Below are 487,587 nucleotides of genomic sequence, written 5' to 3' on the forward strand. Positions count from 1 at the left end.
CAGCCTGCATGGAAGATGAGTAAGAGAGCTGCTGGAGGGGGTAAGTAAAGATGGCTTTTTAAGTTTATTTTTCTTGATTGACTGCCATTTTAATTATTTAATATTATGTGATGTGTCTGCTTTTTTTGTTTGAGCAACAAGTATAGCTTTGGTTTATGTTTATTTTATTTATTTTAATTTATTTATTTATAAAAGAGTTTCTATACCGTCGATAAGACAAATCATCTCAATGGTTTACATGGCATAAAAATGTCAAATAAGTGTTCTGTTATAAATACAGACTTCGTTATTTTCATTAATGCACAATGTAAGTTAATTGTGTGTGGAGGGGGGGGGGGGCGGCATAGCTGACGTTTCGCCTAGGGCGCCTAATACCCTTGCACCGGCCCTGGGTAGGAAGGAAGGAAAAGAGGTTCCAGGATCTGGGAGAAGGGAGAGGTAGGAAGGAAGGAAAAGAGGTTCCAGGATCTGGGGAGAAGGGAGAGGTAGGAAGGAAGGAAAAGAGGTTCCAGGATCTGAGAGAAGGGAGAGGTAGGAAGGAAGGAAAAGAGGTTCCAGGATCTGGGAGAAGGGAGAGGTAGGAAGGAAGGAAAAGAGGTTCCAGGATCTGGGGAGAAGGGAGAGGTAGGAAGGAAGGAAAAGAGGTTCCAGGATCTGGGAGAAGGGAGAGGTAGGAAAGAAGGAAAAGAGGTTCCAGGATCTGGGGAGAGGGGAGAAGGGAGAAGGGAGAAGTAGGAAGGAAGGAAAAGAGGTTCCAGGATCTGGGGAGAAGGGAGAGGTAGGAAAGAAGGAAAAGAGGTTCCAGGATCTGGGGAGAAGGGAGAGGTAGGAAGGAAGGAAAAGAGGTTCCAGGATCTGGGAGAAGGGAGAGGTAGGAACAGGGCCAGCGGAAGCACTAGGCGAACTAGGCGGTCGCCTAGGGCGCCAGCTTCCCGGGGGCGGCACTGCCCCGGTAAAATTAAGAGAGCCGCGCTCAGCCGCTGCCCCGGTAAAATTAAAAAAAGCTGCATTAAGCCGCCGCCCCCCCCCCCCCCCCCGATAAAAATAAAAGAGCCGCTGCCGGCAGCCCGCCCCAAAAGACCCATCTGACCTCCCCCAGCGGTTCGCATGCTCCCGGTCTCTCCCGCTGCTCTTCCTTCCCTGCTGCAGTTGCCGCCGGGCTATCAGCACGTTCAAGCCCAGCGGGAACGGCAGCGGTGCAAAAAAAAAAAAAAAGCTGTGGTAAACGCGGCTGCCCTTTTCTTCTTCCCGCCCCCCCCCCCCCCCCCCTGACCCGGAACAGGAAGTGGTGCGCGGGAAGGAGAAAGAGCGGTGCCGCATGAAAAAAATAGCGGCGACAGCAGATTCGGCCCCCGAGCAATTGAAGTAGCCGGTAATCGGGAAAGGAGTCAGCAGCATGAGCCTCCCGCGGCCGATGGGATTCTTCCTTCTTGGCCTGCGGGGGCTGGAGGAGGAGGCTGTTGCAGCTACCATTTGTGCTGGGGGGGGAGAGGAAGTGAGAGAGAGAAGCAGCCAGCCTGCCTGTGTGTGATTGAGAGCCTGTGTGTAAGTGAGAGAATGTATTTGATCGAGAGCATGTGTGTGTGTGATTGAGAGAAACTGGTCAGAGAGCTGATGTATGTGTATATGTGAGAGACAATGAAAGTGACTGCTCAAGGAGATGACTGATGTGTGAGAGTGTGAGACAGTCAGGGATGTGACTGATGTGTGTGTGTGTGTGTGTGTGTGTGTGTGTGTGTGTGTGTGTGTGAAAGAGAGAAAAAGCATGGAAGTGAGAACTCTGGGTATGTGAGAAAGCATGGGAGTAAGAAGCCTGGTGTTGTGGGGGTGTATGTGAAAGAAAGCATGGGAGTGAGAAGCCTGATTATGTGAGAGAGAGCATGGGAGTGGGAAGCCTGTGTGTGTGTATGCATGAGAGAGATCAGGTGACTGGTGTGTGTGTTTGTGTATGTGTGTGAGAGAAAGAAAGTGATTATGGGAATGAGAAGCCTGTGCATGTGGAGAGAACAAGCATGAGAGTGAGAGACTGGTGAGTGTGTGTGAGAAAGAGAAAGTGATTATGAGAGTGAGAAGCCCATATATGTAAGTGGAACACGGGAGTGGGAAGCCTGTGTGTGTGTATGGCATGAGAGAAACTGTTCAGGAAGGTGACTGGTGTGTGTGTCAAAGACTGTTTGGGAGATGATTGGTGTGTGAGAGACAGAAACTGGTCATGGGGGCATGACTGATATGGTGTGTGTGTGAGAGACATGGGCACTAAGGAAGAGGACCATGAGTATAGAGCTTAAATAGCCACTACTGCTGCTTCTGGTGTGTACTACAGCCTGCATGGAAGATGAGTAAGAGAGCTGCTGGAGGGGGTAAGTAAAGATGGCTTTTTAAGTTTATTTTTCTTGATTGACTGCCATTTTAATTATTTAATATTATGTGATGTGTCTGCTTTTTTTGTTTGAGCAACAAGTATAGCTTTGGTTTATGTTTATTTTATTTATTTTAATTTATTTATTTATAAAAGAGTTTCTATACCGTCGATAAGACAAATCATCTCAATGGTTTACATGGCATAAAAATGTCAAATAAGTGTTCTGTTATAAATACAGACTTCGTTATTTTCATTAATGCACAATGTAAGTTAATTGTGTGTGGAGGGGGGGGGGGGCGGCATAGCTGACGTTTCGCCTAGGGCGCCTAATACCCTTGCACCGGCCCTGGGTAGGAAGGAAGGAAAAGAGGTTCCAGGATCTGGGAGAAGGGAGAGGTAGGAAGGAAGGAAAAGAGGTTCCAGGATCTGGGGAGAAGGGAGAGGTAGGAAGGAAGGAAAAGAGGTTCCAGGATCTGAGAGAAGGGAGAGGTAGGAAGGAAGGAAAAGAGGTTCCAGGATCTGGGAGAAGGGAGAGGTAGGAAGGAAGGAAAAGAGGTTCCAGGATCTGGGAGAAGGGAGAGGTAGGAAGGAAGGAAAAGAGGTTCCAGGATCTGGGGAGAGAATCCAAGATCAAGGGAGGGAGGGACTTGAATTGCATTGGGGATGGGGAGAGGAGGGAGGTATCCCTAACATGCTTTCTCCTTCTCCTCCTTGATCCCCTCTCTAACATCACACTCAATATCACACACACACTCACTCACACATCCAGTCTCACACTCACACATCCATTCTCGCAGACTCACACACACACACATCCATTCTCGCAGACTCACACACACATCCAGTCTCACACTCACACACCCATTCTCGCAGACTCACACACACACATCCAGTCTCACACACACTCACTCACACATCCAGTCTCACTCACACATCCATTCTCGCAGACTCACACACGCACACACATCCAGTCTCACACTCACACACCCATTCTCGCAGACTCACACACACACATCCAGTCTCACACTCACACACCCATTCTCGCAGACTCACACACACACACAACCAGTCTCACACTGACACATCCATTCTCGCAGACTCACACACACACACACATCCAGTCTCACGCTCACACACACTTGGCACCAATCCATTCTGTCTCACACACGAGCACTGCCCCCTACCCTGTTCCCCTCTCTCTCACATACACACGTATGCCCCCCAGCTGATCCTCCTCTCATCCTCCAGCCTGGAGGTGAGGGGCTGGATCAGGAAACAGAGGGCTGTTCTCTGCTGAGTGAGATTCGGCACAGCTGAAAGGCAGCAAATCTTCAGCCAGCCTGCTGCCTCCAGATTTCTGCTGCCCTAGGCCCAGGCCAAGTGTGCCTATTGATATATCCAGGCCTGCCCAGCAGCGGGAGTGCCCCTCTCCTTTTGCCCAGCAGCCGTCCCTTCCTTGGCTCCCCTCTGTGCCCCTGCCCCTCACCCTCTTTCTGTCTCTCATGCCTCCTGTGCTCCTCGGGCTGCAATGCTGAAGATCTCACCGCGGAGGCAGCAGCAAGAGCTGAAGAAACTTCAAACCAACCCAGGGCCTGTGAGCCCACCAGGCAGCCCCCACCGTTCTCCTACACAAGCTTATTCACTGCAGGACCCTGAAAACAGGAGTGGCTGGAGGTCCCACAGAACAGATTTGGGAACCTCTTTCCCAGGTCCTTCAGCCTTGCGCACCCTCCTCAATCAATGTTCAGGCTCATAGGCTCCCCCAAGCGTTTACAATTAAAAAATATTATGATGTCCCCACCTCAGAGCAATCCTGAAAATCACATAACTGGACATCATACTTTTAAATAGTAAACTTTGTTTTACAAAATTTGTTTCAGAAATGCTATAGGGTCAGTTTGGGCTATGTTATATTCATTGGGATTGTTGCTGTTTTCAAAACTTGGAAAAAATTGTCAATAAAGATTAAATATATAAAAATATATATAAAAAAGAAATCATGTTAACATTATCTGATGAATATGTGTTCTGTGATTTTTGGAAATAGACTGGAAAACAAAAAAATGATCCCAAGGAATATCTAAAGTTTTCAATTAAGAGGTCCATGTTCAGCCTCTGTGTGGCTCTGCTAATTAGCCGGATAAACACGTCCTCCTAGCTAGTTCTGCATGTTCAGTGGCACAGCCGCCCGCTGAATATCCCTGGCTATCTTAAAGTCAGCCAGATAAGTTTATCCAGCTAACGTTAGGACAGCTGTACAGGACGACCAGAGTTAGCCAGATAAAGTATCTGAAATTTGGAGTTAGCTGGATAACTTGTCCAGGAAACTCAGCTCCTCGCGTAACACCTCTGGACCATCCCTGGAACCCTCCTCAGTTACCCAGCCAAACTCTTGCAGGACAAATAGTTATCCAGCTGGAATTTATCTAGATAAGTGGCCACAATTTCATTTAGCCGGATAATGTCAAATGCGTGGGAATATGGACCTCTAAAACATATTCATACTTCTTTGCTTGGAGGTAATTTCTGAAGTGCCTGGCTGGGCTCAACTGGAATTTTTTTTCCTTTACTACTCACCATAGGAAAAACTTTCAAATTATGTTGTCCCATCAGTTACAGTGACACAAAGTCCCTCAATTACCAGGCAGTTTGTGAAGTAACGCACAAACCCTGCCAAAAGTCCTCCTGTACATAGCAAGCCTGCCCATACCAACACAGCATTAACTCCCAGAACTGAAACAGCAACAACCCTACATGAAAAGGCAACGCTGCAAATATTCCATCTGGGCCTAAAACACCGATACTCCTTCTAGTGGGAAAACAGATCAGCTGGACTGCTATAGATCCCTCCCAGAGCCTCCATGCCAGCAGAATCCTTCACCTCTGTCACACGTAGAGAAGCCTCACCAGATACTGAATAAGGGATCACAAATTAGAAACTGAAATATTCAGATAACAACTGAATTTGTCTTTGCTCTGCTGTCCTCTCCAGTTCACCCCCACCTTTCTGTTCCCTACAGATATGATGAGAGGAGAGGAGAATGGGCTGGATTAGGGAGGGGTCTTCTTGCTTTGCACTGTGCTCTGTCTACACCAGGCTCACCCCCACCCCCATCCAGTTCCTTGCATGCTGCCTGGGAGGGGAGGGGAGGGGCTGGAGTAGGAAGCAGAGTGCTGATCTCTGCTGCCTGAGATTTTGGGCACTGGCCAAAAGAGACATCGGGGTACAGCCTTGTGTGCTTATGACCATAGGTAAAAGCAGCCTTGCTGATGACGTCCCCTGGGCTTGACCCTCGGGGCATCCGCCCCCTTCGCCTCCCCTAGTCCCACCTCTGCACTAGGTCTGCTCTGAGACCTTCCTAAAACGGGACCATGTAGTAAAGTACCCTCTCATTATTATGTCTTCCCTGCGACAAAGATCAAGGTGGACCCAGTTGCCTACAGAGGAAGATCCTTTCTGCCCCCCCCCCGAGGAAGCTTTTGCTGCTGCTTCCAACGTGCTGAAAAACCAAGCAAACGTAAAGCTTGGACTCAACCTTACGGCCTTCCATCTGTGCTGCTGGCAAGGCCCGTGTCGGCAGTTATGTCGTAGGCTGATGCAGCTCGGCACATTTTGCAGAAACGTATTCTTGGGAGCAATCTTCGCATTCAGCAGCAGGGATAGCCATGTGTTTTTGGTTCTCTGCTGGTCACGAAGAAAAGCATAAGAGCAATAACGCCCCCCCCCCCCCCCCATACCTTCCATGGGGGTAAAACCAGGACTCAAATACCCAGACCACTTGGCAGCCTTTGATGTTGGAAATGATTAAACTGGTAAACAATGAGTCTACAGAATAATATTCGATGCACAAATGCGTCTTGTTGGCTTGAAGGATTTTAATTGCTTGCACTGGTTCCTACATCCAGTCCACATAATGAGAACTCCCCAACAGATCTGCTGTTCAGATAGGTACCAGAAATATCTGCATCATTCCCAGTTTTACCACTTCATCCCCAGTTCGCCCAGTTAAGAGACAGATCCTCCGACACCCCCCCCCCCCACCCCAGTTTGATAGCCTTCACTCCACCCAATTAGCCAAACCCTTAAAACCCTGCAGATCTACCTATTTTTATTTTTTAACTTACCCTTCATCCGTAGCAGAAGTAAAATTATGTGGAAGGGGGCCTCGGCGCAAGCCGGATAGCATACGTATTTACGCACACATCTCAGGTTCACACCCCAAAATGCCCATGTCCCTCCCCGCTTTGAAAACTTCCGAGATGTGTGCGCTCTATGAGATACAAACTTATCTCAGCTTTTAAAATCTGCTCGGCGCGCACAAGCCCAACATATTCATGCATCCCTTAATTAATGCATGCGTTGGGCTTTTAAAATTCACCTTTACTACTTTGTTAATAGTTTATGGACTTCTCCTCGAGGAACTTGCCCAAACATTTTTTTAAACCCAGCTACGCTAACTGCCTTAACAACAGCTTCTGACAATGAATTACAGAACCTAATTGTGCCTTGAATAATAAAAAAAAAAATCTCTAATTTGTTTTGAATGTGCTATTTGCTAACTTCATGGCAGGTTCCCTTGTCAAACTTTTTTTTAAACCCAGCTATTGTCTTTACCATATCCTCTGGAAATCATCTTAATTATGTGTTGAATTGAAAAATATTTTCTCTGATTTGTTTTAAATGTGCTACTTAGTAATTCATGGACTGTCCCCAAGTCTTTTTCATTTTTGAAAGCATGAAAGAACCAATTTGCATTTGCCTATTCCACTCCACTCATAGATAGAGGTCTATCATATCTCCCCCTCAGCTGTTCTTCTTCAAGCTGAAGAGCCCTAATCTCTTTATTTATTTGGTATTTATATGCTGCTGATACCAAGGTCCGCAGCGGCTCACAAAGTAAACACACATAATATAGTACATCAATGATGATAAGACTAAACAATAAATCTACTTAATAAAAACATGATTTAAAAAATTTAAATAAATAAATAAATAAACAATATATAAAAGCATCATCAGAGTGTAGCACAAACTTGAAAATTTCAAGTCTTTCCTCATAGAGAAGCCGTGCCATCCCCTTTATTATTTTGGTTGCCCTTCTCTGCACGGTCTCCAGTGCAGCTATATCCTTTTTGAGAGGCGGTGACAAGAATTGCACACAGTATTCTAGGTGCAGTTGCACCATGGAGCGATACAGAGGTATTATGATATTTTACATTTTATTCTTCATTCCTTTCCTAATAATTCCTAACATTTTGTTTGCTTTTTTGACCACCACCGCACACAGCTGAAGATTTCAATGTATTGTCCATGATGCTGCCCTGATCTTTTTCCTGGGTGGTAGCTCCTAATATGGAACCTAACATCGTGTAACTACAGCATGGATTATTTTTCCCTATATGCAACACCTTGCACTTGTCCACATTAAATTTCATCTGCCATTTGGATGCCCAATCTTCCAGCCTTGCAAGGTCCTCCAGCAATTTCTCACAATCCGCTTGTGATTTAATGACTTGGAATAGTTTTTCTTCAAATGTGATCATTTCTCTTGTTCCCTTTTCCAGATCATTTATAAATATATTAAAAAGCACCGGTTCAAGTACAGATCCCTGAGGCACTCCACAGTTTACCTTTTTCCACTGTGAAAACCGACCATTTAATCCTACTCTTTGTTTCCTATCCACTTCACAATCCACAGTGGGACATCGCTTCCTATTCTATGACTTTTTAAATTTTGTCAGCAATGACATGAGGGACTTTGTCAAACGCCGTCAGAAAATCTGTACACTCTATCCCCGGGCTCACCTGTGTCCACTTGTTTATTAACCCCTTCAAAAAATGTAGCAGACTGGCGAGGCAAGACTTCCCTTGGGTAAATCCACCTTGGCTGTTTCCAATTAAACCGAGTCTATCTATTAGTTCAATCATTTCTTTAGAATAGTTTCTCTGATTTTGCCCGGCACTGATGTCAGGCTCAGAATATAATTCAGAACTAAATCTAGGAAAGTACTTATTTTGGTACTGATTTCATAGCTGGTAGCCTTAGACAGCAGCATGGAGTTCACAGAGGTTACCATAGATATAAAACGGACAGAAATGCCAGTGAACCTCAGCGGCAGCACATGCTTCACACATTCGCATGCCCTCCCCCGCCCCCCCCCCCCCCCCCCCCCCCCCCAGGCACAGTGTCCGGCCTGGAGGTCATCGCTCTTTAGCTAGGACTCCGGGCCTTAGGACAGATGAAGTTTCTCCTCTCTCAGTTCTCCCAAACCCACAGCTAATTTTGTACCTGTGCACCTTGTAGCCAGTTTTCAAAGAGAAACTACCCAGAGACAAGAAGAAAATCTTTTTGTTTTACAGAACGGCCAGCATTGAGGTCAGGTCACTCCTGAAAAAATGCACCTGGGCCACATTCCCTCAGTTCTTACCGCTGGTGTTGAAACAGACAGGTTGATATATCAGAGCCCGAATGTTATTTATTTTCAGTTACCTAATATTCTTTTACCTTCCAGTGGCTATGTTTTCAGGTGCAAGTCAGGAATGAGGAGCAGCCTCTGGCTGATTCAGAGTGCGGGCTCAGTTCCTGGACAGCCTTGGCAGCCCAGCTATTTGCTCTTGGTGTCGTTCTATGAATCCCTGGCTCTGGGCCACGGAAGGCTTTTTCGGATCCCGCTGGCTGCTGTGGCAGCAGTGTCCTGTTTCAGACTCCAAGCAGTCTGCTCTCTTGCAGTCTAAATAGAGACCGGCTCCTGCCACATGCTCTCACTCCCCAAAATTATTCTGCTGATCCTCAGTCGGGATTTCAGGATCTCCGCAATGAATATGCATGAGATCAGAGCGGGCCTCCAGTGTATGCAAATTGATGCATGCATATTCATGGTGGATAGGCGGAACAGCTGACTAGCTGTGGCGTCACCAAGACTCCAAGTGGAGTCACCAAGGTTGGGGGAGCCTTGTCTTGTGGGAAAATGCTTTGACTCCATCTGGGAGGTTATCTACCCTCTTCGTCTACATACAGGGCCGGTGCAAGGGGATTAGGCACCCTAGGCGAACCTTCTCCCTTGTGCCTCCACACCCCCCTCCCGGTCACGCCACCACCCCACCGTCTCGGCCCCGACTCCTACCTCATTCTCGATTGTGCCCACCGAGTGTGTGGTTTTCTGGGCCGCGAGCAGGTTGGGTGCTGCGCATAGCCCGCCAAATTGTCACTCCTCTTTGCCGCCGCTTGTGGCTCCATATGGCTCGCGCCCAATGGCGTACCAAGGGTCTCTGGTGCCCAGGGGCCAATGCATTTGTGAGCCTCTCCAGCACCAATCCTTCTTGTACTATTGCTTAAGGCCACAGAAAATCAGTGGCGTCTCTAGACAGAAGAATTGGGGGGAGCCAAAATGACATTTCCTCATCACACCCACCTCCATAGCATGGATCCTGCTTTAAAATTCGCTATAAAAAAATGTCTTAATAAGAAAGACCAAAGGGTCTTCTGCGTAATTTTAAAAAGCTGGCAGGTTTCACACCTCTAGTAAAACTACTATTAAAATTATTTGATAGCTTTATTCAACTAATTCTATATGGCTATGAGAGTGAAGTCTGGAAAGTATACAGGAAGGGGCAGAATGTCAATATAAATCCTGCACCTCCAGTTCTGTAACTCTGTGCATCCACTGAAATTCCCCCAAACAATGGAGCTTGGATGTTTCCCTTACAACTCATCAAACAAGATGGGCTCGGCAATGGCCCTGATCTTCTCTGGCCGCCCGCAACGTGGGATCCGCAGAGGCCCTGCTACCAGACCTCCTCTTCTCGAGCCGCTGCGACATGGGATGTGCAGCGGCCCATTAACGCTGCTCTTCTGTACGCGGCCGATGCTCATCCTCCTTCCTGCCCGTGCGGTTCCGGCAACGTTTTTCTTCAGGGGCCACGCAGGCAGGAAGGAGGAGGAGCACCTGCTGGTTTGAATGTGACCTTTTTCTTCGGGCCATGGTGAGATAAGCTCCAGCACAGCCCCGCCGATCTTCCTGCTGTGTGCGTCCGGCACACAGCACAGCAGTAGTTCCCTGCTTACCCGTCGGTGAGATGAGGTCCACCGGCAGCGGCATGGGCCTCCATGTCGGCCATCAGCACCCCCCCTATGGCCCTGCACCTGGGGGCATTGGCTCCCTGTGACTTCCCCTCGGTATACCACTGCTCGCGGCCCCCTAATGCTCAGCACCCTAGGCCCAGGCCTAGCTTGCCTAGTGCTTCCACCAGCCCTATCTACATACATACATGTATAGATATATTTTAGGGATGGCTAAGTACAGTTCTCCAGGGCTGCAGAGGTCGGGTTTCAGGATACCTGCAATGAATAGTCAGCAGATATAGTTACTTGCATGCACTGTACGGGATGACAGTCACAGTAACACCTCTCCAGACGTCTTCTGCACCATCAGCCCATTCCCCCCTCCCAGTGACCCCCACACTAGCGTTCTCTAACACTGCTCCCCCTTCAGATGCTTCCTCCATCCCTCCCCCCATAAGCACAGTTCCTAAGCCAGTTCCCCTTCCAGTCCTTCTGCTCCCCCCCCCCCCCCAGTCAGACATACCCAGCCAGAGGTCCCCCTTTCTCACCTCTCCATCTCTCACTGTCCATCCCAGAGCACTCCATCTCCCTCCCAATCTTAATCCTTTGTCTCCCCTGTCATTCATCCTTTCTCCCAGTTTTACCCTCTCTATCTGTCCTCCCGCTTCCCCTTCCTTCTGTCTCTCTCTTCCTGCAGTTCTCACTTCCTGCTCCTATCACCTTCCCTGTATCTTCCCTCACCTATACCCTGGCCTCATCCACATTCTTCCTTCCCCTCCACCACACATCATCGCTTTCTCTTCCCTCCCTCATCGCCCTGATATCACACCATCCTTGCCAGCTTCCCTTCCCTCCCCTACCCTGGTATCATACCTTTCCCTCTCCCCCCCACCCCCAAATAAAATCATTACCCCTTTGGGATCGCCTCTGGCTGGCAGGAGAAACTGGGTAAGCAGTATCTTTCTCTGCCAGCCCAGTGCGGTTCCAGTTTCAGGGGGAAGCAGGCAGAGAAGGAGGCGGCAGCAGGTAAAAAGCGCTGCTCACCAGCTCCTCGCCAGTGGCTGGGAGGGGATCCTGCAAAGGGGTGGAGTGAAGGGAAGAGAGGAAGTCCGTGCGGTGACAGCTTTGGCCTGCCCCTTCTTCTCTCTGCCAGGGGTTGCACGTTTCCTAGCACTGCTGCTGGACCCCTGAGTCAGAGGTGCCAGCTCTGCAGGCGCTTGAGCACCCCCAGTACTGAGCAGCTCCTTCACCGTGTACCAGATTCAGTTCTGCATCTCAAAAAGGAAAATCCTGGAGGGAAGCGGCCCAGAGAAGGGCTGCATCAGAAGACTTATGAGAGGAGACTGGAGGACCTCAATATGTACACACCCTGGAGGAGAGGAGATTGTATATACCTCAAAAGTATAAACGATACACAAGAATCAAACCTTTTCTGATCTGAAAGGAAGCTGAAGAACCAGGGGAAATGATCTGAAAAGTCAAGGGGGTAGATTCTGGAACAATGTCAGGAAATATTTCTTCATGGAAAGGGTGGTGGATACATGGAATGCCCTTCTGGAAGAGGGGGTGAAAACAGAAATAGTAAAGGAATTCAAAAGGGTGCGCAATAAACACAGAGGATGGAAAAGAAGACATGAGAGAACCCATATTAACTTAGGAAAACATTTCTGCATGGAGTAACCTGTACGGAGCAACAGAAACTACGCTCCACAACTTGCTGGCAGAGCGATTGGACCATCAACTCCTTATCTGCTGACATATTCTACGTTAGTATATGAGTTTAGCACTCAAGCATGGATTGGCCTATCGGGGGATCAGGCTTCCCCTGGTGGGCCGGTCTAGCTGATCACGTGGTCTTCTCTGCTCCTGCTCACACTGAGGGTGCGGCGTATTTGTGTCACAGTGGCGAGCAGGATAGCTGCACAGCTGCAACGACCCCCCCCCCCCCCGCCCCCAAAGTACCCCTGCAGAAAGTGAGGCATGATTCATGGGCATGCTGCTGGGTCAGAAAGAGTGCATCCCATATCAGAGGTGTCAGGGTGCTCCAAAGAAGATTCACTAAAGGGGAGGCCAGGCCCTGCCAGCGAAAGAAAAGTGTTAGGCCCAGTCCGGAGAACAGCCACTGGCGGGAAGGCCAGGCTCACCCCAATGGCCCCGCCAGCGAAAAAATACTCAAAGGAGGGGACCACGACTAGATGAGAGAGAAAGTAAGGAAGCTTGTTGGGGAGATACCAGTTCCGGAGATGGTTTTCAAGGATGATGATTCAGACGCACTGAACCAAATCACTGTGAACTTGGAAGATGTAGTAAGCCAGATTGACAAATTAAAGAGTAGCAAATCACCTGGACTGGATGGTATGCATCCTAGGGAATTAAAAAATGAAATTTCTGATCTATTAGTTAAAATTTGTAACCTATCATTAAAATCATCCATTGTACCTGAAGACTGGAGAGTGGCCAATGTAACCCCAATATTTAAAAAGGGCTCCAGGGGCGATCCAGGAAACTATAGACCAATGAGCCTGACTTCAGTGCTGGGAAAAATAGTGGAAACTATTCTAAAGATCAAAATCGTAGAGCATATAGAAAGACATGGTTTAACGGACTCCCAAGATAGCAGCACACTGAGTGACGGGGGAAGTAGGGACTCTTGAAGCTCTGTCAATTTACATTTTCCTTTGAAAATATGCCAGCTAAAAGAAAGGGGAAAATATGGGTTTTCCCTTCAGTTTCCATACCTTCTTCGACGGCTCAACAAAAGATTACCAACTTCCTAAGCCTGACAACAAAAGACCCGAGGAATGAGGATCCCGATGTGCTAACCGGAGAGAGAGCTTCGATTGAGCCAACGGAGGAGTTATCCTTGAGCCCCAACCTGAGGCAAGCGCCGACACAGAGGGAGGAGGAGGTGTTGCAGCCCGGACCATCTTTCAGGGAACCCCTTTCCGGATTGAATGCAGAGGGGACAGCGGTAATCGTGGCTTCGGTAGAAGCGAGACTAACCGTCGCGAACAAATTGAGGACCTCGAACAGCGGTGAAACACCAGGTACTGAGCTGGGACCAGGAATAGCAGGGACCGAATCCACAGGAAGAACTCTGCCAATTCCTGTTGGAGGAATACCCGAATTTGTCCCGTTGGTAGTCCCCGAACGCCCTCAAGTCATCACACTTGTCGCATTGTGGGATATGATGGCTGGAATTGTGAATACCTTTAATGGTTTCAATACGAGATTGGAGCATTCAATATTACAAAATACAACTATTTCCTCACAGATGCAAAATCAATCTGTTAAAGTTACTGTTTTAGAAGAGAAGGGCTCTGGAAATATAGACTTCAAAACGACTACGGGTAGAGACAGAGAAACTCTGGCAAAAAGGATTGAAACATTGGAAAATAAATCTAGGCAATTAAATTTGCGTATACTAAATTTCCCCGGAATTATTGGAGAAACTCCATACACCACCCTGAAAAAGTTTATGGGGGAAATACTGGGGTTTACCCAGGAAGAACTTCCATCAATAAACAAATGTTATTTCCTCCCAAAGTCTTCAGTAACATTTATTGCACAGAATTGGCAGGGAAATCTCACCAAAATAATAGAAAACTCAGCCATTGAAGTATTGGAAAGAGCTACGCTTCTGGTGTCCTTCATTTCCTTAACTGATTTACAATTAGTAATGAGAAAATATTTAGAAGTTTTCCTGTTTCATATATGAATGCTAGTGTTAAAACCTACCCCGACCTGGCCGCAGTTACACAAACAAGTCGAAGGGGCTTTTTAGCCTACGTCAAGAGGTGATTGGTTTAGGTTTTTCCTTTACACTTAAATTTCCATGTAAATGCGTCCTAAAGAGAGGGGGAGACATTTTCATATTTTTTGCCCCAGAGCAATTGAGGATGTTTATAGATTTGAGAAAACCAGCCACATCAACCCCCACAAATATATGAAAAGTTTTGTTGTTAGTGTGTAAATGCTATTTTCCTTTTGAATTTATGTTACTCCTGTAATTCTCTCTATAAGTTCCAAGGAGTCCTGAGATTATTGATTTATGGTTAAATGGAAAATTATTTGTTTAAAATAGATAATGCTACGATGCAGTTTCTTTGTAGAATTCTATAAATTGTTAATCCATATTCTCTATTTGCAAAAATGAAAGATTTTTTGTAATTGAAAAATTGATAAAGAAAGAATTAAAAAAAAAAGAAAAAAAAAAGAAAGACATGGTTTAATGGAACACAGTCAACATGGATTTACCCAAGGGAAGTCTTGCCTAACAAATCTGCTTCATTTTTTTTGAAGGGGTTAATAAACATGTGGATAAAGGTAAACCAGTAGATGTAGTGTATTTGGATTTTCAGAAGGCGTTTGACAAAGTCCCTCATAAGAGGCTTCTATGGTCAATTTTCTCAGTGGAAAAGGGTAAACAGTGGAGTGCCTCAGGAATCTGAACTTGGACTGGTGCTTTTCAATATATTTATAAATGATCTGGAAAGGAATACGAAGAGTGAGGTTATCAAATTTGTGGACGATACAAAATTATTCAGAATAGTTAAATCACAAGTGGATTGTGATACATTACAGAAGGACCTTGCAAGACTGGAATATTGGGCATCCAAATGGCAGATGAAATTTAATATGGACAAGTGCAAGGTGTACTTGTCCACATTACACGATGTAGTTACACGATGTTAGGTTCCATATTAGGAGCCACCACCCAGGAAAAAGATCTAGGCATCATAGTGGATAATACCTTGAAATTGTTGGCTCAGTGTGCTGCAGCAGTCAAAAAAGCAAACAGAATGTTAGGAATTATTAGAAGGGAAATAGTTAATAAAACGGAAAATGTCATAATGCCTCTATATCGCTCCATGGTGAGACCGCACCTTGAATACTGTATACAATTCTGGTTGTCGCATCTCAAAAAAAGATATAGTTGCGATGGAGAAGGTACAGAGAAGGGCAACCAAAATGATAAAGGGGATGGAACAGCTCCCCTACGAGGAAAGACTGAAGAGGTTAGGGCTGTTCAGCTTGTAGAAGAGACGGCTGAGGGGGGATATGTTAGAGATCTTTAAGATCATGAGAGATCTTGAACGAGTAGATGTGAATCATTTATTTACACTTTCGGATAATAGAAGGACTAGGGGGCATTCCGTGAAGTTAGCAAGTAGCACATTTAAGACTAATCAAAGAAAATTCTTTTTCACTCAACACGCAATTAAGCTCTGGATTTTGTTGTCAGAGGATGTGGTTAGTGCAGTTAGTATAGAAGGGTACAAAAAAAGTTTGGATAACTTCTTGGAGGAGAAGTCCATTAACTGCTATTAATCAAGTTGACTTAGGGAATGGTCACTGCTATTAATTGCATCAGTAGCATGGGATCTTCTTGGTGTTTGGGTAATTGCCAGGTTCTTGTGGCCTGGTTTGGCTTCTGTTGGAAACAGGATGCTGGGCTTGATGGACCCTTGGTCTGACTCAGCATGGTAATTTCTTATGTTCAAGGTGAAGGGAGTGAATGAGAGTGTTGGGAGAATGTTGATGAGTGGTGTGAATGAGGAAGGGAAAAGAAGGCAGAAGGTATGGAATATGAGGCCTATATGAAGGGAGGGGAGAGAATGAGAGGGAAGGTGCGAAGGGAAGGAATATGAGGGGGTGAGTGGAGGGAAAGAGCATAAAGAAGATCTGTGCAGCAGCAGGGCTCTCTCCCCCCCCCCCCCCCAGCAGAAAGACAATATAGGAAGAGGAAGAACATTGGATGAGTGGTAGGTGGGGCAGGAAAGGGAAAGCGGGTATAGGTGAGTAGGGAAGACAGAATTAGACCTGGCATTACTGTGGGCACACAGCAACAGTAATAGAAGAGAGGAAGAGGCATGGTGAGGCCAAAGTAAGGAAGGAGGGAGAGAAAGAGAGGGCTGGTAGCCAAAGAAATAAAGCCCATCCAGCTGGTAGCGGAAGGAAGGTGAGAGAGAGCTCCTGGTATGAGTGTGTTTATGAGTGAGGTAGCATGAGTGTGTGTGTGTAAGAAAGAAGGGAGTGCAAGAGAGAGTGTCATATTTGTGTGTAGGAGAGAGAGGGTGATAGTGCTTGAGGGAGAGTATGTATGAGAGTAGGAGGGAGTGCATAAGAGAGAGGGCATGTGTGTGAGTAGGAGATAGAGGGAGTGCATAAGAGAGAGCATGCATGTGAGTAGGAAAGGGAGAACATGTTTGAGAGTAGGAGGGGAGGGAGTGCATAAGAGAGAGCATGCAGTGAGTAGGAGAAGGAGGGAGTGCTTGGGAAAGAGCATGCATGTAAGTAGGAGAGAGAGGGAGAGAATGCAAGAGAGCATGCATGTAAGAGTGAGAGGGAAGGAGTGTATGTGAGAGAGAACATGTGTGAGAGAGAGTACATCCATGTTAGATTGTGTGTATGAGAGAGAGGAGATAGTTTGTGGGTTCCCCCCACACCCCCCCCCCCCGCCAAGTCCATTACAATCTCAGGGTGACTGGAAACCAAACGTTCCCAGGTATGGAGAGAGGAATATTTTTAATCTTTATTAGTTTTAATTATTGGGTGTTATTTGATGGGTCTGCAGTTTTGAAATATTTTATTGGTGTTTGGGAAATTTTTAAAAATTTTTAATTATTAGAAGTTCTGTTTGTTACCTGTTTTAAAAATATGTATTCTTTTTATTAGTATAGTGTTACTGTTATGATTATTTTATATTTCTTGATTTTATTGTTTAATGTTTTGTGAAGAATGGTAATGTTTTAGTTTTTCCATTGTTGCACTTCATACAGTGTCTGTCTTGTTGCAGTTTCCTGTTCAGTTTTTGGCTGCAGGTTTCTATTTATGCTTCATGGTCTCTTTTTTTTATTCTGTATTCTGTATTTGGTTAAGATCTGTGACTGAGGTGAAGTATTCAGCTTGGCTTGTTCTGTTTCCTGGTGTAATATTTGCAGTGTTGCCTTTTTTATAGGAAGGCAATACTGGTATGGTTTGAAGGCTGACAATTAGCACTGTTTTGGTATAGGAGGTTTACTACATTGCAATTCAATTTACTTATGGCTGTCTAAGGGTCATGCCCACACACAACATGTTACAATACGCCTAATATCATATGAATTGCAAGTGTCTTTTTTGAAGCGTTTTCTGGCTGGTATTTCAGCAGTGCATATATATATATATACTTTTTGTAAGTGATTTTATTTTCCTCAGAAGACTGCACTTTGATGTCCTTTTTCATGTAATCTCTGTTGTTAATGCATAATTTTTAATTGTGTGTGGGAAGATCGGGGGTGGGGGGGGGATCACCTAGGGAACTATACACATACCATTCACCCATCTCCCACTTCCCCAGTGCACAGATGCTGGGGAAACATGGGAGACGGGTGGTAGAGTTCCTGAGAGTGAGGCTGGGTTGCCAGACTCTAGAAATATTATCACTGACACTATTGGGAACGTGGATGTTTGAGGGCTGAGGGAGCTGGCCAGACGGGGACACTTTTTGCTGGTGCTGCCTTACAATTTTGTTCCATGCCTGGCCTCAGGCCCTGCCTAATTGTAGAACTGTGCAGTTCGCAGGTGTGGACCGTGGGCCAGTATGGAGAAAAATCCCCTATATTCCCACAATCTGCCCCTGTTAGCACCCCAGATCATTTTGAAAAGTTGCCTCCTCTGCCTGAGTTTCCAGGAACCTCTGCCTTAGGGGCTCACCCTCTCGGGGATTCACTGAGTCTTTGGAAGGTCCTGACCTCTCGCCACTATCTGCAAGTGGTAAGAGATGCAAACTGAATCCTGGGTTTCTAATATTTGCTTCAAAACTTTGGGGCAGTTCCATCCACCATGTGGAAAACTCTGAGCCTATTTACACAAAACAGGAAAAGGCTGTTTATTTATTTTATTTGGATTTGTTACTCACTTTTTTTGAATACACGATTCACCCAAAGTGGTTTACAATGTGTTAGAATAACAGCTTATGACAAAGGATTAGTAACAATTTACATAACCACAGTTCTTCTGAAATACTTAAAAAGACTGCAACATCATATTTGATGATTATCAGTTAACATGCTCAATTTAATCCCACCTATAACCACCTACTTTAAGTCTTCTCAGTCATGGCCTAGCTGACTTAACTCAAAACCTCTTCTTTATTTTTCGTGGGATGTCCTTTCTTGCCCATCTTGATTAAATTATAAGCTCCAAGGAGTAGGAACTGCCCATAATGTGTCAGTGCAGGGCTTCATACATCTGGTATGTGCTATTCAAATCATAATAAAAACATGGAGCTGAAAAAAGCAAACGTGGCTGGGCTGTTCCTCCTAACCTGGACCCAAGCTGTCATCCTGCTGCTCTCTCTGCATTCAAACTCATAATTTTTTTTTGTTTTAATCTTACCTTTGATTCTTCTCCACTAACCCCAATCAAAATCTTTGTTAGCTGGTACCAAGCAAACTGTGAAATAACACAAAACCCTGCAAAAAAAACCATACTTGGGACATTTGTAGCAAACCTGCTGTATTAAACCAGAACTAACAACCAGAACTTAATCAGCTGCAACCCTGCCTCCAAAATTGCAGTGCACCCTAGAACACCAGTGTACCTCCTCTTGGAATGTGCACATTGGACAACAGAATAAATGACTGCTACAGATACCTACACAGAAACTACACATTAGCCAAATCCCTCACCTCCGTCACACATACAGAACACAGACCCTCTCTCACCAAATACAGAATAAATGACGGTAAACAAGAAATCAAAATATGCAAACAAAATAAAAATGTAAATGTTGACTTGCTGAAACATGCTTTGAGTACTCTAGCTGGAAAAATGTGCAATAACTGAGGATGATGATGAAAAGCTGAACTGGAAACCTCAAGAAGTCAGACTCTGCATGCAAGACAACACTGGAAAAGAGAAACAGCAAAGCATTTCCTCCCTGTAGAAATCCCTTGTGTATTGGGGAAGAGTATAGGGACAGGAGTGTACTATTATCTAATTGGCCAAAATTATAAGACAGACCATGAAATGCTAAGAGAAATCAGGGAAGCTAATCAATTTAGCAGCGTAGTAATAATGGGAGATTTCAATTACCCCAATATTGACTGGGTAAATGTAACATCAGGACTTGCTAGAGACATAAGGTTCCTGGATGTAATAAATGACTGCTTTATGGAGCCATTGGTTCAGGAACTGACGAGAGAGGGAGCTATTTTAGATGTAATTCTTAGTGGAACGCAAGATTTGGTGAGAGAGGTAACAGTGGTGGGGCCACTTGGCAATAGTGATCATAACATGATCAAATTTGAATTAATGACTGGAGGGCGGACAATATGTAAATCTACAGCTCTTACACTAAATTTTCAAAAGGGAAACTTTGATAAAATGAGGAAAATAGAAAAAACTGAAAGGTGCAGCTACAAAGGTAAAATTGTTCAACAGGAATGGACATTGTTTAAAAATATCATTGTAGAAGCACAGTCCAGATGAATTCCACACATTAAGAAAGATAGAAGGAAGGCCAAACAATTACTAGCAAGGTTAAAAGGTGAGGTGAAAGAGGCTGTTTTAGCCAAAAACACTTCCTTCAAAAATTGGAAAAGGATCCATCTGAAGAAAATAAGAAAAAGCATAAACATTGGCAAGTTAAATGTAAAACACTGATAAAGATAGACTAAGAAAGAATTTGAAAAGAAGTTGGCTGTAGAGACAAAAACACAGAATAAAAACTTTAAAAAATAGATCTGAAGCAGGAAGCCTGCAAGGGAGTCAGTTGGGGCTGTAAGAAGCAAAGAATTAATTTAGTCTTTCTAGAATGGCCTTATCTTCCCTAAGAGCCCCTTTAACCCCTCGATCATCTGGGTTTACTAATAAAGATGTTAGGGAGATACCTGTTCCACGGGTGATGATTCAAATAAACTGAAACAAATCACTGTGATGTTGGAAGATGTAGTAGGTCAGACTGACAAACTGAAGAGTAGCAAATCACCCAGACCAAATGTTATATACCCCAGGGTTCTGAAAAAAAACTAAAAAATATGAAATTTCAGACCTATTATTAGTAATTTATAACCTATAATTAAAATCACCCATTGTACCTGAAGACTGGAGGGTGGCCAATGTAATCCTGATATTTAAAAAAGGCTCCAGTGGTGATCCGGGAAACTATAGACCAGTGAGAGCCCGACTTCAGTGCCGGGAAAAATTGTGGAAACTGTTATAAAGAATAAAATCACAAAACATTTAGATAGACAGGGTTTAATGGGACACAGCCAGTATGGATTTACCCAGGGTAAGTCTTGCTCACAAATCTGCTTCACTTTTTTGAAGGAGTTAATAAACATGTGGATAAAGGTGAACCGGTAGATGTAGTGCATTTGGATTTTCAGAAGGCGTTTGACAAAGTTCCTCATGAGAGGCTTCTAGGAAAAGTAAAAAGTCATTCAGGTCATATCCCCCTCCCCTCCCCCTGACCTTTATTCTGCAGGGTTATTGCTTTCTCACAGCAAGGAGAAAATGTTTCAGGATACCTTCGCATGAAAAGCACTGCATAAGAATCTATTTCATTGCCTTTCTTATGTGTTTTGAAAGGCCCCCATGGTTCCCAAAACTGAATTACGTTCATCATTTGAATGGCTTAGGTTTGCTATCCCAGGCCCCCACCAGCTAAAGAACCTTCTCATTCAATTTCAGGAAATCACGTGCAAGAGTGAGCGACCCTCCTATTTTTAGGATCAGAGAAGCGGGATTCCCTCTGCTCACAAACAAGCCAAGAGAAACCGCGCTCACCACAGGGACAAAATCTCTGAATCAGCTCCTGCTGCGAACTGGAAAAAGAAAGGGGCTCCAGAGAGCTGAGATCTGCTGACCTTCTCCTGAACGAATGTCCATCTACTTGCTCCACACTTTCCTCTCTGATTTTGAAGAATGGCGCCCTATGTTGGGTTTTTTTGGGTGCCGGGGGAGGTGTTTGGTAAAACTGGTAGGACTCTGCTCTGATTTCCTCACCGGGGTGCCAGGAGCGGACGCCCCAGGAACACCCAGCAGGCTAAGGGTTGGCACTGGCAGGGTTTGAGATGACCTCCTCATAAGAAAAAGGCAGGTCCCCATCAGCTGTTCTTAATCTTCCTCCTCAGTCATTTCCTGCCACAGCTGGAGCTACACAGACTTCACAAGCAGCAGCCTGACCTTTTCAAAGGACTCTCTGGTAAAAATAAAAAGCTAAAAACACAGAAAAGGGATGGGAGAAGAGCTAGACAAGCGGGTCTCGGTTTCTCATATGCTTTGGGTTTTTCCCATTTCCTGCCTTCAGCATTTACTCCTGCTCTGCCTTTCCACTCAAGAGGAAGATTTGTTTTTAATACACTGGCTCCCTTCTCGGTAGAGCTGCCAACAAACCTCCATTGCGGCATTGTTAAGGCTCAATGCTTTGAATTTGGGACTTCTAGGTCATATCTGTTCAGCTTACTATTAAAATCTCTTTTTTTTACACACTTAGTTACTGCACAGAGAAAGCGGAACACATAGTTCAGAATGTTTTCTGCCCTTCCTCCCACCCTCAGAGCCGATAAGGAAGGAACCAGTCCTAAGGCTGCAGAGGTAGTGCTCACAGCCCCAGATGTGTCTGTGTGTTTGTTTCAGGAGGGGAAGTGGGGGTTTCTGCCCATCAGCTTTGATAACTCCCCCTCCATCTCCTTCATAAATGGCAGCGAGTGAGTGTTACAGCAGTTTTTGACTGAGATGGAAGGTGACGTGGATGATGGCAAAACAGGCCTCACCCTGCACAAAATAAAATAAAAAAACCTCACCCATGAGTATCCTATTGACTGACATCAAAACATCCTGACCTCTTATTCTTGGTCTACTTTGCAACAACTGAGCAAAAATCATCTGAAAAAGGAGTTCTTCATTTCAACCAAGCAGTGGCATTGTACCCTTGAATGTCCCAGTTATTCACGTAGTGGAAAGCCTATTGCCCAAAGTGACTTTCCATGCTGCACATCTGGCCTGCATTTATTGGAATGATTTGTAGTGCAGCGTCACTTTAAGGAAAAGCACTTCAGTGAGCAGCAGGAAATGTATTAAGTCCACATGGAAGATGGGTTTTTATTGGGTTTAATTAACAAATTTTGCCTTTTGCTGATGAGCAAAAAGCTTTTTAATGCATTTCAGGTACTGGAAAAAGCTTACTGTGCCCAAGCTCCTATAGAGTTATACAAATCAGTGATGGGAAAAGAAAGAAACCCCCAGAGAGGGCAAGACTGGAGTCTGCTTGGTGACCTCAGTGGCAAGTACTGTAAACCGATATGATGTCGCTACTAATATCGGTATAGAAAAGTCTTAAATAAATAAATAAATACAGCAGGACCTGGGTTCCATTCTCAGGCCAGGTCTCCATTCCCTGGGCTGGCCGGGACTGGGGATACTACAGAGCAGTGCTCACGGACACGGACACATTGGCTGGGAGCCCCAGCCAATGCTCAATGGCGCCACCTAGTAGTTGACCTTAGGAACCACAGTTTCAAGGGGGCCTTGGCTCGTGACTCTGGGCTGAGGATTGTCTTTGTAACGCCTGCACTAGGTAAGTGTTACACCGGAGGTGGACCCTTGGCCTGAGGTGGGGTTGACGCTACCCGCAGGGCAAGCCCTACAGGTGCCCACCGTCGGTAGGCAGAGCCGGGTGAGTGACGGAGACCGGCGGGAGCTTCGCCAATACCAGCCCTCGTTCCCCGCAGGTTGAGCCTTTGGGTGCTGGGGCCAGCTTGTCTTAGCTAGGCCTCCGTCCGAGGACTCCCAGGGTACGATGGGAATCAGCCAGGGAGCAGCAGTGATAGCAGGAAGATGAAGGTGAGTCCAGACGAGGCAGAGATCCAGAGACCCGCCCGCCAAAGGAGTACGGGAGGCAAGACAGGTGGTGCCCAAGTAGTAGAAGGCTGAAGCCTGAAGGCCAAGTCCAAGGTAGTAGGTGACATGTGGATGTCCAATGAGCAGGCTGTGGTCGTGACAGGCAGCAGACAAGGACAAGCGGTCAAACGAGCAAGGGTCAAAACCAGAAGTCAGTCCGAGGATGGTCAGGCAAAGCAGGGGTCAAGCCAGAAGTCAATCTGCACGTGGTCAGGCATAGCAGGGGTCAAAACCAGAAGTCAATCCGAACGTGGTCAGGCAATGCAGGGGTCAAGCCAAAAGTCAATCCTCACGTGTCAGGCAAAGCAGGGGTCAAGCCAGAAGTCAATCCAAACGTGGTCAGGCAAAGCAGAGGTCAAGCCAGGAGTCAATTCAAACGGAGAAGACAAGGACCGAGTACAGGAGCAGGAACCAGGAACGTAGACAGGATGAGCAGAAACCAGGAATGTAGACAGGATCAGGAACAGGAACTTAGACAGGATCAGGTACAAGCAACGAGCACACGACAAGTGTGCAGCAGACCTGTTGCCAAAGCAAGGAACCACTGGCTGGGCCCAGCCTTATATACCGGGACCCAGTGATGTCATCATCCGGAGCAGTGGGGTGGATTCCCGCCGTGGCCCCTTTAAAAACAGGAGAAGCACACGCGTGCCTTGTGGGCAGCATGGTCCTGGATGGCGACGTCTCCCCGCGGACAGGCCCGCCAAGGAACCGAGGAGTCTGTGGAAGTGCTGAGGATGGCAGAGGAAGCTCGGGTGCGCAGGCGGCTGCCTACTGCCACGAGGGAGGTAGAATCAGGAGCAGGAGCTGGAAGCCGGGGGTAAGTGGGCCTGGACGCTGGCCTGCCATGGGCGGCACACGCAACAGTAAGTGGGAAGGGAGGCTATAAGACAGAGGGGAAAATAATAGCCCTGGTGGCTGGGAATGAAGATTCCCTGTGCCAGGGGCCAATGAAGGCCAGTTCTGAATTAGCTGGAAGTCTAAAGGAGCAGGAGAAATATGATAACAAGAATGATCATCAGGGCCAGTGCTTCCATTAGGCAAATTAGGCTGAGGCCTAGAGCTCCAAAATTTTGGGGGCAGCAAAATCTTGTCAGGGCTGTGCCAGAGCCAATACTGCCAAAGAAGGAAGCGCTGTGCTGGAGCCACTGCTGCCGGTAGTGAGCTCTCTGGGTATAAGGAAATAGTGACAGTACCTGAATGTAATCTGGTTTTGAAGTGTCACAAATGTCAGAATATAAATACAAAATTAGGACGAAGCATTGTGCTGGAGCTGCCACCAGTAGTGGATAGGGGCGCAAGACCAAAAATTTGCCTAAGGTGTCAAATACTGGTCCTGATGATCATAATATATTAAACAGTATTATGAAGTGCTGACATTGCCAACTCCTTTGTACCACTCAGAAAGACCAAATAAGCAATTTGGCCTCCCGATTCCAACTTTTGATGGAAGTGTTTGCCCTGTACCATCACTTGGAGGGAGGAAATGCTACCAGAACTGTGTTAAATTAATATCTGCGGTTCATCTACAGGGTGAATAAAGCTGATGAATAAGTGCCGTATCCTTGCCTTTAAACTATACTGAACCTGCTGAGGAAACCTGCAGCCAATCTGAAGACAGGGATTAGCATGATGGAATTGAGGGAGGGACTATGCTCCCTACACTCGGAGCTGAGTCTACATTCTCAAGCTGATGCAGGAAAATGCGCATAAAAAATGCGCGTCCAGACTGGGTGCATGCTTTTCCAACCCGCGCACATCCACCTCTCCTGGGTCCCCGATGCAACAGTCAAATGAGCTGCCCCGCTATAAAGGACCTGCTAGGGATAAATTGTGCACCCCTAGCGCGTCCTTGACATCGGACGCCCAGGAGACGGCTATGTGTGGGTTAGGAAAACGGACGCTCAATATACGAGCGTCCATTTTATCCCGTGGCAGTTAATTGAGCGGCACAATGCACACACAGAATATGCAGGGCTTGGTGCGTGTATATTGTGCATGGGTACTGGTGCGCCCAGAACTTGGTTTTCTTCAGGCAAGCCTTTTGAATTTTGCATGGTTCTGCTTTATGCGGTTCCTCCTACTTAGTATCGCAACAATACTAAATAGGAGGAACCATAGAAAAGCAGTATTTTTTGTTTTTAAGTTGAGCCCTTGATGCGCAACAAGGCTTTTCGCCTGCTCCAGGGCTGGGATAAAATTTTCCATGTTAAAAAGTGAGCGTCAAGTGCACGGCAATTTTTTTAATTGAGCGTAATAGCTATCGTCCATATGGCATTTACATGTAGAGGAGCGCTATTAGCTATGTGCTTGTTTGGATGTGTGTTTTGGATGTGCTAATCCCATTGCTGCATGGACAGTTATTCTAGCACATCGAGCTGTGCGCTAGGCTGAGCGCACTATATTGCATTAGCCTCTGAGTTTGCTAATCCCCATGTTCTGAATGGTCAGGGTTTTCTGCCTGTGACTTACCTGCATGAAATACCCCGAGGAACAACTGATACTCCTGGGGGAATTCTGCACAAAAAAATTTAAAATTCTGCGCACAAAAACTTAAAATTCAGCACATGTTATATTGGTCAAAATAACACAATACATGACAGTCTTTAAGTAATTAATTTAAACCATAATATAGAAAAAAAATTAATACTTCAAGATGAGGAGTTTTAAATATTTTGAGCAGAATTTCCCTAGAAGTTCACTGTAAATAAATGTCTCTTCCACCCTCTCTCCCTATTCCCCTGACCAGTGTCCTTTCACTTTGCCCTGTCAGGCCCCAACTCCTCCACCTGCCAGTATCTCTCCCCTTCCCCTCTAGGCTCAATCCCTTCCACTCTTTCTCCACTCTCAGAGTTTGACCCCTCTCTCAATAATTGCCCCTCACCCAGGCTCCCTCTATCCCTCCCTCTCTCACACACATGCTCCCTCTCTCTAGTACACATGCACACACCCTCATTCAGGCTCCCTCACTCTCTCGCACACACACATCCCCTCATACAGGCTCTCTACACTCTCTCTCTCACGCATACGCCCTCACACAGGCTACCTATGTTTCTCTCTCACACATCCTTTCACACAGGCTCCTTCTCCCATAAACAATCAAGCACCCTCACACAGGCTCCTCTCTCACAAACAAGCATCCTCACATACACATAATCCCTTTTCACACACACCAGCTCGCGGCATGCTGGGGCCTGCCAAATTCTGCGCAGCTGCGCAGGAGGAGAATTCTGCAGGAATTGAGCTAATGGTCAAGCAGATCCTGTTGGGGGAGTACGTCTGTAACAGCATGCATAAGTTACACCAACTTTCAAAGCAAGCTTGCTTTGAAAATTATCCCATCAAATTTATTTGCTCAAATAATGAAGAACTTCAGCAGTGCTGCACTAAGCTCCTCCATACTTGGGACAAGATAGAAAAAGTACAGATGAAAATGGAAATATTATCATTAACACTTAAGGAAATCTGTGGTGTTGGAACCTATCACCATGGAGATGTTCATAAAACATCTCTCTTTCATACATGGACAGTTACATATTTTTGATTTATTAAGGGTTCCTTCAGGTCAAAATTATCGCTTCCAGAGGACTAGAACAAAAGCGTTCTCTCCATTGCTGCACCAGTAATTGGAATGAACTCCCATTGCGGATACAGAAAGAATGGGACTACCTTAAATTTAGAAAATTAGTCATAGCTGAACTATTCAATCAGGGATTTGGGGAGGGGAGGAAGAGGCAGAATAGCAGGTTTTAGATTGGATGTGGTAAGGTGAATTTTTATGGTTTTTAAAATGCTTTGAAACTGATGTTTTATGTAATGTTTTAAATTATGATTTTACTAGTGTAATCCGCACTAAACAAGAAGAATTGCATAATGAAAGATGTCAAATAAATAAATAAATGATAGATGTCCCCGCACCTCATTACACCTGCTATTGTGTGTGTGTGTGGAAAATCCAAATGTATGCATGTTATGTTGTGCGCCCCATCAACACTCGGCCCGCGCACGGGCCTGCTCACCTTTCCGACTCCATTGCAGGTCCCGGGTCGGCCTCCCCGGCAGCAGCTGCAAGCTCCTCCAGGCCTCGGCGTCCTGCGGTGGCGGTTGCCGGGCCTTCCTCAGCGCACCAGGTCTCACGGTGGGGCTTGGCGTCCTCTGTGGTGTCAGCCCCGCCCATAGGCGTGCGCACGCGCGGACTGCCCGGTCCCTTATAGGGCCAGGGGTGGGTCCAAGCTCTGTGGTGCGCCCTGATTGAATGTACTACTAAAGGAAGTGCCTGCCTGCACTTCCTTGCCTTGGCATGCGGGTCGACACCATGTGTGTACTAGTTTGCCTCTGTGTCTCATCGCTTGTTCCAGCGTCCTCGAGTTCCAGCGTCTGTCTGTTCATGCGTTCCCTCGGGTAGTACCTCTTGGATTGACTCTCTGGTACTGACCTTTGCCTGCCTCCTTGACCACGCTGATCGCTGCCCCGATTATGACCTTGCCTGCCTCCTTGACCACGTCTGACCTCTGAAACCTGACCCCTGCTTTGGCTGACTACTCTCGGACTGATCCTTGGAACTTGACCTCTGCTTTGGCTGACCACTCACAGACTGATCCTTGGAACTTGACCTCTGGTATCGCTGACCACGCCTCCTTGATTCTGGCCCTGCTCCTAGCCTCGTCATCACAGACACTGTACTGGCCTTGCTTGATCCCTCAGGCCTCTAGTCAAGACATCGGCCACGCACCCTTGATCCTGGTGGGCACACCTCTATACTTCCTATCTGGGAGACCCTGCGAGGCCCACCTAAGTCCAAGCGGCCCCAGTCCCCAAGGGTTCCACCCGGGCTTCCAGTGGTGAAGCTCCATCTAGCCTCTGTCTCCTCCTGTGCTCTGCCACCTGGTGGCAGGTGCTTCCTGGGCCTGACCAGAGAGCTGTCCTACACTGCTCCAGGACAAGGGTCCACCTCCAAGCGCAACATCTTTATATTTTTATTATTTTTTGTTATTCTACTCATAATTAAATATTAATTTAAATACAGTATGCACATATACGATTAGCACGGCAATCGTAAATAGCATCTCCAACCCACTTTTCAATTAGAGTATATTATTGAACAATGTAACCGTAAAATATTGGCACCGCTTGGATAACTGAGAAAACTATCAAACCTATTTCGTGCCTAAATGTAAACCGTTGTGATGGTGCACTACTAAACGACGGTATAGAAAAGTGTTTAAATAAATAAATAAATAAACATTTTAGGCCAAATTCTACCCCTGGGAATGCTTCGGCCTAGTCTGGGAGGTCACATGCACGTGTTTACCCACATATCGGGTAGGCAGTTACCTCTTAATTGTCAAAATCTAAACTTCATTTCCCTAGGTGAGGGTTCGAGGGAAAAATTATTTACTTGGTATTGTACAAACTGCTACATCTGCTCTTTAAAGAGTTCTCCACTTGTGATTCCACTGTTCACAGGGTCCAGGTGTAAGACCCCTGCTGCTTCCTGATCACACATGTAATAAACAGGATGCTGCTTATGCCTGGGCACCCTGTCTTAGTCTCCTGGAAAGAGATTAACCAAGCCACTAAGGCCACCAGCTGCCAAGTGCCTCCCCAGGTAGAAAATAGCTCAAATGACAAACTTATCAAAAGTTCATTTTTCAGCAACTGCACATAATTATTTATAAGTAATACGATCTCCTCTTCATATATACACAAGACAAAAACATGAATGTACCACAAACATTGGAAGGCCCATAGACAGGACCAACCTTGTGGCTCAGTGGCAAGTGCTGTGCATGTGCATGCAGAGAATCTGGGTTGGATTCCTGAGCCAGGCATTCCCTGGAGATAGGGATGCCTTGGAGGCAGGGCTCACAGCCCTGGGAGGGTGAAGGACTCATAGTCATTTTGCAACAGCTACAACCTGTGGCTGGATTTAGGGCCCGGTGTACCAGAAGGAGCCATGGTTGTGGTCAAAGGCCAAAGAAACTTGCTGGGATGACTGTGCACATAGGTGCCAGCTCTGTGGGTGCTTGAGCATCCCCAATATTGTGTCGTGTATTCCTGTAGATTGAGAGCTGAGAGCTCCATGCTGCAGAGCTGTCTAGCAGGGCAGTGTGGAAATGCTTCTTTTTCCTTGCTCCTGCAGCCCATTGGCTGGCTGTGAAATGTCTGTCCAATGGGCTGCAGGGGAGGGCAGGAAAGAAGTACCTGTCCTATTTTTAAAGTGGACACCACACAGAAAATAATCTTGTCCGTCTATAAAACCAATTGCCTTTGTTAGAATCAGGCAGGGCCCTCATTTTAGGAACTATAAGACTATTCTTCTTACCTCTCAATCCTTGCCCTGGGGAAGAAGAAAGGAGCAGTAAAGTATTCATACTAAACACTGCCTGAAGGCAGAAAGGAATCACCCATTAAGTAATGGGCAACCTTTAGCTAATTATTAGACTCCACTATTCTTAATACAGGGATTACTGTAATCTGTTTGGTTCATTATCTTGCTTTGGTCTCCAACATCTGAGGGAGAATCATCTGTGCACAAAGTTAGAAAAATGTTTATTTGAGTGGAACCGCTTACCCTTCCTGGGTTACATCATTTCTGAACGGCGATTTGCGATGGACCCAGAGAAGCTTCAGGGAATCCGCGACTGACCTCAGCCAATTATTAATTAATAATTAATAATTCACTAATTATTACTGGAGCTTCATTGTGAACTACTCTTCGTTAGTTGCCCCACTCACTGCTATGAATAGGAAGGGGGCCAACACTCGAGTTTGGACGCCGAAAGCTATCACTGCCTTCCAGAGAATTAAAGACGCCTTCAGCTCTGGCCCCTGTCTCTATCATCCCGATCCTAGACGTCCATTCATTGTGGAAGTTGACGCTTCTGTGGTCGGCGCCGGAGCTGTCCTGAGTCAACATTCTCCCACAGGCAAGCTAGTACCCTGCTCGTTTTACTCTCATAAGTTTACCCCCACAGAGCAACGTTACACTGTGGGTGACTGCGAACTCCTCACGGTCAAATTGGCGCTTCAGGAGTGGCGCCCCTGGTTGGAAGGGGCACAACATAAGTTTACTATCTACATGGATCACAAGAACCTCGAAGATCTCAAGGAAGCTCAACTTCTGAACCCCCGTCAGGCCCGGTGGGCTTTGTTCTTTGAGAGGTTTAACTTCAACCTTTGTTTCCGTCCAGGTCCAAAAAACCTGCGTGCTGATGCGCTATCCAGATCCTTTGAGCCAGAAGACATTCCAGAGGCTCCCAGTTTCATTATTGACCCTGCTTGTATAACCCTGGCGGCTACTACCACAGTTCCTGTTGGGAAGACCATCGTTCCCCGCTGGCCTCATGAGCGTGTGTTAAAGTGGGTTCACGATTCCAAAATGGCAGGCCACCCCAGTCGTGCCCGGTCTTTGGAGATGCTGAGAAGGCATTATTGGTGGCCTACTTTGATACAAGACTCCCAAAACTACGTGGACTCATGTCCTACTGTTATACGGTAACCGATGTGATATCTTTGATGAATGTCAGTATATAAAAACCAATAAATAAATAAATAAAAAATAAATACTTGTGCTCAGCAAAAACCACCTACAGGGAAGCCTTGGGGCTTGCTTCAGCCTCTCCCAGCACCTACTGAACCGTGGGCCAGCATTTCTACAGATTTTATTACAGATCTGCCTGTTTCCCAGAACAATACAGTGATATGGGTCGTGATCGACCGCTTCTCGAAAATGGGACACTATCCCTCTACCGGGTCTTCCTTCTGCCCCAGAACTTGCTAGAATATCTTCCATCTTCACGGACTTCCCAAGAAGAATGTGTCCGACCGGGGACCACAATTTGCCGCCAAGTATTGGCGTTCCTTGTGCCGAAAGTTCAATATTACTTAAAACTATATGTCGGTCTACCATCCTCAGGCGAATGGGCAGGCCAAGAAGACCAATCGGACTTTGAAGACAGTTTTACGTTCCTACGTTAATGATCTGCAAGACAATTGGTCGGAGCTCCTCTCCTGGGCCGAGCTGTCACACAACACTCATGTCGCAGCAGCCACATCTCCGTTTGCAGTAGTCTGTGGATGGCAGGTTCTGTCTCCAGCGGCTCAATCCATGGCTCAAACCATTCGCCACATGTGGACCCGAGTAAAAGAGCGACTGGCGCAAGCTGCAAAATGTGCCAAGCGCGCCTCTAATCTTCATAGACGACCTGTTCCACTCTTTCATCCAGGCCAGAAAGTATGGTTGAGTGCTCGACACATCCACCTAAGGCTACCCTCTACCGTCTGGCTCCCAAATACATCGGACCGTTTCCGATAATCTGAAGAGTAGGAGCCATTTCCTATCAACTCCAGCTACCTCGTTCCTTGGGTATCCACAACAAGTTCCACGTGTCCCTGTTGAAGCCATTGGTTCTCTCCTGGCCCTCTCGTAAAGACCCTCCTGCTCCGCGAGTCTCTGCAGAACCAGACACGTCTCTCCAGGTAAGAGAGGTCCTTGACGTCCAGCGACGCCGAGGCAAGTGGGAATTTCTCTTAGCCTGGGAGGGCTATGGGGCCGAGGAGAATTCATGGGAACCATCTTAGAATATTCTCGATAAGAACCTTCTGAAGACCTTCCATAGAATGCACCTGAGAAACCACAGCCACAAAGAAGGAGGCCTAGGAGGGGGGGGGGGGGTACTGTTACGCGCCCCGCCCACGGCCGTCCCGCCCACGGGACCGCTCACCTGCATAGCTCCTCGGTGAGTCCCGGGATGATCTCCCATGCGGTAGTTGCTAATCTAGCCAGGCCCTGGTGTCTTGTGGCGGTGGTCGCCGGGCCTTCCACTGCGCGCCAGGCCTCACGCCGAGGTTCGGCGTCTCCCTCCATGTTAGCCACACCCATACACGCGCGTGACCTGCCCCAACACTTGTAGGGCCAAGGGCAGGCCTGGAGTCTGCGGCATGCCCTGATTGATCTACAATATAAGGAAGTTCCTGACTTCACTTCCTCGCCTTGGCATGTGACGCAGTGCCTAAGGTGAAGAGACCTTGATCCGAATGTCGTGGGTTCAAGTCCCACTCTCAGTGTTTCTAAAAATTGATTCCAAGTTTGTGGGTCCCAGCCCACACATTCCTAAATCCAAGAACACTTGTTTCCAAGCTCGTGGGTTCAAGCTCCCACTTCAAGAATTCCAAGAACATCTACGTTGAATGGCACCGGAACATATCTGCCTTGATCAGCTGCTTGCCCTGGACTTTGCTCCTGTCAATCTGTTCCATCCAGTCTTCTGTGTTCCCGCTGATGGCTGGAGACATGGCCCAGTAGGATGAAGATCGAGCACTGCTTCGGGTTGGCTTGTATGCTAGATTGTCTCTGTGTCTGTTTCAGGATCCTTCTGTTCCTGTGTTCGTCTATCTGCCTTCCCAGGTAATACCCTCAGACTGTCACACTGACTCTGTCTGCCACCTACCTCAAAGACCTCAGCCTTTTCACCCACCTGCCTCAAAGACCTCAGCCTGCTCACCTGTCTTCCACCTGCCTCTAGACCTCTGCTTACCCCTGAATACATTTGACCCTTGCTTTGGTGACCTCTCCTCAGATTGACCTTTTGCCTGCCTGACCTCTCCTCCAGATTCTGGCTCTGTTCCTTGCCTTGTCATCACCAACTCTATTCTGGTTCTCCCTGCTCCAGCTCAAACCTAACCACGCTCCTTTTGTGTCTGTGGGCATGCCAGACTTCCATTCTCCCAGGAAACCCTGCGAGGCCCACCTAAGTTCAAGCGGCCCAGGTTCCTACGGGCTCCTCCCGGGGGAACCTCGGGCTTCCAGTGGTGAAGCTCTACCTAGCCTCTGTCTCCTTCAGTGTTCCGCCCCCTGGGGCCAGTTACCTCCTGTTCCCTTTCAGGGGGAGCCATTCCATCCTTGCCCCAGGACAAGGGTCCACCCCGAGCGCAACAACAACCATATTGCCAGCCAGTGTTAAATACACTCACGCATGCTCTCTCAGACATCCATTTTCTGTCTGAAAGTGTGTGTGTGTGTGTGTGTGTGTGTGTGTGTGGGTAGCTTTTTCTCTGACAGAAAGACACCTACGCATGCACAAACATTCTCTCTGTGCAAAACAGGAAAGACACATCTACACACTGAGAGTGAGTGTGTGGGTGTCTTTGTGTCGGAAAGACACCCACCCACACATTCTCTCAGACACACACGTTCCGTCATTGTGCTGCTGTTCATGCTCACACAATGAGTGCCCCCACTCTGGTACTGCCTGCCACGTCATTATGTAGTTTTTTTGCTTGTCGCCAGCTCTTTCCCAGCCTGTAGCAGCCCCTCCCTTTCCAATTCCCATCCCTTCTTGGCAAACCCACTCTCACTGGTTCCACAGCCAGCTGCCAGAAGCCTCCCCAAAACTGCAAAGGCATTTCCTCTTGGCTCACCCCATCCCTTTTTGTGACTGTTGCTTGCCTCCACTTCATCGTATTCCCATTGACTGCTGCTGCTGCTTTGCAGTTCCATAGGCTCTGCACTGCCCACCTACTCTTGGGGAGGGGGAACCAGAAGTGATTCATGCTGTTCCTCCAGGGCTTAAAAAAAAAAGAGAAAAAATGAATATTTAAACAGTACTGGGCCAACACTGGGAATAGCCACAGAGCCCAAAGCAGCAGAGCTCCAGAACCCTGCTTTACCAGTGCACGGGTATCAGGTGAACCTTACAGCCTTATACTTCCTAGCCCCTCCCTCCCCACCCACAGTTTTAATATTATGCATTTATGACAATGGATTTTATATCATAAAGGACATTCAGGGGGGCGCTGTTGGCGGCTGATGCGTGCGGGCGTGTAGAAGCTCAGCTCCGATTCCCTCATAGCCCTAAGACCCCTGCTTCTTTCTGAAATCACTTTACCTTTGGTGAAAAGTCCTAGCCATAGTGAGTGCAACGCCAAATTTCGCTTTCAGGATGACGACGAAGCGAAAAATGACGGATTTGAGGCATTTCTCATATGAAAAGCTTACGCCCGAAACTGAACAAATGTCGCCGGGACAGCGGGAATTGAGATGAGAGAGGCCGGAGTAATGACGGAAAGCGGGAGCCTTGCCAATGCTTTGTCTGAAGCGGAAAAATCGTCCCTGCTTACCAAAGAGGAAGCCCGGCAGTGGTTTGTTGAGCTGCGGGCCGACCTGAAGCAACACAGGGAGGAGATAATGGCGTCGGTGGCCGACTTAAAAGAGGACCTAGCAGCATTGGGTAACCGGGTTGACGACACAGAGAACCGTATGGATGCACATGGGGATTCCATTAACTCCTTACTTGTACAACAGGACGCTGCTACCATACATATTCAAGAAATTCAAAGTAAGATAGAGGACTTGGAAAACCGCAGTAGACGCAACAATTTGCGCATCCGGGGTGTTCCAGAACTTCTGGAATACGCCGATGCACACTCCACGGCAGCACAGATTTGCCAATTTATCCTTTCTCAAGGCACTGAGGGCACCCTTGAGTTCTGCTACACTCCAGTCCAAGATTAAGTTTGAGCGCGTACACCGTGCTTTGGGATCACGGCAAGATCAACAGCCCAGAGACATAGTGCTCTGCTTCACCAGTTTTCCTCTCAAAGACCGTGTGTATATGCCATCTCTAGACAGCTAAAGGAGATAAAATGGAACAATCACAGACTTAATATCTATCAAGATCTCTCAGCTGTTACCTTGAAGAAGCGGTACGAACTAAGAGAGGCCACAGCACAGTTACGGGCAAAAGATATAAAGTACCGATGGACCTTTCCCTTTTGGACTCACATTTCAATATCAGGGAATTGGGTATAAGGTCACTTCTCTGACTGAAGCGATCGAGGCCTTCAATAAGGCTCAAATTCCAGTAACTTTTCAGTCCACCAGCGCCACAGCACCTACGCAACAGAAGGATCAAGCACCTCATTGGCAGCGAGCTGAAAAGGGTGGAAAAAGGCTGAGACGTCAACCTGATCAACGCAGAAAGGAGGCTACAGACCAAGGCTGAGGAGCTGTAACAGTGGGGATCACTATATCATTGCTATGGGCTATTTTGCCCCAAGTTGGCCTGGTTATGGCACTTCCAGCTTCTTCAGAGAGGGACTTACTCTAACTCAGTTGACTCTTAAGCAGTATCAATCTCATGGCCAATGTGGACAACACCGAGGTTATTTCATAAGTTGGGTAATTGTTGTATGTTTTGGGAATATATGATAAGTAGGGCAGGGGGAAATTACAATGCTGGGGTATTTATGCTTCGCACGGGTCGCTACAGACCCCCAGAGGAGGTGGTGTATCCCATAAGGAGCAGTAGGGATACTTTCAGGTTTCACTGGGGGCACACCAGATATTCTGGTATATTATTTTACTTAAGGGTGACATGGCAACTACGCATGGCAAAGCTGGAAGGGGAGAGGGGTATAGTATTTCTGAAGGCACTAATAGGCATCTTTGTTCAGAGGGGTCATTTCGAGGGTGGGGGGGATGTTGTAGCAGCCCATCTCAAGGGGGATGATGGCAACTAAGCTACTTTCTCTAAACGTTAAGGGGCTTAATACACCCTGAAAACGTTTATTGTTCTCGAAGGAGATAGAGCGACAGAAGGCGGGAATCATCTTTGTCCAGGAGCCACACGTGCGGAAGCACCACATGCGGCTTCTAAAGTTTTCACAGTTTCCTATCATTCACTGGGCTGCCAGCACAAAGGACTCCAGGTACACTGGGGTGGGTATCTTGTTCTCAGCAACCTTTGTCCATGAGGAAATATCCCACGTATATGATCCCCTAGGCAGATATGTGCTTGTTAAGATTAGAGTGGGTAAACATATATTCACACTGCTTAATGTCTACTTCCCCAATGCCCGTAGGACTTCCTTTCTAAACCTCCTTCATGAGCTCTTGCAGACTCACATGGAGGGCGACTTGATAATGGGGGGAGACTTTAATTTTGTTCAAGACCCGGTATTGGATTCAAGTTCAGGTAAAATATCAGATCCCCAAACTCGTAAACTGTGGCAAGCTTTTATGACTGATTGGAGTATTGTGGACATCTGGCAGGTCCAATATCCAACTTCACGCTCTTACACTTATTTTTCTAGCCCACATCACGCTTACACAAGAATTGATCATTTTTTTGTATCGGTAGCGCTGCAACATTTAATTCAGAACACAGATATTGAGGGCATTACGTGGTCCGACCACGCCCCGATATGGGTCTCCTGCTGCTTTCAAGACACTGACAGGGGGTTCTGCCCGTGGTGTCTAAATGATTCTCTACTTAAAGATGACGGTTTTTTACACCAGATGGAGACCCTTCTCCGGAATTATTTTCAGGATAATCAAACAGATGGTATGACCCCCCTCGTGATCTGGGAGTGCTCTAAAGCAGTAGCACGGGGTGTCTACATCGCCCGAGCTGCGCATTGCAATAAGGAATGAGAGGCCCAGCGTACAAACTGGTTATCCGAGTTGCAAGCGCTAACACAGACTCATAGCCGAGCCCACTCATACGCGCTGTATCGGATAATATTGAAGATTAAGGATCAGATGCGGTCGCTAGATGATGCCGCTATAAGTCACCAACTCATGTTGCTAAAGCAACGATTTTTTGAAGGGGGAAATAAGGCAGGTATTTAGCTAGACAGCTTAGATCTGCCCAAGCTCAAACAGTGGTGCTGAAACTACAAAATAGTCAGGGTCAACTAATAACTTCATCCCAGGGAATTCGAAATTCCTTTACAGAATTCTATTCCAAAATATAATCGCTAGATGCTTCTATTATAGAACAGGATATAGATAGTTACTTACATTTGGTATATTTACCAAAGCTCTCTGCGGTACAGCAGGATCTGCTAGATACCCCTATACAACCGTCTGAAGTCTCTGCAGCTATCAAAAAATTAAAGCCAGGGAAGGCTCCGGGATTGGACGGGTATACTGGTACTTTCTATCGTAAATTTGCCCATATATTGGAGGTGCCGTTGGCGGCAGCCTTTAATGCTTTATTGGCAAGGGCTTCCTTCACTCAAGTTTCCAATACTGCCGGTATTACGGTTTTGGTTAAGCCAGGCCAAGATCCCATTTTGTGTAGTTCATACCGCCCAATCTCACTGATAAACATTGATTTGAAGATCTTAGCCAGGATTCTGGCGACCCGGCTTAATGGGATACTTCCTGGACTGCTCCATGGTGACCAGGTAGGCTTTGTGCCTGGTCGTTTAACAGCGGACAATGTCCGGAGAATTGTGGATATTATAGACTTAGTGCACCGGGATCGTATTCCGGCAGTATTACTCGCGCTGGACGCTGAAAAGGCGTTTGACCTGGTCCATTGGGGGTTCCTTTTTAAAGCTTTACGGACTATGGGTTTTGGGGAGCCTATCTTGGCATGGATGCAGAAATTGTATGAACATCCCTTAGCCAGGGTAAAGGCTAATGGTAGCTATGGGTCACCTTTTGAAATACAAAGAGGGACGCAACAGGGCTGTCCATTGTCTCCACTATTATTTGCCCTATTTCTAGAACCTTTCGCCACTAAAATCCGGGGGGCTGAGAACATTAGGGGTATACACGGAAGATTGACTCAATCCAAGATCTCCCTCTTTGCAGACGACGTTATGCTTACTCTAACTGAGCCCGAACGGTCTCTGCGGGGGGTGATGGAGGCGTTGAGACTTTTTTCTGCTGTTTCTGGAATGCGGGTTAATTTTGATAAATCAGAATTACTCATTCTGATGCTCACACCTGTTGAAGTTCAAGGACTGCAACAGGCTTTTCCTTTCAAATGGGCTTCATCTTCCCTTAAATATTTGGGGGTTCGCTGGGAGCCCATAATAATCAGCTGTTTGATCTCAATTATAAACCTCTTATTGCGGCTATTCAGGACAATTTGAATAATTGGGTGAGGCACACTTACTCATGGCTGGGGCGCTTGGCGATTGTTAAGATGAATGTTCTTCCCAGATTTTTGTACTTTTTCACTACTATACCCATTACTATACCTACATCTATCCTTCAACAATGGCAGCAACTCCTTTGTGCCTTTATTTGGCGTAAGAGACCTCCTAGGGTTGCTAGGACCCACTTATACCTCCCTAATTCCAGAGGGGGTTTGCATCTACCTAACCTTTTGTGGTATTACAGTGCTGCTCAGCTTCGGGCTCTGGTGGCTCTGCATAGTATTCATGACATTCCACATTGGGTAAATTTAGAACAGGACATGCTGGGTTCCATACCCATATCGGCGATCCCATGACAACCCCGCTCTACCTGGGGGGCTACTCCTCGGATACCATACGCACTATGTACTACTCTTCAGGTATGGCGTAAATGGAAATCTCTTTTAGTGGGGCCCGGGGACTATTCCCTAATGACTCATATCTTTACCAACGCTATCGTACCTCTCTCTGAGTCATCCACTGCCATCAATTCCTGGAGGGCAGCTGGAATTCGGAGCGTGGGGCAAGTCATGCAGCAGAGAACCATTTTCTCGAGGGAGCAACTTCAGGATTTATATAAGGATACTGATATGGAATTTTTACTTTACGCCAGGATTTATCACTTCATTCACAGGGGGTTAAGGACGTGATCCCTGAGAAGTACTAATACCCTGTTTGAAACCCTTTGTCAATGTGCCCCTCCATTAAAGGTATAATCTCAAAGTATATGCTCTCTTAAATGGGAAAAAGGAGGTTACGAAGAAATATAGATCTTTATGGGAATCGGACTTCCAGGCGAGTCTGGAAGATGAAGAATGGGATGTCATTTATACATGGACCACAAATGTTCCTTTTCTGCTGGGTTACAAGAAAACTATTATAAATTACTATTTGGTGGCATTATACACCTGTTGTGCTACATAAGTTTTACCCAACTCTTTCCAATCTCTGCTGGAGGGGATGTGGCGATTTGGGCACATACTACCATATTTGGTGGGTTTGCCCACATATTCAGAAAGTGTGGCAACAAGTATTTCAGTGGCTGGAACACATACTCCATATGAAGGTTAGTGTCCAACCATGGCATGTGCGCCTGGGTCTTCCCTTAAACAGAATATAATACTCAAAACACAACGGTTTGTTTGCAGGTTTTTATTGCTACACAGTGGAAATAGCTTCACATTGGAAACAAGAGGGACTACCCACTTTGGCGAATGTTCATAATCTTATTTTCTTATTACCAATTGGGTAGACTCACTGCCGTACATCAGAACCGTTTGAAAACATTTCAGAGTACATGGGGGCTTTACAAATTGTGGTTGGATGCTCAGCTCTCGCTGGATGCAACATAATTTAAGGGACTGGTCTAGAGTACTCCACCGCTACATCCTCAAGATCCCCTGGTTATATTTGAATTAATGTCGCTCTATACTTATTTTTTGGTGCCATTCTGTATTAATAACATGCTTCTCTTTGTTAGCCTTTGCCATTACAATCATCATTGCCTTTATCAATCTTCAGGTGCACACCATGCCAGTTTCGGTTTCTCCAGTAGGGGGGTGGGGGGAGGGAGATGGGTGGGAAGGGATGCGGCATTGTACAGTTTTACTGCTACTGTTATCCTGTTTTGTTACTATACTGTTTTTGCCTGTTCTTAGTTAAAACTATGTCAACCATGTTGATATTGTCTTGGCACGTATTATGTAGGTACGGGCCAGTCTGTATACTGTTGGTTTTATATTGATGTTGGTTTGACAATAAAAATAATTTACACACAAAAAAAAGGACATTCAAAGTACAGTCTTATGAGGTAAAAATATCATTTATAACATATGCATTATATTTACATGCACTGCTGCAGTGCCAACCAGAAAACCCTGCAAAACAAAAATAAATAAAACTTGCATTAGGCCTATTGTAACATGTTGGGTGTGAGCTTGGCTCTCACATACTCTTAAGTAAACTGAATTACAATTACAATATAACAAACCTCCAATACAAAAAAGGCACTAAATGCCAGAATTCAAACAGTGATAACCCTACCTAAGTAAAGGCAACACTTCAAATATTATACCAGGCCCTAAAACACTAATATACTTCCTATTTGGAAACGAGAACATGTCAGGCTATTATAAATCCCTATATTGAAACGCTATGCTAAGCAGAATACCTCACTTTGGTCACCCATGCAAAACACAGATAGACCCTCACTAAATACAGAATAAAGAGACCAGAAAATATAAACAGAAAGGTGCAGACAAAAACTGAACTGGAAACCTCAACAAGTCAGACCCTATATGCAGTGCAACAATGGAAAAACAAAAACATCACCATTCCTTACAAAACATCAAACAATAAAATTATGAAATATAAATTATAAGTAATAGTGAAACCAAAATAATAAAAAGAATAAATATTTCAAAACAGCTGACTAATACAACATCCAATAATAAAAACAAATATTATTTTTTTTATTTCACCAAACACCAACAAAACAAAATATTTTAAAACAGCAGACACATGAAGAAAACTCCCAATAATTAAAACCAATAGCAAGTCAAACTCCCTTACTTTATAAACTTGGGAACTTTTCATTTCCAGTCATTATGAGGTTGCTGTGGAGGTAAGCGGGGTGCACAAACTTTCTTCTCCAACACATACAGTCTCTGGCATTCACATGCTCCCTCAGGGTCTCTGACTCACGTGCTCCTTTGTGTATGCTAACACACGTACCCAGCTGAAACACACACGCGCTCCCTCACACATGCTTAAACATGCAAGCTTCCATCGCACATACTGAAAGCTGAAACACAACAAACACACTCTCCCATCGCACATACTGGTGCACACACACATGCTCCCTCATACACACTGATGCTAACACACATGCTCCTTCTCACACACACATTCTCCCACGCACACATGACACTCACACATGCACATGCACACACACACACTCACTGACATACTCTCACTCAATATATAACAAAACATTGTTACTTACATTGGTGCCTAGGGGGAATCTAGGCAGGGACATCTGATGATGGTCCTGGTATTGGAAGAGGCGGACATGCAGGGAGGGACCTGGGGAAAAGTGTTTTCCCATGGCCCCAATGAAAGGGTGGCCGGCCCGGTCAGCGGCAGAGATTAAGGAGAGGCTTCCTGCAGCTGAGATGTGAAGAGACGGTGGGAGCCACCGTGGTGATGAAGGGAGGAGGGGATCAGTTGCATGGTCAGCAATGCCACAGGATTAAAAAAACAAGGCAGGCTCTTGTAGCTGCAGCTACAGAGCTGCAGACCCATGGAGACGGGGCTCCAGCCACACAAATACCAAAAGTAAAGAACTGAGCGGAAAGCCGCAGGAGAGGCTCCCATTGTACCAAAAGAACTGCTGCAGGGCCTGATACTGATCGCAGCGGCTCTGCAGGCAAGGGGCTGCTGCAATCTACACCAGTCATGTGATTGACCTGACTGGCCCACCGGGGCATGCCTGAAGCCCTGATAGGACAATCCGCCCCTGGGCGGAAGAACTCTACCGTCAGGCCATCGATGCCCGGCATTTTGTGGCAGGGCATCTGGCTCAGAGCCTCAGAGAGGTCAGCCAGAGGCAAGGGTCACTCTAGCCTGTTTCTGCTGTTCTGACTGATGGTGGGAAGCTCCTCCCACATGACCGTGCAGGAGTCCGGGTTGACAGGCTCCGGAGAGAATAGGATCAGGTGAAAGTCCGAAGCCGCTGCCCAAATTCTCTCCGGGTCCATGAAGAGAGCCCCGTCGGCAGACAACAGGGAAGTTATCTGCTTCTGAGCACCCCTCCTCTTCTCCAACCTGTAGAAGCGCGAGCCACAGTCCATTTCCCAGAGGAACTGGATCTGCGATCTCACAATGACCCCTGGCCTCTCTGCTCCTCAAGGTGACGGAGGATGCGCTTCTTCTCCATGTACTCGTGTCACTGAGCCTGGTTCATAACATCAGAGAGCTGGGCTTCAAGATGCAGCACCCTCCCCCTGTAGGCGCTCCATCTTTTGGTTTTGCTCCCTGTTGATGCCTCTGGCGTAATCCCGACAGAGCCATTTCAGACAGACTTTCCCCATGTCCAGGGCCAGTGCTAGCTTTTTGCTGCCCCATGCGAACAAGAAGCACAGTGCCACCCTCCCCTCCCCGTGGATTTACTCATCTCCCTCCAGCAATCCAACCCTACAATCTGACATTCCTCCCCACCCGGGTCCATCTCCTCTCCACCGGAACCCATGGCCAATGCAAGAGCACTAGATGCCCTAACACCCCCTCCCCCATTCTGGCCCTCTACAAACACACAAATAATAGCAGATTTTGTATTTAAATAATATTCAGAGTACAGTCTTTTGAGGTGAAAATATCCCCAAAACAATCTGTACACTACATCCACATGCACTTCTGTGGTGCCAACCAGAAAACCCTGCAAGAACACCCACATGCTACCAGACCCACTTCAAATTATGTTGAATGTGGGCCCGACCCCCAGAAAACCATGAGCAAACAACTACAACACAGCAAACCTCCTCCAATGCCAAAACAGCACCAACTGCCAGTGCTCAAACAACAACAATCTCGCCCATGAAAATGTAACACTGCAAATACAACACCATCTCCCAAAATACCAATATACCTCCCACCAGGAAAACGGAACAAGCCAGGCTGTCATAGAACCCCACACAGAAGCCACACACTAGCAGAACACTTCACCTCTGCCACACTGACAGACCCCCACCAAATACAGAACAAAGAGACCACAAAGTAGAAATAGAAATGTGCAGACAAAAACTGAACTGGACATCGCAACAAGCCAGACCCTGTCCACAGCGCAACAATGCAAAAACAGAAACATCACCATTCCCCACAAAACATCAAACAACAAAATCAAGAAATATAAAACATCAATCATAATAGTAAAACCATATCAATAACGAAAAGAAATATTTCAAGACAGTTGAAAAATAAACACCCAATATTTAAAATCTCATTCAAGTTGTCTTTTTTAATATCCCAAACACTAGCAAAATACCTCAAAACAGCAGACAGCAGACATCAAACACCTAACAACCCAAACAAAAAAGAATAAAAAAAAAAATCCCACTCTTCATACCTGGGGATTAGTGGTGGACGGAGGGCACACAACCCTCTCCCTTCTCTCTCTCACATGTGCACACACACTCTCCCTCTCCCACACATTCACATGCTTCCTCTTTCAGACGCACACACTCCCTCTCTTCCACACATGAGTGCACACACACAGTCTCACACACACGGGCTTCACCTTTTCTTTTCTTCCAATTGCTCCCCTGGGAGCCCTGGGCCCGTCTCTTCACTTTGGCCTCTATCGGGTCGGGATCACAAGGTGGCTTCCACGCCACTTGAGCTGCTGGTGAGATGCGGTCTGCCGGCAGCCCAAAGCCTCTTCTCCACTTAGGACATAGTCGTATGGGCGGAGTCCACCAGGCAGACCACGGCCTCACTACAACTCCTTCCCCCACCTCTCATCCCCCTACCCCCCTACCCCAGCTCCTCCTCCCCTCACGCTCATCACCCCTCCTCCTTCTCCAACCTCCCTCTCTCCCTCCAGAGGCTCCCCCTCCTCTTCTTCTCACACCACCTCAGCTCCTCCCCCACCCCCATCCCTTCAGAGACTCCCCTCCCTCTCACCCCCTATTATCTGACGATTCCTCTTTCTCACCTTATTTCCTCATTACCTCAGCTTCCTCCCCCCTTTCCCCCCTCTCCCTCCTTCCTTTCTCTTTCCTATGCTTTCATCACTTCCTCCTCCCTCCTTCCCACGTTCCTCTCCCACCCAGTCACTTCCAGGCTCTTCCTCCTCCCACTCCAAGTGCAGGGTCTCCCCAACACAGTCTACTAGTGTCAGGCTTCTTCCTCATTCTGCACGAGCCAGCAGCAGGAGTAGGGGCAGCACCCAATTCATACCACCCCTGCCCCCACCGCTGTAGAGCTAGTTTCTTGGTAGGAGCTGCGAAATCTCGGTGCTCCTGAGACTGACCCTGCAGCAGCTGGAGACGTCGACACCCAAATGCTGTGACTGCTACCACTGCCAGCTCGTGCAGAAGATGTGCTTTTTTTCCCTTTAATCAGATCAGGCACGAGTTTGGAAAGCTGGCTTTTTTTCACTTCGGCTGGCCATGGGGTGGAGTGCTCCAGGAGCCCCATCTCGGCCACCAGTGCTCCACCTAGGAAGCCTTCTCAGAGCTGCTGCCTCAGTGGAGCAGCCTTCTTGGAGCTGCTTCTCGGAGCTGCCGCCTCAGTGGAACTGCCGCCCTGTGTAAGGGCACGGCTTACACAGTGCATTGCGCCAGCCCTGCCCATGTCCCACTACAGGCTCCATGAGGTGAAATCTGCCTCAAAGCTACGCCATTCCACCCTGAACCCTCAGATTGCTGCCACGAAGCCCTCTCCTCCAGTAAGAAGTTATTGAAATACCAGTGGGTAGCTCGAGGTTCAGCTGAGTCGAGCCTCACCTTCACGGCCACTAGATGGTGATCCAAGAAAGCTGCCACCTCAATGGCACTCGAGAGGGCTCGGTACTTTAAGAAGCTGCTGACATACAGCCGGTCGATCTGGGAGCGGCTGATTTGTTCCTTCTCCACCCAGACACAAGTGAAGGAGATGAAATCAACCGGGTGATGTAACCGCCAGATATCAGCCAGGGAGATGTGGGTGATTGTCTCCCCCAGGCATGCAGCCGAGGAGGAGTGGTGTTCTCGCCCCTGATGGTCGCAGGCCTCGAGGGTGCAGTTAAAGTCACCCCTGAGCACCACCTGTTTGGCAACATCCAAAGTATGCATTAGGGCTGACAACCAGCGAAACAATGCCATTCTGGTGGCTCCTTCGACCAGGGCGTACACATTGATTAAATTGATCAAGTAGTCCCGGGACAAGGAGCCGCAAGTGTAGCAAATGGCCTTGCACAACAGGTTGTACATCCAGCACGTCGGCCTGCAGGGATTCCGTGAGCAGGATGGCCACTCCTCCGGCACATCCGGAGTGGCTAAAAAACACCCTGCCAGGCCACTCCAGTAGCCAGCTGACCACTCTCTGGAGCAATGTGAGTCTCCTGCAGCAGACTTACGGAGTACCCTCCTCTCCGGAGAAAGGAAAGTACCCAGCTCCTGCGGAGACTCTCCCTGCAGCTATTTCATTAAAAATGCTGATCGTCAATGTCATCCTCTGTCACAATTAAACTGCCAAATGCCTAGGCCCCTCATGGGAGGGACTCTAGTTGCAAGCAGAACCAGCAAGCTTGTTTTTTGTCCATCGAGCTCATGGTCTTGCTCTTCAAGAGGTGGTCCAGGATGTCCTCGGCAGAGACACAGAGAAGTTCCTTGCCTGGCCACCTCCTGAGAGCTCTGTCCACCCTACTTATCTTTCCTCTCAGCTGTCAAAGGAAAGCGTCCAGGTCAGGGAGGGAGGGTAGGGGAATCTGGACCTAATTGACCTGCAGAAAAGACAAAGGGGGCTCAGGATCTTCCTTGAGAAAGGAGACCCTCGGGGGTGCTGTTAGGTAGCTCCTCCTGCCCGTCCCTCCGGGTCTGGCTGGGTCGATATTTCTGTCGGCAGTTCCTGCAGGCAAGAGGTCGCTGGCTGTTCTTGAGAGAGAGTCAGGGGCACTGATTCTGGACTGCGGGATGTGTCCTCAGCCCTAACTTACCCAATGCTCTACCCATAGTTGGGCCGGACCCACCTCCCCTCTTCCCTTCCCTCCCCCCTACCCCCACCCCCCTATCCTGCTCTGGAGCTAGTCCCCAGGGCTTCACCCAGCTCCCTGATTTTGTCGGTCATACCTCCTGAGGGTTCCCCTCCCCCTCCCCGACCGCTGCAATAACGGCTTGTGCTGCAGCCGATGGTGAAGGGAGAGGGAGGGCAGCACTGAGAGGAGAGGATCACCTTGCTAATGGCTGAAAGGAATCAGTAAGTTTTTGCTAGGGAAATTTTCTTTTTTAAAAGTATTGGGGGCAAAATTAACTATTGGGGAATATTATTTAGTGTGTTTGTGCTTTTAATAGTCAGTAAGGCAGCTAATACACAGTAGTTAGTGTGTTTATTTGTAATAGTCTGTAAGGCAGCTAATAAGGAGACATTAGAGTGTTTGTATATTAAAAAAAAAAAAAAAGGTAGCCAGAAGCTAGAAAGAAGCTAGGAGCAGTGTATACCTAAGTAAAAAGGTTGAAAAGTTCAGTTCAGTTACTCACCTTGGAAAGGTGTTGAGGTAGTGTGATTTGGTTTGATTAGGTACCAACATTTGTTAATCAAGAGAGCAGTGAGTCACTCTGGCTGACTATTTGAAGTGTTAAGGTTGTGTGATTGATTTGATTAGGTACCATCATTTGTTAATCAGAACAGCAATGAGTCACTCAGGACAACTAACTGTAGTGTAGATCTCCAAAGGTATTGTTTTGCATAATTTACCCTAGAAGCACATTATATATTGCAAGGGAAGAGCTCAGTAACCCACAATCCAGTGGGAGCACTGAGAGGAGAGGATCACTTTGCTGGTGGCTGAAAGGAATCAGTAAATTTTGCTTGGCAATTTCTTTTTTAAAAGTATTGGGGCAAAGTTAACTATTGGGGAATATTATTTAGTGTGTTTGTGTGTTTGTGCTTTTAATAGTCAATAGAATTAGGGCATCCTGACAGTGAGGTTCCAATAATAAGAAAGGTTGTACAAATGCCTGTAACTAAATGTTACTGTTAAAATGTAAACTGTCAATGTAAAATGTTAAAATGTCAATGTTACTGTTAAAATGTAAACCGAATTGATCAGTAATTCTGTTATTGGAAAGTCGGTATATAAAAATGCTAAATAAATAAATAAATAAATAAAAACTCACCTGAGCTAAAAAATACTAACTTATCTCTATCAATTAAAAAGCAGAATGAAAATACAAACAAAAAACAAACTTTGAAATGTTTGTATGCTAATGCCAGAAGTCTAAGAAGTAAGATGGGAGAATTAGAATGTATAGAGTGAATGATGACATAGACTTAATTGGCATCTCAGAGACATGGTGGAAGGAGGATAACCAATGGGACAATGCTATACCGGGGTACAAATTATATCGCAATGACAGAGAGGAGCACCTGGGAGGCGGTGTGATGCTTTATGTCCAGGGTGGCATAGAATCCAACAAGATAAACATCCTGCACAAGACTAAATGCACAATCGAATCTTTATGGGTAGAAATTCCTTGTGTGTTGGGGAAGACTATAGTGATAGAAGTGTACTACCGTCCACCTGGCCAAGATGGTGAGACGGAGAGTGAAATGCTAAGAGAAATTAGGGAAGCTAACCAAATTGGTAGTGTGGTAATAATGGGAGATTTCAATTACCCCAATATTGACTGGGTAAATGTATCATCGGGACATGCTACAGAGAAAAAGTTCCTGGATGGAATAAATGCCAGTTTTATGGAGCAATTGGTTCAGGAACCAATGAGAGAGAGGTAACGGTGGTAGGGCTGCTTGGCAATAGTGATCATAATATGATCAAATTTGAATTAATCACTGGAAGTTAAGCAAATCCATGGCTTTCATAATATGATCAAATTTGAATTAATCACTGGAAGTTAAGCAAATCCATGGCTTTCGTGCTAAACTTTCAAAAGGAAAGCTTTGATAAAATGAGAAAAATAGAAAAAACTGAAAGGAGCAGCTACAAAGGTAAAAAGTGTGCAAGAGGCGTGGTCATTGTTAAAAAATACCATCCTAGAAGCACAGACAGATGTATTCCACACATTAAGAAATGTGGAAGGAAGGCAAAACGGTTACCGGCATGGTTAAAAGGTGAGGTGAAAGAAGCTATTTTAGCCAAAAGATCTTCATTGAAAAATTGGAAGAAGGATCCAACAGAAGAAAATAGGATAATGCATAAGCGTTGGCAAGTTAAATCTAAGACATTGATAAGACAGGCTAAGAGAGAATTTGAAAAGAAGTTGGCCATAGAGGCAAAAACTCACAGTAAAAATTTTTTAAAGTATATCCGAAGCAGAAAGCCCGTGAGGGAGTCAGTTGGACCGTTAAATGATCAAGGGGTTAAAGGGGCACTTAAAGAAGATAAGGCCATTGCGGAGAGATTAAACGATTTCTTTGCTTCAGTGTTTACTGAAGAGAATGTTGGGGAGATACCTACAGTACCTGAATGTAAACCAATGTGATATCTCAGATCGAATGTCGGTATATAAAACAAATAAAAATAAATAAAATAAATACAGGAGAAGGTTTTCATGGGTAAGGATTCAGATGGATTGAACCAAATCACAGTGAACCTAGAAGATGTGGTAGGCCTGATTGACAAACTGAAGAGTAGTAAGTCACCCGGACCAGATGGTATACACCCCAGGGTTCTGAAAGAACTAAAAAATGAAATTTCAGACCTATTAGTAAAAATGTGTAACCTATCATTAAAATCATCCATTGTACCTGAAGACTGGAGGGTGGCTAATGTAAAAAGGGCTCCAGGGGCAATCCAGGAAATTCAATGCCAGGAAAAATAGTGGAAAGTGTTCTAAATATCAAAATCACAGAACATATAGAAAGACATGGTTTAATGGAACAAAGTCAGCAAGGCTTTACCCAAGGCAAGTCTTGCCTCACAAATCTGCTTCACTTTTTTGAAAGAGTTAATAAACATGTAGATAAAGCTGAACGGGTAGATATAGTGTATTTGTATTTTCAGAAGGCGTTTGACAAAGTTCCTCATGAGAGATTTCTAGGAAAAGTAAAAAGTCATGGGATAGGTGGCAATGTCCTTTCATGGATTACTCCCCACATACCCTCCCCCACCAACCCCAAAACCCCACACACCAACCCAGAAAAAAACTGTAATCATCCTGAATCATGTAACACCAACCAAACTTAGAAATCCAACCAGTAGTTAGAATCAGGTAATAAGGGCCACTATTAAGACATACCCCCATATGTAGGTACAATTTGTTTACATCCAAATAGCAAAGTGTCTGCGTTCAGCCACAGCAATAACCTTGATAGAAACAACATCCAAGTGTTACAGAGAGATTTCCTGACTCTGGGGAAACAGATTAGTCACATGGCAAAGACTATTACCTTTTCAAAAGTGTTACCTGTTCATGGAAAGGGGAAAGAGAGGCTTGTTCTTTATAGTTAAAAGAGTTATATTAGGCACTCCGGAGTTCCGTTATCATGTTAAGCCTGTTGCTGTCATCTGTTTTCTTCCTGTAAAGTCTGTTGTATGTAAAGCCTGTTGCTAATTTATTGTTTACTGTAAACCGAGGTGATGTATATTTTTACGTGCCGTGGTATATAAAAATCACTAAATAAATAAATAAAATAAATAAGAACATAAGAACATAAGAAATTGCCATGCTGGGACAGACCAAGGGTCCATCAAGCCCAGCATCCTGTTTCCAACAGAGGCCAAAAACCAGGCCACAAGAACCTGGCAATTACCCAAACACTAAGAAGAACCCATGCTACTGATGCAATTAATAGCAGTGGCTATTCCCTAAGTATAATTGATTAATAGCCATTAATGGACTTCTCCTCCAAGAACTTATCCAAACCTTTTTTGAACCCAGCTACACTAACTGCACTAACTACCTTCTCTGGCAACAAATTCCAGAGCTTTATTGTGCGTTGAGTGAAAAAGAATTTTCTCCGATTAGTCTTAAATGTGTTACTTGCTAACTTCATGGAATGCCCCCTAGTCCTTCTATTATTCGAAAGTGTAAATAACCGAGTCACATCTACTCGTTCAAGACCTCTCATGATCTTAAAGACCTCTATCATATCCCCTCTCAGCCGTCTCTTCTCCAAGCTAAACAGCCCTAACCTCTTCAGCCTTTCCTCATAGGGGAGCTGTTCCATCCCCTTTATCATTTTGGTTGCCCTTTTCTGTACCTTCTCCATCGCAACTATATCTTTTTTGAGATGCGGCGACCAGAATTGTACACAGTATTCAAGGTGCGGTCTCACCATGGAGCGATACAGAGGCATTATGACATTTTCCGTTCTATTAACCATTCCCTTCCTAATAATTCCTAACATTCTATTTGCTTTTTTGACTGCTGCAGCACACTGAGCCGATGATTTTAAAGTATTATCCACTATGATGCCTAGATCTTTTTCCTGAGTGGTAGCTCCTAATATGGAACCTAACATCGTGTAACTACAGCAAGGGTTATTCTTCCCTATGTGCAACACCTTGCACTTGTCCACATTAAATTTAATCTGCCATTTGGATGCCCAATCTTCCAGTCTTGCAAGGTCCTCCTGTAATGTATCACAGTCTGCCTGTGATTTAACTACTCTGAATAATTTTGTATCATCCGCAAATTTGATAACCTCACTCGTCGTATTCCTTTCCAGATCATTTATATATATATTGAAAAGCACCGGTCCCAATACAGATCCCTGAGGTACTCACTGTTTACCCTTTTCCACTGAGAATATTGACCATTTAATCCTACTCTCTGTTTCCTGTCTTTTAACCAGTTTGTAATCCACGAATGGACATCGCCTCCTATCCCATGACTTTTTAATTTTCGTAGAAGCCTCTCATGAGGGACTTTGTCAAACACCTTCTGAAAATCCAAATACACTACATCTACCGGTTCAGCTTTATCCACATGTTTATTAACCCCTTCAAAAAAATGAAGCAGATTTGTTAGGCAAGACTTCCCTTGGGTAAATCCATGTTGACTGTGTCCCATTAAATCATGTCTTTCTATATGCTCTACAATTTTGATCTTGAGAATAGTTTCCACTATTTTTCCCGGCACTGAAGTCAGGCTCACTGGTCTATAATTACCCGGATTGCCCCTGGAGCCTTTTTTAAATATTGGGGTTACATTGGCCACCCTCCAGTCTTCAGGTACAATGGATGATTTTAATGATAGGTTACAAATTTTAACTAACAGATCAGAAATTTCATTTTTTAGTTCCTTCAGAACCCTAGGATGCATACCATCCGGTCCAGGTGATTTGCTACTCTTTAGTTTGTCAATCTGGCCTACTACATATTCCAGGTTCACAGTGATTTCGTTCAGTTCGTCTGAGTCATCACCCCTGAAAACCATCTCCGGAACTGGTATCTCCCCAACATCCTCATTAGTAAACACGGAGGCAAAGAATTCATTTAGTCTTTCTGCAATGGCCTTATCTTCCCTAAGAGCCCCTTTAACCCCTCTGTCGTCTAATGGTCCAACCGACTCCCTCACAGGTTTCTTGCTTTGGATATATTTTAAAAAGTTTTTATTATGAGTTTTTGCCTCTATGGCCAACTTCATTTCAAATTCTCTCTTCGCCTGTCTTATCAATGTTTTACACTTACCTTGACAATGCTTATGTTTTATCCTATTTTCTTCAATGCATGGCTCAAAACTTGGTATAAGGAACAAAGTTTTGGATATATTGAGGGCTGAGGCCATTTATGGAACAGTAAAAGGCTCTATATCAAAGATGGCTTACATCTGTCTGTGGCAGGAAAAAGGATTCCAAGAGATAAATTCAAATCCTATGCCATAAGACATTTAAACTAGACAACGGGGGCGGCAGAAGGAAATTGGAATTTCACCCTCCAAATACAAATACAAAGGAAATGGGTGCAGGGGATAACAAAAGTCAGATGAATAAGGCACAAAAGAAGTCCATGAAGGAGCTCCAAGATGGCCTCCAGATGAAAGGCATGGGACGGAGGAGCTCCTCATTTCTTTTAAAAACATTTTTCCACTATGTTGCACACTAAGAGGACGGCAAAGATCAGGGAAACGGGGGCAACTACCCCTATCCCAGATCCATTGCAACCGACTATAGAGGGGTTTCTCTACCCGGCTGCTAGCATGACTACTCTGGAGGTGTCCTTGGCGGCGGCCCATTAGGAGCGGATGGACCAGTCGCCGGACATTCAGACCACGCTAAGCCCCGGAACACCATTGATCCCTCCTTTACCTACAATACCACATAATTTGGATTTCTCCTCACCACCATGTGGACTGTTAGGTCCTAGATTGGTGGTTTTGGATGAAAATTCTAACACTGGGAGAGTGACTATGTTAATGCCAGCCCCTCCTTCTGGCTATGAGGCCTCGGTGATTTTGAAGAGCTCTACGCCAGGGACCGATGTGCCAGTCCCTCCATCGGCGAAAATTTCAACTTCAAAAGGTAAAAGTAGAGATTCTGGGGAGTCAAAGTTTGGACAAGAAGATCGAGGTATGGAATTTAATTTAATATGCCCAGCCTTACCAAAGCCATCGGTTATTACTATGGACTCTTTGTGGTCTGTCTTAATGGTATTAGAAAGGTCTATTTCTTCTTTAGTAGAGGTAACTTCTGCTTTTACTGGAAGATTTCAAGTTTTGGAACTGGAAACCGATTCTCAAAAAAAGAAGATTTCTGCTTTGGAACTTAAAGTTTTCTCTTTACAGCAAACTCAAGATCAAGTCTGATTTTTTACATCTGCGAAAATTGGAAAATATTGAAAACTTTATTTGTTATCTAAATCTACATGTTTTGAATTTCCCTCAGTCTAATCTAATGTCTCCCACGAACTTGATTAAGAAATATCTTACTGAGATATTAGAAATTCCTCAAGAAATTATGCCTACATTTGCTAAAGTCTACATGACAAAATCCATAAGATCAGATATGTCGGAACATGTTTTGGATGCAGAATCTGATTTAACACAGCTTTTGGAAACTTCAACTGACATTTCGATAACTAGATGAGGGATTCTTTTTCTTTCATGTGTTTTCTCTCAGGATAGAGATTTGATACTGAGATCTTTCTTCTGCCATAGTCAATCTTTATTTCTTGGGTATCCTGTCTGGATTTTTCCAGATATTACCTGTTCCACCCAGGAACATAGGAAAACGTTTCTTCAAATGCATGCAGAGGTTTTGGAGTTGGGTGCTAAATTTAATTTTAGATTCCCTTGCCAATGTATTATAATTCATCAAAATGTTAAATGAGCATATTTTGATCTGAAACATCTACGTATATATTTAGATTCTTGTACTTCGATTGGCACTGTCTAAAATGTATAAGCTCAATTGCAATAATTATAGGTAAATGGCATAGTGGCAGCCTTTCTGTTTCATTATACTGCTGTATAATTCTGCTCCTGTTATTCTACATTTTGGAACTCCCTCCTTTTTTCTTTAATATTACAAGAAAGATATATTATGTTACTGAAACAAGATAATTACCAAGTGTACGTTTTTCTTGTAAATTCTTTCGTGTATTTTTCTGTAAGTTGTAATGCTTGTTAATTTGTGAAAATGCAATAAATAAATTAAAAAAAAAAAAAGAAGTCCAAGAAGAGTAGTAACCTGAAGGAGAGAAGCTGGAAAGTTATGAGCACAAATGCTCGTAGTCTGGGCAATAAAATCCCAGATCTGCAGGCTGTAATGGTGGAAGTGGATCTGGATATCTTTGCTGTTACAGAAACATGGTTTACATGACTCACGTGACTGGTTAAAACTTATTAAGGAAGGATAGAAAAGACAGGAAAGGAGGAGGAGTAGCCTTTTATGCAGAAGCAATATCCATGCAATTGAAATGCCAGGGACGTGGGGTAGGGAAAAAGCATTATGGGCAAGCCTAAAAAAAAAGATGATGATGCTTCCATTTACATTGGTGTGGTCTATAGGCCTTCAATTCAGACAGAAGAGCTGGGCAGAGATCTAATCAAAGACATCGAAAAGATGGGAAAAAAGGGAGAAGTGTTGTTCGTTAGAGATTTTAATCTGCTGGATGTAGATTGGAGTATCCCTTCTGTGGAATCTACGAGAAGTAGAGAGATAGCGGATGCCCTCCAAGGGGCTATGCTCAAACAAATAGTAATAAATCCCACAAGGGACGGTGTAATCCTGGACCTAGTGTTCACAAATGGGGATAATGTCTAGACTGGTGCCCACCTGAGTACAAGTGATCATCAGATGGTATGGTTTGATATTGCGAATAAGATACAAAGAAATCACACGAAGACCCGAGTTTTGAATTTCAAATATACAGACTTTGACAAATAAGGATGTACCTGGAGGAAGAACTAGAAGACTGGGAGAAAATGGGTGAGGTGGAACAACAGTGGGCAAAATTAAAAGGAGCTATTACAAAAGCAACAAATCTATATGTTTGAAAAGAAAACAAAGGTTCAAGGAAAAAGAAAACAATTTGGTTTTCAAAGGAGGTGGCTGCAAAAATAAAGGCAAAAAGATCAGCATTCAGGAAGTATAAAGGATCCCAAAAAGAGGAACACAGGGAAGAATACCTGGTGAAACTGAGGGAGATGAAGAAAGAAATCAGAAAAAGCAAAAGGTCAAGAGGAAGAAAGGATTGCCCAAGAGATAAAGAGAAGTAACAAAACATTTTTCAGATATATAAGAGAAAGAAGGAAAGCCTGAAGTGGCAAAGTGAAATTGAAAGGTGATAAGGAGCAATGTGTCAAGACAGACAAGGAAATGGCAGAAATATTAAACAAGTGCTTCAGTTCAGTGTTCACTAAAGAAGACCCAGGAGAAGGACCGTTGCTGGTTGACAAGACTGTAGAAGGGAATGGGGTAGACACAACTCATTTTACAGAAGAGAATGTATGGGAAGTGCTAGGGACAAGTCCATGGGGCCAGATGAGGTACATCCCAGGATACTACAAGAACTCAGAGATGTGCTGGAGGGTCCGCTAAATGACATGTTCAATAGATCCCTGGAGATGGGAGTGGTGCGCAAGATTGGAGAAGAGCGGTTCTGGTCCCGCTTCATAAGAGAGGTAGCAGAGAGGAGGCTGGAAACTACAGGTGAGTTAGCCTCACTTAGGTGGTAGGAAAATGAATGGAGGCGCTGCTGAAACAAAGGATATTGAACTATCTACAATCCAGTAAGTTTCTGGACCCAAGGCAGCATGAATTCACCAGAGGAAGGTCCTGTCAGACAAATGTGATTGAATATTTTGATTGAGTGACTAGAGAATTGGATCGAGGAAGCGCACTCGATGTCATCTATTTGGATTTCAGCAAAGCTTTAGATACCATTCCACACAGGAGGCTTGTGAACAAAATGAGAAGCTTCAGCGTGAGCGCCAAGGTGGTGGAGTGGATTACAAACTGGTTGACTGATAGGAGACAGCATGTAATGGTAAATGGAATCTTCTCTGAAGAGAGAGCCATGTTAAGTGGAGTGCCACAGGAATTGGTATTGGGACCGGTTCTGTTCAATATCTTTGTGAGCGACATTGCAGAAGGGATAGAAGGTAAAGTTTGTCTATTTACAGATGATCCCCGTGAACACCCCCCCCCCACCCTCCCAAGGGAAAGAGGGTAAAGAGCATGCTATCACTTACGTGAACTACAGAAGAGAAAATAAGAGGACAATGCAGCTATCTAACATGAGCCCAGAAAACCCAGAATGAGATTGAAAAGGTTGCCAGACCCCTTATTGTGAAGGTGCTTAAATGAACATTGACTAGATGAGTCAGAGACTCTGGTAGGGGATTTGCATGTCACAGCCCCCTGGACTACTGTTGGTAACTTGCAGTGAAATATCACTTTAAATTAAAAGATAGCAAAATCCTAAATTACAGAACTATAACTGGAAAAGTCCTACATTGGAGAATTCTGAATGAGAGAGGGATTTGTGAGAAAAATGTACTGAAAAACAGTCCTAGGTGTTGTGTTCCGCGCTCATGGAAGGCCACGATATGGACCCCTACCTCACCCGCGATGGCGACCCGCCACGGGAACTCCGGGGGAAACCCCTGACCCGATGCCTGCCGCTTCGGCGCGGGCTTCCGCCCTGGCCGCCGGGTGGGGAGCCGTCCCTGCTCCTCCCTCGCGGCGTCCGGCTGCATTTCCTCCGCGGAGGAAATCCAAGATGGCCACCGCCATCTTTAGGCGCGAGGCCGCTGTTATATACACACTCCTGTGCCTCCCGTATGGCACTATGAGATTATGAGCTGAATGAACAGCAAAAGAAAGAGATAAGCATTTTAACGTGTCTAAGATTTAAAATGATCAAAAATCTGAGAATTTGAAAGATATGTTTTGAGGACTTGTGTGGAGCACTTAGGTGTGGGTAAAGTTTAAATAGTGAGTGAGAAACAGGTCTTTTAGAAAGTAGTGTGTCACGTGATGGGGTTTTAAAATATAAAAAAAGCGAATTGGGAAAGAGTAAATGAGGTGACTGTGTGTGCTATATACACGATACTGGTTGTAGCCCTGTAAGGGCAAGAGCCAGGCGACTGTGAAGGCACATTTATTCTGATACAATTTCCCAAAAAATTTCTGTGTGGTAGTAAGGGTAAAGTATATTTCCTCCTTTTTTTGGAGAGTTGTTTTGATTGATAGATTTAAACAAGGAGGATTTTGAAGCCTTTTTATCATTGGTTTTTTGTGGTTCATTGTGAAAATTACTTAAAGACTGTCATGTAAATTGTGTTATTTTGACCAATATAAAGTCTGCAGAATTTTGCAGAATTTTAAGTTTTTGTGCGCAGAATTCCCCCCCAGGAGCAAATAGTATAAAATTCTCTCAGGCCAATCCAATACCGTGCAGTAGCCACTGTGCGTGGCTTAGCACACGATTGGCCGCGCATAATGGATATGGAAATTCATGTAGATGAGGCTATTAGCTAATCCCCATGGTCCAATAAATTTTCCCTGTGGCCAATGCACCTTGCAACGCAGCAAATTTTACGCTAGCCCAGGGCTGGCACAAAGGTATGCCACGCTCAAGAGCGCATTGAAAAAAAGAAAAATCCTGCATTCTGTGATTCGTTCTAATAGTATCGTAGCGATATTAAGTAGGAGAAACCAAATAAAGCAGTGATTTATTTGAAAAAAAAAAGTCTTTGAAAAAAAAATTTTGGACATCTAATACACACACAACATTCACGGTCCAGGCTATTTATCTTGTACATATCTATGCAGGTAGTGGGAAAAAAGGGACGCTGGTAGATTGAGTGTCTGTTTTCCCGACCTGCTTGACAGCCACTTCTCCTGGGCACCCAATGCCGAGGAGGCACTAGAGATGCACATTTGTCCCTAGCGCCTCCTTTTTAGCACAACCCCTCATTTAAATATTCGATCGTGCGCCCAGGAGAGATGGCTGGATGCGCGTTAGGAAAGCGGGCGCTCAACACTGAATGCCCGTTTCTGCACACATTTATTGGAATGGCCTGTCTATGTTACTGGGTGCTTTAAAAGAAAAGTCTTAAAACAAGAGGACTTTTTTTCCCCTCATAAAGCAAACCTCGTTTCCGGTAGGCCTGAAACAGCACCACTTTATAAGCATAGTTGAGCAAATAGGCTATGACAACTCGAGGCCTACCCCCTATAGGAGCTTTAGCACGAAGTCTATGCGTCCTTTCAAATAACAGCTTGCCCTGTAGATTCGGTAAATCCAGTTGAGTGGGCAACCAGGATTCAAAATATGCTGAAGCTCAGCTTCAGGGATGGACTCAGGCATACCCACCAGGCGAATATTGTTACGCCTAGATCTGTTCTCTTAAGTCATCAAGTTTAACCTCCATTCTTTCGCCTGCTTTTTCTAGGACTTGTACCCGCTGTTTCAGAGACTGCATAATCATCTTCTGCAGACGAAACACGTAGCTCAACCGCCTTGTCTCGGTTCCCAACCTCTGACATCGCTGCATTTGAAGACTAGATTTTTCCTGAGAGATCGGCAAAATCAACTTTTAGTGCTTCCACATTCAAGGCAGTAGCTCTTTGAAGCAAAGTGTCGGCATCGTCTCCTTCCAGTTCACAGTCGTGGCAGCCATTTTGTGGTCCTCTAAGCGAGGGTTCTGTTTCTCCTTTCGAGTCGATCTTGTGAACATCGCACCTCATTGCACTATGGGGATAGATTCCTTGCTCTCCGAAGCAAGAAATAACTCATTCAGTCAAAAAATAAGCCAGGTCTGGTAGTTTGAAAAAGGTTACAGGGGGGTGGCACCCGGATCCAAGGTGGAAACACTTCCGATTCAGCACCTTGCCCATAAGACCCCTCCAGAATTGCCTTTCCAATAACACAAAACACTTCCCATGACCAAGAGTTCATGTACATCTGAAATACTGTGGTTCGTTACAGCAGCAAAGAATAATGCCTGCTCCATAATCTGTTTAACAAATTAATATCTTGAAAGGCTGCAGCAGGGTGGCTCAGAGATAAAAGCTGTCACCAGTTTGCAGATTATGAGTTCTTGTCCGTCATGGCCGATGGGCCTCTACATTTGCTGGGATCCTTCACCTATTTCTTTCTTTGCATCTAGGGCTGTCATAACTCTCTTCTCAAATCAGGCTGGGATTTGTCATTAGGGCTGACTGAATGCAGGCCGGCCGGAGAGCTTAGCATTGCTAGACCAAGGCTGTAACTAGGAGTGTGTGAGAGGAGCAGCTGCCCAGGGCATAAAACCTTTTGGGGGGATGGGTAGGGTAGAAAAAAAAAAAGACTAAAATACAAGTGTGGGCTGGCAACAGAAAAATAAGTCTGGAAGATAATAGCTCTCCCCCTACCATTCAGGTTGGTGGGGAGGACAGAGCATGAAAAAGGGGATCAGGATGGAGGGAGAGGGAGCAGAGGATGTTATAAATACATTTGCCTGCCTGAAATGTTAAAGTGCCTCACTACAACTCTGTGGTGGGTACTGCCCTGTCAGGAGGCTTAGGTTGGATTCCTGGACACCTTGGGCAGGAGAAAGGCTCCGGGTGCCTTTGCTGAAGAACATCACCTATTGGCTGGCTGTGGAGTGAACTTGGGTCAGCTTCCAGAAAAAAAAAAAACGTGATCTTTGCTCATCTGTGCTAAGATGGCCGAAGCAGGTCCACTCCTCTTGCGAACTGGGGGCAGTGGTATGGTGGTGATATCACTACTCACAGTTCTCAGAATAAGTTGTGTAGATGCACAGGTACTAACAATACCAATGAGGACAGGAAGGATTGAATGGCAGACACAATGAGTATCTAGAAACCGGGTGGCCCTCGAGACCATGAATTTGCTGTCCTTGCTGCTAGCCAGCCCCGAAGGCCCATCTGGCTTGGATCTTGCCACAGCTTTGTAATTATTCCCCAGCTCACGGCTGCCAGACTACGGCTTTGTAACCATCTGCCTTGCCCAGGCTTGGGGAAAGGAACGTGTTCTGGATTATTAGGCACAGTCATTCTCCAGGCAATGATTAACTGCATCACTAATCGAAAGCCGCAGAGCAGTGGTTAAAAATTAATTTCTCTTAACTGGAATTTGTTGCCAGAGGATGTGGTTAGTGCAGTTAGTGTAGCTGGGATCAAAAAAGGTTTGGATAAGTTCTTGGAGGAGAAGTCCATTAATGGCTATTAATCAAGCTGACTTAGGGAATAGCCACTGCTATTAATTGCATCAGTGGCATGGGTTCTTCTTAGTGTTTGGGTAATTGCCAGGTTCTTGTGGCCTGGTTTGGCCTCTGTTGGAAACAGGATGCTGGGCTTGATGGACCCTTGGTCTGTCCCAGCATGGCAATTTCTTATGTTCTTATGTTCTAACTGTATCTTTAAGGCTAGGCAAAGAAAAAAAGACCACATGCTACACCCAGGACAGAATTAGCTTTAGCTCTATTCTCTACACTGTTTAATTGTGGGAAAAATATACATTTGTGCAGCAAGGACCAAGAAAAAGGAATGTTTTGGGGGGGGGGGGGGGGAAACCAAACCAACTTGGTCTGTAGAAGGAATCTGTCAATCTCTGGCTTATTCTTACATTGGTCCCGTAACAGGTGCCACAGCCTACACAGAGCCGAGTCCAAGAATGAAGCAGCTCCTAGAGAGCTGCCTTGAGATCTTGGCCCCAGTGGGCTAGAATGGAACTTATTGATTATTACTAAAAAAAACTAAATTGAGCAGACTGGATGGGTCATTTTGGTCTTTATTGCTTTCACTTACTATGTTACATCCTTTTGAGCATTCAGTACAGGTTGGCAGTGGCTGATTAAGCAGCCAGATGTTCAGGTTGCAGCCTCGCTAGATTTGATGGCTGTTTAGATTATTACTGAGTTTTCTGGTAAGATGTGGCAGGGTTAGGAGTGCATGGGTGTTGGACTAAGTATGAGAACTTGTCTGCTCATGTGCCCAGCATAGGAAGATGACAAAAATGAACCTGGATGAGGAGCGATACTCTACAAGCAGTAGAACGTCTATGGCTGGCAGCTAGGATTTATTCTTGGCAGATCAGACCAGATAAAACAAAATGGACAGGTCATATGGTTTCTATCTACTGTCACATCTACCTATGTTACTAAAAAGTACAGAAACTGCTGAATTTCACAGTGTTGAATGCTGTTTATATGAAGTATCTCCTTGTATCTTGATGAGCCGTGCTATCTGACTGACAAATGCTTCTCCCTCCTCTTCCCTGCCCCAGATAAAACACTTTTGAAACAAAAAAAAGCTTGCTCCTAATTAATATGAGCAAACAAAAAAATGCTTCTCATGATACCACATCATCTATTTATTTACGTTAAGCTTTATTATCCAGTCATGTGACATCTCCTTCCAGGATGGACCATATTTACAGAAAATTTTGTTGTCTTGCTTAGAAAAATAACTGGTACCGGGCATGTCCAGGTCAGCACTGCAGCAGCAAAGGGGTCCATGGCTGGAGCAAACACCTGAAAAGCAAAGCAAAGAAAACACAAGCTTGTCATGAGTTCCACCACAAAACACAGAAGGGCAAGCTTGGTCCACCACGCTGCCCTGCTCTACAGCTCACTGGGAACACTGTAGATAAGCCTTGTTTTGTATAACTGGGCATTACTTCTGGCAGGTGATGCCGACATCACGATTGGCGTGGCAGACTGGCACTGTTCCCCGGAATTCTTTGAGATCCGTGACTTGTTGATCCCCATCCTGCTTGTGGAGCAGACACTGAGACAAAAGAGGTGAATGAATGAATGAGCCTCCCATTATCTTGGACGGTCAGGAGGACTTGAAGGCTTGCTGTTAGTCCATGGCACTGTACAGGGAGCCTGTCAGTGTGGCAAGTTTGCAAAGAAGCATAAACCCAACACACAGCAGTCCATAGGATGAGCCACCAGTTTGGGGGTCCCTAGTGGATGTGGTTAAATAGGGAGGGAGAGGTTCTCCTTAACATTGACCTCTTTGAAACAAGCCTCTCTTACAGAGGTCTTGTCCCTCCCTGTGCAGAATTTCTTATAGCAATTATATATTCTGTGAGCACCTTGGTTGCCTCCCAGTCCTATCCTTTCTGAGCTCAGAAGACAGAACACCAAGACCCAGGATGACTTGGATGGGCAATCTAAGCCTGATTTCCTTGTCCTGTCTTCTTCCCCTGAGTCCTCCGTTTGGTCTGGTTTACCATTCCTCCTTCTCTTCCTCCCCCCTCTCCTCCTGCCCCACTTTAATTGTTTACATACATGGATTAAGAATTGGAGTTATGAGAAATGTAAGGAAAATAAGGCCAGTTGATGTATGGGACTAGCCCCTCATGCATGCATGCATTGCAAGTACTGGATTCAGGCAACCACACTCAAAAATATGCACTAGCCTTGTAACTATCTGCTCCTCTTGTGTTCAGAATCAGAAATGAGCAAACATGAAGAGGAAATATAACAGGATCCTACTTCCTGTATAAGTTGTTCTCGTGGTTTTTTTTTATTGCTGAGGGATATATCCTGCTGTTATCAGATTCATTCATACTCATACATTGCCACAGTTTGCATCACGAGTTCTGTAAGAACGCCATATTAACAGTTTAGACTGCAAGGTTTTCTTGGAAATCCTGTTCTATGCCAGCCTGTTTACCCTTCAAAGTTAAAACCAGATTGAGCTGAGGAAGATGTAAATGTGTTCAATGTGTCACATTCTATGTCTCTGTGTTCAGGTTTTACTCAATCCAAACAGCCTGAAGCATCACAGCGAGCAAAAAAAGAAAACAAAAAGCAAACCCATTGTTTGGCCTACAGAAATCAGTGGATTCAGGATCTTGACTTTGGCAATGAATCACAGAAAGCTACTCTCACTCGGAGTTTGGAAGAAGATGATTTCTCTTTGGGGCCCAAACAAATGTCACCATTTTTTCCCAGCCTCCCTCCTTCAATTTTCCTGTCTTCAGTGCACGTTATTGCAAAATTAGGATCGCTCTTTCATGAAAATACCTTCAGCTGGTAGTGCGGCATCTGCTCCACACCTAACCCAGTGTGTCTGACGCAGCAGAATACGGGCTTATTACTGAGGTAGGCCAAGGGGCCCACCTTAGACCCACAGTCAATTCACTTGAAGGGGGTTGAAGCAGCATGTGAGAGGATCAAGGGCTGAGCATTCTGGAGTGCGTAATGGGTGAAAGATCTCTATCTCTCTAAGGGCTTTAAAGCACTGCTGAAGATTTGTCATGAACTTGGCCAGAGATCTGATGATTTTTCTGATGCCTCAGAAACAGTGTGTTGATGCTCAGTTAATGGAAATACTGAGGATTCCAGCAAAATACAGTCCACATGGACAGAGCACTGTTTCTCAAATCTGATCTTCAATGGCCCCATATACAGGTCGATCCAGTAAAGTGTGCTCCGTCGGAGCGCACTGTCACCCTGCTCTGGACGCGTGTTTTCCCTTACCCCTTATTCAGTAAGGGGAGGAAAACACGCGGCCCACCCGCGGCACCTAATAGCGCCCTCAACATGCAAATGCATGTTGATGGCCCTATTAGGTATTCCTGAGCGATCCAGTAAGTAAAATGTGCAGCCAAGCCGCACATTTTACTCTAAGAAATTAGCGCCGCCCAAAGGTCGGCGCTAATTTCTTCCGGCGCCAGGGAAGTGCACAGAAAAGCAGTAAAAACTGCTTTTCTGTGCACCCTCCGACTTAATATCATAGCGATATTAAGTTGGAGGTCCCCAAAAGTAAAAAAAAAGTAAAAAAAAAATAAAAAAATTTTGAATTCGGCCCGCGGCTGTCGGGCCGAAAACCGGACGCTCAATTTTGCCGGCGTCCGGTTTCCGAGCCCGTGGCTGTCAGCGGGCTCGAGAAACGACGCCGGCAAAATTGAGCGTCGGCTGTCAAAACCCGCTGACAGCTGCCGCTCCAGGCCAAAAGGAGGCGCTAGGGACGCGCTAGTGTCCCTAGCGCCTCTTTTTCCTCGTTTGCACCGCGTCGCCTAATTTAAATACTGGATCGCGCGCACCGGCGAGGGGCCGGTGCGCGCGCCGGGAGAGCGGGCTTAGTCCGCTCTCCCACGGACTTTACTGGATCGAGCTGATAGATTTTCAGGGCAAACAATGATATGCAAATTAAGCTGATTATTTACATTAAATATATTTACCTGGGGACCTTTGTGTTCCGTGAACAAGTGGAACAAAAGTCACACAAGTGGGTTACGTCGACCGATGGTGTCAAGTTGGGCCTGATCTCTCAAGCTGAATCTTCCAGAAGTTTTACTGAGCATGCACAGTGTATTCATGCCAACAGCCATTGCATGAGGGTTACCCCTTTCAGTAGGTGTCTTTCTGCTGCTGCTTTTTTGGCCATGTCAGAAGAGACCTGCTTTCATAAGGATATCTGCCCATTCAAACTTTGTTCTCGATGCTACAAGAAGATGTACAGCAGAGAGTAGGATTAAATGGTCAATTTTCTCAGTGAAAAAGGGTAAACAGTGGAGTGCCTCAGGGATCTATACTTGGACCGGTGCTTTTCAATATATATATAAATGATTTGGAAAGGAATACGACCGAGTGAGGTTATTAAATTTGAGGATGATACAAAATTATTCAGAGTAGTTAAATCACAAGCGAACTGTGATACATACAGGAGGACCTTGCAAGACTGGAAGATTGGGCATCCAAATGGCAGATGAAATTTAATGTGGACAAGTGCAAGGTGTTGCATATAGGGAAAAATAACCCTTGCTGTAGTTACACTCCTCATAGGCCTTGATAAAAGTCACAGCTACATCCTCGCCCTCCTCGATATCTCCGCAGCATTTGACACAATAAGCCACAACCTCCTTCTATCTCAACTCACCGACATTTGCATTTCTGGCACAGCCCTCCTTTGGTTTACATCATACCTTGCCAACAGAAAATTCTCCGTCAAAATAGGCAACTCAGAATCCACGCGCTACTCACTCACCCAAGGAGTTACGCAAGGCTCATCCCTCTCCTCCACCCTATTCAATATATACCTCCTGCCACTCTGCCACCTCCTAACCAACCTGGGCCTCATATTTTACATCTACGCTTAATGATGTCCAAATCATCATACCGATACAAGATTCTATTTCAGAATCACTAAAGTTCTGGGAGAAATGTCTCACCTCCATAAACTCCTTACTCGCAAATCTCCAACTTGCCCTTAACTCATCCAAGACTGAGCTGCTTCTCATAGCCAACCATCAAAGTCCTAAGCCCTCCCTCTCAAGTGACCCAGACTTCAATTCTATTGCCTTTCAGCCCTGCGTACGAGACCTTGGTGTTCTGATTGTCCAGTCACTGAACATGAAAAAACACATCAACAAAGTCCTAAAGGAAGGCTTCTATAAGCTCAACATTATGAAAAAACTCAAACCGCTCCTCCACACCCACGACCTTCGCACAGTCATTCAGGCAACCCTCTCATCCAAATTGGACTACTTCAACTCTCTTTTTCTTAGCCTCCCCTATTCCACTATAAAACCGCTCCAAATGCTGCAGAATGCTGTAGCTAGAACCATCACATATGCCCGCAAATCCGACCATATCACCCCCATCCTCAAAGACCTTCATTGGCTCCCCCATCCCCTCACGTATCCTCTTCAAATCCCTTACCATTATTCATAAATCCATTTACATACACAATTCTAATTGGCTTGACGAGCCATTCCACTTCATACAATCCAGCTGTCCCACTCGAACTAGCCGCAATGGCATGCTCCATATCCCATCCCTCAAAAAGGCAAACCTCTCCTCCACAAGAGGTCGAGCCCTGTCCATTGCAGGCTCCGCCCACTGGAACACACTACCTGCAAACCTCCGCCTTGAGCCCTGTGCCATCAAATTCAAGAAAAAAATTAAAGACCTGGCTCTTCAAACAGGCATACCCAGATTAGGACCCTCTGCCACAAACTCTTCCCCTCATTTGTTACCTCTAAACTACTAATAATCATGTTATGATGTTACCATGTTATGATGTTATCATGTTATGATGTTATCATGTTATTTCTCTGCAGTTTCTTTCTTCCTTCGCCATCCTTTAGTTATTTCTCTAGTTTTTAGTCACTATTATCCCATCCCCCTTCCCTGTTTTATGTAATTTTCTATCTGCAGTTTGGATGTAAACCGATATGATGTACCCACTAACATTGGTATAGAAAAGCCTCTAAATAAATAAATAATGTTAGGTTCCATATTAGGAGCTACCACCCAGGAAAAAGATCTAGGCATCATAGTGGATAACACATTGAAATTGTCGGCTCAGTGTGCTGCAGCAGTCAAAAAAGCAAACAGAATGTTAGGAATTATTAGGAAGGGAATGGTTAATAAAACGGAAAACGTAATAATGCCTCTATATCGCTCCATGGTAAGACCGCACCTTGAATACTGTGTACAATTCTGGTCGCCGCATCTCAAAAAAGATATAGTTGCGATGGAGAAGGTACAGAGAAGGGCAACTAAAATGATAAAGGGGATGGAACAGCTCCCCTATGAGGAAAGGCTGAAGAGGTTAGGGCTGTTCAGCTTGGAGAAGAGACGGCTGAGGGGGGATTTGTGTTAGCGCTCTCCTCCTCCAGAGGGGAGGAGTCAGCAATCTGCTGTCACTCACCCCGCCAGGAGGGCAGAGTTAGCAAACTGTTCTGCTTTTCTCTTGAAAGGAGGAGGAGTAGTAATCTGTCATGATCTGCTCCTCCAGAAGGGAGGAGTTAGCTATCTGGAGTGCTGGCCCTGCCAGGAGGGCAGAGTTAGTAATCTGTAGCGAACTGCTGTTAGATACTCCTGTAAGGAAAGGAGGTAGCAAGCTGTTATGGACCAACGCCCCAGGGAAGAGGGGTTGGCAATCTGTTCTATGATACTCTTCTGAGGAGAGGATCTAACAATAGGATATTGTACTTTGCTACTGAGATAGCAATCTATCATGCCTCGCTACGGAGATATATATATATATATATAATACTTCCGTGAGCGGTGTTAGTGGTCTGTAGTGGTTGGCTCCCACAGTGACCACTAGGAGGAAATGGTTAATCCCTGGGCCGATGGCAGATGACAGTGCCCCCAGGAGGAGATCCTGAGAGGAACCACCAGCTAGGCTAGAATATGAAGTAAACACAAATAGTTCTTTATTAAACTGGAAGCTGGACCACCAGAGGTGGCAGTAGAGAGTCGAGGTGTCCGGTAGGGCTGAAGTCCTTCTGATACTGGAATGTAATCTCTGGGTCGTTGAGCTGTAGAGAGAGACTAGAAGGAGTGAGTAGACAGGGTATACTGGATACAAGATGGTACACTCACAGTAGTAGATGTCTGCAATGGTCTCTATGCCACAGAGAGTCTTCAGTATATTCAGGAACAGGAGCCGTAGGTGAGCACTGGTTCCTCTAACAGTCTGTAATAAGAACTCACAATAGCTGTATATGGAATGGTTTCTAGAGTAGAAGAGAGTCGGTAAAAGATTCTAAGACCATGGGCCCTCGTGGAGCGAGTACCGGTTCCTATCTGTAATCTTGCCAATGTAAGTCTCAATCTCTGTACCTGCGATAGCGTCTTGGAGGAAGGGAGTCTTCAGAGCTTAAGGAATGTAGGCCCTCGTGGAGCAAGTACCGATTCCTATATACAATAGAACTCACTGTGTTCACGTCCGTGATTGCCTCCAGGCAATGAGGAGTCTTCTGAGTATTCCGGCAATCTGAAATCAAGAATAGAGAACGGAGCCCCCGTGGAGCTGGTACTCCTGGTAAGTTTGAAAAGGCCGAGCAGTGGAGACGGATTCCCCTGGCTGACTTGGATCGTTGTAGCAAGTATTGTGGACTGCCGAAGCAAGTCCCATTGGAGTTCCTTGCTAACTCGTTAGAGGTTAGCAAACAAAGACCTTTTAAAGTGCAAATGGATGACGTCACTACGGGGGGACGCCCCCGAGGTTCACGCCCTTGCTGGTACAGGTTCTTGCACTACCCTCAAGGACCTGACTCTTAAGACAGTTTCCTTGGTTGCCATCTGTTCTGCTCGCAGAATCTCGGAGCTGCAGGCCTTGTCATGTAGAGATCCTTTTCTACACTCTACGAATCCCGGAATATCCTCTGGTATCGTACCATCTTTCCTTCCAAAGGTGGTCTCGTCTTTTCATCTGAATCAGTTGGTGGAACTGCCATCATTCCAGGCTGAGGATTCCAAGGAGCTCTGGCGCCTAGATGTCAAGCGAGTCCTCCTTCTATATCTGGAGGTTACTAATGACTTCCGCTTATCAGATCATCTTTTTGTCTTCTGGAGTGGTCCCAAGAAGGGGCACTAGGCTTCAAAGGCCACCATTGCCCGATGGATGAAGGAAGCAATCTCTACCGCGTTCATTGGTGCGGGGCGTTAACCCCCAGACAGTATTAAAGCTCATTCTCTCTGAGCTCAAGCAGCTTCCTGGGAAGAAAGCTGAGTGGTCTCTCCGCAGGAATTTTGCCGAGCGGCCACTTGAAAGTCTTTGCACACTTTTGCGCATCACTATCGCTTGAATTTGCAATCAACGACCTTGGGTTCTTTTGGGGCTCGGGTCATTTGAGCTGGGATATCAGTGGCCCACCCTATTTAAGGGAAGCTTTGGTATATCCCACGGTCTGGACTGATCTGGTACGTACAGGGAAAAGAAAATTATTTTCTTACCTGCTAATTTTCGTTCCTGTAGTACCATGGATCAGTCCAGACCCCCACCCTAAGGATTTTGGGTTTTTTTCTTTGGGAAAGGCGAAGATGGATGCCTGCACGAGCGAAAGCGGCCCCTGTGCGTGCAATTGGGCCGCTCAAGGCGTGACGTCACAACATTTGGCGTCACGACATGTGACATCACGTCTTGAGCGGCCCAATTGCACGCACAGGGGCCGCTTTCGCCCGTGCAGGCATCCATCTTCGCCGGGAGGCAGGGGAGCCATGATCCGTCTCTGCCGATGTCCGTCTCCGGAGGAGGGCTGCAAAAAAAGTAAGTCGTTGCTTTACACTGCCAGTCCTCTCTCCCCTCCTCCTGCTTTATGCGCCTTGCTTCGGGAGGAGGGGAGAGAGGACTGGCAATCCCGAGCGTAGGAGAACCGTCCACTTCATTGCTACTTTTTTTTTTTTTGGCTTTTTCGATTTACACTGCCAGCCTTGCTTCGGGAGGAGGGGAGAGAGGACTGGCAATCTCAAGCGAGGAGAACCGTCCACTTCCTGGTACCTGTCATTTCAAATGTCATTTGAAATGACATTTGAAATGACAGATACCAGTGTGTCCGTGAAGCATTAGGCCAGCGCACCCAGGATACTGTATAGTGCTCTATACAGTAAAATGGGTTGCGCGGGCCTAACGCTTCACGGACGCTTCTTGGACGCGGCTTGCATTTGCAAGCAATTTAAATACAGTATCGAGCAGTAGGTGAGCCGGACTGTGCGTGCGGCAATCGCAGGTGCGCCCGGCACTAACGCAGCTCTTCCTACCGCTCCTTACTGTATCGGCATATGTGGAAGGGAAACCTGTCTCACAACTTACCATCATTTCTCAGTTCATGAAGGGCCCCTACAACATCAAACCTCTGATTGCAGTTGCCCCTGCACAATGGACTGTTACAATCCTGTCCGCGAACCCCATCCTGCGGACAGGCTCTCACCTCCTTCCTTCTCCGGCCGACGCTGCCGCCTTTCATCATGGCCTGGACCATCGTTGAGCCACACCTCCCTCTGTCTTCGTGGCCTTGCTGCTGCTGCTCCCCTCCTGTGCAGCTGGAGCCGCGCCACCGACTCCGCCTCCTAGGGAAGTCCCTGCCGGGATTCCCTCCTGTGGCGCGAGCCGCTACCATTGGGCCTTCATCACTGCGGTGGATGCCGCTTTCTGCCTAGCTCCTCTTCGCAGCAGGAGCCACCTCCGGTCTACCTCTCCTCCATGCGGCAGGATGCTGCCACAGGCCTTGGCTCCGCCCTCCAATCTCCGGGGTCTCTCTAGGTGCGTGTGCACACCTCTCCACATCATTTAAAGGGCTAGAAGCAGGAAGCACCCTTCGGCCCCACCAGATGACATCTGCAGGGCTCTTCCTGGTCCTGCCCTATATAAAGGCCGTGCTTCAGTTCCTCAGGGCCTTCAAATGGAGTTACATCTGCTCCATGGACTTCTCCAGCTCCATGGAGTTCCATCATGGTTCATCTTGCTGCTCCTGGCCAGATGATTTCTTGTTCCATGTTCTTCATGTTCCTGATGTCTCAGTCTGATGTCCCGGGGCTCATCCTTCGTCGGATCTCCTTTGTGGTATGTTCCAGTCCTCGGCTTCCCTTCCTGAAGCCCTGGAGTTCCTTGTCTGTGGCTAGATGTTCAGATGCCCACTTGTCCGGATGTCCAGATGTTCTCTCGTCCAATTATCCAGATGTCCTCTCATCCGATGTCCACTTGTCCGCCTGTCCAGAGGTCCAGATGCCCACTCATCCTGATGTCCTCCTGACCTCTCGTCCAGATGTCCAGATGCTCAGATGTCCAGATGCTCAGATGTCCAGATGTCCAGGTGTTCAGGTGTCCAGATGCCCTTGCGTTTGGAGGTACCATTCTCTGGTGTACCTTATCTCGATCCTAAAGAATCCGCAAGCAGCCTTGCTGTCCACCAGACTTAGTCTCCAGCCGTCCTTTGTGGGGAGTAAATCTGTTTCTTCCAGTGTCCGTCTTTGGGTGACTGGAGTCTCCTTCCAGCTGGACTTCTTCCAAGTGCTATCTGGATCTTCCATCCTGGCATGTTCCACTCTCCGCTTGGTCTGTGACCAGCCTTCCAGGTTGTGTAGGGCACGCAGTGGGACAGGGTGGTCCGTGACCAATCCATGTCGGGCTGAGTAGGGCATCCTGAGGATCAGTGCTCGCCCAAGTCTCCAAGAGTCCTCGTCTTTTCTATTACTCTGACTCTTCTCTTGTTTCTAGGATCCAGAGTCTCCTGTTTCCAGTTCCTGGTTTCTTCTTCTTCGTTCACAGCCCTCTGCCTCCGTCTGACTTCACTGGTGCGTGTAGCTCAGCGGGGAGCTGACCCTGTTCATCCCAGCTTCAGTGTACTTGCTCCGCCCGTGCCTGCACTCACTCACCTCCCTTGCGGCGTGTCTTGGGGGCTCCTCCCTGAGTCACCTCATGGGCCAAGGGCTCACTCTCTCCCAGGAGCAGACGATCACGCCTCCACGTCTCTCCTCAGGGCCCGTTCATAACAGGGACCTCAGCTTTGTCTTGGACTATCTCACTATATCACCTTTTGAGCCACTGGAGTTTGTCCTGGCTAATCTTCTTTCTTGGAAGGTGGCATTCCTTGTTGCTATCACCACTCTATATAGGATCAGTAAGCTCCAAGCCTTGGTGACATATCCTTTTTATACCCAATTTTTTTTAGATAAAGTTGTATTTCGCACACATCCCAAATTCCTTCCTAAGGTTGTTTCTAACTTTCAGATGAACCAGTCTGTGGTCCTTCCATCCTTTTTTCCTCCTCCTCATGCAGATTCGAAGGTTGCTCACCACCATACTTTGGATTGCACCCATGCTTTATGACTTTGCCTTCAGCAGACTCAGTCCACTCGTTCCTTGTCTCAGCTGTTTGTAGGTTATGATCCCAATCACCCTGGTGCTCCAGTTCTCAAGCAAACCATTTCCCGATGGACCACCAGTTGCATTTGTTTTTGCAGTGGTCGGTTACCCCTGGTCATGATACTGCTCACCAAGTCCGGTCCTGGCCACCACCGCTGCTTTCAACAATGCGGCGCCTCTCCTTGATATCTGTAAAACTGCTATGTAGTCACCTGTCCACGCCTTTGCTTGCCACTATTTTTTGGACAGAGAATCTTCAGCTGATTTCCTGTTTGGTATTGCTGTTCTCAGGACTGTGTCCTGATTGTGAATTTATTTGCATTTTTTCTCTCTCTTCTAAACCTTCTCCTTCTCTTAGTGTCTATCCTTTTCGATGCTCGGCTTGGAGTCACTCTTGGAGTTCCGCTTGGTTCTGTTCAGGTGCGGTGTTCTTATTATTTTTATTGTTCTTCCTGCACCCTCAGTTGAGGACTTCCAATTTTGTGACTGTTTTCCCTCTTGTCAATGGAAAAAGTGAAGTTTGCTCACCAGAAACAGGTGTTTTTCCGTGAACAAGTGGGATAATCAGTCACACGAGCTTTCCCTCCTCCCCGAAATGTGCATTTTGGTTATTGTTGCCTTTTTTGTCTCTGTCTCTCTCCATGTTCTTAGCTATCCAAGTGACTGACTGGAAAGAGCGATGCTCGTGCAGTGGCTATTGGCATGAATACTCCACTCCTGCTCAGTAAAACTTCTGGAAGATTCAGCTTGAGAGATCTGGCTCAACTTGACACTGTCGGACGATGTAACCCAACAGTGTGACTGATTGTCCTGCTGTCCACGGAAAACACCTGTTACAAGTGAGCAATTTCGCTATTTCCAGTCACTCTATTGCCACAGACTAGCAGAGGAGGGGGAAAAAAGGGGAACGGGGTTGAACGAGCAGCAGCATACGCACTAACTCTCTCACATACACACACTAACTCACTCACATGTTCATTCTCATACTCCTTCACACACATATATACACACCAACTCTCATTCCTTTCATTCTCTGACACACGCTCTCACACATGTGCTCACTCACTCTGTCATTTACACACATGCTCACTCATTCTCTCTCCTCACCCCAAACCCATTAATGACAATGGCCTCCTCTTCCAGGCACACAGATCTCCATCAACCTCTGGGTGGTTCGCCTCTACCCTCCTCCAGGCCGGGGGGCCCGATGGATCTTCTCCCAGCCATACGCCCAACATAAGAACATAAGAACATCAGAAATTGCCATGCTGGGTCAGACCAAGGGTCCATCAAGCCCAGCATCCTGTTTCCAACAGAGGCCAAACCAGGCCACAAGAACCTGGCAATTACCCAAACACCAAGAAGATCCCATGCTACTGATGCAATTAATAGCAGTGGCTATTCCCTAAGTCAACTTGATTTATAGCAGGTAATGGACTTCTCCTCCAAGAACTTATCCAAACCTTTTTTGAACCCAGCTACACTAACTGCACTAACCACATCCTCTGACAACAAATTCCAGAGCTTTATTGTACGTTGAGTGAAAAAGAATTTTCTCCGATTAGTCTTAAATATGCTACTTGCTAACTTCATGGAGTGCCCCCTAGTCCTTCTATTATTCGAAAGTGTAAATAACCGATTCACATCTACTCGTTCAAGATTTCTCATGATTTTAAAGGCCTCTATCATATCCCCCCTCAGCCGTCTCTTCTCCAAGCTGAAAAGTCCTAACCTCTTTAGTCTTTCCTCATAGGGGAGCTGTTCCATCCCCTTTATCATTTTGGTTGCTCTTCTCTGTACCTTCTCCATCACAATTATATCTTTTTGAGATGCGGCGACCAGAATTGTACACAGTTTTCAAGGTGCGGTCTCACCATGGAGCGATACAGAGGCATTATAATATTTTCCGTTTTATTAACCATTCCCTTCCTAATAATTCCAGGTGACTTTTTTTCTGGCGCTAGTTTCCAGGTATGTGAATATATATTTATTATGAACATCCTGAAAACAGGTCTGTTAAGGGGCCACAAGGACTAGAGTTGAGAACTACTGAGTCAGAGATTGCGGAAGAAAGGGCAGGCTGCTGGAAGAGCTTGCCTATTGGTCAGAGGACTTGGGCAGGAGCGCAGGCAGTCGAGAGAAGCTCTTCTAGTGATTACAAATATTATTGGTTTCCACAGCAGAAAGATGAGAAACTTGAACACTAAAACATTTGTTTGATTTGCCAAGCTTCAAATCCATAAAGTTCTGAACAACACAATTGTTCCACCTTTATCAAGGACACCTCTTTCTAAGGCCTATTCTTACAGGATTAACTAGGCTCAGCCAATCTCTTGTGCATGCCTGGCTGCGTCCCAATTAAAGAGAGTTTTATGCTGAGGACCTGTTTATGATTCTCCTCCCTGCCTCCAATGCACAGCTGAACTGTGTTAGTTCAATGGCAAAACTACCCGTAGAGCCCCTAACCAGACGTAAAAGCGGACAGCCTCAAAGGCAGTTTTCCGAGGGTGGAAGATTTGATTTAGCTTCTAAACATGTCCTTGCTTAAGGCATTATGGAATCATGTCAGATTTCTTCCCCCAGCTGCCATCCCTAACCCATTAAAACATAAGAGACAATTAGCTGCTGTCAGCCAACCATTGCCAAAAATGCTAACGAGCTTACCCGGGAGCCACAGATTGGGGTTGGGGCTGGAATCAAAGTGAGTGGTGTGCCTCGAGCTGGCAGCTGAAAGCAGTGAAGCAAGGGGCATGGGGAATGAGGGGGCTGTTGAGCTGCCAAGCTGGTCACCAGCTCCAGGCACATGGCAGCCAGCCAAGCTTCGTTGACCTTTCCCAAGGCTGTGCTGGAGCGCTGCAAATCAAGGAAGCCACAAGAAAGCAGCACCTCGAGGCCCCATCATTAATGCGCCAGGCTGCCTCTTATGGGACTCAAGAAACGGAATGGCTGGGCTTTTTCTGAAAATGTCCTTCAATTTTTTTCCCCATCTAAGAATTTAATCAGAAAAGTTGTAATTACGTTTATTAAGCTTTAGCTGGGTGGGAGTGGAGAAGGGATGGTCCTGGAACCTCCTTTAGAGTACAACTTACTTATTATTGAACTGCTGGACCAGTGCACATGCAGGAAACGCTAAAGACTGTTTATAAAAGGCAGAAAATCACACGGGGTTGGTAGCGTGGCACAGGGGGGCGAAGACAAAGAGCTGTGGATCCTCATGGCTTAGGTTCCAATCCCAGCTCCCTCCCAGGGTTGCCAATCAGTTCCAGATCATCAGGAACAGACTGAGACAGACCTGGTTTTACCCTCCTCCGCATTGCCTGCCTGTCTTAGAGAAATTGTAAATACAAGTCCTCAGTGGTAGAGGGGTAAAACCAGGAGCGGCTCAGCCAGCCCCCTTCCCCGATGATATGGGATTGCTGGCAGCCCTGCCGCCACGGTAGATGACCTCGAGCAAGTCACTTAACTGCCTTTTGCTCAAAAGCAGGACACTGCTTTAAATAATAAATATTACTTTGACCCACACAAAAGTAGGTGCAGGAAAAAATAGTGGCCGATGCCTGGCTTCCAGCTCAGGCTCTCCACCCATGGAATTGTTTATTCACATTCATTTACAGAGGTTAATAAGGGGCTGAATGCTGGTGGATGAGAGTTGCAATTTGATTGGCCGATGGGTCCTGTTATGTAATGTAAGAGCACTGATGTAACATCACAGACTCAGAAGTCAGTGAACCTGGCCCTATCCTGAAGCATTAACACACTTATTGTTGAACATGGTATTATGCTTGCCACCAAGCCATGATGGTTGGCTCACTGTTGTTGCGCTTCCCGGCTGCGTCCGCTTCGCATCCGGGCCTGCACACATTTCTCTCCCGTCCACAAGCTCCGGGCTCTCCTACCGCAGTCGCTTCGCGGCATCCCTGGCTTCCCCGCGCTCAGTCTCCTGTCCAGGCCTCACAGAGGGGCTCTGCGTCCTCCGTGGCGTCGGCCCTGCCCTTAGGCGTGCACATGTGTGGACCGCCCGGCCTCTTAAAGGGCCAGGGGAAGATCCCACCTCCGCAGCGCGCCCTGATTGATAGCTGCATTAAAGGAAGTGGTCAGACACCACTTCCTCGCCTTGGCCATCGGGTCGTACACTCTGGTGTCTCTAGTTTGCCTTCCCGTGTCTCTTGTTCCAGGGTCTCCTGTTCCAGCGTCTCCTGTTCCTTCGTCTCTCCAACCCTGGTAGTACCCTTCGGACTGATCTCACGGTACTGACCTTCCGGATTGACTACTGGTACTGACCCCTGCTTTGGCTGACCATTCTGGACTGATACTCTGGCCTTGATCCTCGCTATCCACTCAGACACTCTCTTCTGGCCTCCTGCGACCTCTGGACATTCCTGCTGTGACATTGACCGCGCACCCTTATTCGTGGTGGGCACTCCCCTGCGCTTCCTCTCTGAGACCCTGCGAGGCCCACCTAAGACCAGGCGGCCCGGGTACCCAAGAGCTCAACCTGAGGGAACTCCGGGTTGCTATTGGTGAAGCTCCAGCTAGCCTCTGTCTCCTCCTGTGCTCCGCCTCCTGGTGGCAGGCGCTCTCTGGGTTCAACCGGAGGGCCATACCAATCCTGCATCAGGCCAAGGGTCCACCTCCAGTGCAACAACTGTAGCTTCTGGGATCTGAAATGGGCAAGGACTTACTGTTTGTTCTGAACACCAAGATCTGCTAGGGTTATCTTCAGTAATTCCAAATATGGCCATGTAACTCTCCCCTTTCAGTTGAGCTTCACTGTCTCTCAGTGTTCCTACATATTCAGTTCAAAATAGGATGCCTTTTCAAGCTCTGCACTGGGGCACTCTTTCTTATCTTTCTTCTATAATCTCCCCCTATTTACCTTCTGGTCCTCTGCAGACTTCATGGCAAGGACTTTCAGTGTTACCCTCTATTAGAAGCATTCGTCTTGAGAGTTGTAGAGAAATTTGTTTTTCTTATTTATCTCCATGTCTTTGGAACTCTTTGCCACTTAGTATTCATCTTGAGAAAGAGTACTTTAAATTCAAGAAGGCACTTAAGTCTCACCTGCTCTTTCAAGTCTTCTCTCATTTGAATTCTACTTCATTTTAGTTTTTGCTTTTTTTATGAGATTTTGCTCTATTTTATTATGCTACGATGTTTTAACCATTTTTTATTTCATTCAAATTTGTCTTGATGCTCTGTTATTTTATTAATTTAAACTGTTTGTTGTATTATGGTTTTGTTACATTTTGTTAGTTTTATTTTATATGTTTTATGCTATATTTTTTGTTAGTTTTTTACCTTATAGGCATGTTCGAATTCTATTTGCTTGGTTTTACCAATCGCTTTGTTTTACCAATGTAATTAATAGCGATTAATCAAGGAGTAATAAACAAACATCTCACATGCTCACTCAAGAGTGAATGCAGACGGCCCCTCCATCAGCACCCAGACTTTTGCCACACCAAAGGATAGTCCCCTACAATAATGCTTATCATTTTACAGCACTTCTAGATGTATGTAGCTTATCACAGCCCTTGGCCCAAAGCACTTATAATCTAAGACAAACAGGAGATAAAGTGACTTGGCCAAGGATACAAGGAGAAATGGGATTTGAACCTTGGTTTTCCTACTCTAACCTCTATAGGCCGATCCTTGTTGGGACACTAACCTTGAGAAAGGGGAAAGATGTGATCTCACAAAGAGGGAGATAGATGGTGTCGAGGAAGTCCCTTGTCCCACCTATTGTGAAGAAGAGCTGTAACTCTTTACTAAGAGGGGAAGTAGGGGGTTGAGTCCTCCTGCAAAAAGTATCAACCCTCTTTTTTCTTGTAGTGTTTTTAAGTGATCCCTACAACTCTGTTGAGAAACAGCCAGTGTCATTACATCTGCAACTCTAAGACTAGTTATAAAATAAAGCAGAGATGTAAGGGTTGCCTCCATTTATTCATGACAGATTGATCCTGTCCTCATTTTATCCTGCTGCATGGATCTGTAATTCTGATTTTCTTAGGGATGTATTTCAGTGTTTGGTGAATGTGGCAGGGGGTACTTGCTTTGAGGTCTGTTACAAATAATAACTTGCGGTGGTTCCCTGTAATCAGCCTAAAAAAGCTGGGTGGTTTCCAGCAAGCTCAAGGAACAAAAAGGAACTACATCAAATGACCCCGATGGCCTGTCAAGGGTAAAATGTTACAACGTCCAGCATCGTTACCCTACTACTACTCCTTCTAGGAAATATTAGTGACAACTAATACTGATAGAACCCCCTTCACAGCAAGAGAAGGAGAAGAAATTACCCCCTGACCTACTACTGTAAGTGATAAAGAATAAGGCACACCACTTCTCTCCTATAAGCACTGGCCGGGGAGACAGACACTACAATCCAAACTAACATACAACAGGTATATTCCTATGCTAACACGTGACTTACACAGACATGCAGAGGGCATCGCACTCACTTCTCTGCCCGTTCTACAACTAAGCTGAGCTGTTGACCAGGCTAGTGCTTTCTCCTCGTCGAGGGGCAGCGGGTCTGCTGGCTCCATTGAGCATACAATGGGGAAGCCTCTCATGACTCCTAGGGGTAGTCCGGCATCCAGGTCTACCCCACCACAAAACCCATCCTCCTGCCAACAGGCAAGGCAGTCTATCTCCTGACTCAGGGTGCTCTCTATCGTCTCTCCCATTAACTCAGGAGTCGGAGGGGGAGAGTCTGCTGTGGAATGGTGACCTCATGCACCATGTCCGTGGCAGCACAACCTACCACCTTTTAAACCTGTTCTCCCTCTTCACCCTAAACCCACTCCAGCAGAGGAAAATGGAAGCTGGAACAAATGGGAGAAGGAGGTTCACCCACTCCTGAAGCCTGAGCGGATGGCAGTGGTGGCACCCGCAGAGTCTTATAACATTCTCCTACCTGACCTTCACTCTCTTGGGCCTTCCAAAAGCTTAGGGCAGGGAATCAGCCGGGGGAGAGCTGCCTCAGCCCTTGCTGTTTTTACTCCTTCAGGGGCTGCAGGGCACTCCTGGGGCAAGGGATTGCCTTATGATGCTTTCCTCCCTCTGCTTACCCTCACCTCCTTGGCAGTCACCCTCCTATTTCCCTTTTTGCCCTAGTATCTGGGACATTGACCTTAGAGGGGGGGAGAACCGATGACAAAGCACAGGGGTATCTCACTGCTGACTTTAAAAGGCAGCAGGACAGGGGAGCCAGGGTGTTCCGGAACCCTCCTTGGACTCAGGTGACCTGGCAGCCATAATGCCAGATCTACCAGGACCTGAGGCTTTCGCACCTTTCCGAAGCTTAGAAGCTCAATGAGGGGAGGGTGAGGGTGAGGTAGGGTGAATCAGCTACAGGGCATCACCTTCTGGTGTGCCCTAGCATGTGACAATGGTAGCACCTCTCCTCGCCAGCAGTATAGTAGACCAGGTGAGAAACCCTTAACCACCCCTTTATCCTCTGCTGTCCTTCAGGCAACTGGATATTGAGCTGACACCTGAAGGACTTTAGGTGCCGCAGCTCCACATCCCTGTGCCCCGGGGAATCACGGAAAATCTCCGATATGACCTTCCCTAGGGCAATTAGGTATGACCACAAAACATAGGAAGTAAGGTGGCACATTAGACCCTTGTCCCAGGCTCCTCCAGAAGCTTCAGCCCTTGGATTGTGCCCCCAATCTTAATTTCTCCTTCCAGGGCTTGTGTCACTGCGTCCAAGGAGTGAGGAGCACTACAGCATCCCATTTTCTTTAGTGACTGCCAACCAGGCCCTTGGCCCTACCAGCTTGGTCACAGCAGAGGATTATGAAGGACGTTTAGGCCCGGCAGCATATGGCATGATACCATATGCTGTCAGTCTACACCCATGCTGTCTGGAGGGTTCAGGGCCTGCTAGGTGAGGGGAACTGACCCAGCGTTGTCCATTGCTTGGCTTCTATCAGTCAGGAGTTTCACATTTTTAGTTTCTTCCTGTCTGCCTGCCTTCCCTGCCCTCCTTCTTGGGTGGGGTCCCGTTTCCACCTGATGGTGTACCACCCAACCCTGTCGTGGAGCTGCCAGGATAGATCGCTGCAGTCTGATGGGTCCCCCTTCTCCCCAGGCCTGTCCCAAAGAAGAAAACTTCATCAGAGGCCAGGAGCACGCTGGCGTGTTGGACAGGGAAAGATGTTCTGGGCAGGGGCTTTAAATCTCCCAGGGTGGTTCCCTTTGTAGCCAGCTCATTAGGCGTTTTGTCTTATCTGGGAGGCAGGCGGGGGCCAACGTGTCCATCCTCTCCCACTTGCATGCCATCAGGCACCAGTGTTAATGTGGCCAGGGGAGGGGGGGAGGGCAGAAGCTCCTGGGCCATCAGATGGAACCTGGCTCCTGTATATAAATATAAATAAATAACATATATGCTCCATAGGGAGCTCTGTCTCCCCTACCCCCCTTCAGCTGCCCCCTTTGTCTGGAGATCAGGGTCTGGTGTTTCTTCTTCCACCTGCCTATTCTCAGCCGTACGTCTGCATCCTTCACATTATCAGAGGGATCCCTCCCAACAAGGGGCATGGCCATCCGCTCCCAGGCAGCAGCAGCCGTTTCCGAGATCCCCCTCATTCCCTGTCTCATCTCGGGGGAGCTCTCCAGCAGCAAGGAGGGTCGCAGGTGGTCAGGGGTGCCCTTCCTGAGGGCTGTGATCTCACCCCTGGGGGGGATCAGGGATAATAGAAATAGCCCCTCCTAGGGGGGTCGGGGCAGTTGGGCTATTTCCTCTGAAAGGGCCAGGGGTGGTTGGGTTTTCCCTCTCCTGAGGATTTGGGGTAACGGAAGCGTCTTCTCCGGGAGGTGGGGGGGGGGGGGGGGGGAGGGAGAATCCACCTCCTCAACTTCTCTTCCTGTTAAGTGTCTGAAAGGCAAAATATAAATCAAGAACAAATATTACTTGGGTGGGAGGCCTAGGACCACTGAACAAGATATTTGGAGCCTTTCCAGGGCCAGAAGCAGATTTGTGTCCCAGATCCTTCTTACACCCTCAGTTTATCTCCCTAGGGCCCCTCTGTAGGCCTAACGGGAAAAGAATGATTGGGGGGGGGAGTTTCTAAACTTCAACTTCAACCAACTACCTAGAAACTGAAAGGAAAACAATCCCTCCTCTTTAAAAAGGAGAAGGGAGGAAGAGGAGCAAACTGTGACTCAAAGCAATTGTCCAGGGAAAGGGGAGAAATAAACGAAATCCACCAGGGAAAGAGAAGGAAAAAGGTTCTTAGCGCCAACGCTTCCTCTCCCTCTCCCTCTCCCTGGAACCAGGACTCACCAGCGGAAACGAAGGGGAGGAAAAAACCTCAAAACGAATCCCCCAGAGAACCTCCCCCGTAACACGCCAGCAACCCAGGGCCAGCTGCGCCCGAGGGAAGGCCAAGGAGCAGCCGGCGGGGACTCTCGGGGACAGGACGATCCAGTCCTGGTTTGGCCTGCATGGCCTGCAGGAGTCTAGGGACACCAGAACCCCACATTTTCTTTTTCTGTAAGTTACTTAGCTTTCTCATTGGATTGTGATCTCGTTCTTCCTCACGTTATAGACTTTTCTTTTATTGCCTGTATTTCTTTATTTTTATCTTGTACCAGCTTGTGCTTTTGTTTTTCAAGTTTATCTTGATGCATGTAATTTGAAATTGTGTAACTAAAAAAGTATTTAAAAACAAAAGAGAGAAAAAAAAAAAAAGAACTGAAAATTCCTGCATGCACTAAGAGAAAAACCGGGACTCGGATCAGCTTGTTCATTTGCCCTGGAGTGAAATGGCAATCCTAGGCGGAAAGCAGGCATCACATTCTCTGTGCTTGCTGTAGGAGTAAAACCAGGCCTGGATCCGTCTCTTCAATTGCCCTGGCAGTCAGGTGGCAACCCTACTTTTGCAAAAAAAAAAAAAAAAGTCAGCGCTCCATCTCCAGGCAAGCCCTGGGGGTACCACCTGGACTGGATTGGCCTGTTCTGAGAATTCATTTTTCTTATATTTCAAATGACAGTAGTCGGATGAACCTGGGGCAGTCTATGCTCCCCTCCCCCAACCACCATTTCTTTCCTCATCAGACAACCAAAAGGAAGAAAAAAAAAAAAAAACCCTGAGCTTTTTCAAATAGATTTCATCATGTGCGGAGACATCTGTGTAAACAGATCCCAGGAAGGAAGTCCACCCTGGCGCTGGAGCATTTGATTTTAATACTTAATCCATGTCATTTGTTTCCTGCCAGACAAAACCCGATTAAACCTGCCATATGGCTAGAGAACATTCTTCACATGATTTAGGAAAAAATTATAATTAGGTTCATGTTTGCTGGACAAAAGAAATAATTTTAGAGCAAGTTATTTTCTTGACCTCCTACATCATAACTTCTTATTCCCCCAACCGCCCTCCCCCCAGCTACGGCTAGATTACTGCTCAAAGTAATACTAAGATACCGTTCATTTGATTTTACAGAAACAAAAATAAAGTGAGTTTGGAGGGAGTGAGGCTCAGAGAAAATACTTTGTTACCAAGAAGGGGTAAGCAAATTCCAGTCCTGGTGGATAACCAATCTGGGTAGGTTCTCAGGATTTCCCTAATGAATATGCATGAGAGAGATTTGCACATAACCAAAGCAATGTGCATGCAAATCTCTCATGTGCATGTTCATTAAGGATATCCTTATCTTTATTTGAATTAATAAATAGCCTAAAACAGTACTCTAGACGACGTACAAATGAAACAAACATAAATATAAATAACAAACAGTCACAAAAACAAATAAATACAATATCAAGAGGTCAGGAGCGACAGTGGAGATAAAGCTTAAATAACCAGATTTTTGGCAAAGTTTTAAACGTTTTGACTCTAACAGCCAAGCACAAAGCCTCTGGAAAGGAGTTCCAGAAAATGGGAGGCGCAACAGAGAAGGCACAGTCTCTAGTACTGTTCGATCTGGCGTGGTGCAAAGAAGATACATCCAAGAGTCCCCCTTTGTGGTGAACGCAAATGGCGTGTCAGACAGTACATATGCGGCAGTGCACTGCACCACTGTGTAACAGGAAGAAATCAATTTAAATACGACTGCCATTTTGGGAGCCAATGGAGATCTACTAGCCTGGGTGTAATATGGTCACTTCTTTTACAACCTGAAATCAGATGGGCAGCCACATTTAACAAAAGTTGGAGAGGTTTTAAAGTCACAGCAGGTAAGCCAATGAAGATGGAACTGCAGTAATCAACTAATGGCAGGATTGAGGCCTGTACAACAGTCTGAAAATCTGGCGTGTCTAGAAGATGTTTAAGACCACACAAAGCGCGTTGCTTGTAGAAGCCGGACTTTAATACACCTCTTATGTGAGGACGAAAAGAGAGCAAAGGGTCGATTAGAACACCAGGGTTCCATATACATGAGTTAAGCAGGAAAATGGAATTCTCAATTACAATTGTTGTATGTTGAATCTTGGGAAGGGGGTCGCTGGATCAAAACACATTGTGTTTTGGTAAGATTCAAAGACAATTTATTAAGAATAACCATTTCTTAATGGTAGAGAGCATAAACTCTGTATCTGTCCAAGATGGTCGAACACGTATGAAAAATTGAATGTCATCAGTATAAAGTTTGTGCCCATTACATAGGCCAGCCAAGATCTTGCACAAGGGGCTTAACAGAGGTTGAAAAGCATGGCAGAGGGGCTGAGCCTTGTGGCACACCCGTCTCAGTCTCTGACCATTGCAAGTGATTATTATCATACTCCACACATTGGTGCCCTTGTGAGAGAAATGACCTGAACCATTGCAAGACAGATCCAGAGATAACTGCATTCCCCGAAATCGGTATAGAAGGATGGAGTGATCTACCATATCGAAAGAGGCTGAAATGTCTAAGGAGTCTAGGATATAGCTGTTGCTGCTGTCCATAGCCTCGCCTCAAAGTGTCCAAAAAATGATGGTATTAATAATTCAGTGTTGAGTGTTTTCATGAATCCATACTAATGTGGGTCAAGGACCTGCTTCTTCTCAATGTAATTGTCAGTCAGCTTAAGACAATACTTTCTATCAATTTGCCAAGAATGGGAAGGGAGGAAATAAGTCTGTAGTTGTTAAGAATAAGAAGGATAAAACCGGATTTCTTCAGAAGAGGTCTTACAGATTTTTTTTCCAGAAACTTGGGGAGCACACCTTGAGTTAGAGATAAATTGACAAGTATGTTTAGAAAAGGTGCTACTGCATCCTTGATTCCCTTCAAAATAAATATATTACAGGGATTTATTGCACAGTCAGGCCGATACAGTACAGTGCGCTCCGACAAGAGCGCACTGTTAGCCGGCATTTGGATGCACATTTGGACGCGCTTTTGACGCACTAGCTTTACCCCTTATTCAGTAAGGGGTAATAGCGCATCCAACCCCCCGAACCTAATAGCGCCCACAACATGCAAATGCATGTTGATGGCCCTATTAGGTATTCCTGCGTGATTCAGTAAGTAAAATGTGCAGCCAAGCCGCACATTTTACTTTCAGAAATTAGCACCTACCCAAAGGTAGGTGCTAATTTCTCTGGGCACCGGGAAAGTGCACAGAAAAGCAGTAAAATCTGCTTTTCTGTGCACCCTCCGACTTAATGTCATGGCGATATTAAGTCGGACGTCCCGAAAATTTAAAAAAGTAAAAAAAAAAAAAAAAAATTGAAATAAGCCCGCGGCTCGCGGGTTGAAAACCGGACGCTCAATTTTGCCGGCGTCCGGTTTCTGAACCCGTGGCTGTCAGCGGGCTCGAGAACAGATGCCGGCAAAATTGAGCATCGGCTGTCAAACCCGCTGACAGCTGCCGCTCCTGTCCGAAAAGAGGCGCTAGGGACGCACTAGTGTCCCTAGTGCCTCTTTTTACCGCCGGGCCTAATTTAAAATAAATTATTTACTGTATTGCGTGCACAGGAGAGTGTCCTGTGCGTGTGCTGGGAGAGCAGGCGCTCGCCCGCTCTCCCGTGATTTTTACTGTATCGGCCCGAGTATGAAGGATTCAACTTAGAAATTACCTGTTTAATTTCCACCACTGAGGTAGCTTCAACATACCCTAGGGGGAATTCACTTCTTCCTTTCAGAGGAGAAAGCCAGTTTGGGTATAGCAAAAAACTGTCAAAGTTTAGCAACTTTACTCTTAAAATGATGCAAGAAGTCATTACAATGAAAACTACTGGAAGAGTTGGTGGATGTACCAGAAGGGTTTGAAGAAATGCTGGTAATATTCTTGGCTATTTTAAAGAGTTATTTTTGGGTTATGGCCAATTTCATGAATGAGCTTTTAGAAATAGGAGCATTTCGCCTCATGGGTCAGGAAATGATATGAGCTTAGCAGTGAACAATAGAGAGATAAGAAATCACTAGTGCGGAGTTTCCACCACTTGCACTCACTATGGCATAATTATTGTTTATGAGATCTTATAGCGGGAGTCAGCCAAGTCACATGTTTCGCGGGGACCTTCGCTTAGGCAAGAGTAAAGCAATACTGTCAATAGCATTTAGTACTATAGAATTCCAATCAGCGACCCCATCCTCAATATCATTAGGAAGAAACGAGCTGAAATTAGCACTAATCAAGTCTGAAAGTTTCCGATTATCAATGTACCCTCTGTGTAAGATAATTTCACAGTGTTTACCCTCAGAAATTGTTGAGGCAGATACTTTGAGGTTAATTGAAAGGGATCGGACCATGGAAGAGTGGTAATTGCTCAAGAGTGAAGGCATCTGTCTTTCACAGATTTGTTAACAAACCAAGGTCTAGTGTATTACTGTGTTTATGAGTAGCAGATGTAATCAACTGTTCCCACCCAAGTGAAGAAAGTATCTCAAGAAATATGGAGCATTGTGAAGGAATGGGATTACAATTAACTTGAGGATTAAAATCTCCCTAAATAATCAGGTTGTTCAAATTGGCTTTGGAGGAGACCAAATGTTCAAAAAACGGCAAATGGTTATGTTGTAACACGGCAGGCGGACAGTACACTAAACATATACTGAAAGCATTAGGGTATAAAACTAGTGATTCATAAGAGAAGTCACCACCTAGGTGCTTGGAGGCCATCCTATATTTTTCCTTATATATAATCAAAAGACCTCCTCCATGCCCTTTTTTCTTGGTTGGGAGTTTACCACATACCCAGGAGATCCTGAAACCCAGTCTAGCCTGGTGTCCATGGGGACCGGAGGTTGCCTACCACTGTTTACTAAGAGGGTGTAGGTGCTCAGAATCACCAACCAGCACAGGTGATGAGAACCAAGACCATTTCAGAGTCCAAGCATTGTTGGGACAGACAGAGAGGGTAGTGGTAAGGGCAGAGGAGGGGGAGGACAGGTGGGCCTGGATCTTGCTCCTCTGTTTGGAATGCTAGAAGAATAAAGAGGGCGACAAAGTCAGCAAGCATGGGACAACGGTACAGCTTCATCTAGCTCCCCAGGTGAGGTGGTACATTATAACCAGTAAAGAGCAGCAATAAACCTTTGCCACACTTGCAGGGCTAACTGAGAAGTGGCAGATTTGACTAGAATGGGCAGAAGCATGGTTTTGCTCCACTCTCTTGTCTCATTCCCAGAAAGTAATGGAATGATCCCCTCCCTGCAGGTTGGTCAAACTTGTTCAGCCAACCACTGGCAGTTGTTCGTTAGGGCAGGGCATGGCGATAAAAGAATGGAAGTATGACGAGCAGAATTAGAATGGGGTAGGCATGGACAACTCGGTGGGCCAAATGGACCTAATCTAACCCAGGTCTATTATGAGTCTTCTGTTTGTCCACAGAAGAAGACCAGTGGCAGTGCAAGCTTTATCACACTGTTCTGTAAAGGTACCTCATCTTTGTTCCAAGCACGAGTCAGTCATTTCTTCCCTGCACTAGGTTCTATTTCCAAACGGTGCCGACACTGCACTAGGTAAAGATATGTGAATATGTAGCATCCCCAGCCCCAGTTCACCTTCTGAAAGGCGCAGCACAGCACTTGCTACTGAACCACCAAGCCATATTTTAAGGAGATAGATTCCTAAATGTACGTCCTCCTGGCCAAGCACATTGATGAAAAATGTCAGAAACCAGGGGTTCATGGATGAGCTCTTTACCTGGTCCTGGAGATACACAGATAAAACCAAAGATGAGCAAAGTTTAGAGACCCCCAACGCACAGTACCGTCCCACTTCCCTCTGATGTTTATCGCCAGGTTATAGCTTTATCTTAAAGAAAAATGCCTGAGGAGCGATTCTCACACTGCCTGCATTGGTGCAAGGTATACACATAATTTTCACACGAGGAGTTTTACTTTGAAAAGTGCCACGGGTACAAGATGTGCCCTGGTCACTTATGCCTGCTTTATCTGCAGGCGGAATTCTGCTTGGAAACTCCACACATGATCTAGTGTGGGGGGAGAGGGGGGATAAAGCCTGGACTGGAACAGCTTGTCCTCAAAGAAATGGAACTGGTTAGTAAAACCACTATAACAGTGGTTCCCAAATTTTGGAACCGCGGTTAATATGCATGAGATAAATTTCCATGCATTGCAGGCAATATATGCAAATTTATCTCATGCATATTCATTGCGGATATCCTGAAATCCTGACTGGCTGGGTGTCCCCCAGGACACGTTTGGGAACCACATAAGTTCTGTATATTTTATCAATTTCCTTAATAAATTAAGTCCCCAAAGTCTCTTACTCAGTTTGTCTTGATTAGCTTGTAAGCTCTACTGAGAAAGGACCATCTTTTATGTGTATTTGTACAGTGCTGTGTACCTTAAGTAGAACTATAGAAGTGATAAGTCAGGGGTGGCCAACTCTGGTCCCTGAGAGCCACAAACGGGCCAGGTTGTTTAGGATATCCACAATGAATATGCATGCAGATCTATCTCATGCATATTCATCGTGGATATCCTGAACAGCCTGGCCCTTTTGTGGCTGTTGATGACTGGAGTTGGCCACATGTGTGATAAGCAGTAGCAGCAGCAATGGTACATAAAGCCCTTGGACCAGTTCTATTTTCTTGTTTTCATACAGAGAATCTTCCAGATTGCATGGAAATAGAGGGGCAGAGGACAAGGGAGTCCCTGTAGAAGTGATATCTGCTGCCAGTTACACAATCCAGTTTGTTCCCTTTCTCCTAAATAAGTAACAGGAAATGTGGTGTTTGCAGCTCTCTCTGAAGTTTATTAAGTTGGGTTGTTTTGGAGTTGCTGCAATAAAATCTGTATTTCATTCTTGCCTGGCACACCACCAGGGCATAATGGTCCTGCACTATTTATTTAAAAAAATGTTTCTTAAATAAAATAAAGTGCAAATATTAAAAACCGGATGTTTTTCACAAGTGTCTGTGGCCCTCAGGGTAAGCGAAGTGGTTGGTTGGGCACTTGGGAACCAATGCAAAGAATTTAAAATGCTTTTGCTTTATTATTCTCCTGTAGAAGAGATCCAAACCTCAGCGTTGTTTTTTTTTGTTTGTTTTTGTAGACTCTGTTCTTCTGGATCTGGCCTAAGATGGGGATTGGGACTTACATTTCCTTCTGCTCCATCTCATGATGCAGCTCGGAACCTTCCAGAGCCCACCATGGTGGTGGTGGTGGTGGGGGAGGTCTGGAGCCACCACTCCCAGGCGAGGGACAGGAGTCCCAATCTGGGTACCTGCACCTTTCACGGAGACCAAACTCGTTCATGAGACGGCTGATTGATGAATGAAATCTCGGAGTCCCGGATCAAAGGTCCAGGATGTTTTGCAAAGTTGACAGGCGAACACTCGCTGGAAGACGTTGGGCAGGAGAGGAAGGACGTACACTCTCTCCCCATGGCAATTATCAGGGCTCCAACAGGTCAACCAAGAGCGTGGTCTGCAAACATCCTGCAGCCGGGACTTCAAAAGGCGAGCGCAGAGATAAGCGCCGCAAGGTGGAGGGAGGCCCCTGCGTGCCGTGCAGCGCCCTTTTAAGAGCAGCCGGCCAGGCAGATCGTTTCCTGGAACTGAAACGCTCCGCTGGGCTCGGTAAATACACGTTTTGTTGGATCTGAGGCGGCAGGGCCGGCTGCCAAGTTTCTGTCAAGAAACCATGAGTGGGAACCCTTGTTGGGCCCTGATCTCAAGCCCTTTCCAGGGAACGCGGGCTCTCGCCCTTCCCTTTGCGAAGCGGGGCAGGAGTGACACCGTTTCCACAATGACAGCTTTCAAAAAGAGAAAAAGGGGAGAATAACAACAGAGACGCGCCGGCCCCGGCCTGGGCCTGCCAGCAGCCAGGCTGCTCTGGCTCTTTTCCCACGCTCAGGCGGCTCAGACTTGCACACGGCGCTGGCACGATCGCGCCCCTTTCCCCTCGGGGTGTTATTCCGCCTTGCATGTAAATGTTAAGCTGCAGCTGGCGAGCCTGCTAGGAGGGTTCCGAGAGCACCGCAGGCTGCTGCAGCTTTCTGCCTGTGTCGGGGTGAAACTGCAAAGAAGCAGCTCCTGAAGCAGCAGGGGTTTTGGGGGTGGTTTGTTTTTAAACAGCAGGTGTGGCTTCATAAAAGATGCACGTCTTTTATTCCCAAATAGGTGCAAAAATCTAAGATCTAAATCTATTAGGAATGCCAAAAGCTAGGGTGGAGAACATGCAATAAGACCACAAGTGGAAACAAAAGCAGAGATAAGGGCCGATGCAATACAGGGCACTCAGCCGAGCGCACTGTTTAACCCGTGGTTGGAAGCAGGTTTTGGATGCAGGTCCACAATCCCTTATTCTATAAGGGGACTAGCGAGTCTAACCTCCCCCCGAAACTAATAGCTCTATCACAAGCAAATGCATGTTGATGAAGCTATTAGCTATTCTTCCAAGATCCAAAAAACAAACAAACCTGTGCGCCCGACCCCTACATTTTTACACTCAGAAATTAAAGTTTGCCCAGAGCAGATGTTAATTTCTGAGCAGCCCAAAAAAGTGTACAGAAAAGCAGAAAATGCCACTTTTCTGTACTTCCTCTGACTTAATATTGTGGTGATATTAAGTCGGAGGTACCAAAAGGTTTAAAAAAAAAAAGTGTACTGGCGGACAGGTTAGGAAAAGGGACATTCAGTTAACGAGCATCCATTTCTCTAACTCGCTGACAGCCACCTCTCCTGGGCGCCCACTGCCAAGGAAGCGCTAGGGGTGCACATTTGTCCCTAGCGCCTCCTTGGTAGCATGACCCCCAGGGCCGGTGCAAGGGGATTAGGTGCCCTAGGCGAGCCTTCACCCTTGCGCCTCCACCCCCGGTCTCGGCCCCGACTCCTACCTCGTTCTCGATCACGCCCGCCCACTGTGTGGTTTTCTGAGTCACGAGCAGGTTGGACACTGCTTGCGGCCCGCCAAATCTCCTCTCCTCTTTGCCGCCGCTTGCGGCCCCATATGGTTTGCACCCAGTGGCATGCCAAAGGTCTCTGGCGCCCGGGGCTAATGCATTTGTGAGCCTCTCCAGCATCCCCCCCTCCCCCCCCCATAATCCTTCTTGTACTAATGCTTAAGGTCACAGAAAATCAGTGGCATCTCTAGACAGAAGATTTTTTTGGGGGGGGGGGGGGGAGAGCCAAAATGACATTTCTTCATCACACCCACCTCCATAGCATGGATCCTGCTTTAAAATCAGTTATAAAAAAAAGTGTTAATAAAAAAGTCCAAAGGGTCTTCTGCATAATTTTAAAAAGCTGGAAGGTTTCACACCTCTAGTAAAACTACTATAAAATTATTTCATAGCCTCATTCAACTAATTCTATTTGGCTATGAGAGTGAAGACTGGAATATATAGGAAGGGACAGAATGTCAATATAAATCCTGCACCTCCAGTTCTGTAACTCTGCATCCACTGAAATTCCCCCAAACAATGGAGCTTGGATGTTTCCTTTACAGCTCATCATAGTAAAAGATATTTTCAAATTCTGGTGTCACTTCAGAGTAATAGAAGCACAAACAGCTTCCACTGCCAGGCACATTGTGAACTAACACAGAACCCCGCAAAAAAGACAACTCAAAATCTATACTGCAATCCCATTGTAACATAACAGTAATAACACCAAGGACTCAAACAACAATAACCCTACCTGTGAAAAAGCAATGGTAAATATTACACTGGGTCATAGAATACTAATACACCACCTACTAAGGAAACAAAACAAACCCGATTGCTGTAAATCCCTATACAGACACTACATGCTAGCAGAATCTCTCATCATGGTCACACACACAGAGCAGAGACAGACCCTCACCAAATACAGAATACAAAATAAAGGAGCATCACACCCTCTGAGCAAGTATGGGATCTACCGTAGGAATACAGATCAATGATAACAATATAATGAAAAAGCACATAAACAAACTAATTAAAACAGAATATTCCAAGCTGCAAATTTTACATCGGTTAAAGCTTCTACTAACATTCCAGGACTTCTGAATTGTTTTACAAACTCTGATTTTCTCAAACTTAGATTACTGCAATTCACTAGGCCTCCCCTCAGGACAATTAAAATCATTACAGCTACTGCAAGGCTACTGTTAGGGAAAGGGAAATTTGACCACATCACCCCTTCGTTGAGGGGTGATGTGATAGAGGTCTTTAAGATCATGAGAGGTCTTGAACAAGTAGATGTGAATCAGTTATTTACACTTTCGAATAATAGAAGGACTAGGGGGCATTCCATGAAGTTAGCAAGTAGCACATTTAAGACTAATCAGAGAAAATTCTTTTTCACTCAACGCACAATAAAGCTCTGGAATTTGTTGTCAGAGGATGGGGTTAGTGCAGTTCGTGTAACTGGGTTCAAAACGGTTTGGATAAGTTCTTGGAGGAGAAGTCCATTAACTTCTATTAATCAACTTTACTTAGGGAATAGCCACTGCTATTAATTGCATCAGTAGCATGGGATCTTCTTAATGTTTGGGTAATTGCCAGGTTCTTGTGGCCTGGTTTGGCCTCTGTTGGAAACAGGATGCTGGGCTTGATGGACATTTGGTCTGACCCAGCATGGCAATTTCTTAGGTTCTAAAAACTGAAATGGAAACTCCAAGAAGCCAGACTCTGTGTATTAACAATGGAAAAACAGAACCACCATTCCTCCTATAGCAAACAAAATCAAGAAATATAAAGCATCAGTTATAATAATAAAATCATACTAATAAAAAAATTTTAAACTACTGATAAATAGAATTTCTATTAATTAAAATCATATACATTTTTTACAATTTCCCAAACACCAATAAAACATTTCAAAACAGTACATATATCAAATAACACCCAATAATTAAATCTAATAAGGATTTTTAAAAAGCCCCTGCTGTCCATACATGGGAACTCTTGATTTCCAGGCACCCTGATATTGTTGAGGAATAGGAGGTTATCCTCTCTCTCTCTCACACATACTCACATGTCCATTCTCTCTCACACATACACTGTCACATACATACACATTCATGCTCTTATATCCACCATAACCTCTCGCTCTCACAGACACTGACACACTCTCAGGCTGTAAGACACTCTCCCCCCCTCCACACCCCCCCCCCCACACACAAACAAACTCTTACTCCCCTGGATTTTCTCATACACACTCATGCTCTCACTCTCATTGGCTCCCTCACATACAAACACACACACCCAGGCAAGCTCCCAATCATTCACACACACACACACACACACACCCGGCACCAATTTATTCTCTCACACACATACACCACACACACAGGCAGGCACCTATTCTCACACATACAAACCCCAGGAAGACACCCATTCATTCTCATACACAGACACACCCTCAGGCAGGCACCCATGCATTCACGCACATACACCCCCAGGCAGACTCCCATTCATACACATGCACACACTGAAGGCAGACCTCCCTCTCTTTCTTTTGCCAGCAACCTCGGAGCCTCTCTCATTCCTCTGCTACAGCTGTCACTGCTGCCACATGGCTATTGGGGAGGCGCTGATTGCTGCTACTGGCACTGAAGCCCATTCTGCTGCCTCCTCGGTGCAGACCCCGTGGGCTTCCAGCTCCTCCATGCTGATATCTTACATTGTGAGATTCACATAGAGAAAGTGCTACTCTTGCACATTCCCAAAGATGTAAACCAGCAAGATATGTTTTCATGATTGCCGGTATATAAAAACTCTAAATAAATAAATAAATAAATAAAATAAATTACATGTGCCAATCACTAAAAAGTTATTTTTTTTTTTTTACGTTTGCTGTCTGATCTTAGTTTTCTAATTGGTTGGTCAGAGGCTTTTTTTTCCCACCTTCCCTTTCTTGTTTTTTTGCCAATTCCTTTTATATTGTCTTTTCTCTCCATCTGTCTTCTTCCCTCAAACACACAGTCAGGTTCTCATTCACACATGTTTTCTCTCTCACACACACACAGGCTCTCACTCTCACATGCTCTCTCTCAAACAATCATTCATGCACACAGTCTCTCATTGGCACATGCTGTCTATCTGACTCACACACAGGCTCTCTCTCACTCCCACATGCTGTCTTGCTCAAGCACAGGCTCTCACTATCACATGCTGTCTCTCACACACACAGAGGCTCTCACATGCTGTCTTTGCAAACATTCAGGTCCTCACTCCCACACACAGTCTCTCAACTCACTCTCACACACACACACACACACACACTCTACAGGCCCTCAGCCTCTCTCTCGCCTCTGGGCCTCCTCTTCACGGGTCGCCAAATGATGGGCTCTGCAGTGGCCCTGATCTTCTTGGGCTGCCCACAATGTGGGATCCACGGCGGCCCTGCTACCGGGCCCCCTCCTCTTCTCAGCCCTTTGCGACTTGGGATTCGCGGATGACCATAAACGCTGCTCTTCTTCTGCACGCGGCTGATGCTCCTCCTCCTTCCTGCCCGTGTGGCTCCGGCAACATTTTTCTTCCAGGGCCGCACAGGCAGAAAGGAGGTGGAGCATCTGCAGGTTTGGACGCGACCTTTTTCTTCGGGCCGTGTGACGTGAGCTCCACCACGGCCCCGCCAGTCTTCCTGCTGTGTGTGCCCGGCACACAGCACAGCAGTAGTTCCCTGCACAGCCGCCAGTGGGATGAGGTCCACCGGCGGCAGCATGAGCCTCCATGTCAGCCATCAGCACCCCCCTATGGCCCTGCGCACAGGGGCATTGCCCCCCCTTGAATACGCCACTGCTCATGCCCCCTAATGGTCAGCGCCCTAGGCCCAGGCTGTCTAGTGCTTCCACTGGCCCTGATGACCCCTCATTTAAATATTTTATCCTGCACCCAGGAGCGGTGGCTGGGCGGCATTAGGAAAGCGGGCGCTCAACACTGAGCGCCCATTTTCTGCACAGATTTATTGCATCGACCCTCAGTGGTCGTTGGAGCCATTAAGTACTGCTGCTTGCATAAGTGCTAACTCACCCTCCTCCGGTGAAAAAATATCTTTCTATGTTACCTCTGCTGCCTTTCAGCCTCACATCATGTTGCACTCGGGGGTGGACCCTTGGTCCTGGAACAATGTGGGGACTGCCCCAGGGAGCGGAGCATGGAAGGAGACAGAGGCAGTGTAGAGCTTCACCACTGGAAGCCCGAGGTCCCCCTGGAAGGAGCCCGTAGGGACCCAGGCCGCTTGGACCTAGGTGGACCTCGCAGGGTCTCCTGGGAGAGTGGAAGTCTGGTGTGCCCACTGAGACTAGGGAAGCGCTATCGGGGTCAAGCCTGAAGACAGGTTGAAGCAGAGAAAACCAGTATAGTGATGGTGATGTCAAGGCTAGGGACAGAGCCAGAATCAATGGACAAGGTCAGGCAGGCAAAGGTCAGAATCCAGAGGTCAGTCTGAGGAATGGTCAATGAAGCAAGGGTCAGGAGCTGGAGGTCAGATGAGGTCAAGGAACAAGCTGAGGTCTTTGGCAGGCAGGTCAGGAACAAGCTGAAGTCTTCGGCAGGCAGGCAGGTCAGGAACAAGCTGAGGTCTTTACCAGTAAGTCAGTCCGGGGTAAGACCAGGGAGATGAATGTTGGCACAAGCAAGACTAGGAAGCAGGAACAAGCAGGAAAGGAACTGGAACAGAAGGATCCCGGAACAAGACTCGGGACAAGCAAGCAAGATACACGAACAAGGGCAATCTCAGGAACAAACCGACCCGATTGCCAAGGCAAGGAAGTGAGGCCAGGAACTTCCTTTTAACAGGAACTAAATCAGGGTGTGCCGTGGAACTAGGCCCTGCACTGGAGCCTACATCAGAGTGGCTAGCGCGCGCGCCTAGGGGCATGGCCCATGTTGCTGAGGACGCAGAGGCTTGGCGTGAGGCCTGGCACACAGCCACAGGCCCGGCGACTGCCGCTGCGGGATGCCAGGGCCTAGCTGGACTAGCGAGGGCCACGAGGGAGACTGAACTGGGACTCGCTGTGGAACCCCGAAGGTCAGCGGTCCTGTGCGCGAGACGGCTGCGGGCGGGGCGCGTAACAGTACCCCCCTTTCTAGGCCTCCTCCTACGCAGCTGGGGTTTCTCAGGATTCTGTCTATGGAAGGTCTTCAAGAAATCCTTGACAAGGATATTCTGAGAGGGTTCCCATGAATTCTCCTCGGCCCCATAGCCCTCCCAAGCTAGGAGATACTCCCATTTGCCACGGCATCGCTGGACGTCAAGTACTTCTCTTACCTGCAGAGAGGTATCAGATTCTGCCAAGATGCGTGGAGCAGGAGGGTCTTTACGAGAAGGCCAAGACAGAACCAGAGGCTTTAGCAAAGACAGGTGGAACGTATTGTGGATCCCCATGGACCAGGGTAGCTGGAGCTGATAAACGGCTCCCACTCTTCGGAGTATTGGGAAAGGACCAATATACTTCGGGGCCAGCCCGTGAGAAGGAAGTCGGAGACGGATGTGCAGGGCACTCAACCAGACTTTCTGGCCAGGTTGAAAGAGTGGAGCAGATCATCAATGATGATCCGAGGTGTGTTTAGCGCTCTTTGCAGCCTGCGAGAGTTGCTCTCGTACCCGAGTCCACACTTGGCGGATGGTTTGTGCTGCAGGGGATGGAACCATCACAGGAACAGGTAGAGGCAGACGGGGCTGCCTACCGAAGACAACTGCAAATGGAGACACGTTGGTGGCTGCTGTGACATGAGTGTTATGTGACAGCTCGGCCCAAGGGAGGAGGTCTGACCAATCATTCTGCGGGTCGTTTACGTATGAACGTAAAAACATTTTCAAAGTCTGATTAGTTCTCTCGGCCTGCCCATTGGCCTGAGGATGGTAGGCCGAGGTATAACTCAAAGAAATATCAAATTTCCGGCATAAGGAGCGCCAATACTTGGCGGCAAACTGTGGTCCCCGATCAGAGACAATTTCCTTGGGGAGGCCGTGGAGTCGAAAGATATTTTTCAGGAAGAGTCTTGCTAATTCCAGGGCTGATGGGAGACCCAGCAAAGGGATAAAGTGACCCATTTTCGAGAAGCGGTCAATCACAACCCAAATTACTGTGTTGTTTTGTGACAGAGGAAGGTCTGTGATGAAGTCTGTCGAAATACTGGACCAAGGTTCAGTAAGCACTGGGAGTGGCTGTAACAAGCCCCAAATAATTCAGTGAATCTTGCACTATGGTGGGCCACCAATAGTGTCGGCGTAGCATATCCAACGTTCTGGCACGGCCGGGATGACCTGCCAGTTTCGAATCATGGGCCCACTTTAAGACACCCTCACATAGTTGGTGAGGGAAGACAGTCTTCCTGACTAGAACAGTAGTGGTTGCTGCTAGCGAGATACAAGCAGGGTTGATTATATAACTAGGAACTTCCGGAAGATCCTCGGGCTCAAAGGACTGAGACAGTGTGTCAGCTCGCTGATTCTTGGAACCAGGATGGAAACAGAGATTGAAGTCAAATCTCTCAAAGAACAAGGCCCACCGGGCCTGGCGAGGATTCTGAAGCTGAGCCTCCTTGAGGTGTTCTAGAGTTTTGTGATCCGTGAATATGGTGAATTTGTACTGTGCCCCTTCCAACCAGGGGTGCCATTCCTGGAGGGCTAGCTTCACTGCTAGCAGTTCACAGTCACCAACCATATAGCGTTGTTCTGTGGGGGAGAACTTAGGGAATTATCTTGCCCGTAGGTGAGTGTTGACTCAGAACAACCCCAGCACCAATTGCTGAGGCATCCACTTCCACCACAAACAGCCGTTTTGGATCCGGGTGATGGAGACACGGACCGGAGCTGAAGGCTTCTTTGAGCCTCTGGAAGGCCGCAATGGCTCGAGGTCTCCAAACTCGGGTGTTGGTCCCTTTCCTAGTCATAGCTGTGAGTGGGGCAACCATGGAGGAGTAGTTGGCAATGAAACTTCAATAATAGTTAAGGAAGCCCAGGAACCATTGCAAGGCTCGAAGGCCGACTGGCTGGAGCCAGTCGCAGATCCCTTGGACTTTCTCCGGGTCCATTGAAAACCCACGGTCAGATATTATATATCCTAGGAAGTGCGTTCAAACATTTCTCCAGTTTAGTGGACAGGTGATTCCCTCTAAATCGCTGGAGGACAATGCGAACATGTTCGCGGTGGCTCTCGATGTCCTTAGAGAATATCAAAATTCATCAAGATAAACAACAACAAAGTTGTACAGGAGATCCCTAAAGATCTCATTCATGAGGCGCTGAAAGACTGCTGGAGCATTACATAGCCCAAAGGGCATGACTACGTATTCGTAGTGGCCATCTCTAGTATTGAATGCTGTCTTCCAAATGTCATCAGGTTGGATACGTATTAAATTGTATGCACCTCTCAATCCAACTTGGAGAATACTCGGGCGCCTTCAAGGCGGTCGAATAATTCACTGATAAGGGGTAGTGGGTAATGGTCCTTGCACGTTATAGGGTTGAGACCCCAGTAATCGATGCAGGGACGTAGACCACCATCTTTTTTCTTTACGAAGAACCACCCTGCTCCTGCGGGAGAGTCAGAGGGTCAGATAAACCCCTTCTCCAAATTTTCTTTTATATAGTCCGACATGGCCTGAGTCTCAGGCTGTGACAAGGGATAAGTTCTGCCTTTGGGAGGTGTCGTGCCCAGCAGAAGTTCAATAGGATGGTTGAACTTACGTAATGGAGGCAGAGCGTCTGCTTTCTGTTTCAAGAATACATCACTGAACTCGGCATACTGCGGAGGCAGACCAGAAAGAGTCGTGGATTTCAAAACCGGTATCACAGACGACACCTGGCGGAGACAAGTAGTTTGGTATTTAGAACCCCACTGTACCAACTGCAGGGATTGCCAATCAAACTGGGGATCGTGGGCCTGGAGCAAGGGCAGCCCCAGAATTACCGGATGCGTTGAGCGTTTCAACATGTGGTCTGACCCAGTATGGCATGTTCTTAGAAGGATGTCTCTTCTTCATGGAGAGTACCCACTGTAAGGTGAATGGCCACGGTCTGATGAGTAATTAGACCGGGCAGATGTTCTCCTTGGATAGAGGCAATACGAAGACTCACCTCTAACGGTTGAAGGGGTATTTCCAGAAGTTTTACGATATCGTCCATAATGAAGCTGCCACTCGCTCCAGTTTTGATGAGAGCAGTGGTGGCGAATGTGTGGGCCTTGATGCCCAGGGAGCAAAGGTTGCAGGCCAGAAACAGTTGCGCCCAAGCTCGGGACCCCCGCCATGCTCAGGCGTTGCAGTTTCCCGGATGATCCAGGCAGAACTGCAGGCTATGTCCAGAAGTGCCACAGTAAAGGCAAAGCCCTTCTTTTCTACGGAGGAGATGTTCCATTGGAGACAACCGTCCCTGGTTCACTTCCATTGGTTCTACCGTGGAGGAAGGTGGTGGTGCCGCGTTCTTCACTGGAGTGCAGGATGCACTTGCAGGGCGTACTGGAGAAGTGCATGGAGCCTTTACTTCTAGGCGTCTTTGCCGGAGGCGATGATCGATCCTTCCGGCAAGGGATATCAAGTCCTCTAGAGACGTGGGAGTCTCATGGACGGAGAGCTCATTCTTTAGAGCAGACGAGAGTCCATCTAGGAAGATGGCTTGCAGGCAATGTTCTTGCCACCCAAGTTCTGTGGCTAATGTTCGGAACTCCACTGTATATTCAGAGAGGGTTCTTGACCCTTGGCAAAGGTGGAGTAAATTATGACTGGCGATAGCCATCCGACCAGGGTCTCCAAAAGTCTGTTTGAAGAGAGCAATGAAGTCAGACAATTTGGAGAGAATGGGATCAGAACGTTCCCATAAGGGAGAGGGCCCATGCCAGGGCCTTCCCTTCCAACCGGGACAAGATGAAGGTGACTTTGGTGATCTCCTTCAAAAACAAGGAAGGTTGGAGTGCAAATTGCATAAAGCACTGATAAGGAAGCCACAACAGGAGCGTGGGTCCCCTTTGTATCTAGGAGGTGCAGGTAGTGCCAGAATTGCTTTAGGAAGCAGTGTGGCCAAGAGGCCCTAAGGATTGGCCATAGCAGTCTCTTGTAGCTGGGAGCGTAGTTCTTCTCCCGAAGAAGCCAGCATCTCCAAGGCTTGGGGATGTTGTTTTACTGTAGCGGCCTGTCCTGGTAGGGCCCTGGAGGCGGAAGACTCCGCCGAGTCCATGGCCTTGGCAACCTGTTGCGCTCGGGGGTGGACCCTTGGTCCTGGAACAGTGCGGGGACTGCCCCAGGGGGCAGAGCACGGAAGGAGACAGAGGCGATGTAGAGCTTCACCACTGGAAGCCCGAGGTCCCCCAGGGAGGAACCCATAGGGACCTGGGCCGCTTGGACTTAGGTGGGCCTCACAGGGTCTCCTGAGAGAGTGGAAGTCTGGTGTGCCCACTGAGACTAGGGGAGCGCTATCGGGTTCGAGGCTGAAGACAGGTTGAAGCAGAGAAAACCAGTATAGTGATGGTGATGACAAGGCTAGGGACAGAGCCAGAATCAATGGACAAGGTCAGGCAGGCAAAGGTCAGAATCCAGAGGTCAGTCCGAGGAATGGTCAATGAAGCAAGGGTCAGGAGCCGGAGGTCAGACGAGGTCAAGGAACAAGCCGAGGTCTTTGGCAGGCAGGCAGATCAGGAAAAAGCCGAGGTCTTTGGCTGACGGCAGGCAGGTCAGGAACAAGCCAAGGTCTTTGGCTGGCGGCAGGCAGGTCAGGAACAAGCCAAGGTCTTTGGCTGGCGGCAGGCAGGTCAGGAACAAGCCGAGGTCTTTACCAGTAAGTCAGACCGGGGTAAGTCCAGGGAGACGAACAGACAAACTTGGCACAAGCAGGACTAGGAAGCAGGAACAAGCAGGAACAGAACTGGAACAGAAGGATCCTGGAACAAGACTAGGGACAAGTAAGCAAGATACACAAACAAGGGCAATCTCAGGAACAAACCGACCCGATTGCCAAGGCAAGGAAGTGAGGCCAGGAACTTCCTTTTAACAGGAACTACATCAGGGCGCGCCGCAGAACTAGGCCTCGCCCTGGAGCCTACATCAGAGCGGCTAGTCTGCGCGTGCCTAGGGGTGTGGCCTATGTTGCTGAGGACGCCGAGGCTCGGAGTGAGGCCTGGCGCACAACCGCAGGCCCAGCGACCACCGCCGCAGAACGCTGGGGCCTAGCTGACTAGCGAGGGCCGCAAGGAGACTGAACTGGGACCTGCTGTGGAACCCCAAAGGCGAGCGGTCCCGTGCGCGGGATGGCCGCGGGCGGGGCGTGTAACATCATAACTCATTGATCTAGAACAGTGGTGGCCAACTCTAGTCATCAAGAGCCAAAACAAGCCTGGTTTTCAGGAGATCCACAATGAATATGTATAATATAGATTTGCATCTAATGGAGGCAGTGCATGCAAATTATCTCATGCATATTCATTATGGTTATCTTGGCACATTTGTAGCTCTCCAGGACCATCTTTTCCTTAGGGGAAAAATAAAAAGCTAGCTATCTTTGTGCACAAAATTGTATACCTGTGAAGTATTTAAATGTCTTTCATATGCCCCAAGGAGCTATGAATGATGCCATTTTGTTGTAGACCAATGACAGGGCTACTAAGCAATGCACAGAGGAGCTCAGCAGATACTATGACCAAGCCTACATCACCAGGAGAACTAGAAATTTCAGTTAATATAGTTTGGTACATGCTTTTTTGTTGTAAAATATGTTATCTTGATTTTCTACCCCTGGCAATAAGATCAAAATATAGTAGGTACATTCTGGGGAAAATAAAATAACTCTAGGTAGCAGGTCCCACAGAAACTCTACAGATGGCACAAAGATTTGCTAAGCTTATGGGGAAAATTTGATCCCGTTAGATAGAGGAGTGGCTCTCATGCCAGTCTTTGAGGGCCAGCTGGCCAGTCTAGTTTCCAGAATATCCACAATTAATATGCATGAAATAGTTACATACAATACAATTGATATTCATTATGGAGGTTCTGAAAACACAGGGACTGGGGATGGGCCTCGAGAATGGAGTTGAGAACCATTGAAATAGAGCCCCAGCTGCTGAAAATTGCCAGCAAATACAGGCACCAGGGGACAAAAAGCTGGCATTTCCAGAAAAATGGCTATTTGGAGGCATATCATTGCCATTTATTGGCTCTGGTTGACTTCAGTGACTCCAAGCTCCAAGAAAGTATTCTACAGTAATCTTCACACCAAGATCAGTGGATGCAATGGTTTTGACTCAACCCCAGCTTCCACTCTGACAGGCATGAGCTCACTCTGTTGACCTCCAACCATAAGGAGCTAAGCTGCCTCTGCCCCCATGGCATTGCCCAACCTCCGCAAACATTCCTGCTCCATGTGAACTTTATCAGTCAGTCTGTATCCTCACAAAAGCACAAGGCTAAGTAGCTTCCATTCAGGATCCTACGATGGCTGTTAATACTGATCAGCTATAAAGAATGCACTATTATTATTCAATTGTCTGACAAACATATGTCTGTCCATCTTCTTTCTTTCTCTCTCTCTCTCTATATTTACAGATGATATAATAATATAGCAAGATGAAAACTGAATACATTAACAGACTACAGGTACTGCTGCTTAGGATTACAACCAGTAAACTTTATGAATGCAATAAAATGTGGGTTGGGGAACCTGCATGGAGCTTTTAAAACATGAACAAAATCTCTGAATCAGCTTTGCTTATCTCTTCAGTTCATTGTATCGTAAAGTCTAAATGAAACTGCTGCCGAAGTTGTTTCCTTTGGTGCTTATCATCTTGTCATTTTAATAGTTCTTCCTGAAGGACGCTGAAAAATAATGTGATTTGTGGTGTTTACTTCACCCTAGCAACAATCTCTGGTTTATTAGCCTATGAGACTGTGCCTGGCCCTGGTTCACAACCATGGTGTGGAAGAGATGTGGCCCCACCTTAACAACTTCAATGAGATAATGAAGGACTCCCAACTTTTGTTAGTAGGATTAACGGCAGTTAAGAACATAAGAACATAAGAAATTGCCATGCTGGGTCAGACCAAGGGTCCATCAATCCCAGCATCCTGTTTCCAACAGAAGCCAAACCAGGCCACAAGAACCTGGAAGTACCCAAACACTAAGAAGATCCCATGCTACTGATGCAATTACCGTATTTTCCGGCGTATAAGACGACTGGGCGTATAAGACGACCCCCCCCCCTTTTTTATACATATTTTTAAGAAAAAAAATAATTTTACACTCAAACAGGAGCAACCCTATCTATGAAAAGGCAACACTACAAATACCGTATATCAGGCCCTAAAAACCAATATACCTCTTATTAGGAAAACAGAACTAGCAAGCAGCTATAGATCCCCACACATAAATAATTGTAAAACTATACTAATAAGCAGAATAAATGTTTCAAAACAGCTATGAACAGAATAACATCCAACAATTAAAAACTCATAAAAACTATTAAACATTCTCCAAACACCAATAAAATATTTCAAAAAAGCAGACACATCACATAATATTAAATAATTAAAATGGCAGTCAATCAAGAAAAATAAACTTAAAAAGCCACCTTTCCTTACCCCCTCCAGCAGCTCTCCTATTCCTCTTCCTCTTCCTTAGGGCCCATGTCTCTCACACACACACACCATACCAGTCATGCCCCCATGACCAGTTTCTGTCTCTCACACACCAATCATTTCCCAAACAGTCTTTGACACACACACCAGACACCTTCCTGAACAGTTTCTCTCATGCCATACACACACACAGGCTTCCCACTCCCGTGTTCTGCTTACCGTACATATACGGGCTTCTCACTCTCATAATCACTTTCTCTGTCTCACACACACACACACCAGTCTCTCTCTCATTTCCATGCTCACTCTCCACGTGCACAGGCTTCTCATTCCCTGAATCACATTCTTTCTCTCACATTCACACACACCAGTCTCTTTCTCTCACACACACCGTCACCTTATCAACCAGTCTCTCTCTCATGCACGCGCAAACACACACACACAGCCAGCCCTCCCGCTCCCATGCTCTCTCTCACATAATCAGGCTTCTTACTCCCATGCTTTCTCACATACCCAGATTTCTCACTTCCATGCTTTTTCTCTCTCTCACACTCACATACACATCAGTCATCTCTCTGAGCAGTCACTTTCATTGTCTCTCACACACATGAGCTCGCTGACCAGTTTCTCTCAATCACACACATGCTCTCAATCAAATGCATTCTCTCACTTACACACAGGCAGGCTGGCTGATTCTCTCTCTCTCTCTCACTCACTTCCACTCCCCCCCCCCCCCCGCACAAATAGTAGCTGCAGCAGCAGCTTCCTCCTCCAGCCCCCGCAGGCCAAGAAAGAAGAAACCCATCGGCCGCGGGAGGCTCATGCTGCTGTCTCCTTTCCCGATTACCAGCTCCTTCGACTGCTCGGGGCCGTTCCTGCTGTCGCCGCTGCAATTTTTTCACGCGGCACTGCTTTCTTCCCGCGCATCACTTCCTGTTCCGGTTCAAAGGGGGGGGGGGGGGGCGGGAGGAAGAAAAGGCCAGCCGCGGATGCCACAGCTTTTTTTTTTTTTTTTTGCACCGCTGCCGTTCCCGCTGGGCTTGAACGTGCTGATAGCCCAGCGGCAACGGCAGTGCGGTGCGCGGGAAGGAGAAAGCCGTGCTGAATGAAAAAATTGCAGCGGCGACAGCAGGAACGCCCCGAGCAGTCGAAGGAGCTGGTAATCGGGAAAGGAGACAGCAGCATGAGCCTCCCGCGGCCGATGGGTTTCTTCTTTCTTGGCCTGCGGGGGCTGGAGGAGGAAGCTGCTGCTGCAGCTACTATTTGTGCGGGGGGGGGGGGGGGAGGGAGTGGAAGTGAGTGAGTGAGAGAGAGAGAGAGAATCAGCCAGCCTGTGTGTAAGTGAGAGAATGCATTTGATTGAGAGCATGTGTGTGATTGAGAGAAACTGGTAAGAGAGCAGGTGTGCCCAATATGACGATACCCGGCGTATAAGACGACCCCCGACTTTTGAAAAGATTTTCTTGGGTTAAAAAGTCGTCTTATACGCCGGAAAATACGGTAATAGCAGTGGCTATTCCCTAAGTATAATTGATTAATAGCCATTAATGGACTTCTCCTCCAAGAACTTATCCAGACCTTTTTTTAACCCAGCTACACTAACTGCACTAACCACATCTTCTGGCAACAAATTCCAGAGCTTTATTGTGCGTTGAGTGAAAAAGAATTTTCTCCGATTAGTCTTAAATGTGCTACTTGCTAACTTCATGGAATGCCCCCTAGTCCTTCTATTATTCGAAAGTGAAAATAACCGAGTCACATCTACTCGTTCAAGACCTCTCATGATCTTAAAGAAGAAAATAAACTAAGCTGAACTGTCACCCGTTTGGAGCTCGCTCTATGGTACCTGAACTGGCGGAATCAATCCTGGTTTTTCTCTGGGAACCTGTAGTTTCCTTCTGTAATCTTTTTTTATTTCATTGCAGAAATTGGAACATTATTCCATAGATACTGTGGGGGTAAAGCCAGGACTGGCACGGCTTGTCGAGGTGACACTGAGCTGGCTGGAGCCCTCCTCCCATTGGAGAGTTCTCCGTTCCCCTTTGGGTAGACCTGGATGAACTGGTGACGCTCCATGCAGAACTGGTTCCCAAATGGAAAAGTTTGAGAAGCACCCTGTGTTGCACGAGTAACAATAGCCAACAAGGAAAGGCATTTTCTTGTCCCTTACAGTATAATGCTCCAAAGGGGTAGAATTCACAAGTGACGGCGAGAAATATTTTTTTAGCAAAAGGGCGGTGGATGCATGGAACAGCCTCCCAGGGAAAGTGGAAGGGACAAAAACAATAATGGACTTCAATAAATCACCGGATAAGCATAGAGGATCCCTAGTTGCGAAGAGATAAGGCAAAATTAAGAGATCAACTGGGGTCGATGGCACTGCACCAGGAATGACACTGAGAAGACTAGATGGACCTCACAGTCAGACAATGCCAGGAATGTAAATTGTTACTTTCATAAAATCAACGCCCTGTACAAAAGCAGCTGAAAACACAGCAATCTTGGGTTGCCAAGACAATTAGCATTTCCTGGCAATTAATACCACGAGTCAGAAGTCGGGATTCCTATCCCAGTGTTCTAGCCATGCCCCGCTTACCAACTCTATTGCACCTCCATGTATATTTACAAAAGGGGCAGTGCTCGGAGTATACGAATACATATTGACATCCTTTGGATCTCACCGTGAATTGTCACCTACCCTTGATAAACACAACTAAGGGAAAGCAAGGAGGGGAGCCAGAATTTGTTTGGAGAGAGGCCTGTTTAATTGGTGCTATTTTGTTTGTTACTTAGAATTGTTTCAAAATTATCCTACAAACTAAAATAACATTTGGATATTTGTGCTATGACAGGATGCAAGACATTTCAGACATACCTATATGCAAAGTGATGCATATAGGGAAAAATAACCATGCTGTAATTACACAATGTCAGGTTCTATCTTAGGAGTTACCACCCAGGAAAGAGATCTAGGCGTCATAGTGGATAATAGATTGAAATCGTCGGCTCAGTGTTCTGTGGCGATCAAAAAAGCAAACAATGTTAGGAATTATTAGGAAGGGAATGGTAAATAAAATGTTGGATGTCATAATGTCTCTGTATTGCTCCATGGTGAGACCGCACCTTGAATACTGTGTGCAGTTCTGATCACCGCATCTCAAAAAGGATATAGCTGCACTGGAGAAAGTGCAGAGAAGGGCAATCAAAATAATAAGTAGCATGGAACGTCTGTCCTTTGAGGTAAGGGTAAGGAAGTTAGGACTGTTCAGTTGGAGAAGAGACAACTGAGGGGGGATATGATAGAGATCTACAAAATGGCAGCCTAACCGCGGACCTCCTGCTTCATCACCAATCCGCCTGAGGCATTAGGACCCTTAAATTTGCTAGATTTCTCAAACCAGATGTGCCTGACTTACAACTATCACCCCCGAAGTCATCCAAGATGAAAAATATGGATTTAAGCCGCTTTTCATATGCTGCAGCGGCACCGGAGGACAGCAGCGGAGATATGGGCAAAATGGCCGCCTGACCCACAGTGGAACAGAAAACTGCTGCGTGCAAAAAGTAGGGATGTGAATCGTTTTAGGACGATTAAAATTATCGTCCGATAATTTTAATATCGTCTTAAACCGTTATGGAACACAATACAATAGAGATTCTAACGATTTATCGTTATAAATCGTTAGAATCGTGAGCCGGCACACTAAAACCCCCTAAAACCCACCCCCGACCCTTTAAATTAAATCCCCCACCCTCCCGAACCCCCCCCCCCCCAATGACTTGCGGGTCCAGCGGCGGTCCGGAACGGCAGCGGTCCGGAACGGGCTCCTGCTACTGAATCTTGTTGTCTTCAGCCGGCGCCATTTTCCAAAATGGCGCCGAAAAATGGCGGCGGCCATAGACGAACACGATTGGACGGCAGGAGGTCCTTCCGGACCCCCGCTGGACTTTTGGCAAGTCTTGTGGGGGTCAGGAGGCCCCCCCCAAGCTGGCCAAAAGTTCCTGGAGGTCCAGCGGGGGTCAGGGAGCGATTTCCCGCCGCGAATCGTTTTCGTACGGAAAATGGCGCCGGCAGGAGATCGACTGCAGGAGGTCGTTCAGCGAGGGTTCCGGCGCCTCGCTGAACGACCTCCTGCAGTCGATCTCCTGCCGGCGCCATTTTCCGTACGAAAACGATTCGCGGCGGGAAATCGCTCCCTGACCCCCGCTGGACCTCCAGGAACTTTTGGCCAGCTTGGGGGGGGGCCTCCTGACCCCCACAAGACTTGCCAAAAGTCCAGCGGGGGTCCGGAAGGACCTCCTGCCGTCCAATCGTGTTCGTCTATGGCCGCCGCCATTTTTCGGCGCCATTTTGGAAAATGGCGCCGGCTGAAGACAACAAGATTCAGTAGCAGGAGCCCGTTCCGGACCGCTGCCGTTCCGGACCGCCGCTGGACCCGCAGGTTATTTAAGTCATTTGGGGGGGGGTTCGGGAGGGTGGGGGATTTAATTTAAAGGGTCGGGGGTGGGTTTTAGGGGGTTTTAATGTGCCGGTTTTGCGATTTTACGTTTTTTTGATTTTTCACGATTTTTCACGATATTTTACCCCCCCAAACGGCAACAATACGATTCCCTCCCCCTCCCAGCCGAAATCGATCGTTAAGACGATCGAGGACACGATTCACATCCCTAGCAAAAAGCAGACTGAAGATCTGGCTTCAAATACCTACGACTCGATCACAAAAGCAGACTTCATCAAATGGTTTGAGGACTTAAACACCAACATTGGTGGAATTATGGCTCAATTATCTCAAATTGTGGCTGAATTGAGACGGGAAGTTGGAGAAATAGGCCACCGAGTAGATGAGCTGGAAAACCAGCTCCAGGAACAGCTTGTCTCTAGTGATAAATTCACAAAAAAAACTCTCAGATATAGAGCTAGAGCAGATGGCTCTTCAGGACAAAGTAGAAGATTTGGAGAACAGATCACGGAGGTGCAATTTGCATTTTCAGGGGATCACCGAACAAGAAGAATACCGTGATGCAGTAAAAGTGATCTAGCAGTTTAGTAAATTTTTATTACTGAAAAACAATGAAAACATCAATCTGGAGGACAGATTCAATCACTTTCAATGTATATACAGCGTTGCTCTCTGCTTCAACGGCAGGGGGGAAATGTGGAAAAGAGGATTTGCATTTAGACAACAACCAACAAGGACTGAACTTCACAATCTGCGTAAACAAATAAGCGTGGGAGTAGCTTGCTTATCACGGCGGTTACTACCCTAAACCAATTAAGCCTGATGCATCACTTTGAATGCATATACAGCGTTGCTCTCTGCTTAAACAGCAGGGAAAAATGTGGAAAAGAGGATTTACATTAAGATGACATCCAACAAGGCAGTGATCTGTGCAGTCTGGCTAAACAAGCATCGGGGTAACTTGCTTGATGTGGCGGTTACTACCCTTAACCATTAAGCCTTATGCTCACCTTTGATGAAACTTCAACATTACCATCTGCATCAATGGCAGGGGATGGCAGGAAATTTGAATCAAACAGTTACCAACAAGGGCCCTGAACTTGGTGGTTGGTGAAACAGATAAGTATGGGAAAATAAATGTGGGAGCTTGCTGGACAGATTGGATGGGCTGATTGGCCTTTTGCTGCCGTCATTTCTATGTTTCTATGACATACAAATAGAAAGAGCCCATAGAATTCTGGGCCCGAAACACAACAACCTATCAAGAGACATTGTTGCCTGCTATCGAAGTTTCCCAATGAAAGAACAAATTTATCAGGTAGCAAGAAAAGAAAACCTGATACAGTAGCAAAATAATAAAATTGCAGTGTTTGCGGACCTTTCCCAAGTGATGCTACAAAAAAAGAAGTCATCTCTGTGGCGGGAAAACATAAAATACAAGTGGCTTTTTCCATTTGTCCTGGTTTTCACAGTCAATGGAAACACTTCAAAGGTCAAGACTTATTCCGAAGCTGCACAGATTCTCAAGGCTGCCAAGATAATATCTGTGCCATCAGGCTCCCAAATTGTAACGCAGGATCTACCTAAAGATACACCATGACGTTTTCTGACTGGTAACTGTAGGGAATGAACACACACTAAGTCAAATAGTAATAACCCACTTTAATTAAAAGTGGGAAACTCCAACTCTGAACTTAACGAACTGGTTGAGCTTTGGGCTACAGTTCTCTAATTTTGGTCTTGATTTTCAAGCAGGTTTAAAATTGGTTAAATATGGTTCATATTTTGCAACTATGATAATCCAATAGATGATGTTGATTGTTAACTTGTTCATGGGTCCTAAAATTTATCACATTTAAATACTATATATAAATTAATAGGTAGTAGTGGTGTGGCGGGAACTTGCGAGTGGCGTCATTTCTACCATTCACTTTAAACCGGCAAGGCCAATGCCGGACATGGGTGAAGGGAAGGGGGGGGGGGGGAGATTCAAATTGTGAGGGGGTATTTGATCATCCAAATCATCAGTCTTAGTAATTTTACTTTTCTAGGAAGCAGAGAAGAGACTATTATTGGAGGGTGGGACAATATGTTACATGGACGCTTGAGGCTCGACAGAAGGGGGATTTGGGTTTTCATGTCTCTGCCATCAAGTTAATGGCTATTCAACATTACATATGGCCATCCTTATAGCTTCCATCAAAGTCAAGGGGCTGAATTTCCCCTATAAGATAAGGCTACTCTTTAAAGAAGCAGGACACCTCTGAGCTGATATATTATTTGTACAAGAGACGCACTTGAGGAGCCGGGATGGGAGACTATTACAGGGTAATCATCACTATCCACAGGTTTTTCTTGCCCCTCTCTCACTAATAAATATGGGAGGGGGGGGAGGGTAGGAATTCTGATTTCCCACAAAATATGCGCTGATTTCAAAATACTCCATCATTAAGAGGGAGGATGATATTTTATGGTACAAATGAGCACACTTCAGGGAAAATATACATTAGTGAATATATATGGCCCCAACACTAACCAAACAGCTTTTTACCAGGGCCTTAGTGCTAAATTAGATACAATAAGTGGGGATTATCTCATAATAGGTGGGGATTTTAATTTAGCTCTGAATCCCCTTGTGGACTCTTCCTTGGGGAGGAGTTCAGTTACCCAAGCTCAGTGTAAGGGGTTTGAAAGAATTAACATATCATGCAGGAGTAGTAGATATCTGGAGATTTCTTAATACTAATAAACTAACTAATAATAAGTTTTATTCTCCTTCTCATAATTTATACTCCAGAACTGATATGTTCCTCATGGACAAACCTTTGGTCTCCAGGATATCAAATGTATCTATAAAACTCGCATCATGTTCTCTTCATGCACCCATAACGTGTGACATTAATTTACCATCAGATGACACAGGCAAACGCTTCTGCCGCTGCAATGACCCTATTCCAAGACAAAACATTTAAAAATAAGCTACTATTGGTAATCAAAGAATATATACAGTTGAATGACAATGGCGAGTTTCAGCTGTGTCACTCTGGAAAGGCCTCAAAGCAGTAGTATGAGGTCATTGATTGTGCACACTTCCTATAAGAAAAAAATTAATAGTCAATGACGGTGTGAACTCGAAGCATGAGCTAGTAAGCTGGAAATTAAACAAACATTCCAAACAATTAGCAGATTTGCAAAACTTATATGCTGCTCATCAAGAACTGCAGAGCTTAAATGCGTCAGAAATTTTCTATCAATTAGATTTAGTAAAGCAGCGCCATTTTGAGGGCGGGAATAAAGCCGGAAAACTGTTAGCACAATCCTTAAAAAAAAACAAAACAGAGGGTAGCAGCCCAAATCCTTAAAGTTAAGGATGCCACAAGAGACTTTTTATATAAATCCAACCAGATCAGGGAGTGATTTGTACAATTTTACACTGATTTGTATGACAGATACATTAATCCCTTTAGTAGAGATTGACAATTATTTATCCGCCATGACTTTACCCCTCCTGGATGAAAAACAAAAGCAATTTTTAAACAAGCAGTAATGACTTCTGAAGTGCAGCAAGCTATTAAAGAGTTAAAGATAGGTAAGGCCCCGGGCCTCAATGGCTTTATGGGCAAATTTTAAAAGCTTTTTTACCATCGAGGCAGCACCCTTGCTGGAAGAAACCTCCTTAGCCCCACACACGAATCTCACAGGCATTTCTGTTTTACGGAAACCAGGGAAGCATGCCACTCAGTGTGGCTCATATCATCCCATCTCCCTCCTTAATATAGACCTTAAATTGCTAGCCAAGATTTTAGCTAATCGTCTGGGAGTTTTGCTGCCAAAATTGGTTCATGCAGTCCAATCTGGCTTCATACCAGGTCGCATGTCATCAGACAACGCGCGAAGGGTGCTTAATCTAATCTGGGTTGCGAGGACCTCGCAAATACCCTCCATTCTCGTGTCAATTGATGCTGAAAAGACATTCGACCTTGTTCACTGGGCCTTTCTGTTTCGAGTATTAGAAAAATATCAATTGGACTCTAACTTTATTCGATGGATACAACAACTTTATACTAACCCAGAAGCAACAATAAAAGTTAACGGTGGCTATTCATCAAAATTTAAGGTGGGGAAAGGTACTAGGCAGGGGTGCCCTCTTTCCCTCTTACTATTCGTACTAGCTCTGGAGCTGTTCACTACCAAAATCCGAGATTCCCAACCCATTAAGGGAATACAAGTGGGAAAGACTTCCTACAAAATATCTATGTTTGCGGATGACATTTTGTTCACCAGTAGTGAGCCAGAGCATTCTCTTCCCTTACTCTCTGAGGCATTAAACTTATATGGCAAAGTCTCTGGCTTTAAAATCAGTAGTGACAAAACAGAAATATTGTAGATCTGGCTCTCGGAGGCAACTCAAAAACACTTATGGGAACAATTCTCCTTTAAATGGACTAATACAGCGATTCGCTATTTAGGGGTCAATTTAAGTGGCACAGGAGAGAATCTATTCTCGTTAAATTATAAACCACTAGCAAATAAAATATTCCTAGATTTAGATATATGGCATAAATATAAATTATCATGGATGGGAAGGCTAGCAACCATAAAAATGAACAGCCTTCCCAGGTTGCTGTACTTGTTCCAAACATTGCCCATTGAGTTATCTGAATCATTTTTGAAGCTTCCTCAAAAGCAATTTTTTTATTTTATTTGGAAAGAGCGGCCACCTCGGATTTCTCGGAGATTCAGGGAGGCTTAGGGGTCCCGGACATTAAAAAATACTATCTAGCGGCACAACTAAAGGCGATAGTAGAATGGCACGTGGTAACAGAGATAAAACAATGGGTAGATATAGAATAGAACCTAGCAAATAATATACCATTAGCAGGTAAAATTTGGCTACCCCGGCACCATAGAGTCCTCGGGTGGCATATCTCTCCATATTCCTTGCATACCATTAAGCTGTGAGATAGATGGAAATTGGCATTAAAAGGCACATGAACTTTCTTTATGGGAATTCGAATTTGTCACAATAAAAGTTTTTCACATGGGCTCTCCTCAGGAAGCGACCTCAAATGGCACAGAATGGGAATACAAATTTTAGGACAATTGTGGGAGCAGGACCACATGGTGAGCTTCTGTCAACTTCATGAACTCCAAAACGCAGCAGCCAGATCCCTCATGAACAGCAAATGCTCCACACGCATCACCCCCATACTAAAAGAACTCCATTGACTCCCCATCACACACAGAATTCAATACAAAGCCCTTACCCTAATACACCAATCCCTTAACAATTAAAAAACAGACTGTTCATCCATACACCTCCCAAAGAAACCTACGCTCCAGTAACACTAGATTACTCTCCATCCCCTCCAACAAAAAGGCCCACCTCGTCTCAACCCGAGAACGAGCAATCTCAATAGCTGGCCCCATTTTATGGAACAAACTACCAGAAAATCTCAGAACAGAACCTTCATCACAGAACTTTAAAAAAATCACTAAAAAAATGGCTATTCCAAAAAGCCTACCCAGCTGACACCATCAACAACCTCCACAAAACTGAACCTCAGCCCGCACTCTTTAATCTTTTAAAATTTAGTTGATTTAGTCGACATTTTCAATAACATGCACTAATCTATTTTCATTATTACAATCTTTATAAACACTAGAATCTTTTTAAACCTATTGATGTAATAGTTAAGATAACCAATAGCTTACTTTTTATCCTCCGTTGTTATCTCTCTCTCTATATATATAACATTAAGAACATAAGAAATTGCCATGCTGGGTCAGACCAAGGGTCCATCAAGCCCAGCATCCTGTTTCCAACAGAGGCCAAACCAGGCCACAAGAACCTGGCAATTACCCAAACACTAAGAAGATCCCATGCTACTGATGCAATTAATAGCAGTGGCTATTCCCTAAGTAAACTTGATTAATAGCAGTTAATGGACTTCTCTCCTCCGAGAACTTATCCAAACTTTTTTTGAACCCAGCTACACTAACTGCACTAACCACATCCTCTGGCAACAAATTCCAGAACTTTATTGTGCGTTGAGTGCAAAAAGACATTTCACTCCTTCAAAGATGATACATCAAACTCAAGGCCTAGCTCATCAAGCTGCTCTACCAACCCAATTATATGCAGCCTATCCTAGATCTGCAGAAGAAGGAATCGAGTTACATCTGCCCCCTCCAATAACAGCTTTCACTTCAGGTTACTTGAAGGTCTGTATTTTGGAAACCCTGGACCCAGTGTATTCCATAATTCCACTTCCCTCCAACAAAAACCACCTGTTTCAATGCAGGAAACCAGTCCTAGGCTGAGTATATTTCACTGCCCATTTCAGGTCAATAGATACATCGGTTACTTAACCAGTTTGCAGGTTTGATGTGTAGTTTTTTTTTTACCATTGGTCAAGGAGAAGGAAGGAACTTTCCAGTCTCATCTTTCCACCATTATGGTGGCAATTCCTCAGATTGGAATCCTAATGTCTATCGGCATGAACACAACAGAACCTGCAATTCTGGGTTCTTCATCCCTTTCTCTAGCAACTGAGTCCAGTTGGTCAGGCTGCATCCCCTCAGGGATGTAATCACTCACTATGTCTTAATATAAGAGAGTGTGACCTATAACCACACTATATGTATGTATATGTATCCATAGGTAAAATAACCCTACCTCGATGCAATTACTCTATGTTTTCTATACCAAATGGTGTGTTCTATAATCACACTCTCTCACCATACATGATGTAAACCGATGTGATACCCTGGCTGAATGTCGGTATATAAAAAACAAATATGCATATTTACAACTAGCTCACTATGTAACCTCTGCCCATGTTAAAACACAATTACAATTAGAAAAATCTCGAGGGCTTATGCTTTTCAATACGCAAGCATCAAATATTTATATCCAAAATATATCTATACCTTATTGGGGTCTGGAAGACACCACCTTTACATATCCAAGCCTGGGAGATGGATGTTGGGGGGACTTTTGAGGATTGGAATGTCTGTTATAATATTATAAAACTCTGCTCCATATCCTCTGCCCTTATGGAGAATAGCTATAAGATGCTGTGCCATTGGTACTATTCACCTTATATTTTACTCAGAATCTATCCTGCTGTTTCTAGCCAATGTTGGAGAAAGTATGGCTATGAAGGTACAGTGTATCATGTATGGTGGACTTGTGCTAGTACATCAAATTTATGGGATTTGGTATTCCAGTCACTCTCTGAGATTATAGGGAAACAAGTTATTAAGAACTCAATGCTGTTTAACATTTCCTAAAACGGATTTAAATAAATATCAGCAGATCTTAGTAAGACAGATAATAATTGCTACCCACATGGTTTATTGCAGCAGCCTGGAAACAAGAGGCTTGTCCATCTATCACCGAGGTCTTGTGGAAACTAGCTAATGTTTACTATTTAAATAAGCTGACAATGATTCGCTTCAACACCATGGCCAAATTTGCTAAAGTCTGGCAACCTTATGAGAAGTAGCTGGAGAAATCAGCTGCAAAATAAAGTCACTGCTCGTGGTCTAATATAGGAAATGCGCTCTGGTACTTCGTATCTCTTCTCTTATTATCTTATGTATACCATTTTGTACAGTACTTAAAAATATTTTATGTATAGCAATAGATGACCAAATGGGTGGGGGGAAAGAAAAATGTTAAAATGTAAGGTCTAGATATTTGTTATGGCACTCCGAAGTTGGAAGGTTGTGTTGTCTAAGTTTTGCTGTTTATTTTGACCTGAATACATTTTTAAATGGAAAAAAAAATAGGACCAGGGGGAACTCCATGAAGTTAGCAAGTAGCACATTTAAAACAAATCAAAGAAAATTCTTTTTCCCTCAGCACATTGTTATACTCTGGAATTCATTGCCAGAGGATGTGGTTACAGCAGTTAGTGTAACTGGGTTTAAAAAAGGTTTGGATAAGTTCCTAGAGGAAAAATCCATAAACTGCTATTATGGTAATTAATAAGCAATAGTAGCTTGTGATCTATCTAATGTTTGGGTACTTGCCAGGTACTTGTGACTTGGATTGGCCACTGTTGGAAACAAGATGCTGGGCTTGATGGACCCTTGGTCTGACCCATTATGGCATAGCTTATGTTCTTATGAATGATTGGGAAGAAGGGGCTAAAAGGAGTTATGGACAGAAGATATTGTTAAACAACTAGATTAACTGTGTTGCATTCTTTTCATTGTTTTTAACCTGGGCCGACGTGCTTCACATCTTTTGCTTTGAACTTATAGTGGTCCTGTAAGAAATATTCCATTATACAACAGAAAACAAACTATGAATTAGAAAGAAGAAATTGAAAACACCAAATGTATCCCAGCGAAAGCAGATATGTCACCCCATCAGAGCCCTGCAGCATCTCCTTCTCAAAATATCAGAGTTTGCCCTCATAGTGTAATTTTGGACTCCTGAGTGGCCTTGAAGTTCAGACCTAGCCTGGCAACCTCATGTTTCAATTCCTAACATGATAGTCGGCTCCTACCCTGACCTAGAAAGTTACAGGCCTGAGCCAGCGTACCCTGCAGCCTACACTGCTGATCCATGCAGTGGAAAGGCCTCGTGCCTCCAGAAAGAGTCGAGTGAGAGAGAAATACAAACAGTAAGCATTTTTAAAATTCCTTCTCATAAAATTCCTGCTCCTCCTCGCCTTTGTTTTCTTTTCTTTTTATTGTGATCCTTTGGGTGTAGCTCATTCTGCACATGCCAAAAACCTACTCTTATTTCTTCACCCACCATGGGAGAAAAATATATAGGAAGGAAGCCAGGCCTACTTTCCCTGTCTTCCTTCCCTCTGTTCAAGCTCTCTAATTAAGCACCCGTCACTGTAATAGCACTTGGATAGTGATGTTCCTCAAGTACCATTGTTGGCTAGAAGCTAGCCTATCACTAAAAGTTTAGACATGAAAGTTTTGCACCTCCCACCACAAAAGTTTCATGTTCAACAATTTCCCCTAGGGGTTGTGGTAGAGGAAGGGGATGCCTTAGGCAATCGGGCTTCATATTTTCCTACACCTGAAAGTTTCTATCTCAGTCCTATAGATCACAGCTATTTCAAGCAGAGTTGCTTACCTGTAACAGGTGTTCTTCCAGGGCAAGAGGATGTTAGTCCTTACATATGGGTGACACCCAGCATGCCACTAACCCTGCAGCCACCAGGGCTACCCCTTCGGTTTCGTTTTTAGCAAAAGTATGAGCGAAAAATAAAATAATAAAACGTAAGCGAACCCAACTCCGCGGGGTGGTGGGCGGGTTTTGTGAGGTCTAATGTCCTGCTGTCCTGGGAGAACACTTGTTACAGGTAAGCAACTCTGCTTTCTCCCAGAACAAGCAGGATGGTAGACCTCACATATGGGTGAATAGCAAGCTACAGGCTGGCTCATAACGAAGCAGGCCAAGCAGCACTGAACATGTGCAACAGGCACAACAACTGGGGTGCTGTTGGCAAGGATGAGGCAGCCTGAAATTCACAGCAGGTCGAGGTAGGACGAGTTGGGTTCCTACACTGGAAACAAATTTCTTAGGACAGACTGGCCAAAGACTGAATCCTGTTGTCCAGCCTTGTCCAGACAGTAGTGAGCTGTGAAAGTGTGCAGAGAGCTCCATGTCGCAGCCCTGCAGATGTCAGCAATCGGTACTGACATTGCCATTGCTCTGACTGAGTGTGCCTTCACTCGTCCCTGCAGTGGAAGGCCTGCTTGCTAGTAACAGAATGCGATGCAGTCTGCTAACCAGTTTTTTACAGTTTGCTTGCCCACCGCATTCCCAAAAGTTTGTTCTTATCAAAAGAGACAAAGAATTGGGTGGACTTCCTGTGGGCTGTAGTGCGGTCTAAGTAAAACGCAAGAGCGCGCTTACAGTCCAAGATGTGGAGAGCTCGCTCACCTGGGTGAGCGTGAGGTCTTGGAAAGAAAGTGGGCAAGACTATGGACTGATTTAAATGGAAATCAGTTACCACCTTAGGAAGGAATTTAGGGTGAGTACGGAGAACCACCCAGTCATGGAGGAACCTTGTGTAGGGTGAGTAGGTCACAAGGGTCTGTAACTCACTTAACCCTGCAAGCAGACATAGAAACGACGGCAGAAGACGACCAAACGGCCCATCCAGTCTGCCCAGCAAACTACGCAGTTTATCCATTTTTGTTTTTATCTTCCCCCCCCCCCCCCCCCCTTTTTCTCCCTCCCACCCGTCACTATTGGCTTCCAGCACCCTCCGGCCCCAATTCCCTTCCACCCCTCCACCAATGCAGAGAGCAGTGCCGTATCCGCATCCCAGTGAACATCCAGCTCAATCAGGGGTAGCAACCGCTGCAACAAGCGGCCACACCCCTGCCCCATACTCTTACCCACCTCTGTTTTGTTTGTTTGTTTTTTGGGGTTTTTTTGTTGTTTTTGTTTTTTTGGAGATGGCAGCCCTCCATCCTTCTGCTCCGTGAAGGTGGAACACAAACCACTGGCATCCCGCTCCGTGAATGCCTCTGTGGCTACTGCCGCTCCGTGCAGTGTTTTGCTGCCTGAAGGTGGAACACCAACAACTGGCCACTGGCATCCCGCTCCGTGAATGCCTCTGTGGCTACTGCTGCTCCGTGCAGTGTTTTGCTGCCTGAAGGTGGAACACCAACCAGTGGCCACTGGCATTCCGCTCCGTGAATGCCTCTGTGGCTACTGCCGCTCCGTGCAGTGTTTTACCGCCTCCTCTATATTTACGCCCACTAGACTTGATGGATCCACAGTGTTTATCCCACGCCCCTTTGAAGTCTTTCACAGTTTTAGACTTCACCACTTCCTCCGGAAGGGCATTCCAGGCATCCACCACCCTTTCCGTGAAGAAATACTTCCTGACATTGGTTCTTAGTCTTCCTCCCTGGAGCCTCAGCTCGTGACCTCTGGTTCTGCTGATTTTTTTCCGACGGAAAAGGTTTGTCGTTGTCTTTGGATCATTAAAGTTTTTCAAGTATCTGAAAGTCTGAATCATATCACCCCTGCTCCTCCTTTCCTCCAGGGTGTACATATTTAGATTCTTCAATCTCTCCTCGTATGTCATCCGATGAAGATCCTCCACCTTCCTGGTCGCCCTTCTCTGTACCGCTTCCATCTTGTCTTTGTCTCTTTGTAGATACGGTCTCCAGAACTGAACACAGTACTCCAGGTGAGGCCTCACCAAGGACCTGTACAAGGGAATAATCACTTCCCTTTTCTTACTCGATATTCCTCTCTCTATGCAGCCCAGCATTCTTCTGGCTTTTGCTATCACCTTGTCGCATTGTTTCGCAGACTTCATATCATTAGACACTATCACCCCAAGGTCCCTCTCCTGCTCCGTGCACATCAGCCTTTCCCCCCCCCCATTGAATACAGTTCATTTGGATTTCCACTCCCCATATGCATGACTTTGCACTTCTTGGCATTGAATCTCAGCTGCCATATCTTCGACCACTCTTCCAGTTTCCTTAAATCCCGTCTCATTCTCTCCACTCCTTCCGGCGTGTCCACTCTGTTGCAGATCTCAGTGTCATCTGCAAAAAGACAAACCTTACCTTCTATCCCGTCCGCAATGTCGCTCACAAAGATATTGAACAGGACCGGTCCCAAAACCGATCCTTGCGGTACACCACTTAAAACCGCTTTCTCTTCAGAGAAAGTTCCGTTTACCATCACACATTGTCTTCTGTCCATCAACCAATTTGCAATCCAGGTCACCACCTCGGCACTCACTCCTAAGCTTCTCGTTTTATTCACCAGTCTCCTGTGCGGAACCGTATCAAAAGCTTTGCTGAAATCCAAGTAGATGACATCGAGCGCTCTTCCTTGATCCAATTCCTTGGTTACCCAGTCAAAAAAGTCAATCAGATTTGTCTGACAGGATCTTCCCCTGGTGAATCCATGTTGCCTCTGGTCCATCAGTTCTCCTGACTGTAGATAGTTCACTATTCTCTCTTTCAGCAGTGACTCCATTACTTTTCCCACCACCGAAGTGAGGCTAACTGGTCTGTAGTTGCCAGCCTCCTCCCTGTTCCCACTCTTGTGAAGCGGGACCACCACCGCTCTTCTCCAGTCTCTTGGTACCACTCCTGTTTCTAGTGATCTATTGAACAGGTCACACAGCGGACCCGCCAGAACTTCTCTGAGCTCCCTCAGTATCCTTGGATGAATCCCATCAGGCCCCATGGCTTTGTCCACTTTCAGATAGCAACTAGGAAAAGTACTTCCCATATAAGGTATCTGAGTTCACAGGAGTGCATGGGCTCAAAAGGAGTGTGCATGAGCCGTGCAAGGACAACATTGAGGTCCCATGCCACGACTGGTGGCCGTAGCGGAGGCTTAAGCTGTACTAAGCCTCTCATGAAGCGATGCACCAGGGGTTGAGCCGTTATCGGGGTATCTCCTATTCCTTGATGATAAACAGAGATGGCACTAAGGTGCACTCAGATATATGATGTCTGGAGACCAGATTCCGAGAGGTGCCAGAGATAATCTAACAGACTCGATGTGGGGCAAGAAAAGGGGTCCAAGCCCTTTTGTGTGCACCACAAAGTAAATCTCTTCCATTTAGAGCGGTAGGATTTCCATGTGGAAACTTTCCATGAAGCTACAAGGAGTTGAGATACTACAACCATTCAATCTTTCAAGTGATGTATCAGCTTTTCAACATCCAGGCCGTCAGAGAGAGGGCCTAGAGGTTCGGGTGGCATAACTTGCCATGATTCTGTGTTATGAAGTTGGGCAACGTGCCCAGGCGAATGGAGTCCTGGACAGAAAGGTTGGGAAGAATGGGAAATCAAATTTGGCGCAGCCAGTACGGTTCTGTGAGAATCATTAAGCCCCGGTCCTGTTTAGCTTCATGAGAGTCTTGCTTATTAATGGAATCAGAGGATACACATAAAGCAGGCCTTTGTGCCAGGGATGGGCGAAGGCATCCCTGGCTGGTGCATGCCAGTCCCTGTGCAGGGAGCAGAAGTTTTCCACTTTGTGGTTCTGACTGGACGCAAAGAGGTCGATGGTCGGATGACCCCACCGGTGGAAGATTCTGCTTGCAACCGCGGGATCCAGAGACCATTCATGGGGCTGGAAACATTGGCTGAGGCGGTCCGCCAGTGCATTTTGTGTGCCCGCTAGATAAGTGGCTCACAGAAGAATGGAATGAGACAAGGCCCAGGCCCAAATCTGCGCCGCCTCCTGGCAAAGCAGATAAGAGTCCGAGCCCCCGTTTGTTCAGGTACCACATTGCAACTTGGTTGTCTGTTTGAATCAGGACAACTTTGTCGGAGAGGTAATCCTGAAATGCATAAAGGGCGTACCAAATCGCTCGAAGCTCCAGAAAATTGATTTGATGGTTCGCTTCGGCTTTTGTCCAAGTCCCTTGAGTTTGGATGCCTTGGACATGGGCTCCCCAACCTAGGTTGGAGGCATCCATAGTTAAGGTCACCTGAGGAGCCGGTTGCTGGAAAGGAAGACTCACTTGTAAGTTGGCTTCTGCTCCCTGCACAGGGACCGGCGTGCACCATCCCTGGCTGGTGCATGCCGGTCCCTGTGCAGGGAGCAGAAGTTTTCCAGTTTGTGGTTCTGACTGGACGCAAAGAGGTCGATGGTCGGATGACCCCACCCATGGAAAGGAAGACTCACTGAGGCTCTTTTTCGACGGCGGATAAAGCTGGCAAGGTTGGACAGTGTAGTTGCACGGTCGTTGGTTAAGAATGCTCTGGACAGACGAAGCTGGCTGGTTATGTGTACCATGGACGACAGCAGCTGAGTAGCTTGTCGCCTCTGGGATTTCAGAATCCATTGTTTATTTATTTATTTTTCTGTACCTATATTGGTGTATACCATTGGGTCACTCTCATGGCAAGACATGCCATAGGGGTGACATGGACTGTTGATGCCATGTGGCCGAGCAACCTTAGTAGCTGGCCAGCTGAGGCTCTTTTTCGACGGCGGATAAAGCTGGCAAGGTTGGAAAGTGTAGTTGCACGGTCGTTGGGTAAGAATGCTCTGGACAGTGTCGAATCTAGGTCTGCTCCTATAAAGGAGAGAAGATGAGACTGTGTCATTTGGGATTTGGGGTAATTTATTAGAAATCCCAACTAGTTTAGAAGCCTTATGGTGAGACAGAGAGAGTCGAGGGCTCCTTGTTTTGACTGGCTTTTTATGAGCCAATATTCTAGGTATGGAAAAATGTATACGCCTCTGCTGTGTAACTGCGCAGCCACGACTGCCAGACACTTCGTAAAGACTCGGGGTGCAGAGGCTAGGCCGAAGGGTAGTACCTTGTATTGATAGTGACTGTGGCCCACCACAAATCGCAGATATTTACGATGAGGAGGGAAGATCGCAATATGGGAGTATGCGTCTTGAAGGTCCAGAGAGCAGAGCCAATCCCCTTATTGAAGTAGAGGAAGCATGGTGCCCAGGGATACCATCCTGAACTGTTCCTTGCGAGGAAATGTAGTCAAGGCACGGAGGCCACCAGTCTTTTTTGGGATTAGGAAATATCTGGAGTAGAACCCTTGTCCCTGCTAATTTGGTGGAAACGGTTCCTCGGCTCTGACTGATAGAAGGGTTGAGAGCAGTGACGAGTTTTCCTGTGTGGTCGTCCCAGCTGCAGGATGGATTGGGTGGGAAGTCCAGGGATATTTTTTTAAAATTTAGACAGTAACCGTGGGTTATGATGGACAGTACCCACTGGTCCGTGATGATTGGATGCCAATTTGTTGCAAAGTGGCACAGGCAGCCTCCCACTGGAATATGGCTGCTGCTCTCTGGAAAAGAGTCAAAATGCAGACGCTTGTGGAGCTGGCTGTGGTCTAGATGTTCTAGTTTGGTGCGCATGTCCCCTCTGAGGTGCCTGAGCCGGTCGTGCACTGGACACAGGCGGGTAATATCCGCGTGGCCTGTACAATTGTTTCTTGGGTTCTCTACACGTGACCTTGCAGGGTTGTGGAGGGAACATCTGGGGATACAGTTGACAACTGGCGCAGGGTCTCATGATGGTCCTTTAACTGGGCCACTGCATGCTGGATCTTATCCCCAAACAGGTTGTCTCCGGTATAGGAGACAGTGCAGGCCAGTTTGTCCTGCACTTCCGGGCATAGGTCTGAGGCCTTAAGCCAGGCCCAGCATCTAGCACTGATGCCCGCTGCCGAGACTTTGGCTGCTGTTTCAAAAGAATTGTAGGCAGCTCTGACTTCATGTTTGCCTGCTTCCAATCCTTTTTGTAGGATGGAGGATAAGGCTTCTTGTTGCTGTGGTAATGTCTCCGCAATATCCTGGACTTGTTTCCAGAGATTTCTATTATATTGGGTCATGTATAGTTGATATGCTGCAATTCATGATATCAACATGGACCCTTGGAAAATTCTTCGTCCCAATGCATCCAATGCTTTCTATTCCTTACCAGGAGGAGCAGAGGAATGTGGATGTGATTGTTTAGCCTTTTTCTAAGCTGATTCCACAACTACAGAGTGGTGGGGCAGCTGACTTTTTTGAAAACCTGGGGCTTGTTGAACCAGGTAGGTAGCATCTGTCTTTTTATTGACATACCTGGATGTTCCCACAGGCGGTGCATGAGGTCCAAAAGAACTTCATGTACTGGTATTGCCATTAATTCTTTTGGAACATCTACAAATTGTAAGACCTCCAACATTTTATGGCGAGCATCTTCCTCCGTGACTAGTGTAAAAAGTATAGTCTCAGACATCTCTTTGACAAAACTGGCAAAGGAGAAGTCTTCTGGAGATCTTCGCCTTTCCTCCGGCGGTGAAGGCTCTGAGAGCAAATCCTCAGATGTCCATGATGAATCATCTGAGGATGCATCGTCCCATGGATTATAGGAACTTATTCCTTCTCCCAGTGGAGCTCCGATGGAGGAAGCATGCCAAAGCCAAGAGGGCGGGAAGGCATCGATGGAATCGGTGCCGGCATCAAGGCAGATAAGGTGCGCTTGGGTACTGGTAGCCCTGGCTGGGCTCCAGCTTCGACTGTTCCCGTGGAGGGACGTGGCCGTGGCCAGGAATCGATCCTTCCTCCTCTGAGGAACCCGGTACTGGAATTGGGACCTGCGGAGGCCTTTATGGATGACTCGATGTTAGCGTGTCCGGTGGCAGAGGAGTCGATAAGGCACAGATAAGTGTATCAATGCGCTCAATTCCTCCCAGGAAGCCGGCATGGGTGGCACGGCGATCAGGGTAGGATGCAGGGTAGGCATCATGGGAGCCTCCACCGGGACCCGTAGAGGCTCTGTGCCCGGCCCCAGTATCGGTGGGGAACGCTTAGGGGGTCCCGGGTCCAGAGGAGTATCAGGGCTCCTCTCCCCGGGCTCTCTTCGCAGGCGGCTCGATGGAAGTCGATGCCACTGAGGTATTTGTGCTGGCACTGGTCAGAGATGCCCGTCGGTGCCAGTGTCTATGTTTCCTTCGGTGCTCAGTCCGGTCTTTCCCCAGCACAGAGGACGATGATGCCGTTGTCCTCGATGGAGTCTGTGACAGACGGTCACCCTGTCCACTGTGCTCCTGGCGAATCGTCTCCGAGGTCGATGGACCCTCCATGGTGGCGCTTGAACTGGCATCGATGGAGCAGTATGTTTTGAAGCAAACAACTGCTCCATTTTGTCCAGGTGAGCATGACAGCCTTTGGGGGTCATTTGTGCACAACTGGGGCATCGACGGACGTCGTGCAAGGGGCCTAAGTACAAAACGCAAACATTATGCGGGTCCGTTATGGACATAGTCCTCGGACACTCGGGGCATTTCCTAAACCCGGTCGCCATGTTAAAATTTGGCAGGTGCGCGGTTGGTGACCGTTGGGCACCGAAGCAGTAAGCTGCCGGGAACCGACCTCAAGTACCAGAAAAAACAAACACTTACCGAGCGTCAGAGGAAATGGAGTGCAATGGGGGACTCTGGTGAGGGATTTTTTGAGAAGATAAACTTCAAATTGTTCCGTAAGGAAAGTTGTGAGAAATTTCACACGGAGCTCCTATACCGCGAGGCAACTGCTGCACGGAAAAAAAACAGAGACTGAAGGGGGACCCCTGGTGGCTCCAGGGTTAGTGGCATGCTGGGCACGCTCAGTGTGCCAGTCAAAGTTCTAGAAACTTTGACAAAAGTGTTCCGTGACAGGGCTCCATTTGATGATGTCACCCATATGCGAGGACTACCATCCTGCTTGTCCTGGGAGAACTGCTATGACAAGACAGGCTGGGGTGGGATGTTAGGGTAAGGTAAGATTGTAGGCCCTAAAGGGCTCATACACTTGCAAAGCAGCTGGAGTTGTCTCTGTGCCTGAAGTTTTTTTTTTCTTGACATTACCACTACTATTTGGATTTATTACCCACATTTTTTAATAAGATCATAGGTGCTCAAGAGCAATGGCTTAAGATATTTGGTTTATTTAATAAAACTGAGCAAAAACAATACATTTTACTACAGACTAATGTCAAGAACATGGCATCCGAGATTATTCCTAGGTGCTAGCTGGTTGTCCATCCACCACCTCTCACCACATAATGGGGCCCAAGCGGTTTCAGTAGTAAGCACTCAAGTTTCATTCACGTGCCAGTTCTGCCATATTGGTCTTGATAACGATTATAAAACAAAATTTTATTATATTCCTTGAAAACTTTGAAGAAATATTAAAAAACACTTATCTTTAATCAATCAAAATACTATCCCAGGGTCTCCTCATCAAAATCTCCAAAGATTTCTCTCTCTTACTGTTCATTTGCTAAGTCAACCACCAGAAGCTCATGGGTGGGTGGGCTCTAGCGCCTTCATCAGGGATTACCCTCTCTAATTATGCTATACTGAGGGTACAAACAGGGATCAGACTAGCCTTACCTGAACCCACACTGGCCTCCAGGGAAATACCATTTACAGCCAAATGCATGCATTTTTAGTGCTTTAGTATTTCAGGGCACATTTCTGGGAAGCATTGTACATCTGTGCTGGCTGCTCGCGTGGCCCTTCCTCCTTGTCCATAGAGATGCGATCATGGTGCCATGCAAACACGTGAGAGCCAGAGAAGGCTTTGGAGATCAGGTCTTATCTTCCTTCTTTATGGCAATACACAGGGAAAACACATGGGCCCAGCCACACACATGGAGATGGGAGCCTGCAGCTGGCTGGGTTTTTATTTATTCATTTAGTTTTCATGTTCACTTGTCTTCTGGGCATACAGATAGCTCTGGGGAAAGGCTGAAGAGGTTAGGGCTGTTCAGCTTGGAGAAGAGACGGCTGAGGGGGGATATGATAGAGGTCTTTAAGATCATGAGAGGTCTTGCACGAGTAGATGTGAATCGGTTATTTACACTTTCTAATAATAGAAGGACTAGGGGGCACTCCATGAAGTTAGCAAGTAGCACATTTAAGACTAATCAGAGAAAATTCTTTTTCACTCAACGCACAATAAAGCTCTGGAATTTGTTGCCAGAGGATGTGGTTGGTGCAGTTAGTGTAGCTGGGTTCAAAAAAGGTTTGCATAAGTTCTTGGAGGAGAAGTCTATTAACGGCTATTAATCAAGTTTACTTGGGGAATAGCCACTGCTATTAATTGCATCAGTAGCATGGGATCTTCTTAGTGTTTGGGTAATTGCCAGGTTCTTGTGGCCTGGTTTGGCCTCTGTTAGAAACAGGATGCTGGTCTTGATGGACCCTTGGTCTGACCCAGCATAGCAATTTCTTATGCTCTTATTCTGAATCCATATGCCTCAGACTATTTTAGTAAACAGCAAAAGCAACCCAATCTCCTTTAATTACCCAGAAAAAAATCCCTAATTTATTACTGTTGCTATTACAGAACCATGGCATGTAAACTGATCAGATACACAACAGCATCATCTAGTGGTGGTTGTAATTCTGGGCTAATATACTTGTGTTACTTAAAATAAAGTACATAGGATTAGCCCCCAGTACAAATGTCCTTTTCATAGACTAGAAGGATTGCTAATAGTCAAGCCCAGATTTAGGATTAGGCAATTACCTAGAGTGCCAAACACCCCGGCCGAAGAGGAGTGCAACTGTGCTGAGGGGCCTGCTCCCACCATCCACTTCAAAGGGCCACTGTTACGGCACGCTGGAGAGAGGGGAGGGGAGGGGGTGGAGGAACGCTCCCCACTTTCTGATCCCCAACTCTCCAAGCCTGCCTAGGGATACCAAAATCTTAAAGCTGGCAAGATGCATTGGACTGGAAATCCTTCAGGGAAGGCCACCTCCTCTCAGCTCTTATTTTAGATAGCCCACACCTTTTCCTCAGTAGCTCAAGATGAGTTACAGTTAGGTACTGGTAGGACACGTGCTGATTTTTGTATTGTCACTCTCAAACAGAGATATGACAATAATTTACTAGCCCAAGATTTCATTATATTCTTGAAAGTTTTCTGCAACCATAGGAAGGTGCCACTAGTTCTGTCCCATGTCATACAATTGCTGCTTCTTAGTATGGGACTGCAAGATGGAGTGGCAGTGGCCTTTTCAACGTCACACACAGCTTTTCCGGGAGAAATGCCCATACTCTGCTCTTGCATGGTTGCTGGGTTTGTTCCCTTCTTAATTGATAGTGTCTTGCAATTTCAAGATCCATTACAGTTGCTGCTGGTTTTAGATGTGTGCTCAGACTGAGGCCCCACTGAATGTTTACCCCTTTTGAAAAAAAATATAGAGGTCAATGCTGAATAGCCCACACCATTTATGACCTATATAAGCACTTTTAGCCTGGATCCACGGCTTCCTGCTTCTCAAAGGGAAACCAAGCACGCTGTTCCCCTCTGAAAAGCAGCAGCCGCAAAGGCTGTGTGCTGACAGCGGCTATGACCTTTGCGTCTATTTGTAAGGGAGGCCAAGAAGGGAGCAAACACATGCAGATTTGAAAATTGAATATACACATGCTGTTTTACTTGCCCCTGACCTAAACACTCCCAAAAAATGACTCTTTTTCACCTGGCTAAATACATGCACATTATGGAAACAGGCAACAAAGAGGAGTTTGCTTCTGGGCGACGTACCAGCACAACTTCCAAGAGTCATTGCCGTGACACTCTGCCTATTGATGCCAAAATCTTAACTCCGGCCCCGGATAGAAACCACTGTATACTTTCAGCTGGGCAATTTCAGAGAGGTCAATGAACCTGTCTAAACGGCTTTGAAAATGGGTCCTCAACACTGCTGCTCCATTCATTTCCACAAATGACTTGACCCATGTTGGGGGTGGTGAACGCAAGCACAAGAGAGAGGATGCAATAACCATGATGGCCAATCGTTTGGTTTATCGTCTTAGAGGATGCCAAATTCTAGGGCTCAAAGCGATGGATTTATTGAGTTGACTGGGTTTCCACTAAGCCAGTTCTACAACTGTGACCCGGATCATCCCAACGTTGCAATCATATACGGAAGAGAGACAATGTATGCCACACCTATAGCCTCACTAACAATGGCAACAAAACCAAGCTCCTCCATGATAGCAGGTTTGTACCTTAAAATGTTAAAATTATTTTCAAAATCTGGATGTAATTCAAAACAAAGGATAGAATTGCTAATAAGTCCACCACACACCTGCCTCGCTAGATAGAAAGCTTACTGAAATGAGAAGGGGGAGAAATATAAGTCAAATGAGCCCCAAAGAGGAGCAGAGAGTCAAAAGCATTGAGGGCATGTGTTGGAGCCAGCAAGTGAAGTAGCTCCTGACTTCTCATGTAAATCGAGCTGCAGACGTCCCCTAGGGAACAAACACACCTTTGGTGAGCAGTGGGCTGTGACGGATGTTACAGGCAGCTGATTGTGCAGCCGTTAGTGATGTTATAAAGGCACTCGGGCACAGTCAAACGAAAACAGCTTTAAGTAATTACACTAAGAGCATTTACCGTCACTTTAGGTAATTATTCATATATGCATAATCGGTTTCTGTTAAGGTAGGGTTCCTTTTCACTGGCCCCTGGGGGAGGAAGCGAAGTTCTTTCCATAACTAATACTTACCCTCTGTCATCAGAAGTGGGAATAAAACCTTTTATCCAAAGATCCATGAAAAGCAGGTTAAAAATAACTATGGCCTTAGTCAATCACGGCCATAACCCATCACACCCTTTTGATATATTCATACAGCTTTCAGGCCTCTAAAGACCCAAGAGGAAACTGCACTTTTATCTGGAGCTGGGCAGAAATTTCCCTGTACATTATATATATCTATGCAGGTGTATGTGCATCTTATATAATAAGAATGACTGCTGTTACATATGCTCTTCCTGCTCAGATATTTTCTCATGGACGTGCGAAACACATGCTCGGGACTTGATGATGGTCGATCTGTTGCTTAATGGTGAAAAACGAGGAGGGCCTGAGCTTCAGCAGGCTCTGCTCCTCTCCCTGCCCCCATTAACTCTAGGCACGCTCTGGTGGGCACCGAGGAGTCCTCATCTGCCTCAGAGCTGGAGAGGACACCTCTCAGCATTACTCTTTGGCAAGCAGGGCCCACCACAGCAGCTGTCTCCCTTTCTCCCCAGCCCCAATGGATGGTGGAGAGCGCCAAATTTCAGGCCCCCTGATTTTCAGCACCATGCCCCTAAGCCATGGAGACAGCCCCCGTCTTCCCCAAGTTTCAGTGCATAACCAATCTCACAGTAAACACTACTGATCCTGGAAACCTTACGGGGGCTGGCAGGCTTCCACCCCTGGCATGGAGCACTTTCACATTAGTAGAGACACATTAGTGAGTACAAAAATACAAGACCATATTTTTCAATTATTTTTTACTGCTAGAGTCAGGATTTGATCTACAGCGGTTCCAATAGTCCTGCAGTGAATAAAATATAAAAATCACTGTAAAAAAATAATTGGCTTGTGTGCTTGGATCTCATTTACAATTCACAACACAGAAGTGCACAGTTCAACAGTATATTAACATTGATTTACTCAAATTTTACAAATAAAATTAAAAGCTACGCAAAAAAAACAAACCACATTGAATGCACCCTTCTTGGATAGCAGTACAGGAATATTTCTGTACTGTATTTACACTGTACACAGTCACTGTACTAGCAAGCAACTCCTCTCTTTTAAAAAGAAAAACCTCCCTCTAGGCATCTTGAGAACCTCACTGGCAAGGAAGGAATTGCCCCCCAGTGTGGAGACCCTGGGGTGACAGACGTATCACAGCTGATGGCAGACAGTAGGGATATAGTGCGAGTGAATGGCAGAGTTGTCACTTGTCACATTATACTTCAACAAGAACAATGGTGCTTTTTATCCAAGTACACTTCTGACCCCACAGAGTTGTAAAATGTTTTCAAGCAGAGGTGCCGACCTCTAACCCTCAAGGGCTGCAACTTGGTCAGGTTTTCAGGCTCTCCCTACTGAGTATGCTTGAGATAGATTTGCATGCACACTGCTTTAACTGTACGCAAACCTATCACAGGCAGAGTCGTTAGGGAGAGCCTGAAAATCCAATGACCATCAAGGATCGCAGGTGGATGCCTGTTTTCAATATTGAAAGTGTTGGGGTGGCCCCTGGGGCACTGCTATGCACCGGAATGCAGAGGGCCTCCTGGTTTGATTCCCGGTTCAGCTGGGGATGAGAATGCTACAGAGCTGGCACTCATAGACCTGAGGGGGACAGGTCCTCACTGGGTCAAACATGGCAGTCAGAAGTACCGTCCAATGTACTGGGTCCTGGAAGGAGCCCTGGTGCCCGACTCTCAGCCTCAGGACCGTGGCTGCAATGACCAGACTAAGACCGGTGGGAGGAAGAGTTTAGAAAAGTAGGAGAAAAATCCCCAGGTTCATGGCACCAGGATCCCAGCACTGGTTCCAACTGAACTGGAAGAAAAAAAAAAGGAGGAACTAGTGGGCCCAAACTTATAAATGGTGAAAGCTTAATAAAAGGGTTCTCAAAGGCCCATTACCGAACTGGTGCAGATGAACAAGCTGCATAGTAATGGTGGCTGAGTGATATTTTGATATTGGACAGGCTGTACAGCACCCCCACTACAGGATCAATAACTCCAGCCAGGTTATATCGCGTGGTCTCGCACAACCCGATCACTAAATATCCCCATAAATATGAAATTCACTTCCAAAGCTACGGGACAAAGTCATTAGCTATGCAAGTTCGGTTCATTAGTCACCTTTTGACAAACCCAAACCTTTCCCCCCTTACTTCATGGCAAGTTGTCTTCTATCCATTCCGCCCCATTCATACCATTCTGATATGAACAGTCAGCTGGGGCATTATACTTCATTAAATGACTGTGAATTGCCCATTGTATATCTAAACCTGTCCAGACCACTAACACAGACAATGTAAGCCAATGGGAAGGAAACTTTAGCAGAAGAGGATGCCTTGATGCAGCTTTGGACACGGTACAGCGCGGTTTTAAACAAGTGGCAGCCCACGGGTCTTTCACAAGAATGGTAACGCATACATCATAGGCAACCTTCAGAATTAACCAGGCCATGCATCGCTACCGATATAACTGCACTAGAAACCTACTACAACCTCCTTGGTTTAAGACATCATCATGAGTATACACAGTTACGCCTTTTAACGATTTGCAATTACTAACGGAAACCCATGTAAAACAGCAGCAGCTCTGGTTATAGCTACTTTCTAATCACACATGGATGCAAAATGTCTAATTTGGAATTTCAGGACGTAGTGTTGGGTTCATGTAATGGTGACGGTGGGGAGGGAGAGGGGCTGAGGAACAGGGCTTGCATCCCTTAAAGCCAATACATGCTCAATATCGAAGTGAACTGCAGTGAGGTTATTATACTAAAAGATAAAATGAAAGCTACACAAATCTTGCAATAAAGATTCGAAGAGCCAGGAAAATTCCTTGCAAGAAAAGGCTGCACGGTTATTAGTCACTTTTCTTGTAATTCATCGGTAACTTCGTTCTAAGTTTTCAATGCAGTAAAAACTAAACCAATTCGTTCACATTACTGATCTGAACGCACTGGAGCTTTCCCGATTGGATTCTTGGCAGTGTGCAACACTTGTTTTCCCAGACCCGGGTAAGAAGTGTGCAAAGATAAAGACTGCAAGCTTTCAGGATCACACAAGCTCCTTCTTCAGAGGTTGACATCAAGGCCTAACGGAAGGAAGTGTATTTTACATAAAACCAGTGTCGTACTGCTACCAAGTGAACCTGCAAGGAATTCATAAATTGTCTGCTGCCCCACCACACTTTAAATTAAATCTAATTATAATTAGCTGTGATTGGTTTTCACCATGAACAGGTCATGCCTAAATTTAGCCAAAATGCTTTTATGGCAACGAGTAAACTGATCTACAAGGATTTCTCTGCAGTAGGCACAACTGACCTATGATCTTTGCGGAAGATGCTTCCACCTAACGAATGGAATGTCAGCATTTATAGCTTTCATGTCCGCCTTTCATTAGAAGTCAACTTTCTGAAAGTGCTCCAATGCTTTTCAGTAAAAATCAAAAACAAACAAACCGTGTGTTTATAGATCAAGCACCGATTACCAACATGGCACAACTGAAATTCCTGTATACTGTTGCAGGTGCTAAGTAGAAAAGGGGGTTATTGTGCAAACCTGGAGATCATATTCCTCCCTCCCAGGCTCATCTGTGAGGCAGGGATTCAGCTTTTGGTCCTGGATTCCTTCCAGAGGAAGCAGGAACAAGGAACGAGTGTTTGTGCAGTGAGTGTACCAGGGCACGGTCCCACACCAAGACACGGGGCAGAGTTCCGATTCTATGTGGCAAAGCCTCTACCCCCCAACAAAGTTAACCAGCAAAATGTGCATTTTACTAGCCCATGAGGCTTCTGGTCACTTTTACCTGCACCTGCTCATTAACTCAGCTAGTTCTGCCTTCTCCTAAGGAGCAATTCTTTCATTCTCACAAAATAACAAACCCTACAAAGCTCTTAAGAAAGAGAAACTCTCTGCTGTTCTTTCTCCAGACTACGTTTCAGTAGGCAGCCGTGGATGAACACAGATCAGAACTGACCCCCAGAACCATCGCTTTGATGCCAACAGGCTTCACTGCTTTATGAGAGATTGAAAACTACAAAGGCTCGCTACGGTATCTCCTGCCTGAGGAGAATCTTTTCAGTCATTCCGGAAATCAACCCTGCCATAAAACTGTTTCTCCATGTTCCATACCTGCCGATAATGTCCTTCCATATGACTTACACTTTCCTTTTATGTTGGAGGTGTCTTCTTAGTCACAGGCTCTTCGCTTACTCAGCAGTTCCCTCATCTCAGCAGTTACTTTCATTAGGGAGCAGGCCCTGCGCTCGACTCTCATCCAGCTCATTAACGTGCTGTTTTCTGACTTCTGACCCTTATCAGGGCTCGTGCTTTTGAACTATGAGTGACTACCAAATCATCAAAAAACATAATAGCCTCTCCTACCTTTGAGGTACTGGCCAGAAAGTAAATAAGATTCGTTCAGCCCTTAAATAAAACCAATGTGGAATATACTCGCGACAAGCTGCATTAAACAGAAGGGGGGACTATAGATGGTCAAGAAAGACAATGGTAATTTGTAAGCATATATGACTGACGTTTCAATACTTCTAACATACAAATGACATGGATGCATCTCTCTCTATACATATACATTTATAAATATATTCATATAAATATATAATATTGCATATAATCAATGCAAATTAAATTCTTTACATGAAAACAAGTCAAGGTGAATTTTAATTCCTCTCTATGTTAATTTTTAACATCTTGTTAAATGATTAGCTGAAATTTTATTTTTTTTAATTTTAATATACACTGAAACAAGGTTTCAAACTAGCGCTATAAGAAACAGCCTTCCCTCTCCACCCTGACTAAAATAAAGGCTGAGCTGCAATCCTAAATGCATCAGTAGCCATAATGTGTTTTTTTGCACCTGGGTGGAGTGTGTTGGCATGATCAGTGGATTTGGCATTTATTTACAGCTTTCTGGCTCTTATTCCAGTAACCCCTCACCCCCCAGGCAAACTCCTGATTTACAGGTTAGGGGGAGCTAGCAAATGTTAATCATGATTATTCAACCCTTTGCAAGCATTTGAGGAGGGGTCAGCCGTCTGAACAAGCCAGTCTCTTGGTCTTGTTCTCGTTTGGGATAGCGGGATAACAATGGGTTCCATCTTTGGCCCTTGCCAAGTCCATGGATCAGTGTTGGGGGGCACCAGATAACCTCAGGTCATCAGGGACAGGCTGTGCCATATTCAATCCAATAAGGAAAGCAGGTCTGTAATATAATGGGGGAAAATTCAGGACCAGCACCGTTGTTCTGGATAATCTGAAACCATCTGGTAAGCCCCTGCTTCCTGCCAGCATCACTCGATTGCCAATCCTCTTCCACCAAATCCATAATCTAACATACCACCACCCAAGTTTTAAGGACCACTTTTGCATGAATAGGTGATAATACTTTAGAAGCTTGTACCAGGACAACATGGACTCTAAAACAGAGGCCCTCAAACAAACGCAAATCTGTAAACTCAACGGCAGCCAAATCGACCGCTGTCACTCATCTGCTGCACTAGCAAGATGTGTATTGGGAGTCAAATCCCTGCATTTGTGTTTCCATCAACCTTCGAAACAGAGATGTTAGTGGTGGAGCCTGTACTAGTCTTACCCCCAGTCCACACATGGATTTGTAATGATCCACCCTGTTCCCCCCTCACCACCAACCCTGTGCTTTCTTAAGGAAGTCAGAAGAGTCCATGTACATCCCTGCCATCTTGCCTTCTTTTAAAAAGCATGTTTCACACCCTCAAACTGCAGACTATGCCATTCCTTGCCTGTCCACCACCCATCTTAAAAATGTTCTGCTCCCACATTTTAAACACAAATGTAAAACATTGTGTGGTTACTGAAGACCCTGATCAATGGCAGGATGGGCCAGGATTTTAATCTGCTGCAGAAACACAGCCTCTTACTAGGCTTTTGGTAAATTAACTCATTTCTGAATCGTTAAACCTCTGCAGTATCTACAAGAAATGCCACGACTCCTCCCAGCAAGCATGAGAAGTAAGAAACTGGTTTTGCTTCTCTCTTCAGTAACGGCACATACAGTAGCAAAGTGACATTACTGCAAACACAATCCCATGTGGAGCTTTCACATGATATTTCTTGACCTCTCTTTCCTTTGCTCTGATTTTCAAGCACCAAATGCAAGTACTCCTGGGGCGGTTTTGTCAGCTGTCTTCAAGGGTCTGTTCTGCTCAGGACGCAATAGGATTGAACCTCACTCTTAATCCCAGGCTATGTTGGGGACAATCTCAATCGCTCGAGTTTACTGCATTGTGCCAAAGACAGCTACCCTCTAGAGCTCAGAGGGTATTTTATATAAATTTAGATATGTCAAGGGGTGCCTTTCTGCCACATTTTCTTGGTCCTTGATGATCTTCTGTCCCTCCATACTTAGTACAGACTATTTGCTGCCTCATGTAAGCTTATTTGGTTTCTTAGTTTTTGACCATTAAATAAAAAAGTAAAACTTCCTTCCAACTGCAGGTCATTCAAAGTCCCACTGCACTAAGAACCAATTTTTCTTGTGAGTTAAGAGGGATTTTGACGACAAGATTTCCTTACAATCTTCAGCTAACTGTATTTCTCTAAGCAATACATAACTGACAAACTAAAGGCATATAACTGTGCGAAGATACAGCTGCGGTGTTCCAGGGGCATCGGACAGTCACACTGGTGAGATAAGACGATGGCAGAGACATAAGCACTCAAACCTCCTCTCTTTTCTTTGGTATCCAGGGAGTTCAAAGAGTTAAACTGGTTGCCAGAGCATCAAGGCAAGAGGCTTATCCAGCCACGGGTCAGACAGGTCCTCCAAGAGTTAGCAGTCTATTTGCACACTGACCAATTGCATTGTAAAAACACAGAAGCTGTAATATATTAGAACAAGATCACAGCGCCATGTAATCAACTTGAATCCTAAAATTAAAATGTAGCTTAAAAAAAAAAAAAAAAATCAGAGAACCACACAAAACATTCTCAGGAAAGAGTAGAAAAATAAACCTCTTACACTCCAAGAACTACCAGCGAATGCGACCCATTAAAAAAAAAACATATCTGCTCGTTCCGAATTTATACATTGATAGTTTGTAGAATTAGCTACTTGGAACAAGGACAAAGATGATCTGTAAGACCATAAAATCTCCCCCTATTTGTGCTTATGGTTACAAAATGAACCAGGACTACAGTGGAACCCTATTCCAATATACTTGTCCTACTGTTTCACTGGTAGACCCTATGCGACGTCCTCATTGTGCCTGTACTTCCGTTCTTTGTAAGATCCACTCTGGAAATAGTACCAATCAGAAAAATATGACTGCCTCCTTGCTGGTGTCATCTTCAGTGTTGGACTGTGTTGGCGGCGGAGAAACCAGCAGTGCCATGGCGTGAGTACCACCGGGTCTATACAGCTGCGAAGTGGGCGAGAGAAGCGCCTCAGCCTGGGGGTCTTGTTGGCCGGGAGATTCTACAAAAGAAAGACAGAGAAATAAACAACAAAAACAAACAAACCAGAGTGAAAATGGAAGCCATAACTGAATCGTTTGTTCAGCTGTTTCCTTGGCACCTTGCACAATGCTCACCTGATAGGATTAGCGCATTTTGACTGTTCTGCAGGACCGGGCTTGCCGACCTCCTGTTTCTCATCGAGTTCTCATCCTTTCCAGCCAGTCGGGATGCAAGCAGCTGTCTCTGGTCAACAGAAGCTGTGAAAAGATGAGATGCTCCATGGATTAGGCCATCCAGTGCTTGTGGGAATTGGCTTCCCAAGCTCAGCACTCTGGTCTGCATCACACTGCCCTGACTAAACCGTTAAAGTCTATAATAAGGGCTGTATCAAACAAACAGGTCATAAAACAGAGTTAAGGGTAGAGTGCTCTTGCTTGAAAACAGGGAGTCCAACGCGCGGTGAAACTAACAGCGCTCATCACATGCAAATGCATGTTGATGAGACTATTAGTTACTCCCCCGAAATAAAAAAAAAAAAAAGCAAGTCCAATATTCACACTTTTGCGCTCAGAAATTAACGCCTGCCTAGAGCTCACTCCCAAAAGTTGTACAGTAAAGCAGAAAATACTGCTTTTCCGTACATCCTCCTACTTAATATCCTTGCAATATTAAGTAGGAGGAATGAAAGATTAAAAAAAAAAAGTTTGAAAAAAAGTACCAGCGTCCGAACGCTCAGTTAACCAGCGTCTGTTTTCTGAACCTGTGGCTGGGCGCCGATTTAGAAAATAGATGCCGATAAATTCAGCGTCCATTTTCTAAACCAGCAGATGGCTGCAGACAGCCCAGCACTCCCAGGGGCACGCTGTCAAGGAGGCGCTAGGGGTGCGCAATCGATCCTAGCGCCTCCTTGACAGCGCAGCCCCTAATTAGAATATAGCATGGCCCCCCCCCCAGCAGAGGTGCCTGGGGGTGCGTTAGGAAAGCGGGCGCTGAATACTCAGTGCCTGCTTTCAGCACTTTTTTTTTGCATCGGCCCCAAAGAGTTGGGCTGAGTTTTGGGTACTTGGGGCAAGCTTAATTCTGGATTTCATGACTTTTCTGACATTATCTTAAACCCTCACTTCACTCTATTGCAATTATTTACAACTTTTCGTCCCACCTCCCTAAAAAATCAACTATTCAAGCCATTCATTTGGCCTCTGGTTGAACTCCAAGCACAGCTACTATCACAGACGAGGAGAACATGAATTCTTACTTTACCTTCTCCCGCTCTGCCATCTACTCACCAGTCTAAAACTTACCCATTACCTCCACGCGGACAACATACAAATTCTCATCCCGATCACAGAATCCTTATACAAGACTATGACACACAGGAACAACTGCCTGCAATTGATCAATCTCCTGCTCTCCAGCCTTAACCTAGTCCTCAACAACAAGACGGAGATCCTAATCATCTCACAAGATAACAACAACGGGTTTCTCAACCCAACTGGCACCCTCCTACCAACCTTACCAAAATTAACTCAATCTCCTTATGTGAGAGATCTAGGAGTCATGCTTGATAACCAGCTAAACTTAAAAAAATTTGTAAACACCACCACTAAGGACTGTTTCTTCAAACTGCAAATCCTTAGAAAGCTAAAACCACTACTTCACTTCAACGATTTCCACATTGTATTACAATCCATCATCCTATCTAAAATCGACTATTGCAACTCTCTCCTGCTCGGACTCCCAGCCAGCACAATCAAACCCCTCCAGATGGTTCAGAACTCCGCAGCCAGAATTCTTACCAACACCAACACGAGAGAACACATCACCCCCATCCCGAAGAATCTCCACTGGCTGCCCATTAAACACAGGATCCTCTATAAAGTTCTCTCAACCATCCACAAAGCCAAGAACAACATCTCCCCCCTCCACCTAAGCTCCCAACTGCGTCCTCATACATCAACCAGACCTACCAGAGGAGCTTACAAAGGCACACTTTATGCCCCACCAGTAAAATCCTCCCTTAGGAAACGAGCCTTATCTACAGCAGGCCCCACACAGTGGAATACGCTCCCTCCAGACATCCGACAAGAACCTTGCCACTCGACTTTCAGAAAGAAACTCAAAACTTGGCTGGCTCTTCTGCCAAGCTTTTTCAGGAACACAAGTCCTTCGTTTGTATCCTGCCAGCTGGTTCCACCGACTCATTTTATGATCTTATTAAGGTCATTCTAGGCACAATATTCCCTACCAGCTTTTCTTTGCCGCAGGTTACTGATTATTACTCTCACAAGCTGCATTTTCATCTTCTCCCCATCACCGTTCTACAGCTTACTTTATTTTAAGTCAGTTTGTTTTGCTTGATGGACCAAGCCATAACTTACATAGAACAGTTCCCCCATCCAAGTTCATATACCCCCCATTCCAAGTTCCGCCTCCGGGTGAATTCTTTTCTCTGTTTCAATGTTAACCGTTCCATGTTCAATGTAAACCAATGTGATTTGTATGTCATACAGGAACACCGGTATATAAAAATTATAAATAAATAAATAGTCAAACGGAAGCTGCAAATATCCTGGGATTAATCTTCTACACTCTCACGTTAGTCACGCTGAAAGTTCTGAACTTCAGAACTGTATTCCTAATTTGTCCTTTATACAACTGTTCACAAGGACTCCAAACTCAAATATCAAGACTGAAGCTACATTCCATCAGCCCTTCAGATGACAGCACGCTCTTTTCATCTACCAGGAACCTTACCAAGCATTTTGAGAGGTAAACAACAAAGAAAATCCTGGTGGTTTTGTTGAGTATTTAAAGTAAAGTAAACTGGGAAAGAAGCCCAAAGCAGCTCCAGTCCGTACCACAGAGAGAGATCAAAAATAGTAACAGAGACAGCCACGAAGCCACAGATACACAATACGGGTCAGGTTTGCTACAACAAACTCAGTATGGGTCTAAAAATAGGGCAACCAAGCCTCATTCTGTTCCATGTGGTTTCTTAAGCATGGCTTCTCTGCCTTTGGTTTCTTTGATTGGGCTGCAAACTATTCTCGAGTACACTTCTACTCCTTTTGGCAGCTAAAAACAGATTGCACGATGCCACTACAGCAACAGTGCTCAAGCAAACTCCCCCCAGGGGTCGGCAGAATGTGAATTAGTACTGGCACGCAACCTCTGTACAGATGTTAACAAATAGTTACACGCTGGGCTAGGCTGAAAGAAGGCCAGATGCTTAACAAGTTCAACCCTCTTCTGGTCAGCCTTAACGGCTACTTCTGTGTGGTTATCCAGAAGGCAGCAAGACATCCTCATGCTCCCCCCCCCCGTTGTATATCTGTACCTAAATCAGCTGCAGAACATTTTAAAAAAAAAAATATTGCGATTGCCAATATAGTGCATTTTAATTCTGTTTGGAATTTATCAATCACCTTTTCAGCTGAACTGCACAAGGCAATGTTCAACATTATTATTCTCCCCTCTGGTCTAAGTCATCAACTGGAGTTTTTTTCCCTGTGGGGAGGGGGAGGAAATCTCTAACTTTTTTTTTTCTTTTTTGCTTTCTAGTTATTTATTGCTGAAAGGCTACATACCAAAGCAGAGAAAAACATTAGCATGGGGCTGTTTACTTCTCCACGATCTCCGAGCCGCCGTTAATTATATTTCACATCTGCTAACCCATGTGCTCTCGCTGGCTAAGATTAAGCAGCATAAGGAATGCTGAAACCATAGGGGGAAAAAAAAAACCATCCAGGGCCTTCAACTTCTGCAGCCAATGAGGGCCTTGGACGAGCAGGGGCGTCTCCTTGCAAATTCTGTTCTCTTTTTATTATTATTTTTTTATCAATTTTCAAAGGAAAAACAAGAATACACTTGCAAAGAAACAAATGAATCATAACAGAAACATCTACTTTATACCTCAAGCACAAAAACATCCAAGGAAATCAATTATATGAGAAAGAAAAAAAGAAAAAAAATAGGAGATTTCCATTAGCCCCCCGGGGGGTGGCTGAAGAAAAGGAAATCTAAGGGGAGTTCAAATACCCACAATATTAAAAAGTAAAAGCCTACGATGTTGAGTCTGGATACAATTGCTATGAATGCCAAACATTTAATTCTCTGGAGAAGCATTGGTAATTTCCTTCTGATCAAGGGGAAAAAGCACCGCTATGACTCCAGCATATTTCACAATACATTTACACTCAAAGCTGGTGTTTTTAATATATGTGCAGAAGAGGTGACGCTATGGTTAGGAGAACTTCACTCAGGCTTCTACGATCAGCTCCAAAAAGCAGCCGTGTGGTGTACAAGAAAACCTGCCAGTCAGTCAATGCCCTGGCCATCAATTTTGGGATTTTTAAGCTCCCTTTCCAAACAATGCTCAAGGCAGCGTACAGCGTTCGGGTATAAAATGTCTCTTCCATGAAGGGCTTACGGCCAGGGACGGTAACTTTTAAACAGGCAAGCGGGCGTGCGCGCATTCGTCGCCCCGCGCCGAAGGACACGGCCGTTTTATAACATTCACCTGCACACGCGTGACTGAACGTGCGGAGATGTGCGCGCAATTTTAAGTGGACAGGCGCGTATGCACACAAAGGCCTCTTCTGCCGCGAAAGAGACCTGCACGCCAACGCCATTCCTTTTCCCAGTTTGTTCCCAATTCGCCCAGGAAAGGGACTGGACTGCCACACCCTCCTAGTTTAAAAGCCTCCCTTCTCCCGTTAGCCCTGACCCTTAAAACCAATCTATCTTTGTTTTCTTACTTACACGTCCTCCGCAGCGGGGGACCCTGGCCTGCAGCTGCGCTAATTTGGAGTTGAAAGCCAGGCACGCCCAGACCACACTCACACCCCGCCCCCTTTCTGGGAACTTTTCATGTGTGCGCACATTGGGAGATTTGTGCGTCCTTGGGCGGCTTTTAAACTCCGCTTGTGCGCACTGGCCTGGCATATTCACCGTATCTCCCGGTTTTGGGCATGCATCGGGCTTTTAAAATTCCCCTTTAAGTGGGTGCTTGAGGTGGCAGGAGTTAAAGTGACTTGCCCGGGCTTATGGCAGAAAATATGCACTTAGGCCATTCTGAGAGAGAGGTACATAGGTGCAAAAAAAAAAAACAAACCCCAAACCAACCCAAAGCAAGTAATGTAGCACAAACGATTGGAAATGATGGGGGTGTATGTGATAAGAAATCAAACCCCAAAAGTGAGGAATGATGATAAGATTCCCAACGGCATGACAGGATGACATTTCTAACTGGGGCAGGGGCCTCAATTTACTTCTCCGAGCTTGTAATTTTGCAGGCCTGTCAAACTTTCTGAATATACTGGTATGGGGTGGGTGCTCAGTCAAGACCTGAGTTTAGCCCTCTTTTTGGGGACTAGTTTTTTCCTGCTAGCATTATGGGGGTGAACTCTGCACCTGAGCCCATACAGATTTTAATCGGACACCAAGAACCTCCGAGTCATAAGGGGCACAGTGAGCCAGTCCTGTTTTTTAACCCTCCTCCAACTGCACCTGTGTGTTTATAGTGCAGCTTTGATTCTTAAAAAACAAACTAAAGTCTCAAATGTTTCTCTGCATTAGAGGCTTTTGTTTTTTTGGTTAAATTGGAATATGATATTTTTGTAAGCTAAGGACTATAAAACCTAAGGTTGATCCAGTCCTGGTTTTACCCCACTGTGTACAGGGACTCGCAGTTCCAATTTCTCAATTTTCCTAAGGAAAGCAAGAATTAGGCATCGTCGCAACCTGTGTGGGTAAAACCAGGACTGGATCAACCTGTCCTGAAAAACTGGTGTCAGCTGGCCAACCCTAAGAAGATCCCCAAAACTCAAATGCGATGGAAGCTGAAAACCCGGACTGGATTCTGCCTCCTTGTTAATCTGGACCTTTTCCCCACCTTTTTCAGAGCTTGCAATGGCTCTGCTAAAGTCTGGCTCGCTTATCCGCCTATTTTATCTGATAGAATGGGGTGGGTAAGGGGCAGGAATCCTGAACTTCTGGATAGAGAAATCTGGGGCCATGTGTTGCACATTAAATAGGCCCTGAAATGTGAGGCATTGAGGAGAGGAGATGCTCATTCTGAAAGATGTATTTTTAATGTTTCCAAGATCCGATCCTTTCTACATCAGAGAGCACAGATCGGCTGGCTGAATGCTATCCCCACCCTCCTTTTTTATGCACGGTTGTCTTTTCACTGGGGATGCTGCGATTGAACTTGTTACATAAGTGCTCTCCAATAAGATACCATTTGGCACTAGATATCTATAGTACATGGCAAAGCCTCCTATGCTAATTACATGGCTAGGTTCTTATTAAGCTGTACAAAACAGTCACTAGATTTGATAGACTTCTACAGTGCTTTGCATACATTACATTGACTCAATGGCTGGCAGGTAAGGACCCCTCGGCCCTCTGCGTCTACCCAGCTGGTGCTTGCCTCTCCTCCCCCTCTGTCACCACAGACCTCGCCCGAACTCTGGTCAGCTCCCCACCACCCTCTTGTCTATCCCTAAGCATGCTCACGTGGATTTGGTACTTTAGAAAATCACTTAGGTATCTGTAAGTGATTAATAAATAAAAACAATTTAAATTCTGTCACCTTCTGCAGGTCAGCAATTTCAGACAACTAGCAGTCTCCTAGTAAAAGAGCACATCCTCACATTCCCTGACCTTTTGTGTGCATGGAAAAAGCCTCCATCCTAAACCTTATTTAAGCCTGCTAGATACTGGAATGTTTTATCATACTCCACCCCCCTTTCCTTTCTTTTATTTAGAAAGTACACAGAGTGCTTTCCCTCTTCTTCTCAATTAAAAAAAAAAAAAAAAAGACAAAACAAAACAAAAAGCATAGGAGGGAATGGTTAGTTTGGAGTGAAGAGAGAGATCAACAAATCCCAACCTGAGCTTTCGGTCCTGTGCGAGGCCTTGCCTTTGCCACCGCCAGCCTTCTCTTTGCCTCCTTTCCTAAATGCCGCCAGCTTGGTGGGGATTTGCTGCTGGACGGCTGCCTGCTTCTGGATCTGGTTGGTCGCGCTCAGCAGGTGGATTGGTACTTCATTCTTCATGGCAGGCCGGTTCTCCAGGACAGTGCTGTCCCGGCGGGCCACCTCCGGCCGCTCTGGGAGGTCCACTACCGATATAGAAGAGGCCTGTCGTCCGGAGGGCTTTGGCATGTGCTGGAGTGACCCTTCGACCCCCAACAATCCCTCTCCATTGAAGCTTGCCGAATGAGTCAGACCCTGAGGAACAAGACATACAAAAGGTTATTGAACTGGGGACAAGACGTCATGCTTCAAAGGTTTTGGAAGCAGGGAAAGGTAGGCGTTTGATGAGAACGGGGGGGATTTTTTTTGTGGCTGACATTAATACCAGCTGAAGAGCTCTGCCGCCTGATGATAGCTGAAGGCAGTACTCTGAAAACATGGCAGCTGATTCTTGCATGGCGCTGATGAAACAATCCAACTAACATACACAGCTCCCCTTCTGCTGCTATCTCACCCCATAGTTCTCGTGTGGTTTCTTAGGTGGCGTGCAGAAACTAAGCTGGGCAAAATGTTGGTCAGCAAAACTCATGCCTGGATTGGCTGAACATTCCATGCCCTGTATACTAAAAAGTTAAGCCATAGCAAGAAGAGTTTGTCTTGCATATTATACTATGCCGTCAACCACTGGAAAATTCAAAAGAAATCAAGATCCAAACAATGCTGTTAGATATAATTTTTTTTATCATTGATTGATCTGTTAATGATATGATCTGCTGTCATGGTTCTTGTTAAGATGCTGATATTTATTGTAATATTTTATCTAGTTGGATTTGCTCGATTGGATTTATTTTGTTCTGTTTTATTGTTAATTGCTTTGTTTAGATTAATTTTGGAAAAGGTGTGTTTATAAATGATTACATTAAACCAAACTACAACCTGATTGATCCTAAAGCAATTATCACCAAAGCCAAAGTTGAAAAAATGCTGCTGAATTTCATTAGTGGATCAAAGTCTCTCCTTCATATTAGAAAAAATTAATAATTTTACATTAAGAATTGACTGAAGAGAAAGAAAATGAAGTTACAGACTTTCTCCTGTAGAAACAAACTCAGAATTCTTAAAGGGCTTTCTTAGGCATGTCTGGCAATAAGATATTAACTGGGCAGACGGAGAAGTCATGATCACCTTAAAAGGGTGCAAATCTTCAATAAACTGAGTGCACCTATATGCCTGAAAAGTAGTAGTGAAGTAAAGAAGATTCAAAATGATGCATTGTTTAATGCCTTCTTCAGGAGTGGCCAACTCCGGTCCTCAAGAGCCACAAACAGGTCTGATTTTCAGGATATTCACAATGAATATGCATGAGATAGGTTTGCATATGAAAGAACTAAGTGAAAAAGCACACAGGTATATATCGGAAGTCTAAAACATTTTTAATATCATTCAAGAGCCGTTCATAAACCAACGGAAGTACAAAGCTCTCATTTAAAAGTGAAAACTACTTGTATATTAACCACTAAAATGCGTTAACGCTCCCAAACTTTAATCATAGGTCTCAACAATACACCGCATAATTGTGGGAAAATTTTTTCTCTCTCTTTTTAGATGCATTTAACAGGCCTTAAAAAAGTGACACTTATCTCATTCGAAGACAATGCAGAAAAACGTTCATAAAGACGCTAACCCAATCGGTCGAAAACACATTCATGTAGAAGCCAAGAAAGATAAAAAAAAAAGATACATTTTTTTTCACAATTATGCAATGTATTGTTGAGACCTATGATTATGTTTAAATCTATTTATTATTATTATTACCATAACAGTATAATAATAACTCTAATAGCACAGATCATACACAACAAAAAGGCACACCCTGATGGTTTTGTTCCTTAATGCATCAAAGGCATAGTAAACTCTGACAAGAAAAAGTTATCAAAAGCTGAAACCCCCAACTACGCATTCCCCCATCCCCAAACATATGAGTCCACCATCAACCGACATAGGTCCATCAATGGGTATTCAAAAGCAGAATTCTAGCACGTGGTGGCAATGAGTCCAGACAAGGAAGCCAAGTATTCCAAATCCTGTGCTTCTTGTTGGGGGTGACTCCGTTTGCCGATCACCAACTCCATGATTAAGAGATGGTGAACAGCATTTCTCCAGAAGGTAAAAGGTGGATCCAGTTCACTTCTCCAAAAATGTAGTATAGTGGTTCAAGCAACCACCAAAACTTTAGAAACCTGCAATCTCTGGACATCAGAGTAAGCTCCCGCTAAAGGAAGAGAGCCAAAAACTGCCAACTGTACAGAGAAAGAAAGAACAGCGTCCATATAGCCAAATACTTGCTTCCAAAAAGATTGAATATTAACACAAAACCAAAGAGAATGTCCCAGAGTTCCTACTTCAACACTGCACTTAATACACAAATCTGACTTTGTTAAACCCATCAGATAGGCTTGTCTCTGTGATATATATGCTCTTGACAATAATCTAAATTGCATTTCATGCAAATGTGCATTTTGTGTGATTGTAGAGATACGCCCAGAGCAAGCCCTGAAAGCTGATAAGGAAATAGTGGTCTGTAGCTCTTGGGTCCATTGGGACCATAGAGATGCTAAGGAGATATTATCAAAAGACAGTTTCAAAAATTTATGAAAGGAGGTTAATGTATGTCTTGTAGGATCTTCCGAGTCAAAGCAATCATGAAATACCTCCCACCCTTTAGCTGCTAGAGCAGTCGGACTCAAAGAACATGTCATCTCAGTTGCAAATAGCTGAAAGTATCCACAGTCACACCAATTAATTTATACCACAGAGAGTCTAATAAGAGCATTTTTCCATCATCATCAATAACATGGGTCAATAGAAACCCCCCCACCTGTGACCAGGTGGTAAACACCCTTCAACCCAGTCCCAGCTGAAACGCCATATTGCCTATAATAGTAAAAAGGGAGACACCTTGCAAGTAAGACCTATTTTGGAGGTGATCCAACGCCAAGTTGCCCTAGTAGGTGATATGAGGATATGGTTCTTCACATGTGTGGATAACTGGGAACCCATGGCATATAGTATGTACCTAAGTTGCAAAGGGTGTGTAATCGCTGCTTCATATTCATAATCACAATAGAAGCACATGGCCATAATGCAATCGCCTAAATGGCGAAGGTGGGCTCCATAATTATATAATCTAATATCAGATAAGCCCATCCCACCTTTCTTGCCAGTAACCATCAATTGTGCTAGGGGTATCCTAGGCTTCTTCCCCCTCCACAAATAAGTGCGTAATTCCCCATGAAGTTTTTAAAATGTCTTTCTCAGTGAGAATAGGTAGACACTAAGGGGTCGATTTTAAAAGTCGCACCGATTTTATAACATATGCGCGTTGGCGCACGCATGTTATAAAATACAGTTGCCGCACACACATGCATGCCAGATTTTCAAGTCGATGCGGGCGGGCGGCCTCCTCCGTGCGCAGGGGAGCGGAATTTTAGAAAAATATGCACGGCGATGCAATCAGGCCTAGACCAGCTCCCTAACCCTACCCTTCCTACCTATTGCTCTCTCTTCCCTGACCCCTAAACCTACCCTAGCTATCCCACCATTTTTTGTTTTTATGCTTACTGCCCCTCCGGAGCAGAAGTAAACTCCACGCGCTGGCTGGCTGCTGGCGCTGTCCCAGCTTGCCCCCTGCCCTGCTCCCCTTTCTTCAGACCCGGCACTTGTGCATGTATCAGGGGGTTGTGCATGTGGCCGAGCCCTTTCGAAAATGCGCACAGGGCCTGGCCACACGCGTAACCCCCAAATTTTATGCAAGCAGGGCTTTTAAAATTCGGGCTTAAGTGTGTAAAGCCATTTAGGGAAAATGGTAATTTTATACAATTGAATCCTCCCCCCCTCCCCCCAAGGATAAAGTTAGAGGCATCCACTTCCGCAGCTTAGTTTTTGTTGTATCCTGAAGCTTAGCAACATTAATACTATGTAATAAGACAAGATCCGCCGGGATCCAAATACCCAAGTATTTTAGCTGGCACTGCGTCCATTTTAAAGAAAATGTTCCCGCCCAGTCTTGCGCCCCCCCCAGTTGCCTATGGCCATAGCCTCAGATTTATCTACATTTAATTTCAAACCCACTATGGTACCATAAAGAGAAATCGCCTGCAATAAAGATGAGAAGATACCATTGTGGGTTACCAATATGAAAAAGCAAGTTGTCGACAAAGGCCGCAATCTTGAAAGTGTGGCTCCCTATGGAAACCCCAGGAATGTTCTCGTCAATGAGAACCGTGCGTACGAAAGGGTCTAAAGATAATACAAAAAGAAGCGGGGAGAGCGGACACCCTTGTCGAGTACCACGTTGTAAAGCAAATGCTTCCGAGAGAGCTCCATTGACAGCATTCTCGCTCGAGGATGTATACATAATATATGAATATAATCTGAAACCCATATTTCCCGCCAAGGCAGCAATGAGATAGCTCCCATTGACCCTATCAAACACCTTCTTGGTGTCAAAACTAATGAGTAGAGAATTTCATTTATATTGCAAGGAATGGTCTATAGAAGCAAGTACTTTGCGCACATTAGACGCAGCATATCTCCCTTTCCTAAATCCCACCTGCTCTGGGGAAATTAAAGAGGGCAGTATCTGCGACAATCTATCTGCCAACAGTTTTGCATCATAACTTAATAAGGAAATCGGCCTGTAGGAACCTGGGTCAGATCCCTACCCGGTTTAGCAAAATTACAATAGTTGCCGTATTTGTCTCTTTAGGCAATTCTCCCTGTTGCAACAGAATTTCATACATTCTCCCCAAGGGAAGAGATACGATCAAGCAATCTTATAAAATTCCCCAGGCAACCCATCCGGGTCGGGTGCCTTACATAGTGGCGACTCTTTAATAAGCGAGTATATTTCAGTAAAGGTGAAAGGAGAATTAAGGGCCTGCAAACGATCAGCTGACAGCACAGGAGTTGGAATCCCATTGAGATATGTCTCTATTGCACTAGTAGCTACCTTCTTAGTTGAATACAATTGCTTATAGTAGGGAACAGGCAACAAACAACTCTCTTATCTCCTTAGAGGTCCGAACAAGATGACCAGTTGGCCCCTTCATTTCCACTATATACAATTTCCCTTGCCAGGTCCATACAAGGTTAGCTAACATGCGACTGATTTTATTACCACGGAGAAAAAAATGTATATTTATAGTACAAGAGGCCTTTTTTTTGTGTGCTGGTGGAGCAGAGCATTTTGGGCAACTTGCGTAGTCAAAAACTGTGTCTTATGCAATGGAGAGGGATCAGTAATCAGTTTCATTTTACCTGAGCGTAACTGCTTTTCTAACACAAAGATGTCCTTGGCCCTCAACCGCTTTTGCCTTATTATATAAGATATGGTAGCCCCTCTTAACACCACTTTCGCCTTGTCCTGATACAATAAAGGGATGTCAGAATGAGTACCACTGAATTCCACATACCCCTTCCATTGCATATTAAGATAGGAATGAAACATAGAAACATAGAAATGACGGCAGAAGAAGACCAAACGGCCCATCCAGTCTGCCCAGCAAGCTATGTACTTTTTTCTTTTTTTTCTCTCTCATATACTTGTTATGCTTGGCTTCCAGTACTCTCTAGTTCTATTTCCCCTCCCCCCACCATCAATGTAGAGAACAGCGCTGGAACTGCATCCAAGCGAATATCCAGCTCTATTAGGGGTAGCAACTGCCGCAACAAGCAGGCCACACCCCTGGCCCCTGTCCACCCAGACTATGCAATCCACATACAGATCCTCCCTTCCTCACTCCCCCTGCTGTGGAAGCAGAGAGCTATGCGTTGAACGAGAAGTATTAGACTATCACCCCTGCCGTTGAAGCAAAGAGCTACGCTGGACATGCATTGAAAGTAAAGTATCTGCCCAGCTACACCTCGCTTCCCTGTGAATACAAATTTTTTTTTTCTTCCACATTACCTCTTGCCGCTGAAGCCCAGAGCAATGATGGAGTCTCATCAACTGTGTGTATATACACCGAACAAGGGTATTATCTCCAGGTAGTAGCCCCCATTTCCGCTAGCCACATTAACAAACAACAAATATTGAACAAACCTAATAATTGGCAATACCTATAGCCTATGACCTCACCGGTAATTTTACATACTCTTACCCACCCCTGTTTTTGGTTTTTTTTTTTAGGAGATGGCAACCCTCCATCCTTCCACTCCGTGAAGGTGGAACACCGACCACTGGCATCCCGCTCCGTGAATGCCTCTGTGGCTACTGCCGCCTCCTTCCACCTTTGGGCTTGCGGGCCCCGGTTATTGATCCCTGCGTCTGCTACTTTTCGAGGCTGTGACAACTGCCCCCCCCCCCACAACAAGACCTTTAATTAGGGCTTCAAGGGCTGCTGCTTCTCCCTTTTACTGCAACAGGTCTGAGGCGATCTCTAGCTCAGCCTTTCTGCGCACTTCAGCGGCGGCTGTGGCAGCAGCGGCTTCCTGTTGTTCTTCTATTTTGAGCCCTTCTATCTTGAGGGCTGCTGCTTGTTCAGCATTCTGTATGCGAGCCACCCCCTCTTTATTCACGTCCTCTAGACTTGATGGATCCACAGTGTTTATCCCATGCCCCTTTGAAGTCCTTCACAGTTTTTGTCTTCACCACTTCCTCCGGAAGTGGTGGCATCCACCACTCTCCCCATGAAGAAATACTTCCTGACATTGGTTCTTAGTCTTCCTCCCTGGAGCCTCAGCTCGTGACCTCTGGTTCTGCTGATTTTTTTCTGATGGAAAAGGTTTGTCGTTGTCTTAGGATCATTAAAGCCTTTCAAGTATCTGAAAGTCTGAATCATGTCACCCCTGCTCCTCCTTTCCTCCAGGGTATACATATTTAGATTCTTCAATCTCTCCTTGTATGACATCCGATGAAGACCCTCCACCTTTCTGGTCGCCCTTCTCAGTACCGCTTCCATCTTGTCTCTGTCTCTTTGTAGATATGGTCTCCAGAACTGAACATAGTACTCCAGGTGAGGCCTCACCAAGGACCTGTACAAGGGGATAATCACTTCCCTTTTCTTACTCGATATTCCTCTCTCTATGCAGCCCAGCATTCTTCTGGCTTTTGCTATCGCCTTGTCGCATTGTTTCGCAGACTTCATATCATTAGACACTATCACCCCAAGGTCTCTTTCCTGCTCCGTGCACATCAGCCTTCCCTCCCCCCCCCATCGAATACAATTCATTCGGATTTCCACTCCCCATATGCATGACTTTGCACTTCTTGGCATTGAATCTCAGCTGCCATATCTTCGACCACTCTTCCAGTTTCCTTAAATCCCGTCTCATTCTCTCCACTCCTTCCGGCGTGTCCACTCTGTTGCAGATCTTAGTGTCGTCCGCAAAAAGACAAATCTTACCTTCTATCCCATCCGCAATGTCGCTCACAAAGATATTGAACAGGACCGGTCCCAACACCGATCCTTGCGGTACACCGCTTAAAACCGCTCTCTCTTCAGAGAAAGTTCCATTTACCATCACACATTGTCTTCTGTCCGTCAACCAGTTTGCAATCCAGGCCACCACCTCGGCACTCACTCCTAAGCTTCTCGTTTTATTCACCAGTCTCCTGTGCGGAACCGTATCAAAAGCTTTGCTGAAATCTAAGTAGATGACATCGAGCGCTCTTCCTTGATCCAATTCCTTGGTTACCCAGTCAAAAAAGTCGATCAGATTTGTCTGACAGGATCTTCCCCTGGTGAATCCATGCTGCCTCTGGTCCAGCAATTCTCCAGATTGTAGATAGTTCACAATTCTCTCTTTCAACAGTGACTCCATTACTTTTCCCACCACCGAAGTGAGGCTAACCGGTCTGTAGTTACCAGCCTCCTCTCTGTTCTCACTCTTGTGAAGCGGGACCACCACCGCTCTTCTCCAATCTCTCGGCACCACTCCCGTTTCTAGGGATCTATTGAACAGGTCACACAGCGGACCCGCCAGCACATCTCTGAGCTCCCTCCGTATCCTTGGATGAATCCCATCAGGCCCCATGGCTTTGTCCACTTTCAGATTCTTTAGCTCTTCCCATACATTTTCTACTGTAAAAGGATTATCATCTACTCCACTCCCCTCCAGTTTCTTGTTGTGTAGAGATGGTCCTTCTCCAGGGTCGTCTTTAGTGAACACAGAACTGAAGTCGTTTAATATTTCTGCCATCTCTTCGTCTCTCTCCACACATTGATCATTTCCACCTTTCAATTTCACTATACTACTTTGAACTTTTCTCTTTTCGCTGATGTATCTGAAAAATGGTTTGTCACCATTCTTTATTTCCTTGGCAATCCTCTCTTCCGCTTGACTTTTTCTGACTTGATTAATTTCTTCGTCTCCCTCAGTTGAATCAAATATTCTTTTTTGTGCTCCTCCCTTTGGGATCTTTTATATTTCTTGAATGCTGTTCTTTTAGCCTTAATTTAGTCAGCCACCTCCTTTGAGAACCAGATAGGTTTCATTTTTCTTTTGCTTTTCTTTACATTTCTAACATACAGGTCGATACAGTAACGTGCGGTTAAAGATTCCCCGTCTGTAATGTGCTGGGAGCGCACAATACAGACGAGTAAGGCGATCCAGCGATACAGTCTCCAGTTTCACGCGTCCTTAGCGCTTCGTAAAATAGACACATAACCCTTTCCGCACGCAGCATGTATATGATGTGTAAATGAACGAATTAGCTGTATAATGAAGGAATTAGCTATTCCCCTCTGATACTGTAACGGGCGCTGATATTATCTCCTTAGTAACCCGCTGTTTTGCCGCGGCCTTAACGTGTTAGTTTACCGCCTCCCCCTAGTAGGTGTTAGGACTGTGAGTCTAGTAACAAATCCATCGACACCGCTTAAGATACTCAAAAACAATAACACAAAAAAAAAGCGATACAGAGATGATCGAGAAAATGTAATGCTGTGGAACACATAAAACCTGTCAGAAAAAAAATTAAAAATTTTTAAATACCTGTCGGAGGGCCGCGTGGGTCCAGGCGGCCGGCGGCGGGAGCCGGGGGGCGGGTGGTCGCGTGTTAAATCTAGGCCGGGTCGCACAGACGCGCATTCATCCAGGCGGAGGAGCCGGCGGCGAAAGCTGCCGGCTCCTCCGCCTGGATGAATGGGCCACCTGGACATCAGAAACATTATCTCCATTAGTGAGCACTAAGTCTAGTATAGTCCCTTCTCTAGTGGGTTCCATTACCATTTGTTTGAACAAAGTTACTTGCATGGCATCCACTATCGCTCTACTATTTTTAGATTCTGCAGATGGGATTTTCCAGTCAACATCTGGCATATTAAAGTCACCAACGATCACCACTTCTCCCTTCTTTCCTATCTTATGGATGTCTTCAACCAGATCTCTGTCCAGTTCTTCGTTTTGGTTTGGAAGCCTGTAAACCACTCCAATATAAATGGATGCTCCGTCATCTTTTTTTAGGTCGATCCATAGTGCTTCTTCATTGCCCCAACTTCCTTGCAGCTCGGATGCTTGGATATTGTTTCTGACATAAAGAGCCACACCTCCTCCTTTTCTATCCACTTTGTCCTTCCTTAACAAGTTATAGCCTGGTATTGCTGTATCCCAATCATGAGATTCTGTGAACCATGTCTCTGTGATAGCAACAATGTCCAATTTCGCCTCCGTCATTAGGGCCTGCAGATCTGGGATTTTATTTCCCAAACTATGAGCATTTGTGGTCATAGCTTTCCAGGTTCTCTCATTAAGGTTATTGCTATTCCTGGACTCCTTATGAGACTTTAGTTGAGATTTGTTATTCACTTCACTCTTTCCTTTTGCAGTTGTTCCACTGATGGCAGAGTCTTCCATCTCAATGAGCTTTTTCTTTTGGTTATGGATCTTGAATTTCTGCACGCATTGCTTTCTTTTTCTCTTTTCTGGTAACACTTCAATGTTTTTCTCAAGATCTTCTTCAGTGTTTAATATAGAGAAGGCTTTTTGTTCTTCTTGCACTTGATACAGTGTGTGTCTCCTCTTCACAGGTCTAATTCTACCAGAGCCCACTGTAATCCTTTATCATTGAAAAAGCTTTATCACTGAAAAGCTTTATCATTATACAAGAAGGGAGGAAATTTCCCCCTGGGAAAGAGTCTGTGAACCCTTCCCAAAGGACCTATACAGGCGCATGAGCTGATATTTGAACGAGTAGATGTGAATCGGTTATTTACACTTTCGGTTAATAGAAGGAGTAGGGGGCATTCCATGAAGTTAGCAAGAAGCACATTTAAGACTTATCAGAGAAAATTCTTTTTCACTCATCGCACAATAAAGTTCTGGAATTTGTTGCCAGAGGATGTGGTTAGTACAGTTAGTGTAGCTGGGTTCAAAAAAGGTTTATATAAGTTCTTGGAGGAGAAGTCCATTAATTGCTATTAATCTAGTTTACTTAGGGAATAGCCACTGCTATTAATTGCATCAGTAGCATGGGATCTTCTTGGTGTTTGGGTAATTGCCAGGTTCTTGTGACCTGGTTTGGCCTCTGTTGGAAACAGGATGCTGGGCTTGATGGACCCTTGGTCTGACCCAGCATAGCAATTTCTTATGTTCTTATTTCCATAGGCCCAATGTCCGCACCAAGCACTTGTGAAAGAGAGGTATCAGAGAGCAATAAATAGTCCAACCTGGACTTAGTATCATGAGCCCTGGAATAGTGAGTAAAGTCAATTTCCAAGGGATGTAGGCATCTGCAGACATCTAAAAGCAGAAGATGTTCACATAAATTTGGAATACCCCGTAGGAGTTTTGACAGGAGACTGATCCAACAGGAGGTCAGATATCACATTAAAGTCACCCCCTATAAGAATAGGTACATGAGAATAGGGCATCAACGAGTTTACTACCTGGGCAAAAAAAAAGGAGAACAAACACTGGGTGTGCGCCCAAATACTTGCCCCTCCACAAAACAATAGCGGCCCTCAGGATCCTGCAAAACTTTAAGCATCTGAAAATGCAGAAATGTATGTATCAGGATCACCACCCCTGCCTTATGAGTATCAGTGGATGCACAATAAACTTGCCCAACTCATTGTTTCTGCAATTTGGTGTGTCCAATAGCAGTTAAATGTGTTTCTTGTAATAAGCCTACATCAGCTTGTAACTATTTGACATGCTTCACACAATGTCCTATGCCACATACATTCCATGACAGACATTTCAGATTTTTAGCCATTCAACAAACGCAGAACGATTGATTAGGAAGAAAACGGTAACTTAGAGTGGGACCTTTCTGAAGGTCTCTTGATTGATATTATAACTTTAAAAATATTTTTGACTTTGGATATATACCTATGTGCTTTTTCACCTAGTTGTACTTAATTGCCACAGCAGACAATAAGGGTTTTTTCTATAATTGCATTTCATATGCAATATATCATATGCAATATATCATATGCAATATATCTCTTACGCATATTCATTATTATGGATATATTGAAAACCAGGCTTGTTTGTGGCTTTTAAGGACCAAAGTTGGCCATCCCTGGCCTATGTACTTTAACAATGAGTGGACTAACATAAGCTGGTTAAAGACGCACTGCTCTTAAAGGTGAATTTTAAAAGTCCGGCACGTGCGTTATTTGGGGGATGCACAAGTAAGCTGGGCTTGTGCGCGACGACCATATTTTAAAAAGCGCCCAGATGCACGTGTAAATGCCATGGCTCATCCATCTCAAAACGGGGCAGGGCGTGAGCATGGTCTGGTCTGGGCATGAGCATACCGGGGCCTAGCCAAGAGATGCATGCATAAATACATATGTGCCCCCTAAAATGCCGAGTTCCCCTGCCACATAATGTTACTTCTGCTAGGGGCAAGGCATAAGCTGCAAAAACTTAAAAAAAATAGAGAAACCTGAAGGGTTTAAGGAGTCTGGGCCAAGTAGGGGGAATGCAGGCTATCAAACTAGGGGTGTTGGCAAGACCTAGCTGATAACTGGGCGAACTGGTGGACTAACTGGTAACGGCATCGGCACGCGTCCCTTTTAAAACCCAACAACTTACATGGGAGAAGTGGGACGTGTACCCACTTAAAATCTGGGGCACATGTGCATACGGCTAGGCTTTTTTTTTTTTTATATAACATGTGCATATATAGCCATGTCCTTAGGTGTGGGCCGATGTATGCAAGCAAATGTGCGCCCATGCGCCGGTTTGAAAGTTACTGTCTTACTGTATACTTTCTAATGGATAGCTCAATAAGCAAGCTTCCTAACACATTATGACATTTAAAGGAAATCCAGTAAGGTTATATGTTATAACCTATAAATATTTAACTAAATTGTAATAAATTATTGTTAAATATGGATAAAATTGTACTTTCATGTCAGCCTATGCATATATTTCCTTTAAAATCTATTCCCATATATGTGAAACTTTTCCTCACGTTTTGAGGACTTAGAAATGGCTGATGCCAGAATTGTTATCAAGAAATGCTTGATTGTAAAACTGAAAATTCTGAGAAATAAAAAAAAAAAATCTATTCCCTCCTCCCACAGAAAAGGAGACCGACTATAATAGGGAAAAGTGAATTTTCAAGATTTGCTTTTCTGACTTTAAAAGGCTTTTAGATATCCCACCAATACATTTAATGCATCCATCCCAGCATGGGCAATGATGCCACAAAAGTGGTCCCCGTCGGCCACTGACCCGAACATGTCAAAAGCCGAATCACGGCACAGTGCACACAGCAGGGCAGCAGAAGATGGCTCCTGCTGCGATGGTTTGGACTTTTCCTTTTTTTATTGCAAGTTAAAATGGAAAAAGGGAAAGCCTTAAAAGGAATTTTTAAAATGCCTTTAGAACATACGTGTGGCTTACTATAGTCATTATGTAGTGTTTCCATTTATCATTTGGATCTGGGTCAAAAACTACCATCTTAGCCCATAAACAACAATTCCTGTAGATTACGAACATGCGTGCTTTATAAAAGCACCTTAAAGCATGGGATTTTTACCCTGCATAATGATCTAATAAAGATAACCAACATTGGACCCTAGTTATTAAGCATTTTCCCCATAGACAGAATGGGAGAAAACCTTCAGTAAATAGACCCCATACAGAACTATTTAGCACACTAAAATAAGTAGAAGTAATTAAATTCTAACCTGCACCATTTCAGGTGAAAACGTGCCAGCTACTGCACTCGCCTTTTTGAGTTTCTTCATTTGCTCGAGACGTTCCCGGTCCTTCTCGACTGCTCGCTGAGCCTCCCTCAGCCTCTCCAGGTCAAGCTGATAGGCCTTCCGCTGGGTCTCTAGCTCCTCTCGCTCCTGGCTGAGGCGTTCCTGCAGCCGCTGGGCCTCCTCCTCCCGCTTCCGCAGCTGCTCGTCGGTGAACGCCTGCTCCCGCTGCTGCCGCTCCCGCTCTCGCTCCCAGCGCTGCTGCTCCTGCCGCAGCTGGCTCTGCAGCTTCTGCACGTTGGCCAGCTCCTCTTTCTGCTTTTCGAAGTTCCGCTGCTTCTCCTGCTCCACAAGCCAGTTCCCGCGAGAGGGCTGGGGCCGATATGGCTTCTCCCGGTCGATAGACATCATTCGCTGCATTTCAACGTAACTGTCCTGTTGGGATATCACCGACTGAAAGACAGAAAAAACTGCTTGAATGAGAGAGGGTTTTGTTTTTTTTTTTGGTTAAAGGCAAACTCTCATGCCATTTCCATTCATTTTTGGCTAATGCAATTTTTAAGGAGAAATTATTATTTCCTTTGCATTCAGGCAAGCCAATCCACACCAGTGGGTTTTGCACCTCTACCAGCAGATAGAGACGGAGTAAAGCTGACGTTACGGACATATAGCCCTGCCCCGACATCAGCCTGCCAATACTCTCCATCTCCAGCAGATGATGGTTTCTTTTTGCGGCTGCTTACCTCAAAAACGTTTTTTCTGGTAGCAATCTGTCTGGTACTTTGAGTGTCCAAGTTGCAAGCTCCTTCTTAGCATGAGTTGTTTCCACAAAGGACTCCGGAGGGCGGTACAGCTTAGGACTGCATCTTCCTTTTTGCTGAAAGTGGTTTCAGAGTTTCATTTGAATCAGTCTATTTCCCTGCCCACGCTGGTCAGGGATAGAGATGAGCAGGATTATCCTCTGTTGTATGCCTTGGATGTCAAGCGGCATCTTGTGCGGTACTTGAAGATTACTAAATCTTTCAGGAAGTCTGATTGACTGCTTGTGATCCATGTTGGAGGTAAACAGTGTGATCCAGTGAAGTAGGCAACTATAGCCTGTTGGGTAAAAGAAGCCATCACTGCCTCCTTTGTGGATGTCAATATCCACTAGGGCTCAGGTGGTATCGTTGGCGGAGCTTCGATTGTTGTCTCCTGTCGAGATTTGCCTAGCAGCAATGTGGTCGTCTTTACACACTTTTTCCATGCATTACTGCTAGGACGTTCGGGCCCAAGAGGACGTGGCCTTCGCATGTGCGGTGTTGATGGGATCGCGGGCACCCTCCCGCCTTTTTCGGGATTAGCTTTGGTACATCCCACTGGCATGAATTGGTCTGCCTGAGTGCAGAGGAAGGAGAAATTACTACTTACCTGAATTTCCTTTCCTCTAAGGAAGGCAGGTCAATCCACAACCTGCGCTGGGCTGCCTACTTGCGTTTAGTTCGTCCCTTAGCTTGGATGACGAAGAGTGTTATTTCTGTTACTTCATTTGATGGACTGGTAAGTGACATAACCAGCCCCTAATATTAGTGCATATTATTTCTTTTAACTGAGCTCAGTGTTCCCAATTGGTTGGAATCATGAGTGGTTGACTGTTAATAGTCATGTTCATGTATACTCAGTATGTCCACAGTTTCACGTTTCCAGAGAATACTGGCGGGCTGATGTCAGGGCAAGGCTATATATCCGTGACATCTTGGAGTCAGTTTTACTCTGACTCCATCTGCTTGTAGAGGTGCATAACCCACTGATGGAGATTGGCCTGCCTGCCTTCCTTAGAGATGGAGATGGAGTAAAGCTGACTCGCTGACATATAGCCCTGCCCCAATATCAACTTGCCATTTATTTCTAGAAAAGCCAAACTGTGGACAAACTGATTATACTTGAACATTTATTTATTTATTTATTTATTTATATAATTTATATACCGGAGGTTCCTGTATAATATACATATCACCCCGGTTTACAAGGAACAGTAACTATCGCTACATTTAGCGGTTTACATAGAACAGAATTAGGAAAAACGTTTTTACAATTGAACAAATGAAGTAAGCAAGTTTTTCCATTGAACAAACGAAGTGAACAAGTTTTAACATATAACAAAAACTAATCAAAGTAAGCAAATAGTGTATAATATTAGACCGTTAATAAACATGCAGTTAAATAAATCAATAAATAACATGGCATGTGGGAGTGAAAATAAATAAATCAATAAATAACATGGCATGTGGGAGTGAAAATACTATTAACATAACTATTAACAGTCAACCACTCAGGTTACCAACCAACTGGGGAACACTGAGCTCAGCAAAAATGTTAACATCAACTAATCCTAGGGACTGGTTATGACACTTACTCATCCTTCAAACAAATTAACAGAAATAACACTCTTCATCGTCCGCGTATAAAGGACAAGCTAAAAACAAGTAGGCACCTCAGGGCAGGTTGTGGATTGGCCTGCCTTCCTTATAGGAAAGGACATTTTCAAGTAAGTAGTAATTTCTTCTTTCTCTGCACTCAGACAGGCCAATCCAACCAGTGGGATGTACTAAAGCTACTCCCAAAAAGGGCAGGAGGTGGCCTGCGGGCCTGTCAACATCATGCATGTGAAAGCTGCGTCCTCCTGAGCCCTAAACCTAAATTAAAAAAACTAAATAAATAAATAATGTCCAAGTGGTATTAGGACCACCACGTCACTGCTCAGAAATCTCGACAGGAAACAACTGAAGCTCGGCCCACGAAACCACCTGAGCTTTAGCGGAATGTGCCATGACCTAAGTAATGGGACATCTCCATCCACATAGGCGGCCGTGATGACTTCTTTCACCCAATGGTCTATAGTCACCCATGTCACTGGTTCTCCTTGTTTACCTCCACCATGGAGAACAGTCAGACTTCCTGAAAGAGCGAGCAATCTTCAAGTACCGCACCAGATGCTGCTTGACATCCAAGGCATGCAACAGATACAATAATGCTCATCTCTATCCCTGTCCAGTATGGGCAGGGAAATAGACTAATTCAAATGAAACTCTGAAACCACTTTTGGCAAAAAGAAGATATAGTCCTAAGCTGTACCACCACCCCCAGAATCATTCATAGAAATGGCTCACGGCAAGAAAAGAACTTGCAGTTCAGAGACATGTCATCCAAAAAGATTGCTACCAGAAAAACATTTTCAAGGTGAGCAGCTGCAAAAAGAGACCACATTGTGGCTGAAATGTAGGACCCGTCAAAAAAAGAAAGACCAGATTAAGATCCCAGAGGCACCAGTACTGGAAAAAAGGATATAGATGCTTACCTCCCTTCAAAAACCTGGACACATCTGGATAAGAAGACAAGGGTCCACCATTGACCCACTACCTATAGCAAGAGAGAGCTGCTACCTGCATCTTCAGAGTGTTTAAGGCCAAGCCTTTAACCAACTCTTCCTGCAAAAATTACAATATCAGTGGAATTTCAACTTTAAGAGGGTGAGCACCTCACTCCTCACACCAGTTCTCAAACACTCTCCAAACACTAACATAAGCTAGAGATGTAGAAAATTTCCTGGCATGGAGCAAAGTGGAAATCACTGCAGAAGAATAACCACACTTCAGCAACCAAGCTCTCTTAAGGGCCAAACCATGAGACAAAATTGACCCAGATCTTCATGCAATATGGGCCCCAGAGGCAACAGATCCTTCCTGCGTGGCAGTCAGAGGTCTGACCACCAGTAGCCTCTGAAGATCAGAGTGGAGGAGTAGCCTAGTGGTTAGAGCAGTGGGCTATGAACCAGGAGACCAGGGTTCGAGTCCTGCTGTCGCTCCTTGTGATCTTGGGCAAGTCACTTTACCCTCCATTGCCTCAGGTACAAACTTAGATCTTTTGAAGGGACGAGACCTTTGAGTAGTTGCTCCTCTGTAAGGACAAAACTAACGGGAATCCCTGGAGTGGCCTTTCACCCCAAAAGGACCCGCCGCCGCCTTCTCGTCTTCTGGCAATCAAGGAACCTCAGATCTGCTCCAGCTATTCGCCATCTTTTCAAACTCACTTCTGAATAAAAGACAATCCTTAAAGGGTAACCTTGTGAGACTGGACTTGGAAATAGTATTTGCTGACAAATTTCGCAGCCACAACTGGTGCATAGCCGCTATCATGGAAGCCACCCCTCTAGTGGCCATCCGCATCAAGTCACAGCCCACATTAGCTAAGAACACAGCTCCCGGTTCCATCACTGATCTGCCATCGGACGCTGCTTGTTGTGTATCTTGACAGAGATGCAAATCAGCCCAAGCCAACAGCAAGAAGCAATTTGCAAATTTAGTGCCATGGCCTCAAAGGCCTGTTTAAGGTTAGCCTCAGTCCTCCTACCCTTAGCATCTTTTAGAGCTGCCCCTCCTTCCACTAGGATAGTCATTCGCTTGGCAACAGCACATACCAAGGCATCCGCCTTTGGGAATCGCAACTGTTCCTTTGCTTTTGGATCCAAGGAGTACAAACCCACTAAAGAGCTTCCCCCCCCCTTTAAAACTTGCCTCCGGGGCGTTCCACTCAATATCAATTAACTCTTGAATTGGATCCAGGAGGGGAAAGAAACAGGACACTTTGTGTAAAGTGACCAATTTGGGATCTTTCTTTTGTAAGCCCGAAGTGTCACTCCTGTCCATACTGAACATCTTCAGGGTCTGAGTCAATAGACTTAATAATTCATCTTTATGAAAAAACCAAAGAGTCTCCGATGTGGCTCCAAATCAGGTGGAATTTCTTACTCTTCTAGAGGGGAGAAAACCAAGTCCCCATCAGAGTCATCCGATTTATCATGATCTACATCCCCCTAAAATCTCCAGGCATAGCCTCTCTGTGATGTTGGCCCGCAGTGGCTGACAAGTGGGAGACCTGAGCACACAATCCCTTCTTAGTAGTTGCTACGCCTCTGCTGGGCTCCCCTGCAGAAAAGCCTGCAGGCTCTGAAAAGATTCCGCTTAGGTGAAGGAGGATGGATCCATTTTGGGGCCCATAGGCCCAAACCTGGCACTCTCTGATCCCTCTCTCGGGGATGTCTCTGCCATAGGGAACAAGGGGGGGTAGGGTAACTGTCTGCTGTATCGTCTCCTGCCCCACTCCCCTCTGGAGCCACCATAAGCTGAGGGAATGTCCCAACATCGGCAAATCTGTAGTAGCCAAATCGCCTTAAGCATCTAAACAGTGCCTATACAGGCACAGAGAAAGCGATGGCTGGATTGCCCTTATATGGCAAGCTGCACAGATAGCAAGGCGCTTATATTTTTTTGGCCCCTGCGCCATAGTTATCCCGCATTCGGCTCTCAACGGCCTCCCTCACGCACCCTAATGGCGTCCAGATGTACCCGTGCAAATGCATGCTCAAATCTAGGCTGTGGCCTTACATACACAAGTACCTGCACGTATATGTGCCCATGTCAGGTCACCACTGTGCGGTGAGAATGTGCTCACACGCTTAAGTGCATGGGGAAAAAAAAACCCCCGCCACCATGGCCAACCATGCAGCTGACTGAATTGAGCCTGAGAAGTGAGGCCTATCTAAAAGCTGCTCAACCCGCCAAGCCCAAGCCGCTTCCACTCTACACTAACTCGCCAGAGAAGTGAGAGAGAAAAGGGGGTAAGAGACAGAGGAAAATATCAAGGGAAGGAGGACCCGGTAAGGAAAAAAAAAAAAAAAAAAAGAGGGGGCCTAAAACTTCCTTACTTTTTTTTATTTTTTTTTTAATGTCTATGTTTGGTCAGACTTCCAGACTTGGAACTTTACTATGTTGCGGCTCAGCTAAAAGCCCTATGGGAGTGGCATTATAAGACTACAAGCAAGGCTTGGATGGATTTAGAGCGGGATCTCTTCGACAGACTGTCACTAGATTGGGTTGTGTGGCAAGTGAATATTTCTGAGCATGACCTTAGTAAGGGTTCACCTTTTATTGGACATACTTTGAAGGTGTGGCGTTTGTACCATATCCGGCTGGTGAAGGACAAGCAGTACTGGCACTCTACTTCTTTTCTCCACAATAATTCACACAAGCTTACTCTTAATCCCTTCCTTGTCTCTTCCGACCTCCCAGTCTCCATCACTCCGGTCTCCATTTCTCCGATCTCCATTACTCCAGGTTCCACTACTCCAGTTTACATAACCACAACTATTTAACCCTTTCACTACCTAACTTACCTATAGCCATCTCTGGTAAACCCCAACTATGTTTCATTGTCACTTCAATTTGCTGCAACAGCTAATGCCTCTGACTGTCATACAGTTGTGTAAATATATTATGTAATATAGTTGCTATTGCAACAAAGTTTTAAGTTTTTTTTCCTGTATACTTCCTGCTAACACTTTGTCTTGGCCCCTTAGACCGTTCCGCGCTCTCACCCAGTTCCTTATGATTCCCTGTTAATTGTAACTTTTTTTATTCTTCCTTTCTCTCTTTTAGTTTTTGACTCCCCAGTTGTATGTGAACCGATGTGATATTCATTTGAATGTCGGTATATAAAAGTTATCTACCTTATAAATGGCCTGTGACCGACGGCCCGCAAATGCGCAGTAGAGACCAGCTCTACCGCGCATGTGCGGGCGAGCACTTCGCTCTGAGGCAGCTTCAGAAAGAAAAAAAAATGGCGGCGTCCAGTGGCAGCAGCGGGCGGCGGCGGCGGTACCGGCAGCGGGCGGCGACGGCGGTAGCGAGCGGCGGCGGTAGCGACGGCGGTAGCGGCGACGGCGGTAGCGAGGGAGGGAGAAGAGAGAGAGAGGGAGGGACGGACTGAGTGGGAGGGAGGGACGGAGAGAGAGAGTGGGAGGGAGTGACTGAGTGAGAGGGAGGGACTGAGTGGGAGGGAGGGATTGAGTGAGGGGGAGGGACTGAGGGAGGGAGTGGGACTGAGGGAGAGAGAGGGAGGGAGGGAGTGGGACTGAGGGAGAGGACGGAGGGAGTGGGGACTGAGTGAGAGTGAGTGGGACTGAGTGAGGGAGAGGGAGGGAGAGAGGGGGGAGGGAGTGAGTGAGACTGAGTGGGAGGGAGGGACTGAGTGATAGGAGAGGGAGGGTGGGGAGGAGTGGGTGAGGGAGGGGGTGGTGAAGAGTGAGGGGAGAGAGAAAGAGGGGGAGGTGAGAGACAGAGGGATGTAGCCCGTTTTAACGGGCTTAACGGCTTGTAAATAAATAAATAAGGATTTTCCTTCAGGGAACTCATTCAAGGCTGAGGCCTTCTGGCAGATATTAGGTATTGAGAGGCTGGATCAGGTTTGGGGAGCAGGTTCTATTTTACCTTTTGAAAAGCTTCGGCAATTATATCCTTTGGAGGAAAAAGACCGGTTTTCATATCTGGGTTAGCTTCATTATGTGCGATCTAAGAAGATAGTTTTGGATCTGAGTAGCAACAAATGAATATTTGAAGTTCTTTGTGCTAGGTTGGACAAAGTTAATAAGATGATTTTTAGAATTTATTCCCTTCTCATGGGAGAGTTGGAATCTAAGCCCAGACATGTTCTGCATTGGGGATCTGATCTCCATGTGATTGTGGATGAGATGGAATGGGATTTGTGCTATCAGAGGGTGGGGAAGGGTTCAGTTTCCTCAGCAATTTTGGAAAACGGTTATAAAATTTTATACCGATGCTATTATAAACTGGAAAAACTGACAAACTCGAGAGCCTCTGATCTGTGTTGGCATAGGTGTGGGGCCTGTGGTATCTTTATTCATGTCCTGTGGACATGCCCTAAGGTTGCCGAGTTCTGGGGTATGGTACTAGAATTTGTAGCTGATATTACTGCCATTCATTTACCCAAATCCCCTGGGTTACTGCTGCTTTCATTGCGTTTCCCCGATACTAATAAATGGGTTGGGTGTCTAATTGGCCATATTCTGGTGGGAGCTCGGTGCGAATTAGCTGCATGGTGGAGGAGGGAGGAGGTACCTCAGAGACATCATTTGGAAGTGAGGCTTTCTCGCTTGTTTATACTTTATAAATTAACACCCATCTACATGACACTGCAGAGATTTGAGAACACTTGGAGTGCTTATATAGCATGGCGGGCTCGTGGGGGGGGCGGGGGGAGAGGGAGGTTAGGAGATATGTTTTATTTTTGAACCTCGAGTGGGGAAATTTACCAGCACATGTGTACCGATCTCGGGGGGGGGGGGTGGGGGAGAATGACACAGAAAACAAATTGTTATTGGAATTTTGCTATTGTGGTTGGACATAGTGATATGATATATTGGTTCCGTTTTGATACCACTGTCTGTATTTGTGGTTTTTGATGACAAACAGTAAAAAAAAAAAAAAAAAAAAAAAAAAGACTTCCCAACTTAAAGCACTCAACTGAGACACAGCCAAACATGTGTCACATCAGGGGCTCAAGGGCTGCACAGGAAAATTGGTTCTTACCTGCTAATTTTCGTTCCTGTAGTACCAAGGATCAGTCCAGACTGCTGGGTTGTGTCTCCCTTCCAGCAGATGGAGTCAGAGAAAAAAGCTGAAAGGTGTGCCACCTGCGATCCTTCAGTATAATCCATTCCATAGCAGAATGAAACATATAACCTCAACATAAGAACCAATGGCTATATCAAACCACCTAATGAAAAAACTGCATAACTTCTGGAACTTATGTACATGGAGGGAGTACTTCCATATGCAACGTGAATGCTGCCCACGTGAGAATTTTCTGCAGAATGAAAACGATATCGGACTCCAGATTCCATGGGCGGGCGTCTGGACTGATCCTTGGTACTACAGGAACAAAACTTAGCAGGTAAGAAACTAATTTTCCTTTCCCTGTATGTACCAAGATCAGTCCAGACCGCTGGGATGTACCCAAGCTGCCCTAAATGGGGTGGGGACCTGGAGAGTCCTGCTCAAAGAACACTACTGCCAAAACAGTTGCCATCTGGAGCACGGATGTCCAAACAGTAATGCTTAGTAAAAGTGTGTAAAGATTTCCAAGTAGCCACTCTGCAAATTTCCTGTGGCGAAACAAACTGACTCTCCACCCAAGACGCCGCCTGAGAACGGATTGAATGCGTTTTTAAACCATCCGGTACTGCGTGCCCAAGACATATATATGTCGAAGTTATGGCTTCCTTCAACCATCGGGCAATAGTGGCTTTAGTTGCCTTATGTCCTTTCTTAGGACCACTCCATAAGAAAACAGATGATCAGACAAACGAAAAGCATTAGTGACCTCCAGATAGCGAAGCAGAATCTGCCGCACATCTAATCTTCGCAAGTCGGGAGCCTGAGACGAATTCCAATCCAAATCCGTGAAGGCAGGCAACTCCACGGTCTGATTCAAATGAAACTCCGACACGACCTTCGGTAGAAAAGAGGGCACCGAACTAAGGGACACCCCTGAATCCGAAATCCTGAGAAAAGGCTCCCTACAGGACAACACTTGAAGCTCAGAGATGCTCTGTGCTGAAGTGATAGCCACCAGGAAAATCGCCTTAAGTGTCAAGTCTTTCAAGGTGGCCTGATTCAAAGGCTCAAATGGAAGACCGCACAAGCCACGGAGAACCAGATTCAAACTCCAAGAAGGACACACTGGACGAGCTGGAGGGTTCAAATGTTTAGCACCTCTCAGGAAACGCGTTACATCCGGATGAGACGCCAAGGATGTCCCATCAACCTTTTCCCGCAAACATCCCAGGGCCGCTACTTGAACCCTGAGAGAACTGCACGACAAGCCTTTCTTCAGACCCTCCTGTAAGAACGCCAGAATATGGACAATTGAGTCACGCCGCGGGGTCACATTCAAACCGCTACACCAGGAATTGAAAACTTTCCAGATTCGAACATAGGTGAGCAAAGTAGACGTTTTTCGCGCCCGCAGGAGGGTGGAAATAACCGAATCCATATAACCTTTCTTCCTCAACTGCCGCCTCTCATAAGCCAAGCTGCTAGACAAAAGCGATCCATTTGATCGAAAAATACTGGACCTTGTCGAAGAAGATTCGGTCAATGACTGAGCCGAAGAGAACCGTCCACCGCTAAGTTGATCAGATCTGCAAACCACGGCCACCGAGGCCACTCTGGAGCCACGAGAACGACTGAGCCTGTGTAAGCCTCTATCCTTCGCAAGACTTTGCCCACCAGTGGCCAGGGAGAAAAGACGTACAGCAGAACGTCGTGAGGCCACGGCAGGACCAGAGCGTCGACACCTTCCGCCCTCTGTTCCCTCCTGCAACTGAAGAAGCGAAGGTGGCTCGCATTTCTCTGAGTTGCCATCATGCCCAGGTGAGGAACACCCCACCGATGAGTCACGAGATGCATCGCCTCCTCGGAAAGTTCCCACTCTCTGGGATCTAGATGCTGGCGACTGAGAAAATCCGCCTGAACATTGTCGACCCCGGCTATGTGAGAAGCTGCTAGACGGACCAGATGGCGCTCCGCCCAGAGCATTAGCCGGTCGGCCTCCAATGCCACTGGATGACTTCTGGTTCCCCCCTGACGATTGATGTAAGCCACCATTGTCGCATTGTCTGACAATACTTGCACTGATCGATGGCTCACCAGGGGGAGAAAACTGCGCAATGCCAGACATACTGCCCTGGTTTCCAAGCGATTGATGGACCGTTTCGCCTGCTGCTCTGTCCATCGACCCTGTGCTGCCCTTGATTGGAAAACCGCACCCCAGCTGGAGAGGTTGGCATCTGTCGTCACCATCATCCACTGGGGTTCCCCTCTCCAGGTCCATCCCCCACTGCATGTGGGCCGGAATCAACCACCAATGGAGACTGGCAGGTTCCAAGAGCGGCAATCGGATCTGGAACTCTTCCGACTTCGGGTCCCGACGAGAAAGTAACGCCCTCTGCAAGGGTCTCATATGAGCAAAGGCCCAACTCTAGAGTAGACGCCATAGAACCAAGACCTGCAAGTAATCCCAAATCCGGGGTAGCAGTAGAGATAACAGCCACCAGATCTGCGCCATTAACTTGTCGATTTGCTCCTGTGTGAGAAAAACCTTGCCGACCGATGTGTTGAACCAAGCACCTGGGACGGGACTAATTGGCTCTTGGCAAAACTGATGACCCAATTGAGGGATTGGAGCCGGTCCATCACCGACTGAACCGCTGCCCTACAAAGCTCCTCCGACCTTGAGTGGATGAGCCAGTCATCCAGATAGGGATGAATCAAGATCCCCTCCTGCCTGAGAGCCGCAGCTATTACCACCATTACTTTGGTGAAGATGCGGGGAGCTGTCGCCAATCCAAACAGGAGTGCCTGAAACTGATAATGCTCGTCCAGAATCATGACCCTGAGAAAACGCAGATACTGATCGCAGATCCCTATGTGAAGATACGCTTCCGTCAGATCTAAAGAAGCCAAATATTCGCCGGAGTGGACGGCCGCAATGACTGAGTGGATAGTTTCCATGCGAAAACGGGGTACCCGAAGCGCTTTGTTCACCTTCAGATCCAAGATTGGGCGGGAGGAGCCTTCCTTCTTGGGAACCACGAAATATATGGAGTATCTGCCGGTCCTGAACTCCTCCGGCGGGACCGGGATAATGGCTCCCAGTGCTTTCAACCAGCCCAGGGTTTGAGTCACCGCTGTCCATTTCACCCGGGCCCCGCAAGGCGACATCAAGAACAGGTCCCGCAATGGGCGTGCAAAATCCAAAGCGTAACTGTGTTCGATGATGCTTAGAACCCACTGGTCAGACAACCCACTCCTCGAAGAAGAGAGACAGCGGCCGCCTATCACCGGAACAGAGGAGTGGGCCAGGACACCTTCACTGGGAGGACTTGCCCCCGGAAGATCCCCGAGGACCCCCGTTGCGGAAAGGCCTGTGGCCGCGAAAGGAATGAGACCAAGCCTGAGACCTCGACGATGGCTGACGTGGAGTGAAGGCCAGAACCCTGCCCTGCCGAAACTTGTGCTGTCCCCGGAACAGAGGGCGTGCCGACCCAAAAGCCCTGGAGGTTCGAGGCTTGCCCTCCGGCAACTTGTACATCTTATTAACCCCTAGGGATTTGATAAGGGCTTCTAAGATCATTCCTGAACAAGAATGTCCCTTAAAGGGAAGACTGCCTAGCTGGGCCTTGGAGGAAACATCGGCCGACCAGTTGCTGAGCCACAGAAGCCTTCTAGCCAAGACCGCCAAAGCCATAGTGTGCGAGGAGTCCTGAAGATCATACAAGGCATCCGTGGTGTAAGCCACAGCTGCCTCCACGCGATCTGCCTGCTCCGCTTGCGCTGGAGCCAATTTCTGCATGGTGAGCAACCGTTGCACCCAACGAAGAGTCGCCCTTTGCATAAAGCTACTGCAGACCGTTGCCCTAACGCAAGCGCCGAGACCTCAAAAATTCTCTTAAGAAGGACCTCCAGCTTCCTATCCTGAAGATCCTTAAGAGCGGCAGCCCATGCAACCGGAATAGTCGTCCGCTTAGTGATGGCTGAAACGGCCGCGTCCACTTTTGGGACCCTAAGTACGGCCAAGGACTCATCAGGCAGCGGGTAGAGCTTCTCCATGTCTCGTCCCACCCTAAGGCTGGCCTCGGGAGCCTCCCATTCTCGGGTCATGATTGTAGTAGCATAGGGTGAAAAGGAAAAGCTTTAGGAGGGGCCCAAAGCCACGAGAGAACGGGGTCCCCCTTGGTAGCCTCCCAGCTGCGGCGCCTCAATACCGAGCTCCGTCAGATTAAAAGATCAAGCTCCTCCCTCCGAAATAATCTGAGGGCCCTCGGGTCATCCCCCTCAACTGGGGTGGGCTCATCAACATCCCCATCAATATCCACAAGGAGAGGGTCCAGCGAAAGGGGATCCGGTGGATCGCAGGCCGGGATCCCGGAGAGATCCAAATCCACATGGCCTATCCTCTCCCTGGAGGAATCGGAACCCCCAGAAAGCCTAGCCACCTTCGCAGGCGGAGGCTCCTCAGCCTGCAACTCAGCCTCCAAAACACCTTGTGCATTAAAAGCACAAATTTGGAAGAAAAGGGAAGCTGCCCCTTTAAGGCCCTCCCCGCAGGGGGGGGGGGGGGGGGTGTCAGAGCTCGGAGGTTAGGCAGGCACTGGGAACCACTGGCTAACAGGGCTCAAATTCGGCGGGGAGAGTGGAGGAGGGATCTCCCACCCCCCTGCATCCAGTCCCACACTGAAGCGTGGCGAAGGCAAGATGGCTGCCGTTCCCGCACTAGACAGGGATGGGCAGGCAGAGGCCGGCAGAGGTGCAAATTCCTCCCTGTGCCATGGAGTGCACTGAAAATGACCCGCTGCTGCTCCCCGATGGTCCTTCCCCTCCTGGGAGGCACCATGTACAAAGGCCATTATGGGAGAGCCGCGCCACCGGCTCCCCGGCATGCTGAACACACTGAACCCCGTGGCATGCCAGCGGAGAGGGAGCAAGCATGAGGCTGAAAAAAATTGGCGAAAATTGCCCCTCTGGAGCCCCGGGAAACCTGTGCGCACGGTAGAAAAATAAAACTGTTTTTTTTGTTTTTAAAAAACACTGACATGCAGCCACCCAGGAGAAAACACGCCCCTGGGACCTCAATCGAGGTACAGGCAGCCCCCCCCAAGAATTATGCCGTCTCAGGGTGCAAGGGGGAGGGACTGGCCCACCGGTAAATCCCACTACTCACCGGTAGAAGAAGCGGCTCCGGGAAAACAGCTAACGGGGTATCTAACCCCAGCCGTGCCTCAACCAAGGCCGCAGCCTCGGGAGGACTGAGTCTGCTCACCTCCAGAAGAAAACTACTTTTTTTTTTTTTTTTTTTTAAACAGCTTGATTTAGCCACTGGTAGAAACAAACACCCTTAGGTCTTATAATTTCTAATTTGCTTTGTTTTCTTTTTAAAGGATCAGGACTGCAGGTTCTGTCACCCTCATCTGCTGGAGTCAGAGAAATACTGAAGGATCGCAGGTGGCACACCAGTGTAAGAGTGGGCGCCTTTCAGCTTTTTTCCCTGACGCCATCTGCTGGAATGAGACACAACCCAGCGGTCTGGACTGATCCTGGTACATACAGGGAACTGGAGATATATATATTTTAACCACAAGCAATCCCCACAAAGGGGATGCATGTCCACCATCTGCTGGAGACAGATATCGGGGCAGAACTATATCTCAGTGATGTCAGCGAGTCAACTCTACTCCATCTCTATCTGCTGGTAGAGGTGTGGATTGGCCTGTCTGAGTGCAGAGGAAAATCTTATTTTAATTTTTGAAAAGAAAATTGCACCATCCAACACCAGGACTCCGAAAGGGAACACATTGCCAACAAACCAAAAACAGTCTGATAAAAGGCATTCTGGGGTTATCCACAAACCTAAAAGTCCTGGATACAGCCTCAAAAAAAGAAAAATAAAATAAAAGTCTTACCTGGAGGTTGAAAAGGAACTGTAACAAAGTGTGTACCCGCTGGACAAGCTGGAGGAAAAAACATACACCTTTAGATTTCAGGAAGTTAATTTCTATTAATATATTTGTTTTTACAGAAACAGGACACTTTACTGGGATATTTAAGTCAACATGTTTAGAGGCATACGGCTGAAAATCATCAAACCAAACCAGAAGGTAAATTATTGGTACATTCTGTCAAAAAACGACCTCTTGGAAGGAAGGAAGGGAGAAGGTCCTTTAATTTAACACACAAAACTTGTAAGCTATTTCTTTTTTTGTTGTTGTTGCTAGCTTTTTCACCCTCCTGCTGTTGGGCTTAGAAACTGTCTCTTATGTGTTACTTGTACAGAGCTGCATATATCTGGAGATAAGCATTGAAAAAACAGAAATAATAATCCTTGACCAAAAAAAAAAATCAGAACACCACCTCCAGCACCTCTAATAATAGAGAATCAAATAACTGCAATCTCCCCGATCTCACATGCACGTAATCTTGGAGTCATCTTAGACAGCGAACAATTTTTTAAAAATCACATCACAACAAAAATTCTCTCCATTCTTGGCTACTGCAACTCTCTACTACTCGGGCTACCTCTAACCGCCTTCCGACCCCTCCAAATTCTTCAAAACTCAGCAGCAAGACTACTCACAGGAACCAAAAAACACGAACACAAAACCCCAATTCTTACATCCCTACACTGGCTTCCAATAAAATACCGAATTGACTACAAAATATTAACCATTGTACACAAACACATACATGAGGAACGAACCGACTGGCTAAGCGAAGTGATCAAACCACACAGAAACCTTCGTTCTGCCGAAGGACTCCTGGCAGTCCCTGCCCCAACGAGCCACACAACTGATATCAGTATATGACCGTGCCATTTCCCTCGCAAACCCCCAACTATGGAACAGGCTACCGACGGAACTAAGACTACAACCTAGCCAGAAAACCTTTTATTTAATATATATTTCTATACCGGACTTCACGAATAGAATTCACATCAGGCCGGTTTACATGGAACTTAGGGGAAAAAAAAAAAACAAGAAAAAAAAACAAAAACAAGAGTAACCAAAAAACAAGAAGGCTGAATCAAGCAAAGTTACATAAAACAAGGGCATAGAACCTTCAAGAAAGAACTGAAAACCTGGCTGTTCACCAAAGCCTACCAAGACTCACACCGCCACTAACATCCCCCTCCTACACACCATTCTGAAAGACCACAAAGACTCATGCTAAAAGACTATACCAACATTAGAAGTCATGCTCTGTACTTATACCCTGGTCACGTTATACTGGTTATCCTATTTCCTAACATGTTGTTCTACTCTCATAACTTATCACCCTTGGAATTTTAACGTTATATTGCCTTTTTCCTACTAATTTTGTTATTTAATCTTCTCCTTCACCCTACCTAACACCACCCCAAATATATCACTTGAGCTAACCCACCCCACTAATTGAACACTCTGCCTATAAAAAAGCACTAACCATGCTAACCAAATGACAAAATTGTAAACCGTTGTGATGGCAATACCGAACAACGGTATATAAAACTCTATAAATAAATAAAATAAGCAGAAGTAGCATGAGAGGATGACTGAGGTCATGCAGCATTCCTTCTCCAATTAGGGTGGCTCAGTTAATGGAGAAAGGAGGTGGTTTCAGCTGCGTCCTAAAGCTAACCCAATGCAAGAGCTACTGAATTCCACTGGGCCAAAAAGCACCGTGTTAGGTTTTGCATCCTCTCTCGTGAGGACATTGTTTTTTGGTTTATTTCTTTTCTTAACTTGGTCAAAGGGATCCATTACCTCTGGCTCCAGGGAGGGTCGCACCCAGCTGTTTTCCAGATGCAGCACATCGCTCTGAAAGACAGAATTGGAGATGACCTCAAGGACTCAGCATTGGCAAAAGGGGCTTAGGTAGCTACATGCCACAGGAAAAAGCCTGGCCCTTTTGTCATGGAGCTATGCAGTCACCTTATGTAACATACTAAATGACAGCAGAAAAAGACCGTATTGGCAATTCCAGTCTGCCCAGTTTAGATTCAGCCACTTTGGGTAGATGTGCATATAAATTCTCATAGACAACCCAACACCAACACCTCTGTGCCTCATGTCTTTTACCCAATCTCTCAACCCTTTTCCCACCACTACCCTCCATAATAATGTGTCCACTCTCCATCCCCTCCCCAGCATGTGATCCTCTCTTCCCACCACCTTCCCCTTATCCAGCAAGACCTCACGGAAAAGCTTTCCACTTACTAACATGCAAACTTACTGACTGACATTCTTTGCCTGCACTGGCTGAAAGGTCCTGCAGCCGGGAGTCGGAGCTGGAGCCGACAGTGACCGATCTCTTCTCTCTCACGCTCTGGTCACTGTTACATGCTTTCTTCTTGAAGCTTTCACCTGAAAAAAATTTCATATGAAACCAAAGGGAAGGAAGCGCACGAGGAATGTAAGAAAATACTTTTCACTGACAGGGTGGTGGCCACCTGGAGCAGACTTCCAGTGGAGGTGGCAAGAGCCAAAACAATGAAGAATTATTCAAGCTGCATGGTCCAAAAACCGAGCGGTCGATACTCAAAAGGTGTGTGCACGCTAAAATCAGCTTCAACTGCACAAATCTGACCAGTTACATAATCCCCCTCCCCTGTGCAGCTAATTTAGCCAGACAAAAAAGGGGTTGGGTCGGGCCCTGCCCTGCCCGGTGGGGTTTCCAGTTAAGTTGCTTAGAGCAGCACTAACCAACTAAATTTGTGCTCTGCTACCACTGAATATCAACCCCAAAGAGAGCTTAGGGAGGGAGATGATGACTGAAGCAAATGGGCAGAAAGGATGGACCAAGCTGACATCGTCTCTATTTATATGACTTTGTTTTTGCACGGGCAGTACTTAATAAACTAGTAATCCCATCCTGTAACATACAACCTGAAATACAGCATGCTAACCAAGAGACTTAATGCATGTGTGTGACCATTAGCACTGGTCACACACATGAGGCGTTATGGCTCGCTTGGGATGGATACAGAGGACAGCGCTGAGAGCAGGTGGGAGAGCGCTGGGTAAAAGAAGAGAAGTAGGAGAGGCCTAGTATTGTACGAGTTATAGAAACCCTGTTGGTTTTAACCATTTTCTATAGCAAATAAAACTCCCAACTCTCTCATTTGTCTTGTCTGTCTAGAATAGTTTGTAAGCTCTATGGAGAAGGGACTGTTTCCTACGTGTATTTGTATATCGCTAAGTACACCTATTAATACATTAGAAATGTCAAGTAGCAGTAATCACCTGGATCAGTAGAGGGTCAAAAGGGGAAAATGATAAAACTGTTTGGCACAGAGCATCAAGTTCCCAAGAAGAGCCCACAAGGCCAACCAACGTGAAATAGCAGCAAGGCTTTGGTACAATCTTAAAGATAATTGGTGGGGCAAGAGGAGACAGGGGGTGGAAACCTTCCCATTATGGACTGCAGGTTGACTTGGTTACACTTTCCCGCTAGGAAGAAAGAACAATATCCTGCAGGTGGTCAAGCTTGTACAGTTGATGGCTGGGAGATACCCTCGGCTAGAGCAATCTAGGCAGGGGCAACTGGGTAGACCAAAATGGTCTTTACCTACTGACATTCATTAGTCTACTGCATTTATAATATTTAGTTATATATGTGCAGTCATTCCAAGTCCCAGTCATTGTCCTGAAGGCTGGAACAAGGGTGCACACAGCCTTCAAAGCTGTCCATGTTACTCCAGATAAGTGCCACCAACTCAATCTACAAATCATGAATTTTGCAATAGAATTCTACACTCAAATTAAAAGTACCTATATCCCATTCACCCACTCAGTTTGCCCCCTTGTGCTCCCCAGGATGATGTCCTGGGTCTGGCCAAGTGCTGCAAAAGGAGTTTCTCCTGATAGACCAAGCTGTTCACCGCCATTGGGGTGCTGGCAGGGGTCACGGTGACACCACCTGCCAACCCTTCCATGCTCCCAGACACGTCGCAGCTTCCCAGACTCCTCCATGCCTTACTTGTGTTACTGTCATAGCCCCCAAAAGTCTCCGCTCTCCGCAGCGAGACAGGATGCCTGGACGCTTCTTCTGCACAATCACTCACGCTGCCTAGCTGGACGCACAGCAGGCTCTGCAGCTCCTCAACTGCAAGGAGATAAAACATTTCATCAGCACGTGCAGTGCCGTGGCAGGGTCAGCACGCCGTGGGCTGGCACGAGGAAAGGAGCACTCAGCTCTCGCCCAGGTAAGATGGCGACGGAAATAAATCAACCCTTCAGCAAAGCCGGTGAGGTCTTATGGTTGATATAAAAAGATGGCTTGCTCCTGTTGTAACTTATCTCAAATAATAGAGCAGCCTCTCTTAACCGGGGTTCCTCGAGAGCTCATGACTGAAAAAAAACCTGGTTTTTGAACTTTGCGCGCCATCCTGCCAGTCGCAGGAAAGCAATGAACATTTTGCTGTAGTTTTCAGCTTCTTACATGTGTGAGCGAGCTTTTTCTGGTTTTACAAGCATCAAGAGTAAAAACAGAGATCGTCTCATTTCAGTTTAAGATGAAATCCGTGTGCACTTATCTCAAGTTTGACACAATTAATGTGAAACCTGTGCAGCAACAAACAAGCACAGGTTTCACATTAAAGTAGTAAATGTCATTCTTTATTTTTAGCTTCAAAAACAAACACTTTTTATGCACATACAGGCCTATATAAGAGATCAATAGTTTTTAAAATTTATGGAGGGGAATTAAACAAAACGAATAGGCTAATAAGTTGGCCAAAATAAACAGATCATACTCTACTCAAAAGAGCATTGACAATTACTATTGGGTTCTTGTATCTACAATTTACTGAGCACACTATGTCCCAGGAGCTGTAGATATAATAATTTTTATGCAGGGGTACCCTGAGACCTGAAAATTATTTCAGGGCTTCCTCCGTGGTAAAACAGTTGAGAGAGGCTGTAAGTGTGGGTCACTCAATGCAGGGTCCCAAGTTACAGCAGTGAGCCTTGGGTTGGCCCAATGGCTCTATGGCAATTTGATTCCATTACGGGCCATACCTGGTGGCTTTATTTGGAGCCTCGGTGCAAAGACCAGACTGGGAAATTTCAATGTAAAAAATCATATGAAAACTTCTTTACATTTCCTAGTTTCCATCTTGCCATAGCCCAAATGTCTTCTCTTTTTTCATTTTAGTTGTACTTTCAGGACTGGCATTTGTCACACCAATTTATCACCTTAGGAAGTTCATTTCTGGGGCTAAGTGGCTAACTATTTACACAGATATTCCTTGAAATTATTCACTGATCTCTGTTGCCTTCTTTAAATATATATGCTTGTCATTTCAGGGCCTTGCCAACCTCTGTCTTGTCTTCTTAGCCCTCTCTCCCCTCTCGTCAGTCTTTTCTACCAGCACATGGCAAAATAAAATGAAACCTGGGATCAATAGCCATTTATCGATTGATAAAAATTCCACAGCTTTGAACTTTTCTCATCTTGGTTGTCCCACCGCTAGTTATTATTTAGTCAGACAGAATCCTACTTCCCTCATCCCATTTCCTCTGCGGCAGTGATGAGTCCAGGTCACAAATCAGACAGACAGCTTGACTCACTCGGATCCCTCCCCTATTCCGGCCACGAGGCGGCGTGTTTCCTCCCCCAGGTATCCAGAGACCTCCTTGTTGATGCCTTACCTTGCTCCACTATGGACTTGAGAATCTCCTCACCCTGCAGGTTCTCCAGGTCCCCTCTGAGGAGGAGCTTGGACCGTGCTGACCCTTGCCAAGGTTCCTCGTACCCAGGCATTTCTGACATCTCTAAATAGATCTGCAGTTTTTCGTTGAGCGCCTGTGTGATCAAGCCATCTTTGGCGCTTAAACGTTCTGGGGAAAAGAAGGGTGACGTCTCCTTAGACCCTTTTGGCAAGCCATGCCTGGAATTTCACTTTATAAAAAACATGATTGCTTTATGCTGTGTTCCTTATAGAAAAAACACAAAACACTTTCCTAAAGGTTACAGGCAAGTAGCAGCATTGTTCATCCCAGGCGGCTTTTCAGCTTTCTATCTTACCTTGCAGTTCTTTTAATTTAGCAACACGCATGTCTGCCAGCCTCCTCTCTTCATCAGGCTCGCCCAGCATGCCTTCCTCTTCATCAGGACACCTACCAAATTTGAAAAATATGAAAACAGATTCATGAGAGAAGAAAGCCTTATATACACCATGGCATTAAGTTAGTCAGATAAAGAGCTACCAAGGATCAAAGCCATATAACTGCATACCAGAGAGTCTGTTTCAAACAGGAAAACCCACAGGGGAAAAAAAAAATTGACTTATTTCGCATCTCCATTTGGGCACCATCACACACGCACTCAGACTTTACTGCCTTCCTCCGTCCCCTCCACCCTGGAGCGTAGGGTGACTGCTGAAGTTGGTGGTGCACCATAAAATTTGCCGCTGTTAGGTGCCTAGAACACAGTCCATCCTCCCTAAATTACCTTGTAAGCACTACTTTCTTTGATGCAAAAAGCCTATCAATTTTATGCTCAAAGCAACCTAATTCTTAGAGGGAAAATTAGCTAAGGTCATCCCTTAAAATAAATCTAGTAACATAGGTTACAATAAAATATGTTTCTGCAAGAACATTCAAAACCATTTTTCTGCATGCAAATGAAATTAATAAAGAGCAAACTTCTGTTTAAAATAGAAATGAGAGAGGACCATAATACCATAAAAGCCAGTGATAAGTACCATCATTTTCACAGCAAAAATTCAAGTTACATAAGAACTGAACCTATAAAATAGGCAAACCCTCAAATACAAACTAGAAATGTGGCACCAAAAACTGTACTGGAAACCAGAAGCAAAACAAATAAAATCAAGAGATCTAAAACATAATTATTTATAATATTAAAACCATGCTAATAAAAAGAAATACCAACATAGCTGATGAACACCCAATAGTTTTAAAAAACTTGCATACATTTGTTCTATATTTCCAAAACATCAATAAAATATTTCAAAACATTCAATTAAAAAATGTTCTAATATTTCCCCCCCAAAAAACCAAGAAAATGTTTCGAAACAATAGAAACATCAAGTACACCCAATAATTAACAATAAGGATTTAAACATTTCCTGTTCTTCATACCTGGGACCTTTTGGTTTTCACCCACCCTGAGATTATCATAGATTGGGGAGGAAGGGCCACAAAACTCACTCTCCTCTCTCTCATTCACACACATACTAACACATTCATTCTTTCACACATTCCCTCTCTCATATATATGCCAAACTCTCACAAACACTTCTCTCTCACACACACAGGCTCTCTCTCCCTAGTGCCTGCCTGTGAGAGCCTGTGTGTGACATACCAGGCCCTAGAACACTAATACACCAGCTCCTGGGCAAACAGAACAAGGCAGACTGCTACAAATCCCTACAGAGAAACTACACGCTTGTCAAAATACTGCACCTCTGTCACACATGCACATCACCGACAGACCCTTACCTAATACAAAATAAGAGACTACAAATTAGAAACAGAAATATGCAGGCAAAACCAGACTCTGAACTTGAATACTAAAGAAAAAGCAAAATACAAATATATAAGAAATGCACATTCCCAAAGATGGCATATTCCAATTGCTGAAAAGCAAAATTATTGTTTTACCTTTGTTGTTTGATTTTATTTTTCTAATCAAGTGGTCCCAGTTTTTTTTCCCTCTTGTCTTTTTCTTATTCCTTTTTCAGGGTCTCTTATTCTGTTTCTTCTCTGTCCTCCTGTCTTCTTTCCTTCCTCCATTAACACATAGGCTCTCTCTCACACAAGCTCTCCCTCACATACACACAGGCTCCCATTTTCATATGCACTCTCTCACATGAAGGCTCTCACTCTCACATACTCTCTCTCACATGCAAGCTCCCATTCCCACGCACACTCGCAAGCTCTCACTCTTACTTGCTCTCATTCATACATAGGCTCCCACTCCCCCCTCCCCCACACACAAGCTCTTACACTCATGTTCCCATTCTCACAAACACATATACAGGCTCTCACTCTCACATACTGCCTCACATACAGGCTTCCAATCCTTCTCAGACACACAAGCTCTCACTCTTACATGCTCTGTCACACACAGACTCTCCCATATATATGTATTCAATGTAGGCTCTCACTCTCACATGCAGGCTGTCACTTTCTCACCACACACGCACAGGCTCTCACTCATATATGCTGGCTCCCATTCCCCCCCCCAGACACACACATTCTCTCTCATACAGCTTCATACTGCCACACAAATACATAAGCTCTCACATGCAAGCTTCCATTCCCATACACGCCAACACACACAGGCTCTCGTTCTCACGCTCAGGCTCCTATTCTCACAAATCCATACATTCCTTCACAGACACAAGGGCTCTCATACTTACGTTCTCTCTCTTTCACATCACACACACACAGGCAGGCTCCCGTTCATATCCCAAGCAGATCCCCATTCACACACACCCACACCCAGACAGGTTACCATTTACACACTCCCAGGCAGCTTACCATTCAGAGGCAGGCTCCCCATTGGGTCTGGAAGGCTGCTGACGGCTGAGAAGAGTAGCAGGCCCGGGAGGCTGCCGGCGGCTGAGAAGAGGAAGGAACCAGTTCTCACTGCTCCTCGCGTGCCTGCCTCACACTATTCAAAACTCGCGGGGCTACTCACAATGCACGAGATTAGCGCAGAGTACATACTAGCCGCATGTGGTTTGAAGGCCAGCACACAGAGAAGTGGGAGAAAGGACTTCTTCCTTTTCTCAGCCACCAGCGGCTTCTTGGGCCTGTTACTCTTCTCAGCTGCAGCAGCCTCTTGGACCTCTTCTTGTTCTCAGCCACCGGCGAGATGGGGCTTGCCAGTGGCCTTCCGAGCCTCTCCTCTTCTCAGCTGCCGGTGAGATGGGGGTCCACTGGCGGCATCCTGGGCCTCTTCCTCTTTGCGCAACTGCTCTCCTGGTGTGTGTGCAGTTAATGGTGCATGGCACACCCCATTTCAAAGTTGGGGATGCACTATGGATGCTTTGCCCATGCCTCCAACACTGAGCTAGAACAGAGGTGACTCTTGACTACATGGTGCCCTGTGCTGGAGTCACAAATGATTAGTATTGTGGGCTCTTGCCAAATTTCTAGGGACTAGCAAGTGAATCAGTGTGGCTAGTATAAACTTTTCTTAGTTACACCTGCATGGATTACTCTACTTCTGCATTTTCCAAAGGAGAACACAAGAACATAAGAAAATGCTATACTGGGTCAGACCAAGGGTCCATCAAGCCCAGCATCCTGTTTCCAACAGTGGCCAATCCAGGCCATAAGTCAGAATAAAGACCACAAAGCCCTTAAGAATCTCATTCAGCAATGTAATCTTTTTTAGGGGCAGGTAAATGCAGGTTTACCCATGTAAAAAACAAAACATGGGGTTTGATCATTGCCCACCTCCCCCCTGTAAGCACAACTAAAAGTACATGCCGAAAATGGGTGGAGTCAGAGGCGAGTACAGGAAAGTGTGTGCGGGGCATTTCATGTCGTAATCCCCATACTTGGGCTTTTGAGTGCCCACTTTGCACCTGCTTCATGGGATTTCGTTATTGTACTCAACAAGTTTATCATAAGTGTATAGACGGTGAAATTACTACTTACCCGATAACTTCTTTTCCTCTAGAACAGTCAGGCTAGTCCAAACAAGTGGAATGTACCATAGCTACCATCTCAGAGGGCAGAATGCTGCTCTAACCCCCACACAACACAGCTGAACATCGAAAATGGAAGGGCTTGGGAGAGAAGCAACCATGACCAACTTGCCATTCAAAGCGTGCAACAGAGATACTTACCATGGCAGCTTCGTCCAAGAAGCAGCCAACACTCATGGAAGAAGGGCAAATCTTTTTTTGGCAAGGTAATAACAACATCCCTATAGGCATCCGTAACACCTCTATAATGCAGTGGGCTGTGGAATACCAACAGACACACCCAATTGCAACTGCACACACGACATAGCCTGTGTACTCGTAGAATGAGCCTTAATCTGGTTTGTAATGGCACCCCAGAAACCACAGACCGCCACAATCACTTCCTGAAACTGATGCACCAATGTTACATGAATAGCTGCCTCTCCTTTCTTCGTGCCACTCTGAAGAAAACAGGGATGAACCAATCCCAGAAGGGCAGGGCTACTCTTAAGACGTGGTAAAAGACCGAAGAAGCACCCACTGTTACAGCTTCCATCACTTGACCAGCAAAGTCAAAGAAAACAGATTAATGCTGATGAAATGCCAAGATGAACAAAAAAGGGAAGGCACTGTATAAAACTGAAGAAGAATTGGAGCCAATACCAATTGCAATTTCCACTGTAAGACACAGCCACCACGTGCACTTTCAGTTTATCAAGAGCCAGGTGGTAGCACTTTAGCCTGATCATCTATTAGAAAATCCATGATTAGAGGTACCAAGGCTTGACTCCGAATGTACTGTAGCTCCAAGCACCAAATCTCACACACTCTCCAGAGACAGAGGCAAACATGAACAGAGAAGGTTCCACACCTTCAAGCATGGTCATTAGAGTCATGAAACAAAGATTCTTCACCGAGCAAGCCCTTTCAAGGGACAGACCATAAGACAAAAATGGATCTGAAGTCTCATGAAATATGAATACCTGAGAAACAAAACTTCTCGCCCTGAGAGACAAAGAGGACTACCCATTAACAAATGCCAAAGATCCACACATCTTGGCCCCAATGTCAGATTGGGGCTACCAGCAGAACAAAACCTGAATGGCCCACTATTTTCTGAAGTCCCCTAGGAAACATGAGTCACAAAAGAAATTCATACAACACTTCCTCCTGTGGCCAATCTCACACTAGAGCATCTATGTGGGTTGAAGAAGGATCTCTTCAGCAAAATTAAACTGATGCCAAGATTTCAACGCACTGCTCGCCACTGAACTAGATCTGGCAGATTCCATCCACAAGGAACCAAGCAAACACATCTGATAGACCCCACTGCTCCAGGTCTATAGCATGGCAAATGAAATAAATGGTCTCAATGCCATCCATTCCTACTACATGATTCATCAACCAGATCTGTAGTTACTGAAATGCTCATCGCAAAAGAGCAGTCATCTTTAGAGACACCTTGGAGCTTTACGCCTGTTACCTTTCTGATCTTATCCATCATCAATTGTACCACCCAACCAAACAATGGAGTGGAAAACTGTAGAAGTGCTTCCATACACTCACGCTGTCACATGAATGATGAACCAGCTTGTCCTTTTGGGAGAGCTCTGGCCCCAAGACACAAGCTCCTGACATTGAGGTCTATAGATTCTGCTCTTTGGCCACCACTGTGCAGGCGCATGGCACCAATTCTTTCCTTTAAACCATATACTCGGACTGCAGCCATTAATGCAATCTCTGGCTAGCTGTCCTGGGAAAGATAACATCACAGAGATCGTGGGACTGAAAAACTCCACCAAGAGAACCAAATCACACTGGATGTCCACAACCCTCACCAGCAGAACTGAGGGAGTGAGCTACTAACTCTGAAGATCCCCAAACACTGCCCATCTTCAGGGGGGGGGGGGGGGAGAGGGAGGGAATTCCATCTGCCATCTCAGCAGCACAAAATAGAAAGGAAAATTGTTTCTTACCTGATAAGTTTTGTTCCTGGAATACCACAGATCAGGCCAGACTCCTGGGTTTTGCATCCCTGCCATCAGATGGAGACAGAGAAAGTTTCAATGACATTGCTACATAACCTAGTGTGCCACCTGTGATCCCTCAGTATTGACCTGTACCCAAGCCAAGATGACATCAAACTCTAAGAATCTTAAATTCAAACTCCCACAACAAGCAGAAAGAAGACGAAGTTGCAACAAAATAGAAACTTGTTCCCAAAAATAAAGTAAATAAACAGCACTGAAAACCTTCAACAACTCTGCATTATATATATACCATCAGAATGAGTGACAGACTCTCTCTGCCCCCACCCCAATGGGTGAGTCTCTGGACTGATCTGTGGTATTCCAGGAAAGAAAATTAGCAGGTAAGAACCAGTTTTCCTTTCTGTTCATACCCCATACTTCTGGGATGTACCTAAGCTTCCCTAAGGTGGGTCCTTGCTCATAGAACACTCTCACCAAAGCACATGGAAGCTGAAGCCACAACATCCAAGCGATAATGCCTAGCAGAAGTGTGCAAGGACTTCCAAGTAGCCACCCTGCAAATCCCCTGCGGAGACATTTCTTGTGATTCAGCCCAAGAGGTTGCCTGAGAATGCGTCGAGTGAGCCCTTAAACCCTCAGGCACCAGACGACCCTTTTAAATATAAGCCGAGCCAATCACCTCCAAAGCCAATGTGCAATCATAGCCTTAGATGCCTTACACCCCCTTCTTTGGACCACTGCACAGCACAAAGAGGTAATCCAATCTACAGAAATCATTAGTAACCTTCAGATACCTCAATAATGCATGCCTTACATCCAAGAGCCTAGGTTCTTTCTTGTGAGATGTGGAGGAATCCAAATCTGAAAAAGCTGGAAGCTCCACAGCTTGACTAAGATGGAACGCCAAAACCACCTTTGGGAGAAAGGAAGGCACCATGCACGATATCCCTGAATCTAAAATCTGAAGAAAAAGGACCTTCAGATGATAAAGCCTGAAGCTCAGAGATTCTTCGGGCTGAACAAATAGCCACCAGAAAAACCACCTTAAGAGACAAGTCCTTTAAGTCCCCCTCCTCAGTGGTTCAAATGGAGCCTCACAAATACCTCTAAGCAGCAGATTAAGATTCCATGAAGGACAGATCTTACTCATAGAAGGACACAAATTCTTTGCTCCCTGAAGAAAATGCATGGCATCCAGATGTGCAGACAGGATACCCCTGCACTTTACCCTAAAGATAGCCCAAGGCCACTACCAATACTCCTAGAGAGTTAAAGGCCAAACCCTTCCGTAGAAAGGCCAAAATATGGACACCGTAGCCTGAATCTGCTCCCCTCCATTAATGGAACAGCAGGACTTGAAGACCTTTCAAATGCTTACATACACCAAGGTTGTGGAAAGTTGCCTGGTCTGCAATAAGGTGGTAATAACTGCTTCAGAATATCCCCTCCATCTCAGCCATCTCCTCTCAAAAGCCAGGCTGCGAGACGGAAGTGACCTGCCTGATCCTAAAATATTGGGCCCTGGTGGAAAGATTCAATAGATATCTGAACCTCAATGGACCTATCTATAGTCATATTGACTATATCTGCAAACCATGTGGTCGATGTGGCCTCTCCAGAGCCACCAAAATCGCATTGCCTGCATATTTAGCTATTCGCCATACCATCTTGCCCACCTTGGCTATGGAAGAAAGACAAAGAAGAGTACCCTGAGGCCATGGTAGAATAAGAGCATCGATGTCTTCTGCCCCCTTCTGGTAGCTATAAAAAGTAGAAGCCTTGACGTTTTATCTGGTCGTCATTAAATCCATCTGGGGATACCCCCATTTCTTGTGGATGAGATGAATCGCAGTCTCAGACAGCTCCTACTCCCCATGATCTAGTTTTCTTCGACTGAAAAAACCCCCCACACTTGAACATTGTTCACCCTGGTGATGTGAGATGCCACTATTCTCTCTAAGTGAATCAATTCCTGGACCTCCAGCACCGACTGACTGACTGAGGTTCCTCCCTCCCGGTGTTGCATTGTCTGATAGGACCTTCACCGGAAGGCTGCATAATTGTGGTAAAAAGGCAAGCAAAGCATAACGCACTGCTCTCATCTCTAACCGATTGATAGACCATGAAGCCTCTTTCTTCGGCCACTGGCCCTGTGCCAACTGATCCTGATACACTGCTCCCTAGCCAGAAAAGCTGGCATTGGTGGTGAATATCACCCAATCCGGAACTTCCAATTCCATATCATGTTCCAGACTGATCCAAATAAGCCACCATGAAAGACTCTCTCTGCCTTGCCCCTCGAGAGGAAGAGGAAGATGAAACTCCTTCGATAACTGATTCAAGTGGGAGAGAAGAGCCCTCTCAAAGGGCCGCATATGAGTGAACGCCCAAGGCACCAGCTCCAATGTAGATGCCATAGAGCCCAGGACCTGCAAATAGTCCCAGACCTTGGGCATCGAAAGCCCTAAAGGGTGTCGAATCTGACCCTGCAACTTCACCATCCTCTCCTCATTGAGAAACACTTTTCAACTCAGCGTGACGAATCGAGACCCCAGATATTCCAGTGCCTAAGAGGAAAGACCCAAAACATGCTGAATGCTTGACAAACGCTTCCTTTTCACTTGCACAGGTCTCCTCACTGGCCATGAATCAACAAAGGACAGAGACCGAATGTCAGAGTGCATATCACCTGCTGCTCTCTTTGCCAAATACACCTTGGGCCGGATTTTGAAAGGGGTACGCGCATAACCCTTTTAAATCCCTCCTGCGCGCGCAAGCCCATTTTGCATAGGCTCGACGGCGCGCGCAAGCCCCGGGACGCGCGTAAGTCCTGGGGCTTGCAAAAAGGGGTGGTCGGGGCGTGGCCAGGGGGGCGCGGTTTAGGATCAGGGGCGGTCTGGGGGCATGGCTGAGTGCCCCGACACAGCGGCCTGGGTCGGGGCCTGCTGCGCCGGCGCGCGTAATGAGGTAACTTTTAAGATAAAGGTAGGGAGGGGGTTTAGATAGGGCCGGGGGGGGTGAATGGAAAGTTCCCTCCGAGGCCGCTCCGATTTCGGAGTGACCTCAGAGGGAACGGGCAGCGCGTGCAGGGCTCGGCGCACGCAAGTTGCACAAATGTGCACCCCCATGCGCGCGCCGACCGCGGATTTTATAAGATACGCGCGGCTACGCACGTATCTTATAAAATCCAGCGTACTTTTGTTCGCGCCTGGTGCGCGAACAAAAGTACACGCACGCACTGTTTCTTAAAATGTACCCCCTTGTGCATGAGCAAAACAAAATCTGCTGAAAATACCTGGGAGGAATCAGAATCTAGATCAAGGGGAAAATCCTCTGAACCAGAACTTCCCTGCTCATTCCCAGGGACAAGTATAGCTTGTGACAACAGAGGTGAGGAATCCCCTGCCTCCCCAGCTGACAGCCTTGTCAGGGAATCCAATATGGCTGCTGTTCCCACGCCTACGAGTAAGACCTCAGCGGCAGACCTAGCCACCCGCAGGACTCGCACAGACTTAGCAGGAGTGGTATGCACTGATTCAGGTTTAGCAGCAGCAGCAGGCACACCCGAAGTGCCTTCCCTGATTTGAGCCATGATCACAATCTCCCACAAGAGCAACAAGCTTTGCTGCGCACCACTGCCACATGTCTGGGACCGCGCACCACCAACACACACACTGTACTGATCTCCAACAGCTCTGCACCCCCAAACTCTGCCGAGAAGGGACACCACAATTTAGCTAACTGAGTGACAGGAATTAACTTCCTCTCTCCTTTCTCTCTCTCTCTCTTTTTTTTTTTTTGTCAACAAACTAACATCCCAGACTGGCCAGAAAATACAAGGTGGATAACTTCCCTGCTCTCCCAGGCTTGTAGTTGTAGAGCTGTTAGCAGGTTCCAACACTGCTTCATGGAAGGTGAGGCATCTGCACCTCCAGATGTGCCCCTCACGGAACTCTGGATTGAGTTAACAAAAAGGGTCAGCAACCCCCTGCTCATCCACCTCAAAACAGGTGGGATAACCCCACCAGGACCTAACAACCCCCTGGGAGGATCTAGTAAACCACCTTCTTTTTCTCTTTCTACTCCAAACTGCAGGTTTTACACCATCTACCATCTGCTGAAGAAAGAGAAATACGGAGGGACTGCAGGTGGCACAGCAGGCCGATGCAATACTGTGCGCTGTGTCCATAACTCAGATGCATTAATGTGCTCAGCGTGTCCAAAATGCACGTAGCTAATAGCGCTCATCACATGTAAATTCCATGTAGATGAGGATATTAGCTATAACTCAACGATGCAAAAAATTCCCGAGGCGCACTTTTTAACCCATCAAATTTTACGCCTGCCTGGAGCAGGTGAAAAGTCTTCCCGCCCATCAAGGGCTCAACTTAAAAACAAAAAAACTGCTTTTCTATGGTTTCTCCTACTTAGTATTGTCGCAATACTAAATAGGAAGAACCACAGAAAGCAACACCATGCAAAAAAAAGAGTCTTGACATAAAAAAAAAAATTTCAGGGCGCACAATATACACCCACAATATACACTCTCAGGGCTATGTATATTGTGTTCATATTGTGCTGGTAAATAAGCTGCCTCAGGATAAAACGGACACGCAAAAATTGAGCATCCCTTTTGTAACCTGCTTCACTTGCTGCCGATTGGTCTATTCACTGTCACATGTCAGTGAAAAGGACAAATTAGGAACAACTCTGCTGGGGCGGTGGGGAGGGAGCTCTGACCAGGCTGTTGTGAATGCACAGCCACTTCTCCTGGGTGCCCAATACAGCGCCAGGGACGCACAAATTATTCGTTGCATTTTAGCACGGCAGCTCATTTGCGTATTACATCGAGCGCCCAGGAGAGGTGGATGTGCACACGTTTAAAAAACGTGCGTCCACTTTGACCGCACACTGGGGTAGATTTTCAGACGAGCGCGAACAGCCTACTTTTGTTTGCGCTCCAGGCGCAAACAAAAGTACGCTGGATTTTAGTAGATACGCGCGTAGTCGCGCGTATCTACTAAAATCCTGGATCGGCGCGCGCAAGGCTATCGATTTTGTATAGCCTGCGCGCGCCGAGCCGCGCTGCCTCCCCCCGTTCCCTCCAAGGCCGCTCAGAAATCGGAGCGGCCTTGGAGGGAACTTTCCTTTGCCCTCCCCTCACCTTCCCCTCCCTTCCCCTACCTAACCCACCCGCCCGGCCCTGTCTACACCCCCCCCTTACCTTTGTCGGGGGATTTACGCCTCCCGGAGGGAGACGTAAAGCCCCGCGCGCCAGCGGGCCTGCTGCGCGCCGGGCCGCGACCTGGGGGCGGGTACGGAGGGCGCGGCCACGCCCCCGGGCCGTAGCCACGCCCCGTACCCGCCCCCAAAACGCTGCCGACACGCCCCCGGAACGCCGCGACGACCGGGCCCGCCCCCCGACACGCCCCCGACACGCCCCCCTCCGAGAACCCCGGGACTTACGCGAGTCCCGGGGCTCTGCGCGCGCCGGGAGGCCTATGTAAAATAGGCTTCCCGGCGCGCAGGGCCCTGCTCGCCTAAATCCGCCCGGTTTTGGGCGGATTTAGGCGAGCAGGGCTCTGAAAATCTACCCCACTGTTTTTACGCACATGATATTGCATCGGCCTGCTAGTTATGTAGCAATATCAATGAAACTTTCTCTGTCTCCATCTTCTGGCAGGGATGCAAAACCCAGGAGTCTCGACTGATCTGGGGTATGAACAGGAACTGCAGTTCATTTTTTTTTTTAAACAATAACTCTTCCTCATCCAAGGAAATCTGCAGGAGGGAAGGGAACATCAAGCATTCACCTACTGGTAGCACTCCCTTCGAAACGCAGATCTGCTCCGATGAGGGAGGGAATCTATATGTCATCTCAGGAGCTGCCTCAACCAACAGGATGGGGGTTCTGCTGAACTGAGGGAATGAGCACCGGCTATCACCTCAGGAGCCATATGTTAGAGGCCAATATTCCGCTGGGTCTTGTTCAACTGAGAAAGGGAAAACACATCCTTTCACACCAGAAGCCACCCGGCTAGCCTCTCTTCATGCTCATTCAGCCTAGCTGGGCTGCAAGTCCACAGAAAGGAATGCATGTCCACCATCTGCTGGAGATGGAGAATACTGGCAGGCTGATGTCAATGCAAAAGTATATGAGGGGCGACATCAGCGAGCTCTTGAGCGCTGTCTCCATCTGCTGGTTGGCGTGCATAACCCACTTGTATGGATCAGCCTGACTGGCTGAAGAGGATTTATATATATATATATATATATATATATATATATATATATATATATATATATTCTCTACTTTTGTAGACATTTTATTTTCCATTCATGTGCAATGTTTAAATTCAGACAAAAGCTTTTGCTAAGAGTATTAGAAATGTGATAGGACATTAGTGGGGATGCCTTAAAAAAAATATATATATATTTTGGGGTATTACAATACCTTTCCACAGCATCTCGGATATGACCCATCCACAGGTTTCGCTCTTCTTTAGAGCCAGTATGAATCTCATACATCTCCGGCCCCTTTAATGAGGCACTAATTAGGAACATCGCTTTCTCCTCGTTGGCCACCTCTCTGACGATCAACTTTTGCAGTGGAATAACAGGAGGCTTTGAATCCTAGAAATAAGAGTTTTGTTTTTTATTTTTAAAGCAGAGTTGTTGAGCTGCCCTTCTCATTGTGGAGCTGCCGGGCCAGGGAATGGAAGACATGGGGCTTTATACCTGGGTCGTCTCCCAGCTGGGAGTTGAGATGAAATGACCTGTTGATCTCAAGCCCAACTGCAAAAAGACAACAGCCTGCAAATCACTAAAAAGGCAATTGCTTTGGCAACCCAAGTTGACAAGAGGAGAGAGTGGTGAAATCCTGGATTGCCCTTACGGAGGAGGAGGTGAAGACGAAAACAGTGAAGAAATTCAAAGGGGCATGGGATAAACACTGTGGATCCCTAAAGGTTAGAGGATGAAATAAGAGAGGAATGCATGGAGGTAACTTGCTGGTGCGGCGGTTACTACCCTTAACCAATAGTTATGCTGTTGATGCAACTCCATCATTGCTCTCTGCTTCTATGGCAGAAGGAAAAGGAGAATTGGATTCAGACAGCAACCAACAAGGGCCCCAACTTTTACGGTTTGGGGAACAAATCAACATGGGGAAACTTGCAGATGCGGCTTTTATTACCCTTAATCACTAAGCCTGATACTTTTGATGCAGGTCCATCATTGCTCTCTGCTTCCATGGCAAGGGTTAAGGGAAAGATTCAAACAGCTTCTGAGGGCCCTGACTTTTGTGGTCTGGGAAATGGATAAGTAAGAGGGTAACCTGCACAGTGCAGCAGATACTGCCAAAAGCTTGCTGGGCAGACTGGGTGGATCATTTGATCCTTTTCTACAATCATTTTTATGTTTCTGTGTTAAGAAAGAAATGCAAAGTTGCATGGGAACGTTTAATGAAATTCTTCTCTTAAGCCTTGGGGTGGTCCATCGGTAAGGATCAGGGACACTAGTGGCACCACAAAAACTACAAACCCTGGCTAAATAGACTTTGCTAAAAATTGAAATGCCACTTAAAGCAACTTAAAACTGATTGGGGAAGTGTAGTGTTACGCAGCCTGGGCTAACAGATCATTGATAGGCTGATATTCAAAAACAACTGAGCTCCTAAATTTTAAGGCCCTATTTTCAGCCTTAGGAGCCCAAATTCTCAGCTAAAATTTCAACTAAATTTAGAGCCCCAAATTTATGTTTGCTCTTCATTGGCCTAGATTTACCCCTAAGTTAGATTACCACTGATTTTCAGCACTGGGCAACATCTAACATTTTCCCCTGCCCTAACTCATAGAAACATAAAAACATGACGACAGAAAAAGACCACACAGCCTATTTAATCAGCTCGACAATCCCTACCACTCCCTCAGAGATCGCCTGTGCTTGTCCCGTGCTTTCTTGAAGTCAGTTACTGTCCTTGACTCTACCACTTCCATGCATCCACCACCCTTTCTACAAAAAAATACTTCCCTAGATTACTCCTGCGGTTACCTCCTTTCACCCTCATCCCATGATCCCTTGTTCTACAGCATCTCTCCTTAAAGAGACCTACCTCCTGTGAATTGATATCTTGGAGATATTCAATAGCTCTTATCATATCTCGCCTCTCCTCTAGGAGATACATGTTTAGCTCTCTAAGTGTGCCCTATGCTCTTTACAACAAAGACCACTGAGCATTTTAGCAGCCACCCTCTGGACTGACTCCATTCAGTTTATATTCTTTTGAAGGTGCAGGCTCCATAACTGAACACTGCATTACTAATGAGGCCTCACTAGGGACAATATCTCCATTTTTTTCTGCTCAGCATTTCTTTCCCTAAGCACCCAAGCGTCTTTCTGGCTTTTGCCATCACCTTATCACTTATTTAGCCACCTTGAGATCATTAGATATTAGCGCTCCACCCCATAGTCATCCAGTTTTTAGACTCCTAAATTTAAGAACTCAGCCCTAGTAAATTTGCAAAAGGGCCAATTTAGATTCCTAAACTCTTTGAAAATTGGAAGGTGAGGAAACATCTCTATGACTAATTTTTGATGAGCATAACAGGAATGCCAAGGGTCGCCATCTGAAACCTAAACAAGCTTTTTGACAGCTAAGACATGACTAAAGCTGTGACTGACGTGGAAGGAAATGTACTCACCACAGATGCAAAGGTGTATTTTTGGTCCTTCTCTTGCAGCAATAGAAGCACATTCGTCAACAGAACAGCAAGAATATCTATCCATGCAAAGTGACAAAAAACAGAAAAAAAACCCTAAGATTTTCTGGTTTGCTAAATCTGAAAGGAGCACCAGTATTCTGGACTGAATACTCTATAGCTAGACACAAAGCCATCCCCTTATCCTAGCTATACACAAAACTATTACAAAAATGCTTAAGAGAAAAAGGAAAATTGGTTCTTGCCTGCTAATTTTCGTTCCGCGGATCAGCCCTGCTGCTGGGTTATGCCTCCCTTCCAGCAGATGGAGAGAGAGAAAAACTTGGACACCCATGTAAGTAGGATGCGCCACCTGCAGCCCCTTCAGTATAAACAATATCAAAACAGAAATAAAGTGCTAACAGGAATCCAAAACTTTAAATGGTTAAACCAAATTTAGGAGACTCAACTATGTACAAAATGTGAAATCTTCATCCTGCTATAGTATGACAGGAAAAAAAATGATAATCTGTCGAGCAGAATCAAAAAAAATGGGCGGGCGTCTGGGCTGATCAGTGGTATTACAGGAACGAAAATTAGCAGGTAAGAACCAATTTTCCTTTCCCTGTACGTACCCAGATCAGTCCAGACCGCTAGGATGTACCCAAGCTGCCTTACATGGGGTGGGACTTAGAAAGCCCCGCTTGAAGCACACCGCTGCCAAAATTCTCCAAGTCAGGAGCCCGAACATCCTAACGGTAATGCCGAGCAAAGGTATGCAAAAATTTCCAGGTTGCCGCCCTACAGATCTCCTGAGGGGAAATAAACTTACTTTCTGCCCAGGATGCCGCCTGAGAACGGAAAGAATGAGCCTTAAGACCGTCTGGAACTGCTCGCCCGTGACATAGGTACGCTGAAGCAATAGCATCCTTCAACCACCTATCAATAGTAGCCTTGGAAGCTTTATGTCCTTTCCTGGGACCGCTCCACAAGACAAAAAGGTGATCCAACAGGCAAAAATCATTATGACCTCCAAGTAACGCATCAGTGCCTGCCTAACATCCAAACGCTTCAATTCACGAGCATGTGGAGAATTATGATCCAAATCCGGGAACGCAGGCAACTCAACGGACTGGTTCATGTGAAAAGCCAATACAACCTTAAGCAGAAAGGATGGTACAGTTCTAAGAGAAACACCAAAATCGGAAAACCTAAGAAAAGGTTCGCGACAAGATAGGGCCTGAATTTCTGAAATTCTCCGAGCCGAGCAGATAGCTACCAAAAACACCGTTTTGAGTGTAAGGTCCTTCAGAGTGATCCATCTGAGTGGTTCAAAAGGAGGTTCACACAACGTCCTAAGAACCAAATTCATACTCCAGGATGGACAAACAGTTCAAAGTGGTGGATGCAAATGCTCAGCACCTCGAAGGAAACAAACCACATCCAGATGAGCCGCTATGGACGCACCGTCCACCTTTCCACGTAAACATCCTAATGCTGCCACTTGAACCTAGAGAGAACTGAAAGCTAGCCCTTTTGCCAAACCCTAGAATGTGGACTATCGAGGCCTGCCTAGGGAAAACATTCCACCTACTACACCAAGAGTCAAAAACCTTCCAGACTTAGACATATGTAAGAGAGGTGGAAGTTTTGCGAGCCCGTAAAAAGAGTGGAAATCACCAAATCCGGATATCCCTTCTTTCTCAACTGCTGCCTCTCATAAGGCAAGCCGCTAGACAAAAGCGATCCACCTGGTCGAAAAATACTGGACCCTGCTGCAGGAGATTTGGAAAATGACCCAGACAGAGCGGCCTGTCCACTGCAAGGTTGAGGAGATCCGTGAACCACGGCCTTCGTGGCCATTCTGGAGCCACCAGCACCACCGCTCCTGGATGGGCTTCTGTCCTTCTCAAGACCTTGCCTACCAGAGGCCAAGGAGGGAATGCGTAGAGCAGAATGTTGCAAGACCATGGGAGGACAAAAACGTCCACCCCTTCCACTCCGTGCTCTTTTCTGTGACTGAAAAAGCGTGGCGCCTTGGCATTTCCTCGAGTCGCTAGTAGATCCAAATGGGGAATCCCCCAGTGATGAGATATCAATGCGAACACCTCATCAGACAGCTTCCATTCTCTGGGATCCAATCTCTGATGGCTCAGAAAATCCGCCTGTACGTTGTCTACCCTGGCAATGTGTGAAGCCGCTATCTTGACCGGATCAGTTTCTGCCCAGGCCATGAGCTCGTCCGCCTCCGCCGCTACAGGGCAGCTATTTGTGCCTCCCTGCCGGATGATGTATGTTACCATTGTTGCGTTGTTGGAGAGCACTCTCACTGATGAACCAGGCACAAGAACTTCTGCAGGGCCAAGCGGACTGCCCTGGTCTCGAGACAATTGATGGACCATTGCGCTTCCTGCTGCGTCCATTGGCCTTGGGCTGCCTGAGATTGACAAACTGCCCCCCAGCCAGAAAGACTGGCATCCGTCATCACAATAGTCCACTGAGGGACCTCCAGATCCATCCCCTAGGACAAGTGTTTGTGGGTCAGCCACCAAGCTAGGCTGGACCTGGCCGGTTCCTGGAGGGGTAAGGGAACTTGAAAAGCTTCCGACTTGGGGTCCCAATGTGAGAGCAAAGCCCTTTGCAACGACCTCATATGAGCAAACGTCCACGAGACCAACTCCAGAGTAGACGCCATAAAACCAAGAACCTGTAAAATAGTCCCACGCCCTGGGAACTGGCAGGGACAAGAGACGCCGAACTTGCAACAAGAGTTTGTCTATCCGATTCTGCATCAGGAAGACTTTCCCAATCCGAGATTCCAATCTCGCCCCCAAAACATCAGGGGACAACTGGCTCTTGTCCAAATTGATGATCCAACCCAGAGCGCAAAGTGTCTGCACCACCCTGGCGACCGCCACCTCACATAGTTCCTTTGACTTTGCTTGAATGAGCCATTCGTCCAAGTAGGGATGGACCAGGATCCCCTGGCGACGAAAAGCCGCCACCATGACCACCATCACCTTGGTAAATATGCACGGAGCGGTCACCAGCCCAAAGGTAAGTGCCTGAAACTGGTAATGCTTGCAGAGGACCATAAATCGGAGATACCGCTGATGGTCCTTCCAAATTGCAATGTGTAGGTACGCTTCCGTCAAATCGAAGGATGCTAAAAACTCCCCTGCTTTGATGGAGGCAATTACAGAACGTAGCGTCTCCATACGAAAATAGGGCACTCAGAGCTCTGTTGACCTTCTTCAGATCTAAAAATCGAAAGGAAGGACCCTTCCTTCTTCAGAACCAGAAAATAAATCGAATACCTGCCAGTTCGAAGTTCGTTCAGAGGAACCGGAACGACCGCCCCGAGGTCCAACAACCGGCGAAGAGTGAGACACCTGGTGCCTTTTCTCCAGAGACCCACAGGGCAACACCAGAAATAGATTGTATAAGGGACAAGCAAAATCTAAGGAGTAGCTGTGTTCTATAATGTTTAGAACCCAATGGTCCGACGTTATTTTGACCCACTCCTCGTAAAACAGGGACAGCCGCCCCCCAACGACCGGAGGGGAGTGGGCCGGTGCTATTTCATTGGGAGGACTTGACTCCTGTCGCCCCTGTGGCACTGCCGTCTCGGGTGGGTCTACGGCCACGAAAGAAATAAGACCAGGTCTGCGACCTGCCTGTCGACTGCTTTGGCCAAACGAAGCTGGCTTAGATTGGCGAAAACAGCACTGCCCCCGAAAACGTGACCGGGAAGGGCAGAAACCTCTGGAAGCTTTTGGCCTATCCTCCGGGAACTTGTACACCTTATTGTCCCCCTAGGACTTAATGAGCTGCTCCAAATCATCTCCAAAAAGTAATTGCCCCTGAAACGGAAAAGCACCCAGCTGCAACTCGGAGGAAACATCAGCCGACCAATTACGGAGCCATAAAAGCCTGCGGGATGACATTGCAGAAGCCATAGTACTCAAAGACGTACGAAGGAGATCGTACAAGGTATCCGCCCTATACGCTACCGCCGCCTCCAAATGATCAGCCTGCTCAGACTCCTCTGGGGAGAGCTCTCTGGCACTCAGGAGTTGTTGTACCTACTGGACACTCGCAGGCTGCATTAAACTACTGCAAACGGCTGCTCGAACCCCCAGAGCCGACACTTCGAAGATATGCTTGAGAAGCACCTCCAGCTTACGATCCTGAGGATCCTTAAGGGCAGCCGCCCCCAACCACAGGAATAGTCATACGCTTGGTGACTGCAGATACGGCCGCATCAACCTTGGGAACCTTAAGGTCAAGAGTGTCATCCGGCAGCGGGTACAATTTTTCCATAGCTCTGCCTATGCAAAGGCTAGCTTCCGGAGTATCCCACTCCCGAAACATTAGTCGGAGCAATATAGGATGAAAAGAAAAGGTCCTAGCCGGGGGATGAAGACCAGACAGCACCGGATCCACCGTGCCCTGATCCTGAGGCATCGGCGTCTGACCAGCTGGTATGCCCAACTCCGCTAGGACATGTGGAATCATCGGCTCCAACTCATCTCTACAAAAGAGCCTAAGGACCCAAGGATCATCCCCTTCCACTGGGGCCACACGCTCTGAATCCTCATCCATGTCCGCTTGAAGCAGATCCACCAACGGCACCGCCCCCTGGTTGCCGGAACCGGACCCTTCCCGGACCTCAGGAGGATCCGGCCTAGGAACCTGCATGGGAGGAGAGGGCCCATCCCCAGGCTGCCCCGGAGGGGGGCTCAGGATCTTCCATGGGCATAAGGCTAGCTAAATAAGCCTTATGTAATAGTAAAATAAAATCAGCCAAAAAAGGATGCTGGCCCTTTAAATTTTCCCAAGAGGGGGTACCCAAAGGAGAATGGAAAGCAGAAAATAAATCATGGGGAGATCTGGGGCAAAACTCCTGCAGAAATAACTGAGGGAGATCCCCTCGCCATGCTGAGCTGTCTACATCAGCATCTAAAGCTCCTAAAATGGCCACTGTTCCCGCATTCCGCGGGAGCGGGGCAGGCTGAGTACCATGAGGCAGCATCGGGGCACCTTCACCACGGGGCCGATGTGCCTGCCTCCCCCTGCCGCCAGCTGCCCCTGCTGATGGGCCCTTGCCCCCGGGAAGCAGAGGCTATCTCTGGAGAGCCGTGCTGCTGGCTCCCCAAAGGATGTGCAGGCCAAAGCGCGCAGCATCGCCACGTTGAACAAGGAGGGGAGGCCACGAAAATAAACCCCATAGTCCGAATAAGAGCAGCACAGCTGCAAAAAACAACGCACTCCAATTCTATTTTATTTTTTTAATTCGCATTGGCCTCACCAGAGCACAACCCGCGGTTGTCTCTGAGCCGGGGGAGGGGGGGGGGGGGGGGGAACGACCGGCCCACCGGTAAATCTCCCCCAGTCACTCACCGGCTGCTGCTCCTGGTACACTGGAGTAAAGGGCAAAGCACTTGGCAAGCCTACCACAGAGGAGAAATGACTCTGCTCCTCGGGAGGCCCAGCTCTGTTTTTTTTTTAAACTTTGTTTCAGCCAAACAAATTTAAAGGACTCCTGTCACTGCAACTCTCTTTTTTTTTTGTTTAGAATCAATTAGCCAGGACTGCAGGTTCTGCCACCTTCTTCTGCTGGAGACAGAGAAATACTGAAGGGGCTGCAGGTGGCGCATCCTACTTACAGGGGTGTCCTTCAAGTTTTTCTCCATCTCCATCTGCTGGAAGGGAGGCATAACCCAGCAGTCTGGGCTGATCCGGATACGTACAGGGAAAGCATTTTTCTTTTTAAAACAGTGCAGGGTGGGGAGGAATGGAACTAGAAACTAGGAGGTCCATATTCAAGAGCATTTAGTCGGCTAACTCAGAAGTTAACCAGCTAAATGGGTGTTTGGGCATCTGTCCAGCTAAATGCTAGCTCTCTAACAAATTAGGTGGCTAGAATTTAGGAGGCTAATTTAGGGGTGTAACTGGGAGGAGTTCAGTTAGCTGGCTAAGTTAACCGGCCAACTGCAATATTCAGAGTTAGTTGGTTGACTTAGCTGGCTAAGTCTGGTCAGTCCAATGTCCTGTCCTAAAATTAGGTGGCTATAGTTAGCCAGCTAGCTTTAAGATAGCCGGCTTTACTCAACAGTGCAGTTTGACTATTGAATATACCTCCAAGTTGGACTGTGTCTGAATAAGGACCTCTATGGGGTCAGTTTTCAAAACATTCTTAGAAATACATATTCAAGTCATTGTCCGGACAGCAAAGTCAGCCAGATAAACATATCCAGCTAACTGTCGAGGTATGAGCCGGCTTTAGGACAGCACTCTGGTATGGCCAGATAACTTTGATATTCAGAGTTAGCAGGATAGCATAACTCCTCCGCAAAATGCCCCTAGAATGCTCCTACGTTATCCGGCTACATTTTAGCCAGACAATAAGGTATCTGCTTAAACCTTAGCCCAATTAATACCCCCACTCCTCCCCCCAAACCTAAGAGAATGACCCAGGAGAGTAGGAGACATAAATCCACTTTGTGAAAGTCTTCTGGCTGACAGATTACAGTAAGTCATTTAATTTATTTTATTATTTATTTTTAGATTTTTATATACCGGTGTTCCTGTATTAAAATACAGATCACATCGGTTTACATTGAAACATAAAAATTACGCCAAGAGGCGGTACATATAACAAGGTTATAGAACTTGGAAAACATGGAAAACAGGTTCGAAAAATAACATTGAGAAAATTGTATAGTCTCTTTGAGAAACCAAATCATAAAATAAGGCGTAATTGTCTAAGATAAATGTGATCTGCAGAAGGGATTGCGATGGTGAGAAAATCTTGATAGCTGGAGGTAAAAAATAATCAAAGTTCTGGAAAAGCTTGGCTAAAGAGCCAGGTTTAATATCAAACTTCTTGCTTTGTGTGGTAAGATTCTTAAATAGCCAAATGTTTCCCTCTTTCAAAAGTCTTCTATGAAGAAGTTCAAGGGATAATATCTACTCAAGCAGATCTCTTCCAGGAGAAAGAAAGTTGTACATCAAAAACAGGAGAATTCAGAAAACCAGTTAAGGATACAAAATCCATGTGACCTTAATTTCTCTGAGAACCCCTCTCTCTATCATTTGACCTTTTAAACAATATTTAATGGATGTTCTCAATGGTCCTGTTGAAGCTATAATCCCTGGAGGCAAACCTATTATTCACCCCTCACTCTGCCTTCCAGATGGGAGAAAAGGGTTGTCCCAGAGAAGGGAAGGCTTGCTTTTTTTTTTTATTTTTAGGAGGGTCATAGTGGGGAACTGGCTGAAAAGGGCTCCTCTGCTAGCGACATTTGCGTTTTCCCAGGAGAGAAACCCCATCTTCTGCCTGATCTTTCAGAAGCACCAATCACTTTTTCATGAGCAGAAGCTCTGGACGTTCCCCATCTCTAGAGTAACCCAACAGCGCTGAGGTTTGGCGCAGTCAGTTTCCCGGTAAATACCTGCCTACTTTGGATAACATGCAGTGTATTTTTTTTGGACCCTCACTATTATGTTTCTTCATAGACTTAAAAAAAAAAAAAAAAAGCTGCATTACGTTAGATACCTTTAAGACGGCCAGAGGCTGCCTTCCAGCATAGCATCCCATCATGGAGGAGTTGTCTGCGCACCATGTTTTCTTTCCGGAAGGCGAGACCATTCTTCAGTTTCCATGATGACTTTAATTCCATTTTGTTAACAATCTCCCGGAGGCGCTGCCCTCTCTCGCTCTCGCTCACTTTAGCATCGACCTGCGTGATTGTGTCCTTTATGAAACCCAAAGCCTGGGAGAGCTCCTTGTAATCATCCGTATCAACTGCAAAATAGGGTCAGAGAGCGGATCCACCTTAGCACCTGGTAACATTTCTGAATAGGGGACCTGAATTTTAAGATGGTGTTTGGGGAAGGAGCAGGGGTTCATGCCTTAACACTGCAGAACAAAGCAAACAGTGTCATTTAGTTTTCATAAGATGTTGTCAGTAACTTTCCTTTGGCCTGGTGGCAAAAGAGGACAGGCAGAAATGGGGGTAAAATAAAAAAACAAACCAAGTCTAATTTTTAAGACCTAAAGTATGTACCTTCGGAGTTCTGGATAATTCGTTCCACCAGTACGGGATATTTAGTAATGCGCTGAGTCACGAGGAGAATGCACTCCTGAATTCCAAGTCGCCGGACAATGGAGAAATTACCTATTTTCTGTAAAGCAACAACAAAAGTTAATATTAAAAAAAGAATAATTCTATAGCCTGCAGAATTTTTACATTCCATCTATAATACATATTACTCTAAGCAGATTGCAATGCATACAGCATACGAATTCAAGAGCATGATGAAACAAATTCTAAAACTATGAACTCATGTACTTATAAACATAGACTTTCCCCCTGGGGAACCCAAGGCATCAGCAGGATTGGACTTCCCAATTCATTTCCACTCAACAGTAGCATTCCTAAGTGATTTTTTTAAACTAAAAAATTCTGACAAAGCCAAATTCTGGCAAAGCTCCTGTATATAATTTTGTTATTAGTTCTTGTTAATTACAGCACAATAATTGTTAAGGAAAATTAGTTTCTTACCTGATAATTTTCGTTCCTGTAGTACCAAGGATCAGTCCAGGACACCTGGGTTGTGACTCCGCACCAGTAGATGGAGACTGACTAAAACTTGTGGGCGGAGCCATATATGCCCCTGTGCCAGTCACAGCCCCTCAGTCATACGTAATGTCAAAGAAGAAAATACCATAAGGCAACCATAGCTAACCACACAAAAACTTGCAATGTAAACGGAAAATTCCAACACCCCTACAGGAACCAGACTCCCCAAGCGGGAGAGCGACTAAACAAGGGGTCAGCGTATGGACAACCACAATGAGCGGACTCTCCGTTACTTAAGCGTAGCACTGCGGGCAGGATCCTGGACTGATCCTTGGTACTACAGGAACGAAAATTATCAGGTAAGAAACTAATTTTCCTTTCCCTGTACGTACCAGGATCAGTCCAGGACACCTGGGATGTACCAGAGCAAACTTACCGAGGGTGGGAAGCAGAGAGTCCCGCTCGGAGTACCCTCTCTCCAAAGCCCCCCGCTTCAGTAGCCTGAACATCCAACCGGTAATGTTTAATGAAGGTATGCAACGACTTCCAGGTAGCCGCCCTGCAAATCTCTTGAGGCGACACCTGAGAAGATTCCGCCCAAAGCGCCGCAAGAGACCGCGTCGAATGAGTCCGAAGACCCACCGGCGGTGATTTGCCCCGCAGAATGTACGCGGAGCCAATGGCCTCCTCGAGCCACCGGGCGATGGTCGTGCGGGACGCCGCAGAACCTTTCGTGGTACCCGACGTCAATACAAACAGATGATCCGTCACCCGAAAGGAATTAGTGACCTCTAGATAGCGAAGAAGAGATCTCCGCACATCCAGTTCTCAATGCTCCCGATTTCGGGTCCGAAGAGTTTCCAACCGCGAAAGCAGGAAGCTCGACCGATTGATTCAAATGAAAACCGACACGACTTTAGGCAGGAAGGAATGAACCGTCCGCAAGGAAACCCCCGAATCGGAAATGCGCAAGAAAGGCTCCCTACAGGACAGGGCCTGCAATTCCGAAACACGGCGAGCCGACGCAATCGCCACCAGGCATACGGTCTTCAACGGGAGATCCGTAACCGTTGACCGCTTGAAGGGCTCAAACGGTGCCGAGCATAAGGAAAAAGAACCCAATTGAGGTTCCCGGACGGATCTAGAGGACGCAATGGGGAACGGAGGGACTTTGCTCCCCTAAGAAAACAGAAAATATCCGGATGCAGGGTCAGGGGAAAACCCCTGAACCTTACCTTGCAAGCAACGAAGCGCCGCCACCTGTACTCGCAGGGAACTGCACGCCAACCCTTTGGCGAGACCAGCCTGGAGAAAACTAGGATCTCGGAGATGGAGGCTGAAGTGGGGACCACCCCACGCTGCAGACCCCAGGTCTCAAAATCACCCAGACTCGGATATACGCCAGAGACGTAGACTGCCTCCTAGATCCCAACAGCGTGGCCACCACCGCATCTGAGTAACCTTTGCTTTTCAAGCGCCGCCTTTCAAAAGCCATGCCGCGAGACAGAAGTGATCCACATCCTCCAAACAGACGGGACCCTGGCGAAGGAGCCCCGCGAACCCCTGGAGACGAAGGGGGCGACCACCGACAACTGAATGAGAGCGGCAAAAATCACGGACGACGTGGCCACTCCTGCGCCGCTTGGATCACTTTGGACGGGTGCAGCTCTATGCGCCGCAGGATCTTTCCCATCACAGTAACACGTCCGACGGCCAGGGAAGAGCCAAAGCGTCGACGTCCTCGGCCCCTCTCTCCCGGCGTCGGCTGCAGATGAGAAGGAAGGTGACCGCCGCCAGCTCCCACTCCCCTGGATCCAGGTGAAGACGACTGAGATAATCCGTCTGGACATTGTCGACTCCGGCAATGTGGGACGCTGCGATATTGCAGAGATGTCGCTCCGCCCAGCCGATCAAGAGCTGCGCTTCCTCCGCTACCAGTGGACTCCGTGTCCCGCCCTGACGGTTGATGTAGGCTACAGTGGTTGCGTTGTCTGACAATATCCGCACCGCCTTTCCCCGTAACAATGGCAGGAAGGACTGCAGTGCCAGGTGAGCCGCTCTGGTCTCTAGACGATTGATGGACCACTGCGCTTGAGTCGTGGACCACCGGCCCCGTACCGACGTGCCTAGGCAAACCTTGCTCCAACCGGAGAGGCTGGCGTCCGTGGTCACTACCGTCCAGTTGGGAACCAACAGGGACACCCCACAAGTCAGGTGTTCCGACACTAGCCACCCTAGTAGGCTGTCCCTCGCCTGATCCGTAAGCGGCAGCGGAAGGATCAGGCGAGGATCAGGAAGGATCAGCGGAAGGATCAGGAAGGAAGGACCTTAGCCTTCTCTTGTTTAATATTTTATTATTATTATTACTACGATTATTATTATTAAGATAAATATTAGTTTTTACCTTTTTTGTTACCTATCCACTTGTTAATTGTAAACCGACATGATGCGATATCTATTGTGAATGCCGGTATAGAAAAACTTAAAATAAATAAATAAATAAATAAGGTGGAATTCCCCTGACACCGGCTTCCAACGGAATAGCAAGGAGGATTGTAATGGACGTAGATGAGCGAACGCCCAGGGGACCAACGCGAGCGTTGACGCCATAGACCCCAGAACCATCAGGTGGTCGCAAACCAACGGTAACCGAAGAGACAATAACCGCTGGACTTGAGACTGCAGCTTGCGCACGCGCTCTCCGGACAGGGACACTTGGCCCTGTTTCGTGTCGAAGACGGCTCCCAGGTGGTCCAAGGACTGGGTGGGAACAAGATGGCGCTTGAAAAAGTTGACGACCCAGCCCAGAGACTGCAGCAGCTGGAGGACTGCATCCACAGCCAACCGACACTGACTCTCGGACTTGGCCCGGAACCACCAGTCATCCAGGTAAGGGTGTACCAAGAAAACCTCTCGCCGAAGCTGAGCTGCCACCACGACCATCACCTTTGTGAACGTACAAGGAGCCGTCGCCAGTCCGAAGGGGAGCGCCCGAAACTGATAATGTCTTCCCAGGATGCAGAACCTGAGAAACCTCTGAAAAGATGGCTGGATCCCCACATGGAGGTACGCTTCCGTGAGATCTAGCGAGGCCAGGTATTTGCTGGGCCGCACCGAGGCAATTACTGAACGAATTGTCTCCAACTTGAAACGGGGGATCCGAAGGCACCTGTTCACCATTTCCAGGTCCAAAACTGGTCTGGATGTGCCGTCTTCCTTCGGAACGATGAAGTAAATCAGGTAACGTCTCGTGCCTTGTTGATCTGGAGACACGGGAGAAATGGCCCCCAAGTTTCGCAAATGTCCGAGGGTCCCGAGCACATCTGCTCTCTTCTCTGGATGCTTGCAGGGCAACAACCAGAACTTGTCTGACGGTATTTGAGCAAAGTGTAGAGCATAGCCGTGTCTTATCACGTCGAGGACCCAGTGATCCGAGGTGACCTTGACCCATTCCTCGACAAACCACGTCGACCTCGCCCCGACGTTGTGAATTACGGTCTGGGGCAGAGGCGAGGGATGGGTCAGCTTCATCACATTGCGAGACCTTGGACTCCTCGCCCGACGGGGTTCCCCCCTGTCTACCGGACCTTTGCCACGAAAAGGACAGCGACCACGGGGAAGAGCGAGCAGGATACGACCGGTATGCGGGACCTGAGGATCTCCAAGGGCGCGACTTTCTGCTTCCACGAGAACGGGGCCTACCGGACAACGAGGACCGGGACCTAGCCCTGTCCTCAGACAATTTGAAAGTCCTGTTCTCCCCCAAGGAAAGCATCAAATCATCTAGTTCCTTACCGAACAATAGCTTTCCCTTAAATGGAAGCGAACAGAGGTGAGCCGTGTAGGAACCATCCGCTGCCCAGTTGCGAAGGCATAGGAGACGACGCGCAGAGACCGCCGCGACCATGGATCTAGCAGCAGTCCGAAGGAGATCGTGGAGAGCATCCGCCCCATATGCTATCGCTGCCTCTAAGCGATCCGCCTGTGAGGCTTCCTCGACCCGCATTTGCCTGGAGGACCTGAGCCCAGCGCAAACTGGCTCTCCTCGCAAAGTTGGTACAAATGGCGGCCCGGACTCCTAACCGATACCTCAAAAATCTTCTGGAGTTGTACCTCCAGCTTCCGGTCCTGAATATCCCTGAGGGCCGTGGCTCCTGTGACAGAGATCGTCGACCTCTTGGTCAGCGTCGACACCGCTGCATCCACCTTCGGGATCCTTAACAGCTCCAACGCTTCCTCCGGCCGAGGATAAAGCTTGTCCATGGCCTTTGTCACCTTGAGGCCTAACTGCAGGGCATCCTATTCCTGAAACAGAAATATCCGTCGACGAGAAATGGAAGGGAAAAAACCACCGCGGGGCCAGTGAACCCCAGGAGTACCGGATCCAAATTGGCCTCCTGTCTAGCGACCACTGGCGGGCCCAGCTCCGCCAGAATAGCTGGGATAAGCGGGGCTAGTACCTCCCTGCGGAAGAGGCAGACCACTTTAGGATCGTCGGCCTCCACAGCCTGCGCCCCTTCGCCCGCTCCGGGCGGGGTGGAACCGCCCCCTGGCGTCCCCTCGGTCCCCCTCGGGGACTCCTCGTGGGAATTCACCTCAGCCGAGGCGGAGGACTCGGTATCCGTGGCCTGTGGAGCCCCCCCGCGGGACTCCCTGCGGGGTTCTTCACGTCCTGGTGTCCGAGGACCCCTTGCGTTTCTTCCGCTTGGGACCCGACCTGTGGGTCCCCGAAACGGCCTCCGACCCCTGCCTATGCCTGCGGCTGTTATGTTTAGGGCCCTCGCGTAACAACAACGCAAAATCCGTGGAAAACGAAGAGGACCCAAGAGCCGAGGACTCCTGCCCAGAACCAACGTCTCTAGGGGCACCACCCCCGCTGGAGCGGCCCCCCCCCCCGTCGGACCCGGTCGCGGGGAAAGCGGAGGAGGGAAGGCGCCATTTTCTGCCGGCACCCGCGCGATTTCGCGGGCTGAATTTAAAATGGCCGCCACTCCCGCGCTAGCCGGAAAGAGCTCCTCTGGTCCCCCCGACGCTGCTGCTACACGCGGCGGCGAGCGGATCGCCCGGGAACGGCTCCCCCCACGTGGCCCGGACGGCCCTTCCCCGCCCGGGAGCCATGAAGAGCCAAAAGCTGTCCCTAGAGAGGCGCGCGCGCCGAGCCGCCTGCTCGGCAGACCGACCCGTGCGGCATGAGGCGCGAACGCGGCGAAAAAAGCCCCGACAGAACTTAATTAAGGTAAAAAATTCGCCCCCACGGCAAGCGGCCCCCCCCCGTGAAGAGAGGACGGAGCCGTGACGAAAAGGAGAGCAGACAAGCAGAGAAAAGTAAAACCTTTTTTTTTTTTGTAAGTACTCACTGCTGTCCACGGTCCTGGAGCCCTGTGCCAATGGGAGTGAGTGAACCGGGCTCCCCGGTGTCACCCCCTACGCTGCCACTTGAAACAGCCGGGCCCTCAGCCCTGGCAGCGGCCTCAACCGGGGGAGGGTAGTCCCCTCAGGACCTCTCAACCCCCCTGGGAGGCAGGGCATCCGGGACTAAGACTTAAAACAAAAACCCAATTTAGTATAAAACAATTAGGCCTAACAAAACTAGCCCAAAAATCAAACCTGACTAACCACCAGAATCAGGTCAGGCAGGGCTGTGACTGGACCTGCACCATCTACTGGAGACAGAGTAAGACTGAGGGGCTGTGACTGGCACAGGGGCATATATGGCTCCGCCCACAAGTTTTAGTCTGTCTCCATCTACTGGTGCGGAGTCACAACCCAGGTGTCCTGGACTGATCCTGGTACGTACAGGGAACTTGCATTACATCTTCCGCTCTGTCTCTGGCCTCTTCCTTGCCTCCCTGTTCACGGCCCCCCCTGCTCCCGTTTTATGTACTTTCCATCTGTCAGTTCGGATGTAAACCGGCATGATGTTGCACACTAATGTCGGTATATAAAAGTGTTAAATGAATACAGTCTGTGTCACCATTCAGGCACTCAAAAAACCTGCAAATTCTTGTTTCTTTTCACAAAAACTTTGAGAGTAGAATGCAAGAAGAATATTTGAAACAAGTCTGTGGGAACAAGTAAATCTGAAAGTCAACCCTACATCATCAACAATTACAGATGTAGCAGGCGATGATAGGAGCAGGACTGAGAGATTGGATGAAAGATATGGGGGGGGGGGGGGGGATGACAGGAGTTGGTGTGGGTTTAAGCACGGGAATGTATATGTGTCATCTATCCAAACTGGCTGAGAACAAGACATCCACACAAACTGAATGGGCCAATCTGTCCTTATCTACTGCAGCCTCAAAGGAAACACGGAGGGCAGCACGTCTTTGTTGAGAGAGGGTATGCACCTGGAATGGCCAGTACTGCAAGAGAATTTAAACAGGCCTGGGACAGATATAGAGGGCAGCATTAGGAACAAAGCTGAGAGGGGTTTGGTACAAAAAAAAGTTATATATCAAAAATAGTGGGGACTAGGAGGGCCTATTGGTCCTCATTGGCTCTATGTTATGCTAAGTGATACAGAAACACAGCAGCTTAAGAACCTAAGAATTGCCGTGCTGGGTGAGACTAAGGCTCATCAAGCCTGCATCCTGTCTCCAACAGCTACCAGTCCCGGCAGATCCCATAAAGTAGATCTAATTCCTGTTACTCATTCCCAGGGAAAGCTATAGCTTTCTTTAGTCTACCTGGCTAATAACGTGTTATGGACTTTTCCTCCAGGAACTGTCAAAGCATCTTTTAAACTCCACTATGCTAGTCACCTTGACCTTGTCCTCTAGCAATAAATTCCACAGCTTTCTAGTGTACTGAGTGAAAACGCACTTTCTATGACTTGTTTTGGTTAGGTTGAAGGGAAGTCAAAATTCCATCTTCTGCTTCTTCAGCTGTCACTCTGACAGTACCCTGTGGTCATCCAAACCAGGCAACAAAAAAATTTAAAAAAAGGAGAAAAGCTACCTGGGGTTTCCCACATGCACTCCTTCCTCCCTGCAATTTGTAACCCTCCTCCTATCAAATCCAGCCACTGCACTGACAGACTCCTGGTAGAGAAACACTGCCGCGATTCCCTGCCACCTCATTTACAATCCCTACGTCCATGCAGGAAGTTTTGTGCCAGAAGCTACCACTGGAAGACATTCTCACTACCACAGTCCCAAATAAGTGGCAGGTCTTTGTTTTTTTTAAATACAGACACACAGCAAGTGATTGTGCATGTAAAGTTTTCTTTTGTTATTGCTAATTGCAAAACAGATGGCAAAGTAATTGGCATACTGGGTCAGACCAAGGGTCCTTCAAGCCCAGCATCCTGTTTCCAACAATGGCCAAACCAGGCTACAAGTACAAGTACCTGGCAAGTACCCAAACACTAAGCAGATCCCATGCTACTGATGCCAGTAATAGCAGTGGCTATTCTCTAAGACAGCTTGATTAATAGCAGGTAATGAACTTCTCCTCCAAGAACTTATCCAATCCTTTTTTTTAAACCCAGCTACACTAACTGCACTAACCACATCCCCTGGCAAATTCCAGAGCTTAAATGTACGTTGAGTGAAAAAGAATTTTCTCCGATTAGTTTTAAATGTGCCACATGCTAACTTCATGGAGTGCCCCCTAGTCTTTCTACTATCCGAAAGAGTAAATAACCGATTCACATCTACCCCTTCTAGGCTTCGCATGATTTTAAACACCTCTATTATATCCCCCCTCAGCCGTTTCTTCTCCAAGCTGAAAAGTCCTAACCTCTTTAGTCTTTCCTCATAGGGAGCTGTTCCATCCCCTTTATCATTTTGGTTGCCCTTCTCTGTACCTTCTTCATCACAACTATATCTTTTTTGAGATTCGGCAACCAGCATTGTACACAGTATTCAAGGTGCGGTCTCACCATGGAGCGATACAGAGGTAGGATGACATTCTCCGTTTTATTAACCATTCCCTTCCTAATAATTCCCAACATTCTGATTACTTTTTTGACTGCTGCAGCACACTGAGCCGACGATTTCAATTTGGCTTTGATTTAAAAGGCAAAAAGCTCACAATAGCTGCTTAGCTCGGAAAGAGAAGGAACATGGCCCTTAAAGTGGGATTTGTGCTGTGCTGAGCGTGGCTCTCACCTTGATGAGGTTCTGGAACTTTTTGCTCTGCTGTAGGAGTTCTTTGTAATACTGCGTGGCTTCACTGTGGCGGCTGCAGAACTCTCCATAGTACTGTACAATTCTCTTGCCCACTTCACCTGAAAACTGAGCAGAAACAGAAGGGATGGCGGTATTGCATCACAGACTCCAATGGAAAAACAGGGTCAGCGGTCAATCAGCAACCTCACGAGAACAGAACACAGCTGGAGAATTACGGATACGGGAAATCTTTTTACCTGCAGGCACCGCTGGAGCACCTGTGGCAGCGTTGGCTACGAAAACCAAAAAATTAAAGTACAACTACTGCAAAGGCGTTAAAAAAGGTCTCGCTGGGTAAAGTACAGTCCCCACACTCTGTCTTTCTAGGTCCTTTTTTTTTGGATGATAGAGGCAGGAACTGTCCAAAAACACTATTTATGGGGAACTAACATCCCCACCCCCCAAAAAACAAACAAACCCCAGAACAGCCTCATGGCTCCCTGGAGACTGCAGCTCAAGTCTGCAAGGCACGGATGCATGGGAAGCTCCTTGGAGAGAGAAAGCTGGCACTGTAGGAGTGTCCCCTGCTCATGCAAGATCGGCACTGATGTCCTCTGACCCTCAGCCCATGAAGGAAATTAAGGAAGCCATCGGGTAAGGGGGATTAAAAAATAAAGGAAAATTGGGTTCTCACCTGCTAATTTTCATTCCTGTAGTACCATGGATCAGTCCAGACCGCTGAGTTGTGTCTCCCTTCCAGCAGATGGAGTCAGAGAAAAAAGCTGAAAGGCATCCCCTCTTATACTGGTGTGCCACCTGCGATCCTTCAGTATAATCCATACCATAGCAGAATAAAAAACAGATCATAACTCCAATAGATCATAACCTCAACATAAAAACCAATGGCTATATCAAACCACGTAATGAAAGAAACTGTTTAACTTCTGGAATTTATGTACATGGAGGGAGTACTTCCACAAGTAACGTAAAGGCTGCTCACATGAGAATATTCTGCAGAATAAAGAGAGAAATGACAGTGAATGGACTCTCCAGATGCCATGGGCGGGCGTCTGGACTGATCCATGGTACTACAGGAACGAAAATTAGCAGGTGAGAACCCAATTTTCCTTTCCCTGTATGTACCAGGAACAGTCCAGACCGCTGGGATGTACCCAAGCTGCCCTAAATGGGGTGGGACCTGGAGAGTCCTGCTCAAAGAACACTACTGCCAAAACTTTCGCCATCCGGAGCACGGACGTCCAAATGGTAATGCTTAGCAAAAGTGTGTTGTGATTTCCAAGTAGCCGCTCTACAAATCTCTTGTGGCGAAACAAAGTGACTTTCAGCCCAAGACGCCGTCTGAGAACGAATGGAATGTGCTTTTAAACCTTCTGGCACTTCGCACCCAAGACATATACGTTGAAACTATTGCTTCCTTCAACCATCGGGCAATAGTGGCTTTGGTGGCCCTATGTCCTTTCCTAGGACCACTCCATAAGATGAACAGATGATCAGACAAATGAAAAGCATTTGTCACCTCCAAGTAGCGCAGAAGAATCTGCCACATATCTAACTGTTGTAGGTCGCAAGCCTGAGGCGAATTCCGATCCAAACCTGTGAAGGCAGGCAACTCCACGGTCCGATTCAAATGAAACTCTGACACGACCTTCAGCAGAAAGGAGGGAACCGTCCAAAGAGATACCCCGGAATCCGAAATCCGGAGAAAGGGCTCCCTACACGACAATGCTTGAAGCTCTGAGATATGCCGTGCCAACGTGATAGCCACCAGGAAGATCGCCTTTAACGCTAAATCCTTCAAGGTGGCCTGTTTCACAGGCTCAAACGGAAGACCACATAAGCCCCCGAGAACCAGATTCAAACTCCAAGAAGGACACACTGGACGAACTGGAGGATTCAGATGTTTTGCCCCTCTCAGGAAACACGTCACATCTGGATGCGTCGCCAGGGATGTTCCGTCAATCTTGCCCCGCAAACATCCTATGGCCACTACTTGAACCCTGTGAGAACTGCACGCCAAACCTTTCTTTAGGCCCTCCTGTAAGAATACTAGAATATGGACAATAAAGCGCGATGCGGGGACACATTCAACCCGCCACACCAAGAATCGAAAACTTTCCAGACTTGAACATAGGTGAGCGATGTAGACATCTTTCGTGCCCTCAATAGGGTGGAAATAATGGAATCCGTATAACCCTTCTTCCTCAACTGCCGCATCTCATAAACCAAGCTGCTAGACAAAAGCAATCTGCCTGATCGAAAAATACTAGACCCTGCCGCAGAAGATTCGGTAGATGACTGAGTCGAAGAGGACCATATACTGCTAAATTGATCAGGTCCGTGAACCATGGCCGCTGGGGCCACGAGAATGACTGAGCTGGTGTGAATCTCTATCATTCGCAAGACCTTGCCCACCAATGGCCATGGAGGAAAGACGTACAACAGAATGTCACGAGGCCACAGCAGGACCAGAGCATCCACACCTTCTGCTCCGGGTTCCCTTCTGCGACTGAAAAACCGAGCCACCTTAGCATTTCTCTGAATCACCATCAAGTCCAGGCGATGTACCCCCACCAATGAGTCATGAGACGCATCGCCTCTTCGAAGAGTTCCCACTCCCCGGGATCTAGCTGCTGATGGCTGAGAAAATCCGCCTGAATTTTGTTGACGTCGGCTATGTGGGAGGCTGCCAGCCACACCAGATGGCGCTCCGCCCAGCGCATTAAGCGATCGGCTTCCAATGCCACCAGACTTCTTGTTCCACCCTGACGATTGATGTAAGCCACTGCTGTCGCATTGTCAGACAACACTCGCACCAAACGATGGCTCACCAGGGGAAGGAAACTTATCAACACCAGCCGAACTGCCCTGGTCTCCAAGCGATTTATGGCCCACTGTGCCTGACGTCCTGTCCAACGACCCTGCGCTGCTTTCGATTGGCAAACCGCCCCCCATCCGGAGAGGCTGGCGTCCGTCGGCATGACCACCCACTGGGGCTCCTCCAGGTCCATCCCACGCTGCACGGAATCAACCACCACTGAAGATTGGACCTGGCCGGATCCACAAGCGCCAATCGGACTTGGAATTCCTCCGATTTCGGGTCCCAACGAGATAGTAATGCCAGAGTAGACGCCATAGAACTAAGCACCTCAAGTATTCGCAAACTCGGGGTAGTGGCAGAGACAACAGCCGCCGAATCTGAGCCGTCAATTTGTCGATTCGCTCCTGCGTAAGAAAAACTTTGCCGACCGATGTGTTGAACTGAGCACCCAAGAAGTTCAGCACCTGGGACGGAACTAATTGGTTCTTGGAAAAATTGATGACCTAACCAAGGGACTGGAGCCGGGCCACTATGGAAGGAACTGCTGTCCAGCAAAGCTCCTCCGACTTTGCACGGATAAGCCAATCGTCCAGATAGGGATGAACCAAGATCCCTTCCCTTCTGAGGGCCGCGGCTACCACCATGGTGGTGGTAGCCGCGGTGAACACTTTGGTGAAGACGCGGGGAGCCGTCGCCAACCCGAATGGAAGCACCTGAAACTGATAGTGCTCACCCAGAATCATGAACCGGAGAAACTGTCGATACTGTTCGCGGATCCCTATGTGAAGATATGCTTCCGTCAGGTCTAAAGAAGCCAAATATTCGCCGGAATGGTCCGCAATGACTGAGCGGAGAGTTTCCATGTGAAAATGAGGGGCCCCGGAGCACCTTGTTCACCTTCTTCAGATCCAAGATCGGACGGAAAAAGCCTTCCTTCTTGGGAACCAAAAAATAAATGGAGGGGGGAGGAGGGATAGCCTAGTGGTTAGAGCAGTGGGCTACAAACCAGGAGACCAGGGTTTGAGTCCCGCTGTCGCTCCTTGTGACCTTTGGCAAGTCACTTTACCCTCCATTGCCTCAGGTACAAAAACTGACAGGCCGATACAGTAAGGAGCGGTAGGAAGAGCTGCGTTAGTGCCGGGCGCACCCGCGGTTGCCGCACGCACAGTCCAACTCACCTACCGCTCTATACTGTATGTAAATAGCTTGCAAATGCAAGCTGCGTCTAAGAAGCGTCCGTGAAGCATTAGGCCTGCGCAACCCATTTTACTGTATAGAGCGCTATACAGTATCCTGGGTACGCTGGCCTAACGCTTCACGGACACGCTGGTATCTGTCATTTCAAATGACAGATACCAGGAAGTGAATGGTTCTCCGACACTCGGGATTGCCAGTCCTCTCTCCCCTCCTCCCGAAGAAAGCAACGAAAGCAAAAAAAAAAAAAAGTAGCAAGAGAGAGAGGGGAGAGAGGACGGGCAATCCTACGCTCGGGATTGCCAGTCCTCTCTCCCCTCCTCCCGAAGCAAGGTAATACAGCCCTGCTCGTATTACCTTGTCTCCAAGCTAACCGCCCGGAGCACCGACGTCCAGGCGATAATGTCTCGCAAAAGTATGGATCGACTTCCAGGTGGCCGCCCTACAAATCTCCTGAGTGGAGACGGAGGAGCTCTCCGCCCAAGATGTCGCCTGGGCTCGAAGAGAATGAGCCTTGACAACCAGCGGAGGGGACTTACCTACGTCAAGGTACGCCGCTATGATCGCTCCCTTCAACCACCGTGCTATAGATTGTTTGGAGGCCATGCAACCCTTCGAGGGTCTGCCGCACGGCTCCCTGTTTGATTAAGGACCCGCAAGGGGAAAACAGGAACCGGTCCCGAGGAGCGCAAACAAAATCCAAAGCATAACCGTGTCTTAGAATATCCAGAAGCCATTGATCCGATGTGATTTGGACCCACTCTTCGTAGAAGAGAGCAAGGCAACCCCCCAGTCGAGGTACCACCTCGCGGGTCCGTCTGGCATCATTGGGTAGATTTAGCAGATGTACCAGCACCCTGCGCTTCCTTACCCTGGCGGCGCCCACGAAAGGGCCGGTTCCAGGAGTGCGAACGAGAAGAGGGAGCCCGAGGTGGCTGTTGCCTCTGAGGACGCACTCTCCGCTGGTTACGATAACGGTTTCTGGAGTAATTATATGATCTTGACGAACGGGGGTCGATCTTCGGGCAACTTGTGCACCGCGTTCTCATTAAGGGACTTGATGATCTGATCCAAGTCTTCACCAAAAAGATACCTACCCTTAAAAGGAAGGGACCCCAAACGTGTCTTGGAAGAGGCATCAGCCGACCAATTGCGAAGCCAAAGGAGCCGACGCGCTGAGACCGCCGCCACCATGGTTCAGGCTAGGACCCTTAAAAGATCATATAAAGCATCCGCTCCATAGGCAACCACGGCTTCCAGTCTGTCCGCCTGGTGAGCCTCAGCGTCTGGTAAGGACTGGGAGGTGAGAAGCTGCTGCACCCACCGAAGACCCGCTCGCTGTGCGAGGGACCTGCAGATAGCCGCCTGCATCCCTAAGGCCAAGACCTCAAAGATACGCTTAAGGTAAACCTCCAGCTTCCGATCCTGCATATCCTTCAACGCCGTCCCTCCAGCGACAGGAATAGTGGTATGCTTTGTGACCGCTGATACCACAGAATCTACGGCGGGAACTTTGAGAATTTCCAAAAAATCAGCCGGCAGAGAATACAATTTTTCCATGGCTCTACCGACCCTAAGGTTGGCCTCCGGGGAATCCCATTCCCGAGTGATCAACTGCAAGATCTTGTGATGAGTGGGAAAAGACTTGGCTAGTCATGCTAGGAGGGGGTCCCCCTTCTTGAGAGCCGGGTCAGGCCCCACTGGTTCCGGAGGTGGATCAATATCCATTTCCTGGAGGATGTAGGGAATGAGGTCATCTAACTCCGCAGCTTGGAAGATGCGGAGGACCCTAGGGTCGTCGCCCTCCACCTGGGCCGCCAAGGTGGGGTCGTCCACGTCAGGGTCCTGGGATTGTCCTTCCCCCGATGAAATCTGTATTATCGATGGTGTCCCGGTAGGGCCACGAGATGTCCCCGCTCCCCCGCCTACTAAATGGGGGGCGAGCCTGAGGGAGGGTCCCCAGGTCCCGAAGGTCGTGTCTCTGCTCTGAAGAAAAGCCCTGTGCATCAGGACTATGAATTCAGGGGAAAAGGCCTGGCATCCTGAGGGGTCACCCCCGGGGGATCCCCCTCTGCCTACCAGAATTAGACTCGGTAAGGGTCCAAAATGGGCCTAGAAGTGGGGAACGGATTATCCGTGTCGTCCTCAGAAAGCGCGGCATCAGAATCTTGCAACAAAATGGCCGCTGTTCCCGTGTTGAGAGGGAACGGGGCCTGGCGCTTCCTTCCCATGCGGTCTGCAGCTCGAACGTCCTTGTTAGTAGCTGGCACACATTCCCCCTCGGGGAAACAGCCTGAGCACAGACCCTCTTCAGAAAATAATCCGGCCCTGTCGGAGCCCTCACAAGGCGCCGTGGACTGCATCGCCGCAGGGAGACAGAGAGGGGGGGGGGGGGAGGCTCTACAGGTGGCTCGCGCCTAAAATGAGCGCCGACCCGGCAAAGGACGCTTGCCGCGGTCCCCCACCGACCTAAAGAAGAACTGACGGGGAATTACCCTCCCGACAGCAGGCGGCCCCGGGGAATGATGCTTCGCAGGGCCGCAGGTCGGGACGTCGGTCACTCCCCAAAAGGGAGGGGGGAAAACCTGGGTCAGGAGGGAGAGGTCGGCGCTACCGACTTTCACCTCAGAGAGCCGAACGGAGTCCAAAAATTACAGTCTTCTGCTGAAAAAGAAGATGAAACAAAAATACACTTACCCCAACTGAGCCCTCAGTGAGGAAAATGAGAAAAGAAAGAAAGAAAACAGGCAACAGCCTGTCAGCAAGTCACCAGGCTAGAAAGCGATGAGCCAGCACCAGCGGAGAGCTCTCCCCCTGCTGTAAGAGGAGCCTTAGCAAAGTGACCTAAACTGTAAATTTAAAACTTCCTTTTTTTTTTTTTTTTTTTTTTAAACTTGATCCCCCTGAGGAAGTAGCCCTAAGCTAACAAGCTGGGGACCACAAGTCCCCTGCTCACATCTGCTGGAGTCAGAACGTTACAGAGAGCTGTTACAGGGGAGGCGTGGTTATATGGGTCCTCCCCTGGGAATTTTGTGTTCTGACTCCATCTGCTGGACAGGGAACATAACCCACCGTCTGGAATGATCCTGGTATGTACAGGGAATGAAGGATCGCAGGTGGCACACCAGTATAAGAGGGGGTGCTTTTCAGTTTGTTCTCTGACTCCATCTGCTGGAAGGGAGACAACCCAGCGGTCTGGACGGATCCTGGTACGTACAGGGAATGTATTTTTAAATACCTGCATGGCTCTGTAGGGACCACCACTAGACTGATGGGAAAGGCTAACCTGACCAAATATGCTGCTGGGTAATCAGCTTGAACAGCACGCATCAAGTTCTTATCATCCAAGACCAGTAACAGAACACTAAAGCTTACAGAATTAAGAGTGAACAAATAAGCGCTCAGGTTTAATTAATAATTTTGCTTGGACTCACTCATCCTGTGCACACTGATAAGATACCAGCTGTGAAAGAAGCCCCCCTGCCCCCCTGCCCACCTGTCTGACCCCCAAGGCACAGCTCCTACCTGCTGTACAAGGAGGTCTCCGATTCGCTGGATGACATAGTTCCTGTCGCTTCCTTCTTCCAGGGACTCTTTCCGCCTTTCCTTTAATCGAAACAGGAACTGTCCGTGCACGTCCAGTAAATCCTCCACGCAAGGGAAAAGCCTTTTGATATCAGTATTCTGGAACTGCAGTTCTTCCCTCATGGCCTTCGAGTACACTTTCAGCATTATTTTCAGGGTTCGGACATGGCGCATTTCAGTTTTCATCAGCTCTGAAAGAAATTAACATGAATGTATGTAAGAGGCACCACCCATGTCTTCCCCTGCTGTCCCAGTAATAAGGTTCAGTTGCCCTGATTTCTAGGTATTCTGCCTAATTTAGATCCCAAGACCCAATGCACATGTCCTAGATATTCTGCAGATAATCCCCAACGAAGATGAAGAGGTTCCAGAAATGTTATAAGAGCAAACGATGCAGCGAGGTTGAGTCTTCATAAATTTAGGAAATATTTTTCATGAAAAGGAGTGATGGATGCATGGAAACACCCCCCCCCATATATAGGTGAGGAAGACAAAAATGGTAATGGGAGAAACAGAGGATTCCAAATGGCTGGAGGATGGACATGGAAAAAAATGGGGTAACCTTTGGAGTAACTTTACTGCATGCGGTAATCTACACAGAACAGCAGTTACAACCCTAAACACCTTGCTGAGCAGACTGGATGGACCATTTTAGAACAGAAGATTTGCCAAACTCAGTCAGACTGAGGGTCCATTAAGCCCAGTATCCTGTTTCCAGCAGTGACCAATCCAGATCACAAGTACTTGCCAAGATCCCAAACAATAGATCCCATGCTGCTGTGGTTATTTCCTAAAGGCCTGATTTTCAAAAATATTTACATGCTTAAAAATGGGTTTTACACATTTAAATGCACTTTACCTGTGTAAGTGGGCTTTTGAAAATTGCTACAATACATGCCATTGAATTCTCCATAGGATTTACCCACGTAATTGCACTTTTTGCAGGTAAATGGCCTTTGGAAATTACTATATTAGTTAAATTTTACACGTGTAAATCTTTTTGAAAATTACCCCCAAGTCTACTTGATTAACAACAGTTTATGGAGTTCTCCTCCATGAACTTGTCCAAACCCTTTTTTAAATCCAGTTACATTAACTACCTTAACCACATCCTCCAGCAATGAATTCCAGAGTTTAATTATGCTTCGAGTGAAAAAGAATCTCTCTGATTTGTTTTGAATGTGCTACTTACTATCTTCATGGAGCGTCTCCTAGTCTGTGAGTTTTTTTGAAAGAGTAAATTACTGATTTACATTTACTTGTTCTATTCCATTCATGATTTTACTATCATATTCCCCCTCAACCATCTATTCTCTATTTTTCCAATGCAACTATATCTTTTTTTGAGATGCGGAGATCAGAACTGCACACAGTTTTCCAGGTCTGGCCTCACCATGGAAAATAAAGAGGCATTATGACATTCACCATTTTATTCTCCATTCCTTTCCTAATAATTCCTAACATTGTTTCCTTTTTTGACCACCTCAGCACACTGAGCTGACGATTTCAATGTATTGTCTGGAAAAAATGCCTCTCCTCTATCAACACTTTTCTTACCTCCATTCAACTCGCCCTCAATGCCGCTAAAACTGAACTCCTTTTCATTCATAACCAACAGTCTCTCAACCTCTCCCCCCCCCAAACGACACCATGTTCGCCATCCTCACCTCTCAACAACCTGTACGTAACCTTGGCGTCCTAGTTGATACACACTTGAATCTGAAAAACCACATTACCTCTGTCATAAAAGGAGGATTTTACAAACTTATGGTCATAAAAAAACTCAAGCCCCTTCTCCACACACACGACCTCAAAACTGTCATTCAAGCTACCTTATCCTCAAAACTTGATTACTGCAACTCCCTCTACCTTGGCCTCCCCCTATCCACAATCAGACCTTTACAGATACTCCAAAACGCAACAGCAAGGATAATTAGCAATGCTCGTAAATCCGACCACATAACCCCTATCCTAAAGGAACTACATTGGCTCCCCATTTCATACCGTATACTTTTCAAAACCCATACCATCTTACACAAAGCCATTTACACTCAAAAATCTTCGTGGCTACGTGACCCTTTTAAACTCACCCAGTCCTCCAGACCTACTAGAACGAACCACAAATGCACATTACAAATCCCCCCCACTCAAGAAAGCCCAACTTACAACCACAAGAGTTCATGCCTTGTCGATCGCTGGCCCCACCCTCTGGAATTCCCTACCCCTCCATCTCTGCCTTGAGCCATGCCCCTTAAAATTCCGAAAAATGCTAAAAACATGGCTTTTTCACCAGGCCTTCCCAGAATAATTTCCACCGACTCCTACCCTGCCACTTCCTACAGATGTAACCCCCATTGCTCCAAAGAATTGTGCTGAATATTGTAATTATGTAATTATATACTTTCTCTGCATTTTGTAAATATCCTTGTTTCATCCGAATTTACTGCCCTCTAATGGCCTTGCTCTGTTATATCTGCTTTTCCCCTTTGCCTACACTTTTAATTATTGGTTGTCCTGTTTTCCCCATCCCCTGTTCTTTGTAATTTCCATTTCCATTACTTTATTGTTATAATGTAAACCGATATGATGTGTATTTTAATGTCGGTATAGAAAAACTAATAAATAAATAAATAAAAATGCACAGATCCTTTTCCTACCATCGTGGAACTACAGCATGGGTTACTTTTCCCCCCCATGTGCATAACTTTGCATTCATCCACATTAAATTTCATCTGCCATTTGGATGCCCAATCTTCCAGACTCACAAGGTCCTCCTGCAATGTTTCACAATCTGCTTGCGATTTAACAACTCTGAATATTTATTTTTATTTTATTTATTTAAACATTTTTATATACCGAACATATTGTAAGCACTTCACGTTGGTTTACAATATTAATTGGGGGACAAGCCGTTAATAACTTTGTCCCAGAAAACATGTGGGCGGTTATAAAATAGGGAACACATTCTTATAATAAAGTTAAAATATTGGAAAAATTAAGAAATACACAGAATAATGCCCTTTAGGATTACTAAAATCTCATAAAACAAGTTCTATACTATGCATTACAAAACAATAAAATACATTGTTATTAATAAAATACCATAACTATAATGGTAATATCATTTATAAACTAAAATTATTAAAAATTAAAATATTTATTTAATTCCAAACTTCTATGGGAGAGACACCAAAAAAGATATATTAGCCTGGCTTATTGAAGGGCTGCTCAAACAACCATGTTTTTAGCTTTTTCTTAAATGGTTGTATACTTGCCTCTAATCGGATGACAAGTGGGAGAGAGTTCCACAGTTTTGGCCCAGCCAAGGAAAGAACCCTTTCCCCGACTGATTTCGGTGATGGAACAGAGCGTAATGCCTTGCCCAGAGATCTTAGATTACGGGAGGGAGTGTGAATATGAAGAGATGTGTTTAACCATTCTATATTGTCACCGTGGATGAGAGTCAAACATTTATACTGTATTCGGGAGTGTATGGGCAACCAGCAAAGGCCCAGCAGTATGGGAGTGATATGATCACATTTCTTGGAATTAGTCAACAGGTGTGCGGCAGAGTTTTGCAAAAGCTGCAGAGGACGGATAGATGATGAAGGAAGGCCCAAAAGAAGGGCTTTGCAGTAATCAAGCTTAGACAGTAAGAGAGCTTGGAGAACTGTACGAAAGTCATTACTATGCAGCAAAGGTTTCAATTTCTTTAAAATTTGCAATTTGTAAAAGGCATCTTTGACTGTGGCTTTTACGAAAGCCTGTAAATTCAGCTCACTATCCAATGTAGAACCAAGATCCCTAACTTCTTGCTTGATATTGTAGGAAGGCAGGTTTAAGCTGATATCCAAGGAAGTTTTCTCTGTAACTATTACAAATATAAAGAATTTCAGTTTTAGAATCATTTAACGAGAGTAACATTTGAATGAGTAGCTGTTTTATAGCATTAAAAGAAATTTCCCAAAGTTTCAGTGTGTTATGTGACGAGTCTTTAATTGTTAGGAGAATCTGGACGTAGTCAGCGTATACGTAATGAACTAGTCCTAAACCAGTTAGAAACCTACACAATGGGGCCATATAGATATTAAACAAAGTGGGAGATAGGAGATAGTGAGCTCTCTGGTACCCCTGAGGCTAGCAATGCAATGAGGATTCTGCTGGACCTATTTTTACCCTAAATGATCTGTTTAAAAAAAATAGGACTTAAACCAGGCGAGGGTGACTTCTTTAAGACCTATTTCTTGAAGTCTGGAGATCATGGAATCGTGATTTATAAATTGTCATCTGCAAATTTGATTTCACTCAACATTCCCCTTTCTAGATCATTTATAAATATATTGGAAAGCACCGGTCCAAGTAGAGATCCCTGAGGTACTCCACTGTTTACCCTCTTCCACTGAGAAAATGACCATTTAATCCTTCTTACTGTTTCCTATCTTTTAATCAGTTTGTAATCCACAAAAGGACATCGCCTCCTATCCCATGACTTTTTAGTTTTCTTAGCAGCCTCTCATGAGGGACTTTATCAAACACCTTTTGAAAATCCAAATATACTACATCTACCAGCTCACCATTATCCACATAATAATAATGTTTTTATTTATAGTCCACCTTTTATGAAACTTAAAATTGGATTACTTTCAAGCATTATATGTACTTACCTATCCCCCAGAGGACTTACAACCTAAGGAGTATATTTACTAAACTGCATTAGGCGTTTACCACATGATAAATGCCTTAATTCAGGGATAAACGTGCTGTATTTAAAATACTGCGCATTATTCTACCCCAAATAATGTCAAAATGGTAATGAGATGCTATACATGCAAAGCAGCTCATTCCTAGACAATTTTATGTAAGCATAAAAAGGCACAAACTGCAATATTTTCATGAAAGTTAGCTACAGCTCTGGAATTGTAGCTAATTTTCCCCAGAAGCATGTTTATTAACCCCTTCAAAATAATGTGGCAGATTGGTTAGGCAATATTTCCCTTGTGTAAATCCATGCTGACTGTGTTCCATTAAACCATGTCTTTCTATATGTTCTTTAGAATAGTTTCCACAAATTTTTCCCAGAACTGAAGTCACGCTTACTGATCTATAGTTTTCCAGATCATCTCTAGAGCCCTTTTTAAAGATCAGAGTTACATTGGCCACCCTTCAATCTTCGGGCACAATGGACGATCCCAACGATAGGTTGCAAATTACCAGTAACAGATCTGCAATTTCATTTTTGAGTTCTTCCAGAACTGCAAGGTGTATACCCTCTGATCCAGGCAATTTGCTACTCTTTAGTTTGTCAATCTGCCTTATTATATCTTCCAGCTTCACCGTGATTTGTTTTAGGTCTTCTGAATCATCACCATTGAATACCTTCTGGCACGGGTTTCTCTCCAATATCTTTTTCAGTAAACAGCGAAGCAAAGAATACATTCAGTATTTCCATGATGGTCTTATCTTCCTTAAGTGCCTCTTTAATCCCTCGATCATCTATCGATCCAACCGACTCCCTCAAAAGCTTCCTGATTCGGATATATTTTTACTATGAGTTTTGCCTCCAAGACCAGCTTTTTTTTTTCCCAAATTCTCTTTTAGCTCATCTTATCAATGTTTTTCATCATACTTGCCAATGCTTATTGTTTTTCCTAAAAATGGTCTTCAAATGGATCCTTCTTCCAATTTTTGAAAGAAATTCTTTTGGATAAAATAACCTCTTCAATCTCACTTTTTAACCATGCCTGTAGTCATTTGGCCTTCCTGCCACTTTTTAATGCAAGGAATACATCTGGACTGGGCTACCAAGATGGTATTTTTAAAACAATGACCACACCTGTTGTGAACTCTTAATCTTTGTACCTGCACCTTCCAGGCTTTTTTTCTAACCATTTGCCTCGTTTTATCAAAGTTTTCCTTTTGAAAATGTAATGCTAGAGCTGAAGATCGACTTACTGTCCTCCCTCCAGTCACTAAGTTAAAGTTGATGGCACTGTGATCACAGTTATCAAGCAGTCCCATCACTGTTACCTCTTGCACCAAATCTTGTGTTCCACTAAGAATTAGTCTAAAATGGCTCCCCCTCTCATTGGTTCCCGGAGCATCTGCTCTATGAAGCAGTCGTTTATTTCATCTAGAAACTTTACTTCCCTATCATGTCCTGATGTTTCATTTACCAAGTCAATATTGGGGAAATCTCCTAGTATTACTGTGCTGACAAATGTGTTAGCTTCCCTAATCTCCGGCATTTCATTGTCCATCTCTTCATTTTGGCCAGGACGACCCCACCACTTTACTTTTCTCCATCACACATGGAATTTCCACCCATAAAAATTCTACTGTGCACAGTCTTGGGCAGGATCTTTATTCGGTTGACCCAACCTATCATTGTGATATAGTTTGTACCCTGGAATAGCACCGTCCCATTGATTATCCTCCTCCCACTAGGTCTCTGAGATGACAATTATGTCTACCTCTTCATTCAGTGCTATACACTCATCTTACTTTTTAGATGTCTGGCATTAGGTTACAGACATTTCAAAGTATATTTTTTGTTGGTATTAATAATCTCCTTATCAGTTTACATGGATAATTCGGAATCTTTTAACTCAGGTGGTTACTTACAGGCACATGGGCTACTTTTGCTTTTATTGGAATCTATTGGGATGCCCTAACTTCTTCTAAGATACCTCCCTCTGAACCATGTGCTGCCTAGCGACTGTCAGCTTTCCCCCATATTCTAGTCTGAAAGCTGTTCTATCTCCTGGCTCCACTCTAGTTAAGGTGGAGCCCATCCTTTCTTTTGGAATAGGCTCACCCAAAATGTTGCCCAGTTCCTAACAAAACTAAAGTCCTCTTCCCTACACCATCATCTCATCCATACATTGAGACTCTGGAGCCCTGCACGTGGAATGGGGAGCATTTCAGAGAATGCCATCCCAGAGGTTCTGGATTTCAGCTTTCTAACAGCCTAAATTTGACTTTCAGAACCTCCCTCCCTCCCACACCTTCCTATGTACCATTTTTATTTATTTATTCATTCTTTATTTAGATTTATATTCCGCTTTTCACACTTTTTTCAGCGCTTCAAAGTAGATTACATTCAGGTACTGTAGGTATTTCCTTATCTTCAGAGGGCTTAGGATCTAAGTTTGTACCCGAGGCAATGGAGGGTAAAGTGACTTGCCCAAGGTCACAAGGAGTGACAGCAGGACTCGAACCCTGGTCTCCTGGTTCATAGCCCACTGCTCTAACCACTAGGCTACTCCTCTACACCATGACAGCCAGCTCCTCCCCAGCACTGTCTAAAATCCTCTCAGTGATGCGCAAGGTCAGCCAACTTCGCACCAGGCAGGCAAGATACCAAGTGATTCTCATGTCCACCAGCCACCCAGCTATCAACCTTCTTAATAACTGAATGATCTACTATGATGGCCAACCCAACCTTCCCCTCCTGGGCACTTCCCATCCTCAATGTGAGAGGATAATACATCACTGGAAAGCAGGTCTTTCTTACTGGATCACTTCCTGCTACGCCAAGGTAATACTCTCTGACCAGGTAACCTTGCTCCTCCAAAGCAGCACATTTACTATATCCCCATGTGTATAAGGAGAGTGCTCACTAATAGAAAGAGGGAAGTATTACTTCTCTATGGGTCTCTGGTGAGACCCTTACCTAAAGAAAACTGTATCCAGTTCTAGAGACCATCTCTACAAAAGGACGTTGACGAGAAAAGGCAATTCAAAGGAGGGCCCCCAAAATGGTGCATAGCCTGTGCTATAAGCCATAGACAAAGACTGAGGGAGCTACAGCTGTAATCTGTTCAAGAAGAGAGAAGGGAAAGATGAGATGCAAACATTCAGATGTCCAGAAAGCTTCTGAAGCTCCCTTGAGAAGAGAACCCAATCTGTTCCTGAAAAATCTTTTACTTATTTTCTCAGCATCTCCTATTAGAATTATAGCAATTTGCTTTTCAAAAACCAAGAAGGTTCTTGGCTAGAGATGAAACCTTTACGAGGCTAACACCTGTTTAAGAATGAGAAAAGATGTCAGCTCTACTCAATCACTTTGATGATTTTCCTAAAACTAATTTTATTTTTGGTGGGTTAAAGCAGTCCCATCTCTCTCTCTCTGTATATATATATATATATATATATATATATATATATATATATATAATATTCATAAACTTTCAGATTATAAAGAACTTTGGATAAAAGCAAAATGTAAAATTTTTTAAAACTTGCAAATGTTGGCTACTTCAGGGACAGAGACCCCTATGCAACGGCTCAGTGGATGCCACTATCAGCCCACAATAGTTAGTCACAGTCAGCACAGAGCATCTGGGCAGCTGTGCTGCAGAGGTTGGGCTGGGGGGAAGAAAGGTGAATCAAGAGAACTCACTGGATAAGCGAGGTTTAGTTCAAGCCTCAGTGTGACGCTGTGGCAAATCACTCAACCTGCTCTAAGTGCCCTGGGCTATGTAACTGTAATTATGCAACAGCAATTATAAGTTGACGATAAAGTCTCCATGGCAGGGGATATATTGCATAATTTTCTTATGTAGCATCACGTGCCAATGATATCAAAATATCTATGCACCACATAGATATTTCTTGGAAAAAAAAATCAGTTATTGTTGCCTTGATTTTAGTATCAGGAATACTGAGCAATGAGTTGTTTGCTCAGCAAAATGTATTGTTGGCATGTAGCAAAAAAACTTTACATGACTAATATGCAGTGATGATTGAGGAAGGGTGGTTTCCCACTCCGCCCACTGTTCCTAAAATAGAGGCATGCTCACCCGATACTCCGTTGCACATTAAAGAAGCCGGTCATTAGTCCAGAACAAAAGGCCACAGTGACAGGCGAGTATCAACTGTAATTTGTCCCTTCTTCTTATAATCTGGTTCTTGGGATCCTTCCCAAGTTGTGGTTATTTTTGGAGGAGTGGTGGGTAACTCATTTCTTAACAAATTAATATTTGTTAAGAAATTAGTCAGAATTGTGTGTATTAATGGCATTATGCTGCATTTGTTGCACATGCTTTTTACTGTAATTAGTACTGAGTAAAAATAACATTTGGAAGAAAAAAAAAAAATTGCCCAGGCAGGAGTTGCACTCCCCTCTCTCAGCCACAAGAGGTCACCACAGTGCTGGGCCCATAAACTACAACAAGGGAGAATGAGAGAAAAATTCTGTGTGGAGCTGGTGGAGTCTTACTTTTCACAACACACGAGCATATAGGTAGATCAACAAATAAAACATTCCCCCTAACAGAATCCACCTGACCCATGACAGTGCTGAAAACAATGAAGATATCAGGGTGATGCACACGCACGCAGACATGGCAAACTCCTAAGCCTCGGGGCAGGCAAGTCCAATTCTTGAGTGCAACAGACAGGTCTGGTTTTCAGGATATCCACAATGAATACGTATGAAACGTACTTGCATGCCTAAGCCTAATTTACTTCCTTTGAAAAGTAAAGCTAAATTCCTCTACCTCCACCATGGAGAACACAGGGTGGGGGAAGCTCAAACCATACAGAGTTGATTGATACAGTTTGGCTTCTCCCATTGGTTCATGTACGCTCAGAACAGTGTCATCATCAGGGAGGGACAAGTCCAGGAACTGGTGTGCGATGAGTGGTATAATTTTGTTGCCTTTTTGTTTTTTTTATTATAGGATTTAAAAAATATTGCCTGGCAAGGGGAAACAGGCAGAAAAGGAAAATTGGTTATCATCTGCTAATTTTCATTCCTGTAGTACCACGGATCAGTCCAGATGCCTGGGCTCATACATCCCTGCCATCAGATGGAGACAGAGAAAAACTTGATTGACACTGCTACATAAACCCTAGTGCCACCCGCAGTTCCTCAGTATAGATCTGTACCCAAGCAAAAAGTTCAAATGCTGAAACCATTGAAGAAAAAAGTGTAAAACCTTAAACATCTTGACAACTTGCAAAACTATAAACAGGCTGCTATGAATCTGTACACATAAGGAAAAATCTACAGCTGAGCAAGCGATCCTCCACGAAAACGGGCAGGTTCTGGACTAATCCGTGGTACTACAGGAACGAAAATTAGCAGGTAAGAACCAATTTTCCTTTCCCTGTACGAACCCAGATCAGTCCAGACAACTGGGATGTACCAAAGCTTCCCTAAATGGGGACCTGGAGAGTCCCACTCACAGAACGCTTTCGCCAAAAGAAGGAGACCCAGAATCCCCCAAATCCAGACGATAGTGTTGCGCAAAAGTATGTAACGATTTCCAAGATGTAGCTCTGCAAATCTCTTGAGGAGACACCACTTGTGCCTCCGCCCAGGAGATCGCCTGAGACTGCGTAGAATGAGCACATAAGCCCTCCAGAACCTGTCGACCAGCAGTAATGTAAGTGGAACCAATAGCTTCCTTCAACCAACGTGCAGTAGTAGCCTTTGAGGCTTTAGCACATCGGTTCGCGCTGCTCCACAATACAAAAAGGTGATTAGATCTCCTGAAATCATTAGTCACTTCCAGATAGCGCAAAAGAGCTCGAAGAACATCTAACCGCTTTAGCTCCCATCGCAAGAGGAGCGGATGCCTCCATCTCCGGAAAGGCAAGAAGCTCCACTGACTGGTTCACATGAAACATGGAAATGACTTTAGGTAAAAAAGAAGGCACTGTCCTTAACGAGACCCCGGAGTCCGAAATTTGAAGGAAAGGATCATAACGGGACAAAGCTTGCAACTCCGAAATCCACCTAGCCAAGCATATCACAACAAGGAAAACCACCTTGAGAGTCAAGTCCTTCAGCATCGCCCTCCGCAACGGCTCGAACGGCGCTGAACATAGACCCCGTAGGACGAGATTCAGGTTCCAGGAAGGACACACCCTCCTAACTGGAGGCCGCAAATTCCTTATTTCCCTGAGGAATCTGACTACATCTGGATGAGCTGAAATAGCGGAATCACCAACTTTGCCCCGCAGACAGCCCAAAGCCGCCACCTGAATTCTTAGGGAACCTCTTTGATAAACCCTTATCAAAACCTTCCTGCAGAAAGGAAAAAATATCGGGAATGGAGGACTGGAGGGTGTGGACACCATGAGAAGTACACCAGGACTCAAACACACGAAAGACTCTAACGTAAGCCAGATTAGTAGACTGCCTCCTGGCTTGTAACAAAGTGGCGACTACAGAATCCAGATATCCTTTACTCTTTAACCTCCGCCTCTCAAAAGCCAAGCCACTAAACAATAGTGATCGACCTGGTCAGAAAATATGGGGCCCTGACGAAGAAGTCCCTTGAGATGACTCAACCGAATCGGACCGTCCACTGCCATGTTGATGAGATCCACAAACCATGGACGCCGAGGCCATGCTGGAGCGACCAAAATCATTTCCCCATGATCTCTCTCCATGCAACGCAAAACTCTTCCCACCAGAGGCCAAGGAAGGAACACAAAGTAGAATACCCTGAGGCCAAGGCAGAACCAGCTCGTCGACGCCTTCGGCACTGTGCTGCCGCCTTAAACTGAAGAATCGAACAGCTTTGGCATTCTGACGAGTCGCCATCAAATCCACGTGAGGGGACCCCCCAAAGTCTCCGGATGAGCTGCATTGCGGTTTCCGCCAACTCCCACTCGCCTGGATCTAGGCAAGTGCGACTTAGAAAATCTGCTTGGACATTTTCAACACTGGCTATGTGAGACGTCTCTATCCGCTCTAGATGGGCCTCCGCCCAATGCATCAAGATTTGTGCCTCCTGAGCAACAGCCTGACTCCTGGTTCCACCCTGCCGATTGATAACTGTCGCATTGTCTGACAGGATCCAGACCAAGCGACCTTTCACCAATGGTTAGGAGCTTCCTCAAGGCAAGCCGCACTGCCCTGGTCTCCAGCCGGTTGATAGACCATGCAGACTTTTTCATAGACCAGATACCTTGGACGGAATGGTGCTGACAAACCGCCCCCAAACCAGAAAGGCTGGCATCGGTCATCACCACCACCCAGTCCGGGACCTCGAGGTCTATCCCGTGGAGCAGATTGGGAGACTGAAGCCACCAAGATAGACTCTCCCTGGCTTTCCCCCTCTAGGGGCAGAGGTAAGTGAAACTCCTCTGAGATTGGCTTCCAATGCGCCAGAAGCACCCCCTGAAACAGCCTCATATGGAAAAATGCCCAGCGAACCAATTCCAACGTTGAAGTCATGGAACTTGCAAATAATCCCATACTCTGGGTACTCGCAATTGTAACAACTGGTGAACTTGCTTCTGAAGAGTTAGCGCTCTCTCTTCCAACATATACACTTTGCCTAACTGGGTGTTGAACCTCGTGCCCAGGTAGTTCAGGGACTGCATCGGGGTCAAATGACTCTTGGCCACGTTTACAACCCAGCCGAGAGCGTGAAGAACATTGCGAACCCTGCGTATTGACAGCCGACAGAGATCCTCCGACTTTGCTCTGATAAGCCAGTTGTTTAGATAAGGATGTACCAGGAGTCCTTCCTTCCGAAGTGCCGCTACTACCACCACCATTACTTTGGTGAAGGTGCGTGGAGCTTTGGCCATACCGAAAGGAAGGACCCGGAATTGAAAATGTTGGCCCATGATCATGAATTGACGAAAATTCTGGGACTCCGAGTGAATTGGAATGTGCAGATAGGCTTCCGTGAGATCCAAGGAGGCCAGGAACTCCCCCTTGCAAACCGCCGCTATCATCAAGCACAAGGTCTCCATCCGGAAGCGGAGTACTTTGAGGGCGGTATTCATTTTCTTCAAATCGAGGATGGGCCGAAACGTGCCCTCCTTCTTTGGGACCACAAAATAAATGGAGTAGCGTCCCTTTTGAAGTTCTGCCAAGGGCACCGGAATGACCACCCCCAAGTCCTGGAGGTGCACTAAGGTCTCTCGTACTGCCACTTGTTTGCTCACCGGCCCACAAGGGGAAATTAGAAAGATATCGTGAACAGACTGAGCAAATTCTAACATGTAATAGTCTCTTACTATACTGAGAACCCACTGGTCCTGTGTGATCTTGGCCCACTCGTAAAACTGAGTCAAACAGCCTCCTATAATAGGAACGACGGAGTGGGCCGGCCTCATCTCATTTTGAGGACTTGCCACTGGTCGCAGATCCTCCTGCAGCACCACGAAATGGCCTACGAGCCCCTTGACTGCCCCCCAAACATGCCCCCTTGGGGAAAATGACCTCCGAGGACCAATCAGAACGGAAACGAGAACGGGACTGAAAAAACCTCTTTGCCTTAGGCCTGTCCTCAGGTAACAGAGCGGCTTATTCTCCCTGAGCAACTGAATCAGTTGCTCGAGGTTGTCACCAAACAACAGACGCCTCTTGAACGGCAAAGAGCCTAACTGCATCTTAGAGGAGACGTTCGCTGACCAATTACTCAGCCACAGCAATCTTCTGGCTGCAACAGCCGAAGCCATGGCTCTGGAGGACGTAAGTACCAAATCATAGAGGGCATCTGCCCCAAACGGAACCGCCACCTCTATTCACTCGGCATTGTCCGCTTGTTCTCCCGACTTCGGGAGGAAGTCCTGCAGCTGCTGCACCCAAAGGAGACAAGTCTGCTGCATAAAGCTTGAGCAATTGCCGCATGCAAACCCAGTGCGGAGATCTCAAAAATCCGCTTGAGGTGAACCACCAACTTGCAGTCTTGCATATCTTTTAACATCATAGAACCCACAACGGGAATAGTGGTCCTCTTAGTAACTGCGGACACCGCTGCATCAAACCTAGGAAGGACAAAACACTCCAAGACCTCCTCTGGAAGTGGATAGAGCTTCCCCAAGGTCCTACCCACCTTTAGCGAAGCATCAGGTGTCCCCCACTCCGCTTCCACCAACTTCTGAACCAACTTATGGTATGGGAAGGAAGCCGGGGGAGCTCTCACCCAGTTGAGGATAGGATCCTCCCCTTCTAAATCCGGGTCACTTTGGGGCATCTTAACCCCCAACACCTGAAAAGTTAAAGGCAGCAGCACCTCCAGTTCTTCCCTACGGAAGAGGCGGACTTCCTTAGTATCCTCGGACCCGAGACTAGGGACCCCCAGATCATCTACCAGTAAGGCATCACTGGTCACCAGAACATTTGGACCTGCCGGTACCCCTGGATCAGGCTCCTCCGCTGCATCCCGGGGAGCATCCCCTGAGTCTCCATGGTGTCCTCCTGAGAGACCCGCCCTGTTGCAGGAGGTGCCTGAAATCTCTCTGAGTGGAGGGCAATGAGGGCCTGACCCCCAGTGCGGGTCCACAGCCAGGCAGTGAACTTCCTACAGTCAGAGCCTGGTCAGCAATAAGGCCAAGTCTACGGTCAGGCTGTTTACTGGCCAAAAAGACTTCGTGCAGCAGTAAAATAAACTCTGGGGAAAACATCTTTACTGCCCCAGTCCCCCTCAGAGCCAGCGGCAGCACCAGGCCCACGCGCGATTTTCTCCCCTCTAGCCCCCCCCCCCCCCCCCCCGACCGATCTCGAAGTTGGAACAGGCCGGAGACAAATGTGGTGGACCCTCTCCCACTCTTCCCGATGGTGCGGGAACCGCCACCAAAATATCCATGCTGAGGGAGGGTAAGAAAAAGAAAAACCGCCAAGAGGGAAAAGACAAAAGGTAGGAGAAAAGACCCAAAGAAAAAGAGAGCCTCCCTCACCCCGGAGCTGATCTTACTGGGGGGAAGTCGCCCTCAGTGCTGTGCATATATATATTTTTTTTTTCTGGCAGACGGCAGCTTTGCGGGCGGAGGAGCCCTCCCCGCCCTCTGAGCAAGGAGCTGCTTGCCCTCCCCTCAGCATGACCCGAGGTACCGCGTGCCAAGTCTGTGGCTCGGCGCGGTCGCGTCTTAACAGGGCCGGTCTTTGCGCTCCTTGCTCAGAGGGCGGGGAGGGCTCCTCCGCCCGCAAAGCGGCATTGCTGTTCCTGTCATTCGGCGGCTATTTTTGGCCGCTGCTCTGTCTGGGGTGCTAGTTCTTCCTCCAAAGGCACGGGAACGGCGGCCATTTTGGTGGCGGTTCCCGCACCATCGGGAAGAGTGGGAGAGGGTCCACCACATTTGTCTCCGGCTCGTTCCAACTTTATCGAAAAAACACAGAGCTAAGAAAAACATGACTAAAAGAACAGGTAGTTTCAGTCATAGGGGAACGAAAAAATTCCCGGGGAGCCCGCAGCTGCCCAGACGGCCTCATGAAGGAGGGATCTGGACAACCAGATGTACACACCATGGGCGCACAGACGGGCTCACAAAAGGGTAACAACCCCCGGCCCGTCCGCCTCTACCGGACGGGGTAGGACCCACAAGGAATCCTAATGAGAGAAAATAAATAATCCCCGGGAGGAAGGCTCAAAAGAAAACGTGTTAAAGAAAAAACCCCAGCAGAACTGCAGGTTTAGCACCCTGTGTCACCTGCTAGAGACAGAGAAAATACTGAGAAACTGCAGGTGGCACTGGGGTTTATGTAGCAGTGTCAGTCAAGTTTTTCTCTGTCTCCACCTGCTGGCAGGGATGTATGAGCCCAGGCGTCTGGACTGATCCGGGTATGTACAGGGAATGTAAATTCTGATCAAAACAAGAAGAGGCCCATGTTTTCCCTTCCAGCAGCTCTCTCCTTACCACAAACACCCTCCTTTCCCATTAAAAACAAAGAGGGGGGAGGAAGTGGGGACAGAATGGAGCATCTATAAAGTTCTCCACAAAAGATCCTTCCTTCTTTAAGCATTTTGTATCAACATTGTTTCTGACATCTGCGCTCTCTCAAGGCCCATCTGTGCAGAAATCTGTCTCACAGATAAAGAGTGGAGAAGACAGAGGACAAGATCACAGGAGGATGCCTCTTACCGTATACAACGTCTTGTCTTTTGATGACTTCCTTCTTCTGTTTCTTGGCATACGAAGGCTCCACTGCGATGCTCCAAGATTCAGCCTCAAAGTCCTGGGCATCTATTTCAAGTTCATTTCTCAGGGAGGCATAATGTGAATCTAAATTTTTTTATTTTCATAAAGAAAAATCCATGGTCACAACACTCGATTGAAAACATACATCTTAAATTAAAGACACACCAGTGGAAGGTCTCTGGAAGTTGTAGGAAAGCTTGAAATGCTGGCCCCTGACTCCATGCAAAATAAGCTATGCATGTTGATATTTAATCTGTGCCTTCTAAATGCAAATAGCAATCTTACAAAACAACAGAAAAGAAGGAGCAAGCTGTCTGCCTCCCCAATCCCAGCTTAAATGCCCACTTCCAACAGATCCAAGGTGGTCTCTACCTTCCACAAAAACAGACTCTGTGGTCGAAGAGGCAAGCGAGAGGTTATCATCCGAGGTCTGCCTGGATCTGACAAAACCAGAGACTGAGTCTGTTTCATCCATCTCTCCTGTGGTTTGTCTAAAAAAAAATATATAAATAAATAAATAAAAAATGGAGAAAACTGAAAAGCACCAAATGTTTCTGGGTTTCCTTACAGCATCACCTTTATTATTTTTTTTTTTTAATTACTGGGGGAGACACCATTTGTGGTGTGTCAGTGACATCACAAGCTGGAATTCTGACATGACCGAGTACCCCATTCATCCTTCTGGCTTAGATAACAGCAGTGTTACCGGTGAATAGGGGATATCAATTGTGCTCCAAGCAGCAAAAGAACTCTAAAACGAGTATGTGTATGAGTTTTGTTTTTTTTTTTTAAGGCTAAAAGGAAAGTTTAGACTCTTACACCAGCTAGGGAGAGCAGAGAGCAAAGCAAGGCATGTGAACAAAAGGCCAGTATGTCGAGGGTGGACAATGGCTTGCACAGGGGAGAGGGTGCAGAAGAGCAAGGATGTAACCAGCAGGAAAGACAGAGGAGAGAAGACAATGCACAGAGAGTTTGGCCAAAGAAACAATTCAATTGTCATTTACATTGTCATTTTTTTTTTTTTTAAGGTATATTGAAATGTACTTTGTTTGTGGAGTTGTTGCTTGCGACGGGTACCAAACTAACATATTTGGAGGCTGAAGCATAAAAAAAGTGACACACCTCAGGTGGGACTCGGGGAGCAAGTGTATCCGCTTCCAGTCTGGCACCTCTTAGCAGGGACGGTCACCATGATGGCTGAGCTGTGGAGGGGAGACGGTGCGGGGGGGGGGGGGATCCTCTGGTTTGGCTCCTCCTGCCCACCTCTCCTGTGCTAAAGGGCAGTGAGCAGTGTAGGGGGGGAGGGCAGGTCTCCACTGGGTTACCACACTGATCGGGGGTGGGGGGGTTCCTCCTACTCCTTATATGAGCTACATCACATAGGGGAAAAGCTTGGACCACAGCGTCTTCAGGGGAACCCCAGTCAGAGCAGGAGATGCTAAAGTACAACGCCAACAAGCCAGAACCCCCTCAAAAACGGCAGCGTCACAGTCTGAGGCGGTGCTTCTATTTCTGGCTGAGCAAGCACTGCCCGATTACAAACCCGAGCATTTACACTGCAGCTGGAAAAGGATTATTGCTAATGACTCTTCCAGCAGCTGGAGCGCACCAGATTATACCACCTTATTTTGCGATTGCCCTCATTCCTGAGGTAAGACACAAACGTTTGATGTTAAACAAGAGATGTGACGATGGTGCAGAGCCAGGGTGCTGCCATGCTGACCGTCATCTAGCAGCCGAAGTGTGCACTAAGAGGGTAACTGGATGGTTAGCGCTGTGAATCCTGTGGACTCTGATTCTAATCCCACCTTCCACCAGCCTCCCAATGCAGAAAGGCAGACATGTGATCCTATCAGTTGGGAGTTTGTGGACACAGGATTAAGGTGCTTGGAGGTGAAAAAATAGGAAACGCTGATGTGAGAAGGCCCAGTGAGAAAAAGTAATACAAAACAAAACAATGAAACATTGAAAGTACTGATACGTTCCAAATGTAACCAGCAACTCACGGGCCTGAATTTAAGCAGGAAGAGCAAGCATCAATTAATTCTTGGTGTAGAGAGCGGTTTTTCCCCCATCCCATCACACACAGCATGCCTGGGGCAATCCTGGTACCCTTGCTAGCAGAGGGGGAGAGAAAGCCTTCCCCACCCCCCCCCCCTTCAGCACAGCTCTTGTGCTACAATAGCGGCAGTTACGATCTCTCCCCCTCCATGTCACGCTCAACTCCAGGTGGTCCCTTCCCCCACTCCCACAAACTGGGAGCAGAGTTATGGTCTGCGTTCATCACAGGGCCAGCCTGAGGGAACATTATTAAAAAATACAAAAGTACTGTGATCATTATTGGCATTCAAAAACTATAAAAAAAAAAAAAAAAAAAAGAGTTAAACATTTGTTTGGCTATTTTATGCAACAGATAATGCTCCACAGCTGGGGCAGGGTGAAAGGTTTGGTGGAGGCCGAGGTGAGCCGACTTACCCGAATCTGTTGAGGTTTGCCACTGAATTCAACCCGAGTTGAGAGAACCCCCTCTGGGAGAGCGTCATGCCGAGGGCCCGGGCCAGGCCTGGGGCGCCATCAGCTCCTGGTTGTGCAAGCCGGGGCTGCTCCTTTGCAGGCGAGGCTACGGAGGCAAAAGCGGCAGAGTTGGTGGTGAGAAAGTGAGCGGGGGGCCGGTGGGATCCGGCCCCCAGCCGAGCCTGGGCATCCTGGCGCAGCACAGAGAAGATCTTAAAAGTCAGCAGCTCTTTTTCCAAACCCACATGCCTGTCCCACTTCCTGGAGAAGGACCTGTAAATGGACAGTCCTGACGGAGCTGGCAGCGTGGCGTGGGTCTCACTGCTTCGTGCGTTCCCCATGCTTAACTAGCTGCCTCTACCCAAGTCTGCGCATTCGAACGACCTGAGTGCTGTCTGCAGCGAATGCACTTTTTCTTTCGTGTGTGTATATGTATATATATATATATATATGTGCTAACCTTATGAATTTTCTAGAAGGGCTTCTGGGTTGCCACGTAATGTGCTGTATTGGCTGCAGCAGCAGGTGTGACAAGTCGAGCCCTCGTTCCTGCTGTGCAGTTTATTAAGACCCTGCTTCAGGAGAGTCACTTAACACAAAACTGGACTGCAGCCAAGAAGCGCTCTCTCGCCAACGAGCAGAAGACCCGCCGAAAGCTGAAGCCAGGGCTTGGAAAGGGCTACCACAGAAACACCCCGTGTGGTTTCTGTGAATATTGCCCAGCTGACGGCAGTGCAATATTCAAACACACACACGCAATGCCTCCGAAACAGGCAGCAGTGCCGTTCCAGGAGGCAAAGCGCTGGAAAATCTCACACAAACATTTTTATTCCTCAAATAAGATACAGAACACTTTTTTTTTTAGGGGGGGGGTTGCCCTATTTTAATTCAAGTATTAGTTGCCTGGTTTTCCATCCTCCCCCTTCTTTTACGTTGGCTTCCAGATCCAACTGGGTCAAAGAAGCATCACTTTGTCAATCAATCACGGCAAACAACTCTAAGAGCACAAGCTCTTATATAATCCAAAAGTCCACTGACAGGAAAACAGCCAAAGAAACTTGATCGCAAACAGTAAAGCTGAGAAGTGCATACATATAAATATCGGTTGGTCATCAAAGCTGTGGGGGATTCTAGAGAAAACCAGAACTTTCCCGGGCTGCAAGACCTTTTACAAAAGCATTATCCTGAGGGTGACATACAGGAACGTTCGAGAACGCAGGGGTCCCTTCTACAGATGGAGTTCTGAGCACTCGCCTGCGTCTTCTCTGGATAATTCTGAATGGACTGCAGCCCACAAAGTCCCAGTTACCATATACCAGAGGAATGATAAAACAGCAAAGTGCACCCAAGGCATCTTTGTTTCACTGCCACCATGGAACAGCACGTTTTCATTTTTGCAAAAAAGAGAGATCCCTGAAGGGAGGGGACCCCAACACTCTCCTAATGGAGCCCTCTGCCCACACCCCGCGGGGTTAAAGCTGCCAGCAGAGCACGCCTTGTATGTAATTTGCACCAACCCCGTGCCCTGCTGGGATTTCAAATTGCTGGCCGTCTGCTTATCATCCTCGGCCACCCTGGCAGGGGAGGGGAGGGGATGCAGGCGATCCATCCTTACCCCCCCTTTCCTAAGCATTCACTGGTGCTGGGCTCAAGCAACTCGGACAGCTGCAACCTTCAAAACAGGCTGCTGCGAGAACACACTGACCCCTCTGTATCCCTTTCAGTGAACAAAGATGCTTACATAAAGCAGACGACGGGAACAACAAAACCCAGATAGGCATCCGCAAATCTAAAGTCCGATGGGATCTTCCCTGGCCATCCACCAGTGCTCTGACACACAGCAGCACCGGTAAACCAAACATTTCTAGTCAGGCCCTGCTTTTGAACTACGATGAAATGCCTAAATCAGAACAGGCTCACGATGCAATTCAGAACCTTCCTGCAGGATTTCATTTTTTTTGTTTTGCCCAAAATAAAACTTTACACACCTTGGCCCTTAGGCCGGAAATGTAGGATTTCAAATGCACAAGGAACCTAAGATGTTCTGGCAACCGTTGCATGAGCTGCAATGCCAGAATTCAATTAGCAGCGGGGTCTGTCTGGCAGGCTGCGAGTACAGTAATAACTAGAAGTCCTAGGAGCTTACATAGCCGGGTTTGTCTGGCAGGTTGGACGTTTGGGCAATGGCTACACTAGTCCTGGTATCTATTTACGGTTAGAAGTGGGAAGGGTGCTGAGTGTGAGCCAAGTGGGAGAAATTCTACCCAATCTGCTCTTCTACCCAAGATGATAGAAAAGGGGCCAATGCAAAAAGCTAAGCATTAAAGCTGTATGCTGAAATTCAGCACACCATTTCTTACTGCTCAAGCTAAATATATATATTTTTTTTTTAACTCCCAATGCAGTAAGCTAATAGTATACTAATGCATCATGATTTTAAAAATGTGCACAAACCACAAAATGTGCCCCAAAAAAGGCTTAACACACAAAACATGATTTTATGTGCATAACTCATATTTAAATGTGCAGAAAACACGGTTTATGTGCACAAATCATGCACACAAAAATTGCTTTCTGTACAGAATCGTGTTTTCTACTGGGCACTAGGACTCCAGCTTCCTAGTGAACTTTTAACCCCTAGTCTGAGGCAGAGTAAAGGTGAATTTTAAAAGCCCGGCGTGTGCACTGATTAGGGGATGTGTGAATAAGTCAGGCTTGCGCACGCAGGGCAGATTTTAAAAGCGTGAGCCAGAAATGTGCGCACAAATACTTGTGTGTCCCGGTGCACGACAAGGCCCCCCCCCTGCTGCATAACTTTCCTTTTGCTATGGATGATGTGCAAGTTACAACATAAAAAAAATGAGCCATGTCCGAGGGGTTTAAAGGGTCTGGGGTAACTGGGGGGGGGGGTTGCAGGACCTGTTGAACTGGTAAACTGGAAATGGCGGGGGCACGCACGTGGCCAGACTATTTTATAACACGTGCACGTGTGCTATAAAACGGCCATGGCCTGGGCGCGGTGCTGAAAGCCACTCAGGTTCCGGTGCTGAGAAAGCACGGGGTAAGCCAGCGCACCTCTCTGCACCGGCAGGTAATGGGCAATGCCATCGTTAGCATGGGAATTTCCGGGCCAGGCCCCACCTTACATGCATACTGTCGTGTGCACGTTCTGTGTGCGCGCATAAGTCCCTGCTGCATTGGCAGTAAAGTCTGTGCACAACTGATAAATAAATTGTGCATTCTGACACCAACGCACCTTATTGCGTCGGCCTCAAGATAAGCAAGACAACAAAAACTGCCTTGGGCAAGGAGAGCGACCTTGCAAGCTGCTGATATGCATTCCTAGCAGTGTGGACATAACCAGGTTGACTGGATGAGGTTAGCCAGCCACTATGTTACACAATTGCTATATTCCTGGCCTGCTTTGTAGTTTTGAATCCTCACCCCCAGGTTAAGTCACCAGAGTAACACTTTACCACATGACCCAGTCAGGAAAAAAAAAAGTCTTACACCCTTCTTAAATTTTATTTTATTGGCTTTTATATACCGGTATTCGTAGGGACATCATACCGGCTTACATAAGAACAGTTGGTCTGAAATTACATAATAACAGGGAGAAGGAACTGGGGAGGGGATAACTTAAGAGCAGCGTAGAATGAGAGGTAAACAACAACAAGAGGTAAACTTTGAGAAATCTTAACATGGGGGGGGGGGGGGGAATGTATCATACAGTAGCAGTGCATGGGAGGGCATTGTGAGAGGAGGAACTATTCTGGGAAAGCACATTTAAATAACCAGGTTTTTAATTTCTTCTTGAATTTGATGGTGCATGGTTCGAGGTGCGGGGTGGGGGGAAGAGCGTTCCAAAGGGACGGGCCAGCCAATTGTGAGGGGCGCGGTCACGTGTGAAGGAGAGGCGGACTGTTTTAAGTGAGGGTACGATTAGGGTACCTTTCTTGGCAGTTCTGGTAGATTGGTAAGGGTTAAATGGGAGTCGAGCCAGTTAGAGTTGTGAACATGGAGGGATTTAATGTATAATGGTCAGAGAGTTTTGTAGTGGATAGGGGAGAGAATCGGGAGCCAGTGCAGCTCTTTGAGGATGGGGGGTAATGTGTTCACATTTGCGGGTATTTGAGAGGATTCGTGCAAGTAGCATTCTGCAGCATCTGTAGCGGTTTTATCGCAGAGTATGGGAGCCCCAGGAACAGGGCGTTACAGTAATCCCAATTTTGTGGTAATGGTGGCTTGGATCACTGTGCGGAGGTCTTGGGTGTATAGCAAGGGTTTCAATTTTAAGATATTAAGCTTGAAAAAACCTTCCTTAAGAATGGAGTTAACGTATTTCTTCATGCTTAATTGTTGATCGAGGAGAACTCAAAGATCTCTTACAGATGGTTGAGAGGTGGTAATGTTGAGCTTGGGATCACTGGATAAGGGGGGGGGGGGGGAGAGGGGAGAGGGGGAGGAGATAAGCAGGAGTTCGATTTGGTTGGTGTTGAGAGCAAGGTGGAGGTTGGTGAGCAGTGAGTTAATGGCTGATAGGCAGTTCTCCCAATGGCTTAGCGCTTCAGATATAGAGCTGTGGATAGGTATAATTATCTGAACATCATCGGCATATAGACAGAACTTGAGGTTAAGGTCAGAGAGGAGCTGGCATAGAGGGGTCAGGTAGATATTGAATAGGGTTGATGAAAGTGATGAGCCTTGTGGGACACCTTGTTGCAAAGGGTGAGAGGAAGATATGGAGTCTCCAATTTTAACTGAGAACTTTCTGTTTGAGAGACAGGATTTGAATCAGGCAAGGGCAAGGCCTGTGATGCCAATGTTTTCTAGGTGGACAAGGAGGCGGTTATGCCTAATGGTGTCAAAGGCAGAGGAGATATCGAGGAGGGCGAGAATGTAGCTGTGACCTTGGCCCATGCCTCTGAGGAGGTGGTCGGATAGAGTGAGGAGTAACGATTCCGTGTTAAAATGTTTCCAGAATCTGAAATGCCCATCATGGAAACGTGACGGACATCTACTTTTCAGTCCCTTCCTCTCCCTTCATGGAAACGTGACGGACATCTACTTTTCAGTCCCTTCCTCTCCCTTAGAGATCCCCCTGGGCTTGTTCCATGCTTTCTGTCCTGGTCTGGGAGGCTGTTGCATGCATCCACTGCCCTTTCTGTAAAGAAATATTCCTTTAGATTCCTCCTCTGTCTGCTCTCCTTCACTCTCATCCCATGTCCCTTTGTTTCAGAGCCCATTTTTTCATTGAAAGAGGTGCACCGCCTGTGCAGCGAGACCTTGAAAGCATTTTAAATGTTTCTATCCTATCTCCTTTTGTCTTTCCACGTTTCAGACTTTTAAGTCTGTCCCAATATGCTGTGTGATGAAGACCTCTGACCATTTTATTAGGCACCCTCTGGCCTATTTGGTTTATATCACACAGATAAGATTTGGCATCACCGTCGATTGGATTTCAAAAAGGAACACTGATGAACAGAGGGAATTTGGTTTCCCTCCTATCGATTATTTTTCTACCTGCAAACTTTCCTCCTAATCCTCTGGTCTTTCAGCTCAATCGGCTACAGTGCCATCAGGGAAGAGAGGTGGAAATCTCAGTTTTTATATCCCCCTTTCAACTCTGAGCTGGAAGTGACCAAAGGCTGCTGCTTCCCTTGGGAACCCTGGCTACAATGAACCCTCCCCAAGTCCGGCCACTAGGTGATGCTGCCGAGTGGTGGCTAAAGATCTGCAGAGGACCAGAAAGCCTAAGTCAGGAACCAAAGCCAGCTCTGGCAGTCAGTGAGCCACTGGCCGGCCCGCCGCCTCCTCCTCTCAGCTCTGCTCTCTTTTGTCCTGTGTTTTTATTTCATCTGTCTTGTGTCACTTTGCCCTGAATAAAGTACAGGAGGATCGATAAGCCCCCTGCTGCCAACCTCTGCTATCCATTTTCAGGTCTCTGACAAGACTGGAACTGTTAACGCAAAAGCTCCCAATGCTCTGCGTCAGGAGTTTTTTTTAAATCATCTAGTTTTTAGGACAGCATTCTGTTTTCTGGATCTTACCAGAACGAGCCAGTAAAGGAGAAGAGGAGGCAGCAGCAACATGAACACACAAAAATAAAATATTAAAAAAAAAGTTACAACTGAAATCAGTTTCTAGAAAAATGGTATATTTTGGTAAAGAAAACAAAAAAAACCAACAAAAGAGGGCCATGAGTTTTGAAACCAGGAACGTTCTGCATGCATGCTGGATTGCATTTCTGTTTGCCATTAGGTTAATGTGACTTTTGTCTTTTTTCCTCCCAGTGACCATAGAGATGGCTCCAGAATCCTTCCCTCATTTATACACAACCATATTTCATAAAACAAACAAAAATTGAGAAATAATGCCAAGCCTTCACAGTTGTAAAATGATTACAGGAAGGATTCTGACTTATCGGGAGATTCTAAATACTGGTGGGAAGAGTTCAGGTACAGCATGGAGTTTGTTTTCTTTTAACAGAAGCTCATATCTGCCATACACTGAAAAAGGAAAGCCCATGGATGTATTCTCTCTGCCAATTCAGAGACCTTTCTAAGGGACCAGCAGCAGCAGCAGTTTTCACGTGCACGACCTTGTGCCTAATTTCCAGCCCCTGGCTGGGCCGAGGCTGCCACAATCTCAGCCCTCCCCACCCCCACTAAGTAAAGAGAGGAGGGGTCCCAGCTGGGGGAGAGAGGAGTGCATGCATACCAGGCTCCAGAGGAGGGTGGGAGAATACCAATGGGGTAAAGCTACATTTCCCTCCATTTCCCCTGAAACGTAATTGAACAATAAAGGGATATTTTATTTGAAAAATACATGAAAAATAATTTGGCAAATGCAGATATCTTTACGTATGTTTTTGGTTTAATTTTAGTGCTGCAAAATGAATTAACAGTGGGGAAAAAAATCAAAACAAGAAGAAACCAGAGAAGGAGTGGGCTGATAACCAGGGCTCTAATCCCACTTCCCTCGTGTTCTTGGGGAAGTTACTAATGTGAACAGCTCACATTAGGAATGCAACGTCAAGTCAATGAAAGGATACCAAGGGCTCAAAATCACGGAGGAAAATCCACCTGGAGATTAAAGTTCGCTCTTTTGGAGGTGCCTAGCTAAGCTTTATTGCTATTCTGGACATATTTTGATTTTCTGGTGTCTGCTAGGATAAAATATTACTTTCCAGGAGGATTTGAACATAATTAACCAGCGTTATCCCTCACTCGCACATGGCGATGGACCTGCTCCTGCTAAAACTGTTCTGTGGCCAGCTCACAGATAAAGTCTGAATTTACCTTCCAAAAAGGTGCAGAGGGTTAGGTGACTTGAGAATCACGGGGACAGTTTTGAAGTGGTTTGCGACTTTTCTTTCAGGCTAGACGGGGTGATTGCATTTCTGAACAGACTCGCTCGACTTGTGGGGGTGCCCCAGAGTTTGGCGCTCTCCCAGTTAGTTTTTCTTTTGTTTTCAGCTTCTTTAGCCACCTTAATTCAAGGGTTTGGCTTCAGTAGTGTTTGTTATGCAGATGGTATACAAGTCATTTCTTTTTTTATAGATCCCAAAAGCAATATTTTTTAAATGTAACGACTGTCTTGATGCACTAGCTTCCTGGCTGTTCAATCACAATCTAAAGGTCAATCCGCATTGGTCAGAGGACATATGGCTTTCTAGGCACTCAGGGGTACATATTCAGCCGCTGAGCGGCTAGATAAGTTTTAACCAGATATCCAGTTGAGTTAATCAGATCGGTGTATTTAGCGTGGCAGTGCCACTGAATATACCCAGCTATCTTAAATGTTAGCCAGATATGTATATCCGACTAACTTTAGACCCGCCTCCAGTGTGGTCAGCGTTAGCTGGTTAGGTTCACCGGCTAACTCTGCTCCTCCCCAGAACACCCACCGCCCACCCCAGGAATGTCCCGGACATATCTGGCTAAATTCTAGCTGGATAAAGAGTTACCCAGTTAGATTTAGCCAGATAAGTTGCTGAATATTGCGGCTTTTTAATAATCTACCCCTCAGAGACTGATAAGCTGGCTCCCAAAACGAAGGGTACCGAGGCGTCTTTAGTGGGAGTTGTTAAAGTTCTAGGTATTAACCTTGATAGGGCTTTATCAACGTCGAATCAGATTCCCACCTAACAAAGTTAGGGGCAGATTTTCAAAGGGATACGCGCGTACGCCCCCCCTCCCCCCGAAAACCTGCCCCAAGCTCCCCCTGCGCGCGCCGAGCCTATGTTGAATAGGCTCGGCGGCGCGCGTAAGTCCCGGGGCTTTCCTGGGGGATGTGTCGGGGGGCGTGTCGCAGCAGTGCATCATCCGGGGGCAGGGCCACGGGCGTGGTTCCGGCCCGGGGAGTTTCAGAGGCGCGGCCGAGGCCTCCGAAACTGCTCCTGGGCCAGGGAATCGCGCGCCGGCAGGCGTAACTTTGCCAACAAAGGTAGTGGGTAAGAAAGTTCCCTCCAAGGCCGCTCTGATTTCGGCGTGCGCAGGCTGGCGATTTTGCGCAGCCTTGAGCGCGCCGACCTCGGATTTTAAAGGATACACGCGGCTACGCACGTATCTATTAAAATCTGGTGGGCGTACTTTATTAAAATCTACCCCATGTGTTTTTCCCAACCATAGTTGGGGAAAGTCAGAGCTCGTAACGGTTACCTGTGCTCTTATGTGCCGCAGCTCCTTTGAGGCGACTGCAATTACTTTACAATACTGCCACTGGAGTAAGCTTTGGGGTTTCGAAGTTTCGGCAATTCACTCTGCTTCTTAAAGAACTTCACTGGCTTCCAGTAGGAGCCAGAGCAGTTTTTAAACTTCTTACTCTTACACAGAGGACAGTATTTAGAGGAGTACCCGTTTATTTAAACAGTTTACTAGTTCCCTGTCAATCCTCTCAATGAGAACTTTTCTGGCCCCCCTCACCGGGAGAAAGTGGGTCAGAACACACAAGGATGACAGCGTTTCACCATCAGGCACCTTTTACTGTGGAATTCACTTTCATTAAATTTGTAGTAGAAAAGAATTATTTGAAATTTAGGAAACTTGTCAAGGCCTGGTTATTTGCTGAGATGTTTCAGGATTAATGTGTCATTTTAGAGTTTTTAGTTTATGACTTTGGTTTTCTATTTTATTACATTTTACTAAGAATTTTCATCTTTTACACATAGGCTTCAGGTTTTTATATATTTTTTTTTATTTGTATTTCTATTGTATTACAATTGTAATTTTTGAATATAATATTTGCCTTAACGTACATTATTTGGCTTTTATAGAAAATTGGTATATTAAATAAAGATTACCATAAACAGCGTTATATTGGGGCGTTTGTATGGTCATTTGGTCATTTATATAGGGTATCAATAGGAGTAGCTGAAGAGAGATCAGAATACTGCCTTCTGTTCACCAGCGTTCAACCCCGGCTGTCTCCAGGAAGGAGCCATCACACCAGTATCATCCCGGACAGATGTGTCTTATCTGTCCTTGAAACACTTCCAACAATCAAGCTTGCCCGTCTAGTTAGAAAGTTCTTCCTAAAACCTATCACTATGGTCCTCTGATAATTTGGTAGGATGCTATCATCAAAACAGAGAAGATATCCCACAGCAAGCTGAACTGGGAAGCATTCCTAGGCCCCGATGCTCCATAGATGCCTTTTCCCTTTAAAGGCAAACAATGTCATTTGAAAGAGATTGTAGGGGCAAAGGAAACCCATTCAGAGACAAGGGAGGATGGGGGATATGGGGTGAGGGTTGATAACGTTCCTAGAACTCTCCGTGAGTGGAACCAACATTATCTGAACAAAAATCTCTAATCGTACAAACCTTGGTAGAAACAGTTTGAGGAACTTTGAGGAGATCCGCTAGGCCGGTACTGCAAATCCTTTTGCTATGAAAGAAAAAAAAAACCAAACAAATCACAAAAAAAATACAAAAACCCAACCCCACAACATTTTGCCACAGCTTTGTTACCAGTTTGCAACCAGAACTGGAAACCAATATTCAAAGTCTTCAATACTGAGAGGCTGGGAAGGTTTTATTACAGTTTAGATTCCTCCTTCTGAATCTATGGTCTCTTCAGGGTGTAGCGATCTCAAGACATAACAATGCTTCTGACATCCCTCAAGTTAAAAACAAAAAAGTCCAGTTTTATGGCTCAAAGGGAAATGAACAGCAACCTCGCACAACTCCAGGGCTCAGCTCTCTGCTGAAAGAGCCACGCGTCGCTGTCCTTCTGCATCATCATGTCCGGTCATGCATGGAGCTCTTAGTACGGAGGCACTTGGGGGGGAGAAGCCTTGAGAAAGACAGAGAGGAGCAGGGATGCACAGTGAGGAGCAGGGATGCACAGTGAGGAGCAGGGATGCACAGTGAGGGCTCCCAGAGGCTGGCACGGTGCAGAGCAAGCCGAAGCCTGCCCCAGATCTTTTAAAATTAAAAAAAGCACACATCACAGAGCCAACACCCACTTAATCTGAATTAGGGATTTTGCTAAATAAGACCTGCTGAGAATGATAATTGATTTTATGACCACCAGAGTACATGCACGTAAAAGAACGTTAGCAATCCTATGGCCTTCATTTTCCAGCCTGTTGTAAGACTTATTATAATGAACAATATGGCTTAAGGATTATGCACCGGTCAGCTCTGGCTTCTGGTTTATTTGGTTCCTTTTTCTAACATTAAGCGCAAAAAAATATATATATAAAAAGCACCTTGGAGCCGACCGGCACAGTCATTTCCATTAGTGCTCATTTTTGCCGGCAATCAGCGACGATCCTGATGCATTGTCTGCCACAGAGCCTATCAGACAGTACAAACTGCAAAATAATTAGATTTTCTTTCCATTTCTGGAAGCCAAAAAATAAAACTGAAAGGAAGAACCTGCCTTGAGTTTGCTGCTGCTGCCGCCGCTGCAGTCTGTCAGTAGTGACTTACAGGTTTTGTGGACGTTCACAGCACAATCTATAAACAAGAAAAAGGTGCAGACACAAATAAGGACCATAGTACAAGAACAGATACCTGGTGCTAGAATGTTTTTGCAGGATACAGGTTTACACTGCCCTTAGATAAAACGTGCATCTTTCTTTTGGGCCACACTCAGAACCACCACCACATTTTCAAACAGCACCATCACCTCTTTCAGAACACGCAAGACAAAAAGCAAAAAAAATACACAAAGACAAGAGTTACGAGTCTCTTACACTTCTGTACAGAGCAAACTGACTGAAAATGCCTTGCTGGGACTTAAGGATCTGGGTCCTTTTCGCCAGTCCCATGAAGGCAAGCCCTTACTTACACACTCCTCTCTCACATTCAAAGGCAGCTTCTGGTGAGCAAACATCAAGGCTGCTTGACAAGTGCATTTTGAATAAACTGCACTAGAGAGCTAGCGATCCAGCGGGTTTTATGACATCATAGCGGCAAGTAATTTGGGCAGCTCACAGGGGCCTTATGGTCTTCAGCTGCCATCGTGTTCTGTGTTTCTCTCTAAGACATCACTGGTAAAGGTAATCCAACTCCCAAACTGGTAATCCAACTCCCAAACCAACCAATTCCCTGGCAATAAGGGGATGCTTTTATTTCAATGCTTTTAGAATTTATTCTTTTGGTGTGAGGCTAGGGTGTCTCACAATCTAAAAAGGATTTCCCACTAATTGCTGTACAGGGTATTCTGCAGAAGGAATCGGTCTCAAAAGCCCATGTACTATGACTCCTTTTCTGGCTGGCCCTTAAAAAAAAAAGGGTCACAGTGCCCTAAGACTAGTTTTTTTCCCCAAGACTGTCCTGGCTACCAGAATTATACCTTAAACTGGTGCAATCTGTGGTGTGCAAATGAGGCAGTCAAACCAAGCATAACGGGAATCTTTTGGGGCTCTCTGACAAAAAGCTCACCATTTTCACCTGACAGCAGTAATCGAGCATGCGGCCCGTCCAGTCTGCCCAACCTTACAAATGCTCAAATCTACGACCCCTACCACTGCCCTCTGCTTGGAAGGTCGCTCCATGCATCCTCCACCCTCTCTTAATAATATTTCCTTAGATTACTCCCAAGTCTAGCGCCTTACATCCTCAATCTTTCAGCCCCTTATTCCTGGCCTGCACTGAGGCCTCGGCGGTATGTAAACGTGTATCATATCTCCTCTATCCTGCCTTTCCTCAAGGGCAGGAGTAGGCAACTCCAATCCTAGAGTGCTGCACACTCCTGTTTGAAGGATATCCCCAAGGAATAGGCATACAATAGAGGCAAGGCATGTTCCTTGGAGATATCCTGAAAACCAGTGCTTCTGGTACTCCAGGACCACAACTGCCTACTGCCTCTTTTCTAGGGTATATAGGTTTAGATCTTTAAGTCTGTCCCCATATGTTTTACAATGAAGACCACTGAGCATTTTAGTAGCCACCCTCTGGGTCAACTCCATCCAGTTTATGTTCTTTTGAAGGTGCGGTCTCCAAAAGTGTTCATGGGATTCCAAATGAAGTCTCTCCAGGAACATTTACTGGGGCATAAGAACATAAGAAAATGCCATACTGGGTCAGACCAAGGGTCCATCAAGCCCAGCATCCTGTTTCCAACAGTGGCCAATCCAGGCCATAAGAACCTGGCAAGTACCCAAAAACTAAGTCTATTCTATGTAACCATTGCTAATGGTAGTGGCTATTCTGTAAGTGAACTTAATAGCAGGTAATGGACTTCTCCTCCAAGAACTTATCCAATCCTTTTTTAAACACAGCTATACTAACTGCACTAACCACATTCTTTGGCAACAAATTCCAGAGTTTACTTGTGCGTTGAGTAAAAAAGAACTTTCTCCGATTAGTTTTAAATGTGCCCCATGCTAACTTCATGGAGTGCCCCCTAGTCTTTCTACTATCCGAAAGAGTAAATAACCGATTCACATCTACCCGTTCTAGACCTCTCATGATTTTAAACACCTCTATCATATCCCCCCTCAGTCGTCTCTTCTCCAAGCTGAACAGTCCTAACCTCTTTAGTCTTTCCTCATAGGGGAGTTGTTCTATTCCCCTTATCATTTTGGTAGCCCTTCTCCATCGCAATTATATCTTTTTTGAGATGCGGCGACCAGAATTGTACACAGTATTCAAGGTGCGGTCTCACCATGGAGCGATACAGAGGCATTATGACATTTTCCGTTTTATTCATCATTCCTTTTCTAATAATTCCCAACATTCTGTTTGCTTTTTTGACTGCCGCAGCACACTGCACCGACGATTTCAATGTGTTATCCACTATGACACCTAGATCTCTTTCTTGGGTTGTAGCACCTAATATGGAACCCAACATTGTGTAATTATAGCATGGGTTATTTTTCCCTATATGCATCACCTTGCACTTATCCACATTAAATTTCATCTGCCATTTGGATGCCCAATTTTCCAGTCTCACAAGGTCTTCCTGCAATTTATCACAATCTGCTTGTGATTTAACTACTCTGAACAATTTTGTGTCATCTGCAAATTTGATTATCTCACTCGTCGTATTTCTTTCCAGATCATTTATAAATATATTGAACAGTAAGGGTCCCAATACAGATCCCTGAGGCACTCCACTGTCCACTCCCTTCCACTGAGAAAATTGCCCATTTAATCCTACTCTCTGTTTCCTGTCTTTTAGCCAGTTTGCAATCCACGAAAGGACATTGCCACCTATCCCATGACTTTTTACTTTTCCTAGAAGCCTCTCATGAGGAACTTTGTCAAACGCCTTCTGAAAATCCAAGTATACTATATCTACCGGTTCACCTTTATCCACATGTTTATTAACTCCTGAATTTTTTTTAGCTGACTATTCCTCTCCCTATACATCCAAGCATCTTTCTGTTTTTTTGCCATCACCTTACCCACCTGTTTGGCCACCTTAAGATCATCAGAAACCAGTGCCCCCAGAGCTCACCACCTTAAGATAGTCAGAAACCAGTGCCCCCAGAGCTCACCACCTTAAGATAATCAGAAACCAGTGCCCCCAGAGCTCACTACCTTAAGATCGTCAGAAACCACTGCCCCCAGAGCTCACTACCTTAAGATAATCAGAAACCAGTGCCCCCAGAGCTCACCACCTTAAGATAATCAGAAACCAGTGCCCCCAGAGCTCACTACCTTAAGATCGTCAGAAACCAGTGCCCCCGGACCTCACTACCTTAAGATAATCAGAAACCAGTGCCCCCAGAGCTCACCACCTTAAGATCATCAGAAACCAGTGCCCCCAGAGCTCACCACCTTAAGATCATCAGAAACCAGTGCCCCCAGAGCTCACCACCTTAAGATAGTCAGAAACCAGTGCCCCCAGAGCTCACCACCTTAAGATCATCAGAAACCAGTGCCCCCAGAGCTCACTACCTTAAGATAGTCAGAAACCAGTGCCCCCAGAGCTCACTACCTTAAGATCATCAGAAACCACTGCCCCCAGAGCTCACCACCTTAAGATAGTCAGAAACTACTGCCCCTAGATTTCACTTTTGTTTCGTGCTTAGAAGAATTTCACCTCCAGATTGTACTCCTCCCTTGGGTTTTTGTAGCTGAAATGCATGACCCTGCAGTTTTTTTTTTAGCATTAAACTTAGCTGCCAGACTCTAGACCATTGCTCAAGCTTCATTAGATCCCTCCTGTTTTCCACACCTTCTTGTGTGCTTACCCTATTGCAAGATTTTGTCATCATCCACAAAAAGACAAACCTTTCCCAATCAGCCTTCCACAAAATCACTTACGAAAATTCCCTGGGGGAATTCTGCGCAACTGTGCCATGCAGAATTTGTGCAGAACTCCCCCAGCCCAGATTTTGCCTTTCACGGCACAATTTTGCCCCAATACAGAAAGGGTCCTGCAAGGAGCCACTGCAGCCAGAGCCAGTGCAAGAGTATTTGACAACCTAGGCGAACCTTCGCTCATGCACACCCCCCTCCCCCTAACTTACCTACTGGCAGCAGCTTCAATGCCGTGCACCCTCCTACTGGCAGCAGCTTCAATGCCGTGCACCCTGCTACTGGCAGCAGCTTCAATGCAGTGCACCCTGCTACTGGCAGCAGTGGCTCCCTTCTTTGGCAAACCTGGCTCTGGCACAGCAGCCGTCTGGGTTTCATGTTGGCAGGATTTTGCTGCCCCCAAACCTCTGGTGCTCTAGGTGACCGCCTAATTTGCCCAATAGAAGCACCGGCCCTGACTGCAGCAGAATCCAGGAAAAGTGCAGAACCGAGCTCTGTGAGCCTCCTGGAAGACGGAGCACCACGGAAGAGCAGGGAGGGCTCTGTGAGCCCCTGAAACAGGAGCCAGTGGTGAGAACAGACCTGCGAGCCCGCTGGAAAGAGGAGCCGCACAGCCTGCTCACGAGTGGCAATATAAACAGCCTGCAGGATGGACCAGAACATTTGAGTTCTGGATCTTGAGGGCAACGGCAACAGCAGCAGGAGGAGGAGGAGCCAAAGCAAAGCCAGTGCCGGGAGGTTAGACTGCCCAACCAGTGGGTCCTCAGGCTTCAGACAGGCCACTACTTGCATTCGTGTCTCTGCTGGCATCCGGCTGTCAAGCTGGACCGATACATTTTTTTTTGATCCATGCAAACCCAGTTCCTTTTTTTGTTTTCAGATTAATCTTGTCTTCATCCTCTTCGCAACACGTCCTAAGCCTGAATCCTCTCCCTCCTCCAATTAACCGCCATCCCCTCAATCCCGTATTTCCTGCCCTCTCCTAGTCCTCACACCCTCCTATAATCCCATCTCCCCCCATGCAGGGCCCTCTTACTGATGTCTCCTCCGCATACACTTCCTTTTCCCCCAATCCAGGGCCCTCTAACCCATCCTACATTCTCTCCCTCCTCCATCTTGAGCCCTTTCCCTATTCAACCTATCATTCATACCGTCACACTCCTCTGTGGCATGAAATGTAGAAACTGAGAAACATGATGGCAGAAAGAGACCATCGGCCCATCCACACAGCTGCTCAGCTCCACAATCCCTACCTCTCCCTCAGAGATCCCCTGCTTTCTGTCCTCGTCTCCACCACCTCCACTGGGAGGCAGTCACATGCACCAATGACCTCTCAAAGAAAGACTTCCTTAGGTTAGCCGGTCTCATCCTCATCACAGTCCTTTGAAGGAGACCTGCCTCCCGTGCACTGCACCTTGGAGGTAATTACATGTTTTTATCATATCCCCCCTATTCTACCTTTCCTCTAGGGCAGTGGTTCTCAAACCTTCCCATCATGACACACCTGACAGGCCACACTCACATGTGAGACACTGCTCATTACAATTCACAGCGGAAATAAAAAATAAAGGCCCAGTATTACTTTTATTGTTACGAATGACAAGGGAAAGATACATAGACTGCCTCTACAAAAAAAACTGCATAAATAGTAAACCTCCAAACAGCACCAATTTCCAGCATTCAAACAGTAATCACCTTACCTAAGAAAAGGCAACACTGAAAATATTACACCAGGCCTTAAGACACCAATACATCTCCTATTAGGAAAACGGACCAAGTCAGGCTACTATAGAGCCCTACACAGAAACTACACGCCAGCAGAAAACCTCACCTGAATCACATGCTGTCCCTCACCTAACATAGAATAAAGAGACCAAAACGCATAACAAGAAGCATGCAGAAAAAACTGAATTGGAAACTGCAACAAGCCAGGGTCTCTGTATGCAGTGCAACAAAGGGAAAAAAAGAAACATCACCCATCCTTATAAAACAAATCAAGAAATATAAAATCAGTAGCAGTAAAACCATGCTAACAAAAAGAACAGATTATTTAAAAACAGCTGAGTGGAATATCCAGTAATTAAAAACTCATAAAAAATGTCTAGATACCAATAAAATATTTCAAAATAGCAGACACAAAGACCCAGTAATGAAAAATGATACAAAAATGTTTTGCTCTGCATACCTGGGAACGTTTGATATCCAGGTGCCCTGAGATTGTTTTGAATTAGCGGGAGGAGGGGTGGTTTGCTTGGAACTTTCTCCTCTCTCTCTCTCACACTGGCACACAATCGCTCACATATACACATGCTTTTTCTTTCTCACTTATATAGGCTCTTAATTACACATTTACACACATGCTGTCTATCTTTTCACACTTACACAGGCTTTCAGTCACACACATACATGCTGTCTTTTTCTCTCACACACAGACTCTCATTCACAAGCTTACAAACATGCTCTCTCTCTCATTTGCACACAGGCTCTCAATCACATACTCACATGCTCCATCGCCTAAACCAGCTCTCAGTCACACAGACACACATGGTCTCTCTTTTACTTATACACACAGGCTCTTAATCATACATACACATGATCTCTCTCACACACAAAGGATTTCAATCACACACGCATACTCTTTCACACAAACAGGTTCAGAGTCACAAACTTACACATACAGGTTCTCAATCATACACTTACATTCATGCTCTCTCTCAGGCAGGCTCTCAATCACTTACACACTCTCTTTCACGTATACAGGCCTCAATCATTCACATACATGCTGTCACACACACGCTTGCTCATTCACTCACTCCCCCCCCCCCGAACTAGAGGCTGCAGCAGCCTCCTCCACTTCCAGCCCTAAAGTCAGAAGCAACCTCCTTCACTTTCAGCCCTCACGGAGAAAGGAGTCCCATCGGCCGCGGTTGAAGCTCTTATTTTGCTCCGAGCCGCGCTGCCCAGTCTTCTTTTCGTCGGTCCGATTCTGACCACACTAGCATGGTCTCTTCTTCCCGCGCACGCACCCACTGCTCACCACTTCCTCTTCCGGGCCGCGGGGGGTGAGGGGGAAGAAGAGAGCATGCCAGTGCTGCTGACTCCAGCTGTCCTGCCGTGTTCTGCCTGGGCTTTCAGCGTTTTAAGCCCAGGTGGAGGACCTATTTTGCTCAGGTAGGGGGAGCAGCTGGGTCAGCAGGGAACCGGGAAGTGTGGAGACACACCTGCGTGTGCTTGGCGACACACCGGTTGAGAACCACTGCTGTAGGGTACCCAAGTTTATAACAGTCTGTCCCTATATGCTTTACGACGAGGACCATTGACCATGTTAGTAGCTATCTTATAGAGTGTACTGAAATGGAGGACAATGATTAACAGAAATAGTGTTCTTTTCACAAATAAAAGTGCAGAATGTACAAGTTTTGTGTGCATTTTATTTTTTGGAACTGAATTCCCCCAGGATTAAAGGCTGGATCCCTGTGGCACACCATGAGTAATGCCCTTCTCCTCAGAGCAAACTCCATTTCCCACTTCCCATTTGTCACCTGCCACACAACCCGTTTCTATCCCAGACTTGACACTAGGGGTCTATACCAAGGGCACTCAAGTTTATTTAGGAATTGCTATGCAGAACTGTGTCAAAGGCCTTACTGAAATCCATCTAGCGCTCTCCTCTGATCACCCAGTCAAAGAAATTGATCAGATTCATCTGACAAGAGCTACCGCTGCCTCAGATGTTGTAATCCATTGGATTCCAAAAACTGCACTCTCCTTTGTTTTAGCAGGGATTGGGGGGAAAAAAACGAAGGTACACAGATTTCACTTGCATTAACACTATATAGAAACATAGAAATGACGGCAGAAAAGGACCTGCTTTTGGCAGTATCTGCTGCACTGTGCAGCTTACCTCCATGCTTATCAATTTCCCAGCCCTTAAAAGTCAGGGCCCTCGGAAGCTGTTTGAATCTTTCCCTTAACCCTTGCCATGGAAGCAGAGAGCAGTGATGGACCTGCATCAAAAGTATCAGGCTTAGTGATTAAGGGTAATAAAAGCCACGTCCGCAAGTTTCCCCATGTTGATTTGTTCCCCAAACCGTAAACGTTGGGGCCCTTGTTGGTTGCTGTCTGAATCCAATTCCCCTTTTCCTTCTGCCATAGAAGCAGAGAGCAATAATGGAGTTGCATCAACAGCATGAAGACTTATTGGTTAAGGGTAGTAACCGCCACACCAGCAAGTTACCCCCATGCACTCTTTTCCTCATTTCCATCCTCTAACCTTTAGGGATCCACAGTGTTTATCCCTTGCCACTTTGAAATCCTTCACTGTTTTTGTCCTCACCATCTCCTCCGGAAGGGTAATCCAGGCATCCACCACCCTCTCCATGAAGAAATATTTCCAGACGGTGGCTATGAGATGTCCTCCCTGAAGTTTCATTTCATGATTTCTTTCCAGTGGAAAAGGTTTGACAATTGTGCCTCATTAAAACCTTTCAGGTATCTGAAGGTCTGTATCATATGAAGGTCCCTATTCAGCAGGGCAGGAAGTGCGTAAGCTACCTGGATAACTTTGCTCATATATTCAGAGGAATGCAGCCAGTTAAGTGTTCTGCTGAATATACCTGGATAAAGTCCAAGGTATCCAGATAACTTAGGACTGTTCTCTGGCATGATCAGTGTTACCTGGATAACCCGAATATTGGAATAATCTAGCTAGGTTACCCAGGTAAATCAGTATTCGGGGGCAGAGCTAAGTTTTACCTAGATAAATCAGCAACAGTTAGAGCAGTGGGAAATTCTAACCCCATGCTTTGTAAACTTAGCCAGACAAGTTGCTTTGAATATGGACCTTTACAGTCTTATTCATTTCTTTTGAATCTGATAGAAAAACAAAAATCTCTGTATAAAAAGATTAAAATGTCCTATTATGGCTGTAGAAGGCCCCTTTCAAGGCCAATATGTATAGGCAAAGTGTGTGCCTGGCATTCCTAGTCCAGGAGTCAAACAGGCGAGAGAGGAGTTTTGTCCAAGTGCCATGTGAAAGTGTACACAGAGTTTCTACGTGAGGGTTTAAAATAGACTTAGATTTTCACAAAATGTTCAAATCACCCATGCTAGGCCATCTAGTGAGCATTAACTGGACGGTAATTTAATGTTACTCCTTAGAAGCACGTTCTGACTCCTTTCCTGCCACCTAGGAGTGCTCCGTGAATGTATTAAACCTGCAGTAATGCATACCCTGACTAAACAACATCCTAAAGCCTGGCGATAATGTCTTTGCACATCTAAAAATAGCTGGTCCAGAGTCTGGAGCTTCCGAACTCTTACTTTCTTACCAGCAAAGCCCTTCAAGTGGTACTACTAGAAGTAAATTCCTTGCCTGGGCCAGGACCAGCTCGAGATACTTTGGAAGCAGTGTCCACAGTACCGGGGGGACGGAGGAGGCTTAGCTCTATCACTTTATGCTGGTGCACACAGGCCCACACAAGGGCACATTTGTACAAGGCCCCCAAGTGAGAGGGGGGCTCAGCCCGTGTCTTATGAGGGCCAGGTTAAGAAGGAAGGGGACAAATTAAGAGGTGAAAAACACCCAGCATTCTGCGTATGAAGGCTCACGACAGCTGGAAGCTGCTAGGCAAGGAAAAAAAAAGTGAAAAAAAAAAAAAGGCAGCAAAAATAAACAAGCTGAAATACATTATTTGCTGCTGATTTAGAGGGTAGAGCAAAGCCAGGAATTCAGAGTTCCCACCCCAATCCCTCGCCCTGGATACTGTTCAGCCAGTCGGGGGCTGCCCCCGTCCTGCTGTTACATGCATAGACACACAGTCCTGTTCTTCTGTCGGACAGGGCTTCTCCAACCTGTCCCGAGGACTCCACAGTCAGGATTTCAAGACAGCCGAAATGAACAATGAATCCAGTATATGCAAAAATTCCCCTCGTGCATATTCATTGTAGAGATCCTGAAGCCCCCGCTGACTGCGGGATCCCCGGTACAGGTTCAGAAAACCCTGCCTTAGGGAAATCAGAGCTCCAAGCCCACCAATGCACACCAGCGCTGGCTCAGACTGCGAAGGGAAGTGGCAGCTGGGAGAATTCTGGGTTCCTGTTACACTCTGTTCCCTGGGGCACAATAAGAAAGCTCTTTTATTGACACTCTCTGTACGGTTCAATTACATTTTGCTGTACAGCACGGGTAAAGAGTGAGGGAGGAGAAGAAGGAAGCTGACCGTATCGAAACGCTGGCTGCAAGGTGTAAACCATGCAACAGTAATCCATCACAGTTTTTAAAATATGAAAAAAAAAAAAAAAAGTTCATCCACAATGCGTATTGAGCACTATAAAATATTCTGCTAAGCTTGCAAGGCGCTTTCACGTTTCCCTCAGTACACACTGGGTGTTAGAAATCCGAGAGGACGCTTATGCATTTCACTAGCAGTTGTCATTTGCAGTCTCTTTTAAAACATACAGTAGGGTTTTTGGATCCTCATTTCCTTGTGTTCAAGCATTTTTGAAAATCCTGGTTGATGTCAGTAGGGTACACATCAAGGAATAGTACATATACACACATGCATATCTCTAGCCATACATCTAGATATCTATGTCTGTGTGGCACGCGTGTGTATAATTATACACACACACACACACACACTTCTTTGGGTTCTGCAGTTTCTGCTTGCTCCTTTTGCTTCCACATCAATCGGAACTGGCCACTTGTCTATTTTTTTTAATTTAAAAGCTTTATCAACCGCAACACTCCAAATTTCATGGTGGCTTACAACAATCAAAACATTAAAAAAAAAAAAATTCATACAAAGCAAGCACACACACACGTTAATAGTTCAATAAAAATAAACGTCTAGGGCATCACGAGCCATCACGCCTAACTGCATAAGGTTCCCATCCACCCATCCCTAAAACCAGCTAGCCCAAACATTGGGGCAAATATTAGGCACCTCAGAGAATAGACCCTTCCCTTCCCCATGCAACCCAAATGTGGCCACTAACCGCTGCCAACGTGGTGGCCAAGACTCCATCTCCAGGGGGCCCTTGAATGCTGCTGCTGCATCCCAGTCTCCCAAACTACATGACTGGCTTTGCAAAAATAGTTTAGTTTAATGATACTTTTGTTTCAGAAGGGCACAAACTCATAACCATTTGCTTCAGCTCTGCTTTCAGCTTTTAGTCCACTAAAATGTTGAAATGCTGGTTTGATGCAACAATACTTTTGCCTCGGTTATAAAACATTTATAGTCAAACAAAGTTACAAGGGAAAGCCTACATAACATGATACCACAAGTCGATACTGAAAGAACATTAAAAAGACTCAAAGTGAAATGTCAGGATCTAATGACTATGGAGAGCGGGAACATCAAGTACCCAAAAATGCAATCAGAGACCAGAAAAACGTGGCAGAAAGATACAGAAATAATCCCAATTGTCCTGGGCATCACCGGCTTAATAAAAAAAAGTCGACATGCACCTCAATATGTTGCCTGTATATATCCTACCTGCTGAGCTGCAGAGGAAAGGGACTATGAGCATTGGCAGTAAATGTAAGAGAATGAGAACATACCCAGCATAGCCTGGGCTTCAGGCTTAGTTTCTTTCTGATCAAGTGCATTGCAAACCCAGGAAGAAAACTTGCCGATTAAACTACTGACTGGAAGGGAAAATCTCTACAGGACCATATTTAACTGCCCCACACCACCAGTATGCAAACCGAGTTCTCTCCCCCTCTCTCTGGGGGCGCTAGTATTAAGCATCCGTTGTCTTAATGTGTGTGGCACCCGATGCAATATTTAAATGAGAGGCAGCATTAAAAAGGGCGTTGCTAAAGGAGAATTGGGCGTCCATAGCGCTCGACAGTTTATTGCATTGGGTGCTCAATACGAGTGTCCGTTTTCATCCCACTTCTCTTTTTTGTTATAATTCACTTCAGCAAACTCAGCAAAGTGTTAGGTGCCCCGTGCTATGGATGTCTAAATTGCATGGGCGTAAGAAAAGTGGATTTCTTTTATCAAAACACATACATTGATTTTTCTCCACTGCAAGCAGTAAATTAAAGTGTCACAACATAAGAACATGTCATACTGGGTCAGACCAAGGGTCCATCAAGCCCAGCATCCTGTTTCCAACAGTGGCCAATCCAGGCCATAAGAACCTGGCAAGTACCCAAAAACTAAGTCTATCCCATGCTACTGTTGCAAGTAATAGCAGTGGCTATTTTCTAAGTCAACTTAATTAATAGCAAGTAATGGACTTCTCCTCCAAGAACTTATCCAATCCTTTTTTAAACACAGCTATACTAACTGCCCTAACCACATCCTCTGGCAACAAATTCCAGAATTTAATTGTGCGTTGAGTGAAAAAGAACGATACTAAGGAGAAGGACACACTTATCGCAACACAGAGAATCCTATTTTTTATGGGCCCCTAGACTCCAAGTTAACTTTACTCCACCTCCAGAAGGCTGGAGTTAAATTTGCCGCATTAAAAAGTGTGTGTTGGGTGCCCAGCACTTTCCTGCACAGGGGGTAATAGCTAATGCCCTCATCTACATGGAATTTACATCAGACGGGCACTCTCAGGTATGCATTTCTTAGGGCACTTGCTTTGGATGCGCTAATCTCCTTCCCTTATTGGGCGCACTTTATTGCATCGGCCCTCGGTATGGAAATTGAGCTCTGCCCCAACTCTCCAGCTCTGCCCTTCTTTCTATGTTGTCCAATCCACTGTCCAGTGGAAATAGAAACATGACAGCAGAAAGAGACTATATGTCCCATCTAAAATGCCCATACACACAATTGATTTCCTTTTATAAGTCCCATCACTTCCTTACAGATCCCCTCTATTTTATCCCATGCTTTTTTTGAAGTCAGGCAGTCTCTACCACCTCCACTGGGAAGCTGCTTCATGCATCCTCCACCCTCTCCATAAAGAAATATTTCCTGCCCCTTTCACCCTCATCCCATGACCCCTTCATCTAAAGCCTTCTTTCCGTTGAAAGAGGCTCACCTCCTGTGCATGGAAACCTTTGAGATATTTGAATGGCTCTATCATATCTCGCCTTTTAGATCTATTAAGTCTATCAGCATATATGTTAGAACCATCCATTTTACTAGCCACGCTCTGGACCAACTCCATCCTAATTTTTAGCCTTTTGAAGGTGCAATCTCCAGAATTGTACACAGTATATTCCAAGTGAGGTCTCACCAGGGACCTATACAGGGGTAATATCGCCTCTCTTTTGGTGCTGACCATTCCTCTCCCTATGCAGCCTAGCATTTTTCAGGTTTTTGCTATCACTTTATCCACCCTGTTTGGCCTCCTTAAGATCAGATACAATTACCCCCAGATTCCACTCTTCATTCGTGCTTAGAAGAATTTCACCTCCAATACTGTAGCTCTCCCTTAGGTTTTTGCATCCTGAAGTTTTAGCATTAAATCTTAGCTGCCATATCCTAGATCATTCCTCGAGCTTTGCTAGATCCCATCTCAAGTTTTCCACAACTTCCTGGCTGTCCACTCTGTTACAGAGTTTGGTATCACCAGCAAAAAGACAAACCTTTCCCAACAATCCTTCTGCTATGTTAAAAAGAACTGGTCCAGGGACAGATCCCTGAGGCACACTGCTAATAACAACCCCCTCCGCAGAGAAAACTCTGTTTACCAGTACCCTCTGTCACCTCCCACTCAGCCAGTTTCTAGCCCAGTCAGTCACTCTGGGTCTCATACCAAAGGCAGTCAATGTATGTCTCCTATGCAGAACCATGTCAAATGCCTTACCGAAATACAAGTACACTATGTTTAGCATTCTCCCTTGATCTAACTTTCTAGTCACCCAATCAATCTTACCTCAATCACCCAATCAATCTTACCAATCAATCACCCAATTACCTCTTACCTCTATGTCATCTACTTACTAAACTAAACCTAACTCACTATCTCTACGCGGATGACATCCAGATACTCATCCCAATCTCAGAATCCTTACAAAAAACCTTGGCTCACTGGAACAATTGTTTGCAACAGATCAATCATCTTCTCTCCAGCCTTTGCCTCATTCTTAACAACAACAAAACTGAGATCCTAATCATCAATCAAGACATCAACATCAAACTTCTAAACCCAGCTGACCTACTCAACTCATCCACTCCCATATTAAATCACTCACCACATGTTCGAGATCTAGGTATCATGCTAGACAATCAGCTCAATTTTAAAAAATTCATAAGCACAACCACCAAAGACTGTTTTTATAAGTTACAAGTCTTAAAAAAATTGAAGCCTCTTCTTTATTTCAACGATTTTCGGATGGTCCTACAAGCCATTATTCTATCAAAAGTCGACTATTGCAATTCGCTTCTCTTTGGCCTTCCATATTCATCCATCAAACCCCTCCAAATGCTACAGAACTCTGCAGCCAGAATCCTTACCAATACGAATAAAAGAGATCACATCACCCCCATTTTCAAGCTCCTCCACTGGCTGCCTATAAAGCAAAGGATCCTATATAAAGTACTCACCGTAATTCATAAATCCATTCACAATATCTCTCCTCTTCAATTATGTAACCAACTACGCCCTCACTCCTCCTCTAGACCCATCAGAGGAGCATATAAAGGCACACTCTATGTACCTTCAACAAAATCCTCGCATCATAAACGTGCCATATCTACAGCAGGCCCCATTCAATGGAATGCGCTCCCACCAGACATTCGGCTTGAGTTCTGCCACTCTTCATTCAAAAAAAAACTTAAAACCTGGCTCTTTAGCCAAGCTTTTCCAGGACCATGATCATCATTTTTTCCCCTCCAACCAGCAAGAACATATCTTCTTCACAACCCCCATTTTCCATACCACTACCTACTTCGGTATCTAATCTCTTGCTGCAGGACACTTGAGACTTTCTCACTTATACGTTATAATTTTTATGCTCAATAAGACCTGTCAACTTAATTGTTTAAGTCTTTTTTTTTTTTCTCCTTTATCTTTTGGTCATCAATGTTACAACGTTATTGTTAAATTTTGAACTCATGTACACTGTTCCAAGTTTCATAACCTTGTTCTATGTAATGCCTTTTGGCAATTTTCATGTTCTGTTTCAATGTAAACCGATGTGATCTTTATTTCATATAGGAACACCGGTATATAAAAATCTAAAAATAAATAAATAAATAAATAAATAAATCAAAGAAATCGATCAGATTTGTCCGACAAGATTTACCTCTGGTAAAACCAGGCTGCCTCAGATCTTGCAATCCATTGGATTCCAAAAACTGCACTATCCTCTAATTTAATAACGGTTCCATTAATTTGCTCACCACAAAGGTCCAACTGACTGGCCACAGTTCCCAGCCTCCTCCTCACTTCCACTTTTATGAATAGGAACCATATCCACCATCTCCAGTCTTACGGTACTACTCCTGACGCTAAAGAAGCATTGAAAAAGTCAGCCAGTAGAGCTGCTGGAGTTCCTCTAAGTTTCCTTAGTACCCTCGCCTATATCGCAGCTCTAAGTGGCTTATGTAAAATGCATATATAATAAGATAAGAAAAACACAGGAATAAATACAATTAAAAACAAACATGAGAATAAAACTCTTAAATAGATAAAAGATGTGATGTTGGGCAACCACAGATGCTTTGCAGGGAATCTAGGATCTCTCTGCTTCTAGAAGATACTGAAGTCGGGACGTCCTAAGTCAACATCCGGCAGATTGAAATCCCCTAGCAAGAGCACATATGAAAAATGAGCTTCGCCCCTCTCTACCCCCCCCCCTCCAGCTCCGCCCTTCTCTGTAGTGTCCAATCCACTTAAACTCTGCCCCTCTCTCTGGCTGCACTGTCCAGCTCTGCCACTCTCTCTCTGAATTGTCCAGTCCCCTCTCTACTACCACCCAGTACACCCAAGCTGCTACCATATATCTCAATTCTGTACTTCCCACACTTCACAGTATTTCCCCTGCCTTGGACAGGCTTTTACTACTAGTATATTATCAAAATGCGGAATACCTCCTCTACACGGCCCTTGCTAAAGGACCAAAGGAGCGCTAGAACAGAACCTGATGGCAGACAAAGACCACTGGACTCATCCAAGCTCTGTCTATTAAAAAAAAACAAAAAACAGAGTGCATCATTTTTGGGCAAAAAACAATGACCGCAGATATAACCCAATGACAGAAGGCGCCTCGTCCAAGCTGGCAGATTGCTCAGTGACAGAGTACTGGTTACATCTCTGCCAGCCCTACCATAAACTGCTTCTAAGATGAGGTTACAGAACAGACTTGTGCCTCAGGCACCGAATTGTTTGCATAGCACACAGTGAATCAAGCAAGAAACCAAAACCAGGCTTGGCTGGAGCTATTTCAGCCCGCTCAAGTGGGTGTGGATGGACGCTGCTTTGCATAGTTCATTTGAAAATGTGCCTGGTTCACGGGCTGTGATCAAGTCATTGGTGTCTTGGATCACTAAGGGAACACGAACTTTTATCAGTTCAGAAAATCTTTGCAAGCCCATGCTGCCTCATTGGATCTTTTTTCTTATAGTTAACAGGATTCCCTGCTGCTCACAACAGGATCAACGCTCAGACAAAATGTTATGTTTTTTTATTTTAGATTTAGCCCACATCTTTTTCCACTGGTAGCACAAGGCGAGTTACATTCAGGGACAGCTGGCATTCTAGCTTTAAAGGACAGACTAATGTGTAAAGCAGTTTTATAATTTACTGTCACAGAGCCAGCAAGTGACAGGGAATTGTGATCATGCGATGCTATGAACTTGAGACCAAGAAAGAAGTAATTTTTATTTTCTCTTTAAATTTTATACAAAAAAAAAAAAAAGAGTAGAAGGAGTAAATGGCACTCGTCCTTATTCATTAAAATTAAAAACACTTTTTTGTAAATGTAAAAAAGGATGGCTCACTCCCTAGTACAAAGCATGTTGAAGATCCTCACTTCTCGAAGCATTTCAGGAGTATCAGGTGATCAGTTTTGTTCCATATGCAATGCCCAATTCTAATGGGGTAGAAATTACTCAGGGTTGAGGGAGCTGCTTAATATGACATTAAATTCTACTTATTAGCCACGTTTTCCCATCTGTTTTGGTCATGGCTTTAATTATAGCACACGTAAACAAGTTGGAAAGTACATGCTAGAAGCATGACAAAAAGGCACGTTTGCAGTCTTCCAAGCCAGCTTTTATGGGTGCTCTCCCGCTGCTGGAATAAGCAGAACACACAGAGAACTGGCAAAGAGAAATTCTTTATTAATAAGAAGATCTCTTAGGAGCAATACGAAGTGCCACACCGAGGTAAAGTACATGCAGAGCTCAAAGCTCAGAAACAGATTTTATACTGTTCCTCCAAACCTGTACACCAATGGGTGAGTCCCCTTTATTTGCATAACATCTAAACTGGTTATTACTCTTATCTTATCTCAATTATGTTAATACTGGATTCTTGTAGGTCATACGAATTCGTGTACCTACAGCTCAGAAGGCAGAAGCAAAACTTAATGCTGATCTTTAACATGCTTTAGCATTCCAACAGCCTTGGCTATTTCCACAGGGCCGATCACGTCAACATTATGCTATCATCTTTCTGCTTCTTCACCACCATCCACTGGTCTGTCTCCCCCCCCCCCCCCCCCCTCGAAGCACCCTTACATTTCCCTCCTTTGTATGACAATATTATGATCCAAGCTCCCATGCCTGCCTCATCCCATGGCTTGGATTCATCTCATGGGCCCAGCTCATGGAACTATGGCTTAGGCAGGACTAGTACCCATCATAGAGGTAGAGGTTCTGACTGGGCTGCGGAATTTAGCTGAGGCCTATTTGCGACATTTGGAATTCCTCCTCCTCGGTGGCAGGCGGTGGAAATAGGAGGGTAATAAGAACAGTCTCTTCCCCAAGAGAAAAATCAGAAAGATCATTAGCGACAGGAAGTGGAGTTGATACCATTGAAAGAACTATCAGACTGGTAGCCGACTTATAGCAGAGATCTATCACACACAGGCAGCCAATATATAAGACAATAAAGAAAATTAATACAAATGCAATAACAATTACATTCATCATTTTCCTTCCTAAACCCCCAAACCAAGCTCCAGTATCTAGGAAACCCCAGTCCAGTTTATTGAAGAAGTAGAAATATTTGGAAAATGGACATGACAACTTTGATTTAAATGTCAAATATAAGAAGGTTCACTGGAACGGAGACAGCTGGAACACTTCTAAGCCTGGGTCATGCGCCGGGTGCCTCTGGAATTCAAAGTGACAGCCTTACTGCAGGGGGACCCAGTAAGGGAGGAAGCTACAATTTTCTTATTCCACTTGGTACTGGGGGAGGAAGTGGGTAAGAATTGAGACTAAAAGTTGCCGGGCAATTTAAATTTTGCACTGATTCAAAACAAAAATCACAATTCCAGACAACATTTAGTCTCAATCCCCTTTGCTGAATTTCAGCCAAATCGGTTTAATAATTTCCACGTTCCAGCATGCATGCAAACAAATCCAGTGGGAGCACAGAGGATAAAATCACCTTGCTGGTGGCTGAAGAGAATCGATAAATACTGCTTTGGGAAATTTTTAAAAAACTTAAAAGTTTTAGGGAGAATTAACATTTGAGGTATATTTTCATTGTGTTTTTGTGTCCATATTAAATAGCTAGTCAGAAGCAGGAAAAAGTTAAGAGTTTTGTGTGTTTGTATTTCCCTTCCTCCCACCCACCCCAGCTCATCCTCTGATGAGCAGGGGTGGGTGGGCAGGAGACATTTTCAATTTAAAAAAATATTAATCAGCCTTTTAACTTAAAACTCAGGATTGCCCCAAGCCTTATTAAGAGTTTAATCATCCAATTTTAGATCACTACCAGATAAATAGTGAATACACTAATACATTTAAATGACTCTCTATGCATTCCATAACCTAAACTTAACTAGGAACTGAACAAAATTAAGATGAAGGCAGCAGTCCAGCAGCAAGAGGGTGGGCTTTGCAGTCTTTTGCATCGAGTCTCACATGTATGCACCCGGTGCAAAGAGCTCCTGTCTCTCAGAGAACGAGTCTGATCTCTGAAGAATAGAGTGGCAGACCCGGAGGAAAGGAGGCAGTCAGAGAGGTATATAGATGAGACTTTCAGGGACATAGTAGCCAAGTCACAACTCCAGTCTGGTACCCCTGGTGCTGCATTAGAGGAGGAAGGTCTCCTAGATGAAGAGCATCAACCTGGCGAAGCAAGAAATGATCCTGTAGCAAGGACCTGCTCTCCAGGCCCTCTCGCAGCGAGGATGTCTACCCCAGGGCTGCTACTCACGAGGGAAGGCTTAGGTCGGCCATCATAGTTGGTGATTTGATTATTAGGAATCTAGATAGCTAGGTGGCTGGTAGGCATAAGGATCACCTGGTAACATGCCTACCTGGTGCAAAAGTGGCAGACCTCATGCAGCATCTAGATAGGATTTTAGACAGTGCTGGGGAGGAGCCGGCTGTCGTGGTACATGTGGGCACTAACGACATGGGAAAACGTGGGAAGGAGGTTCTGGAAGCCAAATTTAGGCTCTTAGGTAGAAAGCTGAAATCCAGAACCTCCAAGGTAGCATTCTCCGAAATGCTCCCTGTTCCACACACAGGCTGAGATGATGGTGCAAGGAAGAGGATTCAGTTTTGTAAGGAACTGGAGAACCTTTTCCGAAGGGATGGGCTCCACCTTAACCAGGGTGGAACCAGACTGCTGGCACTAACCTTTAAAAAGGAGATAGAGCAGCTTTTAAACTAGAACAAAGGGGAAAGCCGACAGTCACTCAGCAGCGGAGAGAGGTATCTTCAAAGGATACTAAAGAATCATGAGAGTTAGGGTATCTTAAGAGGTTCCAATAATAAGAAATGTAGTACATGTGCCTATAAGTATAGAATCACCTGAGCTAAAAGATTCCAAATTATCCCCGACAACTGAAAAACAGAATGTTAATATAAACAAAAGACACTTTGAAGGGTTTGTATGCTAATGCCAGAAATAAGATAAGACAGAGTGTATAGCAGTGATTGATGACAGACAATTAGAATCTCAGAGACATGGTGAAAGGAGGATAACCAATGGAACAGTGCTATACCAGGGTAGAAATTATATTGCAATGACAAAGAGGTACAACTTAGTGGCGCTTTATGTCCGAGATGGCATAGAGTCCAACAGGATAAAGATCCTGGAAGAGACTAAGTGTACAATTGAATCTTTATGGGTAGAAATCCCTTGAGTGTTGGGGAAGACCATAGTGATAGGAGTATACTATCGTCCACCTGGCCAAAATGACGAGACGGACAATTAAATGCTAAGAGAAATTAGGGTTGCTAATCAAATTGGTAATGCAGTAATAATGGGAGATTTCAATCACCCCAGCATTGACTGGGTAAATGTAACATCAGGAAATGCTAGAGATATAAAGTTCCTGGATGGAATAAATGACAGTTTTATGGAGCAAATGATTCAGGAACAGACAAGAGGTAGCAATTTTAGATCGAATTCTCAGTGGAGCACAGGATTTGGTGAGAGAGGTAATGGTGGTGGGGCCGCTTGGCAATAGTGATCATAATATGATCAAATTTGAATTAATGACTGGAAGGGGGACAGTAAGTAAATCCACGGCTCTAGCACTAGACTTTCAAAAGGGAAACTTTCATAAAATGAGAAAAATAGTAAAAAACAAAAAAAAAACCCGCTGAAAGGTGCAGCTACAAAGGTTAAGAGTTTGCAACAGGTATGGTCATTGTTAACAAATACCATCCTAGAAGCACAGTCCAGATGTATTCCATGCATTAAGAAAGGTGGAAGGAAGGCCAAACAATTGCCGGCATAGTTAAAAAGTGAGGTGAAAGAGGCTATTTTAGCCAAAAGATCTTCATTCAAAAAATGGAAGAAGGATCCATCTGAAGAAAACAGGAAAAAGCATAAGCGTTGGCAAGTTAAATGTAAGACATTGATAAGACAGGCTAAGAGAGAATTTGAAAAGAAGTTGGCCGCACAGGCAAAAAACTCACAAAATTTTTTTTAAATATATCTGAAGCAAAAAGCCTGCGAGAGAGTCGGTTAGACCGTTAGATGATGAAGGGATTAAAGGGATTATCAATTCAGGCTATTATATATAATGAGACGTTGGTTTGCCTCAGATAGATTATTTGCTCCTGCAAATACATGGTTATTAATATTCTATTGTTCGATATTTATGCATATTATTTGAAACCATGTTTTTCTGTAAAGGCCTGTTGCTATTAATTGTTTACTGTTTATTTTATACTGTTACATGTAAAGCCTGTTGCTAAATTAATGTTTCACTGTAAACCGAGGTGATGTATTGCTATATGTACCGCGGTATAGAAGAACCTATAAATAAATAAATAAATAAAATAAAGGGGCACTTAAAGAAGATAAGACCATTGCAGAAAGACTAAACAAATTCTTTGCTTATGTGTTTACTGAAGAGGATGCTGGGGAGATACCAGTTCTGGGGATGGTTTTCAAGGGTGACAATTCAGATGAATTGAACCAAATCACGGTGAGCCTAGAAGATGTAGTAGGCCAGATTGACAAACTGAAGAATAGTAAGTCACCTGGACCAGATGGAATGCATCCTAGAGTACTGAAAGAACTCAAAAATGAAATTTCAGACCTATTATGATGAATTTGTAACCTATCATTAAAATCATCCGTTGTACCAGAAGATTGCAAGATGGCCAATGTAACCCTAATATTTAAAAAGGGCTTCAGGGATGATCTGGGAAACTATAGAACGGTGAGCCTGACTTCAGTGCTGGGTAAAATTGTGGAAACTGTTATAAATAATAAAATCACAGAACATTTAGAAAGACAGGGTTTAATGGGACACAGCCAGCATGGATTTAACCAAGGGAAGTCTTGCCTCACAAATTTCCTACATTTTTTTGAAGGGGTGAATAAACGTGTACAAAGGTGAACCGGTAGATGTGGTGAATTTGGATTTTCAGAAAGTGTTCAACAAAGTCCCTCATGAGAGGCTTCTAAGAAAACTAAAAAAAGTCATGGATAGGAGGCGATGTCCTTTTGTAGATTACAAACTGGTTAAAAGACAGGAAACAGAGTAGGATTAAATGGAAAAAAGGTAAACAGTAGAGAGCCTCAGGGATCTGTATGTGGACCAGTGCTTTTTGATATATTTATAAATGATCTGGAAAGGGGTACGATGAGTGAGGTGATCAAATTTGCAGATGACACAAAATTATGCAGAGTAGTTAAATCTCAAGCAGATTGTGATAAACTGCAGGAAGATCTTGTGAGGCTGGAAGACTAGGTGTTCAAATGGCAGATGAAATTTAAATGTGGACAAGTGCAAGGTGATGCATAGAGGAAAAAATAATCCTTGCTATAGTTACACGACATTAGGCTGCATATTAGGAGTTACCAACCAGGAAAGAGATCTAGGCGTCATAGTCGATAATACATTGAAATCGTCTGCTCAGTATGCTGTGGTGGTCAAAAAAGGAAACAGAACGTTAGGGATTTAGGAAGGGTATGGTGAATAAAATGGTGGATGTCATAATGCCTCTGTACTGCTCCATGGTGTGTTCAATTCTGGTCGTATCTCAAAAAAGATATAGTCGCACTGGAGTAAGTACAAAGAAGGGTGACCAAAATGATAAAGGGGCTGGAACGGCTCTCCTATGAGGAAAGGCTAAAGAGGTTAAGGCTGATCAGCTTGGAAGAGAGACATCTGAGGGGGGATATGATAGAGGTCTACAGAATCATGAAAAGTCTTGAACAGGTAATGACTCTCTTGGACAATAAAAGGACTAGGGGGCCCTCCATGAAGTTAGCAAGTAGCTTATTTAAAACAAATCAGAGAAAATGTTTTCACTCAACGCATAATTAAACTTTGGAATTCATTGCCAGAGCACATGGTCACGGCAGTTAGTATAACTGGGTTTAAAAAAGGTTTGATTAAGTTCCTAGAGGAAAAATCCATAAACTGCTATCAAATCAATAAGGAATAGTAGTTTGTGATCTATCTAATGTTTGGGTACTCGCGTCTTGGATTGGCCACTGTTGGAAACAGGATGCTGGGCCTGATGGACTCTTGGTCTGACCCAGTATGGCATGTCTTATATTCTTATGTAAATGGTCATCCAGATGGACGCATTGTCGACAACAGGTGCTCTTGCAGTAGCAAAATATTCCTAAATATATCAGAGGCGGGATAGTTGCAACCTGTTCTGGCAAAAGGACCACAAGAAGATTTTAGTATGTAAAGACAGGTGGATGTACATCCAAGGCCTCTTTCCATTATTACATTATTTAGAGGTGGAATAATTTTTGTTGCAGCTTAAAGTGTTACATTAATAGATCATCCTCCTCATGCCAATAATATGCTCCCATTCTAGCTGGAGCCTTCCCTTCACAGTTTTTTCTTAATGCCTGCCAGAACCTAACAGCAGAGAGAGATGGCTCTCTCTTGCAGTGTCAACTTGCTCCCTTTCTGCTTGACTTAATAGAAAATGCTGTGTTAAGAAGTGAAGCCAGTTACATGCACAGAGTCAGGTCCTTAGTGAAAGCTAAACCCAAATCAGCAATTGCGGGGGAAGGGAGGGATCTTCCATACTGATCTCAAACCTCTCTGCAAAAAAAAAAAAAAAAAAAAGGAAGGGAGGCAAAATAGGAGTCTGACTTCGCCGACACCCGCTCATTCTGTAAAAAATGAGTTCTAAAACAGCAGATTGCCCAAATTTCTACACTGTCACTCATGGAAATTAAGGTCAATAAACAAAATATACATATTTAAAACAGTGATTTTTTTTATTAGACCAGCTATTGGGAGCTGGCACTCCATACATCAGTTCAAACCAAAATGACCAGAACAACTCGCCCTGTTCCCACATAATTTTGCTGGAGCTCTCTAGACATTTTTCCCTCTCCCCTCGAGTGGCATTAATAAAGTTGTCAAGCTGGACCTGTGGCTGGATGCCAGTCTGCTGGTTTCCTCGGCTCCACACAACACTCTGCCCAACTCTTGGCCTCTCGAAGCTGAGCAAACATACCAGTTCTGGCAGAGACCTTCAAAATAAGCTAATCCTCGGCCAAGGTAAACAGTGCTCTGTGCAGAGCCTGCCCCCACGCCTGCCAGACTATTTACTGCTCGCCGAGTATCCCGCTCTGCCAGCACCAGGAAAAAAAAAAAAAAAAAAATCACATCACAAGATGTGACGTGGAGCGTACGGGGGACGAGCCAAGGCCAGAGAGAAGACTTAAAGGAGCAGTTGCTTAAACCGATTAAAAACAAACACACACACAGCCCTTTGTTTTTTAAATTACTAAATATGCAAGGAACAAGAAGGCCTACAAATAAAAGAAAAGGGATTTATAAATTGGGTGTGGGCGGCAGGTGACGTTTCACCTTATGAAGAAGGCTGATTCATCAGAAAAGCAGGTTTCTGGGCCACCTGGAACTATATTCAGCAGAATGAGATTGGAGTACATCCCAGAATACTAGTGGAGCTAAAAGGAGGTGCTGACTGTGCCCCTCACAGCTCTGTTTAACATCACTCGAAACATGAGACTGGGGAAGAGGATTATTATTATTAATTTAATATACTGTCATTCGGTGGAACCATCACAACAGTTTGCCACAGGATGTGGTTAGTGCAGTTAGTGTAGCAGGGTTCAAAAAAAGGTTTGGATAAGTTCTTGGAGGAGAAGTCCATTACCTGATATTGATTAAGTTGACTTAGAAAATAGCCACTGCTATTACTAGCAACAGTAACATGGAATAGACTTAGTTTTTGGGTACTTGCCAGGTTTGGCCACTGTTGGAAACAGGATGCTGGGCTTGAATGGACCCTTGGTCTGACCCAGTATGGCAATTTCTTATGTTCTTAAAACATAATTAAGATAAAAGACATGATATAGGAAGTAAAATTACAATAAATTACAAAATGCAAAAACAAAAGAATATGAATTAAAATGAGATAAAAAGGGTAGAATGATAAAAGTCAAGTAAGAATGAATATGAATCTCTTATGCATGATGATTTATCTGAATCCTCATAAACCTTCATAAAATAACCAGGTCTTCAGGCTTGACCAAAATAGTTTTAAAATCAGGTTGAGTGCGTAGTGATAAAAGGTAGAAAGTTCCATATTTTAGGACCAACGATCGACATGGCTCTAGCTCTAACGTCGCTAAGATGCTCGGACCTCACTGAAGAAATAACTAATAAACCTTTGCCTGCAGATCTTAGATTTCTTTGCGGAACGTGTAATCAATTTGCTCGCCATAAATGATCTTATGTAATAAAAAATACTTTAAACTCAATTTGTCGTTTAATTGGGAGCCAATGACGTAATATTAGAACGGGTGTAATGTGATCACATTTTTTCTTTCCTGTTAGAATTCTGGTGGCTGCATTTTGTAAAATTTGTGGGGAACGTAAGGTGGATGTTGGAAGACCTAATAAAATGGAGTTACAGTAGCCTGAATTGGAAAAAAAAAAATCAGTAATTGCAGAACGGTCCTGAAATCATTTATAGTTAACAGAGATTTTAGACGCCTGAGAGTTAAGAGTTTATTATATCAGTCTCTAACTTTCAGAGAAATGTGTTTTTTGAGATTAAGCTCACTATCCAAGAAGACACCAAGGTATCTGGTATGATTTACTAATTCTATTTCAATCTGGTCATCTTCTATTTTTTAGGTGGGAAGTTGGTTGATAGAAAATTGCATATCTAATAATAAAATCTCGGGTTTTTTCACGTTAAGTATCAATTTCATGTGAGTTAATAGCATTTTAATAACATATAGGTACATGGAAGTCATCTTAAGTGCCTTTCCTATGGTATCTTGAATTGGAACCAGATCCTCAGATGTAATGAGTTAGGCCCAAGCCTGCTAATAGATGACAAAACAGTAATATTATAAACTTCTTCTCTCTGAGATGGAGTTTTGAATTTTGGCTTGAAAGGAGCGATTACTCAAATAGGATGCAAACCATTTTAAGGTGGTGTCTGCAAAACCAATTTCAGAAAGTCTGTCAATAAGAATGTTGTGGTTAACCAAATCAAATGCTGCCAATAGATCTAGTAGAACAAGTAAGTAAGTATTTCTGGCCACTGTCGGATAAGGTAAGCAGTAGAATTTCCGTACTTAGATGTTTTCTGAATCCGTACAGTGAGGGGTATAAAATGTTATTGTTCTGCACTATTTTCTCTAATAGTTTGGATATAAAGGAAAGATTTGAGATTGGACTATAGTTATTTAAGTTTGCTGGGTCTAGGTTGTGTTTTTTGAGTATCAGTTTTATTGCACATTTTAGGGGTTCAGGAACGTTTCCTTCATTGAGACAAAGGTTAAAGTGAAACAACAATAGAAATTGTGTGAGCAATAGGTTTTAATGTGGAAATAGGGATGCTGTCTAGAAGATGAAAAGCAAGATTGAGTTTTTTTAATGAAGGATTCGATCTCACTGGAGGAGGTCTCTTCAAACGCAGTCCATTTTGAGTGGGCATAGCTCCACAAGGTTCAGAAACTACAAAGCAGCTTAACCTGACTGGGGGCAAGGTTTTGGAAGCACTTCTGAACAATAAATAGTGCAATACATGGTGTCACAAGGGAAGATCTTGCCAAACTTGATTGATTTCTTTGATGAGGTGACCAGAGTAGTAGATCAAAGTGAGAGGAAAAGAGGGAAAGGAGGAGAAGTGCTAGCAGTAAGTTGGAGCTTATCTGGATTACTATTGAAAGTGCTTATTCAGGATTCTTCCAGGGTTGTATTTTTATAGAGAGGAGTTGAGAAATTTACATTCCAATTAAAATGAATAAGCTGGCATGTCAGAAAAATATGTAGGCCCATTGAAATTAAGAGCGCTGTGTTCCCACTCAAGGCAGGAGGGTCAGCAGGAACAGAAATTGTAACCCGATGCACTGGGACACTTCTGGGGTGGGGAGAAACACCGTCAGGCTATCAGCATGCTACGTGCCAAGTACAAAAACAAACATTTCTGGGGCAGAAGATAAGAACGGTTTGGGATGGTGCTCCCTGAGGAATCATGGCTTTCATCAGACTGCCCCATAAGCAGAAAAACAAAGCAACTAATCTTTCAGGCCAGCCTCCCTGCACAGGTTTCCAGTGATTTCACTTCATATAGCACCATCGGTTTAAAGGAGGTTGAGAACTGCTGTAAGGAAGTTCGGGACATCAAGATAAGATAAACTGAAAAATAATAAGCTGCAGAAAACTTCAGCAAAGTCCTTTTTTTATGACCAACCAAATAGCCAACAATCTTACAGCCTGTGTTTGTACAAATATGTAAATAATACATGGACCTTTGGTCTGAGGCAGTGTGGGGAGGACATATTTCAAACGGTGGCAGCCATTTCTTTGGGCTTCAATGCATCACTCTCTCAAAGACCTCCTCCAGCCCCCCCTGCCTAAAAGGATGAACGCACCAGAAAAGAATAAGTAAGGATGATTCAGCCAATCCTTCCAGTGCAGCCCTCCTCTCCATGTGGGAGGTGCATGCCAGCTGCGGCAATGTGAACGTGAATTAGCTGTTACTAAAAAACTAATAGTCTCTCAATCAGAATAAAAGCGGCTAAGTTTACTCCTATTAATGGCATTTAAAAAGCAGAAGCCTGCCCCTTTCTCCTCCCAAGAAAATCTGAAACTGGAATAAAAAGACAAAAATGTACAAAAAATTAAAATCACTGAAGTCTTCAGCACATCATTCCCTTAGTCAAAACAATGTCAAACACAGCACCACTGCATCATCATACTACGATCTACCCCACTGCAGCTCCCATATTGGCCCAAGTTGGCAGGCACAGCTCTGAGCTGGAGAAGTGGGGAACAGAGAATTTTTATTTTTAAATCACAGGTAGCTAGAACAAAATATCTACTCTGCTACTTTTGGGTCATGGGTGTTAACATTTTGCTACTGTTAGTTAATTCTACCATTCAGTAATGTGCTTTAGCACCAATACTGAGCCATCCACAAATATCCACTGAAGGTCTTGTTCTGACTCCGATATTCCATCCTCAATAAGTACAAGATGGCTACTGAAATTTAGAAGTGTCAACACCTTGAAGAAATATTAACTAAGTCCGCTGGACGTTATCTGTTGCCACGTATTTCTCTCTGGCCATATACAACCACCTTTCACTTGTGAACATCCACGAATCAAGCTTTGTTAATGCACGGTCTATGCCATAACACAAAGCCCTCCTTTTGATCACTAAATATTTCAACTTTTCACTACCCTAAAACCATTTTACATCACGTTAATTTTTAAAATTTGCATATGCAAATTACTTTTGCTTTGCCCACTTTTCTTGGCAATGGAATTGAGGCATTGAGAGGCAACAAGAAGTAAACTTGGAAAATAAATAAAACCTCCCTGCAGCATCCTACAGAAAAGGGGAACAACTGATAAGGAATCACTGCAACAGCGTGTGGCAGTGATTCCTTATCAGTGCATCAGGACTACTATGGATGCTCGGACTCTGCAGTACTGCCTACCTTCATTAACATTAAAAAAAAAAAAGAGAAAAACTTCTGAGCAACACAGAAATTATTGGTCTTCAGCATTTCTGCACATAAACTTCGGGTTGATGCCATGTCATTACTGCAACAAAAATCAGGTCAAGTCGGTACTGGGTCAAGTGACTGCAACTCGAGAATATTTATCTAATTAACGAGCAACAGGAAATGAGAAGTTACTACTTACCTGATAATTTCCTTTTCTTTAAGACAGTCAGATGAATCCAGAACCAGTGGATTATGCACCTCTATCAGCAGATGGAGACAGAGCAAGCTGACATCACAGTACATAAACCCCTGCAGTGACATCAGCCTGCCAGTATTCTCTTCAAAAGCAACTGTGGACAGACTAGCAAAAAACTTGATTAAAAACAGTTAACCATGTCAATACTCGGCCAAAAGGAAGCACTGAGCTCAGACAAGAAACATATTAACACTAGTCTAGGGACTGGAGTAACACTTACCAGTAATCCAGTAGTCACACAAAGGACCATAGTACAATCATTCGGCAGCCTAAGGAGGGAAGCTGGATTCATCTGACTGTCCTAAAGAAAAGGAAATTATCAGGTAAGTAGTAACTTCTCATTTCTTAAGAGTCCAGTCAAATGAATCCAGAACAAGTGGGATATACCCAAGCTACTCCCGAATAGGGCGGGAGGCTGCCCACAGTCCTGTCAAAAATCGCACGTGCAAAGGCTGCATCCTCCTTGGCCTGCACATCCAGACGATAATACCTGGAAAAGGTGTGTAAGGAGGACCAAGTCACAGATCAGCAAATGTCAATGGAAGAGAGCAACCTAACTTCCGCCCATACTACCCGAGTCCTATCCTGATTAGGTAACGGCTTACCAGCATCAATGTATGCTGCCGTGACGACCTTCTTAATCCAGCATGCTACTGTAGCCTGCGAGGCTGGCTCTCCTTGTTTAGTAGTGCCGTGAAGTACAAACAGATGATCCATTTTCTGTAAAGGAACATTAACCTCCAGATATTGGCTGTGTCTCGACATCCAAGAGTCGCAACAGACCACACTCCCCTATGTCTCTCTCTCTGTCCAGAGACAGCAAGGAGATGGACTGATTCAAGTGAAATTCAGTGACCACCTTTGGTAAAAAAAGAATGAACAGCATGCAGCTGCATCGCCCTTGGAGTCACCCAGAGGAAGGGCTCCTGGCAAGACTAGGCCTGCAGCTCGGAAACTTTCCATGCAGAACAAATTGCCACAAGAAACACTGTTTTCAAGGTCAGTAACCGCAAGGACAGGTTATGCATCGGTCTAAGCACAGGACCCACTAAAAAATGCAAGACCAAATTAAGACTCCATAAGGATACTGGAAACCGCAAGGGAGGACAAAGATGTTTCACCCTTTTCAGGAAACGGGCTACATCAGGATGAATCAACAAGGAGCTACAATTCACCTGGCCCCTGAAACAGGCGAGAGCCACTACTTGTACCTTTAAGGAATAAAGGGACAAACCTTTATTCAAGCCATCATGCAAAAATTCCAAAATGAGCGGGATCTTGGCTGAATGAGGAAGAGTACCTCGATCCTCACACCATGCCTCAAACACTTGCAAGACTCACACATAGGCCAAGGAAGTGGAGAACTTTCTAGCTTTAAGCAAAGTAGAAATAATTGCCACCGAGTATCCACGTTTCAGCAATCGCGCCCTCTCAAGGGCCATACCGTAAAACAAACAGAGTTGGATCTTTGTGAAGAACCGGACTCCAACTTAGCAGGTTCCTGTGTGCTGGAAATCAAAGGGGTGAGTCCCCCAGGAGCCACTGCAAATCTGCATACCACGGCTTCCTGGGCCAATCTGGAGCAACCAAGAGCACCATCCCTCTATGGCGCTCGATCCTTTGGATCAAATCTGCCCAACATGGGCCATGGGGGAAAGGCATACAGCAAATTGTCTTCCAGCCACTCCTGCACTAGGGCATCGATCTCTAACGACTTTGGATCTCTCCTGAGACTGAAGAATCGTGGAATTTTTGCATTGTGAAAAGTCGCCAGGAGGTCTAGGAACAGGGGACCCCCAGCGATCCAGAAATCAGTTGAAATGCCTTGTCTGACAATACCCATTCTCCTCCCTACTGAGAAAGTCTGCTCTTATGTTGTCTTTTCCTGCTATGTGCGAGGCTGAGATTATCTGGAGATGCACTTCTGCCCATTCCATAAGCTGATCTATTTCCTGTGACACTTGCTGGCTCTTGGTTCCTCCCTGCCAATTGATGTAAGTCACAGTCGTTGCATTGCCAACATTATCCGCCCAAAGGGATCATTGTCTGACATTATCGCCCACAGAATCACTTCCAGGGTCACTGCCATTAAGCCAATTCAACTTCTGAATGCGCTCTTCCAACAGGAAAACTTTGCCCTGCTTTGTGTCTAACCGAACCCCTACGTATTCCAACAATTGAGCCAGCTGAAGACTGCTCTTGGGCCAGGTTCACCACCACCTAGCCGAGCTCCTGCAACAGGATGATCACCTTGTGGGTCACTCTGCAGCTCTCTTCCAGCAACTTGGCTCAAATCAGCCAGTCATCCAAATAAGGGTGAATGAGGATCCCATCTTTTCTCAAATCTGCTGCCACTACCATCATTACCTTTTAAAAGGTCCTTGGGATGGTAGTCAGACCAAAGAGCAAATGAGGATCCAGAGATTCATCCCACTTACTGGCCAGTTGTTCCAACTCACTCAAATAACAGCGAACCTTTAAAGGGCAATTTGGTAAGGGTAGCCTTGGAGGTCACATCAGCCGACCAATTTCTCAGTCATAACGGATGTCTGGCCGCTACTATGGAATTCACTCCTCTGGCTAAAAAGCATACCAAATCACAGCCCACATCTGTCAAAAAAGCAGCAGCTGGCTCCATAACTGCCCTGGAGTTCACCCCAGAGTCATCAACTAAGATGGAGCTACCAGGGACCAAGAAGAAGCAATCTGCAAGGTCATTGCCACTGCATCAAATGCTTGCTTAAGGATAGTCTCAATCCCATCATGAGCATCCTTCAAGGCCGCTCCTCCTTCCACGCGAATAGTGGTCCTCTTGGAGACTTAACACACAAGTGCATCTACCTTCGGAAAACAAACACTCTCTTGCCACTGGATCCAGAGGGCACAGGCCTTCCAAAACCCGATCCTCTTTGAAATTAGCCTCTGGGGAGCCCCACTCAAGATCAATTAATTCTAGAATGGCTTCCATCACAGGGAAAAAAACAAGAGGCCTTACACAAGGAAACCAAAATGGGATTTTTCTTCGGCTCAGTCACAGCGTCTGCCCCAGAAACTCAAAGCATTTTCAAGGTCTGGGAAATCAGAGCTAGCAGTTCATCTTTATGAAAGAACCGTAGCATAGTTCTATACGGTTCTAATCCTGGAGGAATTTCACCAATCTCAAGGTAGTCAGGGACAGTGTCATCTTTGCCACCCAGGCCTCCATCGGGAAGTCCCACTGCCACTCTAGCAGTACTCCAGCGCTTAACAGTAGGTCCCGGCAAGGTACCTACCTATGACTCTGCTCTGGGGAGTATTAGAAAGGGCTGAAGATTGCACCCGGAGAAAGGATTGCAATCCCTGGAAAACCTCTACCCAAGAAAAGGTAGAAGCATCCAATCCAGGAGGTACTTCAGGTGTACTCACTGAGCTATCATCCCCTGCTGAGGAACCAGTTAGGAGAGTTCCAAAATCAGGCGCCCCACTTGTACCATCTGCACCCAGTCCTATATCCTGCTGGGAAGGGCCAAGCTTAGTGAAATCAGAGGAAGACAATTCTCCCTGAGCCTCCGAACAGCGCTGACAATTTAGTGGGCACTCCTGGCTGAGATGGCCAAATATGACAGGCAGTGCAAAGAGAAAGGCGCTTAGGATTCTTAGGCATAGGTGCCATTATGGCCATTAGTGCACAAGCAGCAACCAGAGGCATGCCTCTAGCTTTTTTTTTTTTTGTATGTCCAAAAATACTAGTTCAACCTAGGCTTCCAAAAATTAGGCATCCAACACAAACTTCTCACATCTAGGTGTCCAAAATTAGGTGTCCCAAAAATAAGCACCGTAAAACAACTTAAGCGCACAATAAAACTTGTGCACACAGGTAAGCATGCGGCCATTAAGGTGCTGCTTAACTTATATACACATAATACAAGGCCTGACTAAGCATCCAAAAACTGGATGCACACACCGAACTGACAATCCTGAGGAGGGCAGCCTTAGAAAGCACGCAAAATGCCACTGCGGCCTACCATGCAGTACTCACCGAAAAAGCCTCAGAGTGCCTAGCCTACAAAAGCTGCTCAACCTGCCAGGATGCTCACCATCCCTCGACCTCCCACGGAGCAGGATGAATGTTGGAACGGCGCACCAAGCACGGAAACCAGGAAAAAAAAAAGAGGAAGCTCTACCTATAAAAGCCTCCTTTTAAGTCTCTGTAAAAATATATATTTTATAGTTAGATTTTTATTTTTTTTTAAATATACCTGAACTCAGCCTTACCTGGCTGAGTAGACACAGTCTCCAGCTGCGGGGGGAGGGGGCATATGCTGTCACCTCCTTGCTCGGCCTCCTGCACCTGCTGTCTTTCAGCCACTTAAGCAGTTAAGTCCACACCACCTGAAAAACCAGCTATTGGACCAAGGCACTCGTCTGAGGGACCACAGAAATCACCTCAAGAATTCTCAACTGTGGGAGGGACCTTTTGGTATCACAGGAGCAGGGCGAATGTAATATCCTTAATTCTCATTTTTCAAAATGAAGCCATCCCCAGTTGGGAGATGCACGTCCACCATCTGCTGGAGATGGAGAATACTAGCAAACTGTCACTGCAGGGGTATATGCACTGGGACGTCAGTTTGCTCAGTCTCCATCTGCAGGTAGAGGTGCATAACCCACGTGTTCTGGATTCAGTACTCAAATGTCTTTCTTGTACAAAAACACAACTGAAGTCATATGGAGAACATGTTGGACAAAAAAAAGCAAGTAAAATAGTGATAAAATAGGACCCTGCCAGGAAAACTGAAGACAGAAAATCTAAAAGCACTTGGGATTAAATCACTTCCTGTCTGCCCTTTAATCTTTCAGCACTGATGGGAAAATTTGTGTCCATCTATAAAACAAGCCTCATCCCCAAAATTCAAGACCCCCCCATCACCACCCTACAGATTACATTTAAATCCTCAAGCTCTTTTTTTGATTAATCCATAACTTGGTATTTTGTATTGCCAGTTCTATTAATAGGTACCTCCTTGTTTGCTCTATAGGCAAACCTCAATGTCTTATAAGTTGCTGTTTCATATTTCTTCCTCTCTCTCAACAGCAGAATGAAAAAATAAATTTAAAGACTGAAATAGCAGTCATTGCTCATGGATTACATGCACCAAGGACATTCAAGCTCAATAAAAAAAACAAAAACCTTCATTTTCAGGTCCCGTGCCTTAATTCAATACAATTGCCAAATGTGAAAATATCCAGATCACAGGATTTTTGAGCATGCTGCTGAGAAACTTAGTAACATTAGGAGCCAATTTTTAAAATAGTGCTGGGTATCCAACTTAGGGGGTCATTTACCAAGCGGATCGCACGCGATACCAAGATGGGGGCGGAGTCGGGGCAGCTTCAGCCCCAGAAGAGGAGGAGTCGGGGCGGCACCGGGGCTGACGCCGCGAAGACTGCACCAACAGCAAAAGGTAAGCACCTTTATCGCTGTCAGTTTTGCACCGAATAACTACACCATAAAAGGTGACGCCGGCAGCGATCGCACCGCGGAGGTGTGATTGCTGCCGGCTATCGCAGGACCGCCCCCCGTTATCGCAGGATTCATTATGCCTTGTGGCATTAGTAAATCCAGCCCTTAGTTAGGAAAATTTTGGTCAACTAAATTGAGCACATTTTCAGCAACAGCAGCCCAGGGTAGGCTGCAACTGGAAATGAGTTTAAATCTGACCATGGCAGAGGGGAAGTAACATCATCGACCAGGATGGCAGCTTAACCTAAGAGCTCCTGACAACGCCCAGAATATCTGTTTGAATAGAGGCATTTCTCCATCTTTATTTCTCGACCTGAAGCACCGATTAGCCTCTAAATTACCTGCCGTGGCAGCTAAGCACAAAAATACGGATCTGCTCCGCTTCTCCTACTTAAAAGATGACAAAGTATCTACAGACAGGAGTGGAGACGAAGTGCGTGACGCCCAAGATGGTGCCGATCAACCAGACCCGGAAAATGAGCAGCCACGTATAGACATAGGGATGTGAATCGTTTTTTTGACGATTTAAAACAATCGTCAGATATATTTTAAATCGTCAAAAATCGTTAGAGCCGCGATACAACAACAATTCCCCCGATTTATCGTCAAAAAATCGTAAATCGGGGGAGGGGGGGGGAACCGGCACACCAAAACAACCCTAAAACCTACCCCGACCCTTTAAAACAAATCCCCCACCCTCCCGAACCCCCCCAAAATGTTTTAAATTACCTGGGGTCCAGTGGGGGCGGTCCCGGCGTGATCTCCTGCTCTCGGGCCACGGCTGCGTTAATAGAAATGGTGCCGGTGGCCCTTTGCCCTTACCATATGGCAGGGCAAAGATAGCGCCGGCGCCATTTTGGTTCCTGACACCCGACGTCACAAGTGCAGGAGATAGCTCCCGGACCCCCAGGGACTTTTGGCCAGCTTGGGGGGGCCTCCTGACCCCCACAAGACTTGCCAAAAGTCCAGCGGGGGTCCGGGAGCAACCTCCTGCACTCGCGCCGTATTGCCAATATTCAAAATGGCGCCGGCGCTACCTTTGCCCTCACTATGTCATACGACCTGTATGAGCAGAAATACACAATAAGCAACCAGATGTCCAATCTTGTAAAAAATTTTTATTGTGTAGAGACAACTGTATGCAAATGAGCCCGACTCCAGCCGAGTTTCGCCCTCTTTCAATAGGGCTGCATCAGGGGTATTTGCATATGTAAAAACTGTATCTTCATCGAAGTGTTGTATATATGAACTATGGACGATACAAAATTCCGGTCTGTGCAATCAATTCAGCATGCCACAGAACATCAATATTGCCAGATGTAACACTCCGAATCTCAGTGCAGCAAATTCGTTGTGGTCACTTTCAGGACAAATTGTAAACACAGTGATTCCCGTATGACATAGTGAGGGCAAAGGTAGCGCCGGCGCCATTTTGAATATTGGCAATACGGCGCGAGTGCAGGAGGTTGCTCCCAGACTCCCGCTGGACTTTTGGCAAGTCTTGTGGGGGTCAGGAGGCCCCCCCAAGCTAGCCAAAAGTCCCTGGAGGTCCAGCGGGGGTCCGGGAGCGATCTCCTGCACTCGTGACGTCGGGTGTCAGGAACCAAAATGGCGCCGGCGCTACCTTTGCCCTGTCATATGGTAAGGGCAAAGGGCCACCGGCACCATTTCTATTAAATGAGGGACTAAAAAAGCAGCAAGGAAGGTTGCTTAATAAAGCCGTGAGAGCAAAAGTACACAATAAGCAACCAAATGTCCGATCTTATACAACTTTATTGTGTAGAAACAATGTATGCAAATGAGCCCAGTGGGCTCATTTGCATACATTGTTTCTACACAATAAAGTTGTGTACTTTTGCTCTCACGGCCATTTCTATTAACGCAGCCGTGGCCCGAGAGCAGGAGATCACAGGAGATCGCGCCGGGACCCCCCCACTGGACCCCAGGTAATTTAAAACATTTTGGGGGGGGGGTTCGGGAGGGTGGGGGATTTGTTTTAAAGGGTCGGGGTGGGTTTTAGGGTTGTTTTGGTGTGCTGGTTTTCCCGCCCTCCCCCGATTTACGATTTTTAACAAAAACCAAACATGACGATCAGATTTCCCTCCCCCCCCAGCCAAAATAGATTGTTAAGACGATCGATCATACGATTCACATCCTTACTCTATAAACATACCCGACTCGGATGCACCATCCCGTGCGGAGTTCAGAGAGTGGTTCACTACTCTCCGTAAAGACATCAAGTCCTACCGACAAGAAATGCTGGAACATATGGAGCAAATCCAAGAGGATACTGCTGCGATGGGCCGCCTGGACACCCGGCTCGATTCGCAAGCAGAGATGTCTAATAACGTCAGGGCAATCTGTCTTGACTTACAGGAGGATAATCAGAATTTGAAAGTTAAGCTTGCAGTCTTGGATAATCGTACACGATGAAGTAACATGCTTTCAGGGGTTTAAAGAACCCTCGGACGCAGAGGATTGTGCTGCCCTGATAATCCGTTTTCGCAAATATCTCTTGACCCCTTCTCAAAGCGAGGAGGGCGCAGAACCTCCAGACATTATACTAGATAGAGCACATAGGGCTCTCCGTGCTCCAATGGCTAATCACAACCGTGATATTATAGTATGTTTTCAGAGCTTTACTATCAAGGAGAAAGTAGCACAAGCAGCCAAAAAGCAGGCTGTATGGCAACCGGAGGGGCAAGAAACTGCATTTTTTTCTGACCTTTCGTAAGCAACGCTGCAAAATCACCAGGAACTAAAAGAAGTAACATTTCTGAGAAAAGATAACATTAGATATCGTTGACTACATCCTTTTGTGTTATCCTTTACCTTGGAAGGCACTACACACAAAATGCACCATCCGGCGGACGCCCTCTCCATCTTGTCATCACGAGGATTCATAGCCTCCCAGGCATCCATCAAACCTGTGCTTCCCACCTGGCAAAGAGTGGGCAAACGAAACAGCAGATTGTGTCAGCAATCCGGAGGTCCTGCGCCCTCTAAAAGCGCAACATGACTATTCTTACTGGACGGTTATGTGAGTTCTCTCTTTGAAGGATTGTAGTGCAGTCAGGTATGACTGTGCCGTTTGATCTTTTAGATTGCTTCTGTATTTTAGTTCTTGGCCACTTAGAAAACAAAATGGCCGATTTTGCTTTCTGAGTAATGCACAATTTATTGGTAGGGTGATAAGGCGAGGTCGAGCGCCATCCAATCACAGATGTCTGCTCCCCCCTCACTGTTAATAGTATGAGCCTGTAAAGAGGTTTATGCAGGTCAGTGCAATTTGTCTGGGGGATTTGTTGTATGGGAGGGAATTGTTGCCTCTCAGGGGTTTTTTTCTCTCTTTTCTTTACTGCACTCCACTTTTTCTTGTTTTTTTCCTTCTTCCTTATGTGTGGGAATGTTGGCTGTTCTTTCACTGAGACCACAGGTGTCTCCTGGATGACCCATATAGTTTTAGTGTCATCTCTTCCGGTGAGATATTTAATTTGCTGGGGGTGTGTACTTGGGTAACAAGCATATGTATAGTTTCTCTTTTTAATCGCCCACAGGTATGATGCCACCTTTTCGCAGTTTCTCTCTCAATGTTAAGGGACTAAACTCCCCCTATAAGCGAAAGCCTTTGTTTTGAGAGATGGACACCTCCCATGCTGATATTCTATTTATCCAGTAGATATATTTGACACGGAGGTATGAGTACCTACTTCACTCTCCCAAACTCTCGCAGTGGTTTTTTGCACCATGTTGTAAGCAGGTGAAATATACAGGTGTTTGTATATTGTTGTCCAAGAATTTCATGTGCAAATGTATTTTTAAGGTTGAGGATCCTATGGGTAGGTTTCTACTTCTTCATATTGTTGTGAATGGCATAACCTATTCACTAGTTAACATCTATGCCCTCAATAAGGAGCAGGTCAATTTTTTCCAAAAACTTCATCAATTGTTATTACACCATTCAGGGGCATTGTTGCTGGGTGGTGATTTTAACATACCCGTCTCCCCTAGCTTGGACACTTCAAAAGGCACTTCTTCTTTAAGTAAACTTCATGCGAATAAGTTGACAGTCCTGATGGAGGACTTTCAACTTTCGGACATATGGCGCTTCCGTTTTCCCAGACAGAATGGCTAGCGACAATGTCCGCAAAATAATAGATATAATATGGTAAGCCCATAAAACTGGCTTATCCACATTTTTACTGGCAATAGACACTGAAAAGGCATTTGATATGGTCCACTGGCCATTTTTGTTCGCCACCTAGGAAAAAATTGGCTTCAGCTCCTTTTTTCGACAATGGGTACGATCTTTGTATCACCAGCCCAGAGCCTGCTTTAAAATCAATGGGGGATACTCAGACTCATTCGAAATCCAAAGGGGAACAAGGCAAGGAACCCCTCTTTCACCTCTATTATTTGCAATTTTTCTTGAACCCCTAGCCATAGTTATCAGAAATAATCCATTTATATCGGGTTTCCCACTGGGACCTCACGCCTTTAAGCTTTCATTATTCGCAGATGACATTTTATTTACCATCAGTGACCCTCATCCTTCATTGCTTGCACTAGAATCTAACCTTGCCACCTTTAGTATAGTTTCTGGCTTTAAAAATAAACTGGGATAAGTCTGAGCTTAACATTTCCTGTGATGCTCAATTAGTTACTTTCTTAAAAATGCAACATCCTTTTAAATGGGCCCAACATAAGCTTAAATATTTGGGGATATACTTGAGCGGACATTTGAAAGATCTTTACATCCTGAACTATGTCCCTTTATTACAGAAAACTGACCATGATTTAACCATCTGGGATCGCCTTTAACTCCTGGCGAGGTAGGATCGCTACCATCAAGATGAATATTCTGCCTAGGTTTTTGTATCTTTTCTAAACTCTCCCATTCCATTGTCAGCTGCCCTTTTAAAAATATGAAACGTCTCAGATTAATTTGGAAGAGAGATGCCCCTCCCCCCCTAGAGTGGCACGCTCAGTTCTTTACCAGTCTAAACTAAATGTGGGCCAGGGAGTTCCAAATCTTCTATGGTATTATGCCGCAGCCCAGTTAGCCCCATATCCATGGCTAACCCAATCAGTGTTAAACATTGGGTGCAGATAGAACAGCACTGGCTGCAAGACACCCCCTCTATCTGCCACTCTATGGCAACCTGGTTATACCTGGCATCACCCCCCCCGATTTAGCACCCATAACGCGACATACCTTAACTATTTGGCACACCTGGAAAACTCGACTAGTGGGGCCATCACTTTACTTTCAATCCTCCTTTCTTTTTCACAAGCTTCATTTTACCCCGTGCTTGTACTTGTATCCTCGAGCTTTTAAAGCATGGATAGACAGGGGGACTACTCGTTTAGAGCATATATGTTCTAATGACCACATTTTACAATTTAACTCGCTACAAGCTCAATATGATCTCCCCAAATGTGGAGTTTCTCTCCTATTTGCAAATTCGGCATTTTATAATGGATATTCAGAAAAAAATCCTTACTTTCCAAGGAGAGTTCCTTGTTTGAAGGCTATTGTATTTATTTATTTAGAGTTTTTTCTATACCGATATTCGTTTTCACATCATATCGGTTTACACAGAACAGATTAACAAAGTGAGAGAATTACATTGAACCGGTAGAGCTTAAAATAAGAGCAGGGAGGGAAAAAAAGGTGATAATATAATATGTCAAACAGGGGTGGAATATTTACAAATATTTACAGTTTCATAGTAGGCAGGTGGCACAAAGGTGCAGCAGGCATTGGGGGGGTGAAGGAGGGGGGAGGTAGTTGAGATCAAAAAGCGCGGAGAGAGAAGGGGGGGGAAGGAATTATGCGGAGGCCTGCTTGCAAGCAAACCAAATAAAAGGGGTGATCTCTAAATTATATGCATTATTGAAAGTCATGTCAGGGGACAGACCCACCCACATAAGACCCTGGGAGCAGGATTTAGAGACTGTCCCATCAGAAAAGGATTGGCTTCCATTTTTCAATTGAAAAAAAGACATCTGTTTCTTCAGCATTGTTGGAGAATTGCTATAAATTACTCTATAGATGGTACAATACCCCCACTAAAAGGAGTAGATTTTGTTCCCAGATTAGTGACTTGTGTTGGCGGGGCTGTTCTTCTCGAGGAACTTTTATTCATATGTGGTGGGACTGTCCCAATATACAATCTCTATGGCAGCAAATTACAGGGGTAATATCTGAATTTCTCAAAAAAAGAATCGGCATTCCTAGGGCTACCTGATCCCCATGAAGACGCATCCGCACAAGCTCTTATCCAGCATTTTAGCATCACTACCAGAACAGAGATCACCAGCTATGGAAACATGATCATGTACCATCACTAAGGAGAGTACTTTCCAGATTAGACAAGATTTGTACCATGAGCAATCGAAGCATCATATGCTCAGAAAGTTCACCACTATATGGGACTCCTACGTGCGATGGAGAAACAACGATCCATCCTGATGTACCACATAGGAGAAGGCCGTGGACTTATTCATGTTTTGTTTTGGGGGGGGGGGGGGTTATAGTTTCTTGGTGTGATCTCACACTTCATCTAGCTTTGTTCAAGTGCAAAACCTTTTTTCTGTTAGGCAGCTGGGGAGGGAGGGAAGGATTTGGGATACATAGATTAAAAATGTTTCCAGCTGTTGTCCTAGATATGTGTTGTGTCTTTGGTTATTGTAGTATGCTATCTTCGACAATAATAAAAATTACAAATTAAAAAAAAAAATCTGACCATGGCAGTGCTCAGAGATGGTGGGCTAACTTTGCTCTCCCAACATGACCCTTCTGCTGGTGCCACCCATTTTTAGAGTGGCTAGATCTAGCCAACTAGTGAAACTTTCATCCTCTGGGATCTAGCTGGCTAACTCCATAGTCAGCTAGCTAGATCTTTTGAATATCAGCCCTCATAGCAGATGACTGCAGATAATGACCAATTGGCCCATCTACTTGCCTGGTTATTCTGGTCTACACATCTAAAGGGATGTCCCTGATGTCAGCTGTGATACTTGACCATATGTACAGTGTCATTACTTCTACAAGTCCCTCTTTGGGTTGCTACCATCTAGGGTAGATGAGCACACAAATAACCACACTTAAACACCCACACACTCCCATCCTACAGTCTTACTCCCAAACACTCTAATAATTAAAACAGCTTGATTCACACACAAAAAAATCTTATTATATTATATAAAATCTTTGTACCAGCTTGTACTCTAAGTGTATGATGGTATAAAAAATCCATATAAAATTTTTGAATGTGAATCAATTGAATATATTGTGAGTTTCACACTTTAATGGACATTATCTGCTGGTTACTTGATAAGCTAAACAGCCACCAGAACTAGTGAGGCTGTGACTAACATCCCAGCCCAGGTCTCCATGACCCTGCTGGACGGTATCCAACCACTACTGAGCTGCCAGCATCGATCCAGTCGGTTTCTGGGGTGTTGTAGCCTACTGGTTTGCATCAGCTACCCCATGGTCTGCAGTACAGCTAGGTCATTCATTTGTGCCTTATTTTCTCCAAGTTATCCTCTCCCCCTTTCATCTGACCCAGACAATGAAGAGTGAGATGTCTGCAATGCTGTCATTGTCTAACTTTGTTCCTACCGCTTTCCTCTATCCCCATTCCAAGCATTCTTGAATTCTGTTATGGTTTTGGCTTCTACCATTTCCAGAAGGCTGTTCCAGGCAACTATTCTCTGAAGTTTCCCCAGAACCTTCCTCCCTGCAGCATCACATTAGTTTAGTTAACAAGTGCTCAAAATGATTTACAAAGTTAAAACATAAATTACACTTTAAATTTCCACATTTACTAATTAAGACATTTACAGGCAAAACATTTACACATGTAGAAACACACTTAACTATTAAATACCATATCGTTAATCCTAAAATACAGGATAAACCACATATAATCAATACAAACACCAAACAAATGTCATACATTTACAATAATTCAATATAAAAACTACCAACAAAATCTTAGATAAAATAAAATACACCAATAAATCAGGCAGAATACAGGGTACCTCTAATTTCATGACCCTTTTGTCCAGGAATTTCCTTTTCTACGGAAACATTTCATCTTCACCTATTTTATTGAAGCCTATGAAATATTTAAATGTTTCTATCATACCTCCCTATTCTATCATACCTATTCTATCATACCTATCTATCATACCTCCCTATTCTATCATAACTCCCTACCCTCTTTAATATTTACCTCCTCCCCCTCTGCCAACTGTTAACAGACCTCAATCTAATTCATTATCTGTACGCAGACGACGTGCAGATTCTAATCCCGATAACAGAATCAATCTCAAAAGCGCTCACCCATTGGAACAACTGCCTTCTATCCATCACTAATCTACTAAACAGTTTAAACCTGGTTCTTAATGCCTCCAAGACAGAGCTGCTCCACATCTCTTCAAACGAAATCAATATCTCCCCACCATCTCCACTCATCTCTCACATTACTTGCAAACAGGTTAGAGACCTTGGGGTAATACTAGACAATCGTCTAAACCTGAAGAAAATGGTCAACACAACCTCCAAAGACTGTTTCTTCAGATTACAGATTCTAAAACGACTAAAACCACTCTTATTCTTCCACGACTTCAGGACAATCCTCCAAGCGCTACTGTTCGCCAAAATAGACTACTGCAGTGCCCTCTACCTAGGCCTCCCCAAATCCACTGTCAAACCACTGCAGATGTTACAAAATGCGGCTGCGAGATTGCTGACAAGTACCAGTCGCGGCGAACACATCTCTCCCATCCTCAGAAACCTACACTGGTTACCAGTTAACTTCAGAATTCTATATAAATCAATCACCGTAATACATAAAACTATCCATCATCATCTTCAACTCGACCTGGCTCCACTCCTCTAACAGACCAACTAGAGATATTCTCAAAGGCACCCTGAAATTTCCCCCTACTAAAGCCTCACGCCTCTCGACGACCAAAGACAGAGCATTTTCGATAGCTGGCCCATCCATCTGGAATAGCATCCCTTCAAGTCTTAGAGTGGAACCTTGCCTGTTAACTTTTAGAAAAAGACTTAAAACCTGGCTATTTCACCAAGCCTTCGCCGACCCACCATACAATCACTAGTTGTCCTTCACTCTTACCTGTTATGGTGATTACACTCACTAATGGACTCTGACACCTCCAGGTTAAAGCACCATTATGCGTTAACCCGTACGCCCTATGGTATCACCTCATATTTATTTCCTGCCTTATCTTCTTTCCAGCTTGTTGCAAGCTTCCAAGTTCTCTTACCCTGTTAATTGTAACTTTTTTTTTTTTTTTTGACTCATTCCTACCTACTGTTTTTTGCTGTACTTGAATTGTTACCCCAGTTATTTTCTTGTTAATTGTAAACTGATCCGATATGGTTATTTACTATGAAGGTCGGTATATAAAAACTATTAAATAAATATTCCTTCTTTTCAGTAATAAATGTTTTGTGAGCCTTAAGTCTCCATGTGTAGGGTGTGTGTTGCTGGCCCTGTATGCTTTATTTGTATTCTGCCTTTTGCAACACATTTTAGTAGCTTCTCTCTGAACTGCTTCCACCTTCTCAATGTTCTTAGGAATGAAAATTTCCTCCAGAACTAAATACAGTACTCCAAGTGGGGCTTCACTAGTGACCTATACAGGGGCATTATTACAAACTTACTTCCACCTAGACAATCTAAACTATTAGTTTTTCTTGTTGCTTTATTATATTTGACTGGCTACCTTCAAGTCATCTTGATATGACTAATTCCAGATCTCTCTTGTTTGACAATTTCCAGTTCTTGTCCTCCTAACTGGTAAGTGGCTACTGGATGTGTGTAGCCCAAATGACCATGAAGCTCATTTTCCAAACCCTTGACAATCCCTTCCAATATTTTTTTTTCAGTCTCCTTTCCTCCTCTTTTACTTTCTGGTAAAAGCCATACATCAAGTAGAGTCTCTGGCATTACACCAGGAATTAATAAAATTGGGTAGACTCGATGTGCCTTTCAGACCTTGTCTGCTGTCGTATTCTAATCTTCTATATATAAACCTGGCACACATGAGAAAAGTGGTTCTCAGGTTGTGAAATACCTTTAGAAAGCTGGAGGGATTCCCTTCTCAAAGCGTCAGCTGTGGCCTTCAAAAAGGACATCACCATAAAGAATACTGTGCATACTGCAGCACCTCGATTCTGATCTCAAAGCGTAAACGCTAGGGCAGAAACAGCAGCTCAGGCACGTCTCCGGCCTTTCCGTCTCAGGGGGGCTGCCCGGGCAGTAACAGGTCAAACAAAGAAACCAGCAACCTTGACTCAAGCGATGCTCCCCCACCTACCGCCTTCCTCAGCCTGGCTCCCCAGCCTGTCTCCTTCCTGAACAGCAGCTCTAGAAGTGCCCCATCCCGCTCCCACAGTTCAGGCAGTACCTTAGCCAAACACTGCCTCAGTCAGTAGCAGCTCTGCTTCCCTCCTCGGTTCCGGGGGGGGGGGGCACTCCAGCTTCCAACCTTCCGCTGCCTGCAGCAGCTCCAACAGTGCACGCAGGTCCTCCCCCAGCTCTGACACTGCCCCAAGCTGCACCCTACCCCCTCCCCTCCTACAATTCACCGAGAAGCCGCCGCCGCCACGGGAGGCGGACCGGAGCCAGTAATAATCCAAACCACAGCGAGAAAAACTTACACAACTCCAGCCCCCAAACCCAAAGCAGCAGCGAGAGATGAAGCAGAAAGTGCCCCGGCCTGGGCCCGACCCCTGTACCAGGCGGCACCCAGGAACCGGCCCTGTGTCACCCGCAAGCCCGCCCCGCGGAAACACGCGCACAGCACCAAGAGGCCGCCGCCGCCCCCTACCCTCTCCCAGAGCTTGTCCACATGGAAAGTTATCACAAAAAAAAAAACAACTCGCACGGACTGCCCGCTTCACCCCCAGGGCAGCTCAGCAGGTCTAATTTTTGCTTCCCACCCCCTTTCCATGCAGGAGCTATAGTTTCAAGTTCCTGATGGATTTGTCCCAAGGCAAGCAGAACTACAAATCCCGTCATACAAAGTGGGGAGAGGCGGGTAAAAGCAAGCCCGCAGCCGCCGCTTCGGTCGATCAGGAGTGAGGTAGGCGGCAACCCTAATTCCAGACAGTACTGGGGGGGAGGAGGTTCCTTTTTCTGGTTCAAGGTCTTATAAAAAAAAAAAAAACAAAAAACCACAACCCCGACACATCCTCCCCACCCGTGTCAGGGTCCAGATCCTATGCCGCCGCTTTCCGGCTACGGACAAGAAAGCGGCTATTGTCCCTCCAAACAAAAGCCGCACGGAGGAATAGGACTGCAAACAAGCAGTTTACTGAACAACGACCTGCCAGCCAAAATCCCCTCTGCTATTACAAACTGTAGTTACAGAAATTACTAGTTTTCAAATATATTTAGAAAATTTGCCGTCAAATCATGTATAGCATAAATCAGATCTAAACATGTATTTTGTCAAATCTAATTGGTAACTATTTAGAAGATTTTTTTAAATTATTAAATCCACCACCAAATTTAAATTCATATTTGCACACATAACTGTGAGATTTACTTAAACACTTTAAATTACAATGCAATTAAATCCATGAAATTCAGAAGCACCCCCAAATTAATCAATGACATAAAAATACCAAAGATTAATTAAATACATATACTAGTCCTTGTGGGCTGGCCCTTGTAGTGCTGCAGTGTGGGGGTAGAGTTCAGATTCCCTCCTCCCCAGTCCATCCTGACTGGTTCAGCCTGGGTGAGCCCAAGTTGGTAATAGTGCTCTTAAGACTAAAGAGGGAGGGACGACAACTGCTACGGGCTGCTCGATGAGTATTACAGATAATGCCCCTAGAAGAGATCCCCGCCCCCATCCCAACCCTGGGATTACTGACGGTCCCCCGTGTTGCCCAGGCATGCCATCTAGGGGAGAATGAAGCTGATGGGATGAAAACAATTAAATCAAATATTCTTTTCTGGATTTCTCATCCCCCTTTTTGAATACTAAATTCACCCAAAGTGTGTACAACATATTAGAATAACTGCAATTACACACACACTACATTTGCACAATTCAGCTCCTATCATATTTTAAAGCTTTAAGTGGATTCTCATCAAGTGGCTAGATTTGAACTGAATGCAATCCATTAGAAATCACATCACAGCAAACATCCTCATTCCCCCGTGAGTAAATCTGTTAACCAGTTTCTGCCACCCCGCCACGTTTTACTTACTGCTGCTGGCTGCCTCACCTCCTTTCTTGCTACTCTCTCACTGACATAAGAACATTAAGCAGTGCCATGATGGGTCAGACCCATAGTCCGATGAGCTCAGAATCCCCTCTCTCACAGCTTTTGGTAATTTCTCTTCACGTATCTGAGCCCATAACTATAGGCTGTAAGATACACTAGAAAATCTACTACAGCAATTAATACAATTGTTCATTTTCTATTCAGGATCCCATTAGGCACCCCCAAAACTTCCCCACTGTTGCCAGCAGATTTTACAAGCATGGTAAAAAAGAAATCATATTTTAAAGAACCCCCTAACCAGCTCCTCTCTTCTGTATATTCTGTTTGTGTATTATGATGCGTTTTCTGACTGAGTTATGTTAATGGAGTTTTTAACCTATGATAAATATTTTTATTGTGTTCAGTATCCACCTAGAGCTTTTGCTTAGATAGGCAGTTTATAAATCAAATAAATAAATAAATGCAAACTTACTATATAAGTCCTTATCTCTAAAAAGATAATGTGTATGCTGTTTATTTTCACCCAGTTATGGTATTCATAGTAGATTAAGTAAAGATCAGCAATCTATTCTCTCTGCTCATTTTCATGAGCTTTTATTTTAAGACCCATAACTGAATAATCGTGTTTCCAAAATTAACAATGAAAAAAGATCTTTTTATTTTTGCTTCTTCCTCAAAACTAACTTAATTTCAGTTTTTTCTTCCTTCAAGGCAGTGGTCCTAGCCGGTCTGGTTTCCAGTCTATCCACAATAAATTTGCATGCATTTGGAGATTTGCCTGTGTTCTGATTTATTTCTCCCTTAAGCAATTCAATTATTTAAAAACATTGGAAATTTAAAGTCCCTTAGCTACAGGTTTAGGAAATATATCAGCAAAAGCTTATTAGGTTAATAAGAGACATAACCTTTACAGCTCAGTTTAACAGAGGTGAGGAAAAGAGACTCTTACTAGTTACTGGACACATCCAAAATAAAAATGCATGTGAAGGAAATTGCTGTATATCAAAACATGTTTTAAAGAGCTGCCTTTTAATCGGATCAAAACCAGCAAAATAACATTGCACTCCCAGTAAAGGGTGCCGCTGAGGAAAAGGAAACCACCAAAAACCCAAACTTAAAATGCAGACAATTAATATAAAAATCAAGCAAGAAGGGTGAAATGTCAGATTCAAGTACAAAGATGTGTCCTTAATCAAAGCTAACAAAAAAAGAAAATTACAAAAAACAGAGGCACGGTAAAAAGTATTATTACGAAAAAGATTCAGCCCCAGACAGCTGTCAGCCGTACAGACACTTACTCCTTTCTCCAAAGGTAACAGCCAGCTCACTCCATGCTGCTACTGCCTCCAAGGGGCTAGAATTACCAACTGAGCAGGATGGTCTCTATTTGGTCCTGGTTTTGCTGCATTGCATATATGGAGCTATAATTCTGATTTTCCTAGGGTGATCAAATGGCAGAACAATCAGAACTACAACTCCATGAATGAAATGGGGACAAAAGCAGGACAAGATCATCCTGTTCAGCTGACCTGGGGTAAGGCGGCAACTCTACAGTAGGCAGCTATTGGCCAAGCCAAATGTTTGCCAAGATTCAGACTGCACCGGGGTTCTCTCTCAGATTGAAGGTATCTGCTGACGCATGCGAAAGCACGAACAGATGTAGAGGGGATCAGGCAAACAAGAGTTTTTAAAATCAGTAAGCATGCATATATATATATATATATATATATATATATATATATATATATAGAGGAAAATAAGGAATAAGACCACAAGGGAACACAAGAAACAAGATATTTCTAGATTAATTGGAAGGACAAGTCCATTGCAACAGGGGCAACATCATGACTGGATCAACCTGTTAGGGTTGACCAAGGTCAAGTGGCAAACTGCAGGCACCAGGGTTTGAGGAAAATTCACCAGCGTGCCAAGAAAAATCAAGAGTGACAAATGTAACCAGACCAGAGTATACCAAAATACTCGAGCAAGGAAAAAAAGGGTAGTTCGTTAGAAACCAAGTTTGCAAATTAAAACAATGGCAATCCAAAGGCTTGGAAAGGGCAAATAATCACCTCCAGACCTTATAAACCTTGTCAACGTGACATCAACCATGCAACCTGGTCTGCAGCCACATGAAACTGACTTAACATTTCATTAATGGGGCATTAGCAAGTCTGACCATAAAGAATTTATAAACCATTATCTAGCTTATATTAAACGTTGTTTGTTTAATATATGTCAGAGAGCCAGGGCAACCCTTAGTTCATTGGATCTGCTACCAAAGTATATCTGGTAGCCAATGCAGTGCTCCCAAATCGCCTGGATGAATCTAATCCAGTCCGGGTTTTGTCTCACTGCATATAGGGGAATTATTTAAAAACATAATAATCAAACTACATCTCCCTGCATACAGCTGGCCAAGCTAGGACTCCTCAGACTCACCCAGATGACTTGGTAGCATTACGAGGGCCAGCAGGTATGTTTCTGTGGGCCAATGAAGGATTGTCCTGGCTCTCTGACACTTATTAAACAATATTTAATAATAAGTTGAGTGGGTTACCCTAAAAGCTGGGGGGCGAGGTTGGCATTCATTTTCAGATGTTCATAACTTGTCCAAAGCCACTACACCTCAAAAAAGCTCTTACCAGTCCACTCCTATCCAAGCTGGAGAAATGCTCAGCTCCGGTTTTGCCGCTTACCCTGGATCCGGGGAACTATGTGAAGTCTGAGGAGTCTAGATCGGTACCTGGCGGTGCAGTCAGATGAGCCCAGGAAGCCTGGGAGGAGCGGACAGAGGCTGACAGGAAGCAGGTAAAAACCGATCTGTCGGAGTCCAACCCGGAAGTGAATAATTCCTCTGCTCTGCTGGGCTAGCAGGTTGTACTGCAAGGGCGGAGCGCAGCTCTCTCTGACCAATGTTTAGCCAGAGTCCTTGACACCGTCTTTTCTTTTGTCCCAAACTGCAATCTCCCTTTTATCCCCCTAATAAATTCAGCGATTGTAATCTGAAATGTTAGGGGGGAAGAGGGAAGTATCTTGGGCACTAATTCTTTAGCGGAGTAAGATGAAGGAGGGGGAAGGTGGTCCGGTGTCTTCAAAGTCGTGTGTTGTCAAAATTTCAACGTTTTCCATTGTATCCCTATGTTCTATGAACAGTCACAAAGTAACCAGGTTCCATAACTACAGAGGGATCCCCTAGAATAGGAAGGGAAGGTGCCGAATTTGGTGTAAAATAACTTGTGTTTTGACTGAAGTCCCTGCTACCAATACAATGCTGCCATCTAGTGTCCAATAGATAAACTGCACCTAAAACAATGTTCCACCTGTACATATATTATAGATCAGATATAATCCATTGGGTCTACAAATATTCAGCACTACTTAGCCGGATAAGTATGAAGTTGTCCCGTTAAGTGGTGATCTATCAAATTAGAAACTGGGCGCCAACCTTTGACCTCGTTATAAGTGATCTCATGCTATATTGAGTCTTCAGTGTAGTTAAGGACCTTTGTTTTCAGTTTTTTATTTTAATATTTCCTGGGAATTTCAGTGTTATAACAAAAAAAAAAAAAAAAGAAACAATGACCTTTCCACTGATTTTGCTCCTGTTTATTATAAGAAAGTAATTTTTTCATTGATTTTGTTATTAACATTGAAATTCCAAAAAAAAATAAATAAAATGGAAACTTAAAATGAAGATCCCTACATAAAAAGGGCTGAATCAGCACGAGTTTGAAACGTGTGAGCAGTAGCACCACTCATCAATAGCAAAGATTGAAGCTTTAACAATTAGTGCTACTACTCAAAAGTTTCAAATTTGTGCTAATTCAACCACTTTTGTCTCTGCAACAGAGAGCATCAACCTGATGCAGCAGGAAGGGATCCTGTAGCAAGGACCAGGTGGTACATTGTCGTTTTGCACCAAGGATATCTCCCCAAGGCCTACTGCCCAGGAGGGAAGGGTTAGGTCGGCCGTCATAGTTGGTGATTCGATTATTAGGAATGTAGACAGCTGGGTGGCTGGTGGGCGTGACGATTGCCTGGTAACATGCCTACCTGGTGCAAAGGTGGCGGCCCTCACGCGTCACCTAGATAGAAATTTAGACAGTGCTGGGGAGCATCCGGCTGTAGTGGTACATGTGGGCACCAATGACATAGGAAAATGTGGGAGGGAGGTTCTGGAAGCCAAATTTTGACTCTTAGGGAGAAAGCTTAAATCCAGAACCTCCAGGGTAGCATTCTCTGAAATGCTCCCTGTTCCACGCGCAGGTCACCAGAGGCAGGCAGAGCTCCGGAGTCTCAATGCGTGGATGAGACGATGGTGCAAAGAAGAGGGATTCAGTTTTGTAAGGAACTGGGGAACCTTTTGGGGGAAGGGGGAGTCTCTTCTGAAGGGATGGGCTCCATCTTAACCAGGGTGGAACCAGACTGCTGGCACTAACTTTTAAAAAGGAGATAGAGCAGCTTTTAAACTAGAACAAAGGGGAAAGCTGACAGTCGCTCAGCAGTGCATGGTTCAGAGAGAGGTATCTTCAAAGGATACTAATGATGCATTAGAATTAGGGCACCCCAACAGTGAGGTTCCAATAATAAGAAAAGTAGTCCAAGTGCCTGTTACTAAAACCTCAGCTGAGCTAAAAAAAATTCTAACTTATCCCTATCAATTAAAAAGCAGAATGAAAATACAAACAAGAAACAAACTTTGAAATGTTTGTATGCTAATGCCAGAAGTCTAAGAAGTAAGATGGGAGAATTAGAATGTATAGCAGTGAATGATGACCAGACTTAATTGGCATCTCAGAAGACATGGTGGGAAAGAGGATTAACCATGGGACAGTGCTATACCCGGGGTACAAATATATCGCAATGACAGAGAGGAGCACCCGGGAGGCGGTGTGGCACTTATGTCCGGGATGGCATAGAGTCCACAGGATAAACATCCTGCATGAGACTAAATGCACAATTGAATCTTTATGGGTAGGAAATCCTTGTGTGTCAGGGAAGGACTATAGAGATTAGGAGTAAACTATACTACCGTCCACCTGGTTCAAGATGATGAGACTGATATGAAATGCTAAGAGAAATTAGGGAAGAGCTAATCATATTGGTAGTGTGGTAATAATGGGAGACTTCAATTATCCCAATATTGACTGGGTAAATGTATCATCGGTACAAGCTAGAGATATAAAGTTCCTGGATGGAATAAATGACATTTTATGGAGCAATTGGTCCAGGAACCGACAAGAGAGGGAGCAATTTTAGATCTAATTCTCAGTGGAGGACAGGATTTGGTGAGAGAGGTAATGGTGGTGGGGCCACTTGGCAATAATGATCATAATATGAATAAATTTGAATTAATGACTGGATATGAGGGACAGTAAGCAAATCCATGGCTCTGCGTGCTAAACTTTCAAAAGGGAACTTTGATAAAATGAGAAAAAGTGTTAGAAAAAAACTGAAAGGAGCAGCTACAAAGGGTAAATAAGTGTGCAAGAGGCGTGGTCATTGTTTAAAAAAATACCATCCTAGAAGCACAGTCCAGATGTATTCCATGCATTAAGAAAGGTGGAAAGAAGGCAAAATGATTACCGGCATGGTTAAAAGGGGAGGTGAAAGAAGCTATTTTAGCCAAAAGATCTTCATTCAAAAATTGGAAGAAGGATCCAACAGAAGAAATAGGATATGCATAAGCTTGGCAAGTTAAATGTAAGACATTGATAGGACAGGCTAAGAGCAGAATTTGAAAAGAAGTTGGCTGTAGAGGCAAAAACTCACAATAAAAACTTTTAAAAATATGTCCGAAGCAGAAAGCCTGTGAGGGAGTCAGTTGGACCGTTAGATGATCGAGGGGTTAAAGTGGCACTTAGAGAAGATAAGGCTATCACGGAAAGATTATACGATTTCTTTACTTTGGTGTTTACTAAAGAGTATGTTGGGGAGGTACCCGTTCCGGAGAAGGTTTTCATGGGTAATGATTCAGATGGACTGAACCAAATCACGGTGAACCTAGAAGATATGGTAGGCTTGATTGATAAACTGAAGAGTAGTAAATCACCAGGACCGGATGGTATACACCCCAGGGTTCTAAAAGAACTAAAAAATGAAATTTCAGACCTATTAGTAAAAATTTGTAACCTATCATTGAAATCATCCATTGTACCTGAAGACTGGAGGATAGCTAATGTAACCCCAATATTTAAAAAGGGCTCCAGGGGCAATCCGGAAAACTACAAACCGGTTAGCCTGACTTCAGTGCCAGGAAAAATAGTGGAAAGTGTTCTAAATATCAAAATCACAGAACATATAGAAAGGCATAGCTTAATGGAACAAAGTCAGCATGGCTTTACCCAAGGCAAGTCTTGCCTCACAAATCTGCTTCACTTTTTTGAAGGAGTTAATAAACATGTGGATAAAAGGTGAACCGGTAGATGTAGTATACTTGGATTTTCAGAAGGCGTTTGATAAAGTTCCTCATGAGAGGCTTCTAGGAAAAGTAAAAAGTCATGGGATAGGTGGCAATGTGCTTTCGTGGACTGCAAACTGGCTAAAAGACAGGAAACAGAGAGTAGGATTAAATGGACAATTTTCTCAGTGGAAGGGAGTGGACAATGGAGTGCCTCAGGGATCTGTATTGGGACCCTTACTTTTCAATATATTTATAAATGATCTGGAAAGAAATACGACGAGTGAGATAATCAAATTTGCAGATGATACAAAATTGTTCAGAGTAGTTCAATCACAAGCAGATTGTGATAAATTGCAGGAAGACCTTGTGAGACTGGAAAATTGGGCATCGAAATGGCAGATGAAATTTAATGTGGATAAGTGCAAGGTGATGCATATATTTTATTTATTTATTTATTTATTTGAGTTTTTTTCTATACCGGCATTCACGGAATTCGTATCATGTCGGTTTACATAAAACAAGGGGTGATCAATAAATTATAAACGTACATAACTATAACATGAGAGTATACAATTTGGCAAAATATAACAAATTATAACAAGTGCGCAGAAAAAAGCAGTTACAATAAAACAAGGATGGTTCTAACTGGGAGTTGAAGAAGAGGATGATAGAAGTTTAACAAGAAGTAGAACGTGCAGTGGTTGGTAAGTCTGTATCAGTTTAGTGGGTGATAATCAGTCTTGCTGTGTTTGGTGGGAGAGCATCAGTCAGGGTCCGGAAAGGACCCTGACTGATGCTATAGTTACACAATGTTAGGTTCCATATTAGGTTCCATATTAGGTGCTACAACCCAAGAAAGAGATCTAGGCTTCATAGTGGATAACATATTGAAATCGTCTGTTCAGTGTGCTGCGGCAGTCAAAAAAGCAAACAGAATGTTGGGAATTATTAGAAAGGGAATGGTGAATAAAACGGAAAATGTCATAATGCCTCTGTATCGCTCTATGGTGAGACAGCACCTTGAATACTGTGTACAATTCTGGTCGCCGCATCTCAATAAAGATATAATTGCGATGGAGAAGGTACAGAGAAGGGCGACCAAAATGATAAGGGGAATGGAACAGCTCTCCTATGAGGAAAGACTAAAGAGGTTAGGACTTTTCAGCTTGGAGAAGAGACAGCTGAGGGGGGATATGATAGAGATGTTTAAAATCATGAGAGGTCTAGAACAGGTAGATGTGAATCGGTTATTTACTCTTTCAGATAATAGAAAGACTAGGGGGCACTCCATGAAGTTAGCATGTGGCACATTTAAAACTAATCGGAGAAAGTTCTTTTTCACTCAACGCACAATTAAACTCTGGAATTTGTTGCCAGAGGATGTGGTTAGTGCAGTTAGTATAGCTGTGTTTAAAAAAGGATTGGATAAGTTTTTGGAGGAGAAGTTCATTACCTGCTATTAATTAAGTTGACTTAGAAAATAGCCACTGCTATAACTAGCAACAGTAACATGGGATAGACTTAGTTTTAGGGTATTTTCCAGGTTCTTATGGCCTGGATTGGCCACTGTCGGAAACAGGATGCTGGGCTTGATGGACTCAATCCCACCTCAATGTCTTGACCTAAGCTTTCAACCTTTTTCCTAGCACTGCCCTCCATGTTAGTCCCCAGCATGCCTAGAACCTGTTTAAAGTTCTGCTCCCTGCTCCTACCACCACCACCACCATCCCTATGAGCTGCTTGAGTCTGGAAAGCAGCAGGGGGGAGGACATGGGATGAAAACACAATGTAAAGTGGTCCTACTCTCAAATCTAAATGGCAAACACAATCTTTATATTCAGTCATCCAGTACCCCAGGGAGTCTTTTAAACAGATTATAAACTCTTTCTGGACAATTCTGACTTTTCTTTACATTAAAGTAGCTGAAATGGGCTGGCCCCATTACAGAGGACTGGCTCCACTGTATACAGAAGAACTTGTGGGCCAGAATGTTTGGCCAGTGTAGCAGTTTCATTGGCGAGCCACGTGTCCAGGGCGCATTGTGACCACACAAACCCTGGAAGAGGAGAGGAGGTATGGCCTGCCACAGTGATTCTCAACCAGTGTGGGCCGCAGAAGTCCCGACAGCAGGGCACAGGGTTTGCAGCCACCATTTAGGCAACCAAAATGATAAAGTGGGGAGATGCAGACCTTTTCTCAAGCTAAGGTAGGATTGTTAGCTGGCTCCAGGCTTTCAGGGATAGGCTGAGCCCCTCCTGGGTTTGGCCTGTGCCATGCATGGACTTCTAGCTCTGACTGCCCATTGATTTCCATAACACAATCAGAGCCCGAAGTCTATGCATGCAACAGGGACAAAACCAGGACTAACTCAGCGTGTCCCTGATGGACCGGAAAGCCATCTGGTAACCTCAAAGATCTCCTGGCTTTGGACAATAGAAAAGAGACCCCCATGGCCCTGAAAAGTTACTTTGATTTAGCCCAAGAAAGAGGGTCGTCACTACCCCAACTAATAAGCTGATTTGCTTGTAACTGAATCTATTTTTGATGTACATTTCCTCTACATCCTAAATGGTGGAAATACCTTTGGTGTTCCTGACACACAGAACTACATATACCAGCATTCATTAGTCCAGAAAGAATAAAACAAGCCCAGCCATCCCTTGAATCCTTCCTCCCCCAGTGCATCATAAATGTGGGTGCTTTGAGGCCCTGGGATAGCCCCTGCCTACGTGAAACCTAAATCACTGGCTTGTAAGGTATTGTCTTATTTCCACGTTACTTTTCATTGCAAAAGTTTAATGGACATGTTGTCTGTGACTGGACCTGTATCCAGCACTGATTAAAGTCCTGGGTGTGCCCTCCTGGGATGTAAACCTGCACTTTCCCGAGGGACTCTGGGCTTCCTCTCAGTCTGACAGTGCTTTTGTTTTTTTTTTTCCCTTGTCCTGCCTTTTCGCTGGCAACTGAACAGACTTGGCCTTTTATTGGAGAAGTGATGCAAAAGAGGAAAGCAAAACAGAATTCCCTTTTGGTTAATCACGCAGGGTCAACAGCCTGAAGAACCAAGCATCTGATGGGTGCCTGGGTCCCTGAAGAGCAGAAGACGCCTGGGACCTGGCAAAGGTGAGGAAAGGCTGTCATGGACCCTGGGCTTGTAACCACAGATGGGTGTCTGCCTGGGAGGGGCAGAAGGGCCAGCGGCCACTGCTGTGTCCCATGCTTTCTGTTTTTTTTATTTTATGCCCAGGATGCATTTGTATGAGCAGAGCCAATGCAATGGGCAAGATGGCACAGATTCATCCTAGCCCAGTAGCTATAATGATCGTGCTGCTGGTCAGAGTCAGGAGGTCATGATAAGTAAGGTCAGGGCATAGCCATATACTTGGGATCCTTCTCATTTGCAGTCAGAAAAGGTTCAGGACCCTTTGAGGAAACCCTTCAAACATCTCCTGGGAGATGTGTCTCCTTAAGTTTTTGTTTCCTCATTTTCAAACCTGGATCTCTGCTCTGCTGTGGTCAGCACATTTCCTGGAACTGCAGACTGGAAGTCGCTTTCCTTAGCTCCTGTCTAAAGCAGGCAAAGATGCCTGGCCCAGTTGGCATCCTTAGAAGAAAGTCCAAAGATACTGAAGCATGTACGCTTTAGGGACTCCATAGCTTCCCCCTCCAACTGAAGGGACCTACGCAGTCTCAAAAGCTCATCTTCCAAGAAATGGTATCCCAGTGCAAGCTGTCAAGGCTCCTCTTTTCTCTGGGATCAGCGTGGCTGTTGGAATGGTGCACAAGGAGAGAAGTGGGCTGCAGGGAAACTCCTGCCGCAGTGTCTGGCCTGCTCCTCCTAACACTCAGGGGTTCCTCCCTTTTTCACAGCCTCCTCGCTTCCGCTGACCAGGCCAAAGGCTTCTTCCCAAACAGAGGAGCGAGGCAAGATTAAACAGGGAAGGTAAGCAGAGACGAGCAGACAGGATAGCAGGAGAGTGAACCAGGCCTTACCTTCAAAGTATTCCCAAGTTAGCAAGAGTCAGTGAAAAGTGATAACCAACTTTAGAGGCCGAGCGCACTGTTTAACCCGTGGTTGGACGCACGTTTTGGACATGCAACCACAACCCCTTATGCCATAAGAGGATTAGCGCGTCCAAAATGTGCCTCCAACCCCCCGCAAAACTAATAGTGCTCATCACATGCAAATGCATGTTGATGAGGCTATTACCTATTCTGCCCAGATCCTACAAAAAAAGTGCGCCCGACCTGCACATTTTTATGCGTTAATTCCTGAGCAACCCAAAAAAGTGTACAGAAAAGCAGAAAATACTGCTTTTCTGTACATCCTCTGACTTAATAGCATAGTGATATTAAATTGAAGGAACCAAAAGGTTTAAAAAACAATTAAAAAAAAACAAAGTGTGCTGTAAAATTGAGCATCCGTTTTCCTGCTGACAGTCACCTCTCCTGGCTTCCGCTGCCAAGGAGGCGCTAGGGGTGCACATTTGAACCCAGCGCCTCCTTGTCAGCGCAACCCCTCATTTAAATATTCAGACTTGGGCCCAGGAGAGGTGGCAGGCACGTGTTAGGGAAGCGGGCACTAAACCGTTTTCCGCGCTGATTTATTCCATCAGCCCCTTACTGCTTGCACATATTGTTCTTCTTCCTGGATAAAGCTGACTTTTCAAGTTGTACAAGCAAGACCCGATAGGTTTAACCTCGGAAGATGCCTGTTCGCCTGGCCCAACAAAACCCGCAATATCTAATCCAGCTTAGCATTTGACTTCAAGTCTACAGTAACAGTCCACTAAAAACAAAATACAGACTCTAATTAAATTGACTGCAGCTTTCTTAAAAAAAAAAACCCAAACCCAAAAAACCCCCACCACTTGGTTATTCTGTCTGCAAACCTACAAAAAATGACCCCTCTTTCTTATTTTTCCTCTAGCGTGTAGTGAAAATGTCTCCTAGTATGTGAAAGTTCCCATCCCAAAAATAATCAGATTTACAGTGATGCCTGCGATGGGCACAAACAAAACCTTATAAGCATCTTAAATAATACAAAGCAAATAAAAATGGACATAGCCCAGTGTGCAAAGCTGGGCTGTAATCGACCAGGCCTATCACAGGACAGAATACAGCAGGTCGGGGCATATCTGAACGTGAAGCCCCTTCCCCCGCGTTCAACCCCCGGTGACACTGTGCCCTGCTCGGACAGAGGAATTCTTAAATGACTTGGACTGGCCATCAGCCAAGGCCGGCACATAACAGTGGTTCTCAACCATGCACCAGACCGATTTACACAGAGCCCTAGTGAGCCCTCGGTGTAATGGCCTGGGCCGTAGGTGCCAAGGGGGAACTGCCAGCCAGGGCATGAAGCAGCGATGGCTCACATGCACTGGATGAAGAAGGAGGCGGGTTTTGTGTTGGCCTGCAAGGCCAGAAGGAGACTATGAGGGCCTGCAGAGAGGGCGTTTTGTGTCGGACCACGCAGGTCAGGAGGCAGAGCGAGGGTAGGTCTTCTGTCAGCCCGCAACTAGGAGGAGACTGTGTGGGCTGGGAGGCAGAGAGGGGGCAGATCTTGGGTCAGCTTGTGCAGCTGGAAGGAAACTGGTCTTGTCTTGGTCCACACAGGCGTATGGAGAAGAGTGATGTGGGGTGTGGCCTCGACGAGGAAAGGAGAAAGAAAGGAAAAAGCGCTGGTGTCCAGCTTTGGGATGGGACGGTTGAGTGCTAGGTCCAACTTTAGGGGGAGGGAGGAAGAGAAGAGTGCTGGGGTCCAGTCTTGGGTGGGGGGGGTGGGATGGGAAGGGGGAGACTGCTGCTGGGGTTCAGCTTGGGAAGGGGCGGTGGGAAGGGGAAGCGTGCTGGGGTCCTAGAGAGGGTGGGGTAAGAAGGTGAAAGTGCTGAGGTCCATCCTGGGGAATATGGGGTGGGGGGAAGGTGGGAAACGGAGAATGCAGGGAGTCTCAGGGTGATCAGGTATGTCTCTTGGGTTTTCCATTCCAATTTCTGTCTGCACATTTCTAATTTGTGGTCTCTTATTCTGTATTTGGTGAGGGTCTTTCTGTTTCCTGCACATGTGACAGAGGTGAAGGATTTTGATAGTGTCCGGTTCCTCTGTAGAGAGCCAGCGTGCTCTCTTTTCCCGGAAGAAGCTGTATGGATACTCCGGGGCCATTGCTATATTTACTGTGCTGCCTTTTCATAGATTGGATTGCTGCTGTGTGAGTCCTGGGTGCTCTGCCCGTTTTGCTAGGCAGGTTCTGAGTGTGCTTTTTGCTGGGGTTTTCTTGTGCATCACAATGTTCCTGGTAATGGAGGTAGTTTCCTTTGCAATTAATGAAATATAGAATTATAGGATTTTTATTTATTATATTAAATAGAAGCCAGTACCTGCACAAATAAAAGCCATCAGGAATACTTGCTTACAATTTAATCATCATATGCCGAAAACACTTCTTCTCTGACTCTTTAAACTGACTTTTGAAATGACTAACTTTTAAAATGTTCTTACATTTCTACTAATATCCTTTAAATTCAAATGTTTTTGTCACTTTCCGAACCTAGTTATTCAAAATATTTGATGGTAATTTTGATAACTGTAAAATTCACAGGATGTATTTTATTAAACTGGAAATGTATCCATTTCCCAAAACTTTTTAACAGATAGGGGAAATTCACAGCTCCAATCTTTTCAAGCCCAAGGCACACCTACATGAACAAAAAAGGTTGTGTGGTGCACCAGCCTCTAAAGATCAGGCAGTGTGGACACAGAGAGGACTCATACGTCCTGAAAGCCCCACCAGGCTCTCTTCCAAATTTTAACACAAAGAGGAGAAAAAACACAAATGAATCTGTCACTATGCACCAGTTCCCGCTAAATACAAGTGCAGAATAAGGGAGAAGTCTGTGTGCTGCCCACAGCTAGCTCAGTTTACAGGGCCGGTGCAAGGAGATTAGGCACACTGGGCCTTGCGCTCAGCCCCTGCCCCTAGGTCACGCCGCATCCCAGTCTCGGCCCTGACTCCTACCTCATTCACAGCCGCCAAATCTCTTTGCCACGGCACTACACGGCTGCTCTTCGGCGCCCCCTAGTGGCCAGTCCCATCTTTCATATTTAAAGTTCAAAAATTCGTAATTAAGCAACAAGCATGCAATTTAGGTGTCATCATTGACAGTATATTGTCCATGAAACCACACATAAGCAATATTGTTAAAAACTTCTTCTTCAATCTGCGTATGGCAAAAAATCGGAAGCCCCTCCTAAATCCACTAGATTTTCATATAGTACTTCAAGCATTAACCTTGACCGGCATAATGGAATATTAATTGGCCTTCCCAATAATTCATTAAGATCTCTTTAAATAGTGCAAAACTCTGCTGCCCGATTTCGTACAGGAATGAATTTGTAAGAACATATTACAGCCACACTCTCAGCTTTACACTGGCTCCCAATTCAATTCGGAATTCAATACAAGATAATTACATTGGTCCATAAACAATGGCAGAACGATTCCATCCCATGGTTCAGCTCCATACTGCGAATCTACAAACGCAACCGAACCTTGAGATCTGAGAACAAGAATCTCCTAGAAGCACCCTCCATTATGGTAGCACGGCTTGGCATTAGCAGGGAGAGGGCTTTCTCACTAGCACAGGGGTGGGCAGTTCCGGTCCTCGAGGGCCACAAACCAGTCTGGTTTTCAGGATATCCCTAATGAATATGCATGAGAGAGATTTGCATGCACTCTGCCTCAGTTGTATGCAAATCTATGTCATGCATATTCATTAGGATATCCTAAAACCTCGACAGGTTTGTGGCCCTCGAGGACTGGAATTGCCCACCCTTGCACTAGCGGGTCCAGCACTATGGAACGCACTTCCTGAGCAATTTCGTTTAATATCGTGCAGCAGAACCTCCAAAAAAAAGCCTTAAAGACCTATTTATTTAGCTTAGCTTTTGAAGGCATTTAAAGCAGAAAGTACTTTTGCTTTTCTTTGACAGGCTAGTGTCTTTTGTTTGCCTGCTTATTCTTTGCTTTGTACGCTGTATTTTTAACATGTATGTATAATTGTTTGTTTTTTTAATATGTTCCTCTGTAATCCACTATTCGGACAATAAATCAGTTTTAAGTAAATAAATTAGTACAGGATTTATTTATTATTTTAAAATATTTAATAGTCTCCCAGCTCGTGGTATCATGTATTCTGTACAGGGTGAGGGTGCACTTTTTCACTTGGCCATAGATGCCAAATTGCCTGGCTACAGCTCATGCATGGGCTCCGCTGTATGAAAATCACTCTCATGCACATTCATAAGTGGATATCCCAAAACCCAGCCTGCCAAGTAGTTCCTGAGAAGTGAGTTGAGAGCCACTGGCCTGTGCGAGACTCGTGTGGCACCCTCCCACTGGCCCAGGCCATACAGGCAGACAAAAGATAAACTCAATTTTTGCGAGAAGAGCCCCAAAGTCATTCTTCATGTGCTCTGCTGTTAACAGGGACCCGGCAAGGGTTGGTAACACTCCTAAGATCTACCTTGGATGTGGCTGCTAAACAAACTGAACTCTCACTGCCAGCTGTTTGCACACCACTCCTGATCCTGAACACCTTCCAACGGCAGCCCCTGCACTTAAAAAAGGATTAATCATTCCAAGCTGACATGTACCGTGTAACTCGTCTTCCTATAAAATAATGCCTGCCCTGCAGAACAGCAGACAACACAGTGCGCCATATGCAGTGCATTCTCCAATGCTAGACAGTAGAGTCCTGCACTACCAGCCTTGCCAATAGTATCTACCAGGGACACGATCAGTAGCCCCTGCTGTGTGTGCCACTTCCAAGTACGAAACCCAAAGGGTCGAGGGTCATGCACTACAGTGGCTCACATGCCCCAGATGTATAGCAGAATTCTCTTGTATGCACACTCATTGGTAATACTTGCACACATTCAGAAAATGCTAGCTTTTTGTTTTTCTTTGCAGTTAAGTATTCCTGGAGCAGAGGCAGATTATGTCTATGGAATGAAAACAGAGCCACTGCTCTCTGAGCTGCTGCTGCGTAAAGGTAACAGACGGCAACTTCTGTAACCTGGTGCGTGAAAGTATATCACTTTTGCAGATTTTGTGCAGACTATCAGTGTTCTCTGTGCATTCAAATGACTCGAGACATCCTGACGTGGGAAAAAATCTGTGACTTTCAAACTAAAAAAGGTCTTTGTATGCCTCCCGCTCGTAAACCTTAAAATACTTTATGACACCTGCTCATGGCTCCAGCTCCATGACTGCAGCTTCGGCCTGTGGAGGGAGGACTGTGATGAAATACACTCACTGACCTTTGACTCTGAGACGAACCACGTCTGGCGGACGTCAAAAGCATGAGGTGAAAAGGAAAAAGAACCATGGCCTGGGCCTTCTGTGGGGAAAACCTGCCGGAACATTTGTTTGTTTGGTTTTGTGATACTCCGGCGTGTCCAGCCACGTGCAGCTCCTGTGTGGGTGCAAAGCCCTCCTAAGCATGCCAGGAGGATCAAAATAAAAACATTTAGAAAACAGACTTTTTTTTTTTTTTTTTAAATCGGAAACCAACAACAACAAAAGATCCCACTTTCCGGGTGCTCGTGCAGTTATAGTAGCCTCCCATCAATAAAGAGCAGCAGTTCAAACAAATACAATTCCTATGCATAGTGTCTCAAAGTGAGCATAGTGCGTAGCCGTGTCTGCCCTATACTGAAACCGGCTCCTCTACAGTCCTCTTCCTCTCCTAACATAAATGGCCAATTTTAAACTCTGTGTAGGGCTTATTTGTGAATTTCTGGGTATCTCTACATGGATTATTGTTTGAAAATAATGTTTTTTTGAGGGGGGGAAGATTATTTTCTTACACATCAAATGGTGCAAAAGCAAACTTCAAGTGAAGCATCTTTCCTTGGATCAATAACACACAGTTTATCACCCACAGACAACCCTGTGTTTCAGTACAGCAAGCAGCTCATTTAAATTTGCGCAGCAGTGGTTATAGCCTTTAAGGGGCAATATTGTAATGTCGCACATACGTTAGCTGGCAAACGAGTGCATACATTTAATCGTTTTCAAAGCGGGTTTACGTGACTAAGTGCACATTTGAAAATGATCCTGGCAAAAGCCAGGCACACACAATTACGCCAGCTATTTGGTGCATGTGGCCTTGGTGACAGACTTTATGTTTCCTGCTTTTTAAAATGAAAAGGTTCCAACCCCGCCCAGGTCAGGCACCTGAAATACCTCCCCCCTAAAAGTACAAGCCTACAGCGAGTGCACGGGCATCGGTCGCACAATTCTCTGAAGGGCCTCTGAAGCACCACTTTACCAACAGAAGTTCCTTCAAAATTACCCACTAGAAGGGAATATTTGGTGTTTGAGGTCCACCCTCTCTACCCCGCACTCACCACCCCATTTCCTGCTTCTCTTAGATTTCAGACTTAATTTTCTTGTAGCTTTAGATAATCTGTAGGTTATATCCTATGGACCCACCTTTATGGATTGTTTTTATGTCTTTAACCCTATTCTGCACATTTAAAACTAATCAGAGAAAGTTCTTTTTTACTCAACGCACAATTAAACTCTGGAATTTGTTGCCAGAGGATGTGGTTAGTGCAGTTAGTATAGCTTTGTTTAAAAAAGGATTGGATAAGTTCTTGGAGGAGAAGTCCATTACCTGCTATTAAGTTCACTTAGAGAATAGCCACTGCCATTAGCAATGGTTACATGGAATAGACTTAGTTTTTGGGTACTTGCCAGGTTCTTATGGCCTGGATTGGCCACTGTTGGAAACAGGATGCTGGGCTTGATGGACCCTTGGTCTGACCCAGTATGGCATTTTCTTATGTTCTTCTTATGTTCTAATTGATTTTACCCCAAGAACTCTTTGCTCCATGGAGCAGAGACTCTCTCTTATGTGTTTCTGTAGAGGGCATCTTGTAGCACTATAGAAATAACCAATAGCACTAGTAGTTATAAAATCTGGTACTAAACAGCCCCTCCCACTCCCCACCCACACCCCCATACTGTATGCCTGGTTTTCAGGAATACTAAAATATTCAAATTAACCTGTTTCTTGGACATATATGCAACTATATCTCATGAATATTTATTGTGGCTATCCTGAAAACCACATCAGTTTTTGGGAAAACTGAAGGAATGGATGGGGGAAGGCATCCAGCCACAAGAGAACATATCCTGACCATCAGCTTCCATTTCTGCTATGCAGCAGTGAGCAGGTCAGGCAATGCTGGATGCTGATGCCAAGGTGGAAGGTCTCCTGGGGTTTTTTTTCCCCTTTTAAACAGTGTCTTGTAGTTTGGTAGAGACTCCTTAGGAATTTCTATAAGCAGTCCAGGAGCTGCAATCCTGAAAGAATGAATCCAAATGCCATCGGAGTTAAAGGTCCTTTAAGTATTGGCCCCATCACCGATGACACTGGCTATGCCCATGGGAGCAGAGCCTACAGAAAAGACCACGAAATCAAAATCAGGATGTCCAGGGCCAACAGCACCCTAGTGCAGAATGGATTTGCGCAGATATGTCTGGTCTGGCGACATCCTGAGCACCAGCAGACATGCTGTAAAGGGGAGAATTCATTTTCACAGGTATTTTTAAAGCCCCAAATAGGTGCTGGTCATTTTTCTTTGATGTACCTATTGGTGTATTGCTTCACCTTGGCCCAGCAGCTCATTAAAAAAAAAAAATTCTGTCTCCCAGCCACCTCCAGGGGTGCTAGAAAATAATCCTAGGATAATTTACCGCTAATTAGCTGAAATGAGCCAGCACAACAGGAAAAGGAGATTTCTAGTTGAACGTGCCCATGATAGGCAAATATTTATTTACTGGTGACCTAACTCATCACAGTCACATCTGAGATCAGGTTGCCAACAAGTTCCAAGTCATATAAGGTAGACCGAGCCAGTCTTGGTTTAGCCCTATCACCTCCATGGACTGGGTGGTTTTTAGAGGAATTGGAATTATAAACCTATAAAGGCCACTGGGGTAAAACCAGGACTGGCTTAGTCTGTGCTTTCTGACCTGGAGCTTGTAGACATTCCTAACTCAGAAGAGACAGCATATATCCCATGTTTCTCAGCATGGATGGAGCCGTCCTTTCTAAATCTGGAACTTTTATTAGCTGAATTAAGGAAACGCTGGCTAGCACTTAGCCTGGAACAGCTGAAAGCCATGATGGCATCAATATTCAACAACCACCAAACTCAAAAGTCATTATTTAGACCAAACAAATCAAATTTTTTTTTTGTTCCTAATCCTTGTAAAAGATGCCAGACTCATGGCACCAAAAACTGAATTCATCCATTCATCTTCTGCACAGGCAGCAGCAGTGCTAGCTACATGCACACATATGCACACTGCCCCATCACAAGGCAGGCGTGGCAGTGACACAGGCAGGGCAAGCTCCTCTCACAGAGACACAAACACACACATGGCCTGACCAGAGAGCAGGTACAGCACAGGCAGCGGCACTTTCACTCCCTCCCTCAATCTCTCTCTCTCTCAGCTTCCCCACGCTGCCTTCACCTCCACTCCAGAGGGACCGGCCTCTGTGGGTGAGAACGCAAATCAGTCTCCTCAACCATTCCAGGATCCTGCTGAGACTACAAGAAGGGGAACCAGTTCATGCCAGGGGAGAGTGGCATCGTAGTCAGGCGCACATCTTCCCAGCTGGGAACTGTACTGACATCTACCAGCTCGTTTCATGTAGTTCACCAAACAGCTTTCCAAAGATCAGACATCCAGAAGGACAATCTGAGGCTCAGCCCCACTGAGATAAACCTAGGGGCTGGGGATGCTGGTATTCACATGGGCCTCGCCCCTTCACATCATTGAGCTGGCCTTCATTCCCAACAGACAGGATTAGGCTATTTCTGAGGCCAGCTTCAGTGCACTGAGGCAAGAATTACATTTTCGTACCTTATCCATTTAAAAATCTAGCAGATCATAAAAATGCTTTTTAAAACACATTTCCTAGCCGTGACACTGAATTCCTTATGCTCACAGACCAGACGTCTTCTGTTTGCTAATGTGTGGTCTTGTGTCTATGAGACTTATCACTTATTACACTGAAATCAGTGTCTGAAGACACTTGGGCAACTCTGTTTCCAGAGGCATCGAAAGCAATTATCAATTATATTGCTTTGGCATTTCTTTTTATAAATATGGGTCTCGTAATTTAGGGGGATGGGGGGATGGACCCAGTACAGCTGTGATGGCTTTACCTTCCTCCTCTCAGCCCTGAGCGTGACTGTCCTCTAAGGTTGTTGGCTAAGGGGTTGGGGGTAGCATCTCGTTTTCCTGGCGAAGTAGCTGAATAGCTACATGAAAGTATTTTTGCGCAGAATGTTAAACGTAGGAGGCCCCCGAAGGTACAGGTCATCGACACAAACGCAGGCCCCGCATACAGACTGCTCCTGGGGGAAGGGTGCTTTCAAGATCCCCTTTCCCTGGCTTGATAACAGCTGGAAATAACGCAGGGTGTGTGGGGTGGCAGGAGTTAGGGGAGAGGGACAGACGGCAAGACCCCCCCCCCCAAGGTGCTAGCCTGCCGTCACATTCTAAGGTCATTCTGTATCTTACTGTATTCTAACAAGGGGGGGGGGGGGATCCTTATTGGTAGCCTTTTCATTTTATTCACCAAATCTAAAAAAACCCAGAAAACCCCAGTTCAATGTGTGGGCGTGGGAAGCCTTTCAAAGCCGTGCAGAATGGTGAGGCAGCCCCGCAAGCGGGCTGGGGGCAGGGGGGTGCGCTGTACTCACACATGCACTGCAGCCCCGCGAGCGGGCTGGGGGAGGGGGGTGCGCTGTACTCACACATGCACTGCAGCCCCGCGAGCGGGCTGGGGGAGGGGGGTGCGCTGTACTCACACATGCACTGCAGCCCCGCGAGCGAGGTGGGGGAGGGGGGTGCGCTGTACTCACACATGCACTGCAGCCCATGCTTGCTCGGGAGGGGTTTGCCGCAGAGCGTGCAGTGGGTGCTGCTGGAAAACGATCCCGCCACCAGGCGGTGGCTGTGCGGAGAGTCCCAGCTCTCCCTCGGTTCTTTTTCCTTTTCTTTCTCTCTCTGCGGCTCTTTGTTCTTACCCTAAAGGGAAAGAGAGAGGAGAGGGGGAGGAAGGAAACAGACGAAAGACAGACTCAGCACTATGAACACAAAATATAGAGCTCTCTCTGAAGAGGTTTACTTTACTTTATGCTGGTTGGGATGGCAGAAACTGTCCTGGCCAAATGTTATGAAACTAGGACTTAATGAGTTTGAGCTTTGGCAGAACAAATAAAGACATTCTGGAGTTTGAGTATTGAAGAGTTGTGTTTTCCTCTTCTTGCTGATGTTGTTGAAAGCAGAGTTCTCCCAGCTGCCTGTGCTCCCTCCCACAGCCTCTAACCAATAGAGCAGCTCTCCCAGCTGCCTGTGCTATGGCCTCCAACCAATAGAGAAGCTCTTCCAGCTGCCTGTGCTATAGCCTCCGACCAATAGAAGGGCTCTCCCAGCTGCCTGTGTTATAGCCTCTAACCAATAGAGAAGCTCTCCCAGCTGCATGTGCTATAGCCTTTAACCAATAGAGAAGCTTTCCCAGCTGCCTGTGCTATAACCTCCAACCAATAGAAGGGCTCTCGCAGCTGCCTGTGCTATAGCCTCTAACCAATAGAGAAGCTCTCCCAGTTGCCTGTGCTATAGCCTCTAACCAATAGAGAAGCTCTCCCCCAGCTGCCTGTGCTATAGCCTCTAACCAATAGAGAAGCTCTCCCAGTTGCCTGTGCTATAGCCTCTAACCAATAGAGAAGCTCTCCCAGCTGCCTGTGCTGTAGCCTCTAACCAACAGAAGGACTCTCCCAGCTGCCTGTGCTATAGCCTCTAACCAATAGAGAAGCTCTCCCCCAGCTGCCTGTGCTATAGCCTCTAACCAATAGAGAAGCTCTCCCAGTTGCCTGTGCTATAGCCTCTAACCAATAGAGAAGCTCTCCCAGCTGCCTGTGCTATAGTCTCCAACCAATAGAAAGACTCTACCAGCTACATGTGGTATAGCCTCTAACCAATAGAGAAGCTCTCCCAGATGCCTGTGCTATAGCCTCTGACAAATGGAAAGACTCTCCCAGCTGCCTGGGCTGTGGCCTCCAACCAATAGAAGGACTCTTCCAGCTGCCTGTGCTATAGCCTCTAACCAACAGAGAAGCTATTCCAGCTGCCTGTGCTATAGATTCTAACCAATAGAGAAGCGCTCCCAGTTGCCTGTGCTATAGCCTCTAATCAATAGAGAAGCTCTCCCCCAGCTGCCTGTGCTATAGCGTCTAACCAATAGAGAAGATCTCCCAGCTGCCTGTGCTATAGCCTCCGACCAATAGAAGGACTCTCCCAGCTGCCTGAGCTATAGCCTCTAACCAACAGAGAAGCTATCCCAGCTGCCTGTGCTATAGATTCTAACCAATAGAGAAGCTCTCCCAGCTGCCTGTGCTATAGCCTCTAACCAATAGAGAAGCTCTCCCCCAGCTGCCTGTGCTATAGCCTCTAACCAATAGAAGGACTCTCCCAGCTGCCTGTGCTATAGCCTCTAACCAATAGAGAAGCTCTCCCAGCTGCCTGTGCTATAGCCTCTAACCAATAGAGAAGCTCTCCCAGCTGCCTGTGCTATAGCCTCTAACCAACAGAGAAGCTCTCCCCCAGCTGCCTGTGCTGTAGCCTCTAACCAACAGAAGGACTCTCCCAGCTGCCTGTGCTATAGTCTCCAACCAATAGAAAGACTCTACCAGCTACCTGTGGTATAGCCTCTAACCAATAGAGAAACTCTCCCAGGTGCCTGTGCTATAGCCTCTGACAAATGGAAAGACTCTCCCAGCTGCCTGGGCTGTGGCCTCCAACCAATAGAAGGACTCTCCCAGCTGCCTGTGCTATAGCCTCTAACCAATAGAGAAGCTCTCCCAGCTGCCTGTGCTATACCCTCTGACCAACAGAAGGACTCTACCAGCTGCCTGTGCTATAGCCTCCAATCAAGAGAAGGAATCTCCCAGCTGCCTGTGCTATAGCGTCTAACCAATAGAGAAGCTCTCCCAGCTGCCTGTGTTATAGCCTCCAACCAATAGAAGGATTGTCCCAAATGCCTGTGCTATAGCCTCCAATCAATGGAAGGGCTCTCCCAACTGCCTGTGGTATAGCCTCCAACCAATAGAAGGATTGTCCCAAATGCCTGTGCTATAGCCTCCAATCAATGGAAGGGCTCTCCCAACTGCCTGTGCTATAGCCTCTAACTAATAGAGAAGCTCTCCCAGGTGCTTGTGCTATAGCCTCCAACCAATAGAAGGAATCTCCCAACTGCCTGTGCTATGGCCTCTAACCAATGGAAGGGCTCTCCCAGCTGCCTGTGCCTATTTTTACAGGTAGATACCACAATGAGCAGAACAAAACCAATCTGTGGTTCCACATCCCATGGAGTGCCACACTAGAAAGGTATCTACCAGTTAAACCATTTGCCCCTGGCCAGCAGCAAAATGTAAAATAGAGGCCAGCTGCCAGTGCTGTAGCCTCTAACCAACAGAAAAGCTCTCCCTGCTTCCTGTGCTCCTTCTCACAGCCTCCAACCAATAGAAGGGCTCTCCCAGCTGCCTGTGCTCCCTCTCACAGCCTCTGACCAATAGAAGGGCTCTCCTAGCTGCCTGTGCTCCCTCTCACACCCTCTGACCAATAGAAGGGCTCTCCCAGCTACTTGGGCTCTCTTCCCCAGGCAGTAATCTACAGACTTTCTCATCTGCCTGTACTCTAACCAGCTATGTGGCGCACTCTTAATTCTACCTCTTCTTCCAGTTCTAACACTGACTGGTTGCAGGTGCCCCCAAAATATCAGATGACATCGGCAGAGAGTGGGGAACAGGTGGGTGTCATGTGGATGCAGAGAAGTCAATCTGAGGAATAGGCTAGCTGTGCCTGTTTGGTGTTTTCGTCTACATGGCAAGCTAAGTTTATTGCACATTTCTGAAGTTCACATAGAGCTCAAAAGTGTTTCACAAAAGCAACATATTTTATGAATCCACTGCCACTGGTTTCCCAAAACTCAAGCTCAGCTCCTTCCTTTACTTGTTTGGGACCCTCAGACTTAGAAAACTGAAAGGCTCCCACCCTAAGCAAATTTCTTTGACACCATAGGGTCATTTCCTAAAAGGACAATACACGTACCTTCCCACATTACCGTGCAGTAAAATTATCTTCTTCACTGAATAAAAAGATCCTACAAAATTATTTCCTGACATGCCTAGCTTTTTTTTTTTAATCCAAATGCATGGCTTGCAGGCTTATCCTGAGACTGTTCATTTTCATTCATGCCTATGAAAATGCATTCAGATCTGACATTAGCGCAAACTGAAATATCCTTGCAGTTATTCACTAATGAGCGAAGCAGCTGCAGGTGATCAAATATTACAAACTGTAACCCAGACCCTCATGACCAAAACAGAATCAGGTGTTAAAGGTCCTCAAATATTTTTGTATGAGAAAAGTCAGCGCTTTGTAGTCAGCTACGTAACAGATTCCAACTCTCTCTTTGTTTATGGAATTGATGTAAAACTCAAATATATTTCACAGTTTTAAAAATATATTTCATATTAGTTTTTAATCCATCTTAATTTTATTTGGGATAAAAAAAAAGCCCTTGACTACAAAAAAATTACATGGGGTAGATTTTCAAAGGGTTATGCGCGTAAGATACGCGCGTAACCCCCGAAAACCTACCCCTGCGCATAGGCTCGGTAGCGCGCACAAGCCCCGGGTCACCCATATATCCCGGGGCTTTAAAAAATGGGCGGTCTGGGGGCGGGGCCGAATCCTCCGGCACAGCGGCCTGTGCTGGGGGATGGCGAGCCGGCACGCGCAAGTTACGCCAGAGGCAGGCGTAACTCAGCAAGATAAGGTGGAGGGGATTTAGGTAGGGCTGGGGGGTGGGTTAGATAGGGGAAGGGAGGGAATGGTGGGGGGAGCAAAAAAAAGTTCACTCCAAGGCCGCTCTGATTTCGGAAGTAGCTATTTAGAAATAGCACGTCAGTGGGAATACACTTTGAGTGATTTCGGAGTGGCCTTGGAAGGAATGGGGAAAGCCATCGGGGCTACCCTTGGGCTCAGCGCGCGCAAGGTGCACAAGTGTGCACCCCCTTGTGCGCGCCGACCCTGGATTTTATAACATGCGCGCGGCAGCGCGCACATGTTATAAAATCGGGTGTACATTTGTGCATGCCGGGTAGCGGGCACAAATGTACCCCGCGTGCTTAAAATTTAAAATCGGCCCGATAGATTTTTTTTTTAATTATAATGTAGGCAAATACATTAATTGTCCATGCTATTTTATTTTACATATGTAGGAGAAAATGTTTGGTCAATTTCATATTTTATATATGTATATATATTATGCATTTATATGTAGGATTTTAATGCAACCCACACAAGATTTTCCCTATTTGACCATCTCAAAGTGTATTCCCACTGACGTGCTATTCCCAAATAGCTACTTCTTAACAGGTAAAGTTAAAGTTCCTGTTTTCTGGGGAGGGAAGGGAGAAGGTGTTTAGCATGATCCAAGCCTTTTCACTATCATATGATTTCAAGCAGTGTTTAGCGCTATTTCATGAATGGATCCCTTGGAAGGAGGAAGTAACTTTTCAACCCTGCGGCGCATGGCCCCTTTTGCGTGAAGGCATGAACATCTGTAGGCAGCGGAACAAGTCTTTTCATGCTTGCAATCCCTCACCACTCTCTCACCTTATCTTTCTGCCAGGATCCCGTTACTCGGTTCTTCAGGGAGCTTAGCCGCCTCTTCACCTTCGTCCCCTTTTCAGCTTTGTAGCTCTTTCCGTTGTCTTCCGTCCTGAAATAAACCAAGAGAGACCAGTTCCTAGAGGCAGACCTGGGAGAAGCGGAAAGGAATCTTACCAGCAAGCTCAGCAAGAAACTTACTCTCCTTGGCTGAAATGCCTTGAACACACAATGAGGGCAATTTTCAGTGATACATTACAGTGCAACCTGGACAACCCCCTACTGGTCTCTATAACCAAGACGCTAACTTAGAATCACATTTATTTCTTGAAAGCAGCAGCGGGGAATAAGGTACTCACTGAATTTCGGCCAAACCTGAGAGAGGAATGCAGTGATCTTTTACCCCAGGGGTTAAGCCATCTAACCAATGAGAATTTACCTGGACATAGGACATAGCAAAGGCAAGGAAGTGGACTGGCTTCAGGAAGGGATTAGTAAGTCAAGGATGTCACTTCAGGTTATCCTTAAACCATAATTGCTAGACTCTCATGCCCTGTTATCTATACAATTCATCTTAACACCTGTTGCTTGTCACTGTCGGAGGCAGGATGCTGGGCTAGACTCAACGTGGCAGGGTCTTATGTTTTTATTCTGTCGTTCTCAGGCCTCTCTGAATTATTTTAAGAAACAATGCTTGAGGATCGAATTTAAATATGGCTGCCACTAGCCTGTGCTTCTGATTATCTTTGTTTCGGAGGTGGGGGGGGGGAGAGCAATTTCTTAACCATGCCTCTCCTCTCAAATTATGGAATGTGAGTTCCTGTTGGCTAAACACTCAGGATGAGAAGAGGGATCTTGGTGGCAGGCACAGTGGGAGAAGAAACAGAGAGAAATACGGAGACTTAGACTGATCAGGAAAAGATAAGTGTCCACACACTGAAATCAATGGGAAAAATGGGACAGAAACCCTTTTTCTGCAGGTGAGGAAAGATGTCCTTAGTAACTCTTTTTTGGATCTGCCTCTAGGAGGCGCTGCTTATTTAAGGTATTGGAGGAGCAAAGGAAGATTGCCCATTTGCACCCAGTCCTTGCACAGTTGCCTCATGGCTGGAGCGGTGCTTCAGATCAGCAGCATCTCTGCTCCTTTTAAATTGAGGGACAGTCGCCTTCTTTGGATCAATTGAGCCACTGAAATAAACCAACTAGAACAACCTCCCAAAAAGACAAAACACACTTTACAGGAAAATCATAGACCTGGGTTTGCTCTCAGATTTCTGGAAATGTTGGGAGATAGGATGTATGCGCAGGGAAGGAAATCTTCAAACAGTTCACATTCAGATCGATTTTAAAAGCGTTGCTTCTGCAAAAATGACCTCATACGTGTATACGTGGGCTGCAGGCAATCAACTTAGTTTTTAAAAAGCTGCAAAATATGTGCGTGTGTGTGTGTAAGGAATGAGGGGGCAGAGAAGAGGCAGGGCATGGGCAATCCGGAGCAGGGATGAGACTTACACGCATATCTCCGAATTTTAAAATGGATAGATATCTGCGTAACTTTACTGCTGCTCCCGATGAGGAGCAAGCCTGTAGATCTCGAGTTTTAGGGCTTATAGAACAGGCTGAGGGGTCTGGGTCAACAGGGGGGCACGTAGGATGAAGAATTAGAGAGGTCTGAAAGGCCTCGGTATTAACTGGACAAACTGGTGGGCTACTTGCAAAACTGGGAATGTGCCTTGCACAAGCATATTTTGAAATTCACTGACACGTGCACGTGCAAGCAGACAAGGTCCTATGAAAGACATATGCGCATTAGCTGTGCTCGAGTATCCTCTTAAAATTAGCATACTTGCGCGTGGTTCGTGCATTTTAAAACATATGTGCGCAAGTGCACATATAATTAAAAATTCCAGCGTATCCTTGCTCACGCGCCAATATGCACGCGTATGGGTGCACACACGCTTGTTTTAAAATCCACTTTATTGTGTCCGTTCTGTCCGTTCTGTGTGTAAATTGTATATGCAGGCTTTACCAAACACTTCCAAAACAAACTTTCATGCGTTAAGTTTGCTTTGAAAATCCTTGGGTAATTGGCCAACCACTTGCACAAATTACCTCACAAAAATTGACACCTGCTCCAAGTAGGGCATAACTTGTACAGGGTAATTTATGCGCATACTTTTAAAAAATAGACTAGTAAGGCCTCTGTTTTGGCAAAGAAGGTTGTTCTTTGTAATGGACGATCGATCGATTATAGAGTGGAGGAAGGAAGTCCCATAATCTTCCAATGGAACTTTTGATGACCAAGGTGTTATAGGAGTCTCTGTTTAGTGGACATTTGGGCCGACCTGCTGGAGACTGGGAAAGGTGGTCAATGTCTCTAGTGAATAGCAGGCCGGGAGGCAGATGCTCAGGCGGGACGTAGATGCTCTTCACCCTGGAAGCTGGTACTCCCCTGGGAGGAGCCCGTAGGAGCCCAACTGCTGGGACTTAGGTGGCTTCACCCTTGGAAGCCGAAGCCCCCCCCTGGGAGGAGCCCGTAGGGGCCTGACCCCTGGGACTTAGGCAGGTTGTGGACCAGGACAGGTAATTGGAACCAGACTAGGACAGTAGCAATACTGTAACTGGGTTCGGGTACTGGAACCAAGCAGGTACTGTAGCAGGAACGGAGCAACGAAGCGAAGCGAGTCACTCCGGGGCACAGCGCAACAGGAAACCGGGAGGCTAACCCATTGCAAGGCAAAGACTGGATGGCCGCGGCCGGCTTATCAAGGCCGCGGCATCTGATGTCAGGAGTTGGGTGGAGTCACCACTGGCAGGAAATGGCGTAGAAAAGCGCCCAAGTGGCGCACGCATGCGCCCATGGGAGGGCTCGCAGCAGCACAGCCCCAGCGGGGATGCCGCAAACCAGGCCTCTGGAAGCGGAAGCAGGTCTGGGAATCCGGAGGTAAGGGCCTGGCCACGGTGCTTGCGGCCAGAACCGCAACACAAGGATGATAACCCTAGGAAAAAGCAAGTCACGCTGGCCATTTGGGACCCGTATGTTCAAATCTTGCCACCTAAGGTGAGGATTTTAACTCTGAATGACTATTAACTGTTCTGGGAGGGAGTGGAAGAACCCAAGCTTGTGACTGATCGGTTTGGGGTAGAGGGGGATTAAAGTGGCTTGTTATATTGTTGTTACTCTTGATAATGACATGGTATGTAAAAGGAACAATTATATACTTTGATATAAACTTTTTTTCTATTGCCAATGAAAATAGATTTGACTTTAAAATAAACTAGTGTGCATGTAAGTCACTACTCCACTGCCAACTATCCCCCCCCCCCCCGAAATACCTGTCCCAAGTGTGCAGATAAGTATGTATGAAACCGTATTACCTGTGTACCTTTACACACACTTGGCCATCAACTGATTTTCAAAATGCCACTTACATGCATAAAAAAGGGTTTTATTTGTGTCTATGAAAATCAAACCTGGAGTGTGCAAATGTTCACATCTGATCCAGGTCAAAAGAGGTCAAATCAACAGAGACCGGTCACAATACTGAATAGAGCCACTCTGAAGCCAGTTCAGAGTCTGTTCTAGTTTTGCTCCAATTCCCTCCCCCATTATCAGCACCTTAACGCAGTCTGTGCACTCTTATAGTTACCTCGGAACTAGAGCTGCCAACTCAGCCTGCTGGTGAATCCAGAGAGACTGATCCAAGCCTGGTCTTGCCCCTTGGCATGCATGGAGATATAGTTCTGAGCTCTCCTAACATGAATAGGAACCTCACCTCCATGCATGCCCTGGAGGCAAGACCAGGACTTGGAGCTGCCTCGCTGGGATCACCTGGGTGAGTCGGCAGCCCAATTGGGAACAAACCCCCCCACAAGCCGGCAGGTACGCTCACTCACTCCTCGTCCAAGAGGAACTCAAACCAGGTCAGGTTCTGCTTGGATTCCTCAGTCCCCTGAGGTGAAAGGACTCGTTGCTTAGCTCTGTGGAGAGAGAAATGGATGTGATGGGGATACTGATAGGAGTCACTCTTTTAGAGAGCAAACCCAGCCATGGGTTTAAAAAATCTACAGAAAATACACACTAGACTGGGGAACCCGTCATGAATCTCTGGAAAAAAAAAATTGGAAAGTATGGGAGCCAGAGGCAGGCAAGTGCCAGGTACTCAATCTCATGGTGCATCCCAGGGAAAATTTATTTATTTTTTTTAGTTTAGCAATAAAGTATGTAATGTCCTGCAATCCAGAAAGCACATCATTTTTACAAATGTGACATGTCTCTTGGAAGACATCTGAGTAACACTGCACTCACTCGATTATTTTCCATATTTATCTAGATTCCACTGCGTCTAATAACACTGAAAATTTGTAAATATAGCAGAGACTGATTGGTTTTATTTCCATTACTCTTCCCCTTTTTTTATTAATGAGTATCTGGATTAAAGACACTTGGCAGATCTCTTTAGCTTAGAAAGCAGCAACACATCCCATTAATCATATATAAACAGAGGAGCCTCACTCCTAAAGCTCCATGTCCTGGTTTTAAATGCCCACCCTATCCCCCCACTGCAAGCAGAGAGTAAAACCAGGACCGGCTCAGCCTGCCCCTATTTGCCCCCTACAAACATGTCATTGTGAGAATGAATCCTTCAGATTACCTGCTTGCCCAGAAATTTACCCAGTGATGTTCCAAATATCTGCTCACGTGAATTAACCTTTTTTTAAAAATGCACTCTTATAGTCAATGTTCCCTCTAATTTTTTGTAGGCTGTGCATGAATAAAGTTCTCCTGTGCAACACAGTGTACACATTTGGGTGCAGTGTCTTTGAAACTCCATGCTATTTTCCTTTTCTTGAGCGTGCTTGTGTGTTCCTCTGTGCGCGTCTACAGCTTACTGGGAACACTGCTTGTTGTGACAATACAGTGCATAAACTCTAACAGGTAAATTTTAAAAGGAACGCACATGCAACCCATAAACGAGCATATTGGGCACACAAGCAATGATACGCTTAATTTTACATTGTGTGCATCATTTAAAATATCCCATATGGAGGGTGGGGGAGAGAAAGAGAGAGAGAGAGAACCTATTAGAGAGAGAATCTGACACTCTATACATATCCCACTGTAAGAGGGGAACTTTCAACTCAGGGTGGGTGGGTTTTGGGGGGGCAGTGTTACAAGGGTCTACAGACCCTTGCACCCTAGGCAGACTAATGTAACACTGCTCCCCCCCAAAACTCACCCTGAGTTGAAAGTGCCCCTCTTACAGTGGGAGATCTATAGAGTGTCAGATCGTCTCTCTAACAGAGGCTCTCGCTCTCTTGCTCTCTCTCTCCCCCCAGTGTTCAGGATCCCTCTGGCTCAAAATCTCCTGACTTGTGCCTCATCAGGACCAGAATTAAAGTTAAGCAGGTAACATGGAACACATTGCCATGTTCAGCCTTGCAAAATTCAGGGATCGCATCCCTAAGTCTTGGTCCCACCCCAGAACATCCATGTCCCACTCCTTATTCTTGACCCTCAAACAGGAAGGTACGCACATACTTCCCAGCTTCTTAAAATTCACGTTGCTTGCGTGCAGTCCACATATACATGTAAGCGGCTGCTTAAAATGTACCTGTAAGTGACTATGGAAAAGTAGTGAAAATCCCTATTCTTACAACATGGGAGAACAAACAAATATGAAATATTGTATATGCAGAAGGAGGTCAATATTCAAAGCTGGCCTTTTATGTAACTTACACCTAGATTCATCAATCCACGATAAAAATATCAGAAGTATGGCACATTAGCATCCCGCGATAAAAAGATGGGCGTGGTTAGAGAAATTAACAAACTACTGTATCATGTATATAAATATGGCATGGCGCAATGTACTGTTGTGTCACTGGTCATTTTACGCATCACACATCATTTTACGAATGCCGCATTATTTTCTTTGTTTATATATACCGGCTTCCTGCACTGCCTCTTTGAGGGTGTGTCAGGAGTTAGAGAAGGAGAGGAGTTTGGTGAGTAGCTGATGCATAGTTGGAGAAATAGTTGGGGTTCTAGATTCAATTACCTGATTGTGTTGTCCTGTTTCTTGCTTATCATCTGTTAACCTTTACCTTTGTCTATTGTGTTTATCTGTGTGTGAAAGAAGAATCTTAGTTTTTGTGCATTTGTCTGACTGTCCCTTTGTGTTGAGGAGTGAAGAGGACTGGTGAGGAGAGGAGTGGAAAGGGAGAGGATGGACCATGGAAGGCATTGGGAGAGAGAGGGCTGTGAGGAGAGGATAGGAGGGAGGCGGAGGGAAGGAATGGTAGGAGGAGAATGGACAGTAGGAGAAGAGATAGGGAGGAGGGAAGGGATAGCAAAAGGAGGGAGCGGGAGGGGTCTAAGCAGGTGAGTGTGGAGGGAGGTTGTGAGGGTAGGGCTAGAAAGAGAGGACAGAGGGAAGGGAAGTTGTCAGGGCAGGTGCAGGAGGGGGGGGGAAGGAAGGGAGGGCAGTGGGGAATGGGAGCGAGAGTCAGGAGGGTGACACCACCTCTCCAGAAGTGGAAGTGGCAACCCAATCCTCCGGCAGCCAGGCAGCAGTTCATCTGCCTCTGCGTGCCTACAAGTTTCACAAGTTTAAGTTTCACAAGTTTTTTTTCTTTTTTCACTTAAGCTTATTTAATTTAATTTTCGGATAAGTTAAATATCCAATATGTACAACATAATCTTCCTTGCTCGTTACTCATCTCTTTAATATGTACTTTCTTATGTTATCTAGTTAAACTGCTATCAGCGTTCATTGTAATTTCCTTTCACAGTTACATGTAAACCGACATGATGTGTCCTACGAATGCCGGTATATAAAAAGCTAACCCAAGGACTAGTACCAGACATCCTGAAACTAGCCACCCTCAAACCTCTCCTCAAAAAACCCAACTTGGACCCTACAGACCCAGCTAATTTTCGCCCCATAGCTAACCTTCCATTTGTAGCCAAACTTATGGAGAGGATAGTCAACAAACAGTTATCTGAATACCTAGAAGAGCATAAAATACTCACAACAGCCCAATTCGGATTCCGCAAATCCCTTAGTACGGAATCCCTCCTAACCTCTCTAACTGACAGAGTCCTCGTAGGTCTGGAGAAAAGACCCCATACCTCCTGATTCTCCTCGACCTATCAGCTGCGTTTGATACCGTAAAACACTCTATCCTGATCGACCGGCTCTCAGACATAGGCATCTCAGGATCAGCCCTGGAATGGTTCAGATCCTTCCTACACAATAGGACTTTCAAGGTCAGAATCAGCAACAAGGATTCCCTCTCGGTCAAATCCTCTTTCGGAGTTCCCCAAGGATCCTCTCTCTCCCCCACCCTCTTTAACATCTATCTTCTCCCCCTATGTCATCTACTCTCAAGTCTTAAGGTCACACACTTCATATACGCAGACGATGTTCAGATTCTGCTGCCAATCACTGACTCCATCTCCAGCACCATCAACTTCTGGAACAATTGTCTACAGTCCATAAACTCACTCCTATCTAGCCTTAACCTAGTACTTAATACGTCAAAAACAGAACTTTTGCTTATCACTCCAGATGAGAACCTTCAGCCTACCAACAACCTAACCTCACCACCAATGATCAATTCCACTCAAGTAAGAGACCTGGGGGTCACCTTAGACAAAAGGCTGAACCTCAAAGAATTTGTCAAGAACACAACGAAAGAATGCTATTATAAACTACATATTCTGAAAAAGCTGAAACCTCTCCTGCATTTTCAGGACTTCAGAACAGTCCTCCAAACAATACTATTTTCCAAGATCGATTACTGCAACTCTCTGCTTATAGACCTTCCAACCATAACCACAAAACCTCTACAAATGTTGCAGAACTCCGCCGCAAGGATTCTTACTAACACCAGCAGAAGTGAACACATAACACCCATACTAAAACACTTACACTGGCTCCCCATCAGATCCAGAATCATTTTCAAAGTGCTAACTATAACACGCAAGAACATCCATTCACAAACGTCGCTAGATCTAAGCCTTCCACTTCGCCTACACGAGTCTTCAAGACCAATCAGAAACAGATACTTAGGCACCTTACACGTACCTTCAGCCAAGTCCTCACTCAAGAAACGTGCATTCTCGACTGCCAACCCCCTTCATTGGAATGCCCTCCCCACGGACATTCGCCTCGAAACGTGTACTCGAACATTCAAAAAGAAACTCAAGACCTGGCTCTTTACAAAAGCCTACACTTAAAGGTCTAGCTCAGAACCACATCCCAGAATTTGAATCATTCTCGCTTTTATAATCATATCAAACAACTCCTAATTTTATCCTTGGTCTCACAATTCCAAATCATTAAATATTTGAGCATGCTACACCAATACCTCTTAATCCAGATGTAACCTCAGTTTTTGAAGTCTTCACTCCTATAGAAATAACCGCCAGTTCTTATTTACTTAACCCTATTCTGTAGACGTAAACTTTTCATGAAGACTGTAATCTGTAAACACCTGTATTTATTATAAGAATTTGTATTTACTATTTATATTTATTATTTAGCCATTAACATTGTTCTGTTACCACTTGGTACTATTTCTCTCCTTTACCTCAAACTCTAAGTTCCTACTAAGTTAGCCATGTTATTTATACCCAATTGTTGGATGTAATTGTATATTTGTTTAATTGTTCAGTCTGTTTGATGTAATTTTCTGTTCCTTGTTCTGTGTAATGTGTACACTGTGTTGCACAGGAGAACTTTATTCATGTTCTGTGTAATGTGTACACTGTGTTGCACAGGAGAACTTTATTCATTCATGTTCTGTGTAATGTGTACACTGTGTTGCACAGGAGAACTTTATTCATGCACAGCCTACAAAAAATTAGAGGGAACATTGACTATAAGAGTGCATTTTTAAAAAAAGGTTAATTCACGTGAGCAGATATTTGGAACATCACTGGGTAAATTTCTGGGCAAGCAGGTAATCTGAAGGATTCATTCTCACAATGACATGTTTGTAGGGGGCAAATAGGGGCAGGCTGAGCCGGTCCTGGTTTTACTCTCTGCTTGCAGTGGGGGGATAGGGCGGGCATTTAAAACCAGGACATGGAGCTTTAGGAGTGTAAACCGAAGTGGTATGCACAAGTGCATGAACTCCGGTATATAAAAGCCTTTAAATAAATAAATAAATACGTAAGTAAGTAAGTAAGTAAGTTCCACGTGGAGGATAACAAGCAACTCATCGCCGTGGCCCTGGAGAATTACAATATGCTCTTCGGCAACCGGGCTGCAAAGCTTTCCAGGGCTACCATGGGCCAGATATGGTGGACCTTCGCATAGGCCATATCCAGACAGAGCAGCATCAAGAGGACTGGAGAGCAGGTGGCCCACAGCTACAGGGACATCAAGGTGCAGTTGAACAATAAAGTGGCCAGCAGGAACAAATACATGTGCCAGACTAGAGGAGGAGCCCCATGCCCCATCATCCTCATGCCAATGGAGGAGCGGCTCATTCAGTGGCTGGGACTAGACATCTTTGAGGGCATGGAGAGGCCCTGGTCACTACGCAAGCCAGGGCCGGTAAGTCATATCACCTGTAAATGTGCCCTTTTTAGCATTCATACTTATATCTTCTTCTTTGATTCCACTGCTCTCACCCAGGAAGCCCCAGGTCCCAGCAGTGCAGCAGAAGGTCTCAGTGGCCCTTTTCTGATGGATGCCGAGACACTGTGGATGGAGGAAGAGGAGGAGGAGCAGAAGCAGCAGCTACTTGAACACCTTGTGTCGCCCATACCCCTTGATGCGAACCTCAACCTATTCAGATTCTTGGAAGATACTGCCCCGCCATGGGAAGAACATGCACAGTCACCAGCTGCCTCCAGCACTCCACATGTCCTGCGGGATCTTGTGGAGTGACGACACCCAACAAGCTCAGCCCATGAACCCAGTAATGCCAGCTTTGCAGCCACAGATACCACTTCAGCAACCTGCAACCCTACTACAAGCAGCACCACCAATAGTGGATCCAACTCTGCATGCCACACTTGACCATATCAAGAGGAGGCATGGGCTGCAGTTACACCATATATGGGCAGAGTTGGTCTGATTGAGGAGGGCTCAGGTACAGAACACCCATGCTGTAGAGCAGCGAACTGTGGCAATTACACAGGGCTATACCACACTGGCTACATCAATCAACAATTTGGCCACAGTGGTACTGCAAATCATTCAGCATCTGCCACAGCCTGCACCTGTGTCATCCCCATTCTCACAGGAGTCCACTCTGCAGAGCAGGCCCCAGCTAGCAGACTGGGCCAGGGGTGGGCCTCCAAAAGAAATGCCACACCGAGTCAGCAACAAGCCCTAGGGAGGAAAAAGGCCATGAAGCACACTGGTGCAAACCCTCAAAAACTGCACTAAAAGATGACATTTCCAACCAAGTCAGGCCTGTCCTGAGCCCTTTGCAGTCCCATTTGAGTTCCTGTGCTGGCTAGATGGAAAAAGACAGCTGGGTCCATACTATCTACAGAATTCATGTGCCAGCTAGATGGAAGAAGACTGCTGGCCCCGTCCTATCTACAAAGTTCCTGTGTCAGCTAGATGGAAGAAGACTGCTAGGTCTGTCCTGTGTACAGAGTTCCTGTGCCAGTTTGCTGATGTGGATTGTCTACTGTCAGCCAGTGTTGTTCTACTGCTTCCTTCTTATGTCCTCATCTATGCTCTGCCCATAGTCCTACCTCCTTGCTGCAGACTCCAGTCATGGTCCTGCTGATGTCTCATCTCATCCTGCTGCTGGTGTCTCATCTCATCATGCTGCTGGTGATTCATCTCATGTGTTGGTGTCTCCGCTCATCATGTCTCCATACTGCCTTTTCCATTCCTGGTCCTGCTGCCTGCTATGTCAACTTTTCTGCTGTGGCTCTTTACAGTCCCATCTGAGTGTACTCTTTCAACATGGACTGTCTGGGCCTTATCTCAAACTTTGCTGCCATGGCCCTCTGCAGTCCCATTTGAGTGCACTCTTAACATGGACTGTCTGGGCCTTATCTTGCCATCACTTTGTTGTGCTGGCATCAGCTATGACATTTCAGCTGTACTGTAGAAATTGGGTTGTCACTTCCACTTCCTAGGTTCTTTGCTGTAATAATCATTTTGCCTAAGGATAAGATCATTTTTATGTATATGTAGTGTTGCCATTTGTAACAAAGTATGTACATATATCCACCAAATGTGCTGGTTATTTCAGTTACAATGTCATGTGCTATTTAAAAACTTGCCTTGCAGAATGTGATTATCAAAGATGTTGAATTGCTTTGAATGCTGTGACTACAAATATTGTTTAATAAAGTGGTCACATATTTTGAAACTGTACTTTCTTGTTGCATCTTTTTATTGTGTGGTTTTGATCTTAAGGTTTCACTCAGTTAGAGGTCTGGGACCCTTATGACCTTGGATGCTATAGTGCCTCTGGCCATTCCAACTGGGCAAATTTCTCACATGCAAGACCATGCGGCCTAGGCCTTAAAAAAGAAAGCTAATTGTATGCTCCCAAGGAAAAGCAGCAAGAACAAAACATGAAACTCCTCACTGTGGAGCTTCAGAAGTGGCTCATGTTGCCTTCTCCAGAGAGCATACTCTTTGCTAACTATTTGGTACATGGACATGTATGTGAAATGGGGTTTATGTAGCTAGTGTTCACCTCCATATGCTGTTAAATGGAATAGATGTAGAAATGCTTGGCTAGAGGTGATGTAGCAATGTCTTTACTCTGTTGGTGACCAATAGATTGTATAGCTATGCTCATGTCTTAGCAAAGCTATAACAAACCATTGGCCTCTTCCATTGTGAAGATATATCACCTCTGACCAAACAATGGGCCTTCTCTCTGGGTCTAGCACCTAATGCTGTAATCACATAGCTCTTTAGTCAGAAACCTAATTGAAAAGTACATTAGCCACTTGGTGTTGTTCATCTATAATGAGCATCATTTTTCAGCTGCAGGTGCCAGGCCCAGAGGGTAGACAGTGAACATGTAACTCTTGTCTGGTCTTAGGTGAAATAACACAAATGACCCCACAAGAGAAAACATTAGGGCCCTTATATTTGTCTTCATTTCACCTAAAAGGCAGGAATTGCATTTACTTTTTTTTTTTTTATGTATGAGAGATTTAAATATATGTAATCTACTTGCAGCCTCCTAGTATACAGTGTCATCCCAGAAAGTAGCTTATATGTAAAGCTCATATAGCCTGCTGTGTGACAAGTGAGGAATCCTGGAAGTGTGGAGGATAGAAAATCCACCCTGCCTAAGAGCAGAAAGGGATGAGGCCTGCAGTTGCTTGTGACCAGGCAGATTTCCTTATACTCCCTATCACCCCTGCACTGCCTTTGGTTTTTGATATGTAGATCGCTAGTAGCAAAATCTCATCAATGTGTTGTTACTATCCCTTATTGGCGTATATTATTTATAAGGTCATTGAAACAAGGGTTTAAATATGATGCAGGAAAGAGTCACATGCTTTTAATGTGTTCCACAGCAGCAGAACACCATACACAATAGTAGCTGTGATGTGTGTACAGTTCTGCTACACTGGAACACACTAAAAGCTGTAGCTACACGTGTGCTAATCCCAGACTCTGTGCTTGCATTGCACGAGTGAAGCTAGGGCTATTTGGCATAGGAAGACAGCTAGGGGGAGCAATGTACGAGCCCCACCATCCATTTGCCAAGCAAAGGTGTTTTGTCATGGGCTGGCAAGTCATATCCAAACAGCAGCTTTCAGCTCTGCTTACCTACAGTTCACCAGTATGCATGATGTCCCAGTGCTTTTTACTTTGCCCTCTGGTACAGCCGTATCTGAACATGCAGAGTGTACATGTAGAATAAGGTATTCCTTAGTAGCCCTCCCTCAAGAGTGTACACTTTACTGTACATGGGCATTCCGTGTTGAAAAGCCATAGAATGCTTGTGGATTCTCTTGGGAAAGTCTAGTTACAAGGATAGGAGCAAAGTAGGTGTTTAGCTTTGGCCAACTACACAGAAGGTGTCCCACAGTGTTTGCAGGTGTACATCTTCACTGTAGGTGTCCTCCACCACATCTAGGTCATGTGGAGTATATACTATATTCTTGTGGGTCAAGTTAGGGCATAGGAAACTATCACACCTCCTTCATTCATATTGAGTAGTGTTGGCATCCTAGCCAAAGTCAAGATATGCATGTATAACTGTGTACATATATACAGACACTGGGCATGCAAATGTATACATAAGTTTTGGATATTAATGTCTGGATGTGTGTGTCTAGCTCTCTGCCACTCAGTGTGTACAAAACTGCTTGCTATCTGCCTCAATGGAAATGTGTATATGCTAATGGACTCCTTTGTACAGCTTCATAATCATCAAATGGGCTTTACAGGCAGTTTGTGGCTGTGTGGCTTCATTCTTAAAATGCCTCACAAACATATGTGTGCCTTTTGGGTGTATCATTAATACATGTCAGCCACTGACAATGCAGCTAAATGGCTTCACATTGGTGGAACAGACTCTTTGGCTATATCTTATTCTTGCATACAAGATGCCATTAAAACATACCCATGGGCCTACAAGCTGCAAGTAATCACGAAGAGAGCATATTTCACCCCATACCCTGATTGCCAGAGAGTGACACAGACACCCAGCCATACTTACAGTGAGACCCACACAATGACAGTCACTGAGAGAAAAACACACCCAACAACCAGATCCTCATAAGCCACAAAACCCACAGGCAGACATGCACAGTGATTAGCACATATCACACATACAGGAGGTGCAGAGATGTGCTGTTAACCCAAGGCAGAGGTGAACCCTCATATTATGACCCAATACTTAACTGCTGATGCAGCCAGCAGTTTCATCCTTATAAAAACAAAAAAAGACTCTAATATAAGTTCTCCGTAACGCCCTAACATGAGAACTCTATGCTCATGAGGCCATTACATTTCACATAGTAACGCACTGAGCAAGGGTGGAAACAAGGTCAACTGGGATGCCATAACATAGAGAAAGATTATGAAATACACAGCAGACAAGCACTATCTCTGCTATTCTGGCTGGGACATTCATTAAAGCTCTCCCCGTTTTGTCCAGACAGAGAAATCTACTTATTAGAACTGCAAAGGTGCGTTCAATGACAAGTGGGTAGGAGGCTTTTTTTTTTTAACTCCTTATTTATAGGTTTTTTTGAAAGGCATACAAATAACTGAACAGTTTACATAGAAATTTACAATAAAACCATGTGCATAAAATTATAGTGCAATTAGCATATACTCATACAACAAAGGACATCCTGCTGCTCAAACAGGTCACAGTCATAGCAAAACATTACATGCACAGTAGCAATAACCAATACAAAAAATGAGAAAGAGGGAAGGCATAAAGTTAGCGACAGCATCTAGCTCTTCAAGGAACTATAATAATCACGATAACCCCCCCCCCTCAAAGGGTTTGATACTTAGACATATCTAAGACGTTTGATGTCAGCTATGTTATGAATCTGTGCGTGCCAGTAATCTAGGCTAGAATTGTGCTTCCAAAATGTGGCAATAGTCATTCGGGCAGCCAGTAACAGCTGACCAACCAGACACCTGAATTTACAAGGTACCAGGGACCCTTCCCATCTGCCCAGCAGCCCCGTGAGTGGTGCAAGATAAATTGGAAAACCCAGGATGTCAGCAATAATCTGAGAGAACCCTCCTTCCAGAACTGTCGCACTCCAACACACAACTACCCTCCTCACCACATTCTCGCCAGCACCTGCTAGAAAAGCAGGGTAGGTTCTGTATAAAAGATACACCATCAACTCAACTAGCTTAAAACATAAAGAACTTTTATGTGCAGCAGTCCAGATACGTTTCCGCACCCTGGCATCCAACTCCATGCCAAGATGCATCGGAATCTCCCCCAAAAAATTTTCCAATCCATTTAAAGGCCTTTGTGGAGCCAGAAGATCCACCAGAGCAGATAAAGCACTCCGAAGTTATATAAGGCATGAGTATGCTCTGGAAGGTCAAATTCTTCACAAAGGGAGGCAAATGTACAAAAAACCTCCTCCTCCCAAAGCTGAGCTAAAGCAAAAAGACCCCAATCTATCCATTCTTTAAATGCCAGTGAAAAGGTATAGCCAGAGATACAAGAATTGATATAGATGGGAGCAAGGGGAAAAATAACTTCTCCCTCCAAACCCAAAAACGACAGCACTTGCTGCCATATCTGAAGACTGTGGGCTAAAATCAGGTGCCTTCTTGTTACACACCTTCTGATCGGAGACTTAGGAGAGCAAAAAGGTAGCATGGTGAGATCAGCTATATCAGTTTGTAAATGCTCAAGCTGTGCCCAGGGCATGTCCTGATATACAAACCACAAGTTAACCGGGAAGCCCGATAATAAAGTTTAAGATTGGGAAGAGCCATCCTTCTCTGCGTTTTGGGAAGCCATAATTGACTGAGTCATATTTGGGCTGGTTTATAGTACCAGATAAACCTAGACATACATGTGTGAAGCTCACCAAACACATGACATGGAATATTAATTGGGACATGCTGAAACAGATATAACAACTTGGGGAGCATCGACATCTTTAATAAGTTGATCCTACCTGCCCAAGAAAGTGGTAAGTCTGCCCAGCCTTGCAGGTCCTGCTTTATTTTGAATATGAGACTGTCAAAAGTTTTTGAAAAGAGATCCCAGAAATCCCTTGGAACATATACCCCAAGATACTTAATCCCGTCACTAGTGATCTTAAACCCGGATAAATACCAAGAGGGCAGAGTACATACTTATCAAAATTGACCTTATAGCCTAAAAAGGCACTAAAATTGGCTAGCTCCTCAAGCAACGCTGGGCCAGAAACTCTTGGCGAGGTTAAATAGATCAATAAGTCATCTGCATAAAGAGAGTCAGTGTGCTGACGTTTACCATCCTTAAACCCGGTAATGTCAGGGTTCTGTGTAATAGATTCAGCCAACGGTTCGATAACAAGATCAAACAAGAGAGGAGATAACGTACAGCCCCGACGTGTGCCGTGGCCAATGTGAAAAAACGAAGAAAGAAAGCCATAAATAAGAAGACGTGCCCTCGGCTTCTCATACATAGCTTGGATCCAGGCAATAAATTGGTCGGGAAATCCAGCATTACAAAGTACTGCTAACAGAAAGGGCCACAATACCTGGTCGAATGCCTTTTCTGTGTCTAATGAAGCAATAAGACCAGGAGACCCACACCACTTAGACATGTGAACAATATTGAAAAGTTATCTGGTGTTAGAAACAGACATACGACCCTTCACAAACCCCATTTGATCTTCTCATACCAGGAAGGGAATAATTGAGTCAAATGCAACTGGAGAATTTTTGCAAGTATCTTTAAGTCTGAATTCAGTAATGAAATCGGCCAGTATGAACTACATTGAGTAGGATCCCGCCCCTTTTTAGGAATCAAAAATATGGAAGTGCCCCCAAGAGGCAGTAGTATGCTGGGCATTATTATAAAGTGGGAGCAAAAAGGATACCACCTCACCCACGTCTTTCTTTAAAAATTCCATTTGAAAGCTGTCAGGTGTGGGACACTTCCCACCTGGCAATGCACGAACCTCCTCTTGTATTTCAAGCGAAGAGGTCGGGGCCAATAAACCTTCCCCTTTGCCTCTCCGACAGAGTGGACAAGTTCAGTTGGGCAAGAAAGGCCTGAATTTTATCCAGACTAGCAGGTTCCAGGACTGAGTCTAAGTCAGAGGAAAAGGAGAGGAAAAGGGCTTCCATGTCATCAGGATCAGCCGTGATGGATCCGTCTGGCTTCTTGAGGGAAAGTATATGCGATTTCCCTATCTTTCTTTTAACAGCCCATGCAAAAAAGGCACCAGGTCTGTCTCCATGCTCATAAAATTTAAGAAGGGTATATTTAAGCACTTTTACCACCTTATGAACCTCCATCATGCGCAACTCCCTGAGGCAAGATTCCAGTTTCTTGTAGGCTTGTTAGAGCAATCTTTTTTATGTTGGGTCTCTAAAACCTTAATTTTGTTCAAAAGGAAGTCCATTTGTTTCTTATGCTCCTTGCGGAGATAACTAGCATAACTTATAACCTTCCTCCTAAAAAAGGCTTTCAAAAGTTTCGCACCTCAGAATTGGAGAATAATCAGCTTCAGAATTATGGGAACTGAGCTCCGCGACCGGGTCCCGCAGCAGACCGGCAAAGTTCCTATCGCCAAACAATAAAGTGTTTAGCTTCCACGAAAAAATTGTAGGCTTATGGAATGCTGGTTGAAAAAGAAGTTCAACAGGACTATGATTGTTGTGCTCCTGGAGGAGAATGTGGACCCTTTGCCCAAGGAGGAGTTGGAGCTACCTGTGAGGGTAAACCCCCACAGGTCCCTACCTTTGGGAGGTGAGGCTGAACTGATGCAGGGGCCGGCTGGAGCTACGCCAATACCAGCCCCATTCCCCGCAGATTGAGCCCTTGGGTGTGTGGGGCCGACTGGTCTTAGGTAGACCCCTGGACGACAGTGGAATCACAGCTGGAGAAAGTGATGATAGTCAGCCCAAGGTCGGATGCCAGAGAGTCGCCGATAGCCTGTCCGGGGCTGAGAGCCAAAGAGTCGCCGATAACCAGTCCAGAGTCTGAAGTCAGAAGAGTCACCGATAGCCAGTCCGAGGTCAGAAGCCAGAAGAATCACCGAAGCCAGTCCGAGGTCAGAAGCCAGAAGATCCGTCCGAGGGAAACGAAGCAGGAACAGGACTCGGAGGGCAGGAACAGGACTCGGAGGGCAGGAACAGGACTCGGAGGATAGGAACAGAAACCAGGAAACCAACAGGAGCACAGAAGACAGACCTCACTGAAGCGAAGAAGACTCGTTGCCAAGTCGAGGAACAGGAAGAGGAGGCTCCCATAAATAGTACCTGGCTCCTGACGTCATCTAAGAAGCTGGGCAGCGTCAAGGTAGCCTGTCCCTTTAAGGACAGCTCTGGAGGCATGGCCAACCATCTAAGGAGCATCCTGCCCGACGTGGGCTGCAGCAACGGAGGCTTATGGCCTGGTGCCGCGAAGAGGAGGGTTGGGAATCTACCTGGCCACCATGGAGGGCTGCGCCGATCCAGCAGCAGGACCCATGGGTGTGGAGGAGCCCCTTGCCAACATCTTGGATGGGGACTTTCTCGCTCAGTTCCACCGGACTCATCCTTCCAAACCAAAACCCCCGTGGACGTGGAGGAGGCCCGAGGCTTGCAGCGGAAGTGACTCCCCGCAGCAGTGCGGCTGCCGACGCCTGGGCCGGAGATAAGAGGGGCCAACCGCGGTCGCCCGCGGCGTCTAACAGTACCCCCCCTCTTTAGGGCGCCTCCCCGGGGGTTTTGGTTTGGAAGGATGAGTCCGGTGGAACTGAGCGAGAAAGTCCCCGTCCAAGATGTTGGCAAGGGGCTCCCAAGTATTTTCTTCAGGTCTGAACCCTTCCCAGGCTAGCAAGTATTCCCACTTTCTCCTGCGTTTCCTGACATCAAGTACTTCTCGGACCTGATAGGTGGAGTCCTCGGAGGAGAGAGCCTGTGGTTCAGGTGGCATTCTGGACGGCCATGTCAACACCAGAGGTTTTAAGAGTGACACATGAAAGGTGTGGATTTTGAGGGATAGAGGAAGTTGAAGTTGATAGGCTACCGCACCTATGTGGTGGAGTATCGGGAATGGACCGATGAAACAAGGTGCAAGTCGCATAGATGGTAGCTTCAAGTGGATAAACCGCATACTTAGCCTTACCTTCTGGCCAGGTCTAAGTGGTTGGCTTGGTCTCCGATGACAGTCTGAAAATCTTTTGTCTGCTTGATTAGCTTTGAACAAGGCTTGCTGAGTGAAGGTCCAAAGGTGGTGTAATTCTTCAGCGGACAGCTGTGCTGCCGGTGAAGGGATGGCAGGCAGAGGTGGAAGAGGTTGCTTGGCATAGACCTCTTGGAAGGGTGAAGATCCTGTGGCGGTGGAAGGATGAGAATTGAGGGCAAATTCAGCCCAAGGGAGCAGATCCGTCCAGTCGTCCTGTTTGCTGTTAACATAGGTGCGTAGAAATTGTTTGAGAGTCCGATTAGTTCTCTCTGCCAGTCCATTGGTTTATGGATGATATGCTGAAGTGTATTCCAGGGTGACGTCAAACTTTTGACAGAGTGATTTCCAGAATTTGGCGGTAAACTGGGGTCCCCGATTGGATAGGATGACTTTAGGTAGGCTGTGCAATCTGAAGACATGAAGTACGAATAGCTGAGCTAGCTGAGAAGTAGAAGGTAAGCCAGGTAAAGGCACAAAATGGGCCATTTTAGAGAACCGGTCGACGATGACCCAGATGGTGGTGTTGCCTTTGGATGGGGTAAATCAACAATAAAATCTGAGATGTGCGTCCAAGGTTCGTTGGGGACAGATAGAGGCTGAAGCAGACCCCGCGGCAACCCTTGGGTATTCTTGTGATGAGCACACATGTGGCAAGATTCAACGTAGGATCGAGCATCCTTGGGCATCCCAGGCCACCAGTAATACCAATGGAGGGTGGCCAGAGTCCGGTGTTGTCCAGCATGTCCCAAGCTGTGGGAGTCATGAGCCCAGGTCAGGACCTGATTTCGGAGGTGAGGCAGTACGAAAATCTTCCCTGGTGGAACGGGCGAGTGGCAGCCAGCAGTACCCGGGACGGATCAATGATGAAGCTGGGAGGTTCTGGTGTGTCCGTGGTGTTGACAGCTCAGGAAAGCACGTCCGCTTTCACATTCTTGGTGGCTGGGCGATATCGCAAATCTGGCAAAGAATAGGGCCCAACGGGCCTGTTGCGGATTGAGACGTTGTGCCCGATGCAGATATTCTACATTTTTATGATCGGTATAGACCATAATTTGGCATTGTGCTCCCTCTAGCCATGGGCGCCATTCTTTGAAGGCGATTTTGATGGCGAGGAGCTCCTTGTCGCCAATGGCATAATTACGTTCTGCTGCAGAGAACTGGCGGGAAAGAAAGGAACAAGGGTGTAGAGTATGATTGGCAGAGTATTGACTGAGAACAGCTCCAACTACTTCGGTGGAGACATCTTCAACAATAAACGGGCATCGTGGATCCGGGTGGCGGATGCAGGGTTCGAGGAGAAATGCTTTCTTGAGGCGAAGAAAGGTGGATATCGCATCAGGCGGCCAGTGTTTGGGGTCAGCACCTTTACGGGTCAGAGCAGTCCGTGGTGCCACAATAGAAGCATAGTTGGAGATAAAGGAACAGTAATAATTCGTGAAGCCCAGAAATCGCTGTAGGGGTTTTAGTCCAGAAGGTTGAGGCCAGTCTTGAATGGCTTTCAGTTTGTGTGGATCCATGCGGAACCCTTGACTGGATACGATATACCCCAAGAATGGAAGAGCTTCTTGTTCAAAGGCATATTTTTCAAGTTTGGCATAGAGCCTATTTTCTCTAAGACGCTGTAGCACTTGAGACGTCTTGGCGGTGAGCAGAGAGAGAGAAAATTAGGATATCGTTGAGGTAGATGACGACATATTGATATAATAAGTCCCGGAAGACTTCATTCATTAACGGGCGGATTTTAAAAGCCCTGCTCGTGTAAATCCGCCCGGATTTACGCGAGCAGGGCCTTGCGCGCCGGCGCGCCTATTTTCCATAGGCCTGCCGGCGCACGCAGAGCCCCGGGACTCGCGTAAGTCCCGGGGTTTTTCGAGGGGGGTGTGTCGGGGGCGGGGCCGATCGGCGCGGCGTTTCGGGGGCGGGACGTGGTGTTTCGGGGGCGGGCCCGGGGGCGTGGTTTCGGCCCGGGGCAGTCCGGGGGCATGGCCACGCCCTCCGGAACCGCCCCCGGGTTGCGTCTCGGCGCGCTAGCGGCCCGCTGGCGCGCGGGGATTTACTTCTCCCTCCGGGAGGCGTAAATCCCCCGACAAAGGTAGGGGGGGTTTTAGATAGGGCCGGGGGGGTGGGTTAGATAGAGGAAGGGAGGGGAAGGTGAGGGGAGGGCGAAAGCGAGTTCCCTCCGAGGCCGCTCCGATTTCGGAGCGGCCTTGGAGGGAACGGAGGCAGGCTGCGCGGCTTGGCGCGCGCCGGCTGCACAAAATTGGCAGCCTTGCGCGCGCCGATCCTGGATTTTAGCAGATACGCGCGGCTACGCGCGTATCTGCTAAAATCCAGCGTACTTTTGTTGGCGCCTGGTGCGCCAACAAAAGTACGCAAAGGCGCACTTTTTTAAAATCTACCCCTAAGTTCTGGAAGATGGCTGGGGCGTACAAAGGCCAAAGGGCATAACTAAATACTCATAGTGCCTGTCCCTGGTATTAAAGGCCGTCTTCCATTCGTCACCCTCCTTAATACGAATTAAATTGTAGGCTCCCCTAAGGTTCAATTTGGTGAAGACTCGCGCTCCCTGGAGACAATCAAAAAGCTCCGAGATCAAGGGGAGCGGGGAGCGATTCTTAAGGGTTATGGCATTCAACCTCCGGTAGTCAATGCAGGGATTTTATTTATATTTATTTATTTATTTAAAAGGTTTTATATACTGCTATTTAGCAAATACCATCATAACGGTTCACAAATATTTAACATAATATAATAAATAGCAAACAACATAAAAAGTCTAAAACCTCAAACTTACATTCTTTACAAAGTAAAAAATTACAATTTAAATCAATATATCCTCATTCATCTGCGCATTCATATCATTAATTAATAGCCTCAATACAACTACTGCATGCTAATTTCATGCTGTTACTGAGAAATTTGTTCTCTTTCAGTTTAACAATGCCAACCAATTGTTTGTGATGCCTTATTTATTTATTTATTTAGGTTTTTTTTTATATACCGGTCTTCTTGCATTAGATGCAAATCAAATTGGTTTACATTGAACAATTAAACTTGCTTGAAAGCATTACATGTAACAGAGAACATCTAACATAAAAACCTGTAGGAACAATAATAAAAACATGAGTTTGAAGTATTCATCTTAAACAGATGCCTTGCAGAAAACCAATGAAGAATTAAAAGTTAAAAATTAAATAAAAGATGGATGTATCGAGAGAAATATTCCGGTTCAAATGTATTTGTGCCAAACACAAGTTTTTATCTTTTTCTTGAATTGGCTCATGTTAACTTCTAGTCTTAGGGAGCCGGAGGTTGAGGAGCGAGGAGACCCCAGACCTTGTTGCCGCTTCTAGTGCCTGAAACAACCGAGGTCCCGGAACAGCTGGCCGGCCTGGAGACGGAGTGAGGCGGCCACACGCGACTGACTACGAGGCCAGGAAGTGACGTCAGCACAGGGCGCCTGCTGCTATAAAGACAGCAGCAGACGGAGAAATACCTGGGAGCCGGAGGTTGAGGAGCGAGGAGACCCCAGACCTTGTTGCCGCTTCTAGTGCCTGAAACAACCGAGGTCCCGGAACAGCTGGCCGGCCTGGAGACGGAGTGAGGCAGCCACACGCGACTGAGTACAAGGCCAGGAAGTGACGTCAGCACAGGACGCCTGCTGCTATAAAGACAGCAGCAGACGGAGAAATACCTGGGAGTCGGAGGTTGAGGAGCGAGGAGACCCCAGACCTTGTTGCCGCTTCTAGTGCCTGAAACAACCGAGGTCCCGGAACAGCTGGCCGGCCTGGAGACGGAGTGAGGCGGCCACACGCGACTGACTACGAGGCCAGGAAGTGACGTCAGCACAGGGCGCCTGCTGCTATAAAGACAGCAGCGGATGGCGCGTAGCTGCCGTCGGCGCGCTGCCTAAGCCGCGCGCTCCGTAAGGGGCGCGCGGCTTGGACCGGCTTAGGCCGGCGAAGGCTGGGAGGCTGCCTAGGACTCTTCGCCATGGACCTGGGAAGTTTCCTCTATTCCAAAGCCATAAATGTTTGGAGTGACAGAAAGTGAGTACATATCAATTTTGCTGTAATATTATTTGTGCTGAGACGATGCCGCATACTAAAAGGAAAGGCAAAGTGAGGCAGGATGCCTCGACCCCAGCCAAACCGAGCCTAGTACAAACAACAATAACTGATATATACTCACATACAGAAAAAAAGCCCCCAGAGTTTCCCATTACAGTGGAGGATATAGGGCATATATCTCCACTGTCGGGAGAAGTCAGCCTAAGTCCTGGGGAGCCAATAACACCAGCACCACCAATGGGCCTTGCAACTATCAGCGGACTAGGTTCACCCATAATACGGATGGCGTCTAGTGGGTTGAATCCGTTTGAGGAAGCAGAAGATAGGGTGGTGAGGCCAAAGGAGACGGGAAAGGTTTTCTCCCCGTCCCAATTGGTGGAGCAGAAAAGAGATAATCCTGAGAGTCAGCGGAAGGAAACTGGAGGGAATATCCCGACCCCTTCACCTGGACATGTTACAGGACAGGATTCTCTTGGTCATTTGGAAGGTTTTTCTATGTTTAGTGCAAATGCTGGAAGTCCAAAAAATGTATCACTGGAAATGTTATGGTCAGCTATACTGTTATTACAGAAAAATATAGTGTCTTTAAATATCAATATAAAAGATATGCAGACCACTTTGTTAAGTATTAATCCTTTGGTAACGAGCAATGAAGTGTCTCTTGTAAAGGTTAAGGAAGAATTAAATTCAGTTAGAGAAGTACAATTATCGATTGTAAAAGGAGAAAATACACTATTAAGGAAAGTAGAAAATTTGGAAAATACAGCCCGATATAACAACTTAAGATTTGTGAACTTTCCCAAGTGTAAGATGATCTCCCCAAGGGAGCAACTTAAGAATTATTTTAGAGAAATATTAGCATTAACACCTGAAAGTTTCCCTTTAATTACAAATTTATATTTTTTGAAAGAGAGAAATCAAGGTTTAAATATAGATGTACCTCAACAAGATGATACTTTGAACGTCACAGAGTTACTGGAAACCTCATGTACTGCCCAGATTGAAAGAAGGGGGACATTATTGGTAAGGAAAAATTTTTAAAAATGTTTATGCAAAATAGAACCTCTTCATACCTGGGTCAGAAGATATGGGTGTTCCCAGATGTGGCGATAGAAACACAGGCTAGGAGAAAAAAGTTTATAACTCTAGCCAACATTGCTAGAACATTTGGTATCCGGATATATATTAGGTTTCCCAGCAAATGCATAATGTATATAAATGATCAGAAATACATTTATTATGACCCAAATGATCTCGAGAAATTTCTGGAGCAGCATAGGAACCAGGGTAGGGGAGTGGGGACTCCAGAAAATAGCTCAGTTGGTAATGCAATGAATGAATAATCTGTATATTTCTGTCAATATAGATAGAATTGATTTGTTTATTAATTGGAATTGCTCAAAGGCTCCCTTATTGTTTAGTAATATGGAATCAGGAAGAGAAGGAATAATAATTTTGATGTACATTGGAGAATGTTGGATGTTGTGATTTATAAAAATTCCTGAACCTGTAAAAATTTCAATGTAAATTGAAATACAAATATGAATGGAGTTGTATTATAACTAAAAATTCATAAATAAAGAATTAAAAAAAAACAAAAATTTCTAGTCTTAGATCTGTTGGTAAATTATTCCAGATTATTGGCCCTGCAATGACAACGCTCTCTCTCTTACTGATGTTAGCTTTGCAGATAACAATGATTGAATCGACAAGAGTGCTTTATTCGCAGATCTTAAATTTCTCTGTGGTATGTGCAACCTTATAACTGATGGAGCGTACCGTCCTTTTTGCCCACGAAGAAGAACCCAGCACCTGCTGAGGAGGTTGTTTTGAGGATCAATCCTCGGTCCAAGTTTTCCTGGATATATAAAGTGAGATGGCCTGGGTCTCGGAGGGCGAGAGAGGATAGGTGTGCCCCAGGGAGGCTCGGTACCCAGTAGCAGTTTAATCACGCAGTCAAAGGGCCGATGAGGCGGCAGTGTCTCGGCTTCTTTCTTGGAAAAAACGTCTGTGTAGGAAGCGTATTGCGGTGGTAGGCCGTGAGGAAGAGCGGTTGCAGTCAGGCAGTGTAACAGAGAGACTGTATCAAGGCAGGAGTTTTGATAGGCCGGTCCCCAGCGGACCAACTGTAGAGTCTTCCAGTCGAACTGGGGGCAGTGCGCTTAGAGCCAGGGGAATCCCAGCATGATGGGATGTATAGATCGATCAAGGACATGGAAGGTGAGATATTCCATATGAAGCAACCCAGTGCAGACCCGGACGGGTGCAGTAACGTGGATGACCCGGTCTGGAAGGGATTCGCCCCGAATGGATGAGAGGACCAACGGAACCTGGGTGTGGAGAAGTGGAATCCTGAGGTGCTCCGCCAACTTCTTCATGATAAAGTTGCCCCCGGCTCCCAAGTCCACCAGGGCTAGAGTTTGGAAGTCACAGTCTCCTGTAGTTAGCATGACCGGTAGAGTCAGTGGAGGTGCAGGTGATGCTAGGCCCAGGAAGAGTCCTCCTTCAGATCCTAGGCCCAAGAGTTACCCGGACGCACCAGACATAATGCCAGGACATGCCCAGCACAACCACAGTAGAGACAGAGATCACCTTGCAGGCGTCTAAGTCATTCCTGAGGGGAGAGTTTGCATCGGCCCAGTTGCATGGGTTCCTCTGTTGAGGATCCTGTGGAGCTGGGTACAACCTTTGGGGACGGCGAGCGCCGAGGTCGTCTAAAGGCACTGGAAGTTTTTCTAGAGAACTGAACCTCCTGGGAACGTTCTTGAAGGCATCTGTCGATGCGCCCGGTCAAGTCAATAAGGGAGTTCAGGGACCCTGGTAAGTCGCGGGCTGCAAGTTCGTCCTTAATTCTAGGGTTGAGTCTTTCCAGGAAGATGGTCCTTAGGCAGGCTTTGTCCCAGGAAAGTTCCAAGGACAATGTGTGAAACTCAATTACATAATCGGCGAGAGTCCGGGATCCTTGGCACAGGTGTAAGAGAGTTGCTCCGGAGGCCGCTTGTTGAGTGGGGTCGTCAAAGACGATACAGAAAAGAGCCAAGAACTCACCCAAGTTACATAAAACAGGGTCGTCGTACTCCCACAAGGGAGACACCCAGGCTAGGGCCTTTCCATCGAGGAGAGACAAGATGTAGGTTGTCTTCGTAACATCGTCTGGGAAGAGGGCTGATTGCAAATGGAAGTGCATGTTGCACTGGTTAATAAAGCTCGTACAGGAGCGGGGGTCTCCAGTGAAGCATAGAGGAGTGGGTAGAGGAATCACCGCATGGGTACCGGATGTCGACGGTGCGGCAATAGGCACTGGTGGCAAGGCAGGATTCATAGGGCCGACGGAGTCCAAACGTCGGTTCAGGCTTTCTACTGCTGAGGCGAGGGAATCCAGGGTCTTCTGTTGCTCTAGGATCCTTTGTGCCATACCAGGAATGGCTTGAAGAGCTGAAGTCTTTGCCGGGTCCATGGACTTGGCAATCAATGTACGGTCCCAATAAGATAAAGAGAGTCCCAGGTGTCCCCAGATCAAAAAGAAAATAATACGCCACTGGGAAGCGCACCGAAAGCAATTTGTAACAGAGTCAGGAATCGGCTGTGGCTGCGCTCCAGCAAACACACGGCAGCGACAACAGTGAAAAAAGACTATCAAAATTAGTGATAGCACCCCATGCTGAGAAAAAATAAAAATAGAAATAGTACTAGGAAATAATGTCCAAGCCAACCACCAAAAACAACGGTGAAAGGCCTACCTAGTACTTTCCAGTCATCCAGAGACTTCCTCTATAGCCCCTCTAACTCAATGGCCATTCCCGCCATTAAAGTCTGAGCCTCGCGAGTTGGAGAAAGCGGCTCTCTCAGGGGCTTCACGCTGAACACGCTGGAGAAGCTTTTCAGCCCCTGCCCCAGGCTGGCACCACGAAGTGTGATTGTTTACCGTTACCCTCGGCTTAGCTGGATGGATCCCGGCATAACGGATACTAAGACGCTGCAGTTCCCGCTTAACAGTGCCATACGCCTGTCGCTGTTTTTGCACATCCAGCGAGAAGTCTTGAAGAATCACAACTTTATTGGGGAGGAGGCATTTGAACTTCTCTTCCCTTCTCTGTTCTTGTTGTTGAGCATCCTGAGGCATCCGATATCCCACTGCTAGCACACTTCTACCTAACATCCTGGCTTTAGGAAGACAGGGCAGGAAACAAAAGGTGTTTTTATTGGCTCACCAGGGCTGTGTAGGTGTGTCAAAAAGAAGGCCTCATTTTATTGCACGCGATAATTGCCGCCATCCCGCGATAATGGCCACTATGGCCCGATAAAACCTTTTTCCCCCCCCGCCACAAATAAAGAAGGTGTTGTTACTTCCCACGTTAAATCCAGCATTAGCATGCAATATTTTACCGAGAAATGCGGTAGGAGTCCCTCGTTTGTATAATTTTCTTGATTTTGCATACTCATTAACATATTTAAATACTAATGCACGTTGCGATAAGCATCACGCGTTAGTAGCACTTTATCGCATGATAGACCCCATTTAACGAGTGTTTGAGCTCTAACATGGCTTGATGGATGACCCAGTTAGCCGGTTAGAACCTATCCAGCTTAGTTCCGATGTACCGTATTTTCCGGCATATAAGACGACTGGGCGTATAAGACGACCCCCCCTTTTTTATACATATTTTTAAGAAAAAAAATAATTTTACACTCAAACAGGAGCAACCCTATCTATGAAAAGGCAACACTACAAATATTAAATCAGGCCCTAAAAACCAATACACCTCTTATTAGGAAAACAGAACTAGCAAGCAGCTATAGATCCCCACACAGAAATAATTGTAAAACTATACTAATAAGCAGAATAAATGTTTCAAAACAGCTATGAACAGAATAACATCCAACAATTAAAAACTCATAAAAACTATTAAACATTCTCCAAACACCAATAAAATATTTCAAAATAGCAGACACATCACATAATATTAAATATTTAAAATGGCAGTCAATCAAGAAAAATAAACTTAAAAAGCCACCTTTCCTTACCCCCTCCAGCAGCTCTCCTACTCCTCTTCCATGCAGGCCGTAGCACACACCAGAAGCAGCAGTAGTGGCTAAGCTCTATACTCATGGTCCTCTTCCTTAGGGCCCATGTCTCTCTCACACACACACCATACCAGTCATGCCCCCATGACCAGTTTCTGTCTCTCACACACCAATCATTTCCCAAACAGTCTTTGACACACTCACCAGACACCTTCCTGAACAGTTTCTCTCATGCCATACACACACACAGGCTTCCCACTCCCGTGTTCTGCTTACCGTACATACCCAGGCTTCTCACTCTCATAATCACTTTCTCTGTCTCACACACACACACACACACACACACACCAGTCTCTCTCTCATTTCCATGCTCACTCTCCACGTGCACAGGCTTCTCATTCCCTGAATCACATTCTTTCTCTCACATTCACACACCAGTCTCTTTCTCTCACACACACAGTCACCTTATCAACCAGTCTCTCTCTCATGCATGCACACACACACAGCCCTCCCACTTCCATGCTCTCTCTCACATAATCAGGCTTCTTACTCCCATGCTTTCTCACATACCCAGATTTCTCACTTCCATGCTTTTTCTCTCTCTCTCTCTCACACTCACATATACATCAGTCATCTCTCTGAGCAGTCACTTTCATTGTCTCTCACATATACACACACATGAGCTCTCTGACCAGTTTCTCTCAATCACAGACATGCTCTCAATCAAATACATTCTCTCACTTACACATAGGCTGGCTGGCTGGCTGGCTGCTTCTCTCTCTCTCACTCACTTCCTGTCCCCTCCCCCGCCCCCCCCCCCCCCCCCCGAGCACAAATGGTAGCTGCAGCAGCCTCTTTCTCCAGCCCCCGCAGGCCAAGAAAGAAGAATCCCATCGGCCGCGGGAGGCTCCTGCTGCTGTCTCCTTTCCGTATTATCAGCTGCTTCAATTGCTCGGGGGCCGATGCTGCAGCGGCCGCTGCTACTTTATCACGTGGCACGGCCTTTCTTCTTCCTGCGCACCGCGTATCACTTCCTGTTCCGGGTCCGGGGGGGGGGGGGGGGCGGGAATGCAGGCGCGGGAAGAAGAAAAGGCCAGCCACGGATGCCACAGCTTTTTTTTTTTTTTTGCACCGCTGCCGTTCCCGCTGGGCTTGAACGTGCTGATAGCCCAGCGGCAACGACAGCAGGGAAGGAAGAGCAGCGGGAGAGACCGGGAGCGACCGGGAGCACGCGACACACAGTTGAGAAGAGCTGCCCTATAAGACGATACCCGGCGTATAAGTCGACCCCTGACTTTCGAGAAGATTTTCAGGGGTTAAAAAGTCATTTTATACGCCGGAAAATACGGTATATTCAGCGGAATGGCTATGCCATTGAATGTACATGGATAACTGAGTGCTTACCCACATAAGTCTTACCGGCTAAGTTTAGACCTGCTCTACGGCAAGTCTAGCTTAGCTGTGCAACTTATGCGGCTAAGTCCGAATACTGGACGTTAGCCGCATAAGTTGTACGGCTAACTTGCTCTGCTCCAATCTGCCCATTACATGCCTACGTCGTATGTGGCTAACACTTTAGCCATATAAGCGGGACTTATACGGCTAAGCAGCGGCCGCTGCGTGTGGGCACATATTTAGCAGCGGCTACTTAGCCGCATAAGACCCGCTTATCCGGCTAAATAGTGCTGAACGTGCTTTGAATATTGACCTCGAGATGCTTATAATGCATGCATACAATGCCTCTCCTATGCTACCTTGTTTTCTAAAATGTACACTTCTTTTCCAGTTTAAACTGCATTTCCCTCGTACTTTCTTCCTACACCTAATTCTTGTTTTTTGTTTTTTTTCTCCTAGGTTCTTCCCAAGAGATTTCTTGAATAAGACCCTCCCAGAAGATACAGATGCCACATCTAGAAAAGGGGGAATTATCCTCTTTGGATAATTCTTACATTCATCCAATCAAAGGTTCCCTTTTCTGTAGGGCCAATGCAGCTGCCAGAATCCGGCACCAGATAATACCAGCAAGAGCACCGAGATCCTTGCAACACTCCCTGCTTTATTCACTGCAGGACCCCTCAGACACGTTCTCTCCCCAGCCGAGCTGCTGACGGCTAGGAGTGCAGTAAGGAACACCTGCCCAGGCTCTGCATTTCGTCCTTCTTGGGCGGTAACTGCCAGATCCAGTACAGAAATCCCCCAGTGGGCATCCATTCCCCGCAAAGCCCCTTTTAAACCCACTCCTCTTCCCCCCTCCCATCTGCTCCTGAGGGAGGGCTTTGAAATTCCTAAAAGGAAACATATGCTTGTTTTACTGTTTGCCTTCCCATGAAAAACAAAAAGGACTTACCCATGATATTGCTTTAATTCCTGGAGTACTTGCTGGACTATTAATCTGTGAAAGAATAATTAAAAAAAAACAATTCTAATGTCATTGACCATTGGCCCTTTAGATAGGTATGGTAATACAGTGTGGGAGACTGGCGGACAGGCCGCTTCCCCCTCCCCCTCCCCCACTGCTTGGTGAAAACACCTGAACGCTGTTCTGAAAGGACTGTCTCGATGGGGGTGATGATGGGCTCATTTCCCAGGTCCCCTCAGCCATGACTGCCGATTGGGATCCCAGCGAGCGAGCCGGTGTCCACCACAGACACGCTGCAAGAATGACTTTGGCTTTCAGATGGCGCCGTACTAATATATATTATAAAAGAACTGAAAATAGGATTTGCATTCACAAAAAAACCAGGGAGTACCTTGCTTGTTGCGGCGGTTACTACCCCAAACCAAATAAGTCTGATACTTCACTTTCAATGCATATCCAGCATAGCTCTCTGATTCAATGGCAGGGGGGGGGGGAGAGGAAAAGAGGATTTATAATCAGGCACCAACCAACAAGGAATGAATTACGTAGTCTGGGCAAACAAATAATTATGGGAGTAGCTTGCTTGTTACAGCGGTTACTACCCTGAATCAATTAAGCTGGATACTTCACTGGGAATACATATCCAGCGCAACACACTGCTTCAACGACAGGGGGAGTAAAGAAAAGAGGAATTATATTCAGTCAACAACCAACAAGGACTGAATGGCACAGGCTGGGTAAACAAATAAGCGTGGGAGTAACTTGCTTATTGCAGCAGTTGCTACCCCTGACCAATTGAGCTGGATGCTTCGCTTGGATGCAGCTCCAGCGCTGCTCTCTACATCGATGTCGGGGGTGGAGGGAAACTGGAACCAGGGAGTTGCTGATGGAGGCCAAGAGTAACAGATAAGTATGAGAAAAAAAAAAGTGCAAAAGCTTGCTGGGCAGACTGGATGGGCCGTTTGGTCTTCTTCTGCCGTCATTTCTATGTTTCTATGTTATGATGACAGCTTGTTCCCTGGCAGAATGTGGCTGGAATTTAAAAAAATAATAATAATGATAATATTTATTGCACTGATTCAAACTAAACCAGTTTTTCCAATTTAAAAATGTATTATTTGGGGATGGCCATTGATCACGCATTACTGGGGTAGAGTTGTACACTACCTAGCGGAATTGTTGGATGTAACTGTAACTCCGTCGCCACTATTGGTGTTGTTTGATAGTTTTCCTCCCTTGTTGGTCCGAGGTATTGGGCCCCGCTTGTTTTGTAGGAAAGTCTGCTATGTGGGAAAGAAATGAATACTGATTCATCGGAAGAACTCAGTCCCGTCTTCCTTTTGGGAGTGGCGCAATCACTTGCATGATGTTACAGATAGACTGCATGATTTCCCGGACTTCCCCAAGACACCGTAGTAACTTTCTGCAAATTTGGGACTCTTATATTCAATCTCTACCGCACCAGTCCAGGAGTTTGATATTGAATGGTTGAAGCTGCTGTTTTAGTCAAGTATTCTGTTGTTTGGTAACACAGTGCGAGATTTACTGATCCATAAACAGATCTTCTCTGTGTGTAGGGAGGGAGGAAAGGGGGGGGACGGTATAAGGGGGGGGGGGGTGTGGATCCAGAGAGGCAACTGACATTGTTTTAGAAACCATTTCTCATATTTTTGCTGAATTGGCTGCATGTGCACATAAGAGTAACTGTGTACATGCAGTACCTATTGTTGTAAGTTTTATTTTGCAAACAATAAAAAACTGTTAAAACTAAAATGTAGTAAATTATAATTTTGAAAAATCATGTAAATTGTCAATAAGCAGGAGTCGGCCAGTCTAAATTTCCCAGGATTCTACTGCTAATATTAGTACAAAAATTGTATTTATGCTCTAAAAAAAATCTCATATGAATTCTGTAAACGCAGCTCCAGCGGGGAGAAGGGCGGGACAGACTGAGGAAGGAGACCTGCATTTTTAAGGTTCCCACCAGGTGGCGTTGTGGCCCACGCAAATCCAGCCTCAGCAGTTAAAAGGACACCGATGGGAGGAACTGGAAATTAGTGATATGCAAATCGAGCCATCTTGCTGATCAGGCGTTGCTTCGATTTGCATATCTCAGTTCCTGTACCCCAGCTGTAAATCAGTGTTACCGATCGCAGCCTGGCACAAAAGCTCCCTTTAACCCGTTCAGATTTTCAGACCGAAGGTTTGGAAAAGTGAAAGGAAATAGAAGGCTAAATGAAACAGGTGGCAACACACTAGCACACGATCCCTCATGTGATCAATCTTTTTAAAAGGACATCTGCAGACAGCATTCTTGAACGTGAAGATTCTACTTACATGTGGTTTGGTTCCACGTGATCCCTTTCAACTTTTACCAGTGCAGGAGGCTCAAGTCCTATTGAAAAACAAAAAGATAAAATATATGTGAAAAGGTCAGACATTTACAGAACACCTGCATGCATCTTTCTATTCATTGCTGCCTTCGGTCGCACATGAAATACGTTAATACTATGAAAAACATGCTAAGGACATCTACCTCCCATACTGCTGCCGAAACTTCTGAAGAAGCGACCCACGAGACCATCAGGTCCTTTCGTGCGAAGTTTCAGGCGACATACCACAGATGTGGGTGCGAAAACAAGTCAACAGAGAAAATGTTGGCAGATAATGTCCACCCCATCTGTCCATTTGGGACTGCCTGCTGTGCTGTCACCTCATCTTCCGATTTCTCCCTCCCGCCTCCCAAAACTCCGTGCTTGTAACTTTCTTCTAGAAAATATATCTTTAGCTGTACAATTACGTCGCATTTATATAGCATGACTGCAGTCCAGTTTGGTGATCCACCTTTGTAGATGTGACCTCCACAAGCAAACGTAGCCCTGAAGATGTGTGGAGAGGCAGCATCACTTCCCTCTTTCTACCAGTGACACCTCTCTTTATGCACTCAGGTATACTAGTACATTTCCCAATCGCTTTGCCACTCAGCTGCCTACTGTGAGATCATCAGAGGCGAAACCTTCAGGTTTGTTTCTTGTTTGGTATCTGCTGGTTTTCACCGCCAGAAAGACATTTGGCCCTTGGATTTCTGCATCCCAAATACATGATTTTTGCATTTTTGGTGGTTAAAGCATAGTTGCCATACCTTTGATCGTTCTTTTAATTTCTTAAACTCCTCTCGTCTTATCTACCACCACCCTCCTGTCTCCCCGGCATGTGTAAATTTCTATATGATCTGCAAACAGGCATAATTTTCCCTTCTGACTCATCCCATCTATTCCCTACACCAACGTCAAAGCGGTCTGGGTCCTGCATTGATCCTTGTTCCATCCTAGTGGTCCTTTTCCCCTCATGAGATTGCATCCAGTAACCACCACTCTCCAAGTCCTGTTGCTCAACTAACTTCTTAACCAGTTTATAATATTTCTTAACTCTTCCAGACAGCTTAACTTGCTCACTGATCTTCTGTGTGGAAAAGTGTTATCCCGACAGCCCACACCTACTGCAAACCTCCTTCCCTCAGGATTCAATCAAGCTGGTTGGGCAAGATTTCCTCCTGTGAAATCACATGGCCTAGGATCCTTCAAGCCACTGACTTCAAGGACAGGAACACAGAAACTACAGCAAAGAAAGACAAACAGACAGAAGAAATTCGAATACTTGATGAATTCTGCATTAAAAATGCAAATGTGCACACACCTTCAGCCACAGGGCACGAGGATGCCAGCGACTGGGAGATTGTGTCTGTGGAAATTTTATTCAGTGTTGAAGGGACTGACTTTGATCGCAGCCTTTTTCCACTGCTGTCACACTCCTATTAACAGCAAAAGAAAAAAAAAAAATCAAGACTCCATGGAAACAAAAACACACAGGCACCCACATATTGTAATATACAGTATACAAGGTCAGATTTAGGAATATTTCACTGCAGTTTAGATAGTCAAAATTGGCTTCAATGATGATCTAACACCACTCAGATTTTTTTCTTCTCTAACTCCAGATTGCGAGTCAGGTTTGCTTGCGGACTCACAGTTCAAACTCTTTTGCCGTATTCAAAGATGTTAATCCTGGCATGCCTCAAATAGATGTGGGAATCTGCCAATACCCGCATCCAAAGCAGGTCAAAAAGATTCAAAAGTGGTCTTCTCTGATTTGTTTTAAAGTGGAGCATTCAAAGACTCTGGTTTCCATGTGGATCAGATTTAATCTGAATCGGTCCCAACATTGCCTGCATGCAGAAAGTTTGGTTCCCCCATTGTGTATGTGTGTACACACAACACACACACACTGGGGGAAACAACTTTATACCCTTGAATAATTTGTCTCTTTCATACTCTCCCTCCTCTCGGGTACACATTTAGGCACTTAAATCTCATCCCATAGGGCTTTGGGTGCAGATTTAACCCGCGTCCCTATTTCAGTAGCCTCTCCCTGCACTGCTTCCAGCCTATATCCTATATCCTCTCGGAGGTACGGCCTCCAGAACTGGGCACAGTACTGTATGGCTTTGATTGTTAGTGCAGTGCAGTTTACCAGGCCTCAGAGGCTTCTGGTTTTATCTTATAAGGGCCATTAACAGATCTGAACCACAATTTCTATGGCAAGGTGCCCCTATACCTTACAGGGGAAAATCTGAATAGCTCACGTAGCTATGAGGTCTGCGGGTACTTTTGTAACAGATTTCCAAAGGGAAATTACCAGAGCTGTTCTCTCAAAAATTGCCTGTGTGCTGCACAGATGCAAAGCACCTTCTTTACTGCTGTAAAACGACGCACGTACATTTGAAAATCAGATGTGCACGCGCTGTTTTCCTCTCCCACCCCTCCTCTTTGTAGTGCGGCTGCACGCACACACATTGTGAAAATCCTCCATGTACTTCCAACCGTAGGCACCCCAGTTTCCCCCCGGGGCAAGCTACTGGGGTAAATACCTCTGAAATTTGCCCTCCATAAAACGTACGGTGACTGCATGGGCCAGGATAATTCTGGCAAGATGTGGCTGGACCGCACCGGGCGAGGTGCTGAGCATTTCAAATGTGCCGTTACCTTGTCCTCCTGGTCAGCGCCAGTGACCACCTGATGCAGATCGAGATTCCCGGTGGCTATTCCCAAACTCTGAGTCCTCTCGCCCTCGGTCCAAGCTTCAAATCCGCCTGCTGGCAAATTCAAAGACTGAGTGGGGCATATGCCAGGCGGCTGCTCGTGGTCCTTCTCCACATCACTGTCCATCTCCGAGGTGTCCAGGCTTAACCTTAGTAAAGAGATTAAAAGGTATGGATGATGAGAACCGGATTTATATGACCCTTGCCCTTTCAACCAAAATCTCCGAGTGCTTTGTGATGACACACGGGCATCTGCCCCGTGGGTGGAGGACCTGACTGCTGAGTTTAATCCCAGACCTGCTCGGAGTTTCTAAATGCCTCTGTCAGCTCTAATAGGTGAATGGTAATTAGTTGCCCCATAGAAGAAATAGCTTCTTCTGCCACCTCCAGGACTGGCTCACAGGATTAACTCAGTAATGCAGGCCCCCCATCACCTCTAGGGCCAGAGGGCCCAGAGGATGGGGTGCAGAGATACAGAGCCTGCCACTTCTGGGATTGAATGATTTAGGGGACTGGTACAGAAACACAAGGCCTCTAACCTTTAGGACAGGAGGGCTGAGGAGAGGAATACAGTGGCTTTCACATCTGCTATGAAATGATTTATGAAACACAAATCACAGCACAGAAGCCAACTCCTCTCCCAATATATAAACACAAAACAAGGAGAGGGAAAAATATATTCCCAATCAAATATTATGAAAAAAATTTTCATATAATAAGGAGAACGGTATCATAGAATCAGAGTGCCTATCAATTTCAATCCACTGTCTCCCGCCCACAAAGGGCCCCAGACAGTATCAGCTTTTATGGCACCATAAATTTTAATCACGTACGTAATATTTGATTGGGAATATATTTTTCCCTCTCCTTGTTTTGTGTTTATGATTTACGAAACAACACCTTTTACCTCCAGAAAATCTTAGTTTCTAGAGCTGTCAATCAGGAGCATTTCATAAGAAAACTGGTAAGGCGCCAGGAGCAGTCTCCCATTTTCTCTCTTCCTCCCAGCCTGCCTTTGGCCTCTGTCCCTCAGGGGCAGGGTGGTACAAGCAGAATGCACATTGTTGCCACCCGCCCTGGCTCTCATCTCCTTTGTCCAAGCTCGGGACTTTGCAGAAACTGCTGAGAAGGCACAACCCCAGGGCAGGATTAGTATTAATAGTTCAGAGAACTGAAGCTGCTGCCTGCTGAGTCTCAGCCAGAATCCCGGGCGGCCTTCGATCATCCTAGCAGACACCCTATAAGGAGGGAACGAGAAAGTCTGGCCTTTTGGATCTGAAGTTCTGGTCTCGCTGCCAGCCAGGTCCGTGCAATGATTCAGAAAATATATTACCCCCTATGTCATGCAGTCCAATCACCCCATCCGTTGTGGCTGTCACAGGGGACTGCATGATATATAGATTTATATTTTTAATATATACTTGACTATGTTCGTGTAAGAGAGAACGCTCTGTTTCCACAGAGAACATTTCCAATTCTTGTGCCCAATTATTAATATCTTGTGTTACCTCATTGTTTGACTTTATTTTATCATTGTTTATAGACTTAGCCACATGTCTTGGCTGTACAGCTGATTGTTTCTAGGAGCCTCTGAACTGTGAACATGGAGGCTCTAACCCGCTGACTTACATGTTTTCCTGGTAATCTTAAAAGTTCTTCCCTAGATTCTCAGGCTGAAACATGGCATGGCACGATAACTTCCCCGCTCAGCAAGCTATTGCTTCTTAACAGTTACTCTGTGAACCCATTCTCCAACCATCCTTGGTATCATCGTGGTCTTCACATCCTAAAAAGACCAGTCTGACATGCTGAAAGAATGTGGTGGAAAATTTTAAGTGACTCTACCTTCAAACTGCACAAAAACTGCATTTCTAGTTGCAAGGCTGCAGTGAAGACTTCTACAGACCAACTGAGACGGCCTGAGAATTGTCCTAAACAACTCTTTAAATTGGTTTCAAATCCAGCAAAAGGCAGGATTATCCTTAGCGCTAAGAATGGTTACAGCCCTTTTATGGCAAAAATGTTCTCATTTTAATGATGAAATTCTCGATATTCAAAATGAATTTGACTGTCCCTCACCCAGAAGTGGTCCTATGCGAACTCTAAGTGATCTCTTTGACTATCCCCCATTAATACCTGCAAGTACATTTTCCATATTCATCAAATTATCAGTATTGGGGCTTGGCAAAATTCTTCAGGTGCAGACGTTTCCTCATCTCTTTTGGATCCAGCACCTTAAAAATGGATCAGAAATCATGAAACGGGTCTCTCCTTTCGTGCCTCTGCACGTGGTAAATAATAGCCTGGAACACGGTTGTTTACCACTTATATTGAAAGAAGGTCCGCTTCATCGCCTGTTAAAGAGGAATTGTACCCATCCATTGTCAATCATTACAGGCCCGCCTCCAAGTTGCCCTGTGTTTCAAAGATAGTGCAGAACTTTCTTGAAAACACAAATGCCTTCCACCCCAATCTGAATTTCAACTGGGTCACAGAAAAGAGTCAGCTTTACTTAGAAAGTTAAAATTCAAATTAAGGTTGTTGGTGGTGGTGGTGTTGAGGGGGGAAGAGCGGTGGAGAATGCCCTTATCGGCTGATTAGACATGTGCATAGCCTTTGTCTCAGCTAGGACCTCCATGCTTTCTGCTACCCGTCCTTTGCAATATGACGTTCCACAAGGCTCAGTCTTGACCCCCACCCTGTTCAAGCTCTATTTAGCTCCACTGACAACTTTAATTCAGTGTTTTGAGATTAGCTTTTTATTTTTCACTGATGGTATTCAATTAGTGGCTTATGTGGGCTCTCTGCTAACCAATGACCTAACTATTTTAACTTTTTCCTTGATGCAGTTATCTGGCTGGCTTAAATTACATAAACAGACTCAGTCCTCAAAAAGTCAGAGGCACTCTGGACCTCTAGATCTTCAGATTGTTTGTTATCCATCTTGTCATCCGTTTCAGAAATAAATATCGGCTCTAAGGATGTAGTCTCCTTGGGAATCCAAACAGACTCTGAGCTTTCCATGCAGAATCAAATCACCTTATTAACCCACACTACTTTTTTCTGTCTTCGGCAGTTAAGTCAGTTACATCCCTTGTTGGAGAGAAAAAACTTTCAGATGTTAAAACTTTCAGATGGTGTTAAATTGTTTAGAATATTGCAATATTTTATATTGGGTGCCTTACTATCACCTCCATGAAACATTTGCAGCTTCCTGAAAATACTGCAGCAAGATTAGTTTGTGGAGCCAGTAAAAGTGATTTCATAACCTCTCTAATAGTCAAACTCTGCTGGCAAACTAATAAACTATTGCAGGTAGAATCAAATTTAAGATTCTTACATTGGTGTTTTAATGTCTTTACAAAGGGCACCCCAAGTATCTCTCAGATTACTGCCCTGTAAACCCACACAAACTCTTTGGTTATCCCAACTGGGCCTTCTCATGGTCCTGTCCCCCCTCTTCAGTGAGCCTGGAAATCACCTGTCGTTCTACTTTTTACAACCTGGCCCCAGTGTGGCAGAACTCATTCCCACTTGCCCTACGACAGAAAAACAACAATTTCAGATTCTGGAAATGAATTAGTGTGGCTTTTTGCTTTAGTCTTTGGGAATTAGAATTAGTATTATCTGTAGTGTCAGACTTGATACTTGAAGTTTGTGTTCAATTTGACATAAACTTGAAATTATCTTTAACTGTAGTCTGGTTTTTATCTATTATATCTATTTTTACTGTTTCTATGATCTCCTATGCCAGATTTTATGATCTTTATTATGATTTATTAGCTGGTCTAGCTTTTCTCTTGTATTTCTCTTTTAATGTCTGTTATTAGTTAGGTCAAAAGAATGATCTGTAGCCAGCTTTGTTTTCAGTTAATTGCATTATGTTTTTCTAGTTGTTGTTCAGGTGAACGTAGGACCCTAAGTTTTCAGTTTATAGTTCACATGCATTTAGCATGCTAAATTCAGGACTGCTATTCATTTGCCTAGATTTAGACTCCTAAGTTAGGTTCCTAGTTTTGAACATCAGCGCTAAGCTCCTCGCCCTAACTCTAACCATGTAGCCACCCACTTTTTAGGGACCTAAATTTAGGAACCTGGTGAAACTATTACCGGTATGTATCAAACTTTAGCTGTGTTAACTGTCTTGATGCCTGAAGGGAAAGGCGATCTATCAAATTAATGAACAAAACTTGCCCTTACCTCAATGTTGAAAGTGGTGAGAGGCTCTATTATTTGTAGTGGGATGGATATATATATATATATATATATATATATATATATGGTTCATTTATATGGCAATTAAAAAATGAATATAAAAGAGGTATAATTTATAATGATTAGGAATTTTTGTAGAGAACAATTGAGTAATGTTTACAACTGAAATGTAATTTAAACTTTTATACAGTGTATTTTGTATAATTGAACATTTCTGAAATAATAAAGAATCTCTTTTAAATTCAAAAAATATAAAGTAAACTAAACTGCATGATTTCCAGGAAACATTTTCTGTCTTTCTCCTTGGTACCCTGCCATCCTGGGTAGAAAGGCATACAAAAGCCCCACTTAGTTCTCTCAATGCCCCATGTTGCCCATGTCTAATCACAAGGGTCTGTAGTAATCTAATCTAAATAGCTAGCAATGCAGTGTGGTCGTTGCCCAACCATTTGGCTTTCAAGGTGCCCTGTGCAGCCTGCCAGACAGCCCAGGCAGCAGGAGCGCCTGCATTTCCGCTAGGATTTCTAGTTATTACTGTATTTGCAGCCTGCCAGAAAGACCCAGCTGCTTGTTAATTCTATCATTAGAGCCTGATCTAAATAGCTACCAATATTAGAGAGCCTCCTAAGTCCCCCGTGTAGCCTGTCAGTTTAGGTTTGCCAGCTGGCTCCATTTTGTCAGGACAGGTTGAGCCAGTCCTGGTTTTAGCCCACTGCATGCAGGGATTTGTAGTTCTGATTTCCCTATTGAGTTCTCTAAGGAAGTGGTTCTCAACCTGGCCACACCCATCCAGTCAAGTATTTAAGGTATCCACAATAAATTTGCATAAGATAGGTTGGCATACTATGCTATTCATTGTGGATATTCTGAAAACCACTGGCTGGGTGTGTCCCAAGGACCGGGTTGAAAATCACCACGCTAAGAAAAGCAAGTGTTGCTTACCTTTAACAAGTGTTCTCACTGGACAGCAGGATGTTAGTCCTCACATATGGGTGTCATCATCAGGATGGAGCCCAATCACAGAAAACTTCTATCAAAGTTTCCAGAACTTTGACTGGCCCCTACTGGGCATGCCCAGCAAGGCACTAACCCTGCAGCCAGCAGGGGTCCCCCTTCAGTCTTATTTGATAGCTACAGGCAGTGCTGAAAAAATAAAACAAAAAAACGTTACGAACCCAACACCGCAGGGCGGTGGACGGGTTTCGTGAGGACTACCATCCTGCTGTCCTGTGAGAACACCTGTTACAGGTAAGCAACATTTGCTTTCTCACAGGACAAGCAGGATGGTAGTCCTCACATATGGGTGTGTACCGAGCTGAGGATGTCCGATCATGCACCAAATGTACCCAAAGGCGTGCAACAGGCACAAAAACTGGGGTGGAATTTGGTAGAGGGCATCCTGAACTCCACCGGGCAGGTGGAAGGGTGTTGGTACGTCACGTTGGAAATAGGTTACGCAGGACAGACTGGCCGAAGATGGACTCTTGTCCTCCGGCTTTGTCCAAGCAATAGTGGGCTGTGAAGGTATGGAGAGAGCTCCAGGTGGCAGCCCTGCAAATGTCAGGAAGCGGCACCTATCTTAGGTGTGCTACTGAAGTCACCATGGCCCTCACAGAGTGTGCTTTAAAATGGTCTTGAAAAGGAATGCCTGTTTGCTGATAGCAAAAAGATATGCAGTCCGCCAACCAGGAGGAGAGAGTCTGCTTACCGACAGGTTGCCCTAATTTGTTGGGATGGAAAGAGACGAATAACTGAGTGCTCTTCCTGTGGGCAAGTGTACAGTCTAGTTAGAAAGCTAGAGCCCGTTTACAGTCAAGGGTATGCAGAGCCTGTTCCCCTGGATTGGAATGGGGCCTGGGAAAAAAGGTAGGTAGTATGATGGATTGATTAATGTGAAACTCCGAAACTACTCTGGGTAAAAACTTAGGGTGAGTGCGGAGTACCGCCTGGTCCTGCAGGAGTTTAATGTAAGGCGGATAGGTAACTAGGGTCTGTAACTCACTAACCCTGCAAGCTGAAGTGATAGCTAAAAGGAAAATCACTTTCCATGTGAGATATTTTAGGTCACAGGAGTGAAGAGGCTCGAACGGAGTTTTCATGAGCCGAACGAGAACCAGATTAAGGTCCCAAGAAGGGGCCGGAGGATGTAAAGGTGGCTTGATATGGATCAAGCCCTTTAAAAATCGTGTTACGAGGGGTTGTACTGATATAGGGACATCCCCGACACCTTTATGGAAGGCGGCTACCGCACTGACATGCATTCTGATGGAAGAGGTTTTTAGACCTGACTCTGACAAATGCCAGAGATAGTCCAAAAACCTTGGGATTGGACAGGAAAAGGGATCAAGGGACTGTGAAGTGCACCATGATGTGTACCTTTTCCATTTATAGGAATAAGATTTTCTTGTGGAAGGCTTCCGTGAAGCAATCAGGACACGAGAAACTGAATCTGAAAGGTTAAGCAGGTTGAAGGATTAACCTTTCAACATCCATGCCGTCAGGAACAAGGACCGAAGATTGGGATGGCGTAGGCATCCTCGTTTTGAGTGATCAGATGCGGGTCCAGTCCCAAGGGAATGTGCCTGCAGATGAAGAGATCCTGGAGTATGGGAAACCACACTTGGTGTGGCCAGTGAGGTGCTATCAGGATCATGGTTCCCTTGTCCTGACGTAGCTTCACGAGAGTCTTCGAAAGAAGAGGAAGTGGAGGGAATGCATAGAGCAGACCGGTTGCCCACGAGAGGGAGAATGCATCTCTGGGCTGAGAGAGCTCACTCCGAATGAGGGAGCAGTAATTGTCCACTTTGTGGTTCTGAGGGGATGCAAAGAGGTCTGTCTGGGGGTATCCCCATTTGCGAAAGATTGAGGTCGCTACCGAGGGGTTGAGAAACCACTCGTGTGGCTGGAAGACGCGACTCAGTTTGTCTGCCAAGACATTGTCCACTCCTGGCAAGTAGGTGGCCCTGAGGTACATCGAGTGGGAGAGCGCTTCTGCCCAAATCTGCGCAGCTTCCTGACACAGGAGGAATGAGCCTGTACCTCCCTGCTTGTTGATGTACCACATGGCCACCTGGTTGTCCATCTGAATCAGGATGACATGATTTGATAGGTGTTCCTAAAAAGCCCTGAGAGCATATCGCATTGCTCGAAGCTCTAGGAAGTTTATTTGATGTTTGGCTTCCTGTGGAGACCAAGATCCTTGTGTCTGTAGATTGTCCACATGGGCTCCCCACCCGAGGTTGGAAGTGTCGGTGGTAAGAATGAGTTGGGGATCTGGCACTTGAAAAGGCAGTCCCTGGAGGAGATTGGTCTGATCTTTCCACCAGGCGAGAGACAGACAGATTGAGTTGGTGATGTGGACAATGGTCGACAGAGGCTGAACAGCTTGAATCCATTGTGACCTCAGAGTCCAATGCATGAGTCTCATGGCCAGGCGGGCGATTGGTGTAACATGGACGGAGGATGCCATGTGTCCTAGCAGGACGAGGAATTGGCGAGCTGTTGCTGTATGTTGAGACTGCAACTGGTGAGCGAGAGCCACGAGTGTTAGCGCTCGTTGTCGAGGTAGAAAGGCTTTTGCTTGTAAGGTGTCCAAGTCTGCCCTAATGAACGACAAGTTTTGAGATGGGATTAAATAGAATTTCCTGTAATTGACAAGAAATCCTAGAGAAATTAAAGTATGTAGGGTGAAATCGAGGGACGACCGAGTGGCTTGCGGGGTTGGAGCCCTGATTAACCAGTCGTCCAGATAGGGGTAGACGTGCACACCTTCTTTCCTGAGGAAAGCTGCTACAACTATGAGGCATTTGGTGAAGACTCATGGTGCAGACGCTAGGCCGAAGGGAAGCACTCGATATTGATAGTGCTTGGGGCCTACTAAAAACCTAAGGTACTTGCGATGAGTTGGAGTCATCGCAATGTGTGTGTATGCATCCTGGAGGTCCAGAGAGCAGAGCCAGTCTCCTCTTTGTAGAAGAGGTAGAAGCGATCCCAAGGTTACCATCTTGAACTTTTCCCGCTGGAGGTACTTGTTGAGAGCACTTAGGTCCAGAATTGGACGAAGGCCCCCGGATTTTTTGGGGATCAGAAAGTACAGAGAATAGAACCCTAGGCCTTGCTGCGAGAGGGGTACGGGTTCTATTGCTCTTAACTGGAGAAGAAGGGAAACCTCCTGCTCCAGAAGGACAGAGTGGTCGGATACTCCCCACGCCTGCAGAGGTGGTGAGTTCGGTGGAAGAGCAAGAAAGTTTAGGTGGTTACCCTGAGCAATGATTGCTAGCACCCATTGGTCGGTTGTGATTGATTGCCACATGTTGTGAAAGTGGCACAATCGACCTCCCACTGGCATGCTTGGCAGAGGAATCAGGCTGCTGCTCTCCAAGTGAAAGTCAAAAACCTGAAGCAGGCCCCAGCTGGGGAGCTGCTTGTGGCTTTTGCTTTCGGGCCTGGCGAGGCTGAGGCTTTTGATAAGGCCTCATAGTTCGGGACCATGCTGGTGGAGGATAGCGCTTCCTTGGACGGAAGAATGACTTCTTAGAGTCCTTCCTGAAGAGCTGTCTTGAGGGGAAGTCGGAAGGTATCAATAAGAGCTGTTTAAGGGTCTCATGATGGTCCTTTAATTCAGCCACCATTTGCTGGATCTGCTCACCGAACAGATTGTCTCCTACACATGGTAGGTCAGATAGCCTGTTTTGTACTTCTGGGCGAAGGTCAGAAGATTTGAGCCAGGCCCATTGTCTTGCCGAAATGGCAGCTACAGACACTCTAGTAGAGGTGTCAAAGATATCGTAAGCTGTTCTTATCTCATGCTTTCCTGACTCAAACCCCTTGTTGACAAGGATTTGAAGCTGGTCTTGGAATTGTTCAGGCAGGGTTTCAGAGAAGTCCTGTATCTGTTTGAAGATGCCCCTATTGTATTGGGTCATATACAGCTGGTAAGCAGCAATTCTGGAGATAAGCATGGCCCCTTGGAACACTCGTCGACCAATATTGTTTAGGAACTTGTGTTCCTTAACAGGAGGGGTAGATGAGTGAGGCTTCATCCTTTTTGCTTTCTTTTGAGCCGATTCTACCACAACTGAGTGGTGGTCAAGCTGAGATTTTTGAAAGCCGGGGGCTGACTGTACTAAATAGATAGTGTCAGCTTTTCTATGGACTGGGGCAATGGATCCAGGGTTTTCCCAGTTCTTTTTGAGGAAGTCAAGAAGAACTTGATGAATGGGAATAGAAGTGATCACTTTAGGGGCATCCAGGAACTGGAGCAACTCCATCATCTGGTGTCTATTATCCTGCTCCGTTTGTCTCTACATGCTCCATTTTGTCCGATAAACGGACAGGCCTAAGTCCTGCAGGAGGACTGTTCTTAGGCCTTACCGAGTCCTCTCCTCCGCTCTCTCTCCCAGTCTCCTTAACCTAGAGACCAGTTACGAGTCAGACTCCTGCCTTGGTGGACTTAGGGGCAGGAGGCAACTTCATTCTCAGATGTTTAGTGGAATACTTGAGGATCCCTCTCATAAAATTAAAAGATCCACTGCTGTTATCCTCCATTCACGGGGAGCCCTTACCGGGCAACGTAACTTGCGAAACCATACCAGTTACTCTTCGCACTGGAGCGCTCCATACGGAATCTATTTCCTTCTTTGTACTGGAAAAGGCTATGCACCCTGTCGTCCCTGGGTTACCCTGGCTGCAAGTGCAGCCAGGGTAACCCCTGGCTGCATATGATATGAGATCTCTCCTATCATATGCATGCCTATGACTCCAGCAATGCCAGGACTGCCGCCCCACTACGCATCCTTCGGGGATATGTTCTCCAAAGAAGCAGCTGATATTCTTCCTCCACATAGGCCTTAAGACTGTGCCATAAGACTGAAGCCCAATACCGAGCCACCGAAAGGACGAGTGTATCCTCTCTCTGCGCTTGAGAATAAAGCAATGTCGGAATACATTGAGGAAAATCTCCAGAAGGGCTTTATCCAACCATCTAAATCACCAGCCGGCGCAGGCTTTTTCTTTGTGGGGAAGAAGGATGGTACCCTACGTCCATGTATCGACTACTGGGGTCTGAATGAAATCACAATCAAAGACCGTTACCCCTTGCCATTAATCTCGGAGCTGTTTGACAGGCTGCAAGGGGCCAAGATATTTTCAAAGCTTGACCTTAAGGGGGCCTACAACCTCATTCGCATTCGGAGCGGCGATGAATGGAAAACAGCCTTCAATACGCGAGATGGCCACTTCAAGTATCTTGTAATGCCGTTCGGGTTGTGCAATGCACCTGCCATTTTTCAAAATATGATGAATGACATCTTGTGGGACCTGCTGTACAAGAACATTGTGGTCTATCTGGATGACATATTAATATTCTCCCAGGATTTGGACACCCACATTGCAGATGTCAAGCAAGTACTCCACCATCTCCGCGAACACCGGCTGTTCGCCAAACTCTCCAAGTGTGAATTTCATAAAGACTCTGTGCCTTTTCTAGGCTACATAGTGTCAAAAGAAGGCTTCCAAATGGACCCTCACAAACTTGAAAGTATCAAGAATTGGTCCCGACCTACCAGTCTGAAGGCTTTAAGGAGATTTCTGGGGTTTACCAACTATTATCGAAGCTTTATTAAGAACTATTCCTCCTTAACTGTACCCTTGATGGCAATGACTCGCAAGGGTGCCAGCACTTCAAAATGGTCAGCAGAGGCCATTTTTGCGTTCCAGAAATTGAAGACCGTCTTCTTCACAGAACCATGCTTGCGGCATCCAGACCCCAACAAGCCCTTCATAGTTGAAGTTGATGCTTCAGATGTAGGGGTAGGGGCTGTGTTGAGCCAAGTGGAAGACTCAAAAACCTTACGACCCTGTTCATTCTTCTCGCGAAGATTTTCTCCAGCCGAGAAGAACTACGGGATCAGTGACAAGGAGCTCCTGGCAATAAAACTGGCATTCGAAGTGTGGCGGCCTTGGCTCGAAGGCACTCAACATCAAATAACCGTCTTCACGGATCATAAGAACCTTGAGTATCTCCGCCACGCACAATGTTTGAATTACAGACAGGCCAGATGGTCTTTATTTTTCAACCATTTTGATTTTGTGCTTAAGTTCCGACCTGGAGATCGAAACACCAGAGTAGACGCTCTGTCACATTTATTTCACTCGATAGGCAGTTTGTGAGGCAACCCCGAGGAGCAGGGAAGTCAGCAAGCAGGACCTCTGGAAAGGCGCAGGGACTACCCCGAGGAGCGGGGAAGCCTGGAGACCAGGTCTCCCACAGGAAGTGTGAGCAGGCCCCCGAGGAGTGGGTACCCAAGCCAGAGTCCAGAGATGCAGGTTGAGATCCAAAGCAGGAACCACGGGTCCGAGGAGATAGGAGCAAGCACCAGTAGGCGAAGGAACTCATTGCCAAGTCAGCTAGCATAGGTCAAGGGAGGTGCTTATGAATCCCCAGCTTGTGATGTCATCAGATGGGGATGCCCCTGAGGTTCTCGCCATAGTGTCTTTAAAGTGCAACCCAGTGGCGCGCGCACCCGCCTAGGAAGGCCCAGAGTTGGCATGGAGGTCGCCGGCGTCCCTGCCGTCACAAGGAGTCTTGAGAGCCAGGAGGTAAGTGGCGGTAGCGGCTAGCCACAGCCGCGAGTTCACCCGGAGAGGACAGCAGGGCAATACATGATGTGAGTTGGGTCGGCCGCGGTCGCCCGCAGCCGACGGTTATAACAGGGTCTCAATGGGGAGAACCAGTTCTTGTTACTCATTTCCAGATGTAGGAGGTAGTGATCCTCATGCCCATCTGGGAAATAATTGTTAATGGACCTGTCCTCCAGAAACTTGTCCAAGCCTTTTTTAAACTCACTTGTATTACTAGTCTTGACTACATCTTCTAGCAACAAATTTCTGTCATGGAGGGCCTGGATAAGGTTGGGATATACAACTACATGTAGGTATAGGACTGCAGGGGTGGACAAGGGCTGGTCTTCCACCTAGCCAGCCCCCTCCCCTGCAGGTTGAGCTCTTGGGTTCTGGGGGCCAGTAGGGCTTGGCTGGAGCTGGATAAACTGGATGAGGTGAGAGAAGCTGGACAAGGCAGAGCAGGAACAAGCTGGAGCTGAGGTCAGACACAGGCTGGACATTGTGGGCTGAGACAGACTGGAAACAGAGGTCTAGGTATTGGAACAGGCAGGGAGTTGAGGACTGGATAATGAAACAGGCTGGAAAAGACTAGACAGTATACTAAGCAGGGACTAGGACTGGATACAGACACAGGCTTGGACAGGATACTGAGCAGGGAGTGGGAATGGATTAGGACACAGGCTTGGGAAGGATACTGAGCAGAGATTGGAACTGGATTCAGACTGGGGCAAAGCAAGGCAATAGCATGGTAAGGAATGGCTACTAGGAACTGGTCTGGGCAGGGAAAGAAGAGACCAGACAAGGGCAGGGCTAGATAAAACAGACCAGGACAGGGCCAGACAAGGACTAGACAAGGAAACACAGAACAAAGAACACTGATCCCCGAAGGCAGTGATACAGAAGGACCATTGGCCGCTAAGCATAAGGCCTGGAGGCCACTAGGTGAGGTAAGGCCTGGGTAGGCCACAGAGCAAGGTACAAGGAGACAGATGCCTGGAGGCCACAAGGCAAGGTAAGGTCTAGAGAGGCCTCAAGACAAGGAGAAACATAACAAAATGCCCAGAGGCCACAAGACATGGAGCAAGTAAGAGCAACCAGATCAGAGAGTCAAGGGTGATTCAACAAAGAGGCATCTAGGTTCTGGCAAGACAGGATTAAATGGGGCTGGAGTTTGGGTGTGGTTGAGCAGCGAGGAGGAGCTTGGCAAGGCTGGAGGTGAAGCTGAGGACCCCTGGTGGAGAAGAAACTGTTTCACAGGCTGAGTCAGGTGTCCAGTGAGGAGATGGCTTGGATAGCTAGGAACAGAGCTCACTGGAGGCCTCTGCTGGTGGGGAGATGTCATAGTGGATTGGATCAAGGCACAGTGAGGCTGCATGGCAGGTGAAATTGTGACAATTCCACGGTTTAATTGTGTGTTGATTTAAAAATACTTTCTTAAATATGTTTTAAGTCTACTACAAGTTAGTTTCAAGAAGTGTCCCCTAGTCCTAATACTATTTGAAAGTGTAAATAACTGTCAATTATTTACTTCTTCCACCTAACTCATGATTTTATATACCTCTATAATATCCCCTCTCAGGGTCTCTTTTCCAAGCTGAAGAGCCCTATCCTGTTCAGCCTTTCCTCATAGAGAAGCTCTTCTATCCCATTTATAATTTTTGTTGCCTTCTCTACACCTTTTCTAGTTCTTTTTTTTTTTAGATGGGGGAAGCAGAACACAGAATACTCATATGATTGCACCATGGTTCTATTCGGAGACATTATGGTAGTCTCAGTTTCATTCTTTCCAAATAAGTTCTAACATTTTATATGCTTTTTTGACTGCTGCTGCACACTTAACTTACCGGCGCAAGTTCTCTGTGGGGGACACTGCACTCTCCCAGCTGTATCTCCTTGATTTAGACATGGATCTCACCAGGATTGGAAACATCTCCTCTCCTTTGTCCATGTCTTTCTCTTTTCCCAGGCCATGCAGATCTTCGTGGCTGGTACCATTGTCCTGAGGCGCAGTACCGCAAGGGGAAAGGTTTCCACTAAGCGGTAAAGCACAGTTGTCTTTCCCATAATTCACTGGGCAGTAGAAAGACGAGGGACGTGTTATGACAACACTCTCCTTCTCCAAGCTCACACCATGCTCCTCTTCTGACAGACTAAAGTTTGGCACGAGCTGTGTTGTCATGCCCTGCAACGTGCTGGCTTGAGGCACATCCAGGAAGCCCAAGTCTTTATAATACTCGCTGTCTTGAAGAGAAGGGTCAAGAGAAGCAATATCCTCACTGCTGCTGATCACATCTGCAATGCGCTCATCCAGATCCACCGAAGAGTCATCCTGTCATGGGAAGACTGGGTTAGAAAGGAACTGGCCAATATGAGGGCTAAGCTGGAGTTATCTGATGGTTCCAGGTCCTGGCTTTGACCCAGAACTTCTATGGACTTCTAATCCTGTCCCTCTTAAACTGCACCTACAAATCTGTAGATCTAATGGGTCAAAACCAGGCCTGGAGATCTATGGTCAGTCATATGCAGGAGCCACATTTCAGGGTCATAATTTTACCTTACTACTGCAACTCCCATCTCTATTGTGGAGCTGACTGTCCCCCAAGGCGGGAGGAGAGAAAAAACAACTTACATGAAGGAATCCAGGAGTAATATAACATTGGCACATTAAAAGGGGCATTACTATGTCAGGCGATAAATCCCCCATGGACGAAAGTTCTCCTGAGGTTGCCTGTTATAAAACTTTTAATTAATTTGCTGCCCATGGAAATTGGAGCATCTGACAGAACTTCAGGAACCCAATCAGCAGGGCTCCAGGAGTTGCTAGGTTAGTCTTAGTAAGCGTTTTTAGTCCCTAGTCCACCACTATGCGAGTCTCTCCCAAAAACTGAGATTACATTGGGATCTCCTTCTCCTGCTCAGAAGATAGCTCTCTATTTGCTCTAGAGTTACCAGGAATGGAAACTGAAGCCATTGGATGAGTAGGTCTGAATTATGTCAAATAAACTCAGCCACTGTTGGACTATCTCCCACTGACTGGCCTAGGACTGAGAAGAACTGGTGGTTTTATTCCACCATTACACCCTTTGCAATATTCATCGTTACCACCTCTCCACGTTCTGGTCCGTCTGCCAACTCCTGGACTGACAACTGGCTCACGGTACTTCTTCCTGAGCTACCCCGATACATATCCCGCTTCAGACACAAAATTTTCATGTCACAGGCACAGGTTAAGCCAGTCCTGGTTCTAACCCCAGGGAATGTAAGGATTTGTAATTCCAATTTTCCTAAGGGAAAAGCAGGACAATATCTTTATGCTGTCATGGTCAATAAGCCTTTTAAACAGAGGCATCGTTAACTCAACCTAGCAGGTAAACCCACTAGGCCTATGCTATCAGTAGGCAGACATGCTCGAGGACAATGTCTAGACTTCATCTTTACCGACCCCTTTCCCCGCAGGTTGAGCCCTTGGGGTCAGGGGCCTGCAGGTCTTAGGTGTGGACCAAATGAGTGAAGGGTGTCCTCGGACAGGCCAAAAATCAGAATAGGCAACATTCATGCAGATATGAATACCAAGCAGAGGTTCAGAGAAAGTCAGATAACCCGCAAAGGTCAAGCATGAGAAATTAGTTTGAAGGAAAGCAAGGAGCAAAGCAGAGAGAGGGAGCAAGAGAAGGCAAGGCAGAAAGTGGAATAGGCAAGGTGGAAAGAGGGACAGGGCCAGGGAATGGAGGAAGGAACTAGGGCGGAAGGCAAGGCTAGGTCCGGAGGCAAGCCTAAAACAGGAACAGGGGACAAGGCGAAGTACAGAGCTGGAGAGGCAGAGAGGAACAGGAACTGAGAGCGAAGGCAGGATCAGAAGAAGCAACACACACTGTTGCTGAGGCACTGGCTGGTTGCAAGGATTTCCTTAAATACTCATGCAGGATATGATGTCATCAGCCAGCGCCACAGGAAGACCCAGCTGGAGGACCTATAAAAGAAGTTCAGAGCTACAGAAATTCAGTCATATTCTTTGGATGCAGCACGATGCCAGAGGTGCTTCAGATTAGAGGTGAGGGGCTGGAATTGGGTTAAACTAGAACTGGCTCCATCTGACATGAAAATCTTGGCAACCTTACCCAACGCCCTGATTTACTTATGCTTAATACCGGTGGGCATAGCTAAATAGAAGGGGCATATATCATCTCTGGATTCGGATGACCTCTTGGTCAGCTCACTCCCCCAACATTAACAGGAGGCCTGGCCTTCTCCTCACCTGTGAACCTAGTCCTGGCTCTGGCCCTGAGGACACTTGAAACTTACCCCATGTTAATACAAACATAACATGATCTTCAATGTATCTTGCCATTTTCTGAAAAAGAATGTGGTGGGGGACAGGAGAGGCATGATGTTGGCTTTCCTGAAAAAAGGAACTAAAGTGCAATATAGAAGTGTCACGTTTTCTCACTGAAAGTTCATTCCTTTCACATTTATTGCCCAAAATAGCTGAGTCATCAGTCACCTTATGAAGTGCTATGATTAGTGCCCAGAACGGTCAGAGAATCTACCGCATGGAATCGCACTGCAGTTTGTTGCAGAAACTCCGGGGAGTGGAACAGAACTTTCAGAGAGAAATCCTGTGGCAAAACAACCAGTCTTGCACTGTCCTACCTCTTGCCAAGCAGTATAACTTCAGTGGAACAAGAAGAGCAGACAACAAGCCCCAGGTTATGTGGGACAGGGCTGAGCCAATCCTGGTTTTGCCTCCAGTGCATCCATGGACTTTACAGTTTCTTGCTTTTTTTTTTTTTTTGATAAATTGGAACTACAAGTCCATAGATGCAGATGGGGTGAAGGAAAGGGGGGGGGGGGGGGGGTGAAAAGCCAGGAATGGCTCAGCCCTTATGACCTGGAGCTTGTTGGCAATCCTAGTGCAAAGGTCTGTAAATCCCAACCATTATCAACATTTTACTGGATATGCCGGGGCCACTGTCAGCAGAGCTGAATTTGACAAAACAATCAGCCCAAACTGGAGGGCAGGCAAAGAGATGGGAAGGAGATTCTCAGAGTGAGAAGCGAGAGAACTCAGATAAAAGGGGCGTGATGCATTGAAAAGTGCTGATGGGATGAAGCAGAATTTAGGAAGTGGTGACTATGAAATCTGAAGCGTAACAAAACCATTGTTCTCTGTACGTCTTATGGGCTTTTTCTGGATTTGTTTCATTAATAAGAAGCCCATGAGGATTAGATGGGCCATGCTATGATCAGGGCCGGTGCTAGCTTTTTTGCTGCCCTGTACGAACAATTGCTGTGCTGCGGCTGCCCACCCATCATACAGTCTCTGTCCCAGGCCCATCAAAAAAAGCCCAGCAATCTATATTTCTAAAAACTGACAAACCCCCCCAAACGGAACTCATGGTCAAGGGAAGGGTATTAGGTACTCTAGGCAAACCTTACAGCCTTGCACACAAACACACACACCCTCTATAGATGCACACACACACACAATTCAATTATGCCTTTATAAAAGATTTTTCATGAAAAAAGCACATTCAACAATCAGTCTTCTGAGGCAAAAATATCACTTACAACATGCATATTATATTTATATGCACTGCTGTGGTGCCAACCAGAAAACTGTGCAAAAAAGACACTTGGGACTCCTCTGGAATGAGACTTTTTGTAATGTGTGCTGGGTGTGGGCTTGGACCTCAGAAAGCCATGAATAAATGGAATTAAACCTCCCATACCAAAACAACCCTAACTGCCAGCACTCAAACATTAACAACCTTATCTATGAAAAGGCAACACTGCACATATTACATTAAGCCCTAGAACACCAATACACTTCCTATTAGGAAAACAGAACAAATAAGACTGCTATAGATCACTACAGATGAATTAATGGTAGCAGAATACTTCACCTCGGTCACTCACGACTAAATACACACGACTAAATACAGAATAAAGAGACCAAAAAGTATAAATAGAAACATACAGAGAAGAACTGAACTGGAACTCACAACAAGCCAACCTCAATAAGCAGAACAACAATGGAAAAACAGAAACATATAACATTCTTCATAAAACATTAATTAATAAAATTAAGAAATCAATCATAATAGTACAATCATAGTCATAGAAAGAATAAATTTCAAACCAGTTAACAAATAGAATATCCAAAATTTCCCAAACACCAATAAAATATTCCAAAACAGTAGAAACATCAAATTACACCCAATAATTAAAACTAATAAGGATTAAAAAATCTTCCTGCTCTCCATGCCTAGGATCTTTTGATTTTCTGTCACCTTGAGATTGTCATGGATTGGGGAGATAGGGCCACACAAACTTTATCTTCACACTCACACACGCCAACTCTTATATACATGCCTATGCTCTCACACACACTTGCTCTCTTTCCCTCACAGACATATTATGTGTGTATGTGAGCATGCCTTTGAGAACCTATATGTGATACATAGGCTCTCACATGCACACACACACACACTTGCACAAAGGCTCTCACACAGACACAAACACAATCACACAGGTTCTCACACACACACACACACGAACACAAGCTCTCTCCCAGACACAGTACATACATATGCACTCAAGCTCTCACATAGACACAAAAACATATACATGCACACAAGCTCTGCACACACAAAGCTCTCACACAGACACAGACACATGCACAAGAACATAAGCTCTGACATATATACACTCAAGCTCTCACACAGACACACATGCACACAAGCACTGACACAGACACACACTGAAGCTCTCACACAGACACATGTGCACAGGTTCACACACACCCATGGCTCCCTTTCTCCAGGCCATGGTGGCATGAGCTCAACCACGGCCCCGCCAGCCCCCTTCTCCCTTAACTTCAGGCCATGGTGGGATGAGATCCACCATGATCCCATGGGCTACTCTTTCTTCGGCCCCACTGTCGGCCTTTCTGCAAAAGGGGGAGGGGGGGGAGCTGGAAAGCTGTGTGTATGTGTGCAGCTAAAAGCAAAAACTGCTGCGGCCTTTCTTCATTTTTGGCCACTGACAGATTAAGCTCCACCGGCAGCCCCATGGCCTCTCCTTTTGCTGCCATCCTCCTAGGTGTGCCACCTCATGCAAATGCACAATGTGCACACCCGGGTCGTGCCAGGCCTGGCTATGATCAGGGGTGTCACAGAAAGGCCTCAGCAAGGAGAGACACTGGATTCCAATCAAAAACACCTACAAGATTTTCTGGTAAATGTTAACAGAAAGGACAACATAAAATAAAATGTGATCCAAAACTGTGGCCTTTCACCATCTGATTACTATTGGGCGGGGCTTATAGGAGCGTGGCCTAGGATATGGGATTAAAGGGTCTTTGCTAGTTGTTACAATAATAATAATAATAATAATAATAATAATAATAAAAAGTGGCATATGCTAAATTGTGACCCAATGAGCCCTGCCTGCTGGTAAATACCTTGAGGGTAGGCGGGGCTTTAGCTTGTCTTTGAGTTTTTCCAGGTTCCGACTGAGAGTTTCGTTTGCTAATGCTAGAAAGATTATCCTAGCTCTGGGGATTTCCAAACCTGCCCTGGTGACCTCACAGCCACTGGGGTTTTCAAGATATCCACAAGGAGATGAAGGACGTCAAAGGGGCGTGGGATAAATACTATGGATCCATAAAGTCTAGAGGATGTGAATGAAGAGAAGAGGCAAGGGGTGGCTTGCGGGAATGATAGCTACTACCTGGAGATTAATACCCTTATTCAATAAACATACTCACTGTCAATGCGACTCCAGCATTGCTCTATGCTTCAACGGCAAGAGGAAATGTGGTAAAAAGGATTTGCATTCACAAAAAAAAAAAACCGGGGAGTAGCTGGCTTGTTGTGGCGGTTACTCCCCCAAACCAAATAAGTCTGATTCTTCACTTTCAATGCATATCCAGCATAACTCTCTGCTTCAACGGCAGGGGGGAAAGACTGATACTTCACTTTCAATGCATATCCAGCATAGCTCTCTGCTTCAATGGCAGGGGGGAAAGAGGAAAAGAGGATTTATATTCAGGCAACAACCAACAAGGACTGAATTACATAGTCTGGGTAAACAAATAATTATGGGTGTAGCTTGCTTGTTACGGCGCTTACTACCCCGAATCAATTAAGCCTGATACTTCACTTGGAATACATATCCAGCGCAACTCACTGCTTCAACGGCAGGGGGAATAAAGAAAAGAGGAATTATATTCAGACAACAACTAACAAGGACTGAATGGCACAGGCTGGGTAAACAAATAAGCATGGGAGTAGCTTGCTTATTGCAGCAGTTACTACCCCTAACCAATTAAGCTAGATACTTCACTTAGATGCAGCTCCAGCACTGCTCTCTACATCAATGGCAGGGGTGGAAGGAAACTAGAACCAAAAAGTTACTAATAAGGGCCAAGAATAATAGATAAGTATGAGAAAAAAAAATAAAAAAGGTGTGAAAGCTTGCTGGGCAGACTGGATGGGCCGTTTGGTCTTCTTCTGCCGTCATTCTATGTTTCGATGTTTCTATAATGATGATAACTTTCAAGGCAGCACGTGGGCACATATTGGCATGCGTGCATTGGCATGCGCCCAGGGATGCGGCAATTTTATAAGGTGCACATGTTATAAAATAGCCTGAGCGTGCGCACATGTGAACCTAATTTTAAGTGGGCATGTGCCTAGGCACCTAAATCTCATTTCTACCGTGTAAGTCAGTGTATTTTAAAACCGGCACACGGTCACTTCATGACCAGTTTCACCAGTTTGTCCACCAGTTTGCCCAGTGCTGAGCTGGGTCCACCAAACCCCCCTGGTTTAATCGCCTGTATTTCCCCAGTTACCTCAAACCCTTTAAATCTCTCCAAAATGGTTGCTTTTTTTTGTTTGGTGGTTTGTTTGTTTTTTTACAACTTACACCTCCTCCACAGCAGAAGTAAACTTACGCGGCAGTGGACCTGGGTGCTCGCAAGAATTTCTGTTCACATCTTTTGGCCACAACTCCAAAATGCCCATGCACAGACCACGCCCCTTTTTGAAATCAAGTGAGATGTGCGTGCAGTGGGAGATACGCGTGCATCTGGGTGGCTTTTAAAATTTGGTGGGCGTGCGCAAGCCCAACTTGTGCGTGGATCTCCTGTTTTTTGGTGTGCACCAGGCTTTTAAAATTCACCTTAATGGGCCTCCATTGTCAACCGGAAAGAATTAGGAAGTCCTGGTGTAGCAGTACGCCTTAAGTAGGATTATCAGCTACTCCCATGTTTTCAGGACAAGGCCATTCGGGTCTCTCTTCCCCTTTGTTCACATGCAAACAGTGGGGTGTTAAAACTAGGACTGGATTAGTTTTTCCCTGGCCAAAGAGTAAAACGGAGCCAGTTTGTCATCCTATAGATAAACCCTTAGACATGGCAGTGTTTTGATTGCCGGACCTGTCAGAGTCACACACAGAGATGAAAGGTCCGCAACGTGAGCAGAAATGGAAAGTGAAAATGCCAGCGTTTCAAAGGACGCCTACGGACATCCTGCGAGTCATCCTCAGAGACATCACCGGGCCAGTCCCCACTTCAAAAGTCCCATCTCTCTTCGTGTTAACTGAATGACTGATTGAAATGCACTACACAACCCATGAGCACGTGGAACCCCTTTTTCTTACAAGGTCACCTTCCAGTCCTGAGGAAGCACTGAGGCAGCTTTCCCAGGATGGGGAACTCACGGTCTCTTGAGCCGTGGGCTGGGGACAGGTTTCCCTGAAGGACCAGACTGGGCTGGATACACTCTCACTTTCAATCAAAAACTCGAATATCCACTCCAACAAGTGTGCTCCAAACAAAAAGGCAGACTTATTGTGAAAGTCTTCCAGTAGTCACCAATGAAACAGAGCAGAAGCAAAAACAAGGTCACTGTCCTCATCAGGTAAAGGCAAAAATCACAGTTCATTTGGTAATCCACTCTTTGGCCTACCCAGGCCCACTCAGGGGCTGATGCTCAGCCTAGTCCCCAGGTTTATGCACAGTTGGGGGTGCGTTTTGGATGCACTAGATTAGCGCCCAATGCAATAAGGAGATTAGCCCATCCAAAATGTGCACCCTAACAAATGCATACATGATAAGCGCCCGGCAGATGTAGATTGCATGTAGATGAGGACATTAAATTTCATACACACGCACACGATGCAGTAAAGCGCTGAGCGCCCAATGCACACTTTTTAACAGGGCAAGTTTAACTCTAGCCTCAGAGGTGGAGTAAAGTCAACTTGCACTCAAGGGCTCATGAAGAACATTAAAAATGTAGGTTCTCTGTGTTGCAATAAATGTATCCTCCACCTTAGTATCATTTTCATTTACTGCTTTTGGTGGAGAAAAATAATTGTATATTTTGACCTGATTAAAAGAGACCCACTTTTCTTATGGCCACGCCATTTAGATGTCCATAGCAAAGGGGCACCTAACATTTTGCTGAGTTTGCTGATATGAATTAGAATAAAAAAAAAAGTGAGATGAAAACGGATGCTCGTCCTGAGCGCCCATTGCATTTGGGCGCCCGATGCAATAAACTGTTGAGCGCCCTTTTTAACGCTGCCTCTCATTTAAATATTGCATTGGGCGCCCAGGGGATGTGGCTGTGCACATGTTAAGACAACGGGAGCCCCATACTAATGCCTGTTTCCAGCGCACGTTTTACTGCGTCGGCCCCTCAGTCTCTACACACTCAATTATAATACTCACAATTATCCTGGCCAGCTCAAGGAAGGTTCACCCCTTGTAATCTTCCAAGCCCCGTAGCAAGTTACAGCTAGGCACAGTCGGTCTCCTGCTCCTGCTGGTTCTTACCATAGTTAGCAATTCTTCTCAACTTTCTCTTCTCAATTTACACTCGTACTGCTTTTCCCTCAGATCTCCTGGGACACTTGGAGAACATCTCCGCCTGACCCCTGCTTCTCCCACACTGTAACCCCTGGACGGGGTAGCAGCTACATCCTCCTTGTTGCTCTGTTACTCTAGAGAAGCCCCAGTCCTAGAGTGACTAGGGGTTACATATACTCCTAGGTATATACCAGGCTGTCAGTCACAGTCACAGAGTTGCTTGTCACACCTTCTGTCCTCAGAATGAACCTCTTTCACTGGAACCTTCCCCACAGCCACAATGTACAGCCCATACAGGACTTCTTTAATCTTACACAACCCTCTTTGAGCTAAACCATTGCACGCACTCTGTGGCACACAGGGGCTACACACAGAACGTGCGACTCCCAGGCCCCAATAGGGCTTCCATCCCCCACTCACCCCAGGTGAACCTAACAGGCTGATCCAGTCCTGGGTTTGACCCTGCTGAATGCAGGGATTTGTAAATTCTAATAGTACAGCTAATTGAAATGGCATTGTCTGTTTTTCATATTTAAATTTGTTGTCTAATCTACTTTGAGGCTTTTCTTGGTAAAAAGCAGAATATCAAATGTTTAGTTTAGTTTATTAAAATTTTGTAATCGCTTTGTGCAAAAGCTCTAATTATTACGAATAAAAGATAAAATGAAAAACATAATATAACAAGCTTAAGTCAAACTTAAGTCAAAATAAACATACAAAACAATCTAAAAATAAGACATCTGACTTGCCAAATCAAGAAGACCTGTGATAACTGTTAATTTACTCTCTGCCACTATGATACATAGCCATAAGAACATAAGAACATAAGAAATTGCCATGCTGGGTCAGACCAAGGGTCCATCAAGCCCAGCATCCTGTTTCCAGCAGAGGCCAAACCAGGCCACAAGAACCTGGCAAGTACCCAAACACTAAGAAGATCCCATGCTACTGATGCAATTAATAGCAGTGGCTATTCCCTAAGTAAAATTGATTAATAGCCATTAATGGACTTCTCCTCCAAGAACTTATCCAAACCTTTTTTGAACCCAGCTACACTAACTGCACTAACCACATCCTCTGGCAACAAATTCCAGAGCTTTATTGTGCGTTGAGTGAAAAAGAATTTTCTCCGATTAGTCTTAAATGTGCTACTTGCTAACTTCATGGAATGCCCCCTAGTCCTTCTATTATTCGAAAGTGAAAATAACCGAGTCACATCTATTCGTTCAAGACCTCTCATGATCTTAAAGACCTTAAAGCCAGAACCTGATTGCGCCAAACTTGCTCATAAATATACACGGGCCCCTTTTAATGAAATGCTGGCTTCAATAGGAATGCCTTTGCAGCTGCTTTACATTTCTTAGGACATTCTTCAAGTCTTAGAGATGCAGGGAAAGAGTTCCACAGTCTCTCGTATATGCTAATCCTGCTAACATTATTGAGGCAACATCAAGAAGGCCTCATTCCTGAGATCTTAGACGCCTCATTGGTTGACCGAGACGCAGTAAGGAGTTAGCCCAAGGAAGGGAAGAACAACTTAACAGTTTGTGCGTCATCGATAATAATAATCATTAGGGCTTTTGATTTTAGGTTTTAACTGATAAGCCTGATAAAACACCCTAGATGCTAAAATAAAATCAAATAGGTGTTTATTAGATAAACACTGGAAAAACACCACTTCCCCAGTACTCTTCTCCCTCCTTTGCTTACCCTAGAATCCTCTGCTTTGTTTTCGTGCCTTTTCCATGCCAACAACTCCTCCGCTGCACAAATGTATGTATTTGATTCAAATGAAAAAAGTACCCAACAATAGTACCTGTGCTGCAAAAACACTGATAAACACCAATTTTTGTTAACCCCCCCCCCCAAAGAATCCCTAATTAGCTGAAAAATAAATACATAAGCTTACAATTTATAAACGCCTACAATCAGAAGCCCTAATAATAAAAAATAAATACTTTTTGTTTTCTTAGGAAAGTCGATGGGATGAAAAAAAAATCAGAGCCACAACTGCATGCATGCAATAGGGACAAATCCTGAGATGAGGTAGTAACTCTACTTCCATGAAAAAGGAATACAGAGCAATCAGTAGTGAGCAAGCAAGGGGCAAGATGAACCATCAGAAAAGCAGCCAGGGAGGAATGGCCACGCGTCTTCATTTATTGAAACCTGCAATACGGCATTAACGCTGTCCCTTCATTTGGGTTACCAGATGACTCCAGGGCATCCGGGACAGGTAAAGCTAATCCCAGGTTTTACACCCATTGTTCAGCCTGTCCTGATGATCTGGAGCTACCTGGTAACCTTGTATTCTTTTGTCTCCCAATTCAGGAAGGACTTCGGCCCAGGAAACAACAGCACCTAAAACCGAATGCCAGTACCTTCCAGCCATCCCAGTAATCTCAGCTATGACCACAACAGCAGGAATCTCTGCATACTACGCTCAACTGATTTTGGCATGAAGGCACTCGCCAATGAGGCATTGGTGAAACCAGCATACGCTTGGGGTACACCAGACATCTATAATGGGCAGTGCTGCATCATCGTCATGTCATCACCATAAAACTCATCCCATGACGCCACATGACTACACACTTAGCACAGAGCTAGGGGCTCCTCCTAATTAATGCACATGCACAAAACCCATCTCCCCCCTTTCCCCCTCCTTATTCTGAATTGTCAAGACCTTTTAAATATGGGCCCATACATTGGCTACGCGTCTAAGGGCTAGGCAAATGGCGAGGACACCTTTCAAAACTGCTTGCATGAGCCTATTTAAGTGTGAATACGGATGCATGCAAAGTGGCTACTGCATTTTATAACAGTGCAAAATAGTTATAAAATACGAGTACACATGTACGCACACATGTAAAAACCATGAACCTCGCAAGTTTGGCCTTAACAAGATGCATGCCAATTTATCCAGCTAAGTAGTGGATAAGACTAAAACGCGCTGGACAAATAGCACTTTTCATACTTATCAGGCTATGTAGGCCTGCTGCTACTAAGCCAGATAAATCGGAAAATAGCTAAGTGCCTCTACTGATCTGAATAAGTTCAAATGTGTCCGTTTAAGTAGTGGGAAACGCGCTACTTAGCTGAATAAGCTGGAAATTAGTCAGATAAGTGTGCGCAACTCATATACCCGTGTATTTCTACTTCCAATTTTACAAGGATACACGTATAGATTTTTATGACGTTAATCTGACACTTTTACCCCTCCCCCCCTAAAGTAGGCTTAACATGCGTATGGCAATTAAATAACCAGTTTTACCATTTAAGTCTACCAGTTCACCCAGTCCATCTGCAGCTCGTGAAGACCCTCCTGGCTCTTCAGCCTGAAGTCCCTCCATTGCACCCAGACCCTCACCCAGTCCTGTTTTCACTTTAAAGATCTTTATGATCACTGACACCAGACATTGAGCAGGAGTAAATATATGAAAATAAAAGATGCGTGCACATCACTTTGGCAGGTTTGAAAATAGCAACTTATGTGCATAAGGGTTGACCCCCCCCCCACCCCCACCTCGCCCCTTTTTCCATGCACAAAGTTACTTAAGGACCCCGATTTATGCGCCGAAGTTGCAGTTTTGAAAATAGCTAATTTTTACACGTGTAACATTTGAAAATTCACCCGAGAGTTTCCTGGGAACCCTTCAGGAGATGGACGAGTCCCTTTCATTTTCTGGCCCAGCCCTTCGCGCTCCAGAGATGCCCTCCCGTGTAGAAGAAAGCAACTGGAAAGGGAGATGCTACGCAGGGCAGTTACATACCATGGAGGATGTCTGCTTGGCCCAGCCGCGCGTTGGATGGCAGAACTCCTGGGCTGCCTCGTACAGTAAATCACAAGCACCGAGGCGCTTTTTACTCAGTTTCTGTCTGACAGCAAAGCCAGGCTGCTCCTTCCTCAAACCTTTTGCATGTCACTTCTGGGCTACACTGACAATGTAGACAGAAAGCAAAACTGTCCTTCTGGGGAATTTTCTTCTGGCTGCTGCTGACTCTTACAGATTTCCTGTTCTGCCTTTTTCCAACACGTTCAAATTAGGGATGTGCTGTCATTTTTAAACCATGACAACAATTGTTTCATTTTGTATTGTTTCTCCATCCGAAACTACACAAACCTCCCCCCCCAGCAAAATGTTGTTTAGTTTATGTATTTTCATGTGTGCGAAAACTTAGAAACAAAACAAAAAATAGCAAATGAAATTAAAGCTTTCCCACGTAGGAGTAGAGCATTTGGACTGCAATCCATGGGAGCCAGGGGTCAAATCCCACTGCTGCTCCTCCTTGTGACCTTGCACAAGTCACTTCGTCCTCGGTTGCCTCAGGTACAAACTTAAGATTGAGAGCCCTCTGGGGACAGGGAAATACAAACAGTACCTGAATGTAATCTACTTTGAGGTGTTTGAAAGGGGGAAATTAAACTGGATTGGATTGTTAAAAATGCAGAGGATTTTCCTAGAACCCTTGCAGTGTGCAAAGAGAAGGGAAGACCAAGTCATTGGTCAGAGAACATGGCTCAGCCTTGTATGTACATTTTGACTCCCGATAAGAGCTCTTAAGTATCAATGGACAGATGCAGTTAGTCCTTAATACTCGGGAGGCGTGCACTCCATGAGTTGAAGACCGGCTTAATTCTAGAGATGCACATACAGACGTGGGTCCACTTTCTCCTGTTTTTCTCTGCGGGCTAGAGGATCTCAAGGGAGCAGGGGGGCTTGCCAAGTGTGGCTCTCTTTCATTGACTGAACATGTCATAACAACAAGGTAAAAGTGATATTGGCTTTGCTTTACCAACACAAGACTGCTAAGCTCTCACCACTACAGGGGTCATAAGAACATAAGAACATAAGAAAATGCCAGATGGGTCATGGTAAAAACTGGAGTTGTTTGTAGATGGGGGAACAGAATAGCTTCTGAAAAAGAGCCTGGAAAACTCACATACACCATCATCTTTGGCTAATTCTTGCTTAGTACGTTCTTTATTTACGCTGACAGCTCATTAGACGTTTTGACACACCCAGTTCCTATTGTCATAGCAGGCAAGGTGTGGCTTCTCTCTTGCCGAGGAACTGCCCAGCCCATTCACCCCCTCCCCCAGAGTTGCAGCCCAGATTGGGCGAATGCTGCACATAACAGCACTTACCTTTTCCTCAGTCAGGGAGAAGAAGACATCATCCTCGGGGATGAGTGAGGGAGAGATGGCATTGGGTGTAATACAGTCTGGGACGCTGCCATACTCCCGGCAGCAGGGCTTACAGTCTGACGCTAGGAAAGAACACAATTAGGCACCTGTTAGCTTTCTACTTACAAAATGGCAAAAGTGCAAAACAACAAATTGATGGGTTCAGAATGATTTTACAGCCTGCGGTATGCACGCAGAACATAGGTCATCCCGGTGGCTCTGTGAGGTCGTGCTGGGCACTGCCATGCAGAGGGATCCAAAGTTGATCCCCAACTCAGGTTTTCTATTCCCTGGAGCAGCTGGGACTGGAACTGCTACGGAGAAATGCTGGAGAGAGGGGTAGGGAGAGGGAATCCCAGCCTTTGTTCGGTGGTGACACCTAGTGGCCATGCTACACATGCACCAGATTCCAGAGAGAGCTGCAATGTGCGGCTCCTCCTGGCCAAAGACTGTCACTGGAAACGTGGGGCTAGAGAAGACTATAAAAACAGGTGAAGTACCCTGAGTGGCTGCGCATGGTACCATTGCTCAACAGAGGCCTGTCCCCATTGGACTGGAAACCAAAAGGAGCAGGAGGAAACTGACCCACCACACTAAAAAGGAATTTCTGTAGAAAATAAAAGGAGCAGAAGAGAAGAAAAGGGAGAAGGACAGATTGAGAACATAAGAGCCATACTGGGTCAGACAAGTGGAACATTTAGCTCAGCATCCTGACTCTCAGTGGCCAGTCCGCATCACTTGGAGCTGTGGGTAGAGGGGAAACCAAACATCTAGTGCAGAGAATAAAGCTTTGCTTCACTTTTCAAGTCAAAGCTAAGACCCTTTTCTTGGTTGGAGTTGGTTTCATTGTAAGGGAAGACATTCTCCAACTTGTGTACAGATTTCGCAGAGTGGGAAGTCTTACTCTTCAGTCAGCAGTCTTACGACTCATCTTCTGGATAAAAAAGAAGCCCTTTACATAAGGGTACCACCTCAACCTGGTCAGTCCAAAGAGGCAGATCCAGTCCTGGATTTATCTCATGGTCTGCAAGGACCTGGAGTTCAGATTTCCCTGAGTAGGAACGACACCTTCATGCAGGCACTGGGGGGAAAGCAGGACTGGCTGAGCCTGTTTCAGATGACCTAGGTGAGGAGGTAACCAATCCTACCTCCAATTGTTACTCGATGGCATGAGATACTAGTGCCAGGGAGAGAGTAAGAGCTTTTCACTCTTTTGGGAGGCAGATTTAAACAGCTGGCCCAAGTTCCTGCATTAAACTCCCTCCCTCTCCCCCCCCACTTCCTCACAAAAGTGTAAGCAATTGTCGAAGTAGAGTTGCCATCCCATCTAAGTCAACCCAAAGAGGCTGATCCAGTCCTGGTTTTGCCCCCGCTGCATGCAGTGAGATGTAGTTCCCATTTTTCTTAGTAGCGTTATCACAGTCACCAATTCATGCATGCAACAGAGGCAAAACCTGCTGTACCTAGGTAAGATGGCAACCCTCTGTGGGACTGACATTTTAAGCTACTATATAAAATGTAAGCCAGGCACAAAATAAAGAGAAAGCAAAGCTCCCACTGGGACAGGATATTGTAACATAAGCGTTCATGTTAAACTGGAACAGTGCAAGACTTTATCTGTGAATGCAGAACTGCAATGTTTTTGCAAGATTTCTCTGACCTTTTACCCTAGATTTTCAAGACCAGCAGCTGAGGGTCTTTCAAACAGAATCAATTCCATTAATATTCCTCTTTTTTTCCCTTTTGCTTGCTCCTTGCAATTAGTAGGACATATACAGGTAAAAACAATTTCATTGATTTTACGGGTTTAAGAAAATGCAGCAATAGGGAAACATAATTATAATTTTAATTCTTAGTTCAAACAAACAATTAAGATCCACCTTTTTATGTTCCCATTTTATTACTGAAACTAGATCTTAAAGTTTCTGTGCATGTCTCATGGCATTTGAAGGGCAGAATAGAATAGTGCAAGGATGGCCAACCCCAGTCCTCAAGAGCCACAAACAGGTTTGGTTTTCAAGATATTCACAATGAATATGCATGAAATATATTTGCATACTATGGAGGCAGTGTATCCAATTCTCTCTCATGCCCATTCATTTTGGATATCCTGAAAAACAGGCTAGTTCATGGTTCTTGAGGAGCAGAGTTGGTCACGCATGGAATAGTGGATTGTTCTCTTACTGGCAGCAACCAGTGTGTTTCTCATCATGTCTGTGCTGTAGAACAGAAGAGTGGATTATTTATTTATTTAAGAATAATTCTAATCTGCTGATCCAAAATATTTGCTCACAGCAGGGAACAGAACAACATCCATAATATAAACATAAAACAAATATATATACAAAACAATACAATACCAAAAAAAAAAAAAGTACTGTAGATGAATGATAAAGAAATGCTCAAGACATCAGATGACATACAGGGCAACAAAGCTGGGATTAGAACCCAGGATTGTTTGAATTTCAGTTATATTCAGTGAATACAAAACTACCTTCTCTGCCCTGCTTTTATGCTTTTCTGGATTCCTTCAGTGCTATTGTATTTTTAATAAATTTTAATTATACCTAAAAAAAAACAAAACAAAAAAAAAACAAAAAAAAAACAAACAAAACAATACAATGCAAAATAATGTACATAGAATCATATGATAAAGAGATAAAAACAAAACCCAAAAAATTACAGCAAAACAATAGCATAAAATAAGTACCGGAAGGTTCTTCGCTGTCTGTAATACTTCTCAGTATATTGGGGTAATTGAAATCTCCCATTATTACTGCACTACCAATTTGGTTAGCTTCCCTAATTTCTCTTAGCATTTCACTGTCCGTCTCACCATCTTGGACAGGTGGACGGTAGTATACTCCTATCACTATAGTCTTCCCCAACACACAAGGGATTTCTACCCATAAAGATTTAATTGTGCATTTAGTTTCATGCAGGATATTTATCCTGCTGGACTCTATGCCTTCCCAGACATAAAGTGCCACACCTCCTCCCGGGTTCTCCTCTCTGTCATTGCAATATAATTTGTATCCCGGTATAGCACTGTCCCATTGGTTATCCTCCTTTCACCATGTCTCTGAGATACCAATTAAGTCTATGTCAACATTCACTGCTATACATTCTAACTTTCCCATCTTACTTCTTAGACTTCTGGTATTAGCATACAAACATTTCAAAGTTTGTTTTTTATTTGTATTTTTATTCTGCTTTTTACTTGATAGGGATAAGTTAGAATTTTTTAGCTCAGATGAGTTTTTAGTTACAGGAACTTGGACTACTTTTCTTATTATTGGAACCTCACTGTTGGGGTGACCTAATTCTAATGCATCATTAGTATCCTTTGAAGATACCTCTCTCCGAATCATGCACTGCTGAGCGACTGTCGGCTTTCCCCTTTGTTCTAGTTTAAAAGCTGCTGTATCTCCTTTTTAAAGGTTAGCGCCAGCAGTCTGGTTCCACCCTGGTTAAGGTGGAGCCCATCCCTTCGGAAGAGACTCCCCCTTCCGCAAAAGGTTCCCCAGTTTCTTTCAAAACTAAATCCCTCTTCCTTGCACCATCATCTCATCCACTGGGTACATATATCATCGTGACATGCTAGAGAGATAAAGTTCCTGGATGGAATAAATGACAGTTTTATGGAGCAATTGGTTCAGGAACTGACGAGAGAGAGAGCAAGTTTAGATCTAATTCTCAGTGGAGCACAGGATTTGGTGAAAGAGGTAATGGTAGTAGGGCCGCTTAGCAATAGTGATCATAATACGATCAAATTTGAATTAATGACTGGAAAGGGGACAGTAAGCAAATCCACGGCTCTAGTGCTACACTTTCAAAAGGGAAACTTTGATAAAATGAGAAAAATAGTTAGAAAAAAACTGAAAGGAGCGGCTACAAAGGTAAAAAGTGTGCACGAGGCATGGTCATTGTTAAAAAATACCATCCTAGAAGCACAGTCCAGATGTATTCCACACATTAAGAAAGGTAGAAGGAAGGCAAAACGATTACCAGCATTGTTAAAAGGTGAGGTGAAAAAAGCTATTTTATCCAAAAGATCTTCATTCAAAAATTGGAAGAATGATCCAACAGAAGAAAATAGGATAATGCTTAGGCGTTGACAAGTTAAATGTAAGACATTGATAATACAGGCTAAGAGAGAATTTGAAAAGAAGTTGGCCTTAGAGGCAAAAACTCATAGTAAAAACTTTTTTAAGTTTATCAGAAGCAGAAAGCCTGTGAATGAGTCAGATGGACCATTAGATGATCGAGGAGTTAAAGGAGCACTTAGAGAAGATAAGGCCATCGCAGAAAGATTAAACGATTTCTTTGCTTCTGTATTTACTGAAGAGTATGTTGGGAAAATACCTGTACCGGAGAAGGTTTTCATGGGTAATGATTCAGAAGGACTGAACCAAATCACAGTGAACCTAAAAGATGTGGTAGGCCTGATTGACAAACTGAAGAGTAGTAAATCACCTGGACTGGATGGTATACATCCCAGGGTTCTGAAGGAACTCAAAAATGAAATTTCACATCTATTAGTAAAAATTTGTAACCTATCATTAAAATCATCCATTGTACCTGAGGACTGGAAGGTGGCTAATGTAATCCCAGGGACGATCCGGAAACTACAGACCAGTTAGCCTGATTTTAGTGCCAGGAAAAATAGTGGAAATTGTTCTAAATATCAAAATCACAGAACATATAGAAAGGCATAGCTTAATGGAACAAAGTCAGCATGGCTTTACCCAAGGCAAGTCTTACCTCACAAATCTGCTTCACTTTTTTGAAGGAGTTAATAAATATGTAGATAAAGGTGAACCGGTAGATGTAGTGTATTTGGATTTTCAGAAGGCGTTTGACAAAGTTCCTCATGAGAGGCTTCTAGGAAAAGTAAAAAGTCATGGGATAGGTGGCGACAGGGGCGGATTGGCCTATCAGGGGATCAAGCATCCCCGGGTGCGCCGGTCGCTATGGTCATGAGGTCTGCCGAGCGTGGCCACGACAGAGCCTTGCTCGGCAGACCAAGGGATATCTTCTGGGCCGGTTTTGGGGAAAATCCCCAGGACAATCTTTACCCGGAATCCACCCCTGGGTGGTGATGTCCTTTCGTGGATTAAAAACTGGCTAAAAGACAGGAAACAGAGAGTAGGATTAAATGGACAATTTTCTCAGTGGAAGGGAGTGGGCAGTGAAGTGCCTCAGGGATCTGTATTGGGACCCGTATTTTTCAATATATTCATAAATGATCTGGAAAGAAATATGACGAGTGAGGTAATCAAATCTGCAGATGATACAAAATTATTCAGAGTAGTTAAATCACAAGCAGATTGTGATAAATTGCAGGAAGACCTTGTGAGGCTGGAAAATTGGACATGCAAATGGCAGATGAAATTTAATGTGGACAAGTGCAAGGTGATGCATATAGGGAAAAATAACCCATGCTATAGTTACACAATGTTAGGTTCCATATTAGGAGCTCCACCCAAGAAAGAGATCTAGGCGTCATAGTGGATAACAAATTGAAACCGTCGATTCAATGTGCTGGTGCAGTCAAAAAAGCAAACAGAATGTTGGGAATTATTAGAAAGGGAATGGTGAATAAAACGGAAAATGTCATAATGCCTCTGTATCGCTCCATTGTGAGACCGCACTTTGAATACTGTGTACAATTCTGGTCGCCGCATCTCAAAAAAGATATAGTTGCGATGGAGAAGGTACAGAGAAGGGTGACCAAAATGATAAAGGGGATGGAACAGCTCCCCTATGAGGAAAGACTAAAGAGGTTAGGACTTTTCAGCTTGGAGAAGAGATGCCTGAGGGGGGATATGATAGAGGTGTTTAAAATCATGAGAGGTCTAGAATGGGTAAATGTGAATCAGTTATTTACTCTTTCAGATAATAGAAGGACTATGGGGCACTCCATGAAGTTAGCATATGACACATTTAAAACTAATCGGAGAAAGTTCTTTTTCACTCAATGCACAATTAAACTCTGGAATTTGTTGCCAGGGGATGTGGTTAGTGCAGTTAGTGTAGCAGGGTTTAAAAAAGGATTGGATAAGTTCTTGGAGGAGAAGTCCATTACCTGCTATTAATTACGTTGGCTTAGAAAAAAGACTCTGCTATTACTAGCAACAGTAACATGGGATAGACTTTGTTTTTGGGAACTTGCCAGGTTCTTATGGCCTGGATTGGTCACTGTTGGAGACAGGATGCTGGGCTTGATGGACCCTTGGTCTGATCCAGTACGGTATGTTCTTATGTTCTTGTCCCGAAGCTGGGAGAGTATTGCTCATTAAATTAAGAACATAAGAAATGCAGACCAAAGGTCCATCAAGCCCAGCATCCTGAGTCCGAGAGTGGCCAATTCATGTCACAAGTACCCAGTAGGATTCCAATGAATAGATCCAATCCCAAAAAATAGGTCCACCAATTAATTTCCCTAGAAAAGGGAGATTTAAGATAGGTTGATAACTTCTTGGGTCTGTTACAGGAGTGGTCCCTTGAACTGAGATGGAGTTGGCACAACCTGCAGGGAGGAGCTCTGCAGGTCCCCACTGTCGGCAGGCGGAGCTAGCTGAAGCTAGCTCCGCCTGCTAACTCCATGAAGTTAGCATGGGGCACATTTAAAACTAATCGGAGAAAGTTCTTTTTTACTCAATGCACAATTAAACTCTGGAATTTGTTGCCAGCGAATGTGGTTAGTGCAGTTAGTATAGCTGTGTTTAAAAAAGGTTTGGATAAGTTCTTGGAGGAGAAGTCCATTACCTGCTATTAAGTTCACTTAGAGAATAGCCACTGCCATTAGCAATGGTTACATGGAATAGACTTAGTTTTTGGGTACTTGCCAGGTTCTTGTGGCCTGGATTGGCCACTGTTGGAAACGGGATGCTGGGCTTGATGGACCCTTGGTCTGATCCAGTATGGCATTTTCTTAAGCAGAGACCCAACTGGAGCTTTACCAATACCAGCCCTTGTTCCCCTTAGGTTGAGCCCTTGGCTGCCAGGGCCAACTTGGCTTAGGCACGGGCCTCTGTGGAGGTGAAGATCTGTGGTATAAAAGACGATGCAGGCCAGCACAGAGAAGACAGTGGAGTCAGGACAAGCAGCAGTCAGGGCAGGTGGTAAACAAAGCAGTGTCAGGTACAGGCCATGGTCAGAGGCGGGCAGAGTTCTCTTGGACTCGTGGTTCAGGCAGTGGGCGGGGCAAGCAGAGTTCAGTCAATAATGTTACACAGGTAGACACTACCTGTAGGAAGGATTTTACGGGTCCCTACCGTTGGGAGGCGGAGTGGGCTGATGGACGGAGGCCGGCTGGCATTTCACCAATACCCGCGGGTTGAGCCTTTGGGTACCTGGGCCAGCTGGGCTTAGGTGAGCCTCCATATGTCATTGTCGATGGAAAGGTAGAGAGGTCAGCCCAGAGGCAGCAACAGCAAAGCTGGGAAGTCTGTATTGGACGAGGTGGAGTCCCGGAGACCCGGGCGCCAATATAACCAAAGTCAGACAGGGGGCACCCGAGCAAGAACAGGCCAAAGCCTGAATAGGCCAAGTCCAGGACATAGACTGAAGAGGCGTCATAGAGCAAACTGGAGTCAGGGCTGGCAATCAAGACGCGGTGGCAAGGCAAGACTGAGCGAGGAGAAGATCAATGGCGTAGTCAGGCAAAGCAGTGGTCTGGGCTTGGAGAAGATCAGTAGTGTGGTCGGGCAAAGCGGAGGTCCGGGCTTGGAGGGGATCAGTAGCGTAGTCAGGCAATGCAGAGGTCCGGGCTTAGAGAGGGTCAATAGCGTAAACAGGCAATGCAGAGGTCATGTCCAAGAAGTCAATCCGAAGAAGGGCTAGGAATCAGGAACGCAGGAACGAAGAAGAACAGGAACTGGAACTTGCAGGAGAACCACCAGAAGGCAACGAAGTACACGACCAGCATGGAGACCTGTTACAAAGGCGACTATCAGAAGCCGAGCCCAGCCTTAAGTACCGGAGCTTCGGTGATGTCATCATATGGGGCCCCGGCCAAATTCCCGCCGCGGGCCCTTCATAAGCGACAGTGATGCGCGCACATGTCTAGGGAGGGGGCGCGGCGCTGAACAGCGGCATCTCTCCGCAGGCCAAGCAGAGAGGCCCGTTATGGAGCTTAGAGGCCTGTAGCAGGAGCTGGAGCACCGGGGGTGGCCCGAGGACGGAGCTGGCGACCCACCGCCGGCAGAGACGTGGAACTAGATGCTGGATTAGGTAAAGAGAGGTGAGGGGGCCGGGCCGCGGGTCTGCCGTGGCCGGCACATGCAACAACAGGCAGTGGTCAGTGGCAGGTGGAGGTCAAGCAGCATCAAGGTCCAATTCGAGGTCAAGCCAGAAATCCAATCCAGGGTCATAGCCAGGAGTCCGAACCAAGGTCAAAGCCAGAAGTCCAATCAAATGAAACAGGAGAAGGAAGGGATGCTGAAGAAAAAGAAGGCTGATCATGAAGACAAGAACTTAGGATGAACCAGACTGCCAACCAGGAACCAGGAACAAGACACGGGAACTCAGGGGCACACAGCAGGAATCAGAAATCAGGAACCAGGAACAGGCATCAGGAACCAGGACCACAGAGGCAATGGACTTCTCCAAGGAGACGACCTATTTCTGAGACAAGGGGCTACTGCAGCTGAGAACTTTTATGGTCCCCCGGTGCTGTCATCCATGGGTGCTGCTCTCTTGCTCCTGCAAATAGCCCTTTAAGAGAGGGAAAAATGGCCATGCACACCCCTAGGGAGGGCCTGGATAGCTTGCGGCATCGGAGGCCAAGCACAGTGGCCTGCCATGGAGGGAGAGAGGGAGCTGTGTCAGCGTTGGAAAAGGGACAGAGGCGGCGGAACGCAGCAGTCAGCCGTGTCTCCCTTTGGTGGACTCCCCAGCATCTGGCAGCATCAGGGTATGGTCAGGGCTGGAGGTGAGTGTGGCGGCTTGCAGGGGGGTGGGGGGCCCACGAGCCACCAAGTGCAACAGGGTCGTTGAATGAGGAGAGGGCATGCAACTCTCCTGTAGGGATTGATTAACCAGAGAAGTAAGCACCTCTGCTTCCACTGCCTTAATCATCACTGATGAACAAGGATCCAGCAAACAATGGGAATGTTTCATTATAGATAGGTGGTCATCAATCCATGTTAATGAAACTTGTGTGAAGTTGTCCCATTTCGTAGGCTGTGGTAATATTGGGAAAAGAATTAATTAAAGCTGTTACTTCAAACTCTAGGCAGGCAGATTGAGTCAATGTTAAAAAAAAAATCAGCCAGTACCTGACAATAGCGTGAGAATTGATTCAGCTTCCCCAGGTGGTACCTGGAGCAAGTTGTTAACTACAGCAAACAATTCACAAGGGTGGTTTAAAGAAGCTTTGATCTTACTAGTGAAAAAGGATTTTTTTTTTTAGTTAAAACAATGGTATTTCTATATTTCTGGAGTAAAAGACAGTAAACTTATTTATCATTTACTACTAAACATTTCTAAAATGCTATATAACATCATTATGCTTTGATTTCCTCTATTTGCACTCATATCTCCTTAGATCTCTCTGGATTTATTGTGAAAACCAGGGAATATAATGTTTGGACCACACAAGTGATTGAGTTTGATGGAATAGCCTGATTTAAGGCTGAACTGAGACAAGCAATAGATGACTTGGCAAGAATGGTAACAGCATTGAAGCTTAAGTTCTCAGAAGCTCATTGCTAACATTCTTCAAATTTGTCAGTATCAATCTATCCACATCGATACTTGAGGCTTGAAGAATTGGAAGAGGGTTTGACTATAGTCATTGAATAATCAAATCTGATCAAAAAGCGGTTGGACTAGGTGCCCAGAGTAACTTTAATAGAGATCTTATTAGTACAAAAAACCAAAATAAAATAAAGGTATTCAGACAAAACAGTAGGCCCATCATCATGTGTCAAGACGATAGTCAATTGTTGAAGGCCCAGAGTAGAAATAGCACATAGAAATTAATCTCCAAGCATATTATTAAAATTGTCAACATGTAGATGAAATCACCTAATACGTCCAGCTCTTTTGTCCCAATTGCTAATGATGAAAGAAAACTCACTAGGATCCTTCCTAAAGAATACAGGAAGACGGTAGATTAAAGCCAATTTCCAGTGATCTAACTGAAGAATAAGGGCTTCAACATTAACAGGAAGTGGTAAGATAACACAGAAAAGAGTAAGGGAGGATCTAAATAAATAAATAAATAAGGTATATTCAACAAAACAAATAATAGGAACAATATAGTATTTGAGAGATATTTAGAAATTATGTTAAATATTTATTAATTTCTAAAATATTGGTCCAAAAACAACATAATTATTTTATATTACAATGCTTTACACAATAAAATGTCATCATAAAAAAAGTTTTGTTGTTTAAAAGGCAATAAACATATCTTGTGGTAAATGCAACAACTTTAAAGTTCAAAAGAGACTTCAGTTTCCTAAACTTGGTGTTTTTTATTATCTTTTCTCATGTATTGATGTTATAGCACATAGGGGGTCATTTATCAAAATGCTATAAGGTGTTTTCGCATGCGATAAGCCCTTAGCACATGCGAAAATGCCTTTAACGCATGCAATAGCACCATAACGTATGGTGCAATGCAAATCCAAAAAAGAGGAGGCTGGGTCAGGGCCGGTGCAAGGGGATTGGGCACCCTAGGCACCTTCAGCCTTGTGCCGCCCCCCTATCGTGCTGCCCCCAACCCCGCCCCCGGTCGCAGCCCTGATTCCTCCCCCCCCCAAAAGAAAACTTACATAATAGCTGGTGGTCCAGGTGGGGGCCCAGGAGCAATCTGCTGCTCCAGGGGCCTCGGCTGCCACTAACCAAAATGGCACAGGTGGCCTTTAGCCCCTACCATGTGACAGGGGCTACCGATGCCATTGGTTGGCCCCTGTCACATTGTAGGGGCTAAAGGCCATCGGCGCCATTTTGCTTAGTGGCAGCCGAGGCCCCGGAGAAAGGGCACTTTTTGCCCTTTCAAAATTCTGGGAGACAGAGAGAGAGAGATAATGCCCTCACCCTAGATAAGTATTTATATCTCTATGGGAGGCCCACCTAGTAACTCGAGGTGAGGTTTAGGTATTAGTGTAGGGGTTAGGGGCCACTTTGACATTCAAAGTGAGACGTACGAACAGAACAGCGCTTTCTTGTGAAGATTTGATGACCCTCGGAGTGAGGAAACTCACTCAAATATGAGATTTGTGTAATGTTCTCTCAACCTAGCTTGATGAGGGCATTATGGCTAGGCTCTCTCTCTCTCTCTCTCTCTCTATATATATATATTTAGTGCATTTTGATAAATCCAGGCTATAGTTGCTTAGCGATGTGCTGATAAGTAATGCACTATTCGATGCAGATTTTTAGTCAGCATATAACATAGCTCTACAAACATGTAGATGGTAAGTAACACGATGATATATTCTTTTAGAGAGTTTAAATGATTCTTCTTACTTTATACAGGTGGAACTAGCGTGTAATTGAGTTTTTCAAATGTGTAGCTCAAATGGTAAAGTGGCAGTCATGTGTTCTTTTTATAATTTATAAATATCTCTCAAATACTATATTGTTCCTATTATTTGTTTTGTTAGATATACCTTCTATATACTAAGGAACATTCTACTCTATTAATCTGCTATTATTTGCTTGACCTTATATATATCAACCCATCCTCATTCTGGGTTTCTCGTTAGTTAAAGTCACGAGAAGATGGCTGAGAAAGTACAAGTTCATTATGATAATTGCATTTAATAACTTCAAGGACAAATTCATTCAACATGGTACTACCTGATGTATAAAGATATATGTGAATGTTTATACTCTGACTCCTCGATTAATGTACCATATCCCCCAGAGGAAGTCATTATTGGCGAAACAAAGGGCTTTTTGTCGGGGAACGAGGCTCTCTGCTAGCAAGAATTCCTATCCAAGTAGCATCGTTTTGACCACTAGCTATTCCTAACACCATTTCCAAAGCATTAGCAGACATCATAAACTGCTCTTTAACTCAAGGAAAGGTCCCAGAACAACTTAAAATAGCCATACTGAAACCCTTACTAAAAAAAACCTAACCTCTCAACGGCTGACCCTGCAAACTTCCGTCCAATCGCTATCCTCCCCTTGATCTCAAGAGTGATGGAAAGATTTGTTAACAAACAACTGTCTGAGTACCTGGAGGAGAACAACATACTCTCCCCTTTCCAGTTCGGTTTTAGGAAATCGCAAAACACAAAAGCGCTACTCGCATCATTATCTGACACTATCCTCCTCAATCTTGAAAAAAAACAACCGTACCTCCTCGCCCTTCTCGACCTATCTGCCGCCTTCGACACAGTTAATCATTCCATCCTTCTCGAGCGGCTATCTGATATAGGAATTCAAGGAGAAGCTCACAGCTGGTTCCAATCATTCTTGGAGAATAGATTCTATAAAGTCAAGATCAATAACGAAGAATCACTTCCCATCAAATCAATCCGAGGAGTCCCGCAAGGATCATCTCTCTCCCCGACACTTTTTAACATTTATCTGCTACCACTCTGCCACCTACTCTCCAGCCTTAATCTAAAGCATTATATTTTCGCTGACGACATTCAGATACTTCTTCCTATCACAGAATCCCTGCAAAAAACTTGGGCACATTGGAATAACTGCTTACAATCTATCAATACTCTGCTATCCAGCTTGAACCTCATACTCAATCAAAACAAAACTGAAATCCTCATCATCTCGCCGGATGAAAACCATATTCTCACCAACTCCCAAAGCGCAACACAATTCGCAAAATCACACATTAACCACTCCCCCCCCTCTGTCAGGGACTTAGGGGTGCGACTCGACAATCAATTTAACTTTAAATCCTTCGTCCACAACACCACTAAAGAATGTTTTTTCAAACTTCAAGTGCTAAAAAATCTGAAACTGCTCCTTCATTTCAGCGACTTCCGACTAGTAATTCAGTCTATAATTCTGTCAAAGTTAGACTACTACAACTCCCTCCTACTAGGTCTCCCTGCCATATCCACGAAACCGCTACAAATGGTGCAGAATGCTGCGGCGAGGTTACTCACCAACTCAAATAAAAGAGCCCACATCACACCAATTCTACACGGCCTTCACTGGCTTCCTATAAAATCCAGGATCACCTTCAAGACATTAATGATGATCCACAAAGACATTATGGGCATCGCCCACCTACATCTAAACACGCAACTCCGCCCTCACACATCACAAAGACCTATCAAATACAATTACAAAGGATCATTATATGCTCCTCCGGTCAAATCCTTATTAAGAAAACGAGCACTCTCTACAGCCAGGCCCACCCTCTGGAACTCATTACCTCCGGAACTTCGCCTAGAAACATGCCATCAAACTTTTAAGAAACACCTAAAAACATGGCTCTTCCGGCAAGCCTTCCCGGAATCGCAGGAACACTCAGACACCGGTCAAAGGGCAAAATAGAACACAACAAATCTCTTGAACACCCCCAAACCCCGCTGGGCCCGCTTACGCCTTATCCGGACAGTCCACAGGTTATGAAAGTCACCACTGTAGATGCACTAGCTCATTAGCTCTCGTTATGCTCAGGTCATACCCTTCAACATTGTACACTGTTACCTGCTACACTCAATTCATTTTACTATTTATTGGAGATATCTTTGTTTTTTACGTCTTTTGAACGCTGTTTGACGTGTTATTGATGTCTATTTAATATTTACGTTCATTTGTTCAGAAACTGTTTAATATTTACGTTCTTATGTTCAGAAACTCTGTAAAATGTAACGCCTTAACCGCGACTGTTTTGTTCAATGGTAACCGACCTGATTTGATATGTGTATCGAGAATGTCGGTATATAAAAATTCTAAATAAATAAATAAATACATTTTCAAGCTGCAGTTGTATATATACTATTTATAAACATCGATTTCAAAGGTCTTGGCCTATTAGCAATAGATTATGTGGTGGCTTAAAGCTTGACAGTTCAACCAAACTGGTACATGTGGGCTTTAGGTATTCAGTACTGGATGGTTTTATTTGTATATCACAAAGAGGTCTACAAATTGTTGCACATTTTCGGTAATTTAAATTTGTTAGATGTACAGTATATGTATGACATTGATTTAAATAAATTAATTTTTATTCTTTTCTATACAATGATTTTGCATTAGTGTTCTTTGTCTTTAATCATTATATACTGTGTATATATACATACATACATATGCACACACTCTCTCTGTTTTTTCTCTCTCTCTGTCTCTTTCCTTCTTGGGCCTTTTATCCCACTGAGAAATTCTAGGGGCAAAATTGAATTAGCATTACCTTGTCTGAATCTTGGACCCTATGAGTCAGTAATATAAAGAATATTGATTCTAGTTTCTGTTAACAAATCAAAGATAATAGGAACCTTATTTAGTACAGCATGAGCATTGATACATGCAATTGCTAGAGTACCAAGCACTTTATTCTTTACAGAAGGGATTGGTGAGTTTACCGGAGCTGGATAAACTAAATTAATCTAGGAAGGACCTCTAAACAAGGATACCTTCCTTAGCTCTGCATTTCCATATTGACCATAGCCTAAAGTCTGTGCCTGTGATTATTTTATCTAAAGCACGGATCAGCACGTTTTCCAAAGTGTCTGTGCTGTAAAGTAGAATAGTGGATTCTTGTATCAGTCTGCTTCTCATGTGGTCTATATTGTAGGACAGATCTTCAGATTATCCTTTCCGGTCTTTTCTGCAAGAAACCTTTTTTGTTTGGTTTTCGAAGAGATGTCCCACCCCTTACTAGAATCTCTCCTATCTAGAGAATCTGTCACAACCCACACTCTGTGATGTCTTTGGTGGTCCTGGCCTGTATCTCAAGACCTTAGAAGTCTAAAAAAAAAACCAAACAAAAAAAAAGCATAATTCACAGATCTCCCCATCCATCCCGGCTCTCTTGAACAGCATGTTGCCATTTTGGCTCACTAGGGAGGGTTTTGTTTTTTTTTTTGATCCATAGTCTAAACAAAAAAAAAAAAAAAAAGCAGTGCACCTTGGCTGAGGATTAGGCATGGGAGATGGAAATGACAAAGTGAAACTCTCAAGAGTAAGCACTGTTTGCTTAAAGGGAACATTAAGCAGGTTTGGGTTCTCAGCTGCTGAATAAAGACTTGAACTGGCAGCCATAAAAGGTGATAGGCGCTGCTGCAAAATGTGCTTCTCCATGCCAGCAGAATCCCCCGCTCCCTGGGCTCAGGAACAGGGCTTTAATGTCACTTTCACAGGCCCCTCCAGCTTCCCCGAGGTTTTGAGGGAAGGAACGAGAAATGGAAACAAACACATTGCAGCTGTTCTGTGGCTGAAGGGATTTCAGACTAAAGGGGCAGCTTGCAGGAAAGCTACCAGAGCCGGTGCTTCCATCAGGCAAAGTAGGTAGTCACCTAGAGCAGCGCTTCTCAACCCAGTCCTCGGGGCTCACCCAGCCAGTCAGGTTTTCGGGATACCCACAATGAATATGCATGAGATAATTTGCATAGAGTGGAAGCAGTGCGTGACAATCTATCTCATGCACATTCGTTGTAGATATCATGAAAATCTGACTGCCATACTGGGTCAGACCAAGGGTCCATCAAGCCCAGCACCCTGTTTCCAACAGAGGCCAATCCAGGCCATAAGAACCTGGCAAGTACCCAAAAACTAAGTCTATTCCATGTTACCGTTGCTAGTAATTGCGGTGGTTATTATATAAGTCAACTTAATTAATAGCAGGTAATGGACTTCTCCTCCAAGAACTTATCCAATCCTTTTTTAAACCCAGCTATACTAACTGCACTAACCACATCCTCTGGCAACAAATTCCAGAGTTTAATTGTGCGTTGAGTGAAAAAGAACTTTCTCCGATTAGTTTTAAATGTGCCCCATGCTAACTTCATGGAGTGCCCCCTAGTCTTTCTATTATCCGAAAGAGTAAAAAAACGATTGACATCTACCCGTTCATAATTTTAAACATCTCTCTCATATCCCCCCTCAGCCGTCTCTTCTCCAAGCTGAACAGCCCTAACCTCTTTAGTCTTTTCTCATAGGGGAGCTGTTCCATTCCCTTTATCATTTTGGTTGCCCTTCTCTGAACCTTCTCCATCGCAATTATATGTTTTTTGAGATGCGGTGACCAGAATTGTACACAATATTCAAGGTGCGCTCTCACCATGGAGCGATACAGAGGCATTATGACATTTTCCGTTTTATTAACCATTCCCTTTCTAATAGTTCCCAACATTCTGTTTGCTTTTTTGACTGCCGCAGCACACTGAACCGACGATTTCAATGTGTTATCCACTATGACGCCTAGATCTCTTTCTTGGGTGGTAGCTCCTAATATGGAACCTAACATTGTGTAACTATAGCATGGGTTATTTTTCCCTATACGCATCACCTTGCACTTGTCCACATTAAATTTCATCTGACATTTAGATGCCCAATTTTCCAGCCTCACAAGGTCTTCCTGCAATTTATCACAATCTGCTTGTGATTTAACTACTCTGAACAATTTTGGATCATCTGCAAATTTGATTACCTCACTCGTCGTATTTCTTTCCAGATCATTTATAAATATATTGAAAAGTAAGGGTCCCAGTACAGATCCCTGAGGCACTCCACTGCCCACTCCCTTCCACTGAGAAAATTGTCCATTTAATCCTACTCTGTTTCCTGTCTTTTAGCCAGTTTGTAATCCACGAAAGGACATCGCCACCTATCCCATGACTTTTTACTTTTCCTAGAAGCCTCTCATGAGGAACTTTGTCAAACGCCTTCTGAAAATCCAAGTATACTACATCTACCGGTTCACCTTTATCCACATGTTTATTAACTCCTTCCAAAAAGTGAAGCAGATTTGTGAGGCAAGACTTGCCTTGGGTAAAGCCATGCTGACTTTGTTCCATTAAACCATGTCTTTCTATATGTTCTGTGATTTTGATGTTTAGAACACTTTCCACTATTTTTCCTGGCACTGAAGTCAGGCTAACCGGTCTGTAATTTCCCGGATTTCCCCTGGAGCCCTTTTTAAATATTGGGGTTACATTAGCTATGATAGGTTACAAATGTTTACTAATAGGTCTGAAATTTCATTTTTTAGTTCCTTCAGAACTCTGGGGTGTATACCATTCGGTCCAGGTGATTTACTACTCTTCAGTTTGTCAATCAGGCCTACCACATCTTCTAGGTTCACCGTGATTTGATTCAGTCCATCTGAATCATTACCCATAAAAACCTTCTCCAGTATGGGTACCTCCCCAACATCCTCTTCAGTAAACACTGAAGAAAAGAAATCATTTAATCTTTCCGTGATGGCCTTATCTTCTCTAAGTGCCCCTTTAACCCCTCGATCATCTAACGGTCCAACTGACTCCCTCACAGGCTTTCTGCTTCAGATATATTTTAAAAAGTTTTTACTGTGAGTTTTTGCCTCTACGGCCAACTTCTTTTCAAATTCTCTCTTAGCCTGTCTTATCAATGTCTTACATTTAACTTGTCAGCGCCTAAGCATTGTCCTATTTTCTTCTGTTGGATCCTTCTTCCAATTTTTGAATGAAGATCTTTTGGCTAAAATAGCTTCTTTCACCTCCCCTTTTAACCATGCCGGTAATCGTTTTGCCTTCTTTCCACCTTTCTTAATGTGTGGAATACATCTGGACTGTGCTTCTAGGATGGTATTTTTTAACAATGACCACGCCTCTTACACACTTTTTACTTTTGCAGCTGCTCCTTTCAGTTTTTTTCTAACAATTTTTCTCATTTTATCAAAGTTTCCCTTTTGAAAGTTTAGCACAAGAGCTGTGGATTTGCTTACTGTCCCCCTTCCAGTCATTAATTCAAATTTGATCATATTATGATCACTATTGCCAAGCGGCCCCACCACCATTACCTCTCTCACCAAATCCTGTGCTCCACTGAGAATTAGATCTAAAATTGCTCCCTCTCTCGTCGGTTCCTGAACCAATTGCTCCATAAAGCAGTCATTTATTCCATCCAGGAACGTTATCTCTGTAGCGTGTCCCGCTACAGACCTTTAGGAAATAACCATGACTCCCCTCCCCCCCCCCCCCTTCCATCTGGGGGCTGTGAATGCAGTGTGCCTAGCTCTGGCTAACCTGGGGATTCGGGGAACAGAAATCCTGACCCAGGGATCTTTTTTTTTTTTTTTTTTAAATTGCAGTTCAATTAAAATTAAACAGAACATATCATCTCTCTGCACCCCTCCACAATCCATCTTGGGCCTCCCTAGGGGATCCCTTCCTCTTGCTTTTATCATAAAAGACAGATTTTTCTAGTCCTGTGGCAGTTTTGAGAGGAGAAGAATATGTTGCTGCTGGCTGAAGAGGATTGGTGAGTATTGCTTTGGGAAAACTTTTGGGGAGAGGCAAAATAGTAGGGTATATTCTTTAATGAGTTTGCCTGAATAAAAAGCAAGCATAAGGTAGAGAATTGTTTAGATTGTGTGTGTGTGCTTGAATAAAAAGCAAACATAAGATAGGAAATTCTAGTGTCTGTATGCCCCTCCCAGCCACCCGTAAACTCATTTTTTGATTAATAGGCAAGAGACACTTTCACTGTAAAAATCAGTCAGGGTTTTTTATTTATAAGTTTACTTATCAAGAGCAATCTTGAATACAGAAAATATGTATGAAGTGAAATGAAATGAAATATACATTTTCACTATTGAAATCCTCTCATTAAGAAGAAAACAAAGCAAGAAGAAATACAGCACTTCAACAATTTAAGTCCAAAAAATGCATGGGATCCAAGTCCTCAATTACTACATGAAAACAAAATAAGGAAATTTCTACGGTAGCATATTTAGGGGTTTTAATATAAGAGAGAAAGGACATTCCCTGTTACGATTCCGCCCATAGCTGGAGCTCCGGGAGGCCTCTCACCTTTCCCTGGAGGCTGCTCCGAAGCCAGGGCCTCGCCTGATCTGGTTGACCAGGTTTTGCTCCACGGCCTGGGAGGCCTTCGACGTCCTCGGGGCCTGCCTGGAGTCTGCTTCAGTCTTCACCTGGACTTCCTGGTTTGGGCCACGCCCTTCTCCCTAGGGGTCAGCCTGCAGCTCTTCTCTGCAATTATAGGGCCAGCCAGGTGTGGCCCATCTGATCTCCTCCCAGAGAGTTGCTTGTTCCTGTCCTATAAAAGGACTTCCTCTGCACTCAGTCCTTGCTTTGGCAATGGGGCTAGTCTACCTAGGCTATATCTCCCTTGGACCTCCTGATGGTCCAGCTTGTTCTAGTCCTGATGTTCCTGCTTGCTCCTGATGTACCAGTCCTGATGCTCTAGGATGTGGGACCCATGCCTCTGAGAGTTCCTGCTTCTGTTCCGAGTTCCTAGACTCTTGCTTCTGATTCCAACTCTGGAGGACCAGAGGGGTTTCCACTACCCTGGGCTGAGTGACTTCCTGAGCTTCTCCTGCTCTTCTCGTGGTCCGCGACCAGCCTCCTGGCTGTGTAGGGTGCGAAGGAGACAGTGTGGTCCACGACCGTCCATTGGGGCCGCCCGTTGGCATGGATTGGTAGGGCGCCTGAGAGTCCTGCTCATCCCTCTTGTTCCTGTCTTCGTCCTGACCTCCTCTGTGCTTTGCTCCAAGTTCCAAGGCCTTGCCTTCTCCGCTTCAGTCCTGTGCCAAACTGACCTCCGTCCAGCCTGCCACCTCTGCTGCTTCCTGCGGCTGGTCCAAAATGGCTGGGAACGGTCGGAGGACTGTTCAGAGACCACCATAACTGGGGCATGTAGGTCGGCAGAGTGGCCGGGACTTGGACCGTCTTCACCACTGCAAGGGCACACCTCACTTCTCTTCCATCTAGAGAGCCTTGGTATGCCAAGCCTCGAGTGCTTGCTCAAGACTGACGCTAGCCATAACATTCCCTGCCATTTAGGGAGACTCAGATAGAATTTCATCCAGTATTTCTCTTATTATACTTTTATTATTCAAAAATTGCAATAATTGAGATGGGAGGTAGAAAAGGTATGAAGCCTCTTTATATTTAATATAGCATTTGCAGGGGAATTTTAAAATGAAATAGGCCCCTATTTGTAGGACCTTAGGTCTAAGAAGCAAAAATTGCTTCCTTTTCTTTTGTGTCATTTTGGACACGTCAGGAAAAATCCTAACCTGCATATTCAAAAAAGATTCTAAACGATGTCTAAAGAAAAGTTTAAGACCCATTCTTTGTCAGGCTCCAATACAAAAGTCACTATCATAGTTGCTGATGTGACTTGTGCTGAATCCGAAGTTTCCAAAAATTCAGAAATATTTAACAGAGGTAGAACTGTTCCTTCTACAGGATCCTCTGCAGATTCTAGAGTATTTCTTTTTGCCGTCCCATCCACATTTTCTTCTCATCCCTTTTTTTCAAGGGGTATATAAAACGCCCATATCAATGGTGGAATAGTTTCCTCAGTTAATTTTAATATCTCCATTAGGTATCTCTTAAACATATCCTTAGGGGATATATATGGTATTTTTGGGAAATTCACAAAGCGGAGATTCTTTCCTTTCAGGGCGTTCTCAATGTTCTCCAGCTTATTTAACAAGATTGTATTATCTCTAGCAAGAGAGTCCTGCAGGGATTTATTAGGATTCACAACAGTCTTAATCTCTGCAATCTGCTGACAAGAAGCTATAGTAGTGTTTTCCAAAATCTTAATATGATTTTCATGATCATTTAGTCTTTCTGTTAAGGGGTTTAACTGGGTGATTATTAGGTTCCCTAAACCTTCAATTGCTTCCCACAAAGACTCAAGAGTTACCGGGTTAGGTTTTGCAAGGGAAAAAGTCGTTGTTAACTTCAAAGGAGTAGAGGAACCTCCAGTTGTTTTCAGCATGAACTCTCCCATGGCTGGGCTGCCGGTCGATTCATTGTGCCCCAACGGCCCGACGTCGACACTCTCTCTCCCCGGGAACGAACTCCCTGCTTGGAGCCTCCGTCTGCCCGCAGCTTCGGTGGGCAACGCCACCAGGCTCTCATCCGGGTTTCTGAGCGTGGCAGGGTTCACCAGCGCCTCTCTCACCATCGGGGACAAAGATGTGTCTGAGTCCTGAAGGGAAACCCGCTCCTCCTCCATGGTTCCCTGCCTTTGCGACTCCACTCCCGATGCAAATGCCCCCCGAACGACGTGGGCGTCCATTGGGCCGGTCAAAGGTAGCTCCGGAGCAGCCTCAGGGTAAGCTTTTTCCCTCGCTCGCCTTTTTCTGGCTGACAGGTCGATACAGTAACGTGCAGTTAAAGATTGCCCGTCTGTAACGTGCTGGGAGCGCACAATACAGACGAGTAAGGCGATCCAGCGATACAGTCTCCAGTTTCACGCGTCCTTAGCGCTTCCTAAAATAGACTCATAACCCTTTCCGCACCCAGCATGTAAATGAACGAAAAAGCTGTATAATGAAGGAATTAGCTATTCCCCTCCGATACTGTAACGGGCGCTGATACTATCTCCTCAGTAACCCGCTGTTTTGCCGCGGCCTTAACGTGTTAGTTTACCGCCTCCCCCTAGTAGGAGTTAGTGTAGTGTAGTGTAGTGTAAAAAACATTGCTTACCCGCCCTGGTCCCGTCCGGTCTCCGGTCCAGCCCGTCCGGTCTCCGGTGTAGCCCCAGTCCGGTCTCCTGCAGCCCGTCCGGTCCCCTCCTCCCGAAGCAAAAAAAAACCAAAAAACGAAAAAGTAGCAAGGCTCGGGCCTGCTACGGCAGTCCCTTCTCCCTTCTGCTCTCCTCCCGATTTCGCATGGCCATTCATCCAGGCAGAGGGAACCGGTGGCGAAAACGGCCCACGGTTCCCTCTGCCTGGATGAATGCACGGCCACCGGCAGTGAAGGAATGGCCGTGCGATTTCAGCGCTGAAGGCAGTCACATGCCGTGACGTCACGTCACGGCATGTGACTGCCTTCAGCGCTGAAATCGCACGGCCATTCATCCAGGCAGAGGGAACTGGTGGCGAAAACGGCCCACGGTTCCCTCTGCCTGGATGAATGCACGACCACCCGGCTCCCTCCGCCTGAATTAATGCGCGCCTGTGCGACCCGGCCTCGTTTGAACACGCGCCCACCCGCCCCCCGGATCCCGCTGCCACGCCCGCCCAATCGAACACGCGCCTACCCGCCCGCGGCCTCGATCGAACACCCGGCTCCCGCCGCCGCCCGCCGGCCGCCTGGACCCACGCCGCTGCCTGGATGACCGCATGAAAGTGACAGGTATTTAAAATTTTTTTTTTTTAACACTCAGGTTTTTACATATTTTTGGTTTTTTTTTTTTTACACTTCCTGGTGCCTGTCATTTCAAATGTCATTTGAAATGACATTTGAAATGACAGGTACCAGCGCACCCAGGTTACTGTATAGGCGCTGTATTAAGCGCCTATACAGTAAAATGGGTTACGCGGGCATAACCCTTCCCTAACGCTTTAAAGCCGCGGCATGCATTTGCATGCAATTAGAAGAGAGTATCGGGGACTAAGTGAAGAGAACTGTGCGTGCGGGGAGGAAGGGTGCGCCTGACACTGCCGCACTGTTTCTACCGCGGCCTTACTGTATCGACCTGTGAATGGGGCATTTTCAGGCAAAATTTCAGGAAAATCTCTAGCACTAGATCACCACGGCGTTCTATGCTACCGTACCATCGCCATCTTGGATTAATCAATCAGGGTTTTATCTAAAACATAGGATTACCCCAGCCCTTATCAAACATTTAATTATCCCCATTGCAGGTCATACCTGATTAACAGTGTATACACCACATAAATTTAAAGGACACTAAATTACGCATCCCTACTCCCTTAGAAACCTAGACTTAAGTAAGCAATACTAAAATGAAGGCAGCAGTCCAGCAGCAAGATGGGAGACTTACAGTCTTTTTCCCCCGAGTGTCATATGTATGATTTTTTACCCATTGGTGAGAGGTTGTATGTGTGCACTCAGTGCAAAGAGCTCTTGGCTGTCAGAAAGAGTTCTAGTTCTAGACGCTAGAATGATAGACCTGGAGGAGCTGAGGCAGACAGAGAGGTATATAAATGAGATCTTCAGTGGGGGGCACTAGCACCGTGGAGCAAGTTGGCTGCCTAAACCTGAGCTCCCTGATTCCTTGAGCCCTCAGCAGTAATTTGCCAGTGCTTAAGGGATTGTGATCTTATTTGCTATATGAAACTCAACAGCCCATCGACCACAGATGGCTCAAAAGAAAAAAGGAGTGGATTTTAAGCATTTCTCCTACTCTAAAAATGTGATCGGCGACGAGGGGCCTTCCGACCCTGGAGAAACCACGAACCTTGCGTTATCGGAAGAAGAGGGGGCTACCTGCTCCAGTACTACTGAGGTGGGTCCCAATGACATTCCAACCAGGGAAAAATGTCTGCAATGGTTCGGTGAGCTAAGAAAGGACATGAAGGACAATAAAAAAGAACTGCTTATAATGATGGCTGATTTACGAGAAGAGCTGGCGGAGATAGGACGATGGGTTGATGATTGCGATGTGCGGATAGATGCACAAGCAACTAAGATGGATGCATTACACACTCAATATTTAGAGCTATCCCAGGAATCGGCTGAACTCCAAATCAAGTTGGAAGATCTAGAAAATAGAAGCCGCAGAAACAATTTGCGATTTCGAGGCATTCCGGAGACAAGACTATGTGAACTGTACAAGGACAATGAAAAGTATATGCAATTATTTTCTGCATCCGGGATCAGATCCTGAGCCCAGTATATCAGAGGTGGAAATTGAACATGCCTACAGATCCCTGGGTCCGAAGGTGGGAAATAAACCACGGGATATTATAGCCTGCTTTAATCGCTACGTGGTGAAGGAGAAAGTGCTAATGGTGGCTAAGAAACAACAAACCTGGGAATGGCAATCGCATAACATTTCTATCTTCACAGACATCTCACCAATAACCCTCAAAAAAGGGATGGAATTTCGCAAAATCACCATCTTATGAAGAGAAAGAATGAGGTACCGATGGCTATTCCCATTTGGGCTGGCCATAACAATTAAAGGAGTAACTACCAAGATTCAATCCGTGGAGGAAGCAGCGGCCATTTTGCGGGATGCAGGCCATGCGGTCAAACTTCTTGCAGCACCCAAGAGATTTTCTCAGGCCCAAAGCAGCGATACCCCGAAATGGCAGTGGGTAAATAAAGGTGGCCGGAGACTCCATAGACAAACTGATGAAACCTCCCAGGATAAACTGTTGGGAACTGGCTGAAGGGACTTTGAGGTCTAAGATTTCCTTTTCTCGTTCTCTAGTGACCCATGTACATTTCTCAGGGTAAATGATGGGCCACTATATCAGTGGCTGAGTCACAGTTCATGTTATTATACGTTATCATATAGCAAAAGTTAAAGTTCTGGGGCAATTACTGCATATACCTATACCGTTGTTAATATATTGCCTATCAAAGGCTCGGGGGGTGAGGGAGCATGCTCTGCACGTGCATACACCCTCATCTGCAATAGCATATCTGCTATGAATAAATGGCAGGCTAGTAGGGTTGTGGGGGGTATATCATAGGCAGTTTTCAGATTTGTGTGACTTACAGGTTATTAATGTCGGCTCAGTTAAGGTGTTTTCCTTTCACTACATCTTCATGGTACGGAGGGTATTCTTAAATAGTCAAGGGGGAAAACTCTTGATGGCTAAAGAGCATGCACAATTTTCAGGGCGGGAGGTGTACGATAGAAGGGAAAGCATGCAAGTGTGCAGATATATACAGCACGATGGCTTCTGTTACAATATGGTCCCTAAATGTTAAGGGCTTGAATAGTCCATGCAAATGCCAATTGTTAAGAGAGGAAGCTCAAAGTTCAGGTGCGGCCATTATCTTCTTGCAAGAAACTCATTTAACGCGACATTACGAACATTTATTGAAATGGTCCCTCTTCCCCAACAATTTTTTGCAGCGGCCTCTAAATCGACCAAATATGCTGGGGTTAGTATTTTGTTGCATAAAGATTTGCAATGTCATATAAGGAAAGTCCGTGCAGACACAAGAGGGCGTTTTCTATTTGTTCAGATTGAAGTCGGGAGGGAGGTCTATTCTCTTTTAAATGTCTATGCACCACATGGGGAATATAATACCTATATTGACGTATTGGATAATATTATAAGATCATAGGGGGAGGGATTTTGGATAATAGTGGGGGATTTTAACATGACGGTTCATCCACGTGTTGATAATTCTATGGGAGGGAGGTTTGGGAGTGAAAAAAGAGAGAAAGCATCTTCGATCTCTTATACAAAGATGGGGGATCCTAGATAAATGGAGATCTAGACATCCTCATGACAGGAATTATACTTTTTACTCTAATCCCTATAAATCTTATTCACGGATTGATTTTATTCTTATAGATAGCAATATCTGCCAGAAGATTATAGGAACAGACATAGGCCAGATAACATGGTCAGATCACGCCCCGGTGTGGGTAAGGTTGCATCTGTCGGATATGGAAGCTGGAAGGAAATTCTGAAAATTGAATGACACCTTGCTGGAAGATGAGACCTTTTGCACTGCTCTAATAGCTGAAATTGAGGATTATAAAAAAACCAATGAGGCTACCTTATCTAACCCACCCTTATATTGGGAATGCCTAAAGGCAGTACTACATAGCAGATTTATCTCGCAGGGCGCATACAAGAAAAGGATTAAATCAGCTCAGAAAACAAAATTATTAACGGAGATTGCTTCACTAAAAGCATTGCACAAGCGTAAGCCATCGAGTTCGGTGCTTCTCAAATTGCAACAAGCTCGGACCCAACTATGCTCACTAACATTTGATGCTGTCTCCTATCAATTAAACCTCACGAGACAGGAGCATTTTGAGTTGGGGAATAAAGCTAGCAGACTTCTGGCGTAATGGTTAAAACATCGCATAGCTCGATCTCAGATCACTAGAATAAATGGGGAGGACTGATCTCAGCCAGGGCCGGTGCAAGGGTATTGGGCGTCCTAGGCGACCCTTGTTCTGCCGCCCTCCCTCCCATCTGTTTCGGGGCCGTGCCCCCCCTACCTGTTTCGGGGCACGGCCCCCCCTACATGTTTTGGCACCGACTGTGTGCTTCTCAGGGCACCGAGCCGTAGGGGGTGCTTGCGGCAAAGAGAAATAGAGACTGTGTGCTTCTCAGGGCCACGAGCCTAAGAAGCACACAGTCGGTGCCGAAACAGGTGGGGGGGGGGGGGGGATGTACGACACTGTGTACTCGCGGCTCTGAGAAGCACACAGTCTCTATTTCTCTTCGCCGCGAGCAGGATAAGCACCGCTTGCGGCACCATGTGGCTGCTCTTCGGCGCCCCCTACGGCTTGGCGCTTGAAGTTCACCTAATGGACGCGCCAGCCTTGGTCTCAGCAAAGGTAATACATCAGCATTTCCAGCAGTTCTATGGAGCTCTGTATGCGAAAGACATAACAATTCAGGAGAGCAGGATAGACGAGTTTTTAGAACAGGTTAACCTTCCCACTATCTCCAGAGAGGAGAGACAATACTTAGAACAAGACGTATCCCTGAGCAAAGTTATGCAAGTGATTAAGGACCTTAAAGCCAATAAAGCACCGGGTTTGGATGGATTTATGGCCCAATTTTATAAAAAGTTAATCTCCGAAATATCTGCTCCTCTATTGGAATTCTTTAACTCATTACAAAGCGAAGTATCCCTATTTGCGGGATCAAATGTGGCTGGGATTACAATACTGGCAAAACCAGGCAGAGATCCCATGGAATGTGGCTCATATCGTCCCACTTCCCTAATAAATATCGATTTAAAAATATTAGCCAACCATTTAAATAAAGTGATAACCAAATTAATTCACCCTGACCAAACCGGATTTTTTCTTAGGGAGGATGGCGGCGGACAATGTCCGCAAGATCATTGATCGCATCTGGTGGGCCAAACAGAAACATTTCCCAGCAGTTCTACTGTCAGTTGACATGGAAAAAACATTCAACATGGTTCACTGGCCATGCTTATTTCATACTATGGAAAAAATGAATTTTGGCCCTTATTTCTTGCGATGGATATCTGCACTTTATGATAATCCTAAGGCACGTGTTAAGGTGAATGGAGCGTATTCAGATACATTTCCCATAGAGAGAGGAACCAGACAGGGATGCCCACTATCCCCGTTGCTGTTCGCATTGTTTTTGGACCCAGATAGTTTACCTCACTAGCTAAACTAATTGAGTCTGCAGTTTTACCTCAACTTTCTGACTTTCTATCAGAAAACAACATCCTTCACATTAATCAACATGGATTCAGAAAGGGACACTCTACTGAAACTCTCCTACTAGCCTCCTTCAACACTTTATTCCGTGCTTTCGACTCTTACACAGACTATATCATAGTCTTTCTAGATATTTCAGCAGCATTTGACACGGTTGATCATCAAATACTCATCTCAGGTCTTAAATTTATAGGCATTACAGGAACAGTCTTAAATTGGTTTTCATTCTTTCTCACTGATCGTCCCCAACAAGTTAACATTAATCATCATTCTTCCGTCCCTTACACAATCACGTCCGGTGTCCCTCAAGGCTCATCACTATTCCCCATACTATTTAACATATATCTTCTCCCTCTATGTCATATTCTATCCTCTCTTAACCTACAATTCAAAATTTATGCAGATGATATACAGTTTCTAGTTCCCTATAAAACATCTTGGTCTGCTACCTTATCTATGGTCTCACTCTGTCTATCCACTATTAACTCTTGGTTCTCCCATAATCATCTAAAATTGAATCTGTCTAAGATCGAGATCGTTCATCTAACATCCATTTCAGATACCTCAATTGGCCCACCTTGACATCTGACAACAAATGGCCTATCGATCCCAATAACACACTATGCCACAAATCTTGGAGTCATTATAAACACGGATCTATCAATGAAACAACATATTTACTCCTTGACAAAAAATCATTCTACAAACTGCAACTCTTAAAACGTCTCTGCCCTCTCCTTTTTCATCATGATTTTCGAACTATTCTTCAGCCTTTAATTTTTTCTGGCCTAGACTACTGTAATGCTCTTTACTTAGGATTACCCGACTCCTCAATCTATCCTCTACAATTAGTTCAAAACAGTGCAGCTCGAATCTTATCTGGTATCTCTCTCCGAAATCACATCACCCCTACTCTACAATCCCTCCATTGGTTACCCATAAAATTCAGGATAAAATATAAAGTACTCACTATCATTTGTGGTTTAATACACAATTCCTCCTCCACCTGGCTCTGTTCTCTGCTTTGTATTTATAAACCCACTCGGCATTTAAGATCACTAACACAAAACCTATTAGACATTCCATCACCTCGACAGGCAAGATTAGACATTACCAGAAGGAGAGTGTTCTCCGTAGCGAGACCCTCCCTCTGGAATTCTTTACCAAATCCTCTTCGCTTATTATCAAATTCACTTCATTTCAAAAAAATCCCTGAAAACATATCTTTTTCAACTTGCATTTAATATTTCACCAACTCACTTAACTTCCACTACTCAACCCTCTTCCCTTCCCTCTTCTTCTTTATAGTATCTCCCCCAGTGAACCATTTCAATAAAAACAGATTTACCCTCCCCTTCCCTCGTCCTGAGAATTTTCTTCTTAGATACCTCTTTCCCTCTCCCCCCACCCCCCCTTTCCTTCCCCCCCCCCTATCTCCATAAACTGATCTATGGCACACCTCCTTTATATTAAGATTTTTGTTAAGACTAGCTACCAATTTATGTATTTTATTCTTCTAATTTATTTTTAATTTCGTTTATTTTATATCTTTGTACACCGTTTTGACAAAAATTTATTTTTAAAAGTGGTATATAAATACTTTAAAATAAATAAAGATCCGCTCCTCAGCATCTATAACAGGCATTGAAATAGGGAGCATAGATTACAAGATGTCTTTATTTGCCGATGATATCTTATTCTCTTTATCCAACCCGTCCAATTCTTTGTCAAACGTAGTGGATACATTATCAGACTTCAGCTCAGTATCAGGTTTCAAATTGAACCTTGATAAATCTGAGATTTTGAATATCTCTCTCCCCCCAGAACACGTAGCTGGGCTAAAGCTGAAGTTTCCCTTTAAATGGCCTCACATAAAATAAAATATTTAGGTGTTTTAATTAGCAACAAAGTAGAAGATCTTTTTCAACTGAACTATACACCTCTCACTTCCAAAATTTTCAATGACTTGGATAAATGGTCCAGAACCCAACTAACATGGCTGGGCAGAATCGCATCAATAAAGATGAACGTTCTCCCTAAGCTTCTATACTTATTCCAGACTCTTCCAATACATATTTCGACCGCTATGCTTAAATGCTGGCAAAAAAAGCTGTTTGCTTTTATATAGAAAAGGAAACCTCCCAGGGTAGCAAGAGGAATACTTTACAGACATAAATTACGAGGCGGTTTGGGTGTACTGCATTTAGGATGGTACTTTGCGGCAGCATAAATTAGAGCTCTTATAGATTGGAATAAAAAAGGTGAACAGAAAAGTTGGGTGGATATTGAACAAACTATGCTGGGCAGTATGCCCATATGGGCAACTAATTGGCAGCTGCGCAATACCTGGTTAACTGGAGGTGTAGTACCCTCAACTGTTGAAACCACTATGAAGGTTTGGAGACAATGGCGATTTAAACTGGTAGGCACGAGACAGTATTTTTTTCAGTTCATCATTGTTTCATAATAGTTCATTCTCACCTGGATGGGCATCACTATGTTTTAAACCCTGGAAAATGAATAAAATGTTGACTATGGGCACTATATGGGAGATGGGGAGGGGGGGGGACTAATCACTTTCCAAACCCTCAGAGACAGATACCAACTCCTGGGTAGAGATGCTTTCTCATATGCCCAAATATGTCACTTCATTCAATCCGGCAAAATAGCTCACGATTTACTTAAAGGGAAAACTCAATTGGAAAGATGGTGTGAGCAGGCAGATAGGGTAAAAGGGGATATTTAAAAAATGTACAATTTTCTTAATAGTGAATCCAATCAAAAATCCACATATGTGACAGCTTGGGAGGGCGACTTAGGAAAAGAGACAGACACATGGGACTTAATTTTTATTAACACAAAAAGAAGTTCAATATCAGCTTCACTCACTGAAAACAGCTACAAGGTTTTGTTCCATTGGTATTATACACCGGTTAGAATGTACAAGGCAAAGATTAACAGTACTGACACCTGCTGGCGGGGATGTGGAGGTAAGGGCACATTTTTCCATATGTGGTGGGAGTGCCCCGAGATAGCAAAATTCTGGGGACGGTCACACTGATGATACAGCAAATTTTAAACATTAATATTAACCTGCAACCAGAAAATGCTTTGTTAAGCGTACCCCTGGATAGCTCCAAACCTGAATGGCTACTGACCCACCAAATACTGATAGCAGCCAGGTGTGTTTATAGCGGCACAGTGGAAACAATCAGAACCAATCCCCGCCAGCATGCTTATTTCTAAAGTGGACAAGATGGGTGAGCTTTACAAACTAACAGCCCACAAACACCACAGAATACCTCGGTTTTCAATGATATGGCTTCCGTACCAAACATGGAGAAAGACCTCACCTAACGATAGAGTATAGCTCTTTATAAATGATGTAACCCCTATAGCTTAGACTTTACCTTGTGTTCTTATAGAAATACCGATGTTGTCAGCCTGTATGAAAATTACAAGTATGAGGAAACTGCATTCCAATACAACAGCATTTCCATTTGCTACTTATATAATATACTGTATAAAAAAGTCACCATCTGTTAAATATTGTATCAGTGTAAATTGTATTATGTTTTTTGATGATTAATAAAATACTATTCACAAGAAAATAAATAAATAAATGAGATCTTCAGGAATATAGTAGCCAAGTCCCAAATCCAGTCTGGTAGCCCCGATGCTGCCTTGGAGGAGAAAGGTCACCTGTTTGGAAACCATTACTCTGAAGTAGCAGGAAGTGATCCTGTAGCAAGGACTTGCTCTCCAGGTGATGCATTACCTTCTCAGTGATGTTGTAACTGTTATGCACGTCGGTCGCAGACGGCTGCGACCTCTCATGCTCACCTCTTTTTTCCCGCACCGTCAATTCTAGAACGAATGGCGGCCTCCGCCAACTATCGCTGACCTCCCCGGCATTCCCGAGACGGCGTGGGCGCTGCCGACTACCATCTTACTTCTAGAATCACTTAAGGCGCACGCGCGCGCAAGGCCCTCCTTTGTACATGTCATGGCGGGAACCTTGGGGGCGTCACCTCCCGAGGACGTCAGACCGCTGCTGTAATTAAGCTGACCGGCCCTCTGCTACTATGAGTTAGCAAGGAGTTCACTCGTTGCTGAATCCGCTCCATTCTTGGACCTCCAGTTCCATTATCCTGTCCTGGTGTTCGAACGCTCTGGGTACCCACTCCTCGGGGGCCCTTCTGCGTACCTGGTTATTTGCTCCTCGGAGGGCCTTCCAGCTTTGGACTCTCTCTCTTGGAACTTTCTCTTGTGAGTACCTACTTCAACTCTTCTATACCAGCTTTACTGAAGTTCCCTATGGCGTACCCTGTGCCTCATGCCACTACCGTTCTTCTTCAGCAGACTTCATTCCAGCATATCCTGAGCAGCAGTGTGTTGCTGCTTCGCTACAAGACCCACTTCGGATTCCTGCACCTCAGATTATTCTACATCTGTGCTTTAGTACAGCCATCCTCGGCGTACCCTACGCTGCGGGCCACTACCGAATCTACACTTCTGAGTTAACCTCCACACGCCTGAAGGAATCTCCTGGTGTACCCCACGCTGCAGGTCACTACTGGATCTTCTCATCAGCGGTTCACCCTGGGTATACCCTATTGCTCAAGAATTGTGTTTATTTACATTTCCCGCTCCACGGGTTATACTTTGCTTCTCTCCTTAATAAAGTCTCTATTACAGCTGTGCCCTACATCGCTGAGACCACGCCCATCGACGGTGAGGCTCACAGGACTCCTCCCTGTGGGTGGAGACATCTCTCATCTCGACCCAGGGTTCACATATCTACAAACCATAACAGTAACCCTTCCCTTCTGGTGACTAGCCCTGAGAAACTTGTGCTTAGTGCTACTGCCCAGGAAGGAAGGGTTAGGTCACCCATCACTCAATAGCGGGACCAGCCATCTGGAATACCATGCCTCCAGACCTCAGACAGGAACCCTGCCTGGTGACCTTTAGGAAAAAACTCAAGACCTAGCTGTTCCAACAAGCCTTCCCTTAGCCCTTTCCCCTCCTCTCCCTACCCCTTCCCCTTCCCCCTCCTAACTCCTTGAACCTAGAAATTCCCCCCTCACCCCCTGCTAATCCTCCCCCCAGTACTGTCACAGCCCCGCATTGTTAGCCAGTTTCATGATTGTATATAAGTTCTATATATATATTTAGAGTGCCTTATTTCCGACCCAGTGCACTTCCAGTATAGCCTTGTTAAGTTTACAACATTATTCCTCTGTCTCAGGCACATTTCTGTTTCCAAGTTCACATAACCTTGTTTTATTGTAACTTTTCTTCCTCTTCAATATTATTGTTACAACCCCCCTGTTCCTTGTGAACCGATATGATATCATTTGTATCATGAATGTCGGTATAGAAAACAGTTAAATAAATCATAGCTGGTGATTCAATTATTAGGAATGTAGATAGCTAGGTGGCTGGTGGACGTGAGGATCAACTGGTAAGTTGTCTGCCTGGTGCAAAGTTGGCGGACCTCACACGTCACCTACATAAGATTTTAGACCGTGCTGGGGAGGAGCCGGCAGTCGTGGTACATGTGGGCACCAACAACATAGGAAGATGTGAGAGGGAGGGTCTGGAAACTAAACTTAGGCTTTTAGGTAGAAGCTGAAATCCAGAACCTCCTAGATAGTATTCTCTGAAATGCTCCATTCCACGTGCAGGACCTTGGAGGCAGGCAGAGCTTCGAAGTCTCAATGCATGGATGAGATGATAATGCAAGGAAAGGAGATTCAGTTTTGTATAGATGGGGGAGTGTTTTCCAAAATTCAGGCTCCACCTTAACTAGGATGGAACCAGGCTTCAGCACTAATCATTAAACTAAAAAGCAGCTTTTAAACTAGAACAAGGAAGAAAGATGACAGTCGCTCAGCGGTGCATGGTTCGGAGGGAGGCAATTTTGAAAAATACTAATGAAACACGAGAGTTAGGGCATCCCAACAGAGAGGTTCCAATAAAAGCACAACTAGTTCATGTGCCTATAAGTAAACAACCACCTGAGTTAAACGATCCTATATTATCCCTGTCAACTAATAAGCAGGTTGTTCATACAAACAAAAAAACATATTTTGAAATGTCTTTATGCCAAGACCAGAAGTCTAAGAAGTAAGATGGGAAGAGTTAGATATAATTGACATCTCAGAAATCTGGTTGAAGGAGGATAACTAATGGAACAGTGCTATACCATTGTACAAATTATATCATAATGATAGGGTGGATCAATTTGGTGGGGGAAGTTCAGGATGGCAAAGAGTTCAAACAGGATAAAGATCCTGCAGGAGATTAAATGCACAATAGTATCTTTATGGGTAGAAATCCCATGTGTGTCAGGTAAGAGTATAGCAATAGGAGTATACTACCATCCACCTAGCCAAAATAATCAGATGGATGATGAAATGTTAAGAGAAATTAGGGAAGCTAACAAATTTGGCAGCACAGTAATAATAGATTTCAATTATGCCAATACTGACTTGTAAATGTAACATCATGATATGCTAGGGAGATAAAGTTCCTGGATAGACATAAGAACATAAGAAGTTGCCTTACTGGATCAGACCAAGGATCTACCAAGCCCAGCATTCTGTTTCTGACATAAGTACCTGGCAAGTACCCAAACATTAAATAGATCTCATGCTACTGATTCTGGTAATAAGCAGTGGAATACATAATTGCTTCATGGAACAATTGGTCCAGGAACCAACGAGAGGCAGAGTCAATTTAGATCTAACTCTTAGTGGAACACAGGATCTGGTGCGAGAGGTAATGGTGGTGGGATCACTCGGCAATAGTGATCATAACAATCAAATTTAAATTAATGACAGGAAGGGGGTCACATTAAGTAAATCTACAGCTCTAGCACTAAACTTTCAAAATGGAGACTTTGAGAAAATGAGGAAAACAGAAAAAACTGAAAGGTGCAGCTGGAAAGGTTAAAAGTGTACAACTTTAAAAATACCATATTAGAAGCCCAGTCCAGATGTATTCCATGCATTAAGAAAGATGGAAGGAAGGCAAAACAATTGCCGGTATCGTTAAAAGGCAAGGTGAAAGAGGCTATTTTAGCCAAAAGATCTTTATTCAGAAATTGGAAGAAGGATCCATCTGAAGAAAATAGAATAAATCATAAGTTAAATATAAAACACCGATAAGACAGGATAAGAGAGCATTTGAAAAGAAACTGACTCTAGAGGCAAAAAAACTCATAATAAAAACTTTAAACAATTACATCTGAAGCAAGAAGCCAGTGTGGGAGTTGGTTGGACTGTTAGATAATCGAGAGGCTTAAAAGGGCATTTAGGAAAGGCAAGCCATTGCAGAAAGATTAACAAGTACATTTTAAAAGGAACGTGCATGCCCCATAAACGCGGTATTCGGCACGCGAGCAAAAATAAGTTCAACTTTATATCGTGCATGCAAGTACATGTGTGTACCATTTAAAATATCTTTACTGCGCGTGTGTGTTGGAGCCTTTACGCGTGTACTCTCGCGTGACCAGGGAGAGAGAGAGAGTCTTTTAAAGAGACAATCTGAGATTCTATACATCTCTCACTGTAAGAGGGGAACTTTCAACAGGGTGGGTGAGTGGTGTTACAAGAGTCTACAGACCCTTGCACCCTAGGCAGACCAATGTAACACCGCCCCCCCCCACCCCCCCCTGAGTTGAAAGTGCCCCTCTTACAGTGGGAGATGTATAGAGTGCAGATCGTCTCTCTAACAGAGGCTCTCGTTCTCTTGCTCTCTTTCGCCCCCCAGTGTTCAGGATCCCTCTGGCTGAAAATCTCCAGACTTGAGCCTCATCAGGACCAGAATTAAAGTTATGCAGATAAGTCTTGTCCCCACCCCAAAACACTCATTCCCAGCCCTTTTCTGCCTCTTATTCTTGACATGCGTACTTCCCAGCTTCTTAAAATTCACGGTGCTTGCGCGTGGCCCACATACACATGGATGGGACCACATTTGCACGAGCAATGCTTTTAAAATCTACCTTTCAATTAATTCTTTGCTTCTGTGTTTGCTAATGAGGATGTTGGGAAAATATCTGCTCCTGAAACAGTTTAAAGGGTGACAAGTCAGATGAACTGAGCCAAATCACAGAGAAACCTGGAAAATGTAGTAGGACAGATTGACAAGCTAAAGAGTAGCAAATCACCCAGACCAAATGACATACACCCTAGGATTCTGAAAGAACCAAAAAATGAAATTTCAGATCTATTATTACTTATTAGTAATTTGTAAGCTATCATTAAAATCACCCATTGTACCTGAAGACTGGAGGGTGGCTAATGAAATCCTGATATTTAAATAAGGCTACAGGGGTGATCCGGGAAACTATAGACCGGTGAGCCTGACTTCAGTGCTGGGAAAAATCATAGAAACTGTTCTAAAGAACATCATCACAGAACATATAGAAAGACATGGTTTAATGGAGCACAGTCAGAATGGATTTACCCAAGGGAAGTCTTGCCTCACAAATTTGCTACTTTTTTGAAGGGGTTAATAAACATGTGGATCACCGGTACATTTAAGAGTATTTAGATTTTCAGAAGGTGTTTGACAAAGTCCTACATGAAAGACTCCTAAGAAAATTAATTCTATTCAGCCATAATTCTATTCAGCCAGATTCTACCACTTCCACATGTAAAAATGTTATTACTAATGTAAATACCTATACCTAATGTTATTCTCTTTCTTTTCTTCTCTCCTCCCAGTTCTATTACCTTGTTATTTGTAACTGCTTCCTTCTACACAAATAGGTTATTGAATTGTTTACTGTACACCCCTGTTATATGTAAACCGGCATGATGTGTTTGCAACATGAATGCCGGTATATAAAAATTTTAAATAAATAAAATAAAAATAAATAAAATTAAAAAGTCATGGGATAGGAGGCGATGTCCTTTTGTGGACTGCAAACTGGATAAAAGATCAGAAACAGAGAGTAGGATTAAATGGACAATTTTCTCAGTGGTGAAAGGTAAAAAGTGGCATACCTCATGAATCTGTATGGGAATCAGTGCTTTTTAATATCTTTATAAATATTCTGGCAAGGAGACCAATGAGTGAGGTGATCAGATTTGCAGATGATTCAAAATTATTCAGAATAATTAAATTACATGCAGATTGTGATAAATTGCAGGAGGACTTTTCAAGACTGGGAGATTGGGCATCCAAATGGCAGATGAAATTTAATGTGGACAAATGCAAAGTGATGCATATAGGGAAAAATAACCCTTGCTATAGTTACACGAGGTTAGGTTCCATATTAGGAGCTACCACCTAGGAAAAAGATCTAGGCATCATGGTGGATAATACATTGAAATCATTGACTCAGAGTGCTGCAGCAGTCAAAAAAGCAAACAGAATGTTAGGAATTACCTATAAGTACCTGAATGAAATCCACTTTGATGTACCCTTTGAAGTGCTGAAAAGCAGAATATAAAAAGCTAAATAAAATTATTAGGAAATGGTGAATAAAAAAATGGAGAATGTCATAATACCTCTGTATCGCTCTATGGTGAGACTGCACTTTGAGTACTGTGTGCAATTCTGGTGGCCAAATCACATAAGGTACAGAGAAGGGTGACTAAAAGGATAATGGAAATGAAACTGCTCTTCTATGAGGAAAGGCTAAAGAGGTTAGGGCTGTTCAGCTTGGAGAAGAGATGAGGGAGGATATGATAGAGAACTTAAGACTTTCTCTACTGGGTCTGACCAAAGGACCATCAAGCCCAGTTTCCTGTTTACAACAATAGCCAAGCCAGGTCACAAGTACCTAGCAGGATCGCAAGGGGTAGACAGATTCCAAGCTGCTTATCTAAAAATAAGCAGTGGATTTCTGCAACTCCACCTTAATAATGGTTTATGGACTTCTCTTCCAGGAACTTGTCCAAACCATTTTTTAAACGCAGTTATACTAATAGCTTTCACCACATCCTCTGTCAATAAATTCCAGAGCTTAATTATGTATCTCTGGGTCAGGATTTCTGTTCCCCGAATCCCCAGGTTAGCCAGAGCTAGGCACACTGCATTCACAGCCCCCAGATGGAGGGGGGGGGGGGGGAGTCATTGTCATTTCCTAAAGGTCTGTAGCGGGACATGCTACAGAGATAAAGTTCCTGGATGGAATAAATGACATTTTTATGGAACAATTGGTTCAGGAACCGACGAGAGAGGGAGCAATTTTAGATCTAATTCTCAGTGGAGCACAGGACTTGGTGAGAGAGGTAACGGTGGTGGGGCCGCTTGGCAATAGTGATCATAATATGATCAAATTTGAATTAATGACTGGAAGGGAGACAGTAAGAAAATCCAGGGCTCTCGAGTTAAACTTTCAAAAGGGAATTTGATAAAATGAGAAAAATAGTTAGAAAAAAAACTGAAAAGAGCAGCTACAAAGGTAAAAAGTGTGCAAGAGGCGTGGACATTGTTAAAAAAATACTATCCTAGAAGCACAGTCCAGATGTAATTTTTATCTGAACACCTATACATGTATTTTATTTTATGATTTAAGTACGTACATCTATACATGTATTTTATGTCCTTATTGTTTTGAATTATTTAATTGTGTTGTTTTAAGGTTTTATATTTATTTGTTCAATTTTAGTTGCCCCTGAGGCAGCTCTATGAGCGAAACTCGGCCAGAGTCGGGCATTGAAATAAAGGGCTTCTTCTGATCGTCCGATTCTCATTGTCTTTACTGTATCACAGCCAACTGGATCGGCTTCCGATTTGTTTTTTGGGTCCAGTCCAGATGTATTCCACACATTAAGAAAAGTGGAAGGAAGGCAATACGATTTCCGGCATGGTTAAAAGGTGAGGTGAAAGAAGCTATTTTAGCCAAAAGATCTTCATTCAAAAACTGGAAGAAGGATCCAATGAAGAAAATAGGATAATGCATAAGCATTGGCAAGTTAAATGTAAGACATTGATAAGACAGGCTAAGAAAGAATTTGAAAAACAATTGGCCGTAGAGGTAAAAACTCACAGTAAAAACTTTTTAAAATATATCCGAAGCAGAAAGCCTGTGAATCAGTCAGTTGGACCATTAGATGATCAAGGGGTTAAAGGGGCACTTAGAGAAGATAAGGCCATCGTGGAAAGATTAAACAATTTCTTTGCTTCGGTGTTTATTGAAGAGGATGTTGGGGAGATACCCATGCCAGAGAAGGTAATGATTCCGATGGACTGAACTAAATCACGGTGAACCTACAAGATGTGGTAGGCTTGATTGACAAACTGAAGAGTAGTAAATCACCTGGACTGGATGGTATACACCTCAGGGTTCTGAAGGAACTCAAAAATGAAATTTCAGATCTATTAGTAAAAATTTGTAACCTATCATTAAAATCATCCATTGTACCTGAAGACTGGAGGGTGGCTAATGTAACCCCAATATTTAAAAAGGGCTCCAGGGGCAATCCAGGAAACTACAGACCAGTTAGCCTGACTTCAGTGCCAGGAAAAATAGTGTTAAGTGTTCTAAATATCAAAATCACAGAACAAATAGAAAGACATGGTTTAATGGAACATAGTCAGCATACTTTACTCAAGGCAAGTCTTGCCTCACAAATCTGCTTCACTTTTTTGAAGGAGTTAATAAACATGTAGTTAAAGGTGAACCGGTAGATGTAGTGTATTTGGATTTTCAGAAGGCGTTTGATAAAGTTCCTCATGAGAGGCTTCTAGGAAAAGTAAAAAGTCATGGGATAGGTGGCAATGTGCTTTCGTAGAATGCAAACTGGCTAAAAGACAGGAAACAGAGAGTAGGATTAAATGGACAATTTTCTCAGTGGAGGGGAGTGGGCAGTGGAGTGCCTCAGGGATCTCTATTGGGACCTGTACTTTTCAATATATTTATAAATGATCTGAAAAGGAATATGACGACTGAGGTAATCAAATTTGCAGATGATACAAAATTATTCAGAGTAGTTACTGTTGTGATGAAAGGAAATCCGGATGTGGATCCTTAGGCCGACCGACCCGAGGGTACAGTCGGAAGGCAGAACTCCCACTGGGCAATAGGAGCTTCACCTGGAAACCCGTGACTCCTCCAGAGGAGCTGTGGGAGCCCGGGTTGCTAGGACTTAGGAGTCTTCGCCCTGGAAGCCCGAGGTCCCCCCAGGAGGAGCCCGTAGGGACCCGGACCGCTGGGACTTAGGTGAGGCCGATGGAACCCAGGAGTGGAACACGGGCCGGAGTCTTGGCAGGCGGCGAGCAAGCAGAAGACGGGGTCACGAACCGGGGTCAAGGCAGGCTGAAGTCAAACAGGAGTCGAAGTCACGGACCGGAGTCAAGGCAGGCAGAAGACAAACAGGAGTCGAAGTCACGGACCGGAGTCAAGGCAGGCTGAAGACAAACAGGAGTCGAAGTCACGAACCGGAGTCAAGGCAGGCTGAAGACAAACAGGAGTCGAAGTCACGGACCGGAGTCAAGGCAGGCTGAAGACAAACAGGAGTCGAAGTCACGGACCGGAGTCAAGGCAGGCTGAAGACAAACAGAAGTCGAAGTCACGGCAACTAGCTCTTCGGGTGAAGGAACCTCGTTGCAAGGCAAGGAAGGCTAGGAACTGCAGGACTTAAATAGCCCTGTAGCGTCTGACGTCAGGAAAGAGAGGAGCCGTGCTTTCCCGCGCTGGGCCCTTTAAAAACAGGGCTGAACCGCGCGCGCGTGCCTAGGGGCATGGCTAGCCGCGGGAGGACGCCGGCGACGGAGAGGGAGCCGGCGCATGGCGCCTGAAGGCCCTGCAGGCCGTGCAGGGTCAGAGCAGAGAGCGGGAGCTGCGGTGCAGGGTCGGAGCGGCAGGGAGGAGCTGCGGTCGGGGTCCCGAGTCCGCGGAACGCGGCGAGACTCCGGGACCGGAAGGGAAGGTAAGGCCTCGGACGCCACCGTGGCGACCGAGACCGCAACAGTTAAATCACAAGCGGATTGTGATAAATTGCAGGAAGATCTTGTGAGACTGGAAAATTGGGCATCGAAATGGCAGATGAAATTTAATGTGGACAAGTACAAGGTGATGCATATAGGGAAAAATAACCCATGCATAGTTACACAATGTTAGATTCCATATTAGGAGCTACCACCCAAGAAAGAGATCTAGGCGTCATAGTGGATAACACATTGAAATCGTCGGTTCAGGGTGCTGCGGCAGTCAAAAAAGCAAACAGAATGTTGGGAATTATTAGAAAGGGAATGGTGAATAAAACGGAAAATGTCATAATGCATCTGTATCGCTCCAAGGTGAGACCGCACCTTGAATACTGTATACAATTCTGGTCACCGCATCTCAAAAAAGATATAGTTGCAATGGAGAAGGTACAGAGAAGAGCGACCAAAATGATAAAGGAGATGGAACAGCTCCCCTATGAGGAAAGACTAAAGAGGTTAGGACTTTTCAGCTTGGAGAAGAGACAGCTGAGGGGAGATATGATAGAGATGTTTAAAATCATGAGAGGTCTAGAACGGGTAAATGTGAATCGGTTATTTACTCTTTTGGATAATAGAAGGACTAGGGGGCACTCCATGAAGTTAGTATGTGGCTCATTTAAAACTAATCGGAGAAAGTTCTTTTTCATTCAACATACAATTAAACTCTGGAATTTGTTGCCAGGAGATGTGGTTAGTGCAGTTAGTGTAGCTGTGTTTAAAAAAGGATTGGATAAGTTCTTGGAGGAGAAGGCCATTACCTGCTATTAATTAAGTTGACTTAGAAAATAGCCACTGCTATTACTAGCAACAGTAACATGGTATAGACTTAGTATTTGGGTACTTGCCAGGTTCTTATAGCCTGGATTGGCCACTGTTGGAAACAGGATGCTGGGCTTGATGGACCCTTGGTCTGACCCAGTGTGGCATGTTCTTATGTTGGAAGGGATCACAAGTTTATGGTGTTCCTGTGATGTTTCTCACCTGATTTCAAATGTTGGTCATAGTAACATAGCAGATGAAGACCAAAAACAACCAATTGGCCCAGTCAGTCTACCCAATGATTCCTGTCCACACTGCTAAGTATATAACCCAGCTGCCGGCCACACTGTGATTGCACTCTTTAATTGCTGGTGTTCTAACATTCTAGATACATGAGCATAAAAATTCCCTTATTTAATCCAATACCTAGCCTCTTCCTCATCTCCCTCAGCAAAAAAAAAAAAAAATATCCAGTTCCCACCCCTGTCTTGCCATAAAGCTGTGTAATAATCTAAACTTCCACCAAAATTAGTGAGACTGTTACATGAACATCTAGCATTCTAGGTCCCTGTCGACGTATTAGACAGTCGACGTATTAGACAGTAACCATCAATGTACAATGCCACAGACTCCAAATGATCTCTTCTATCCCCTCACTTCTTTGCCACTAGGGATCCTCTCTACTTATTTCAGGCTTTTAAAAAATTCTATTATTGTTTTTATCTGCTGATGTTTGGAACTAGAATCAAAATAATGATCTGATAGTACCCTGTGAATTCAATCCAGGGCTGGTGCTTCTATTAGGCAAACTAGAAGGTCACCTTCAGCGCAAAATCCCTCCAATGTGTGGCCCAGAAGGTGCTGTGACAGAGTCAATATTACCAAAGGAGGGAGCGCTATATGCTGGAGCCACTGCTGATTGTAGGAAGACGTGCTTTGCTGGAGCTGCCACCAGTGGCTGTTTTATTGCTAGCAGTTAGTGCTGTTTTGTTATGGGAGGCACTGCACCAGAGATGAAATTGGGAAGACTAGATGGTCACTGAGGTCCTTATCAGCAATTGACAGTGATAGAAACAGGGTTGAAAGACTGCAGCATTGCAAACAACCCACCCATCACTCCCTACAGAGTAAGAGGCAAGGGGAGAGGTGAAGGAAAAGCAGACAAGGGAAGCATGATCTAGTGATCCTACAGGCCACGGGATAGCCAGGTTAGGTTTGGTATAGGAGGTTTACTATATTGAACTTGTCAATTTACTCATAGCTTTCTGAAGGCTAGGCCTACATGCAACATGCACTACAAGAGATCTAATATCATACAGGCTTTAAGTGTCTTGTTTCCAGGGTTTTCTGGTTGGCACCACAGCAATGCATGTAAATATAATATACATGTTGTAAGTGATATTTCTACCTCAGAGTCTGTACTCTGAATGATCTTTTTCATGTAAAATCTATTACAAATGCATGAGGCTCCAGGCTGCAAGGTTTGCCTAAAGTGCCCAATACCCTTGGCATAGGCCTTGCGTGCTGCGATATTTACAGCAGCAACCCTGGCCTCTCCATCAGTCACAAACGTTACCACATAGCTGCTTCCTTTTTAATCCTTTCTGCGATTTCATAGCAAAAGTTCCCAGGAGGCTCATAGGAGTAACCACAGGGATCCAGCGAGGCACAAATGAGTTCCCATGCGCTGGATCTGAGGTCACAGACACCACCATGCACCATGTGAACAAATCAGATCCTGTCCCAATGCAGGCAGGGGCCAATCTGAATGTGTTCCCAGGCTCTAGTATAAGGGGATCTGCAGCGGGGGAGAGGGGCAAAGCTGCTTTTCAAAATGAATGACCCAGCACTGATTTATTTGTTTAAATTGATAAAGGGGAACATTGCTGCTCACTCTGTAAATGATTTAAGATATGCCATGGGGCAGGGAGGCTAGATGATTCCTTTAAAACAAACCAAGGAGGCTTCCATAGGTAACATGACAGAAATATTCTAATAGCCAAGAGGATTCAATAAGATACAGGAAAATAAACTGAAAGACAAGGGGACATGGTGGGAGGCTTTAAGTAAGTGTGAGGAAATACTTCTTTAGATGCCTGGAGTTGCTTGCCAGCAGAGATAGTGGAAATCAGAACAGTGACAGAATCCAAGCATGCCTGGAACAGATGCAGAGGGCAGTGGGAACGGCGAAGGAGTTTTGACGACTCTTAGATCAAGTAGGACCTGAGGTGACACAATAGATGGGGACAACTGGACAAACTGGGTGAGTGAAGAGGTCTCTATTTTCCACCTGCTCCTATGTTACCACCAGACACGCATTCACCCTCATGGAAAACATGCACATCAGACAAATTGCCCCCTCTATAGACAGCAAAGAACATAAGGGTCAAATGCTTCTGGCTCTGACTGAACATAACATCATGTTGCACAGATCATCTCAAGCCAAGAAGCCTTAGCTCACACCTGAGCCTGGATTTCCTATCCAACAGGATTCCTTGTGGTCTGTAATACTTTAATTGAACCAACATAAGAATCATCTAAAGATGATGGCATCTGAGACTCCACCTGTCTTTTACGACAAGTGAAGTAGGGGACCAGTGAGGTCTCAAACACAGGGCCGGCCTTTGGGTAGGGTGAGCTGGGCAGTTGCCCGGGGCACCATGAGATGAGGGGCACTGCCAGGATCTCCCTTCAGACTGATCAGCCGGTGGCCTAGGCGGCAGTGATGATCGTAGGCTCCCAGAATAAGACTGGGTTTGAGGACTAGGCTGAGCATCACCAAAGCCTGGTGGCCGGGTCTCTTCCATATCCTTCCTGCCTTGTATGCAGTTGGCAGGAAGAGTGGCACTTAATAGTGCATCGGCTTGCTCTTCAACCCTAGGGCCAGTTCCATGGTATGAAGCTGCAAGATTATGGGATCTCACAGCTCAAACCCAAGAGTGGCCCTGTGCAGTAGAGAAAGCTGATGCATTATTATGTGCTATTCCTGCCAGCTGTAGAGGGTCCAAAGAAGAGCTGGGGGTCAGAGCTGTATGGAAGGGGTTGGGAGATTGAAAGTACTGGGAATTGGGGGCACAGAGCAGGAGACATGTCATATTGGGGAGGTGGAGGCCGAGAGAGGAAGACCACACAGCGTGATGGTGGAGGAAGGAACCAGGAAGAGGAAGACTGCAAATAGAGTTGGAAAGGAGAGAAAACTTGAAAAGGGGAAGAAGGAGAAAACTTGAAAAGGGGAAGAAGATCCAAGAGAGAGACAGGACCCAGAATGGGGAGGGAGGGAGGAAAAGGAAGAGAGAGGACTGGGACTGGAGGAACAAAGAGGAAGATGGGACCACATGTAGGTGGAGAGTAGAGAGTGTTCAAGGAATCGAGGGTGCAACAGACCAAATCTGGAGAGAAAGGAGACTAGAGAGAGGGACAGGACATGGGGGTGGAGGGAATCGGAGAGGGGATTAGGAATGGGAGGATAAAGAGGAAGAGAGAACCCAAGATGGAAGAAGAAAATGAGTGGAAACAGGGAAGAGGGTGAGTGACAGGGAAGCCGCTTGAGGTGGTGAGGAGAGGCAGAAGAAACTAGATGAGGGCTGGAGATAGGGTGCGACCAGAGGGTAGAAATGGGGGACCAGGGAGTGGGTGAAAGAGAGGGAGAAATAGGAGACTGGGGAAGGAGCAAGAATGGGAGGAATGAGGAGGAGATGGGAGAGAGGGGAAGAAGGGCTAGGAAAGGGATGAGATTGGAAGGTTGAACATTGGTAAGCAGGTGAGAAACGGAAATAGGAAGGAGATAGAGAGGCAGGATAGGGAGAAGTGAAGGAAGGTGCAGAACAATAAAAAATGTGGAGAATTGGCAAGAAGAGAGAGATAAAGAGCTGGATTTAGGAGAGCTTGAGAGTGAGGGAGTCAGAAAGGAGGCAGCAGCTAGGGGTGAGGACAATGTAGCCAGATATCTGGAGATCAGGTAGGGGAGGGAGAAAGGGCTGAGAGGGGGCATTGGTGGGGAGTTGAAAAGCTGGGGCAGAAAAAACTGGGTGGGAGAGAAGGACAGATTGAAAAGGACTGAAGAAAAAGACAGAGAAATGAGATGAAAAGTTCTATGTCAGAGACAGATATAGGGGAGGAAAGAGAAGAAACAGAAAATGGAAAGGATTAAATCCAATGCCCAGACGTCAGAGGCAGAAAATAGCTTATTTTACGTTTAGTGATTGGGGTCTGTCAGCTTTGGGAAACGTGCACCTCTGGTGTTTGTTGAGTTTCTCACGCACAAGCCATTTTATAAACATTGAAAGTTCACAGGGATTTTCGGTTTTGCACACACATTTATCTGTGCAAAAGAGGGCTGTTCCAGGACTAGACCAGGAGGACTGCCTGCCATTTTCTAATAAGAGATTTACACAAATACTTTAGGCAACTTATTCGTACAGTTTCACACCTGCTAGTTCACTAGCGCAACCGATACCAAACTCATCTGTCGTCTGCTATTTCTGGGTGGGAGGTCTGGTGAACTGGGGAGACTTCAGGGTGAATCACTAGGACGGACTTGGTAAACCGAAGATGGACAGGTGAACTGGTGGAGAGATTGGTAAACTGGTGATTTCAATTGCACACGCTATTTATTCTTAGGGCGACCATGAGATTAAAGATCGGGTAGGGGAGGGAATATATCCCCTCCCCCAGCTCTTTATGTTTCAATCTTTTAAAAATATATCTACCTCCGCGTATACATCAGGGTTTTACGCAAACATTTTATTTTCTAATCACATGTAAAATATATGCGCGTATGTTTATAAAGTAGGTAGTGAAAATACACACTTTCAATGCATTGCAATTATTTACGCATACTGAAACATGCACGCATATCCTGGGGGACGGACAGTCATATTTTATAATCTGCATGGACCGCATGGACCAGATACCCACAGCTTATAGAATACCATATTAGATCTCCGTGCATCCATAGGCACACGTATGTGGGGCTGCACAGAGATCTTTGAAAGTTATCCGCCCAGTACAGGAGGAAGTGCGTTTCTCTTTCTCGAGTGTTGCACTGCACGCAGACTCTGGCTTCTTGGGGTTTCCCGTTCAGTTTTTGTCCACATTTTTCTATTTTTCCCTTAGTTTGTGTCGGTGAGAGCTTGTTCATGTGTGACAGAGATGAGACATTTCACTAGTGTTTAGTTTCTGGATAGGAATCTGTAGCAGTCTGACATTCAGTTTTCCAGTAGGAAGTGATTGGTGTTCTACAGCCCAGTATATTTGCAGTGCTGCATTTCGTAGGTAGCCTATCTACTGGTTGAGTCCTGGGAGTTAGTGCTGTTTTGGTGGGGTGATCTATTCTGTATAGATTTGGAATTTGTGTTTTTATTGGTTTCTGTATTATTTCCAAATTGCCTGGCAGTGGAAAGTTGGTGTTGCTTTTATTAAGGTGACCCGGAATCTTTATATTATGGACACTGAGTGCCTGGAGGTAGAGAGAAGAGGGAGGGAAAAGGGGACAGAGTGCCTGGAGGGAGGGGATGGAGAAGGGGAGAGCATGCCTGGAGAAAGGAAGGGAATGTTAGAAGGAAGAGAGGTGCGGCATGGAGGGTGAGAATGCCTGAAGAGAGAAAGGAGAAGGGGGGGGGGGGTGCTTGGAGGGAGAGGAGGGAGGGGAAGAACATCTGGAGCAGAGCGAGACTGCCTGGAGGGAGGGGAGAGAATGGATGCAAGGAGGGAGAAGGTGGGATAATGCCTGGAGGGAGGCAGAGAAGATAGAGAATGGATGTAGGAAGAGAGAAAGGGGATAATGCCTGGAGGGAGGGGGAGAGAATGCTTTGAGAGGGGAAAGAGGGAGAGAATGTCTAGAGGGAGGGAGAAGGGGCACAATTGATAATTTGCCTCCAGTTCGCAATATCCCATAGAGCCAGCCCTGCTCACTTGCTCATGGATGGCATAACCTTTGTACGATCAAAAGCCAGTGCAGGAAGTCATTTTCCTTGGGGGCCAGTTCTGCAACTAGAGCTCTGCTCTACGCAGTTGTGCTGACATGCCCATGGCAATGGAAGGGGGCCCATGCCCATTGGGTTTCAATAGCCACATTGATCTTTGTTTTCCCAGCATTGTTGGAAGCGGTATGATGTGGCTACCTCTGAGCCTCCAGCAGAGATTCTCCTGTGGCATGTTTATAGCAGATGTATATATAAACGACATGGGTAGTGTCCATTAAGTGATGCGAAGGAACGTTCTAACCATAGCTCCTGCTCAGGATCTTTAGGGACCTGCATATTAAGGACTAAACAGTTGAAATATGTTTACATACATCAGAGAGGCATGAGGAGTTCGCCCAGAAGACGGAACTCATTCCAAGAAAAGATCTATTTTGTTTAAACAACGTCCTACTTTTAGTAGCGCTGTGGTATGGCGTGGAGGATGGTGAGAAATTAAATTGTTCTCGTTAAAGGCTTAAAGTAGCAGCGCTGCAGAGTGGGATGGCTGTCTGAACAATAACAAGGAAGGCCACGAGAACCATCTGGCTAGTGTTTCCCTGTTCTGGTCTCTTCCCTTCTGTTGATATTTCAAAGGGGTGTTTTGTGTTCGAAATGCCAGAATCTCACATTTTCGACCCTCCCTTTTGTTTAATGGGGGAGTGGTCTTGGTTTCAATCCAGTTTTAGAAGGTGGGTTTTCAGGCTCTCCATGATGAGAATGCATGAGATATATTTGCAGACTGCAACCTAATGTAATAGGCTTGATATATGCAAACACAACTCATGCATACTCATTTTAGGGAGTCTGGAAAGCAGATTGTGTTGCGTCAGAGGTGGACCCTTGGGCCAAGGTGGGGCTGAAGCAACCCATAGGTAGGGACCTAAGGGTCCCCATTGTCAGCAGGCGGAGTGGGCTGACAGACAGAGGCCCCTGGAGCTTCACTTATACCAGCCCTCGTTCCCCGCGGGTTGAGTCTTTGGGTGCCGGGGCCAGCAGGACTTAGGTGGGCCGCTCTGTGCAGTCAAAGTAAGGATCGGTTCAGCCCAGAGACAGCAGATGAGAGATGGTACAGTCTTACCCCGGAGAGGGTTATGTCCTGGAAACTCGGGCGCCAATGGAACGGACGCAGACAGGGGGCCCTTGAGCAAAAGCAGGCCGAAGCCTAAGTAGACCACATCCAGGGGGTAAGCTGGAGAGGCGTCGAAGAGCAGGCTTGAGTCAGGGCTAGCAGCAATCCGAAGGCAGTGGCAAGCAAGGCTGAGGTCTGATCACGGAGATAGGCAATAGCGTAGTCAAGCAAAGCAGAGATCCAGGCTTGGAGAGAGTCAATGGCGAGGTCAGGGGAAGCAGATGTCCGGGCTTGGAGAGAGTCAATGGCGTGGTCAGGTGAAGCAGAGGTACAGGCTTGGAGAGAGTCAATGGCGAGGTCAGGCGAAGCAGATGTCCAGGCTTGGAGAGAGACAATGGTGTGGTCAGGCGAAGCAGAGGTCCGGGCTTGGAGAGAGTCAATGGCGAGGTCAGGCGAAGCAGATGTCCGGGCTTGGAGAGAGTCAATGGCGTGGTCAGGCGAAGCAGATGTCCGGGCTTGGAGAGAGTCAATGGCGTGGTCAGGCGAAGCAGAGGTCCAGGCTTGGAGAGAGTCAATGGCGAGGTCAGGCGAAGCGAAGTCAAAGTCTGTATAGTCAATCTGAGGAATTAAGCAAGGTAGGAACAAGGAGATAGGAACCAGGAGCAACGAGGAACAGGAACTCAGAGATGAGACGAATCTATAAGTGGCAACGCGTACTCAACCAGCGAGGAGACCTGTTGCAAAGGCAACACTAAGGAGTAGAGCCTGAGCTTAAATACTGTAGCTGAGGTGACGTCATCATCCAGGGCCGCGGCTAGGTTCCCACTGCGGTCCCTAATTAAACATCAGTGGTGCACGCGTACCCAGGGAGGAGCACGGTGCAAGTAGCAGCGTCTCTCCGCGAGCCACGCGGAGAAGCCCAACGAGAAGTGGTAGCAGGACTGGGAATGCCAGGGACTGCAGCAGGGCTGGAGGCACCAGGGGAGGCCTGAGGATGGAGCTGACGACCCACCGCCACCAGCAAGGAGGAACCAGGAGCTGGAGTCACTGTAGAAAGGTGAGGGGGCCTTGCCACAGGTCTTCCGCGGATGGCATGTGTAAAAGATTGGTTGGGATACTCCCATGGGCTAGGTCAAGAATCCCTTTAAATAAAATAGATGGGGGGAAAATGTGATTCTGGCATTTTGAACTCAAAACACCCCTTTCAACTGTCAACAGGAAGGAAGAGACCAGAAGATGCAAATACCAGCCAGATGGTTCTCATGGCCTTCCTTGTTGTTGTTGAAACAGTCTTCCCACTGAGCTGGTTGGAGAGCTTCTCCCAGAAGACAAACGGGATGGGCAAACTAGATAGGACAAATGGTCTTTTTCTGCCATCATGTTTCTATGTTTAGTAAAGAAAGAAAAGCAGCTTTAAAAAACTGTGTATAGACGTTGAAGGTCAATCTTCGCCCCACATCTGCCTGGATTATTGCACATTTTAAATTCTCCAGTGCGTGGCTGATGTCAGGTGGATTACTATTATAAGAATGTCATATTGCTGTAGGGAAAACATGGAATGTTATGAAATAAGGGAAAGGAAGAGCTTAGCGTTAATGGAAGGAGAGAAAGACCTTGGAAAGTAGCCAATGCCACAGGGTATGACCAAGGAGGGAGAAGGCCTGGCATGCGTACACGTTTATTTTTGCTTCCTTTCTCAGGCAGGGTTAATTGGTTGAGTCCTCAAGGAAATCTCTGAACTCACTGTTTGAAGGGAGAGGTGGCCGTGGCATCCTGTGGAGCTTATAGAAACTAATAAAATGTCCATACAAACCCACCTGCTCCTCTAGAAAAAGGCAGACTTCCCCTATGCATTCAGCTCCAAGGTGCTGCTGGTGGCAGCCAAGTATATGCTGGCTGAACGTGCCCTGCTGTTGCAGGGGGCGCACACTCTCTCTGCCCTTTGTGTCCCATGTAAGCAGCATGTGCAGGTCCTGAATCCAAACCTCCTGCAGCTCCTCATTTGCCCCTGGGCCACGGTACAACAACACCTGTACTCATAATATTTCAGGCTGAAGAAGGAGGAGAGGGGTGTTTAATCTATCCCCTGTGCACCTGAAAGATCCTATGATGCTGTTCTCAGGGGCCGGAGGTTTAACCCCAGGGAATCAGTCCTAGGTGGTGTAATCTGGCTCCTGTTGAAATTCTTCCTAATTGGATTCAAAAATTGAAAAAAAAAACCCAAACCCTCTTTCTTTAACCTGATCTATTTTGTGCATTATTAAATATACTAGTACATATCTGAATAGTGCAAAGGAACCATCAAAACTAACAAGAGGGACGTGTACATTCCACCCCCCCTGGAAACTTTCCTCTCCTCGGCAGCTGAAATTATGTGAGCTCTTTCCTACAAAATACTTACAGAAGCTGCAAATGTTCAGGACACGTTAAGATGATTTTACCCGTATGAAACCGCACAGGAAATTGCCACCTGTGCATCCCATGAGAAAATCCTTGTTGTTATATTCCATCTTCACTTAAGGAGACCAAGGCAGTTTTTGGTGGGTTACCAAAAGTACACCCTAAGGAAGCAATATCACTCATGAAATGTCCCCGAAAGGCTGTGCAAATATGGCTTTTGGAGCATGACTACCAGAGTGACCAATACAACGACCAAGCTCAGAGGATCAGTCACGGGCGGGGAATCATGGGAATTTGCAGTGGTTCTTAACACTACAGCCTCATAGGGGAGCCAAAACCTAACCCAACCATATTTTGCTAATAATGATGATATCAGCCTTATCCAGAGTTCCTCCCCCATCCCCAGCCCTTCGATGAGAAATTGTCACAGAAATGTGCCCCCGGAAGCATGTTCCCAAGCCACCCACCCTAGAGGTGGCTGCACGCATAATTCTGACTACTCTATAAAGCACTTTGGGATCCTGTTTGGAGAAAAGGCCCTGTAGAAATCCAAATTATTATTGCTGTGTATTAACAAGAAAAACTTTTTTTGCCATCCCTGTTAAAATAAACGTGAACATTTCAATAATAAATCACTATGTTAATTGTAGATAAGTTAGTTTTGTTTGAAAAAAGAGGAAGGAAAAATCTACTGAAGTAAAAGTTATACGTCTCCATTTATCTCTCTTGAAGAGGGAAACCCATTAGCGATAAGTCAAATATTTTGCAGATTTTGCAGTTGTGTTTATTTGGAAGTTCCCAAAACATCACTGCTCTTTGAAATATGCAGTTTACATGCTTGCTTCTAGCGTTTTGCCAGAGGAACACAAACATTTGAAACATTATCTGGGAGCAAGTTAAAACGAACTCTATTACTAGAAGAATAAATATTTTTTGTACAAGTATTTACTGAAACCGATTGTCCTCATTAAACCTATAAACCTAATATCATAAGAAATGTTACTTGCACGACCAAGTCACGGGGCAGAGTTTTATTGTTCCAAAAAGGAAAAGATGTTATCATTTGGCTAATTTTAATGTATTAATCTGTTCATTAGCAGATTTGGAAGGGGAATTGAATAGTTCCGAGGGATTTACTTTCCCCTCTAAGATCCCATTTCAAATCCAGCTCAGGTGAGCAGTGACCAAAAACCATCAACATCTAGTAGGATAACCACTTTGCCCCTGGTCAAATGAACAGGAATGACCAACTGCTTGCATGGAGTTGTAGGTTCTAATTTTCTTAGAAAAATCAATGGTGAAAAAGCAAAACTACATTTCCTTGCATACAATGGGGTAAATATAAGTCTGGATCAGCCTGTTCAGTTGACCTGAGATGAGGTGTCAATCCTACCATCTAAAGCAGTGGTTCCCAACCCTGTCCTGGGGAACCCCCAGCCAGTCGGGTTTTCAGGATATCCACAATGAATATGCATGAGAGAATATTCACTGCCTCCATAACATGCACATTTTCTCTCATGCATATTCATTGTGGATATGCTGAAAACCCGACTGGCTGGGGGTTCCCCAGGACAGGGTTGGGAACCACTGATCTAAGGCAATGATCTTCAATCCATTCTTTGGGGATCCCCCTCAACTATTCTGGTTTTCATGATTTCCGCAATGAATATGTAGGAGATCTATTTACATGTACTGACTCCATTGTATGTAAATCTCTCTCTTTGTAGATATCCTGAAAACTGGACTGATTGGGGGATCCTCAAAGACCAGGTTGAGGACCACTGATATAGGGATACCAACTGGCTCTGACTCAGTAAGTCAGGTTGATGTGATCCTGGTTTTAATGCACTACATGGATATAGATGTATTTCTGGTTTATTTCTTTTAATACAGGTATCAAGAACTACACCTCCATGCCTGCAGTGAGGCAAAGCCAGAACTGGATCAGGTGGAACCAGTTGGCCAACTCAATTATTATTTGAAACTGTTTGGGATGAAATGAGCTGCAAGGCTTCAGTCCAGTCCTCTTCAGTGACCAGATGTCCACTTGATTAATGGAAAAACCAACACAAAATGACTAAGTCAGGATCCCTAAATTTGGTCTTTGAGGGCCACAGCCAGAGAAGTTGTTAGAAACCTAAAAGATCCAAGGCATAGGCCCATAAGCACTCCTCCTCCTGAGATTGTGATAATTAAGTCAATCACAATCAGCAGCTTTCCCTCCCCATAAGAACAATCCTATAAAAACACAAAATTGGATTTCACACATATGATCACTGTTCTAAGTTCCCATACAGCAGTCATGAGGGAGTCATCCTGCATGACCTGTAATAGGCAAAGCACTCTGATAGTTCAATCCTGGTGGGGGTTAAATGGCTCTCTCCATACCTGCCTCTTACCAAATTCCATACATGCAGAGACACGACACCCCTGATCATGAAGTAGAAGGCACTACTACAAACATTTTGCACCATTTTCGCAAGGTGATGGTATGCACGCCGCACTTCTGGACAGAAGGATCTTCTAAGTAACAAAGAAATCCCCTGGCCAGTTTCAAACATCCTTAAAACTACCATTAAAATTATTCAAGAGCATCAATCAATAAAAATTCTTCTATATGGGAATAAAGTTTGGGGTCTATACAGGATAGGGCAGCATCCCAATATAAAACCTGCACCTTTAGTTCTACAATTCCCTGCGTTCACAGAAACTCCACCGACAAAGGGTGCAGAGCAGAACACAGACATTTCCCCTTACCACTCACCATAGAAAAATAATATTCAAATTCTGGTGTCACCTCAGTAACAGCAACACAAACTCCCAACACTACCAGGAACATTATAGAAATCAAAATCCTGTAAAAAAAATGTACTCAGAACTTATAGAAAACCTGCCATACCATAACATCATCACTGCTAGACTCAAACAAAAGAACTCTACCTTATGAAAAGGCAACACTGCAAATATTCCTCCAGGTCCTAAAACACTAATACACTTCCTATTAGGAAAACAGAACAAGCCAAGCTGTTCTGTTCTGATCCCTACACAGAAACCACACGCTAGCACAGGGATGGAGAACTCCAGTCCTCGAGTGCCACAAACAGGCCAGGTTTTCAGGATATTTACAATGAATGTGCATGAGAAAGATTTGCATGCATTGCCTCCATTGTATGCAAATCTATCTCAAGCATATTCATTATGGATATCCTGAAAACGTGGCCTGTTTGTGGCCCTCGAGGCCTGGAGTTCGCCATCCCTGCGCTAGCACAACACCTCACCTCAGTCAACCATGCACAACATCGCCAAATATAGAATAAAGAGAATATAAAGCAGAATTCTTTTATTTTATTTATATTCTGCTTTTTATAATACAAACATGCAGACAAAAACTGAACAGGAAACTGAAAGAATCCAGACTCTGTGTGCAGTGGAACAACAGCAAACAGAAACACCACCATTCCTCATAAAACACAAAACAAAATCAAGAAATATAAAATATCAATGGCACCCCTACTGGGTCTGGCCACTAGATGCCACGATCCCTGTCTTTAGAACATACTTAGTATTTTCTGCTTTTCTGTATACTTTTTAGGCTGCTCAAAAATGAACACCTGCTATAGGCAGGCGTTAACTTGAGGGTAAAAATGTGTGCATCGGGCGCATATTATTTTTTTTAATCAGGGGAGAATTGCTACTAGCCTCATTAACATGCACTTGCATGTGATGAGCACTATTAGTTTCGCAGGGGATTGGACACGCATTTTGGACATGCTAATATGGCCAAAACCCACGTCCAACCACTGGTTATACAGTGCGCTGGGCTGAGCACACGGTATTGCAACGGCCTGAATGTAGGCAAGCACCAGTGATGGATCAGGCTGCAAGAGAAAATATCCAGATTAAGATTCAAAGTACTTTTTGGAACTAAAGAGTTGTGGGGAGTTTTTTGGATCCCCACTGGGACTGCAGTGCTGTGAATATCCTGGCCCCCAGATTTCTCCACCAAAGAAACCACTTGCAGTAACAGCTAAGGAACATGAACAACTGAATCAAAGGAAGGAAGAGCAAGAGAAGGAGATCCCGTCTGGATTTCCACCTAAGCACTCGGGCCAGGCTGGGGGTCCACGGGAGAGAAGATCTCTAAAGGACGGATTTTTGCAGCTATAAGGGAGCCCTCTCACTAGGATTCCACGGGAAAGCCGCTGGGAGAGCAAACGCATTTAAAATCACCCTGGGCTCTACCCAGAGGTCTGTGATAAGGACACCTATCTACACAGAAAAACCCCCTGTAACTACAGTCAGATATACACTCATCATTTTGGACAAATGGACTTTATTGAATATCCTGAATCAGTAAACTTTAACTCCCAGATCTGGTTCTGTCTTAATTCTTATTGAGAAGCATTTAAAGTACAGCACACCCACTGGTGACCTTCTTTCATTGTCTGGCCATAAGCGAGAACCCTCCCCCAGGGATTAAGAGCCAGCGTGGGAGTGACTGCTTAGCCCGAGCAGTCCCAGAAGGACATAAATAAGATTGTCTGCCCTTGGGACTTAAAACACCCCACTAAGGGTTACATCAATCATAATAGTAAAACCACACTAATTAAATGAAGAAGTAAAATCTTATTAATGTGCTCTCCTTTATTCATAAACTGAAATTAATTCAGGATGCGGCAGCATGGATTCTCAGTAACTCCTGAAGGACTTCCATCATACCTTTACTTTTTACAGCTGCATTGGTTACCAATGATGGCTCGATGCACGTTCAAAAGCTTGATACTGGCATTCAACGTGCTATGTGGCTTTTGCCACCCTCACTTGAAAGGAACTTTACAACTGCATGTGGCTAGACGATATCTAAGGTCGGCAGGGAAGTGTCAACTTCCACTACCACCGAAGAGGCTTTTTCATCATTCTCAGGGGTACAGCAGATCTTTCTCACGTTTGTGAAACAGCCTTCCATCTAAGCTCAGGCAGGAAGAAGATTTGCTGGAATTACGAGAAAGGTTGAAGACTTAGTTTAGGTTAACTATTAATAATACTGCTGCTTATGGTCTTCCTTGGGGAGGGGAGTTTGATCAGTAAAGGAATGTTTGATCGAAGAAATATTGGAAACTGTATTCTGTTTTAAAGGATTTTATTGTTTTGGATAATTTTTTTATTTGTAAAGCAATTAATAACTGCTGTTAAAATAAATAAAAATAAATATTTCAAAATGGCTGATGAACAGAATATGCAATAATTAAAAACTCTTTATATAAAAGTTTTTAAAAAATTACCAAACACAATAAAATATTGCAAAAAAGCAGACACAATTCATAACACCCAATAATTTAAAAACCTATAAGGATAAAAAATCCCCCATTCTCCATACCTGGGAACTTTTGATTTCTAGTCACCCTAAGATTGTAGTGGATTAGTGGAGGGGGTAAGGGGAGCCCACACAAACTTATCCTCTCTCTGTCATATACCCACACATATTCATTCTCTCACACACATCCTCTCACACAGGCTCTCTGCCTCACAAACACACACACACTCTCTCTCTCACATAGTAACATAGTAATGATTTCAGAAAAAGACAAAATGATCCATCCAATCTGCCCAGCAAGTTTCTTATGGGAGTAATTGCCGCTCAGTGCAGGTTACCCTCATGATTCTGTTAAGGGTAGTAACCGCCGCTTGATGCGGGTTACCCCCAAAGCCTTATGTTAAGGATAATACTATCAAAAATCAAAACGAAACCCACTGCAAAATTATTGCTAGCAACATTTTACAGGGTGAGCAGCCTTCCTGATAATTCATACAATGCTGCTGCTTGAATGTGTGTTGCTTTTGGACTTGGCGGTAGAAGCAGTCCTGCACTTTTTCACTAATGTTTGCATACCCTTGTCATCTGAACCTAATTCCCCTTTCCCAGACCCCATCCCCCCGTCGTCGAGGCGGAGAGTGATGCTGCAGTTGTGTCAAAATCATGTAGCTAATTGGATAAGGGTAGTATCCCTATGCTTTCTGTTAGGGGTATTAACTGCTGCTCCATGCACCCTTTTCTTAAATTATCCCACGTCTTTTTTAATTTGTTTACTGTTTTTGTCTTCATTACCTCTTCCAGAAGAGCCTTCCAGGCACCCATCACCCTCTCCGTGAATAAATACTTCCTGACATTGATTCTGAGTCGTCTCCCCTGAAGTTTAATATTGTGATCCCTAGCTCTACTGTTTGCTTTCCTCCAGAAAAGGTTCAAGGAACATGCGTCATTAAAACCATTCAGGTATCTGAAGGTCTGCATCAGATCTCCCCTGCACCTCCTCTCCTCCAGGGCATACATATTCAGGTCCTTCAGCCTCTCCTCATACTGTAAGTCTTCTGATACAACGAAAGCATGCAAAACAGGCAGTGTAAACAGCACACACATAAACTGAATATACAAAGAAAAATAAATGTGTGGCAGACAATTTACTGGTCAATATAATTTACAATGGACTTTTAGTAAGTGCAAACAATCACAGATATGTCACAAGGTATTGGATATACATTTATAAAACAATGGTACACACAAGGACACAAGCCTTCTGATACATACAGGCTCTCTCTTTTACACACACACAGGTTCTCACTCCAACAGGCTCCCTCTTTCATAGGCTCACTCACACACAGGGCCGGTGCAAGAGTATTGGGCACCCTAGGCGACCCTTGTGCTGCTGCACCCCCCTGATCATCCCCCCCCCCCCCCCCCCACCTGTTTCGGCACCAACTGTGAGCTTCTCAGGGCGCTGAGCCATAGGGGGCGCCAAAGAGCAGCCACGTGGTGCCACAAGCGGGGCCTATCTCGCTCGCGGCAAACAGAAATAGAGACTGTGTGCTTCTCGGGGCTCTCTCACACACAGACCCACACACACACAAGTTCATTCCCTCACCCTCACAGGTTTCCTCATACACACAAGCTCTCTCATACACATACATACGCACACACACACCCCTACAGACTCCATTACACATATATATGCTGTCATATGCAGGCTTTCACTCCCACAGATTCCTCATTCACATAACCTCTCACTCCAGGCCTCCCCCTCTTTTCAAGAACTTTTCTTCTGCCCATGCAAGTGGCTTCGTGCCTCTTCTGCCACTGCCATGGGTTTGATCCAAGGTGGCCTGCCGGACCTTTTCTTCCACCACTTTGGAATGGGACAGGAGACACAGGGCAGAGGCCCTGTGTGCCCAGCGCTAATGACATTTTGGTTGCACTGTTCCCTCTAAGCTGTGCTCATGTATGTGTGCACCCAGGTCATGAACCCCGTGCACATGGCAAAACCGTGTGCACAAGAAATCACAATATTATTTGTATTATCCCGGTTTGTAGTGCAAAACTTTGAACTCAGCTAATAAAGAGTTGCCTTTCAAAAATTAGAAGGACCGTTGCCTGGCCTAGTCTGGTTTTCAGGATTGCCTCAATACATGTGCATGAGATCTATGTGCATACACTGCTTCTATTGTATGGAATGGCACAATTTTTGACATTCTGAGTAGAAAGGCCAAAGATTGCACAGGCATGGAGACTGAATTACCCCCTCATTCTCTGGAGGTAATTCTCTCTCTCTCTCTCTCTTTCTTTCTCTCCCACCATCTCTACAGCAGGGTTCAGGCATTGCTAGGCTTGCCAGATAGCTCCAGGTCATCAGGGACAGGCTGAACTGGTCCTGGATTTACGCCCATCGAATTTCTAGTCTTGTAGTTCTGCTTTTCCATTGATTTCCTCTAAGAAAATCGAAACTACAAATCCCACCTTGCAATGGGGCAATAACCAGGACCATCTCCGCTTATCCCTAATGAGCTAGAGCTATCTGGTAACCATAGGCACCGCAGCAGGGCATCGTGGGGAAGCTCGTACTAGTGTGTGTACGCATAGCTTGCTCTGTGGATTGAGAACTTCGGTTTCTAGAGGTCAGTCCTGCCCCTTTCCTAGGCATTAAATTCACTCTTACAAATCCTCATTTAGGAGAAAAGAGGAGATACTTTTTTGTTTCTAAGTTCTGAAAGACTGCCAAAACATCTGCTCTTAGGAACCATTTATATACAAATCCCAGGGAGAGAATGTCTCGTGCCCAAGGGTGCACTCAGAACACAGAAAATGTACAGCACCTTGTCCACCAGTAAGGAAGCAGACCAAAGCCAGAACAAATGACAGAGCTTGGCAAGTCTCTGCAGAAAAAAAGGGGTGATGGAATAGCGACCCCCCAGGGAAAAAAAATGCAAATCCAGAAATTCTGAAGCACTTCTCATAGAGGTGGAGGAAGCAGGGACAGCAAAATTTCAAGAAAGCCCGAGATAAGCTCAGAGGATTCTTAGTTGTGAAGAAATGAGGGGAGAAAGCCTAGAGATTAGTCCCAGGCACTGTACCATGAATGAAACCGGGCAGACTGGAATGGCTTTAGGGTCCTTATCTGTCCTCATATTCTTGGTTTCTGTCTATCAAACAAAAGAGTCACTAAGGTTAGTTCTGTAAACCAAATGATTTCAAAACATCCCCTGTGAAAAATTCCCATACCCGAAGAGCGACGTTGGAGTAAGTTCTGCTTATCCTGTGGCGGTCCTTCGTGGACAGACTCTGGTCTCGGCTCTTTGGACCAGATGCCACATGACGAAGGTTTCCACAGCAGGGAGAATAAAAAGAACTTCCAAGCGTACCTCAATATGTTACCTGTCCATATCATACCCTACAAGATCCAGAAAGAAGCCAAGTGTGAAGAGGAGCACTGGTAGTAAGTCTGGGAGAGCAAGGTCATACCCGGCCTATCCTGGGCTTAAGCCTGAAAGTCGTTCCTGTCATGGTGGGACTCTGCCCCCAGAGACAGAAGAATGTTGCAAGATGGGTGGCCCAACCATCGGAAGAGAATCTGGTGGATTCCACGTGTGGGTGGCAAGCACTATCCCAAGCATGGGAAGAGAGAGAGAGAGGCTGCATGTCCCCGTCCCCTACCATGGACAGCCTCCCTTCTTTAAAACTATTTACAGTGTTTGAATCCCACACAGAGTGTCAAAACTCGATTATCGGCCTGGGGAAGAATCTTCAGCAGCCAAATCAAATTTGAATAAAATGGAAATTGCAGAGCAGGGCTCCCACATCACTGCCTACTGCCCCCTGTATCAGTTATAACAGCGTTTTTGCCATACTCACTGCATAGGGGGGCAGGGGGAATTATTTCATGATAATTTACTTACTAGTACCCTATTATGCAGCTCTGCTGAATTGCGTGTCCATGCATACATCATTGCTACTGAAATCTGAATGGGCTGTAATACTCTACACAAGGGAGAAGCATTTTTTTTAGTTGAAGGTTGTAGAAGATGGTCATGGGGGGAGGGGAGGTCACAGTATGAGGGCAGAAATATTCCTTCAGAGAAAGGGCAGTGGATGCATTTAACAGCCTCCCAGAGAAGACAAAATTCAGTAGCAGACTTCAAGAAAGGCTGGAATAAGCAGGGGCAGGAAAGGATAGAGGCAGTGATGGCGCAGGTTCTGCCTGGCCACGAGAGGAAAGGTAAGTGCACCCACTTACACCTTAAAGCTCTTTTGGGAAGTGACGCGTTGTACCTGAATTCTAATAATGCTCTAAGCTGCTCTGAGCACCATTTGAAAAGGTGAACTAAAAATTCAAAATCTAAATTAGACTGGATGGGCTTCGTCATCCTTTTCTGCTATCATGTTCTCTGCTTCTTGTACTGAGCAATTCATCTTTCCCCCAAAATTTTGCAACCTGAGGCCCTGGTAAGAGAATTTCCATGAAGCTGCAGTCCTGCAACTCATGACAAAACTGGGAAGGCACAGGCAGGAGACCCGACTGGGTCCGTGTCGTTTTAAAAACAGATTTTCAAAAAGACTCAAAGCAGGCACGGGTGAGTTTTCATGTCAGCCAGAGTGGGGTCCCAGTGCGTGAAATTGCAACCCGAATCCCACCCTCTCAGAATATTCCAATTCGGATCAGTACCGGGACAAATGGCAGAAGCCTCACAATCTGAACCAGAGGGAAGCAGCTCTACTCCGAACCCTTTCAGATCCTCTTTCGGACCCTATAAATGGAAAACAATCGAACGCCAAAAGGGGAGTCGTTAAAACCAATCAAAAAGTATCTGGGTTTTCCAGGAAAAAAAACCCCAAGGTTTCGCCTGCAAACCTGTCAAAATGAAAACTTTCAAAAGCAAACTGGCAACGGAGTCTGACACACAAACCCACCCCTTCCCTTTCTGCAATACATTTGATGGAACCAAACTGTGAACAAATTTGTAAGAGAAGAATAAACCAGTCGGGATTCCTCATCTCATTTCCTTACTGAAAATAAACAGACACAGCTGATCCAGCTCCACTGCTCAGATGCTAAGAGGGTGTCTGAATGGAGGGGGAACCAGACAGGCCTTACAGGAACTGAAACGAACGATAAGACCCAAAGCAGATTCTCCCTCTTCTCCTGTAAGATATAAAAGCTCACACACTAGAAAGAAATCACCAGAGCAGCACAAAAAATCCAGGAGATTTATCCCCGGTAGAAATTCTGAAAAGCCCAGACATTACCTCGTTTAAAAGACCATCTCTTCATCCACAGCTTGGAAAAGGAGGGCCAGGAGTGGTTCAGGAGGGAATCGGCCATTTGGAAGCTTTAAAAGAAGAAAAACTTCAGGGGCTTTCCGGGTCCTGTCCCCCTCCCCAACAAAAAAAAAACAAAACCCGAACCCCAGAATGAGCTTGGGAGCAGAGCGTGGAGAGGGTAGCAGGTCTGATCTGTCACAGCCAGACTATATGATGTGACTGTGCAGGAATCCAAGTCAGGGGAGAGGGGGTGGGAGCATGCAACCGGGAGACGCGCTGGCAGGGCTAGCACAACTCCCAGACACCCAGCAGACCAGAGCTAACAGGGATCTGCTCACGCTTTTAGCTCTAAAAGCAGTACCCCAGGGACGGGCTCAGCAGTTCCGGATTTGGCATAGGCAAGCTAGGAAATTGCCTAGGCTGACACATTTTGAAGTTGCCAAAAACCCAGGCCAAAGAGGAGTGCAACTGTGGCACGGCCTGTCGTGCATTTCTAAGGCGCACTGCTATGGCACTCTGAAACCTCTTCCCCTTTCTGATCTCCAGGGCCCCCTCCAGTCGTACCTATGGGTGCCCAAATCCTAAATCCAGCCCTGCCCCCAGTGCATCCATGGCCTTTTTACTGCCCTTCTTTTCTTGGGGAACAGAACTGTAAATTTCAGCCTCTGGTTGCTCTGCAGTGGGGTCAAACCAAGACTAGGCCAGGCTGGCCATGTGACAAGGAGCCAGTTACTAATCCCAGGAGTTTAGAGTTCCCACCTCTCCCAAGTCAAAGCAAAAAAAATCCCAACCCAGCCCTAGTTTTCTCCCACAGCACATGTGATGGGACTCCCAAAAGGGGGCCACGTTTTTGAGTAAGGACTGGAGGAGACTTTCAGCGAGGGAGCCATAAGGTTGACTTTTTGGAAAAACTGGAAAGGGTAGAATGTGTGCATGCAGTACCAGTAAACTGCCACCAGGTGGCAAAATAAATGGTAACTGAATATTGTGTGAATGTTCAGGATGTCGCTGTTAATACATTTGGTTCCTTTAGGCAGGTGGGTAAGAGGATCTTCTAGGGGAGTGATCAAGAGCGTGCAAGGTGCAGCAGGAGGAGATTGAAGAAGACTGCACCATGGATTAGGGGTGGGGAGGAGCTGTCAGGGCCTGGGGACCCCCCCTCCTGTTTGGAGTGGGCCCCGCAGGTGCTTTCTCCCTCAAGGGTAGAGACCTGAGGCCAAAGAATGATCCTTTTCACAAGAGATAACCCTGGGCGCCCGGTCTTGGTTTTCTCACATAAGAAAGGACCAGGAGGAGGTGGCTCCTTTCCAGAAGGGAAGGAGAGAAAGAAGCAGCTCAAAAGAAGGAGTGGGTCAGGGACGTCGGGGAACACCGTTGGGGTGCGGAAGTGCAGGACCAGGACTCAGTCTGGCCCACGCGTGAGAGCTGCTCTTATTCTGGGAGCAGAGATGGCTGAATGTGGAGGAGCGTAAAGGATCCTGCTGAAGGTGGGCTGGGATATAGTTCCCGTCTTATCTGTGGGATCTAGTAGAAATACCAGCAATATATTTACAAAAGACTTGGAGGAGGAGGAATAACGTAAAGTAATGGGACGGAATTTTAAAAATGTCCTCAAAGTTTATTACAAGCTGAGCGTCTGGTTTCCTGAGGCAGATTTCTCAAGTTTCTTTGGCAAGAGCTGGTAAAATCTGTGGCAGAGTTTTCAAAATTAATGGGCAATTCTGTGGCAGATTTGCATATATTTGCAATTTACAATTTTTTTTTTTTTTTTACTTTATACAAATAAAGTAATTTTCTGACATTTCTGTGCCCAGTTATTTTATTTGGTTATTAGAGAAAAAGAGATTTTATTGACAGGGGCTGGGGAAAAAGGAGGGTGAGAGATTTAGGAAAGGAAAGAGAAGAGGGAAATGTAGAAGGAATCTTAGGCAGGAGGGGCAGAGAGATAAGGGATGGGGGAGATCCGAGGGAGAGGGCGGATAAGGAATGGAAGAGAGGGAAGAGGGATCAGAAGTGGGGAGGAGGTGGGAAGAAAGGGAGAATCGGGGATGGAGATGGAAGGGAAGATTGGGATGGGGTGAAGGAAGGAAGCCACAACCGCCCTCTCCCCAAATTCCACCCCAATTCCTCTTTCCCTTATCTCCCCTTCCAAAGCCCCTCATCTCTCTCTTTCACTCCCTCCCCCTCACTCATCCTGGTTTACTCCTTCCCCACAAACCCCTCATTTCACTCTCCCCCACCCTCTTCAACATTTACCTTCTCCCACTCTGTCAGCTACTTACTAACCTCAAGCTCACCCATTTCTTATACGCGGATGACATACAAATTCTCATCCCCATCACTGAGACCATACACAAAACCATGGCCTTCTGGAAAAAATGCCTATCATCCATCAACGATCTTCTATCCAGCCTCAACCTGATACTAAACACCAACAAAACGGAAATCCTTATAATAGCACCGGATCAAGCTGCCCCGCCAACATCCAACAACTCTCCAGACACCTCAGGATATGCCACCGCACCTCAAGTCAGAGATCTGGGAGTACTACTAGACAACAGACTCAGCCTCAATAAATTCATAAATAACACTACAAAAGAATGCTACTTTAAATTACAAGTGCTAAAGAAACTAAAGCCCCTGCTACTCTACAGGGATTTCCGCACAGTACTCCAAGCCATCATTCTCCCCAAATTAGATTACTGCAATTCACTCCTGCAGGGCCTTCCCGCATACACCACCAAACCACTCCAGATGGTACTGAATGCCACTGCAAGGATCCTTACCAATGCCAAAAAAAGGGACCATATCACCCCGATCCTCCAGCATCTCCATTGGCTTCCCATCAAATACAGGATTCAGTTCAAAACCTGCATGATGATTCATAAGGCCATACACAACATCTCTCCCCTCAACTTAACCTTCCAGCTTCAACTACACTCTTCTAAAAAACCAACCAGATGGGCATACCAGAACAGAATGACCACCCTACCTGCAAAATCTACCCAGAGGAAACGCGCTCTATCTACAGCGGGCCCGTCCCTCTGGAACTCCCTACCACCGGACCTCCGCCTTGAACCATGCCACACTACTTTTAAAGTGAAACTCAAGACTTGGCTCTTCCGTCAAGCTTTCCCAGAGAGCTAAAGCAAGAAGAACAACAACCACCCTTGTCTTACAACAATAATGTAATGTCCATATTGCTTATATTATTTCAGTTATATGTTCCAAGTTGTGTTCTAAGTTGATCTTAGTTGTTTCATAATTGATTGTACTTTATTTTAGATTATCCGTTTATTATATACAATATGTTCCTTGTAAACCGCCTTCCCGGCCGTATTTTTCGCTCCATAAGACGCACTTTTTTTCCCCCAAAAGTGGGGAGAAAATGTCTGTGCGTCTTATGGAGCGAATGTAGCGTCTCTCCTTCTCGCGCGCCATCCCCTTCCTCCTTCCCCCAACTCAGCTCAATCAGCATGGCGGCGCAGGTCAAATGCACACCGCCCCCATGACCCTCTGGTGCATCTGGACAGATGCGAGAGAGATTGCCCGCGCAGACCATGGGCCCCGATGCTGTGTGTCGTCCTCCGCCGGCGGAGCTCGAGCTCCCTGCCGGTCTGCTGCTCCTGCGGCGTACCCCGCCGCAAGGGCCGGTGCAACACAGGCCAGACATCAGCCACCCGGACCACGTGGGCTACGGAGGCCCCTCCAGTTCAGACGGCTGGCATTTGACCTGCGCTGCGCCGGCCTTCGCAGCAAGATGCACTCCTGGAACAGCAGACCGCAGGGTGCTGTTTGAACTGGAGGAGCCTCCGTAGCCCATGCGGTTCTAACAGCTGATGTCTGACCTGCGCCACGCTGACCTTTGCAGTGAGATGCACCCCCGGGAACGGCGGACCAGCGGGGAGCTCGGGCTCTGCTGGAGGAGGACGATACATGGCATCGGGGTTTGTGGTAGGTGCAGGCCATTTCCTTCTCATTTGCTTGGATTGATTGGAGGGTCATGGGGGTGGTTTACTGCCTGGGATGGAGAATACATAACACAGACCTTTGCTTTTTTGGTTCTTTGTGTGTTTCAGTGATTTCTAATAAAATGTTTCTTGCATATGAAGCAATGTGGCTTTTCAGAACTGATTAGCAGTTTGACAGCTGAAATTAATGAAAAGCAAATAGAATTACTGATTAAGTGGCTACCTGTTGAAATATTAGGAGCAAATTGCTCTCCTAATCAATGAAATATAGCCCTAACTATTTATTATTGAACTTTGGAGCAGTCATGAAAGTTTAAAATAACTGGTGTGAGAGAGCTGTGTGTATAAGGGAGAGTCTGAGGGTGTGATTGTCTGTGGGTATGTGTATATGTGAGGGAGAGCCAGTGAGTTGAGTGGAGGAGAGAGCTAGTGAGTGTGAAAGAGCCTATGTGTGTATGTGAGGGAGAGAAAACCAGCAAGTGTGAGTACCTGTGTGCATGTTCTCTGCCTTACTATAAAAAACAAAACCAAAAAAATATCCCATGGACAGCCACCAGGGGGGAGCTCTGTACAGAGCCCCTCATGGGGACAGAATTTTATTTTTTCTTATTTTCCTCCTCTAAATCCTAGGTGCGTCTTATGGTCAGGTGCGTCTTATAGTGCGAAAAATACGGTATCTCTGTTAAATGTGAACCGGAGTGATATGTATTGTATACAGGAACTTCCGGTATATAAAAACCAAAAATAAATAAATAAATAAATAAATTTCCCCCGGTTCAGCCACCAGGGGGGAGCTCTGTACAGAGCCCCTCATGGGGACAGAATTTTATTTTTTCTTATTTTCCTCCTCTAAATCCTAGGTGCGTCTTATGGTCAGGTGCGTCTTATAGTGCGAAAAATACGGTATCTCTGTTAAATGTGAACCGGAGTGATATGTATTGTATACAGGAACTTCCGGTATATAAAAACCAAAAATAAATAAATAAATAAATAAATTTCCCCCGGTTCACTACCCCCCCCCCCCCCCCCCCCCACCATTCCTGGTTCACTAAGTCCCTGCGCCCTCCGGATCCCCTCGGTCACGGGCTCCTAGCGCTTTGAAACAGGCGCAGGAGGACAGCGGCCCTCCCTCCTCCCCTGCCGAGGCCTGAATGCCACACTTTGAATCACGTGGTTCCCCGGCAGGAGAGGAGGGAGGACCGCCAGAGGAGCTGCTCCTGTTTCACAGCGCTAGGAGCCGGTGAGCGAGGGGATACGGGTGGGGCAGACTGCATCCACTGCCACCAATGGTTTTATTTTGAACGGGTCCCCGGGCTCCCATGACTGTGGCCAGGACTGGCCAATTCTGCAGCAAGGGCCGCATTTTTTGGGGAGACTGGCGACCCTGCTCACAATCTATGGCTAAACTGTGTTTGGCATTTGGTGAAATTGTATCTTGGCTTTGAAGCCTATGATTAATTCAGCTACATTGGGATGCCCTCTTTGAAATCTTTGCATGTAGTCGCTGGGCTGATACCCTGAGAACAGAAATGGGGTGTTCTGGACGAATTCCTGCTGTGGAATTTGGTGGAGGGCACCTTGGCAGTCAGCAACCTCCAACTAAGAGATTGGGGTTCACAGAGGGGAGTCCCCAGTGAGTGGCCTCCCTGCCCAGCCAAAGGGAAAGAACACACAATCTGCCTCTAACCCAGGTCTAGTACTCCATCTGCTTGACCCATACTGCTGAACCCTAAAAAAAAATATCCGAGACACTGGCTGTAGGCCTTCCCCCAGTGTCAGAGCCTCTCAACATTTTATGTGACCCATCTGGGGTTGAGGGGGGTCCTATATACACATGGAGATGTAGTTTCTACCTGGAGAAAGCAGAACTACACTTCCCTGCCTGCAATGGTGCAAAACCCGGACTAGATCAACCTGTTCTGATTGACCTGGGGGTGGTTTCAACCTTAATACCTCTACTGCTGCATACCTATTTGGTCAAAAGCGTACATGGTAAGAGAAAGTCTCACTCTGTGGCCGTTATATTTGTCTGGATGTGTTATCCTTTCAGCTGCTCCACTGTAACACCCCTGATGTTCTCGGTGCAGCTGGGATGGAGGAAAGGAGAACAGGGCTGGCTCTGCTACTGTCCTCCATTTCTGACCGAGCAAGCTGAGAGTAAAAGGATCATTGCAGGGTTGTGTGAGAAAAGAATGAGCGACAGTGCTGGGACCAGAACCCTGGGAGACTCAACGCCGTGCATTATGTAGCCATCCATTTCCCCCGCTCCCTAAAAACTAACGGCCTAATTTTAAAAGATGGGCGCAAGTTGAAACCGGGAGATATGCGTGTGGCTGGGCCCTGTGCGTGCCACGCATATTTTTAAAGGGCCACAGCAATGCGCATATCTCCCAGTACATGCCGAAGACCGGCTCAAAAAAAGGGACGGGCTAGGGGCGGGGTCTGGGAGGGATGTGGGCGGAGTATGGGAGGGATACGGGCGGGGTCTGGGTGGGCCAGGGGCGGGGTCTGGGAGGGATGTGGGCGGAGTATGGGAGGGATGAGAGCGGGGTATGGGGACTGCCATGAGGTGCTGTCCTGCTGAAGCATGCGTCAGCCCCGCGCAACCTACTACTGCTCCAGAGAGCAGGTAAGTAAAGAAACAAAAAAACAAAGTTAGAGGGGTTTTAGGGGTCGGGGAGGAAGGTTAGCTAGGGGGTTTAGGAAGTTCCCTCCCAGTCCGCTCCTTTATTGGGAACCAACTGGGGAAAGGCCTTATTGCATCACCGCGCGCTTCTTAGAAAATCCCCCCCCCGCCCTTACGCGTGCGAGTCGGCCCTCCTCCATACTTGCGCGCACCGATATAAAATCAGGTGCACGTGTGCGCGGGTAGAGGATTTTATAACATGCGTGTGTCGGTGCGCATGTTACAAAATTAGTGCGTCGGTGCGCGCGCGCCAGGAACCGCGTGCACATGGATGCCTGCGCAATTCTTTTAAAATTGACCTTTATGTTTTTTAAAAGGTTCTTCTCACGTTGTGTCCACAGCAAAGGTCTCCTGTGGCAAAGGAGCGTCCTGCACTCAGGTCCCAGGAGGACGACTCCTGACTCAGATCCCAAGGCATTCACCACTTCGCCTCACTGGTTTATCCTAGTTTATTGGCTGGACAAGAACCAAATTACCTCTTTAGCGAAAAGAGAAGGGGAGTCTTTGCCTAGGACAGTCTGAATGTAAGAATGAACACAGGAGGGGCATTAGCCTGAATTTTAAAAACCCTGCATGTGTAAAATTTGGGGGTTATGTGTGTGGCTGGGCCCGGCCATGCGCGTAACCCCCGATACGCGCACAAGTGCCAGGCCGAAGAAAGGGGTGGGCCAGTGCCATTAGACGCTGTTCTGGGGAATCCACGTGTATTTCCTTAAATCCCTTCCCCCCCCTCCCATGTGCGGAGGCCACCTGCCCTCACATGCGCACGGGGACATGAAAATCTGCCGCACGTGTGCGCGCAGGAACCGTATTTTATGACATGCGCGCACCTTTTAGCATCGACCCCATTGTGCATTTCCCCATGTCTAGTGAACTGTAAGGCTGCTATCACTGGTCACAATGGCTGTCTGAGGTTTTTTGCTGATACAGGTAGGCAGGAAAATTCTTGCTCTCTCATACCTGTTTTCTGTAGGGCCCCCTTTTAAAGCCCCAGCACTTACATGCGTCCTGGGCCCGCTTGAAAATTGGTCTGGCGCGCATAAACCCTGGGATTTACGCGCGCCGGGGTTTTAAAATCTACCCCAAACCGTCTTGCTTTGCATGCGCCTAACTCCAGTTGCTTCTGGAGATGTTTTGTAGGCATCCACATTTATTTATTTATTTAGGCGGTTTTCATTTTTAACGAAGATATGGCCATCTTAAAGAATTGAAGTATGCGACTTCTCTGGGACATCAGTGTGCTCTCATCTTTAGTCTCCTTCAAGGATTATGCAGGTCTTGCTCCTACTGACTCACTGCACAGCACGTGAACTCCTCACTCAGGGATCTGGGGCTTTATAGGTGCAATTCCACTGAACCGAAGGAACAGCTCCATCAGCTACGCTAGTGAGAAAACCTATTTACTTTGGAGCGGTTGCTTATTGGTCCCATCTTGCTATTGCTTTATTCTGTCGAACACACACACTGCTGGGATGGTCACAAGGCCTGTGCATGTATTAAAGGAAACTTTAAAACCTTTTATTACAATTACAGGACTTTGCTTTCTGGATCCTCTCTGTCACTTCTTTGTGAGATTTCTTAGCACAGAAAGATGCAGTAACTGTTGCTAACTGTGGAGCTCAGCTCCTATGATAGAGAGTGGCGTTACCTGTAAGCAGGCAGTGGCCAACCTGAAGCAGCAGAATCTGATCACTGACCACTTGGGGGAAGCAACTGACCTTTCACCACTAGGGGGCAGTTGCTGACGATGGGCCACAGGCAGCAGGATATAACCACTCACAATCAGGGGGGCAGTATCTGACCATTCAGCATTAGTAGTGGCAAATGTACAGCTTTGGCTGCCCTTAGACATGGACAGCCGGCCGCCCCCTCCAGTCAGGATGGTGGAGGTGGGGACATGGAGAGAGGAAATCTCCCTCTGCAGTCATGGCCAGCCTGGTCTCTGGAGGGGAAGCCAACAGTGGAAGTAACTTTCATCAATGTAGCCCTGACACAGGCCAAAGTTAGGTGGCTAGACCCTTTCAAAACTGACCTCTAAGTAAGTAAATAATGTTTGTAGGCTATTTATTGTGAATAGAAATGGAACATTACTGGGTCTTTACTTGGGAGGCAGGTCAAGGCATTTTATTTCAATACGACTTTTAGTGAATTTATTTATTTATTTATTTATTTAGCATTTTTTTATATACCGAGGTAGAGCAGAGTAGCCTTCACTCCGGTTTACAGATTATAACAACATGTTACATAAAACTAATTGAAGACATTGAAGAGAAAACAACAATTAACAATCTGAGAACTGTCATGTCAAACATAAGAACAGGGCAAGATATCCCAAAGGATAAACACATTGAGCATAGCAGATAAGATGTACCAAAGGATAGGTACATTAAATAGACTGAGTTCAAGTATAATGAAAAAATAGACTTAGATATCTGTAGGAAACAGGGAGATTAGACAGAGGGGGGAATGAATGACAAAATATGGGAAGCTGTGGGATTAAGTTTTGAGATTGTTGTGCAGGCTGTCAGTATGAGATTGGCAGAGGAGCCAGGCTTTTAGTTCTTTCTTAAAAGATTTTGGGTTTGAATGGATTTGAATATTATTTTTAGAACTGATAGTATTGTATGTATTGTTTTTTATATTATAAATGTATAAGCTGTTAACCGCACTGAACATTGTATGGAGGAAGCAGAATATAAGTGTTATGGGGAGCGCTGGGAGAGCGGTCCCCCTTAGAGAGAGTGTGCCCTTGGGCCCCTGGCACGATCCCGCAACAAGGGTAGGTGTAGCGTGGACCCGACCCCCAGCTGGACCTTCATGCCTCTGGAACCAACATGTGGAGTGTTGGTGATGAACAGTCCTCCGACCGTTCCGGGCCCTTTCGGACCTGCCGCTGGGATGGCAAGAGGCAGCAGGCCGGACTCAGGGCGTGGGCAGACGGAGGTTCAGAAACAGACGACGAAGACTCGGGAACCATAGACTGTAGACGTAGACTCTAAAGCAAGATACTGTAGATGCAGACTCTGAAACAAATAGGAAGGTTGAGACGTTGGCACGGTCCCTCAGGGCACCCTACACAGCCAGTACCACTGGTCTGGTCACGGACCACCCTGTCCTACACCTGCAGGGGCGGGACCAGCGCAGGAAAGGAAAAGCGCCGCACAAGCAGTCCAGGGTAATGTACTGCACACCGGCAGTCTAAAGCAGGTTAAAACATCAGGGTCGGGAACAAACGTCAAGGAATTTCAGGAAACATCAGGACGTGCAAGACACCGGACACCAAGCTGAAACAAACAACGCGGGCCTGATGGAGCGCTGGAAGAGGAGACATCCAGAGATGTGTAACTCCAATGCAAGGCCAAGCATGGGTGCTGAAGCAACGCTTTTATAGCCCAGGAGCAGGCAACTCCCTGGGAGGAGTCCAGATGGGCCGTCCCTCGCTGGCTCTATAAGAGAGCAGAGGAGCCGTGGGCTCGCCCCTTGGGAGAAGGGCGTGGCCCACACCAGAGCATCCAGGCTACAGTGGAACAGGCCTCGAGTTGGCCCTGAACACCGAAGGCCTCCCAGGCCATTGAGCAGGATCCGGACAAATGCTCAGGCGAGGCCCTGGTTTCGGAGTGGCCTCCAGAAAAAGATGAGATGCCTCCTGTGACACAGCTAAAGGAGGAATCTAACAATAAGTGTTGCTAAATAAATAAATAAATGTGGATTCCTATAAAAGCATCTCCAGAAGCAACTGGAGTTAGGAGCATGCAAAGAAAGACAGTTTGGGGTAGATTTTAAAACCCTGGCGCCCATAAATCCCGGGGTTTATGCACATAGCCGGGCCTTACGCACGCCAGACCAATTTTCAAACGGGCCCAGGACACACGTCAGTGCTGGGGCTTTAAAAGGGGGCGGTCCGGGGGGGCAAGGGATCCTGGGGGGGCGGGGCTAGAGGTGCCCGGTACAGCAGCCGTTTGCCGCTGTGCCGGTGCGTGCAAATTGCTCCTGCTCCTTTGAGGAGCAAAAGGTAAAATAAAAAAATAGGGGTAGTTAGGATAAAGATAGGTGGAGGGTAGGATAGGGGAAGGGGAAGGGAGTTTAGGGGTATGGGGTGGGGAAGTTCCCTACCAGTGCACTCCTTAATTGGAGCAGACTGGGAGGGAACTGGGGAAGGCCCCGATGTGTTGCTGTGCGATTTTGCAAATTTATACCCCCCTTGCACGCGCTGACCTGGAATTTTATAACATGCGCGCGCCAGCACGTACATGTTATAAAATCGCGCATCCATGTGTGCGTGCCGGGTAGCACACACACATGGACGTGTGAGCGTATTGTTTGAAAATCTACCCCTTTATGTGTGGAACAGAAGCACACACAGCAAGAAATCCATTTTTGTAACATGTAAATGTAAATTTGCTTTCATGTGTAAAGAAGGGGACAAATTAAAGTCACCCACAAACAACTACCTACTAGTGAGAAACGGGATATAATTCAAACTAATTCTGCCCTTGAATGCAAAGCAATTTCAGGGTAAATTCTGGAGCATGGCAGATAGAGAAACAGGACAGGGCACACTCAGTAAGCATGTGGTAAGCTTACCAACCTGTTCCAACCTTTTCCCGGCGAGGCTGATCCATCCTGGAGCTTTTCAGAACCTCTGCCATCAGTATGCACAAGACACAGTGTGTGCAAATACACGTACCCTGCATATTCATGCTGGAGACAAAATCCCAACTGGCTCAAGAAGCGAGAACACTATAAAGCTCTGGATTCTGGTTCTACTCTGATCTGTTGAGCCCTGGACTATCAACAGAAGAAACTGAGCCAAAGGGAAACCTAATGACAACACCCGACAAGTTCCCAGTTAAAGGAGACCTGCTGTATTACAGGCCCGACAGGATTATTCTGCGGTGTAAACCACCAGAAGTTCATTCTCTGGTGTGCACAATCTGAACAATTTCATAGCGAAACATTTCAGGATTTTGCGTCACACATGACAGAGATTAAAAAAGAAAAAGAAATATTTATTAACCGCTGAACCACTCTGTCTCTGCTGCCTACGCAGCTATCTGGTGATGCGCCTTCAAACATGTTCCTAGGAGAGATGGGGGGGGGGGGGGGGGGGGCAAGGCAGGAAGCCTGGCTGAATTTACAGATTTTGAAGGCGTTTTGAGGTGGTGTCTGAGCCTGGAACGTAAAGATATCACTTAGGGAAAACATGCAATTTCCTGGCCTTCTCCTCCCTCTTGCTTTTGAGGAAGCATTCACAGATTGAGAAAGAAGAACTGGTGACATTTATTTTCTGCAGCTGCAAACTTCTGTTTCTGGTGTTTGTGTTGTCTGGTGAGTGTGCTTGCAGATCATGCGGGCGGTTCCTGGGACACTGTTCAGGCTGCGGATCTGACCGCTAGCTCTGGCATGCAGGGCACTGCAGGGGGCAGGAGGGGAATAGTCCTTGTATCTAATGCCAAGTAAATATGAAAACACTGTGGCCCCCCCTCCTTGGTCTATGGACTATGACTTACCCCTATGCTTGGGCTGGGGCGGACCACATGAGAGATTATATTTACTAATATGATTTATCTTTGGGTTCGTAGCCCGAGTATGGGATGAGACAGGTTCCCACCTCAATTCTGTGTCCTTCCCAAACAACATCTCACTTGTGATGCCACAGATCAGATAAAATCACCACACCAGAATAAAACAGTAATTATTGTGTAAAGTAGATTAAATCCAACCAGAACATCAAATGGGAAAAGTACAGTAGTGAAGTATAATATAAACTTGCAGTTTGCTTATTTTAAATCAAAAAGAACACTGGGTATAGCCTGTTAGCCAGGGCAACCAACATACTCATATGGTTAGTAAAATATATAAGGAACGCGAACAGAGAAAGGGCAGGGGGAAAAACAGTGAGGCACACGGCTTTCAGAAATTGTCTTTACCCCTGATTACGCCAAAAGAAGGGGGAGGGGGGAACAGATCCACCCCAATGTCACCAGTTTGTGAAGGGAGCACCCTGTCCCAAACACAAAATTGTATGGAAAAAAAAAAAATCAAGAGAATGAAGAAGTCCCTCTTGATGATAGAACTGGCTAGATGTCAAGCCAAATAGATGAGCTCTGCAGTGTGTGGAAGGTCTCTCTCTCTCTCCTGGGGAGCTTCCCCCAAATGGTTTGCTTGGTAGTAAACAGAACATAAGAACATAAGAAAATGCCATACTGGGTCAGACCAAGGGTCCATCAAGCCCAGCATCCTGTTTCCAACAGTGGCCAATCCAGGCCATAAGAACCTGGCAAATACCCCAAAAATAAGTCTATTCCATGTTATCGTTGCTAATAATAGCAGTGGCTATTCTCTAAGTTAATTTAATTAATAGCAGGTAATGGACTTCTCCTCCAAGAACTTATCCAATCCTTTTTTAAACACAGCTATACTAACTGCACTAACCACATCCTCTGGCAACAAATTCCAGAGTTTAATTGTGCGTTGAGTAAAAAAAAACTTTCTCCGATTAGTTTTAAATGTGCCCCATGCTAACTTCATGGAGTGCCCCCTAGTCTTTCTACTATCCGAAAGAGTAAATAACCGATTCACATCTACCCGTTCTAGACCTCTCATGATTTTAAACACCTCTATCATATCCCCCCTCAGTCGTCTCTTCTCCAAGCTGAAAAGTCCTAACCTCTTCAGTCTTTCCTCATAGGGGAGTTGTTCCATTCCCCTTATCATTTTGGTAGCCCTTCTCTGTACCTTCTCCATCGCAATTATATCTTTTTTTGAGATGCGGTGACCAGAATTGTACATAGTATTCAAGGTGCGGTCTCACCATGGAGCGATACAGAGGCATTATGACATTTTCCGTTTTATTCATCATTCCTTTTCTAATAATTCCCAACATTCTGTTTGCTTTTTTGACTGCCGCAGCACACTGCACAGACGATTTCAATGTGTTATCCACTATGACACCTAGATCTCTTTCTTGGGTTGTAGCACCTAATATGGAAGCCAACATTGTGTAATTATAGCATGGGTTATTTTTCCCTATATGCATCACCTTGCACTTATCCACATTAAATTTCATCTGCCATTTGGATGCCCAATTTTCCAGTCTCACAAGGTCTTCCTGCAATTTATCACAATCTGCTTGTGATTTAACTACTCTGAACAATTTTGTGTCATCTGCAAATTTGATTATCTCACTCGTCATATTTCTTTCCAGATCATTTATAAATATATTGAACAGTAAGGGTCCCAATACAGATCCCTGAGGCACTCCACTGTCCACTCCCTTCCCCTGAGAAAATTGCCCATTTAATCCTACTCTCTGTTTCCTGTCTTTTAGCCAGTTTGCAATCCACGAAAGGACATCGCCACCTATCCCATGACTTTTTACTTTTCCTAGATGCCTCTCATGAGGAACTTTGTCAAACGCCTTCTGAAAATCCAAGTATACTATATCTACCGGTTCACCTTTATCCACATGTTTATTAACTCCTTCAAAAAAGTGAAGCAGATTTGTGAGGCAAGACTTGCCCTGGGTAAAGCCATGCTGACTTTGTTCCATTAAACCATGTCTTTCTATATGTTCTGTGATTTTGATGTTTAGAACACTTTCCACTATTTTTCCTGGCACTGAAGTCAGGCCTGGTTTCAGTCTCTTACAGGAAGACCACGGTCCATCAGCATCTCTTTCCCTGCCCTATCTCGTGTGGTTGTACCTGCTAGCAAAGGTCTATGCTTGACTTTGGCTGAAAAGCTGAAGCAGTTAAGATGAGATACTGAATTTGTGACAAAAAGCAAGGAAATAAACCTTATCTGGATAAATGCTTCTGAATATGCAGCTCACAGTTGTTTCTTTTTGGTGTCTTGATTTGCAGGTTGAGCTTTGAAGCACAATGCATCTCCCAAAAGGGCCCTGGAGCGCTTGCTTCCACCCTATGGGTGAAACTCTCATGGAACTCATCTCAAGACACCTGGGAGCTATCGTGCAATACAGAGTTCCACCTTGAAAATATAACTTTGGCTCTCAGTGGGCTCTGAATTATTTCTGTGAGGTGCTGGTGTGTTGGCAGCTCCCTGGTGCGCTGTACTAGCAAGGTGAGAAATAGAAAGTGCTTGAAAGTTTCAAAGTGCTTTCAATTTCAGCAATAGGAGTGGCCTGCTTGCTTATTGTCGTAGCAAGCTACTATAAACTAGGTTCCTTCCCCCACGAGCTTACCAAGTGTTGAAGTCTTACAATGTGTACCGAGCTGTGTCTGGATCTGAGTGATGTGTTTTGGACCTGTCAAAACCCTGCAGAGATTGCAAGCCACTGCAGCCTAGGTGAAGGAATATAAAAATATGTCAAAAACCCCTGTGTGCTCTCCTGTGAATGACAAATGTTCTGCAAGAACCAGCATCCAGCACGCACAGTGTTAACAAGTTGGGAAAAGGGCTTTACTGTTTAGTCTGCCCAGAAAAGAGCACTACATAGCCAGCAGAGGAGGAAGCCAAAGGAATGCTGGGAGACCATTTAAGGAATAAAAAGGCATAAATTGGCTAGCTCTGTCTGTGTGTGGGGGGTGAGGACAGTCAGAGGTTGGAGCCAGGAAGAGAGGAGTGTATCTGGCAGCCCTGCAATCAGTTCTTCCTCTGAAGAGCTAATTATCAAGAGGGAGGGACAGAAGTCTGTGCTCTGAGGAAACAGAGAGACAGACAGCTGTTCTTGCATCATAGCTGAGCTACATGTAAAATCCCAGCAAGGGATAGAGGAGCCAGGAGCTGAAAGACTTCCTTTCCAGAAATTTCCAGGACCAGTAGCACATGGCTGGATAACCCTCCTAAGAGACTGAGTTATGTAATCTAAACTTTGCATAGAGTGTAGCTTAGCAGAGGAGAGAGAGAACTCTAAAATTATCCAGCTAAATTATTTGACCACTTGTCTGGCTAAATTCTAGCTGGATAACTTACTATCTGGCTAAAATTTAGTCAGATAAATTCAGGGCATTTCAGGCGTGCAACTGGGAAATGTTATCCGGCTAAGTCTGGTCATCCTGTAGACCTATCCTAAAGTTAGCTGCTGAATATACATATAAATTAGTTGGATAGTTTTATCTGGCTAACTAGCTGAGCCACACAGCAGCTGACTACTTTACTCCAGAATTAACTCTGAGACAATTTGCAGGTATTTACTGCAACCTGATGTTTAACTAGAGAGATGCTGCTGTTTTGAAAACATTTGTTTCATTCCATGCTGTTTTCAAATGCATAAAACACAAAACTTTAATTTTGCATTGTTTCTGCATTTTAGCTTTTTCATGCACATCAAAATATGGAAACAACAAAAGGATTTGAAAAGAAACAATTAGGAACATAGGAATTGCCATGCTGGGTCACACTAAGGTCCATCAAGCCTAGTGTCCTATCTCTGACAGTGGCCAAACCAGGTCGAAAAAACCTGGCAGTTCCCATAAAGTAGATCTAATTCCTGTTACTCACCCCCAGGGATAGCAATAGCTTTGTTCAGTCTTCCTGGCTAATAATGTGTTATGGACTTTTCCTCCAGGAACTTGTCTAAGCTTTTTTTAAACTCCGCAATGCTAGTAGCCTTCACCACGTCCTCTGGCAACAGATTCCACAGCTTGATAGTGTGCTAGGTGAAAAAATACTTTCCATGATCTGTTTTGAATCTGCTGATTGTTAGTTTCATGGAGCGTCTCCTTGTTTTAGTGATATTTGAAAGGGTAAATAACCGTCCTTTATTTACCCATTCCAGCCCATTCATGATTTTATACATTTCTTTTCCAAGCTTAAGAGCCCTCGCCTGTGTAGCCTCTCATCATAGGAGAGATGTTCCATCCCCTTTATCATTTTGGTCACCCTCCTCTGCACCTTTTCTAGTTCTGCCATGTCTCTCTTGAGATGCAGTGACCAGAACTGCACACAATAATCAAGGTGTGGTCGCACCATGGCTCGATATGATATTTTCTATTTTATTCTCCATTCCTATTCGGATCATTCCTAACATTCTATTTGCTTTTTTTTTTTTTTTTTTCACTGCTGCTGCTCACTGAGCAGAGGATTGCAACATATTGTCTACAAGTTCTCTACAGTCCTTTAGCTGGGTAATGAACCAGGATCGTAGTTGGGTTTATTTTTCTTTTGTGCATCATAGAGAAAAACCAAATGAAACCAAATGGACATTTTGTACCTGCCCACCCTTAACTGTAACACCCACTGGGTGCATAATCTTCAAATAAAATCTCTTTCACAGGTTGTAGTTGAAAATCAGACTTTTCTTGCCAATATAACTAGTTCCACAATAGGACAGTAGGATCACCACTTGCAGTCCCAGCCCTGGAGGGCATTTTGGACTTAAACATGCCACTAACAGCTCTTGAAGTAACTTGGCATTGCCATGCCTCATCAACAATAATTCACATCAAAACAAAATACTGGATAGGATCAGGGTCAGTGCAAGGGTACCGGGCACCCTGCTGCACCTCTCCCCCACACACACAATAAAAAAAAGCATGCATGTATAATAAGAGATTTTACATGAAAAATAATATTCAAAGTACAGTCTTCTGAGGAAGAAATATCACTTACAACATGCATATTATATTTACATGCATTGTTGTGGTGTCAACCAGAAAACCATGCAAAAAGACACTTGTAGACGATGTGGTATTAGGCCTATTATAATGCATGTTGTATGTGGACTTGGCCCTCAGAATGCCATGCATAAACTGAATTACAATTACAATAGAGTAATCCTCCCATACCAAAACAGCACTAACTGCCAGCACTCAAACAGAAACTGGTGGCAGTTCCAGCACAGCACTCCCTTCTTTGGTGGTATTGGCTCTGGCACAGCACTTTCTGGGCCACACACTGTGGGATTTTGCCTCTCTAGGTAACCTCCTAGTTTGCCTAATGGAAGAACTGGTGCTAGATAGGATCCACAAGTTACTGTCAGATCAGTATTTTGATTCCAGTTCAAAACATCAGCAGGTTAAAAACAATAACAGAATTGAAAAAAAGACCGAGAAATACAGAGGATCCCTGGTGGCAAAGAAGTGAGGGGATAGCAGAAATCAACTGTGGTCTGTGGCATTGCACCAGAGATGAAATTGGGAAGACTAGATGGTTACTGAGGTCCTTATCAGCAATTGACAGTGATAGAAACAGGGTTGAAAGGTTGCAGCATTGCAAACAACCCACCCATCACTCACTAAAGAGTAAGAGGCAAGGGGAGAGGTGAAGGAAAAACAGACAAGGGAAGCATGATCTAGTGATCCTACAGGCTATGGGGTAGCCAGGTTGGGCCCAATAGGCCACAGCTCCCCAGAAACCAATTGGGTTGATGCTGGCAGGCTGGTGATGGTTGGTTACTGTCCAGTCTATTAAGACCACAGGGACCTAGAAGGCTAGATGTTCAGGCAACAGTCTCACTCATTTTGGCAGTTTTTTAGATTATTACAAAGCTTTATGGTAAGACAGGGTTGGGAACTGGGTGGGTTTTTCTTTTTTTTGCTGAGGGAGATATGGCAGAGACTAAGGGGTTGGTTTAGGAGTCGCTGGCAGCTGGGCTATATCTTTAGCAGTGTGGATAGGAATAACTGAGTAGACTGACCATTATCTGCTATGTTACCAGGACCACCTCCAACATTCGGAATCAGATGAGAAACATTCCAGGAATACCATATCTTCGTGATCCCTTCCAACAAAAAGAAACCTATAACGAGTGTTCACAACGGACAGCAGGATGTTGGTCCTCACACATGGGTGACATCATCTGATAGAACCCACCATGGAAAACTTATGTCAAAGTTTCTAGAACTTTGACTAAATTTCTCTGAGCATGCTCCAGCATGCAATGTACCAAAATGCCATAGTCTCCTCAGTCTTATAACATAGAATTTAATAATAAAGAATAAAGGAATGAAACCCACAAAGTGGAAACTCACCTCTGTGAGGAGGCGTGTGGGTTTTGTGAGGACTGACATCCTGCTGTCCTCGGAGAACACCTGTTGCAGGTAAGCAGCTCTGCTTTTTTCAAGGAAAAGCAGGATTGCAGTCCTCACACATGGGTGGATCCCTAGCTACAGGTGCCCCCCCGCCCCCAAACAAAAAAGGGAACTAAAAAAACAGATGCCAACGGGCACAACAATTTTTGTTGGTAATGGGGATGGGGGTGGGAGGAGCAGCCTGAAAAGAAAGAACAGGCCCTAGAGGGAACAGAGTTGGGTTCTCAACCTCATACAGGTTCCAAAGGACAGACTGACCAAATCTGCTGTTGCATTTGCCATCCCTATCCAGACAGTAATGCGATGTGACTGAGTGGATGGACCACTACATTGCAGCCCTGCAGATCTCCTCCATGAGGACTGCTCGTAAGGGGGCCACCAACGCAGCCATGGCTCAAACAGAGTGAGCCTTGACATGGCCCTCATGGTGCAATTCTGCCTAAGCATAACAGAAGCTAATTGGAAGGTATCTGCTTGGCAATGGTGATCCCCAACTTGTTTAGTCAAAAGAAACAAAAAGCTGTGTGGAATGATGCTGGGCTTCTGTGTGCTCCAGATAGAAAGCCAAGGCTGTCTTGCAGTTCAAACTGTGCAGAGCTTGTTTGAATTGGGCCTGGGAAAGAATGCTGGTAGGATGATGGACCGGTTATGATGCAAGTCCAACACCACCTTAAGCGGGATGTATATGCAAGACCATCCTACGAAGAAAAACTTAGTGTAAGGTGGATAAGTCACTAAGGCCTGGAGTTCACTGACCCTGCAATCTGAAGTGACTGCCACCAAAAATATGATCTTTCAGGTCAGATACTTCCGGTCACAGGAGCTCAGCGCCTCAAAAGCAGCTTTCATCAGCTGAACTAAAACCACTTTGATGTCCCATGACACAGCGGGAGGCCTTAGGGAACACTTCAATTGAAGCAGACCTCGCATAAAATGTATATCCATAGGGTGAACAGAGATGGACTTATCCTCTACACCATGGTGATAAGCGTCAATTGCACTCAGATGAACCGTAATGGAGTTGGTCTTCAGACCAGCTTCTGAAAGGTGTAGAAGATAGTCAAGTAATTTTTGTGATGAGCAGGAGAAAGGATTTAGGGACTTTTGCTTACTGCACATGGAAAATATCCTCCACTTCAGTCCATAGGACTTTCTAGTAGAAAGCTTTAGGGAAGCTAAAACTTAAGACACATCTTCCTAAGGATCGAGTGGTTGCAGGATCAATCTCTCAACATCCAGGCTGTGAGCAACAGGGCTTGAAGGTTGGGATGGTGCAACCTCCCCCAATCCTGGGTTATGAGATCTGGAGAAGTCCCCAGTCTGATCGGTTTCCAAATGGACATCATTTGGAAGATGAGTGGCTATCAGGCTCATAGTCCCTTTGTCCTCATGAAGCTTCAACAAAGTCTTTGCCAGCAGTGGAACTGGAGGACACACGTACAAAAGACCCTTGACCCAACAGAAGGTGAAGGCATCCTAGGCTGGTTTGCCATGTGTCCTGTACCAGGAACAGAACTGAGGAACCTTCATGTTCCAAGGCACTGCAAATAGCAGAGGATACGATTCACAATCTCATGATTCAGAGACTATTTGTGGGGTCTAAAGGAGCGACTCAGTCTTACCACAATCGCATTCTCCGCTACGGCCAGACACATGGCCCTGAGCAGCATCCTGCAGGAGAGTGCCCATGACCATATCTGGATCTCTTCCTGACACAGGATGTAAGATGCCATAGACCCCTGCTTATTGACATACAACATTGCCACTTGATTGTCGGTCTGTATCAGCACAATTTTGTTGGACAGTTGATCTCTGAAAGCCCACAGCACATACCTGATCGCCTGGAGCTCCAGAAATTGATTTGACAAAGTTGTTCCTGGGAGGATCCACCGACCTTGGGTACTGAGCCCATCGACATGAGTTCTCCAGCCCAGGGTGGACGCATCCATGATTAGCACAATTTGGACCTAACGACTCTGAAAGGACACCCTCCCGTTCCAAACTGAAAATTTCCTGCAACCAGGTCAAAGAGTCCCAGAGAGGCGGAGTGACTCGGATGGAGTCCCGTAGATACTGTGTGGCTTGGCAGCACTGGGACCTTAGGGTCCACTGGGTTTTCCGAACGTACGGACATGGCAAGGGAGTGACATGAACCGTTGCAGCCATGTGGCCCAGTAGCCTCAACATGTGCCACGCTGATAACTGCTGGCTCACTTGAATCTCTGCTGTGATGGTCATCAAAATAATGGGCCGTTGTCAGGGAAGGACTGCCTTGGCCTGAACTGGCAACAGGCTCTGATGAAGTCCAACTGAGGTGACGGGCTGAGGTGAGACTTGGGGTAGTTGATAATGAACCCTGGTGACTCCAGCACCTGGATGGTCGAGCACATGGACACTTCGGACCCTGCCCAAGAGGTACTCTTGACCAGCCAATCGTTCAGATAGGGGAAAATGTGGTCTTTCAGTCTGTGAAGGTGCACCGCTACCACGGTTAGGTATTTCATGAAGATATGTGGGGTTGACGCTAGCCTAAATGGCAGAACACTGTACTGGAAGTGCTGTTTTCCCACCACAAATCTGAGATACTTCCAGTGTCTGGGGAAGATCTCGATGTGAGTGTACATGTCCTTCAGATCGAGGGAGCATAGCCAGTCCCCGTTTTGCAGGAAGGGGATTAAAGTGCTCAGGAAAACCATCTTGAACTTTTCTCTCTTGAGAAAACTGTTCAAGATCCTTAGGTCTATGATGGGACAGAGTCCTCCTGTTTTCTTTAGAATCAGGAAGTACCAAAAGTAAAATCTCACCCCCCCCCCCCTTTGTTTTTGCCCTGGTGGAATGGGCTCGATCACCCTGGTAGTTAAGAGGGAGGAGAACTCTGCTAAAAACACTTCCTGATGTGCTTTCAGACCCCAAAAAGGACTCGAGGGACAATTTGGTGGGGCACTCAATAGGTATTATTTGTATGCTCTGCAGATGATGGTGAGGACCCACTGGTCCGAGGTTACTCTGGGCCATTGCTTCGTGTAGAACCACAAAATGCCCCGAATGGTAGGTCCATCACCGTAGGATCAGCTGATTCTGCTATGCTTGCGATCCAGTCAAAACCCCGTTCCAGGAATTGACTGAGGCGCTGGCTGAGGCTTTGGGGCTCTCTGGGGCCCTCTATTGGGGCCTATTATTGCTGACAGGATTGAGGAGGCAGAGGATAATATCTCCTTGGGCAGAAGAAAGACTTTCTACAGACAGAACTTGAAGGACTCCTGGATGAAGAGGACAGGTCCTGAGTGCCAGCGGAGAGCAGCTGGAGTGTCACATGGTGGTCTCAAATTTGGGCAACCGTGTCCTTCACCTTATCTCTGAAGAAATTCTCTCCTGTGCATAGCATGTCAGTGAATTGATCCTGCACCTCCTGCTGGAGATCCTATGCCTGCAGCCAGGGAAGTCTACGGTGCCGAGCCCTGCTGCAGAGACTCTCGAAGCCATATGAAAAACATCATAGGTCATCCTGACCCCGTGTTTCGGCACTCCAGACCCTTGTGCACCAGTGACTGAAAAGTGTCCTGATGCTGTTGAGGCAGCTGCTTGGCCACTTCCTGCACTGCTTCAGGATGTCCCACATAATACTGGCCTATGTAGAGCTGGAGGCTGCTATGCGGGTGATAAGCATAGCACTCTGAAACACATTTCTCCCAAGAGCATCCATGGCTCTCTGATCCTTCCCGGGGACGCCGAGAAATTGGTCCAAGTGGTCTTGGTCTTCTTGAAAGCAGATTTGACCACAGCCAATTGATGAGGCAGCTGGCGCTTGTCGAATCCGAGAGCCTTCTGGATAAGATAGATCACATCCGCTTGCCTATTAATGGAAGGCACCAAGAGAGGGTGTTCCCACAAACTTATCAGTAACTCGAAAAGAATTTTGTGCACTGGGACTGCTATGATCTCCTTAGGAGGCTACACATACTGAAGAATAACCAGCATCTTGTGCTGGGTATCCCCCCTCCATCTGTAATTGAAATGGGATGGCTGTCACCATTAGGAATTATTTGGAAGGAAATGGTTAATAAAACGGAAAATGTCGAGGGGCGCTAGAGAGCGGCGCTGCGAGATGGCCGCCTGAATCGTGAGCTCCTCTCCCATTATTTTACAAGAGGCTAAAACAGTCGGCAATTCTTTCAACAGAGGTGATTCAAAGCAATCGTTTGACAGAAGAATACGCTAGGATGGCGGCGCGAAAGAAAAATGTTGATTTAAAACAATTTTCGTTCTCTAAGAGCGCAGGGGAGCTAGCGGCCACCGAGGAGGCGCAGGCCACGAACCCTCCAGATGCTGGTGATAACATGGCTGACGGGGACAGCATGACAAACTCTGACGCTCAGGAGCCCGCGGTTTCCACCTTGGATTTTCCTACCCGGACTGAGATGCGCTCTTGGGTTGTGGAACTACGGGCTGACCTTAAAGCGCATAAAGCTGAACTCTTGGCATCAATGGCGGAGATGAGGGAGGACCTGAACGCGCTGGGCAACTGCGTGGACGATATCGACATGCGAGCGGATACTCACAGTGAAGCACTCGAGGTCCTCTCCACTCAAAATAAGGAGATCTCAACGGAGCTGAAAATGGTGCAAGACAAGCTAGAGGACTTGGAGAATCGCTCGCGATGGGCAAACCTCTGCATTAGAGGAGTCCCGGAAATCGAGCAATTTCAGGACTGCAGGATTACCGCTGAGGCCATTTACAAATTTGTGCTCTCCCAGGGCTCATCCGACACGAGCGCTCAAGATGGCGCACAAGTAATTGATTTGGATCATGTGCACAGAGCTCTTGGCCCACGCCGGGATAACCAGCCGCGTGATATAATAATTAAATTTCATAAATATCGGCTTAAGGAGGAAGTTTTACAAGGCGCACGAGCAAAACAACAGTGGACATGGCAGGGTCATACGATCTCCATTTACAATGATCTGGCCCCAGTCACATTGCAAAAACGATTCAAACTTCGGGAGGTTGCATTAGCCCTGCGCAATGAGGAGATTCGCTATCGCTGGGGATTTCCTTTTGCTCTAATTTTTCAACGTAAGGGCATTACCTACCGCATTCGGTCCTTGGAAGAAGCGGCAGAGAGCTTTCAAAAGGCGGGCTTAGTGATTTCCTTCCAGCACACATTGCCTTCGCAACGCCCAACCCCGGCGGATCCAACTCTGAGATGGCAATGGCAGGGACCAGGCCGCGGACGCCTTCGCCGGCAGCAGTCGTGGAAAGGAGGTCTGCCGGCGGAGAAAGGCTGACATTTCCAAATTACCCACGTTTTCACTGCTGCCTGTTTTCAGGATGCATGGGCCTTTTGGAAGTTTGTTTTCAGAGCTCATTTTCAGTTTTGCTGATAAGAATATTTTCGTATAAGCTTCTCTGTTACAGGTTTTTTGTATTATGTGAAAGTTTTATATTTTGTAATACTTGATTCGCCTCACTTAGCTCATGTTAGCTTGGAGGGAGGGGACAGCGGGTTTGGGGGGAGTTTCCGGTGTTGCTTCATATGCGTTCCCCAACTTGGATTCGCACTAAGTTAGCGAATCAAATTTGTGAGGGGATGGGTGGGGATGGGAACAAGAACAACCATAGCTGTGTTACGGGGGTTGTTTTCCTGCAGCAGCGAGATCATAGACACTTAAGGGGTCAGTATACTAGTCTAAAGGGTGACCCTGGGGATTTCTTTGGGGTTGTGAAGGGGCTTTTCAGTGGGGAATTCTCATTGACCGTTATTTCTCATGGTTAACATCATATCACTTAATGTGAAGGGTTTAAATACCTTTCACAAACGCTATTTGCTTAAAAAGGAGCTTCAACTTTACAAAACTGATATAGCCTTTATACAGGAGACCCACTTAAAGAAGCGGCACGAACACCTGGTGGCGTTTAAGGATTATCCTCATGTTTTTTTAGCTGCCAGCGGCCATCCTGCAAAATACACTGGCACTGGTATTCTGGTATCCGCGCAAATGGTGTTTGAATACCTGTTTCATGTTGCGGATCCTGGTGGGAGGTATGTGCTTCTAAAAATCCGAATAGGCACAGCAGTCTACACCTTCCTAAATATTTATGCACCAAACAGAGATCAAAGGGATTTTTGGCAGGGCATTCAAGCTCTCCTGCTCAATCACGCTGAGGGAGCTATTATAATGGGTGGCGATTTCAATATCACACTTTGCCGTGAGCTGGATAATTCCTCGTTGTCCACCCCTGCCACGACCTTAGATAGAAAATGTTTAAAGGGGCTTATAGAGGATTGGAACCTGGTAGATATCTGGCGAAGCCGAAACCCGAGGTCCCGAGTGTACACCTATTTCTCAGCGCCACACCAAAGCTATTCGCGCATTGATTATTTTTTAGTAGATGGGGTGCTGGGTAATTGGATTCGTTCAGCTGACCTGGAGGCCATCACATGGTCCGATCACGCCACAATACGGATGGCACTTACCTTGGGCAGAGGGGATACTGGGGATAGGTATTGGAAATTAAATGAATCTCTATTGCAAGATGCTACTTTCAGTAAAGAACTTGAGTCTGGTCTGCAGGAGTACTTTCAGGTTAATGCTCACCCTTCTATAAGCACCGGCACCCTCTGGGAGTGTTCGAAGTCAGTGGCTAGGGGGTTGTTGATCTCCAGAGCGTCGGCGTGTAAACGCAGTAGAGATAAGGATAGGCAGGACTTGCAAACGCAGATAACGCTGTTGACCAGGGAACATATGAGAACGCAATCCACACGCTGCTATAGGAAATTGTTAGTCCTTAAAGACAAATTGGCTCACCTTAACAATTCTCAGGTCTTACACGCACTTGATCTCACGAAGCAAGTCTATTATGAAGGGGGGGATAAAGCGGGGCGCTTCTTGGCCAGACAACTAAGGTCCAGGATGGCCCAGAATAATATACCCAAAATTCGGCGGGAACCATACATACCACCTCTGCTGACATTAGGAAAACGTTTTCAGAATTCTATAGCACCTTGTACAGTACCCAATCCACGATTAATGATTCGGAGATTGCAACATACTTGGATAGCCTGATGTTACCTGCTCTGACTTCAGACCAATGACAAGTATTAGACGCTCCTATCACGGAGGCGGAAGTGACTGCAGTTATCAAGTCGCTTAAACTGGGCAAATCGCCCGGACTTGACGGCTTTTCTGGGGCATATTATAAAAAATGTGCTGGTACATTGGTGGGCCCCTTGACTGACTATTTCAATAGCCTACGGGAGGGGGGACATATTGAATCTCAAGCCAACACGGCGGGGGTCACAGTCCTTGCTAAACCAGGTCGGGATCCCTTGCTGTGCAGCTCATACCGCCCAATCTCACTTATTAATGTTGATTTAAAAATTCTAGCTCGACTCCTAGCTTTACGTCTTAATCAATTCCTACCGGGTTTAGTGCACTCTGACCAAGTAGGATTTGTCCCACAAAGAATGGCGGCTGATAACATACGCAAGGTATTGGACCTTGTGTGGTGGGTAAAGAAGGAACGTACCCCGGCAGTGTTACTCTCTTTAGATGCTGAAAAAGCATTTGATCTCGTGCACTGGCCGTTTTTATTTCACACCTTGGAGAAATTCTCCTTTGGGCCCTTCTTTATTAATTGGATTCAAAAGTTATATGATCTGCCTAAAGCTAAGGTTAAGGTTAACAATGGCTATGGTTCGGCATTTAACATTGGTAGAGGCACTAGGCAGGGGTGTCCGCTTTCTCCACTTCTATTTGCCCTTTATATGGAGCCCCTGACTACTAAAATTCGAGCATCCTCGGCTATTCAGGGCGTACAGCTGGGAGCGTCACAATATACTCTCTCACTTTTCGCAGATGACGTTCTGCTAACTCTGACAGACCCAGAACGGTCACTTAAGGGCGTAATGAGTGAACTTGCCTCCTTCAGCAGTGTCTCAGGCCTCAAGGTGAACGTTGAAAAATCAGAGCTGCTCAATATTAATCTTGACCCCCTGACTGTGCAATCCCTCCGGGTTGGGTTCCCTTTTAAATGGGCCAAATCTAAGATTAAGTATCTGGGGGTTCAGATCTCACCAAATTTATCAGATTTATTTGCCCTGAATTATACCCCGCTGGTGCAAAATATTACAATAGATATGAGTAGGTGGAATAAAAGAAGCTTCTCTTGGCTGGGCCGGATTGCCATCGTTAAGATGAACATTCTGCCCAAGTTATTATACCTTTTTGCTTCTTTACCAGTGTACATCCCATCCCCGATTTTCAGCAACTGGCAAAAGAAAATATTCGATTTCATATGGCGTAGGAGGCCACCGCGGCTGGCCAGGCAGGTGCTATATTTACAAAAAAATCAAGGCGGATTGGGGGTCCCTAATCTCTCGAGATACTACGCTGCAGCTCAATTGAGGGCCATCATAGACCTTCACCGTCAGACTACAGTGAAGCAATGGGTCCAAGTGGAACAAATGATGGTGGGGCCTATGGCGTTAGCAGCAATGCCTTGGCAACCCCGTGGTACTTGGAGACCACTTCAAAATATACCCTGGGCGCTGAAAGTCACCATCTTGGCGTGGTCCCATAGTCGTAAGGGTTTGTTAGGGGATAGTAAGTTTTTTTACCAAACTTCACTAATGCATAATGTTAACTTCCCGAGTGGCTTCCAAACTTTGCAGTTCCGCTATTTTATTTATTTATTTATAGGGTTTATATACCGGAGGTTCCTGTATAAAATACATATCACCCCGGTTTACAAGAAACAAGAACTATCGCTTCATTTAGCGGTTTACATTGAACATTGAACATATTAATTAACATTGAACATAAACATTGAACACTGAACATATTAATTAAATTAACGAATTAGTATATATTGCTGACAGTTAATAAATAACAAACGAGTTAATAAATAAATAGCGTGGTTAAAAGGTTCTAAACATGATTGAATATAATATATATGATTATATAGGGATAAAATAAATAAATGACCCGATTATTTCAACTGGTCTCTTTGTGAAGTTATATGCTATGGGCTGGGGAAAGAGCGAATAGTCTGAAACATGACTTTCTTCCTGCTCTTAGCTCTCTGGGAATGCTTGTTTAAACAACCAAGTCTTAAGTTTCTTTTTGAATGTAGCGTGGTCAGGTTCAAGGCGGAGGTCTGGAGGTAGCGAGTTCCATAGTGAAGGGCCCGCTGTGGAAAGTGCGCGTTTCCTCAGGGAGGATTTAGCCGGTTGGGTGATTAGTCTGTTCTGATACGCACTTCTCGTCGGTTTCATGGAGGTGTGTAGCTGAATTTGAAACGTTAAGTCGAGAGGAGCTATGTTGTGTAGTGCCTTGTGTATCATCATTATGGACTTGAATTGGATCCTGTATTTAATCGGAAGCCAGTGGAGGTGATGAAGGATTGGAGTGATGTGGTCTCTTTTTTTGGCGTTTGAGAGGATTCTTGCAGAGGCATTTAGGACCATCTGAAGTGGTTTGGTGGTGCATGCTGGTAGGCCTAGTAGGAGGGAGTTACAGTAGTCCAGTTTGGGTAGTATGATGGCTTGAAGTACCATGCGGAAGTCTCTGTATAGCAGGAGTGGCTTTAGTTTCTTTAAGGTCTGTAGTTTAAAGAAACATTCTTTTGTTGTGTTATTAACGAATTTGTTGAGGCTGAATCCGTTGTCTAAAATGACCCCCACGTCTTTTACTTGTTGCGAGGTGGAGTGCAAGGAAGTATCCGTAAGTTGGCTAGAGATAGGAGGTGTGGGTGAGACATAGTTTTCTGGTGCTATAAAGAGCAGTTCGGTTTTGTTTGTGTTTAAAACCAGGTTGAGGCTGGCGAGTAGTTTGTTGATAGCTGACAGGCATGTATTCCAGTATGACATTGCTTTGTGTAGTGATTCTTCTATAGGGATGAGAATTTGAATGTCATCCGCATATAGGAAGTGTATTAGCTTGAGGTTGGTGAGTAAGTGACAGAGTGGGAGAAGATATATATTGAAAAGAGTCGGAGAGAGGGATGATCCTTGCGGTACCCCCCTCTTGGAATCGATGGCGTGAGATTCTTTGTTATTTATCTTGACCTTGTATGATCTGTTCTCCAAAAACGATTTGAACCAGTTGAGGGCTGCTCCTGTGATGCCAATGTCATTTAGGCGTTGCAGGAGGCACTGGTGGTTTACGGTGTCAAACGCTGAGGAGAGATCCAGAAGTGCTAGGAGGCAAGGTTGGCCTTTTTCCAGATTAAAGATAATGATGTCTGATAGTGAGGCTAATAGTGATTCAGTGTTCCTGGTCTTACGAAAGCCAAATTGGTTTGGGGTAAGGATGTTGTTATCGTCCAGGAATTCTGTAAGTTGTTTGTTAACAACTTTCTCCATATTTTTGGCTATAATAGGAAGGTTTGCTATTGGTCTGAAGTTAGCTGGGTCTGAAGTGGGCAAGTTGGGTTTTCTGAGGAGCGGTTTGAGCATGGCCAGCTTAAGTTGGTTCGGGACTTGGCCTTGGGAGAGACAGCAGTTAATGATGTCAGCAATAGGTTTGGCTGTGATGTTAGTGATCATACTCAGTATGTTTGACGGAATATGGTCTGATGGATGCGAGGACGGTTTTATCTTCTTGAGGATATTCTCTATTTCTAGTGTAGATGTAAGCTCAAAGGTGGCAAGCACTGCTAGGGTTGTGTTGGATTGTTGGGCGGTTAAATGCGATGGTTGTTGGGTGGTTGAAAGTGGTGATTGTTGGATGGTTGAGTGCGATGAAGGCTGTGATTGTTTGATTGTAGGGATTGATGCTTGTTGAACTGATGAGTGTGATGAATGTTGAAAGGTTGAGTGCGATGATTGGGAGCTGTGGTTGTTTACGTGATTTAGATGTGTAGATGATCCCTTGAGGGGGGCTAGGAGTGAGGTGATTTTATTGTCGAAGAAGTCTGCTAGTTCATTCGCTTTGTTGAGAGCTTGATTGTCTGGAATTGTAGGTGCTGGGGGTTTGGTAAGAGTTGAGACATAGGAGAAAAGAGCTCTTGAATCAAAGATAAGGTGGTGAATTTTTTTGGAGAAATATTCTTTTTTAGTTTTGTTGATGTCATTTCTGTATGAGTTGAGGCACGATTTGTAGCTGAGGAGGGTGGTTGAAGATGGGTTTTTTCGCCATTTTTGTTCCTTGGATCTCAGGTCTTGTTTACGTTTTTTCAGCTCCAGAGTGAACCAAGGTTTCCTGTTGTCTTTGTTAGGATTGATGTGTTTGGTCGTCATGGAGCCCACTTTATCTGCTACTTTTTTAGTGATGTTGGTCCATGATGAAGTTGCTGAGTTGGCGTCAGAGAGGTCCAGGTGTGCTAGTTCCTTGGCCAGGTATTCGCTGATTAGGTCTCCTGAGCACTGTTTCCTGACGGATATAGTTATTGAATTTGTGGGTAGCGGAGGAAGTTCTTTTATCTTTAAGACCGATGATATGAGTCGATGGTCTGTCCAGGGTACTGGGAGGCAAGTTGGTATAGTGTGGGTTGAGATTCCCTCGTTTATGAAGATAAGGTCTAACGTATGACCTGCTTTGTGCGTTGGTTCTGTCACTATTTGTCTAAAACCCATATTGCTGAGAGAGGTGAGGAGAGTTTTACAGTTGGTGGCGTGGGGTTGTACATCTATGTGAAGGTTAAAGTCTCCCATCAGAATGGTCGGTTTTCTGGAGTTTAAGTGTTTTTCTGTAAGTTCTATGATTGTGGATGGGTCTGCTTCCAGTGTTCCGGGAGGGGCATAAATTAATCCGATCGTCAGGTGATTCGAGTTGAATAGTGCAAATTCAATAATACTCTTGGAACGTCTGACAGACATTGGAATCAAAGACACTGCACTAAACTGGTTTAAGTCATTTCTACAAAACAGATTTTACAAAGTTAGAATCAACAACAATGAATCACACCCCGTCGATTCCTCTATGGGAGTCCCTCAAGGCTCTTCTCTATCGCCGACTCTTTTTAACATATACATGTTACCGTTATGCCAGCTTTTATCCAATCTCAATCTTAAACATTTCATATACGCAGACGACGTACAAATTCTTATACCAATTAAAGAATCCCTCCAAAAAACACTTGAATTCTGGAACTCCTGCCTGTTGTCCATTAACAATTTACTCTCAAGTCTTAATCTAATACTCAATTCCAACAAAACGGAAATTCTTCTTGTCTCTCAAGACAATAACCATGCAAGACCAAATTTAAACCAAACAAATCAACCTTCCTTTTCTGCACAAGTGAGAAACCTAGGAGTCATTATGGACGACCAACTAAACCTAAAGAGATTCGTAAACAACACTGCCAAGGAGGGCTTTTATAAATTACAAGTCCTTAAACGCCTCAGACCACTACTGCACTTCCAAGACTACAGATCAGTACTCCAAGCAATCATTTTCTCGAAAATCGATTATTGCAATTCCTTGCTAATCGGCATTCCAGCTAACACCCTTAAACCCCTTCAAATGCTGCAGAACGCCGCAGCCAGGATACTAACCAAGACCAACAGGAGAGATCATATCACCCCCATTTTGAGGGACCTTCATTGGCTCCCAATTAAGTACAGAATACTTTACAAGACATTAACAATCATTCAAAAAACCATACACAAGGGCAGTCCGCTTGAACTCAACTTTCCTCTTCTACTTCATCTACCATCCAGACCAACGAGATCAGCTTACAAAAACACTCTCCAAACAACACACGTAAAAACTTCGCTTAGCAAACGAGCCTTGTCTTCAGCAGGTCCATCATTCTGGAACTCGCTACCTTCTTCTCTCCGGACAGAACATTGCCCAATCAATTTCAAAAAAAGACTTAAAACCTGGCTTTTCGAGCAAGCGTTCAAATCATGATAATAAATCACATCAACATCCACACACCAGCAAATAATCCATCCAAAGACTCTCAACCAAGCCCGAAACATAACACTTCTCAATCAAAGATAATTTTAAGTTTCACATTCTTCCATTATGTTATAAGTTATTTTACCCATTTATTCTGCTCCAAGTTTTTGAATTTTTTTACCCATGTACTCTGTTCCAAGTTGTTAAGTCCCTGTTCTATGTAACTTGCATTCTTCATGCATGTCTTTTTCAGTTATAATGTAAACCGAGCTGATATGCAATTCTGCATGAAGCCCGGTATATAAAAATGTTAAATAAATAAATAAATAAATAAATAAATATTTGCTAGGTTGTTGGAAGTCTGCAATGCCAAGCCTAGCATTTTTTTGGCTGCAAGGAGAAGTCCACCTCCTCTTTTTTTAGGTCTGGGTATAGAGAGAAGATCATATGCCTGGATGGGAAGCTGATTTATAAGCGCAGTGTCAGAGGGTTTTAACCAGGTTTCTGTGATTGCACAGATGTCTGGTTTTGCATCGGATAGGAGGTCGTTGAGAATATGACTTTTTTTTTAAATGGATTGTGCGTTAACCAGAGTGAGAGAGAAAAGAGCCAGTCCAAGAAATTGGGTGATGGGTGTCAGCAGGATGAGTCTGAGCCTCTGTTGACGGTTGAGATGGGGGGGCGTGGTTGTGAATGATGGGAATTGTGAGGGGGTACATGTTAGAAGATAGAGGTGACATGCTGGGTAGAATGCTGGGCGAATGCAGTCAGGTAGAATGCTGGGCGAATGCAGTCGGGTAGAATGCTGGGCGAAAGCTGGGCGAATGCAGAATGCTGGGCGAATGCAGTCAGGTAGAATGCTGGGCGAATGCAGTCGGGTAGAATGCTGGGCGAATGCAGTCGGGTAGAATGCTGGGCGAATGCAGTCGGGTAGAATGCTGGGCGAATGCAGTCGGGTAGAATGCTGGGCGAAAGTTGGGCGAATGCAGAATACTGGGCGAATGCAGTCAGGTAGAATGCTGGGCGAATGCAGTCGGGTAGAATGCTGGGCGAATGCAGTCGGTTGAGAGATGTGTGCTGTGCTTGTGAAGTTTAAAGTCGGTCCGTTTGACTCGGGGAGCGCTCCAAGGGGCGCGCTAAGGGGCAGGCCCCTTAGGTCGCGCTCCTTCGTGCGCGCGACGCCTGGCGCGCGACGCCGCTGTGAGTAGCTTATATTTAAAGGGCTTCAGCGAGCCTTCTGATAGGCCTGAGCCTTGCCGGGGGCGCGGTTAACTCACCGCGTGGTGTAGGAGGCTTCCCTTCACGGCGGCTAGCCTTTCCCTTCTGATTGGCAGGAGAAAGGGATCACTTCGATTGGAAATCTAGTTTCCCAGGGCACACTTTACTCCAGAGACCAGTTCTTTGAGAAATACCATCTTGATCGTCAAGATTATTTAGCATTTGCTCAGGTATCTCATTACATACAGGGGCTGCTAAAGGCTGGCTCCCTGCGGGAGGGCCGGTCCCTCTTAGAGACTTATTGCCGGTACAGTGATAAACTTCAGGGAACGATTTCCAAACTTTATCAATTGCTTTCTCCCATACCAATTGAGAGTTGTTCCTTTATAGCTAAGTGGGAGACGGACTTAGAAAAGCATTTGGGGAAGCAGATATGGGAAGAAGTTTTTACTAATGCACGGAAGTGTTCCATTTTTGCCAGAATGCAAGAAAACTGTTACAAAATTATTTATAGATGGTACCTTACCCCAGCTCGACTGCACCGCTTCTCCCCTTCTGTGTCGGATAAATGTTGGAGAGAGTGTGGGCAAAGGGGAACATTTAAGCATGTTTGGTGGGACTGCCCTCTCATCATCCCCTTGTGGGAAATGGTTTTTGCATGGTTGTCTAAGGTCCTGGGAGTTATATTGTTGGTCAATATAGAAACAGCTCTGTTAAACATTTTTCCTGATAGTGTTGATAAACCGATGCAAAGATTTTGTATGCAAATGTTTATTGCCACGCGAAGTCAGATCGCCCTGCACTGGAAGTCCATGCGGACCCCGAGGCTTCAAGACATTGTGAACTTATTGCATCATTACCAACAGATGGCCTCCTTGACTGCCATTAAACATAACAAATTGGCATTTTATTTTAAGACTTGGAAACCTTTTATAGACTATGAATCCCGGTAATGTTTCCTATGGCGTTGCGGCTCTCTGACTGGGGAGAGGAGGTTGGAGGAGATATGCCCAATGGCAGGTCTCGTGCTAGACGTCTGTCCTAGGATCGCTTGGCCACTGTGTCACACTGGTGGAATATCGTAAGGGACCTTGATCCTGTGATCCTCATTTTCATCATTTTCATCGTTTTCCCCGTGCATGTTTGTTTATTTCTTTTGTTCTTTCTGTTTCTACTGCTTCTGGTGATCGGTATGTGTTCAGCGGATCTTCAATCCCCAGGGAAGGGGGGAGGGTGGGAGTAGGGAGGGGGAATTGGGATGGTTTTTTGTATATTCTGACCATGGTTTCAGATGTTTTGTGAATGCCTATATGTTATGGTTTTTGTGTTACATGGTTGATGAAAACTAATAAAAAATTTAAATTAAAAAAAAAACGGAAAATGTCATAATGCCTCTGTATCACTCCATAGTGAGACCGCACCTTGAGTACTATGTACAGTTCTGGTCACCGCATCTCAAAAAAGATATAGTTGCGATGGAGAAGGTACAGAGAAGGGCAACCAAAATGATAAAGGGGATGGAACAGCTCCCCTATGAGGAAAGGCTGAAGAGGTTAGGGCTGGTCAGCTTGGAGAAGAGATGGCTGAGGGGGGATATGATAGAGGTCTTTAAAATCATGAGAGGTCTTGAACGAGTAGTTGTGAATTGGTTATTTACACTTTCGGATAATAGAAGGACAAGGGGGCACTCCATGAAGTTAGCAAGTAGCACATTTAAGACTAATCAGAGCACTCAACGCACAATTAAGCTCTGGAATTTGTTGCCAGAGGATGTGCTTAGTGAAGTTAGCGTAGCTGGGTTTAAAAAAGGTTTGGATAGTTTCTTGGAGGAGAAGTCCATTAACTGCTACTAATCAAGTTGACTTAGGGAATGGCCTCTGCTATTACTGGAATCAGTAGCATGGGATCTTCTTAGTGTTTGGGTACTAGCCAGGTTCTTGTAGCCTGGTTTGGCCTCTGTTGGAAACAGGATGCTGGGCTTGATGGACCCTTGGTCTGACCCAGCATGGCAATTTCTTATGTTCTTATCAACCTGACGAAGCTTCCAAAGGAAAGGTCTTTCAAGGGAAACTTCCTTCTGTCATTGGGAGAAGACTATTCTGAGGGGAGGCTATCCAATTTGTCGGTGTCCAAAACATCAAAAGAATCATCCCCCTAGGAGTCATAAGGGCCCTCATCCTCATCATCATATACAAGGGACGAGTCCCAAGGCGCTAGGTCCCTGGCCAGCGGTATGGATACCGACTCAATTGGCCGTGGTGGCCCAGATCCAGAGACCGCCCCCATCACCGGGGGAGCTTACTCCCCCAAGAAACCGAGGCTGACCACCAGATCAGCTGGTGGCTGCCCCAATGTCCCGCTGGGAATCGATGCTTCCCTAGGTACCGACACCATTAACAGTGTCTGTAGCACTCTGATGAGCATGTGTAGGGATTTGAGCAGCAGCTTAAGGAGGAATGGTGTTGGCCCCGGTGCCATCAGTGCCCCGGCACTAAGGCCTTGCATAGCCCACTCCACAGACAGCTGCATGCGCATGTCCAGCTCCTCCTCAAAGATCGCCAATGCCAAGACTGGATGAGATCCAGAAGATGTGACCAAATCCTCTTTGGAACTGAGAGGAGGATCAGTGGCTGGCACTGGGGACCGGTGGAGAACATGGCAAACCCCTGGGATCAATGGAAAACTGGCTCTCCTCACCACAGGGTTACTTCAGGGACATCACAAATAAAGCTGATGCAACCCCATGCCCGGCACTGTGCATTGATGGGGACCAATGCTGATGCTTCTTCGGCTTCCCTCAATGCTCAGATCAGACCTTCCCTGGTGCCAAGGCTGAAGACGATGAAACCAATGTCTTCAACCTGAAAGAAGTAGGCAATGGCCTGACTTTGGCATCCCTGGAAGACTTCAACACCGACGAAACAGACAGCCCCACCAATGTCAATGGTCATCAGTGCGGTTCAGAGGTCCTTCAATGTTGACGCCTCCAATGTTGATGGATCGGTCTTGGCCGGCCCAAAGAGTTGATCCATCTTGTCAAGCTGGACCTTACACTCTTTTGGGGTCATCTGGGTGCATTTGTTACAACCCCAGATGTCATGCAATACCCCCAGGCAGAGAACACATCTATCATGGGAATCCGTAATAGACAAGGCCCTCGTGCACTGAGGACACTGCTTAAAATCGGATGAGGACATGTCATCGGGAAAGAAAAGGGTCAGAATGTCAAAATCAATGGTGGAGGTCTTCGATGACTGGCAGGCACTGAGTGCACCGCCACTCTGCGGGATTGACTACAAAATAAAACTTACCAAAACTATTGAAAACTCTGTCTAAGATGATAGGGGGAGAACTGGGGGGACCCTGTGTCGAATGTGCAATCCCATACAATCAAAAACACAGTAAAAATACGCTAAAGAATTTGTGAAGAAGCTGATAAAGAGAGAGAGGCTCAATTTGCCATGACACACTAGGGTCCATGGAAAAGAAAAGAAGAGACTGAGGGGACCCTGCATGGATGCGAGGTATATTACATGCCGCAGCATGCTTAGAGAGGCTCAGTCAAAGTTCTAGAAACTTTGACATAAGTTTTCCATGCCAGACTCCATCAGATGATGTCACCCATATATGAGGACTGCCAACCTTGCCCTCCAAGAATTATCCTGCCCACTTGCGGGAACATCTCTCCCTTTGATGCAATAGAAGCAAGGAAGTTTCCGAGATGGTGAACCCCAGAACTCCTTCTGAGACAAGCTAGTTAAGTTCTTCTCTGTCTCACACCCCCTAGCAGGCATTCCTCCCTCTTCTTTTCAACTAGAGGTAAACACAGTAGCTTTCTAGAAGTCCTCACCCCCCCTGGCAGGCACATTCCAAAAATGCACTGATACTCAGGAGTGCATAGAACTGGACAACACCATATCTGGTCTAGATATTAGAATTAGTAAGGGACCACAAGGGCCTTACATTTGGAAGGTCTGTTCAGAATTAAGAGTCCCATAAACAGTCTGATTTTAACACAGAAAGGAAAAAGGAGCCAAGACCTTTCTGGGCATAGGAGCCAGCTCTGTTGGTGCAATGGGGGCTTGAGCACCCCAGGTATTAAGCACTTTGGCCAGGCAGGGATAATTTGTCTAGAGTTAAGCAACCCCAAATAATTTTGAAAAGTTGGCTCCTAGGATCAGCTTGAGGGTCCCACTGGTCAATACTTTCAGCTTTTGATAGGAGCTGAATTATCTCTATCAGAGCAGGTAAGAGGTGCCAAGTGTTTCCGCTATGAGGATGAGACCCAGACGTGCTTATTAAAGTGAATAAAAAGAAAGAAGTAGATCTGAGTTATTAACACCAGAACTAAGGAATGTCTTAAAAACTGGATTCCACAGACCAACTAAAACCCAGGAAGGCAGAAAGGAGCAGCCTGAGCCAGACTTAAGCCCCTTCCAATACCTAACCTTCAGAAATTAAAAGCTGTGCCTCGTATCACCCCCCTTGGCTTCATGCTATTGAACACGGACCTTGCCATGTGCAGTCCAGAGGCACATAGCAGAACATCTGCACACCACACCAGCTGCTCTCCTATTGTAACCCTTGTGAGTACAAACCCCTTGAAAGTGGCTCATCACATGAAGATCCAAAAAGCAAGTCAAACAAAGCACCATCCTGGCTGTTTCTCAGAGCTTCCTGAAGCGACCCGACTTTGACAGCCCTCACCCTTCTCCTGATGTATGACTGTCATGGGACTAGTGGAATACATAGACTACGGGTCCCACAATGCATAGTGGTGAACGTTCAATACCCCAACCTCTCCAGTTCTTGTAGTTACAGGGTACATGAGCCTAAAATTTGGAGGGGGCCTCACCTCTTAGTAAGGAAAATAAAACAACATGGAAACTGAGATTATAAAAGGCAATTGATAGAATTATTATTCCTGTACAAAACGATGCAGAGAATGTCTCAACAATGTTGTAACGCTGCAAAGGCAAAGTTCAACATGAAAAAAATTTCGTTCTATTAGAAGTACACTACCGGTAGATGTAGGGTACTTGGATTTTCAGAAGGCATTTGACAAAGTCCCTCATGAGAGGCTTCTAGGAAAAGTAAAATGTTTACAGTTTCACTGTAAACCGATATGATATGTAGTTTCTCTACATGAATGTCGGTATATAAAAGTTCAAACTAACTAAATAAATAAATAAATAAATAGTCATGGGATAGGTGGTGATGTCCTTTCGTGGATTACAAACTGGCTAAAAGACAGGAAACAGAGAGTAGGATTAAATGGACAATTTTCTCAGTGGAAGGGAGTGAGTGGGCAGTGGAGTGCCTCAGGGATCTGATTTGGGACCCGTACTTTTCAATATATTTATAAATTATCTGGAAAGAAATAAGAGTGAGGTAATCAAATTTGCAGATGATACAAAATTGTTCAGAGTAGTTAAATCACAAGCAGATTGTGATAAATTGCAGGAAGACCTTGTGAGGCTGGAAAATTGGGCATCTAAATGGCAGATTAAATTTAATGTGGACAAGTGCAAGGTGATGCATATAGGGAATAACCCATGCTATAGTTACACAATGTTAGGTTCCATATTAGGTGCTGCTACTCAAGAAAGAGTTCTAGGCGTCATAGTGGATAACACATTGAAATCATCAGTTTTGACTGCTGCGGCAGTCAAAAAAAGCAAACAGAATGTTGGGAATTATTAGAAAGGGAATGGTGAATAAAACGGAAAATGTCATAATGCCTCTGTATGAGACCGCACCTTGAATACTGTGTACAATTCTGGTCGCCGCATCTCAAAAAAGATATAATTGCAATGGAGAAGGTACAGAGAAGGGCTACCAAAATGATAAGGGGAATGGAACAGCTCCCCTATGAGGAAAGACTAAAGAGGTTAGGACTTTTCAGCTTGGAGAAGAGACGGCTGAGGGGGGATATGATAGAGGTGTTTAAAATCATGAGAGGTCTAGAACGGGTAGATGTGAATCGTTTTTTTACTCTTTCGGATAATAGAAAGACTAGGGGGCACTCCATGAAGTTAGCATGTGGCACATTTAAAACTAATCGGAGAAAGTTATTTTTCACTCAATGCACAATTAACCTCTGGAATTTGTTGCCAGAGGATGTGGTTAGTGCAGTTAGTATAGCTGTGTTTAAAAAAGGATTGGATAAGTTCTTGGACGAGAAGTCCATTACCTGCTATTAATTAAGTTGACTTAGATAATAACCACCGCTATTACTAGCAATGGTAACATGGAATAGACTTAGTTTTTGGGTACTTGCCAGGTTCTTATGGCCTGGATTGGCCACTGTTGGAAACGGGATGCTTGGCTTGATGGACTCTTAGTCTGACCCAGGATGGCTTGTTCTTATGTTCTAAAGAAACATTTTATTATGGGTAACTAGATATTCTATGTTACTGAAGATAGACCCTGGTTTTACCCTATTGCATGCTGGGTCTTGTAATCATGTAATGAGGGTAAATCCAGGACTGGATCAGGCTGTGATTGGATGTTAGTAGATGACTCCATGTCATTTGGAATAGGCTTTACTCCATGGCATACCTGAATATGGTAGGTTTGCCAACAAGGAACAGACAGAGCTAGCCTTGGTTTTACCTGTTAGGAAATCAGAACTACATCTCCCTGCATGCTCTGGGGCAAAACCAGGACTAGACAAATCTGTCTCTTATGGACAGTGGTTCTCAAACTGGGGGGAAAAGGCTCCTTCAAGTAGGCCAAGGATGGTTTATGCAGGGGTGCAGAAGGCTCATATGTTTGGTTTGCCATAACTTTAATTGTACTGCAATAAAAAAATTAAAAAAAAAGAGGATCCTTGGTTGGTGATGTAGGTGGGGGATGGGAGTCATTGCCATTGCCTAAGGATGATACCTAGATAGGACCCATGAGAGCAGGAGTTGGAGGAGCTCTGGTGCGTCACGCTCAGCTGAGGATAATCACTGCACTGACTGAACTAAATACGTAAATTGGGATGAGATATAAAATGGGGAAAAATCCCCGAATAAGAGTCAGTGAAGACTCATGGCACCAGGATTCAGCACTGAGTCTGACTGAGCTTGAAGAACCATGCCAGGTCAAAAAAACCAGCTCATTTTATCATTTTTGGAAGGCAGGGCTAAAAATATTACAAGAAAAAAAAAAAGGGGGGGGGGGGGGCATAATCTGAAAAGTCTGAGAAATGCCAGTTTACAAGATGGAATTGCTGGCAGCCTTCATCCTGCTTTTCTCAGTTCAATCAGACAGAAATAGAAGGGTTGGAAACCAGCACAAGTTTGAAACTTGTGAGCAGTAGCACCAATCACCAGGGCTTCAACCATCTTTCACATACATTCATAATTCAATTATATTTAAAAAAAATACACAAATAAATCACTTAAAGATGTACCAAAAAAATCTCTCTGAAGATAAATTATAAAATGAAAAAAGAGCAAAAGAATGGTAGCAAGGGTTGAAGCCTTGATGACTGGCTCTATTACGAGTTTCAAACTTGTGCTAATTCAAACCCTTTTTATTGTGTCCGTTGCGGTGTAAGAACTTGCGATACTGGGTCAGCCCACGGGTCCATCGAGCCCAGCATCCTGTGCACCACAGGCGCATGGATTTTTCTTAGGCAAATCAGAAATCAGCACTGCCTGACCCCGTCACCGCACATGCCGGTGCGTGTAGGGTAAGATGCCATTTCCTTTCCCCTTTTCAAGGGGGAGTTTCTACCCTCAGCATAACGGACACATCTGTAGTCTCTTGTTCAAATGCTGAGCAGCTGGATAGTTACCCTAGAAATAAATGCTAAAGCGCCGGCGCGAACACTGCTGGTTCAGGGTGGCTGTGCGGCGCTTGGGGGGGGGGCGGGGAAAGTAGAAATAAGCGGCAGATGCAGCTGGGAGCAATCACGACACCTACCGCGCCGGACGTACCTGGAGCTGGAGTGGCTTCTTTACGCGTTTCCAGGCGCTAGCCTAGCCTGCTCCCGCGAGTCTTCGGACGGAAACATCACATTTAGAACTCCCTCACAGCTTTCCGCAGTTAACGAAGAGGCTAAACTTCCTCATTTCTCCAGCTTGATGCACACGAGCTCTGCTGTTTCTTGCCGGTTTTTTTTTTTGTTTGTTTTTTGCAGATTTGAAGTGCACCTGTAACGCACAAGCTGTTCTCGCTCACGAGCACGCGGGGGAAGGAAGGAAGGACCGACCGGAAAGTCACTTAGGAGAGCCGCGCGGATCCGGGCTGGGCAGCTGCTGAATCACGAGATCACTGAGCCATGGCACAACCTGCTGTATGAAAGAAAGGGGGAAAGACGAGCCGTGTGGCTCGTGCACAGAACGTGCTTCCTGTTTGGGCCTTGTACAAAAAAAAGAAAATTAGGTACCACAGGCATGTATAGCAGCCGACTTTTCAAAACGATTGAGGGTACTAAACAACCCAAATCCCGTCCTTGGACACTATGAGGGTTGATAGGGGGATCCCCTATCCCACTTCACCAACAGAGCTGACCCATATCCTGGTATACATCTCAGAGATTTTCTTTCTTAAGGCATGCAGATCAAATGGATCACTCTCTTATGCTCCTAGGTCCAGATGTTCTAAAGTGTTTTTCTGTCTGGGGGAAAAAAGCTTGCTTGTCTGGCATTTAGTGCTTCATGTTGAAAATTGATTGTTTGACTTAAGCAACGTTGATTAAGGCAGCTAAGCAGTTGGGTGGGGACGAGACTCAAGAGGATAACTCATTCTAATAGTCATATTGGTCCTGGAGAAAAACTGGATCTCTCATTGCCTGCAACAATATTTTGTGAGCCAGCTGCATAAATTGAATAATTATCTTGTACCTTTCAAAGCCAGACAAGCCCCTCCTTTCTGAAGGAGGTAGCCATGTGGTTTAAAAAACCTGCCTAATACATCAGCCATAAACATCACAACTTCCTAAGAATCCAGTAAAGGCTAACATATTTAAAAGACAAGTTTTCAAGGCTACTGAAATATCATTGCCTGATGTCACAAATACTTGCCTCTTTAAACAAAAGCCAATGGCTTATTAAAGGATTGCCTCTGCCCAACCGCTCTGTTGGTGAACTAACCGGTGGTGTACCTAAAGTATTTGGCAACCGGGCTGGGACAGATGCTTCCTTTGTCACCCCCATACATAATTTTAAAATTTAAACATACAGCTAGGCGAACCTTACAGCCTTGCACCCCCTCCCAACCCTCTCCACACAAAAAAAGTTATGCATTTATATTAACAGATTGTACATGACAAAGGGCAAAACACAGCCTACTGAAGTAAAATATCTCTTTATATAACGTCGTGACCACAGATGCACTACGCGCACCTCTGCTCTCCTACACCTTCTGGATCTTGCTTACAAGTTATTCAAACATATGAGAGTCAGTCTTGTGGTGGAAAAGGCCGCAGCTTTATTACCTAATTAACAATAACATTGAGATGCATGAGTCGCCCATCTTATCTGTATATAATTAACAGTCCAGGGTGCCACCCGCCATGTCTCCTAGCAAGGCGGTCCCTTTCTCCGGCCCCCCACCATGCTCCTCCTAGCAAGGGGCCCCCATCCGGGCCTACCAACTCTGGCCCCAACTCGTGCACCTGCCACCAGCATGAGGTAGTAACACTTGCCTCATGCCCCTCCCGAAAGCTGCATCCTTCTTAACCAAAAAGTTGTTCAATGGCTTCCTGAATGGAGTTGCTTAAAAGGTCATTGCCAATGTCTGATAGATGTATGTGGTCTGACCAGTAAAACCCTTCGCATATATCTTCAGCCCATTCGTGTCATATGTGCCGGCCTCCTAAGCTGGTCGCCCATCTTCCTACTTGCCGGTTTTCCTTCTTTTGACTTCTTTTCCATAACTTACTGTCCTTCCATTTTAACTGCTGTATTATGTCTGATCACATGAATCACGAGTTAGGCAAGGAAGCAACAATTCTCTCCAATCATGTTTTATGCATCTTATTAACTCAATGCATGACGTCGCTCCCAGGTCGTTGCCTCCAAGGTGAATGACCATGGCGTTTGATTCGGCCATAGTGTCTTTACTGTGCTTTATTCTCAGTAAAAGTTGTTCCCAGGTCATCCCTCTCAGACCCATCCATATGATTCTCACATTTTTTGGCGCCAGACCCAAGTGAGTCCCGTATGATTGCAACCGCATCAGACACTCCTTTGCCGTTTCTGTAAAAGAGGTTAATAAATGAAGTTGTCGTCATATGTCACTTGGCCTAATATAGGTGTACACGGCACCCGTTTTCCATCTTCCTATCTTTTGAATTGGGTCTACATTTAATCCTGCTTGCGCAGCGCTAGTGGCCGCGCCTAGCCTGAAAGAGTGAGTACCGAATTCTTTGAGGGTTGTGTCCTATTTGCTTGATTGCCAGTTTGAGTACCACCGCAAACATATCTAGTGAGTGGTGTCTGATCTTGATGTACCAGCAGTTGCATGCCGCCCGCTGGGCGGGTTAATAGGTATGTCTTTAGATTTTGTACAGAGTATGTGCAGGTCTCTATATTCTTTAAATGCAATTTAGCACCTCTAGCGGCTTGGTCTGTTTTTGACCTCTGGATGATTATCTGAACTACTTGTTCGGATACCGTGATGTTCTTGAATAATATACCCCCAGCGACCGGCTTTGTATTTTGTCGTGGCCACCATCTCACTGATTCGCAGTGCTCCAAAAAATGCGAGCAAAAAGGCCGTTCTAAATAACTGGACCTCGAATTGTGATACACATACAATGGGTAACACCGATCACATCTGTGAAAGCAAGTCATGTGTGATTGGCTTACACGTATCTATGGCTGGTCCTAATTTTTTGGCCCAACCTGCCATTAGTTTCTTAATCAAGAAATTCCTTGATGGGTCTCCCCATCCTCTTGCCTTTGAGAAAAAGGCAAAGCCGCCTATCTGGTTTGTCACCACTCCTCTGGATACACCGCTCTCTTTTGAGCTGACAATAAATTTGACCATTAACTCTTGTGTAACATGCCCTTCGTTCCAACCTCTCTCCTTCAGGAACTCTGACACCGTGTCATATGCTCTGGTATACGCATTCCATGTGGAGGGGGCGACTGATCTCCTCAGGAAGTCCCTTGTGGCATCGTCCCAATGCTCCACAACTTCTTGGGTACCGCCATGCCTTCTTCGTCTGCTCAGAGAACCTGTTTACGAAACAAATCCCATTTAGCTCTTGATAAGGCATCTGCAACCGTGTTATGTATGCCCGGGACATGTCGTGCCCTTACTGTCATGTTCAACGGTATACAGGTTAGTATTACCTCCCTAAGTAACTCTGCCACTCTTTGACATTTTGCCGATTGCTTATTGATAACTTGTACCACAGACATATTGTCACACCAAAATATTGTGTTTATTACGCAGCTTGCTGCCCCATATGACCAGTGCTACCAGAATGGGAAACAACTCCAGAAAATGCGGCCATTGCTTGGCCGCCCAGGAGCCCTGCCAGTATAGGCTGAGACCCCATCCTCCGGATGCAACAGAGTAAATTCCAATGTCCCGGTTTGATATTGGAGGGTCTTGCCAAATGGATGTTCCATTAAACCTGTCCAGGAAAGATGACCATAAATGCAAATCATCTTTTATCAGTCGCGTAATTCTGATGCGATGTTTTGGACATGCAACTCCGATCATGCTTGATATTAACCTTCTCAGAAAAGCTCTTCCCATCGGTATCACTCGGCATGCAAAATTCAAAATGCCTAGTAGTGATTGCACCTCGAACAAAGTCATCTTTTTTGCTGCCACCGCTTGCTTGAGCCTGTTGCGGATGTTGCAGAGTTTTTCTTGCGGTAACCTGGATTCCATCTTCATGGAGTCCATCTCGATGCCCAAAAATTTGATTGAAGTGGTGGGCCCCTCAGTCTTGTCGTGTACTATGGGAACTCCCAAGTCAGATGCTATTTTATGGAATATACTTAGTAGTGTCGCACATGCTGTTGAATTATTGGGACAGACAAAAAGGAAATAGTCTAGGTACTGCACAATGTTGTTCATTCCTGCTTGTTGCTCCGTTACCTAATGCAGGAATGAATTGAATGCCTCAAAGGTAGCATATGATATCGCACACCCATTTGGCATGCATTTGACAAATAATACTCTCCATTGAAAAAAATCCAGTAAGGGAAAACAGCTGGGGTGCACCGGTAGAAGCCGGAAAGCTGATTCAATGTCTGCTTTTGCTATTAGCAGCCCTACGCAATATTTGTATGGCACTATCAAAATAAGCATACTGTACTGTGCATTCTTCCTCGGGTAAATGGTCATTTACTGAGGCGCCATGTGGATATGAGAGATTTTGAATCAGCCTATATTTTCCGGGCTCCTTTTTTGGTATGACTGCCAACAGAGATATCCTCATTTTGTTGTAAGGTGGAGAGTGGAAAGGTCCTGCTATTCTGCCTTTGGCCAATTCTTCTTGGATTTTTTTTTTTTTTTTTATATAAACGTTTTATTGGATTTTGCAATATCAAATGTACAAACAATCTGGGAGGTGTGTTACTGCAACATCTCCCAGTTCTCAATCAACCAGAAAAACAATTGGTATAACACAGAGTGCGCCCTCTCCCCCATATACCCCTCCCATCCTGCAAGTCCCTGATTGAGGTCCAAAGGTGGCTGAAGAAATATCCACTACAGGATAGGGATAGCCAAAAATATTCTTCCCATGAGTCGCAAACCTGAAAGAAAGATTCAATCATTTAGCAGTCTACTCCTGGCACGATGCGGAAGCGCTTGAACATAGGGTTCCCAAATAGCCAAGAAGCGACTCCTATGACGAGGCGAACTTCGACAGCAGATATTCCATATGCATGAGCAAATAGAAGAAGTTTCTCCAGGTCCAGAACGACGGCGGCTCCACATCCCTCCAACCTAGCAGCATCACTCGCTTCCCCACCAGGCAGGCCTTCTGTAACAGGAGATGAGGACCAGGGTCCCGGATCCTCAGAGGCGGAATACAGCCAAAAAGGAGCCATAAAAGCACTACAGGAATAGAAATGGTTAAAACGGTGGCCAGATATTTCGCAATTTTTGTCCAGAAAAGTTTAATAGCCGGGCACGCCCAAAACGCATGTGATAATGTACCATTGGATTTTTTTCTTGTATGAGTGCTTGATGCTTAGTGTTACATTTTGCATGTGGATTTTTTTCTTGTATGAGTGCTTGATGCTTAGTGTTACATTTTGCATGGTCCGTTCATGTTTCCTCCAAGCTCCCTTGAAATTGTATCTTGAATCCATCTCAAAATCCCTCTGTCAGCTTAACTGCCTGTTGTTTGTGTGGGTACTTTTGTAACTATGGTATCATGACTTCACTGTTAATAGGGTATGGTGCTTTTTCAAATATGTTATCACTTCTCTTTGGGATTACTCCCTACCAAACCCTTCTTGTTACATTTAAAAGCGGAATGGATTGCCGAGCAAATCGAGCATATATGCTTGAATTTACAATCTTGGAAAGAACAGGCAGACTTGTATCTCCAGCACGCTCCGTTGTTATAGTTGTATGCTGCATTGTTATTGCTGGACGTTGCTTGATCGGTGTGATTGATTATCTTGTTCTGTTGTATGGTCGCACTGTATTTGCTGCATCCTGCATCCTGCTCTTCATGTGCCTGAGCCACAAGCTGATGTCTTGCGTCCCCAAGACATGAAGCGGTTTTCTTCCATTTTGTCTCTGAAACGCTCATCATAATTTAACCATGCCCATCCTTCATACTCTCTGTATGCATCTAAAATAGTGTCCACATAGCTGAGCATCGGGGCATATTGCAATGGATCTTCTTTTCCCGTGATACTTATCATGTGCAAAAATGCTCTTGTCCAGTTTATGATGTTTCTGGTAGTCAGTTTATCTGATCCAGGGGCATGCTCTCGCGTTTTCGACTCCCTTTTTTATCGCCTGGATTTCTTCTTCCTTCCAGAATTCTAAAAATGTCGATGTACTACTTTTTCTTGATTTTTTTCCATAGGTCTTTGGGCACACTCTCCTATAATTGTGTTAGTGCTGTCAAGGCAGGTGGAGCGTGTGATGACTCTTCATTCTTTGCACTCGGCCTTTCTCGTTCGTCCTCTGAGGAGGAATCCGTGTCAGAATCTGACGAGGAGCTAGAAGAAGTGGAATCAGATCCCAGTTCAGTTCTTGCTTTTTTACACTTTTGTGATTTTTTTTTATTTTTGTGAACTTTTTTTTTTTTTTATCTCGGCTACTTGGTTTTGTTCGTGACTCCAACTCACCTCTTTTGTCTTTAACTGCATCTCCAGCTGCCGTTCTCTCGCTCTCGTGTGCTGCATCTCCAGCGTTCCCTTTTTCTCGGGCAGATTCTGTTGCTGCGGTTTGAATCTGTGGCGGGGAACTGCTAATGATTGTCGTGTTTGAATGCTCTTCTGTTTTGTGATCTCTGGCTTGTCTCTTGTCTGGTCGAGGCCGTATTACCCGCGGCTGTTTGCCCTGGCCATGTCCACCATGCCCATGGGGGAAAGGGGGGATTGTTTGCTGGTGTTTCCTGTGTTGCCCGGGAAAGGTCCCCCCGGGGAACCAATTTCCAAATGGGTTCATGCTAGGCCAAGCAAAATTCCAGTTAGGCTGTGTCCCGCTTTTTATTTGACTGCTTGGGCCACCTGCCCCCATTTGTTGTCCCAGTTGGGCCTTGTTCCTGTGTCACCGTCTGCTTAGTCGTCTTGGACTGATTGGTCTGACTTGTCCCTTGCCCCTGTGTATGGGACGTCGATTGTGCCTTTTCTGTATGTTCCATGCTGCTGCCGTCCTCTCTTTTCCGCTTTTTCCTGCTTGCTCGTTTAGGGGGTATGTGGTGCCTCGGCATTCGGTGCCTTGTACGGTGCGGCTCTCTTGCCTCCATCTGCACGGACAGGCTTGTCGTGGCCTAGTAACGCTGTGCTCCCGTTCCCTAACGTCTCCTGTACGCCAAGGGCCTCCACGGTCGCCTCGCCAGGTGCCATTGCCGCCTCTTCGTTCTCCATCTCACGCTGTGTGTTCCTTGATACCGCTTGTGGCCCACCGGGGATGGCTCTCTGTGACTTGTGTGCCTCCATCTCTAGCTGGAAAAACTTGCCTAGTATCTCAGTTCCGCCTCCCTCCTAATTCCTCCAAACCAGGATTAAATTTGCGGTGACTGAGAGTCAAGCGTACAGACCTCTTGGCAGCCCAGTCGATGTGGAGTGCTCGTATGCAGTTCTCCGTGCTTAAATACTGGGCCCGGCCTTCTATGTCCCCAGCAGTAATCTGTTACTGCAGCCTCGGGAAAGAGGAGTCCCCCCCTCTCTCCCATTTTTAATTTTTTTTATTACCACCCGGCAGCTGCAAACCTTGTGCAGCCGTAAGCCACTTGTGGTGGCGTTTGGGGGGGGGGGGGGGGTAAGGTCTTAAGCTGTTTTTTCCCCCCACACATACTCTGTGTGCATGCACTAAGTCAGCCGATGGGCGCCAGGCAGGATCCCTGCACTCTTTTGCAGGGCACGATCTGCTTTTTTTTTTTTCCCCCCCTACTTGCGATTTTTGTTGGTTTTTTACTGCCGCCGCGTGTGAATGGTGCTGCTGTGGTAGCTGCGTGCGATTTTGTGCCACTGTGGTTGCCATTGTTTTGCT

General features: G+C 45.6%; 1 protein-coding gene across 2 annotated transcripts; it reads right to left on the bottom strand.

Moving 5' to 3' along the window:
- Positions 1-128,100: 128,100 nt before the first annotated feature.
- ARHGEF18 (Rho/Rac guanine nucleotide exchange factor 18) lies at positions 128,101-480,151 on the bottom strand. 2 transcript variants are annotated; one of them, XM_029614138.1, is made up of 31 exons: positions 479,874-480,151; positions 378,185-378,306; positions 364,004-364,488; positions 350,266-350,470; positions 348,920-349,034; positions 347,561-347,618; positions 345,212-345,256; positions 318,833-318,916; positions 314,942-315,047; positions 310,123-310,288; positions 243,358-243,434; positions 242,295-242,358; positions 232,430-232,574; positions 230,327-230,445; positions 229,898-230,038; positions 214,004-214,254; positions 206,446-206,571; positions 197,816-197,933; positions 197,305-197,553; positions 189,747-189,823; positions 187,499-187,677; positions 175,414-175,505; positions 175,038-175,226; positions 173,365-173,490; positions 171,619-171,749; positions 171,150-171,203; positions 169,314-169,361; positions 154,943-155,410; positions 141,710-142,049; positions 134,949-135,071; positions 128,101-134,833 (listed from the first exon to the last, which is right to left on the bottom strand). In XM_029614138.1, the coding sequence occupies exons 3-31, from the start codon at positions 364,336-364,338 to the stop codon at positions 134,670-134,672; spliced, it is 4,395 nt and encodes a 1,464-aa protein (XP_029469998.1). In that variant the 5' UTR covers positions 364,339-364,488; positions 378,185-378,306; positions 479,874-480,151; the 3' UTR covers positions 128,101-134,669. The 2 variants fall into 2 exon arrangements, with proteins under 2 accessions (XP_029469998.1, XP_029469999.1); XM_029614139.1 differs by lacking the exons at positions 242,295-242,358; positions 243,358-243,434; positions 310,123-310,288; ... (7 more) ...; positions 378,185-378,306; positions 479,874-480,151 and having other exon boundaries at positions 232,430-232,809.
- Positions 480,152-487,587: the final 7,436 nt, after the last annotated feature.

This window comes from Rhinatrema bivittatum, chromosome 8 (genome assembly GCF_901001135.1).
Source record: "Rhinatrema bivittatum chromosome 8, aRhiBiv1.1, whole genome shotgun sequence".
Taxonomy (NCBI): Eukaryota; Metazoa; Chordata; class Amphibia; order Gymnophiona; family Rhinatrematidae; genus Rhinatrema; species Rhinatrema bivittatum.

Excerpts from the sequence above, each read along its gene's own strand:
- ARHGEF18 (XM_029614138.1), bottom strand. The coding sequence starts at position 364,338 with ATGACAACACAGCTCGTGCCAAACTTTAGTCTGTCAGAAGAGGAGCAT. Across the intron at positions 347,619-348,919 it reads CTCGTGCCCTGTGGCTGAAG|GACTTGAGCCTCCTGCACTG; the intron begins GTGTGTGCACAT and ends GTTTTTCAATAG. Across the intron at positions 169,362-171,149 it reads GACCCTCCCTGGAGCCAGAG|CTTGTCCAGCGGGTACACAC; the intron begins GTAATGGATCCC and ends TTTTTCCTCCAG.